Below are 576,716 nucleotides of genomic sequence, written 5' to 3'. Positions count from 1 at the left end.
TGGTAGTCACCGGAAATGGTTTTCACTTCACAGGTGTGCCCTGTCAGGTTTAATAAGTGGCATTTCTTGCCTTATAAATGGGGTTGGGACCATCATTTGTGTTGTGCAGAAGTCTGGTGGATACACAGCTGATATAGTCCTACTGAACAGACTGTTAGAATTTGTATTATGGCAAGAAAAAAGCAGCTAAGTAAAGAAAAATGAGTGGCCATCATTACTTTAAGAAATGAAGGTCAGTCAGTCTGAAAAACTGGGAAAACTTTGAAAGTGTCCCCAAGTGCAGTTGCAAAAACCATCAAGCGCTATAAAGAAACTGTCTCACATGAGGACCGCCCCAGGAAAGGAAGACCAAGAGTCACCTCTGCTTCTGAGGATAAGTTTATCCGAGTCACCAGCCTCAGAAATCGCAGGTTAACAGCAGAGACCAGTTCAATGCCACACAGAGTTCTAGCAGCAGACACATCTCTACAACAACTGTTAAGAGGAGACTTTGGGCAGCAGGCCTTCATGGTAAAATAGCTGCTAGGAAACCACTGCTAAGGACAGGCAACAAGCAGAAGAGACTTGTTTGGGCTAAAGAACAGAAGGAATGGACATTAGACTAGTGGAAATCTGTGCTTTGGTCTGATGAGTCCAAATTTGAGATCTTTGGTTCCAACCACCGTGTCTTTGTGCGACTCAGAAAAGGTGAACGGATGGACTCTACATGCCTGGTTCCCACGATGAAGCATGGAGGAGGAGGTGTGATGGTGTGGGGGTGCTTTGCTGGTGACACTGTTGGGGATTTATTCAAAATTGAAGGCATACTGAACCAGCATGGCTACCACAGCATCTTGCAGCGGCATGCTATTCCATCCGATTTGTGTTTAGTTGGACCATCATTTATTTTTCAATAGGACAATGACCCCAAACACACCTCCAGGCTGTGTAAGGGCTATTTGACCAAGAAGGAGAGTGATGGGGTGCTACGCGAGATGACCTGGCCTCCACAGTCACCAGACCTGAACCCAATCGAGATGGTTTGGGGTGAGCTGGACCGCAGAGTGAAGGCAAAAGGGCCAACAAGTGCTAAGCATCTCTGGGAACTTCTTCAAGATTGTTGGAAGACCATTTCCGGTGACTACCACTTGAAGCTCATCAAGAGAATGCCAAGAGTGTGCAAAGCAGTCATCAAAGCAAAAGGTGGCTACTTTGAAGAACCTAGAATATAAGACATATTTTCAGTTGTTTCAGACTTTTTTGTTAAGTATATAATTCCACATGTGTTAATTCATAGTTTTGATGCCTTCAGTGTGAATGTACAATTTTCATAGTCATGAAAATACAGAAAAATCTTTAAATGAGAAGGTGTGTCCAAACTTTTGGTCTGTACTGTATGTATATATATTATATATATAAACATATATATATATATATATATATATATATATATATACACATACATACATACATACACTACCTAGTCAGGGTGCATGTTTAAAAAGGACTGTATAGACCAATCGGTAACTAAAACACAGAAAACCACTCATATAGAACCAAAAAGAAGACCAGACTATGCTAAAATATAACAAATTTTAATGGATCAAGCTAAAATACGAATAGGGGTGGGAACAAAGCAACCAGGAGAAAGCGCTGAACAACATGTGTTTCCCACATGCAAATGTACAGTACAAATCAATGGAATATATACCATTACCACCAGAATACATATATATACATACAGTGGGTACAGAAAGTATTCAGACCCCTTTAAATTTTTCACTCTTTGTTTCATTGCAGCCATTTGATAAATTCTAAAAAGTTCATTTTATTCTCATTAAAGTACACTTTGCATCCTATCTTGACTGGAAAAAAAACAGAAATCTAGAAATTTTTGCAAATTTATTAAAAAAGAAAAACTGAAATATCACATGGTCATAAATATTCAGCCCCCTTGCTCGGTATTGAGTAGAAGCACACTTTTGAATTAGTACAGCCATGAGTCTTCTTGGGTATGAAGCAACAAGTTTTTCACACCTGGATTTGGGGATCCTCTGCCATTCTTCGCTGCAGTTCCTGTCCAGTTCCGACAGGTTGGATGGTGAACGTTGGTGGACAGCCATTTTCAGGTCTCTCCAGAGATGCTCAATTAGGTTTAGGTCAGGGCTCTGGCTGGACCAGTCAAGAATGGTCACAGAGTTGTTGTGAGGCCACTCCTTTGTCATTATAGCTGTGTGCTTAGGGTCATTGTCTTGTTCGAAGGTGAACCTTCGGCCAAGTCTGAGGTCCAGAGCACTCTGGAAGAGGTTTTCACTCAGGAAATCTCTGTACTTGGCCGCATTCATGTTTCCTTCAATTGCAACCAGTCGTCATGTCCCTGCAGCTGAAAAACACCCCCATAGCATGATGCTGCCACCACCATGTTTCACTGTTGGGATTGTATTGGGTAGGTGATGAGCAGTGCCTGGTTTTCTCCACACATACCGCTTAGAATTATCATCAAAAAGATCTATCTTCATCTCATCAGACCAGAGAATCTTATTTCTCATAGTTTGGGAGTCCTTCATGTGTTTTTGAGCAAACTCTATGCGGACTTTCATTTGTCTTGCACTGAGGAGAGGATTCCGTCGGGCCACTCTGCCATAAAGGCCTGACTGGTGGAGGGCTACAGTGATAGTTGACCTTGTGGAACTTTCTCCCATCTCCCTACTGCATCTCTGGAGCTTAGTCACAGTGATTTTGGGGTTCTTCTTTACCTCTCTCACCATGGATATTCTCCCACGATTGCACTGTTTGACTGGATGGCCAGGTCTAGGAAGACTTCTGGTGGTCCCAAACTTCTTCCATTTAAGGATTATGGAGGCCACTGTGCTCTTAAGAACCTTGAGTAATGCAGAAATTATTTTGTAACCTTGGCCAGATCTGTGCCTTGCCACAATTCTGTCTCTGAGCTCCTTGGGCAGTTTCTTTGAGCTCATGGTTTTCATTTGGTCTGACATGCATTGTGAGCTGTGAGGTCTTATACAGACAGGTGTGTGCCTTTCCAAATCAAGTCCTATCAGTTTAATTAAACACAGCTGGACTCCAATGAAGGAGTAGAACCATCTCAATGAGGATCACAAGGGGTCTGAATACTTTCCATACCAATTATGTATATGTGTATATACATATATATATATATATATAATACACATATAAATAAAACAATAAGAAACCAGGTGTATATCAATACAGACTATATGTATTAGATATGGGGAAAACATATGTACTACCTCTATCAGGGTGTAAATAAATATTGTGCAAAAGAACCACAGGACGCAAGAGAGGGCAATGATGGAAATAGCTCCTAACGTATAAACTATTCCATAATAATAAACCAATATAGGCGGGTATAGAATAGTCTATATACCTGTGTATGAGTCTGGAGTAGAGGGGGCATACGGTGCAGCGTCGCCACCCCGACACGCTATCAAGCAGTGGACCCTCGACAGTGCATCAGCATTGCCATGCAGTTTCCCGGGCCTATGCTCTGCATGGAAGCTAAAATCCTGAAGGGCTAGGGACCATCTGGTCACTCCGGCATCGTTCCCCTTCTTGTCCCTCATCCACCTTAGTGGGGCATGGTCTGACACTAGCCTGAACTTCCTGCCTAAGAGGTAGTATCTTGAAGTGTCCAACACCCACTTGATGGCCTTTTCCACAATGGAGTAATTCTTCCCACAGGATGTCACATTCTGACTTAAATACATTATGGGATGCTCTTCCCCGTTCACTTCTTGTGATAGGACAGCACCCAGCCCGACATCTGACATGTCTGTCTGGACCACAAACTTATTTGAGAAATCCGGTGCCACCATAACTGTCTGTTTACACAGAGCTACCTTCAGTTCCGCGAAGGCAGTCTCAGCTTCTGGAGATTACTTAGCCATAACCGACTTTGTCCCTGTAAGGAGGTCTGTCAAAGGGGCCGCTATCATGACGAAGTTAGGGATGAACCGGCGGTAATAGCCCACGATGCCTAGGAACGCTTTGACCTGTTTCCCTGAGAGGGGTTGTGGCCAACTCTTGATCACGTCGACTTTATTTGGGGCTTTATTTCACCTCTCCCTACGACATAACCCAAGTATTTGGTTTCTTCAATGCCCATGGCACATTTCTTCAGGTTTATAGAAAACCCTGCCTTCTTTAAAGAATCAAGTATCGCCTGGACTTTGCTCAGATGGCTTCCCCAATCCTGGCTATAGATCACGATGTCATCCAAGTAGACTGCTGCATACTTCTTGTGGGGAGCTGGAATCAAGTCCATGGTCCTCTGGAAGGTAGCCAGGGCATCTTGCAACCCAAACGACATCCTTGTGAAGTAGAATCAACCATCTGGCGTTGAGAAGACCGTCTTCTCCTTGGCATCTTGGGACATGGGTATTTGCCAATTCCTTTAGTGAGGTCAAGGGTGACAATATACCTGGCTGGCCCCAATCTTTCAAACAGTTCATCTACACTGGGCATTGGGTAGGTGTCAAACTTCAAGACTTTGTTGAGTTTCCTATAGTCATTGCAAAACTGCCATTCTCTATCTGGTTTTGGCACTAAGACTTTGGGACTGGACCAGCCACTCCTGGACTCCTCAATGACTCCCATGCTCAGCATCCGCTTCACCTCTTTTGCAATTACCTCTCGGTGGGCTTCAGGAATCCGATACGGCTTCATATTTACTTGGACATGATGACCCGGAAGAAACTCATGCTCTATGATCCGAGTACACCCTGGTAGTTTTGAGAACAGGTCTCAGTTCCGCTGTAGCAACTCTCAGCACTGTGGCTTCTGGGCATGTGACAGCAACTTTGCCAGCTTGACTTCCTCCACGTGGGCTTTGGTCTTCGCCACCAAACAGGAGCTTCCACAAACTCCCTATGTCATTTGGCTTGATCAGGTTGACGTGGTACACCTGGTAGGGCTTCCTTTTCCCTGGTTAGTGGACTCTATAGTTGACATTGCCAAGCTTTTCAAGAACTTCATAGGGGCCCTGCCACTTGGTCAGGAATTTGCTCTCCACCGTAGGCACTAGTACCCAATTGCCAAGGTGGAAGTGTCTCACCCTCACCGATCTTTAGTACACCCTTGACTGTGCCTCTTGTGCTTTGAGGAGGTGTTCTTTCACAATAGGCATCACCTCAGCAATCCTCTCTTGCATCTGGGCCACATGTTCCATTACAATCCTGTAGGGTGTAGACCCTCCTTTGCTACATCCAGGAGTCCAAGGGGCTGTCAGCTATATAACAGCTCAAATGGGGAGAAGCCAGTAGAGGCCTGTGGGACTTCTCTAATAGAAAACAGAAGGTACGGCAGTAGACAGTCCCAGTCCCGACCGTCTTTCTCAACGACCTTCTTCAACATGGCCTTCAAGGTTTTATTAAACCTCTCCACTAAGCCGTCTGTCTGGGGGTGGTAGACTGAGGTCCTGAGTTGTGTGATTTGCAGGATTTTTCACAACTCCCTCATCCCCCTTGACATAAATGGGGTCCCTTGGTCCGTTAGGATCTCCTTACGCAACCCCATTCTAGAAAAGACGTGGACTAGCTGTTATGATCTGCTACAGAGACTAAGGAAAGAGAGGAGATCTGTCCCTACAATAGAACTAAACTAGATCCCTACGATGTAACGGGGAACCTGATCCTGCGATCAGACCCGCTAAAGTCCTCGGCTAGTCTGAACGCAGGCCTATAGATGTGAGGGAGGGATCCCTACAAGATCTAGGGACTGGGAAAAGTTGGACACCTCCTAGCAGAAATAGTAGCAGTCAAAGACAAACACACAACAAAAAGGCATAGGGGTCAGAAGACCTAGCAAAACTAACAGAGAACGGCAACAGAGCAACAAGCTAGCTCAACAGTAGTAAATACAAATGAAGTCCAGCAAAGCCAGGAGGGCGGAGCCGGATTAAATAGGCAAAAATGGTCATGTGACCAGCAAACTAAAAAAAACTAACAGGAGAGTTGTAACAGTACCCCCTCTTCTAAGAGGATCCTCCGGATCCCCTAGGCCCAGGCTTACCAGGAAACCTCCTGTGAAACGCTCGGACAAGTCTGGAAGCAGAAACATCATCCGCCCTCACCCATGAGTTATCCTCAGGTCCGAAACTCTTCCAAGCGACGAGATACTGCAAACTCCCTCTATACCGTCTAGAATTTAGGATTTCATATTCCCCGTCCTCCACCACAGGAGGAACAGTGACAGAGGCATCACCATCCGACACATCAGCTTTTTTCAACAGAGAAACATGAAACACCGGATTAATCCTCCAGGACGTAGGAACCTCCAGCCTAACAGCAGATTGGCTAACTATCTGAAGTACATTAAAGGGCCCTACGAACTTGGGACCCAATTTTTTAGAAGGAATCCTCAATCGCAGATTCTTAGAGGACAACCAAACCATGTCACCAACAGCAAACAAAACCTCTTGCCGTTTCCTATCAAAGTACCTCTTAGATTTTTTGTTAGCCTCCTGAAGATTACCACGCACATCCGTCCAAACTCTCTCCAAATCACAGGAAAAACTCTCCTCCTCAGGCACAGCCGAAACCAATTTGGAGAATGACCAAAAAGACGGATGTCTCCCAGAACAACAAAAAAAATGCGAACACCCAGCAGAAGAGGATGTATGGTTGTTAAGAGCAAATTCAGCAAGTGGCAGAAACTCAGACCACCCCTCTTGATTGTCTGCCACAAAACAACGCAAGAACTGCTCAACATCCTGGTTCTTCCTTTCTGTCTGGCCATTAGACTCAGGATGATATCCGGATGAAAACGACAAATGAACTCCCAACCTGTCACAAAAGGCACGCCAAAAACGAGCCACGAACTGAGGTCCCCTATCAGAAACAATGTCAGTAGGAACACCATGTAGTCTGACAATTTCCTTGACAAAGGCCTTGGCGAGTGTCTTAGCGCAAGGCAGTTTGATGAAGGGAACCAAGTGACACATCTTGCTAAAACGGTCCACGACCACCCAGATGACCGTGAAACCTTCAGAGGGAGGAAGGTCAGTAATAAAGTCCATAGCCAGATGTGTCCAAGGTGCACTAGGAACCTCCAGAGGGCAAAGCAACCCCGCAGCAGGAGCATGCGAAGACTTGGATCTTGCACACACAGTACATTGGCGCACCCACTTAATGACTTCCTTCTGCCATCCAGGCCACCAAAAACTGCGACCCACAAGTCTCTTGGTCTCAGAAATTCCTGGATGACCTGCCAACCGAGACTCATGACACTCAACAAACAAATCTCTCCTAAAGGTCCTAGGCACAAACAACCTCCCATGGGGAGTGTTAGATGGGGCATTCTCCTGTGCTTTAAGAATCTCATCCTCCAAAACGGAGTCCAAAGCAGCAATCACAACACCTTCTTGTAAAATGGTCTCCTCTTCCTCCTCAACACCGACCATGGGAGAAAAGCTGCGAGACAAAGCATCCGCTTTAACATTCTTGGTACCCGGGATGTAAGTAACGGAAAAATTAAACCGCAAGAAAAAAAGTGCCCACCTAGCCTGACGGGCATTCAAGCGCTTGGCAGCATCAAGATAGATCAGATTTTTATGATCAGTGAAAACCTGAATGGGAAATTCAGCACCTTCCAAGAGATGACGCCAGTGTTCAAATGCGAGTTTAATCGCCAGCAATTCCCGATTACCAATATCGTAATTAAGTTCAGTCTCGGAAAATTTTTTTGAAAAAAAGGCACAGGGATGTACTCCATCCTTGTTTTCCTGAGACAACACCGCACCGACCCCCACCGAAGAAGCATCAACCTCAACCAAAAACGGCTTAGTCACATCAGGCTGCATAAGGATGGGAGCAGAGGTGAACCTCTCCTTTAGAAACACAAAAGCTTCAATGGCCTCAGAAGTCCACTGAACCGCATTAGCACCTTTCCTGGTGAGATCGGTCAGCGGTTTGACAATAATAGAAAAATTTTTTATGAATTTTCTGTAATAATTGGCGAAACCCAAAAACCTCTGTATCGATTTGAAACCAATAGGCCTAGGCCATTCCTGCACAGCTTGAACTTTAACCGGGTCCATCTCAAAACCTTCACTGGAGATAATGTAGCCCAAAAAACTAATTCTCTGTACAGCGAACTCACATTTCTCCAGCTTAGCAAAAAGCGAATTGTCCATTAATAACTGTAATACCTCACATACGCTCTGCCAATGAGACTCCAGATCCGGCGAATAAATCAAAATGTCATCCAAATACACAACCACATTTTTGCCGATTAAAGGTCTAAGGATATCATTGATAAGATTCTGAAAAAATGCTGGAGCATTGGTGAGACCAAAAGGCATAACCAGATTCTCAAAATGACCCACAGGAGTGTTAAAAGCAGTCTTCCATTCATCACCCTCCTTCATGCGCAACAAATTGTATGCCCCCCGGAGATCAATTTTAGAGAACCACTTGGCCCCCACTAACTGGTTAAATAAATCAGGAATCAATGGCAGTGGGTAAGGATTGCGTACAGTAATTTTATTAATCTCACAAAAGTCCAGACAAGGACGTAAACCGCCATCTTTTTTTTTTACAAAAAAAAATCCAACAGCCACAGGAGACTTGGAAGGCCTAATGTGACCGGCAGCCAAGCTTGTCTGTATGTATTCTTCCAAAGCCTTTCTCTCAGGAATAGTAAGATTAAATAAACGACTCTTAGGAAGAGTCGCGCCAGGGACAAATTCAATGGTACAATCATAGTCTCTAGGGGGAGGCAAAACCTGCGACTCCTCCTCAGAAAAAACTCTCCAAAAATCCTGAATAGGTACAGGCAATTCCCCTCTATCCACAGCAGCAATGCGCCCGTTACAACACTTGTCATAACACTTAGGGCTCCAGGACTTAATTTCATTGGTAGACCAATCCAGTACAGAATTGTGCAATTTTAACCAGGGTAACCCCAATATTACTGGAGAAGGCAAATTATCCAATACCACCAAATCCAAATTCTCTTGATGAATACCATTAATAGTGAGGGGAAATTCACAGACCTTGTGAGTAACACTCTTCAAGGGAGAGCCATCGACAGAAACCACAGCAATAGGGGATGACAAAGTTTTAGGTTCTAATCTAAGTTTTTCCAAGAATCCCCCATCAATCACATTTAGAGTAGATCCACAATCCACAAATACCCGAAATTCAATTAATTCATCCTGAGCAGCAGTAGTGGCAGATAGGAATACTCCCTTAGAATTTAAACAGGCAATACGAGCATGACTGACCTTTTTTTTTTCTTTCTTCTTACGAAGTACACAGCTCTTAATAAAATGACCAGAATTTCCGCAATAGAAACACAAGCCTTCAGAAAGCCTGCGGTCTTTTTCCTGAGAGCGGGGTGTCATCGCCCCAATCTCCATCGGCTCTCCATTGTCAGCACAGACCCTCTCAGGACTCGGAGCTGACATAGCAGAGGATTTGCTCTCATTAACCCTTTCACGCAGTCTCCTGTCCACCCGTATAGCTAATTGCATTGCCTCCTGCAAGTTTCCAGGTGTGGGATAAGCAATCAGTAAATCCTTTACCCTTTCACATAGCCCTGCAAGAAACAAGCTTTTCAAAGCAGAATCGTTCCACCCCACCTGGGCAGACCACCGACGGAAGTGAGAACAATATTTTTCCACATTACCTGATCCCTGCCTCAAACGTCTTAATTCAGACTCAGCAGATGAGACACGATCAGGATCATCGTACAACAAACCCAAAGCAGAAAAAAAACTATCCACTGATCTAAAGCACGGATCACTAGAATGGAGAGAGAAGGCCCATCCCTGAGGATCTTTGCGCAAAAGTGACATTATGATCCCTATGCGCTGTGATTCATCACCAGAGGATCCGGGTCTCAAATGAAAATATATAAGACAAGCATTTTTAAAAGAAAAAAAATCTTGTTGTTCGCCAAAAAATAGATCAGGCAGACGTACCTTTGGTTCCACAAAATGCGCTCCAGAACAGCTACTCACGTGTTGTTGGAGCTTGGTCACCTCCAGAGAGAGTCCCTGCAAGCGTTGAGAAAAATCTTGCACCGAGACCATGATGGAAAACTGGAGGTCTTTCCTTAGAGAAAATTTTTTTTTTTTTTTTTCTTTTATGGCTGGACTTACTGTTATGATCTGCTACAGAGACTAAGGAAAGAGAGGAGATCTGTCCCTACAATAGAACTAAACTAGATCCCTACGACGTAACGGGGAACCTGATCCTGCGATCAGACCCGCTAAAGTCCTCGGCTAGTCTGAACGCAGACCTATAGATGTGAGGGAGGGATCCCTACAAGATCTAGGGACTGGGAAAAGTTGGACACCTCCTAGCAGAAATAGTAGCAGTCAAAGACAAACACACAACAAAAAGGCAAAGGGGTCAGAAGACCTAGCAAAACTAACAAAGAACGGCAACAGAGCAACAAGCTAGCTCAACAGTAGTAAATACAAATGAAGTCCAGCAAAGCCAGGAGGGTGGAGCCGGATTAAATAGGCAAAAATGGTCATGTGACCAGCAAACTAAAAAAAACCTAACAGGAGAGTTGTAACACTAGCTCCTGGACTATGCACATGGCAGAGGAGTTTCGTGGTGGTACAGCCTCCGGGTAACATGTAGCGTTGTCCAGTACCACCAAGATATACTGATGTGCTCTGGCGGACTTGACCAGGGGTCCCACTAGATCCATGGTGATGCGATCGATTGGGACCTCAATGACAGGTAGTGGCACTAAAGGGCTACGGAAGTGAGCCACAGGGGAGGTCAGCTGATAGGTGTGACAGGACCTACAGTAATTCACAATCTCTCGGTGACAACTGGGACAGTAGACCCTCTGGAAGATTCTTTCCTGGGTTTTTTCTACCTCCAGATGACCACCTAAGACATGTGCATTGGCCATATCTAACACCCTGCGTCTGTACGACCCTGGCACTAGTAACTGATCGATTACCTCTCTTCTGAGCTTCGTGACCTGTCATATTAACTCCTCAATTCCAGCAAAGTACGGATATCAGGTATCAGCCATAGACTCTTGAGCAACACCATTCAGAACAGTGACATTATTAAACACACCTTTTAGAGTTCAGTCCCTGAGCTGGGCGTTTCCAAAGTTTCCCCACCTCCAGCTCAGGGATGCTGCCTCATCCTCACCCCCAACAAGCACATGAAAGGGAAAACTGTCGGTTGCGGCCTGCGACGAGGTTTCTTTAGGAGCGACCTGGTTGTGGTCTGGGCAACCCGGCTTCCTCCCTTTTTCCCACAAGTCCCAAAACAAGGCAAAGTCCTGCCCTATTATAACAGGGTGCAACAGGTCCTTGACTACGCCCACCTCATGGGACTCAGTGCTACAGTTTGTGCCTATGACCACTAGGACCACAGGGTAGTCCTTAGCGTCTCAATGGATACAGCAGATGTCCACCTTTTTCTGCAGAATCAGACGATGAGGAATTATGGCCCTACTAGGGTTACCAAACTCCCAGAATCGAACAGACCAGTCATTTGCGCTCCATTCACTGACACGGGGCATGCCTGCGGTCCCACACCTCGTGGAGGGACAGCACTGCAGGCAGGATATGCAAAGTAGCGCCGTCCTGTGCTGCAGTCTACTGGCTCGTTGGTCATAGGGCAACAGGTCACTATTAGACCCGGGGTGTGACATTGCCAACAAATTAAGTTATTGGATGGGGCCTTTGGTAGCAACTCAGACCCCTCCTGAACTCTAGGACGCCCCCCCAGATGTGGTTCTAGTTCCCCTCTTTTGGGTGTCCATCCCCCCTGTTGGGAACCACAGTATGGAGATGCTCCCACCCCTTACTTCCCCAAAGCACTCTTGACCGCCTGGTACCTTTCTACCAACCTCACAAGGTCATTGGCATTATGGGGATCTCCCTGGGCAACCCAGGATTGCACCAGCCTTGGAAGGGAGTGTATGAACCTGTCCATCACAATCCTCGCCACTAACTGTGCTGGAGAGGAAGATTCCGGTTGCAACCACTTTTGGACCAAGTGTAGGAGGTAAAACATTTGGGACCGGGAAGATTTGTCACTGCAATAGGCCCAGTGGTACACCCGCATCATGTCAGTCAGAGTCACTCCTAAGCACGTCAAAATCTCAGTCTTCAACTTGGTGTACTCTTTTGCATCTTGCAAGGCCAAGTCATAATAGGCCTTCTGCTGTTGCCCTGTTAAATATGATGCCAGAACCTCCGCCCACTGCTCTGGAGGCAATATCTCTCGCTCCGCCACCCTCTCAAAAATTGTCAGGAACGCCTCGTCCTCATCACCCGGGATCATCTTTTGTATGGCTCTTCTTAACGTCTTCCTGGCAAGTGAGTCATCACTTAGACTTGGGGGTGGGGCGATTGAACTGCCATGGGTTAACTCGGCTAGGAGGTTTATCTGCTGCTTGTACTGCTGTTGCTGCCACTACTGCTGTTGATGCTGCCGGAGATTAGCCTGCACAAGTTGCTTTATCAGCTCCTCCATGATGCCAGACGTCCCCTACTGGCTGACGGCCCTCACCCAAGACTTAAACGGTTTCCTGTAGCAGTCACACTGCCCCTTGGGATTTGTGACTGTGCTTCTAGCACCAATTGTAGGGTTTAATACTCACTCGTCTGCGGTTGAGGTAGACACAGGAAGCATTTTCATTGAAATCCAAACTGGTTTATTCAGACAGCATAAACAAAAACAGCCTTTTCCGGCACAAAGTGGAAGCACAAAGTAAAATGTCCACACAATGTTGCAGGTTCGCCTGCTCAGGTCAGTGTCCAATCCTTAGTACAGACTAACGCCTTGGAGATCCACAGGTCTCCAGACACAGACACTGAATGAGACATTTGGTCTCTATTTTATTTACCAAACCACGCTCCAGAGGTGGGGATATGTGGGCAGCCATTCCCACCCATTTTTTATGACTGCTCTTAAAACCGGCCTGATACGCCCTATTAACCCTGTCAGCAGTATAAGTGCTGGAGCATGCTTTCTCGGGTTTACATCACCGAAGCTACCAACCTCGATGATACATATTTCCCCTCAAGGACCTGTCCGTCAGCCATCTTACACTATATACATGTCATTAAGGGTATACAAGTTTAAAGATTGCACATTTTTCAAAATCTTCAGAAAATTTGGAATATTTTCATGAATAAAGACAAAACAACAGATCTGAATTTACCGGTAGTAACAGGTAAAATGTTTTACAACAACAAAATCACAATCTCAGAATCACTGACAGAAGCATTTTAAAGTTATTACCACAGAAAGTGACGTATCAGACTTGAAAAATGGGGCTGTCAGGAAGTTTAAGGCTGATTTACACGAGACAGGGTTAAGAAACATGGAATGGTATTGTGCAGTACATACCTATAGGTGAAGCATCATCTCCCTCAGAATCTTCCTCTGTATAGTAATGAAACACTTATTAGTAAGGGTGAAAAAATAATATATATATACATTATATATACAGTACAGACCAAAAGTTTGGACACACCTTCCCATTTAAAGATTTTTCTGTATTTTCATGACTATGAAAATTGTACATTCACACTGAAGGCATCAAAACTATGAATTAACACATGTGGAATTATATACTTAACAAAAAAGTGTGAAACAACTGAAAATATGTCTTATATTCTAGGTTCTTCAAAGTAGCCAAGTTCATGTTAAAAAAGGTGGTTTCTAAGGACGGAAGGGATTGGGACATGTTGCTACCCTATTTGATGTTCGCCATCCGTGAGGTACCCCAGGCTTCCACAGGGTTCTCTCCCTTTGAGTTATTGTACGGCAGACACCCTAGAGGTCTGTTGGACGTAGCCAAAGAGACGTGGGAACAAGAGCCGACTCAACATAGGAGTATAACTGAACACGTGGCTAGCATGCAGGACCGGATCGCGGCGGTCATGGACATCGTGAAAGAACATTTGTTAGATGCCCAGGCAGCCCAGAGGCGCACATATAATAAAAGAGCCAGAGTCAGGTCTTTTAACAAGGGCGATCAGGTGTTAGTACTTGTACCCACAGCCGAGAGTAAGCTCATGGCCAAGTGGCAAGGGCCATATGAGGTTCGAGAAAAGGTGGGGGAGGTAAATTACCAGGTGTATCAGCCTGGAAGGAGGAAACGGGAGCAGCTTTATTATGTAAACCTGCGAAAACCTTAGAAAGATCGAGAGTGGTTAGTTACAGACATCACTCCGGGCATATCACCAGAGAGTTCTCTACCTTCAGCCAGGGATGCGTCCGGGGGAGAGGTCAGGATAAGTGATGCTCTCACTAAACAGCAGCGACGGGCGGCTCGCTCACTGGTGCAGCAGAATACCAACGTGTTCTCAGAGCTACCGGGTAGGACTACAGTTTTCCAACATGACATTGTCACCGAACCTGGGGTAAGGGTGCGAAAGAGATCGCACCGGGTACCCAAAGTCCGGAGGCAAGCCATCACGGCTGAGGTAAAACAGATGCTCCAGTTAGGCGTCATCGAGAAATGACAGAGTGGGCTAGCCCCATTGTACTGATTACGAAACCAGACGGATCGTTACGCTTCCGTAACGATTTCCGAAAACTAAATTAAGTGTCGAAGTTTGACCTTTATCCAATGCCCAGGGTGGATGAGCTGATTGAGAGACTGGGGTAGGCCCAGTACTTTACCACGCTCGATCTCACCAAGGGTTACTGGCAGGTACCTCTCACGAAATCAGCGGAGGAAAAGACCGCCTTCATAACTCCGGAGGGTCTATATCACTATGCGGTCTTACCTTTTGGGTTACATGGGGCCCTGGCTACATTCCAGAGGTTGATGGAAATAGTGCTCAAGTCTCATCAGGAGTACGCCTCCGCATATCTAGATGATATTATCATCTTTAGCACCGACTGGCATACGCATCTATCCCAGGTACAAGCAGTGCTGGATTCTCTCAGAGTCGCTGAGTTAACGGCAAACCCGAAAAAATGTGCGATAGGGCTAGAGGAAGCCCGATATTTGGGGTATGCGATTGGCCGAGGAGTTATCAAGCCCCAAATCAATAAAGTTGAGGCCATAAAAAATTGGCCTAAACCGTCAAATACACAGCAGGTGAGGGCGTTCCTTAACATCCTTGGGTATTACCGCCGGTTTATACCTAATTTTCCTGGGAGAACGGCGGCCCTGACCGATCTCTTGAAAGGAAAAAAATCACTAATGGTTCAGTGGAACCTTCAGGCAGAAGAAGCCTTTCAGTCCATGAAGTTGGCCCTGTGTGGACAGCCGGTCCTCATCAGCCCCAACTTCAAGGAAACTTTCATTGTACAGACAGATGCCTCAGAAGTAGGCCCAGGGTGCCAGTGGCGACTTTGCCAATCCTGGTGTTATGTGGCAAATGCCAAGCATCCTGCACGGTGTTGGGCTGTGAGCACAACCCCCATCTGTGGACGTCAGACCCTCATACCACCCTCATGGAGTCGGTTTCCAACTGATTGTGCAGACACATGCACATTTGTGACCTGCTGGAGGTCATTTTGCACGGCTCTGGCAGTGCTCCTCCTGTTCCTCCTTGCACAAAGACGGAGGTAGAGGTCCTGCTGCTGGGTTGTTGCCCTCCTACAGCCCTCTCCACGTCTACTTTTGTACTGGCCTGTCTCCTGGTAGTGCCTCCAGCCTCTGGACAGTACGGTGACAGACACAGCAAACCTTCTTGCCACAGCTTGCATTGATGTGCCATCCAGAATGAGCTGCACTACCTGAGCAACTTCTGTGGGTTGTCGAGTCCGTCTCATGCTACCACAAGTATGAAAGTACAACCAACATTCAAAAGTGACCAAAACATCAGCCAGAAAGCATTGGTACTGAGATATGGTCTGTGCTCCCCACCTGCAGAACCACTCCTTTATTGAGGGTGTCTTGAAAATTGCCAATCATTTCCATCTATTGTCTATTCCATTTGCACAACAGCATGTGAAATTGATTGTTAATCAGTGTTGCTTCCTAAGTGGACAGTTTGATTTCACAGAAGTTTCATTTACTTGGAGTTATATTCTGTTGTTTAAGTGTTCCCTTTATTTTATGAGCAGTGTATTTGATATGTAACTTTCTATGTATTTGTCTCATTGGTCATGTAATGGGTGTGATCTCATTGGTCATGTAATTGGTGTATTACTTGTAATTGGTTTCGGAAATATTTAAAAGATCACAGAATCATGTCATAGTAGCTTGACAAAGAAAGCTGGTTGGCTTTGGAAACGAATTGCTATGTGAATCCCCATGTACCTTGTGACCTCATCAGATGTTAAAATGATGTAATAACAACTTGGAATTTTTTAATACAACTTTTTTGGAGATGGAATTTTTCATTTCTTTTCTTGCAATACATTGTGCAGACTGCCGGTTGGAAGCTGTTATGACAGGAACTGCCCAAACCCGACCAGCTGATCACCCACTACCAGGATGTAGGGGAATAACACCAGGTGGCGCCAGAGAGCAGCATTCATAAAAGTAAAAGCTTGGTAACTTTTGAATGAAGCATAATTTTGAATCACTGTAAATTACAAAACTATTTATTTCCACCTTTTCTGGTTGGTTAACTGTATTCTTTATGGTGGCACAACCGCTTTGTTTACCCTTAACCCCTTACTTACCGGGGACGTATTAGTACGCATATTTGCGTACCCCCCGTTCAGTGAGGGCTGCTGCGCTGAGCCTTCACTGAACGGAGCACATGTCAGCTGATTCTTACAGCTGACATGTGCCCGCAACAGCCGCGGGTGGAATCGCGATCCACCCGCGGCTGTTAACCAGTTAAATGCTGCTGTCAATCTCCGACAGCAGCATTTAACGCGCGCTTCCGGGTAGCGCGTCATAAGCCCCGCCCACCGGTAACCCCGTCACGTGATCACGGGTCGCCGATGGGCGTGCATGACAACCCAGGGTCTGCAGCAGACGCCTGTGGTTGTCATGATCTTGTCGCTATGAGCGCCACCTAGTGGTCGGCGCTCATAGCACAGGACCATTTCTGCTGCATGCAGGGGACCTGCTCGTCCCTTGTATGTAGCAGAGGCGATCGGACAGTTGCTGCTTCTAGTCTCCTATGGAGACTATAGAAGCATGCAAAAAGTAAAAAAAAAAAGTTTTTAAAAATATTAAAAAAAATAAAAAAATATAAAAGTTTAAATCACCCCCCTTTCGCCCCATTCAAAATAAAATATATATAAAAAAAACCCACATACACATATTTGGTATCGCCGCGTTCAGAATCGCCCGATCTATCAATATAAAAAAAGAATTATTCCGATCGGTAAACGGCGTAGCGAGAAAAAAATTCTAAACGCCAGAATTACGTTTTTTGGTCGCCGCAAAATTGCAATAAAATGCAATAACGGGCGATCAAAACATCGGATCTACCCCAAATGTTATCAATAAAAACGTCAGCCTGGCACGCAAAAAATAAGCCATCAACCAGCCCCAGATCACGAAAAATGGAGACGCTACGGGTCTTAGAAAATGGCGCTATTTTTTTATTTTATTTTTTTACCAAATTTTGGAATTTTTTTCCACCACTTAAATATAAAAGAACCTATACATGTTTGGTGTCTATGAACTCGTAATGACCTGTAGAATAAGAAGGGCAAGTCAGTTTTAGCATTCAGTGAACATGGTAAAAAAAATAAATAAAAAACAACTGTGGTATTGCACGTTTTTTGCAATTTTACCGCACTTGGAATTTTTTTCCCGTTTTCCCGTACAGGATATGATAAAACTAGTAATGGCGTTGAAAAGTACAACTCGTCCCGCAAAAAATAAGCCCTCACATGGCCATATTGACCAAAAAATAAAAACGCTATGGCTCTGGGAACAAGGGGAGCAAAAACGAAAATGCAAAAACAAAAAATGCTCCGGGGCTTAAGGGGTTAATGCCATGTACTGTATATAGCTAGAAAATATTAGTGTCTGCTATGTATGGGGCAATGCTGCGTTTAGGAGAAATTACATAATAAATTGTGCAGGCTAAAATTTGGGTCTAAAGTAACATATTAGCTGAATGGAATTTGACTTAATGGAATTTTTCACTTCTTTTTTGCATTGATTCCAAGTGTGACCACACGTTGTTCCTGGCTTCAACACACTGAAATCCTGGAGGGTGAGCTGACTTCCATTTGTTCTCTATTGTTATGCACAATGTATTCTTTGTCACAAGGCTCCCTGCTGTAAACACAGAGTGTCTGTCATTCACCCCCTCCCCCTGTGCTCATAGCTGATCTCCAGGTGGGACACCTCCTCCCCCTGCTTCATAGCTGATCTCGGGGTGAGACACTCCCTCCCCCTGCACTCACAGCTGATCAACAGGTGAGATACCTCCCCCCTGTGTTCACAGATGATCTCCAGGTGAGATACTCCCTCCCATTGTGCTCACAGCTCATAGCTCATCTCCAGGTTAGACACCCTCTCCCCCTGTGCTCATAGCTGATCTCGGGGTGAGACACTCCCTCCCCCTGTGCTCATAGCTGATCTCCGGGTGAGATACCTCCCCCCTGTGTTCACAGATGATCTCCAGGTGAGATACTCCCTCCCATTGTGCTCACAGCTCATAGCTCATCTCCAGGTTAGACACCCTCTCCCCCTGCGCTCACAGCTCATCTCCGGGTGAGATCATCTGCTTCACAGACTTGAGAGCCCGATAGCAGGGAAACACTTCCCATACTTAGTCTGCGAAGCAGATGATCTCACCCAGAGCTGAGCTGTGAGCACAGGGGGAGGGGGTATCTCACTCGGAGATCAGCAGTGAGCGCAGGGGGAGTATCTCACCTAGAGATCAGCAGTGAGCGCAGGGGGAGGGGGTATCTCACCTAGAGATCAGCAGTGAGTGCAGGGGGAGTATCTCACCTAGAGATCAGCAGTGAGCGCAGGGGGAGGGGGTATCTCACCTAGAGATCAGCAGTGAGTGCAGGGGGAGTATCTCACCTAGAGATCAGCAGTGAGCGCAGGGGGAGGGGGTATCTCACTCAGAGATGATCTGTGAGCGCAGGGGGAGAGGGTATCTCACTCGGAGATGAGCTGTGAGTGCAGGGGGAGTATCTCACCTAGAGATCAGCAGTGAGCGCAGGGGGAGGGGGTATCTCACTCGGAGATGAGCTGTGAGTGCAGGGGGAGGGGGTGTCTCACCTAGAGATCAGCAGTGAGCGCAGGGGGAGGGGGTATCTCACCCGGAGTTGAGCTGTGAGTGCAGGGGGAGAATCTCACCTAGAGATCAGCTGTGAGTGCAGGGGGTGGGGGTATCTCACTCGGAGATGAGCTGTGAGGGCAGGGGAGTATCTCACTCGGAGATGAGCTGTGAGGGCAGGGGAGTATCTCACCCGGAGATGAGCTGTGAGTGCAGGGGGAGTATCTCACCTAGAGATCAGCATTGAGCGCAGGGGGAGGGGGTATCTCACTCGGAGATGAGCTGTGAGTGCAGGGGGAGGCTGTGTCTCACCCAAAGATCAGCAGTGAGCGCAGGGAGAGGGGGGTATCTCACCCGGAGATGATCTGTGAGTGCAGGGGGAGGCTGTGTCTCACTCGGAGATCAGCAGTGAGCGCAGGGGGGGGGGGTATCTCACTCGGAGATGAGCTGTGAGTGCAGGGGGAGTATCTCACCCGGAGATCAGCAGTGAGCGCAGGGGGAGGGGGTATCTCACTCGGAGATGAGCTGTGAGTGCAGGGGGAGGCTGTGTCTCACACGGAGATCAGCAGTGAGCGCAGGGAGAGATGGGTATCTCACTCGGAGATGAGCTGTGAGTGCAAGGGGAGGGGGTATCTCACCCGGAGATGAGCTGTGAGTGCAGGGGGAGAATCTCACCTAGAGATCAGCTGTGAGTGCAGGGGGTGGGGGTATCTCACTTGGAGATGAGCTGTGAGTGCAGGGGGAGGCTGTGTCTCACCCGGAGATCAGCAGTGAGAGGGGGATATCTCACTTGGAGATGAGCTGTGAGTGCAGGGGGAGGCTGTGTCTCACCCGGAGATCAGCAGTGAGCGCAGGGAGAGGGGGGTATCTCACCCGGAGATGATCTGTGAGTGCAGTGGGAGGCTGTGTCTCACCCGGAGATCAGCAGTGAGCGCAGGGAGAGGGGGGCATCTCACCCGGAGATGATCTGTGAGTGCAGGGGGAGGCTGTGTCTCACCCGGAGATCAGCAGTGAGCGCAGGGAGAGGGGGGTATCTCACTCGGAGATGAGCTGTGAGTGCAGGAGGAGGCTGTGTCTCACCCGGAGATCAGCAGTGAGCGCAGGAAGAGGGGGTATCTCACCCGGAGATGATCTGTGAATGCAGGGGGAGGCTGTGTCTCACCCGGAGATCAGCAGTGAGCGCAGGGAGAGGGGGTATCTCACCCGGAGATGATCTGTGAGTGCAGGGGGAGGGGGTATCTCACTCGGAGAAAAGCAGTGAGCGCAGGGGGAGGGGGTATCTCACTTGGAGATGAGCTGTGAGTGCAGGGGGAGTATCTCACCCGGAGATCAGCAGTGAGCGCAGGGGGAGGGGGTATCTCACTCGGAGATGAGCTGTGAGTGCAAGGGGAGGGGGTATCTCACCCGGAGATGAGCTGTGAGTGCAGGGGGAGTATCTCACCCGGAGATCAGCTGTGAGTGCAGGGGGTGGGGGTATCTCACTCGGAGATGAGCTGTGAGTGCAGGGGGAGTATCTCACCTAGAGATCAGCAGTGAGTGCAGGGGGAGGGGGTATCTCACTCGGAGATGAGCTGTGAGTGCAGGGGGAGGCGAGGCTGTGTCTCACCCGGAGATCAGCAGTGAGAGCAGGGAGAGGGGGATATCTCACTTGGAGATGAGCTGTGAGTGCAGGGGGAGGCTGTGTCTCACCCGGAGATCAGCAGTGAGCGCAGGGGGAGGGGGTATCTCACTCGGAGATGAGCTGTGAGTGCAGGGGGAGGCTGTGTCTCACCCGGAGATCAGCAGTGAGCGCAGGAAGAGGGGGTATCTCACCCGGAGATGATCTGTGAATGCAGGGGGAGGCTGTGTCTCACCCGGAGATCAGCAGTGAGCGCAGGAAGAGGGGGTATCTCACCCGGAGATGATCTGTGAATGCAGGGGGAGGCTGTGTCTCACCCGGAGATCAGCAGTGAGCGCAGGGAGAGGGGGTATCTCACCCGGAGATGATCTGTGAGTGCAGGGGGAGGGGGTATCTCACTCGGAGAAAAGCAGTGAGCGCAGGGGGAGGGGGTATCTCACTTGGAGATGAGCTGTGAGTGCAGGGGGAGTATCTCACCCGAAGATCAGCAGTGAGCGCAGGGGGAGGGGGTATCTCACTCGGAGATGAGCTGTGAGTGCAGGGGGAAGCTGTGTCTCACCCGGAGATCAGCAGTGAGCGCAGGGAAAGGGGGGTATCTCACTCGGAGATGAGCTGTGAGTGCAAGGGGAGGGGGTATCTCACCCGGAGATCAGCAGTGAGCGCAGGGAGAGGGGGGTATCTCACTCGGAGATGAGCTGTGAGTGCAGGGAGAGGGGGTATCTCACCCAGAGATCAGCAGTCAGCGCAGGGGGAGGGGGTATCTCACCCGGAGATCAGCAGTGAGCGCAGGGGGAGGGGGTATCTTACTCGGAGATGAGCTGTGAGTGCAGGGGGAGGCTGTGTCTCACCCGGAGATCAGCATTGAGCGCAGGGGGAGGGGGTATCTCACTCGGAGATGAGCTGTGAGTGCAGGGGGAGGCTGTGTCTCACCCGGAGATCAGCAGTGAGCGCAGGAAGAGGGGGTATCTCACCCGGAGATGATCTGTGAATGCAGGGGGAGGCTGTGTCTCACCCGGAGATCAGCAGTGAGCGCAGGGAGAGGGGGTATCTCACCCGGAGATGATCTGTGAGTGCAGGGTGAGGGGGTATCTTACTCGGAGAAAAGCAGTGAGCGCAGGGGGAGGGGGGTATCTCACTCGGAGATGATCTGTGAGTGCCGGGGGAGGCTGTGTCTCACCCGGAGATCAGCAGTGAGCGCAGGGAGAGGGGGTATCTCACCCGGAGATGATCTGTGAGTGCAGGGGGAGGGGGTATCTCACTCGGAGAAAAGCAGTGAGCGCAGGGGGAGGGGGTATCTCACTTGGAGATGAGCTGTGAGTGCAGGGGGAGTATCTCACCCGGAGATCAGCAGTGAGCGCAGGGGGAGGGGGTATCTCACTCGGAGATGAGCTGTGAGTGCAGGGGGAGGCTGTGTCTCACCCGGAGATCAGCAGTGAGCGCAGGGAGAGGGGGGTATCTCACTCGGAGATGAGCTGTGAGTGCAAGAGGAGGGGGTATCTCACCCGGAGATCAGCAGTGAGCGCAGGGAGAGGGGGGTATCTCACTCGGAGATGAGCTGTGAGTGCAGGGAGAGGGGGTATCTCACCCAGAGATCAGCAGTGAGCGCAGGGGGAGGGGGTATCTCACCCGGAGATCAGCAGTGAGCGCAGGGGGAGGGGGTATCTTACTCGGAGATGAGCTGTGAGTGCAGGGGGAGGCTGTGTCTCACCCGGAGATCAGCAGTGAGCGCAGGAGGAGGGGGTATCTCACTCGGAGATGAGCTGTGAGTGCAGGAGGAGGCTGTTTCTTACCCGGAGATCAGCAGTGAGCGCATGGGGAGGGGGTATCACACCCGGAGATGATCTGTGAGTGCAGGGGGAGGGGGTATCTCACCCGGAGATCAGCAGTGAGCGCAGGGAGAGGGGGTATCTCACCCGGAGATGATCTGTGAGTGCAGGGGGAGGGGGTATCTCACCCGGAGATCAGCAGTGAGCACAGGGAAAGGGTTTATCTCACTCAGAGATGAGCTGTGAGGGCAGGGGAGTTTCTCACTCGGAGATGAGCTGTGAGGGCAGGGGAGTATCTCACTGGGAGATGAGCTGTGAGGGCTAGGGAGTATCTCACTCGGAGAAGAGCTGTGAGGGCAGGGGAGTATCTCACACGGAGGTGAGCTGTGAGTGCAGGGAGATGGGGGTGTCTCACCCGGAGATGATCTGTGAGTGCAGGGGGAGGGGGTATCTCACTCGGAGATGAACTGTGAGTGCAGGGGGAGTATCTCACCTAGAGATCAGCTGTGAGTACAGGGGGAGGGGGTATCTCACTCGGAGATGAGCTGTGAGTGCAGAGGGAGTATCTCACCTAGAGATCAGCAGTGAGTGCAGGGGGAGGGGGTATCTCACATGGAGATGAGCTGTGAGTGCAGGGGGAGGCTGTGTCTCACCCGGAGATCAGCAGTGAGCGCAGGGGGAGGGGGTATCTCACTCGGAGATGAGCTGTGAGTGCAGGGGGAGGCTGTGTCTCACCCGGAGATCAGCAGTGAGCGCAGGGAGAGGGGGTATCTCACCCGGAGATGATCTGTGAGTGCAGGGGGAGGCTGTGTCTCACCCGGAGATCAGCAGTGAGCGCAGGGAGAGGGGGGTATCTCACCCGGAGATGATCTGTGAGTGCAGGGGGAGGCTGTGTCTCACCCGGAGATCAGCAGTGAGTGCAGGGAGAGGGGGTATCTCACCCGGAGATGATCTGTGAGTGCAGGGGGAGGGGGTATCTCACTCAGAGATCAGCAGTGAGCGCAGGGGGAGGGGGTATCTCACTCGGAGATGAGCTGTGAGTGCAGGGGGAGTATCTCACCCAGAGATCAGCAGTAAGCGCAGGGGGAGGGGGTATCTCACTCGGAGATGAGCTGTGAGTGCAGGGGGAGTATCTCACCCGGAGATCAGCAGTGAGCGCAGGGGGAAGGGGTATCTCACTCGGAGATGAGCTGTGAGTGCAGGGGGAGGCTGTGTCTCACACGGAGATCAGCAGTGAGCGCAGGGAGAGATGGGTATCTCACTCGGAGATGAGCTGTGAGTGCAGGGGGAGGCTGTGTCTCACCCGGAGATCAGCAGTGAGCGCAGGAAGAGGGGGTATCTCACGCGGAGATGATCTGTGAATGGAGGGGGAGGCTGTGTCTCACCCGGAGATCAGCAGTGAGCGCAGGGAGAGAGGGTATCTCACCCGGAGATGATCTGTGAGTGCAGGGGGAGGGGGTATCTCACTCGGATAAAAGCAGTGAGCGCAGGGGGAGGGGGTATCTCACTTGGAGATGAGCTGTGAGCGCAGGGGGAGTATCTCACCCGGAGATCAGCAGTGAGCGCAGGGGGAGGGGGTATCTCACTCGGAGATGAGCTGTGAGTGCAAGGGGAGGGGGTATCTCACCCGGAGATGAGCTGTGAGTGCAGGGGGAGAATCTCACCTAGAGATCAGCTGTGAGTGCAGGGGGTGGGGGTATCTCACTCGGAGATGAGCTGGGAGTGCAGGGGGAGTATCTCACCTAGAGATCAGCAGTGAGTGCAGGGGGAGGGGGTATCTCACTCGGAGATGAGCTGTGAGTGCAGGGGGAGGCTGTGTCTCACCCGGAGATCAGCAGTGAGAGCAGGGAGAGGGGGATATCTCACTTGGAGATGAGCTGTGAGTGCAGGGGGAGGCTGTTTCTCACCCGGAGATCAGCAGTGAGCGCAGGGAGAGGGGGGTATCTCACCCGGAGATGATCTGTGAGTGCAGGGGGAGGCTGTGTCTCACCCGGAGATCAGCAGTGAGCGCAGGGAGAGGGGGGTATCTCACCCGGAGATGATCTGTGAGTGCAGAGGGAGGCTGTGTCTCACCCGGAGATCAGCAGTGAGCGCAGGGAGAAGGGGGTATCTCACTCGGAGATGAGCTGTGAGTGCAGGGGGAGGCTGTGTCTCACCCGGAGATCAGCAGTGAGCGCAGGGGGAGGGGGTATCTCACTCGGAGATGAGCTGTGAGTGCAGGGGGAGGCTGTGTCTCACCCGGAGATCAGCAGTGAGCGCAGGAAGAGGGGGAATCTCACCCGGAGATGATCTGTGAATGCAGGGGGAGGCTGTGTCTCATCCGGAGATCAGCAGTGAGCGCAGGGAGAGGGGGTATCTCACCCGGAGATGATCTGTGAGTGCAGGGGGAGGGGGTATCTCACTCGGAGAAAAGCAGTGAGCGCGGGGGGAGGGGGGTATCTCACTCGGAGATGATCTGTGAGTGCCGGGGGAGGCTGTGTCTCACCCGGAGATCAGCAGTGAGCGCAGGGAGAGGGGGTATCTCACCCGGAGATGATCTGTGAGTGCAGGGGGAGGGGGTATCTCACTCGGAGAAAAGCAGTGAGCGCAGGGGGAGGGGGTATCTCACTTGGAGATGAGCTGTGAGTGCAGGGGGAGTATCTCACCCGGAGATCAGCAGTGAGCGCAGGGGGAGGGGGAATCTCACTCGGAGATGAGCTGTGAGTGCAGGGGGAGGCTGTGTCTCACCCGGAGATCAGCAGTGAGCGCAGGGAGAGGGGGGTATCTCACTCGGAGAAAAGCAGTGAGCGCAGGGGGAGGGGGTATCTCACTTGGAGATGAGCTGTGAGTGCAGGGGGAGTATCTCACCCGGAGATCAGCAGTGAGCGCAGAGGGAGGGGGAATCTCACTCGGAGATGAGCTGTGAGTGCAGGGGGAGGCTGTGTCTCACCCGGAGATCAGCAGTGAGCGCAGGGAGAGGGGGGTATCTCACTTGGAGATGAGCTGTGAGCGCAGGGGGAGTATCTCACCCGGAGATCAGCAGTGAGCGCAGGGGGAGGGGGTATCTCACTCGGAGATGAGCTGTGAGTGCAAGGGGAGGGGGTATCTCACCCGGAGATGAGCTGTGAGTGCAGGGGGAGAATCTCACCTAGAGATCAGCTGTGAGTGCAGGGGGTGGGGGTATCTCACTCGGAGATGAGCTGGGAGTGCAGGGGGAGTATCTCACCTAGAGATCAGCAGTGAGTGCAGGGGGAGGGGGTATCTCACTCGGAGATGAGCTGTGAGTGCAGGGGGAGGCTGTGTCTCACCCGGAGATCAGCAGTGAGAGCAGGGAGAGGGGGATATATCACTTGGAGATGATCTGTGAGTGCAGGGGGAGGCTGTGTCTCACCCGGAGATCAGCAGTGAGCGCAGGGAGAGGGGGGTATCTCACCCGGAGATGATCTGTGAGTGCAGAGGGAGGCTGTGTCTCACCCGGAGATCAGCAGTGAGCGCAGGGAGAAGGGGGTATCTCACTCGGAGATGAGCTGTGAGTGCAGGGGGAGGCTGTGTCTCACCCGGAGATCAGCAGTGAGCGCAGGGGGAGGGGGTATCTCACTCGGAGATGAGCTGTGAGTGCAGGGGGAGGCTGTGTCTCACCCGGAGATCAGCAGTGAGCGCAGGGAGAGGGGGTATCTCACCCGGAGATGATCTGTGAGTGCAGGGGGAGGGGGTATCTCACTCGGAGAAAAGCAGTGAGCGCAGGGGGAGGGGGGTATCTCACTCGGAGATGATCTGTGAGTGCCGGGGGAGGCTGTGTCTCACCCGGAGATCAGCAGTGAGCGCAGGGAGAGGGGGTATCTCACCCGGAGATGATCTGTGAGTGCAGGGGGAGGGGGTATCTCACTCGGAGAAAAGCAGTGAGCGCAGGGGGAGGGGGTATCTCACTTGGAGATGAGCTGTGAGTGCAGGGGGAGTATCTCACCCGGAGATCAGCAGTGAGCGCAGGGGGAGGGGGAATCTCACTCGGAGATGAGCTGTGAGTGCAGGGGGAGGCTGTGTCTCACCCGGAGATCAGCAGTGAGCGCAGGGAGAGGGGGGTATCTCACTCGGAGATGAGCTGTGAGTGCAAGGGGAGGGGGTATCTCACCCGGAGATCAGCAGTGAGCGCAGGGAGAGGGGGGTATCTCACTCGGAGATGAGCTGTGAGTGCAGGGAGAGGGGGTATCTCACCCAGAGATCACCAGTGAGCGCAGGGGGAGGGGGTATCTCACCCGGAGATCAGCAGTGAGCGCAGGGGGAAGGGGTATCTTACTCGGAGATGAGCTGTGAGTGCAGGGGGAGGCTGTGTCTCACCCGGAGATCAGCAGTGAGCGCAGGGAGAGGGGGGTATCTCACCCGGAGATGATCTGTGAGTGCAGGGGGAGGCTGTGTCTCACCCGGAGATCAGCAGTGAGTGCAGGGAGAGGGGGTATCTCACCCGGAGATGATCTGTGAGTGCAGGGGGAGGGGGTATCTCACTCAGAGATCAGCAGTGAGCGCAGGGGGAGGGGGTATCTCACTCGGAGATGAGCTGTGAGTGCAGGGGGAGTATCTCACCCAGAGATCAGCAGTAAGCGCAGGGGGAGGGGGTATCTCACTCGGAGATGAGCTGTGAGTGCAGGGGGAGTATCTCACCCGGAGATCAGCAGTGAGCGCAGGGGGAGGGGGTATCTCACTCGGAGATGAGCTGTGAGTGCAGGGGGAGGCTGTGTCTCACACGGAGATCAGCAGTGAGCGCAGGGAGAGATGGGTATCTCACTCGGAGATGAGCTGTGAGTGCAGGGGGAGGCTGTGTCTCACCCGGAGATCAGCAGTGAGCGCAGGAAGAGGGGGTATCTCACGCGGAGATGATCTGTGAATGCAGGGGGAGGCTGTGTCTCACCCGGAGATCAGCATTGAGCGCAGGGAGAGAGGGTATCTCAACCGGAGATGATCTGTGAGTGCAGGGGGAGGGGGTATCTCACTCGGATAAAAGCAGTGAGCGCAGGGGGAGGGGGTATCTCACTTGGAGATGAGCTGTGAGCGCAGGGGGAGTATCTCACCCGGAGATCAGCAGTGAGCGCAGGGGGAGGGGGTATCTCACTCGGAGATGAGCTGTGAGTGCAAGGGGAGGGGGTATCTCACCCGGAGATGAGCTGTGAGTGCAGGGGGAGAATCTCACCTAGAGATCAGCTGTGAGTGCAGGGGGTGGGGGTATCTCACTCGGAGATGAGCTGGGAGTGCAGGGGGAGTATCTCACCTAGAGATCAGCAGTGAGTGCAGGGGGAGGGGGTATCTCACTCGGAGATGAGCTGTGAGTGCAGGGGGAGGCTGTGTCTCACCCGGAGATCAGCAGTGAGAGCAGGGAGAGGGGGATATCTCACTTGGAGATGATCTGTGAGTGCAAGGGGAGGCTGTGTCTCACCCGGAGTTCAGCAGTGAGCGCAGGGAGAGGGGGGTATCTCACCCGGAGATGATCTGTGAGTGCAGAGGGAGGCTGTGTCTCACCCGGAGATCAGCAGTGAGCGCAGGGAGAAGGGGGTATCTCACTCGGAGATGAGCTGTGAGTGCAGGGGGAGGCTGTGTCTCACCCGGAGATCAGCAGTGAGCGCAGGGGGAGGGGGTATCTCACTCGGAGATGAGCTGTGAGTGCAGGGGGAGGCTGTGTCTCACCCGGAGATCAGCAGTGAGCGCAGGAAGAGGGGGTATCTCACCCGGAGATGATCTGTGAATGCAGGGGGAGGCTGTGTCTCACCCGGAGATCAGCAGTGAGCGCAGGGAGAGGGGGTATCTCACCCGGAGATGATCTGTGAGTGCAGGGGGAGGGGGTATCTCACTCGGAGAAAAGCAGTGAGCGCAGGGGGAGGGGGGTATCTCACTCGGAGATGATCTGTGAGTGCCGGGGGAGGCTGTGTCTCACCCGGAGATCAGCATTGAGCGCAGGGAGAGGGGGTATCTCACCCGGAGATGATCTGTGAGTGCAGGGGGAGGGGGTATCTCACTCGGAGAAAAGCAGTGAGCGCAGGGGGAGGGGGTATCTCACTTGGAGATGAGCTGTGAGTGCAGGGGGAGTATCTCACCCGGAGATCAGCAGTGAGCGCAGGGGGAGGGGGAATCTCACTCGGAGATGAGCTGTGAGTGCAGGGGGAGGCTGTGTCTCACCCGGAGATCAGCAGTGAGCGCAGGGAGAGGGGGGTATCTCACTCGGAGATGAGCTGTGAGTGCAAGGGGAGGGGGTATCTCACCCGGAGATCAGCAGTGAGCGCAGGGAGAGGGGGGTATCTCACTCGGAGATGAGCTGTGAGTGCAGGGAGAGGGGGTATCTCACCCAGAGATCACCAGTGAGCGCAGGGGGAGGGGGTATCTCACCCGGAGATCAGCAGTGAGCGCAGGGGGAGGGGGTATCTTACTCGGAGATGAGCTGTGAGTGCAGGGGGAGGCTGTGCCTCACCCGGAGATCAGCAGTGAGCGCAGGGGGAGGGGGTATCTCACTCGGAGATGAGCTGTGAGTGCAGGGGGAGGCTGTTTCTTACCCGGAGATCAGCAGTGAGCGCAGGGGGAGGGGGTATCACACCCGGAGATGATCTGTGAGTGCAGGGGGAGGGGGTATCTCACCCGGAGATCAGCAGTGAGCGCAGGGAGAGGGGGTATCTCACCCGGAGATGATCTGTGAGTGCAGGGGGAGGGGTATCTCACCCGGAGATCAGCAGTGAGCACAGGGAAAGGGTTTATCTCACTCGGAGATGAGCTGTGAGGGCAGGGGAGTATCTCACTCGGAGATGAGCTGTGAGGGCAGGGGAGTATCTCACTGGGAGATGAGCTGTGAGGGCTAGGGAGTATCTCACTCGGAGAAGAGCTGTGAGGGCAGGGGAGTATCTCACTCGGAGATGAGCTGTGAGGGCAGGGGAGTATCTCACTCGGAGATGAGCTGTGAGGGCAGGGGAGTATCTCACTCGGAGATGAGCTGTGAGGGCAGGGAAGTATCTCGGAGATGAGCTGTGAGGGCAGGGAAGTATCTCGGAGATGAGCTGTGAGGGCAGGGGAGTATCTCACTCGGAGATGAGCTGTGAGGGCAGGGGAGTATCTCACTCGGAGATGAGCTGTGAGGGCAGGGAAGTATCTCGGAGATGAGCTGTGAGGGCAGGGGAGTATCTCACTTGGAGATGAGCTGTGAGTGCAGGGGGAGGGGGTATCTCACCCGGAGATCAGCAGTGAGCGCAGGGGGAGGGGGTATCACACCCGGAGATGATGTGTGAGTGCAGGGGGAGGGGGTATCTCACCCGGAGATCAGCAGTGAGCGCAGGGAGAGGGGGTATCTCACCCGGAGATTATCTGTGAGTGCAGGGGGAGGGGGTATCTCACCCGGAGATCAGCAGTGAGCACAGGGAAAGGGTTTATCTCACTCGGAGATGAGCTGTGAGGGCAGGGGAGTATCTCACTCGGAGATGAGCTGTGAGGGCAGGGGAGTATCTCACTGGGAGATGAGCTGTGAGGGCTAGGGAGTATCTCACTCGGAGAAGAGCTGTGAGGGCAGGGGAGTATCTCACTCGGAGATGAGCTGTGAGGGCAGGGGAGTATCTCACTCGGAGATGAGCTGTGAGGGCAGGGGAGTATCTCACTCGGAGATGAGCTGTGAGGGCAGGGAAGTATCTCGGAGATGAGCTGTGAGGGCAGGGGAGTATCTCACTCGGAGATGAGCTGTGAGGGCAGGGGAGTATCTCACTCGGAGAAGAGCTGTGAGGGCAGGGAAGTATCTCACTCGAAGATGAGCTGTGAGGGCAGGGGGTATCTAACTCGGAGATGAGCTGTGAGGGCAGGGGAGTATCTCACTCGAAGAGCTGTGAGGGCAGGGAAGTATCTCACTCGGAGATGAGCTGTGAGGGCAGGGGAGTATCTCACTCGGAGATGAGCTGTGAGGGCAGGGAAGTATCTCGGAGATGAGCTGTGAGGGCAGGGGAGTATCTCACTCGGAGATGAGCTGTGAGGGCAGGGGAGTACCTCACTCGGAGATGAGCTGTGAGAGCAGGGGAATATCTCACTCGGAGATGATCTATGAGTGCAGGGGGAGGGGGTATTTCACTCGGAGATGAACTGTGAGTGCAGGGGGAGTATCTCACCTAGAGATCAGCTGTGAGTACAGGGGGAGGGGGTATCTCACTCGGAGATGAGCTGTGAGTGCAGAGGGAGTATCTCACCTAGAGATCAGCAGTGAGTGCAGGGGGAGGGGGTATCTCACTTGGAGATGAGCTGTGAGTGCAGGGGGAGGCTGTGTCTCACCCGGAGATCAGCAGTGAGCGCAGGGAGAGGGGGGTATCTCAACCGGAGATGATCTGTGAGGGCAGGGGGAGGCTGTGTATCACCCGGAGATCAGCAGTGAGCGCAGGGAGAAGGGGGTATCTCACTCGGAGATGAGCTGTGAGTGCAGGGGGAGGCTGTGTCTCACCCGGAGATCAGCAGTGAGCGCAGGGGGAGGGGGTATCTCACTCGGAGATGAGCTGTGAGTGCAGGGGGAGGCTGTGTCTCACCCGGAGATCAGCAGTGAGCGCAGGGAGAGGGGGTATTTCACCCGGAGATGATCTGTGAGTGCAGGGGGAGGCTGTGTCTCACCCGGAGATCAGCAGTGAGCGCAGGGAGAGGGGGTATCTCACCCGGAGATGATCTGTGAGTGCAGGGGGAGGCTGTGTCTCACCCGGAGATCAGCAGTGAGCGCAGGGAGAGGGGGTCTCTCACCCGGAGATGATCTGTGAGTGCAGGGGGAGGGGGTATCTCACTCGGAGATCAGCAGTGAGCGCAGGGGGAGGGGGTATCTCACTCGGAGATGAGCTGTGAGTGCAGGGGGAGGGGGTATCTCACTCGGAGATGAGCTGTGAGTGCAGGGGGAGTATCTCACCCGGAGATCAGCAGTGAGCGCAGGGGGAGGGGGGTATCTCACCCGGAGATGATCTGTGAGTGCAGGGGGAGGCTGTGTCTCACCCGGAGATCAGCAGTGAGCGCAGGGAGAGGGGGGTATCTCACCCGGAGATGATCTGTGAGTGCAGGGGGAGGCTGTGTCTCACCCGGAGATCAGCAGTGAGCGCAGGGAGAAGGGGGTATCTCACTCGGAGATGAGCTGTGAGTGCAGGGGGAGGCTGTGTCTCACCCGGAGATCAGCAATGAGCGCAGGGGGAGGGGGTATCTCACTCGGAGATGAGCTGTGAGTGCAGGGGGAGGCTGTGTCTCACCCGGAGATCAGCAGTGAGCGAAGGACGAGGGGGTATCTCACCCGGAGATGATCTGTGAATGCAGGGGGACGCTGTGTCTCACCCGGAGATCAGCAGTGAGCGCAGGGAGAGGGGGTATCTCACCCGGAGATGATCTGTGAGTGCAGGGGGAGGGGGTATCTCACTCGGAGAAAAGCAGTGAGCGCAGGGGGAGGGGGGTATCTCACTCGGAGATGATCTGTGAGTGCCGGGGGAGGCTGTGTCTCACCCGGAGATCAGCAGTGAGCGCAGGGAGAGGGGGTATCTCACTCGGAGATGATCTGTGAGTGCAGGGGGAGGGGGTATCTCACTCGGAGAAAAGCAGTGAGCGCAGGGGGAGGGGGTATCTCACTTGGAGATGAGCTGTGAGTGCAGGGGGAGTATCTCACCCGGAGATCAGCAGTGAGCGCAGGGGGAGGGGGTATCTCACTCGGAGATGAGCTGTGAGTGCAGGGGGAGGCTGTGTCTCACCCGGAGAACAGCAGTGAGCGCAGGGAGAGGGGGATATCTCACTCGGAGATGAGCTGTGAGTGCAAGGGGAAGGGGGTATCTCACCCGGAGATCAGCAGTGAGCGCAGGGAGAGGGGGGTATCTCACTCGGAGATGAGCTGTGAGTGCAGGGAGAGGGGGTATCTCACCCAGAGATCAGCAGTAAGCGCAGGGGGAGGGGGTATCTCACCCGGAGATCAGCAGTGAGCGCAGGGGGAGGGGGTATCTTACTCGGAGATGAGCTGTAAGTGCAGGGGGAGGCTGTGTCTCACCCGGAGATCAGCAGTGAGCGCAGGGGGAGGGGGTATCTCACTCGGAGATGAGCTGTGAGTGGAGGGGGAGGCTGTTTCTTACCCGGAGATCAGCAGTGAGCGCAGGGGGAGGGGGTATCACACCCAGAGATGATCTGTGAGTGCAGGGGGAGGGGGTATCTCACCCGGAGATCAGCAGTGAGCGCAGGGAGAGGGGGTATCTCACCCGGAGATGGTCTGTGAGTGCAGGGAGAGGGGGTATCTCACCCGGAGACCAGCAGTGAGCACAGGGAAAGGGTTTATCTCACTCGGAGATGAGCTGTGAGGGCAGGGGAGTATCTCACTCGGAGATGAGCTGTGAGGGCAGGGGAGTATCTCACTGGGAGATGAGCTGTGAGGGCTAGGGAGTATCTCACTCGGAGAAGAGCTGTGAGGGCAGGGGAGTATCTCACTCGGAGATGAGCTGTGAGGGCAGGGGAGTATCTCACTCGGAGATGAGCTGTGAGGGCAGGGGAGTATCTCACTCGGAGATGAGCTGTGAGGGCAGGGAAGTATCTCGGAGATGAGCTGTGAGGGCAGGGGAGTATCACACTCGGAGATGAGCTGTGAGGGCAGGGGAGTATCTCACTCGGAGATGAGCTGTGAGGGCAGGGAAGTATCTCGGAGATGAGCTGTGAGGGCAGGGGAGTATCTCACTTAGAGATGAGCTGTGAGTGCAGGGGGAGGGGGTATCACACCCGGAAATGATGTGTGAGTGCAGGGGGAGGGGGTATCTCACCCGCAGATCAGCAGTGAGCGCAGGGAGAGGGGGTATCTCACCCGGAGATGATCTGTGAGTGCAGGGGGAGGGGGTATCTCACCCGGAGATCAGCAGTGAGCACAGGGAAAGGGTTTATCTCACTCGGAGATGAGCTGTGAGGGCAGGGGAGTATCTCACTCGGAGATGAGCTGTGAGGGCAGGGGAGTATCTCACTGGGAGATGAGCTGTGAAGGCTAGGGAGTATCTCACTCGGAGAAGAGCTGTGAGGGCAGGGGAGTATCTCACTCGGAGATGAGCTGTGAGGGCAGGGGAGTATCTCACTCGGAGATGAGCTGTGAGGGCAGGGGAGTATCTCACTCGGAGATGAGCTGTGAGGGCAGGGAAGTATCTCGGAGATGAGCTGTGAGGGCAGGGGAGTATCTCACTCGGAGATGAGCTGTGAGGGCAGGGGAGTATCTCACTCGGAGAAGAGCTGTGAGGGCAGGGAAGTATCTCACTCGAAGATGAGCTGTGAGGGCAGGGGAGTATCTCACTCGGAGATGAGCTGTGAGGGCAGGGGAGTATCTCACTCGAAGAGCTGTGAGGGCAGGGAAATATCTCACTCGGAGATGAGCTGTGAGGGCAGGGGAGTATCTCACTCGGAGATGAGCTGTGAGGGCAGGGAAGTATCTCGGAGATGAGCTGTGAGGGCAGGGGAGTATCTCACTCGGAGATGAGCTGTGAGGGCAGGGGAGTACCTCACTCGGAGATGAGCTGTGAGGGCAGGGGAATATCTCACTCGGAGATGATCTGTGAGTGCAGGGCGAGGGGGTATCTGACTCGGAGATGAACTGTGAGTGCAGGGGGAGTATCTCACCTAGAGATCAGCTGTGAGTACAGGGGGAGGGGGTATCTCACTCGGAGATGAGCTGTGAGTGCAGAGGGAGTATCTCACCTAGAGATCAGCAGTGAGTGCAGGGGGAGGGGGTATCTCACTTGGAGATGAGCTGTGAGTGCAGGGGGAGGCTGTGTCTCACCCGGAGATCAGCAGTGAGCGCAGGGAGAGGGGGGTATCTCACCCGGAGATGATCTGTGAGTGCAGGGGGAGGCTGTGTCTCACCCGGAGATCAGCAGTGAGCGCAGGGAGAAGGGGGTATCTCACTCGGATATGAGCTGTGAGTGCAGGGGGAGGCTGTGTCTCACCCGGAGATCAGCAGTGAGCGCAGGGGGAGGGGGTATCTCACTCGGAGATGAGCTGTGAGTGCAGGGGGAGGCTGTGTCTCACCCGGAGATCAGCAGTGAGCGCAGGGAGAGGGGGTATCTCACTCGGAGATGAGCTGTGAGTGCAGGGGGAGTATCTCACCCGGAAATCAGCAGTGAGCGCAGGGGGAGGGGGTATCTCACTCGGAGATGAGCTGTGAGTGCAGGGGGAGGCTGTGTCTCACACGGAGATCAGCAGTGAGCGGAGGGAGAGATGGGTATCTCACTCGGAGATGAGCTGTGAGTGCAGGGGGAGGGAGTATCTCACCCGGAGTTGAGCTGTGATTGCAGGGGGAGAATCTCACCTAGAGATCAGCTGTGAGTGCAGGGGGTGGGGGTATCTCACTCGGAGATGAGCTGTGAGTGCAGGGGGAGGCTGTGTCTCACCCGGAGATCAGCAGTGAGAGCAGGGAGAGGGGGATATCTCACTTGGAGATGAGCTGTGAGTGCAGGGGGAGGCTGTGTCTCACCCGGAGATCAGCAGTGAGCGCAGGGAGAGGGGGGTATCTCACCCGGAGATGATCTGTGAGTGCAGGGGGAGGCTGTGTCTCACCCGGAGATCAGCAGTGAGCGCAGGGAGAGGGGGGTATCTCACCCGGAGATGATCTTTGAGTCAGGGGGAGGCTGTGTCTCACCCGGAGATCAGCAGTGAGCGCAGGGAGAAGGGGGTATCTCACTCGGAGATGAGCTGTGAGTGCAGGGGGAGGCTGTGTCTCACCCGGAGATCAGCAGTGAGCGCAGGGGGAGGGGGTATCTCACTCGGAGATGAGCTGTGAGTGCAGGGGGAGGCTGTGTCTCACCCGTAGATCAGCAGTGAGCGCAGGAAGAGGGGGTATCTCACCCGGAGATGATCTGTGAATGCAGGGGGAGGCTGTGTCTCACCTGGAGATCAGCAGTGAGCGCAGGGAGAGGGGGTATCTCACCCGGAGATGATCTGTGAGTGCAGGGGGAGGGGGTATCTCACTCGGAGAAAAGCAGTGAGGGCAGGGGGAGGGGGTATCTCACTTGGAGATGAGCTGTGAGTGCAGGGGGAGTATCTCACCCGGAGATCAGCAGTGAGCGCAGGGGGAGGGGGTATCTCACTCGGAGATGAGCTGTGAGTGCAGGGGGAGGCTGTGTCTCACCCGGAGATCAGCAGTGAGCGCAGGGAGAGGGGGGTATCTCACTCGGAGATGAGCTGTGAGTGCAAGGGGAGGGGGTATCTCACCCGGAGATCAGCAGTGAGCGCAGGGAGAGGGGGATATCTCACTCGGAGATGAGCTGTGAGTGCAGGGAGAGGGGGTATCTCACCCAGAGATCAGCAGTGAGTGCAGGGGGAGGGGGTATCTCACCCGGAGATCAGCAGTGAGCGCAGGGGGAGGGGGTATCTTACTCGGAGATGAGCTGTGAGTGCAGGGGGAGGCTGTGTCTCACCCGGAGATCAGCAGTGATCGCAGGGGGAGGGGGTATCTCACTCGGAGATGAGCTGTGAGTGCAGGGGGAGGCTGTTTCTTACCCGGAGATCAGCAGTGAGCGCAGGGGGAGGGGGTATCACACCCGGAGATGATCTGTGAGTGCAGGGGGAGGGGGTATCTCACCCGGAGATGATCTGTGAGTGCAGGGGGAGGGGGTATCTCACCCGGAGATCAGCAGTGAGCACAGGGAAAGGGTTTATCTCACTCGGAGATGAGCTGTGAGGGCAGGGGAGTATCTCACTCGGAGATGAGCTGTGTGGGCAGGGGAGTATCTTACTGGGAGATGAGCTGTGAGGGTTAGGGAGTATCTCACTGGGAGAAGAGCTGTGAGGGCAGGGGAGTATCTCACTCGGAGATGAGCTGTGAGGGCAGGGGAGTATCTCACTCGGAGATGAGCTGTGAGGGCAGGGAAGTATCTCGGAGATGAGCTGTGAGGGCAGGGGAGTATCTCACTCGGAGATGAGCTGTGAGGGCAGGGGAGTATCTCACTCGGAGAAGAGCTGTGAGGGCAGGGAAGTATCTCACTCGAAGATGAGCTGTGAGGGCAGGGGAGTATCTCACTCGGAGATGAGCTGTGAGGGCAGGGGAGTATCTCACTCGAAGAGCTGTGAGGGCAGGGAAGTATCTCACTCGGAGATGAGCTGTGAGGGCAGGGAAGTATCTCACTCGGAGATGAGCTGTGAGGGCAGGGAAGTATCTCGGAGATGAGCTGTGAGGGCAGGGGAGTATCTCACTCGGAGATGAGCTGTGAGGGCAGTGGAGTACCTCACTCGGAGATGAGCTGTGAGGGCAGGGCAATATCTCACTCGGAGATGATCTGTGAGTGCAGGGGGAGGGGGTATCTCACTCGGAGATGAACTGTGAGTGCAGGGGGAGTATCTCACCTAGAGATCAGCTGTGAGTACAGGGGGAGGGGGTATCTCACTCGGAGATGAGCTGTGAGTGCAGAGGGAGTATCTCACCTAGAGATCAGCAGTGAGTGCAGGGGGAGGGGGTATCTCACTTGGAGATGAGCTGTGAGTGCAGGGGGAGGCTGTGTCTCACCCGGAGATCAGCAGTGAGCGCAGGGAGAGGGGGTATCTCACCCGGAGATGATCTGTGAGTGCAGGGGGAGGCTGTGTCTCACCCGGAGATCAGCAGTGAGCGCAGGGAGAAGGGGGTATCTCACTCGGAGATGAGCTGTGAGTGCAAGGGGAGGCTGTGTCTCACCCGGAGATCAGCAGTGAGCGCAGGGGGAGGGGATATCTCACTCGGAGATGAGCTGTGAGTGCAGGGGGAGGCTGTGTCTCACCCGGAGATCAGCAGTGAGCGCAGGGAGAGGGGGTATCTCACCCGGAGATGATCTGTGAGTGCAGGGGGAGGCTGTGTCTCACCCGGAGATCAGCAGTGAGCGCAGGGAGAGGGGGGTATCTCACCCGGAGATGATCTGTGAGTGCAGGGGGAGGCTGTGTCTCACCCGGAGATCAGCAGTGAGCGCAGGGAGAGGGGGTCTCTCACACGGAGATGATCTGTGAGTGCAGGGGGAGGGGGTATCTCACTCGGAGATCAGCAGTGAGCGCAGGGGGAGGGGGTATCTCACTCGGAGATGAGCTGTGAGTGCAGGGGGAGTATCTCACCCGGAGATCAGCAGTGAGCGCAGGGGGAGGGGGTATCTCACTCGGAGATGAGCTGTGAGTGCAGGGGGAGTATCTCACCTGGAGATCAGCAGTGAGCGCAGGGGGAGGGGGTATCTCACTCGGAGATGAGCTGTGAGTGCAGGGGGAGGCTGTGTCTCACACGGAGATCAGCATTGAGAGCAGGGAGAGGGGGATATCTCACTTGGAGATGAGCTGTGAGTGCAGGGGGAGGCTGTGTCTCACCCGGAGATCAGCAGTGAGCGCAGGGAGAGGGGGGTATCTCACCCGGAGATGATCTGTGAGTGCAGGGGGAGGCTGTGTCTCACCCGGAGATCAGCAGTGAGCGCAGGGAGAGGGGGGTATCTCACCCGGAGATGATCTGTGAGTGCAGGGGGAGGCTGTGTCTCACCCGGAGATCAGCAGTGAGCGCAGGGGGAGGGGGTATCTCACTCGGAGATGAGCTGTGAGTGCAGGGGGAGGCTGTGTCTCACCCGGAGATCAGCAGTGAGCGCAGGAAGAGGGGGTATCTCACCCGGAGATGATCTGTGAATGCAGGGGGAGGCTGTGTCTCACCTGGAGATCAGCAGTGAGCGCAGGGAGAGGGGGTATCTCACCCGGAGATGATCTGTGAGTGCAGGGGGAGGGGGTATCTCACTCGGAGAAAAGCAGTGAGCGCAGGGGGAGGGGGTATCTCACTTGGAGATGAGCTGTGAGTGCAGGGGGAGTATCTCACCCGGAGATCAGCAGTGAGCGCAGGGGGAGGGGGTATCTCACTCGGAGATGAGCTGTGAGTGCAGGGGGAGGCTGTGTCTCACCCGGAGATCAGCAGTGAGCGCAGGGAGAGGGGGGTATCTCACTCGGAGATGAGCTGTGAGTGCAAGGGGAGGGGGTATCTCACCCGGAGATCAGCAGTGAGCGCAGGGAGAGGGGGATATCTCACTCGGAGATGAGCTGTGAGTGCAGGGAGAGGGGGTATCTCACCCAGAGATCAGCAGTGAGTGCAGGGGGAGGGGGTATCTCACCCGGAGATCAGCAGTGAGCGCAGGGGGAGGGGGTATCTTACTCGGAGATGAGCTGTGAGTGCAGGGGGAGGCTGTGTCTCACCCGGAGATCAGCAGTGAGCGCAGGGGGAGGGGGTATCTCACTCGGAGATGAGCTGTGAGTGCAGGGGGAGGCTGTTTCTTACCCGGAGATCAGCAGTGAGCGCAGGGGGAGGGGGTATCACACCCCGAGATGCTCTGTGAGTGCAGGGGGAGGGGGTATCTCACTCGGAGATGAGCTGTGAGTGCAGGGGGAGGCTGTTTCTTACCCGGAGATCAGCAGTGAGCGCAGGGGGAGGGGGTATCACACCCCGAGATGCTCTGTGAGTGCAAGGGGAGGGGGTATCTCACCCGGAGATGATCTGTGAGTGCAGGGGGAGGGGGTATCTCACCCGGAGATCAGCAGTGAGCACAGGGAAAGGGTTTATCTCACTCGGAGATGAGCTGTGAGGGCAGGGGAGTATTTCACTCGGAGATGAGCTGTGACGGCAGGGGAGTATCTTACTGGGAGATGAGCTGTGAGGGCTAGGGAGTATCTCACTCGGAGAAGAGCTGTGAGGGCAGGGGAGTATCTCACTCGGAGATGAGCTGTGAGGGCAGGGGAGTATCTCACTTGGAGATGAGCTGTGAGGGCAGGGGAGTATCTCACTCGGAGATGAGCTGTGAGGGCAGGGAAGTATCTCGGAGATGAGCTGTGAGGGCAGGGGAGTATCTCACTCGGAGATGAGCTGTGAGGGCAGGGGAGTATCTCACTCGGAGAAGAGCTGTGAGGGCAGGGAAGTATCTCACTCGAAGATGAGCTGAGAGGGCAGGGGAGTATCTCACTCGGAGATGAGCTGTGAGGGCAGGGGAGTATCTCACTCGGAGATGAGCTGTGAGGGCAGGGGAGTATCTCACTCGGAGAAGAGCTGTGAGGGCAGGGAAGTATCTCACTCGGAGATGAGCTGTGAGGGCAGGGGAGTATCTCACTCGGAGATGAACTGTGAGGGCAGGGGAGTATCTCACTCGGAGATGAGCTGTGAGGGCAGGGAAGTATCTCGGAGATGAGCTGTGAGGGCTGGGGAGTATCTCACTCGGAGATGAGCTGTGAGGGCAGGGGAGTATCTCACTCGGAGATGAGCTGTGAGGGCAGGGGAATATCTCACTCGGAGATGAGCTGTGAGGGCAGGGGGAGGCTGTGTCTCACCCGGAGATCAGCAGTGAGCGCAGGGAGAGGGGGTATCTCACCCGGAGATGATCTGTGAGTGCAGGGGGAGGCTGTGTCTCACCCGGAGATCAGCAGTGAGCGCAGGGAGAGGGGGGTATCTCACCCGGAGATGATCTGTGAGTGCAGGGGGAGGCTGTGTCTCACCCGGAGATCAGCAGTGAGCGCAGGGAGAGGGGGTATCTCACCCGGAGATGATCTGTGAGTGCAGGGGGAGGGGGTATCTCACTCGGAGATCAGCAGTGAGCGCAGGGGGAGGGGGTATCTCACTCGGAGATGAGCTGTGAGTGCAGGGGGAGTATCTCACCCGGAGATCAGCAGTGAGCGCAGGGGGAGGAAGTATCTCACTCGGAGATGAGCTGTGAGTGCAGGGGGAGTATCTCACCCGGAGATCAGCAGTGAGCGCAGGGGGAGGGGGTATCTCACTCGGAGATGAGCTGTGAGTGCAGGGGGAGGCTGTGTCTCACACGGAGATCAGCAGTGAGCGCAGGGAGAGGTGGGTATCTCACTCGGAGATGAGCTGTGAGTGCAAGGGGAGGGGGTATCTCACCCGGAGATGAGCTGTGAGTGCAGGGGGAGAATCTCACCTAGAGATGAGCTGTGAGTGCAGGGGGTGGGGGTATCTCACTCGGAGATGAGCTGTGAGTGCAGGGGGAGTATCTCACCTAGAGATCAGCAATGAGTGCAGGGCGAGGGGGTATCTCACTCGGAGATGAGCTGTGAGTGCAGGGGGAGGCTGTGTCTCACCCGGAGATCAGCAGTGAGAGCAGGGAGAGGGGGATATCTCACTTGGAGATGAGCTGTGAGTGCAGGGGGAGGCTGTGTCTCACCCGGAGATCAGCAGTGAGCGCAGGGAGAGGGGGGTATCTCACCCGGAGATGATCTGTGAGTGCAGTGGGAGGCTGTGTCTCACCCGGAGATCAGCAGTGAGCGCAGGGAGAGGGGGGTATCTCACTCGGAGATGAGTTGTGAGTGCAGCGGGAGGCTGTGTCTCACCCGGAGATCAGCAGTGAGCGCAGGGGGAGGGGGTATCTCACTCGGAGATGAGTTGTGAGTGCAGCGGGAGGCTGTGTCTCACCCGGAGATCAGCAGTGAGCGCAGGGGGAGGGGGTATCTCACTCGGAGATGAGCTGTGAGTGCAGGGGGAGGCTGTGTCTCACCCGGAGATCAGCAGTGAGCGCAGGAAGAGGGGGTATCTCACCCGGAGATGATCTGTGAATGCAGGGGGAGGCTGTGTCTCACCCGGAGATCAGCAGTGAGCGCAGGGAGAGGGGGTATCTCACCCGGAGATGATCTGTGAGTGCAGGGGGAGGGGGTATCTCACTCGGAGAAAAGCAGTGAGCGCAGGGGGAGGGGGGTATCTCACTCGGAGATGATCTGTGAGTGCCGGGGGAGGCTGTGTGTCACCCGGAGATCAGCAGTGAGCGCAGGGAGAGGGGGTATCTCACCCGGAGATGATCTGTGAGTGCAGGGGGAGGGGGTATCTCACTCGGAGAAAAGCAGTGAGCGCAGGGGGAGGGGGTATCTCACTTGGAAATGAGCTGTGAGTGCAGGGGGAGTATCTCACCCGGAGATCAGCAGTGAGCGCAGGGGGAGGGGGTATCTCACTCGGAGATGAGCTGTGAGTGCAGGGGGAGGCTGTGTCTCACCCGGAGATCAGCAGTGGGCGCAGGGAGAGGGGGGTATCTCACTCGGAGATGAGCTGTGAGTGCAAGGGGAGGGGGTATCTCATCCGGAGATCAGCAGTGAGCGCAGGGAGAGGGGGGTATCTCACTCGGAGATAAGCTGTGAGTGCAGGTAGAGGGGGTATCTCACCCAGAGATCAGCAGTGAGCGCAGGGGGAGGGGGTATCTCACCCAGAGATCAGCTGTGAGCGCAGGGGGAGGGGGTATCTTACTCGGAGATGATCTGTGAGTGCAGGGGGAGGCTGTGTCTCACCCAGAGATCAGCAGTGAGCGCAGGGGGAGGGGGTATCTCACTCGGAGATGAGCTGTGAGTGCAGGGGGAGTATCTCACCCGGAGATCAGCAGTGAGCGCAGGGGGAGGAAGTATCTCACTCGGAGATGAGCTGTGAGTGCAGGGGGAGGCTGTTTCTTACCCGGAGATCAGCAGTGAGCGCAGGGGGAGGGGGTATCACACCCGGAGATGATCTGTGAGTGCAGGGGGAGGGGGTATCTCACCCGGAGATCAGCAGTGAGCGCAGGGAGAGGGGGTATCTCACCCGGAGATGAGCTGTGAGTGCAGGGAGAAGGGGTATCTCACCCGGAGATGATCTGTGAGTGCAGGGGGAGGGGGTATCTCACCCGGAGATCAGCAGTGAGCACAGGGAAAGGGTTTATCTCACTCGGAGATGAGCTGTGAGGGCAGGGGAGTATCTCACTCGGAGATGAGCTGTGAGGGCAGGGGAGTATCTCACTGGGAGATGAGCTGTGAGGGCTAGGGAGTATCTCACTCGGAGAAGAGCTGTGAGGGCAGGGGAGTATCTCACTCGGAGATGAGCTGTGAGGGCAGGGGAGTATCTCACTCGGAGATGAGCTGTGAGGGCAGGGGAGTATCTCACTCGGAGATGAGCTGTGAGGGCAGGGAAGTATCTCGGAGATGAGCTGTGAGGGCAGGGGAGTATCTCACTCGGAGATGAGCTGTTAGGGCAGGGGAGTATCTCACTCGGAGAAGAGCTGTGAGGGCAGGGAAGTATCTCACTCGGAGATGAGCTGTGAGGGCAGGGGAGTATCTCACTCGGAGATGAGCTGTGAGGGCAGGGGAGTATCTCACTCGGAGATGAGCTGTGAGGGCAGGGAAGTATCTCGGAGATGAGCTGTGAGGGCTGGGGAGTATCTCACTCGGAGGTGAGCTGTGAGGGCAGGGGAGTATCTCACTCGGAGATGAGCTGTGAGGGCAGGGGAGTACCTCACTCGGAGATGAGCTGTGAGGGCAGGGGAATATCTCACTCGGAGATGAGCTGTGAGGGCAGGGGAGTATCTCACTCGGAGATGAGCTGTGAGGGCAGGGGAGTATCTCACTCGGAGATGAGCTGTGAGGGCAGGGGAGTATCTCACCTAGAGATCAGCAGTGAGCGCAGGGGGAGGGGGTATCTCACTAGGAGATGAGCTGTGAGTGCAGAGGGAGGCTGTGTCTCACCCGGAGATCAGCAGTGAGCTCAGGGGGAGGGGGTATCTCACCTGGAGATGAGCTGAGAGGGCAGGGGGAGGGGGTATCTCACCTGGAGATCAGCTGTGAGTGCAGGAGGAGAGGGTATCTCACCGGAATATGAGCTGTTAGCACAGGGGGAGGGGGTGTCTCACACGGAGATCAGCTGTGAGCCCAGGGGGAAGGTGTCTCACCCGGGGATCAGCTGTGAGTGCAGGAGGAGGGGGTATCTCACCTGGAGATGAGCTGAGAGGGCAGGGGGAGGGGGTATCTCACCTGGAGATGAGCTGTGAGGGCAGGGGAGTATCTCACTCGGAGATGAGCTGTGAGGGCAGGGGAGTATCTCACTCGGAGATGAGCTGTGAGGGCAGGGGAGTATCTCACTCGGAGATGAGCTGTGAGGGCAGGGGAGTATCTCACTCGGAGAAGAGCTGTGAGGGCAGGGAAGTATCTCACTCGAAGATGAGCTGTGAGGGCAGGGGAGTATCTCACTTGGAGATGAGCTGTGAGGGCAGGGGAGTATCTCGCTCGGAGATGAGCTGTGAGGGCAGGGAAGTATCTCGGAGATGAGCTGTGAGGGCAGGGGAGTATCTCACTCGGAGATGAGCTGTGAGGGCAGGGGAGTATCTCACTCGGAGATGAGCTGTGAGGGCAGGGGAGTATCTCACTCGGAGATGAGCTGTGAGGGCAGGGAAGTATCTCGGAGATGAGCTGTGAGGGCTGGGGAGTATCTCACTCGGAGGTGAGCTGTGAGGGCAGGGGAGTATCTCACTCGGAGATGAGCTGTGAGGGCAGGGGAGTACCTCACTCGGAGATGAGCTGTGAGGGCAGGGAAATATCTCACTCGGAGATGAGCTGTGAGGGCAGGGGAGTATCTCACTCGGAGATGAGCTGTGAGGGCAGGGGAGTATCTCACTCGGAGATGAGCTGTGAGGGCAGGGGAGTATCTCACCTAGAGATCAGCAGTGAGCGCAGGGGGAGGGGGTATCTCACTAGGAGATGAGCTGTGAGTGCAGAGGGAGGCTGTGTCTCACTTGGAGATCAGCAGTGAGCTCAGGGGAGGGGGTATCTCACCTGGAGATGAGCTGAGAGGGCAGGGGGAGGGGGTATCTCACCTGGAGATCAGCTGTGAGTGCAGGAGGAGAGGGTATCTCACCGGAATATGAGCTGTTAGCACAGGGGGAGGGGGTGTCTCACACGGAGATCAGCTGTGAGCCCAGGGGGAAGGTGTCTCACCCGGGGATCAGCTGTGAGTGCAGGAGGAGGGGGTATCTCACCTGGAGATGAGCTGAGAGGGCAGGGGGAGGGGGTATCTCACCTGGAGATGAGCTGTGAGGGCAGGGGAGTATCTCACTCGGAGATGAACTGTGAGGGCAGGGTAGTATCTCACTCGGAGATGAGCTGTGAGGGCAGGGGAGTATCTCACTCGGAGATGAGCTGTGAGGGCAGGGGAGTATCTCACTCGGAGAAGAGCTGTGAGGGCAGGGAAGTATCTCACTCGAAGATGAGCTGTGAGGGCAGGGGAGTATCTCACTAGGAGATGAGCTGTGAGGGCAGGGGAGTATCTCACTCGGAGAAGAGCTGTGAGGGCAGGGAAGTATCTCACTCGGAGATGAGCTGTGAGGGCAGGGGAGTATCTCACTCGCAGATGAGCTGTGAGGGCAGGGGAGTATCTCACTTGGAGATGAGCTGTGAGGGCAGGGAAGTATCTCGGAGATGAGCTGTGAGGGCTGGGGAGTATCTCACTCGGAGATAAGCTGTGAGGGCAGGGGAGTATCTCACTCGGAGATGAGCTGTGAGGGCAGGGGAGTACCTCACTCGGAGATGAGCTGTGAGGGCAGGGGAATATCTCACTCGGAGATGAGCTGTGAGGGCAGGGGAGTATCTCACTCGGAGATGAGCTGTGAGGACAGGGGAGTATCTCACTCGGAGATGAGCTGTGAGGGCAGGGGAGTATCTCACCTAGAGATCAGAAGTGAGCGCAGGGGGAGGGGGTATCTCACTAGGAGATGAGCTGTGAGTGCAGAGGGAGGCTGTGTCTCACCCGGAGATCAGCAGTGAGCTCAGGGGGAGGGGGTATCTCACCTGGAGATGAGCTGAGAGGGCAGGGGGAGGGGGTATCTCACCTGGAGATCAGCTGTGAGTGCATGAGGAGGGGGTATCTCACCCGAATATGAGCTGTTAGCACAGGGGGGGGGGGGTGTCTCACCCGGAGATCAGCTGTGAGCCCAGGAGGAAGGTGTCTCACCCGGGGATCAGCTGTGAGTGCAGGAGGAGGGAGTATCTCACCTGGAGATGAGCTGAGAGGGCAAGGGGAGGGGGTATCTCACCTGGAGATGAGCTGAGAGGGCAGGGGGAGGGGGTAACTCACCTGGAGATGAGCTGTGAGCGCATTGGGAGGGGGTGTCTCACCCTGAGATCAACTGTGAGCGCATTGGGAAGGGGTATCTCACCCGGAGATTAGCTATGAGCTCAGGGGGAGGGGGTATCTCACCCGGAGATCAACTGAGAGCTATGAGCAGAGGAGGAGGGGGTTTTCTGACCCAGAGGTGAGCTGTGAGCGCATTGGGAGGGGGTATCTCACCCGGAGATCAGCTGTGAGCTATGAGCACAGGGGGAGGGGTTGAATCACACACAGGCTGTGCTTACAGCAGGGAGAGTTGTGACAGAGAATACATTTTGCATGCTGCGAGTAGGGAGCTCTTACGCCAGGAACTGCGCAAACTCGACCAGCTGATCACCCACTACCAGACGTAATGGAATAATGCAAGGGGGCGCCAGAGAACAGCATTTGAAAAATAAAAGCTTGGTATCTTTTGAATGAAGCATAATTTTGAATCACTATAAATTACAAAACGATTTATTTCCACCTTTTCTGGTTGGTCAATTGTATTCTTTATGGTGGCACAACCGCTTTAAGTTTAAAATTTCACATTTTTCTAAATTTTTAGAAAATCTGGGATATTTTCATGAATAACAACAAAACGTATTAATTTAAAATTTTCCAGCTGCAACAGGTACAATTTGTTCCAAAAAGAAGATCAGAATATCAGAATGACTAGCAGAAGCATTTCAAAGTTATTACCAAATAAAGTGACGTTTCAGATATGAAAAATGGGGCTGTCAGAAAGGTTAATACTGATTACCACGAGACAGGGCTAAGAAACATGAAATGGTAATGTGCAGTACATACCTATGCTCAAAAGTGCTGGCATATCATGCCAGTAATAAAAGAAAATACTGATTAGTCAGGGTGATAAAACAATGTATGTAACATGTAGGTGTGTGGTATGTATAAATATCATTTTTTTTTCAGTGCCCAGCATAAAGTGACTACAAGAAGTAGGATTTTAGTTAATACCTCACTGAACACAAGAACAGTTTCCAAAATACTAACAAGACGGAGTTTCACAGAACATTTTTTTCACCCATAGCATGAAAGTAATGTTAATATCATAACTTTCATTACAAAATCTTCAGTTTTACCCAAATTCAGTGATGCACCCTACACCAAAACTACTACATCTAGTATTTTGTATGACCTCTATGATTGTTAAGGACAGCACCAAGTCTTCTACACATGGAACGAATAAGTTGGTGACATAAAGTAACATCTATCTCTTTCTATTCCTCCAGAACGACCATTTTAGAACCTGAATGTAGAGCCCTTCTAACTTGTCTCTTCAGAATTCCTCGGTATGTCCTGCACTTCTGTGATGCGTGTTGGAGTACTTGTAAGATGTGTGCAGCTTATTCTTGTGATCTTTCTGATATGTGCACATCTACTTGTGTAATTTGTGCACTGTGCTTGTGTGACATCTCTCAAGTCTACGCTGTGCTTGTGTGACATCTCTCAAGTCTGCGCTGTGCTTGTGTGACATCTCTTAAGTCTGTGCTGTGCTTGTGTGACATCTCTCAAGTCTAAGCTGTGCTTGTGCGACATCTCTCAAGTCTAAGCTGTGCTTGTGTGATATCTCTCAAGTCTGTGCTGTGCTTGTGTGACATCTCTCAAGTCTAAGCTGTGCTTGTGTGACATCTCTCAAGTCTACGCTGTGCTTGTGTGACATCTCTCAAGTCTGTGCTGTGCTTGTGTGACATCTCTCAAGTCTAAGCTGTGCTTGTGTGACATCTCTCAAGTCTGTGCTGTGCTTGTGTGACATCTCTCAAGTCTGTGCTGTGCTTGTATGACATCACTCAAGTCTGCGCTGTGCTTGTGTGACATCTCTCAAGTCTGCGCTGTGCTTGTGTGACATCTCTCAAGTCTGTGCTGTGCTTGTGTGACATCTCTCAAGTCTGTGCTGTGCTTGTGTGACATCTCTCAAGTCTGTGCTGTGCTTGTGTGACATCTCTCAAGTCTGTGCTGTGCTTGTATGACATCACTCAAGTCTGCGCTGTGCTTGTGTGACATCTCTCAAGTCTGCGCTGTGCTTGTGTGACATCTCTCAAGTCTGCGCTGTGCTTGTGTGACATCTCTCAAGTCTGCGCTGTGCTTGTGTGACATCTCTCAAGTCAGAGATGTGCTTGTGTGACATCTCTCAAGTCAGAGCTGTGCTTGTGTGACATCTCTCAAGTCAGAGCTGTGCTTGTGTGACATCTCTCAAGTCTGCGCTGTGCTTGTGCGATTTGTCTGGTGTGTGACAAGTGATTTTTTGATGTGTGCCTAACATGTTTTTATTGCATCAAATAATGTTACTTAAAGTGAATTTCTGTTTTAATTCTTTTACTGTCCTTAGGCTTGCCCTAGAGAAAAACAATAAAATCAGGGATACTCTCAGGGTCAGCAATTCCTCTTCCGCTACTGCCCTGGTCTTTGTTTTCAGGCTGCAGCCGTGATGTCCTGACTAAAACACGTGACTGCTGGAGCTTAAAGGGGTTATCCCAGAAACAAAAGTTCATTTTAAAAATGGTCTGTGTCTGACCGTGTATGGAAAATACCACAGCTCCTGAGCGGAGGAGGAAGCCAAAGACAATACAGACATTACATCAGGGGATCACAAAGGATTCATTTTGAGAGGTAAAATATTGTTTAAACACAGGCAGTGAAATATTTTACCTCACAAAATGAATCAATCCTATGAGATCCCGTGCTGGAATGTCTGCATTGTCTTTTGCAGCCTTCCCTGCCCAGGAGCTGTGGTATGATCAGACCATGTTCCGCACACGGTCAGACACAGCCAATTTATAAAATTAACTTTTGTTTGTAGGAAAACCCTTTTAATGACTGAGCTCAGCAGTAATGCCAAGGTAGATGGAACAAGCTGCTGACCCTATCATTGGCTACAGTGGTCACATGAGATATTACCACTGCAGCCTGTAAACACGGACAGGCCAGGAGCATAAAGACATCAATAGACTAGGTGAAAATGAGTAACTCTGATTTTATTATTTTTAGACCAGGTGAAAATGAGTAAATCTGATTTTATTATTTTTAGACTAGGTGAAAATGAGTAACGCTGATTTTATTATTTTTAGACTAGGTGAAAATGAGTAACTCTGATTTTATTATTTTTAGACCAGGTGAAAATGAGTAACTCTGATTTTATTATTTTTAGACTAGGTGAAAATGAGTAACGCTGATTTTATTATTTTTAGACTAGGTGAAAATGAGTAACTCTGATTTTATTATTTTTAGACCAGGTGAAAATGAGTAACTCTGATTTTATTATTTTTAGACTAGATGAGAATGAGTAACTCTGATTTTATTATTTTTAGACTAGGTGAAAATGAGTAACTCTGATTTTATTATTTTTAGACTAGGTGAAAATGAGTAACTCTGATTTTATTATTTTTAGACTAGGTGAAAATGAGTAACTCTGATTTTATTATTTTTAGACTAGGTGAGAATGAGTAACTCTGATTTTATTATTTTTAGACTAGGTGAAAATGAGTAACTCTGATTTTATTATTTTTAGACTAGGTGAAAATGAGTAACTCTGATTTTATTATTTTTAGACCAGGTGAAAATGAGTAACTGATTTTATTATTTTTAGACTAGGTGAAAATGAGTAACTCTGATTTTATTATTTTTAGACTAGGTGAAAATGAGTAACGCTGATTTTATTATTTTTAGACTAGGTGAAAATGAGTAACGCTGATTTTATTATTTTTAGACTAGGTGAAAATGAGTAACTCTGATTTTATTATTTTTAGACTAGGTGAAAATGAGTAACTCTGATTTTATTATTTTTAGACTAGGTGAAAATGAGTAACTCTGATTTTATTATTTTTAGACTAGGTGAAAATGAGTAACTCTGATTTTATTATTTTTAGACTAGGTGAAAATGAGTAACTCTGATTTTATTATTTTTAGACTAGGTGAAAATGAGTAACTCTGATTTTATTATTTTTAGACTAGGTGAAAATGAGTAACTCTGATTTTATTATTTTTAGACTAGGTGAAAATGAGTAACGCTGATTTTATTATTTTTAGACCAGGTGAAAATGAGTAACTCTGATTTTATTATTTTTAGGCTAGGTGAAAATGAGTAACTCTGATTTTATTATTTTTAGACTAGGTGAAAATGAGTAACGCTGATTTTATTATTTTTAGACTAGGTGAAAATGAGTAACTCTGATTTTATTATTTTTAGACTAGGTGAAAATGAGTAACTCTGATTTTATTATTTTTAGACTAGGTGAAAATGAGTAACTCTGATTTTATTATTTTTAGACTAGGTGAAAATGAGTAACTCTGATTTTATTATTGTTAGACTAGGTGAAAATGAGTAACTCTGATTTTATTATTTTTAGACTAGGTGAAAATGAGTAACTCTGATTTTATTATTTTTAGACTAGGTGAAAATGAGTAACTCTGATTTTATTATTTTTAGACTAGGTGAAAATGAGTAACTCTGATTTTATTATTTTTAGACTAGGTGAAAATGAGTAACTCTGATTTTATTATTTTTAGACTAGGTGAGAATGAGTAACTCTGATTTTATTATTTTTAGACTAGGTGAAAATGAGTAACTCTGATTTTATTATTTTTAGACTAGGTGAGAATGAGTAACTCTGATTTTATTATTTTTAGACTAGGTGAAAATGAGTAACTCTGATTTTATTATTTTTTTTCCCTAGCGCAAGCCGATGAGCACAAAAATAATTAAAATGAAAGTCCCCTTTAAGAAGGGGGGATCATACACAATTCTTGCACAGGGACCCTTTGGTCTCAGTGCCCGCCCCTGCTTGAGACGTTATAATAATTCATAAATCATATGGTTTTGATTGGCTGCTCCTAGTAAGAACACAATAAAATAAGCTCTAGTGGGCTGTGTGCCCACTATGCGTTTTTTAAGCATTTCCGCAGCGGCAATTACGCTTAAAAAACGCTTGGTAGGAGGTCTGCAATGTTCCCCAATGATAATCCACATGTGCTGTGCACATGCTGCGGAAATATCCGCTGCGGATTATTATTACAGAAAAAAGCGCAGCACTACCAACTATTTTGCGTAAGCGCAGCGTTTTTGCCGCCATTGACTTGCATTGATTCGCATAATATCTGCATGACTACATGTACACATGCGGAAATTAAGCAATTCAATGTGCGGATGGAGAAGAGGAGACTCTCATCCAGACCCGGGTACCATAGTACCTGTAAAAAAAAAATTAAAATTAAAAAAAACATTATACTCACCTTCTGATGGCCTGCGGTCTTCTCTCCGGTGTGTCTTGGCTCCCCGGTGGCTCGTCAACGTCAGCGGTCATGTGACCTGTCACCTGACTAAATTACATCATGGAAGGTCCTTTTACACCACCACGGGCCACCAGGGAGACCGGAGAAGGAGACCGTGGGCCATCGGAAGGTGAGTATAATGTTTTTTTTTATAGTTTTTACCATTTTTATTATTTTTTTTTAACTAACTTAGTCACACGGTTGCATGGATTTATATAGTGTGACCAAGTTGCCAAGCACTTTTCCAAGCCAAAATCTTTTAGAAAACGCTTGACAACCCGCATGGGAAATCGCATGTGCTAAACGCGTGACAAACGCTTGTCCCGGGCTGAAAATACGCATGTAAAATCCGCATGAGCTTTTTCTGCCAAGGAGATGCAGAAACGCTCAGGAAAAATCCGGAGCGTTTCTGCATTGTGGGCACATTGCCTAATAGTGGCTGTGGATCAACATACTTAATTCTCATCAATACTAAGCAGTATAAATTAATATAACTTTGCTTAATATTTCCACTAATATTCTTAATTTCAGTGTGTTGGTTTAGCCCTGCACTACAGTCACAGTATTTCATGTGAGCCCTTGAGAAAACTAATTGCCGACCCCCGATCCATGCTCTGTTAACCCCTTTACACCCCTTTACAGAATCTCTCACTGTTTCCGGCAATGTGATTGCCGGAAACAGAGGAGCACCGATCCTAGGCTGCAGATCAAAGAGCACCGATCCTAGGCTATTGCTAGTACACCACAGCCCTGGCCCCAGACTGCTATGATCGGTGCGATCGCCGATCACATCGATCGCAGCGCGATAACAGGGCGGTCATGGGGCGGTGACCGGCTTGTGACCTGCCTGTCACTGCCCCATGACCCCCTGTAATGTAATCAAAGTCCCCAGACTGCTGTGATTGGAGCGATCGATGATGACATCGATCGCTCCAATCAGAGCTCCTGAATACAGGCTGTCATAGGGAGGTGTCACCTCTCTGTGACCCCCTGTGGTGCGTTCTCTGCTACAGCCATGTCTGATTGGTGCAATCAATGTCACCAATCAGATGGCTGGGGCACAGCATGCACCACAGGGGGTCACAGAGAGGTGACACCTCCCTGTGACCGCCCGGTCACCTGTATTCAGGAACTCTGATTGGAGCAATCATTGATGACATTGATTGCTCCAATCAGATTACCTGACTACCTCCACCTGTCACCACCCCATCATCACCCTGTGACCACCCTGCAGACCCTCACACTTGGTGAGGATTTCTACAAAGCGGTCACATCTGATGTGTGTGTGCTGAGCCTTGTAGTGCCACAGAATATTCTGTGACACCACAAGACCATCTTCTCACCTGTTTCAGTCGCTGCTGCTGCTGCTCCTGGATCTTCTGCTCCAGCGTCCTGGGTATCCTGCTCCAGAGCCTGCTGCCGATCCTGCTGCTGATCCTGCAGAGAAGACTTTGGTAAGTCTGTTCTCCACTCATCCACCCCAATCCCCCCTCCCCCCTCTTTTTACCCCCCCTTACCACCATTTATTTTTCTGCGTCCTGCAGCGGTCTCCAGCTCCGGTCCGAGTCTCCAGCTCCGCTCCCAGCGCCGGGCTCTCGTTCCGGGCTCCCGGTCAACAGCACCGGTCTCCTGCTCCGGGCTCCGTCTCCTGTTCCGGTCCTGCTGCTGATCCTGTTGACCCCTTGGTAAGTCCATCTCTGATCTCCCCTCATCCACCCCAATCCCCCTCTCCCCACTCCCCCATCTTTTTACCCCCCTTCCCACCTCAATCTCCCTCACTTCAGTGTCCCTGTTAATTCTCTCGTTTCTGGTCTCCAGCTCCAGTACCGGACTCCTGCTCTGGGCTCCCGGTCTCCTGCTCCGCGCTCCCGGTCTCCAGCGTCGTGCTCCCAGTCTCCTGCTCCGGGCTCCCGGTCTCCTGCTCCGGGTCTTCTGTTCCAGTCCTGCTGACCCTTTGGTAAGTCCATCTCTGATCTCCCCTCGTCCACCCCAATCCCCCTCTTCCCACTCCCCCATCTCTGAAGTTTTGGGGCCTGGTCCTTCTTATGGGGATCCTGAACAAGCCCGAGCTTCGGCAATACTGGAGTGCTGACGTTTTGTATAACACTCCAGTGTTCCGAATGGCCATGATCTGGAGACGCTTTCAGGCCATCCACATGTTCTTGCATTACCAAGATAATGCAAGGTGTCCTGCACGCGATGACCCGAACTTTGATCGTCTTTTCAAAGTTCGGCCGGTCATCGAACACTTCAACAACAAGTTTGCTGAAGTGGACGTGCCCCAAAGGGACATCTGCGTGGATGAGTCCTTAATCTCTTTTAAAAGGCGGCTTGGATTCCGGCAGTACCTGGTCCGGGATCAAGCTGTATAAACTTTTTCAGAGTACCTCAGGGTACACTCACAAGTTTAGAGTTTATGAAGGGAAGGACTCCCGGATTGAACCCCCTGAATGCCTCCCGTTCTGGGAGTGAGTTGGAAAATTGTGTGGGACTTGGTGCACCCACTGCTGGATAAAGGTTATCACCTCTTTGTGGATAACTTATATACAAGTATCCCGCTCTTCAAGTCCCTCTCTGCGTGACGTACTGCAGCCTGCGGTACTGTCCGCAAAAATTAGAAAGGCCTCCCAAAGACACTAATTGGGCAGCTGCTCAGAAGGGGTGAGTGTTACAACTCTCCTGTTAGGTTTTTTTTAGTTTGCTGGTCACATGACCATTTTTGCCTATTTAATTCGGCTCCGCCCTCCTGGCTTTGCTGGACTTCATTTGTATTTACTACTGTTGCGCTAGCTTGTTGCTCTGTTGCCGTTCTCTGTTAGTTTTGCTAGGTCTTTTGACACCTTTGCTTTTTGTTGTGTGTTTGTCTTTGACTGCTACTATTTCTGCTAATGGGTGTCCAACTTTTCCCAGTCCCTAGATCTTGTAGGGATCCCTCCCACACATCTATAGGTCTGCATTCAGACTAGCCTAGGACTTTAGCGGGTCTGATCGTTACATCGTAGGGATCTAGTTTAGTTCTATTGTAGGGACAAATCTCCTCTCTTTCCTTAGTCTCTGTAGCAGATCATAACAGTAAGTCCAGCCATAAAAAAAAAAAAAAATTTTTTTCTAAGGAAAGACCTCCAGTTTTCCATCATGGTCTTGGTGCAAGATTTGGCTCAACGCTTGCAGGGACTCTCTCTGGAGGTGACCAAGCTCCAACAACACGTGAGTAGCTGTTCTGGAGCGCATTTTGTGGAACCAAAGGTACGTCTGCCTGATCTATTTTTTGGCGAACAACAAGATTTTTTTTCTTTTAAAAATGCTTGTCTATTATATTTTCGTTTGAGACCCGGATCCTCTGGTGATGAATCACAGCGCATAGGGATCATAATGTCACTTTTGCGCAAAGATCCTCAGGGATGGGCCTTCTCTCTCCAACCTAGTGATCCGTGCTTTAGATCAGTGGATAGTTTTTTTTCTGCTTTGGGTTTGTTGTACGATGATCCTGATCGTGTCTCATCTGCTGAGTCTGAATTAAGACGTTTGAGGCAGGGATCAGGTAATGTGGAAAAATATTGTTCTCACTTCCGTCGGTGGTCTGCCCAGGTGGGGAGGAACGATTCAGCTTTGAAAAGCTTGTTTCTGGCAGGCCTAGGTGAAAGGGTTAAGGATTTACTGATTGCTTATCCCACACCTGGAAACTTGCAGGAGGCAATGCAATTAGCTATACGGGTTGACAGGAGACTGCGTGAAAGGGTTAATGAGAGCAAATCCTCTGCTATGTCAGCTTCGAGTCCTGAGAGGTTCTGTGCTGACAATGGAGAGCCGATGGAAATTGGGGCGATGACAACCCGCTCTCAGGAAAAAGACCGCCGACTTTCTGAAGGCTTGTGTTTCTATTGCGGAAATTCTGGTCATCTTATTAAGAGCTGCGTGCTTCGTAAGAAGAAAGAAAAAAAATGGTCAGTCATGCTCGTATTGCCTGTTTAAATTCTAAGGGGGTATTCCTATCTGCCACTACTGCTGCTCAGGATGAATTAATTGAATTTCGGGTATTTGTGGATTGTGGATCTACTCTGAATGTGATTGATGGGGGGATTCTTGGAAAAACTTAGATTAGAACCTAAAACTTTGTCATCCCCTATTGCTGTGGTTTCTGTCGATGGCTCTCCCTTGAAGAGTGTTACTCACAAGGTCTGTGAATTTCCCCTCACTATTAATGGTATTCATCAAGAGAATTTGGATTTGGTGGTATTGGATAATTTGCCTTCTCCAGTAATATTGGGGTTACCCTGGTTAAAATTGCACAATCCTGTACTGGATTGGTCTACCAATGAAATTAAGTCCTGCTGTGGATAGAGGGGAATTGCCTGTACCTATTCAGGATTTTTGGAGAGTTTTTTCTAAGGAGGAGTCGCAGGTTTTGCCTCCCCATAGAGACTATGATTGTACTATTGAATTTGTCCCTGGAGCGACTCTTCCTAAGAGTCGTTTATTTAATCTTACTATTCCTGAGAGAAAGGCTTTGGAGGAATACATACAGACAAGCTTGGCCGCTGGTCACATTAGGCCTTCCAAGTCTCCTGTGGCTGTTGGTTTTTTTTTTGTGAAAAAAAAAGATGGCGGTTTACGTCCTTGTCTGGACTTTCGTGAGATTAATAAATTTACTGTACGCAATCCTTACCCACTGCCATTGATTCCCGATTTATTTAACCAGTTAGTGGGGGCCAAGTGGTTCTCTAAAATTGATCTCCGGGGGGCATACAATTTGTTGCGCATGAAGGAGGGTGATGAATGGAAGACTGCTTTTAACACTCCTGTGGGTCATTTTGAGAATCTGGTTATGCCTTTTGGTCTCACCAATGCTCCAGCATTTTTTCAGAATCTTATTAATGACATCCTTAGACCTTTAATCGGCAAAGATGTGGTTGTGTATTTGGATGACATTTTGATTTATTCACCGGATCTGGAGTCTCATTGGCGGAGCGTACGTGAGGTATTACAGTTATTAATGGACAATTCGTTTTTTGCTAAGCTGGAGAAATGTGAGTTCGCTGTACAGAGAATTAGTTTTTTGGGCTACATTGTCTCCAGTGAAGGTTTTGAGATGGACCCGGTTAAAGTTCAGGCTGTACAGGAATGGCCTAGGCCTATTGGTTTGAAATCGATACAGAGGTTTTTGGGTTTCGCCAATTATTACAGAAAATTCATAAAAAATTTTTCTATTATTGTCAAACCGCTGACCGATCTCACCAGGAAAGGTGCTAATGCGGTTCAGTGGACTTCTGAGGCCATTGAAGCTTTTGTGTTTTTAAAGGAGAGGTTCACCTCTGCTCCCATCCTTATGCAGCCTGATGTGACTAAGCCGTTTTTGGTTGAGGTTGATGCTTCTTCGGTGGGGGTTGGTGCGGTGTTGTCTCAGGAAAACAAGGATGGAGTACATCCCTGTGCCTTTTTTTCAAAAAAATTTTCCGAGACTGAACTTAATTACGATATTGGTAATCGGGAATTGCTGGCGATTAAACTCGCATTTGAACACTGGCGTCACCTCTTGGAAGGTGCTGAATTTCCCGTTCAGGTTTTCACTGATCATAAAAATCTGATCTATCTTGATGCTGCCAAGCGCTTGAATGCCCGTCAGGCTAGGTGGGCACTTTTTTTCTCGCGGTTTAATTTTTCCGTTACTTACATCCCGGGTACCAAGAATGTTAAAGCGGATGCTTTGTCTCGCAGCTTTTCTCCCATGGTTGGTGTTGAGGAGGAGGAGACCATTTTACAAGAAGGTGTTGTGATTGCTGCTTTGGACTCCGTTTTGGAGGATGAGATTCTTAAAGCACAGGAGAATGCCCCATCTAACACTCCCCATGGGAGGTGGTTTGTGCCTAGGACCTTTAGGAGAGATTTGTTTGTTGAGTGTCATGAGTCTCGGTTGGCAGGTCATCCAGGAATTTCTGAGACCAAGAGACTTGTGGGTCGCAGTTTTTGGTGGCCTGGATGGCAGAAGGAAGTCATTAAGTGGGTGCGCCAATGTACTGTGTGTGCAAGATCCAAGTCTTCGCATGCTCCTGCTGCGGGGTTGCTTTGCCCTCTGGAGGTTCCTAGTGCACCTTGGACACATCTGGCTATGGACTTTATTACTGACCTTCCTCCCTCTGAAGGTTTCACGGTCATCTGGGTGGTCGTGGACCGTTTTAGCAAGATGTGTCACTTGGTTCCCTTCATCAAACTGCCTTGCGCTAAGACACTCGCTAAGGCCTTTGTCAAGGAGATTGTCAGACTACATGGTGTTCCTACTGACATTGTTTCTGATAGGGGACCTCAGTTCGTGGCTCGTTTTTGGCGTGCCTTTTGTGACAGGTTGGGAGTTCATTTGTCGTTTTCATCCGGATATCATCCTGAGTCTAATGGTCAGACAGAAAGGAAGAACCAGGAAGTTGAGCAGTTCTTGCGTTGTTTTGTGGCAGACAATCAAGAGGGGTGGTCTGAGTTTCTGCCACTTGCTGAATTTGCTCTTAACAACCATACATCCTCTTCTGCTGGGTGTTCGCCTTTTTTTTGTTGTTCTGGGAGACATCCGTCTTTTGGGTCATTTTCCAAATTGGTTTCGGCTGTGCCTGAGGAGGAGAGTTTTTCTGGTGATTTGGAGAGAGTTTGGACGGATGTGCGTGGTAATCTTCAGGAGGCTAACAAAAAATTTAAGAGGTACTTTGATAGGAAACGGCAAGAGGTTTTGTTTGCTGTTGGTGACATGGTTTGGTTGTCCTCTAAGAATCTGCGATTGAGGATTCCTTCTAAAAAATTGGGTCCCAAGTTCGTAGGGCCCTTTAAGGTACTTCAGATAGTTAACCAATCTGCTGTTAGGCTGGAGGTTCCTACGTCCTGGAGGATTAATCCGGTGTTTCATGTTTCTCTGTTGAAAAAAGCTGATGTGTCGGATGGTGACGCCTCTGCCACTGTTCCTCCGGTGGTGGAGGACAGGGAATATGAAATTTCCCGCATCCTAAATTCTAGACGGTATAGAGGGAGTTTGCAGTATCTCGTCGCTTGGAAGGGTGTCGGACCTGAGGATAACTCATGGGTGAGGGCGGATGATGTTTCTGCCCCCAGACTTGTCCGAGCGTTTCACAGGAGGTTTCCTGGTAAGCCTGGGCCTAGGGTATCCGGAGGATCCTCTTAGAAGAGGGGGTACTGTTACAACTCTCCTGTTAGGTTTTTTTTAGTTTGCTGGTCACATGACCATTTTTGCCTATTTAAACCGGCTCCGCCCTCCTGGCTTTGCTGGACTTCATTTGTATTTACTACTGCTGAGCTAGCTTGTTGCTCTGTTGCCGTTCTCTGTTAGTTTAGGTCTTTTGACCCCTTTGCTTTTTGTTGTGTGTTTGTCTTTGACTGCTACTATTTCTGCTAGGGGGTGTCCAACTTTTCCCAGTCCCTAGATCTTGTAGGGATCCCTCCCTCACATCTATAGGTCTGCGTTCAGACTAGCCTAGGACTTTAGCGGGTCTGATCGCAGGATCAGGTTCCCCGTTACATCGTAGGGATCTAGTTTAGTTCTATTGCAGGGACAGATCTCCTCTCTTTCCTTAGTCTCTGTAGCAGATCATAACAGTGAGAGCATAGCCCAATGTAGCGACAACCTGCTGATGGTCAAGTACAAGGACAAGAGGCATGTCCTTTTGTTGACCACCATACATGGTGATGGCAGCACCCTCAGCTCTGTAAGAGGTTCCACTACACAGGTCGCCAAACCAGACTGTGTAGTGGGGTACAACAAGTACATGGGGGGAGTTGATCTCTCAGATCAAGTCCTCCAGCCCTACAGTGCTTTCAGAAAGGCCAAGGTATGGTATAAGAAGCTGGCCGTGCACATTGTACAGATGGCAATGCACAACGCTTTCCTTCTGTCACAACTTGCAAGCCAGACTTCTACGTCGTACCTTCACTTCCAGGAGACTGTTATCAAGGCCCTGATATTTGGCAGCGGTGACGGAGCAGGCCCTAGTAGTTCCGGAATTGAAGGACTGAGAATTGTACCAGGCCAGCATTTCCCAGGGCAGATCCCTCACAGCGGAAAAAAAGGAAAGTCACAAAAGAGGTGCCGAGTGTGTTATAAAAGTGGAATACGCAAGGACACCATTTATCAATGTGACAACTGCCCTGACAAACCTGGCCTGTGTATGAAAGACTGCTTCAAAAGGTACCATACTTCGATGGACTATTAAATTAATTTCTGACGTATGAGAACCTGACAAACACTACACAACTGACGTAGTGTTCGTCAGGTTGTCATACGTCAGTTGTGTAGTGTTTGTCAGGTTGTCCTACACAACTGATGTATAACACTACTGTTAGGTGTCGGTCTGGTGCTGGATTCGAAATGGGTCCAGGACCTTCTATGGTCTCAGAATCGCCGTCAGCCCCAACGACTAGCTGGTCCGCGAGCACTGTTTATCTCCCAGGTAGTTGTGCCTAGCAATGTTAAGCCTGGGTTGCAGAAGGAGACAGGGCTTGTGGAATCTAAGTCCAGGATTTGCCGAACTGAGCATGTCCGTGACCTGGCGGATCATGATTGGTGGGTTGGCACTCACCTGACCCGGTGACCAGCCACCGCCTGATTGGTCATTTGTCAAAGTGCGTGCTTAGTAATTGTCAAGGATTTATCATGAAGAGATTAACATTGCTGGACAACACTAGTCCAGCAACGCCCCCTGCTGTGATAAGCAGCACACCGTCTATGGACTTTGAACATGGAGAGCCTGGTGTGGGTGGGGACAGCTTTCTCAGCTCTGCTTCATTCTAAATCTAAAAGCTCTGATTGGGTCAGAACTGCTGCACCCAGTAATCTAAGTGATACATTGTTGGATTCAGCTTCTATTTGTCTACATTACGCTCCTCTCAGATGAGTAGTAAAACCTGCCGACAAATTCCCTTTTAGATTTTATTGCCGGTGTCAAGCTATTATTTATATGTACATTTTATAAAACCTATAAAAAGTTTGGAATCAATAAAATATAAAGTCATAGATTTCATTATACCTTCTGAATGCTCGTAGAGTTGTTCGCTAGGCCCACTTGCACTGCAGATTTAAGAAAAAAAAAGACATTACTACATGCATGTAAGAATTATTAACTACAATAAAAAATGGTTCTTTCCTTAAAGGGAACCTGTCACCTGAAAAAAACACAATCAGACTGCAGATATGGGGATAATCTCCAGATTAACCCTGCTCTGAACTTTATTTCTCCCGGCATCCATTGGATTCAGTCACCGCTCTGTGTATAGTGAGAAGTGGCAGCAAACACTCCCCCTGCACTGACTTACAGCAGCTCAGCAGTAGGGCCGGCTGTCAATCACTGCCGGGGACGAGGTTACAGCCGCCGCTCTCTATACAGAGAACGGTGACTGAACCCGCGCCGGCGCCGCCCGTGACTGAAACCAGAATGCTAAAAGGAGGAATAAAGATCATTTCCTCATGACAGTAGGGGTCTAAGTGCTGGGCAGGTTGAGAACGCTATTAATCTGCAGATTAACCCCATATATGCAGAAAAATAGCTTCTTTCATGTCACAGGTTCCCTTTAAGGAAAGAAAAAGTAATATTACATCAGTTGAGACCCTAGAAAGACCTAGGTGCATTCTGACCATAGGAAGAATCACCAAATACCAAGGTTCAGGAAGAACCAAATAGAGGACAATATACAGTAGGTACAGAAAGTATTCAGACCCCTTTAAATTTTTCACTCTTTGTTTCATTGCAGCCATTTGGTAAATTCTAAAAAGTTCCTTTTTTTCTCATTAAAGTGCACTCTGCATTCCATCTTGACTGAAAAAAAAACAGAAATGTAGAAATTTTTGCAAATTTATTAAACAAGAAAAACTGAAATATCACATGGTCATAAATATTCAGCCCCTTTGCTCGGTATTGAGTAGAAGCACCCTTTTGAGCTAGTACAGCCATGAGTCTTCTTGGGAATGATGCAACAAGTTTTTCACACCTGGATTTGGGGATCCTCTGCCATTCTTCCTTTCTCCAGTTCTGTCAGGTTGGATGGTGAACGTTAGTAGACAGCCATTTTCAGGTCTCTCCAGAGATGCTCAATTGGGTTTAGGCCAGAGCTCTGGCTGGACCAGTCAAGAATGGTCACAGAGTTGTTCTGAAGCCACGCCTTTGTCATTATAGCTGTGTGCTTAGGGTCATTGTCTTGTTCGAAGGTGAACCTTCGGCCAAGTCTGAGGTCCAAAGCACTCTGGTAGAGGTTTTCATCCAGGATATCTCTGTACTTGGCCACATTCATGTTTCCTTCAATTGCAACCAGTCGTCATGTCCCTGCAGCTGAAAAAGACCCCCATAGCATGATGCTGCCACCACCATGTTTCACTGTTGGGATTGTATTGGGCAGGTGATGAGCAGTGCCTGGTTTTCTCCACACATACCGCTTAGAATTATCACCAAAAAGTTCTATCTTCGTCTCATCGGTCCAGAGAATCTTATTTCTCATAGTCTGGAGTCCTTCATGTGTTTTTCAGCAAACTCTATGCAGGCTTTCATATTTCTTGCACTGAGGAGAGGCTTCCATCGGGCCATTCTGCCAAAAAGGCCCAACTGGTGGAGGGCTACAGTGATAGTTGACTTTGTGGAACTTTCTCCCATCTCCCTACTGCATCTCTGGAGCTCAGCCACAGTGATTTTGGGGTTCTTCTTTACCTTTCTCACCAAGGCTCTTCTCCCATGATTGCTCTGTTTGGCTGGACGGCCAGGTCTAGGAAGACTTCTGATGGTTCCAAACTTCTTCCATTTAAAGATTATGGAGGCCACTTTGCTTTTAGGAACCTTGGGTAATGCAGAAATTCATTTGCAACCTTAGCCAGATCTGTGTCTTGCCACAATTCTGTCTCTGAGCTCCTTGGGCAGTTCCTTTGAGCTCATGCTTCTCATTTGGTCTGACATGCACTGTGAGCTGTGAGGTCTTATACAGACAGGTGTGTGCCTTTTCAAATCAAGTCCTATCAGTTTAATTAAACACAGCTGGACTCCAATGAAGAAGTAGAACCATCTCAAGGAGGATCACAAGGAAATGGACAGCATGTGACTTAAATATGAGTGTCTGAGCAAAGGGTCTGAATACTTATGACCATATGATATTTCAGTTTTTATTTTTTAATAAATTTGCAAAAATGTCTATGTAGCGCCCCGAGGGTTCGGCCGCTACAGGGGTATTGCACCTCAGACCAGAGGTGTGATATTCCACTCCCAGGTAAGGATGGAGTATGGACCAGGGCTCAGTTAGCTGCATACAGCACACACACACCATTTCCGAGGGACAGCTCAACGGTGCTCCCACTAGACAGAAGTGCAGGCACGCCCGACTATGTCCCTGCCTGGAGTGGGGAGGGGGGTGGAACACCCAGTGCTGTAGGGGCAGATAGGGGTTGGTTCCTGAGCGTAGGAAGGAGCTCATTGGTTGCTGGTCACCTGGGCTCATGGTCAGAGGGAGGTATAAAAGGTGGGCACCATCTTAGATCTAGGTTCGTTCAACCAGAGGAGAAGACCGGGAGTGGAGGCTCTGTAGGAGCTCCACTCTGGAGCGGGCCTAGAGAGAGGCCGAGGGAGAGAGAGAGAGGAGGTGAAAGGGAGCTGTGATTAAGTCTCATCCCAGCTCCATGAGAAAGGAACAGAAAGGAACAGAGAAAGAGAAGAAGAGAGAGAGAAACAGAAGGGCTCAGGAACAAGAAGGTGGAAGGGACCCTAAGAACCCACGAGAATCCAGGGTGAAGGGTCAGGCAGATTAAGGGTACCGGATCCCAAGTTGGTGGAGGAGAAACTACCCTCAGCCAAAGACCGGTCGTCGTGATCATTTATTGGTGCTACACCTCATCAAACCTGCTAGGAAGGCACCATATAGGACAGCGGAGGACGGGGCCACGTTTAACCGCACAGGTCCACGGCAGCTGGACAAAAGCGGGTCACTGGTGAGGCAGGCCAGAGAAAGGATTAAAGGGGGTCCTGTGCCATGCTCCTGAACTGCCTGGGAGTTGACCGAGCCCCTCACCTGGTGGACGCAGCACGGCTCGGGCGGTCAGTGCCGAAGGAAGTGACCCGAAACAAACGAACTGTGAGTAAAGACCCTGGACTGTAACTTGTTGTCCGTGTGCTCCTTCGCTCCTCCGGCACTACCGGTACTGGGACTCTCACCACCATCACCCCCTACATCCACTACACTGCCCTGGGGCCGCACTCTTCCCGTGGGGAATCACACCATCCCAGCTGCACACATCATCAGCCCCAGCGGTCTGCCTTGCAGTGGCGGTACCTAATGACCGCAAATCCACGGGTGGCGTAGTCGGACATCATCTGAAGCACGTAGCAGACTACCATTGGTCTGACCACCCTGAGCCGCGGGATCGGGCCGCCACTACTACCCCCATCGTCTCCCTATCGCCCGGATCCGCGTGCCCCACGGCCCAGGGGGCGAGTCAGCTTTGGTATATTTCGTGCCCGCTAACAACGGGTACTGCGCGCCTGAAAAGAGACTGTTTAGTTGTACTAAAGATGGCGCCCGCCCTAGAAGAACGAGCGCCATAATGTGCGCGCCAAAAGACCACAGGAGGCCGCCTCCCATCGTGGGCCGAGTCCCAGAATGGCGCCAAAGAGGAAGGGGCTGCCCCTGAGAGTGATTGTCAGCAGAATACCCCAGGACCACCCCCCATGGGGGCGGAAAGAGAAGAAAACTGCGGGGCAGGGGGTGGTCTGGATCAGTTTGGCCAGGCCACACCCAGAGATGGAGAAAGAAATCAGCTCCAGTACTTTGGCTAGGGGCCTGCTGCAAGCTACACCACCATGCAGCCTCACCGAGCTGCTAGCCCATCTCCCCAAGGAGGACCCCGAATATACGCTGGAGGAGCTGGACCGGAGGATGGTCCGGGCGCAGCAGGACGTGATCGCCGGGTGGAAAGAGGAAGTGGCTCGGCGGGCTGTGGCCCTGCAGCAGGAGGCGCCAGCGACATCCAGCGGTACACCAGCCACCGAGGGCAGTGAAGACAGAGCGGAGGCTGAAGACGACGCCGCGGAGGAAGCCGCGACAGCAGAGGCAGGTAACGGAGACGCCCCTACCCCGAACCCTGGGGCCGCTGATCTGCCCCTGCACCCCGCTGCGGAGCCCAACACACCTGGACCCGCCGTCGACACTGTGCCTCCACCGCCATCAACCGGCCTCCAGGCCGTCGACACTGCCAGTGAGCCCCGCCCCACGCCGTGCCCTCTGACCCCGGGCGTGCTCGGCCAACCGCCATCGCAGGCCCGGCCGCAAGGCCCAGCGCCCCCGGGCGCCGCTGCCCTGACGGAACCCCCTGCACCCGCTGTACCACCCCTGGGAGCAACAAGGAAACAACCAGCACGGGCCTGGTCGCAAGGCCACGTGCCCCCGGGCGCCGCCAACCCGCTTGCACCCCCTGCTGCTGCAGTACCACCACTGGGCGCAGATCTCTTCGCCCAACACACCAGTCCGGATGGGCTGTCTTTCATCTGGCCCCCCGAATTTGTCAACCCCCGCTTTCGGAGGAGCCCGCCCGCGGAGGTTGAAGTACCATCTGAGCCCCTTATACCTGCTCCGGCGCCTCAGGAAATCCCCCAGCTACCATTGGAGGACGCCCAGTTTGAATGGGACCCCACCGGGGAGGACCTAATGGGGTTCACAAGGGAGACACGAGCGGGCGCAGCCGAACGGCGGGAGGCCTGCCGCCAACAGCTGGAAATGTTTGAGAAGGAGCAGCGAGAGCGGCGGGTGAAGCAAGAGAAGCTGCAGGTCCAGAGCGCGGAGCAGAAAATGAAGGCCCGGCGAGATCCCCGAACTGCCCGCAGTCCCCGAGTCACCGGGACTGTTGTGAAGTTCCAGATGGAGCGCGGCTGGGGTTTCATCCGAGACCCTGAGACCATCAGCGATGTATTTGTGACAAGGAGGGATGTGGAGAGTCACCTGCCGGAAGGCCATCGTGGGCGGGATCTATTTCCAGGTGATGTGGTGTCTTACACCCGACACCAAGGCGTGAAGGGATGGTACGCCCTCCACGTCCACAGAGTAGTAGAGGAGGAGGAACAGCACTACTCGGACGCTGAGTACCCAGAGGACCCGGATGGGCCTGAAGACAACGAGGAGGAGCAAGGCGCATATGGAGGACGACGATAGAAAGTAAGAAGAAGCGCCAATGTAAATAGTTACCCGTCAGGGTACAAAGGAACTGTGTGGGACTGTTTTAAATTGAGTGTGGTCCCCGTTGGGACTGATATAGGACTGTTTGACTGTTACCCTATCCCCTAAGTAACCAGGCTGAGGACTGAGAACAGCCATCCCTCTTCCCTTTACCAGGCTGAAGACTGTGAGTAGCCATTTCCCTTCCCAAAACTGGCCGAGGACTGAGAGCGGCCAATCCCCTTGTATATAGTTGCGCTTCCTAAAGCGCCCCCTACTGGTTTTATAAAAAGACTGCAACGTCTACCTCAAGACAAGTTTACTGGACTGTTGCACCTTTAAGAAGAAAGAACACCTGGTCGCAAGTTGCACCGCGACCATGAACCAAGAATTCAAGAATGTGCTTTACTTAAAAATGTTTTATATGAAGAGTTTAATATGCTGCTAGAAAATGTTTTACATAATCTTGAAACCGTTTTATATGATAAGTGACAAAAGAGTTCCAGAAGTATTAGCATGTGTTTTATAATAGTATAATAGTGTGACAAGAAAAGAAAAGTGTGTCCCATAAAGGAAGTTGAACAATGTCGTCCGTTTCTAAATGTAAAAAGTTATTGAAAAAGTTTTGCATGTCCTGTAATCAACTGTTTTTGCTCTTTTCCAGCCCGAGGACGTGCTGTGCTTTACCAGGGGGGAATGTAGCGACCCGAGGGTTCAGCCGCTACAGGGGTATTGCACCTCAGACCAGAGGTGTGATATTCCACTCCCAGGTAAGGATGGAGTATGGACCAGGGCTCAGTTAGCTGCATACAGCACACACACCCCATTTCCGAGGGACAGCTCAACGGTGCTCCCACTAGACAGAAGTGCAGGCACGACCGACTATGTCCCTGCCTGGAGTGGGGAGGGGGGTGGAACACCCAGTGCTGTAGGGGCAGATAGGGGTTGGTTCCTGAGCGTAGGAAGGAGCTCATTGGTTGCTGGTCACCTGGGCTCATGGTCAGAGGGAGGTATAAAAGGTGGGCACCATCTTAGATCTAGGTTCGTTCAGCCAGAGGAGAAGACCGGGAGTGGAGGCTCTGTAGGAGCTCCACTCTGGAGCGGGCCTAGAGAGAGGCCGAGGGAGAGAGAGAGAGGAGGTGAAAGGGAGCTGTGATTAAGTCTCATCCCAGCTCCACGAGAAAGGAACAGAAAGGAACAGAGAAAGAGAAGAAGAGAGAGAGAAACAGAAGGGCTCAGGAACAAGAAGGTGGAAGGGACCCTAAGAACCCACGAGAATCCAGGGTGAAGGGTCAGGCAGATTAAGGGTACCGGATCCCAAGTTGGTGGAGGAGAAACTACCCTCAGCCAAAGACCGGTCGTCGTGATCATTTATTGGTGCGACACCTCATCAAACCTGCTAGGAAGGCACCATATAGGACAGCGGAGGACGGGGCCCACGTTTAACCGCACAGATCCACGGCAGCTGGACAAAAGCGAGTCACTGGTGAGGCAGGCCAGAGAAAAGATTAAAGGGGGTCCTGTGCCATGCTCCTGAACTGCCTGGGAGTTGACCGAGCCCCTCACCTGGTGGACGCAGCACGGCTCAGGCAGTCACTGCCGACGGAAGTGACCCGGAACAAACGAACTGTGAGTAAAGACCCTGGACTGTAACTTGTTGTCCGTGTGCTCCTTCGCTCCTCCGGCACTACCGGTACTGGGACTCTCACCACCATCACCCCCTACATCCACTACACTGCCCTGGGGCCGCACTCTTCCCGTGGGGAGTCACACCATCCCAGCTGCACACATCATCAGCCCCAGCGGTCTGCCTTGCAGCGGCGGTACCTAATGACCGCAAATCCACGGGTGGCGTAGTCGGACATCATCTGAAGCACGTAGCAGACTACCATTGGTCTGACCACCCTGAGCCGCGGGACCGGGCCGCCACTACTACCCCCATCGTCTCCCTATCGCCCGGATCCGCGTGCCCCACGGCCCAGGGGGCGAGTCATCTATATTTCTGTTTTTTTTCAATCAAGATGGGGTGCAGAGTGTACTTTAATGAGAAAAAAAATGAACATTTTAGAATTTACCAAATGGCTACAATGAAAAAAAGTGACAAATTTAAAGGGGTCTGAATACTTTCCATACCCACGGTATTTGTTTGCACTTAGCAGTGAGAGATGTCACCAGTAGCAGAAGAGGAAGGATTGTGAAATCTGGAGACAGATCCACTTTAACCATTCACATACACATACATGAAACCAAGTAAATTTAAAGGGGTTGTCTGGTCAAAAGTGATAAGTCTGCAGTCACTCTATGTGACTTCAGACTTATGAATCCCAACCCCCAGCACAGGCACTGTGCGATGCGGGGATTTGCCAGTATGAGACCTGGTAATGGAGGGTATGCATGTGTTATACATACCCTTGGCCAGTGGACAGGCCTCACTCTCCATACACTTGTATTGAGCGAGGCTGCGTCTTCTAGTCGAAGCTCCTACTGGCAATCCACGGCACTAGACAGGGCCTGACCTCGCTCCATACAAGTGAACGAAGCGAGGCGGCGCTGACTGGCCAGGGGTATGTATAACACATACATAGCCTCCGGTCCCGGGTCTCATATCGGCAAATCCCCATAGCGCAAAGTGCCTGTGCTAGGGGGATTCATGAGTCTGCAGTCACACAGTGTGACTGCAGACTTATCCATTTTGACCGGACAACCCCTGCAACATTTAGAACTTCAGGATATATGAGAAAAGAGGACAGCTTCTTGAGTAATAAATTACAAAGAGAAGAAAAAGTAACAGCACTGAAGGGGTTCACTATAAAGGGATGCTCATGTACAGTACCAATAAAAAGTTTGAACACAACAGTTGATGAAATAGTTTACCTTCATTTTATTGGAATGGGCTCATAGGTCGATTCACGGGTCACTCCCGGTCATGTCTCATGAGTAGTGTTGAGCATTCCGATACTGAAAAATCGGGTATAGACCGATATTCGCGGTATCGGAGTTCCGATACTGAGTTCCGATACTTTTAGAATATCGAATACCGGAATTGGAAGTTCCCATAATGCCTGCGCTCTGCAGTGTGTCTGAAGGATGACAAGCTGGATGGCAGCGCTCAGCTTACTGTACTTGTCATTTAGTGTAAAGGATTTATTAAAAAAAATAATAGTGTTTTCATGCACCGTCTCTTAAAAAAAGCCGGCCGGCAATTCAGCAGCGGTACCCGACAATTTAGAATAGAAAGAATAGAGCATCACACATAGATTAGATACATAGAAACATGTCAGTCACATATATAAGAAGTACAGTGACAGTGTTGCTTACTGTACTTGTCATTTAGTGTAAAGGATTTATTTAAAAAAATAATAGTGTTTTCATGCACCGTCTCTTTAAAAAAGCCGGCCGGCAATTCAGCATCTGTACTCGACAATTTAAAATAGAAAGAATAGAGCATCACACATAGATTAGATACATAGAAACATGTCAGTCACATATATAAGAAGTACAGTGACAGTGTTGCTTACTGTACTTGTCATTTAGTGTAAAGGATTTATTTAAAAAAAATAATAGTGTTTTCATGCACCGTCTCTTTAAAAAAGCCGGCCGGCAATTCAGCAGCGGTACCCGACAATTTACAACAGAAAGAATAGAGCATCACACATAGATTAGAGAGATAGAAACATGGCAGTCACATATATAAGAAGTACAGCGACAGTGTTGCTTACTGTACTTGTCATTTAGTGTTAAAATAAAGGATTTATTTAAAAAAAAATTGGGGTGGGGTTCCCCGTAATTTTAGGCTCTAGCGGAGGTTAAGCAGACAGCTGGGGCAGATGTTTGAAGCCTGGGAAGGGGGTAATACCCACGGAGCTTCCCAGGCTACTAATATCAGCCCCCAGCTGAATACCTAGCCTTTACTAGCTATTAAAATGGGGGACCCCCCAAAAAAATGACGTGGGGTCCCCCCTATTTTAATAGCTAGCAAAGGCTAGGCAGACAGCTGGGGGCTGATATTAATAGCTCAGGAAGGGTGCCATGAATATTGGCCCCCTCCCAGGCTAGAAACACCAGCCGTCAGCCGCCTCAGAAATGGCGCATCCATAGGATGCGCCAATTCTGGCACTTAGCCTCGCTCTTCCCACTGCCCTGTAGCGGTGGCAGTGGGGTAATAGGGCTGGGGTTGATGTCAGCTTATAATGCCAGCTGACATCAAGCCCAGGTTAGTAATGGAGCATAGTCAAAGTAAAAAAAAAACCACAAACACCCTGAATAAAGTCCTTTAATTGAAATAAAGATGCAATTCTTTATTGTTCTAAATTAAACCATACTTACCATCACGCCCATTCCGGCTGAAGCCAACGATCTCCTGCAATAAAAGTAAAATAATAAAGCACATCATCCTTACCTTTCCATGGTTCCCACGACAGCTTCAGCTCTGCTACATTCACATGACAGGCTGGATCGCTGCAGAAAGCTGCCATCCAGCTTACCATGCAGCAGACACTGAGAAGCGCAGGCATGCTTGCGCTCCTCAGTGTCTGGCTGTGACGGCATCCAGATGAGCCGAGTTCATGTCCAATGAACTCAGCTCATCTCATGCACGTCACCGACAGCGTGGGAGAATTCTCCTGCTGAAGCGCTGAGTGCAGGAGAATTTTTCCACGCTATCAGTGACGTGCATGACGTGAGCTGAGTTCATTGGACATGAGCTCACCTCATGCACGTCACTGACAGCGTGGGAAAATTCTCCTGCACTCAGCGCTTCAGAGTGAGAATTTTCCCACGCTGTCAGTGACGTGCATGTCCAATGAACTCAGCTCAACTCATGCAGCGTGGGAGAATTCTGACGCTGAAGCGCTGAGTGCATGAGAATTTTCCCACGCCGTCAGTGACGTGCATGAGGTGAGCTGAGTTCATTGGACATGACCTCGGCTCATCTTTATGCCGTCACAGCCAGACACTGACGAGCGCAAGCATGCCTGAGCTTCTCAGTGTCTGCGTCATGGCAAGCTGGATGGCAGCTTTCGGCTGCGATCCAGCCTGTCATGTGAATGTAGCAGAGCTGAAGCTGTCCTGGGAACCATGGAAAGGTAACGGTGATGTTGCTTTATTATTTTACTTTTATTGCAGGAGATCGTTGGCTTCAGCTGGAATGGGCGTGATGGTAAGTATGGTTTAATTTAGAACAATAAAGAATTGTGTGTTTATTTCAATTAAAGGACTTTATTCTGGGTGTTGTGTTTTTTGAAATACTTTACTAGAAATTCATGGCGGTCATGTCTAATATTGGCATGACCCCATGAATTTCAGGCTTAGGGCCAGCTGATAATACCAAGCTGGCCCTAACCCCTTTATTACCCAGTGAGCCACCGCACCAGGGCCCTGGATGAGTTGGGTACAGCGCCAGAAGATGACGCTTCTATGAACGCGCCATTTTCCGGGGGTGGCTGCGGACTGCAATTTGCAGCGGGGGGGGGGGGGCAGAAAGCTTGGGCCTCCCTGCACTGCAGATTCCAGCCCCCAGCTGCCTAGTTGTACCTGGCTGGACACAAAAATAGTGCGAAGCACCACATATTTTTTTTTTAATTATTTCATGAAATTCATGAAACAATTAAGAAAAAAAGGGCTTAACTATATTGTTGTGTCCGGCCAGGTACAAATAGGCAGCTGGTGGTTGGGGGCAGCCCGTTCCTGCCTGCTGTACCTGGCTGGACACAAATATAGTGCGAAGCCCCATGTCAATTTTGAAAAAATTATTTCAGGAAATTCATGAAATAATTTAAACAAAAAAATACGTGGGGCTTCGCCCTATTTTTGTGTCCAGCCAGGTACAACTAGGCAGCTGGGGGCTGGTATCCGCAGCGCTGGGAGGCCCAATCTTTCTGCCCCCTCCCCCCCCACTGCAAATTGCAGTTCACAGTCACCTCGGAAAATGGCGCGTTCATAGAAGCGCCATCTTCTGGCGCTGTACTCAACTCATCCAGGGCCCTGGTGCGGTGGCTCACTGGGTAATAAAGGAGTTAGGGCCAGTTTGGCATTATCAGTTGGCCCTAAGCCCGAAATTCATGGGGTCACGCCACTATTAGACATGACCGCCATGAATTTCTAGTAAAGTATTTAAAAAAAACACAACACCCAGAAAAAAGTCCTTTAATTGAAATAAACACACAATTCTTTATTGTTCTACATTAAGCCATACATACCATCACGCCCATTCCAGCTGAAGCCAACGATCTCCTGCAATAAAAGAAAAATAATAAAGCAACATCATCCTTACCTTTCCATGGTTCCCACGACAGCTTCAGCTCTGCTACATCGAGATGACAGGCTGGACCGCAGCAGAAAGCTGCCATCAAGCCTGTCATCCCGCAGACACTGAGAAGAGCAGGCATGCTTGCGCTCTGCAGTGTCTGGCTGTGACGGCATCCAGATGAGCCGAGGTCATGTCCAATGAACTCAGCTCACCTCATGCACGTCACTGACAGCGTGGGAAAATTCTGCTGCGCTATGCGCTTCAGCGTGAGAATTCTCTCATGCTCACCGCATGCGCAGGAGAATTCTCCCACGCTGTCAGTAACGTGCATGAGGTGAGCTGAGTTCATTGTCGGCTCATCTGGATGCCGTCACAGTTAGAAACTGAGGAGCGCAAGCATACTTGCGCTTCTCAGTGTCTGCGGTATGTCAGGCTGGATGGCAGCTTTCTGCTGCGGTCCAGCCCGTCATCTCGATGTAGCAGAGCTGGAGCTGTCCTGGGAACCATGGAAAAGTAAGGATGATGTTGCATTATTATTTTTCTTTTATTGCAGGAGATCGTTGGCTTCAGCTGGAATGGGCGTGATGGTAAGTATGGTTTAATTTAGAACAATAAAGAATTGTGTGTTTATTTCAATTAAAGGACTTTATTCTGGGTGTTTGTGTTTTTTTGTAACTTTGACTATGGGGTTAGCAATGGGGGTGTCTTATAGACGCCTCTCCATTACTAACCTGGGCTTGATGTCAGCTGGCATTATAAGCTGACATCAACCCCAGCCCTATTACCCCACTGCCACCGCTACAGGGCAGTGGGAAGAGCGAGGCTAAGTGTCAGAATTGGCGCATCCTATGGATGCGCCATTTCTGGGGGCGGCTGACGGCTGGTGTTTCTAGCCTGGGAGGGTGCCAATATTCATGGCACCCTTCCTGGGCTATTAATATCAGCCCCCAGCTGTCTGCCTAGCCTTTGCTAGTTATTAAAATAAGGGGGACCCCACGTCATTTTTTTGGGGGGGTCCCCATTTTAATAGCTAGTAAAGGCTAGGTATTCAGCTGGGGGCTGATATTAGTAGCCTGGGAAGCTCCATGGGTATTACCCCCTTCCCAGACTTCAAACATCTGCCCCAGCCGTCTGCTTAACCTCCGCTAGAGCCTAAAATTACAGGGAACCCCAAGCCAATTTTTTTTTTAATAAATCCTTTATTTTAACACTAAATGACAAGTACAGTAACCAACACTGTCTCTGTACTTAGAAACATGTCAGTCACATACATAATATCTATCTAATCTATGTGTAATGCTCTATCTTTCTGTTCTAAATTGTCGGGTACCGCTGCTGAATTGCCGGCCGGCTTTTTTAAAGAGACCGTGCATGAAAACACTATTATCTTTTTAAATAAATCCTTTACACTAAATGACAAGTACAGTAAGCAACACTGTCACTGTACTTCTTACATATGTGACTGACATGTTTCTATCTATCTAATCTATGTGTGAAGCTCTATTCTTTCTATTATAAATTGTCGGGTACCGGTGTATGCCGCTGCTGAATTGCCGGCTTTTCATGTTTCACTGTGAGCACTGTTCCCATCGATTTGGGCAACCCCCTCCCCCAATACATTCTACATTATTGTTAGTTGTTTTCCTTCATGTAGAATTAACCTACAAGGAAAGAAAGGGTTTATTTTCATTCCGATATTTGTGTCCCATTGACTTGCATTGGTTTCCGGATTCGGAATCGGCGATATCCGATACTTTTTGAGTATCGGCCCGATCCAATCCGATCCGATATTTCCTGATATCGGAAGGTATCACTCAACACTACTCATGAGCGATGACATTACTAAGTTACTGACGTTATCGGTTGTGAGACATAACCGGGAGTGACCTATGAAGCATGGTTCTCAAAACGACGCTCCATAGCTTGCTGTACAGAATCGTTAGATGTCGTGGGAACCCCAATGGGTTACGTCGCAGGTGCAGAGATTGTAATTTAAAAATAAATTGGCGAATGAGCGAGAGTTTCTTCCTTTTATTTATTTAACTTTCCTTTTATGTCTTTCAGGTTCCCATTTTTGGACTTCTTCTGATTGGCTGGATTACGTTGGATCTTCATGGTTTTTTTTTTGCTTTTTAATAAATAGGTGAACGAGGTGTGGGGGAGTGTTCTTTAAAATAAACTATGTTTTCCTGTGTGTGTGTGTGTGTGCTTTTGTTTTTTTTTTATTACTGGGTTAGTAATGGGGATGTCTGATAGACACCACTCCATTACTAACCCTTGGTTTTGATGCCAGCTGACATTACAAGGCTTAAAATGACGAATCCCGTCACTCACGTGGTTGATGAAAAGTTCTTTTTAATGGAGGTCCACATACAAAACATTTCAGCCCATCCCAGACTTTTGTCAATCATTACATTACAAAGCTGACATCAACCTGATAAAACTACTACCCCAATTGCCACTGCACCATCGCAATCAGGAAAAGCCAGCAAAGAGCCTGAGTTGGCGCATCTCATTGATGCGCCAATTCTGGGGTAACTGCAGGCTTTTATTTTTAGGCTGGGAAAGGGCCAATATCTATGGACCTTCCTATCTTGTTAATACAAGAGCACACCTCTGTTCTTTACAAAGGCTGGTTATAAAAAGTAGGGGGGAACCCACATCATTTTTTTTATATGCATGTGTTTTTGGGTGCATTTGCGCTGTGAAAACACACGTTACAAAGTGTGTTCTTTTTTTACTGCAGTGCTGTGGGAAAGTTCTCACCGCACATGCGTTAATGTCAGTGAGGTGAACAGAGTTCATTGGATAAGGACTCCGATGACCTTTCTGCCAGCACACTGAGGTGCGCAAGCTTGCACAGCTAATTGTCTCTGCAGGATGGCAGACTGTATAGTCGTATCTTGCGACAATACAGCCTGCCATCTTGATGTAGCAGACCTAGACCTGTCGCGCAACAAATGGATGATTTTATTCACGTCAGGGACAGGTGAGGATGATGATGCTTTATTATTTTATTTCAATTGACATCGGCTTCAATGGAATGGGTGTTATGTTATTAGTTAAATTTAGATTTATTAAAGGAGTCTGTGTGTTTCTTTCAAATAAATTAACTGATTCTGGGTATTTAAAAATTGAACGGCACTCGCAAGGTCCGAGAGCCGTGTGATTTTATTTTTCTCGCACCCATTGACTTGCGATTTTTTTTCTAAGTCCGATTTCAGCTGTGAAAAAAATTACAGATGAGCGGTAACTCATAGATTAATATTGGTCAAAGTAGAATCCAATTTTTTATCGGATTGCACTCGTTCGTTTTCCTTGAAAATGAATGTGAGATAAAACATTTCCCTGCCTGTTTTTAAAAAATGTTTTACCTCAAAGAAAGAATTTTTTGTGATCCAGTCCTGTAATGTCTGTAGACTCTTTTGCGTCTCCCCCTTCCCAGGAGCTGTGGAATTATCTGTCCATGTCCCTGCACCGTCAGACAAAGCCATTACACAGTACACAGCAGGGGCCCATTTATAAGATTATCTCAGCACAGGAACATTTTATTTAAACACATCCAATTGTGGAATTTATTATTATCAAGATCTATTGATTAAAATGAACTTTGCGGGTAAACCCTTTAAGTTTTACTTTGGCTGTGTTCACACATGTTGTGTTTTTCAGCTTCAGAAAACTGCATCAAAACACAATCTCTGGCAGGAAATTAGCTGCGTCAAAAACGTTTTGCTGCGTTTTTTGATGCATTTTTTGTGAGTTTTTTCAGCGATTTTTTTCACTGTCCTGTCTCTATTTATGCATGTACATAAAGTTCTGTTAAAAAAGAACCCCATTCTATTTCACCATCAAAAACGCTGCTGCAAATTTTGGTGCATTTTTTCAGCGTTTTTTTCACCACTGTATAAGGATGTGATTTTCCTCCAAAATATCAGTAATTAATGGGGGCACTCTCCTACACCTCTACTGAGGTCCGATATTAACTATTAACATCAAACTTGACTATTAATAATTAATTTCCACTAACGTTATCTGTGCCTTATACTATATACCAACTGAGACAAAACCGTGTGCTAATAAAAGGTATTTATTACACAAAAGTCTACAGTTAATATACTACTAGGTATCACACTAACACAGTACACAAAACGGATTCACAATTCCCAATTACCTAATATATTTTCCACCCACGTTTGCTAATCACTCATGCAATATCGGCCCACCCAAATATACCAACTTTGCCTATATATATCTATCAATATCTAGGAGGGTTAGTACAGGGTATGTAGGGCTAGTAAGTAAAGAAGTTACAGGGGAAGAGAGATACTCAGCCATGTGTTGTTATGTCCATCTTCAAGAGTCTAAGGGGCCTTAGCACATGTGCATTCTGGGTTTTTAAGTCCAGCCAGTGTCCAGCTTCATGTCACAGGAAATGATGTATTATTCCCCGCCCACTGGCTAAGATCTTTGTTCATGTCCAACCATACTCGCAAAACCTGATTTAGCACATGGCTGGACATTCTATTGAAACCTCCTCCAGCAGCAAACAGACTGAAACACATGGGGAGATGTGGGGCCAATATATACATGTATACTTATCTGCAAGCATGGCTAGCATGCAGATACGTATATACATGTACAACCTGGGACACTTCCCTTTACAACCACCCATTATTTCCCATGGGTGAAAAAACACTGACAAAAATGCTGAAAGAAGTGACATGCTCTATTTTCCAAAAACCCAACCAAGGCACAAAATACACAACAACAAAAAAGCATGATGTGTGAACAGAGAATTCTGGTTTCTCATAGACTTTGCTGGTACTGCAAAACACAACTGAAAATTTGCATAAAAATCTGCAGCAAAAAATGCTAAAAAAACACAACATGTGTGAACATAGCTTTTAAGTGAAGTTTAACTTGAACTTATTATATGTTGTCAAAATTACTCATAAAACGTCACTTTCAAAAGCCACAAAAGACGACGGAGGGGTTTCCTCATTTCTTATGAATTTCTTTCTGTAGAAACATACAAATCAAGGTCTGTGTTAAGAGTCAAAGTGAAAAGAAAAATACTATTTTAAATGATAAAACCATCAAGGTAGAGGGAGTTGTACTTGCAAATGTGGAGTGAAGAAATGTTCATTGTTCTCATGGGTCTTAATTCACCAACAACTACTTGGATATTGCATTTTACCTAACCAGGAGGGTGTCAAAAAGGGCAGATAGACACCTACACCATCACAAGACCCTACAATTACCATGAAAGGCAGCACCCACCACTTCCTCACTGATACCTCAGATGACGCTCCTAGATAAGAGCAGTCTATGCGGTATGCAATGTATCGTCCTTCAGGGAGCGCTTCTTCCCAGACCATTTCAAGGTCTCTATCATATCCAACTCCTTTTGAGTACCAGCCTACTGCTCCAATCATGCATTCCCCGTCACCTCTTTTGCCATACTTACGGATGCAAAGTCTGCTTCCAATATCACGGGCTGGAGTGACTTGTAAGTTTCGTAATAGTGAGATCACAGATGTCTGTGGAAGCACCGTGTAAAGCATGTTACACAAGTCTTGAATGGTAGCTCAAAAAAAGATGAAGAAGCATCGACTTCAATATCATCATAAGAAGCGTCGACACAAGTTTGCAAAAAGGTATGAAAAGTGAACTGTAGAAGATAGGAAACGGGTGGTTTGGAGCTATGGGACAAAAGTCAATAGACTAGGCTATGATGGATGAAAATGGGTCTGGAAGAAACAAAGGAAAATGGGGCTAAAGGATGGAGAAATTGAAGGAACTGTCAAGTTCGGTGAAGGAAGCCTGATGATATGGGGTTGTTTCACAGCTAAAGGCGTTGGATACTTTACCAGAATCGATGGTGGTCTCAATGCTGAGCTATATGTGAGTATCCTACAAGACAAATTACTTTGTACACTCGAGTACCATCGGTATGAAAAGGACAACATAGTGTTCCAGCAGGCCAACGACCCAAAGCATATGTTGAGATTGGCAAATAAATGGTTCAATGACAATGAAGTCGAAGTGCTGGATTGGCCCCCACAGACCTCAGACCTTAATCCAATTTAACACTTGTGGGTAGAATGGAATAAAAAACTATATACATATCCAAGCGAGTCGAAGAGCATGCACCAACTGGGAACATGTAAAAGAGACCCGGAATTAGATGTCGGTCAAGACATGTTTGAATCTGATCGAGAGCATGCCCAGAAGGATTCAGGCAGTGTTGAAAGCTAAAGGTGGATTTACAAAATACTAATAAAATAATAAAAAATTGTATTTAGATTTTTAGGAGCAAAACAGTAACAGTGCAGTGACATGACAAGAATCTGCATAATTAATCATATGCCAAATAGTTGCAACTCAAGTTTATATATGAGATAGACAAGATGATTATCTATAAAATGAGGGTAGTCTCACAATAAAATAAGTAGTGGATGGTGAGATATGGAGCCTGAAAGTCAAAAGTTCAAAAGATTGATACTCTTTTGCTCTTCACTGTATTCATGTGCAGTTGGTGGTTCTGGCGATGTATTCAATTAATAATGATGGTCCCAGTGCTATATTCAATTACCGATTATGGTTCTAATAATGAATTAGTGTATTAATGGTTGTTTTGGTGCTGTATCTAAGTACTGATGAGGATGCTGGTGCCATTCATGTACTGATGGAATGTTCTGGTGATGTATTCATTTAATGATCATGGATCTGGTGCGGTCTTCCCTCATTAAACACAAATTAAACAATTAAAGAAAATTTGGTATGTCCACATCCTTAAAAGTCTGATCTATCAAAATATAAAAAGAACTAACATATGCAGTAAAGAGAAAAAAAAATAGAAGAACTACTTTTTTTTGTCACCACACCTCTTACAGCAAAAAGCCATCCAAATGTATGCACCCTGAATTGATAGCAATAAATATTTCAACTTACTGTGCAAAAAACAGCCCTCACATAGCTTCATAGATATATTTTTATTGTTCTAACAGGTCCTTAAAAAAGCATCACAAGCTAAATGTTGGGGTTTTTTTTACAAAAATAAGAATCTCTGAAAGTTTGGGATTACTGTAATCACAAAGACCTGGAGAATCATGTTCACACGTCACTTTTACCACATAATGAATATCTTAAAAGCAAAACCTAAAAAACAATGATGGGATTGTGTTTATTCACTGCAGGTATACCATGAACTGCTGGGAGGGGTGCCACTTGAATTTTTGCCTTGGGCACCAAAAAAAAAAGCTAGAATCAGGCCTGTCCCCACAGATGTTAGGAAGCTAACCGATTCAAGCCAAAATCACCGGGTTTAGCCAACTTCTATCTCATGAGTCTGAGGGCATTTAGAATTAAATAACTTTTTGATCGCTGGGCATCAAAACAGCTCAGACCCCAAGTGATAAAGTCACAATATGATGCTGTTTTTCAGTTACAGTATGGTGGTTCTAAAATCATGTTATAAAAGTATAATTTAGTAACTATATGGCAGTATTAGTTACGGTATTAACCACACATGGTATAGAGAGATTCAGTAATGCTATGGTGGTATATGGTGGTACTGTTCAATCAATACAATCAGTATAGTTGAGGATTTCTGTCCTTTAACCCTTTCACGACGTTGGGATTTTCCGTTTTTCGCTCCCCTTTTTCCCAGAGGCATAACTTTTTTATTTTTTAATATGTCCCTGTGATGGTTTATTTTTTCTGGGACGAATAGTAATTTTGAACGACATCATTGGTTTTACAATGTCGTGTACTGGAGAAAAAGGAAAAAATTCAAAAGTGCGTCAAAATTGCAAAAAAAGTATAATTCTACACTTGTCTCTTGGTTGTTTTTTTTTTTTACCATGTTCACTAAATGCTAAAACTGACCTGCAATTATGATTCTCCAGGTCATTATGTGTTTGCAGATACCAAACATGAATAGGTTATTTTTTTTAAAGTGGTGAAATAAATTCTAAAGTTTGTAAAAAAAATTATAATGGCGCCATATTCCGAGACCCGTAGCGTCTCCCTTTTTCAGGATCTGGGGCTGGGTGAGGGCTTATTTTTCGCACGCTGAGCTGAAGGTTTTATTGATAATATTTTTAGGTAGATATATATATATATATGTTTTAATCGCTTGTGATTGCGTTTTATTGCGATGTTGCAGCGACCAAAAAAACTTAATTCTGGTGTTTTGATTTTTTTTCTCGTTACACCGTTTACCATTTGGATTAATTCTTTTTATATCTTGATAGATCGGGCGATTCAGAATGCAGCAATATACAGTTATATGAAAAAGTTTGGGCACCCCTATTAATCTTAAGCTTAATGTTTTATAAAAATTGGTGTTTTTGCAACAGCTATTTCAGTTTGATATATGTAATAACTGTTGGACACAGTAATGTTTCTGCCTTGAAATGAGGTTTATTGTACTAACAGAAAATGTGCAATCTGCATTCAAACAAAATTTGACAGGTGCATAAGTATGGGCACCTCACCAGAAAAGTGACATTAATATTTAGTAGATCCTCCTTTTGCAAAAATAACAGCCTCTAGTCGCTTCCTGTAGCTTTTAATGAGTTCCTAGATCCTGGATGAAGGTATGTTTGACCATTCCTCTTTACAAAACAATTCCAGTTCAGTTAAGTTTGATGGTCGCCGAGCATGGACAGCCCTCTTCAAATGATCCCACAGATGTTCAATGATATTCAGGTCTGGGGACTGGGATGGCCATTCCATAACATTGTAATCGCTCCTCTGCATGAATGCCTGAGTAGATTTGGAGCGGTGTTTTGGATCATTGTCTTGCTGAAAGATCCATCCCCTGCTTAACTTCAACTTAATCACTGATTCTTGAACATTATTGTCAAGAATCTGCTGATACTGAGTGGAATCCATGCGCCCCTCAACTTTAACAAGATTCCCGGTGCCGGCATTGGCCACACAGCCCCAAAGCATGATGGAACCTCCACCAAATTTTACTGTGGGTAGCAAGTGTTTTTCTTGGAATGCTGTGTTTTTTTGCCGCCATGCATAACGCCTTTTTGTATGACCAAACAACTCAATCTTGGTTTCATCAGTCCACAGGACCTTCTTCCAAAAAGAAATTGGCTTCTCCAAATGTGCTTTTGCATACCTCAGCCGACTCTGTTTGTGGCGTGCTTGCAGAAACGGCTTCTTTCGCATCACTCTCCCATACAGCTTCTCCTTGTGCAAAGTGCGTTGTATAGTTGACCGATGCACAGTGACACCATCTGCAGCAAGTTGATGCTGCAGCTCTCTGGAGGTGGTCTGAGGATTGTCCTTGACTGATCTCACCATTCTACTTCTCTGCCTTTCTGATGTTTTTCTTGGCCTGCCACTTCTGGCCTTAGCAAGAACTGTCCCTGTGTTCTTCCATTTCCTTACTATGTTCCTCACAGTGGAAACTGACAGGTTAAATCTCTGAGACAGCTTTTTGTATCCTTCCCCTGAACAACTATGTTGAATAATCTTTGTTTTCAGATCATTTGACAGTTGTTTTGAGGAGCCCATGATGCCACTCTTCAGAGGAGATTCAAACAGGAGAACAACTTGCAAGTGGCCACTTTAAGTAGCTTTTCTCATGATTGCATACACCTGGCAATGAAGTTCAAAGCTCAATGAGGTTACAAAAACAAAAAGAGTGCTTTAGTAAGTCAGTAAAAAATAGGTAGGAGTATTTAAAACAAGAAAATGATAAGGGTGCCCATACTTATGCACCTGTCAAATTTTGTTTGAATGCAGATTGCACATTTTCTGTTAGTACAATAAACCTCATTTCAAGGCAGAAACATTACTGTGTCCAACAGTTATTACATATATCAAACTGAAATAGCTGTTGCAAAAACACCAATTTTTATAAAATACTAAGCTTAAGATTAATAGGGGTGCCCAAACTTTTTCATATAACTGTATGTATATTTTAGTTTTATTATTCATTTATTTTGAATGGGGCAAAAGGGGGGTGATTTGAACGTTTATATTTTTAAAAAAAAAAAACATTTTTTTTTTACTTTTTTCTGGCCTTAATAGTTTCCTTAGAAGACTTGAAGGTGCTTTCATCCGATCACTTGTGCTACACATGGTTAAAATGATCATCTGCTATGAGCGATGGCCAACGGGTAACGCTCATGGCAAATCGGCACATGATCCTGCTAAAAAACAGATTGCAGTAAAAAAGAAAACAATTTAAGACATTCCCGTCCTTATTTGAATGAACTAATTTTGCATTGTATCTTTTCATTTTTTATCACCCCTAACAAATCCAAAAACAGGTATAACTACCAGACATGTGAACATAGCCTTACAATACAATGTAACGAATGATAGTCGTATTTAGTGCTTACGTTGGCTGCACCTCCTCATCCTCACTGTCTTCAATTATTGGGTGCTTTAAGCCTTTTATTCTGGACGTCCTTCCTAAAATATATAACAAAACTGATTATGATTCTCATTCACCTCCAGATTTACACATCATCAGAGAAGCAGTCTCCACCTCTCACCATGGAAGAAGCAGAACCTATTACACACTGTAGGGATAAAATTATTGGGACACATACACATTACTCCTGGAGGAAATTTTATGACATTCCTTTTTAAATCCAGGGTCATTAACATGGAGTTGATCTCCCTTTGCAGCTAATAAAGCTTCCACTCTAAAAAAAAAATTGGGGGACATTTCTGTGCAATTTGTTGTCCATTCTTCCAGAAGAGCAGTTATCAGGTCAGACACTGATGTTGGACAAGGGGACCTGGCTTGTAATCTCTGGTTAATCCAAAAGGTATCTATCTGATGGAGTTGAGGTTAGGTCTCTTGAAGGGTCAGTCATGTTCTTCCACACCAAACTCACCCAGCCATGTCTTATTTGAACTTTCATGAACTGACTTGTGACAACATATGACAGCAAGATGCTGAATTCAGGGAGCTCTTTAGAACGAGCCATTTTATCACAACTGTTCGCACAGGCAGACTACATGCTTAGATGCTGGATTTTATACCCATGGCAATGGAACCAAAAGAGAAAACCTTAATTCAATGATTAAGAGGTGACTTTTCATACTTGTTCACACAGTGTGTAAAGCTTCCTTCACATGTACATGTTTTCAGCACGTGTGGCATTCGCTTTCACATGCATTGAAGACACGTATCCACACATACCTATCATAATCTATGGTGATCTTTGCATGAGACTCGTCCGCATGGATTACAAGGGCCAATACACATTTCTGGCTCCGTGTGAAACATCCTTGTGACAACCGTGTGCTGTACATGTTTAACACTGCAAAGTATAGGAGAAGCTTTGGAATTGATATTTAAGTCATGGTGGAAAAAAAATGAATTGCACACGGATAGAACACTGATGGCACACGGATGACACACTGATCCAAAATACTTATGACACCGGTACCATTTTTCCAGTACCGGTATTATATGGACATGTGAAGGGTGGTTTAGTCAAAGGAATCTGTTAAACATGTCGTCGGTCGGGTAACAAACCCTGAGCTGGAGGTTTTCAGGAGGCAGACACAGAGCTTTTCCCCAGGATATTGTAACTTAGTTTTTCCTCTCCTTGTAACAAGAACCATAACCTTTCTAATATTTCGACATAGCCGCAAGAGGGCTTGTTTTTTGCAGAACACCACTTATTCTATGAAATAAGTGGAAACGGTGAGGAAAAAAACTGTAATTCCACATTTTCTTTTTCAAGGTTTTGTACTAGCGCCGCTTACTTTGTGGTAATCAGGTGGTGATCTGTTACCTTTGCTCTATGGGTCAGTATGGTTACGGGATCCCAAATCTATATATTTCTATTCATGATTTACTAATTAAAAATAAAATAAAAACATTTACAAAAACAATTTGGCTTTTGTCACCATATTCTGAGAGCCATATATATATTTTTTTAAAGTGGTCATCCGGCAGTCAAGGTAACCCTTCGTCAATGTGCATTCATACTGCACGGTGGCCCCATGTTCATTAGAACTGATGGCCATTATGTTAAAGTCTGTTACATGTCACCATCACACTTGACAGCGGTATTAACCCCATAACGCCCAATGACGGACACTGCACGGCATGAGCAGGTGTAAGTTAATGCTCCTTGCCGTGCATTGTCCGTTATGGCTTTAACCCCTTAAGCCCCGCGGGTGGTTTGCACGTTAATGACCGGGCCAATTTTTATAATTCTGACCACTGTCACTTTATGAGGTAATTACTCTGGAACGCTTCAACTGATCCCCCTGATTCTGAGATTGTTTTTTCGTGACATATTGTACTTCATGATTGTGGAAAAATTTCTTCAATATCACTTGCGTTTATTTGTGAAAAAAACGGAAATTTGGTGAAAATTTTGAAAATTTTGCAATTTTCAAAATTTGAATTTTTAAGCCCTGAAATCAGAGCGATATGTCACACAAAAGAGTTAATAAATAACATTTCCCACATGTCTACTTTACATCAGCACAATCTTGGAACCAAAATTTTTTTTGTTAGGGAGCTATAAGGGTTAAAAGTTGAACAGCGATTTCTCATTTTTCCAACAAAATTTACAAAACCATTTTTTTAGGGACCACATCACATTTGAAGTCACTTGGAGAGGTCTTTATGACAGAAAATACCCAAAAGTGACACCATTCTAAAAACTGCACCCTTCAAGGTGCTCAAAACCACATTCAAGAACTTTATTAACCCTTCAGGTGCTTCACAGGAATTTTTTGAATGTGGAAGAAAAAAATGAACATTTAACTTTTTTCACAAAAATGTTACTTTAGACCCAATTTTTTTATTTTCACAGGGGTAACAAAAAAAATTGACCCCAAAATTTGTTGTGCAATTTTCCCTGGGCACGCAGATACCCAATATTTGGGGAAGAAACACTGTTTGGGCGCACGGCAGGGCTCGGAAGGGAAGGAGCGCCATTTCACTTTTTGATTGTAAAATTTGCTTGAATAATTAGCGGACGCCATGTTGTGTTTGGAGAGCCCCTGTGTGCCCAAACTTTGGAGCTCCCCCACAAGTGACCCAATTTTGGAAACTAGACCCCCCAAGGCACCTTTATAGATGCATAGTGAGCACTTGGAACCCCCAGGTGCTTCACAAATTGATTCGTAAAAATGAAAAAGTGAAAAAAAAAACACTTTTTCATTTTTACGAATCAATTTATGAAGCACTTAGGGGTTCCAAGTGCTCACTATGCATCTAGATAGGTGCCTTGGGGGGTCTAGTTTCCAAAATGGGGTCACTTGTGGGGGAGCTCCAATGTTTGGGCACACAGGGACTCTCCAAATGCAACATGATATCCGCTAACAATTTGAGCCGACAATTTGTTAGCGGATATCATGTTGCATTTGGAGAGTCCCTGTGTGCCCAAACATTGGAGCTCCCCCACAAGTGACCCCATTTTGGAAACTAGACCACCCAAGGCACCTATCTAGATTGATAGTGAGCACTTGGAACCCCAGGTGCTTCCCAAATTGATTCATAAAAATGAAAAAGTGTTTTTTTTTTCACTTTTTCATTTTTACGAATCAATTTGTGAAGCACCTGGGGGTTCCAAGTGCTCACTATGCATATAGAAAGGTGTCTTGGGGGGTCTAGTTTCCAAAATGGGGTCACTTGTGGGGGAGCTCCAAAGTTTGGGCACAGAGGGGCTCTCCAAACGCAACGTGGTGTCCGCTAACAATTTGAGCCGATTTTCCATTCAATTTGTTAGCGGATATCATGTTGCATTTGGAGAGCCCCTGTGTGCCTAAACATTAGAGCTCCCCCACAAGTGACCCCATTTTGGAAACTAGACCCCCCAAGGCACCTATCTAGATGCATAGTGAGCACTTGGAACCCCAAGTGCTTCACAAATTGATTCATAAAAATTAAAAAATGTTTTTTTTTCACTTTTTCATTTTTACGAATCAATTTGTGAAGCACCTGGGGGTTCCAAGTGCTCACTATGCATCTAGATAGGTGCCTTGGGGGGTCTAGTTTCCAAAATGGGGTCACTTGTGGGGGAGCTCCAATGTTTGGGCACACAGGGGCTCTCCAAACGCAACATGGCGTCCGCTAACAATTTGAGCGGATTTTCCATTCAATTTGTTAGCGGACACCATGTCGCGTTTAGAGAGCCCGTGATGTGCCTAAACAGTGGAGCTCCCCGACAAGTGTCCCCATTTTGGAAACTATACCCCTCAAGGATTTTATTAAGGTGTATAGTGAACATTTTGAACCCAGAGGTACGGCACAGAATTTGTTTACATTAGGTCATCATATTGAATAAGTTGTCATTATTCTTGAGCGCAAGTGCTCGCTACTTGAGTTTGCATCGGGTACTCAGGTATGCACCATGTAAAGCGTGTGCTCGAGTGACATGCTCGAGTCCCTGCTCCGCATGTTTCACGGTTATTAGACACCGAAAAAAAAACATGCGGGGATCGCTCGTGCATGGCAGGCAATCCCTGTAAACTTTTTTGGCCGCGAAGCATATGGGGCAGAGACTCGAGCATGTCACTCAAATACCCACGATACTCAATACATACCAGAGCACCCGATGCAAACTCAAGTAGCGAGCACTTGCTCTCAACACTAGTCGCCATATCGTCATCTTTTTTTCTTACTTTTGAAAAAAATCCCAACCCCAGCCCTAACCCTAGCACAACCCTAACCATAGTGCAACCCTTGCCCTAGCACAACCCTAGCCCTAGCACAACCCTAGCCCCAGCACAACCCTAGCCCCAGCACAACCCTAGCCCCAGCACAACCCTAGCCCCAAACCCAGCCCTAACCCTAGCCCAATCCTAACCCAAGAGTTTATTTTTGACGCTGTTCCTTGTGCGGTATAAGTGATTAGACGACTTTATTCTTCGGGTCGGTGTGATTACAGCAATGCCAGAATCATATGGGGTTTTTATGACTGACAGCTGTCACACACTAAAAGACGCATTTTTTGTAAAATCTAGTTTTTGCATCGCCATATTTTGAGAGCTATAATTTTTCCAGATTTTGGCAGACAGTCATGTGACGGCTCGTTTTTTGCGGGATGACTTGACGTTGTTATTGGTGCCATTTTCAGGCACGTGACATTTTTTGATCGCTTTCTATTCCGATTTTTGGGAGGCAGAATAAACAAAAACCAACAATTCAGGAATTGTTTTTTTTTTTTTTTTTTTTTTATTCTGTTCCGCGTGTGGTAAAATTGATGAGGTAGCTTTATTCTTCGGGTCAGTACGTTTACAGCGGTACCACATTTGTATAATTTTTCTATGTTTTGACGCTTATATACAATAAAAGCTATTTTATAGAAAAAAATATTTTTTAGCATCGCTTTATTCTGAGAGCTATAACTTTTTTATTTTTCGGCTGATGGACGCGGCGATACCAAATATGTGTACTTTTATTGTTTTTTTGTGTTTTTTTATAATAATATTTATTGATGGGTACATTATATTTTTATTTTTGGTGGATTATTTTTTTTATTTTTTTTTTTATATTTTTGCAAATGTTTTTTTTATTTTTTTTTCCACTTTCACACAGTTTATACACTTTCTTACTTTGTCCCACTCTGGGACTTTCACTTTTTTTTCTCTGATCGCCTGCATGGCACAGGAATGCAGCACCATCCCTATGCCATGCAAGCTGTCAGAAATGCACAGTGTGAAGATTGCTTGGAGATGCACTGCGCATGTCCAAGCAATCTTCCTGCTGTCTGGTGACCCGGATGTTGTCATGACGACATCGGGTCGTCATGGCAACACCCGGGAAGCCTTTGCAGACTGCGCTGGAAGCCGGAAGAGGAGGTGAGTATCGGCGATCACCTCCGCTTGCCCCCGCACTGCCGCGATCGACTTCGATCGCAGCATCGCGGGGGTTAATGTGCTGGGAGCGATGCAGGACCGCTCCCTGCACATAGTACCGGGTGTCAGCTGTGACAATCAGCTGACACCCAGCGGCGATCGCGCCCGCACAGCCTGTGTGCGCGCGCGATCGCCATGACGTCCTTATACGGGTCTGGCTCTTAAGTCCCAGGGCACAGACGCGTATTAGTACGGCAAATGTTGTTAAGGGGTTAAACTGTCACAGTGTGTAAACACGCAGTGACAGATAAGTGCGGACAGCTATCTGTGACAGCTGAGCAGCACAAGATGGGGTGCAGGGAGCCATATGGTCGGTCCGCACACCTAGATCGCTGCGATCAGTCAGTCAATCTGACTGACCGATCTCAGCATGATCGTGCAGGAGATGCTGAAATATCAGCGTCTCCAGCCCGATCAGTGCCGGAGTTCAGCGCCGCCAGTGGCTGATCTCCGGCACTAAACAGCTAGTAGGAGTGTCAACACCACCCCTGGCTGTTAACCCCCTGACAGATCGGTGGCCCTGCGATGTCGTGGGGCCCAATCATTGCCATGGTGACCAGGGGTCGTCATGACGACCCCCTGGTCACCAAGCTACGGAAAGCTGCTGAAACCATGCTCACAGCATGGGCTCAGGAGCTTTCACTAAAGGTATAATCAATGCACTGCAATCTAGTACATTGCAATACATTATACCTGTGATCAAAGAGAAACAAGTGAAAGTCCCATAAAGGGACTAAGTAAAAAGTAAAGAATAAATGGCAAAAAACTTATACAAATACATAAAAACAAATATTAAATAATATTAATTAAAAAAAACATATTCACTAATAAATACACATTTTTATGTAAAAAAATAACAATAAAATAAAAAAAGTACACATATTTGGTATTGCCGATTCTGGAACGACCCGACCTATAAAAGTGTCACACTAGTTAACCCCTTCAGTGAACGCCACACAAAAAAACCTTAAAAAAACGAGGCTAACGATGCTTTATCATCATACCACTGGGAAAAAAAAGGGGAATGAAACACGATAAAAAAAACAAATATAAATAAAATTAGTACCGCTGAAAACGTCATCTTGTCCCACAAGAAACAAGCCGCCATACAGCCCCATCAGTGGAAAAATAAAAAAATTATAGCTCTCAGAATAAAGCGATGCAAAAAATATATATATATTTTGTATAAAAACGATATTAACCACTTCGCACCAGAGCCTGTTTTTGCCTTCGTGACCAGGCCAATTTTTACAATTCTGATCACTGTCACTTTATGAGGTAATTACTCTGAAACGCTTCAACGGATCCCCCTGATTCTGAGATTGTTTTTTCGTGACATATTGTACTTCATGATAGTGGTAAAATTTCTTCAATATCACTTGCGTTTATTTGTGAAAAAATCGGAAATTTGGCAAAAATTTAGAAAATTTTGCAATTTTCAAACTTTGAATTTTCATGCCCTTAAATCAGAGAGATATGTCACACAAAATAGTTAATAAATAACATTTCCCACATGTCTACTTTACATCAGCACAATTTTGGAACCAACATTTTTTTTTGTTAGGGAGCTATAAGGGTTAAAAGTTGACCAGCGATTTCTCATTTTTCCAACAAAATTTACAAAAACATTTTTTTAGGGACTACATCATATTTGAAGTCACTTTGAGGGGCCTTTATGACAGAAAATACCCAAAAGTGACACCATTCTAAAAACTGCACCCTTCACGGTGCTCAAAACCACATTCAAGAACATTATTAAACCTTCAGGTGCTTCACAGGAATTTTTGGAATGTGGAAGAAAAAAATTAACATTTAAGTTTTTTCACAAAAATGTTACTTCAGACCCAATTTTTTTTATTTTCACAGGGGTAACAGAAAAAAATGGACCCCAAAATTTTTTGTGCAATTTCTCTTGAGCGCGCTCATACCCCATATGTGAGGGAAAACCACTGTTTGGTTCGGAAGGGAAGGGTTCGGAAGGGAAGGAGCGCCATTAGACTTTTTGAATGTAAAATTTGTCTGAATAATTAGCAGACGCCATGTTGCGTTTGGAGAGCCCCTGATGTTCCTAAACAGTGGAAACCCCTGTATTGAGCTGTAAAAATAAAATTTTCACATTTTTCCCACAAAAACGTTTTTCATCCCTTAATTTTGCATTATCATGAGGGTAATAGGATAAATTGCACCATGAAATTTGTTGTGCAATTTCTCCTGAACACGCCAATACCCCATATGTGGGGGAAAACCACTGCTTTGGTGCACGGCAGGGTTTGAAAGGGAAGGAGCGCCATTTGACTTTTTGAATGTAAATTTTTTGGAATAATTAGCAGATGCCATATCGCATTTGGGGAGCCCCTAATGTGCCTAAACAGTGGAAACCCCCCACAAGTGCCACCATTTTGGAAACTAGACCCCTTAGGGAACTTATCTAGATGTGTGGTGAGCACCTTGCACCCCCAGCTGCTTCACAGAAGTTTATAATATTGAGCCATAAAAATAAAATTTTCATATTTTTCCCACAAAAAATGTTTTTCATTCCCTAATTTTGCATTATCATAAGGGTAACAGGATAAATTGCACCATGAAATTTGTTGTGCAATTTCTCCTGAGTACGCCGATACCCCATATGTGGGGGAAAACCACTGCTTTGGTGTACGGCAGGGTTCGGAAGAGAAAGGAGCGCTATGTTGGCTGGGATAGGCAGCAGACACCATGTCACATTTGAAGAGTCGCTGACATGCCGAAACAGCAGAAACCCCCACAAGTGACCCCATTTTGTAAACTACACCTCAAGGAATTCATCTAGGGAAGTAGTGAGTATTTTTTAATTCTTAAATTTATACCATTGGGCAGTGAAAAAAGCATAATTATATTTTTACCACAAAAAAATGTTTTACCCTCAGATTTTACATTTTCACACAGGGCAATGGGTAAAATTGGTGCCGAAATGTGTCACACAATTTCTTCTAAAAGTGTCAATACCCCATATGTGGCTGTATTGTACCGCTCAGCCATACGGTGAGATCTGGGGGGGACGGAGTGCTATTTGACAATTGGAGAACAAATTATTGTAGAATAGGTATTTGGATTTGGGAGTACAAAAATTTCTAAATTTCTTTTGGGGGGCAAGGGCCATTTCGCTTTTCCAGAGCCTTTCTGCTACCAGTAACTTGCAATATTTTTAACAGATGACGGACCTGAGTGGGGACTAGCTTTTTTTGAGGACTGAGTTGAAGCTTTTATTGGGAACATTTTACGTAACATTTATCCAGCGCTCTAGGCTGAGCACTTACATCGGGGTTTCCATCTATATTTCCAAGTGATGTAATTCAGATGAAACCCCTGCGGGATCCATTCACTGTAATGAGGCAGCAGAGTTACTCTGGACTCCGTCTGGTCTCTGTTTAGCGGTGTCCTTTTTTTCAGAAGTGCACAAAACTGTGGCCAACCGCACTTTTACTAACGCCTAAAACAAATGACACCGTGGGATCACAGGCCAGACGGCATCCACAGTGGCATATATTTGCCTCATTACAGGGAATCTTCCGTCATGGGTTCCGTCTGAATAACGTATTTCAGAGATTTACACGGAAACTCTGGTGTAAGTGCTCAGCGCAGAACGCAAGATAAATGTGAGCAGAGCCTTACTGCGATCTTTGGGAGACATAATAAACAAATCAGTAGCAGGTGAAGAATTGGTTTTATTTATTTTTTACGCCGTTCCTCGTGTGATATAACTGATTAGATTACTTTATTCTTCTGGTCGGTGCGATTACAGAGATACCAGATTTATATCGGGTTTTTATGACTGACAGCTGTCACACACTAAGAGACGCCTTTTTTGCAAAATCTAGTTTTTGCATCGCCATATTTTGAGACCTATAATTTTTCCATATTTCGGCCGACAGAGTCATGTGACGGCTTGTTTTTTGCGGGACGAGTTGACATTTTTATTGGTACCATTTTTGGGTACGTGACATTTTTTGATCGCTTTCTATTCCGTTTTTTGGGAGGTAAAATTAACAAAAACAAACACTTCAGGAATTGTTTTTTGAGGTGTTTTTTTTTATGCCGTTCTGCGTGTGGTAAAAGTGATAAGGCAGAATTATTCTTCGGGTCAGTACATTTACAGCGATACTACACTTACTGTATATTTTTTTTTATGTTTTGGCGCTTTTACACAATAACACAATTTTATAGAAAAAATATTTTTTTTGCATTGCTTTATTCTGAGAGGTATAACTTTTTTATTTTTCGGCTGATAGAGCTGTATGGTGGCTTTTTTTTCCGGAACAAGATGACGTTTTCAGCGGTACCATTTTTATTTCCATTTTGCTTTCTGATCGCATTTTTTTCCACTTTTTGTTTGGCGATATGATGAAAAAGCATATTTTTTTGCTCCGTTTTTTATTTATTTTTATTACGGTGTGCACAGAAGGAGTTAATTAGTGTGACAGTTTTATAGATTGGGTAGTTTCGGACGCGGCGATACCAAATATGTGTACTTTTTTTGGTTTTGCATAAATATATGGATTTATTGGTTTAATATTTTATTTATTTATTTTTATTTATTTTGTGATTTTTTTTTAACAGTTTAAAAACATTTTTTTTACTTTTTTTTTTACATTTTTACTTAGTCCCTGTATGGGACATTAATTTTTATTTTTCTGCTCACTGATCTCATGTAATGTAATAGACATGTATTACATTACATGAGATCTTTTCTGACTGTTTCACAGTCAGTGTGTCCTGCCAGGCTTCAGCTGCAGGTTGACCCTGGCAGGACACCATATATGGCAGATCTGGAGGCGGTCATGTGACCTCCAGCTGCCATAGCAACGCCAGGTCCTGGAAGGTATCAGGGGTCGTCGGAGAGGTAAGTAAGACGACCACCTCTCCTCTGTCTATCTTCTATATGCCGCGATCACTATAGATCGCGGCATATAGAACATAGCAAAGGGTTAACATCATTGGGACCTGATCCAATCAGGTCCCGATGATGTCCCCTGTCAGAGCTAACGCTCTGCACCAGAATCGCAGCGCTTGCAGGACCCTGGGGGTCCTGAGCGCTGCGGGACCGCCCACCGTTTTTAAACGTCGGCGCTGCACAGAGCCCAGCAAGCGCCGACGTTTATCTACAGTGGGCGGTCGGGAAACGGTTAATGTGGTACCGCTGTAAACGTACAGACCTGAAGAATAACTCTGCCTTATCAATTTTACCACATGCATAAAAAAAAAACACAATTCCTGAATTGCCAGTTTTTGGTCATTTTCCTTCCCCAAAAATTAGAATAGAAAGCGATCAAAATATGTCATGTGACCAAAAATGGTACCAATAAAAACGTCAAATCGTTTCGCAAAAAACAAGCCCTTACATGACAGTCCCAGAGGAAGATTCCCTAAAACAAGGCAGATGGCAACACTGGACGCCGTCTGGCCTGTGATTCAGCGTTGTCCGTCTTTTTAGGTGTGCATAAATGCGCGATCGGCCGCAGTTTTGGGCACCTCTGAAAAGTAGGACAAAGCTGAACAGAGCTCAGATGGAGCCCAGAAGAGTAACTCTGCTGCCTCATTATAATGAATGGATCCCCTGGGGGGTGTCACCTGAATCACGTCACCCAGAGATTTAGATGGAAACCCCAAAATAAGTGCTCAGCATAGAGCACCGGATAAATATGATCCAAAATGTTATGTAAAATGTTCCCAATAAAAGCTTCAAATCTATCCACAAAAAAAACAGAACACTCCGATCCATCATCTGTCAATGTAAATATAGGGGGCTTCCACGTTACTGGTAGCACAAGGGCACTGGAAAAGTGAAATGGCTCCTCGCCCCCAAAAGAAATAAAGCAAATTCTGCGCTCCGAAGTTTTAATGCTACCCCCCTCCCCCACCCCACCCCCGCCCTCCAGAGCTCCAGTGTGTGCCTACATCAGATTTACCATCCACATGTTTGGCAGGGGTATAACTTACAAAATGGGGTCACTTGAGGGGGTATTCTGCTCTTTTTTAGCATTTAGGTTCTGTGCATATGGAGTCCGTAAACTATTCTAGGAAAACCTGCACTCCAGCAGTGAAATAGCGCTCCGTCCTTCCCGAGTGTCGCCGTGTGGCTAAGCAGTACTGTACAGTCACATATGAGGTATTGCTACATTCAGCAGAAATTGTGGGACACATTTTAGGGGCCAGTTTTATCCATTAACCCCATTGAAAAATGTAAAATCTGGGGCTAAAACAAAATTTTTGAGATAAAAACGTAATTATTTTTTCTTCACTGCCCAATGGTATAAAATTCTGTGACACACTCATGATGTCAATATGATCATTTCACCCCTAGATGAGTTCATTGAGAGGTGTAGTTTGTAAAATGGGGTCCTCAGGCTGCTATGGCACCTCAGGGGATCTCCCAGTGGATGATGGCACCCTCAAACAATAACAGTAAAATGTGCATAATATAGCGCTCCTTCCCTTCTGACCTTTGCACTATGCCTCAAAAGTAGTTACCAATTACATGTAGGGTATGTTCTGGCATACTCAGAACAAATTGCACAACAAAATGAGAGGTCTTGTGCAAATAAAAAATTTGGAGCTAAAAGAAAATTTTTGTGGAAAAAATAGATTTTTTATTTTCATGGCTCTACGTTATAAACTTTTGTGAAGCACCTGGGGGTTCAAAGTGCTCACCACACATCTAGATAAGTGATGTCACTTGTGGGGAGTTTGCACTGTTTAAGCACATTACAGGGTCTCCAAATGATACATGGCGTCAGCTAATTATTCCAGCAAATTTTGAATTCAAAAAGTCCAACTGCGCTCCTTCCCTTCCGAGGCCTGCCGTGTGCCCAAACAGTGGTTTTCCCCCACATATGGGGTATCGGCATGATCAGGAGAAATTGCACAGTACATTTTGGGGTCCATTTTTATCTGTTACCCTTGTGAAAATAAAAAAATTGGGTCTAAATTAAATTGTGAAAAAAAAGTTAAATGTTAATTTTTTTTCTTCTTCATTGCTTCAGTTCCTGTGAATCACCTGAAGGGTTAATAAACTTCTTGAATGTGGTTTTGAGCCCCTTGAGGGGTGCAGATTTTAGAATGGTGTCACTTTGGGGTATTTTCTGTCATAAAGGCCCCTCAAAGTCACTTCAAATGTGATGTGGTCCCTAAAAAAATGGTTTTGTAAATTTTGTTGGGAAAATGAGAAATTGCTGGTCAACTTTTAACCCTTATAACTTCCTAACAAGGAAAAATTTTGTTTCCAAAATTGTTCTGATGTAAAGTAGACATGTAAGAAATGTTATTTATTAACTATATTGTGTGACATATCTCTCTGATTTAACGGCATAACAATTCCAAGTTTGAAAATTGCAACATTTTCAAAATTTTCACCAAATTTCCATTTTTTTCACAAATAAACGCAAATGATATCGAAGAAATTTTACCACAATCATAAAGTACAATATGTAACGAAATATTAATCTCAGAAACAGTGGGATCCGTTGAAGAGTTCTAGAGTTACCTCATAAAGTGACAGTGGTCAGATTTAAAAAATAAGGCCTGGTCATGAACCTACAAAGTGACTCTGACCTCAAGAGATTAAAGAAGTAAAACTGATGTGAACAGAGATAACTTGTAAGGCTAGGTACACAGTGTTTGTGCCCACTGGCTGATGCATGCCCTCAAGAGATATATGTCTGACATTGGCCACAGTCAGGATGGGTGTCAAGGCATCTGTCTGCTATAGGGGCGCACTATAAGGAAAACCTATACTGTACAGTATACGTTTCTTTGCTGTGGCTTTTGTGTAGGAAGGCACAGCCCACTGAAATTTCTTTTTCCATTTTTTTTGCTAAGTTTTTAATTTAGTTTTTTTATGGTGTTCACTGAAGACATTAACTTCAATTTTACAAATCAGGTTATTTCGGATGAGATGATAACAAATGCGTTTACTTCTTTTATTCTTGTTTTTACATAAATTTACGCATGTATTGTTTTTTTTTATTCTTTTGATCTTTGTAATTTTTTTTAAAATATTTTTACAATTTTGTACCCCTCCCCTCCTTTTTTACCTAGTCCTTCTATGGGACTTTAAAGGGGTTGTCCACTACTGTTGAAAATAGGCCAATGTATTTTTATGATGAAAATAAGTTTCTTTGTAAATACCTTGAGTGATACTGCCTGTGAGCGGCGCTATCGCTGGCCGCTGACAGGCATCACGTGGCCCCCGGCTGCAGCGGGCTCTGACATCCGCTGATGTCACATCTAGTTCCGACTGTAGCCGGGTGTGACTCAGTACTGCGTTGCATGGTGGATGCTCGGCTGTGGGTGGGGTTACCCCGCACGTCACACCCAGCATCCACAGCGCGTTCTCCCTCTCACCATTCATTGGGAAAGCGCGCAGTAGATGCAGGGTGTGACGCGGGGGGTAACCCCGCCCACAATCCAGTAGCCACCGCGGGACCGTGTCACTGATGTCACGCCTCGCTTGACATGACATTAGCGGCGGGGTCACATTATGCCTGGGAGCGGCCAGCAGTGGTTAATAAAATGTTGTACAAATGTTCTCTCAGTCTTGTTTTAAACTTTCTGGTGGTGGAACCAACGTATTTGAGCTTACAAGCAGTGCACTCAATCACATAAACCACATGCTCTAAATTGCAGTTTACAAAACTTTTAATTGAAAATATTTTAGAATTGTTGTTATTAGAAAAAATAATTTTTTTAGAGGCAAATGGACATGTGCTGCATGAAAGCAAGACACATTTGTGAAAACCACTCACTGATAACCATGTGTTTTTTATAGAGGGACTGGGATTAAAAAGACTGGGGGACAGTTTATTTCCGATTGTGGGTGCTCTACGAGGCACCACTCTGATACTTTAAAAAAAAAAAAAAAGTCCATAGTACTGTCCTCTCTCAGGATATCAATATTTCTTTTTACTATGTCCGAAATAGCTGGATAATGGGTATTGTAGGTGAGGACTAATGTTGGAATCTGCGTATTCATTTTTTATATATTTTTATTTCAACCAGAATTATTTTTTTTGGAGATTAGATCCTCTCTATTTTTATTATCCACAATGCTCTTCGCATGATTAAGGCTATGTGCACACGAAGCGTTTTTGATGCCTTTTCACGTCGGTTTTCCCGCTGGGAAAACGCTTGTTAATAGGTCTGCCAGCTATAGCAATGGTAATCCTGATGTGCTGTGCACATGATGTGGAAATTTCCGCTCAGGATTACAATTGCAGAAAAAAACACAGCATTGAACCGCAGCAAGCCCGCAAGTATAATATCTATACCTGCGGATTTGCTGTTTCAATTAAAGCCAATGGACGCAAATTTGCGCAGGAAACGCGCTGCGGGTGGTACCCAGGTCCGGAGAGGAGGACTACTACTTCTCTCATCCGATCGCCGCTCCCACTAATAACATTGAGAGCGGTACGTCTGGGGAGAGCAGTAGTCGGCTGTGCCCAGCCCACAGTAAAAAAAAAAGACAAAAAAAGTAAAAATAATACAAAAAAAGTATACTCACCTGTCCGTCTCCCCCTGGTCCCTGGCGGCGGTCATTTTTCCAAGAAAAACTAAAACACTTGGTTCAGGAGGGAATAGCATTGGGTATTTTAACAAAAAAAGAATCTGAATTCATTATTGTAAATCATCCAACTATACTTATTATTCATGCATTACCCAAAACACACAAAAAAGAAAAACTACCACTGATGCATCCAATTGCTGCAGGCATAGGCTCCTTTAGCGAACGCCTTGGACAGTGGCTGGATTCAGCTCTCCAACTACTTGTCCTACGTATCCCAGGTTCCATTCAAGATTGCTGTGATGTTTTGAGCTGGAGTGGAACTATATACAAGCATCCCGCACCACGTTGCTATTTCTGCAGTTGATCATCACCTGTCCAAATTTAGTTCTTACTCTCCTGATCTACAGTCATTCATTAAATCTGTTCAATAAAATATTTTTTCTCCAAAACAGCGGAGTTTCCATGGGGGCTAAATTCTCCCCATCAGTAGCGAACATCGGAATGGCATGGTGGGAGGAGTGTTTTATTATTATAGCGCCATTAATTCCATGGCGCTTTACATGTGAAAAAGGGGTATACATAGCAAACAACAAGTACAATAGTTCGAACAAATACAAGTCGCCGACTGGTACAGGAGGAGAGAGGACCTTGCCTGCTAGGGCTCACAATCTAGAAGGATGGGGGGTTAGGATACAGTAGGTGAGGGAACAGCTGGTCGTGCAGCGAGGGTTACTGCAGGTTGTAGGCTTGTCGGAAGTGGTGGTCTGCAGGTTCTTTTTGAAGGTTTCCACGTTAGGGCGAGAGTCTGAAATGTTGGGGTAGAGAGTTCCAGAGTAGGGGGGATGCATGGAAGAAACCTTGTATGCGATTGTGGGAAGAGGAGAAAAGAGGGGAGTAGAGAAGGAGATCCTGTGAGGATCGGAGCTTGCAGGTAGGTACCAGGAGACTAGATCACAGATGTATGGAGGAGACAGTTTGTGGAAGGCTTTGTATGCCAAGGTTAGGGTTTTCTACTGGAGTCTCTGGGCAATGGGGAGCCAGTGAAGGGATTGACAGAGGGGAGAGGTCGGGGAATAGTGGGGGACAGGTGGATTAGTCGGGCAGCAGAGCTAAAGATAGATTGCAGGGGTGCGAGAGCAGTAGAAGGGAGGCCACAGAGCAGGAGGTTGCACTAGTCGAGGCGAGAGATGATGAGGGCATGCACTAGTGTTTTTGCAGATTCATGGTTGAGGAATGTACGGATCTTGGAAATATTTTTGAGTTGGAGCCAGCATGACGTGGAAAGGGCATGGATATGAGGTTTGAAGGAGAGATCAGTTAAGGATTACCCCGAGGCAGAGAGCTTGCAGGAGTGGGGAGAGTGGACAGCCATTGACTTTTATAGATTGGTTAGGTGGGGGGTTGAGTGAGATGGTGGAAAGATGATGAATTCAGTTTTATACATATTAAGTTTTAGGAATCTAGCAGAGAAGAAAGATGAAATAGCGGACAGACATTGCGGGATTCTGGTTAGTAAGGAGGTGATATCAGGTCCAGAGAGGTAGATCTGTGTGTCATCAGCATAGAGGTGATACTGAAAGTCGTGACACTCTATGAGCGGCCCCAGGCCAAAGGTGTAGATGGAGAAGAGCAAGGGTCCTAGAACTGAGCCTTAGGGGACACCAACAGATAGGGGGCGAGATGAGGAGGTGGTGTGTGAGTGGGAGACGCTGAATGTCCGGTCTGTTAGGTATGAGGAGATCCAAGTCTGTAGTAAGAGGGAATGGTCCAGTGTGTCAAAAGCAGAGGACAGGTCCAGGAGGAGGAGAACAGAGTAGTGTCGCTTGGATTTGGCAGTCAGTACGTCGTTGGTGACTTTAGTCATGGCAGTTTCAGTGGAGCGATGCAATTGAAAGCCAGATTGTAAGCGGTCAAAGAGGGAGTAGGAGGACAGGTGGGAGGAGAGTTCAAAATGGACGTGTTGTTCCAGTAGTTTTGAGGCATAAGGGAGAAGTGAGATGGGGCGATAGCTAGACAGAGTGGATTGGTCAAGGGAGGGCTTTTTGAGGATGTTTGAAGCATGAGGGGAAGACGACAGTTGTTAGTGACAGGTTGAAGAGGTGGGTTAGGGTTGGGATGAAGACTGCGGTGAGGTTTGGGATGAGGTGAGACGGAATTGGGTCAAGTTCACAGGTGGTAAGATGTGACTTGGAGAGTAAAGAGGAAAGTTGATCTTACGTAATGGCAAAGAAGCTTATTTTGGAGGCGGAGAGTCGAGTAGTTATGAGAAGAGGCTATGGGGACTAATGGCCAAAGCTTTGCCTTACGTTGTCAATCTTCTGCTTGAAGAATGATCAAAGTCTTCAGCTAAAATAAGCGAGGAGGAGGAGCTGGAGGATGGAAGAGAGAATTGAAAGTACTGAATAGCTGTTTAGGGTTGTGAGACAGGGAGGATATGAGCAATGAGAAGTAGGCTTGTTTTGCTGCAGTTAGTGTGGACTTGAAAGTAGTGAGGGACTGTTTGAATGTGATGAAGTGCTCGTTGGAGTGAGACCTTTTCCATCTTCGTTCAGCAACTCTGGAAACCCGTCTCAGTTCTTTAGTCAGGCTGGTGTGCCAGGGTAGCCTGTTGATGGTGCAAGCTTTGGTATGTGTGAGGGGGGCGACCAAATTGAGAGCTGCAGCTGTTGTGGTGTTATATAAAGCAGCAGCAGCATCTGCATCGTGTAAGTAATTTATGTAAGAGGGAGAAGGGATTCAGAGAATGAGTGTTGGTCAAGGAGTTTGAGATTTCTGCGAGCGTGTGCAAGTTTCTGGATGGGGGATTGCAGACCTGGAGAGGAGAGGGGAAAGAATATGAGTAAGTTGTGGTCAGAAAGAGGGAGAGGTGAGTTAGAGAAGTTAGATAGGGAACAGAGGCTGGTGAAGATGAGGTCCAATGTGTGTCCATCTTTGTGAGTGGCTGCGGAACACTATTGAGCGAGGCAGAAGGAGGAAGTGAGGGATAGAAGCTTAGAGTCAGATGATTGGGAAGTGTCAATGGGGATGTTGAAGTTACCCATGATGATAGTGGGGATATCAGCAGAAAGGAAATGGAGTAGCCAGGTGGTGAAGTGGTCTAAGAAGGTGGTAGCTGGCCCTGGGGGGTGGTAAATGACAGCCAGTTGGAGGTTGAAGGGTGAGTAGTTGTGCACACAGTGCACTTCAAAAGAGGGGAGGGTAATGCAGGATGGCAATGGGATATGTGAGAAGGAGCAGTTATCTGACAGAAGAAAGCCAACTCCTCCACCATACTTGCTGCTGGGGCGGGGTGTGTGGGAGAGGTGGAAACCGCCATAAGAAAGTGCAAATGAAGAGGTTGTGTCAGAAGGGGGTGAGCCAGATTTCAGTGATGCCGAGGAAGGAAAGTTTGTTAGTAATGAAAAGATCATGGATGTAGGAAAGTTTGTTGCAGACAGAGTGTGCGTTCCATAGAGCTTCTGTTAGTGGGGCTGGGCGGATGGGTATAAGGTTAGAAAGGTTGCGGAAATGTGTGATCGATCAAGGATGAGAGGTAGATGTGACTGTGGGGATGTGGTGGGTGGGGGGGGGGGGCAGGATTTGGGGAGATATCACCAGCAGTGAGGAGGAGTAGAGAAAGTGTTAGTAGGTGAGAGCAGGAGAGAGCATAAGGTGGTTGTCTGGGCTTAGAGACACAGGATTGTATGTTGAGGATCAGTTCTGAGGAGGAGGTGAGATGGATGGGGAGAATGGAGAGACAGATGACCAATTCCTTACTAGGAGTAGGGATTATAGGGGTTAGTAGAAAGTGAAGGACTACAGAGGAGAGAGTGACAACAAACAGGAACATTGTTTACTGTGACTAAGGATCCAGTTACCTTCAGTTACCTTCAGGTTTTATAAATAGTGTCCACAATCCTTTTTGTTCTTCTATTATCATCTATACCAGATTTATTGATGATTAATCATCTGGGGTGGTGAAACTAATGATATTACAGAGTTTTAACTTATTTAAACAACAATGAGTTTAATTTGTGGTTCACCCATACCATAGACATACCATAGACAGAACTAAAATAACATTCCTGGATTTGGAATTAATAGGAGAACACAAGGCTCCCATCCACACAAAAACCTTCAGAAAACCCTCTGCAGGAAATACTATTGTTACGGGTCCGGGTGGAGGAACCTCTGTGCCGAGGTGCAAAGAGGGACCCAGAGGGGTGTGACTAAGTATCAACCCGAACCGACCCTGGTCGGACGGCGACCTTGCGACTCCGTGACCAGGGAGGATCCGGGCAGAGGGACCAGGTGCTACTCTGGGGACGACCTTGTAAGACAGCAGGTGGCTCCCACGGGACAGATGGCTGGGACTGACCAGTAAGATGGATGGACACGGCAAGCAGGCAGAAGTCTCTGGTAGCTGACAGGTGATCACGGTTCGTGACAGCAGAGCAAGTAGTAGTCTCTAGGTTTACCAGGCAGGTGGTCACAGCAAGTGACGGCAGAGTCTCCAGGCAGGCTGGCAGGAAACAGGCGGGTGCCCCCAGGTGAGCGGGCAGACAGACAAAGCAGGTAACAGGCAGGTAACAGGTGGGCGCTCCCAGGTGAGCGGGCTGACGGACACAGCAGGTAACAGACGGATGCTCCCAGGTGAGCGGACTGACAGACAGGGCAGGTAACAGGCGGATGCTCCCAGGTGAGCGGGCTGACCGACAGGGCAGGTAACAGGCAGGTAACAGGTGAGCGCTCCAGGTGAGCAGGCTGGCAGGCTTGGCAGGTAACGGGCAGATAACAGGCTGGCAGGCAGGGCGAGGAGTCAGGCTAGCAACGGGACCTGAGGGCTAAAGCAGAGATCAGAAACTGTGCAACAACTTTGCTTGGGCAACTCCATTTTGGAGGAGGTGCCTTATATATGGGAGGTCCTCCGGCAATTGGCCGGGGACTCCTTAGGACAGCGCGCGCAGTCCCTTTAAGAGAGGGGGAGCGCTCGCGCCCTAATCACAGTGCCATGGAAGGAGCGCGCGCCGGCAGCAGCGGGGAGAGAAGCGCTGGAGGACGCCGAGCCAGGAGCGGGAAGGTGTGAGTGACGGAGTCTCTGCCTAGCAAGGGGCAGAGACGCTGATGCTACAGTACCCCCCCTTTAGGCCCCCTCTTTTTTTGGCCTGAAAGAAATTTTTCAAGGAGAAGCGGGGCGTTCTTGTTCTCCCTGGGTTCCCAAGTTCTCTCCTCAGGACCAAACCCCTTCCAATCTACCAGAAAAAGGTCTTTCCTCTTACCCTCTTGGTGGCCAGAATACGCTCTACCTCAAAGACGTCCTCAGCGGAAACCAGAGCAGGGGGAGTACCTGGATTGTTGGAAAAAGAGTTAAAGACAATGGGTTTGAGGAGAGATACGTGGAAGGAGTTGGGAATCCGTAAGGTGGCCGGGAGTTTTAATTTGTAGGCCACTGGATTAATTTGCTTGAGGATTTCGAAAGGGCCGATGAAGCGAGGACCTAACTTGTAGGAGGGTATCTTGAGCCGCACATGTTTGGAGGAGAGCCAAACCTTCTCTCCCAGACGGAATTGAGGCGGATCCAGACGTCTCTTATCAGCATATCTCTTCATCCGCCCAGAGGACTGAAAAAGTGCAGACCTAGTACTCTCCCAAATGGTGGAAAACTCGCTGACAAGAGACTTTGCGGCAGGGTTGTCCACAGAGGCGGAGACGGGAAACGGAATCCGGGGAAGTTGGCCATAGACTATAAAGAACAGGGATTTGGAAGAGGATTCACTCTCGTGATTATTATAAGAGAATTCGGCCCAAGGAAGGAGGTCTACCCAATCAGAATGGTGGACATTAACAAAGTGCCAGAGGTAGCTGGTAAGGATCTGATTGATCCGCTCCACTTGACCATTGGACTGAGGATGGTAAGCGGAGGAGAAATCCAAGGTGACAACCAGGAGTTTACATGTCGCTCTCCAGAAGCGTGAGGTGAACTGAACCCCTCGATCCGACACGATGTGGAGACCATGGAGACGGAAGATATGGCGGATAAAGTCTTTAGCCAGCTCAGGTGCAGACGGGAGACCAGGCAGGGGAATGAAGTGGGCCATTTTGGAGAAGCGGTCCGCGACCACCCAAATGACAGTACACCCGGCAGAAACAGGGAGGTCGGTAATGAAGTCCATAGCGATGTGTTGCCACGGGGCAACAGGTACGGGAAGCGGCAGGAGATGACCGGCTGGTAAGTGTCTGGGAACTTTGTTGCGGGCACAAGATGAACAGGCTGAGACGAAGTCTACCACATCCTTACGCAGGGTAGGCCACCAGTAATGCCGGGAAATGAGCAGGAAGGTCTTCTTTTGGCCAGCATGGCCAGCTAGTTTAGAAGAATGACCCCAGCGAAGAACCTTCTCACGGTCTGGTACCGCTACGAACGTCTTACCGGGTGGAAGACGAGTCAAATCCAAGGGGGCCACATTCATCACCTTGGAGGGGTCGATGATGTGCATAGGCTCCTCCTCTTGATCGGAGGACAGGAAGGATCGGGACAAGCCATCAGTTTTGACATTCTTGTCCGCCGGGCGGAAATGAAGGATGAAGTCGAAGCGGGCGAAGAACAAAGACCACTAGGCCTGACGCGGATTAAGTCTCTGGGCATTTTGGAGATATGCCAGATTTTTGTGATCTGTGTAGATGATCACCGGGTATAGAGCCCCTTCAAGCAGATAGCGCCACTCCTCCAGCGCCAATTTGACGGCTAGCAATTCTCGGTCTCCTATGGAGTAGTTGCGCTCAGATGAGGAGAAGATTTTGGAGAAGAAGCTGCAGGTTACCATTCTCCCGGAAGAAGATTTTTGTGTGAGCACCGCCCCGGCTCCGGAGGAGGAAGCATCAACCTCCAGGTAGAATTGTTTATTACAATCCGGACGGTGCAGTACAGGGGCAGAGGAGAAGGCTTGCTTTAAGGAAAGGAAGGCCTCCTCAGCTTCGGGTGACCATTGCTTGGGATTTGCTCCCTTACGGGTGAGCGCAGATATGGGAGCCGTCCGAGACGAGAAGTGTGGAATGAAGAGACGATAGTAATTGGCGAAGCCCAGGAATCGCCTTCAACCCCTTAGGACGGGGCCACTTTATGACAGCAGAGAGTTTCTCGGGATCCATTCGCAAGCCTGTCTGGGAGATAACATAGCCTAGGAATGGAAGAGAGGTCTGTTCTAAGAGGCACTTCTCGTATTTAGCATAGAGGTGGTTCTGCCTGAGCCTAAGCAGGACCTGACGAACATCTCTCCGGTGTGTGGGAAGATCCGGAGAGAGAAGACCAAGATGTCGTCCAGGTATACCACCACGCAGGAGTAAAGAAGATCACGGAAGATGTCGTTGACCAGTTCTTGGAAGACGACGGGAGCATTGCAGAGACCTAAGGGCATCACACGGTATTCATAGTGACCGTCCCGAGTATTGAATGCCGTCTTCCACTCGTCTCCTTGCCAGATACGGACCAGGTTATATGCTCCACGTAGATCCAGCTTGGAAAAGATCCTGGCGCCTTTAAGGCGATCAAACAACTCGGAGATGAGTGGCAGGGGGTATTTATTCTTTACCGTGATCTGATTGGGTCCTCTATAGTTAATACAGGGGCGTAGCGAGCCATCCTTTTTTTTGACAAAGAAGAATCTGGCGCCGGCCGAGGAGGTAGACTTCCGGATGAATCCCCTAGACAGATTCTCTTCAATGTACTCAGACATGGCCGGGGTTTCGGCCGCGGACAACGGGTAAATACGGCCAAGGGGTGGAGTGGCGCCAGGTACCAGGTCGAGTGGGGAATCATATGGCCTATGAGGTGGCAAAGTTTCTGCTTCTTTTTTACCGAAGACGTCAGCATAGGACCAATAAGGAGCCGGAAGACCGGGTAAATTAGCTGGGGTAGGTGGTGGACGAATCGGATGAACCGGAACCAGGAAGGTCTTGTGGCAGTCCGGCCCCCACCGGAGTACTTCATCGGATTGCCAGTTCAACACGGGTTCATGTGTCTGGAGCCAAGGTAGGCCTAGCAATAGGGAGTGAGAGAGTCCAGGTAGCACATGGAAGGAAATTTTCTGAGAGCAGCATTCCCACCTGCAGGGTTATGGGTTCCGTGACGAGCAGGATGGTCACCGGAAGAAGTCTTCCATCCACGGAGGCGACTGACAATGGTTCAGCCAGAGACTTGGTGGGGATATGATATTTCTCAACCAGGGACTGGGAAATGAGGTTTCCAGCAGCTCCAGAATCCAGGTGAGCGAGTTCAAAGTGACGGCTCTCTCCCCAGGAGATAGAGACAGACATAGTCAGGGATGGAGAGGGTTTACTTTTGTATAGGGCGACCTCTCCGAGCGGTCCTAGACACTGGAGTTTCCCGGCCTCTCTGGGCAGGAACGGATCAGGTGCTCCTTACTGCCGCAATAGAAACAGCTCCCCTCGGCTCGGCGTGACTCCTGGCGAGATTTGACCATCTTGGTCTGGTCGATCTGCATGGGCTCAGGTGAGTGCGCCCGAGGAGTAACAGATGAGGAGACAGGTCTCTGGAAAGTAGGAGCAAGGCAGGGAAATCTTCTCTCACAGGTGGTCTCTTTGGTGTGCTCTTGAAACCGGATGTCCGGGTAGCCAGCGACACCAGGTCATCCATCGTAGTAGGAATGTCCCGACCGGCGAGCTCGTCTTTAATCCGGCCAGAAAGGCCTTCCCAGAAGATGGACACTAGGGCCTCGTTATCCCAGGCAAGCTCAGAAGCGAGGGTGTGGAACCGTATGGCATATTGGCCCACGGTGAGACTCCCTTGGCGGAGACATAGCAGAGAGGAGGCTGATGAGGTCTTACGTCCTGGTTCATCGAAGACTTTCCGGAATGCCATGAGGAAAGACGACAGGTCGGACACCAGGGGGTCTCCTCTCTCCCACAGGGGATTTAGCCATTTAGACATCACGTGACCCCCGGCTGCAGCCTGCTCTGACATCCGCTGATGTCACATCAAAAAAAAAAAAAACTAAGCAAAAAACAATGCTTTATCATCATACCGCCAAACAAAAAAATGGAATAACACGCGATCAAAAAGACGAATGTAAATAAAAATGGTACCGCTGAAATGGTCATCTTGTCCCACAAAAAACAAGCCGCCATTCAGCTCCATCTCAAAATAAAGCGATACAAAAAAATTATTTTTTCTAGAAAAGTTTTTATTGTGTAAAAGCGCCAAAATATAAAAAACAACATAAATACGGAACCGCTGTAAAGGTACTGACCTGAAGAATAAAGCTGTCTTATCAAATTTACCAAACGTGGAACGGCAAAAAAAAAAAATTCCTGAATTGCTGGTTTTTGTTTATTCTGCCTCCCAAAAATCGGAATAGAAAGCGATAAAAAAAAGTCACATGCCCGAAAATGGTAGCAATAAAAACTTCAACTTGTCCTGCAAAAAACAAGCCATCACATGACTCTGTTGGCCAAAATATGGAAAAATTATAGCTCTCAAAATATGGAGATGCAAAAACTAGTCTTTGCAAAAAAGCATCTTTTAGTGTGTGACAGCTATCAATCATAAAAACCCAATATGAATCTTGAACTGCTGTAATCGAACCGACCTGAAGAATAAAGTCATCTAATCACTTATACCACACGAGGAATGGTGTAAAAAAATAAACTCTAGGGTTAGGGTTGTGCTAGGGCTAGGGTTGGGCTAGGGTTAGGTTTGTGGTTAGGGTTGGGGTAGGGTTAGGGTTGGGGCTAGGGTTAGGGTTAGGGTTGGGCTACGGTTAGGGTTGGGCTAGGGTTAGGGTTGGGGTTAGATTTGGGATTTTATCAAAAGTAAAGAAAAAAAAAATGATGACAATATGGCGACCCGTGTTGAGCGCAAGTGCTCGCTACTTGAGTTTGCATCGGGTGCTCGGGTATGCACTGAGTATCGCAGGTGTTCGAGTGACATGCTCGAGTCTCTGCACCATATGCTTCGCAGCCAAAAAAAACATTGCTGGGATCGCCTGCCATGCAGGAGCGATCCCCGCATGTTTTTTTTTGGGTGTCTAACAACCGTGAAACATGCAGGGCAGGGACTCAAGCATGTTACTCGAGCACCCGTGATATATGGTGCATACCCGAGTACACAATGCAAACTCAAGTAGCGAGCACTTGCGCTCAAGACTAATGACAATTTATTCAATATGATGACCTAATGTTATCAAATTCTGTCATACCTCTGGGTTCAAAATATACACTATACCCCTTGATAAAATCCTTGAGGGGTCTAGTTTCCAAAATGGAGTCAATTGTGGGGGGTTTCCACTATTTAGGCACATCAGGGGCTCCCGAAATGCGACATGGCATCCGCTCTTGATTCCAGACAATTTTGCGTTCAAAAAGTCACACAGTGCTCCTTCCCTTCTGAACCCCGACATGCGCCCAAACAGTGTATTTTGCCCACATATGGGGTATTGGTGTACTCAGGAGAAATTGCAAAACAGTTTTTAGGTTCCAATTTCTCCTCTTACCCTTGTGAAAGTAAAAAATTTGGGGCTAAAAGATCATTTTTGTGGAAAAAGTTAGATTTTTTTTATTTTCACGGCTTCATGTTTTAAACTTCTGTGAAGCACCTGGGGTTAAAGGTTCTCACCACACATCAAGATAAGTTCCCTCAGGGGTCTAGTTTCCAAAATGGTGTCACTTGTGGGGGTTTTACACTGTTTAGACACATCAGGGGCTCTCCAAATGCAACATGGCGTCCGCTAATTATTCAAGCAAATTTTACATTCAAAAAGTCAAATGGCGCTCCTTCCCTTCCGAACCCTGCTGTACGCCCAAGCAGTGGTTTTCCCCACAAATGGGGTATTGACTTACTCAGGAGAGATTGCACAACAAGTTGCATGGTGCAATTTCTCCTGCTACCCTTATGAAAATGCAAAACTGGGGGCTGAAAAACATTTTTGTGGGAAAAATGTGAAAATTTTATTTTCACGGCTACATGTTATAAGCTTCTGTGGGGGGTTCAAGGTGCTCACCACACATCTAGATAAGTTCCCTGAGGGGTCTAGTTTCAAAACTGGTATCACTTATGGGGGGTTTCCACTGGTTAGGAACATCAGAGGCTCTCTAAACGCAACATGGCATCCGCTAATTATTCAAGCAAATTTTACATTCAAAAAGTCAAATGGCGCCTTTTCCCTTCTGAGCCCTGCTGTGCGCCCAAACAGTGTTTTTTAATCACGTATGAGGTATCTGCGTGCTCAGGGGTAATTGCACAACAAATTTTGGGGTCCATTTTTTCCTGTTACCCCTGCAAAAATAAAAAAAAATGGGGTCTAAAGTAAAATTTTTGTGAAAAAAGTTAAATGTTCACTTTTTTCGTCCCCATTCCAAAAATTCCTGTGAAGCATCTGAAGGGTTAACAAATTTCTTGATTGTGGTTTTCAGCACCTTGAGGGGTGCAGTTTTTAGAATGGTGTCAATTTGGGGTATTTTCTGTAATAAAGGCTCCTCAAAGTCACTTCAAATGTGATGTGGTCCCTAAAAAAATGGTTTTGTAAATTGTGTTTGAAAAATGAGAAATCGCTGATCAACTTTTAACCCTTATAGCGCACTAATGAAAAAAATGTTGGATTCCAAAATTGTGCTGATGTAAAGTAGACATGTGGGAAATGTTATTTATTAACTATTTTGTGTAACATATCTCTCTGATTTAACGAAATAAAAATTTAAATTTTGAAAATTGTGAAATTTTCAACATTTTCACCAAATTTCCAATTTTTTCACGAATAAATGCAAGTGATATCGAATAAATTTTACCACTGTCATGAAGTACAATATGTCACGAAAAAACAATCTCTGAATCAGGGGGATCCGTTGAAGCGTTTCAGAGTAATTACCTCATAAAGTGACAGTGGTCAGAATTGTAAAAATTGGTTGGTCATTAACGTGCAAACCACCCTGGGGGGGGGGGGAGTAAGGCTATGTGCCCACGATGCAGAAATGCTCCGAATTTTTCCTGAGCGTTTCTGCATCTCCCTGGCAGAAAAAAACGCATGCGGATTGTACATGCGTTTTTCTTGCCAGGTACATGCGGATGTGAAGCGTTCTTCACATGCATTTCTGCATGCGGGTTGACAAGCGCTTTCCAAGCGATTTTAGCATCACTTGGAAAGTGCTTGTCAACTTTATATAGTGTGACCGAAAGAATGTTTAAAAATAAATCTATACTTACCTTCCGATGGCCCCCGCAGTCTTGCTTCACTCCGTCCTCTCATGCCAGCAGATCGCGGTACACTGAAGGACCTGCCGACGTCAGCGTCACGTGACCAGTCACATGACTATGACATCAGCGCAGGTCCTCCAGTCCATCGCGATCTGCCGGCATGAGAGGACGAGCGCACCGGGGGCCACCAGAAGGTAAGTATCATATTTATTTTTTATTTTATTGTTTTTTTTACAATTTTCTATGGTACCCAGGTCCAGAGGAGAGTCTCCTCTCCTCCACACCCGGGTACCATCCGCACATTGAACGCATATATTCCGCATGTGCTTATCTATTGAAGCGTAATCCATTCGTTCTAATGCAAATCCATGGCGGCGAAAACGCAGCACTTCCGTAAAATAATTGGTAGTGCTGCGTTTTTTTCTGCAATGATAATCCGCAGCGGCAATTTCCGCAGCATGTACACAGCACATGCGGATTATCATTGGGGAACATGGCAGGCCTTCTACCATGCGTTTTTTAAGTGTTTCTGCAGCGTTTTTGCCGCTGCGGAAATGCTTAAAAAACGCATCGTGGGCACACAACCTAAAGCGGTTAAGCTAAAATGTTACTTCAGACTCAAATTTTAGCCTGCACAATGTATTATGCAATTTCTCCTGAACGCAGGATCACCCCATATAGAGCAGACACTTATATTTTATAGCTATATACATCTCATTAAGGGTATACAATTAAGTTTAAAAATTGCAAATTTTTTCTAAATTTTCAGAAAATTTGGAATACTTTCATAAATAACGACTAAACAACTGATCCAGTACGAACAGGTGCAATGTTTTACAAAAACAAAATTACAATCTCAGAATCACTGGCAGAAGAAGAAGCATTTAAGGGTATGTGCACACGATGCAGAAATGCTCAGGATTTTTTCCTGAGCGTTTCTCCATCTCTCTGGCAGGAAAAAACGCATGCGGATTGTACATGCGGTTTCCTGCCAGGGACATGCGGAAATGAAGCGTTCTTCACATGCATTTCCGCATGCGGGTTGACAAGCGCTTCCCAAGAGATTTTAGCATCACTTGGAAAGTGCTTGTCAACTTCACACTATATAAATCCATGCAACCGGCATGGATTTATATAGTGTGTGAATGTCAAAAAATAAAAAATAAATCTATACTTTACCCTCTGATGGCCCCCGGTGTCCTGCTTCGCTTGGTCCCGGCTGCCGGCAGTGAAGACTTTAGGACCTTCCGACGTCAGCGTCACGTGACCCGTCACATGACTCTGACGTCAGCGAAGGTCCTTCATTCAACCGCGAAGTGCCCGGGAAGCCAGCAGGACGCAGCGCGGGCCGTCAGAAGGTGAGAATATATATATTTTTTATTTTATTCTTTTTTTTTTAATGGTACCTGGGTCTGGATGAGAGTCCTCTCATCCACACCCGGGTACCATCCGCACATTAGACCGCATTAAAAGCGCATCAACATATACAGTGATGCGGATTCCATGCGGTCTAATGCAAGTCAATGGCGGCAAAAGAGCAGCGTTTCCGTAAAATTAATTGACATGCTGCGGATTTTTGACCGCAGCGTTTACGCTGCGGAAAAATCCGCATCATGGGCACAGCACATGCGGATTTCCATTGGGGAACATTGCTGCCCTTCTACCATGCGTTTTTCATGCGTTTCCGCGGCGTTTACGCAACTGCAAAAACGCCGCGGAAACGCATGAAAAACGCATCGTGTGAACTTAGCCTTAAAGTTATTACCACATAAAATGACATGTCATGCTTAAAAATGTGGCTGTCAGGTTAATGCTGATTACAAGACAGGGTTAAGAAACATGGAATGATAATGTGCAGTACATACCAATTGGTGAAGGGTCCTCTTCCTCTTCCTCTGTAAAGTAATGAAACACTTATTAGTCAGGGTGATAAAATATATATATATATATATATATATATATATATATATATATATATATATACAGGTGCATCTCACTAAATTAGAATATCATCAAAAAGTTAACAGGTGCATCTCACTAAATTAGAATATCATCAAAAAGTTAATTTATTTCAGTTCTCCAATACAAAAAGTGAAACTCATATATTATATAGAGTCATTACAAACAGAGTGATCTATTTCAAGTGTTTATTTCTGTTAATGTTGATTATGCATTACAGCCAAGGAAAATACAAAAGTCATTATCTCAGTAAATTAAAATAATTAACAAAAAACACCAGCAAAGGCTTCCTAAGCGTTTAAAAAGGTCCCTTAGTCTGTTTCAGTAGGCTCCACAATCATGGGGAAGACTGCTGACTTGACAGATGTCCAGAAGGCAGTCATTAACACAATTCACAAGGTCCCAGAGTTTCAATTTTCATTTGGAAATCAAGGTCCCAGAGTCTGAAGGAAGAGTGGAGAGGCCACAATCCAATGCTGTTTGAGGTCTAGTGTGAAGTTTCCACAATCAGTGATGGTTTGGGGAGCCATGTCATCTGCTGGTTTAGGTCCACTGTGTTTTATCAAGACCAAAGTCAGCACAGCCATCTACCAGGTAATTTTATAGCACTTCATGCTTCCCTCTGCCGACAAGCTTTTTGGAGATGGAAATTTCATTCTCCAGCAGGACTTGGCACCTGTCCACACTGCCAAAAGTACCAATACCTGGTTTAAAAACAACAGTATCACTGTGCTTGATTGGCCAGCAAACTCACCTGACCTTAACCTCATAGAGAATCTATGAGATATTGTCAGGAGGAAGATGAGAGACTCCAGACCCAGCAATACAGACGAGCTAAAGGCTGCTATTAAAGCAATCTGGGCTTCCATAACACCTCAGCAGTGCCACAGGCTGATCGCCTCCATGCCACATTGCCGCACTGAGCAGTAATTGATGCAAAAAGAGCCCCGACCAAGTATTGAGTGCATTTACTGAACATACATTTCAGTAGGCCAACATTTTGGATTTTACAAACATTTTTCAAGCTGTTGTTATAAAGTATTCTAATTTACTGAGATAATGACTTCTGTGTTTTCATTGGCTGTAAGCCATAATCAACAACATTAACAGAAATAAACACTTGAAATAGATCACGCTGTTTGTAATGACTCTATATAATATGAGTTTCACTTTTTGTATTGAAAAACTGAAATAAATTAACTTTTTGATGATATTCTAATTTAGTGAGATGCACCTGTATATGTATATGATATATACATACTGTATATACATATATATTCCATGCTCACCATAAATGAGTAGACACCATTTGAAAAGTCATTGGACACAACAATTTCAAACATTTTGACAAGACTAAGTTACACAGAACATTTTTGTAACCCAAAACAAGCAAGTAAGATTAATATTATAAAAAATCTTCAGTTGCACTCAAATTAGTTGATGCAAACATGAATACACCCCACATAAAAAAACACTACATCTAGTATTTTGCCTGACTTTCATGGTTTCTAAAGACAGAAAGTCATCTAGGAGTGGAATAAACAACTTGGCGACATAAACCGACCTTTATAGAGCCTGGATGCTGGATGCAGCGTGATGCTCAACTTATCTCTTCAGAATTCCCCATAGGTGTTTCATTTGGGTTTAGATTAGAAGACATACTTGCACACAAGGGGAGAAAAAGAGGAATGAGGGGGGCCATGCATACCAGGATGAGGGATGAAGGGATGAAGGGTGTCATGCATACCAGGATGAAGGGTGCCATGCATACCAAGATTAGGGAGAGCATACATACCGGGATGAGGGGGGCCATGCATACCAGGATGAGGGGGGCCATGCATACCAGGATGAGGGGGGTCATGCATACCAGGATGAGGGATGAGGGGTGACATGCATACCAGGATGAAGGATAAGATTCATACCAGGATGAGGGGTGCCATACATGCCAGGATGAGGGATGAAGGGTGCCATACATAACAGGATGAGGGATGAAGGATGACATACAAACCAGGAAGAGGGATGAGGGGGGCCATGCATACCAGGATGAGGGATGAAGGGTGCCATGCATACCAAGAAAGGGGATGAGGGGTGCCATGCATACCAGGAAGAGGGATGAGGGGGGCCATCCCTTTTCAATTCAGTTCACGCTGAACTTTCCTCTCACCTCTCATCTCTCTCTTCGACAACTGACAATCTGGCTTCCGCCCCCACCATTCCACCAAATCTGCACTTACCAAAATTATTAACCAAAATTACTAATGACTTACTTACAGCCAGAGCAAATAGACAATTCCCTGTACTCCTTCTTCTTGACCTGTCCTCTGCCTTCGACACAGTTGATCACTGCCTCCTACTACAGATCCTCTCTTTCTTTGGGTCAAAGACCTTGCCCTATCTTGGATATCCTCATACCTTTCTAACCGCACTTAGCGTCACCCTCTCCCACACTACCTCCTCATTCCGCCCCCTCTCAGTTTTAGTCCCTCAAGGCTCTGTCCTAGGACCCCTACTCTTTTCAATCTATACCCTTAGGCTGGGACAGCTCATAAAATCCCATGGCTTCCAGTACCATCTGTACGCTGATGACACCCATATCTACATCTCTGGCCCAGATGTCACCTCTCTGCGGTCCTTAATCCCAGAATGTCTATCAGTCACATCCTCCTTGTCCACGATGTCAATTTCCCAAGCTCAATGTGGACAAAGGTGAATTCATCATCTTTCCCTCATCACACATATCTTCCCCACCTGATCTATCTATCACAATAAATGACATCACACTTTCCCCTGTACCGGCAATCTGCTGCTTCGGAGTAACCCTTGACTCTGCCCTGTCCTTCAAGCCCCACATCCAAGCTCTCGCCACCTTCTGTCGCCTACAGCTCAAAAATATTTCCAGAATCCGTCCTTTCATCAACCCTCAATCTACTAAACTGCTTGTGTATGCCCTCATCATCTCCTGCCTCAACTACTGCAACACTCTCCTCTGTGGCCTACCTGCTAAGACTCTCGCACCCCTCCAGTCCATCCTTAACTCTGCTGCGCGACTAGTTCACCTCTCGCCTCACTACTCCTCTGCTTACCCACCTTTGCAAATACCTTCACTGGCTCCCATTTGCCCTGCATATCCAGTTCAAAGTACTAACACTGACCTACAAAGCCATCCATATCCTTTCTCCTTCGTACATCTCTGAACTAATCTTCTAATATATTGCCTTACGTAATCTCCGGTCCTCCCAAGACCTCTTTCTATTCTCCACACTTCTTCGTTCCTCACCCAACCGCCTCCAAGATTTCTCCCGAATATCTCCCATGCTATGGAATTCTGTGCCTCAACACATCAGATTAGCCTCCACATTTGGATCCTTGAGACTGAACCTGAAAACCTACCTCTTCAAACAAGCTTACAGTCCGCCATGACCTTGCTTGCTGCCACCTCAACACTGGAGCTACCGCAACCCCCCAAAACTACTGTCGCCTTCCCCATTCCTGTAGAATGTAAGCCCGCAAGGGCAGGGTCCTCTTCCCTCTGTACCAGTATATCATTGTTTGTTACTGTAAGTGATGTTTGTATTTGGTATGTAACCCCTTCTTATGTACAGTACCATGGAATCAATGGTGCTATATAAATAAATAATAATTGGCCACAGTCAGGATGGGTGTCAAGGCATCTGTCCGCTATAGGGGCGCACTGTAAGGAAAACCTATACTGTACAGTATACGTTTCTTTGCTGTGGCCTTCTGTGTAAAAGGGAACAGCTCACTGAATTTTACTTTTCCATATTTTTGCAAAGTTTTTAATTTATTTTTTTATGTTGTTCACTGAAGGCATTAACTTCAATTTTATAAATCAGTTTATTTCGAATGAGACGATAACAAATATGTGTACTTCTTTTATTTTTGTTTATATATAAATATACCTATTTATTTGTATTTTTTTTTATTTTTATCATTCTAATTTTTTTTTAATATTTTAACAATTTACTTTTTTTTCCACTTTTTTACTTAGTCCTTCTATGGGACTTTAACTTTTATTACTCTGATTACTGGTACAATGCATTTAAATGCACCAACACTGCAATGCATTATACCTGTCAGTATTAAGCTATGTTCACACATTGCGTTTTTGATTAGTGTTTTTTATGGAAATTAACCTTCACCCACTGGCCATTTTCTGCTTTTGCACTTCCGTTGTTTTGTTCCCCTTCTTCCAGAGCCATAATTTTTTTTATTTTTCTGTCAATATGGATGTGTAAGGGCTTGTTTTTTGCCGGGCGAGTTGTACTTTTGAACAACACCATTGATTTTACCATATACAGTGTTGGGCAACCCCGAACAGTAAAGTTCGGTGTCCGTACCAAACATCTACTGTTCGGTCCCGGACTCCGAACACAGACTTCCTATGGAAGTCTGTGTTACTGTTCGGGTTCAGGCATGACAGCGCAGGAAACACAGGCTCTAATAGGCGGTAATTGCATACCTGTAATAAAAATAAAATAATAAACCAACCTCATCCTTACCTTGCTGACGCAGTCCAAATAACAAAGGTCCCACAAAGATTGCATGAACACAGCATCCACATAGTATGTGACTGCCCTGATCATTTGCCGGCAATACACTGACTCAGTGTATTCCCGGCAAATGAGGTCAGTGCACGCGCAATGAGTATTCTCCCACGCTTGCAATGAGGTGAACTCAGTTCAATTAATTGTATGCGTGTGAAAATACTCACTGTGCATGCGGTGACCTGTTTTGCAGGGAATACACTGAGTGATTGTATTGCCGGCAAATGATAAGGGCAGTCACATACTATGTGGCTGCTCTGTTTATACAATCTTTGTGGGACCTTCGTTATTTGGACTGGGTTGGCAAGGTAAAGATGAGGTTGGTTTATTATTTTATTTTTATTAAAGGGGACCGTCCAACATACTTTAAATGGGACAGTTTCCATCCAAAACACATAAAAAAATTATAAATCTAATGTCTACAGCCAAGCCATCAGATGCAATCGGGTATGTTCCAACCCTATGGATAGAGACAAACACCTTGGTGGCCTCAAAGACTTTTTTGAATCAGGGCTACCATCCAAAAAAATTGAGAACCAGATTACAAGAGCCACCAGAATATCAAGGAATCACCTCCTACATTACAAAACTAAACAAAAAAGCAACCAGGTTCCTCTAGTAGTCACCTACAATCCCAATCTGGAGGCACTAAGGAGATATGCATGGAAACTACAACCCTTATTACAAAAAGATGCCCGATTACAATCCATATTTCCAGACCCCCCACTTTTGTGTTTCAGGCAGCCCCCAAATCAAAGAAGCATCATTGTCAGAAGCTCCCTGTATCTCCACCAGCTACAGGTACCTTTCCCTGCAACCATAAAAAATGTAAAATCTGTCCGTTTATAATGACCATAGACAAGATAAAATCCCCAATTCACATCAGAACTGCAATATCCCAGGTACTTTCAGCTGTATCACATCTAATGTAGTGTACTTAATTATATGTACCAACTGGGGTCTGTATGTAGGCGAGACAGGGCAAAAACTTAGCACAAGGATAAATCATCGCCACACAATAAAAGAAAAAAGAATAGATCTGCCTGTGTCCAAGCATTTTTGTCTCCCTGATCACAGCATCAAGGACATGAAATTACTGGTATTAAAAGGTAATTTCAAATCTCAGAGAGACAGAAGAGTCTGGGAATATAAACTAATGGTGACCTTTGACACCTTCAGAGCAGGAATGAATGTGTTGTATGGATTTATGTCATTCTACATCAACTAAGGAATGTGCCCATTAGACTTGTGGGGTCATCACAACACTAGACCCAGTCACAGGACAATAAAACCTTCACACTCCTCATCTATGAACTGCTAAAATATTTACACGCAGAACTGTTAGTAATAGCTCTGCTTTTCATCACCTTTCTCATCTACTGCATTATTTCTGTGTCCTATTGTGTATAAATATTTGACTTCATATTTTGGGGTATACTAGCCTGATGAAGAGAACTGAGTAGTCTCAAAAGCTTGCAACTTGTTACCATCTTTTCAGTTAGCCAATAACCCCTTTACCCCCGAGGGTGGTTTGCACGTTAATGACCGGGCCAATTTTTACAAATCTGACCACTGTCACTTTATGAGGCAATACCTCTGGAACCCTTCAATGGATCCTGCTGATTCTGAGACTGTTTTTTCGTGACATACTGTACTTCATGATAGTGGTAAAATTTCTTTTATATCACTTGCATTTATTGGTGAAAAAATCTGAAATTTGCCGAAAATTTTGAAAATTTCACAATTTTCAAAATTTGAATTTTTATGGCTTTAAATCAGAGAAATATATCACACAAAATAGTTGATAAATAACATTTCCCACATGTCTACTTTACATCAGCAGTTAGGGAGTTAAAAGTATTAAAAGTTGACCAGCGATTTCTCATTCTTACAACAAAGTTTGCAAAACCATTTTTTTAGGGACCACATCACATTTGAAGTGACTTTGAGGGGCCTTTATGACAGAAAATACCCAAAAGTGACACCATTCTAAAAACTGCACCTCTGAAGGTGCTCAAAACCACATTTAAGTAGTTTATTAACTCTTCAGGTGCTTCACAGGAATTTTTGGAATGTGGAAGAAAAAAATGAAGATTTAACTTTTTTCACAAAAATGTTACTTTAGACCCAAATGTTTTTATTTTTGCAGGGGTAACAGAAAAAATGGACCCCAAAATTTTATGTCAAAATTCCCCTGAGCACGCAGATACCCGTTACGTGGGGAAAAAACACTGTTTGGGCGCACAGCGGGGCTCAGAAGGGAAGGAGCCATTTGACTTTTTGAATGTAAAATTTGCTTGAATAATTAGCGGACGCCATGATGCGTTTAGAGAGCCCCTGATGTGCCTAAACAGTGAAAAACCCCAATAAGTGATACCATTTTGGAAACTAGACCCATGAGGAAACTTATCTAGATGTGTGGTGAGCACCTTGAACCCCCAGGTGCTTCACAGAAGCTTATAACATGGAGCCGTGAAAATAAAATGTCCACATTTTTCCCACAAAAATGTTTTTCAGCCCCCAGTTTTGCATTTTCATAAGGGTAACAGGAGAAATTGCACCATGCAACTTGTTGTGCAATCTCTCCTGAGTAAGCCGATACCCCATATGTGAGGGAAAACTACTGCTTTGGCGTACAGCAGGGTTCGGAAGGGAAGGAGCGCCATTTGACTTTTTGAAAGTAAAATTTGCTGAATAATTAGCGGACGTCATGTTGCGTTTGGAGAGCCCCTGATGTGCCTAAACAGTGGAAACACCACATAAGTGACACCATTTTGGAAACTAGACCCCTCAGGGAATTTATCTAGATGTGTGGTGAGCACATTGAACCCCCAGGTGCTTCACAGAAGTTTATAACATGGAGCCATGAAAATAAAATTTTCACATTTTTCCCACAAAAATGTTTTTCAGCTCCCAGTTTCGCATTTTCATAAGGGTAACAGGAGAAATGGCACCATTCAATTTGTTGTGCAATCTCTCTTGAGTAAGTCAATACCCCATAAGTGGGGGAAAACCACTGCTTTGGCGTACGGCAGGGTTCGGAAGGAAAGGAGCGCCATTTAACTTTTTGAATGTAAAATTTGCTTGAATAATTAGCGGATGTGCCCCTGATGTGCCTAAACAGTGGATAACCCCCACAAGTCATACGATTTTGGAAACTAGACCCCTCAGGGAACTTATCTAGATGTGTGGCGAGCACCCTTAACCACCAGGTGCTTCACAGAAGTTTATCACATGGAGCCGTGAAAATAAAAAAATCTAACTTTTTCCACAAAAATGATCTTTTAGCCCCAAATTTTTTATTTTCACAAGGGTAAGAGGAGAAAATAGGACCTAAAAACTGTTGTGCAATTTCTCCTGAGTACGCCAATACTCCATATGTGGGGAAAATACACTGTTTGGGCGCACATCAGGGTTCAAAAGGGAAAGGAGCACTGTGTGACTTTTTGAACGCAAAATTGGCTGGAATCAAGAGTGGACGCCATGTTGCATTTCAGGAGTCTCTGATGTGCCTAAATAGTGGAAACCCCCCCCCCCCCCACAACTGACTCCATTTTGGAAACTAGACCCGTCAAGGATTTTATCAAGGGGTATAGTGTACATTTTGAACCCAGAGGTAAGACAGAATTTGATAACATTAGGTCATCATATTGAATAAGTCATTAGTCTTGAGCGTAAGTGCTCGCTACTTGAGTTTGCATCGGGTACTCGGGTATGCACCATGTATCACGGGTGCTCGAGTGACATGCTCGAGTACCTGCATGTTTCACGGTTGTTAGACACCCAAGAAAAAACATTCGGGGATCGCTCATGCATGGCAGGGGATCCCAGCAATGTTTTTTTTGGCCGCAAAGCATATGGGGCAGAGACTCGAGCATGTCACTCAAACACCTGCGATACTCAGTGCATACCCGAGCACCCGATGCAAACTCAAGTAGCGAGCACTTGCGCTCAACACTGGTCGCCATATCGACATCATTTTTTTTTTCTTTACTTTTGAAAAAATCCAAAATTTAACCCCAACCAAAATACAACCCCAACCCTAGCCCAACCATAACCCCAACCCTAGCCCAACCCTAACCCTAGCTCAACCCTAACCCTAGCCCAACCCTAACCCTAGCTCAACCCTAACACTAGCCCAACCCTAACCCTAGCACAACCCTAACCCCAACCCTAATACAACCCTAACCCTAGCACAACCCTAACCCTAAAGTTTATTTTTTTACACCGTTCCTCGTGTGGTATAAGTGATTAGACTACTTTATTCTTCAGGTCGTTGCGATTACAGCGATAACAGATTCATATCAGGTTTTTATGATTGACGTCTGTCACATACTAAAAAGCCCTTTTTTTTTTTTTTGCGAAGACTAGTATTTGCATCACCATATTTTGAGAGCTATAAATTTTCCATACTTTGGCCGATAGAGTCATGTGACAGCTTGTTTATTGCGGGAGAAGTTGACATTTTTATTGGCACCATTTTCGGGCATGTGACATTTTTTGATCGCTTTCTATTCCGATTTTTGGGAGGCAGAATAAACAAAATTCAGGAATTGTTTTTATGGGTTTTTTTTTTATGCATCTCCGTGTGTGGTAAAATTGATAAGGCAGCTTCATTCTTCAGGTCAGTGGTACCAAATTTATATAATTTTTTTAATGTTTTGGCACTTTTACACAATAAAAACTATTTTCTAGAAAAAAAAAAATGTTTGTATCGCTTTATTCTGAGAGCTATAACTTTTTTATTTTATGGATGATGGAGCTGTACAGTGGCTTGTTTTTTGTGGGACAAGATGACATTTTCAGCGGTACCATTTTTATTTACATTGGTCTTTTTGATCGCAAGTTATTCCATTTTTTGTTTGGCGGTATGATGATAAAGCATTGTTTTTTGCTTCATTTTTTATTTTTATTTTTTACTGTGTTTACTAAAGGGGTTAACTAGTGGCACAGTTTTATAGGTCAGGTCGTTCCGGACGTGGCGATTCCAAATATGTGTACTTTTATTGGTTGTTTTTTTCTTCATAATAAATAAATATTATGGGTTCAATATATTTTTATTTTTTGGGGATTTTTTTTCATTTTTTTAAATATTTTTTATATTTTTTTTTTTTCACTTTCTTGCACTTTTTTTTACTTTTACACATTGTCCCACTATGGGACTATAGAGAGCAGCAGCTCCCTATGCCATGCAGCCTGTCAGCGCTGCACACAGGGCTCATGCACTGCGCATGACCAAGGTAACGTCCTGCCTCCGGGTGACCCCGATGTTGTCATAACTGCATCGGGTCGTCATGACAACATCCAGAAGCTGCCGCAGACATCGGTGGATGCCGGCAGGAGATGAGTATAGCGATCACCTCCCCCCTTGCCCCTGCAATGCTGGGATCAATTTCGATAGCAGCATTGCGGGGCTTAATATGCAGGGAGCGGTGCGGGTGCAATCGGCGCATGCGTAATAGTATGTATCTGGTCCATAAGTCCCAGGGCGCAGCTACGTACTATTACTGACCTCGTCGGAAAGGGGTTAAAAGGTATCAACCACTGAGGACTCTCAAATCTAAATATTTCTCTATCTATCTATGAATCTATTTATCTATCTTTATATCTATCCATATATCTATTATTTACCTATGTATCTATCCATATATCTATCTATCCGTATATCTATTAATCTATTTGTGTATCTATCCATATATCTATTATCTAGCAATATATCCATATATCTAACTATTATCTATCTATAAATCTATTTATCTACATATCTATTTATCGATCTATTATCTATCTAGATATCAGTATATCTATATATCCATATATCTATCTATTATCTATCTTAGATAATTAGATAGGTCAACAGATAATAAATACATATATGGATAGATAAATAAATAGATAATAGATCCATAGATATATGGATAGCTAGATATATACACACATGGTCAAAATTGTTGGTACCCCTCGTTTAATGAAAGAAAAACCCACAATAGTCACAGAAATAACTTGAATCTGACAAAAGTAATAATAAATTAAAAATCTATGAAAATGAACAAATGAAAGTCAGAAATTGCTTCTCAACTCTGTTTACACAGAAGTTTTAAAAAAATTAAACTCCTGAAATAGGCCTGGACAGAAATGATGGTACCCTTAACTTAATATTTTGTTGAACAACCTTTTGAGGGAATCACTGCAATCAAACGATTCCTGTAACGGTCAATGAGACTTCTGCCCCTCTCAACAGGTATTTTGGCCCACTCCTCATGAGCAAACTGCTCCAGTTGTTTCGTGTTTGAAGGTTGATTTTTCCAGACGTCATGTTTCAGCTCTTTCCAAAGATGCTCAATGGGATTTAGATCAGGGCTCATAGAAGGCCACTTCAGAACAGTCCAATGTTTTACTCTTAGCCATTTTTGCGTGTTTTTAGCTGTGTGTTTTGGGTCATTATCCTGTTGCAAGACCCATGACCTGCAACTGAGACAAATCTTTCTGACACTGGGCAGCACATTTCTCTCTAGAATCCCTTTATAGTCTTGAGATTTCATTGTAGCCTAAACAGATTCAAGATACCCTGTGCCAAATGCAACAAAGCAGCCCCAGAACATAACAGAGCCTCCTCCATGTTTCACAGTAGGGACAGTGTTCTTTTCTTAATATGCTTCATTTTTCCATCTGTGAACATAGAGCTGATGTGCCTTGCCAAAAACTTCCATTTTTGTCTCATCTGTCCATAGGACATTCTCCCAGAAGCTTTGTGGCTTGTCAACATGTAGTTTGGCAAATTCCAGTCTGGCTTTTTTGATTTTTTTTCAACAATGGTGTTCGCCTTGGTCGTCTCCCATGAAGTCCACTTTGGGTCAAACAACGAAGGATGGTGCGAACTGACACTGATGTTCCTTGAGCTTGAAGTTCACCTTTAATCTCTTTAGAAGTTTTCCTGGGCTCTTTTGTTACCATTCGTATCATCCGTCTCTTTGATTTGTCATCAATTTTCCTCCTGCGGCCACGTCCTGGGAGGTTGGCTACAGTCCCATGGATCTTAAATTTGTGAATAATATGTGCAACTATAGTCATAGGAACATCAAGCTGTTTGGAGATGGTCTTATAACCTTTACCTTTAACATGCTTGTCTATAATTTTTTTTCTAATCTCCTGAGACAACTCTATCATTTGTTTCCTCTGGTCCATGTTGAGTGTGGTACACACCATGTCACCAAACAGCACAGTGAGTAGGCCTAAATACAGGCCCACTGACTGATTACAAGATTGTAGGCACCTGTGATGCTAATTAGTGGACACAACTTCATTTAACATATCCCTTTTGTCACATTATTTTCAGGGGTACCATCATTTCTGTCTAGGCCTATTTCATGAGTTTAAGTTTTAAAAAAATTCCGTGGAAGCAGAGTTGAAAAGCAATGTTTGACTTTCATTTTTTCATTTTCATAGATTTTTAATTTATTATTACTTTTGTCAGATTCAAGTTATTTCTGTGACCATTGTGGGTTTCTCTTTCATTAAACGAGAGGTACCAACAATTTTGACTATGTGTGTTGATAATATATAATAGATAGATATACAGATAGATAATGACACGGGGTCCCCCTATTTTAACAGCTAGCAAAGGCTATGCAGACATCTGTGGACTGATATTAAAAGCCTAGGAAGGGACCATGAATATTGGCCCCCTCCGAGGCTAGAAAGAGAAGCCCTCAGCCGTCCCAGAATTCTGGCACTTAGCCTCGCTCTACCCACTGCCCTGTAGCGGTGGCGGTGGGGTTATAGGGTTGGGGTTGATATCAGCTTATAATGCCAGCTGACATCAAACCCAGGTTAGTATTGCAGAGGCCCCCCCATTACTAACCCCATAGTGAAGGTAAAATGTAAAATAAAAACACTCACAACCAGAATAAAATATTTTATTTGAAATAAAGACAGGATTCCTGTAATATTCTAAATTAAACCATACTTACCATCTTGGCCATTCCAGCTGAAGCCAACGTCCCCTGTAACAAAATAAAATAAACCAACCTCATCCTTACATTTCCGACGCAGTCCAAACAACAAGTGTCCCACGAAGATTCCATGAACAGAGCAGCCACATAGTATGTGACTGCTCTGTTCATTTGCCGGCAATACACTGACTCAGTGTATTCCCGGCAAAACAGGTCACCACATGCGCAGTGAGTATTTTCCCACGCGTGCAATGAGTTGAACGGGAATAAAGGTGTAGGTAAGTATAATGTGTTTTATTTTTATTATAATATTTTTTTTAATAATTTAATTTTTTTTTTACTTACAGCAGAGCACAGGCGCCAGTGGATTGGAGACTACTGCTCCCATCCAGCGGCGTCTGTATCTGCTGCTTCCTATGGCAGGAGGTGCCAGCTAATGGTGGTAGTACCATCAGCTGGCACCTATGACCCGCGGTAAGCTTTTTACCGCCGGGTCACTGCCACAGCGCTCTGCAATTACCGCCGATCAGAGCCTGTGTCTCCTGTGCTGCCACGCAAATGACAGTGCTGGATACCAGGTAAATTCGGATCCCCCATTCACATGAATGGGGTCCGTGTTTGGGGTCTGGGTACTGTTCTGGTACCCGAACTTTAAAAAAACTGTTCGGTGTTTGACTATATTAGCCGAACACTTAACACTGACAGGTTCACCCATCACTAACCATATAATGTACTGGAAAACAGGGAAAAACTTCCAAGTATAGTGAAACTGCAAAAAAGTGCAATTCCACAAATGTTTTGGGCTTTTTTCTCTACCATGTTCACTGAATGGTAAAACTAACCTGACATTAAGATTATCCGGGTCATTACGAGCTTGAAGATACCAAACATGTGTGCATTCTTATTTATTTAAGTGGTGAAAAAAACAATTTAAAAAATTTTTCCGAGACCTGTAGTGTCTCCATTATTCGGGATCTGGACCCGGGTGAGGGCTCATTGCTTGCGTGCCAAGCTGACGTTTCTACTGATACTATTTTGGGTTAGATACAATGTTTTGATCGCCTGTTATTGCATTTTAATTTTTTTCTCATTTCGCCGTTTACTGATCAGATTAATTCTCTACTTGATAGATCGGGCGTTTCAGAACGTGGCAATACCAAATATGTGTATTTTTTATTGTTTTGTTTTGAATGGGACAAAAAGGGGGTGATTTGTACTTTTATATGATCTTTTTTTAAACTTTTTTTTTTTTTTTTACTTGCTTTAATAGTTTGTTCAGGAGATGTGAAGCTGCTATCATTTTTGAGATTTTCCCAAGTTTAAACCATAATGTCTTAGTCGCCTCACCTCAGAATGGCAGTTAGGATTACTAAAGTTTAATTAAATTACTGATGTGTGTAAAGTAAACATTGCCTGACTGTAACATCCCTGGCGGCGTGCTTGCATAGTGCACCACCTCCCACTATGCAAGACTGCAATCTTACCTGTCAGTCCAGCCTACAAACCTTGCTTCATCCAGTTCATGCTGTGTGCATATCTTTTGACTGACTGCTTAGGGCGGCGGCCCGGTTACTTCCTGATTCTTATAGCTGCTGTGGGCACACTCCTAATGCGTCTCCAGCCTATTGCTGTGAGTCACTGGATATTTAAACCCCCTCCACCCAGAAGGAGGTGCCTGAGCAACACTAACATTCAGTGTGCTCCTTGACTCTGAAGTTGCCAGGTCCAGTTCTGCTTCTTGTCTGTTTCCGCCACTATGGGGGCTGCATTCCCAGACCTGTTATCTGTGACTTCTAGTATGTTTCCGCCACTCTGGGGGCCGTATACCCAGGCTCGTTCCTGTATCTCGTTGCAGTATCAGTTCCAGTCTGAACTGTCTCTTAGCCTGTTACCTGTTTTGTCTCTATGTCCGTACCCTCCCTTTTCCTGCAGTGTCTGAACCTGCACCTAACTCCAACTCGTTGTCTCTGTACTTCTGTTTGTGAGTTTTGTGTCCACTCGCTACTTCATAGGAAGTACCTTGTGTGTATCTGGTTCTGCTAGTCCCTTTTCCCTTCCTTCATATCTTCCCGTATTTTCCTTGTCCACCGCACCTGCGGTTTCGCTCCGCTCGACTTGCCCACCGCTCAGGCGGCTTCCCTCTGCTCTGCCTTACCCACCGCTCCGGCGGCTTCTCTCTGCTCTGAATTGCTCACCGCTCCGGCGGCTTCTCTCTGCTCTGCCTTGCTCACCGCACCAGAGGTTTCTCTCTGCTCTAACTTGCCCACCGCTCCGGCGGCTTCTCTCTGCTCTGCCTTGCTCACCGCACCAGAGGTTTCTCTCTGCTCTAACTTGCCCACCGCTCCGGCGGCTTCTCTCTGCTCTGCCTTGCTCACCGCACCTGGGGTTTCTCTCTGTTCTGACTTGCCCACCGCTCCAGCGGCTTCCCTTTGCTCAGCCTTCCCCACCGCTCCGGCGGCTTCTCCCTGCTCTGACTTGCCCATTTTCTCTGCTCTGCCTTGCTCACTGCACCAGCAGTTTCTGTCTGCTCTGCCTTGCTCAGCGCTCGGGCGGCTCCCCTCTGCTCTGCCTTGCTCACCGCTCCGGCGGTTCCCCTCTGCTCTGCCTAGCCCACCGCTCCGGCGGTTCCTTTCTGCTCTGCCATGTTCACCGCTCCTGCGGTTTAGTTGTGCTCTGCTTGCTCACCGCTCCGGCGGTTCCCCTCTGCTCTGCCTAGCCCACCGCTCCGGCGGTTCCTCTCTGCTCTGCCTAGCCTACCGCTCTGGCGGTTCCTCTCTGCTCTGCCATGTTCATCGCACCTGCGGTACCACTCTGCTCTGCCTTGTCCTCCGCTCCGGCGGTTTCGCTTTACTCTGCTTGTCTACCGCATCTGCGGCTCTGTTCCTGTCTCCCAGTCTGTACTGAACTCTATCCAGCCTGCGCTCCAACCTGCTAGTACCCACCTGTCTACACTCCAGCCATGTTTGCCAGTATTTCCCTGTCTGCACTCCAGCCGTGCTTGCCAGTACCCACCTGTCTGCATACCAGCCGTGCTTACCAGTAACCCCCTGTCAGCATACCAGCCATGCCTGCCAATACCCACCTGTCTGTATGACAGCCTAACCTGCCTGTTCCTGCATTCCCTGGTGTGGGTCAAGAGCTGTGACCGGGATCTGACCTGGAGTAGCACCTGGTCCCTCTGCTCGGTTCCTCCTTGGTTCATGGAGTCGTTAGCCGCCATGCGACCTTGGTCGGATCAGGTAGATACTTAGTTACGCCCCTCCAGGCACTTCTCGGTTCATTATACAGTGGGATCACTAATCACGCTCATGCCAGTCAGTCCGGGCGCGAGCGTAACACTGACCAAGATGTGAAATTGAACATTACCTGACCAACTGGAGGGCCGACCAATGCATGAAATTAAACAGTGTGCTAAAAACTCAATGCTCTGCTAATGTCACGCCAGGTGTGGGAAAGACTTAGTACAACACAAAGGGAAGAGGGAAAGGGATCCCAGACTCTAGGGAAAGGGGGAAAGTGGAGACCTCTTAGGTTGAGCTAGCTTCACCCTGTCTCCCCTAACGTCCCTGTATTGATTCTGCAACAATCGCCGCACCCGTACCTCGCCCTGTCTTTCCCTGGCGTATGGCTAGGGAAGGAATATGAGCCCTACTAGATCCACTAAACACTATAGACAACAAGGGTACACAAACGGGGAAATTGGTTAGCTTTAGACAACTCCAGATAAATGCACATACGTCCTCAAGCTCCAGAAAGGACGAACTACTGCTCTTGCTAAGCCTTCACAAGTAATCAAGGACTGCACGGATCTTCACCGGTTCCATCCGGAAACCTGAAGACAACAAGTACCCCAAAAACTGCACCTCCTGAACAGCAAAAACACATTTTTCCAGTTTAGCATAAAGTTTGTTATCCCTTAATATCTGGAGTACCTGCTTAACATGCCACCGATGTGTCTCAAAATCAGGTGAGTAAACCAAAATATAGTCCAGATAGACCACCACAAACCTCCCCACCAAATGATGAAAAATATAATTTATGAAATGCTGGAATACCGTAGGTGCATTGGTCAAACCAAAAGGCATAACCAAACTCTCAAAATCTCCTGTTTTCCATTCATCCCCTTCTGTGATTCAAACCAGATTATAGGCTCGTAGCAAATTGGGAAAGGGGAGAAAACGGTATGAGTAAAATTAATAAATCTTTATTTAATAATGTTAAAAACCTAATAATCCGTACATCCCATAGATGATGTATATTGAATCACGGTTAATATGAATTATAATCCTATAAAACCATGATACACTAGATTCCTGATAGGTTCAGACAGTGAATCGAATTACAAATAGAATAAATCCCTAGCCAAAGTCCATTATAATTATTATGCCTAATAATTGACCGTATGCTGCAGAGTGCAGTGTTACAACGTTGCACGATACATATCTACCCCATTTTAGTTGTCAGCTTTATCTAGACCTGAAAGATCGCAGACATAGTTGAACTTCGAAATTGCCTCTCCCGCTGATCGCACTTACACATTTGTTGACAGTGTGGGAGAATCCGACAGCTGCACATGTGAGTCGAATCTGAGATCAAAGTAGGCAGATTGTTTGTTGGATCCCCTGTACAACCAGGGGATCATGATCCATATATATTATCTGCCTCCCCTGCTGACCGGTAATTTGTGTGCGAACAGCGTGAGAGGCTGCCTGCGGCATAGCTGAGCCGCACGTATACAGTTATATGAAAAGGTTTGGGCACCCCTATTAATCTTAAGCTTAATGTTTTATAAAAATTGGTGTTTTTGCAACAGCTATTTCAGTTTGATATATGTAATAACTGTTGGACACAGTAATGTTTCTGCCTTGAAATGAGGTTTATTGTACTAACAGAAAATGTGCAATCTGCATTCAAACAAAATTTGACAGGTGCATAAGTATGGGCACCCTTATCATTTTCTTGTTTTAAATACTCCTACCTACTTTTCACTGACGTACTAAAGCACTTTTTTGGGTTTTGTAACCTCATTGAGCTTTGAACTTCATAGCCAGGTGTATGCAATCATGAGAAAAGCTAATTAAAGTGGCCACTTGCAAGTTGTTCTCCTGTTTGAATCTCCTCTGAAGAGTGGCATCATGGGCTCCTCAAAAAAAACTGTCAAATGATCTGAAAACAAAGATTATTCAACATAGTTGTTCAGGGGAAGGATACAAAAAGCTGTCTCAGAGATTTAACCTGTCTGTTTCCACTGTGAGGAACATAGTAAGGAAATGGAAGAACACAGGGACAGTTCTTGTTAAGGCCAGAAGTGGCAGGCCAAGAAAAATATCAGAAAGGCAGAGAAGAAGAATGGTGAGATCAGTCAAGGACAATCCTCAGACCACCTCCAGAGAGCTGCAGCATCAACTTGCTGCAGATGGTGTCACTGTGCATCGGTCAACTATACAACGCACTTTGCACAAGGAGAAGCTGTATGGGAGAGTGATGCGAAAGAAGCCGTTTCTGCAAGCACGTCACAAACAGAGTCGGCTGAGGTATGCAAAAGCACATATGGAGAAGCCAATTTCTTTTTGGAAGAAGGTCCTGTGGACTGATGAAACCAAGATTGAGTTGTTTGGTCATACAAAAAGGCATTATGCATGGCGGCAAAAAAACACAGCAGTCCAAGAAAAACACTTGCTACCCACAGTAAAATTTGGTGGAGGTTCCATCATGCTTTGGGGCTGTGTGGCCAATGCCGGCACCGGGAATCTTGTTAAAGTTGAAGGACACATGGATTCCACTTAGTATCAGCAGATTCTTGACAATAATGTTCAAGAATCAGTGACAAAGTTGAAGTTACGCCGGGGATGGATCTTTCAGCAAGACAATGATCCAAAACACCGCTCCAAATCTACTCAGGCATTCATGCAGAGGAACAATTACAATGTTCTGGAATGGCCATCCCAGTCCCCAGACCTGAATATCATTGAACATCTGTGGGATCATTTGAATAGGGCTGCCCATGCTCGGCGACCATCAAACTTAACTGAACTGGAATTGTTTTGTAAAGAGGAATGGTCAAAAATACCTTCATCCAGGATCCAGGAAATCATTAAAAGCTACAGGAAGCGACTAGAGGCTGTTATTTTTGCAAAAGGAGGATCTACTAAATATTAATGTCACTTTTCTGGTGAGGTGCCCATACTAATGCACCTGACAAATTTTGTTTGAATGCAGATTGCACATTTTCTGTTAGTACAATAAACCTCATTTCAAGGCAGAAACATTACTGTGTCCAACAGTTATTACAGATATCAAACTGAAATAGCTGTTGCAAAAACACCAATTTTTATAAAACATTAAGCTTAAGATTAATAGGGGTGCCGAAACTTTTTCATATAACTGTATCTAAGCCGGCTAAGCCTGTGTTAATGCCTCCTTATCTTTACTGCGTACCGCAATAAAGGAGCTTCAGGCATAATTTAAGATCAACCACACAGACACAGTTAGGTGTAATAGTGTGTCCTGACAAATAAATCATTGTATAAAGGCTCATTATAATCACATCGATTAGACCTGTTAGGGTACGTGCACACAGTGCGGATTTGTTGCGGTTTTGACGCTGCAGAATTTCTGTACCATTTCTGCACCTAATATGCAAATTAGGTTACTTGCGGTTTTTACATGCGTTTTGCTGCATGCATTTTTTGATGCGGTTTTGCCGCATGCGTTTTTCATGTCTTCATGTTGAAATTAGAGAATAGGTTTTTTTTAAACAAACTTTATTGATCATCATGTAGCGTTTCTGTGTGCGTTTCCGCTGTGGAAACGCACATAAAACGCACATAAAACACACATGTGGTTTTTAAGCATGCGGATTTTCCTCATCTAATGCAAGTCTATGGGGAAAATCCGCATGCATTTCCGCAAGAGAAATAGACATGCTGCGGATCTGAAAAACGCACCTCATGTCAGCTTCCGCAGGTGCACAAAAATGCATAGTGGGCATGGGATTTCTTGAAATCTCATCCACTATGCTGTAACATCTGGCCGCTGCGATTTTGACACTGAATAAACACACAGCGTCAAAACCGCAGCAAAATTTGCACCGTGTGCACATAGTCTTACACTTCCTGCATATAATATGGGGAGTGTATTCCTTGGGTTAGGATAATGTGTTTATTATTAATTATATATTGGCTATATGAGCCTTCAATTTGACAAAAACCTTCTCCTGGATGAAGATACTAGAATAATCTAGTGCACTTTGATATAATTTACGGCATTTACTTTGAAAATATAAACCCAGCCATTATCCCCTTCACCCAGAAGCCTGTTTTCACCTTACTGACCGGGCCATTTTTTTTAATTCTGACCACTGTCACTTTATGAGGTAATTACTCTGGAACGCTTCAATGGATCCCCCTGATTCTGAGATTGTTTTTTCATGACATATTGTACTTCATGATGGTGTTAGAATTTATTTGATATGACTTACATTTATTTGTGAAAAAATCGGAAATTTGGTGAAAATTTTGCAAATTTCAAAATTTTAATCTTTATGTACTTAAATCAGAGAGATGTGTACACAGTACGCAGACATATGCGCGCGCACACACAGTACGCAGACATATGCGAGCGCACACACGGTACGCAGACACGCACGCACACACAGTACGCAGACATATGCGCGCGCACACACGGTACGCAGACACGCGCACGCACACACAGTACGCAGACATATGCGCGCGCACACACGGTACGCAGACACGCACGCACACACAGTACGCAGACATATGCGCGCGCACACACGGTACGCAGACACGCGCACGCACACACAGTACGCAGACATATGCGCGCGCACACACGGTACGCAGACACGCACGCACACACAGTACGCAGACATATGCGCGCGCACACACGGTACGCAGACACGCGCACGCACACACAGTACGCAGACATATGCGAGCGCACACACGGTACGCAGACACGCACGCACACACAGTACGCAGACATATGCGCGCGCACACACGGTACGCAGACACGCGCACGCACACACAGTACGCAGACATATGCGCGCGCACACACGGTACACAGACACGCGCACGCACACACGGTACGCAGACATATGCGCGCGCACACACGGTACGCAGACATATGCGCGCGCACACACGGTACGCAGACATATGTACACATACAGACATACACATAGATAAAACAGACAAATATATATACACAGTCATATACACTGACATTCACATACATGCACTCACACAGACCCATTACTAATATTTTTAATATGGGGATTGGGGAAGCCTCACTCACCTGTCCCCGGTCCAGTGTCCTGTCCAGCAGCTCCTCAGGTATGGGGCAGTGCAGGGCCCCCGGCGTGTCACACACTTCATGGCCCTGGAACATCAGAGGGGCCCACTTGCTCTCGGGTCCGGGCCCCTCCCGCCCATCTGTGCAGGACCTCCGACGGTGTTTGATTGCCGGCACTCCCCTAGACATGGCCGCGCGCTGTGCGGTTGTGTCTGCTAGTAATGACGCGGCAGGGGCGACACACAAGCACAATTAAAGGTGCAGTGCCGTCGACCCTGCCGCGTCATTACTAGCAGACACAGCCGGACAGCGCGCGGCCATGTCTGGGGGGAGTGCCGGCAATCAAGCAGCGCCTGCGTCACTGAACAGGTGCCGAGGAAGCGGCCAGGGCCCCGACAGTGAGTGGGTGTGTGGGCCCGGCCCCGACAGTGAGTGGGCGGGTGGGTGTGTGGGCCCGGCCCCGACAGTGAGTGGGCGGGTGGGTGTGTGGGCCCGGCCCCGACAGTGAGTGGGCGGGTGGGTGTGTGGGCCCGGCCCCGACAGTGAGTGGGCGGGTGGGTGAGTGGGCCCGGCCCCGACAGTGAGTGGGCGGGTGGGTGTGTGGGCCCGGCCCCGACAGTGAGTGGGCGGGTGGGTGTGTGGGCCCGGGCCCCGACAGTGAGTGGGCGGCTGGGCCCCTCTAATTTTCCAGGGCCCCGGCACTTGCCCGGGTACGCCGGGTGCTGACGCCGGCCCTGGTGCAAAGCTCAGAAGGGAAGAAGCACCATATTACAGTTCAGATTTTGTTGGACTAGTTTGTGGGTGCCATGTCACATTGGTAGAGCCCCTAACGTGCCAGATCAGCTGAGCCCCCCCATAAGTGACCTAATTTTACAAACTACACCTCTCAATGAATTCATCTAGGGGTGTAGTGATCATATTGACACCACAGGTGTGTCACATAATTTTATACCACCGGGCAGTGAAGAAAAAATAATTACAGTTTTACCACTAAAATTTTGTTTTAGCCCCAGATTTTACATTTTCACACTGGAAAATGGGTAAAAATGACACCAAAATTTGTCCCACAATTTCTGCAGAATGTAGAAATACCCCATATATGGCTGTACAGTACTGCTTAGCCATACGGCCATACGGTAAGACTCGGGAGGGACGGATCACATTTTGCCTCCTGGGAGCAGATTTTCCTAGAATAGTTTGCGGATTCCATATACAGAGACCCTATAAGAGCAGAATCCCCCTCAAGTGACCCCATTTTGGAAATTATACCCCTTTGTGAATTTATCTACAGTTGTAGTGACGATTTTGACTCCATGTGTGTTTTCCAGAAACAAGCATAGTGGATGTTGCTAAGTGAAGATTGCAAACTGCTGTTGTAGTGACCAGTACACTGTAGTGAACAGTACGTTGTAGTGACCAGTACATTATGCCCAGCTCGTTCTTCTGAAGACATGCACCCATTAATTAGGCAGTCTCTCATTGCTACAGGAATGCCAAACATGTGGACGCTAACTGCGGTTTAGACACATCCTGGAGCTCAGAAGGAGGGGGACATTTGGATTTGAGAGCGCTGGATTTCTTTTGGAGGGCGAGGAGCCATTTTGTTTTTCCAGAGCCTTTGTGCTACCAATATTGTGGAAGCCCCTATATTATTGTTAACAGATGACGGACCTGAGTGGGAGCTTTTTTGTAAATGGAACTGAAGCTTTTATTGGGAACATTTTACATAACATTTTGGATCACGTTTTTCGTGCGCTCCACTATAATGAGGCAGCAGAGTTCGTCTGGACTCCGTCTGGCCTCTGTTCAGCGTCGTCTTTCTTTTCAGAAGTGTATAGAACTCTGGCTGACGGCACTTTTATGCATGCCTAATAAAAAGACGGACACCGTGGGATCACAGGTCCTATGGCGTCCACAGTGCCTCCATCTGTCTCATTACAGGGAATCTTCCGCCGGGGGTTCCGTCTCAATCACATATTTCAGAGATTTACACAGAAACCCCGGTGTAAACGCTCAGCACAGTCCACCGGATAAATGTATGCTGAGCAATCTTTGGGAGGCAGAATGAATAAATCAACAGCATGTGAAGAATAGGTTTTATATAATTTTTATGCCTTTCCTCGTGCGGTATAAGTGATTAGACGACTTTATTCTTCGGGTTGGTGCGATTACAGGGATAACAGATTTATATGAGGTTTTTATGATTGACAGCTGTCACACACTAAAAGACGCTTTTTATTGTAAAAACAAGTTTTTGCATCGCCATATTTAGCGAGCTATAATTTTTCTATATTTTGGCCAACAGAGTCATGTAAGGGCTTGTTTTTTGTGGGATGAGTTGACGTATTCATTGGTACAATTTCGAGCACGTGACATTTTTTGATCGCTTTCTATTCCATTTTTTTGGAGGCTGCATGAACAAAATCCAGCAATTCAGGAATTGTTTTTTTGGGGATTTTTTATGCCGTTCCGCGTGTGGTAAAATTGATAAGGCAGATTTATTCTTCGGGTCAGTACGATTACAGCGATACCACATTTATATCTCTTTTTATGTTTTGGCGCTTTTAAACAATTAAAACTATTTTATAGAAAAAAATTATTATTTTGGCATCGCTTTAATCTGAGAGCTGTAACTTTTTTATTTTCTACTGATGGAGCTATATGGCGGCTTGTATTTTGCAGGATAAGATGATGTTTTCAGTGGTACACTATTTTTTTACAGGCGTCTTTTTGATCACGTTTTATTCCACTTTTTGTTCGGAAGTATGATGAAAAAGAACAATTTTTTGCCGTGTTTTATACCTTTTTTTATGGTGTTCATTGAAGGGGTTAACTAGTGGGAAAGTTTTATAGGTCGGGTCGTTACGGACGCGATACCAAATATGTGTACGTTTATTGTTTTTTTTACACAGATAAATATATTTATTGGATTAATATTTTTTCTTTTCTTTCTTTATTTTGTGATTTTTAAAAAAAATATTTTTAGAATTTTTATTAAATGTTTTATTACTTTTTTTACATTGTCCCAGGGTGGGACATCAACTTCAAACTGTCAGATCGCTGATCTGATGCTCTGCAATGCATCTGCACTGCAGAGCATCAGAGCAGCGTCTGACAGGAAGGAAAGAGGCGTCTCAGCTCCTGCTCTCTGAGCAGGTGCTGACAGGCCACCTTCCTGCAGGACCCTGAAAGACCCCGCGGCCATCTTGGGACCGGGGGTCACCAAAGAGACCATCAACATAACGCGATCACATCGCGTTGTGTTGATGGGATCACAGAGGGAGCCCACTCCCTCTGCGATGCCCTGCGATGTCGTTGTAACTACTGACAATGGCATCACAGGGGTTAAATGCCCGCGATCGGCTGACACCCGCATGTGATCGCGGCGGCGCTCCCGCAGAGCAGTACATGTACGACGTATGTGGGGAAGGGGTTAATTATAAGTGACATTGGCTAGGGATTTATTCTATTTATAATTTGATTCACTGTCTGACCCTATCAGAAATCTAGTGGATCATAGTTTATAGGATTATAATTCATATTAACCGTGATTCAATATACATCCTCAATGTACGGATTATTAGGTTTTTAACACTATTAAATAAAGATTTATTAATTTTACTCACACCCTTTTCCCCCCTTTTCCCTTTCCCTATTGCTACTTGTAATTTTGGTGGTATCCACCTTGTAAGTACTGTCTGATGAGATCAGACAATACTTTTGCCAGATTATAGGCTCCCATTAAATCCAACTTGGAGAAAACCTTAGCTACCTCAACCTGGCTGAACAAATCAGGAATCAGAGGAAGACAGTATGGATCGCGGATAGTAATTTGATTTAATTCCCAGAAATCTAAACAGGGATGTTGGCCATCATCTTTTTTTTTTTTCACAAAGAAGACCCTGCCGCCATGGGCGAAGATGAGGGTCTGATATGTCCCTTCTCCAGACTTTCCGCAATGAAATACTTCATGGCTTGTCTCTCAGGGGCACAAAGGTTATACAGTCTGGACTTCGGTAGTTTAGCTCCGGGGGTCAGGTTAATAGAGGACAGTCATAAGCTCGATGAGGAGGCAAAACCTGACACCAGCTCACAGAAAAAACATCTTCAAAAACAGACCAAAAAGCAGGTAATATTTCCGTAGAGACAGTAGCAAGGGAGATATCTAAACAGTTTTCATGGCAGTAATCTCCCCATTCAATAATCTCGCCGGTTTGTCAATCCACCAATAGATTATGTTTAACAACCCAAGGTATACCCAAAACAATCCGTGTGGGAAGATTGTCCAGGACATAGCAAGGAATTATTTCACAATGAACTGACCCCACCCTCAGTTTTACATTATATATAATCTGAGTAAATGCTTTCTGTGCAAGTGGCGCTGAGTCGATGTCAAAACTGGAAATAGGTTTATCTAAAATACAGCAAGCAAGACCATGAATCTTCACAAACTCAGCATCAGCCATGCTGACTCCAGCTCCACTGTCAAGAAGCAGAGACATTTTCTCGGTTTTGCTCTCTAGTACCACCTCTGCTGTCAGGACAAACTGGAAACTGCAGTTTGGTCACAAATGCACCCCTTGTTTATCCAACTCCAGACTAGCAAGAGTTAATAGAGTCTCCTTTTGTTTAGAAATTGAAGGAGAGGTCCCAACAAAATGTCCTTTTTTCCCACAAAAAAAAAGACACCTTTTTTCTTGTGAATCTCCAGAGAGATGTATGATGCAGAGACACCCCCTAACTGCATGGTTCCTCCACCTCCCCCAGTACTAGTTCACCTCCAGACCGCTCCCCCGGCAGAGGTACACAACTCCGACAAGAAGGCCCCAGAGAAGGCCGGTCTCACCCGTCTATCCCAAAGGCGTGTATCAAGACGTATGGCCAATGACATGTTTGCCTCCAACGACTGAGAGGTTTCATATACTGCCAAGGCATCTTTCAACCTTTCAGTAAGCCCCTCACAAAATTGACTTCTAAGGGCTGAGTCATTCCATTTGGAATCCATTGCCCATCTACGGAATTCCGAACTGTACGTTTCCACTGACCAATTCCCCTGCTCAAGGCGATGTAGCTTAGACTCAGCCAAGGCGACTCGGTCAGGGTCATTATAGATGAGCCCCGAAAAAACCCTCCACAGACTGGAGGCAAACCGAGTCCTGCAGTAAAGAAAACACCTACGACTGAGGATCTTCCAGCAGTAGAGAGATCACAATTCCAACTCGTTGCTCCTCATTTATGGAGGAGTAAGGACGAAGTTTAAAATACAGTTTGCATGCCTCCTTGAATACAAAAAACTTGTTCCTACCTCCAGAAAACCTGTCCGGGAGGGCAACTTTGGGTTCAGTTTGGACAGGCCTACCTAAAGAGACCCCCACATCGGCGACCTGTAGCCGCTGGTGCTGCTGCTGTACCTCACCGTGGAGGTCATTCACCTCCAGGGACAACTTGTGCAGCCGCACGGTGAGCTCTGCAACTGAACTCATACCAAGGGAGAAAGGGAAAAAAAGTACATGCCTAAAAACAACAAAGTGTCAGTTTTCTTTTTTTTTCCTTTCAAAATGTGCTTGGCTGGTGATAATGTCACACCAAGTGTGGGAAAGACATAGTGCAACACAAAGGGAAGAGGGAAAGGGAGCCCAGACTCTAGGTAAAGGGGGGAAGTGGAGACCTCCTATCTGCAGCATCATATCTATCTAGTGTCACCCTGTCTCCCTTAATGTCCCTGTATTGGCTCTGCACCAATCGCCGTACGCGTGCCTCGCCCTGTCTTTCCCTGGCGTATGGCTATGGCTAGGGAAGGAAGGAGATGAGCACTAGTCGGTCTCCACTAAACACTATATACAATAAGGGTACACAAACAGGGGGAAATTGCTTAGCTTTAGACGACTCCAGACAAATGCGCATGCGTCCTCAAGCTACAGAGAGGACTAAGTACTACTCTTGCTAAACCTTCACAAGTAGTAATGAATATCATCGGCAACTCCCTCTGAAGCACAGCAGGTATTTATACAGACAGGCAGGGTGTTAATTAGACGGAGGTAGCCGCTGGGTCCTAGAGACAGCCTCTAAGAAGATGTCTGTAATGCCAAACGTAGAGATCTCCTGCAACCAACTGCAGGGCGACTGTCTGTCACTCTGACACACCCGTGACAGCTAATGTCTTAGATAAACTATACCTGACCAATACAACTTTCCAGGCGGTTACATTTGCAATTGTGTATTTTTCAGTAACTCATATGAACTTTTTTGTTCAGAGTAGTCACTTTTTTTTTCAGACATAAAAATCTTTTTTTATCCCAAATAGTTTCAGCAAATTAACCTTTTTTCCAAAAATGGTTTTATGATTTCACATATGTATTGCATTGCTGACGTAACACCTTCCATTGTTCATGCTTCTGTGATAGAAGCAAAGGTGAACTTTGGGATTCTGGAAAGCACAGCAAAAAAAAACATCCAGCAAAACTGTAACGTGTGAACATAGCCTTACGTCAAAGTACATAGTCTTTCATATTTTCAAGGAAATTTAAAATATACTGCATTTTAGGGCCTTTGAAGTGACTTTGAAGGGCCTCTTTATTGTAACATCCTAAAAGTTACCCCAGTTCAATGAATGGAGGCTTCAAAGTATTCAAATTTGCTAATCCTTAAGGTGCTTTACATTAATTAATGCAAAATGGAATCAAAAAATGAAAAATTCCATTAAGTCAAATTCCATTCAGATAGAATGTTACTTCAGACCCAAATTTTAGCCTGCACAATGTACTATGCAATTTCTCCTGAACGCAGCATTACCCCATATAGAGCATATATTTACATCTCATTAAGGGTATACAATTAAGTTTAAAAATTGCACATTTTTCTAAATTTTCAGAAAATTTGGAATACTTTAATAAATAACGACTAAACAACTGATCCAGTACGAACAGGTACAATGTTTTACAAAAACAAAATCACAATCTCAGAATCACTGACAGAAGCATTTTAAAGTTATTACCACAGAAAGTGACGTATCAGACTTGAAAAATGGGGCTGTCAGGAAGGTTAATGCTGATTACAAGACAGGGTTAAGAAACATGGAATGATAATGTACAGTACATACCTATTGGTGAAGGGTCCTCTTCCTCTTCCTCTGTAAAGTAATGAAACACTTATTAGTCAGGGTGAAAAAAAAAATATACCGTATTTTTCGGATTATGAGACACACTTTTTTCCTCCAAAATTTTGGAGAAAAGTGGCGGGTGCGTCTTATAGTCCAAACTGTGTCCCATACTATATAACTATGGCTGTGGGTGGTGGGGGATGTGGGGGCAAAGGCAGCAGGGCACAGGAGGCAGCAGCTGCCTGCTGCAGCCTCCACTGTGCCCGCTGCTACAGAAAATGAATATTCAATTTCCTTAATAGCGCATACACTCTACCGGCTCCTGCTGTGCTCGGTCTGTGTGCCCGATATTAAAGTCCATGAATATTCACTACAATCCACTCCCATGGGTTGTAGTGAATATTCATGGTCTTTAATAGCGGCACACTGAAAGCCAGCCGCAACAGGAGCCACGCTGCAGGTACAGTGTGTGCGCTATTAAGGAGAGTGAATGGTCACTGCTCCCCACGCACAGAATCCCAGCGCGGGGAGCAGTGACTATTCTGGCACAGCATATCACTGTTTGAGGGCACATGGAAGAGACGCCATGTGCGGCTCACACAGTGAGTGTCGGAAGAAGAGCGAGATGAAGCACTGAAGGAAAGAGGAGGTGAGTGTGATTGTTTATTTTTGTGTGTGCAGCGTGATGGGGATCAGGGGGTGCCAAGCATACCAGGATGGAGTGGTGCCAAGCATACCAGGATGGGGATCAGGGAGTGCTTTTCATACCAGGATGGGGATCAGGGGGTGCCATGCATAACAGGATGGGGATGAGGGGGTGCCATACATACCAGAATGGGGATCATGGGTGCCATGCATACCAAGATGGTGATCAGGGGTGGCATGCATACCAGGAAGAGGGATAAGGGGTGTCATACATACCAGGAAAAGGGATGAAGGGTGCCATACATACCAGGATGAGGGATGCCATGTAACCAGAAAGAGGGATGAAGGGTGCCTTGCATACTAAGATGAGGGGGGCCATGCATACCAGGATGAGGGGTGCCATGCATACCAGGATGAGGGGTGCATGCATACTTGGATGAAGGGTGCCATGCATATCAGGATGAGGGGTGCCTATCATACCAGAATGGGGATCAAGGGGTTCCATGCATACCAGGATGGGTGATTGGGGTGCCATGCATACCGGGATGGAGGATTGGGGTGCAATGCATACCAGGATGGGGATGAGGGGTGCCATGTATATCAGGATGGGGGTGAGGTATGCCATGCATATCAGGATGGGGGTGAGGGATGACATGCATATCAGGATGGGGATGTGGGCCATGTATAACAGGAAGGAGAGGGCCATGTATACCAGGGTGGGGGATATTAACAGAATTGGGGAACATTACCCCTATAATAGTGCCGACAGCAGAACCCCTCCCCCTTAACAGTGCATCATGACCACATTTTTTGCTTAAATTTTTTTCTATTTTTCCTCCTCTAAAACCTAGGTGAGTCTTATGTTCCGATGCGTCTTAGGCTAAGTGCCCACGATGCAGAAATGCTCCGGATTTTATCTGCATCTCCTTGCCAGGAAAAACGCATGTGGATTTTACATGCGTTTTTCCTGCCAGGTAGAAGCGTTTGTGAAGCGTTTTTGCATGCGTTTCCACATGCGGGTCGTAAAGCGCTTTACCAAGAGATTTTAGCATCACTTGGAAAAGTGCTTGAAAACTTGATCACACTATATAAATCCATGCAACCGGCATGGATTTATATAGTGTGACCAAGTTACGATGCTCCAAATGCAACATCAATAGTAAAAAAAAAGAATAAAATGGTACACTCACCTTCCGATGGCCCCCGATCTCTTTCTCCGGTGTCTTCGACGGCTCGTGGTGGTGTCGTCAGCGGTCGCATGACCTGTCACATGAGTAAATGACGTCATGGAAGGTCCTTTTACACCACCGCAAGCCGCCGAAGACACCGGACACCGTAAAGGAGACCGGGGGCCATCAGAAGGTGAGTATAATGTTCTTTTTTATTTTAATTCTTTTTTAACTACAGGTGCTATGGTACCCGGGTCTGAAGGAGAGTCTCCTCTTCTCCAGACCTGGGTACCATCCGCGCATTGAATCGCTCAATATCCGCATGTGTACATGTAGTCATGCGGATATTATGCGATTCAATGCAAGTCAATGGCGGCAATTACGCCACGTTTCCGCAAAATTAATGGATGTGCTGTGGATTTTTCCGCAATAATAAGCCGCAGCGGAAATTTCCGCAGCATGTGCACAGCACATGCGGATTATCATTGGGGACCATTGCAGACCTTCTACCAAGCGTTTTTTAAGGGTTTCCGCGGCGGAATTGCTGCTGCAGAAAAGCTTAAAAAACGCATAGTGGGCACACAGCCTTATAGTCCGAAAAATAAGGTATATATACTATGTATGCATATTATCTATATATATATATATATATATATATATATATATATATATATATATAGTGTATATACATATATATTTCATGCTCACCATAAATGAGTAGACACCATTTGAAAAGTCACAATTTCAAACATTTTGACAAGACTAAGCGTCACAGAACATTTTTGTAGGGATACTTTGTTCACATTGGTATGTGAATCTATCTGTAATGTGGAGCTGGCGCTGAGTCACTTTTTTAATAGCACTTTATTTGTCCATGTGTTATATACAGTATGTCATTTGGAATTTTTAATCCTGAATCATTAAAAGGTATTTTTTAAGTTTACAGAGTCTAATTTCTTGTAAAATACGAACATTTTTTTTATACCCAAAACAAGAAAGTAAGGTTAATATTATAACTTTCATGACAAAATCTTCAGTTGTACTCAAATTAGTTGATGCAAACATGAATACACCCCACATAAAAAAACACTACATCTAGTATTTTGCCTGACTTTCATGATTTCTAAAGACAGAAAGTCATCTAGGAGTTGAATAAACAACTTAGCGACAAAAAAATGACCTTTTTAGAGCCTGGATGCTGCATGCAGCGTGATGCTCAACTTATCTCTTCAGAATTCCCCATAGGTGTTTCATTTGGGTTCAGATTAGAAGACATATTTGCACACAAGTGGAGAGAAAGAACCACATCGAATGACCAGCACACCTCCTAATCATATGATAAATATACAAAATCTTTATTCCAAGAAATATAAAGACATACTATACGCTTAAAAGCATTTAAAAAAACAAACATATATACACAGAAGAATCTTGCCCCTATAATAATCAAGGATATAGATTCAAACTCAAGGTAACGCAATGTAGCTCCAATGCTCCATTAGATGTACCCAACAAGTAGTCAAAACAAAATATAAAAAGGTTTTGAAATGCTGTAGAGAGAAGACTCAAATAATGAACAATTAGAATAATTTCATATATATTAGCAAATCCTGAACAGCAAGAATAGTATCATATGTATTAAAAAATAACAGAGTCTAGAGATATGGACATACCTACACAGTAGTAATTATTTCCCACTATAAATGCAAATATTAGAGTATCACTATACACAGTCTTGTGGAACCTGGCATATCATATATACTAGAAGACATACTTGGTCACTGAATCATTTTCACTCTGTTCTTCAAAAGTGCAACATATGAACATATGTGTGTTTTGGATCATAGCCATGTTGGAAAAATGTATGTCTAGTAAGAACTTGTGGTAGCATCTACTTTTTCAATATAGACCAGTACAATATGAAGTCATGATGCCTACAATGAAATGAAGCTCCCCGACATTAACTGCACCCATGCAGCCCCACATAAGGACACTGCAGCCACCAACATGTTTCACTGTAGGCATCATGCATTTTTCTAAATTCATATTTCCTAATCCATAATGACTACAGTAAACATGGTGGCAGCAGTGTCCTTAAGTGGAGCTGTATGAGTACTGCTGGTGTTGGGGAGCTACATTTCATTGAAGCTATCATGAGTTCAAAGATGTACTGCCCTATATTGAAAGAAAAGATGCAACCAAAACTCTGTGCCCATGGTAGACATACAAGTTTCCAACATGACAATGATCCAAAACACACATGTTGCCTTTCTGAAGAAGAACAGGGTGAAAGAGATTCAGTGTGCAAGAATTAATCTGAACCCAATCAAAAAACCTATGGTAAATTCTGAAAAGCCTGTTATGATCTGCTACAGGGACTAAGGAAAGAAAGGAGATCTGTCCCTACAATAGAACTAAACTAGATCCCTACAATGTAAAGGGGAACCTGATCCTGCGATCAGACCCGCTAAAGTCCTCGGCTAGTCTGTACGAAGACCTATAGATGTGAGGGAGGGATCCCTACAAGAAGTAGGGACTGGGATAAGTTGGACACCTCCTAGCAGAAATAGTAGCAGTCAAAGACAAACACACAACAAAAAGCATAGAGGTCAGAAGACCTAGCAAAACTAACAGAGAACGGCAACAGAGCACCAAGCTAGCTCAAGAGTAGTAAATACAATGAAGTCCAGCAAGGCCAGGAGGGCGGAGCCGGATTAAATAGGCAAAAATGGTCATGTGACCAGCAAACTAAAAAAAAACTAACAGGAGAGTTCTAACAGTACCCCCTCTTCTAAGAGGATCCTCCGGATCCCCTAGGCCCAGGCTTACCAGGAAACCTCCTGTGAAACGCTCTGACAAGTCTGGAAGCAGAAACATCATCTGCCCTCACCCATGAGTAATCCTCAGGTCCGAAACCCTTCCAAGCGACGAGATAGTGCAAACTCCCTCTATACCGTCTAGAATTTAGGATGCGGGAAATTTCATATTCCCCGTCCTCCACCACCGGAGGAACAGTGGCAGAGGCGTCACCATCCGACACATCAGATTTTTTCAACAGAGAAACATGAAACACCGGGTTAATATTCCAGGACGTAGGAACCTCCAACCTAACAGCAGATTGGTTAACTATCTGAAGTACATTAAAGGGCCCTACGAACTTGGGACCCAATTTTTTAGAAGGAATCCTCAATCGCAGATTCTTAGAGGACAACCAAACCATGTCACCAACAGCAAACAAAACCTCTTGCCGTTTCCTATCAAAGTACCTCTTAGATTTTTTGTTAGCCTCCTGAAGATTACCACGCATATCCGTCCAAACTCTCTCCAAATCACCAGAAAAACTCTCCTCCTCAGGCACAGCCGAAACCAATTTGGAGAATGACCCAAAACACGGATGTCTCCCAGAACAACAAAAAAAAGGCGAACACCCAGCAGAAGAGGATGTATGGTTGTTAAGAGCAAATTCAGCAAGTGGCAGAAACTCAGACCACCCCTCTTGATTGTCTGCCACAAAACAACGCAAGAACTGCTCAACATCCTGGTTCTTCCTTTCTGTCTGGCCATTAGACTCAGGATGATATCCGGATGAAAACGACAAATGAACTCCCAACCTGTCACAAAAGGCACGCCAAAAATGAGCCACGAACTGAGGTCCCCTATCAGAAACAATGTCAGTAGGAACACCATGTAGTCTGACAATTTCCTTGACAAAGGCCTTAGCGAGTGTCTTAGCGCAAGGCAGTTTGATGAAGGGAACCAAGTGACACATCTTGCTAAAACGGTCCACGACCACCCAGATGACCGTGAAACCTTCAGAGGGGGGAAGGTCAGTAATAAAGTCCATAGCCAGATGTGTCCAAGGTGCACTAGGAACCTCCAGAGGGCAAAGCAACCCCGCAGCAGGAGCATGCGAAGACTTGGATCTAGCACACACAGTACATTGGCGCACCCACTTAATGACTTCTTTCTGCCATCCAGGCCACCAAAAACTGCGACCCACAAGTCTCTTGGTCTCAGAAATTCCTGGATGACCTGTCAACCGAGACTCATGACACTCAACAAACAAATCTCTCCTAAAGGTCCTAGGCACAAACAACCTCCCATGGGGAGTGTTAGATGGGGCATTCTCCTGAGCTTTAAGAATCTCATCCTCCAAAACAGAGTCCAAAGCAGCAATCACAACACCTTCTTGTAAAATGCTCTCCTCTTCCTCCTCAACACCGACCATGGGAGAAAAGCTGCGAGACAAAGCATCCGCTTTAACATTCTTGGTACCCGGGATGTAAGTAACGGAAAAATTAAACCGCGAGAAAAAAAGTGCCCACCTAGCCTGACGGGCATTCAAGCGCTTGGCAGCATCAAGATAGATCAGATTTTTATGATCAGTGAAAACCTGAATGGGAAATTCAGCACCTTCCAAGAGGTGACGCCAGTGTTCAAATGCGAGTTTAATCGCCAGCAATTCCCGATTACCAATATCGTAATTAAGTTCAGTCTCAGAAAATTTTTTTGAAAAAAAGGCACAGGGATGTACTCCATCCTTGTTTTCCTGAGACAACACCGCACCGACCCCCACCGAAGAAGCATCAACCTCAACCAAAAACGGCTTAGTCACATCAGGCTGCATAAGGATGGGAGCAGAGGTGAACCTCTCCTTTAGAAACACAAAAGCTTCAATGGCCTCAGAAGTCCACTGAACCGCATTAGCAACTTTCCTGGTGAGATCGGTCAGCGGTTTGACAATAATAGAAAAAACTTTTATGAATTTTCTGTAATAATTGGCGAAACCCAAAAACCTCTGTATCGATTTCAAACCAATAGGCCTAGGCCATTCCTGCACAGCTTGAACTTTAACCGGGTCCATCTCAAAACCTTCACTGGAGATAATGTAGCTCAAAAAACTAATTCTCTGTACAGCGAACTCACATTTCTCCAGCTTAGCAAAAAGCAAATTGTCCATTAATAACTGTAATACCTCACGTACGCTCCGCCAATGAGACTCCAGATCAGGCGAATAAATCAGAATGTCATCCAAATACACAACCACATTTTTGCCGATTAAAGGTCTAAGGATGTCATTAATAAGATTCTGAAAAAATGCTGGAGCATTGGTAAGACCAAAAGGCATCACCAGATTCTCAAAATGACCCACAGGAGTGTTAAAAGCAGTCTTCCATTCATCACCCTCCTTCATGCGCAACAAATTGTATGCCCCCCGGAGATCACTTTTAGAGAACCATTTGGCCCCCACTAACTGGTTAAATAAATCAGGAATCAATGGCAGTGGGTAAGGATTGTGTACAGTAATTTTATTAATCTCACGAAAGTCCAGACAAGGACGTAAACCGCCATCTTTTTTTTTTACAAAAAAAAATCCAACAGCCACAGGAGACTTGGAAGGCCTAATGTGACCGGCGGCCAAGCTTGTCTGTATGTATTCCTCCAAAGCCTTTCTCTCAGGAATAGTAAGATTAAATAAACGACTTTTAGGAAGAGTCGCTCCAGGGACAAATTCAATGGTACAATCATAGTCTCTATGGGGAGGCAAAATTTGTGACTCCTCCTCAGAAAAAACTCTCCAAAAATCCTGAATAGGTACAGGTAATTCCCCTTTTTCCACCGCAGCAATACGTCCGTTACAACACTTGTCATAACACTTAGGGCTCCAAGACTTAATTTCATTGGTAGACCAATCCAGTACAGGATTGTGCAATTTTAACCAGGGTAACCCCAATATTACTGGAGAAGGCAAATTATCCAATACCACCAAATCCAAATTCTATTGATGAATACCATTAATAGTGAGGGGAAAATCACAGACCTAATGAGTAACACTCTTCAAGGGAGAGCCATCGACAGAAACGACAGCAATAGGGGATGACAAAGTTTTAGGTTCTAATCTAAGTTTTTCCAAGAATCCCCCATCAATCACATTCAGAGTAGAACCACAATCCACAAATACCCGAAATTCAATTAATTCATACTGAGCAGCAGTAGTGGCAGATAGGAATACTCCCTTAGAATTTAAACAGGCAATACGTGCATGACTGACCATTTTTTTTTTCTTTCTTCATACGAAGCACACAGTTCTTAATAAAATGACCAGAATTTCCGCAATAGAAGCACAAGCCTTCAGAAAGCCTGCGGTCTTTTTCCTGAGAGCGGGGTGCCATCGCCCCAATCTCCATCGGCTCTCCATTGTCAGCACAGACCCTCTCAGGACTCGGAGCTGACATAGCAGAGGATTTGCTCTCATTAACCCTTGCATGCAGTCTCCTGTCTACCCGTATAGCTAATTGCATTGCCTCCTGCAAGTTTTCAGGTGTGGGATAAGCAATCAGTAAATCCTTAACCCTTTCACCTAGCCATGCAAGAAACAAGCTTTTCAAAGCTGAATCGTTCCACCCCACCTGGACAGACCACCGACGGAAGTGAGAACAATATTTTTCCACATTACCTGATCCCTGCCTCAAACGTCTCAATTCAGACTCAGCAGATGAGACACGATCAGGATCATCGTACAACAAACCCAAAGCAGAAAAAAAGCTATCCACTGATCTAAAGCACGGATCACTAGGTTGGAGAGAGAAGGCCCATCCCTGAGGATCTTTGCGCAAAAGTGACATTATGAACCCTATGCGCTGTGATTCATCACCAGAGGATCCGGGTCTCAAACGAAAATACAATAAACAAGCATTTTTAAAAGAAAAAAAATCTTGTTGTTCGCCAAAAAATAAATCAGGCAGACATACCTTTGGTTCCACAAAATGTGCTCCAGAACAGCTACTCACGTGTTGTTGGAGCTTGGCCACCTCCAGAGAGAGTCCCTGCAAGCATTGAGCCAAATCTTGAACCGAGACCATGATGGAAAACTGGAGGTCTTTCCTTAGAGAAATTTTTTTTTTTTTTCTTTTAGGGCTGGACTTACTGTTATGATCTGCTACAGGGACTAAGGAAAGACAGGAGATCTGTCCCTACAACAGAACTAAACTAGACCCCTACGATGTAAGGGGAACCTGATCCTGCGATCAGACCCGCTAAAGTCCTCGGCTAGTCTGTACGAAGACCTATAGATGTGAGGGAGGGATCCCTACAAGAACTAGGGACTGGGATAAGTTGGACACCTCCTAGCAGAAATAGTAGCAGTCAAAGACAAACACACAACAAAAAGCATAGAGGTCAGAAGACCTAGCAAAACTAACAGAGAATGGCAACAGAGCACTAAGCTAGCTCAAGAGTAGTAAATACAATGAAGTCCAGCAAGGCCAGGAGGGCGGAGCCGGATTAAATAGGCAAAAATGGTCATGTGACCAGCAAACTAAAAAAAACCTAACAGGAGAGTTCTAACAAAGCCAAGTTAAAGGGGATATCCCACAAATAATAGTTCATTTTAATCAATAATTAATTTAATTAATAATTTCCACAACTGGATGTTTTAAAAAAAAAAAAAATGTTCCTGTGCTGAGATTATAAATATGCACCTGCTGTGTTCTGAGTAATGGCTTTGTCTGATCTTACAGGAACACTGTCTGATCCAGATGTGTAGTTAGGTTTTCTGGCACCAGGGGCAAAAATTCAGTTTGATGCCTCCCACCAAGCACATATTTGATTTGCAAACTTAGTCTCGTGCCAACAAGCTGCTCTCCCTAATTCTCTCAATGTTCAGGTAAAAACTTAGAGAAGCAGGAAGAGAAGCTAGTTGTCATGTGACTATAAGTGCTGAGCGAGCATGCTCGCCACTATTTGGTACTCACCTAAGCCTCACAGTGCTCGAGAAGTTCGGTGCTCGACGAGTATTTTTGGAATCCTCGGGCGGGAGCGCAGATCCCCGTCCCGCACTTTTGGCGCTGTTTAGACAGCCAATTAACTTGCATGGATTGCTTGCCAGTCACTGTAATGCAGTAGCCATGTTGATTGTGGCATTGCAGTGATTGGCTAGCCGCACAGCGTCATCGGGTCGATTTAAGATCTGAGACCGTATGCTCACCACAGTAGTTTATGGGAGGAAAAGACACTACATAGTAGACGAGCACACCTCCAGTATAGAAAAGTATGAAAAAAAGTTTATTGAACAAGACATGATAAAAACATTTAAAAAAAAGGCCGTATGCTCACCACAGTCTACTCTGGACACAGGCAGAGTAGGGAGAGGTGCTGCTTAGCGACAAAGAGAATTGGTGCTTGTTTCTGTGTGAGGTATTTCACAGCATTACAAATCTACACTAACAGTCCTTTTAACCCCTTAATAACATCTGACGTACTAATACGCGTCTGTGCCCTGGGACTTAAGAGCCAGACCCGTATTAGTACGTCATCGCGATCGCGCGCGCACACAGGCTGTGCGGGCGCGATCGCCGCCGGGTGTCAGCTGATTGTCACAGCTGACACCCGGTACTATGTGCAGGGAGCGGTCCTGCACCGTTCCCAGCACATTAACCCCCGCGATGCTGCGATCGAAGTCGATCGCGGCATTGCGGGGGCAAGGGGAGGTGATCGGCGATACTCACCTCCTCTTCCGGCTTCCAGCTCAGTCTGCAAAGGCTTCCCGGGTGTTGCCATGACGACCCGATGTCGTCATGACAACATCCGGGTCACCAGAGAGCAGGAAGATTGCTTGGACATGCGCAGTGCATCTCCAAGCAATCTTCACACTGTGCACTTCTGACAGCCTTCATGGCATAGGGATGGTGCTCCATTCCTGTGCCATGCAGGCGATCAGAAAAAAAAAAGTGAAAGTCCCAGAGTGGGACAAAGTAATAAAGTGTATAAACTGTGTGAAAGTGGAAAAAAAAAAAAAAATGTGCAAAAATATTATAAAAAAATAAAAAAAATAATACACCAAAAATAAAAATATAATGTACCCATCAATAAATATTATTATAAAAAAAATAAAAAAAAAACAATAAAAGTACACATATTTGGTATCACCGCGTCCGGAACAACCTGACCTATAAAACTGTCCCACTAGTTAACCCCTTCAGTGAACACGGTAAAAAAAAAAAAAAAAAAAACGAAGCAAAAAACAATGCTTTATCACCATACCGCCAAACAAAAAGTGGAATAACACGCGATCAAAAAGACGCATATAAATAAAAATGATACCGCTGAAAACGTCATCTCGTCCCGCAAAAAACAAGCCGCCATACAGCTCCATCAGCCGAAAAATAAAAAAGTTATAGCTCTCAGAATAAAGCGATACAAAAAAATATTTTTTTCTATAAAATAGCTTTTATTGTGTATAAGCGCCAAAACATAGAAAAATGATACAAATGTGGTACCGCTGTAAACGTACTGACCCGAAGAATAAAGCTACCTCATTAATTTTACTACACGCGGAACAGAATAAAAAAAAAAAAAAAAAAAAAACAATTCCTGAATTGTTGGTTTTTGTTTATTCTGCCTCCCAAAAATCGGAATAGAAAGCGATCAAAAAATGTCACGTGCCTGAAAATGGCACCAATAACAACGTCAAGTCATCCCGCAAAAAACGAGCCGTCACATGACTGTAAAATCTGGAAAATTATAGCTCTCAAAATATGGCGATGCAAAAACTAGATTTTACAAAAAATGCGTCTTTTAGTGTGTGACAGCTGTCAGTCATAAAAACCCCATATGATTCTGGCATTGCTGTAATCACACCGACCCGAAGAATAAAGTCGTCTAATCACTTATACCGCACAAGGAACGGCGTCAAAAATAAACTCTTGGGTTAGGATTGGGCTAGGGTTAGGGCTGGGTTTGGGGCTAGGGTTGTGCTGGGGCTAGGGTTGTGCTGGGGCTAGGGTTGTGCTGGGGCTAGGGTTGTGCTGGGGTTAGGGCTGGGGTTGGGGTTAGGGTTGGGGTTGGGGTTAGGGTTGTGATGGGGTTGGGATTTTTTTCAAAAGTAAGAAAAAAAGATGACGATATGGCGACTAGTGTTGAGCGCAAGTGCTCGCTACTTGAGTTTGCATCGGGTGCTCTGGTATGCATTGAGTATTGTGGGTATTTGAGTGACATGCTCGAGTCTCTGCCCTATATGCTTCGCAGCCAAAAAAACTTTACGGGGATTGCCTGCCATGCACGAGCGATCCCCGCATGTTTTTTTTTGGGTGTCTAATAACCGTGAAACATGCGGAGCAGGGACTCGAGCATGTCACTCGAGCACACGCTGTACATGGTGCATACCTGAGCACCCGATGCAAACTCAAGTAGCGAGCACTTGCGCTCAAGACTAATGACAACTTATTCAATATGATGACCTAATGTAAACAAATTCTGTGTCGTACCTCTGGGTTCAAAATGTTCACTATACACCTTAATAAAATCCTTGAGGGGTATAGTTTCCAAAATGGGGTCACTTGTGGGGGAGCTCCACTGTTTAGGCACATCACGGGTTCGCCAAACGCGACATGGTGTCCACTAACAAATTGAATGGAAAATCGGCTCAAATTGTTAGCGCACGCCATGTTGCGTTTGGAGAGCCCCTGTGTGCCCAAACATTGGAGCTCCCCCACAAGTGACCCCATTTTGGAAACTAGACCGCCCCAATGCACCTATCTAGATGCATAGTGAGCACTTGGAACCCCCAGGTGCTTCACAAGTTGATTCATAAAAATGAAAAAGTGTTTTTTTTTTCACTTTTTCATTTTTACGAATCAATTTGTGAAGCACCTGGGGGTTCCAAGTGCTCACTATGCATCTAGAAAGGTGCCTTGGGGGGTCTAGTTTCCAAAATGGGGTCACTTGTGGGGGAGCTCCAAAGTTTGGGCACAGAGGGGCTCTCCAAACGCAACATGGTGTCCGCTAACAATTTGAGCCTATTTTCCATTCAATTTGTTAGCGGATACCATGTTGCATTTGGAGAGTCCCTGTGTGCCCAAACATTGGAGCTCCCCCACAAGTGACCCCATTTTGGAAACTAGACCCCCCAAGGCACCTAGCTAGATGCACAGTGAGCACTTGGAACCCCCAGGCGCTTCACAAATTGATTCATAAAAATGAAAAAGTGTTTTTTTTTTTCATTTTTACAAATCAATTTGTGAAGCACCTGGGGGTTCCAAGTGCTCACTATGCATCTAGATAGGTGCCTTGGGGGTCTAGTTTCTAAAATGGGGTCACTTGTGGGGGAGCTCCAAAGTTTGGGCACACAAGGGCTGTCCAAACACAACATGGTGTCCGCTAATTATTCAAGCAAATTTTACAATCAAAAAGTCAAATGGCGCTCCTTCCCTTCCGAGCCCTGCCGTGCGCCCAAACAGTGTTTTTTCCCCACATATTGGGTATCTGTGTGCCCAGGGGAAATTGCACAACAAATTTTGGGGTCAATTTTTTCTTGTTATCCCTTGTGAAAATAAAAAAAATTGGGTCTAAAGTAACATTTTTGTGAAATAAGTGAAATGTTCATTTTTTTCTTCCACATTCAAAAAATTCCTGTGAAGCACCTGAAGGGTTAATAAAGTTCTTGAATGTGGTTTTGAGCACCTTGAGGGGTGCAGTTTTTAGAATGGTGTCACTTTTGGGTATTTTCTGTCATAAAGACCTCTCAAAGTGACTTCAAATGTGACGTGGTCCCTAAAAAAATGGTTTTGTAAATTTTGTTGGAAAAATGAGAAATCGCTGCTCAACTTTTAACCCTTATAGCTCCCTAACAAAAAAAAATTTTGGTTCCAAAATTGTGCTGATGTAAAGTAGGCATGTGGGAAATGTTATTTATTAACTCTTTTGTGTGACATATCTCTCTGATTTCAGGGCTTAAAAATTCAAATTTTGAAAATTGCAAAATTTTCAAAATTTTCGCCAAATTTCCGTTTTTTTCACAAATAAACGCAAGTGATATCGAAGAAATTTTTCCACAATCATGAAGTACAATATGTCACGAAAAAATAATCTCAGAATCAGGGGGATCCGTTGAAGCGTTCCAGAGTAATTACCTCATAAAGTGACAGTGGTCAGAATTGTAAAAATTGGCCTGGTCATTAACGTGCAAACCACCCTCGGGGCTTAAGGGGTTTAGGAGTAGGTCTCCTATACTGCTATTGCATATATGTTATATTACCCCCAGCGGCCTTCAATGACAAAACGCCAGCAGCCAGGACCTCCATGGTGTAGAGACAGTTCATGCCACGTGTCCAGCGTGCATACCACAATAGTTGTAAAGGCACAGAGGAATCACAGAGGACGCTGGTACGGTGGCAAGGGTAGTCCTTCAGCATCTTCCAAAACTTTTCCCTCCTTGACAGAGTAACTTGAGCGTCAGGGCCTGGGCACTCTAAGGGTTTGAGAAAACTGTCCCAGACCTTTGACAGCATTCCCCTGCCCCTGCTGCATCTTTCTTTCATCCTTCGCCTGTACTCCTTGGTTGTCCAAGAAGCTGTGACCTCTGCCACCAGCGTTGTCAGATGGGAATTTTTATAATAATTCTTCAACAAGGTCAATCTGGTACTACAACATACAACATAGGATTGGGTCTCCTTTACTGTTATTGCATATGCAGCAAGTTTAAGGGCTGCCAAAAATTATGACGCACTCCAATACCAATTTGAAGAGACGTAGCGGAGGGCCTCAGTTTACATGTATTTTGTATTATTAAGGAGTGCGTCTCCTATCCTGTTATTCCATATGCAGAAAGTTCAAGAGCAGCCAAAAAGTAGGACGCACTCCAATACCAATTTGAAGAGACATAGTGGAGGGTCTCAGTTAAAAATGTAATTTCTATTATTAAGGAGTGGGTCTCCCAGACTGGTAATGGCCATGCACTAAGTGCATGGTCTGAAAAACATTGACCCCTGGGGGGTGCACATATACAATATGTAAAGTTAGAGGTATGCCTCTAAAAATAGTTCCCACAGGCATCATAAACACCCTTAAAAAAATGATGCGGGTGTGGCATAATGGTCACCCTGGTGATATGGTGGTGGAAGATGAGGAGAAGGAAGCGAGCGACCTAAAATAGAAGAAATCCTGAAGCGTATACCCATGTTTGGGTGTGAAGGGTTGCATTGGAATAGACCCCCAAAAAATAAACACTGGATTTAACTTTATGTTCCACTGCTATTATCCGTTGGTGTTGAGAAGTCTGGCACAATCCAGCCCTTGCTAATTTTGATAAGACTCAGCCGGTCAGCATTTTCAATATACTGCCCCCGGCGGCACTAAAAACCCTCTCTGACAAAACGCTAGCGGCAGGGCTGGCCAGGACCTCCAAGGTATAGAGAGTCAGTTCTTGACACGAGTCCAGCTTGGACACCCAATAGTTGTAAGGCAAAGAGGAGTCACAAAGGATGCTGATGTGGTCACTAAGGTAGCCCTTGAGCATATTCCAAAACTTTTCCCTCCTTGTCAGAGTAACCCGCGTATCAGGGCCTGGGCACTGTCCCAGACCTTTGTTCCCCGCATCTGGTTTGTGTCTCCGTCACCTATACTCCTTGGTTGTCCAATGAACTGTGACCTCTGCCGCCAGCGTTATCAGATGGGAATATTCTAAATCCTTTTTGTACTGCAACATTTTATTAGACCTCTCCACCAAGGGAAGGAGAGATAGAAAGTGTGGGTCTAGAAGTTCTCCTTGTTGTGTGGGTCTAGATCCATACACACAGAAATCTATGTGCCATCAATACCCAGCAGCTTATGAACAATCTACCGTCATCTTTTCTCCCATCCTCTCCCTCTCCTGTCCAGACTCAGCATTGTCACACTATAACAACACATTGCAGAGTCCCCTGGATGAAGCAGCACCTGCTACATGCAGAATGACCCGGCATAGAAGGCAGCCCTGGCACAATATGCAAACATGTTTTCTCCAGCGCTGCTCAAGGTGCGCTGAGAGTCTGTGGAGAATATCACTTTCAGCAGAAGACTTCATCCACTATAAGTTCATGCTCAAAACTTACAACTCTGCTCTCCATCTAGCTAAACATGTTTACTTTACCATCTTCATCATATCTCTAGCCAACAATCCTAAACGACTTTTTGAAACCTTCTACTCCCTCCTGAGCTCTAAAGTACAGGCCCCGGTCACCAACCTAAGTGCTGACAGTCTGGCTACTTATTTCCTACAAAAAAATCAATCATATCCGTCAAGACAATTTTGCACAATGCCCTCAGAATCGGGATTTCTTTCTCTCTCGCACCTCAAGTTCACTTTCTATCTTCGAGCCTGTCACAGAAAAAAAAGTGACCAGACTCCTCTCTTCTTCTCGTCCTACAACCTGCAACAGTGACCCTATTCCCTCATATCTCCTTCAGTCCCTTTCCCCAGTTGTCAATACCCACCTAAAATATTTAACCTCGCTCTTTCTTTGGGTATCTTTCCCTCTTCATTCAAACATGCAATCATAATCCCTTTACTTAAAGAGCCATCCCTGGACTTGAACTGCGCTGCTAATTACAGACTGGTCTCTAATCTTCCTTTCATCTCTAAACTCCTGGAACGCTTGGTTCACTCCCATTTCATCTGCTATCTCTCAGATAGCAATCTTCTCGACGCTTTACAATCTAGTTTCCGCTCTTCACACTACTGAAACTGCCCTTACTAAAATCTCTAATGATCTACTAACAACAAAATCCAATGGTCACTACTCCCTGCTGTTTCTCCTGGATCTCTCTGCCGCATTTGACACTGTGGATCACCAGCATCTCCTCACTATGTCCCGCTCTATAGGCCTCAAGGAAACAGCTCTTTCTTGGTTCTCCTTCTATCTCTGACTGCTCCTTTACAGTATCTTTTGCCGGCTCTTCTTCTAACCTTCCCCTTACCATCTGGATTCATCAAGGCTCAGTCCTATGCCCCCTCCTCTTCTCTTTGTATAATGCCCCTATTGGACAAACCATCAGCAGATTTGGTTTCCAGCATCATCTCTTCATCTCTGCTGATGACACCCAATTATACACCTCTTCACCTGACATCACCCTCTCTCTAATACAAAATACCAGTGCTTGTCTTTCTGCTGTCTCTAACATCATGTCCTCTCTCTATGTGAATCTGTATCTCTCCAAAACTGAACTCCTTGTGTTTCCTCCCTCTACTAACCTACCAATACCTGACTTTGCAATTTCCTGAGGTGGTGCCAACATAACTCCCAAGCAGCACGCCCGCTGTCTTGGAGTCATATTTGACACACAACTTTCCTTTATTCCCCATATACAATCACCCACTCGCTCATGTCACCTTCACCTTAAAAACATCTCCAGAATCCGACCTTTTCTCACCTTTGATACTACAAAAACACATACTGTCGCTCTTATTCACTCTCGTTTGGACTACTGCAACTCTCTTCTAATCGGTCTCCCTCTAAACAAACTTTCTCCTCTCCAATCCATTCGGAATCCAGCTGATAGGGTTGTATTTCTATCAGGCCGCTTCACCGATGCCTCTACCCTGTGCCAGTCTTTGTACTCCTTACCCATTCACTAGAGAATACAAAACAAATTCATCTCTCTCACCCACAAAGCTCTACACAGTTCTGCACTGCCCTATATCTCATCCCTCATTTCTGTCTATCACCCTTCCTGTGCCCTCCGTTCTGCAACTGATCTAAGACTAATATACTCCTTAATCTGAACCTCACACCTCCGTCTCCAAGACTTCACTCGTGCCGCACCAGTTTGCTGCACTACCCCAAACGATGTGACTAATATCTAGTCCCCATGTTTTTAAAGATGCTTTAAAAACACATCTGACAAGCCTATCACCGCAACTCCACATACTCGGTACCCAATAGCACACAGTAACTGCACTTAGATAGATACTGGCTGATGACCATGTTCTACCTTTTGTGTCCCCCTATTTCCATATAGATTGTAAGCTTGCGAGCAGGGCCCCTCACTCCTCCTATAACTGTTGAATTGTGATACATTATATTGTTTTCATTGTCTGTACATGTCCCTACTTGTAAAGTGCTGTGGAATATGTTGGCACTATATAAATAAAAAAATTTTTTATTAAGTGTGACCAGCTAGTAATTATTGTTCCCCAAAATGCGTACAACGCGAGAATCACGGTAAAGGCAGCGGAACATAGAGTCAGCCATGTTTGCCAGACTGCCAAAAGCCAAGACTTTTCTATCACGACCAAGAGGATGACGGTCCATGCTCTCCTCCTCACCCTCCTCCTCAGGCCATCCACGCTGAACAGACGGTATGAATGTGGTGTGGGTAGTACCATCTATAGCGCAGGAAACCAGCTGCTGTTACACCCAATCCGCATTGAGATGAGATGAGGCTGAGGTGTGTTGGATCACTCAGTATAGTGCCTTGCTCCATCTCACTGTGCTCTGCCTGTAATGACACCACTTTAATTGTGAGCAGCGGGCATTACAGTAGACAGAGAAGCAGGATGGTGGCGCTAATTATGGCGTTATCGCCACTCACCATCTTGGTGGATTCCTCAAAGTTTTGGAGGATGGCACAGATGTCAGACATCCATGCTGTTAGAACCTTGCTCTTAGTTTTTTTTTCCTTTGCTGGTCACATGACCTTGTTGGCCTATTTAAGCCTGCTCCGCCCTTCTGGCTTTGCTGGACTTCATTGTATATCTACTTTCTAGCTAGCCTGTGCTCTGTGTCTTGCTCTGTTAGTTTGCTTGGTCTACTGACCTCTATGTTCTATATATTTTGTTTGTTCGTCTGTCTGCTACTATTTCTGTTAGGAGGTGTCCCATATTCCTCCCAGTCCTTAGTACTTGTAGGGATTCCTTCCCCACATCTATAGGTCTCCGTACAGACTAGCTTAGGACTTTAGCAGGTCTGATCGCAAGATCAGGTCCCCTGTTACATCGTAGGGATTAAGCTGAGTTCTATCGTAGGGACAGATCTCCTCTCTTTCCTTAGCTGTGGTAGCAGAACATAACAGTAAGTCCAGCCTGCAAATTCTCTAAGGAAAGATTTTTCTGTTCCATCATGGTGTCGGTTCAGGATTTGGTTCATCGCCTGCAGGGACTCTCTCTGGAGGTGGCCGAGCTCCGTCAGCACGTGAGTAACTGTCCTGGAGCACATTTCTTGGAGCCTAAGGTATGTTTGCCGGATTTATTTTTTGGTGAACACCGAGAATTTTTTTTCATTTAAAAATGCTTGCTTATTTTATTTTCGTTTGAGACCTAAGTCCTCTGGGGATGAATCCCAGCGCGTAGGGTTCATAATGTCACTTTTGCGCAAAAAGCCTCAGGAGTGGGCCTTTTCTTTGCAACCTAGTGATACATGCTTCAGATCAGTGGATAGTTTTTTTTCTGCTTTGGGACTATTATATGATGATCCTGACCGTGTCGCATCAGCTGAGACTGAGTTGAGACGTTTAAAACAAGGATCAGGTAATGTGGAAAAATATTGTACTCATTTCCGTCGTTGGTCTACTCAAACAGGGTGGAACGATTCTGCTCTGAAAAGTCTTTTTCTTGCTGGGCTCAGTGAAAGGGTTAAAGACCTGCTAATTGCTTATCCTACACCTGACGATTTGCAGCAGGCTATGCAATTAGCTATACGGGTGGATAGAAGACTGCGTGCAAGGGTTAATGAGAGCAAATCCTCTGCTATGACAGTTTCTGGTTATGAGAATGTGTGTACTAACAGTGGTGAACCGATGGAGATTGGATCGGTGACACCTCGCTCTCAAGAAAAAGACCGTCGATTTTCTGAAGGCTTGTGTTTCTATTGCGGAAAATCTGGTCATTTGATTAAAGGCTGTGAGCTTCGTATGAAGAAAGAAAAAAAAATGGTCAGTCACGCCCGTATTGCCTGTTTAAATTCCAAGGGTATATTTTTAGCTGCTTCCACGATTGCTCAGAAAAAATTAATGGAATTTCGGGTATTTGTTGATTGCGGGTCTACTCTGAATGTAATTGATGGGGGATTCGTGGAAAGACTCAATTTAAAACCTGAACCTTTATCATCCCCCATTGCTGTGGTTTCTGTGGATGGTTCCCCTTTGAAGAATATTACTCTCAAGGTCTGTGAATTTCCTCTCACTATTAATGGTGTTCACCATGAGAAATTGGATTTGGTAGTTTTGAATAACTTGCCTTCTCCAGTAATATTGGGATTGCCCTGGTTAAAATTTCACAATCCTGTACTGGATTGGTCTACCAGTGAAATTAAATCCTGGAGCCATAAATGTTATGACAAGTGTTGTAACGGGCGTATTGCAGCTTTGGATAGGGGAGAATTGCCTGTTCCTATTCAGGATTTTTGGAGAGTTTTTTCTGAGAAGGAATCGCAGGTTTTGCCTCCCCATAGAGACTATGATTGTTCTATTGAATTTGTCCCTGGAGCGACTCTTCCTAAAAGTCGTTTATTTAACCTTACTATTCCTGAGAGGAAGGCTTTGGAGGAATACATACAGACAAGTTTGGCCGCCGGTCACATTAGGCCCTCTAAGTCTCCTGTGGCGGTTGGATTTTTTTTTTGTGAAAAAAAAGGACGGCGGTTTACGTCCTTGTCTGGATTTTCGTGAGATTAACAAAATTACTGTACGCAATCCTTACCCACTGCCATTGATTCCTGATCTGTTTAACCAGTTAACGGGGGCCAAGTGGTTCTCTAAAATTGACCTTAAGGGGGCATACAATCTGTTGCGCATGAAGGAGGGTGACGAATGGAAGACTGCTTTTAACACTCCTGTGGGTCATTTTGAGAATCTGGTTATGCCTTTTGGTCTTACTAATGCTCCTGCATTTTTTCAGAATCTGATTAATGACATCCTTAGACCTTTGATCGGCAAAAATGTGGTTGTGTATTTGGATGACATTTTGATTTATTCGCCGGATCTGGAGTCTCATTGGCGGAGCGTGCGTGAGGTATTACAGTTATTAATGGACAATTCGCTTTTTGCTAAGCTGGAGAAATGTGAGTTCGCTGTACAGAGAATTAGTTTTTTGGGCTACATTATCTCCAGCAAAGGTTTTGAGATGGATCCGGTTAAGGTTCAGGCTGTGCAGGAATGGCCTAGGCCTATTGGTTTGAAATCGATACAGAGGTTTTTGGGTTTCGCCAATTACTACAGAAAATTCATAAAAAAATTTTCTAGTATTGTCAAACCTCTGACTGATCTCACCAGGAAAGGTGCTGATGCTGTTCAGTGGTCTTCTGAGGCCATTGAAGCTTTTGTGTATCTCAAGGAGAGGTTCACCTCTGCTCCCATCCTTATGCAGCCTGATGTTACTAGGCCGTTTTTGGTTGAGGTTGATGCTTCCTCTGTGGGGGTTGGCGCAGTATTGTCTCAGGATAACGGGGATGGATTACATCCCTGTGCCTTTTTTTCAAAAAAATTTTCGGATACTGAACTGAATTACGATATTGGTAATCGGGAATTATTGGCTATTAAACTCGCATTTGAACACTGGCGCCACTTCTTGGAAGGTGCGGAATTTCCCGTTCAGGTTCTTACGGATCATAAAAATCTGATATATCTTGATGCTGCCAAGCGCCTGAATGCCCGTCAGGCTAGGTGGGCACTGTTTTTCTCGCGGTTTAATTTCTCCGTTACTTACATCCCTGGTACTAAGAATGTTAAGGCGGATGCCTTGTCTCGCAGTTTTTCTCCCATAGTCGGTGCTGAGAAAGAGGAGAACATTTTACAAGAAGGTGTTGTGATAGCTGCTTTGGACTCCGTTTTGGAAAATGAGATTCTTAAAGCACAGGAGAATGCCCCTTCTAACACTCCTCATGGGAGGTTGTTTGTGCCTGGGACCTTTAGGAGAGATTTGTTTGTTGAGTGTCACGAATCTCGGTTGGCAGGTCATCCCGGAATCTCTGAGACCAAGAGACTTGTGGGTCGCAGTTTTTGGTGGCCTGGATGGCAGAAGGAAGTCATTAAGTGGGTGCGTCAATGTACTATATGTGCTAGATCTAAGTCCTCACATACTCCTGCTGCGGGGTTGCTTTGTCCTTTGGAGGTTCCCAGTGCTCCTTGGACACATTTGGCTATGGACTTTATAACTGACCTTCCCCCCTCTGAGGGTTTTACTGTCATCTGGGTGGTCGTGGACCGTTTTAGCAAGATGTGTCACTTGGTTCCCTTTGTCAAACTGCCCTGCGCTAAAACTCTCGCTAAGGCCTTTGTCAAGGAAATTGTCAGACTTCATGGCGTTCCTACTGACATTGTTTCTGATAGGGGTCCTCAGTTCGTGGCTCGTTTTTGGCGTGCCTTTTGTGACAGGTTGGGAGTTCATTTATCGTTCTCGTCCGGATATCATCCTGAATCTAATGGCCAGACAGAAAGGAAAAACCAGGATGTTGAGCAGTTCTTGCGTTGTTTTGTGACAGACAATCAAGAGGGGTGGTCTGAGTTTCTGCCACTTGCTGAATTTGCTCTGAACAATCATACATCTTCTTCTGCTGGTTGTTCGCCTTTTTTTTGTTGTTCTGGGAGACATCCGTCGTTTGGGTCGTTCTCCAAGTTGGGATCTGCCGTGCCTGAGGAGGAGAATTTTTCCGGTGATTTGGAGAGAGTTTGGACGGATGTGCGTGGTAATCTTCAGGAGGCCAACAGAAAATCTAAGGACTACTTTGATAGGAAACGACAGGAGGTTTTGTTCGCTGTTGGTGACATGGTTTGGTTGTCCTCTAGGAATCTGCGGTTGAGGATTCCTTCTAAGAAATTGGGTCCCAAGTTTGTAGGGCCCTTTAAGGTGCTTCAGGTTGTCAACCAATCTACTGTTAGGTTGGAGGTTCCTACCTCCTGGAGAATTAATCCGGTATTTCATGTCTCTCTGTTGAAAAAAGCTGTTGTTTCGGATTGTGACGCCTCTGCCTCTGTTCCTCCGGTGGTGGAGGACGGGGAATATGAAATTTCTCGCATCCTTAACTCTAGACTGTATAGAGGTAGTTTGCAGTATCTAGTGGCCTGGAAAGGTTTCGGACCCGAGGATAACTCTTGGGTGAGGTCGGATGATGTTTCCGCGTCCAGACTTATCAGAGCGTTTCACAGGAGATTTCCTGATAAGCCTGGTCCTAGGGGATCCGGAGGATCCTCTTAGAAGGGGGGGTACTGTTAGAACCTTGCTCTTAGTTTTTTTTTCCTTTGCTGGTCACATGACCTTGTTGGCCTATTTAAGCCTGCTCCGCCCTTCTGGCTTTGCTGGACTTCATTGTATATCTACTTTCTAGCTAGCCTGTGCTCTGTGTCTTGCTCTGTTAGTTTGCTTGGTCTACTGACCTCTATGTTCTATATATTTTGTTTGTTCGTCTGTCTGCTACTATTTCTGTTAGGAGGTGTCCCATATTCCTCCCAGTCCTTAGTACTTGTAGGGATTCCTTCCCCACATCTATAGGTCTCCGTACAGACTAGCTTAGGACTTTAGCAGGTCTGATCGCAGGATCAGGTCCCCTGTTACATCGTAGGGATTAAGCTGAGTTCTATCGTAGGGACAGATCTCCTCTCTTTCCTTAGCTCTGGTAGCAGAACATAACACATGCTCACTCATCAGGTCTTATGAGTGGAGGCTGACCTGAATATCAATGGGCGTGTTGAAGCTGGTACTCAACAACTGCCCTCTGCTGCCCACAAATCATTCCCAACATATGCAACCAATGTGTGGTGACATCACTTACCAGTTGGTGAGCTGGAAGCTGCAAACGCTGCTTAAGTACGGCAAGGGCTGCGGAAACTGTTGCTGACTTTCTGAAATGGGCACACATGTGCGTACTTTCACAAGCAGCTCAGGCAGATCCAGGTAGGTTTTGCAAAACTGCTGAACTACTATGTTGAGCATATGGGCCAGGCATGGTATGTGTGCGAGGTTGCCAAGCCTCAGAGCAGCCACCAGGTTCCGGCCATTGTTACACACGACCATGCCTGGCTGTAGGTTCAGTGGTGAGAACCACAGATCATCCTGCTGTTACAGCTTTCAACAACTCTGCAGAGGTGTGTGCTTGTCAACTAAGCATACTGTCCAGCTCATTGTTATTGTAACCCCAAAAAGATACAGCAAATTATGTGCTCTCAAATCCAAATGACCCAATCCCTTCTGAGCCCCACAGTGTGACTAAACCACATATAGCATCCATGTTTTTGGCAGGGGTATAATTTACAAAATTGGGTCACTGGAGTTGGAATTCTTCTCTTCTAATACTTAGGGGCTTTGTACATGAAGTAAGCAAACAATTCAAAGAATATCAGCGCTCGAAGAGGCAAATAGCGCTCCTTCTCTTCCGATTCTCACCGTGTGGCTATGCAGTACTGTACAGCCACATCTGGGGTATTGCCACATTCAGCAGAAATAGTGTGACAAATTTTGGTGCCAATTTTACCCATTTCCTCTTTTTAAAATGTAAAATCTGGGGTTGAAACAAAATTTTTGTGTTAAAAATGTTATTATTCTTTCTTCACCACCGAACGGTATAAATTTTTGTGAGGCTCATATGGCGTCAATATGATCAGTGCACCCCTAGATGAAATAATTGAAAAGTGTAGCATGTAAAATGACATCACTTATAGGGTTGTTCTACTGTTCTGACACCTCAGGGGCTCTGCCAATGTGACATGGCACCCTCAAACTATTCCAGCAAAATCTGTTGTGCAATTTCTCATGCATGTGCCAATATGGCGCTCCTTCCCTTCTGAGCTTTGCACCTTGCCTCAAAAGTAGTTTTGCCCCGCACATGGGGTATTGGCAAATGCATGAGAAATTGCACAGCAAATTTAGGGTCCATTTTCTCCTGCTACCCTTGTGAATAAAAAAATTGGGGCTAAAAGATAATTTTTGTGGAAAAAATTTGATTGTATTTATTTTCTCTGTTCTACGTCATAAACTTCTGTGAAGCATCTGGGGGTTCAAGGTGCTCACCACACATCTTCATAAGTTCCTTGTGGGGTTTAGTTTCCAAAATGGGGTCAACTGTGGGGGCTATGCACTGTTTAAGCACATAAGGGGCAATCCAAGTGCACCATGGCGTCCACTCTCAATTCCAGCAAATTTTGCATTCAAAAAGTCAAATGTTGCTCCTTCCTTTCCGATCCCTGCAGCGTACTCAGGAAAAATTGCACAACAATTTTTGGGGTACATTATCTCTTGTTACAATGTTAAAATAAAAAGATTGGGTCTAATGTATTTTTTTTGTGAAAGAGTAAAAAGTTAATTTTTTCCTTCCACATTGCTTCAGTTCCTGTGAAGCACCTGAAGGGTTAATAAACTTCTTGAATGTGGTTTTGAGCACCTTGAGGGGTGCAGTTTTTAGAATGCTGTCACTTTTGGGTATTTCTGTCATACAAACCTCTCAAACTCACTTTAAATGAGATGCGGTCCCTAAAAAAATAGTTTTATAAATTTTGTTGGAAAAATTAGAAATCGCTCATCAACTTTTAACCCTTATAACTTCCTAACAAAAAAAAAATTCTATTTCAAAAATTGTGCTGATGTAAAGTAGACATATGGGAAATGCTATTTATTAACTATTTTGCATGACACAAGGGCTCTTTCACACGTCAGTGTCTCCAGAGTGTGTAGTGACAGCTTTCACACGCATCGGAGACACATACACAAGCAGATGACCAAATGAATGGGTCTGCGCACATGTCAGTGTTTCCACAGACCGTGACCGTGGTCAAAACACATTGACATGTCCGTTTTTTTTCGCGCTGCACAGACCACAAAACGTCCCACACTGATAAGGATGACATCAGTACTGGCGCCTGGGAATCAGTGTACAGTTAGTGCTATTCTCAAGCACCGGATGCTGAATGCTGTCCTCATCATAGTTCCCTGCTTGTGCTGCGAGATACGCCAGCAGGGGACAATGATGAGTGTAGTATTCTGTTCCCTCTGTGTCCTGGTGTAAAAAATAAAATAAAAAATCCTTATACTCACAGAGATGTCCCCCACTGTAATTCATGTGTCCGCTCATGCCAAGGAGTCAAGGTAAATGACTCGCTCCAGTGAGCAGGCCCCGGTCCTTAAGGGGTTAAAGGGAATCTGTCACCAGTAGGGATGAGCGAGCACTAAAATGCTCATTGCTCGGGTTCAGCAAATTGTAATGCTCAGGAGCTTGACCCGGGCAATGGGTCCAATGTATGTCTATGGGAAACTGAAGCATTTTTCCAGAGGTCTGCAGGGAGCCTAAAAATTCCCCAAATCTATGGGAACAGCATGGGGAAGACCCCTGGAAGCATCTCTGACTCCCAGGTTACTGCTGTGAACAATGTTGTCAGAGTATTTTGCCACTTTTACAGGGTCACAATAAAACATACAAAAACTAAACCAAAGTGGATTTTCATGGGAAAAATGTTAAAGATCATCCTTTCCATTATAATGACTTGTATATAAAGTAAAATACACTGCTCAAAAAAATAAAGGGAACACTCAAATAACACATCCTAGATCCGAATGAATGAAATATTCTCATTGAATACTTTGTTCTGTACAAAGTTGAATGTGCTAACAACAAAATCACACAAAAATCACCAATGGAAATCAAATTTATTAACCAATGGCGGCATGGATTTCGAGTCACCCCCAAAATTAAAGTGGAAAAACACACTATAGGCTTATCCGACTTTGATGTAATGTCCTTAAAACAAGTCAAAATGAGGCTCAGTATTGTGTGTGGCCTCCACTTGCCTGTGTGACCTCCCTACAACACCTGGGCATGCTCCTGATGAGGTTGCGGTTGGTCTCCTGTGGGATCTCCCCCCAGACCTGGACTAAAGCATCCGCCAACTCCTGGACAGTCTGTGGTGCAACGTGACATTGGTGCATGGAGCGAGACATTATGTACCAGATGTACTCAATCGGATTCAGGTCTGGGGAACAGGCGGGCCAGTCCATAGCTTCAATACCTTCATCTTGCAGGAACTGCTGACACACTCCAGCCACATGAGGTCTGGCATTGTCCTGCATTAGGAGGAACCCAGGGCCAACCTCACCAGCATATGGTCTCACAAGGGTTCTTCATCATCCACCACCTCGTCTTCGATTTCCGCACTCTGGTCCTCCTGCTGACTTTCTGGCAATTGTGTCTCATCATCATCCTCCTCTTGTGACAGTAATTGCACTCTCCCACCGTCGCCTTCGTGTGACCGTGGCTGCTTAAATATGTGGGCATCGCTACATGCGATCTCCTCTTGCCCGCTTGAAGCTGGCCGGAAGAGAGGCCCGAATCTATAAATGGAAAAGTGAACAGCTCTTCAGAGTGTCCAAGTGTGAGATCATTTGTCTTCGGTCACTCGGCATGGTGGGAGGAAGGAGGATCAGGGTGAGGAATTTGCGGTCTCACTACTGAGACTTGACCATGTGGAAGAGAGGATGGTGGTGGTGGCAAAGTCACTGAAAGCATTATCTGCTATCCAACCAACAACCTTTTGACACTGCTCTGGGTTCAATAGTGGAGTGCTGCAGTACCCTAGTAATTGGGACAGGAAGGTCGGGAAACAAGATTCATATCCCGTGAACTTTTCCACATTTTTTTCACATCTCCCCCACAAAATTAAATATATTTTATTTGCATTTTATATGCTATACCAACACAAAGTAGAAAGTATTTGTGAAGTGCAAGGGAATGTGCACACGTTAAGTATTTGGAGCAGAAATTTCTGCACCTCTTGGCAGGAAAGACACGTCATCAAAGACTTGCTTTTTTGCGGTGTTTTTTACATGAATTTTTTGGTGCAGATTTTTTCCAAACTCAGTAGAATGAGTGAAATCTGCAGCAAAAAGCTGAAAGAATTGACATGCTGCAGATTTAAATCTGCCCCGATCTCTGCAAGTCACAAATACGGTGGCATGTAAAAGTTTGGGCACCACTGGTCAAAATTACTGTTTTTGTGAACAGTTAAGCAAGTTGAAGATGAAATGATCTCTAAAATGCCTAAAGTTAAAGATGATGGATTTCCTTTGTTTTTTAGGCAAAATATATATTATCATATTTTACATTTTAAAAATTACAAAAAGGTAAATGGTCCAATGTAAAAGTTAGGGCACTCTGAATGGTTAGTACCTAGTAGCACCCCCTTTTGCAAGTATCACAGCTTGAAAACGCTTTTTGTAGCCAGTTAAGAGTCTTTCAATTCTTGTTTGAGGGATTTTCATCAATTCTTCCTTGGAAAATTCTTCCAGTTCTGTGAGATTCCTGGGTTGTCTTGCCTGCACTGCTATTTTAAGGTCTAACCACATATTTTCAATGATGTTCAGATCAGGGGATTGTGATACCTTCAGCTTGCGCCTTTTGAGGTAGTCTATTATGGATTTTACCCTGTGTTTAGAATCATTATCCATTTGTAGAAGAAATCCTCTTTTCAACTTTAGCTTTATTACAAATGGTGTTATGTTTGCATCATGAATTTGTTGAAATTTCATTGAATCCATTTTTCCCTCTAACCGTGAACTGTTCCTCGTACCATTGGTGTATGGTGCACAGGGCAGTAGTCATGGGTGAGGGGCTGCTGTGTTCACACACCCTGGCACCCTACAAATAAACAGTGTCCTGATTCACCTGTGCTATGCGTGTGGTGCGTAACACTCACATTTTGGTCACAGGCCTCTGCTGTCTCCGGTTCTTCAACTTCAGAAACCTTCGCACACACATTAGGGGACATCAAATTCATATTATAATAAAGAAGTTTCCTTAACTCTCCATTTTCATCATATTGAAACAGTATTGGGCACAAACTTTTCTGTTTTCAAAGTCCATAGCACAGCACGTTCTGATGTCCACTGTTCGCTTGCCCTGAGCTAACCCTTTCCTGTCTGGCATCTCTGACCTCTGGGAATCTCTGACCGGTTCTGCATCTTTCATGAGTCCAGTCCCAAGTCCCCTAGGCATTTACCCCTACGACTGCCTCTCATAGGAAGATATTCAGACACACTTCTCAGTGCCTCAGTTCGATTGCAGGCCCCCGGATGTTCCAGGAATGTCCGCTCTAAATTTATGGCTGACGTTCTCTTGCTGCTAAACAACCCGTGTTCCTCGTGCCCTCAGACCTCCAAATACTGCTCTCTCCATTTAATCTCCTACTCTTGACTGTGTAACATTGCACCAGGTGGTAGTTGTAGGCACGTGTCATGACTTTGACACTCCGGCATGCTACTGAAAACAGTGGTCTGTTTCCAGTGTGTCTGTTGCTGTTGTGGCTGTGGACACTTCTTGCCCACTCTGGTCTGCCTTAGCGTGGCTGTGATTTCCCGCGACCCCACAAATGGGAGACCACCACAGTGTACAGGAACATTTTAAACTTTACACAAAGTACAGCAGGAGACATCTTTCTTTAGGTTGCAGTACAGAGACAAACTATTGGAATTAGTAGCTTTCAAGCTTCCTAGACAGCCTCTTTGGCTGCTTCTTCCTACTTTCTCAAGCTTAAGCCACATTCAAGAACCACGTAAAGAAAGAGTCTGTGGCTAACTTCTTAACTGTATGTGCCCCCAATCTCGCTAACTAGTCTCTTCTTAGACCCACAGCTCTCAAGCTTTGGCTGACCCTTAGCATTCACGGAGTCCCATAGGATCTCTCCTAAGTTGCTGAATCAGAGTTCACTTCCCCAACTCGCCTACAAGGAGTATTCCACAGTCACCACTCAAGCTCTTCTTAGTCGCTTTCCTTCTCTGTCTGTCTGCTTCTCTGTTTTCCTCTTCCACACATACACTCACCGCTGCAGATCACCTTGACCAGAGGGTGTCCTGACTTCTTTCCTTGTCTGCGTTCACTCTTAGGCTATGTGCACACTGTACATTTTTTATGTGTTTATGCAGCGTTTTTTCCATGCGGAAATGCACCAAAAGTGCTAGGTAATCGGTGTGCCAGCTAATGCAACGACAATCCTGTCAGAATTATCACTGCGTATAGATTGGCAGCTTGTCAATTCTTTGTGCGTTTTTGCGGCATTGTTCACCCATAGACTTGAATTGAGTCAGTCAAGTCCGCAGCAAAAATGCAGGTATAAAAATATTTGTGGATTTGCTGCGGAGGTTTGCTTCATATTTGACTGACTCAATTTAAGTCAATGAGTCAAAACTGTGGCATAAAAGCACAAAGAATTGCCTGGGGGAGGCTACTCCTCCCATGATCCGACGGCCGCTCCCGTTGACAATAGCGTGATCAGGTGCGGCTGAGGGGATGAGTAGTCTGTGTAAAAAAATAAAATAAATCAATATTAAAATAAAAACACCTGTCTGCTATACCCAGGGTGTACTACGGCAATCTGATCATCCGGCGATACACTGACGGGAGCGTGATCGCTCCCGGCAGTGTACAGCGCTGCTGGAACTGAGTTCACCGGAGTTCATCAGCTGAAAACCAGCTGACGAGCTCCGGAGACCTCACTTGTGGCACCGATGCTGCGTGTGAATTTTGTCACGCAACACTGATGCAGTAAGTGAGGTCACTGGAGCTCTCAGCTAATCATCGGCTGATTGAACTCCAGCGACCTCTATCCTGCAGCACAGCAATGTACACTGTGATTACACTCCTGTCAGTGTATTGCAGCGCTGTCTTCTACAACAGCCACATTGGTGATTGCTCATGTGGCTGCTGTAGAAGTGACCCGGATCATTGTGGGACACTGTTGATTACATCATCATGGCGGGTTAGGGTGTTTTTTTATTTTTGCTTTCTTACAGGAGATGAGGGCATCAGCAATTAGGAGTTAAGTGAGTATACAGTGTTTTTTTATTTTTAAATAAAAGATTAAAAACCGTGTGGAATTTTATTTAAAATAAAAGACTTCATTCTGGCCGTGTCTATTTAAAAAATGTCAAAAACTGTACTACGGGGTTATTAAGGGGGTGTCTTATAGACACCATCCATTATTAACCTGGGCTTCATGTCAGCTGCCAATACACGGCCTACATGAACCTCAACCATATTACTACACTTGCCACCGCACCAGGGCAAGTTGGCGAGCATAGACTAAGCGCCAGATTTGGTGCATCTCATGGACGTGTCAGTAGTGGGGCTGCTGAGAGCTGATATTATTAGCCTCAGCGGGGACTAGTATACATGGCCCCTTCTCTCGCTATTAAAATCAGCTCACAGCTGTCTGCTGGTTAGATTCTATAGGGGTACCCTATGTCAATTTTATTCTGGGGTCCTCTGTAATCTAGCCAGTAAAGACGGATTTTGGTAAGACCTTACCTGTAAAATCCTTTTCAGCGAAGGAAGGAAGGGAGACACAGATCCATTACTAGTGGATAGGCGGAGCCCCACAGGATAGTTCACCTCAGATTTATAAAAAGTGACGACCGGCCCCTCCAGCTTAGGCTCCTCCTACTCCCATGTTCTTCAGTCCGTACACAAGCTAAGGAAGAGCAGACAACACCAGCGGAACAACACCACCCCTTCCGAAAATTCAGAAATGCAAGAGAACAGGTTATGCATATAACAGAAAAAAAACACACAGTCCCAGGCACTACTCACTGGACCTGACAACTGCGATGAGCTGGCAATACTGGAACAGAGCCCTAGCGCGCCGACCCCAGCCCAGATGACCGCCATCAGAGAGGAGTCGCGCCGCATCTGGAAAACAATAATGCACTTCTGCCATGGGAGGGTGCTGTGTCTCCCTTCCTTCCTTCGCTGAAAAGGATTTTACAGGTAAGGTCTTACCAAAATCCGTCTTTCAGCAGCAGAAGGGAAGGAAGGGAGACACAGATTCATTACTAGTGGGACGTCCCAAAGCAGTCCAGAACTCAAGGGTGGGAAACAGTGGCAGAATCGCCAACACCCCAACAACTTAGTAAAGCGAGCAACAAGCGCCAAAACTAGATAAAGAGATAACCTAAACCACCGCCGCCTGCAGGACCCTGCGTCCCAAGGCCGCATCGGCGGAAGCACTCACGTCCACTTTATAAAATTTAGTAAAGGTGTGAATGGAGCGCCAGGTAGCCGCCCGGCAGAGCTGCGCTGCCGAGGCCCCCTGATGAAAAGCCCACGACGAACCAACAGCTCTCGTGGAATGAGCTCGAACCTTAACCGGACAAGGCTTGCCCTTGAGCCGGTACGCTTCCAGGATAGCCGAATGTATCCACTAAGCTATAGTGTCCTTGGAGGCCCGCTGACCACGCCGACGACCAGCAGAAATCACAAAAAGAGAGTCCGACTTCCGAAACCGTTGTGTGATTGAAAGATAGAACTTCAAAGCCCGCACCAAATCCAACGAGTGCAAGGCTCGCTCCTTTGGACTTTTCGGATTCGGACAGAGGGAGGGCAACACGATGTCCTGATTGACGTGGAAACGCGACACCACTTTAGGCAGAAAATCGCCACGGGTACGAAGCACCACGCAATCCGAGTGGAACTCGAGAAAAGGGGGCGAGCAAGACAGTGCCGCCAACTCAGAAACCCTTCTGAAAAGAGGTGACCGCCATCAGGAAGGCCACCTTCCAAGAAAGCAAGTAAAGCGTAGTTGAATCCATAGGCTCAAACAGCCCATGCTGAAGAGCCTCCAAGACTAGATTGAGCTGCCAAGGAGCCACAAACGCCCTCCGAGGCGGAAACTGACGTGCTACCCCACGAAAAAAAGAGCGCACATCCCTGCGCGAGGCAATCGCCTTCCGAAAAAGCAAGATACCTGACCCCGCAAGGTACCAACCGCCAGACCCTTGGCCAAACCGCATTGCAGAAAAGCCAAGAAGTTGGGAATGGAAAAAACCCTCGGGTTCCTTGACAATCCAGAACACCATGAATAGAAGGCCTCCCAAGTTCTGTGATAAATCCTAGTCGTAGCTGGACCTCTGGCTGCCCGCAAGGTGGCAATGACCTCGGCCAAAAACCCACGACGGGTCAAGATCTCGGTCTCAAGTGCCACGCCGTCAAACAAAGCGACTTCAGGTCCGGATGACAAATGGGCCCTTGGGTTAACAGGTCCGGGCGAAGAGGCAGTGGAAACAGAGGCGCCGCCAGGAGAGACACCAGCGTTGAATACCACGCCCTCCGTGGACAATCCGGCGCCACCAAAATTGACGGAATTCGTTCGAGTTTGATCCGCCGGATGACCAGAGGAAGTAAGGATACCGGCGGAATCAGTTCGAACTGGTCCCACGGGGCCACTAGAGCATCTACCGCCACAGCCTCCGGGTCCCTGTACCTGGACATGAACGTCGGAATCCTGGCGTTCAGCCTGGATGCCATCAAGTCCCCCAACGGGAGCACAGCAGTGCAAAAACATCCGGATGAAGACTCCATTTTCCGGGATCCACCTGCTCGCGACTGAGGAAGTCCGTCATGGTATTCAGCACTCCTGGGATTTGAATCGCGGAAATGGCTGGAACCCTGGACTCAGCCCAAACCAGGATCCGAGAGACCTCCATCATGAGTCTGGAACTCCTCGTCCCGCCCTGATGGTTGATATACGCGACAGCTGTCGCATTGTCTGTCTGAATCCGGACCGGCAGACCGCTCAAAGGGACCGTCCAATGTCGGAGGCAGAGAAATATCGCTTTCAACTCCAGGATGTTGATCGGCAGAGAAGACTCCTCTGACGACCAGACCCCCTGAACCCAGAGATCGTTCCAAACCCCCCCCAGCCAGTCAGGCTGGCATCGGTGGTAATGACCGACATCCGTGGGAGGAGGAAGGATTTCCCCAGGGATAAAGCCTCCGGACGTAAACACCATCCAAGAGATTCTCGCACCCTGCGGGAGATACCGATACAGCGATCCAGCGATCAATCCCAACGGGTCAGAATAAGATCTTGGAGACCCCGGGAATGAAATTGTGCAAACGGTACCGCTTTCATTGCCGCCACCATCAGACCCAGAAGGCGCATACACTTCCGAAGGGACATCGCCATCGCCGACCTCATAGCCTGGACATGGTGACGCAGGTTCGCTTGTTTGTCCGGAGGCAGGGACACCACTGCCCCTAAAGTGTCGAAATGCATCCCCAAGAACAGGATTGACTGCGACGGCTCCAATGACGACTTCTTCCAATTGACCAGCCACCCGAAGTCCTCCAGGTGCTGAAGGGAGAGATCGCGAGCTGTCACCGCCTCCTCCGCTGTGGGCGACACAATTAACAGGTCGTCCAGGTAGGGGAGAATCGTAACTCCTTGCCTTCGAAGGAGCGCCATGAGCGGCGCCAGAATCTTTGTAAAAACCCTGGGAACCGAGGCCAACCCGAATGGTAGGGCCACAAATTGGTAATGGGCCTGAACTATGGCGAAACGTAGGAAGCGCTGGTGAGCCCTGCCGATAGGGACATGCAAATAGGCGTCGAGGATGTCGATCGACACCAAGAAATCGTACTGTGACAGGGCCGCCACGAACAGAGCGAAGAGACTCCATACGGAATTTCCGGGTCCATACATGAACATTCAATTCTTTTAGGTCCAGAATGGGGCGAAACTTGTACTCCTTTTTGGGAACCACAAAAAGGTTGGAGTAAAACCCCCTTCCCTGGTCCTCCGGTGGAACCGGAACCACCACACCCTGCTGCAGAAGAGAGTCGACCTCCCGCAGCAGTGCGGCAGCTAGCTTGGGCTCGGACGGGATACATGACTGACGAAACCTGTCCGGGGGTCGAGAATGAAACTCTATGAAATAGCCTGCCAACATAACCCGCGTCACCCAGGCGTCCGATACGTGGGACGCCCAAATCGACCCGAATTGTAGCAGACGACCTCCCACCCGAGAGCCTTCGAGAGGGTTCCTGGCGTCAGTCCGCCTTAGCGGGCTTTTTGTCAACCTCCCGTTTGTCCTGACGGAAATGTTGTTTCCAGGGAGTACGGGATTTCTGGGTGGTCTTTTTCCCGGAAGACGAGGGACGACCCGATCTCCAAGAGGGCTGACCGAACCGTCCCCTGGGCCGAAAGGACCAATGACCACTACCGGAACTTGACTTGCCAGACGTAGAAACTGCTGCTTTCCGCTGCGGCAAAGCCGAATCCTTGGCCTTGGCCTTAGCAATCAGCTCCATGAGGTCCGAACCAAAAAACTGACCGCCCTTGTACGCCAGACTCAGCAGACCTTGTTTGGATACTGCATCTCCAGTCCACTGTTTAAGCCACAGTGCTCTCCTGACTGTGACGGCCGAGGATTGAGTCCTGGACAGAACCGAAGTAGTATCCAGCACTGCGTCCCTGCCATATCAGGCCGCCTCTTCCAACAGCTGGAAAAGCCTTTCCACCTCAGACAGCGGAGTCCCATCTTGCCACGCCGTCCGCAGCTGAGCCAACCACCGCAGAGAAGCCTCACTAGCCCACATGGCCCCCAAGGCCGCTCGAAATCCATGACCCGCGGCCTCGTAGATGGACTTCGCCGCTAACTCCGTCCTTCTGTCCAGCGGTTCCTGTAGACTCGCCTTCCCTTTAACAGGAAGCAAAGAGGATTTGCTCAGCTGAGACAATGGCACGTCCACTTCCGGAGAGGGGACCCAATTAGCGATCGTCTCCGTGGAGCAGGGATACACGGCATCAAAACACCGCATCCCCTGGAAGCGTTTATCCGGACACAGGCGTTCCTTCTCCACCACCTCGTTAAGTTCGTCGTGCGCTGGCAGCATCGAGCGAGCCCGACACGACTCCTGATACAGCCGGGCCGACTTGCCAGGGCGCCTCTTCAGACAGCTGTAACGCTTCCCGCATAGCTCCAATAAAGGCGTCCACGCGGCCCGAAAGCGAAGCAGAGCGACCCTGCCGATCCTCTTCATCAGAATCGGAGATCTCACCAGCAAAGTCTGTCAGTGATTCCGTAGCCTCCGACGCACTGCACGGAGGAGACAGCGCCACCACAGGCCTGTGGCGCTTCTTGCCTCGTGACGTCGGTTGGGACTTAGCTGATACCCAATGACCCAGGAGGTCAGACTGTCAATGGAGCGAGTGAGCGCCTCCACTTTAACATCACTGAGACCCCCGACCAGTGTCGAACCTGACGCCGAAGACCCCGGCGTATCAGTTACGCGTGACCGATCCTGAAGCGGGCCGGGAGAGAGGTCCGCGCCCCCTGATCCGACATGCCGCCACACAGTTGCGAGCGTCGCGGATAAGGCGGTAATAACCCCTTACAATGGGTACAGGAACCGAGGATGTGTGATTCTGCTACCACAGCTGGGTCAGCTCCAGCGCGCGCTTTCCTGGCACTTCCTGTCTGAGGCTATGATGACAGGCAGCAGAGAGGCGCGAAGCCACGCCCCCTGCTGCCGCTACTAACGGAGCCCGCGCTCCTCTGTCCCCGCTCCCCTGCCGATAACACAAACGCCTGCAGCGGAGATATCCTCCTGCAGGGACAAAAAAAGCAGTCACCACATGAAACAGTAACAGCGGCTGCCGCAGCAGCCGCTGAAGCCCTCAGACCACAGAGAGCACTTACCCAGCTGAGCGCCACAGGGACCCCCAGGGATGTGTGGATCCGTGGCCCTTTGCTCCCCCCCACGGCGGAGCGCGCAGGGACCCCACAGAAGCGGTGTGCGTCTCCGCCAGGGAGCGCCCTGTATCCCCCGGGGCCGGCAGGCTTCTGCGGGGACCTCCTTAGGGGGTACACAGATCTGCCAGGGGAGGGTCAGGGGTCCCAGCAGCACCGAGACCCCCTGAGACCTCTAGACCACGGGGAGTCCAGGTCTCCGGAGTAAAATAAAAAATTCTTCTGAGGAGCTGCAAAGGCAGCGACTATCCTCTGCGACCTCAAATTTTAGACTGAAGAACATGGGAGTAGGAGGAGCCTAAGCTGGAGGGGCCGGTCGTCACTTTTTCTAATCTGAGGGGAACTATCCTGTGGGGCTCCGCCTACCCACTAGTAATGGATCTGTGTCTCCCTTTCTTCCCTTCTGCTGCTGAAAGGCTAAGCAAATAGCTGTGGGCTGTTATTAATAGCCAGGGAACATTTTTGGCTAATGGCCCCTTTCCCGGCTACTAATATCAGCTCCCAGCAGTCGGCTTTCCCTCTACTGGCTATGAAAATGTGGGAGCACAAGTCATTTCTTTTAATTTTAGGCTATGTGCCCACGATCCAGACATGGCAGCGCTTTGGACGCAGCATATTTTTTTGTGTCCAAAATGCTGCGTTCTAGTGAACACAGATAAATCTGCATGTGTTCACGGATGCAGATTTACAGCATTCAATACATTAAAGTTGCTAAATTTCTGTTGCAGAGATTAGCGACTCGGCAAGTAAATTTTACATGCTGTGGTCCTGAGAGACACGAGCACGTCAGTTTCCACGGGTGCTCCGCAGCCTCAGATGCATGCATAGTGGACATGGAATTTACAGAAATTCCATCCACTATGTTGTAACATCTGGCCGCTGCAGAACTGATGCTGCATCTTCAAACTTGCAGCATTTCCTGATCATGGGCACATACCCAAACTCACTCACAGCAGATCAATTTCTGTAGCGGAGACGTTACTCTCCACTGCAGATTATGACTGATTGAAATGTCATTACATGCGGTGGATCCGCATGTATTGACAAAACAATATGCAGCATAATAACACAGCTTTTTGGATGCAGCAAAAATATGCTGCATCCAAAGTGCTGCTGGTTGCTAATCATGGGGATAGTGGCTGAACATGTTTGCCTTCCTAGGTTAAAAATAGCAGCTCGCAGCTGCCCCAGAAATGACATTTGTATTCAGCCCCCCTGAGTCAATACTTTGTAGGATGCAATTACTGTTACAAGTCGTTTGGGGTAGTTCTCTACCAGCATTGAACATTTAGAGACTATGTTTGCCCATTCTTTGCAAACTAGCTCTAGCTCATGGAAGGAGAACAAAAAGGAGTGCGGCACTTCCATCCAGCGATTTACTAAAATGGGAACTTTATTGAAAAACTTTGCAACCCAAATCACATGTTAAAAGTCCGATGCGTTTCTGGTGCACAGTGGCCGTAGTCTGGAAACGCATCAGGAATTTAACATGTGATTTGGATTCCAAAGTTTTAATGTTATTTCAATAAAATTTCCATTTTACTAAATCGTTAGTTGGAAGTGCCGCACTCTTTCAATTCTCCTGCCATTGGCTGTGCTCTACTAGCAGTATCAGGCACCCTCCACACAGTCTACAACCGGGATATAGTGACTACACAGAGTGGTGAGCTCTTCCCCCTCTTTCCTTCCTTACTAGCTCTAGCTCAGTGAGATTGGATGGAGAGTGTTTGTGAACAGAAATTTTCACATCTTGCCTTAGATTCTCAATGGGATGTAGGTCTGGACTTTGACTGGGCCATTCACACACAAGAATATGCTTAGATCTAAACCATACCATTGTAAGTCTGGCAGTATGTTTAGGATCGTTGTCCTGCTGGAAAGTGAACCTACGCCTCAGTATCAAGTGTTTTTCACCTTGAAACAGGTTTTCCTCCAGGATTGTTCTGTATTTAACTCCATCCATCTTCTCTCCCTGCTGAAAAAAAGCCTCTTTCCACTCCACATCATAATGCTGCCACCATCATGTTTGATAGTGGGGATGGTGTTTACAGGGTGATGTGTAGTGTTAGTTTTCCACCTCGCAGTGATTTGAATTTAGCCCAACATTTTCTACTTTGATCTCATCTGCCCAGAGCACCTTCTTACATATGCTAGCTGTGGCACCTACATGACTTTTTGCAAACTGTAAATGGGATTTCTTATGGTTTGCTTTCAAAAATGGCTTTCTTTTTACAGTAGAACACAGGCAAGAAATTGTGAAGTTAATGCTGGATAAAGGTGGCCATAGTTACTATTTATGGAGTTCTACTATGTCCTCTGTGGTCTATTTGTATACACCTGTATAGGATGTGATTAACATCAGCGTGTGATATTGGGCGGATATAAAGGGACGTGTTTTGGATGACGAGAGGTAGTAACTGCACATGTGCATTATGTATACTGAGATTATTTGTAAAATACACATGGGTACAGGGTGTATGGGAGTCCTAAGGTGTCTTACATATAGATAGTATTCCTCTGCCAAGTATTTGGGTGGTGCATGCATAAGGAGTATGTCACAGATTGGAAAGTGGTGTTCGTATCGAGAATATGACTTTTAGAGGTAGAAGAGGAAGGGAGAGGAATATATGGATGCATTAAACAGAGAAATAAAAAAAGAGAGGATAGAGGAGAAAGATTATAAGTTGAAAGATAAAAAGGCCCATATTGTAAAGAAAGGGGAAATAAGGAAAAAAGATAATGAGGAATAGAAACTGTTATAAGGAAAGGAATATACCAATAATATGGATGATCTGTGTCCTAGCCATTCTGTAGAAAGAGGGATGTGAGTAAACCCATATAGTAATCAATTTATAAGCGATGGGAAAAAATTTGTGTATAAAACTGGAAATGTGATACTCCCCATAAGACCCTTAGGGTGAAGAGTTTGTAACCGATGGATCTATAATGCTTCCTTTCGCTTTAAATCCTGTTGATAATTACCAACTCGTCTAAGCGTTGTGTTGTGAATGTGTTCCAATACCTGAAATCTAAATTGAGCAATGGTGTAATTAGCTTGATGGAAATGGCATAGAGCTGAAAGACCTTTTTACCGGGAGTCTATAGGCAGCACAGTATGGGAAAACGTGCTGGCGACGGACTATATGAAAATTGCATCTATTCTTTTTTTTTGCAACTTTTGCAGGATATGCAGTCCCTTATGTGTTAGGTACTTAATAAATCTGTTATCATTTATAAATCAGTCCACATAGATATTTTATGGCATATAACAAAAAGGATGATTCACATGTGAAGCATTCTTTTATTGGGATGCCCTCCCGTGTGTGTGGATGGCACATTTTGTCACTTTTCATGATGTTGTTACACTGGACAAAATTTACTATCCACTGAAAGGTGGCTAATGGTCGCATAGTCGATGGGAGGTATGTGTCATAGAGATGGCTGCCCTACGTGATGCAGCCCGGAGTGTTTCTCTAGTGCACGTAAGCACTAAGAAGATTATTTGGTGCACCTGGGACCGGGTTATTGGTAGCTATGAGAGTTGGACGGGTCTAGCTACCGACATACCTCACCTCTAGGTGTGGTCAACAGCCTATATAATGGAGGCTGTTGTTTGGCACATTGTCTGTGTATCTGGAGGGAGAAGGCCTCCTGTGTGTGGTTGTTTCCCGACTGAGCTGTGTACTGGATGCTATCCAGCCTGTGTGACCACAGGACCGGTTTACTAGAGACTTTTCTTAAAGTACTGTTTTCTTTGTTTTTGCCTACACTAAAGGCTTTTTGTTTGCATTTTGCTTTTGACCGGTTTATGAAGTAAATAATCCGCTATGGACATTTAAATGAAAACGCTTCCTGTTTGCCTTCGACGCTCCCAAGTGGGTAACATCCCTTCACCACACATAGAGGTTCAGGCCAAAAACTGTTACTACATTTTCTGTAAGGAGATATTACAGCTGATGGTACAACAAGAATACCTGTGTTCCCAATATAAGGCTGACCCAATATATCTAGTTTATTAAGCAATAACACTTTGACATTTTTGTACTAAAAAAAGGCCAAAAAAAGTGAAATCTCTGTTTCTAGCTTGGCTGATTGGATTAGAATTCAATGAGGGTCCTCATAGCTATTGGAGGGATAACCCGTAGTTGGTGTAGCTTTTGGGGGGAGAGAGGGGGGTTTGCAAAGTTAGAAGTTGCTGTCAGGCCCTCCTACCATATAAGAAGACATCAACATTAGGCTATGCTCACACAGTGCGTTTTTTTTTCTGCAGCAAAGCCTGATCTCTTGTCAGGAAGGTTTGTTCAGGATTTTGCTACAGAAAGCTGCTGAGACCATGCCCACAGTATGGTCTCAGTAGCTTTCACTATAGGTATAATGCATTACAATCTAGTGCACTGCAATACATTGTACCTGTGATCAAAGGAAAAAAAGTGAAAGTCCCATAAAGATACAAAGTAAAAAAGTAAAAAAAATATTACAAAATAATAATAATAAAAATATTACACTAATAAATACACATTTTTAAGTAAAAAATAAATAAATAAATGAAATACAAATATTTGGTATCGCCACTTCCAGAACGACCCAACCTATAAAAGTGTCACACTAGTTAACCCCTTCAGTGAACGCCGAAAAAAAAAAAAAAAAAAAACAAAGAGGCAAACAGTGCTTTATCATCATACCATTGGAAAAAAAGTGGAATAAAACGAGATAAAAAAACGAATATAATACAATGTTGGTACTGGTGAAAATGTCATCTTGTCCCGCAAATAACAAGCTGCCATACAGCTCCATCATCTGAAAAATGAAAAAGTTATAGCTCTCAGAATAAAGCGATGCAAAAAAAAAAAAATTTTTTATAAAAGGTTTTATTGTGTAAAAGCGCCAAAACATAAAAAAAGCTATAAATGTGGTACCCATGTAATCGCACCAACCTGAAAAATGAAGCTGCCTGATCAATTTTACCACACGCAGAACAGCATAAAAAAAAAACAATTCCTGAATTGCCGGTTTTTGTTCATTCTCCCTCCTTAAAATTTGGAATAGGAAGCGATCAAAAAATGTCATGTGCCCGAAAATGGTACAAATAAAAACATCAACTCATTCCGCAAAAAACAAGCCTTCACACGACTGTCCCCAAGGAAGATTCCCTATAATGAGGCAGATGGAGGCACTGTGTACTCCGTCTGACCTGTGATCCGGCGGCGTCTGTCTTTATGCGTGCATGAAAACGCGGTCGGCCACAGTTTTGGGCACCTCTGAAAAGAAGGACAACGCTGAACAGAGGCCAGACAGAGTCCAGAGTAACTCTGCTACCTCGTTAGAGTGAATGGATCCCTGCAGGGGTGTTATTTGAATCACGTCACTCAGAGATTAGGATGGAAGCCCCAAAGCAATTGCCCAGCATAGAGCGCAGGATAAATGTGATCCCAAATGTTATGTAAAATGTTCCCAATAAAAGCTTCAACTCAATCCACAAAAAATCCATCTATAAATGGAAACACAGGGGGCTTCCACGTCACTGGTAGCACAAAGGATCTGGAAAAGTGAAATTGCCCCCAAAAGAAATTCAGCAAATTCTGCACTCTGAAATTCTAATCCCCCCCCCCACTTCTGAGCTCCAGTGTGTGCCTAAACCACAGTTAGCATCCACATGTTTGGCAGGGGTATAATTTCCAAAATAGGGTCACCTGAGGGGGGGATTCTGCTCTTCTAGCATTTAGGGGCTCTGTATATTGAGTCCGCAAACTATTCTAGGAAAATCTACACTCCAGCAGGCAGATAGCGTTCCGTCCCTCCCGAGTGTCGCCGTGTGGCTAAGCAGTACTGTACAGCCACATATGGGGGGGTATTGCCAAGTTCAGAAGAAATTGTGGTACACACTTTGGTGCCAGTTTTATCCATTAAAATGTAAAATCTGGGGCTAAAGCAAAACTTTTGCGATAAAAATGTAATTATTTTTTGATCACTGCCCAATGGTATAAAATTCTGTGACATCTGTGGTGTCAATATGATCATAGTTTGTAAAATGGGGTCACTTACGGGTAATTCTGCTGTTATGGCACCTCAAGGAATCTCCCAGTGGGTGATGGCACCTGCAAACCATAACAGTAAAATCTGCACTACAATATAATGCTCCTTCCATTCTGACCTTTGCACTATGCCTCAAAATTAGTTCCTAATTACATGTAGGGTATTGGCAAACTCAGAAGAAATTGCACAACAAAATGAGAGGTCCATTTTCTTCTGTTACCCTTGTGAAAATAAAAAATTTGGGGCTAAACATTTTTGTTGGTGGAAAAAAAATGATCTTTTCATTTTCATGGCTCTATGTCATAAAGTTCTGTGAAGCACCTGGGGGTTCAAAGTGCTCACCACACATTTAGATAAGTTCCTTGAGCGGTGTAGTCTCCAAAATGGGGTCACTTGTGGGGGGTTTCCACTGTTTAGGCGCATTAGGGGCTCTCCAAAATGTGACATGGGGTCTGCTCTCAATTCCAGCCAATTTTGCGATCAAAAAGTCAAACGGTGCTCCTTCCATTCCGAGCCTTGTGGTGTGCCCAAACAGTGATTTTCCCCCACATATGGGGTATCAGCGTACTCGGGAGAAATTGCACAACTTTTTCAGTCAATTTTCTCCTGGTATGCTTGTGAAAATAAAAATATTGGACCTAATTACATGTAGGGTATTGGCAAACTCAGAAGAAATTGCACAACAAAATGAGAGGTCCATTTTCTTCTGTTACCCTTGTGAAAATAAAAAATTTGGGGCTAAACATTTTTGTTGATGGAAAAAATTAGATTTTTTATTTTCACGGCTTTACGTTACAAACTTCTGTGAAGCACCTGGGAGTTCAAAGTGCTCACCACACATCTAGATAAGTTTATTGAGGGGTCTAGTTTCCAAAATGGGGTCACATGTGGGGGTTTTCCACGGTTTTGGCACATCAGGACCTCTCCAAATGCGACATGGTGTCGACTAATTATTCCAGCAAATTTTGAATTCAAAAAGTCAAATGGCACTTCGTCCCCTCCAAGCCCTGCCGTGTGCCCAAACAGAGGTTTTCCCTCACATATGGGGTATCAGTGTGCTCAGGAGAAATGACACAATACATTTTGGGGTCCATTTTTATCTGTTACCCTTGTGAAAATAAAAAAAATTGGGTCTAAATTCAATTTTTTGTGAGAAAAAGTTAAGTGTTAATTTTTTTCTTCCTCATTGCTTTAGTTCCTGTGAAGCACCTGAAGGGTTAATAAACTTCTTGATTGTGGTTTTGAGCTCCATGAGGGGTGCAGTTTTTAGAATGGTGTCACTTTTGGGTATTTTCTGTCATAAACGCCCCTCAAAGTCACTTCAAATGTGATGTGGTCCCTAAAAATTGGTTTTATAAATTTTGTTGGAAAAATGAGAAATCGCTGGTCAACTTTTAACCCTTATAACTTTATAACGAAAAAAATTTTGGTTCCAAAATTGTGCTGATGTAAAGTAGACATGTGGGAAATGTTATTTATTAACTATTTTGTGTGACATATCGCTCTGATTTAACGGTATAACAATTCTAAATTTGAAAATTTCCATTTTTTCACAAATGAACGCAAGTCATATCTAATAAATTTTACAACTATCATGAAGTACAATATGTCACGAAAAAACAATCTCAGAATAAGTGGGATCCGTTGAAGAGTTCTAGAGTCATTAACTCATAAAGTGACAGTGGTCAGATTTAAAAAAATAAGGCCTGGTCATTAACCTACAAAGTGGCTTGGTCCTTAAGGGGTTAACCATAATTTCAAATGTAAAAGTGGGGGAGGTGAATTGTTTAAGAATAGTTTAACTAAAACACTGGCAGTGCATTGAGTTTGTATGATACTATTTATTTTCACATTATGATCTGTCAATGAATTGCTCAGGCATTATTCAATTTCACACGTATACTGTGAAAATTTACATGGGCCACAGGAATAGTTCAATCTTACACCTAGCTGAGCCAATGTTTACGCATCACTAATTTAATTAAACTGTACAATCCAAACTGCCATCTCAGGTGACCAAGACAAGATGGTAAAACCACAAAAATAAATGAGTTTCACATACTGCTCTACTTGCTTTTTTCACTAAAAACGCAGAAAAACCTGATAGCTATGTTCACACTAGGTGTTTTTTCAGCACCCATTAGTTCCAATGGATGAAAAATGCTGAAAAAACGCTGAAAGTAGTGACATGCTCTGTTCTCAAAAAAAAAAACATGCAAAGCACAATATACTGATCAAACAAAAAACAAGGTGTGTGCACGAGATTTCTGGAATCTTACAGACTTTGCTGGTACTGTAAAATACAGCATAAAAAAACTCTTAAAAAATGCCATGTGTGAACATAGCCTTATAGGTACCACAAGTGAAGCACACAGTTCCAGATTTCCCATTGGTGCTCATGTCACTTATGTTTGTCTCTTCTCAGTGAGAGGATTGTTTAGTATATTCTTCAGCAGGTCCTTCCTCCATACCGGGGTACTCCCGTACCTCGGTTATCACTGTATCTGTCTGCACGGCTCAGCTATGGAGTAGTGTGTTCATCACCGACAATGTAACCTGCTTATAGGTAAGACAGCTTTGTACTTTGCACACTGTATGCCACATAATATTACTCATGTATTATAGACATCATAGACATCTACTTCATCCCACATTTTGTTCGGTTGAACTTCTATTGTGTGTCACTTGAATTACAGTTCTATGTAAATATGTAGGCATCTCTGGTAAAATTGTGCTATCGATTTTCACAATGTAAAGCATACAACACAACCAGCACACAACAGTGGCCCATGAGTCGCAGCCCATCGGTATCATATTTACATGACTTCTTCATAAATTAGAGGTAACAAGGTTATTGGGATTCAGCTATGCAATTACAGATAAATGTTGCTGTCTGTACCAGTGCAATCATGTAGGTGAACAGAGGTCAGTGATAAAGGATCAATATAACTAGTTATCTTAGCTGTTAAACATCAGCATGTACTCAGTGTGAGGCTGGGGAGAAAAATGCTCCAATTTTGCTAATCAGAGTGGGATCTGATTTTCTCAGAGGTGGAGAGAAAACTAAAGTTTCTACACCTTCACCAGTATGTTAGTCTGGATAATCTGAGTCCGGTCCCATTTTTTTCACAGACGCATAGACTAGAATGGTCAACCGCCATCCGATTTTCTGTGGCAAATCATGCGTGCTGCCAACATGGGAATGAGTGCTAGCCTTCAAAACCACAGACAGCGCTCGTTTCATTTAAACAGTTGTGTGCATGAGCCCTAAAGGTGGTCATAAGTATAGTAGTGTTACACCTGACCATTGTAATCCATGATTCTGCAAAGCGGTAACTCTGAATAGCTTTTTGTGTTTTTTTCAAACTTACTCACTTGGACAAGATATCAATGCACGCCTGAACTCTAGAACATGAAAAATGGTCATAGAGTGAAATATCACATATTAGGGCTCATGCAGACAAATGTGGATCACGAACCACAATGCACGGACTGGTCAAAGTTCCAGCTTCATATATTTCTGCTCTGGTTGGTAGACCCGTGGCCAGTCCGTGCATTGTGGTCCGTGATCGGACTGATATCCACAGACGTCTGCATGAACCCTTATGCTGTATGTAACATCTGATGCTCATCCAGTATACAGGAGAATATGTGTCTGGTGTATGATATACTGACACCCCATGTCACATACAGGATAATATGTGATTGTATATAAAGGCATAGAATATGAGATATTCTACCAGTTGCATTTTATCCTGAATATAACCTCTGTAGTCCGTATATCATGCACCAGCCACAATATACCACATACAGTGCACAGGATAATATGTGACTGGTATATGATATAATATGATGGTGTACTAATATGATGATATACAAATATCAGATGTGATAGAGTATAGTATCTGATGGTATATATTATACTAAGAGTACAGAACATCAGATATTATACCAGCCACATCTTATTTAGTATATGCAACCTGATGTCAGTACACATAATATATTCCAATAGAGAGAAGATGATGAAAAGCTGCACTCGCCGTTTATGTAAAAATAAGAGTCCTTTATTTCATATTCCGATAAAATGAATGGAAAGCAGGGAGTGCGGGGAGGAGGTGGAGGACAGCTGTTTCACGCTCTGACTAGCGCTTCTGCGGGTCCATGTGACACAGCTGTCCTCCATCTCCTCCCCGCACTCCCTGCTTTCCATTCATTTTATCGGAATATGAAATAAAGGACTCTTATTTTTACATAAACGGTGAGTGTAGCTTTTCATCATCTTCTCTCTATTGGACTATTGTTTCTGCATTTTAAAGCTGGCACCGCAGGTTTATGCGATGTGAATTTGCCGTTAAGATTCAGGTGCGGTCATTATGCGCTTAGAAGGTGGTGCAGGCTCATTCTCCATTTAGCTACACATAATATATTACATACAGGAGAATAATATGTGACTGGTATATGTCATAATGTGGCTACAGCCATCACACGGTATAATATACAATAGTCACATATTATCCTATGATTACAGACATCATATATTACACCAGCCACATTTTATCCTCTATATAACAGGATGTCTGTGCACGTCCAGTATATGGAACAATATGTCACTGGTATATCATATACTGTGGCTACCGACATCAGACGGCATATACAGGATAAGATGTGATGGCATATATCAGGGGTGGGCATTTAATTTTCCTGAGGGTCCACATGAGAGACTGTGACTGATCTTGATGGCCAAACCAATAGGCTGGAATTAATTATGCTCAATATTAATATTAACATATTAATTATAATTATATTAATATTCTCCCTTAATATTGAGCAGAATTAAGTATGCGGAAAACCCCCTACATCCCACATGAGCCTCCACACGGCCTCTTGAATACAGTATGAGCCCCCATATAGCCCCTCTGTATACAGTATGAGCACTCACATAGCCCCTTTATATACAGTACAAGCACAAACATAACCCACTTTATTCAGTATGAGCCCCACACAGCCTCATAAACAATATGAACCCCCACATAGCCCCACTATATAAAGTATAAGCATCTACATAGCCCCTCTATATACCACATAAGCACCCACACAACCCTCTATATTTAGTATGATCCCTACATAGTCCCCTATATACAGCATGAGCCCTGCATAGCCTCCTATATACAGTATGAGCCCCCACATAGCCTCCTATATACAGTATGAGCCCCCACATAGCCTCCTATATACACTGCTCAAAAAAATAAAGGGAACACTTAAACAACACAATGTAACTCCAAGTCAATAACACTTCTGTGAAATCTACCTGTCCAGTTATGAAGCCACACCGATTGTGAATCAATTTTTCCTGCTGTTGTGCAAATGGAGCAGACAACTGGTGGAAATGATAAGCAATTAGCAAGATACCCCCTATAAAGGAGTGGTTCTGCAGGTGGTGACCACAGACCATTTCTCTGTTCTCATCCTTTTTGGCTGTTGTTTTGGTCACTTTTTTCATTTTTCTCACCCCTAGATGTACAGTAGCATTAGGTGGTGTCTACAGTACAACCCACAGAAGTTGCTCAGGTAGTGAAGTTCATCCAGGATGGCACATCAGTGTGAGCTGTGGCAAGAAGGGTAGCTGTGTGTGTCAGCACAGTGTCCAGAGCATGGAGCAGATACCAGGAGATGTGGAGGGAGCCATAGGAGGGCAACAACCCAGCAGCAGGACCGTTACCTCCGCCTGTTGCACAGCCAATAAGCATGCGGGGATTGCCTGTGAGTCACTGTAATGCTGTAGCGATCTTGGTTGTGGCATTACTGTGATTGGCTAGCCATCTAACACCATTAGGCATTATAAAAGGACAGGCGGTGCCCGGCACACTGACACCATTGCACAGACACACTGAGAAGCTCTTTACAACATGATTTCTTGATTGTGGCCTCTCAACCTGCATGTTCCAAGAGGGACATGCTGTTTAGTGATGCACTTACCTTACAGCAGTCATGGCCACAAAAAATGACCCTGGATTTGGGATAAGTAGGAAGATGATGATGAGACACAGTAGCTGTTAAGTCTTGTTGTTAAGTCACGATATTAAGAGAACCAAGGTGCAATGCTGGAAGTCGAGGTGGTGGATGACAAAGTCATCATCCTTACCTAGGAAGCTGGCATGCACAGCGAGGCCAGCAACGCTGAGGGAGAGAGATTGGCAACATTGAAACAGACAGGAAGAGGCAGTGGGGTGACCAGAGGGAGAAGGCGGGCAACTGTTCCGCAGAACACCGACACTTCTGAATTTCTCCGTCAAAGACTTAGGTGTTCCCCAGTCTGGGACTCTTTTTAAAGAGTTCTAAGACAAACAAAATGGCCATTTGCAACCTATGACATGCAAAGATCAGCAGGGGCCTAACCACTAAAAATGTAACCACCACCAGCATGATCAGGCACATGTCATATAAGCACCTGACTCGGTGGGCCGACACCTGGGTGACACCTCTGCCTCTTCCCTTATGCTAGGCGATTCCCAATCCCCTGTCCAAAACACTGACCTATCTTTGCACTTTGTGACTTATAATAAACAGGCACTTCCAAATCTTTCTCCCAGCCTAGCGTTTAGCTGTCCCTACCTCAGTGCTTGGAACGAAAATGAAAGTTTCTAGTGTTGCCATTTCGGCTGGCAGACACGGAGGATTTACGCCAATTTATGGCGGTGGTCGTTCCTTGGTTCCCAGCCGCCAATTTTTCTTTCAATTTGGCGTCCCCGCCTTGCATCAGCATGTGTACAGGAACATCAACTGCGCCCTTACCAACGTACTTACTAACATTGTCCACTTAATGACCGACATGTGGACATGCGCTTGTGGCCAGGGATGCTATATTTTCGTAACAGCCTACTGGGTGAACATTGTGAAGGCTGGGGCCAAGTCACACCTTGGCACGGCGCATGTGCTCCCAATCCCGAGGATTGCTGGCCCTACTTCTCTCAGGGTTTCCTCCACCTTCTACACCAGTTCCTGCATCCCCTCCTACTCCTTCTCATCCTCCACCTCTGATGTGCTATCTCAGAGCACATCATCCACATATCAGCAGGAAGCTCTGTAGCACTGCCTCTGCAAAACAGCAACAGCCTCTGCTGAAGCTAGTTTGTCTAGGAAACAAACCGCACACTGCGGCAGAGTTACTTAAAGGAATAACAGACCAGACAGATCTGTGGTTTTTGAAGCTGAACCGTCAAACAGGCACGGTCGTATGTGATAATGTGCACAACTTGGTGGCAGGTGTGAAGCTTGGCAAGCTCACACATGTACCATGCTTGGCACACATGCTCAACGTGGTAGTTCAGCGGTTTCTGAAAACATACCCAGATTTGCCAGAGCTTCTGGTCAAGGTAAACCGCGTCAGCGCCCGTTTATGCAAGTCATATATAGCTGCCACCTCTCTGGCAGTTCTGCAGCAGTGCATGGAAGTGCCAGCTCATTGACTGGTTTGCAATGTGCCCACTTGCTGGAACTCCGTACTGCACTTGCTGGCAAGGCTTTGTGAGCAGCAGAGACTAGTGGTTGAGTACCAGCTCCAACACTCCCATCGTTATTCTGGTTAGCCTCCACACATAATAACTGAAGAGTAGGCATGGATGTCTGACAGATGTGCAGTTCTCCAAGACTTTGAGGACTCCACAAAGATGGTGAGCAGCGATGACGCCATAGTCAGTGCAACAATCCCGCTTCTGTGCCTACTTAAACAGTCGCTGCTCACAATTACACATGAAGCTATACATGCAGATCATTGAGTGACACGACACAGCTCAGTGAGCTCAGCGCAGTTCAGGGGCCCGCTCGCTGTAGTGAATCATTCTACTCAGCTCCTCAGCGTGTGCGGCCGCCTCACGGCGCCGATCACACTGATGAAGAAATGTCAGTCAGATGGATTACAGGGTGGCACACTTATTTAATCTTCAGACAGGTGAGTATAAGGATTTTTTTATTTTATTCTTATTTTTACACTTGGAGTCAGCGGGAGCAGAATATTACTCTCAACATTGTCTGTTGCTAGCGCTGATCGCTCCCCAACCAGGGGACTATGATGAGACGTGCCTTCAACACCCAGCGCTTGGGAACAGCGGGAACTGTACCACTGATTCCTAGGCGCGGGTAAGTGTCACACTGATGACACAAGGATGCCATCAGTGTGTCATCAATGTGCACAGGTGTGGGACATTTTGCGGCCCGTGCTGCATGTAAAAAACGGACATGTCAGTGTGTTTTGCCCACGGACACATGGTCCGTGAAAACACACTGACATGTGCAAAGACCCATTCATTTGAATGGTTCTAGATGTGTAAGTACCTCCAGTACGTGTGAAAACTGGCACCACACGTACTGGAGATACCAACGTGGGAATGATGCCTAAGATAGGGTATACGCCACCAGGCAGATATCGCACTTAATTTTTTCACCTGTGGTCAAGCCTCCTAGTGGAAGGAGGTACAATCATGATCCTGTGTCCCCAATGCTAACATAGAGAAACATACAATTAGATAAAAAAAATATTTTCTGTGCCTTCATATTCTGAGAGTCATATCTTATATATATTTTAGTCTACAGAGCTGTGCAAGGCTATGTTCACTAGATGCGTTTTGATGTGTTTCTTTCTGCAGGAAAAACCTGCTCTATTGGCAGTAAAGAAGCAAGTAAAAAAAAGCAGGTTTTGCTGAGTTTTTGACAGCATTTTCTGTGGCGTTTTTGTCAGTGTACATTTGTTTCTTCTGCATGCTGATAAAGTTTAGTGCATAAAAAAATAATTGACTCAAAGTCATGAGGTTTTGGCACCAAAAAACGAAGCAAAACCTGATACTTGCGTTTTTTGCTCTACCCATTTCTTTCAACTAAGTAAAAAACGCGGCAAAAACGCTGAAAGAAGTGACATGCTACATTTTGCAAAAACGCATTTCTTTGACAAAACAGTCAGGAAAAAAAACAAGGTGTGTGCATGGGATTTCTGAAATCTCATAGACTTTGCTGGTACTGTAAAAAAAAAGCTGAAAATTTGCACTAAAAAAAGCATAAAAAACGCTGCAAAAATGCGTGAACATAGCCTAAGGGATTTTTTAGCATAATGAACTGTAGATTTAATTGACACCATTGTGTATTGTTCCGTATAGCAGACATGTTATATCTATTCTGCTGGACAATGTCATTTTTTTATTATCTTTATTTGGTCACCGGCTTAATACACTGTGTTCCAAATTATTATGCAAATAATATTTTCTCAGATTTTCCCAAATTACCTATATGAATTGCAGTCATTGTAATTTTCCAGTCAAATAACTATTAGAGTACAATTGAAAGGTTTTTGTACAAACTGCCTATGATAACAGTATAGTTTTAAAAAAATAAAAAACTCAAACTGCACTCAAAGCTTATAGCAGCCAGAGATGCAGATGTGTTATGTGCAGCATGAGACGGGGCATTATCATGCATTGAATGATCTCGATGGTCCAGATGGATGGATTGGAGGATGGCTGGTTGATGGACACCCCATGCAAACACGGCTACGGCGCTAACAAGGAGGAGGTGGAGTAATGTTTTGGGCTGGAATCATGGGGAGAGAGATTGTCGGCCCCTTTTAGGATCCCTGAAGGGGTAAAGATAAACTCCATAATGTATGTTGAGTTTCTCAAACAGCACTTCCTTCCATGGTTCAAGAAGAAGAACCGTGCATTCCGCAGGAACATCATTTTCATGCATGATAATGCCCCGTCTCATGCTGCACATAACACATCTGCATCTCTGGCTGCTATGGGCATAAAAGGGGACAAACTTATGGTGTGGCACCCATGCTCCCCAGACCTCAACCCCATTGAGAGCCTCTGGAGCATCATCAAAAGGAGTGTCTATGATGGCGGGAGGCAGTTCACATCTAAGTAACAGCTCTGGGAGGGTATTCTGTCCTCATGCAAAACAATTGGAAGCAGAAACCATCCAAAACCTGACAAATTCAATGGACGAGAGAGTTCAGAAGCTCCTTGCGAACAAGGGGTCCTATGAGCAAATGTAACATCACCTAGAATAAAGTTTTGAGTTGAAAACTGTTTTATTTCAGTTTGTAATAACCTGCTAATGCTTATAATTTCAAAAATGACCATTTTTTTGTTCTTTATTAAAATGAAAAGTTTGAAAACTCTGCTGTGCATAATAATTTGGAACATGCATTTTGAGTGCAGTTGAGTTTTTTATTTTTTAAAACTATACTGTTATCATAGGCAGTTTGTACAAAAACCTTTCAATTGTACTCTAAGGCTGAGTTCACACGATGCATTTTTCATGCGTTTCCGCGGCGTTTTTGCAGTTGCGTAAACGCCGCGGAAAAGCATTAAAAACGCATGGTAGAAGGGCAGCAATGTTCCCCAATGGAAATCCGCATGTGCTGTGCCCATGATGCGGATTTTTCCGCAGCGTAAACGCTGCGGTCAAAAATCCGCAGCATGTCAATTAATTTTGCGGAAACGCTGCTCTTTTGCCGCCATTGACTTGCATTAGACCGCATGGAATCCGCATCACTGTATATGTTGATGCGCTTTTCATGCGGTCTAATGTGCGGATGGTACCCGGGTGTGGATGAGAGGACTCTCATCCAGACCCAGGTACCATTAAAAAAAAAAGAATAAAATAAAAAATATATATATTCTCACCTTCTGACGGCCCGCGCTGCGTCCTGCTGGCTTCCCGGGCACTTCGCGGTTGAATGAAGGACCTTCGCTGACGTCAGAGTCATGTGACGGTTCACGTGACGCTGACGTCGGAAGGTCCTAAAGTCTTCACTGCCGGCAGCCGGGACCGATGAAGCAGGACACCGGGGGCCATCAGAGGGTAAAGTATAGATTTATTTTTTATTTTTTGACATTCACACACTATATAAATCCATGCCGGTTGCATGGATTTATATAGTGTGAAGTTGACAAGCACTTTCCAAGTGATGCTAAAATCTCTTGGGAAGCGCTTGTCAACCCGCATGCGGAAATGCATGTGAAGAACGCTTCATTTCCGCATGTCCCTGGCAGGAAACCGCATGTACAATCCGCATGCGTTTTTTCCTGCCAGAGAGATGCAGAAACGCTCAGGAAAAAATCCTGAGCATTTCTGCATCGTGTGCACATACCCTAATAGTTATTTGACTGGAAAATTACAATGACTGCAATTCATATAGGTAATTTGGGAAAATCTGAGAAAATATTATTTGCACAATAATTTGGAACACAGTGTATTTGCCGAATAGGATAATAATAATCTTTATTTTTATATAGCGCTAACATATTCCACAGTGTTTTACATACATTATCATCACTGTGCCCATCAGGGTTCACAATCTACATTCCCTATCAGTATGTCTTTAGAGCATAGGAGGAAACTGGAGAACCCGGAGGAAACCCACGCAAACACGGGGAGAACATACAAACTCCTTGGTGGGATCTGAACCCAGGACCCCAGCGCTGCAAGGCTGCAGTACTAAACACCGAGCCAGTGTGCTGTATGTATTTTTTACTAGTATTTTGGGGTATTTTCTCATTTTTAATCAATTTTGTTAGCAAGGATGAACAAAACAAAGAATAAATGTGCAATTGTTCTTAATGTTTATTGTGTTCACCATGCAGTATAATGTTCATGCTATTATTTTGGTTCAATATGATTACGGAGACACTCAATTTACACTGTCTTTTTTGTTGTTTTCATTGTGTGGGATAAATAATGACATTATTATCTATCAAGTCATTACAGATGCAGCAACATACTTTTTTAAAAACATTTTATGGAGTTTTTCTCCAAAAGTGACCCACATTAAGTTAAAGGGGCTCTAAATCCCTCTTACAGTTATATGAAAAAGTTTGGGCACCCCTATTAATCTTAAGCTTAATGTTTTATAAAAATTGGTGTTTTTGCAACAGCTATTTCAGTTTGATATATGTAATAACTGTTGGACACAGTAATGTTTCTGCCTTGAAATGAGGTTTATTGTACTGTTGTAAGTTCTCTCATGCGAGAGAATCGGGCTGATTATGCTAAGGACACTCGGCTCACACTCTGTCATTTTGATCTGGGTGTCATGTTAGTGTGATCCCATTCTCTCACATGAGAGAATCTCAGCACAGGTGTGGAGAAGACGGAGAACTTAATTTCTCAATCTTCTCCATTGTCTCTGTGCGCATACATCACACTGCACTCAGATTAAGTCCGAGTGCAGTCCGATATTTCACACACACCCATTGACTCGTAGCGAAATCATAGTGAAATCATAGTGATTTGCCCTGTGATTCACGGTCCAGGAATACCTGTCCTTTCATCTCTGGATACACTTGCAGATACACCTGATTCAGAACATGAAGAGCAGGATTCTGACGAAGGTTTCATACTAGTCCCAATGAGCCACAGCTTTTTCTTCACACTTTGAATAAAATGATTTAGTCAAGGACTTCCTAAATATTCTGCACAACTTTTAGGCTCTAGACTAAAGGAAAAGAACCCACTATTCCTGTTAACTGTTAATTCTTGGTACAGAAGCAGAGAAAAGGAATTCCTTCCATACTTTACTCAAGACGGTGCTCTAGTGTATTGCAGTGATATTCCTAGGCTGATGGAAAAATGTAACATTGAGTACAATGTGAGCAAGTGGAGATTCTTTATTGATTCATGAAAAAGTATGAAAGCTGTGCTACTGCACAATGGCAGCAAGTATGCTTTAGTGCCTGTAGAGCATTCTATGCACTTGAAGAAATGCTATGAGAATTTTGACTTTATTCTAAAGAAACTTAAAGAAGTTGTCCACTACTTTCACATTGATGCCCGTAGGAAAGGGCATCCATGTATGATCGGCCGGGGAACCCTCGCCGACCAGCTGTTATCGGTCCCAGCCGAAAGTCCTTACCTGCAGTGCTTGGCTGTCCATCTGTAGTGGCCGCCGGGGGGTACTGCACATTCAATTGAATGGGAGGTGGATGAGCAGTAACAAGCGCCAGCCACTACAACTTGACTGCCAAGCACCGCAGGTAAGGACTTCCGAAAGGCACCGATATCAGCTGATCGACGGGGGTGCCGCGTTCAGGACCCCAGCCGATCATACATTCATGCCCTATCCTAAAGATAGGGTATCAATGTGAAAGTAGTGGACAACCGCTTTAATTACAAGGATCAAGGAAGGTCAATATGTGGTGATCTGAAAGTTCTCTCATTGCTCCTTAAGCAGCAAGAAGGATGCGTGAAGTACCAATGTTTTTGTGAGAATGGCACAGCCGGGATAGGACTCATTACTGGAGCCAAAACAGTGGGTCAATAAGAACATCTTTGCAATCTGGGATTCAAGAACATAGTTGCGGAATGTTTAGTTAATTCCACTAAAGTTCTCCTGCCACCACTCCACATTAACATGGAGAGGAGAACTGAAGAGAAAAAGAAAAGGAATAAGAATTAATTTGCAATAAAGTTGCAGAATGAATGTTCAATAAATTTAAATTATAATATTGTTTGCATTTTTGCCTACAGTAAAAATTTTCCTTGTTCATCTCACTTGTAGGTAATTTCATGCGCATTTTGTGCATTATCCATATGTGATGGTTAAATTTATTAAAACAGTCATTGAATTTGAAAACATTTTCATAAACCCAATCGCTGCATACCTGTGCAGGCTGCAATTGTTTTTTCATACTGAATTGGCATGAGAAAATAGTCGGTGCTATGTACTGCCCCTTAGTATAATATTGGGTTGAGTGCTATTCGATAAAATATTGGATAGCTCAAGGCCGTGTTTTACGCCAGTGTGAGTGAGCCCTAAACATTACTCCCCGATGCAGCACTTCATAGGAAAACATACGTACAAACGTGTACAACAAAACACACACAAATATACACCTTACCATCAGTAAAATAGTAGTCGGGGTACTTCTCCTCAAACACGTAGATGGGTTTAGGCTTCCCTTTCAGCCTCTCGCTGACTCTCCTTACAAGCTCATACCTGCCAGCAAGCAAAATGCGAAATATAGTTACTAACATTTACTACATGTCTACTTTACGTCAGCAACATTTCTGACATCCCTTTTCTTAACATGTTTAAATGTTCAGCAGCATTTTTTCAATAACATTTCCAAATCTTTTTTTTTTTTTTTTTTAGAATGGATCACTTCGGTTCTGAAGTGACTGAGGGGCCTATATTTCAGAAACCCCACAATCAAGACCACATTTTAATAACGGCACCCTTCAAGGTATTAAAAACCACATTCAAAAGTTTGTTAACCTTTCAAGTATAGAAATTGGAGCCCAAAATTTGTTGTGCAATTTCTCCTGCATATGCCGGCACCCGATGTGTGGCCGGAAACTACTGTTTGGGCACACCATAACCATAGGGCTCGGAAGAAAAGGAGGGCTACTTGACTTCTGATGCAGAATTTTGGCAAAAATGCTTTGAGACTGCCATGTAACATTTGAGAAGCCTCGAGGTTGCCAAAACAGCAGAAACCTGCTGCAAGTGAAGCCATTTTGGAAATTACACCCTCTCAGTTGCGGTTGGACTGCACAGGTGTTCTCCAGAAATCAGAATGCAATTGGTGTTGCAGAGTGAAATCTGTATATTTCAACTGCATGATGATGAAACTGAGTGAAAACTTGTTTTTTGTGAGTTGAGTGGCAGCTTTTCTTGGTACCATTTTGCAGTAGATAACATATTGCTTTTAAGGCTAAGTTCACAATTATCCCATGCTCTGCGCTGAGCACTTATGTCACAGCTTCCATTTAACAGACTTTACTTTAACCCCTTCACGACCTTCGATGTATCCATAAGTCCAGGTTGGTAAGTACTTCCAGATTTGTCACGCACAGACTCTGTGGGAGCACGAACACCGCCGGGTGTTCAGCGATTCTGACAGCTGACACCCAGCTCTCACTGAAGGGCAGTTTAACCCCCTACACACTGCGATCAATATCGATCGCGGCATTTACAAGGCAGGGGCCGATCATTGCCATGGTGACTCGACGTTGTCATGATGACATCTGGGTCACGAGTGCTAGCAAGCCAATTAGATCAAGAGCAGTGCATGATCTAACTAGCACTGACAGTTTATAAATCACTGCAATGCTTGTGCATTGCTATGCTTTAGAATCTTTATTATGGTGATCAGAGCTGCGAAAGTCCCATAGAGAGATTAAGTAAAAAGGTTTAAAAAAATATTGTAAATTATTTTTTATTCCCTTCACCCAGAACCTGTTTTCACCTTCCTAACCAGGCCATTTTTTTCAATTCTGACCATTGTCACTTTATGAGGTAATAACCTTGGAACGCTTCAACGGATCCCACTGATTCTCAGATTCTTTTTTTCATGACATATTCTGCTTTATAATAATGTTAAAATTTCTTCGATATGACTTGTATTTATTTGAGAGAAAAAAATCTGAAAACTGGCGAAAATTTTGCAATTTTTAAAATTGTAATTTTTATACCTTTAAATCAGAGCGATATGTCACACAAAACATTTAATAAATAACATTTCCCACATGTCTACTTTACATCTGCATCATTTTTAAAACATATTTTTTTTCTGTTTGAAAGTTAGAAAAGTTAAAAGTTGACCAGCGATTTCTCATTTTTAGGGACCACATCAGATTTGAAGTGACTTTGAGAGGTCTATATGACAGAAAATACCTAAAAGTGACACCATTCTAAAAACTGCACCCCTCAAGGTGCTCAAAACCACATTCAAGTATATTAACCCTTCCTTCAGTTGTTTCACAGGAACTAAAGGAATGTGGAAGGAAAAAATTAACATTTAACTATTTTCACAAAAAATTTACTTTAGACCCAAATGTTTTTATTTTCACAAGGGTAACAGGAGAAAATGGACCCCAAACACTGTAAAATTTCCCAAGAGTACAACATAGATGGGGGAAAACTACTGTGTGGGCGCACAGCAGGGCTCAGAACGGAAGGAGTGCTATTTAACTTTTGAAATGCAAAATGTGCTGAAATCATTGGAGGACATCATGTCACATTTGGAGAGCCCCTGATGTGCCTACAGAGTGGAAACCCACCACAAGAGACCCCATTTTGTTAACTAGACCCCTTAAGGAATTTATCTAGATGTGTGTTGAGCACCTTGAACCCCCAGGTACTTCACTGAATTTTTCAACACTGATCTGTGAAAATTAAAAAAAATATATATATTTTTCTCACAAAAATATTGCTTTAACCGCAAGTTTTTTCATTTTTACAAGGATAGCAGGAGAGAATGGACCCCAAAATGTGTTGTGCAATTTCTCCTGAGTACGCAGATACCCTATATGTGGTCCAAAACTACTTTTGAGGCACAGTGCAAAGCTCTGAAGGGAAATTTATACCGTAAATTTATCACTTAAACATGAGCCATGTATGAGGGTGTCAGAGCCGGAGTCGTGGAGTCGAAGGTGGAGTCGGTGTCATGGAAATTGAGGAGTCGAAGGTTTGGCTTACCGACTCCACATACCATTGGGCAGTGAAGAAAAATAATTAAATTTTTACCACCAAAATTTTGTTTTAGCCCCAGATTTTACACTTTCACACTGGGCAAAAATGGCACAAAAAAAATTGTCCCACAATTTTAGCTGAATGTAGAAATACCCCATATGGGTCATTTTCTGTCAAGTGATCCAAATCTGAATATTTTTTTTACCTAATGTCTTCGGATTTTTTTTTTCTTTGTTTTTTTTTCAGTGCTAATTTAGTGAATTTCAAAATAAGGTAGTTAATTTTATATAGATTTCTAAAGTTTTGAAAAAGTTAGAATTTTGGGCTTGCATAATGATAAATTTTTGATATGTCATATCTCGGGTTAGAAATAAGATAAAGAGATCTCCCACCGTTCTGTTTAGAAAGGTACAAGCTTTAATTTGACATGTCACAAGATTATGTTTGCTAATATTTTGTTTTTGAGGAGTCAAATTAAAAAGGAGCCATTACAGGTAAGAGGAGTGTATGGCGCCGGAGATCGCGGTAAGCGTAAGCACTGAACGCATACCGCGATCTAGGGCGCCATACTTTCATACTTACCTAACCGGGAGGTGTGTTGCCCCGGCGCCTCTGTTCTGGCCGGAGACTGGGTCAGGAATGCGGGGTCGGAACCGGCGCATGCGCATAGCGCGCTATCCGGCGCCATTTTACTGAAGACACATTTGCCATGCATACCAGGACTGGGGATGAGGGGTACCATACATACCAGGATACGGATGAGGGGTACCATACATACCAGGATTGAGGATGAGGGATACCATACATACCAGGATTGGTGATGAGGGGTGCCATGAATACCAGGATTGGGAATGAGGGGTATCATGCATACCAGGATGAGGGATGGGATGCCATGCATTCCAGGATGGGGATGAGGGGTACCATGCATACCAGCATAAGGCTGAGGGGCCATACATACAAGGATTGGGGATGAGGGAGCCATGCATACCAGAATTGATATGAGGGGTGCCAAGCATACCAGGATTGGAGATGAGGGGTGCCATGCTTACCAGGACTGAGGATGAGGGGAACATACATACCAGGATTGGGGATGAGGGGGGCCATGCATACCAGGATTGGGGATGAGGGGTCCCAAGTATACCAGGATTGAAGATGAGGGGTGGCACGCATACCAGGATAGGGATGAGGGGATACCATGCATACAAGGATAGGGATGAAGGGGTACCATGCATACCAGGATAGGGATGAGGGGCCATGCATACCAGGATACGAATGAGGGGCCATGCATACCAGGATAGGGATGAAGGGGTACCATGCATACCAGGATAGGGATGAGGGGCCATGCATACCAGGATACGAATGAGGGGCCATGCATACCAGGATGGGGATGAGGGGGTACCATACATACCAAGATAGGGATGAGGGATGGGGTACCATGCATACCAGGATAGGGATGAGGGGTACCAAGCACACCAGGATGAGGGATGGTGTGCCATGAATACCAAGATTGGGGATGAGGAGTGCCATGCATACCAGGATGGGGGTAAGGGGCCCATGCATGCCAGGATAAGGCTAAGGAGGCCATACATACCAGCATTGGGGATGAGGGAGCCATGCATACCAAGATGAGGGATGGGGTGCCATGTATACCAGGATTGGGATGAGGGGTGCCATGCATACCAGGATTGGTATAAGGGCTGCCATGCATACCAGGATTGGGGATGAGGGGTGCCATTCATACCAGGATAGGGATGAGGGGTACCATGCATACCAGGATAGGGATGAGGGGGTACCATGCATACCAGGATAGGGATGAGGGGTATCATGCATACCAGGATAAGATGGGGCAGCACATAACAGGATGGGGGAACAGGATTGGGTAGCACAAATACCAAAATGGGGAGCCACAAATACCAGGATGGGGGCTGCACAAATACCAGGATGGGGACAGCACAAATATCAGGATGGGGACAGCACATAACAGGATGGGGGCGCAGAATAGGGGCAGCACATAACAGGATGGGGGACCATATACCAATAAAAATGCTCGCCACCCGGGCGTAGAACAGGTTCAATAGCTACTATGTTATAAAAAATTTTAAATAGGTATAAGTGTTACCTGTGTTTTTGGTTACATTTGTACAAGGACTCAAGTTGGGATCTCTCCTTGGGACAATACTTTTATATGTTTAATACTAAAGTAAAAGAAGCAATATTAACCCCTTTAAAGGCTGTTTGCACGTTAATGACCAGGCTAATTTTTACAATTCTGACCAGTGTCACTTTACGAGGTAATAACTCTGGAACGCTTTAACGGATCCCACTGATTCTGAGAAAGTGTCTGGCTGTGACGGCATAAAGATGAGCCGAGGTCATGTCCAATGAACTCAGCTCACCTCATGCACGTCACTGACAGCGTGGGAGAATTCTACTGCGCATGCGGTGAGCGTGAGAGAATTCTCCCATGCTGTCAGTGACGTGCATGAGGTGAGCTCATGTCCAATGAACTCAGCTCACCTCATGCACGTCATTGACAGCGTGGGAGAATTCTCCTGCACTCAGCTCTTGAGCAGGAGAATTCTCCCACGCTGGGATGGCATTGAGATGACAGGCTGGATCGCAGCTGAACGCTGCCATCCAGCTTTTCATCCTTCAGAGACACTGCAGAGTGCAAGCATGCCTGCGCTCTGCAGTGTCTATGAAGGATGGCATGCTGGATGGCAGCGCTCAGCAGCGATCCAGCCTGTCATCTCAATGCCATCCCAGCATGGGAGAATTCTCCTGCTCAAGCGCTGAGTGCAGGAGAATTCTCCCACGCTGTCAATGACGTGCATGAGGTGAGCTGAGTTCATTGGACATGAGCTCACCTCATGCACGTCACTGACACCTTGGGAGAATTCTCTCACGCTCACCGCATGCGCAGTAGAATTCTCCGACGCTGTCAGTGACGTGCATGAGGTGAGCTGAGTTCATTGGACATGACCTCGGCTCATCTTTATGCCGTCACAGCCAGACACTGAGGAGCGCAAGCATGCCTGCGCTTCTCAGTGTCTGCGGCATGGCAAGCTGGATGGCAGCTTTCGGCTGCGATCCAGCCTGTCATGTGAATGTAGCAGAGCTGGAGCCATCCTGGGAACCATCGAAAGGTAAGGATGAAGTTGCTTTATTATTTTACTTTTATTGCAGGAGATCGTTGGCTTTAGCTGGAATGGGCGTGATGGTAAGTATGGTTTAATTTAGAACAATAAAGAATTGTGTGTTTATTTCAATTAAAGGACTTTATTCTGGGTGTTTGTGTTTTTTTTTTTAACTTTGACTATGGGGTTAGTAATGGGGGTGTCTTACAGACGCCTTTCCATTACTAACCTGGGCTTGATGTCAGCTGGCATTATAAGCTGACATCAACCCCAGCCCTATTACCCCACTGCCACCGCTACAGGGCAGTGGGAAGAGCGAGGCTAAGTGCCAGAATTGGCGCATCCTATGGATGCGCCATTTCTGGGGCGGCTGACGGCTGGTGTTTCTAGCCTGGGAGGGGGCCAATATTCATGGCACCCTTCCTGGGCTACTAATATCAGCCCCCAGCTGTCTGCCTAGCCTTTGCTAGCTATTAAAATAGGGGATTCCCCACATCATTTTTTTGGGGGTCCCCCATTTTAATAGCTAGTAAAGGCTAGGTATTCAGCTGGGGGCTGATATTAGTAGCCTGGGAAGCTCCGTGGGTATTACCCCCTTCCCAGGCTTCAAACATCTGCCCCAGCCATCCGCTTAACCTCCGCTAAAGACTAAAATTACAGGGAACCCCACGCCAATTTTTTTTTTAATAAATCCTTTATTTTAACACTAAATGACAAGCACAGTAACCAACACTATCACTGTACTTCTTATATATGTGACTGACATGTTTCTATCTATCTAATCTATGTGTGATGCTCTATTCTTTCTATTCTAAATTGTCGGGTACCGATGCTGAATTGCCGGCCGGCTTTTTTAAAGAGACTGTGCATGAAAACACTATTATTTTTTTTAATAAATCCTTTAACACTAAATGACAAGTACAGTAAGCAACACTGTCACTGTACTTCTTATATATGTGACTGACATGTTTCTATCTATCTAATCTATGTGTGATGCTCTATTCTTTCTGTTCTAAATTGTCAGGTACCGTTGTATGCCGCTGCTGAATTGCCGGCTTTTCATGTAATACATTCTACATTATTCTTAGTTGTTTTCCTTCATGTAGAATTAACCTACAAGGAAAGAAAGGGTTTATTTTCATTTCGATATTTGTGTCCCATTGACTTGCATTGGTTTCCAGTATCGGAATCGGCGATATCCAATATTTTTTGGGTATCGGTCCGATCCAATCCGATATTTCGCGATATCGGAAGGTATCGCTCAACACTAGTTGTCATATATCAGTTGTGTAAGTCAGAAATGAATTTAGTAGCCCATGGATGTGTGGTACAGGCTGAAGCATTCTTTCATACACAGGACAGGTTTGTCAGTGCAGGTGTCGCATTCCGTAGCACACTCAGCACCTCTTTTGTGACTTACCTTTTTTTCTGCTTTGAGGGACTTCCCCCGGGAAATGTTGGCATTGTACTATACGAGCACCTTCAGTTCCGGAATTACTGGGGCCTGCTCCTTCCTCACTGCCAAATAACAGGGCCTTGATCACTACCTCCTGGAACCGAAAATACGATGTAGCGGTCTGGCCTGCACATCGTGATAAAAGAAAAGTGTTATGCATTGCCATCTGTACGATGTGCACGGCCACCTTCTTGTACCACACCTTGGCCTTTCTCAAAGCACTGTACGGCTGGTGGACTTGATCAGAGAGATCAACCCCCCCCCCCCAGTACACAATCTGGTTTGACGACCTGTGTAGAGGTACCTCGTACAGTGCTGGGAGTGCTGCCATCACCATGTATGGTGGTCAAGAGAAGGACATCCCTCTTGTCCTAGTACTTGACCACCAGCATGTGGTTGCTGCATTGGGCTCTGCTCTCACCCCTTCTGAGCAGCTGCCCAATTAGCATCTTCGAGAGGCATCTGATTTTTGCGGACAGTATTTCAAGGCTGCGGTACCTCACACAAAGAGGGACTTAAAGAGTGGGATGTTGGTATAAAAGTTATCCACGTAGAGGTGATAAACTTGATCCAGCAGTGGGCGCACCAAATCCAACACAATTTTACCACTCACTCTCAGGACAGGGGGGCATTCAGTGGGCTCAATGCAGGAGTCCTTTCCTTCATAAACCCTAAACTTGTGGGTGTACCCTGAGGTACTCTCACACAGTTTGTACAGCTTCATTTCGTACCTGGCCCTCTTAGTGCGCAGGTACTGCCAGAATTTAAGCCTCCCCTTAAGATGAATTTGGGACTCATCCACGTAGATGTCATTTTGAGGCATGTACATTTCAGTAGACTTGTTGTTGAAGTTCTTCGATGACCGGCCGAACTTTGAAAAGATGATTGGGATCATCTCGGTGAGAACAACGTACATTATCATTTAATGCAAGAATTTGTGGATGGTCTCAAAACGTGTCTGGATCATGACCATTCGGAACAATGGAGTGTTATACAAAACGTTAACACTCCAATGAACTTCTAGCTTCTTCAGTATCCCCATGTGAAGGACCAGGCCCCAAAACTTCTAACTTCAAGTTAGAAAATGATGAGTGGTTTTGTGACAAAAATTGTTGAGCGTACAAATTAGTTTCGCCCACCATCAGGTTTAAAAAATCCTCAGAGAAAAAGACTTTGAAAAAGTCTATTTCTGTGAGGCGGGTGGTGTCAAACTTGATTCCTTATTGCACCAGAATATGCGGAATCTGTGGCTCATAATTTTCGAGGGTCTAGGTCCACATGGGGTCAATAATGGCTGGCGCTGGTTCAGCTTTTGTCCTAGGGCGTCTTTTTGGCGGTTCAGAATCACCCGAGGAGGAAGAGGGGGACGAGGATGAGGAAAAATAAAGAAAGGTGGGATCCTCTCCCTTACTGTCAGTGTTGAAGGCAAGGAAAGTAGTGTATGGCTCCTTCACTGAATACCGTGTGTGGGACAAGCGGGACAACATTTTTTTTTTCATGTATGTGGTGTTTGTATCAGTACTTTATTCAGTTGTGTGTGTGAGAGTGCTTGGTGTAAACTTTTTTTTTTTTAAAGAAAAAAAGCAATAACAGGAGGTGGTGCAAAGGGGGGGGGAGAAAAAAAAGTCTATGAAACAAAACAGTGGAAAACAGCAAGCATGAGTGCGGATCAGAGATGTGCGCCACTGATCAACACTTGGCGGCTGCTGGATGTGCGCACGGAGGTGGTGCAAAGGGAGGGGGAGTGCAAAACAGCAAACACGAGTGTGAATCAGTGATCTGCATCACTGACTAACGCTCGATGGCTGATGGATGTGCACAAGGAGGTGGTGCAAAGGGAGGGGAGAAAAAAAGTGTAATGCTCGGCAGCTGCTGGATGTGCACACAGAGGTAGTGCAAAGGAGGGGGGGAATGGACAGAGACAAAAAAAAGTCCTGGAAAACAGCGAGCACAGACGTTGATCAGTGATTTGCGTCATTGATCCATGCTCAGCCGCTGCAGGACGCACGAAAAAAAAAATCTGCCAAAAATCAAGTACTGATCATCACTCGGTGGCAGAAAGGGGGAGGTGGGGAGTTTGATAAAAAGAGGGGGAAAGGAGGAAGAGGGGGATTGAGGTGGATGAGGAGAGATCAGGCAGGGATCTTCTTTCTTCTATCTTCTTTATTTGCTAGCAGCAGGAGCAGCAATTGTGGGGTCACAGGCTTTTGTCGCACCACAAGGCCCAGCACGGCACACAATCTGACAGCGTGACCGCCCTGTACAAGTCCTCAGCTACTATGAGGAAGTGCAGGACAGTCACAGCCAGGTCACAGCGCATCTGTGCGCTGTGACTGGTGTGATCGATGTCATCGTCGATAACACCAATCATAGCGGGCTCAGGTGAGGCCTGGCGTTGCCAGGCACCAGCCTGTGATCGGTGCTCTTACAGCCAATCACAGCGGTCATAGTTGCAGGGGGGCGGTGACATCCTCCTAGGATGACGACGCCATCTACCCTGAGGTAAGATGCACCAGAATTTAAATGTGATCACTACGACTCCGGTCACGGTGCCTCATTAAAGATGAGAAGTAATAATAAGTACCTGGTCCATAAGACCCAGGGCACAGGACAGTATTATTACGTACAATGTCAGAAAGGGTTATTTAAATACACGTGTTTCAATTTTTTTATTATTAATATTACAACACTAGATATGTACTTTTTCAAGTTTTTAAACAGAGTATAGTAGTTAAATCACCAAGCTTTAAAATAAAACAAAATTAACTAGTCTGAACAATTGAATTAATAGTAAGTCCTTTTGTTTCATCAATTTGTCCCTTCTACTGGGCAAGATTTAATCTTGTCAACAATCTCTTATAACAATGGCCGTTTCCTTTTGTGTCAGTATGTATGGTTGTTATGGTGTTAGAGTCCACCTGAGTTAATATCTGATTTTTGGTTACTTTTAATAGCTTTGGTTTTCTTGGATACACAAAGGAAGGGGACGGACCAGAAGGATGCAGAAAAATCCCTTCTACTTCTTCATTAGCATAATCTTGGCAGAGTACATTAGCCGGCAGCCACCAGTGCTGATCATATTCACAGGTCACATAACCAGTTATGTCACCATTGCCAATCTTGTGCCATCTTCAATCACTTCATGGACTTCACTGTCGTTGCTGAATGAATGTTTTTATTTCTGTGTCACTCAGTGGAATGAAAGTGTGGTATTGTGAAGTTCTTGTGATGGGTTCTACTTCCTGTAACTAATGTTTTAACAAAATCTCCTCTTCTTTGTAGTCCTGGTTTGTACAGTACATGAACTGAATGTTAGGAATATTTTCTCACTGCAGCTGAATAGTTGGCGGTGTGTTAAGATGTGGTCTGAATATGGCCTCTGGAGGCTAGCCCGAGCTGCAAGACGTTGCACGCTGCCTTCTTAACCATCACATACACCTTTGCCATGAGCTGTAGAAAAAAGAGCCATTCAGCTTCCACTCCAAATTCTTTCTTGTGATGGCAGACATTTATAAAAACATGAGTTTTTTATTTGTAAAAAAAGACCTTATACTTTTAGACCACAGACTGAACAGATCTGAATTCAAGATTTTCGAATTGACAGTGTTTATACTGTTTTGTTTTAGTTTGTTTTTTAACCACTTAACAACATCTGACGTACTAATACGCGTCTGTGCCCTGGGACTTTAGAGCCAGACCCGTATTAGTAAATCATGGCGATCACGAGCGCACACAGGCTGTGCGGGCGTGATCGCCGCCGGGTGTCAGCTGATTGTCACAGCTGACACCCGGTACTATGTGCAGGGAGCGCTCAGGCACCGCTCCCAGCACATTAACCCCCGCGATGCTGCGATCGAAGTCGACCGCAGCATTGCGGGGGCAAGGGGAGGTGATCGCAGATACTCACCTCCTCTTCTGGCTTCCAGCGCTGTCTGCCGTGGCTTCCAGGATGTTGCCATGACAACATCCGGGTCACCAGACAGCAGGAAGATTGTTTGGACATGCTCAGTGCATCTCCAAACTATCTTCTCCCTGTCCAGCACTGACAGCCTGCATGGCACAGGGATGGTGCTGCATTCCTGTGCCATGCAGGCGATCAGAGAAAAAAAAGTGAAAGTCCCATAGTGGGACAAAGTAATAAAGTATAAAAACTATCAGAAAGTGAAAAAAAAAAAGAATTGTAAAAATATATAAAAAAAAATTAAAAAAATAATCCACCAAAAATAAAAATATAATGTACCCATCAATAAATATTATTATAAAAAAAAAAAAAACAAACAATAAAATTACACATATTTGGTATCGCCGCGTCCGGAACAACCTGACCTATAAAACTGTCCCACTAGTTAACCCCTTCAGTGAACACGGTAAAAAAAATGAAAAAAAACGAAGCAAAAAACAATGCTTTATCATCATACCGCCAAACAAAAAATGGAATAACACGCGTCAAAAAGACGAATATAAATAAATATGGTACCGCTGAAAACGTCATCTCGTCCCCCAAAAAACAAGCTGCCACACAGCTCCATCAGCCGAAAAATAAAAAAGTTATAGCTCTCAGAATAAAGCAATGCTAAAAAATATTTTTTTCTATAAAATTGCTTTCATTATGTAAAAGTGCAAAACATAGAAATACGATATAAATGTGGTACCGCTGTAAACGCACTGACCCGAGGAATAAAGCTACCTTATCAATTTTACCACACGCGGAACAGAATAAAAAAAACAAAAAAAACAATTCCTGAATTGTTGGTTTTTGTTTATTCTGCCTCCCAAAAATCGGAATAGAAAGCGATCAAAAAATGTCACGTGCCTGAAAATGGCACCAATAACAACGTCAAGTCATCCCGCAAAAAACGAGCCGTCATATGACTGTCTGCCAAAATCTGGAAAAATTATAGCTCTCAAAATATGGCGATGCAAAAACTAGATTTTACAAAAAATGCGTCTTTTAGTGTGTGACAGCTGTCAGTCAGAAAAACCCCATAGGATTCTGGTATCGCTGTAGTCTCACCGACCCGAAGAATAAGGTCGTCTAATCACTTATACCGCATGAGGAACGACGTAAAAAATAAACTCTCAGGTTAGGGTTGTGCTAGGGTTAGGGTTGTGCTAGGGTTAGGGCTGGGTTGGGGTTAGGGTTGTGATGGGGTTGTGATTTTTTACAAAAGAAAAAAACATGACAATAAGGCGACTAGTGTTGAGCGCAAGTGCTCGCTACTTGAGTTTGCATCGGGTGCTCTGGTATGCATTGAGTATCGTGGGTATTTGAGTGACATGCTCGAGTCTCCGCCCCATAAGCTTCACGGCCCAAAAAACTTTGCGGGGATTGTCTGCCATGCATGAGCGATCCCCGCATGTTTTTTTTTGGGTGTCTAATAACCGTGAAACATCCGGGCGGGGACTCAAGCATGTCACTCGAGCACACGCAGTACATGGTGCATACCTGAGTACCCGATGCAAACTCAAGTAGCGAGCACTTGCGCTCAAGACTAATGACAACTTATTCAATATATTGACCTAATGTTATCAAATTGTGTCGTACCTCTGGGTTCAAAATGTTCACTATACACCTTAATAAAATCCTTGAGGGGTTTAGTTTCCAAAATGGGGTCACTTGTGGGGGAGCTCCACTGTTTAGGCACATCAGGGGCTCTCCAAACGCGACATGGTGTCCGCTAACAAATCAGGGGCTCTCCAAACGCGACATGGTGTCCGCTAACAAATTGAATGGAAAATCGGCTCAAATTGTTAGAGGACGCCATGTTGCGTTTGGAGATCCCCTGCGTGCCTAAACTTTGGAGCTCCCCCACAAGTGACCCCATTTTGGAAACTAGACCACCCAAGGCACCTATCTAGATGCATAGTCAGCACTTGGAACCCTTAGGTGCTTCACAAATTGATTCGTAAAAATGGAAAAGGATTTTTTTTCCACTTTTTCATTTTTACAAATCAATTTGTGAAGCACCTGGGGGTTCCAACTGCTCACTATGCATCTAGATAGCTGCCTTGGAGGGTCTAGTTTCCAAAATGAGGTCACTTGTGGGGGAGCTCCAATGTTTGGGCACACAAGGACTCTCCAAACGCAACATGGTGTCCGCTAACAAATTGTCGGCTCAAATTGTTAGCGGACACCATGTTGCGTTTGGAGAGCCCCTGTGTGCCCAAACATTGGAGCTCCCCCACAAGTGACCCCATTTTGTAAACTAGACCCCCCAAGGCACCTATCTAGATGCATAGTGAGCACTTGGAACCCCCAGGTGCTTCACAAATTGATTCATAAAAATGAAAAAGTGTTTTTTTTTTCACTTTTTCATTTTTACGAATCAATTTGTGAAGCACCTGGGGGTTCCAAGTGCTCACTATGAATCTAGATAGGTGCCTTTGGGGGTCTAGTTTCCAAAATGGGGTCACTTGTGGGGGAGCTCCAATGTTTGGGCACAAAGGGGCTCTCCAAACGCAACATGGCGTCCGCTAATTATTCAAGCAAATTTTACAATGAAAAAGTCAAATGGCGCTCCTTCCCTTCCGAGCCCTGCCGTGTGCCCAAACAGTGTTTTTTCCCACATATGGGGTATCTGCGTGCCCAGGGGAAATTGCACAACAAATTTTGCGGTCCATTTTTTATTACCCCTGTGAAAATAAAAAAAATTGGGTCTGAAGTAACATTTTTGTGAAAAGAGTTAAATGTTCATTTTTTTCTTCCACATTCCAAAAATTCCTGTGAAGCACCTGAAGGGTTAATAAACTTATTGAATGTGGTTTGGAGCACCTTGAGGGGTGCAGTTTTTAGAATGGTGTCACTTTTGGGTATTTTCTGCCATGAAGACCTCTCAAAGTGACTTCAAATGTGATGTGGTCCCTAAAAAAATGGTTTTGTAAATTTTGTTGAAAAAATTAGAAATCGCTGGTCAACTTTTAACCTTTATAGCTCCCTAACAGAAAAAAATTTTGGTTCCAAAATTGTGCTGATGTAAAGTAGACATGTGGGAAAATTCAAATTGTGAAAATTGCCAAATTTTCAACATTTTCACCAAAATTCCGTTTTTTTCACAAATAAACGCAAGTGATATCGAAGAAATGTTACCACAATCATGAAGTACAATATGTCACGAAAAAAACAATCTCAGAATCAGGGGGATCCGTTGAAGCGTTCCAGAGTAATTACCTCATAAAGTGACAGGGGTCAGAATTGTAAAAATTGGCCTGGTCATTAACGTGCAAACCACCCTCGGGGGTTAAGGGGTTAAGTATGATCCCATTGAGATGCCAACTTGAATTTTGGTACAGATGTGGCTAGGAGCATAGGAGGTACATGTTATTTTTTTTGCAAATTTAATATTAGATTGATTTTTTGGAAATCCATTTTGAAATTTTGTGTTTGATTCCGCATGGGTAAAATATTAACAATATTAATAATCTTTATTTTTATATAGCGCTAACATATTTCACAGCACTTTACATACATTATCATCGCTGTCCCCACTGGGGCTCACAATCTAAATTCCCTATCAGTATGTCTTTGGAGTGTGGGAGGAAACCAGAGAACCCGGAAGAAACCCACGCAAACACGGGAAGAACATACAAACTCCTTGCAGATGTTGTCCTTGGTGGGATTTGAATCCAGGACCCCAGTGCTGCAAGGCTGCAGTGCTAACTATTGAGCCACCGTGCTTTTTCCACAGTAAGAGCTCAGGTGTGATCTATATGGCAACCTGCCCATATCCACTTAATTATGTGGGCAAAACTAAGAGAGAACTGAGGAGGAGAGTGAGTGAACATCTGGGTGACATCAGGAATGATCGACATACCCCACTGTCAAGACATATGAGAACAACACATCTGGGTGAAGTAGATGAAATTCTCTTTACAGTTATTGAGGTTGTGAAATCTAGCCCCAGAGGGTGCGATCAGGATAAGGACCTATTGAAACATGAATGTGAATGGACCTTTAGAGTGGATTCCCTTACCCCTAAGTGGATAAACAAACAAATTACATAGGCCTGTTTCTTATAACCATGAGACGTTATGATGGACCTTTGAATCGATTGGATTGTTTTGGCTGACCATATAAGCTAGTTTTTTGTCCCCTCATTGTGGGCTGCACAAATTCTTGTGTCTATTTTTTTATCTGGATTAGACTTCATCATTATATATAGTTTCTGCAGCTAGCACCTGTTCACACTTAGGATGTGCTGGTCAGTTTTCTTATTATATATTACTATAGGAGGTTGTAACTGCCTCCTGTCTGACCTGGCATTCCCCCCATTTAACCAGCAGGTGATGTATATTCTATTCTACCAGCCCATTTGAATTGTAGGTGTTTTAGCCCAGAAGTGACATGTTCTGTCCAGAGTTATAGGCTTGTAGCCCAAGAGAGGCACGTAGGCAGAGAAGTACCCATCAGACGGGAGGTCACCTTGCAGCGGTTGATGGGCACACATGAATTGGCCAATTTATGCGCTAAGAACCTCCGTTTATTGTAAGTAAAGTCCATTGAGTAATATCACAGTTTATATCAAACGTTTTTATTGTCTTTATGTATTTTGGCCATAATGGAGTGCTGCTGTGCTTTCTTTTCATATATCTTATTCAGTTTCTGCAGCTTGCACCTGTTCACATTTAGGATGTGCTGGTCAGTTCTTTTTACACATTTACACATATATATACAGTACAGACCAAAAGTTTGGACACACCTTCTCATTTATAGATTTTTCTGTATTTTCATGACTATGAAAATTGTACATTCACACTGAAGGCATCAAAACTATGAATTAACACATGTGGAATTATATACTTAACAAAAAAGTGTGAAACAACTGAAAATATGTCTTATATTCTAGGTTCTTCAAAGTAGTCACCTTTTGCTTTGATGACTGCTTTGCACACTCTTGGCATTCCCTTGATGAGCTTCAAGAGGTAGTCACCGGAAATGGTCTTCCAACAATCTTGAAGGAGTTCCCAGAGATGCTTAGCACTTGTTGGCCCTTTTGCCTTCACTCTGCGGTCCAGCTCACCCCAAACAAATCTTGATTGGGTTCAGGTCTGGTGACTGTGGAGGCCAGGTCATCTGGCGTAGCACCCCATCACTCTCCTTCTTGGTCAAATAGCCCTTACACAGCCTGGAGGTGTGTTTGGGGTCATTGTCCTGTTGAAAAATAAATGATGGTCCAGCTAAACGCAAACCGGATGGAATAGCATGCCGCTGCAAGATGCTGTGGTAGCCATGCTGGTTCAGTATGCCTTCAATTTTGAATAAATCCCCAACAGTGTCACCAGCAAAGCACCCCCACACCATCACACCTCCTCCTCCATGCTTCACGGTGGGAACTAGGCATGTAGAGTCTATGGCTGTGTGCACACGATACGTTCTTTATGCGTTTCCGCAGCTGCGGAAAAGCTGCGGAAACGCATTAAAAAAGCATGGTAGAAGGGCAGCAATGTTCCCCAATGGAAATCCGCATATGCTGTGCCCATGCTGCGGATTTTTCCGCAGCGTTTATGCTGCGCTCAAAACTCCGCAGCATGTCCATTAATTTTGCGGAAATGCAGCGTTTTCGTCGCCACTGACTTGCATTAGACCGCATGGATTACACATCACTGTATATGTAGATGCGTAATCCACGCGTTCTAATGTGCGGATGGTACCCGGGTGTAGATGAGAGGAGAGTCTCATCCACACCCAGGTACCATTAAAAAATCTGTAAAAAAAAGAATAAAATAAAAAATAAATGTATACTTACCTACTGTCGGCCCGCGTACCGCTCCTGCTTGGTTCCCGGCACTTTGCAGTGAGTTGAAGGACCTGCGCTGACGTCAGAGTCATGTGACAGGTCACGTGACGCTGACGTCGGCAGGTCTTTAAATTCAGTGTTGCCGGAAGGGAGAACGGAGTGAGCTGGACAGCGCGGGCCATCGGAGGGTAAAGTATACATTTATTTTTTATTTTTACCACTCTCTCGGGTCACACTATATAAATCCATACTGTTTGCATGGATTTATATAGTGTGACCTAGTTGTCAAGCACTTTCCAGGTGATGCTAAAATCGCCTGGAAAGCGCTTGTCAATCCACATGCGGAAACGCATGTGAATCCGCATGTATTCCGCAGGAAAAACGCATGCACAATCTGCATGCGTTTTTTCTGCCAGGGAGATGCAGAAATGATGCAGAAATTTTCTGCTTCATTTCTGCATCGTGTGCACATACCCTATCTGTTCACCTTTTCTGCGTCGCACAAAGATCTCAAATTTGGACTCATCAGACCAAAGCACAGATTTCTACTGGTCTAATGTCCATTCCTTGTGTTCTTTAGCCCAAACAAGTCTCTTCTGCTTGTTGCCTGTCTTTAGCAGTGGTTTCCTAGCAGCTATTTTACCATGAAGGCCTGCTGCACAAAGTCTCCTCTTAACAGTTGTTGAACAGATGTGTCTGCTGCTAGAACTCTGTGTGGCATTGACCTGGTCTCTAATCTGAGCTGCTGTTAACCTGCGATTTCTGAGGCTGATGACTCGGATAAACTTCTCCTCAGAAGCAGAGGTGACTCTCGGTCTTCCTTTTCTGGGGCGGTCCTCATATGAGCCAGTTTCTTTGTAGCGCTTGATGGTTTTTGCAACTGTACTTGGGGACACTTTCAAAGTTTTCCCAATTTTTCGCACTGACTGACCTTCATTTCTTAAAGTAATGATGGCCACTCGTTTTTCTTTACTTAGCTGCTTTTTTCTTGCCATAATACAAATTCTAGCAGTCTATTCAGTAGGACTATCAGCTGTGTATTCACCTGACTTCTGCACAACACAACGATGGTCCCAACCCCATTTACAAGGCAAGAAATCCCACTTATTAAACCTGACAGGGCACACCTGTGAAGTGAAAACCATTTCCGTTGACTACCTCTTGAAGCTCGTCAAGAGTGTGCAAAGCAGCCATCAAAGCAAAAGGTGGCTACTTTGAAGAACCTAGAATATAAGACATATTTTCAGGTGTTTCAATCTTTTTTTGGTAAGTATATAATTCCACATGTGTTAATTCATAGTTTTGATGCCTTCAGTGTGAATGTACAATTTTCATAGTCATGAAAATACAGAAAAATATGTAAATGAGAAGGTGTGTCCAAACTTTTGGTCTGTAGTGTATATATATTTACAGATATACACACATACACATTTGATTGTCCTATATGGTCAATGGAGCTCCTCCTTGCTCTCCCCTCTTCTTGTCTTGTCCTCTACCCCTCCCTAAAAAAAGTTATTGTATCATCAGTCTTCATCATCCCCTTATTTTTAGTATAATTTTTTGCCTTGCCGCTCTGTAAATATATGTGATTATAAAATACTCTATCATATGTATAAGTATTGAAGGTGAGGTTTAGAGAGTAATTGCAATTTTATCTGTCTCTCAATTTCCCCGTTTATCAACCAATAGAGTAGTTGTGATAAATATGGTATCCACAGTTTTATCTTTGGCTATGTATATTGGTGGTCAGTGGTTGCGCTCCCGTTTGGAGCGAATCAGAGGGTTGGGCACACCTAAATTGGTTGTTGCTGTTATCCAGCGGAGTTTCTGGTCATGCACAGTACCGTGCGCTCCACAGTAGCAAGGAGAATGTCTGAGGCTGGATCGCACTGCTTCATCTGCACACGTTATTTCCGGTGTAAAGTTTCCGGTCATGTGCAGTACTGTGTGTTCCATAGCATTAAGGTGAGCATCCTGAGTCGGAACGCATCGCATCAGTGGGACGCGTCACTTCCTGCGGTGGCTGATAGGCGCGTACTCCGTGATAATGTATGGTGGTGGATGGGTTGCGCTTTCTGAGCTTTAAATGATCTTAGCCTGACTGCTTCATATGTGGTTTATATCAGGGCACACTGAGCGGCGATTATTGAGTAATGGGGGTTATATCTAGAGAGGGTCAAAGGGGCGGTTACACAGGAAGTTATCAAAATGATTGGGGAGGAGACTGTTTGAGAGGGAGCTCTATATAAAAGGACATGTAAACAAACTGCGGCCCACATAATAGATAGTGTGGGTAGGGGGTCTAAAGAGGAGGGCCAACCCCCATCTTCACACACAAGTGCCTACTCAAAACCATATATATATAAATAGGAGAACTATTGAGTATAATGGCATAAGAAGCTTTATTTCATAAATAATTCATTTAAAATTAGTACATCACATCAAAAATATGAAATATTATAAAGACAGAGACATACAGACAAATAGTCCCAATTTTTATTGCTGACCTCTACGAAGGGTCCATCCAAGGGGTCATAAAGCATACTAGTGCAGGGATAGAGAGAGAAGCAAGTGATCAAACGGCTTACATGCAATTATACTAAGTTCATGGAGCCCACTCTACCACAAGAGCTAAATTGCACCTCACTCACCGAGTAAAGGAGAGCCCAAGTCTGAGAGGAACGGCACAGGGACTGGTCAATGGCAAAAGAGAGCCTCGACGCACGTTTCGCCAGTGATTAACCTTGGCTTTCACAAGAGGCATGTGTGGTTGCGCTTTCAGGACCTTTAAATATGCCCCCAAGAGATCACGTGTATAGTCACGTGACTCTCCAATATGGCTGCCGAACATCAGATGAAAGGCGGCATATGTGCTGCGGCTACCACCGCCTCCATGTGCGCGTCCCAGCCGTCATGACGTCAGCACGTGACCGGAAGTGCGGGTAAGCGATATTCCCGGCGACGCGCCGAAGGCTTATTGACAGCTGAGCGCAGCCATAGGGCGGGGGAGACCGGGCGCATGCGCACAACATCTGTGCACAGACAGGCATAGGGGGAAATAATAATATTCATGCATTGAACCTAATATCACATAAAGTATGAGGGATTATAGCACTCAATGATAATCATAAGGATGCTAGCAAACATCAAAATACAAAGGGGAAACATACATTATACAAAAATATATGTGCATATATTCTTCGCCATCTATCCAATCTATTACAGATATCAGGATGAGAGGGGTCCACAGACAAAGTTCGTCTCTACAAATGGTATGGGATAGACGGTTCTTAAGGCGCCATCAATTATACGAAAATATATATGCACAAATTCTTCACCATCTATCCAATATATTGCAGATGTCAGGATGGAAGGGGTCCACAGACAGAATACGTCTCTACAGATGGTATAGAGTAGACGGTTCCTAAAGTGCAATCACTATATAAAAGAAGTGAGTACAAAGAATAAGAACAAATAAAATTTTAAAAAATTAAGAATAAAAACATAGAACCATGGTCCCTAATTTAGGGACCATGGTTCTATGTTTTTATTTGTTCTTATTATTTGTACTCACTTCTTTTATATAGTGATTGCGCTTTAGAAACCGTCTACTCTATACCATTTGTAGAGACGAACTTTGTCTGTGGACCCCTCTCATCCTGATATCTGTAATAGATTGGATAGATGGCGAAGAATATATGCACATATATTTTGTATAATGTATGTTTCCCCTTTGCATTTTGATGTTTGCTAGCATACTTATGATTATCATTGAGTGCTATAATCCCTCATACTTTGTGATATTAGGTTCAATGCATGAATATTATTATGATCGGATGGCACTTTAATTTGCTACCACATTGATTCTTGGCAGTAGATTTGTCCATTACATACATATTTCCCCCTATGCCTGTCTGTGAGCAGATGTTGTGCTCATGCGCCCGGTCTCTCCCGCCCTATGGTAGCGCTCAGCTGTCAATAAGCCTTCAGCGCGTCGCCGGGAATAGCGCTTACCCGCACTTCCAGTCACGTGCCGAAGTCATGACGGCTGGGGCGCGCACATGGAGGCGGTGGTAGCAGCAGCACATGCGCAGCCTTTCATCTGATGTTCGGCGGCCATATTGGAGAGTCACGTGACAATACACATGATCTCTTGGGGGCATATTTAAAGGTCCTGAAAGCGCAACCACACACGTCTCTTGAGAAAGCCAAGGATAATCACCGGCGAAACGCGCGTCGAGGCTCTCTTTTGCCATTGACCAGTCCCTGTGCCGTTCCTCTCAGACTTGGGCTCTCCTTTACTCGGTGAGTGAGGTGCAATTTAGCTCTTGTGGTAGAGTGGGCTCCATGAACTTAGTATAATTGCATGTAAGCCGTTTGATCACTTGCTTCTCTCTCTATCCCTGCACTAGTATGCTTTATGACCCCTTGGATGGACCCTTCGTAGAGGTCAGCAATAAAAATTGGGACTATTTGTCTGCATGTCTCTGTCTTTATAATATTTCATATTTTTGATGTGATGTACTAATTTTAAATGAATTATTTATGAAATAAAGCTTCTTATGCCATTATACTCAATAGTTCTCCTATTTATGTATAAAAGGACATGTGTTGAATCAGACAGACATGCAAATATCCACCACATTTACCTGCCATCAGGCCTCCTGAAGAGCTAACAGGGCGAAACGTGTAGAGGCGATGTAGAGGATCTTTATCACACATTGATAAGTACTTTGTTTCTATCATGGTTTATTATCCTTGAAGTATAATTGCTCACATTGCTAAGGAAGATATTATTAAAGTCTCCTTATATGTATTCATAAATCGATATAAGTGTGATCCATATGGGCTGCTGGTGCAATTGGTTAAATCACATTTATATGGTCAATTTTGTCTCATGCACAGTGCACTTAAACTATGGTATAATCTTTTAAAATGTATAGGTCTGATCAACTAAATATTGATCTGCTATGGACCTGATTGTTATAGCACTATGAACTTTGAATCACTTCTCTTTCCATTATTATCAGTAAGATAGTGATTTCAAACAGAGGTGTGTGATAATGACACTACTTTAATTTCATATAATTTGATTGATTATCATTTGTTGCATTATGACTTACCCTTAGCACACTAGGAGTGATCTATGTATAGAAACAGAGCTTCCTGTTAGGAGATATAGACATTTATGCAACAAATAGAAAAATGAATAGCAGCACTCACCTTAGTCCTTTGGCTAAAAAGTCCTTTTTGTCATAGCATTCTGGACAATCATATGCAGCGGTCTATCGGAGGTGCAGCGGAGACAGCGGGGAGACGAGAGGACGACGGCCGTTTCGCGACTTACAAACGCTTCTACGGGTCCAAACTTTAAAGGAAGTGCAAAAGATTCTTCCTTTATAGGAGGAGTTTAGTATACATAATTAAAAGCTAATTAACATAAAAACATTCATTAAAAAAACATACAGATGCTATACAATATTCTATAAAAAGACTGCCATATCTAGCTTTTCATTTAGCCCTAGCGGGCCCTGGGCTTCTGCTTTTAATATCCATTTCCCTTCTCTTGCTAACAGGAAATGATTGTGATTTCCCCCTTGTATGGGGTATTTTAACTGTTCAATGCCTGGAAATTGCAGTACACGAGGGTTTGCATTGTGACATTCCCGAATGAGTTGAATCAATCTAGGTGAGCCTTTACCAGAGGAAATGGAATCATAGTGTTCTCTAAATCTGACAAATAAAGGGCGGATGGTTTTTCCGATATAATAGAATTTACATGGACAGTATAATATACACTGCTCAAAAAAATAGAGGGAACACTTAAACAACAGAATGTAACTCCAAGTAAATCAAGCTTCTGTGAAATCAAACTGTCCACTTAGGAAGCAACACTGATTAACAATCAATTTCACATGCTGTTGTGCAAATGGAATAGACAATAGATGGAAATTATTGGCAATTATCAAGACACCCTCAATAAAGGAGTGGTTCTGCAGGTGGGGACCACAGACCACATCTCAGTACCAATGCTTTCTGGCTGATGTTTTGGTCACTTTTGAATGTTAGTTGTGCTTTCACACTCGTGGTAGCATGAGACGGACTCTACAACCCACAGAAGTTGCTCAGGTAGTGCAGCTCATCCAGGATGACATATCAATGCGAGCTGTGGCAAGAAGGTTTGCTGTGTCTGTCAGCGTAGTGTCCAGAGTCTGGAGGTGCTACCAGGAGACAGGCCAGTACACCAGGAGACGTGGAGGGGGCCTTAGGAGGGCAACAACCCAGCAGCAGGACCGCTACCTCCGCCTTTGGTCAAGGAGGAACTGGAGGAGAACTGCCAGAGCCCTGCAAAATGACCTCCAGCAGGTCACAAATGTGCATGTGTCTGCACAAACGGTTAGAAACCGACTCCATGAGGATGGTATGAGGGCCCGAAGTCCACAGATGAGGGTTGTGCTCACAGCCCAACACCGTGCAGGACACTTGGCATTTGCCACAGAACACCAGGATTGGCAAAGTCACCACTGGCACCCTATGCTCTTCACAGATGTAAGCAGGTTCACATTGAGCACATGTGACAGAGTCTGGAGAAGCCGTGGAGAGCGATCTGCTGCCTGCAACATCCTTCAGCATGACCGATTTGGCAGTGGGTCAGTAATGGTGTGGGGTGGTATTTCTTTGGAGGGCAGCACAGCCCTCCATGTGCTCGCCAGAGGTAGCCTGACTGCCATTAGGTAATGAGATGAGATCCTCAGACCCCTTGTGAGACCATATGTTGGTGCAGTTGGCCCTGGGTTCCTCCTAATGCAGGACAATGCCAGACCTCATGTGGCTGGAGTGTGTCAGCAGTTCCTGCAAGATGAAGGCATTTAAGCTATGGACTGACCCGTCCGTTCCCCAGACTTGAATCTGATTGAGCACATCTGGGACATCATGTCTCGCTCCATCCACGAACGTGACTTTGCACCACAGACTGTCCAGGAGTTGGCGGATGCTTTAGTCCAGGTCTGGGAGGAGATCCCACAGGAGACCATCCGCAACCTCATCAGGAGCATGTCCAGGTGTTGTAGGGAGGTCATATAGGCACGTGCAGGCCACACACAATACTGAGCCTCATTTTGACTTGTTTTAAGGACATTACATCAAAGTTGGATCAGCCTGTAGTGTGTTTTTCCACTTTAATTTTGGGGGTGACTCCAAATCCAGGCCTCCATTGGTTAATAAATTTGATTTCCATTGGTGATTTATGTGTGATTTTGTTGTCAGCACATTCAGCTTTGTACAGAACAAAGTATTCAATGAGAAGATTTCATTCATTCAGATCATGTGTTGAGTGTTCCCTTTATTTTTTTGAGCAGTGTATATACCACATGTTTGGTCCTGCATGAGAAATTATTTTACTTCGTGCCATATAGCTCCTATTTTTAGATTTTTCCCTGTAATGTGTGCCTGGCAAAAAGAACAATTACCACACCTGTAATTTCCAGTCAACGAATTTTCTTCTAACTATGTCTTTTTTTCGGTAGTGCGTCTAAATCTATTATGTATCAATAAATCTCCCAAATTTTTATTCCTTTTATATGAAAAAAAGTAACAGCTACCAATATGCTACTTCATTATGACAGTGCACATCTTTCTCATACTAAAAGAACTGTACCATATAGTCAATACTTGAGCATAAGAAAAATTAACAATACTGATCAAGGTTTTTTGAAACAGGCAGAGGAACTAACAGGTTCTCTAGGAGAGGATAGATACCCAATTACACTACCGAGAGAAGCACAAGATAGAGCACACAAGAAAAAACAACATGAATTAATCAAACAACAACATAAAAATGCAAAAGTAGATTCTAACCAAAAGAGAAAATGTATTTTTAATTTTAAACAAAGTGCCAACACAGATCTAATACAGAATGCAGTAAGGAACAATTGGCATTTACTTGAAAGTGATCCGGATCTCTGTGATATAGCTTTGAACAAACCATTATTTTCATATAGAAGGAATAAATATTATATTATAATATTATACTGTCCATGTAAATTCTATTATATTGGAAAAACCATTTGTCAGATTTAGAGAACACTATGATTCCATTTCCTCTGGTAAAGGCTCACCTAGATTGATTCAACACATTCGGGAGTGTCACAATGCAAACCCTCGTGTACTGCAATTTCCAGGCATTGAACAGTTAAAATACCCCATACAAAGGGGAAATCACAATCAGTTCCTGTTAGCAAGAGAAGGGAAATGGATATTAAAAGCAGAAGCCCAGGGCCCGCTAGGGCTAAATGAAAACCTAGATATGGCAGTCTCTTTCTAAAATATTGTATAGCATCTGTATGTTTTTTTTAATGAATGTTTTTATGTTAATCAATTAACTTTTAATTATGTATACTAAACTCCTCCTATGTGTAGAAGCGCTTGTAAGACGCAAAACGGCCGTCGTCCTCTCGTCTCCCCGCTGTCTGCGCTGCACCTCCGATAGACCGCTGCATCGAAATAAAGGACTTTTTAGCCAAAGGACTAAGGTGAGTACTGCTATTCATTTTTCTACTTGTTGCATAGATGCCATCCTTTAGCCTTTGCACCACTATTATTGTCCTTTATCACTGCTGGTGTTCAGCTATATAAATATCACACAGTGGTGCCTGAAGATTTTTTCCATTCTCCTGTTGGATATAGACATTTGACTCGGGTCATCCAGGGCATCTGAGGGCTAGCCGCCGTGGAGCGGGGGCGCCGTAACGCTTTCCCGATAGGGTGCCAACCTCCGCTGTTAGGCAGGGAAATTGATAGGTGTTAAATTAGGGTCATTTAGATAGTCAATATACAGAATTTTGAGGTATTTGAAAAGTTTCTTTTGGGTAAGGGTATGTGCACACTGTCAGGAATGGCAGCGCTTTGAAAGCAGCATACTGATGCTGCGTCCAAAGCGCTGCACACAGGTAAATCCGCATGTGTTTATTGAACACATGCGGCGTCACCGCAGCCTATACATTACACTAGTAGAATTTCTTTTGCAGTATGGAAGAGAAATTCTACTAGTGTAATGTATAGTCTTCACAGACAGCAGCATGTCAATTTCTCTTGCGGAGACTAGCATTTCAGCAAGAGAAATTGACATGCTGCGGTCTGTGAAGACGTGTCGCATGTCCTTCTCCGCGGGTGAGCCGCAGGAGCAGACAGACGGATAGTGGGCATGGGATTTATATAAATCCCACCCACTATGCTGTAACATCTGGCCGCTGCAGATTGGAAGCAGACCAAGTGTGCTGCGTCCAATCCGCAGCAAACACTGACCGTGTGCATGCACCCTAACACTTTATGGTGTCTGTGTGTTCGTGGTCATATTTTTGACATTTTAAAAACCCTCGTCAATAAAAATTTATGTTTTAACTGGTCCTATTATGATTCATAAATTAGCTTTTCGGGACATTTTTCTTAAATAAAATTCAGGAGCTTACAGGTCATCGCCCCTGGGTGACCCCGCGGCCATCTTTCGGCCCAGGGTCACCATGGAGACCATCGGCACAACGCCGATGGGCGCAGAGAGGGAGCTCCCTCCCTCTGTGAAACTCCTCGATGTCGCTGTCACTATTGATAGTAGCATCATAGGGGTTAAAAGCCCGCGATCAGTGCTAGCACTGATCATGGGCACTGCTACAGGGTGTCAGTCCTCATATAGAGCTAACACTCGCACTTGATCGCGGTGGCGGTCTCTGTGAGCCTGCCCGATGCGAGGAAGTATATGTAGGCGGTTTGCGGGATAGCAGCTCCCGTGGCGCCGTACATATACTGCTAGTCAGGAAAGGGTTAAAGAATCACAAAATAATGAAAAAAAAAACATGGTATGCGCTACCGATTCCAGACAATTTTGCATTCAAAAAGTTGAATGGCGTTCCTTCCCATTTGAGCCTTGCACCCGAACAGTAGATTTCCACAACATATGGGGTATCGGCAAACTTAGGAGAAATTGCACATCAAACTGTATGGTGCAATTTCTCCTGTTGCCCTTGTGAAAAAAAAAAAATTGGGGTTAAAAGAACATTTTTTTTGTAAAAATTTGATTTTTTTTATTTTCACAGCTCAACTTTATAAACTTCTATGAAGAACCCGGGGGTTCAAGTTGCTCACCACACATCTGGATACATTCCTTGAGGGGTCTAGTTTCTATTGTTTAAGCACATCAGGGACTCTCCAAATGCGATATGGCGTCCGCTAGTGATCCCAGCAAATTTTGCATTCAAGAAGTCAAATAGTTATTTCCCTTCCGAACCCTGCCATGCGCCCAAACAGTAGTTTTCCATCACATATTGGTCATCGGTGTACTCAGGAAAAACTGCATAACAAATTGTAAAGTGCACTTCCTCCTGTTACCCTTGTGAAAATGCAAAATTTGGGGCTAAAAATTTTGTAGGGAAAAATGTGATTTTTTTTTTTTCATAAGTTATGTTATAAACTTCTGCGAAGTATTGGGGAATTCTAGGTGCTCGACACACATCTAGATACATTCCTTCAGGGGTTTAGTTTCCCAAATGGGTTGACTTGTGGGGGATGGCTTTCCACTATTCAGACACACCAGGAACTCCCCAAACACCACATGGCATCCGCTAATGATGCCAGCCAATATTGCATTCAAAAACTCAAATGGCACGTCTGTTCCGAGACCTGATATTCGCACCAACAGTACTTTTCCTCCACATATGGGGTATTGGCGTACTCAGAAGAAACTGCACAGCAAATTGTATTGTGCATTTTCTTACCCTTGTGAAAATTCTACTGTGTCATGAAAGTTAGCCGCCATCTTAGGTATGATACGTCATACCTGAAGATATTCCCTATTGTCACACAGCTTCTACCATGTCAGATTTCTGCAGCCCCTGGTAAACAGAGCAATTCGCCCCCACCTCTGGAGATCAGTCTCCAGAAACGTTTTTGATATGGTAAATAGATGGGCCATTTTTTCTGTGTCCAAGAAGGACAGAGTCAGCTAGGCCCCAGGGGGGTAATTAACACCTTGATGTCACTGGAAACCAAAAGCAAACCATTTGTGCATGCCTGCAAACCTTTCCATTGTCCAGGAACCATGTGCTTTCTTTGTGGAAAATGGCCACCCAAAAGCTACAAGATACAGTATCAATTTCTAACCACACGATACAAGTTAGGGAACCCAAATAAAATGTATCATGTGAGGAAGGTGCCCGCGGACACAATCATGGGACTCATAAATCCCTGAGTGGCCTGGAAAGCTGGATATTTAGAAGAACCATATACAAGGTCTCAGGGGAGGCATGTTTAGAGTCAATGGCTTCCCCACAAGAGGAGGATCACGATGAGACCTCTGGTGATACGATGAGGTCACCCCAGGGAAAGTTATGGGTACTTTTCTAAAATGAAGCTAAAATGAGCATTGGTTGGGGGGCGGGTTTTAGTAAACTGACATCACCAAGAGTGGGCGTGACAGGACTTTAGTATAGCCGACAGTCAGAAACCCCCTCAGTTTGACCCAGGAGATGATGTGAACAACTCCTACCGTCGGGTCCAGGTATCTGAGTGGGAGGAGCACCTTTGCCATGTGCTACTGAGGCCTGGACGACTGCAACTAAGCTTGAACCTGTGGGATCGCAATCCTCCCTTGCACCACAAGAACGGTAACTGATTTATCGTTGTTATTCCTGTGTTTTGTACTTCTAATTGCTATATTTCTTATTCTGGCCAAAATACCATTGTATAGTTAATGGTATAGCCTTGTAATCTAGTGTATTCTTATAATCGATTAAATCATAAATTAATCGTGGGCTGTATCCTTTACTCTGCATATACGAATCCATTGGTCCGGAAACGCTTGGCTGAAACGCTACTGGGTTGGTTCCTGACCCGATACAAGTCTATTAACGGACCGGGCTTGTATCAAACGAGAACTGGTGGCAGCATACCATCTGGGGGATTTGAGGAAGGCTAGCAGTGACGGTCAGAGGTGTGGATATATATTACTGGCGCAGCCAGGGGAATATATATACCGCCCTCACTGAAGAGGGCCTCAAATACCCAGAGGGCTACAGGACGGCCTCTCCGGCGACCACTCACTCTAGGTGCAGTACCTTGACTGACCTGAGAGGCAAGGGGGCGCCAGAGAGTTGTGCCTGTATCGTGGCGTCACGGATTGGTGACGTGTAAGGGACAACACACCACCGTGCTTTCCCCCCCTGGTAGCAGCTTCCTGGCACCACTTACTCTAGGTGCAGTACCTTGACTCACCTGAGAGGTAAGGGGGAGCCAGAGAGCTGCACCCACCGGCCGGCTTTCATCAAATCTACATTTGGGGCTTAATGAACATTTTTGTGGGAAAAATGTGACTTTTTATTTTCACGGCTCTACATTATAAACTTCTGTGAAGCATCTGGAAGTTCAACGTGTTCAACACACATCTATATACATTCCATGAAACAGGGGCGGACATACCGTCGGTGCAGCTGCACGTGGGCTCGGAGGTGCAGGGGGGCCCTTGCAGGGTGGCTAATAATGAGGGCAATTGCCCTCATTATGAGCAGCGGGCAGGGAGCGATTGATGCATCTCCGTTGCCAACAGGAGATAAGATAATGGCTGTGGAGCTGCACGAATCCATCCTCTGCTTCCTGCCCAGTGCTTTCTCTCTCATACAGGCGCGCACGGCTTGATGACATCAGCATGTAGTGCGCGCCTGTGGTAGAGGACAATGAATGGAGTGGGGAGAGGACAATGAGGAGTGGGGGAGATTATAATGGGGGGGTGCAGAGAGGTCAATGATGGGGGTGGGGAGAGAACAATGAATGGAGTGAGGAGAGGCCTCAACTGTACTTGAGGACACTTTCAAAGTTTTCCCAATTTTTCAGACTGACTGAATATATATATACAGTACAGACCAAAAGTTTGGACACACCTTCTCATTTAAAGATTTTTCCACATTTTCATGACTTTGAAAATTGTATATTCACACTGAAGGCATCAAAACTATGAATTAACACACCTGGAATTATATACTAACAAAATAGTGTGAAACAACTGAAAATATGTCTTATATTCTAGGTTCTTCAAAGTAACCTTTTGCTTTGATGGCTGCTTTGCACACTCTTGGCATTCTCTTGATGAGCTTCAAGAGGTAGTCGCCCAAAATGGTTTTCACTTCACAGATGTGCCCTGTCAGGTTTAATAAGTGGGATTTCTTGCCTTATAAATGGGGTTGGGACCATCAGTTGTGTTGTGCAGAAGTCAGGTGGATATACAGCTGATAGTCCTACTGAATGGACTGTTAGAATTTGTATTATGGCAAGAAAAAAGCAGCTAAGTAAAGAAAAAGGAGTGGCCATCATTACTTTAAGAAATGAAGGTCAGTCAGTCCGAAAAATTGGGCAAACTTTGAAAGTGTCCCCAAGTGCAGTTGCAAAAACCATCAAGCGCTACAAAGAAAATGGCTCACATGAGGACCACCACAGGAAAGGAAGACCAAGAGTCACCTCTGCTTCTGAGGAGAAGTTTATCCGAGTCACCAGCCTCAAAAATCGCAGGTTAACAGCAGCTCAGATTAGAGACCAGGTCAATGCCACACAGAGTTCTAGCAGCAACATCTCTACAACAACTGTTAAGAGGAGACTTTTTGCAGCAGGCCTTCATGGTAAAATAGCTGCTAGGAAACCACTGCTAAGGACAGGCAACGAGCAGAAGAGACTTGTTTGGGCTAAAGAACACAAGGAATGGACATTAGACCAGTGGAAATCTGTGCTTTGGTCTGATGAGTCCAAATTTGAAATCTTTGGTTCCAACCACCGTGTCTTTGTGCGACGCAGAAAAGGTGAACGGATGGACTCTACATGCCTGGTTCCCACCGTGAAGCATGGAGGAGAAGGTGTGATGGTGTGGGGGTGCTTTGCTGGTGACACTGTTGGGGATTTATTCAAAATTGAAGGCATACTGAACCAGCATGGCTACCACAGCATCTTGCAGCGGCAAGTTATTCCATCCGATTTACGTTTAGCTGGACCATCATTTATTTTTCAACAGGACAATGACCCCAAACATACCTCCAGGCTGTGTAAGGGCTATTTGACCAAGAAGGAGAGTGATGGGGCGCTACGCCAGATGACCTGGCCTCCACAGTCACCAGACCTAATCCCAATCAAGATGGTTTGGGGTGAGCTGGACCGCAGAGTGAAGGTAAAAGGGCCAACAAGTGCTAAGTATCTCTGGGAACTCCTTCAAGATTGTTGAAAGACCATTTCCGGTGACTACCTCTTGAAGCTCATCAAGAGAATGCCAAGAGTGTGTAAAGCAGTCATCAAAGCAAAAGGTGGCTACTTTGAAGAACCTAGAATATAAGACATATTTTCAGGTGTTTCACACTTTTTTGCTAAGTATATAATTCCACATGTGTTAATTCATAGTTTTGATGCCTTCAGTGTGAATGTACAATTTTCATAGTCATGAAAATACAGAAAAATCTATAAATGAGGTGTGTCCAAACTTTTGGTCTGTACTGTATAACAAGTGTATTCTTGTTATTTCTGTTAGTCACAGTGCCCTCTTTTATTACATATATAAAATGCCATAAAAGGAGGGGTTCTAGGCAAATTTCTTGCACAGGGTCCCCAAGATGTCAGTGTTCGCCCCCGCCTTGAATGGTCTAGTTTATGGAGGTTTCCATTTTTAAATCACATCAGGGGGTCTCCAAAAGTGACATGGCGTCCGCAGTCGATTCCATCCATTTTTTGCATTCAAAAAGTCAAACAGTGCTCCTTCCCTTCCGAGCCGCTGTGCGACAAAACAGTAGCTTTCCCCCACATATGTGTTATTGGCGCACTCAGGAGAAATAGCACAAAATATTTTGGAGTCCATTTGTGAAAATAAAAAATTTGGGGCTAAAGTTACAAATTTTAGAAAAAAAATAAAATGTTAATTTTTTTCCTTCCACATTAATTCTTGTGATGCATTAATTCCTGCGAAGGGATAAACTTCTTGAATGTGGTTTTGAGGACTTTGAGGCGTGTAATTTTTAGGCCCTGTTCACACATGTTGTTTTTTTATGTCAAAAATCTGCAGCAAAACTGATCTCTGGAAGGAAATCAGCTGGGTCAAAAACAGAGGTTTTGCTGCATTATTTATGTTGTTTTGGTGCGTTTTTGGATTTTTTTTTTGCAGAATTATCTCTTGTTCATGCTTTGTCTCTTTTATGCATGTAAATTAAGTACAGTGAAAAAAAAAATCTCATTCTGGTTTTGGCATAATAGTGGGGGAGGTAAATTGTTCAGGATTCATACTCATACGTCCAAGGTTGTAAAGGGGTTAAGGGTATAAAAATTAAAGGTTTGAAAATTGCGACATTTTCACCAAATTTCCATTTTTTTCACAAATAAACGCAAGTCATATTGAACAAATTTTACCACTAACGTGAAGTACAATACGTCATGAAAAAACAATCTCAGAATCAGTGGGATCCGTTGAAGCGTTCCAGAGTAATTACCTCATAAAGTGGTCAGAATTGTAAAAATTGGGCTGGCAGAAAGATGAAAACAAGCTTGGGGGGTGAAGGGGTTAAATAAAATTTGGTGAGATCATGGTCAAATGACCTTGATGTCACCAAACGTCCTTAGGAAGTCTTAACCTCGGAATAAAAACGCTGGTGACCTCTAAGGCTATGTGCCCACGATGCAGAAATGCTCAGGATTTTTCCCGAGCGTTTCTGCATCTCCCTGGCAGAAAAAAACACATGCGGATTGTACATGTGGATTGTACATGCGGATTGTACATGCGGATTGTACATGCGGATTGTACATGCGGATTGTACATGCGGATTGTACATGCGGATTGTACATGCGGATTGTACATGCGGAATGTACATGCGGATTGTACATGTGGATTGTACATGCGGATTGTACATGCGGATTGTACATGCGGATTGTACATGCGGAATGTACATGCGGATTGTACATGCGGATTGTACATGCGGATTGTACATGCAGATTGTACATGCGGATTGTACATGCGGATTGTACATGCGGTTTTCCTGCCAGGTACATGCGGAAGTGAAGTGTTCTTCACTGGCATTTCCACATGCGGGTTGTCAAGCGCTTTCCAAGCGATTTTAGCATCACTTGGAAAGTGCTTGTCAACTTGGTCACACTATATGAATCCATGCAACCGGCATATAGTGTGACCCGAGAGAATGTCAAAAAATAAACAAATAAATATATACTTACCCTCCGATGGCCCATGCTGGCTTGCTTCACCGTCCCGACTGCTGGCAGTGGTAAACTGAAGGACTTGCCGACGTCAGCGTCGCGTGACCCGTCACATGACTGTGACGTCAGCGCAGGTCCTTCATTCCATCGCGAACTGCCACCAAGCAAGGAGGAGCGCGCCGCGGGCCGCCAGAAGGTAAGTATCATATTTATTTTTTATTTTATTCTTTTTTTCACAGTTTCTATGGTACCCGGGTCCGGAGGAGAGTCTCCTCTTCTCTAGACCTGGGTACCAGCCGTACATTAGAACGCATGGAATGTGCATCTACATACAGTTATATGAAAAAGTTTGGGCACCCCTATTAATCTTAAGCTTAATGTTTTATAAAAATTTGTGTTTTTGCAACAGCTATTTCAGTTTGATATATGTAATAACTGTTGGACACAGTAATGTTTCTGCCTTGAAATGAGGTTTATTGTACTTACAGAAAATGTGCAATCTGCATTCAAACAAAATTTGACAGGTGCATAAGTATGGGCACCTCACCAGAAAAGTGACATTAATATTTAGTAAATCCTCCTTTTGCAAAAATAACAGCCTCTAGTCGCTTCCTGTAGCTTTTAATGATTTCCTGGATCCTGGATGAAGGTATTTTTGACCATTCCTCTTTACAAAACAATTCCAGTTCAGTTAAGTTTGATGGTCGCCGAGCATGGACAGCCCTCTTCAAATGATCCCACAGATGTTCAATGATATTCAGGTCTGGTGACTGGGATGGCCATTCCAGAACATTGTACTTGTTCCTCTGCATGAATGCCTGAGTAGATTTGGAGCGGTGTTTTGGATCATTGTCTTGCTGAAAGATCCATCCCCTGCGTAACTTCAACTTTGTCACTGATTCTTGAACATTATTGTCAAGAATCTGCTGATACTGAGTGGAATCCATGCGTCCCTCAACTTTAACAAGATTCCCGGTGATGGCATTGGCCACACAGCCCCAAAGCATGATGGAACCTCCACCAAATTTTACTGTGGGTAGCAAGTGTTTTTCTTGGAATGCTGTGTTTTTTTGCCGCCATGCATAACGCCTTTTTGTATGACCAAACAACTCAATCTTGGTTTCATCAGTCCACAGGACCTTCTTCCAAAAAGAAATTGGCTTCTCCAAATGTGCTTTTGCATACCTCAGCCGACTCTGTTTGTGGCGTGCTTGCAGAAACGGCTTCTTTCGCATCACTCTCCCATACAGCTTCTCCTTGTGCAAAGTGCGTTGTATAGTTGACCGATGCACAGTAACACCATCTGCAGCAAGTTGATGCTGCAGCTCTCTGGAGGTGGTCTGAGGATTGTCCTTGACTGATCTCACCATTCTTCTTCTCTGCCTTTCTGATGTTTTTCTTGGCCTGCCACTTCTGGCCTTAACAAGAACTGTCCCTGTGTTCTTCCATTTCCTTACTATGTTCCTCACAGTGGAAACTGACAGGTTAAATCTCTGAGACAGCTTTTTGTATCCTTCCCCTGAACAACTATGTTGAATAATCTTTGTTTTCAGATCATTTGGCAGTTGTTTTGAGGAGCCCATGATGCCACTCTTCAGAGGAGATTCAAACAGGAGAACAACTTGCAAGTGGCGACTTTAAGTAGCTTTTCTCATGATTGCATACACCTGGCTATGAAGTTCAAAGCTCAATGAGGTTACAAAACCAAAAAAAGTGCTTTAGTAAGTCAGTAAAAAGTAGGTAGGAGTATTTAAAACAAGAAAATGATAAGGGTGCCCATACTTATGCACCTGTCAAATTTTGTTTGAATGCAGATTGCACATTTTCTGTTAGTACAATAAACCTCATTTCAAGGCAGAAACATTACTGTGTCCAACAGTTATTACATATATCAAACTGAAATAGCTGTTGCAAAAACACCAATTTTTATAAAACATTAAGCTTAAGATTAATAGGGGTGCCCAAACTTTTTCATATAACTGTATACAGTGATGCGTAATCCATTTGTTCTAATGCAAGTCAATGGCGGCGAAAACGTAGCACTTCCGCAAAATAATTGGTAGTGCTGCGTTTTTTTCCGCAATGATAATCCACAGCGGAAATTTCTGCAGCATGTGCACAGCACGTGCGGATTATCATTGGGGAACATGGCAGGCCTTCTACCATGCGTTTTTTAAGCATTTCTGCAGCGTTTTTGCCGCTGCGGAAACACTTAAAAAACGCATCGTGGGCACACAACCGACGAGAGTTGGGGTCTTGGTCAATTGCCCAGTTTGCTCTCCACCCACTTTAATGCTGGCCTTAACTGTAACTAGGGCTTATTTTTGGGGATTATATTTCAAGCATACGCCAAAAACTCTGTAAAATCATGCAAAGGCTTATTTTAGGTGTAGGTTTTATATCCAGGAAAACACAGTATTTATAAAGATATTGTCCTAGTAATGGACATAAGAGAATGAAATCAGACTTACCCTCTTCTGTGCCGTTTAAGCTTTGTCTGCTGAAGAAAAAAAAATGTCAAGTATTTAGGATTTACACAGAGAGTGATACTACGCATCAAACACGTTCCTCCAACCTGGCCCAAACAGGTTCTGGGCAATAGAACTGTCACCAAATTGAGTTATTAGAAAATTTTCTGCGCAGAAAAAATCCTGACCATGTGCACAGAACTTGCAGAATGTCATAGGAAGTCATGGGAAAAGGTATGCAATGCGTTTCTGGAGCGTTTATGCGCTGCAAATACGCAACAAAAAACGCACCAAAAAAGCATCGTGGGCACACAGCCGAATAACTTGTGTTTTTGAAGGGTTATATAACCCTGAGCCACTGATCTCACACCATAATTACAGAAAAAGTGATGCCCTGCATCAAATTCAGGTAATTCCAGCCTAGTCCAAATGGGTTCTGGGTATCAAAAATGGCATCAAAGTAGGCAATTAGCCAGTTTTCACAGATTTGAATAAGTATCTGGTGTTGCTAAATGGTTGAATGAATATTGGTCTTACATCACCAGCACACAGAAGAGGAACACCCATATTATAATCAATTTCCTTCAGGATGGTCAAAGTGGTTACTGATCTGAAAAGCTGGCATCAAAGTGGACAAAAATTGTAACTTTGTACTGATTTGAAGAAGTTACTGGTTTATTTTTAGAGTTAGAGGGGTTGTCCGGCCTTAGGTTACAAGTCTGAAGTCACTGCATGTGATTGCAGACTTGTGAATCCTCACAATGCACACACTGCTCACTGTGAGGATCCTCCGGTGCCAGCGCCATTAGTGGGCAGTCATGTGACCACAAGTATGCAAATTGCATACTTCCAGCCACTTTCTGACTAGATTGTATCCAGCCTCACTTAATACACTTGCATTGAGGGAGGTCACGCTCATATAGTCAGGATATGGCTGAAGTATGCAAATTACACATGACCGCCAACTCCTTGTGCCGCCATCGGAGAAATCTTACAGTGAGCAATATTTGCGATGTGAGGATTCACAAGTCTGCAGGTACATACAGTAGCCTAAGGCCGGACAACCCCTTAAACTCTAAAAAAAACTAAATCAGTAACTTATTCAACCCACGACAAAGTTGAAATTTGCCCACCTTGATGCCAGCTTTTCTGATTAATAACCACTTTGGCCATCCAGAAGGAAACTGTGATGTGGGTCTTCCTCTTCTGTGTGGTGGTGCAGTAAAACCAGTAGTACTAAGTCATACAACCATTTGCCCACTTTGATGCCAGTTCACATGCCCAGAACCCATTTGGGCCATGCTGGAGTGACCTGAATCTCATGCAGGGCATCACTATTGTATAACAGTGATGTGAGATCACTGGCCCACAGTTATTTAAAAGGGGTACCCCAGGGAGATAGACATTTATTTTGGACTGTTCCTGCACTCAAATTATAAAGAGGAGATGCCCAGTGCAGATACATAATCTTTTTAACCCTTTTAATTCCGTGACAGGATCTGCTCTTTCACTGCTACCCCCTCCCGCCTGGGTCATTACATCATACACTAAGTGCTGCTCCCGCATGTAGGGAACAGGTAGCCTGAGGAGAGGAGGCGAGGCAACTCCCGTTGTCGGCAGGGAAACAACTATTAGACTGGGTAATAACAGCGAGGAGCTGCACACTGCTGTAATGTCCCAGACAGAGGGGTGAGCAGTGCAGTGAAAAGCAGCGCCTGTCACACCAGCCCCATAATGTCTCCCTGTCTGCAGTCCCAGGTGAGGGGACATGTCGAGGGCATCGCCTGCTCACAGCTTCTAATAGCAGCCCCTTGATAATGTCTCATTCACAGGGCTACTAGCAGGGAGCAGGAGTTATAAAGATTATTATAGCGCGCTGGGCATATCATCTTTATAGTGTATGAGTGCAGGAACAGTACAACTTTTTTTTTTTTTATCTCCCCGGAGTACCCCTTTAACCAATTAAAAAAAGTAACTTATGCAAATCTGTAAAAATAAGCTAATTGCCGACTTTGATGTCAGTCCTGATGCACAGAACCCGTTTAAGCTGGGCTAGAGAATTTATGTTTGATGAAGGGCATCCCTATATGTGTAACAGTGGTGTGAGATCAGTGAACCAAAGTAATTTAACCCCTAAAAATACCAGTTCTAATGCTTGAGACAAGTTAAAGTGACCTGATTTTGACTCGGACCATCACTATTGTGGGGAGTTCACACTACATACCATATAATGTATACATAGCACTATACTATATACCAGTGTTTCCCAAACTCCAGTCCTCATGGCCCCCACAGGTCATGTTTTCAGGATCTCCTTAGTATTGCACAGGTTAGAGAATTCATGATGCCTTGATAGTAATTCCATCACCTGTGCAATACTAAGAAGATCCTGAAAACATGACCTGTGGGGGCCATGAGGACTGGAGTTTGGGAAACATTGCTATATACCATCATCTAGTAGACACCTCGTAGTGTAAAACTGTACCTGTGTATATAATATGCAGTGGGGAGTTCACACTATATACTAATGTATACATACTCTATACTATATATTATTGTATAGTATATAGCTCAGAGTGAAGCTTTGCATGTGTACATCATATTTAGTGGGGCATTCACACTATATCTTGTATACAAAGTGCTATACCACATACTATCACATAGTATATACCTCATTGTGTAAAGCTGTGCCTGTGCATATAATATATAGTGGGGAGTTCACACTATATACTACATATTGTATACATAGCTCCATACTGTATACTATTTGTCAGGAAATATAAAAAATATCTCTCTCTCCAAGCCCCTCATCCCCACAAACCCTATACCATAGTAAGGAGTAAAGCTGACAATCTAAAAAGCTGCTTCAATGTAAAGTGGCAGTGCACACAAGAAGTGCCAAACTTAATTATTCAGGCTAATTACCATAAGAAATGGAGCCCTTAGTAAAAGACACATGCGATGAATAGACACCTTGAAACATATGGACTAGAGCAGGGGTCCTCAAACTACGGCCCGCGGAGGATTTTTATCCGGCCCGCCGAGCTGGGGGCAGAGGAGAGCGGTGCCAGCGCCCGCCCTTCCCCCCGCTTGCTCATGGCCCCGGCAGCCGGATACTTACCTCTCGTGCCTCCGCAGATCCACTGTCTTCCTGGAGCATGCTCCCTGTGACGTGTCAGGTCAGAGGGTGCGGTGACGTCTTTACACCGTGCCCTCCCCTGAGCCATCACAGGCAGCGCAGAGCAGGATGAGGCCGGCAACGCTGGAGTCCGGAATTGAGCAGCTGCAGCAGGTGAGGAGGAGGGAGGTGAGAATTGCATTTTTTTTTTAATGTATGGAGGCATGGGACATAATATTAAGGGTGACATCCTGCATGGGGCATTATATGGGGGAGGGGTGACATGCTGCATGAGGCATTATATGGGGGGGGTGACATCCTGAATGGGGCATTATAACGACAGGGGAGTGATATCCTGCATGGGGCATTATATGGGGGGGTGACATGCTGCATGGGGCATTATATGGGGGAGTGACATGCTGCATGGGGCATTATATGGGGGGGTGACATGCTGCATGGGGCATTATATGGGGGAGTGACATGCTGCATGGGGTATTATATGGGGGGGGTGACATCCTGAAAGGGGCATTATAACGACAGGGGAGTGATATCCTGCGTGGCGCATTATATGGGGGGGTGACATCCTGAATGGGGCATTATAACGACAGGGGAGTGACATCCTGCATGGGGCATTATATGGGGGGGGGGTGACATCCTGCATGGGGCATTATAACGACAGGGGAGTGACATCCTGCATGGGGCATTATATGGGGGGATGATATCCTGAATGGGGCATTATAACAACAGGGGAGTGACATCCTGCATGGGGCATTATATGGGGGGGGTGACGTCCTGAATGGGGCATTATAACAACAAGGGAGTGATATCCTGCATGGGGCATTATATGGGGGGGGTGACATGCTGCATGGGGCATTATATGGGGGGGTGACATCCTGCATGGGGTATTATATGGGGGAGTGACATGCTGCATGGGGTATTATATGGGGGGTGACATCCTGAAAGGGGCATTATAACGACAGGGGAGTGATATCCTGCGTGGCGCATTATATGGGGGGGTGACATCCTGCATGGGGCATTATAACGACAGGGGAGTGACATCCTGCATGGGGCATTATATGGGGGGGGTGACATCCTGCATGGGGCATTATAAAGACAGGGGAGTGATATCTTGCATGGGGCATTATATGGTGGGAGAAAGGGACATCCTGCATGGGGCATTATATGGGGGTGACACCCGGAATGGGGCATTATAACGACAGGGGAGTGACATCCTGCATGGGGCATTATATGGGGGGGTGACATCCTGCATGGGACATTATAAAGACAGGGGAGTGATATCTTGCATGGGGCATTATATGGTGGGAGAAAGGGACATCATGCATGGGGCATTATATGGGGGGTGACATCCTGCATGGGGCATTATAAGGGGGGAACAGCCTGCATGGGGCATTATAAGGGGGAAATAGCCTGCCTATTGAGGACCTATGCTGCCTATTGGGGTCATTTACCTGCCCATTGAGGACCTATGCTGCCTATTGGGGACTTTTACCTCCCCATTGAGGACCTATGCTGCCTATTGGGGACATTTACCTGCCTATTGGGGACATTTACCTGCCTATTGGGGACCTATGCTGCCTATTGGGGATATTTACCTGCCTATTGGGGACCTATGCTGCCTATTGGGGATATTTACCTGCCTATTGGGGCCTATGGTGTCTATTGGGGACATTTACTTGCCTATTGAAATACCGGTTTATCTAACTTTACTTGTTCTTCATTTTAAATATTGTATTTGTTCCTGTATTGTTTTTTTACATCAAAATAAGATATGTGCAGTGTGCATAGGAATTTGTTCATAGTTTTTTTTAAAAAAAACTATATTCCAGCCCTCCAATAGTCTGAGGGACAGTGAACTGGCCCCGTGTTTAAAAAGTTTGAGGACCCCTGGACTAGAGACTGAATGAGTTGTGTAAAGGTAACCATTATGACACCTGAGAGAGATAGGAAACATCTCCTTAGGCTTCAAAGGGAATCTATCACACTCCTGAGAATAGCCGGGTCATTTCCAGTTGCAAATGCGTTTAATCTCCAGACTTTTAGGTACCGAAAGTAAGTGTGGAATAGGGGAATTTCTATAATTCTGATTGTGATGGGACCTATATTTTTAGCAGCGGGGCTATGTGGGGAACAGTATGCATATTTTTCCATATCTGCGAGCCCTGCCGTTGAGCTGTAACGCAACAGGGCAAAGATAACTGAAAGCAGCCATGTCATGTTTGATCTCTAAGGAAAAGTAAAATCACAATAAAAAATATGGATTCACTTGCTAACTTCTGCGATCATCGAGCGAGGAGATATCACAGAAATTAAGAGATTTAAAAAAAAACATGAAGGGCGCAGACCAGCCCACGTGACATCATCACAGGGGAGTGTGTGGGCAGGGCCCAATCAGGCATAAAAGATCAAGCCGAATATTGATCTTCGCTCATGCTGGAAGATACATATTTTCGTGTAAGCAAGGGCCACGTTCCTTAACAGTCAAATCGAAGCGCTTTCCTTCATCTAAACTGAATCGTCTCTGCGATCGGTATAGTAAGCTTTTCTGTTAATCCCTTTTATTTCTGTAACTGTATATGCTGTATTGTTTTGTCTCCCTTTGTAAAATCTTTTGTATATTTTTTCATAAACACTGTCTCCCTTTGGATTAAATATAAAATGTAATAGTTCTGTTTCTTTTGCTCTGTAATCGTTCCTCCCCCAAAGCCACACGCTACCTATAAGGCATCCAATCGACCGGAACTGATTGGTGGTGGCAGCTAATAATCTTAATTGGGTGATCGTGAAGCTAGTAGTGATCTACGGAGCTCTATACTATATACAAGGTATATACTATATGATAGTATAGCGTATTACTATGTATACAATATAAAGTGTGAACTACCCACTATATATTATATACACAGGCACAGTTTCACACAACGAGGCATCTACTATATGACAGTATAGAGCTATGTATAAACTGTATAGCTTATAGTGTGAATGCCTCACTATATATTGCACTAGCTATTAAACACGTTCTACGCCCACGTGGCAAGCATTTTTACTGGTACATTTTTAATTTTATTAAAGAAGTTGTCCAGTACTTTTTATTACCCCACAATGGATCCCCCCCCCGGGGCCCCTAAGGATTTTTGTAAATACCTTAGGTTGCTGTTTCTACCTGTGAGCGGTGCTATCCTTGGCCGCTCACAGGCATCACGTGACCCCGCGCTGACATCACAACAAGTGAGGAGTGACATCAGTGATGCGGTCCCCGCGGTGGCTGCTGGGTTGTGGGCGGGGCTACCCCGTGTCACACCCAGCATCCACCGCGCGCTTTCCCAATGAATGGGGAGAGGCAGAGCACACAGTAGATGCTGGGTGTGACGCGGGTAGAGGGTAACCCCGCTCACAGCCTGGCATCCACCGCGGAACGCAGAAGACAGAGACCCCTGGCTGCTGCCAGCACTTGTCGTGACATCAGCGGATGTCAGAGCCGGCTGTAGTCGGGGTTCACGTCATGCCTGTGAGCGGCCAGTGATCGTGCTGCTCACAGGCAGTATCTGCAACATAAGGTAATTACAAAAATCCTTAGGGGACCCGGGGGGATACATTGGGGGGGGGGGTAATATAAAGTACTGGACAACCCCTTTAATGGCGCTGGAGTCAGCATGTGCACATACAGCGCTATCCTGCACCATTTTTTTAAAGAAACTGGGTCTGCAAATTTGCATACACAGTGTCTTCAATAAAACAGCGCCTATTTTATTGAAGTAATGTACTCCAACGTCAACATAGCAGTGCGCACAAGCTGACTATAAGGATAATGGTGATGGCCGGCTTGTGAGCACTGCTATACTGATGTTGTAGTAGAATTCTTCAATAAAATGGTGCAGGAGTAGACACGTGCGCATCCTGCGATATCCAGCTCCATTTTGTTGAAGACACTGTATCTGCGAATTCGCAAGCACAGTGTCTTCAATAGAATGGCGCCGTAGTGCGGTATGCGCACGTGCTGACTCCGGCGCCACACTGAGCAGTCTCCGCCCATCCCGGCTTTGGAAAGAAAGACGAGTCCAGCATTACATAGGATGTACTGATAATACAGGGGTGTACTCACTTATGCTAAGCGCTGTATGTGTGTGTGTGTATATATATATATATATATATATATATATATATATACTGTATATACAGTACAGACCAAAAGTTTGGACACACTTTCTCACTTAAAGATTTTTCTGTATTTTCATGACTATGAAAATTGTACATTCACACTGAAGGCATAAAAACTATGAATTAACAGATGTGGAATTATATACTTAACAAAAAAGTGTGAAACAACTGAAAATATGTCTTATATTCTAGGTTCTTCAAAGTAGCCACCTTTTGCTTTGATGACTGCTTTGCACACTCTTGGCATTCTCTTGATGAGCTTCAAGAGGTAGTCACCGGAAATGGTCTTCCAACAATCTTGAAGGAGTTCCCAGAGATGCTTAGCACTTGTTGGCCCTTTTGCCTTCACTCTGCGGTCCAGCTCACCCCAAACCATCTCGATTGGGTTCAGGTCTGGTGACTGTGGAGGCCAGGTCATCTGGCGTAGCACCCCATCACTCTCCTTCTTGGTCAAATAGCCCTTACACAGCCTGGAGGTGTGTTTGGGGTCATTGTCCTGTTGAAAAATAAATGATGGTCCAACTAAACGCAAACCGGATGGAATAGCATGCCGCTGCAAGATGCTGTGGTAGCCATGCTGGTTCAGTATGCCTTCAATTTTGAATAAATCCCCAACAGTGTCACCAGCAAAGCACCCCCACACCATCACACCTCCTCCTCAATGCTTCACGGTGGGAACCAGGCATGTAGAGTCCATCCGATCACCTTTTCTGCGTCGCACAAAGACACGGTGGTTGGAACCAAAGATCTCAAATTTGGACTCATCAGACCAAAGCACAGATTTCCACTGGTCTAATGTCCATTCCTTGTGTTCTTTAGCCCAAACTTGTCTCTTCTGCTTGTTGCCTGTCCTTAGCAGTGGTTTCCTAGCAGCTATTTTACCATGAAGGCCTGCTGCACAAAGTCTCCTTTTAACAGTTGTTGAAAAGATGTGTCTGCTGCTAGAACTCTGTGTGACATTGACCTGGTCTCTAATCTGAGCTGCTGTTAACCTGCGATTTCTAAGGCTGGTGACTCGGATAAACTTATCCTCAGAAGTAGAGGTGACTCTTGGTCTTCCTTTCCTGTGGCGGTCCTCATGTGAGCCAGTTTCTTTGTAGCGCTTGATGGCTTTTGCAACTGCACCTGGGGACACTTTCAAAGTTTGCCCAATTTTTCGGACTGACTGACCTTCATTTCTTAAAGTAATGATGGCCACTCGTTTTTCTTTACTTAGCTGCTTTTTTCTTGCCATAATACAAATTCTAACAGTCTATTCAGTAGGACTATCAGCTGTGTATCCACCTGACTTCTGCACAACACAACTGATGGTCCCAACCCCATTTATAAGGCAAGAAGAAATCCCACTTATTAAACCTGACAGGGCACACCTGTGAAGTGAAAACCATTTCCGGTGACTACCTCTTGAAGCTCATCAAGAGAATGCCAAGAGTGTGCAAAGCAGTGATCAAAGCAAAAGGTGGCTACTTTGAAGAACCTAGAATATAAGATATATTTTCAGTTGTTTCACACTTTTTTGTTAAGTATATAATTCCACATGTGTTAATTCATAGTTTTGATGCCTTCAGTGTGAATGTACAATTTTCAAAGTCATGAAAATACAGAAAAATCTTTAAATGAGAAGGTGTGTCCAAACTTTTGGTCTGTACTTTATGTATAATGTATTGATAATACAGGAGTGTGCTCACTTATTCTGAGAGCTTTATATATAATTTTGTGAAAATACAGGGGGTGCACTCACTTACTCTAAGCACTCTATATAATATACTGATAATACAGGGTTTGTACTCACTTATGCTGATTGCTGTATATATAATGCACTGATAATATGGGGGTGTACTCAATTATGCTGAGTGCTATATAAAGTACTAATAATAAACGGGTGTACACACACTGAGCACTTTGTATATAATGTTCTGATAATAGAGGAGTGTACTTACTTAAGCTGAGTGCTGTATATATAATGTACCAATAATAAGGGGGAGTACCTACTTAGGGCTCTTTCACATGTCAGTGTTTCCAGTACGTGTGGTGACAGGCGAGTAAATGTATTTTATTATTTTAATCTTATTTTACACTGAGACACTGTAGGAGCAGACACTACTACACCCAACTTTGTCTCTTGCTCGTGCTGATCACAGCGCGAGCAAAGAACAATGATGAGGGCAGAATATAGCACCCAGGGCTTGGGAACTGTACACTGATTCCCAGGCGCCGGTACGGGTGATCCTGATGCGCCACAAGTGTGACACACACAGACACACCGGATATGTATATCTCCGATATGGGTTTTTCCAGTCCCGGAAATATCCAGACGCATGAAACCGCCCTTATGCTGAGCATTGTAAAAATAATGTACTGATAATACAGGGGGTGTACTCACTTATGCTCAGCACTGTATACAAGTGCTTCTCACTAAATTAGAATATCATCAAAAAGTTAATTTATTTCAGTTCTTCAATACAAAAAGTGAAACTCATATATTATATAGCGTCATTACAAACAGAGTGATCTATTTCAAGTGTTTATTTCTGTTAATGTTGATGATTATAGCTTACAGACAATCATTATACAAAAGTCATTATCTCAGTAAATTAGAATACTTCATAACGCCGTCTTGAAAAATTAATTTAAAATCCAAAATGCTGGCCTACTGAAATGTATGTTCAGTGAATGCACTCAGTACTTGGTCGGGGCTCAATTATTGCATCAATGCGGCAATGTGGCATGGAGGCGATCAGCCTGTGGCACTGCTGAGGTGTTATGGAAGCCCAGGTTGCTTTGATAGCAGCCTTCAGCTCGTCTGCATTGTTGGGTCTGGTGTATCTCATCCTCCTCTTGATAATACCCGATAGATTGCCTATGGGGTTAAGGTCAGGCGAGTTTGCTGGCCAATCAATCACAGTGATAGGCTATGTGCCCACGATGCAGAAATTAAGCAGAAAATTTCTGCAGCATTTCTGCATCTCCCTGGCAGAAAAAACGCATGCAGATTGTGCATGCGTTTTTCCTGCAGAATACATGCGGATTCACATGCGTACCCACATGCGTTAACGCATGTGTTTCTGCATGCGGACTGACGAGCACTTTCCAAGCGATAGCATCACTTGGAAAGTGCTTGACAACTAGGTCACACAATTTAAATCCATGCAAAAGGCATGGATTTACATAGTGTGACCGTAAAAATAAAAAAATAAAGCTATACTCACCCCCGATCCCCCGCCGCGTGTGCTGTCGCGCTCGTCCTGGCTTCTTCCGGGTTGCCGGCATCTCGCGAGACAGCCTGCGGTCACATGACCGCGACGTCATCTCAGGTCCTGGAAGGAAAAGCGCTGCAGGGGCCGCCGGACAGGTGAATATAAACTTTATTTATTATTTTATTCTTTTTTTTACAGGTACAATGGTACCCAGGTCTGGATGAGAGTCTCCTCTCCTCCAGAACTGGGTACCATCCGCACATAGAGACGCATATAATCCGCTTGTATAAATGTACAGACGCGCATTATATGCGTCTCAATGCAAGTCAATGGCGGCGCTTCCGCAAAATTAATGAACATGCTGCGGATTTATTTGCGCTGCAGAAACGCTGCGGAAAAATCCGCAGCATGTGCATTGACATTGCGGAATGCCATTGGGGACCATGGGGTGCGGATTACCATGCGTTTTTGATGCGTTTAAGCAGCGGAAAATCCGCAGCATAAACGCATGAAAAAAGCATCGTGTGCACGCAGCCATACTGTTGTTTTTAAACCAGGTATTGATACTTTTGGCAGTGTGGACAGGTGCCAAGTCCTGCTGGAGAAATTTTCAACTCTTAAAAGCTTGTCGGCAGAGGGAAGCATGAAGTGCTATAAAATATCCTGGCAGACGGCTGCGCTGACTTTGGTCTTGATAAAACACAGTGTACCTGCACCAGCAGATGACATTGCTCCCCAAACCAGCACTGATTGTGGAAACTTCACACTAGACCTCCAGCAGCTTGGATTGTGGCCTCCCCACTCTTCCTCCAGACTCCTGAGACCTTGATTTCCAAATGAAATGCAAAATTTACTATCATCTGAAATCAACACCTTAGACCACTGACAACAGTCCAGGTCTTTTTCTCCTTGGCCCAGGTAAGACGCTTTTGGCGTTGTCTATTGGTCATGAGTGGCTTGACACAAGGAATGCAACACTTGTAGCCCATGTCCTGGATACGTCGGTGTGTGGTGGCTCTTGAAGCAGTCCACTCCTTGTGAATCTCCCCCAAATTTTTGAATAGCCTTTTCTTAAAAATCCTTTCAAGGCTGCGGTTATCCCGGTTGCTAGTGCACCTTTATCTACCACACGTTTTCCTTCCACGCAACTTTTCATTAATATGCTTGGATACAGCAGTGTGTAAAAAGACAGCTTCTTTAGCAATGACCTTTTGTGGCTTACCCTCCTTGTGGAGTTTGTCAATGACTGTCTTTTCGACAACTGTCAAGTCAGCAGTCTTCCCCATGATTGTGGAGCCTACTGAAACAGACTAAGGGACATTTTTAAAAGCTTGTTTTTTGTTAATTATTCTAATTTACTGAAATAATAACTTTTGTGTTTTCATTGGCTGTAAGCCATAATCATCAACATTAACAGAAATAAACACTTGAAATAGATCACTCTGTTTTTAATGACTCTATAAGTTTCACTTCTTGTATTGAAGAACTGAAATTAACATTTTGATGACATTTTAATTTAGTGAGATGCTCTTGTATATAGTATAGTGATATGTATACATTTTATGGTATGTAGTGTGAACGCTTCATTATATATTATATACACATGCACAGCTTTACACGACGAGGTATATAATATATAATAGTATATAGTATAGAGCTATGTAAACACTTTATAGTTTATAGTGTGAACTCCCCACTAGATGTTATATACACAGGCACAGCGTCACACTACTATCATACCTTATAGTGTGAAGCTGTGCATGTGTATCTATAATATAACACTACAAGCGTCCCTCTGTCTGAAGCCTCTATAGACTGCACAAGCTAGACACGCCTGCGCAGTCTGGCTCCAGACAGATAAATGCATGGAGCTGTTACAGGTAAGAGGAGTATATGGCGCCAAAGTTCGCAGTATGAAAAGACACTGAACGCATACCACGATCTCCGGCGCCATACTTACATACTTACCTGACCGGGAGGAGCGTTGCCACAGCACCTCTCTTCTCGCCAGAGACCAGGGCAGGAGTGAAGGTGTCGTAGTCGGCGTATGCGTATAGCGCTATCCGGTGCCATTTTACTGAAGACACATTTTCAGTGTGTCTTCAGCAAAATGGCACAGGACAGCGAAGTATGGGCACGTGCGTACTCCGGCGCCGCACTCCTCAGAAGAACAGGACACCGCAGCGCTGGAGCACAGAGAAGAAAGGTGAGTATAAATGTTTATTTTTTTGTATGTGTGCAGCGTGAAAGGGATGAGGGGACCACACATACCAGGATTGGGGGATGAGGGGGCCACGTATAACAGGATTGGGGGATGAGGGGGCCACTCATCTCAGGATTGGGAGATGAGGGGGCCACGCATCCCAGGATTGGGGGATGACGGGGCCACGCATCCCAGGATTGGGGGATGACAGGGACACTCATCTCAGGATTGGGGGATGAGGGAGCCACGCATCCTAGGATTGGGGGTTGAGGGGGCCACGCATACCGTGGAGTTTTGTGTGAAATGATCAATGATTTGATTTTTGCTTCGTTCTCTTTTGTGTTTTTTCCTTGCAAGCAAATTAAATGAAGAGAATAATACCAAAGAATTTGTGATTGCAATCATTTTCAGGAAGAAACTGAGTATTATCTGACAGAATTTTAGGGGTGACAATACTTTTGGCCACCACTGTAGTAGTATGAAGCTGTGTGAAGCACGATGCTGCAGTTGGTTTCTTATTAGGCAGTTTCTTATTAGGTAATTTATTTTTTTCTGTTTTTTACAGATTTAAAGCGCACCTGTCAACAGGACTGTCCTCAGTAGGCTGTGTGCCCACGATCCGGAGCCGCTGCAGGTTTGACGCTGCGGACTTATGCAGCGTCAAATAAGCAGGAGACAAATGTTACAGTACAGTGGATGGCATTTCTAGAAATTCTATGTCTACTATGCGTCTGTGGCTCACTCACGGAAACTGACATGTGGCGCGTCTTTCCAGACCGTAGCATGTCAATTTCAGTTGCAGGTCCGCTTGCAGGCTTTCCCCATAGACCTAACCTCTATGGGGAAAGTCCGTAGGTAAAAAAAAAAGGTGCCGCTCATTTGAATATCCGCATGCGGCCCCTCCGCAGCATCGGGGCCATAGGCTGGGAGGCATCGTGGGCACACAGCCTTAACCACATACACTGTCAGGTGGGCGACATTAAACTGATTAAAATTATACCTTGGTTGATGAAATCCGTCCTGTGGTTCTTGTGTAGTCTTTACTTTCAGTTTGGAGATAATGATATGCTCGTGCTTCGGGGCGGCCTGTGGGGGGGGGGGCGCTCTATCTGGTGCTCTGCTTACATATTCATCTGTATGCTCTTATTACAGGTCACTGTGCCTTCACTGACCTGACTCTTATTTTACCCCGCACTAATGGATGCATTATGTAAAATAGGAGGCTCCTCAGGCCGTCCCTGATCACGAGCATATTATTATCTCCAAACTGAAAGTAAACATTACACAAGAACCACAGAATGGATTTCATCATTTTAATCAGTTTAATGTCGCTCACCTGACCGTGTATGTGGTTTACTGAGCACAATCTTTCTGACAGGTGCGCTTTGACAAAAAAAAATGCATTAATATAATACAATGCAGCGAGGTGCCCTGATTAGAATACAATTAAGAGCAGCTACAAAAGTTATAACAATGGCACAAAAATGGGCATCAAAGTGGGCAGTGGGGTTAAGTGTTTTTGGGCCCCTGATCTCACACCACCATTACATAGTGATTGCCCGCATCAAATACAAGTCACTCCAGCCTGGCCAAAATAAGTTTTGGGTATCAAAACTGACATCAAAGTGGAGATATAACCAATTTTCACATATTTGAATAAATAATTGGTGTTTTTCAAGGGTTAAATGACTTTGGGTCACTGATCTCTGACCACCATTACATACATAGTGATGGGCGCATCAAGTTCAGGTCATTCTAGCCCGTTTAAATATGCTCTGGGCATGAGAACTGCCATCAAAGGGGGCAAATAGCCAGTAACTGGTGTTTTTCAAGGGTTAAATGACTTTGGGCCACTGATCTCAGACCATCTTTACATATAAGCCACGCTCACTGAACAGTCGAGTCACTAGTTGGGGCGCAGCCTCACTTTATGCAAGTGCATGAAGCGAAGCCACACCCACTAGTCGGAATCTGGCCAGGAGTATGTATAACGCATATGGCTCAGACACAGGCGAATCCCCGCAGCTCACAGTGTGTGCTCTGAGGGATTCATAAGTCTGCAGTTACATAGAGGGACTGCAGACTTATAGATTTAGAGTTGTCAACCCCTTTAAAGTGCACCTGTCAGTAGGATTGTACTAAGTAAACTACATACACTGTCAGGTTGGCAGCGTTACGCTAATTAAAATGATAAAATTAAGAGCATTGCTTGCTGATATGTGCAACTGAGCATGCGCCGTGGCCGTTTTGCTGGAGCCAGATTGGCAGTGGTGCGTGTGCAGTAGTATCTATCACCAAGAGATGCTCTCAAACTGGGCAAGCGCCGCCCACCTTGCGCAGATTAAAAGCATCGCTTGTTGATAGATGCAACTGCCCACACGATGCAGCAATTTTGCTGAAGACTAATTTTTTTTGCTCCAACAAAATGGCCGCAGACCATGAGCAGTATTATCTATCGCCAAGCGTCAAACAAGGTATCATTTTAATCAGTGTAATGGCGCCCACCTGACAGTGTGGGCACACAATCACAATCCTGCTGACAGGTGCGCTTTAAAGTCAGAAAAGATCAGAGGCATAAGCACGATGCTGAAGTAGATTTCTTTTTCGGCAATTTATTTTTTCTGGGGTTTTTTACGGGTTTTACGACAAAGAAAATTACATTAATAAAATACAAAACAGTGCGCTGCTCTTATGTGAGTAAGCTTAAAGGCAACCTGTCACATCCCCTATACCCTCCAACCCAGCAGCATTCACCTATGTATCAGCAACTTCCCTGCCTAACCAGCCCCGTATAACATTACTGAGTGAAAACAAAGTTTACAAAACATTCACATGCTCCCCATTGCCTATGCTTATGAGGGCTTTGACTAGTTGATGGGGCATGATTACATAATTTGCACGAGCGGCGTCATTGTCGCTCATGGAAATCTTGCACATGCGCCGCTCATTCCGGCACCGTCACTGCTTTTCTGAGGCCGGGTGTACGCTTCTTGGCTACAGAGGCACACTGCACATGTACGGAAGTCATCTTCTAAACTTCCGAACATGCACAGTGCGCCTCTGATGCGGAGAAGCATACACCTGGCTTCAGAGATGCAGTGACGCTGCCAGAATGAGCGGCAAATTATCACGCCAACACGGGCGTGATAACATGGAAAGGAGGCTGACTCTTCTGGGAGCAACTAACACCCACTAGTCGAATCCCTGATTAGCATAGGAAATGAGGACCATATAAATGTTTTTTAAACCTTGTGCTCTGTGGGGATTCAGAAGTCTGCAGGCACACAGAGTGACTGCAGACTTAATGATTTAGAGCAGACAACTCCTTGAAAATTAACCTGTCAGCAGGATTGTGCTAAGTAAACTACATACACTGTCAGGTTGGCGCTGTTACACACATTAAAATGATACCTTGGTTAATGAAATCCGTCCCGTGGTTCTTGTGTAATTTTTACTTTCAGTTTGGAGATAATGATATGCTCGTGCTCCGGGGCAGTCTGTGAGGTGGGCTCTATCTGGTGCTCTGCTTACATCTGTATGCTCTTATGACAGCTCACTGATCGATCACTGACATGCCTCCAATTTTTAATTTACATAGTGTATACATTATGGGGGGAAAAAAATGACATCAATCAAAATGGCGCTCGCGCAGGCGCATCTATCTCATGCCACGGCCATTTTGTTGGAGTAAAAAAATTATTCTCCAGCAGAATGTCTGCGGCGCAAGTGCAGTAGCATCTATCGGCAAGTGATCCTCTTATTCTGCGCAAGCGGCGCCCACCAGTAGGCAAGGCCTGCGCAAAGTAAGAGCATCGCTTGCCGATAGATTCAACTGCTCACGTGCTGTGGCCATTTTGCTGGAGCCAGATTTTTTGCTCCAACAAAATGACAGCGGAGCAATTGCAATAGTATCTATCGCCAAGTGATGCTCTCAATATGCGCAAGAGCCAGCCACCAGTGGGCGGGGCTTGCGCAGATTAAGAGCCTCGATTGCTGATAGATGCCACTGCGCACGTGACGTGGCCATTTTTCTGGAGACAAATTTTTCTTTTGCTCCAACAAAATGGCCACGGCACGTGCACAGTAGCATCTATGGCCAAGCGATAGATGCTATTGTGCCTGTGCGGGCGCCATTTTGCTTGATTTGTTTGTTTTTTCTAACCCCACATTATGTATATAACATGTAAAATAGGAGGCAGGTAACTGAACGATCAGTGACCTGTCATAAGAGCATATAGCTGACTGTATAAGCAGAGCACCAGATAGAGCCCACCCTACAGGCTGTCCCAGAGCACGAGCATATCATCATCTCCAAACTATAAGTAAAAATTAACCCCTTTTTGACGTGTGCCATAATAGTATGACAAACGTGAGAACCCCCTGTTTGGTGCGAGCTCCAGCACTGAGCCCGCAGCTTTCCAGGTACACGACAGCTGATATATACAGCTGACATGTGCCCGCAACAGCTGCGGGTGGAATAGCGATCCACCCCCCCCCCCCCCCCCCGTGGCTGTTAACTACACAGTGTTCCAAATTATTATGCAAATAATATTTTCTCAGATTTTCCCAAATTACCTATATGAATTGCAGTCATTGTAATTTTCCAGTCAAATAACTATTAGAGTACAATTGAAACAGTTTTCAACTCAAAACTTTATTCTAGGGGATGTTACATTTGCACATAGGACCGCTTGTTCGAAAGGAGCTTCTGAACTCTCTCGTCCATTGAATTTGTCAGGTTTTGGATGGTTTCTGCTTCCAATTGTTTTGCCTGAGGACAGAATAGACTCCCAGAGCTGTTGCTTAGATGTGAACTGCCTCCCACCATCATAGACACTCCTTTTGATGATGCTCCAGAGGTTCTCAATGGGGTTGAGGTCAGGGGAGCATGGGTGCCACACCATAAGTTTGTCCACTGTTATGCCCATATCAGCCAGAGATGCAGATGTGTTATGTGCAGCATGAGAAAGGGCATTATCATGCATGAAAATGATCTTGCTGCGGAATGCACGGTTCTTCTTCTTGAACCATGGAAGGAAGTGCTGTTTGAGAAACTCAACATACATTATGGAGTTCATCTTTACCCCTTCAGGGATCCTAAAAGGGCCGTCAATCTCTCTCCCCATGATTCCAGCCCAAAACATTACTCCACCTCCTCCTTGTTAGCGCCGTAGCCGTGTTTGCATGGGGTGTCCATCAACCAGCCATCCTCCAATCCATCCATCTGGACCATCGAGATCATTTCATGCATGATAATGCCCCGTCTCATGCTGCACATAACACATCTGCATCTCTGGCTGCTATGGGCATAAAAGGGGACAAACTAATGGTGTGGCACCCATGCTCCCCTGACCTCAACCCCATTGAGAACCTCTGGGGCATCATCAAAAGGAGTGTCTATGATGGCGGGAGGCAGTTCACATCTAAGCAACAGCTCTGGGAGGGTATTCTGTCCTCAGGCAAAACAATTGGAAGCAGAAACCATCCAAAACCTGACAAATTCAATGGATGAAAAAGTTCAGAAGCTCCTTTCGAACAAGCGGTCCTATGTGCAAATGTAACATCACCTAGAATAAAGTTTTGAGTTGAAAACTGTTTGATTTCAGTTTGTAATAACCTGCTAATGCTTATAATTTCAAAAATGACAATTTTTTGTTCTTTATTAAAATGAAAAGGTTGAAAACTCTGCTGTGCATAATAATTTGGAACATGCATTTTGAGTGCAGTTGAGTTTTTTATTTTTTAAAACTATACTGTTATCATAGGCAGTTTGTACAAAAACCTTTCAATTGTACTCTAATAGTTATTTGACTGGAAAATTACAATGACTGCAATTCATATAGGTAATTTGGGAAAATCTGAGAAAATATTATTTGCATAATAATTTGGAACACAGTGTAGTTAAATTCTGCTCTCAATCTCTGACAGCGGCATTTAACTCGCGCTTCCCGGAAGCGTGTCGTTGGCTCCGCACATCGGCGACCGTGTTACATGATCGTGGGTCGCCGATAGGTTGGCATGACAACCCAGGTCTGCAGGAGACCCTAGCCATTGTCATTGCCAGATTGTGGTCGGCGCTCATAGCAGGTGAGCATTTCTGCTACACACAGGAGATCTGATCATCCCCTGTGTGTAGCAAAGGCGATCAGAGAATTGCAGCTTCTAGTCTCCCATTGTGACTATTGAAGCTAGTGTAAAGTAAAAAAAGTTTAAAAATATTAAAAAAATTATATTAAAGTTTAAATCACCCCCTTTCGCCCCATTCACAATAAAACAAAAAAAATCACTCATACACATATCCACATTCAGAATCACTTGATCTATCAATATGAAAAAATATTTAATCCGATCGATAAACGGTGTGACGTGAAAAAAATTCAAAATGCTATAATTACTTTTTTTTGGTCGCCGCAACATTGCAATAACCGCGATTAAAACATTGGATCTACCCCAAAATGGTATCAATAAAAACGTCAGCTTGGCGCGCAAAAAATAAGCCCTCATCTAGCTCCAGATCGTAAAAAATGGAGATGGTATGGGTCCCGGAAAATGGAGCCATTTTTTTTTTTTTTTTAAGCAAACTTTGGATTTTTTTTCACCACTTAAGTAAAAAAACTATACCTGTTTGGTGTCTACGAACTCATAATGACCAGGAGAATAATAATGGTAGGTCAGTTTTAGCATTCAGCAGACATGGTGAAACAAAACCCCAAGAAAACAACTGTGGAACTGCACTTTTTTGCAATTTCACCGCACTTGGAATTTTCCTGTTTTCCAGTACACGATGTAGTAAAACCAGTGGTGCTGTTCAAAAGCACAACTTGTCCCGCAAAAAATAAGCCATCACATGGCCATAGTGACCAAAAAATAAGAAAGTTATGGCTCTGGGAAGAAGGGGAGCAAAAAACGAAAACACAAAAATGGAAACTGGTCTGGTCATGAAGGGGTTAAACAAGAACCACTGGATGGATTTCATCAGCCAAGGTGTCATATTATTCATGGTAATGGCGCCCACCTGACAGTGTAGGTAGATTACTGAGCACAATCCTGCTGACAGGTGCGCTTTAAGGTCAGAAAAGATCAGAAGCCCAAGCACGATGCTGAAGTAGGTTTCTTATTCTGCAATTTATTTTTTTCTGTTTTTTTACAGGTTTTACCACAAAAAAAATGACATTAATAAAATACAATGCAGCGTGCTGCCCTTATGTGAATATGCTTAAAGGGAACCTGTCAGGTCCCCCATGCCCTCCAACCCAGAAGCATTCACCTATGTATCAGCAAATTCCCTGCCTAACCAGCCCCGTATAACGTTACTGAGTGAAAATAAGGTTTAAAAAACATTCACAAGTTCCCCATTACCTATGCTAACGAAGGTTTGACTAGTCGATAGGGCGTTCGTTCCCCAGACTAGTCAGCCCTCTTTCCATGTTGTCACGCCCCTGTTGGCGTGATGACATAATTTGCACGAGCGGCGTCATCGCCAGCTGATGCTAATCTTGCGCATGCGACGCTCATTCCGGCAGCGTCACTGCTTCTCCGAGGCCGGGTGTACGCTTCCCCGCATCAGAGGCGCAAACCATCTTCTAAACCTCCGAACATGCGCAGTGCGCCTCTGATGCGGGGAATTGTACACCTGGCTTCAGAGATGCAGTGACGCTGCCGGAATGAGCGGCGCATGCGCGAGATTTGCATGAGCGGCGATGATGTCGCTCGCGCAAATGATGTTATCACACCAACAGGGGCCTGACAACATGGGAAGGAGGGACCTAACACCCACTAGGCAAAGCCCTCATTAGCACAGGAAACAGGGACAGTAGAAATGATTTCTAAAGCTTTTTTCCACTCAGTAACATCAGGGCTGATTAGGCAGGGAAGTTCTATTGCCTGCTCTTCTCACAGCCCATCAGCACACAGCGCCTCCATCTTGTAACTTACCAGCCTCGCCATTTTAGGTGTTGATAGAATGGCCATCTCCTGCCAGCTGCCACAGTCTCCTGGAGATGAGAAGATGTCTTCTTGTTCGCAGTGGATGTCGCTGTATCTGTAGTAACGGTCGCTCTCTCTCACCCGCTCCCGCCAGATACGTTGTGTACTGCACGCAGTATACCAGCGACTGCCTCTGCGGGCGTTAGCTAGAGATGCTAGACTCTGCGGTGACGTCATCGGGAGGGGCGGAGCCTCCACGTCACACGGCTCTCATTGCTGTTGTCTCCAGGAAGGGAAGCTGCTTTTGCTGTGTGTGGAATATGGCTTCCAACAGGTCTCCATTCTGAATAGAGGTGACCAGACTGGAGCCTCTGAAGGGGAGGCTATCACAGCAGGCACCAGCTGTAGACAGTTTATCAGTGACATGGCTGCTGGAATGGAGGGGATTCTAGTCTGCCTACAGAGCAGGCTGCTGAGAGAGTCCCCAGTGCTATTCTCCCAGGCCTTTATCCTGGAGTAATGTGTATATAGCCACACATATGGAAATCCTTGCGCTGACACACAGCACAGTCACCCACATGTGTACATCCATGTACACTATATGCACAGTCCACAGGTCCGTATTCGCCACTAGGCACGGGGGTCCAGTGTTTAGGGAGCGACGCCTGAATCAAGATTAAAAATATTTATTATCCCCTTAAATGACAGCTGGCATTCTGTGGCATCGGCCCGGACGGATTTGGAACCGATGGGGTCCGATTAACCCGTTAAATAACGCTGTTACTTGCAACAGCTGTATCTAAAGGGTTAAATGACCCCATGTGATGACCACAGGGTACAGTGGCTTGTTAGAGACCAACGACGATCAAAGTAAAAATTATATATGTCCCGCAGTGAGACTAAGTGAAAAAGTAAAACAAAAAAAAAATAAAATGTCTGTAAAAATCCAAAAAGAAGCACACACAAATCACAAAAAGCAGCATTTGCGTTATAACAAAGATAAAAACTCGTACACATAATTGGAATTTTCGCGTCTGAAACGACCAGATCTATAAAATTGTCACATTATTTAATCCGTATGGTGAACACAGTAAAAAAAAAAATAACACCAAAAATGTCGCTTTTTCATCATACTAACACACAAAAAATGGAATAAAAAGTTATCAAAAATACATATATAAAGAAAAATGGTATAAAAGAAAACTCAAAATTGTCCCGCAAAAAACAAGCCCTAATATGACTTACTCTAGAAAAAAATAAAACTTATAGCTCTCATAACATGGCGGAGCAAAAACAAATCCATTTTTGTAAAATATTGTTTTTAGTGTATAAAAGTAGCAAAGCATAAAAATTATATAACATCAACCACACAAAAATAAATTGAAACAATCAATCATTTAATTGCTGTTTTTTCTTCATTCTGCATCTAAAGAATTTGAATAAAAAGTGATCAAAAAAATGTTATGTTCCCCAAAATGGGGCTTCGCGCAAAAAATAAGCCCTCGTGCAGCTCTGTTCGCCAAACAATAAAAAAAATACAGCTCTCAGAATATGGCGATGAAAAAAATATTTTTTATAAAAAAGCATTTTACACTGTGATGGCAGCAAAACATAAAAAATATATATAACGCTGGTTTCGCTGTAATTGTACCGACCCAAGAATAAATCCACCTTATCTCTTATACCGCACGAGGAACCGCACAAAAATAAAAATAAGGACTATTGTACTGCTATTTTTTTGTTCATTCTACCTACCAAAAATCAGAATAAAACTCAGGTCACGTTTATCCTGCGCTCTCCATTGACCACTTACATTGGGGGTTCCTTTTAACCCCTTCACCCTAAAAGCCTGTTTTCACCTTCCTGACCAGGCAAATTTTACAATTCTGACCAGCGTCCGTTTATCTGGTAATAACTCTGGAACGCTTCAACAGGATCCCGGTGATTCTGAAATTTTATTTTGCTAACTTATTGTACTTCATGCCAGTGGTAAAATTTGTTCAATATGACTTGCGTTTATTTGTGAAAAAATCTGAAATTTCGCAATTGCAAACTTTTAATTTTTATGTCCTTATAACAGAGAGTTATGTCACACAAAATAGTTAATCAATAACATTTCCCACATGTCTACTTTACATCTGCACTATTTTTTTAAACTTTTTTTTTTTTAGGAAGTTAGAAGAGTTTAAAGTTGACCATTAATTTCTAATTTTTCCAACAAAATTTACAAAACCATTTTTCAGGGACCACATCACACTTGAAGTGACTATGGGGGGCCTATATGACAGAAAATACCCAAAAGTGACTCCATTCTAAAAACTGAACCCTTCAGGGTACGTGCCCACGATCCGTAATAGCAGTGCTGCGTCCAAAACGCTTTGTTCCATATTGGAAGCATAGTGGTGGGATTTATAGAAATCCCATGCCCACTGTGCTTCTATTTGATGCCGCGTAAACTCACCCGTGGCGCGGTTTTTACGAGCCGCAGCATGTCAGCATTTCCGCAACAGAAATTTCCCCAATAGAATGTATTGGATGCAGTAAATCCGCATGTGTTTAATGAACACCTGCGTGATCGGTCCCAGCTTTTTGGACGCACCGAAAATACATTGTGCCCAAAGCACTGCTATAGCCTAATCGTGGGCACATAGCCTGAAAGTCCTCAAAACCACATTCAAGAAGTTTATTAACCATTCAATTGGTTCACAGGAATTAAAACAACGTGGAAGAAAAAAATTAGCATTTTACTTTGTTTCACAAAAATGTTGCTTGAGCCCCAAATTTTATATTTTCACAAGGGTAACAGGATAAAATGCACCCCAAAATTTGTTGTGCAATTTTTCCAGAGTACTCCGATACCCATGGCCGGCTCCAGTTTTTCGTAGACCCTGGGCGAAAGTGTCTCATGGGCCCCTTTTACACATACCATGGTACATGATGCACAGATACAGCAGAGAAATATACTGTAGGTATAGTACAATGCCCAAGATTTCACTTATTTCTTACATTACATGAGTGATATCTATTGTAAATAGCTCAGAAACTGGTGAATCCCCGCAGCGCACAGGGCGTGACCTGGGGGGATTCTAAAGTCTTCATTTTAGACCGAACAGTATAGTCTTCCATACAGTATTCTGGGCACCACATATTCCTCCATACAGTATTATGGGCACCACATAGTCATCCATACAGTATTATGGGCACCACATAGTGCTCCATACAGTATTATGGGCACCACATAGTCATCCATACAGTATTATGGGCACCACATAGTCCTCCATACAGTATTATGGGCACCACATAGTCCTCCATACAGTATTATGGGCACCACATAGTCATCCATACAGTATTATGGGCACCACATAGTCCTCCATACAGTATTATGGGCACCACATAGTCCTCCTTACAGTATTATGGGCACCACATAGTCCTCCATACAGTATTATGAGCCCTATATATTGCTCCATGCAGAATAATGGGCCCTATATAATGCTCCATACAGAATAAGGGCTTCCATATAATGCCTCATACAGTATAATGAGCCCCATATATTGCTCCATACAGTATAATGGCCCTATATAATGCTCCATACAGAATAATGGGCCCCATATAATACTGCATACAGTATGGGCCCCATATAGTGCTCCATGGAGAATGGGCCTCATATAATGCTCCATAGAGAATGGGCCCCATCAGTGGCGTACCTACTGGGGGGTAAAGGGGGCGTCACGTTGAGGGGCCCACCCTGTTAAGCAGAAGGCGACCGCGGCTCTCTGAGGTGACGCTGCTGTTCTCTTTCTGAGCTGAGACTCTGCAGGCTGCACAGCACAGCAGCCAATTGCAGAGTCTCAGTGCAGTGCACGGTGAGGGCTAAAGTGCTGCTAACCTCATCTTCTTCTACAGGCTGGCAGCGCTGCGGTTAGCTCCACACCATCAGTGCTCTGATTGGTCCACGCTGGACCCTGGGTCCTAGTGAGCTGCTGCAGTTAGGTTGTGCAACCTGTGCCAAGACAGGGCCTGGCCCGGACCAGTCATCAATCACCTTCATATGTAAGTGCTGCTGGAACCAGTTTTTTTAGTTTTAAAATAAATGACAGCATATGATGTTACTGTGGGAGACAGTGGGGTGAATGTGAGGGGAAGAGGGGGAGCTGAATTGGGGTAGTGGGGGTGGGGGTGGCGCTGAGGGCCTTGTGTTCTGAGATTATGTGCAATCTCATGTCATAGTTGCTGTCTGGGGAGGGTGGAGATAGGGAGGTAGGGGACTTAGGGCTCGTTCACAGGTCAGGATCTCCGGTACGAGTGGTGACAGTTTCCACACGTACTAGAGACACTGACACACGCAGACCCATTCAAATCTATGGGTCTGATCACATGTCAGTGTGTTTTCACAGACCGTGTGTCCGTGTGCTCCACACACTGACATGTCCGTTTTTTTGCAGATGCACGGTCCGCAAAACATACCACACGGATTTTATTATTTTATTCTTATTTTTACAAAGGGACACTGCAGGAGCAGACACTACTACTACCCTCATCATTGCCACTGCTGGTGATGATCGCAGTGATGGCACTGAACCATGATGAGGGCAGCGTTCGGCAGCGCTACCTGGACACTGATTCCCAGCCGCCCGTACGTGTGATCCTGATGCGGCACACGGGCCGCACACGGGTGCAACACGTATAACACACACCGGCATACAAGAAACAGATATCTCCAGTACCGGTTTTTCCGATACCGGAAATTTACGGACATGTGAAACCAGCCTTATTATATTTACCGTTTAGGTCTTATTATAAGCCCCTGCCTGATAGTATAACAAACCCCCATACACTAACCATGGCATGAGCTGTACAACATTTAAAGGGATTGTCTGGTCTAAATGTACAAGTCTGCAATTACTTTATGTGGCTAAAAAACCAAGCAATGTGAACTGAGGTCTAAGATGGTACACATGCAAGAAATAGGAGCATGTTCACACTAGCAAAAAGAAGCAAAACCTACAAAAGACAAAAAATATATCTCATACCCTACCATCATTATATATAAATGTAAAGCAAAGTTGCATATTAAATATAGGGTACTTAGTGAACTATTTTTGTATACTTTTTTTGATCAAAAATAGTTCACTAAGTACCCTATATTTAATATGCAACTTTGCTTTACATTTATATACAGTTATATGAAAAAGTTTGGGCACCCCTATTAATCTTAAGCTTAATGTTTTTTAAAAATTGGTGTTTTTGCAAGAGCTATTTCAGTTTGATATATGTAATAACTGTTGGACACAGTAATGTTTCTGCCTTGAAATGAGGTTTATTGTACTAACAGAAAATGTGCAATCTGCATTCAAACAAAATTTGACAGGTGCATAAGTATGGGCACCTCACCAGAAAAGTGACATTAATATTTAGTAGATCCTCTTTTTGCAAAAATAACAGCCTCTAGTCGCTTCCTGTAGCTTTTAATGAGTTCCTGGATCCTGGATGAAGGTATTTTTGACCATTCCTCTTTACAAAACAATTCCAGTTCAGTTAAGTTTGATGGTCGCCGAGCATCGACAGCCTTCTTCAAATGATCCCACAGATGTTCAATGATATTCAGGTCTGGGGACTGGGATGGCCATTCCAGAACATTGTAATTGTTCCTCTGCATGAATGCCTGAGTAGATTTGGAGCGGTGTTTTGGATCATTGTCTTGCTGAAAGATCCATCCCCTGCGTAACTTCAACTTTATCACTGATTCTTGAACATTATTGTCAAGAATCTGCTGATACTGAGTGGAATCCATGCGTCCCTCAACTTTAACAAGATTCCCGGTGCCGGCATTGGCCACACAGCCCCAAAGCATGATGGAACCTCCACCAAATTTTACTGTGGGTAGCAAGTATTTTTCTTGGAATGCTGTGGTTTTTTGCCGCCATGCATAACGCCTTTTTGTATGACCAAACAACTCAATCTTGGTTTCATCAGTCCACAGGACCTTCTTCCAAAAAGAAATTGGCTTCTCCAAATGTGCTTTTGCATACCTCAGCCGACTCTGTTTGTGGCGTGCTTGTAGAAACGGCTTCTTTCGCATCACTCTCCCATACAGCTTCTCCTTGTGCAAAGTGCGTTGTATAGTTGACCGATGCACAGTGACACCATCTGCAGCAATTTGATGCTGCAGCTCTCTGGAGGTGGTCTGAGGATTGTCCTTGACTGATATCACCATTCTTCTCCTCTGCTTTTCTGATGTTTTTCTTGGCCTGCCACTTCTGGCCTTAACAAGAACTGTCCCTGTGTTCTTCCATTTCCTTACTATGTTCCTCACAGTGGAAACTGACAGGTTAAATCTCTGAGACAGCTTTTTGTATCCTTCCCCTGAATAACTATGTTGAATAATCTTTGTTTTCAGATCATTTGACAGTTGTTTTGAGGAGCCCATGATGCCACTCTTCAGAGGAGATTCAAACAGGAGAACAACTTGCAAGTGGCCACTTTAAGTAGCTTTTCTCATGATTGCATACACCTGGCTATGAAGTTCAAAGCTCAATGAGGTTACAAAACCAAAAAAAGTGCTTTAGTAAGTCAGTAAAAAGTAGGTAGGAGTGTTTAAAACAAGAAAATGATAAGGGTGCCCATACTTATGCACCTGTCAAATTTTGTTTGAATGCAGATTGCACATTTTCTGTTAGTACAATAAACCTCATTTCAAGGCAGAAACATTACTGTGTCCAACAGTTATTACATATATCAAACTGAAATAGCTGTTTCAAAAACACCAATTTTTAAAAAACATTAAGCTTAAGATTAATAGGGGTGCCCAAACTTTTTCATATAACTGTATAATGATGGTAGGGTATGAGATATATTTTTTGTCTTTTGTAGTTACTTTATGTGGCTGCAGACTTGTGAATCCTCACATTACACACACAGCACACTGTCTGGGCTCTCTGGTTCGGGGAGCGGGTTGTCATGTGACCTTAACCCCTTAACAACGCTTGCCGTATTGGTACGCACATTTGCGTACCCCCCGTTCAGTGAGGGCTCCGGCGCTGAGCCCGCACTGAACGGAGCACATGTCAGCTGATTATTACAGCTGACATGTGCCCGCAACAGCCGCGGGTGGAATCGCGATCCACCCGCGGCTGTTAACATGTTAAATGCCGCTGTCAATCTCCGACAGTGGCATTTAACGCGCGCTTCCGGGTAGCGCGGCATAAGCCCCGCCCATCGGCGACCCCGTCACGTGATCGCGGATCACCGATGGGTGGGCATGACAACCCAGGGTCTGCAGCAGACGCCTGTGGTTGTCATGATCTGGTCGCTATGAGCGCCACCTATTGGTCGGCGCTCATAGCACAGGACCATTTCTGCTGCATGCAGGGGACCTGCTCGTCCCCTGTATGTAGCAGAGCCGATCGGACAGTTGCTGCTTCTAGTCTCCTATGGAGACTATTGAAGCATGCAAACAGTAAAAAAAAAAAGTTTTTAAAAATATAAAAAAAAGTAAAAAAATATAAAAGTTTAAATCACCCCCTTTCGCCCCATTCAAAATAAAATATTAAAAAAAAAAACCTACATAGACATATTTGGTATCGCCGCATTCAGAAACGCCCGATCTATCAATATAAAAAAATAATTAATCCGATCGGTAAACGGCGTAACAAGAAAAAAATTCTAAACGCCAGAATTACGTTTTTTGGTCGCCGCAAAATTGCAATAAAATGCAATAACGGGCGATCAAAACATCGGATCTACCCCACAATTTTATCAATAAAAATGTCAGCCCGGCGCACAAAAAATAAGCCCTCACCCAGCCCCAGATCACGAAAAATGGAGACGCTATGGGTGTCGGAAAATGGCGCTATTTTTTTTTTTTTTACCAAATTTTGGAATTTTTTTCACCACTTAAATATAAAAGAACCTATACACGTTTGGTGTCTATGAACTCGTAATGACCTGTAAAATAAGAAGGGCAGGTCAGTTTTAGGATTCAGTGAACGTGGTAAAAAAAAAAAAACAACTGTGGTATTGCACTTTTTTTGAATTTTACCGCACTTGGAATTTTTTTCCCGTTTTCCCGTACACGATATGGTAAAACTAGTAATGGTGTTGAAAAGTACAACTCGTCCCGCAAAAAATAAGCCCTCACATGGCCATATTGACCAAAAAATAAAAACGCTATGGCTCTGGGAACAAGGGGAGCAAAAACGAAAATGCAAAAACGGAAAATGCTCCGAGGCTTAAGGGGTTAAAGGGTTTTTCCCATGAACCAAAGTTGATTTTAATCAATAGATCTTGGAATAATAATAAGTTCCACAATTGGATGTGTTTAAAACGTTCCTGTGCTGAGATAATCTTATAAATGTTCCCCTGTGTAATGGCCTTGTCTGACCATACAGGAACATGGTCTGATCATACCACATCTCCTGAACAGGGTGGGAAACAAAAGAGTATACAGACATTATAGCACGGGATCACAGATGATTCTTTCTGTGAGGTAAAACATTTCCCTGTCCATTTTAAACAATGTTTTACTTAAAAGAAAGAATCAGCTGTGCTCCCCGGCTGTAATGTCTGTACGCTCTTTTGCTTCCTCCCCTGCCCAGGAGGTGTGGTACAATCAGACCATGTTTCTGTACGGTCAGACACAACCATTACACAGTACACAGCAGGGGAACATTTATAAGATTATCTCAGCACAGGAACATTTTTATAAATACATCCAATTGTAGAAATGATTATTATTACAGTAACTATTGATTAAAATGTACTTTTGTTCGTGGGAAATCCCCTTTAAGTATGTGATTTACATGCTCCTGGCCCCATTCCAACTTCGCGGCCCCATTCAATACAAGTGTATTGAGCAAGACCGGAAACAGTCTAGTCGGAATGTGGCCAGGTGTATGCAAATCGCATACTTGAGGTCTCATGACAACCCGCTCCCCGAACCAGAGAGCCTAGACAGTGTGCTGTGCATGCAATGTGAGGATTCACAAGTCTGCAGTCACATAGTCACAGCAGACTTGTAGCTTCAGACTAGACAATCCCTTTAATAATAATTTCATAATAAGCAGCTTATTATTTGTATAAAGTTATTAAAGGGGTTGTGCGGGCTTGGGATAAAAGTCTGCAGTCACTCTATGTGACTGCAGACGGGCAAATCATGACAGGGTATGGTGCGCCTGCTGTCATGAGCCCCCAATTTCAACAGTGGGATCGGGCGGGCATGTGACCACATGTATGCTATTTGCATATGTCGACTAGCTTCTCTCAATACAAGAGAATTGAGACAAGCTGTGAGAGTCTAGTCAACACATGCAAATAACATACATGTAGTCACATGACTAACCGACCACATAAACAATGCTGGGGACTCATGGGTCATTATTACTGTACATGGGGGAATCAGTGGACATTATTAAATGTTAAGTGGGCACTTAAGAATCATTATTGTTATAGGGGCACTTACGGTATTGTGGCCGTCAACGGTGCACCTGACGCATTATTACTTTTAGGGGCAAAATGTGGGCACTGTTTTCTAGGGCACTTGCACAGGGCAGTAATATTTTAAAGGGGTAGTTTTACCATCTAGAGAGCACAAAGGGGGGATTTTACTTTGTAAGAGGCACAGTGTTAGCATTATTATGAGGGGGCACAGTGGTGGGCTTTATTATTTGGGATACTAAGAGGATCAGTAATAGGGACACATTCAGCAGCAGCGGCTCAGCATTGGGGTATCAGCAGGATGAGGGGTTTGTGCAGGTTGGGATAGATGGGGCTGGTGCCTGAAATGTGAGAAGTCATATGTGTCTTTGTTGTGATCTCTGCAGATGAGCTGTGGCTGGAGAAGTCGTTATATCGGTCTGGGACAGGTGGAAAAGACGGGAAAAGTGAATGACTCTAGCAGAAAGGACGTCACCTGTAAGGTACTATATATATCTGTACTGTAATCTCTTATATGCTCTGCAATACTGGTATCTACTACTATATGGTCAACACAGTATGGCAGTAATATCAGTGTTAATCATTGTATAAAGATTTCTTTTAGCAACAGCACGGTCATCTGCTGAAGTTCTCCTACTTCCACTATTAGGGTGCACCACCATATTTGTAATCAGGGTTACATGGTTAGGGGCCCACTCAGAAGTTTTGCCCCCCCTGAACCCAACCCTTAGCTATGCCTCTGGGCACATGCTCCATAGAGAATGGGCCCCATATAATGCTCCATAGAGAATGGGTCCCATATAATGTTCCATAGAGAATGGTCCCCGTATAATGCTCCTTAGAGAATGGGCCCCATATAATGCTCCATAGAGAATGGGCCCCATATAATGCTCCATAGAGAATGGGCCCCATATAATGCTCCATAGAGAATGGGCCCCATATAATGTTCCATATAGAATGGGCCCCATATAAAACTCCAAACAGTATGGGCCTCATATAATACTCCATAGAGAATGGGCCCCATATAATGCTCCATAGAGAATGGGCCCCATACAATGCTCCATAGAGAATGGGTCCCATATAACGCTCCATAGAGAATGGGCCCCATATAATGCTCCATAGAGAATGGGCTCCATATAATGCTCCATACATTTAAAAAAAATAAATAAATACTCACGTTTCATTGCTGGTGGCAGGTCAGGACTCCTCAGCGTCTTCTGACTCTCTGCACTGTCAGAGCTGAGGGCGCAGTGTACTGATGTCATTGCGCCCTCTGCCCTGACACATCACAGTGTCAGAAGACACGGAAGACACCGGAGCTGCAGAGCATTGAGATGAGGTAAGTATAAATGCCAGGGCCCTGAACAAAGCATGGGGGCTCACTCGCGAATGCTGGCACCATGCTCCCCCGACTCACTGGCCCCATAGCGCACCAGGGTCCCTAACGGTGAGTGAGCACCCCCGCTTGCCCAAGTGCTGATGCTGGCCCTGCTGATACCCCATATGTGGGAGAAGACTACTCTATAGGCACATGGCAGGGTTCGGAAGGTAAAGAGCTCAGTTTGACTTTTTGGACTCAAAAATGGCTGGAATCGAGAGTGGACGCCATGTCGCATTTGGAAAGCCCCTGATGTGCCTAAACAGTGAAAAACCCCTATCAGTGACTCTATTTTGTAAACAATAAACACTATTTTATAGAAAAAATAATTATTTTTGCATTACTCTATTCTGAGAGCTATAACTTTTTTATGTTTTTCCTGATGAAGCTGTTTGGCAACCTGCTTTTTGCCGGACAAAATGGCATTTTCAGCTATACCATTTTTATTTACATTCGTCTTTTTGATTGTTGTTTTATTCCACTTTTTGTTCGGCAGTATGATAAAAAAGCATAGCTTTTGCCTCTTTTTTAAAATATTTATTTTTATTGTGTTCACTAAAGGGGTTAACTAGTTTGACAGTTTTATAGGTCGGGTCGCGGCAATACCAAATATGTTTACTTTTTTGGTTTTTTTTTACATAAAAATATTTATTGGTTTAATGTAATTTTTAATTATTATTTCACTATTTTTTTTTTTTTACATTTTTACAAATTTTTTAAACTTTTTAAAAAATCTTTCGACTTAGTCCATCAAGTGGACTTTCACTTTGATCGCTGTTATAAAGCATGCCCAAGCATTACAGTTAGTGTTGAGCGAGTATGTTCTATTAACCCTTTCGCCGAGTATGCTCGGGCCGAGCTCCGAGTGTTTACAGCTGCTCGGTGATATGTTTGAATCGCTCCTGTGTGCATGATTTGCAACTGTTTGACAGTTTTATTACATGTGAGGAATGTCTGTTTCTTACACATTCCTCACATGTAATAAAGATGTCAAGCAGTCGCAAATCATGCACACGGGAGGGATTCAAACATATCACTGAGCAGCTGTAAATACTCGGAGCTCGGCCCGAGCATACTCAGACAGAACATACTCGTACAGAACATACTCGCTCAACCTTAATTACAGTGCTTTATCTGTCAGTTGTGCAGTGGTGCACTGACACAAGCCTCTTAGACCATAATCTGAGCATGGTCTAAGGGGCTTGCCGTAGCCTGGATGTTGATCCGGATGTTGTCATGACGAGCTCAGGTCACCATGGCAACGATCGGGACCTCGCAATGACTTTGCAGGAGCGCGGATCGGAGGGGAGAGCGAGCAACCTCCCTCTCCCTGCCTTCTAAATGCTGTGATCAATATTAATCGCAGCATTTATGGGGTTAAAGTGCCAGAGACCGCTCTTAGCAGTGAGAACCGGGTGTCAACTGTTATATCAGATGAACACCCGGTGGCAATCGCGCGCACACAACTCCTGTGCGTGCAGAATCTTCAGGACATAGCCTTCCCTTCCATGACGTATGGATACGTCCAAGGTCGTGAAGGGCAAATTGACTCGCCCCCTGGGCCGTGGGGCACCCGGAACCGGGCTTCAGTGCGATGATGGGGGTAGTAGTGGCAACCCGATCCCGTGGCTCAGGGTGGTCAGACCAAATGCTGTGGCAGTCTATTTGTAGAGTTATGAATGTCCACCTACGCCACCCGTGGATTTCGGTCAGGGATGACAGCCACTGCAAGGCAGACCGCTGAGGCTGATGTTGGTGTGCAGCACAGGGTAGGAATGGGCCTGGGTGTCTGAGAGCATTCGGGCGAGCCCCACTGGTCAGGGTGAGTGTGAAGGCCTACCGTTCTCTCTCTGCCCTTGCTGACTATCCCCCTTTTCGTGTTGTAATAGCCCACGTCCCTGAGCTGGCCGTGTACTTCGCCTGTATGGCTTGCGACTCGGGCCTTAGGTACCTTTTGCTTCTCCGTGCTGTACTGGTCCCTCTGTGTGGCGGAGCCTCCAGGCTTCTTAGGCCAAGGGACCTGAAATCCCTCGCGGGTTGGTTCTCTGCTTCTGGGCTTGCAACCCTGACAGCCTCGGACCCCAATGTCCGGTAGTGTAGTTCTCTCAGCCAGGACCGGCTCTCGTCGCCTCTGTCCCTGGCTCGCAGCTTCTCCTCTGCCTCACGGACTTATCGGCTACAGCTGAACTGTCCCTACTTCTCTGGGACTAGTCTCAGTCCTGAGCTAGGTCGTCCACTTCTCCCTAACCCTGCCCTCAGTTCCAGTTTTATAGGGGCAGCCAGCTCCCCCTACTGGCCTGGGACAGGAGGTGCTGTATGCTAATTGTACCTGAACAGGGAACCTCCCTCCTGCTCTCAGACACAGCCTTTAATATTTGTGGCATCCAGGCCTGGGGTGACACATTCCCCCCTAGTAAAATTTAGTACTCCGGGACTAACAGGAAACACAAATACAAGGTAGAAACAATAACATAACATATATACAAGTACATTTTGTCCTTAAGGTCACGGCGCTTCCGTGACCGGGTGTCCATATCACCCAACTAGGTATAGTTTTCCACAATGTTGGGACCTGTCCCTATAAACCCCAAGTTCCTGGCCTTGGGCGTGGCAGCAAGGTAAAAGCTAACTACTTTCGACCACAAGGGGGCCACGCCGGACAGGTTTTTCTTCCATGGTCATCGTCGAAAGAGGGCACCAGGTGCAACTATCTACATGGTAGTTCCGGTTATTTACTGTCCATAACCTGTCAGTCCATTGTATCTAGGAAAGCTGGAAAACAGTATTAATACCCAGGGTACAAACATAAAACATTAAATATATACACTGTGCATTTAGATCTTCCAGCGAGCTGGTATTTGACCAGTAGTGCTCCGATTGACCTCCGTAACCCACTGTTTGGTGGTGGTCTACCCTGGCTTTCCCCACTATCATTTATGGTACAGCTACTAGCTGGGTTCACAGGCAGGGCAGGCAGCTGTCTGCGGGTTCTTTGGCTTACCGCAGGCATGGCAGGCTCACTGTCAGCAGAGCGTTGACTCTCTTGGGCTGCTGGCATGGGTCCTTCTGCCTCCGGCGCTGCTTGTTCCGCTTGTTCTTCCTGCTCTCCTGTAGGCTCCTGCTGGGTAGGTTGAAGGAAGTGTAGGACGGGTACCACTATCGCGTCATTTATCCGAGTCCAGGTCCGGGGGAACTCTCCGAGAATGGTGCTGATCATTTCTTCCTTGTCCTCTGCGGGTTCAAGGTCAGCTTGATCTCCACTTGGACTCTGCAGTTGCTCGGGGCACCATTTTAGGTGGTCTCTGGAGACGGTGTTAGTGGTTTCTCCTCCATCCTTGGTAATCACACATACCTTCGGGTTGTCGTGGTCGGACTGCAGTACTGTGTACGGGTCTCTCTCCCACTGTTCGTCCAGCTTGTGAAGCCTTCTCTTGCACTTCAGGACCTGCTCACCAGGTTCCAGGGGGCCAGCAGGGGCGTGTTGGTTGAAGAGCCTCTCTTGCTTTTCTCTCGCTTGAGCCAGACTCCTCTCCACACTCTCCTGTACCTTCTTGTACTGTAGCCGCCGTTCCGTATCCCAGTCCGCTTCTGGGGAGGTGTCCTCGGGTGTCAGGACTCCCATCTCCAGGTCTATCGGCAGCTTACCTGGTCTTGCCCGCATCAGGTAAGCCGGGGTGCAATTTGTAGCATTCACCGCGGTATGGTTGTACAAGTCAATCAGGTCTGGCAGCTTCTCCGGCCACAGGCTGCGTTCTTCCAGGGGCAACGTCTTGAGGAGATCAATGATGATATTATTCATTTTCTCACACAGCCCGTTGGTTTGCGGGTGCTAAGGCGTTGTCCGAATCTTCCTACAGCCGTAGAGGTTGCAGAACTCCTGGAAGACTTCCGCCTCAAACGCTGGACCTTGATCTGTCAAGACCTGTTCCGGATACCCGTTTGGACGGCAGAAATGTTGCTGGAAGGCTCTGGCCGCTGTTTGGGCTGTCAGGTCTTTAACAGGAACCACCACCAGGAACCAGGAGTAATGGTCCACAATCGTGAGGGCATAGATGTAGCCGGACCGGCTGGAGCCAACTTCACATGAGCTACCAGCTCAAGAGGCTGCCTGGTGACGATGGGCCTCAAGGGTGTCTTCTGGCTGGTACGGTCCTTCCTTCTGAGGTGACATGGGCCGCAGTCCCTGCTCCAGTTCTCTATGGCCCCTCTCATACCGATCCACAGTAGAACCGCTCTCTCAGTAAGAACTCCAGTTTCTTCCGCCCGAAGTGTCCCGCTCTGTCATGGTAGGCCTCCAGGACCATTGCCGCATCTCGCCTTGGGACCACTACCTTCCAGGTCAGCTCGTGCGTCCGGTGGTTGACAAGTCTTCTGCACAGCTTACCTTCATAGAGGAATAGCCTGCTTTTCTCCTTCCACAACTGCTTGGCTCCCTCTGGAGCATCCGATCCAGGGCTAGCGTCTGCCTGGGTTAACAGGTCTTTCACCAGGCGAATTGCAGGGTCACTATCTTGCGTTTCGGCCCAGCCGTGGTGGGGTAAGGGGTTGAACATGACGGTGGTTAGGTCTTTGTCTCTTACCCGGTGAGAGTACTGAGTGGCCCCATACCGGTGGAACGCAGGGAGCTCTACTTCCTCCAGCTCTTCCAAGTCGTCTTCTCCTTCAGGTAGGTGGGGCATTCTTGATAGGGCGTCCGCGTTGGCGTTGGTTCTGCCGGCCCGGTATTTGATTGTGAAGTCATAATTGGATAGCCGGGCCATCCACCGCTGTTCTAGGGCACAAAGTCTTGCATTGTCCAGGTGTATCAGCGGGTTGTTGTCCGTGTACACAGTGAACTTTGCGGAGGCCAGGTAATGCTTAAACCGTTCTGTGACGGCCCACACCACTGCCAAGAATTCTAGCTTGAAGGAGCTGTAATTCTCCTGGTTTCTTTCAGTGAGCCTCAGCTTCCGGCTGGCGTACGCGATCACCCTTTCTCTGCCCTGTTGGTTCTGCGACAGTACGGCTCCCAGCCCCACATTACTGGCGTCGGTGTGGAGAATAAAAGGCTGGCCATAATCAGGGTAGGCCAGGATCTCATCCCCCGTGAGGGCCATCTTCAACTGGCGGAAGGACTCCTCTTCTGGTTTATCCCACTTGAAGGGTGGCTTTTGACTCCTGGACTTGGACTGTCCGATCAGGAGGTCTTGCATAGGGGCTGCCATCTTAGTGAACCCGGGGATGAACCTTCGGTAGTAGCCTACCAACCCGAGGAATTGCCTCACTTCTTTGATGTTAGAGGGGCTTGGCCAGCTCTTGATTACTGTGACCTTGTCGGGGTCGGGGGCTACTCCCTCAGCGCTCACCACGTACCCTAGGTACTGTACCTTCGGTTTTAACAGGTGACACTTTGAGGGTTTCACCTTCAGGCCATAGCCTGCCAGGGCTTCGAACACCTCGGCCAGGTGCTTTAGATGTGAAAAGAAAAGAAAGGGCGCATGTGTAGACTCACAGGGCTATTTAAATAATTTAAAAAGTGCCAGTACACTCACCTGTGATGGTTGTGTACGTCTACACAACCAAGATTAAGCGTGTGATTAATGAGGCTCCGGGTCGCCTCTATTTGTAGTACCGTCCTGTCGGTGTTTGCCTCGCAACTCCGTGCTCCTCAAGTGGTCACACGATCCTGCTGGACCAGATACTACGTCACCGCAGGTCCTCAGTAGTTTAACCCGGTGGCTGGATAACCGCAGGTCCTCAAACATCCAAATAGACCAGGCTGCTCCTGCCGCTTTGGCTCCGTATGGAGATATTTCACAAGTAAACAATGGTGCAGCGGTCTCAGGGAGCGCCAAAGGAATACTGGACAATTTAATAGATGGCAACCGACTTTTATTCTTCCTCCAATACCACTGCCACAACGCGTTTCAACGGTCTAAGCCGTCTTCATCAGGTGGGGTCTTAGTCAGCATTCCATCAGCCTCTGGAAGGCCCTGGTGCATTGCAGAGCCTGAATGGCATACAGTTGAATTCACTTAATCCCATCGGGGTGGTGAAGGCGGTCTTCTCCTTGTCAGCCTCTGCCACAGGAACCTGCCAGTACCCGCTAGTAAGGTCCAAAGTAAAGAAGAAGTTAGCTGATTTTAGGGCTGCTAAAGACTCCTCTACCCTAGGTAACGGGTACGCGTCTTTATGGGTGATACGGTTGACCTTCCTATAGTCCACGCATATTCTCATGGTACCGTCTTTTTTTTTTTACCAAAACTAAGGGAGCTGCCCAGGGGCTACAGCTATCTCTAATGACCCCAGCTTCTTTCATTTCTCTCAGCATGCCCTTTGCGTTCTGATAATGTGCAGGGGGTACAAGTCTGTGTCTCTCTTTTATTGGTGGGTGGCTCCCCGTGGGGATGTGGTGTTCCACTCCCTTCACTTTTGGGAGGCATGGCAATGGGGAACGGGTCGCTTATCCTCACGCTACCGATCTCACCACCAGACAGTTCTATCTGTTGCCGTCTCATCAGGGCTCTTATCTCTTTCTGGAGGACCCTCTGTTGACTGGAGCTCGCATTCATCGCCACCTGCTGCAAAATCACAATTACTTCTGAAAGACAGTTTTCGATCACATTAGTACCCAAGGTTATTTTAGGGTGACTTTCACGACGGTCAATGTCCACAATGATCACTCCCTGTGCCGGCAGTTCAACCTTACCAATCTTGATGGTCACCTCTCTGAACCTCACCTGCGGCACGGGTTGGCCATTGCTGGCAATGATGCTTAAGTCATCGTCTGGATAACGGGTTATATCAGTGTCACTCCAGTACCGCTTGAAAAGTACGTAGGGGATGGTAGTCACTTGAGACCCGGTGTCCAGCAGTGCACTCATGAGGATACCGTCCAGCACTACGGGTAAGACCGGGCGTCCCCCCACGTACTTATCGCGCCAATTAGACGGGCCTGATGACCTTATGCCTGGGGGTTGGCCCTCTGCCCCAGGTCGGACCCATTTAAAGTACAGTACCTGGCTATGTGTCCTGGCTGGCTGCAACGGCGGCAAATCGGCTGTCCATCCTCAGTGTAACGGTCGGTGGGCCTCCCTCTGAACGACGGGATCCTTCTCTGTCGACACCACGGGACATCCTCCAGACTGGAAGCCAACTTGATTGGTCTTGACGGTTCCATCTGCAACGACTGTACGGTCCTGGTCAGTGCAGCCACACTCTTTGTTAGTTCTTGGACCTGATGGTGCAGGTTTGCAGGCTGGGATGGATCTAGGGCCTGCGCATCAGCCCCCACAAGGTCTGCGGGGTAGGGCGCCACCCCCTGGTGGAAAGTGATGGCGGGGCGCCGGGAAACCACAGCGCCACCTGGTGCGGGTTCTCGGAGCACCCGGATGGCCCTATCTTTGAACTGCGCAAAAGTCAAATCGGGGTTCTGTAGGGCCATGAGGCGCAGCTGGGTTCTGTGGGCGCTGGACAGCAGACCTTCTATGAACTGGTCAGTCAACAGTTTATCAGTGTCCTGCACGCTGCCAGGGTCAGCTTGCTTGATTGTTCCCAGAGCTTCTTGCAGGTTCAAGGCATAGTCTCTGATACTATCTTGGGCTCGCTGCTTACAGCCATAGAACCGCACTTTGATTTCTGCTGAGGTACGGGTGTCAAAGGTGTCCCGCAGACGGGTCAGAACCCCCTTTACAGTCCTTTTCTCCTCAGCTTTCCAAGAGTTTACCTCACGTTGGGCCGCACCAGTTAACTGCCCTATTAGTATGCTTACTTTCTGTTCTTCTGTCAGGGGATAAACCTTGAATAAGCCATACAGTCTTTCTTTAAAGTCGCCCAAGGTATGCGACTCGCCAGCATACTGTGGTAGCCAGGATATAGGGCATGGAAAACGACATCACAGCTGCAGCGGCTACGCTGGTGGTAGAGGGTCCCTCCGTGTCCGAATCTTCCTCCCCCCTAGTTAACCGTGGCCTACCTTCCGACGATCCTCTTCTGTAGGCCGCGGCTCCGCTCGCGATGCTCTGGATGAGGACCTTGCGTCGCGGGGTGATAACGTCAGCGTCGCTCTCTCCCCTTCCAGGACCTTGCGCAGCGTCTCAGCATAGGGCGGAGCTTCAAGTCTCACGCGTTTTTGACGTCCATGCCCCTCTTCTTCCCGCGCGGCGTCCTGAAGATGGCGTCCGATGGCGGGAAACGGCTCCGGATGGCAGGAAATCTCTGCAGTCTTTTCAGGCACGCAATACCCGTTTGTGGCGGGTTGGTCACAATCCTGCCGACTACGCCAAAAGCTGACTCGCCCCCTGGGCCGTGGGGCACCCGGAACCGGGCTTCAGTGCGATGATGGGGGTAGTAGTGGCAACCCGATCCCGTGGCTCAGGGTGGTCAGACCAAATGCTGTGGCAGTCTATTTGTAGAGTTATGAATGTCCGACTACGCCACCCGTGGATTGCGGTCAGGGATGACAGCCGCTGCAAGGCAGACCGCTGAGGCTGATGTTGGTGTGCTGCACAGGGATAGGATAACTCCCCACGGGAAGAGTGTAGCCTCAGGGCAGCGTATGTGAATGCTGGAGGTGATAGTGCAGGCCGCAATAATAAGAGTTCAGAATCCGCTTCAAACAGTCCAGGGTCTTTATTGTAGGTATTACTAATGACCCAACAGGAGTACCGGGTAGGAATGGGCCTGGGTGTCTGAGAGCATTCGGGCGAGACCCACTGGTCAGGGTGAGTGTGAAGGCCTACCGTTCTCTCTCTGCCCTTGCTGACTATCCCCCTTTTCGTGTTGTAATAGCCCACGTCCCTGAGCTGGCCGTGTACTTCGCCTGTATGGCTTGCGACTCGGGCCTTAGGCACCTTTTGCTTCTCCGTGCTGTACTGGTCCCTCTGTGTGGCGGAGCCTCCAGGCTTCTTAGGCCAAGGGACCTGAAATCCCTCGCGGGTTGGTTCTCTGCTGCTGGGCTTGCAACCCTGACAGCCTCGGACCCCAATGTCCGGTAGTGTAGTTCTCTCAGCCTGGACCGGCTCTCGTCCCCTCTGTCCCTGGCTCGCAGCTTCTCCTCTGTATCACGGACTCCTCGGCTACAGCTGAACTGTCCCTACTTCTCTCGGACTAGTCTCAGTCCTGAGCTAGGTCATCCAGTTCTCCCTAACCCTGCCCTCAGTTCCAGTTTTTATAGGGGCAGCCAGCTCCCCCTACTGGCCTGGGACAGCAGGTGCTGTATGCTAATTGTCCCTGACCAGGTAACCTCCCTCCTGCTCTCAGACACAGCCTTTAATATTTGTGGCATCCAGGCCTGGGGTGACACACAAATCCCCCCAAAAAATGTGATTCAGATAAGGCAGATGGAGTCACTTTAGACTCAGTCTGGTCTCTGTTCCGGCAACGTTTTATCATTTTAAGTGTCTTTTTAGCGCACACGTGTGGTCGACCACAGTTCTGTGCACGTCTGAAGACGGATACCATGGAACAGATAGCAAACAGAGTCCAAAGTATCTCCATCTGCCTCATTACAGTGAGTGGTTCCGTGGGGGATTTAGTTTATATCGCATTTTTGCGGGATTTACACGGAAACCCCAACTTAAGTGCTCAGCGTAGAACTTATACTGAAAGCAATCAAAAATGTTATGTACCCCAAAATGTTACCAATAAAAACCCTAACTTATCCTGCTCAAAGCCAACCTCCAGTCAGGTTAGTCATCTGTCACTGGAACTATAGGGGGTTCCCAAGTTTGTGGCAGGCACTGACATATTGCACTGCTGTGGCCGCTGCACTTTCCTCTTCCTCTTCAATGGAGGTGAAGTCTGGGAGGAGATCAGACAGTGTCCTGAAGTGAGTGTCCCTCACTGCTGAGTATTTGGGGCACCTCAGCAAGAAGTGGACCTCATTCTCCAAGACCTCCTGGGGGCACTGCTGGCAGAGTCTGCGCTCTTCCCGCATGTAGTTCTGTCAGTGCCTCCCGGATTCGATGAATAGACTGTGGGCGCTCAGTCTGTACTGGCTCAGAATCTGTCGCTCTTTGGAGTTTGCTAGTTTCTTTAGCTATGGGGCCAGTTTGTATCCCTTCTGTAGGTTCTGGTATATCATCAGTTTCTGTGATTTGTTTATGTCGTTCCTCCAGACACTGATATATTCCTCTTTGCCGTTGTGTACCATCTTCCGGATTTAACCTTTTGTCAGGCCATGCAGGTTGGTGGCTTGGTCAGGCTGGTTTGGGATGATTTGTGTTGGGGGGTTCGTTCTCCTGGGGCTTCCTGATGTAGCGAGGCTTTGTTGATGGTAGTAGCTGGGACTACTACTTTATAGATGAGAATGATATTGCCTTCTTCTGGGTCACAAGGTGTAATGGGAATATGACCAGCTCTGCTTGGCCGGCGCTGTTTGATGTGCTCCGATGGACTTGGAGGAGCAGTTTGTAGATCTCTAGGTGGAATATTTCTGTTGGTCCAACGTTCCCACTTGGATCAGTTCGGGTATGAGACTGGACCCCAGACTTCTCTGCCATTCAGAAGGATTGGGGCAATGATGGTATCAAAGATTTTTAGCCAGATGGTTACAGGCGCCTTAAGATGGTAAAGATGTCTTCTGATGGTATAGAAGGCTTTGCATGCCTTGTTTTTCAGCAACTGTATGGCTTTCTTAAAGCTCCCTGATTGGCCGAGTTCAAGGCCCAGGTAGGTGTACTTGTTGGTTTCCGTAAGTAGACAGCTGTCTATTATGAAGGGGGTGCGGCCTGCTGCTATCTGCTTTCTTTTTTGGAACACCATGGTATTAGTTTTCTTCCGGTTGATTGGCAGTGCCCCTGTGGTGCTGAAGGTCTCTAGGAATTTCAGATTAACTTGGAGGCCTCTCTTAGTTGGTGATAACAGCACAAGGTCATCAGCATAGAGCAGAAATTTCACCTCTGTGTCAGGGTGAGTCCTGGTGCTGAGAAGGACTCCAGAGCCACCACCAGCTTGTTGATGTAAATATTGAAGAGCGTTGGACTGAGGCTGAAGCCCTGTCTTACTCCTCAGTTCTGTTGGAAACAGGCCATCCTCCTTGCATTTACCCTCATGCTGCAGCTGTTCTCAGTGTAGGAGCTTTGGATGACATCATATGTTCTGCATCATATTCTGCTCCCCAGCAGTTTTAGGACTAGCCCTGGGTAACACACTGATTTGAAGGCCTAATTGAAGTCTATAAAGCAGTCATGGACCCTCTCATGCTTTGTATTGTGGAAATGGTTCTTGATGAGGCTGTGCAGGGTGTAGATGTGGTCGGTGGTGCAGAGATTTGGCATAAAACCTCCTTGGCTTTTGCTGAAGACATTGTATTGGTTGAGGAAGATGATGATCCTCTTGTTCAGGATGCAGTTTAAGAGTTTCCCCAGGTTGCTGCTGACACATATTCCCCTGTAGTTTGCTGGGTCGTACTTATCCCCATTTTTATGTATCGGGGTTATGAGTCCTCAGTTTCAGTTTTTGGGAAAGTAGCCAGTCTGCAGTACAATATTGAATAGTTTTGCTATCGCACCCTGGATGTCTGGCGGGCTGTATTTTATCATTTCTGGGAGTATCCAATCTGGGCCGCTGGCTTTTTTTTTTACCTTTCATCAGTGTGATCCTTTCTGTTATTTCTGCCAATGTAATTGGTGTGTTCAGAGGGTTTTGGAAGTCTTTGAATTTTTTCTCCATATCCTTCAGTTTGTTCACAAACTCTTTGTGTGCCACGTTCAGGTCATCATTTGGGATGTCTTTTTTTTATAACTGTAATTTTTATTAAAATTTTTCACATATTTTTAGGAAACATAGAACACAGAGAAGTCATTCACATTTTCATATCAGAGAAAACACTTAGGCCTCCAACAGGACGACCCATTAGAGATCACTTTAAAGCTTTCAAATTCAAATATCTGATATGAAATCCATTTTAAATAACAGTCCATGAAACACAGAAAAAAAAAAAACTAAGACAACACTGAGAGAAAGAAGGGAAAGGAAGAATGATATAGACAAAGATCATGAAACAGTTGGTCATTCACTACGCTGCGCCCAATAGTAGTTCCATGGGGCCCATACTGTCTTGAACAGGTCCATCTTTGCATTAAGACTTGTGTTCAAAGACTCCATCCACCTCACATCACAGACCCTAGCGTAGTACTCTTGTCTAGAGGGTGGTGAGTCCCTTTTCCAGCATAGAGCAATCATGCATCTCGCTGCTGTCAACAAGTGGAGGTGCAATTTGGAAGAATGTTTACCCATTCCCCTAGGGGTCACATTGAGAAGGAAAACAGAGGGCTCCAGAGAAATCTCTGTAAATAGCACCTCCTGAACCAGTTTTCTTATTGTTTCCCAAAAAGGAACTATTTTGCTGCAGGTCCAGAAAACATGTGTCAGAGTGCCGACAGATGATCCACATCTCCAGCATATACTCGGGACCTGCGGGTTTATTTTATTCAGGATATCCGGCGTATGGTTCCAGTGCATTAAAATTTTATATTGGTTCTCCTTGTATAGGGTGCAAATTGATGTCTTAGCTGCTTTAGACCATATTGTCTGCCATGTCTGAGGGGAAAGCCTCCTTCCCAAGAATCCCTCCCACTTAGACATATAGGGGTGCTGGAAGATGGGTCCACCCACCGGTGAATTGATTGTTTTATATATATCCGAGATCAACCCCTTGGTAGAGGGACCTCTCCTGCACAGCCTCTCAAACTCCGTGGGGATGGACACTTTATATTAGCCAAACAGGGATCTTGCAAAATACTGAATCTGTATGTACTTATAGAATTCCCGATTAGTGATGTTAAAACTTTCTTTTAAATAATCAAACTGATTATTACTAAGGTGTTTCTGTCCACTATATCCGCAAATCTAAATAATCCCGCATTGATCCAGGGGTGAACCATCGATGATTCTAGGCTCTGAGGGAGCAAAGGCTGAAAGACAAACGATATCATCGGGTAGTGTTTAGAAGAAAGAGGAAATCTCCTCCTACAGGTGTCCCATATGTCTCTAGTGAATTGCATAGGGCCCAGTAAAGTGGTTTGGAGTTTAACAGATTTCTCAGACCACAGCAGTGAATTCGGATGAACTGGGGCTATCCATAATTTTTCAATTTCTGTCCACTAATTATATGCCCAAAGGGATGACCACGAAGGAATCCTTCTCAAGTGAGCCGCTCAATAGTATTTTACCACATCCGGGACCGATAACCCCCCCTGCTCCCTCCCCGAGATCAGTACCTGCTTGGAGATTCTATGCCTCCCATTATTCCATATAAACTTCATTATGCAGGATTGGAGAGCCCTCAACTCCCCCATAGGAACCCCAACTGGTAGAGTTTCAAAATAGTAGTTGAGTTTAGGAATAAGGGACATTTTCACCGCCGATATCCACCCCAAAAATGAGATATGAAGATTGGCCCACTTGACCATAAGACCCTTCAATTCTTTAAAAAGGGGCAGAAAATTATGAGCAAACAGGGTCCCATAGTCTGACGTTATGTTAATCCCCAGATATTTGATACTCTCTGACTTCCACCGGAATTTTTAATTCAGCTTAAGATGATCTAATTCTTCATGCGTGTTACGGGTCCGGGGGGTGGAACCTCTGTGCTGCGGTGCAAGGAGGGACCCAGAGGGGCGTAACTAAGTATCAACCTGCTGGACCGACCCTGGTCGTACGGCGGCTAACTCCGTGACCAGGGAGGGACCGAGCCGAGGGACCAGGTGCTACTCTGGGGACCACCTTGTAAGGGAGCAGGTGACTCCCACGGTACAGATGGCAGGGACTGACCGGAACAGCAGGCAGGCTGGCGAGCGGAAGCCTCCAGGTAGGCTATCAGGAAAACACGGCAAATAACGGCAGGAGTCTCTAGGTGGGCTGGCAGGTGGTCACGGCAAGTGACGGCAGGAGTCTCGATGTGGTCACGGCAAGTGACTGCAGGAGTCTCTAGGTGGTCACGGCAAGTGCTCCCAGGTGAGCGGGCTGGCAGGCACGGCAGGTAACAGGCAGGCAACAGTCAAGTGCTCCCAGGTGAGCAGACTGGCAGGCACGGCAGGTAACAGGCAGGTAACAGGAAAGTGCTCCCAGGTGAGCGGGCTGGCAGACACGGCAAGTAACAGGCAAGTAACAGGCAAGTGCTCCCAGGTGAGCGGGCTGGCAGGCACGACAGGTAACAGGCAGGTAACAGGCTGGCGGGCAAGACTGGTAGTCAGGCTAGCAGCGGGACCTGAGGGCTGAAGCAGAGGTCAGAAACACTGTGCAACAACTTTTGCTCGGGCACCTCCTTTTTGGAGGAGGTGCTTTATATATGGGAGGACCCACGGCTATTGGCCGGGGACTCCTTAGGACGGCGTGCGCGGCCCTTTTAAGAGGGAGGGAGCGCGTGTGTCCTAAGCACAGTGCCCGGGGAGCTGCGCGCGCCAGCAGCAGGAAGAGGAGCGCTGGTGAACGCAGAGCGGGGAGCGAGGAGGTGAGTGGGATGGCGTCTCTGCCTGGCAGGGGGGCAGAGATGCCGATGCTACAATGGGGAAGGTTTAGTGGAAGTGCCTCTGTTTTTTTAGAATTAATCTTATATCCTGAGATCATGCCATATTCCCGAAATATCACTTTAAGATTAGGGAGGGTGATATGCAGATTCGTAAGGGTCAGTAGCACATCGTCTGCAAATAGGGAAATTTTAAATACTTTACCCCTTACCTCCACCCCCGATATGTCAGGATTAACTCTTATTGCTGCCTCTAGAGGCTCGATACACATGGCAAACAAGAGGAAACCAGGGGAGGAGTCCTGAGGAGATAATTTGCATATTCCCACTGCATTTTGGGGTAAGTGAAGAGTCTCCGCGAGCTCAAAGAACACTGGATTTTGGCTGTTGGAGCTGAAAAGAGGACATCGGTAAACCAGGGGAGGAGTCCTGAGGAGATAATTTGCATATTCCCACTGCATTTTGGGGTAAGTGAAGAGTCTCCGCGAGCTCAAAGAACACTGGATTTTGGCTGTTGGAGCTGAAAAGAGGACATCGGTAAACCAGGGGAGGAGTCCTGAGGAGATAATTTGCATATTCCCACTGCATTTTGGGGTAAGTGAAGAGTCTCCGCGAGCTCAAAGAACACTGGATTTTGGCTGTTGGAGCTGAAAAGAGGACATCGGTAAACCAGGGGAGGAGTCCTGAGGAGATAATTTGCATATTCCCACTGCATTTTGGGGTAAGTGAAGAGTCTCCGCGAGCTCAAAGAACACTGGATTTTGGCTGTTGGAGCTGAAAAGAGGACATCGGTAAACCAGGGGAGGTGTCCTGAGGAGATAATTTGCATATTCCCACTGCATTTTGGGGTAAGTGAAGAGTCTCCGCGAGCTCAAAGAACACTGGATTTTGGCTGTTGGAGCTGAAAAGAGGACATCGGTAAACCGCGCGCCAGTAGGCGCGCGCATTTTTAAGCTTTTTTCACTGTTTTCAGAACATTAACAGTAAGAACATGGAAGAGTCCAGGAGCCATTTGGTGAGCTGCATATCCTGCTACATGTTCACAGACTTGCCAGTGGAAAAGCCAAACTTCACATGCCAGAAATGCAAGCTTGTGTCCCTGTTGGAGGAAAAGTTGCGAAATCTAGAAGAGAGGTTAACTACCTTGAAAATCATTAAGGAAGGTGAAGAGTTCTTAGACAGAGCAGAATTATCTCTTCATGATTCAGAAAGAGAAGAAATTCAAACTGCACCTGATGAAACAGAGGAATGGAAGCATGTGACCCACAGAAGCAGGATGATCGAGAGGCAGTCAGCACCCATACTGCTCAGGAACCAGTACCAGGCTCTCACGCAGGAGAACCATGAAGAAATACAGCAAAATAAGACTTTGCCAGCAATGAATAACCTTGTAAGCCCTCAGAATCCTCCTGGATGGAAAAAGAAGAATGTTGTGAAGAAAAAACGGAGAGTGGTGGTCATGGGGGATTCCCTGTTAAGAGGAACAGAGGCCGCTATCTGCAGACCAGACATAACCTCAAGAGAAATGTGCTGTCTTCCAGGAGCAAAAATTAAAGATGTGTCTGACAGGATATCAAGACTCTTCAGACCTACAGATCACTACCCATTCCTGCTAATACATGTGGGGACAAATGACACCGCAAGAAAGGACCTGGAAACCATCAGCAGTGACTTTGAAGACTTAGGCAAGAAAGTGAAAGAATTGGGAGCGCAGGTGGTCTTCTCATCCATCCTCCCAGTGGATGGCCATGGAACAATGAGGTGGAATAAGATTCTACAGGTGAACAACTGGCTACGTCGATGGTGCCGTCAACAAGGATTTGGATTTCTGGATCACGGAATGAATTACCTATACGATGGACTACTTGCTAGAGATGGGGTGCACATTACGAAGACTGGAAAACATGTATTTGGAAGTCGCCTTGCTACACTCATCAGAAGAGCTTTAAACTAGAACAATGTGGGAAGGGAAGCAAAAGGCCAGAAAAAGCCATACAGCTGACAAATACTATTGAGATCTCTGCTACTGGAAGTGGAAAGGAAGAACAAAAACAAAACAATTTAAATAATAAAAATATGGGAGGAAGAGAAACCAATCACAAACTAAAATGTTTTTATACAAATGCACAAAGCATGGGCAACAAACAAGGAGAATTGGAACTACTAATTCAGGAAAAGAAATATGATGTCATTGGAATCACTGAAACTTGGTGGGACGATACACATGATTGGAATAAAAGGCTAAAAGGATACAACTTATTTGCAAGAAACAGACTTGATAAACGAGGAGGAGGTGTCGCATTGTATGTTAGAAAAGCGTATATCTGCCCAGAGATTGAAGCTTCAGAGACTGGGAGTTCTGTGGAAACTGTTTGGGTAAGAATACAAGGAGAGAACAACAGAAAGGACACCATTGTAGGCATTTACTACAGGCCACCTGGGCAAGCTGAAGATATGGATGAACTCTTTATGTATCAAATGACCAAGTTCTCCAAAAAATATGACGTAGTGGTCATGGGAGATTTCAACTATCCAGACATTTGTTGGGAATCTCTCTCAAGTAAAACTAACAGGTCAAGAAAATTCTTATCCTCTCTTGCTGACAACTTTATCTTCCAAAAGGTAGGGGAGAAAACAAGGGGATCTGCTACTTTGGATCTAATCTTTATAAACAGGGAGGAAATGGTTGAGGAGGTAAAGGTGGCTGGGACCCTAGGAGGCAGCGATCATGCTATTATAGAATTTTGGATAACTAGAGGAGGAAGACATGTGAAGACTCAAACTTCAAGGTTAGATTTTAGAAAGGCAGATTTTAATAGACTCAGAAAGAGAATAGGAGGGATCCAATGGCTGGATGTCCTTAAGGACAAAAATGTCCAGGAAGGATGGGAAATTTTTAAAAATGAGATTCTCAAAGCACAATCGTTAACAATCCCGAAAAGTAGGAAGAATGGGAAGCATTTAAGGAAACCAGGATGGATGAACACAGAACTTAAACACATGCTAAAAAGAAAGAAAGAAATGTTTATTAAATGGAAAGAGGGAGGCATATCTAAAGAAGATTATAATGCAGTCTGCAGATCCTGTAGGGCACGTATCAGGTTAGCTAAAGCTGACAATGAATTAAGGCTTGCAAGAGATGTCAAAAGCAATAAAAAAGGATTTTGGGGGTATGTCAAAAGTAAAAGAAAAGTCAAAGATGCTATAGGATTTTTACAGGATGAAAATGGAGAAATGGTAAGAGAGGATGTTGAGAAGGCCGAACTTTTTAACTCCTATTTTGCATCTGTTTTCTCTCAGAAAGAAAATGTAACATCAACTGATCTTCACTGTCCTTTTAAAGGAATAGAGGAATCCAAGTTATCTGTAAACAGAAAGATTGTGAGGGAATATTTAGCTAACATAAATGAGTTCAAGTCTCCAGGTCCAGATGAATTACACCCCAGAGTACTGAAGGAGATCGTAGAAGAAATTTTAGAACCACTCTCCATAATCTTTGAAAATTCTTGGAGAACAGGAGAAGTCCCAGAAGACTGGAGAAGAGCAAATGTTGTTCCTATCTTCAAAAAGGGGAAGAAGGTGGACCCAGGGAACTATAGGCCGGTGAGTCTGACTTCTATACCAGGAAAGATCTTTGAACAAATTATTAAACAACATATATGTAAGTACATGGATAAGAATGAAGTGATTAACCAGAGTCAGCATGGATTTGTAACTAACAAGTCATGTCAGACTAACTTAATTTCCTTCTATGACAGAATCACTGACTGGGTGGATCAGGGAAATGCTGTAGATATAGTATATCTTGACTTCAGCAAAGCATTTGACAAAGTATCTCACACCATCCTTATTGAAAAAATGACCAAGTATGCAATGGACCAGGCTACTGTTAGGTGGATTCATAACTGGCTTAGTGATCGGACTCAAAGGGTGGTTGTAAATGGCTTCACATCCAGCTGGATGAATGTCTCAAGTGGGGTACCACAGGGCTCTGTCCTGGGACCTGTATTGTTCAACATCTTTATCAATGATTTAGATGAAGGAATTGAGGGTAAACTGATTAAATTTGCTGATGACACAAAGCTAGGAGGGATAGCTAATGCTAGAGAAGAGAGAGAGAGGATTCAAAAAGACCTAAATAAACTGGAGCAGTGGGCAGCAACCAACAGAATGGTTTTTAACAGGGAAAAATGCAAAGTACTACATCTGGGCAATAAAAATGAAAAAAGCATATACAGAATGGGAGGAATAGAGCTAAGCAACAGTACATGTGAAAAAGACTTAGGTATACTAATAGATCATAGACTGAACATGAGTCAACAATGTGATGCAGCAGCAAAAAAGGCAAATACAATTCTGGGATGTATTAACAGAAGCATACAGTCTAGATCACGTGAAGTCATTATTGGTCTTTACTCCTCTTTGGTCAGACCTCATCTGGAATACTGTGTACAGTTTTGGGCACCACATTTTAAAAAAGACATAGACAAACTGGAGCAAGTTCAGAGAAGAGCGACCAGAATGGTGACTGGTCTGCAAACCATGTCCTATGAGGAACGGTTGCAGGATTTGGGAATGTTTAGCTTGCAAAAAAGAAGACTGAGAGGAGACTTAATAGCTGTCTACAAATATGTCAAGGGCTGTCACATTGTAGAAGGATCATCTTTATTCTCATTTGCACAAGGAAAGACTAGAAGCAATGGGATGAAACTAAATGGGAGGAGACACAGATTAGATATTAGAAAAAACTTTGTGACAGTTAGGGTGATTAATGAGTGGAACAGGCTGCCACGAGAGGTGGTGAGTTCCCATTCAATGGACGTCTTCAAACAGAGGCTGGACAGACATCTGTCTGAGATGATCTAGTGAATCCTGCTTTGAGCAGGGGGTTGGACCAGATGACCCAGGAGGTCCCTTCCAACTCTACCATTCTATGATTCTATGAAGAGCGGGGATAAAGGACAGCCTTGCCTTGTGCCATTTACTATAGAGAAACTGGGTGATACACAATGGGGAAGTTTAATGGACGCTGTGGGAGAAGAATAAAGGGCCTTTAGTGCTGTTAGAAAAGCACCTGATATCCCAAAAGTCTTCACTGTCTCAAACATAAAGGGCTGTAAAATAATACTCTTCCTGTATTATTTTTTCCTACCGAGGACTTCGCAAAGTATCAATATCACGATATTCTTATAAAAAATGTATCTATTTATTCTTGGATTGTCCATTAAAAAGAATCAGATTGCAGCAGGTACATACAATAATTAGTTATAAAGTAATTGTCCATTTGTCCATAATTAGCTTAATTGTTGAGATTCACCCATCTTTCCTTGGATCCTGGCTGGTAAATCATGTCTTTGTCCAGCACGTGTCCAGGCCTACATGTCAGATACTTCTCAGCATGAAGATTCTTCTTGTGGGGTGGGAAGAGCAAGAGAGCCCCGCCTTTCTGTACCATGGGCTTTTATAGCCAGTCGTATGGACACCTGTTCTACATATGGTAGTGAACCAAAAATACACACACAAATAGCGCATGTCAACTAGACATGATGGCTGAGGCATAGAACTCAGAAAAATGATTATCGATTAACATTCCAAATGAATTTCCATAATTAACCATTTAACATTTCCCCCTTTTTTGAGAATAAAAGGACTTTAACTGAAAATTCTCAAAAGAAGATACATTCATCAATCATTTTTTTCTTTCCTTCTTCCTTGGCAATATCATTAAATTTCCATAATAATAATAATAATAGTAATAATAGTATCAATATCGGATTATTGTTATATAATGATGTGAATTCATGTTATGGTAAGCCGTGACTAATATTCATTTAATATGTATAATTATACTTCCCTATATCTAAATTGAAGTAATCGCGGGTTCAATCGTCATCATCTGATGTCATCGGGTCTTCGTCTCATCTTCTTCTTGGTTCTTTTATAACACAGTCTTTAGATGAAAACTCCTTTGAAATAAATTACAGCGTGTAGATATGGTACAGTCCATAATTGTGTTCATTATTGTGCAGTCCATAAACTGTACTCTTTATTAGAAAGATCATGTGTATCAACTGATAAGAAAACAAAGTCCATGGATGAAATGTAGCTTTAATATCTGTGCGATATTCTGGAATCTTCCATATGTCCGCACTGGTCTAGTGTCACTTTTGGAACAGATGTGACGTCTTTGGTCAGTAAAGCAAGGGTTAACTTGACACTTCGCTGCTTTATATAGCACCATAACCAGTACTCAGTCCTTTATATACAGGACACATATGCCAGGTATTACCTGTTCACCAGCTTTCATTGAAGCGTTGCAGGTGATAAGAAACCACTGGAACGTGATGAAACTTGAACACAACACAGTTCATTCAGGATCATCGTCCTCTGCCGTCCTGGTGATCAGTGGTGTGAATTGTATTGTATGTAATTGACACAGTCTATTATCACTCAGCATTCACACCTTCTGAGACGTCCGGATATCAGTTGCTTCTTTTTGTAACTTTTGAGAATCTCTTTGATTTATAAAAATTAAAAGTCTTTATTAAGATAGAATTCATAATTGCGATGTCTTGATTGAAGTCTTCATTCCCTAATCTGATACCAAATCTGGCAATTTTCCTAACCTATAATATCACAGCGTACCATAGCAATCAATAATATCCATCTAATTATTATCAAAATATTAAAATAAATTATGTTTGGAATAATAAACAATAATAGATAATAATTCAATCAAGTTCTCCATGTGATAAAATATTTTTATGTCATAGGTGTAATTACCTTTTTCAACCCATAGGTGTCAGTGTGTTTTGAAACAACAAGTGTTTATATCTTTATTAAACCAATAATACCAAAGAATGTATGTATACTCATGGATCAAAAATGAATAAATATATGAATGAATGAATAAATGAATGAATGAATTGTTGTGTTTACTCAGAAAATGTAAACATTTTTCTTATAGTAATTCATATCATCATTATATTTAATGAAGCAATATTCTTTGTACTTGACATTACCCCATTAAATATTAATGTGTTTTCTCAATTGAAATATTGAACTGAATTAAAATCAAAATTGAAAATTAAAAATCAAAAATGGAAAAATAAGAAAATAAGTAAGAATAAAATTTGAAAAATGAAAAATAAAATTAAGAGTAAAAATAAGAATAAAAATAAAAATAAGGCCTTTAAATTTTAATGACAAATGCAGAGTAATTATATTCTCCATAAAAAATACCCTTATATCTCCATTATCTGGATGATTTCATATTTGTCATAACCTTGTATCACCAAAAAATTATTAAACTATGCAACTTTGCATGTAACACCCTTCTTAATTATATCATTGTACCTTATTATTGTTTCTTCTTTATTAAAATGTGTGGAAAATAAGTATTGATCAAAAGTGATTATGTAATCAGGATCAAAAACACATTTTCCCCCTTAATACCAAAAATATTATTTTATAAAATTTATGTATATATCAGAACCAAATTAAAAATAGTTATTCTTCTAGAAATATTGTGCATAAATTTCATATCGATGAGTAGCATAGATTTGTCTAAAGAGAGGTGTGTACCTATTTAGGTAACCATTAAAAATAATATCATAGTTATTCAAGAATATTATCATGTGGAAAATTATTCTAAATATAAATTTGCTTTGTAAACCATTTTGATGTGTGGTTGCTCTTATCCACTATTAGTTAAATCAAGAAATAATAATTATTAAGAAATATAGAAGTATATATATATATGTAGATAATACCTAATTATGTATTATAATTTTTCTCAGAATTAAATATATTTGTGTACCTTCACATAAAGAAACATTTATTTATTTTTTTTCAAACATACAAACGTACAAGGCCTCTGTCACATCAATCACGCTTAGCAGCTGCTGATTTGCTCATCTGTCACCTTCACTCTGACATTCACAGATCTGTTCAACTCAAACATTCCACATATGAAGTTTTAGATATATATATTTAACCCAAAATTGTTGTATCCCAATTTATTAATGCGCATTTAATATCTTAATATTTCTTTGAATATTCCCCAAATACATATTATATAATATGAGAGTAAGTCACTTAAATTTCAGACACTTAAAAAAACTATTGTCTTGCAAAAATAGAAATGTCCTTAGGTTCCTTTTTTTTTTTTACTCACTGGCTGCCAGGTTTTAAGTTACATCAGCTGGAAATAGAATGAATGGGATCCTATACTATTAGCTCAAAAGTCAAAGGCCGCAGCTGTCACACGTCATGCTGTAAAGCTACAGGTTAAAACGAACACTTCATGCACAGAAAATATTAGCAACACAAAAGAATTAATAAGTATTACATATATATTATAGTCCAACTAGTTATATTGTTATTATTTTAAAATGTAACACACATAAAATCATGCAATTTTTTCCACTTCCTGTGTGAATAAAGAAATAAATCCATTTTAGAGTTGTTTGATCAAATCCTGCTTTGGAATGAAAACTCTAAGGAAATATAAGAAAACAAAATTAAATATCAAATTCATACAGAAACAGAATTATTTAAATATCTTATACATATATTGGTTGGTTCTAATGTAATTCAAAATATTGTTACTTAAATTTATATATGAAGTTCTAATTTATTAATTAATATATATATATTTTATAAACATATATATAAATACAATTATACACAATCTCTACTTAGACAAGTGTATATATATATATACATACATGAACTACTAGAAACTATGTAACTACAATTTTACTGCATAAGATTATAAATAAATATTGAGACATTGTATAACATTTTGATACAACATCATAATTACAGTTTTTCCTTAGCCACTCCCTAAACCAAATCTTCTGTCTCTCTCAAATATCTCCAGGAACGCCCTATTTAGGAAAGACATTTTTCTATCCTTCAAAACCTCAGAGAACTGTCTGTTCTTCTGTCCACATTCCATGACGTCACTGTGAGCCGGTCGTCTCACCTGTCTCTGTCCGTCTATTTCGGCCATTTTCCTTTTTAGAGAATCACAGTCCTGACTGAGAATTAACTCATTCTGTGGAGAGATGGATCTTTACACTGGCTGATATGGCTTATAACAGATATGAAATCTCCTGCGTATTTGATAGAGTTCACTATGAGGATGACTCAGTCTAGGAGAGTTTGATATTGGCTTTTGGTAAGATTTTACCTTTCCTGGTTTTATAAAATTAACTTGATTTATTTTCTTTGCACGATTCTCATGTTTTCTAACAGAATCCAGCAACTGCGCACATTTGAATAGGGATTCTTTTTGTGACGCTATAACTCTAGATACTGGATCTAGGAATTTGAATTTTTGTACAAAAGTTGTTATCATTTGTTGTACTTTTCCATTTTTGATGAGAGCTTTGTACAACCGTTCAAATATGGACATGAATGTATATGTACATTCCTTCCTACCAATCCTTAGTTTCTGCAGATCTTCTATGTTGGGAAAATCTTTTGTGACACAATAAATCAAATATCTTAATCTGTCCGAATCATTTTCCCATCCATTAGGAGAGTCATTTTCACAGGGCATTAAATGTAAACGTCTGGACAATGTGACAGGAATCCATATTTTAAATAATTGATTCCTCTCCTCATTGGATAAATCAAACTTATCAGAGAAGCTCTCAAATGTCTCTGAATTTCTACAGGCATGGATTTTGACATCATATTTTGGCATGATTTTGTATAATTTCAGCAAATTTTTCCTCATTTTAATTTGTAGTTGAGCCTGGGTAATTCCTGAATTCTCTGATATTTTTAGTGGCTCTTGAACGTCCGCTCCTCCTACGTCACTCACGTCTCCTCCCACTTCACCTAATATGTCAGTTTCTCGTATGTCAGTCATGTCTCCTCCCATGTCAGGTTTCTGTATGTCCGTCTCTTGGTCAGACCCAAGGTCACCTTCAGTTACAGACACGTGTCTTACTTCTTGTTCATTTTCCACATTACAGTCAGAATCAGTATCACCATCTGACACTTCTACACTATTTTCCTGCTTAGAAATCTCTAACACAAGACTATGAAAAAAATCTACCAAATGTAGAATATTTCTCAATTTCTGTTTGTCTCTATTTACCAATTTAGAAGTTAACTGTAAATTCTGCAATTCACATTCTTTGTATAAACTGAGCCACAAAACTTCTATATCATCTCCTACATTAACTTTGAAATTAATATTACTTTGTTTAGCAAAAGAAGAAATTATATCCATATTTTGCTTACCTTAAGATTCCTTAGCTTCTCTTTATCAGCACGTCCTGTCTTTAGTTCGTCTGATTCTTTTCCTGTGTGTAGGTCCTTTCTGCTTCTCGTGACAAATTAGTGAATTTACTGACACGTGAACAACAGCTGTTCAGCTCGTCAGGACTTCCCCCCTTGTTCACGGAAGAAATTCACTTACTTAATTAAAAAAAAAAATGAAAAAACAGGACTGGCTGGCTCACCATTGTAAAATAATACTCTTCCTGTATTATTTTTTCCTACTGAGGACTTCGCAAAGTATCAATATCACGATATTCTTATAAAAAAATGTATCTATTTATTCTTGGATTGTCCATTAAAAAGAATCAGATTGCAGCAGGTACATACAATAATTAGTTATAAAGTAATTGTCCATTTGTCCATAATTAGCTTAATTGTTGAGATTCACCCATCTTTCCTTGGATCCTGGCTGGTAAATCATGTCTTTGTCCAGCACGTGTCCAGGCCTACATGTCAGATACTTCTCAGCATGAAGATTCTTCTTGTGGGGTGGGAAGAGCAAGAGAGCCCCCCCCTTTCTGTACCATGGGCTTTTATAGCCAGTCGTATGGACACCTGTTCTACATATGGTAGTGAACCAAAAATACACACACAAATAGCGCATGTCAACTAGACACGATGGCTGAGGCATAGAACTCAGAAAAATGATTATCGATTAACATTCCAAATGAATTTCCATAATTAACCATTTAACAAGGGCCAATTAAGGCGGTCAAAAGCATTTTCCGCATCAAGACTGTGGAGAAGCGCCCGAGACTTATTCCTATTGACCACATCCACCAGGTCCACAGCCATCCTTGTGTTGTCTCTTCCCTGCCTGAAGGGCACAAACCCCACCTGATCCTTATGAATCATGTGCGGAAGCCAGACATTCAGTCTGTTTGCAAGGAGACGGGTAAATATTTTTAAGTCCGAGTTCAAGAGGGCTATGGGCCTATAGCTGGCGCAGTCAAGGGGATCTCTACCAGCCTTGTGAATTAACACCAAATATGAATGAGACAGCGAGCTAGGAATCGGGGTTCCCGTCAGAAAGGAGTTAAAAAGGTCAACCATATAGGGGAGTAGTATATCCGCAAAAGTTTTATAATATAGATAGGTCAAACCGTCCAGGCCTGGTGACTTACCCAGGGGCAAATCTTTCAAAATGTCAGTTAATTCCTCAAGAGTGATCTGTTAAGGGAATCTTGTGCCTCTGTCAAAAGAACTGGTAGACTAATTTTCCGAAAACAGCTGTCTATCTTTGATCGCATATATTCTGGATTGCCTGCCAGTGGGTCCTGAAGATTATATAATTTCTTATAAAATTTATAAAAGATATTTGACAATTCCCCCGGGTCATAGTGGGTAGTTCCCTCATCGTCTCTAAGAGCCTGAGGAGCCGCGGCCACAGAGTGATCCTGCAATTGCCTAGCCAACAAGGTATGGGCCTTGTTCCCCTTTTCATAATATCTCTGTTTTGAAAATACAAGCATCTTCTCCACTTTACAGATGGAGAGATCCTTCAATTTGTACCTAGTGGCCAACAGCTTCCTCAGAGTCCCAGTTGACGGAGAAGAGGCAAATCTAGGTTCCAGAAGGCGAATCTGAGAATTAAGATTCGAGAAAAATTGCCTTGAATTTTTTTTAAGCCTCGCTCCCTCTGCAACTTAACAATAATGATCTTAATATTAAATTGACATATGCCTACAGGCATAGGGTCAGTTTTTTGGATATTGACATCACAGTGTCCCCTGAAGGCGTGGTACAAACAAACATATTTTGCAAACCTACTGCCACCAACTCAATTCTTAGGGCGGATTCTTCACATTTGCCCTCCACCATTCGTGGTATCCCTGTGGGACAATTTTTGAGGGCAAGAAGAATCTGCTCATCAGACGAGACTTTTGAGCAACAAGCCTCTGATCTCTACACAAGATTCAGAGAACGTGGGTACGGCCATAGGCAAATCCGTCGGGGATATCGACGGGCGAAAGACAGCAACCGTAACCAGCTTCTTTATTCTACCAAACCTTTGAAAATTCGCTCGGACCAAGTCAGATTGATTACTCCTTATAATGATCAATGGAAAAACTTTTCCAACATTATCCAGAAACATTGGCACGTTCTGCAAACGGACCCAGTATTGAACAAAATTATATCTGACAGGCCATGTATCATTGCCAAAAGGTCAAGAAACTTGAGGGATTTGTTGGTACGTAGTGAGTACAAGCCAGCAAGAAAAAATGTATCACTCTTTAGTGAACAAATCCAAGGATTCTGTCCTTGTGGGCAATGTAAAGCCTGTCTCAATACTGAAAGGTCCAAGGAATTTTTTAATTCCTCTAAGACTCGAAAATTCACCATCAGACAGTTTTTAACGTGCTCGACAAAAGGAGTAATCTATGTGGCTGAATATCCATGCCACAAGATTTATGTGGGTATGACTACTCGCGAATTTAGAATCCGGGTAAGGGAACACATACGTGACATTGAAAAAGCAAAGGACGCTGAGAGCAATGATTATTTGAAGACCCTCCCTAGACATTTTAAATGCTTCCATAATTCTGATCCATCATTCTTGCGGGTGAAAGCCATTGACAAGGTATCTTTGGGGGCTAGAGGAGTTCTGGGTTTGCCTCTTTCTTATAGATTCACAGTGTACTTTTTACTTTCTTTGATTTTAATTGGTTTTAATTATTTATTCTTCTATCCAGTGACGTTGTTATACTCACCCTGTGCTGTTTCTGCTGTGATGACATGGTCTCCATCGGTATAGTTGTCTGAAATATTTGCTGCAAGAGCCCGCACCTGAGATGAATGGAATGAAGAATAAAAGAGAGGAAAAGAGAAACGGAGAGAATCATGATACTATTTTTTGTGGATTATTATTTATCATATACAATTGTATGTTTGTTATTTTCTGCAATATCCAATTTCCCATATGTCAATATTTATTAGGGTTTTTTTGTTTTTTGTTTTTTTTCTTTCCATGTCATTATCATCAGGGTTTTTATATTGCTAATTGTTCACTTAATTAACTTATAATATATTTACAATGCATAACGCATCATTATTTATGATTTTCACATACACTATTCACTTACACAAGTAACTTAACAAGCTTATATGCATAACTGCACAATTTTTTGACTTAGCAGTAGTGTATGCTTATTAATGTTATTCACACACACTAATTTCATTTACATTCTTGTATTTGTTCTATGCACTTTCCTTTTGTAACTGTTTTACACTTCGCACTCCCAACACACACAATTTTTATTGTTAATCCATATTCACATAATGGGTCTAATAGGTTTTGGCACATTCAATGGATAATTTTAATTTTTTTTTTATACAGTACAGACCAAAAGTTTGGACACACCTTCTCATTTAAAGATTTTTCTGTATTTTCATGACTATGAAAATTGTACATTCACATTGAAGGCATCAAAACTATGAATTAACACATGTGGAATTATATACTTAACAAAAAAGTGTGAAATAACGGAAAATAAGTCTTATATTCTAGGTTCTTCAAAGTGGCCACCTTTTGCTTTGATGACTGCTTTGCACACTCTTGGCATTCTCTTGATGAGCTTCAAGACGTAGTCACCGGAAATGTTTTTCACTTCACAGGTGTGCCCTGTCAGGTTTAATAAGTGAGATCTCTTGCCTTATAAATGTGGTTGGGACCATCAGTTGTGTTGTGCAGAACTCTGGTGGATACACAGCTGATAGTCCTACTGAATAGGCTGTTAAAATTTGTATTATGACAAGAAAAAAGCAGTTAAGTAAAGAAAAACGAGTGGACATCATTACTTTAAAAAATTAAGGTCAGTCAGTCCGAAAAATTGGGAAAACTTTGAAAGTGTCCCCAAGTGCAGTTGCAAAAACCATCAATCGCTACAAAGAAACTGGCTCACATGAGGACCGCCCCAGGAAAGGAAGACCAAGAGTCACCTTGGCTTCTGAGGATAAGATTATCCGAGTCACCAGCCTCAGAAATCGCAGGTTAACAGCAGCTCAGATTAGAGACCAGGTCAATGCCACACAGAGTTCTAGCAGCAGACACATCTCTTCAACAACTGTTAAGAGGAGACTTTGTGCAGCAGGCCTTCATGGTAAAATAGCTGCTAGGAAACCACTGCTAAGGACAGGCAACACGCAGAAGAGACTTGTTTGGGCTAAAGAACACAAGAAATGGACATTAGACCAGTGGAAATCTGTGCTTTGGTCTGATGAGTCCAAATTTGAGATCTTTGGTTCCAACCACCGTGTCTTTGTGCAACGCAGAAAAGGTGAACGGATGGAAAAAAAAAAAAGACCTACAAATTAACCATGTAATATATGGTCAATAATCCCTAGAAAACTAGAAAAACTGATTAATAGCCTATAGTGGGGGAGAGAAACTTTAAATAAAAGGGGACGCGTCTCCCCTATAAGTTATATCTCAATCCACATATTAGTAGACCCCAAAATGACATGAAAGGGATTTAAATCCAAAATATATCAAATTTTATTAGAAAATATAAAAGTTACATAACAATATATCAAAGAGAAGGAAAAGAGGTGGTAGGACAACTATAGAAACAGGGTCAAACCCTGCAAGGAGACAAACATCCCTGGACCAGCATTAAAGGTAAACCAGGTGTACGTATGAGCTGCCAATCAATAAATAGTTAAAGTAAAGGCAAACATAAATAATATCAATCTGTGTCTTCACTGATAATAATCTTCATGTCAGAATACAAAGTATGAAGTACAACAATTAAGATAGCAATCTCAGTATGTGAACACATAATAACATGACAGAATGTAAGACAACAGAGCATATAGCAGAGACGCATGAATGCACAAATGAATAGATGGCGCTAAACAGGTAGCATAATGCTGATAACACCAGGGTACATGACAGTGATGCACAAATCTTACTAAGTTGGTAGCGCTAAGTAGGTAGCATTACTATTTAATCATGAGCAGCGGCTCCGTAGTATGTTATTTACCTTGTGCCATATAAGGAACGGTAAAGGCAGCGTGTCCTGGAATGCTGGGGGGATGTGCGGAAACGGATGGACTCTACATGCCTGGTTCCCACTGTGAAGCATGGAGGAGGAGGTGTGATGGTGTGGGGGTGCTTTGCTGGTGACACTGTTGGGGATTTATTCAAAATTGAAGGCATACTGAATCAGCATGGCTACCACAGCATCTTGCAGCGGCATGCTATTCCATCCGGTTTGCGTTTAGTTGGACCATCATTTATTTTTCAACAGGACAATGACCCCAAACATACCTCCAGGCTGTGTAAGGGCTATTTGACCAAGAGGAAGAGTGATGGGGTGCTACGCCAGATGACCTGGCCTCCACAGTCACCAGACCTGAACCCAATCGAGATGGTTTGGGGTGAGCTGGACCGCAGAGTGAAGACAAAAGGGCCAACAATTGCTAAGCATCTCTGGGAACTCCTTCAAGATTGTTGGAAGACCATTTCCGGTGATTACCTCTTGAAGCTCATCAAGAGAATGCCAAGAGTGTGCAAAGCAGTCATCAAAGCAAAAGGTGGCTACTTTGAAGAACCTAGAATATAAGACATATTTTCAGTTGCTTCACACTTTTTTGTTAAGTATATAATTCCACATGTGTTAATTCATAGTTTTGATGCCTTCAATGTGAATGTACAATTTCCATAGTCATGAAAATACAGAAAAATCTTTAAATGAAAGGTGTGTCCAAACTTTTGGTCTGTACTGTATATATATATATTTTTATTTTTTTTAAATTTACTTTGCATGTAAATTGTAGGTTTGAGATACAATAGTTAGGGCATGTTGCAGATTAATTGTGTGAGGTTGAGGTATGTACTCTATGTGTGTCCAAAGAATATATCTTTAAGAATGTTTATTAATATTTGTAAATTAACCCGTTTATTTAGGCTATGCTTGGCGCATAGGATAATTATATATGGTATTTGTTTTGGGTCTTGATGGCCTGTGTGATATAACAATCTTGGATTTATATATACGCACATATAGTATATACATGCATTTGTACACTCATACATATTGTATGCAGCAGTCATTGTTATATATAAATTTTTCCTTCTCATATACATCTCAGTCCCTAGTGGTATAATATACATGTGCACCCGTACACTTATATATATATCACGCATTGGTACTGTTATATATAAAATACTCTCATTTTCTCATATACATATTTATCTTACTCTCCAGCGATAATATTCATTCAGTCTCTTCACTCATTCACCCCAATGTAGTTATAATACTTACCGATGCTTTAGCAGACAGGTCGCGCATGCAGGAAGTCTTTGACTTCCGGCACTTCCCCACACGGATCATGTGACCACTGGCACGCACGTTGCATAGCAACCGAGTGCTTGCTGGTCACCGTCCGTGGAAGGAAGTTGCCTGATAGGAAGCAGTCATCAGGCATGCGCGCCACATGGCTCTGCAGTTCCTTTCACACAGCTGTGGGGGATTAACTCAATCTCATCGCTCCTATATAAATGAACACATGCACACCCCATATGCAGCGCTCCTTGAAAAAGGTGTTGAAACGATCGTCGGAGCGGTGGGTGTTTATCATGCTTTCATTCATACAAACATTGGCTTAAGGTAATCTGGGCTCTTATTTATTATGCATGTGTATATCTTTTGATGTGGATTGATCTGTTCACCTGTTAAATATATATCTCTCTATGCATATTAGGGCCCAATTCAGTATCATTTACCTCCCAAATATATTGCCAAGTAGTAGCATGTATATACATCTCTTGTAATGATTAATGGTTTAACACCCTACATCTGTGGTATGGATTATCCACTGTTTTTTTATATCTTTAATTTTAAAGAATACCAATAAATATAATATATTTTAAACCTTAGTTACTCTTTGTGGTGGTTTGGATTTATATATCCCACACTAGTTGTTACTATATTGATTGAGTTTGGCGGTGGAGGTTAATTTCCTCCGTTCGGATACCATCTGGAACCTGTTTAGATAGTCTCAAGAAGATGTCTGTAATGCCAAATGTAGAGATCTCCTGCAACTAACTTCAGGGCAACTGTCTGTCACCTCTGACACACCCGTGACACCCAGGAAGTGTCGGCGCGTTCAGAGATTCATTTGTATTTGAGTCATAAAGACGCAAATACAAATGAATGCAACACTCTTCATCCCTCATCCAAAAAAATGTTGGTTCTGTTAACGAGTCTGGAGGAGGGAAATTTAATCCCTAAGTTGCCGAGCCAATTGTAACATTATTGACCAGGCCATAGAATTGAAATCTGACCAGTGTCACTTCATGTGGTAATAACTTCAACGTATCCCAGTGATCCTGAGATTTGTTTTTTTCGTGACACATTTTACTTTGCTTGTTGTAAATTTAGATCGATAGGTTTTGGGTTTATTTGTGAAAATATCATAATTTTGATGAACTTTCAATGTTTATATGCTCAAAGTTGTTAGTCATACTGTACAAATACCATTTCCCATATGTTGCTTTAGCCACAATTTTTTTTCTTTAAAAGGAATAGTACGAGAAAATGGACTCCACAATTTCTTACCTAGTTTCTTCTGAGCACACTGATACCCCATGTGGTCAGAAACCTCTGTTTGGAGAAAGGGCCAGGCCCGGAAGGGAAGGAGCACCATTTGAATTTTGGAACACAAATTTGACTGAAATAGATTGTGGGCATCATGTTGCATTTCCATGGCCCCTAGGGTACCCAAACAGCAGAAAACTCCTAGAAGTGACCCCCATTTTGTAAACTATACCCCTCAAGGATTTTATCCAGGGGTATGGTGAGCATTTTAAATCCACAACTACTACACAGAATTTGATAACATTTGGTCTCCACATTGAAAATGTTCATTTAATTTTTCACGAAAATGTTGCTTTAGCCCCAAATTTTTACTTTTGCAAGAGGTATCATAAAAAAGGTGACAGCGCGATTTGCTGCCTAATTTCTTCTGAGCAAGGCGATACCCCACATGTAGTCAAAAAGTTCTGTTTGACACACGACAGGGTTTGGAAGAAGCGACATTTGGTATTTTGAATGTAAATTTGACTACAATGGATTGCAGAAATCATGTCTCATTTGCAGAGCCCCGGAGGTACCAAAACAACAGAAAGCCCCACAAGTGACACCACTTTGGAAGCTAGACCCATCAAGGAATTCATGTAGGGGTTTGTTGAGCTTGCTAAACCAATGGGTGCTTCACAGAACTTTTTAAAATGTGGATGTGAAAATGAAAATTACTTTTCTATGCTAAAATATGGTTTTATCCCCACCCCAAATTTGAAATTTCCAGAGTGTATAATAGGAGAAAACAGAAACTTAAATTTGTTATGCAATTTCTTCCGAACATAAAGATACTGTCACGCAAGATGGATGAACACTAACAACTAAAGACAACAAAGGAAACAAACATGGGGAAAAGTAACTTAGCTTGAGCCAACTTCAGAGAGATTATTCCTAACGTCCTCCAAGCACAAAAGAGAAAGTAAGCAGACTGCAACAGCTCCAAGCCTTCTCAAGAGAACAAGTGAATATCACCGGCACCTCCCTCTATCAAACAGCAAGTATTTCAACAGCCAGGCCTGGGTGTCAGTTAGCCAGAGGGAGGTAGACGCTGGGTCCTAGAGTGAGACAGATAAGAAGGTGTCTGTAATGTCAAACGAAAAGATATTCTGCAAACAACTCGAGGGCGACTGTCTGTCACATCTCACACACACATGACAGATACCCCATATGTGACGAAAACTGGCACATGGCATGGAAAGAGCGCTATATGATTTTTGAAGCATAAATTTGTCTGGAATAGATTGTTAATGCCAAGTCGCATTTGCAGAGCCCCTGACAGGTCAAACAGCTGAAACCCCCATAAGTGAACCCATTTTGGAAATTAAACCCCTCAAGGAATTGATAAAGGGGTGTATTGATCATTTTTAACCTACAGGTGATTCACAAAACTATAACATTTAGATGTGAAAACAAAAAATTTAATTTATTCCACTAAAATACTGTTTTAGTGCCAAATATATAATTTACATGTGATATAATATGAGAAACTGGACCCCAGTATATGTTATGCAATTTTTACTGAACATGGCAGCACCCCATATGTGGTTGTACACTACTGTTTGAGCACACGGCAGGGATCAGATTGGAAGGAGCTCTACTTGACTTTTAGTACGCTGATTGTTTGAATAGCACGGTGGCTCAGTGGTTAGCACTGCAGCGCTGGGGTCCTTGGTTCAAATCCCACCAAAGACAACATCTGCAAGGAGTTTGTATGTTCTCTCAGTGTTTGTGTGGGTTTCCTCCGGGTTCTCCGGTTTCCTCCCACACTTCAAAGACATACTGATAGGGAATTTAGATTGTGAACCCCAAAGGGGACAGTGATGATAATGTATGTAAAGAGCTGCGGAATATGTTAGTGCTATATAAAATAAAGATTATTATTATTATTATTATAGATTGTGGGTCCTTGAGACAAGCCTCTGAAGTGCCAGATCAGCAGAAACCCCACCAGGTGACCCCATATTGGAAACTTCACTGCCTAAGGGATTCATCTAGGGGTGTAGTGAGTATTTTGAACCGACAGGTGCCTCGCAGAATTTTATAACATTGGGATGTGTAAATATAACATTTTAGTTCTAAAAATGTCATTTTTGTATTTGCTGCAAATTTGTCAGTTACACAAGGGTTAATAGGTAAAAATGGAACCCACAATTTATTGTGCAATTTCTACCGAATGCGGTAATACCCTATATGTTGTCGGAAACTATTATTTCCTTCAACTCGTCCAAGATGTTGGCCCCAAAATATACAGATGCCATCAACAGGCCAGAGATCAAGGATAAGCTCCAACGCTTCCAAAATAACATGTACGAACTTAAAGCAGAAGGCGTACACCTGGCAGTAAGGAACCTTAACAACATACTCTATGCCATGGCAGAAATGTCCGACCCAAAAAGATGTAGCAACAAGAGGTTGAGTAAACAAAATCCCAACAACTGGTTTGACAAGGAATGTAAAGCTATAAGGAAGGTTCTAAGAACGACCTTAAATAAAAAACACAGAGACCCAAACAACTCTACTCTGAGAGAAAATTACCACACCATGCAACAAAATTAGAAATCCATCCTCAAAAGGAAAAAGAAAAAACACATTTCCACAAAACTCCTCCAACTCCAAGATGCCCTTGAAGACAACAGCTTTTGGGAACTATGAAACCACCTAGGATCCAACCAAAAAAGCTACAACCTCCATATCCAGACCAGGAACATATGGCTCCAGTACTTCAAGGACCTTTACAAAGACATCCCAAGTGGGGGCGTGGCCAGGACCTCAATGTGAGAGGAAGTGTGTGTGAGGAGCTCCTGCTGAGCTGAACACAATAGAGGCATAGAAAAGGCAGAGTGCCGGCATTTTCACCTCAATTACAGCACACATGGGGCCACGACATGCTAGGACACCGGCATCCACTCCAGGGCCAGTGATAGCGACCGCACTGGACACCTTTCTTCAGAAGGACTCAGCACCTCATGGTGTCCCGGAGCCATCTTGGCTGGAACAGACCGGGATGCAGCAGCTTCAGACAGAGCACAGAGGTGAGGGGAGTGGGAACCAATCTCAGCTTGCAGCCCCTGCTGATGTGGATTTGCCGGGGCAGATAACAGCAAAAAGCCAAGGCAGAGCTGTGGGAGTCGTCTCCTCTGCAAATAAGACTGTTGCAGCTCACATGAGGTGCACATCAGAGCCCCCCTCCCCCTCCTCCCCTCAGACAATTGCACAAATAACAGCATGTGCTGCTGATCATCCCCAGCCCCCATCAGAAGATGGAGGGACCTTCTCTATGCATTCCCATGGGAAAAGGAGCAGACAGGCAGCCGGGGAGATTGAAGGAGAGCGGAATATTTTCACTGTCCATGATAAAGGGGTGGAGACTTGTCCTCTTCCCCTGGCTGTACTGAGGATGAATGGCGGGTTGGGAGCCTGCAGTTCTGTGCCCCCCCCCACCCCCCATGGCAGAAGTACCTAGAGCATTTACCCTCCAAGACAGACTTCAAAAACCTTATAAAGGAAGTCAAGGATACCTGCAGTTCAGAGATTGCTTATGTGAGACAAGACCTGAGGCACTTGGCAAATCGTATAGAAATACTGGAGGAAGATCATAATACTACTAGAGCTCATGTAACCAAACTACAACAAGTGACCACTCAGCAAGAATCAGTGATGCAGGATATGCATGCCCACATTGAAGATCTTGATAATAGGGAAGATGAAGCAACATACGGGTGAGGGGTCTCCCCGAGTCGGAGGGGGGGGGGGATCTCAGAGCTATACTTCAGGAGATCTTCAACTCTATCCTGGGTGATAACCAGCCTGCCTCGATCAAATTTCATAGAGCTCACAGAGCCTTGAAGCCAAAAGGTATTACAGCATTTCCTGCTTGCATGACTTTGAGCTGAAAGAAAAGATAATGGCCAAGGCAAGGGCCCAGAAAGCCATAAAGTATAGGGGAGGCGGACATCCAGCTCTTCCCGGACCTGTCTAGAATTACCCTGCAGAAGAGAAAGCTGTTAGAACCCTCCTGTTAGTTTTTTTTCTATTTTGTTGGTCACATGACTTTCTGCCTATATAATCCAGCTCCGCCCTTCTGGCCTTACTGGACTTCAGGGTTACATTTACTCTTAAGCTAGCCAGGTGCCTTGTACCTTACTCTGTAGTTTGCTTGGTCTTTTGACCACTAGTACTTTTTGTTTGTCTTTGCTCTGCTACAATTTCTGTTAGGAGGTGTCCAACTATATCCCTGTCCTTAGTTCTTGTAGGGACCCCTCCCTTATATCTATAGGTGTGCGTTCAGACTAGCCGAGGACTTAGGCGGGTCTGTTCACAAGGAACAGGTCCCCCGCTGCATCGTAGGGAATCAGCTTAGTCCTATTGTAGGGACAGTTTTCCTATCTTTCCTTAGTGTTTGTAGCAGTTCGTAACAGTAAGTCCAGCCCAAAAAAAACACTCTAAGGAAAGAAATCCAGATTTCAGCACAGTGTCAGTTCAGGAGTTGGCTCAACGCCTGCACGGACTGTCTTTGGAGGTGGCCGAGCTCCAGCAACACGCGAGTAGCTGTCCTGGAGCTCATTTTGTCGAACCGAAGGTAGGACTGCCAGATTTTTTTATGGTAAACAGCAATATTTTTTTTCCTTTAAAAACGCTTGTTTATTATATTTTCGTTTAAGACCCAGATCCTCGGGGAATGAATCACAGCGCATTGGGTTTATAATGTCACTTTTGCGCAAAGAACCACAGGGATGGGCCTTTTCTCTACAACCTAATGATCCGTGTTTTAGATCTGTGGAAGATTTTTTTTCTGCTATGGGGTTGTTGTATGATGATCCTGATCGAGTCTCATCTGCTGAAACTGAATTAAGACGTTTGAAGCAGGGATCAGGTGATGTGGAAAATTATTGTACATACTTCAGAAGATGGTCAGCTGAAGTGGAATGGAATGACTCAGCATTAAAATGTCTGTTTCTTGCTGGTCTAGGTGAAAGGGTTAAGGATCTGCTGATTGCCTTCCCAAAACCTGGAACCTTGCAGGAGGCAATGCAATTAGCTATACGTGTGCACAGGACACTGCGTGCTAGGATTAATGAAGAGAAATCTACTGCTATGGCAGCTCCTAGTTTGCAGAGGGTCTGCTCGGAAGGTGGAGAACCGATGGAGATTGGGGCCATGTCACCCCACTCTCAGGAAAAAGACCGCAGGTTTGCTAAGGGATTATGCTTTTATTGCGGTAAATCTGACCACTTTATTTAGAACTGTGTGCTTCGTTTGAACAAGGAAAAAAAAAAGGTCAGTTACGCCCGTATAGCTTGTTCAAACTCAAAAGGAGTATTTCTTTCTGGAAGCACCTCATTCCAGGAGGAGTTGTTTGAATTTCAGGTATTTGTGGATTGTGGTTCTACACTCAATGTGATTGATGAGGGATTTTTGGAAAAATTTAAATTAGAATCTAAACTTTTGTCATCCCCTATTTCTGTGGTTGCTGTTGATGGCTCTCCCTTGAAATGTATTACAAGGTTTTTGAATTTCCCCTCACCATTAATGGTATTCACTAAGAGAATTTGGATTTGGCGGTATTAAATAATTTGCCTTCTCCAGTGGTTTTGGGGTTACCTTGGTTAAAATTGCACAATCCTGTACTGGACTGGTCTACCAATGAAATTAAGTCTTGGAGTCCTAAGTGTTATGATAAATGTTGTAACGGTTGCATTGCTGCTGTGAAAGAGGGGAATTACCTGTACCTATTCAGGATTTTGGAAGGTTTTTTCTGAGGAGGAGTCGCAAGTTTTGCCTCCTCATAGGGACTATGATTGTACTATTGAGTTTGTCCCTGGAGCTACTTTTCCCAGGAGTCGCTTATTTAATCTTACTATCCCTGAGAGAAAGGCCTTGGAGGAATACATACAGACAAGCTTGGCCGCCGGTCACATTAGACCTTCTAAGTCACCTGTGGCTGTTGGATTTTTTTTTGTAAAAAAAAAAGGACGGCGGTTTACGTCCATGTCTGGACTTTCGCGAAATTAATAAAATTACAGTACGCAATTCCTACCCACTGCCATTAATTCCTGACTTGTTCAACTAGTTAGTGGGGGCCAAGTGGTTCTCTAAAATTGATCTCCGGGGGACATACAATTTGTTATGTATGAAGGAAGGTGATGAGTGGAAAACTGCTTTTAACACTCCGGTGGGTCATTTTGAGAATCTGGTTATGCCTTTTGGTCTTACCAACGCACCAGCGTTTTTTCAGAACCTTATTAATGACATCCTAAGACCATTGATCGGTAAGAATGTGGTGGTGTATTTGGATGACATTTTGATTTATTTGCCGGATCTGGAGTCTCATTGGCAGAGCGTACGTGAGGTATTGCAGTTGTTAAGTGACAATTCACTTTTTGCTAAGCTGGAGAAATGTGAGTTCGCTGTGCAGAGAATTCGTTTTTTGGGCTACATTATCTCCTGCGAGGGCTTTGAGATGGACCCGGTGAAGGTTCAGGCGGTACAGGAATGGCCTAGGCCTATTGGTTTGAAATCGATACAGAGATTTTTGGGTTTCGCCAATTATTACAGAAAATTCATTAAGAATTTTTCTATAATTGTTAAGCCGCTGACCGATCTCACCAGGAAAGGTGCGAATACGGTCCAGTGGACTACTGAGGCCATTGAAGCTTTTGTGTATCTCAAGGAGAGGTTCAGTGCTGCCCCCATCCTTATGCAAAACCTACAAAAGACAAAAAATATATCTCATACCCTACCATCATTATAAATAAATGTAAAGCTTTACATTTATTTATAATGATGGTAGGGTATGAGATATATTTTTTGTTTTTTGTAGGTTTTGCATCTTATTGCTAGTGTGAACATGCTCCTATTTCTTGCATGTGTACCATCTTAGTCCTCAGTTCACATTGCTTGGTTTTTTGTCTTGTTTGCATTCTGTGCAAATTAGGGGTGTGGCATCCCCCTTGTTGAGCTGGTTAGTATATATGTAGCTTACCACGGGCTTAGGTGGTCTGATATTGGGACCCGGTTCTATTTGTCTACTCTTTTTTATATGCATTACTTCAACTTTGATATACAGTAAGGTTTTTAATATAGACAGTGTAGGACCGTCCCAATTTAGGGTCACCTTGTCGCTGGTGGGACGGCTTGTATACTTTTTTTGATCAAAAATAGTTCACTAAGTACCCTATATTTCATATGCAACTTTGCTTTACATTTATTTATAATGATGGTAGGGTATGAGATATATTTTTTGTCTTTTGTAGGTTTTGCATCTTTTTGCTAGTGTGAACATGCTCCTATTTCTTGCATGTGTACCATCTTAGTCCTCAGTTCACATTGCTTGGTTTTTTGTCTTGTTTGCATTCTGTGCAAATTAGGGGTGTGGCATCCCCCTTGTTGAGCTGGTTAGTATATATGTAGCTTACCACGGGCTTAGGTGGTCTGATATTGGGACCCGGTTCTATTTGTCTACTCTTTTATATGCATTACTTCAACTTTGATATACAGTAAGGTTTTTAATATAAACAGTGTAGGACCGTCCCAATTTAGGGTCACCTTGTCGCTGGTAGGACGGCTTGTATACTTTTTTTGATCAAAAATAGTTCACTAAGTACCCTATATTTCATATGCAACTTTGCTTTACATTTATTTACAATGATGGTAGGATATGAGATATATTTTTTGTCTTTTGTAGGTTTTGCATCTTTTTGCTAGTGTGAACATGCTCCTATTTCTTGCATGTGTACCATCTTAGTCCTCAGTTCACATTGCTTGGTTTTTTGTCTTGTTTGCATTCTGTGCAAATTAGGGGTGTGGCATCCCCCTTGTTGAGCTGGTTAGTATATATGTAGCTTACCACAGACTTAGGTGGTCTGATATTGGGACCCGGTTCTATTTGTCTACTCTTTTTTATATGCATTACTTCAACTTTGATATACAGTAAGGTTTTTAATATAGACAGTGTAGGACCATAACAATTTAGGGTCACCTTGTCGCTGGTGGGACGGCTTGTATACTTTTTTTGATCAAAAATAGTTCACTAAGTACCCTATATTTCATATGCAACTTTGCTTTACATTTATTTATAATGATGGTAGGGTATGAGATATATTTTTTGTCTTTTGTAGGTTTTGCATCTTTTTGCTAGTGTGAACATGCTCCTATTTCTTGCATGTGTACCATCTTAGTCCTCAGTTCACATTGCTTGGTTTTTTCTATTGTTTGCATTCTGTGCAAATTAGGGGTGTGGCATCCCCCTTGTTGAGCTGGTTAGTATATATGTAGCTTACCACGGGCTTAGGTGGTCTGATATTGGGACCCGGTTCTATTTGTCTACTCTTTTATATGCATTACTTCAACTTTGATATACAGTAAGGTTTTTAATATAAACAGTGTAGGACCGTCCCAATTTAGGGTCACCTTGTCGCTGGTGGGACGGCTTGTATACTTTTTTTGATCAAAAATAGTTCACTAAGTACCCTATATTTCATATGCAACTTTGCTTTACATTTATTTACAATGATGGTAGGATATGAGATACATTTTTTGTCTTTTGTAGGTTTTGCATCTTTTTGCTAGTGTGAACATGCTCCTATTTCTTGCATGTGTACCATCTTAGTCCTCAGTTCACATTGCTTGGTTTTTTGTCTTATTTGAATTCTGTGCAAATTAGGGGTGTGGCATCCCCCTTGTTGAGCTGGTTAGTATATATGTAGCTTACCACAGGCTTAGGTGGTCTGATATTGGGACCCGGTTCTATTTGTCTACTCTTTTTTATATGCATTACTTCAACTTTGATTTACAGTAAGGTTTTTAATATAGACAGTGTAGGACCGTCCCAATTTAGGGTCACCTTGTCGCTGGTGGGACGGCTTGTATACTTTTTTTGATCAAAAATAGTTCACAAAGTACCCTATATTTCATATGCAACTTTGCTTTACATTTATTTATAATGATGGTAGGGCATGAGATATATTTTTTGTCTTTTGTAGGTTTTGCATCTTTTTGCTAGTGTGAACATGCTCCTATTTCTTGCATGTGTACCATCTTAGTCCTCAGTTCACTATTGCTTGGTTTTTTGTCTTGTTTGCATTCTGTGCAAATTAGGGGTGTGGCATCCCCCTTTTTGAGCTGGTTAGTATATATGTAGCTTACCACATGCTTAGGTGGTCTGATATTGGGATCCGGTTCTATTTGTCTACTCTTTTATATGCATTACTTCAACTTTGATATACAGTAAGGATTTTAATATAGACAGTGTAGGACCATCCCAATTTAGGGTCACCTTGTCGCTGGTGGGACGGCTTGTATACTTTTTTTGATCAAAAATAGTTCACTAAGTACCCTATATTTCATATGCAACTTTGCTTTACATTTATTTATAATGATGGTAGGGTATGAGATATATTTTTTGTCTTTTGTAGGTTTTGCATCTTTTTGCTAGTGTGAACATGCTCCTATTTCTTGCATGTGTACCATCTTAGTCCTCAGTTCACATTGCTTGATTTTTTGTCTTGTTTGCATTCTGTGCAAAGTAGGGGTGTGGCATCCCCCTTGTTGAGCGGGTTAGTATATATGTAGCTTACCACGGGCTAAGGTGGTCTGATATTGGGACCCGGTTCTATTTGTCTACTCTTTTATATGCATTACTTCAACTTTGATATACAGTAAGGTTTTTAATATAGACAGTGTAGGACCGTCCCAATTTAGGGTCACCTTGTCGCTGGTGGGACGGCTTGTATACTTTTTTTGATCAAAAATAGTTCACTAAGTACCCTATATTTCATAAGCAACTTTGCTTTACATTTATTTATAATGATGGTAGGGTATGAGATATATTTTTTGTCTTTTGTAGGTTTTGCATCTTTTTGCTAGGTGAACATGCTCCTATTTCTTGCATGTGTACCATCTTAGTCCTCAGTTCACATTGCTTGTTTTTTTGTCTTGTTTGTATTGTGTGCAAATTAGGGGTGTGGCATCCCCCTTGTTGAGCTGGTTAGTATATATGTAGCTTACCACGGGCTTAGGTGGTCTGATATTGGGACCCGGTTCTATTTGTCTACTCTTTTTTATATGCATTACTTCAACTTTGATTTACAGTAAGGTTTTTAATATAGACAGTGTAGGACCGTCCCAATTTAGGGTCACCTTGTCGCTGGTGGGACGGCTTGTATACTTTTTTTGATCAAAAATAGTTCACAAAGTACCCTATATTTCATATGCAACTTTGCTTTACATTTATTTATAATGATGGTAGGGCATGAGATATATTTTCTGTCTTTTGTAGGTTTTGCATCTTTTTGCTAGTGTGAACATGCTCCTATTTCTTGCATGTGTACCATCTTAGTCCTCAGTTCACATTGCTTGGTTTTTTGTCTTGTTTGCATTCTGTGCAAATTAGGGGTGTGGCATCCCCCTTGTTGAGCTGGTTAGTATATATGTAGATTACCACGGACTTAGGTGGTCTGATATTGGGACCCGGTTCTATTTGTCTACTCTTTTTTATATGCATTACTTCAACTTTGATATACAGTAAGGTTTTTAATATAGACAGTGTAGGACCGTCCCAATTTAGGGTCACCTTGTCGCTGGTGGGACGGCTTGTATACATTTTTGATCAAAAATAGTTCACTAAGTACCCTATATTTCATATGCAACTTTGCTTTACATTTATTTATAATGATAGTAGGGTATGAGATATATTTTTTGTCTTTTGTAGGTTTTGCATCTTTTTGCTAGTGTGAACATGCTCCTATTTCTTGCATGTGTACCATCTTAGTCCTCAGTTCACATTGCTTGGTTTTTTGTCTTGTTTGCATTCTTTGCAAATTAGGGGTGTGGCATCCCCCTTGTTGAGCTGGTTAGTATATATGTAGCTTACCACGGGCTTAGGTGGTCTGATATTGGGACCCAGTTCTATTTGTCTACTATTTTTTATATGCATTACTTCAACTTTGATATACAGTAAGGTTTTTAATATAGACAGTGTAGGACCGTCCCAATTTAGGGTCACCTTGTCGCTGGTGGGATGGCTTGTATACTTTTTTTGATCAAAAATAGTTTACTAAGTACCCTATATTTCATATGCAACTTTGCTTTACATTTATTTATAATGATGGTAGGGTATGAGATATATTTTTTGTCTTTTGCAGGTTTTGCATATTTTTGCTAGTGTGAACATGCTCCTATTTCTTGCATGTGTACCATCTTAGTCCTCAGTTCACATTGCTTGGTTTTTTGTCTTGTTTGCATTCTGTGCAAATTAGGGGTGTGGCATCCCCCTTGTTGAGCTGGTTAGCATATATGTAGATTACCACGGGCTTAGGTGGTCTGATATTGGGACCCGGTTCTATTTGTCTACTCTTTTTTATATGCATTACTTCAACTTTGATATACAGTAAGGTTTTTAATATAGACAGTGTAGGACCGTCCCAATTTAGGGTCACCTTGTCGCTGGTGGGACGGCTTGCATACATTTTTGATCAAAAATAGTTCACTAAGTACCCTATATTTCATATGCAACTTTGCTTTACATTTATTTATAATGATGGTAGGGTATGAGATATATTTTTTGTCTTTTGTAGGTTTTGCATCTTTTTGCTAGTGTGAACATGCTCCTATTTCTTGCATGTGTACCATCTTAGTCCTCAGTTCACATTGCTTGGTTTTTTGTCTTGTTTGCATTCTGTGCAAATTAGGGGTGTGGCATCCCCCTTGTTGAGCTGGTTAGTATATATGTAGCTTACCACGGGCTTAGGTGGTCTGATATTGGGACCCGGTTCTATTTGTCTACTTTTTTTTATATGCATTACTTCAACTTTGATATACAGTAAGGTTTTTAATATAGACAGTGTAGGACCGTCCCAATTTAGTGTCACCTTGTCGCTGGTGGGACGGCTTGTATACTTTTTTTGATCAAAAATAGTTCACTAAGTACCCTATATTTCATATGCAACTTTGCTTTACATTTATTTATAATGATGGTAGGGTATGAGATATATTTTTTGTCTTTTGTAGGTTTTGCATCTTTTTGCTAGTGTGAACATGCTCCTATTTCTTGCATGTGTACCATCTTAGTCCTCAGTTCACTATTGCTTGGTTTTTTGTCTTGTTTTTATTCTGTGCAAATTAGGGGTGTCGCATCCCCTTTGTTGAGCTAGTTAGTATATATGTAGCTTACCACGGGCTTAGGTGGTCTGATATTGGGACCCGGTTCTCTTTGTCTACTCTTTTATATGCATTACTTCAACTTTGATATACAGTAAGGTTTTTAATATAGACAGTGTAGGACCGTCCCAATTTAGGGTCACCTTGTCGCTGGTGGGACGGCTTGTATACTTTTTTTGATCAAAAATAGTTCACTAAGTACCCTATATTTCATATGCAAGAGATATCACTATAAGCACAAAAAATACAGTTCAGAGAGTAGGAATGTAAGATTATATCTATTATTAAGGATATGGAACTAAGAGGTCTGGAATTTTACTGATATAATCTTACATTCCTACTCTCTGAACTGTATTTTTTGTGCTTATAGTGATATCTCTTGACCACACTGCCTCAATTTTATTGGGGCTTTCTATGTCTTAGGGGTTTTTTGACTTGATTTTATGGGGTGTGTGTATGTCTTGTGATAACATTAATAAAAATTTGAAATAGCAGATTTACTGAGTACCTTGATCTCTTTATTTAAATTATCAATGTAGAATGAGGAATGAGAAATAATTGGTTAGTATATATGTAGCTTACCACGGGCTTAGGTGGTCTGATATTGGGACCCAGTTCTATTTGTCTACTCTTTTATATGCATTACTTCAACTTTGATATACAGTAAGGTTTTTAATATAGACAGTGTAGGACCGTCCCAATTTAGGGTCACCTTGTCGCTGGTGGGACGGCTTGTATACTTTTTTTGATCAAAAATAGTTCACTAAGTACCCTATATTTCATATGCAACTTTGCTTTACATTTATTTATAATGATGGTAGGGTATGAGATATATTTTTTGTCTTTTGTAGGTTTTGCATCTTTTTGCTAGTGTGAACATGCTCCTATTTCTTGCATGTGTACCATCTTAGTCCTCAGTTCACATTGCTTGGTTTTTTCCCCATCCTTATGCAGCCTGATGAGACCAAGCCTTTTTTGGTCGAGGTTGATGCTTCTTCGGAGGGGGTCGGTGCTGTTTTGTCTTAGGAAAACAAGGATGGAGTACATCCCTGTGCTTTTATTTCAAAAAAATTTTGAGACCGAACTTAATTACGATGTCGGTAATCGGGAATTTCTGGCGATTAAACTCGCATTTGAACATTGGCGTCATCTCATGGAAGGTGCTAAATTTCCTATTCAGGTTTTCACTGATCATAAGGATCTGATCTATCTTGATGCTGCCAAGTGCTTGAATGCCCGTCAGGCTAGGTGGGCACTTTTTTTTTCGTGGTTTAATTTTTCTGTTACTTACATCCTAGGTACCAAGAATGTAAAAACTGATGCTTTATCTCGCAGTTTTTCTCCCATGGTTGGTACCGAGAAGGAGGAGAGCATTTTACAGGAAGGTGTTGTGATAGCAGCATTGGACTCCGTTTTGGAAGATGGGATTCTGAAAGCCCAGGAGGATGCCCCACCTAACACTCCCATTGGGAGGTTGTTTGTACCTAGGAACTTTAGGAGAGATTTGTTTGTGGAGTGTCATGAGTCTCGGTTGGCAGGTCATCCAGGAATTTCGGAGACTAAGAGACTTGTAGGTCGCAGTTTTTGGTGGCCTGGATGGCAGAAGGAAGTCATTAAGTGGGTGCGTCAATGTACTGTGTGTGCTAGATCTAAGTCTTCACATGCTCCTGCTGCGGGGTTGCTTTGCCCTCTGGAAGTTCCTAGTGCACCTTGGACGCATCTTGCTATGGATTTTATTACTGACCTTCCTGCCTCTGAGGGTTTCACTGTCATCTGGGTGGTCGTGGACCGTTTTAGCAAGATGTGTCACTTGGTTCGCTTCATCAAACTGCCCTGCGCTAAGACACTCGCTAAGGCTTTTGTTAAGGAAATTAACTCCACCTGATGAAGGCAGCAGACCGCTGCAGAAACGCGTTGTGGGCATTAATACTTCAATAAAGAGGTTTGTTTTATCCTTTTCCAGCGCCTTATCCAGTTTCTAGCGCCCCACTGACCACTTCAATTTGCACACTTTGTTAAGGAAATTGTCAGGCTCCATGGCGTTCCTACCAACATTGTTTCCGATAGAGACCTCAGTTTGTGGCTCGTTTTTGGCGTGCCTTTTGTGACAGGTTGGGAGTTCATTTGTCATTTTCATCTGGATATCATCCTGAGTCTAATGGACAGACAGAAAGAAAGAACCAAGATGTTGAACAGTTTTTGTGCTGTTTTGTGGCTGACAATCAAGAGGGGTGGTCTGAGTTTTTGCCACTGGCTGAATTTGCTCTTAACAACCATACATCCTCTTCTGCTGGGTGTTCTCCATTTTTTTGTTGTACTGGGAGACATCCGTCGTTTGGGTCATTCTCCAAATTGGTATCGGCTGAGCCGGAGGAGGAGAATTTTTCCGGTGATTTGGAGAGAGTTTGGACTGATGTACGTTGTAACCTTCAAGAGGCTAACAAAAAGTCCAAGAGGTACTTTGACGGGAAACGTCAAGAGTAGTGTTGAGCATTCCGATACTGAAATATCGGGTATCGGCCGATATTCGCAGTATCGGAATTCCGATACTTAATTCCGGTACTTTTACAATATCGTATACCGGAATCGGAAGTTCCCATAATGCAATGAGCCAGTTTCATTTTATTCAGCCAATGAGGATCCTAAGAATTGTGGGCACATCCTGTTAGGCATGTAGGCATCTTAACTAATGGCATGGCTGTGATTGGCTGCTGAAATGATGTCATGATGCACTATAAAAGCCGCCGCCGCCATTTTCAGCTCACTCTGCTGTGAATTCAGTTAGGAATAGGACGCTGTTGTTCTGAGGGACAGTTTTAGCTACCTATTTGGTCTATTCTGCTTTACCCAAGCTACTTTATAAATCGCTGTGCCTTGCAGCGCTAGTGCACAGTTCTCTGTGCTGTTCACCGCTGTCTGCAAGGTCTCTGTGTGTGAGTGCAGCTCACCCTGTAGTGTGTGCTTCAACCACGTCTGGTTGTAGTGCACTCAGTGTGTGTCACTGCCTCATACATTGTCCTTTTTTGCTAATTCATAATTTTTCCTGATATCTCCTATTAGTGTGGTGGTTCCATCCGTATTCAGCTAAATTGGTTCCAAACACACTATATAGGAGTAGATAGAGAATTTTTTTTTGTCTTGCAGCGCTAGTGCACAGTGCTCTGCATCTGCACTGTTCACCGCTGTCAGCAAGGTCTGTGTGTGTGAGTGCAGCTCACCCTGTAGTGTGTGCTTCAGCCACGTCTGGTTGTAGTGCACTCAGTGTGTGTCACTGCCTCATACATTGTCCTTTATTGCCAATTCATAATTTTTCCTCATTTCTCCTATTAGTGTGGTGGTTCCATCCGTATTCAGCTAAATTGGTTCCAAACACACTATATAGGAGTAGTTAGAGGAGCCTTTCTGCAGCATTGTGCCCTGCAGCCCCAGCCAGATTAGTATTAGCCTATTTTCTGTAGCCTCATCTATTGCATTGTAGGTTACCTTCCTACATTGTAATAGCTACAAAAAGTTTGTGATACTATCGGTATTACATCTTTGGGCACATCCAGTGTCTTTTTGTGACAAAAAAAAATAAATAAAGTTCACCAAACACTCCACTTTACAGTTGTGTAGGCCACATTAGCTCATATTAAAGTCTAGTCCACACTTTATAAAATGAGTGTTTCTTATACCTGTTAGCAGCTGTTCAGGAATAAGCACACTAAGCCCTTAGTACATTTCTGCCTATCTTTATCAGTCTATCAAGATGAAGAAGGCAGGGAGTAAGGCATGTGGTCGTGGTCGTGGAGTTTCTGCAGGGAGAGGACATGAGGATTCTGTGCCTTCATGGAGAGGACAGGGGGATTCTGTGCCTGCTGCGGGCACCAGTGACTCAGCATCCCCCAGTTTTACCAGGGAACAGTCCTTTATGCGCAGGTTTGTAGGAGCTAGCCGTACCCCACTGCTGCGGGAGGACCAAATTGAAGCCGTTGTCGGATGGATGGCAGCTAACGCATCGACTTCAATTAGTTCCAGATCCTCTCAAGTCCTGAGCACTGAAGAGCACCCATCTGTCTCTTCACCGCCTGCCAAATTGCCCAGACAGTCAGAGAGCCCTGGACAGGAGCCATCTCTACTTCTGTTCTCTGAATCTCTTGGCTTGGAAAGAGGGGGCCAGCCAAGCAGAATTCAAGAATTTGAAGAAGAGGTAGTATGCAGTGATGCACAACCGTTTTGTCTTTCTGAATCTGAAGAGGCAGGTGGGCCAGTGCCTATGGTCAGCAGCACACCTCAGTACGCATCTGATGATGAGACTCAGGTGCCACTTTCTGGTGCGTACTGTGCTGTCGAGACTAAGCAGGAGAAGCAGTTGTTTGAAGAGGGTGGTGTAGATGATGAGGTCTTTGACCCATCATGGCGTGAGGGACAGGAAGGTGGTGGGAGCAGCTCTGAGGAAGAGATTCCCCGAACAGTCCAAAAAGGAGGGAGAGGGAGGGAGCAGACTTGGTTGCCTGTAGCCTCCACTTCGGCACCCATTAGGAGCATGGCTATTCCAAAATCCAAAGCGTGCGCTCCCAAGACTTGCAGTGCCTGGTCCTTTTTTGACACAGTTGAAGATGACATTTGCTTCTGTCCCTTGTGCCTGTAGGAAGATTTCATCCCTAAACATAAAGATGTTATGTGTAAGGATGAACTCAAGTAGTACCATGATCAGGTCACTTAATTCAGTGTCCAGATTGCTATTATACAGGAACCAAGATGCAGTCTTGAGACCGTGTGTATGCATGATGGAGGTATATAGTGCCTCTACATCAGCTGTTACAAGTAACATTTGATCTTCTAAATGAAGTTGGTCTAATCATCTCAAAGCTGCAGTTGTGTCCTGTATATACGAAGGAAGCGTGGCTACAATAGGTTTAAGATAAAAATCAATTACCCGACAAACCATTTCGCAAAGACTCCCATTGCCCGAGACAATTGGTCTGCCAGGCGGGTCATGAATGTCCTTATGTATCTTAGGGATGAGATATAAAGTAGGCATCCGAGGTTTTAATTTTTGTATATAATCAAAGAATTTTTTTGTAACAATGCCATTTTCATATGCTTGCTCCAAAATTTTAATCAATTCCAATTGAAACCTGTCAGATGGGTTATGGGAGAGTTTCTTGTAGCAATGGTGATCAGATAGCAATTTGTAGGCCTGTTTCTCATAAAGAAGGTTGGGCCAAATGACCAGATTTCCACTTTTGTCCGCGGCTTTCAACACACAATCATCCCATTTTCCAATTTCTTGGATAACCTCCCTCAATTGCCTGCTGTCATGATATCGAGGACCCCCAAATTTCAATTTTTCGATATCATGGGTTACCAATTTGACAAAAGTGTCCACCGCTGAACATGTATTGAGGTTGGGAAATTTACTGGACTTGTTCATGAGAGAAACAGGGAAATTGTTCATTGGTTCAGCTTCCTGATCAGCCAGTGACTCAAGAATTGCCACAGCCGCTCTCTCCTCTTCAGTATCAAATATAAATCCCAGATTAGATTTTTCATAAAATCTTTTTAAAATGAGTTTTCGTGCAAACAAATGCACATCTTTTACCGCAGTGAAAATATCAAGAGACTGAGGAGGAGAGAACGTAAGACCCATTTCTAACACGTGTTCCTGCTGAGGTGTGAGTATATGAGTGGATAAATTGATTACCTTTGGTTGATTGCAACGCTTTTGATTGTGGTTTGGTCCATCATAATCTCGAAACGTATTTTTACCACCAAATCTTGTACGAGAGGGTCGGCCATTCTGTGTTTCATGCTCAAGCCCTGAGACGGTGCTACTGGCTACGGATGAGATGGATGACGTGGAGGAATTTCTCAGCAAAATATTCTTATCATCAGCTTTCCTATATTGCCAGCGAAAAACTCTTTTATTTTCGTAATCACTAATATCCCGCTGGTATTTTTTAGATTTAGATTTGCTGATATTTTCCTCCCATTTTTCCATCTTCTTGTCCATATCAGCAAGGAATTCTTCCAGCATTTCAGCTGGAATATCTTTCAGCATTTGTTTATGTACTTGGTCCAGCTCATGATCAATCTCTCCCAGGACATTAAGATTTCTCTCATTAATAATTTCAATGAAAGTCAGTGAACAGGACGAAGCGGCTGCCTCCCATTTTTTGTTTAGCTCTGCATCCTCCAAACCAAATGTGGGAAACAGTTGAATGCGTAGCCCCCTTGGAACAATTTTTTGTTTATGATAATTGTCCAAGGAGGCTTTGGTCCACCAAATTCTTGTTTTTTTCTGGAGCAGATTTTTATATTTTTTAAAAAGTTCTTTGTGATCAACATGTGTACTATTAAAAATACCTGCGGTACCGGGTTTAAACAATTCAGATGCTTTATCTTGCCAGGACAACATCCTGGCTTTTAGGTACATGTTCCGGAACTATATCTGTTGCAAAACAGAACATCAATATTAACAATCTAAACAGGTACCGGATAGTATCCGAACGGAGGAAATTAACCTCCACCACCAAACTCAATCAATATAGTAACAACTAGTGTGGGATATATAAATCCAAACCACCACAAAGAGTAACTAAGGTTTAAAATATATTATATTTATTGGTATTCTTTAAAATTAAAGATATAAAAAAACAGTGGATAACCCATACCACAGATGTAGGGTGTTAAACCATGAATCACTACAAGAGATGTATATACATGCTACTACTTGGCAATATATTTGGGAGGTAAATGATACTGAATTGGGCCCTAATATGCATAGAGAGATATATATTTAACAGGTGAACAGATCAATCCACATCAAAAGATATACACATGCATAATAAATAAGAGCCCAGATTACCTTAAGCCAATGTTTGTATGAATGAAAGCATGGTAAACACCCACCGCTCCGACGATCGTTTCAACACCTTTTTCAAGGAGCGCTGCATATGGGGTGTGCATGTGTTCATTTATATAGGAGCGATGAGAATGAGTTAATCCCCCACAGCTGTGTGAAAGGAACTGCAGAGCCATGTGGCGCGCATGCCTGATGACTGCTTCCTATCAGGCAACTTCCTTCCACGGACGGTGACCAGCAAGCACTCGGTTGCTATGCAACGTGCGTGCCAGTGGTCACATGATCCGTGTGGGGAAGTGCCGGAAGTCAAAGACTTCCTGCATGCGCGACCTGTCTGCTAAAGCATCGGTAAGTATTATAACTACATTGGGGTGAATGAGTGAAGAGACTGAATGAATATTATCGCTGGAGAGTAAGATAAATATGTATATGAGAAAATGAGAGTATTTTATATATAACAGTACCAATGCGTGATATATATATAAGTGTACGGGTGCACATGTATATTATACCACTAGGGACTGAGATGTATATGAGAAGGAAAAATTTATATATAACAATGACTGCTGCATACAATATGTATGAGTGTACAAATGCATGTATATACTATATGTGCGTATATATAAATCCAAGATTGTTATATCACACAGGCCATCAAGACCCAAAACAAATACCATATATAATTATCCTATGCGCCAAGCATAGCCTAAATAAACGGGTTAATTTACAAATATTAATAAACATTCTTAAAGATATATTCTTTGGACACACATAGAGTACATACCTCAACCTCACACAATTAATCTGCAACATGCCCTAACTATTGTATCTCAAACCTACAATATACATGCAAAGTAAATTAAAAAATAAAAAAATAAAATAAATAAATAAATAAATAAATTACAATTATCCATTGAATGTGCCAAAACCTATTAGACCCATTATGTAAATATGGATTAACAATAAAAAATTGTGTGTGTTGGGAGTGCGAAATGTAAAACAGTTACAAAAGGAAAGTGCATAGAACAAATACAAGAATGTAAATGAAATTAGTGTGTGTGTGAATAATATTAATAAGCATACACTACTGCTAAGTCATCAGGCATGCGCGCCACATGGCTCTGCAGTTCCTTTCACACAGCTGTGGGGGATTAACTCATTCTCATCGCTCCTATATAAATGAACACATGCACACCCCATATGCAGCGCTCCTTGAAAAAGGTGTCGAAACGATCGTCAGAGCGGTGGGTGTTTACCATGCTTTCATTCATACAAACATTGGCTTAAGGTAATCTGGGCTCTTATTTATTATGCATGTGTATATCTTTTGATGTGGATTGATCTGTTCACCTGTTAAATATATATCTCTCTATGCATATTAGGGCCCAATTCAGTATCATTTACCTCCCAAATATATTGCCAAGTAGTAGCATGTATATACATCTCTTGTAATGATTCATGGTTTAACACCCTACATCTGTGGTATGGGTTATCCACTGTTTTTTTTATATCTTTAATTTTAAAGAATACCAATAAATATAATATATTTTAAACCTTAGTTACTCTTTGTGGTGGTTTGGATTTATATATCCCACACTAGTTGTTACTATCTTCTTGAGACTGTCTCTAGGACCAATGCTGTGTTTCAGAGGGAGTTGCCGGCGATATTCATTACTCCTAGTGAAGTCTTCAGTAAGAGCAGTAACTCCTCCTTTCTGGTGTTTGAGGACATGTGCACATTTTTCTGGAGTCGTCTAAAAGCTAAGAAATTTCCCCTGTTTGTCATTCCTTTTTGTCTGTAGAGTTCAGTGGAGATTGACTAGTGCTCCTCTCCTCCCTTCCCTACCCTTAGTCTAACGCCAGGGAAAGGGGGAAACAGCAAAAAGGCAATGGTAGTTACCAGCCAGGATGTCAAGGAACATGCACAACAGGACGCAGCGGGCCCCTTTTTGTTAGAAGGAGGTAACACAGGTGCAGAATGAAGATAACGATAAAGTAGGGACTCGCAAAATCGTGGGGACCCTTGACGGGGATTGCGACCTTACGTATTTTGGCCAAAATATTAACTAATACCTCATATGATATTTTTGCACTTTTTTATCTGACAGGACACAGCCAGGCCCATTAATGGTGACCTTGTGAATTAGGGGCTGGCACCTCTGTGATACACGGATAGGGTGCCGGGCATCCAACCTAATCGAATAGTAGGGGCGTCTAATAGGATGCTGGCTAGGCACGATGCCACATGTATGTGACCTGCACCCTATTCCAAGTTTCATCTGTGTGCAGTTTTAGTGCTAGGCAATCAGGATGAGAGGATGAGAGTGATTGTTCATTAGCATTCTGCACCTGTGTTACCTCCTTCTAACAAAAGGGGGCCTGCTGCGTCCTGTTCTGCATTTTCCTTGACATCATGGCTGGTAACTACCACTGCCTTTTCCTGTTTTCTAATTTGATTTTGGAATTTTTAAAAAAATCTGTTTACTGTTCTGGCTGGGCTCTTTGTTTTTAACGCCAGGGAAAAACAGGGCCAGGAACACTATTGGTTAAGAGCCAATATAGGGTCGATATTTGAGGCAGGGTGACACTAGACCAAACTAGGAGGTCTCCACTCCCCCCTTTCCCTAGTGTCTGGGCTCCCTTTCCCTCTTCCCTCTGTGTTGCACTAAGTCTTTCCCACACCTTGCGTGACATTATCACCGGCCGAGCACATTTTGAAAGGAGAAAAAAAAAGTAGAAAACTGACACTTTGTTTTTTTTTTTTCTCTGTGTGTTTTTGGGCATGGACCTTTTTTTTTCTCTTTCTCCCTTGGTATGGGTTCAGTTGCAGAGCTCGCAGAGCGGCTGCACATGCTGTCGCTGGAGGTGAATGATGTCCGCGGTGAGGTACAGCAGCAGCATCAGCGGTTACAGGTCGCCAATGTGGGGGTCTCTGCAGGTAGGCCTGTCCAGCCTAAACCCAAAGTTTCCCTCCTAGACAGGTTTTCAGGAGGTAGGGACAATTTGTTTGTATTCAAGGAGGCATGCAAACTGTATTTCAAACTTCATCCTTACTTCTCCGGAAATGAGGAGCAACAGGTTTGAATTGTGATCGCTGTACTTTAGAGAGATCCTCAGACGTGGGGGTTTTCTTTACCGCAGGACTCGGTCTTGGCCCTCATCTATGATGACCCTTACCGAGTCTCCTTGGCTGAGTTTAGGCTATATAGCCTTCTGCAGGGGAATCGGTCAGTAGAAACGTACAGTTCGGAATTCCATAGATGGGCAACGGATTCCAAATGGAATGACTCAGCCCTTAGAAGTCAATTTTGTGAGGGGCTTACTGAAAGGTTGAAAGATGCCTTGGCATTATATGAAACCCCTCAGTCCTTGGAGGCTGCCATGTCGTTGGCCATACATCTTGATAGACGACTTCAGGATAGACAGGTGAGACCACCTTCTCCGTGGCCTTCTTGTCGGGGTTGTGTACCTCTGTCGGGGGGAGCAGTCTGGGGTGAACCAGTACTGGGGGAGGTGTAGGAACCCATGCAGTTAGGGGGTGTCTCTGCATTATACATCTCCCTGGAGATTCGCAAGATAAAAGGTGTATGTTTTTGTTGTGGGAAAAAAGGCCATTTTGATGGGACCTGTCCTTCAATTCCTAAACAAAAGGAGACTCGATTAACTCTTGGTAGTCTGGAGTTAGATAAACAAGTGGTGCATTTGAGGCCAAACTGCAGTTCCCGCTTTGTTCTGACAGCAGAGGTGGTGCTAAACCGACAAAAATTTCTGTGTTTGTTGACAGCGGAGCCGGAGTCAGCATGCTTGATGCTGAGTTTGTGAAGACTCATGGTCTTGCTTGCTGTACTTTAGATAAACCTATTTCCATTTTTGCCATCGACTCAGCGCCACTTGCACAGAAAGCATTTACTCAGATTGTACATAATGTAAAACTGAGGGTGGGGTCAGTTCATCGTGAAATTATTCCTTGCTATGTCCTGGACAATCTTCCTACACCGATTGTTTTGGGTATTCCGTGGCTTGTTAAACATAAGCCATTGATGGACTGGCAAGCGGGGAAATTATTGAATAGGGAGATTACTGCCATGCAAATTGTTTAGATATTTCCCTTGCTACTGTCTCTACAGAAATATTACCTGCTTTTCTGTCTGGTTTTGAGGATGTTTTTTCTGAGAGGGGGAGTCAGGATTTTCCTCCTCATCGTGTTTAAAACTGTCCTATTACCTGACCCCCGGTGCTAAACTACCGAAATCCAGACTGTATAATCTTTCTGGCCCTGAGAGATAAGTCATGAAGGATTTCATTGTGGAGAGTCTGAAGAAGGGACAGGAATCCTCTGATTCCTGATTTGTTCAGCCAGGTTGTGGGAGCTTAGGTATTCTCCAAGTTGGATCTAAGGGGAGCCTACAATCTGGTTAGAGTCAGAGAAGGGGACGAATGGAGTTTGGTTATGTCTTTTGGTTTGACTAATGCACCTGCGGTATTCCAGCATTTCATAAATGATATTTTTAATTGTTTGGTGGGGCGGTTTGTGGTGGTCTATCTGGACGATATTTTGGTTTACTCACCAGATTTTGAAACTCATCGGGGGCATGTTAAGCAGGTTCTTAAGATATTAAGGGACAACAAACTTTATGCCAAACTGGAAAAATGTGTTTTTGCTGTTCAGGTGGTGCAGTTTTTGGGGTACTTGTTGTCGTCTTCAGGTTTTCAGATGGATCCGGAGAAGATCCGTGCAGTCCTTGATTGGGAACGTCCCGAGAACCTGAGGGCTTTACTAATTTTTACTGGAAATTCATCCAAAATTACTCTGTAATTGTGAAACCCCTTACTGACATGACTAAGAAGGAGTTTGATTTTTCCAAATGGTCGGATGCCTCAGTCCAGGTTTTTTCTTCTTTAAAGAACTGTACCTATACTCAGTCAACCCGATGTTTCCCAACCCTTTATGTGGATGTTGGTGCGTCGGATTTCGGGATTGGGGCTGTGTTGTCTCAGGGTCCGTCCCCTGGTAAATGGCGTCCATGTGCCTTCTTTTCTAAAAAAATTGTCTTCGGCTTAGAGAAATTATGACGTGGGTAATAGGGAACTTTTGGCGATCAAATTGGCGTTCGAAGAATGGCGACATTGGTTGGAAGGGGCTGTCCATCCTGTTACTGTTATTACTGACCATAAGACCCTGTCATATCTCCAGTCAGCTAAACATCTCAAACCTAGGCAAGTCAGATGGTCCCTGTTTTTTAATTAGGTTCAATTTTGATGTCACTTTTCATCCACGGGTCAAAAATGTCAAGAGTGATGCTTTGTCCCGGAGCTTTCCTGGTGGTGGTGAACATGAGAACCCTGTCCCAACATTAGAGAAAGGGGTAGTCATTTTGGCACTGTATTCTGAACTGGAGGGTGAGGTGTTGGAGGCTCAGGGGGACACTCTTGCCTCCTGCGCTTCAGGAAGGTTATTTGTACCATTAAATCTGCACCACAAAGTAATTAAAGAGCATTATAACTCTGTGCTTTCTGGGCATCCAGGTGGTAAGGCAACCGCGGACCTCCTCTCTCATCGTTATTGGTGGCCGGGGTTACATCAGGATGTGATTGAACACGTAGCTGCTTGTAGTATTTCCGCGCGTTCTAAGGTTTCGCATACCCGTCCATCTGGTACTCTTCTTCCGCTACCTATCCCTAGTAGGTCATGGACACACTTGTCCATGGATTTTATTACTGACCTACCAGTTTCTGCAGTCAAAACGGTGGTTTTGGAGGTAATAGATAGGTTCAGTAAAATGGTTCCCTTTGTCACATTGCCTGCACTTCCAAATGCCAAGACAGATGTTCATAAATGAGATTGTGAAGCTTCACGGGGTTCCCTCCGATGTGGTGTCAGATTGGGGGACCCAGTTTGTTTCCAAGTTCTGAAAGGCATTCTGTTCTCGACTGGGGGTGCAGCTGTCCTTTTCTTCTGCCTTTCACCCTCAGTCGAATGGTCAGAGCGAGCGTGTCAATCAGAATTTGGAGACCTACTTCAGGTGTTTCATCTCCGAAAATCAGGAGGATTGGGCATCTTACTTACCGCTGGCAGAATTTGCCATTAATAATCATCGTCAAGAATCCGCTGGCAGGTCACCGTTCTTCGGTGCATACGTTTATCACCCACAGTTTGGTACCTTTAGTGGGGGAGGAGCTTCAGGAGTTCCTGAGGTGGAATGGTATGCTTTGTCGCTTTCCTCGGTATGGCAGGGTGTTCTGAGTAATTTAAAGATCATGGGAGACAGGTATAAACGTATGGCTAACAGAAAATGCTTGCCAGGTCTGGACCTGAATGTAAATAACCTTGCGTGGTTGTCTACCAGGAATATAAGATTGAAAGTTCCTTCTTGGAAACTGGGACTTAGGTTTATTGGTCCCTATAAAATAAACCGCCATCATTAACCCAGCAGCGTTTCGTCTTGAAGTTCCTCAGGCCCTTAAGGTCCACAATGTGTTCTACAGGCCCTTACTCAAAAAGTATATGGAACCTCTTGAGCCCTCACCTCTACCACCGCCCCCAGTAATAGTTGATGGTAATCTGTGTTGCACAGCTTCTGGATACCCACAGTTGCAGTAGAAACTTCACAGAGCAGAGTACTTGGGATAACAAGGTATTACTTCTCAGAACATGAGGTAAAGGAAAAAACGCACAGTCACACAGTACTGCACCAGGAAGTAAGAACAAAACAGAAAATACAAGAGAGATTTTTTTTCTTTTTACAATACAGTAAACAAGGAAACTTTACACAACATCGCCATCTACTGTCAGATCAGCATAAAGTCCTCCTTCACACAAACAAAGAAGTCCACAACTGTTGCATATACCAACAATCTGGAGTTTCAAATTTCAAGGATTGTACATTCTTGTCTCCAACGTCGTTCTCTACAATACTTGGTGCACTGGAAAGGCTATGGTCCAGAGGAGAGTATGTGGGTTTCAGCGTCAGAGGTGAACGCTCCCAGGTTGGTTCGATCATTCCACACCTCTTATCCTGAGAAACCCGGTCCTGAGTGTCCGGAGGCCACTCGTAGAGGAAGGGGTACTGTCACGGGTGTGTCAGAGGTGACAGACAGTCGCCCTACAGTTGTTCGCAGGAGATCTCCACATTTGGCATTATACACATTTTCTTGAGGTTTTCTCTAGGACCCAGCGGCTACCTGGCCTGGGTGTATAAATACCTTCTGTGTTTCAGAGGGAGTTGCCGGCGATATTCATTACTCCTAGTGAAGACTTCAGCAACAGCAGTACTTCCTCTTCTCTGGTGTTTGAGGACATGTGCATATTTGTTTGGAGTCATCTAAAAGCTAAGCAATTTGCCCTGTTTGTCCCTCCTTTTAGTCTTTTGAGTTCAGTGGAGATCGGCTAGTGCTCATCTCCTCCCTTCCCTAGCCTGAGTCTAACGCCAGGGAAAGACAGGGCGAGGAACGCGTGCGGCAATTGGTTAAGAGCCAATACAGGGTCGATAGTTGAGGCTGGGTGACACTAGACCAGACTAGGAGGTCTCCACTCCCCCCTTTCCCTAGTGTCTTGGCTCCCTTTCCCTCTTCCCTCTGTTTTGCACTAAGTCTTTCCCACACCTTGCGTGACACTGGGTTAGTTGAGCTCCAATCAGCTCCCTGATCCAATGTACAGAGATGTACTCATGCTGCTGATGTCACTGCAGCGCGATGAGGTCAACTCATCACCCTACTGATGTCATTGCAGAGCACCATGAAGAAGGAAAAGCCAAATCTTGCAGCAGGTAATGACTCATAGAGACAAATATACTCGGGGGTGCCTTGGTATGGAGAATGGGGTGGGGGCCTTGGTATGGTGAATGTGATGGTCCTTAGTATGGAGAATGGGGTGAGGGGCTTAGTATGAGAATAGGGAGGAGGGCTCGATAATAGAGAAAGGGTAGCATGAGGGTGTTCGCTATGGAGAAGGGGTAGCATGAGGGGGCTCAGTATGGAGAAGGGGTAACATGGGAGGCTCATAAAAGAAAATGGGATAGCATGGGCAGGCTCAGCATGAAGAATGGGGTAGTGTGGGGGCCTCAATGTGGAGAATAATGTAGCATGAGGGGCTTGGTAAGGAGAATAGGGTAGCATGGGGGCTTGGTATGGAGAAGAGGTAGTATGAGATGAGAAAGCTTGATATGGAGAAGGTATATCATAGTGGGGTTTGTCATGGAGAATGTGGTAGCATGGGGAGGCTTGGCATGAAGAATGGGGTAGCATGAGGGGGCTCGGTAAGGAGTATAGAGTTGCATGAGGGGGCTCGGTATGGAAAATGGGGTAGCATGGGGCCTCGGTATGGAGACTGGGATAGCATGAGGGAGTTCTGTATGGAAAATGGGGTAGCAGGGGTAGTATTCAGGTGGCATTATAATGACAATGTCATTTTTAGTGGTACTATTTCTGGAAAAATCATCATGGAGTCAGGTACTTATATCTAATGTGCATTTACATTGGTCAGTTTCAGCCTTTAAATGATCGCTGATCTGCTATATGAAGCCAATCGGCAGTCCCATAATAACCTGTTTAGACAGGATGTCATTTTGCTTTCATGTGCACAGAACGAATATTAACATGATCATCCTGTGCACAAAGAAAAGCACTCTTCTCAGCAGTACATGTGTACAAAGGACATTTAAACGGAGTGGTTCACTCCCAAAATGCCAATTAATTTGCTTACACATTTCTATTGGAGACATAGCCCAGGTTATAATTTATTATTTCATGTTTTAGATGCAAATGAGGGCTCTTATGTGCACCCTTGGCTTGGCTAATTATGTCTTCTTAGATCATTACACCCTACCATTTAAAAATTAAAGTCAGTCCCTTTTCTTGATTGACAGAGTTCCATTGGTAATGCTGCAATATCGTACTCATTAATGTGCAGAAACTCTGAATAATATCCTTTGCTTCTATGATCAAAAAGTAGAATAAATAAAGTCCACGTCTCCTTTATACACGGAAAGCAGGGGCGTACATAGAAGTCATGGGGCCCCATAGCAGAAGCTCTAATTGGGCCCCCCCCCTACAAAAAATAAATATTTGTCTATGTCACAGAAGAGCAGCTCTCATAACTTTCCAGCCTTTAGGCTGTGTGCACACAATGCGTTTTTAATGCGTTTCCGCAGCGTTTTTGCAGCTGCGGAAACGCTGCGGAAACACATTAAAAACGCATGGTAGAAGGGCAGCAATGTTCCCAATGATAATCCGCATGTGCTGTACCCATGCTGCGGATTTTTCTGCAGCGTTTATGCTGCGCTCAAAAATCCGCAGCATGTCCATTAATTTTTCGGAAACGCGGCGTTTTTGCCGCCATTGACTTGCATTAGAACGCGCCAATACCGCAAGACTGCATTTGTACTTGCGTTATTGGCGCATTCTAATGTGCGGATGGTACCCGGGTGTGGAGGAGAGGAGACTCTCCTCCACACCCAGGTACCATTAAAAAGCTGTAAAAACAAGAATAAAATAAAAAATAAGATATATTCACCTTCCGACGGCCCCCGGTCTCCTTCCCTCTGCTTGCGTGCAAGACTGAAGAGTGAGAAATGCAGCAGCTACTGGTACATTTCCCCATCCTCGTATGTGTGGCCCCCTCAATCCCACAATCCCTGGTATGTGTGGCCCCCACAATCCCTGGTATGTGTAGCCTCCACAATCCCCCAATCCCTGGTATGTGTGGCCCCCTCAATCCCACAATCCCTGGTATGTGTGACCCCCTCAATCCCACAATCCCTGGTATGTGTGACCCCCTCAATCCCACAATCCCTGGTATGTGTGGCCCCCTCAATCCCACAATCCCTGGTATGTGTGGCCCCCTCAATCCCACAATCCCTGGTATGTGTCGCCTCCTCAATCCCCCAATCCTGGTAAATGTGGCCTCCTCAATCTCCAAATCCTGGTACGTGTGGCCTCCTCAATCCCCAAATCCTGGTACGTGTGGCCTCCTCAATCCCCAAATCCTGGTATGTGTGGCCTCCTCAATCCCCAAATCCTGGTATGTGTGGCCTCCTCAATCCCCAAATCCTGGTATGTGTGGCCTCCTCAATCCCCAAATCCTGGTATGTGTGGCCTCCTCAATCCCCAAATCCTGGTATGTGTGGCCTCCTCAATCCATGTATCCTGGTATGTGTGGCCTCCTCAACCCCTCAATCACTGCACACATAAAACAATAAACACTTATACTCACCTTCCTTCCTCACCTCTGCTCCAGCAGCTCATGTCGGCATCTGAGCTGCACGCGCTCTCAGAAGCTGAGGTGAGCTGCTGCTGCTGCTGGCACATTCACTCCTCTCCACGCCGAGACTATGGGCGTGGAGAAGCTTGAATATGCTTTCTCTTTAGCGGCGGGCAGGCACTGACAGCAGGAGCCGGGGCTCAGCGCTCCTCCGTGCCCGCTACTAAAGAGAATGAATATTCCATCTTCTCCACGCCCATGGGAGTGGAGAAGAGGGAATATTCATGTACCTTTAGCAGCGGGCACACGTGGTAGCTGCAGCAGCGGCTACTGTGTGTGCTCCGCTCCTCCACTGCCGCAACCCGCTCCTCTGCCGCTGCAACCTCCTACTTACCTATCCTCCTCGCTCCCACGCTGCTTGGGGCCCTCACGGGCCCCCTCCAGCCACGCGCCCCATAGCAGTGGCGTAGTCTGCCGCCATTGGCGGTACGCCACTGACAGAAACTGTACATGTGACTACTCCATGCTTCAGAGAGACGAACCCTTTGAATATTTACTCCTCTAATAAGCTCACGTTTATTACGTTTTCTCGAATCAGATTGATATATTGGGTTGTGCACGCGTCTTCTTGTGCAAAGTGGCTTCGGAGATAAGTGGCAGTTATTTCAGAGGCCATGGACTAACACCCGTCTTCTTCTCTTTTCACACAGGTACATGCTCTTCTCCTGCACAATTCCTCTGCCTGCTGTATATGCCGCCATCTAATGCTCTGCTCTCCTGATTCAACTCACTGGTAGAATTCTCTGCTTGATATTTCTACTTTATCTGTCCCATTCCACTCAATACTCACATATGTCTGTCCTATCCCCACTGTAGATTTTATCTGATGTTTAGAGGTGCCAAACTGCAGAGCCTACAGAGTCCTAGCTCTGTGTTTGATCACCCAGCCATCTCCTGGTGAGATGACCAGCTGCTAATTTAGCCACAAGCAGCTCCCACAATGCCCCTCACCTGATGGTTTAGTGTGCCCTCTATATTTAGAAGATCTTTAAGGGGTGCACACGTGCTGGGTTGTGCACCGTCTTCTTGTGCAAAGTGGCTTCGGAGATAAGTGGCAGTTATTTCAGAGGCAGTTAGTCAGGGCAGGAGTCAGGTAACCAACACTTTGACCACTTACTCTCTTTTAACTATGTTTCTGTTAGCTCTCACTTTTTCCTCTATAGTCCTCCACTTTCTAGTAACCCCTCAAATCCCTACACCTAGTAAGAAACTCTTCATCTCTCCCTCCATCCTCCCCATTCATCTCACCTCCTCCTCCGAATTATTCCTCAAAATTCAATCCTGGATCTCCAAACACAGACAGCCACCTCATGCTCTCTCTTGCTCCCACCTGCTAACACCTTCTCTGCTCCTCCTCACTGCTGGAGATATCTCTCCAAATCCTGGTCCTCCTCGCCATATCCCCACAGTTACTTCTACCTCCTATCCACGACCTTCCACAAACTGTCGCAACCCTTCTAACCTCATACCCATCCAACTAATCCCCACTTCCTTAGTTGCTCTAACAGGAGCTCTATGGAACGCTCGCTCCGTCTGCAACAAACTTTCCTACATCCACGACCTTTTCATTACTAACAAACTTTCGTTCCTCGCCATCACCGAAACCTGGCTCACCCCCTCTAACACACCCACACCCCCCGCCCCAATGGCAAACATGGCGGAGGCGTAGGTTTTCTCCTGTCAGATACCTGCGTTTTCACCCAAATATCACTGCCACCCTCTGTTATACTCCCCTCTTTTGAGGTGCACTGTGTGCGCATCTATTCCCCCTCTGACCTCTAACTGGCCGTCATTTACCGACCCCCAGGGCTAGCCACCACTTTCTTAGACCACTTCACCACCTGGCTGCTTCACTTCCTTTCCACTGACATCCCCACTATCATAATGGGTGACTTCAACATCCCCATTGACACTTCCCACTCATCTGTCTCTAAGCTCCTATTCCTCACTTCCTCCTTCGGCCTTGCTCAATGGTCTTCGGCAGCTACTCATAAAGATGGCCACACACTGGACCTCATCTTCACCCGCCTCTTTTCCCTATCTAACCTCTCTAACTCACCCCTCCCTCTCTCTGACCATAACCTCCTCACATTCTCTACCCTCTCCTGTCCAGGTGCACAATCCCCACTCCACAAACTTACACACGCTCGCAGAAATCTCAAACACCTTGACCTACACTCACTCTCTGAATCCCTCCTCCCTCTTGCAGACATAAATTCCTTACACAATGCAGATGTTGCTGCAGCTTCATATAACACTACATAACACCACAATAGCTGCAGCTCTCGACTCGATCGCCCCTCTCACACATACCAAATCTCGCACAATCAACAGGCAACCCTGGCACACCAAACTTACTAAAGAACTGCGACGGGCCTCCAGGGTTGCGGAGCAGAGATGGAAAAGGTCTCACTCCATCGAGCACTTCATCGCATTCAAACAATCCCTCACTATTTTCAAGTCCGCACTCACTACAGCGAAACAATCCTACTTCTCATCTCTCATATCCTCCCTATCTCACAACTAGAGATGAGCGGTGTTCGACTAGAACTGTTCGCCAATCTCAAATTTGAGCTGTTTTGGGCGGTATTGGACGAGCTCGAACGATTTGCAAAAAATTCGGCTGTTCGAGGTTATGTTCGATAACTGTTCGTGCACCAAAAGCGTGTCCTGCATGTCTGGCGCTATTTTTGAGCACCAATCATGCAGGGATTGTCTGCCACTCACTGTAATGCCACAGCCATGGTTGTTGTGGCATTACAGTGATTGCCCAAATCGATGGGAACAGTGCCCACAGTGAAACATGAAAAGCCGGCAATTCAGCAGCGGCATACACCGGTACCCGACAATTTAGAACAGAAAGAATAGAGAATCACACATAGATTAGATAGATAGAAACATGTCAGTCACATATATATGAAGTACAGTGACAGTGTTGCTTACTGTACTTGTCATTTAGTGTAAAGGATTTATTAAAAAAAATAATAGTGTTTTCATGCACCGTCTCTTTAAAAAAGCCGGCCGGCATTTCAGCAGCGATACCTGACAATTTAGAATAGAAGGAATAGAGAATCACAAATAGATTAGATAGATAGAAACATGTCAGTCACATATACAGTATATGAAGTACAGTGACAGTGTTGCTTACTGTACTTGTCATTTAGTGTAAAGGATTTATTAAAAAAAATAATAGTGTTTTCATGCACCATCTCTTTAAATAAGCCGGCCGGCAATTCAGCAGCAGTACCCGACAATTTAGAATAGAAGGAATAGAGAATCACACATAGATTAGATAGATAGAAACATGTCAGTCACATATATATGAAGTACAGTGACAGTGTTGATTACTGTACCTGTCATGTAGTGTTAAAATAAAGGATTTATTTAAAAAAAAATTGGCGTTTGGTTCCCCATAATTTTAGGCTCTAGCGGATGTTAAGCAGATGGCTGGGGCAGATGTTTGAAGCCTGGGAAGGGGGTAATACCCACGGAGCTTCCCAGGCTACTAATATCAGCCCCCAGCTGAATACCTAGCCTTTACTAGCTATTAAAATGGGGGACCCCCCCAAAAAAATGACGTGGGGTTCCCCCTATTTTAATAGCTAGCAAAGGCTAGGCAGACAGCTTAATAGCCCAGGAAGGGTGCCATGAATATTGGCCCCCTCCCAGGCTAGAAACATCGGCCATCAGCCGTCCCAGAAATGGCGCATCCATAGGATGCGCCAATTCTGGCACTTAGCCTCGCTCTTCCCACTGCCCTGTAGCGGTGGCAGTGGGGTAATAGGGCTGGGGTTGATGTCAGCTTATAATGCCAGCTGACATCAAGCCCAGGTTAGTAATGGAGAGGCGTCTACAAGACACCCCCATTACTAACCCCATAGTCAAAGTTAAAAGAAAACACAAACACCCAGAATAAAGTCCTTTAATTGAAATAAAGACACAATACTTTATTGTTCTAAATTAAACCATACTTACCATCACGCCCATTCCAGCTGAAGCCAACGATCTCCTGCAATAAAAGTAAAATAATAAAGCAACATCATCCTTACCTTTCCATGGTTCCCACGACAGCTTCAGCTCTGCTACATCGAGATGACGGGCTGGACCGCAGCAGAACGCTGCCATTTAGCTTGCCATGCCGCACACACTGAGAAGCGCAGGCATGCTTGCGCTCCTCAGTGTCTCGCTGTGACGGCATAAAAATGAGACGAGTTCATGTCCAATGAACTCGGCTCACCTCATGCACGTCACTGACAGCGTGGGAGAATTCTCATGCTGAAGCGCTGAGTGCAGGAGAATTTTCCCACGCTGTCAGTGACGTGTCTGGCCGGCGGCCGCGACCAATCAGCAGAGCCGGGTTTAAATTTGACGCCAATACTGCTGATTGGTCGTGGCCTGCAACCGCGTCCAGTCAGCCGAGCAGGGTTTAAATTTGGCGCCAATACTGCTGATTGGTCGCGGACGGCGATCGCGACTAATCAGCAGAGCGGTGTTTAAATTTTGCGGCAATATTGCTGATTGATCTCGGGCCAGCGACCGCGATCAATCAGCAGAGCGGTGTTTAAATTTGGCGCCAATAATGCTGATTAGTCGCGGCTGGCATCCGCGACCAATTAGCAGAGCGGGGTTTAAATTTGGTGCCAATCTCGCTGATTGGTCGTGGCTGGAGTCCGCGACCAATCAGCAGAGCGGTGTTTAACTTTAGCGCCAAGATCACTGATTGGTCGCGTGCAGAGAGCGCGACCAATCAGCGAATCGTATTGGTGAGGACCGGGGAGCGCCGCTGCCTGTGCGGATACTTCCGCTGCGAGAAGCCGGGAGATGAGCGACTGCTCGCAGCAGAAGTATCCCGACCCGCAGCGCCGTTCCCCGGTCCTCCCTTGACACCCTAGCCGTTGATGTCCCCACAGTATCCGCATGATGTTATAAAGATCCGGACATTTCTGTTAAAAATCGCTGATTGGTCGCTGGCGCTGTCCGCGACCAATCACCGATTTGGGCGCCAAATTTAAATATCGGCCGCGACCAATCACCGATCTTGGCTCCACATTTAAACACCGCTGTGCTGATTGGTTGCCGACGCTGGGCGCGACCAATCACCGATTTTTGCGCCACATTTAAATAGCGTCCGCGAAAAAATCAGTACAGCGGTGTTTAAATGTGGAGCCAAGATGGGTGATTGGTCGCGGCCGATATTTAAATTTGGCGCCCAAATCGGTGATTGGTCGCGGGCAGCGCCAGCGACCAATCAGCGATTTTTAACACAAATGTCTGGACCTTTGTAACACCATGCGGATACTGTGGGGACATCAGCAGCTAGGGTGTGAAGGGAGGACCGGGGAGCAGCGCTGCGGGTCGGGATACTTCTGCTGTGAGCCCCCGCTCATGTCCCTGGTTCTCACAGTGGAAGTATCCGCACAGGCAGCGCCGCTGACATCCATGCGGCTAGGGTGTGAAGGGAGGACAGGGGAGCGGCGCTGACATCCAATTGGTCGCAGCCGCTATTTAAATGTGCCGCACAATTCGGTGATTGGTCGCGGTCTTGACCCGCGACCAATCACTGATCTTGCAGCCAAAGTTAAACACTACTGTGCTGATTGGTCGCGGACGCTGCCCGCGACCAATCACCGATTTGTGCGCCAAATTTAAATATCGGCCGCGACCAATCACCGATCTTGGCTCCACATTTAAACACCGCTGTGCTGATTGGTCGCGGCCGATATTTAAATGTGGCGACCAAATCGGTGATTGGTCGCGGGCAGCGTACGCGACCAATCAGCACAGCGGTGTTTAACTTTTGCGGTAAGATCAGTGATTGGTCGGGTCCGAAGACCGCGAAAAATCATCGAATCGTCTTGGTGAGGACCGGGGAGCGGCGCTGCCTGTGCGGCTACTTCCGCTGCGAGAACCCGAGACATGAGCGGGCGCTCGCAGCAGAAGTATCTCGACCCGCAGCGCCGCTCCCCGGTCCTCCCTTCTGCATGGAGGTCAGCGACGCCGGCGGTCCTTCCGCTGCTACCGGCCGGGAGATGAGCGCCTCGCGCCGCTCATCTCCCGGCTGCATCTCCGTCCCGCAGATGGGTCCGGCGGTCGGGGTCCTTCTGCTGTTACCAGCCGGGAGATGAGCGTCTCGCGCCGCTCATCTCCTGGCTGCATTGCTGCTGAGCTCCTTCCCGCAGATGAGCCGCTAACGGCCGCCATCTTTTTTCAGAAATTCCGCGGCGCTGATTGGCCGCTGCCGGACCAATGAGCGACGTGGGATTTCCTGGACAAACAGACAGACAGACAGACAGACGGGATAAGACAATTATATAGTAGATAATTTAAAAAAAAAGGGCTTCTCTATATTGTTGTGTCCGGCCATGTACAAATAGGCAGCTGGTGGTTGGGGGCTGCCCGTTCCTGCCTGCTGTACCTGGCTGGACACAAATATAGTGCGAAGCCCCACGTCAATTTTTTTTAAATTATTTCATGAATTTCCTGAAATAATTTAAAAAAATTGACGTGGGGCTTCGCACTATATTTGTGTCCAGTCAGGTACAGCAGGCAGGAACGGGCTGCCCCAAACCACCAGCTGCCTATTTGTACCTGGCCGGACACAACAATATAGGGAAGCCCTTTTTTTCTTAATTATTTCATGAATTTCATGAAATAATAAAAAAAAAAATACGTGGGGCTTCGCCCTATTTTTGTGTCCAGCCAGGTACAACTAGGCAGCTGGGGGCTGGAATCCGCAGCACTGGGAGGCCCAAGCTTTCTGGGCCCCACCCACTGCAAATTGCAGTCCGCAGCCACCCCGGAAAATGGCGCGTTCATAGAAGCGCCATCTTCTGGCGATGTACCCAACTCATCCAGGGCCCTGGTGCGGTGGCTCACTGGGTAATAAAGGGGTTAGGGCCAGCTTGGTATTATCAGCTGGCCCTAAGCCCGAAATTCATGGGGTCACGCCAATATTAGACATGACCACCATGAATTTCTAGTAAAGTATTAAAAAAAAACACAACACCCAGAATAAAGTCCTTTAATTGAAATAAACACACAATTCTTTATTGTTCTAAATGAAACCATACTTACCATCACGCCCATTCCATCTGAAGCCAACGATCTCCTGCAATAAAAGTAAAATAATAAAGCAACATCATCCTTACCTTTCCATGGTTCCCAGGACAGCTTCAGCTCTGCTACATCGAGATGACAGGCTGGACCGCAGCAGAACGCTGCCATCCAGCCTGTCATCCCCCAGACACTGAGAAGCGCAGGCATACTTGCACTCCTCAGCGTCTCGCTGTGACGGCATCCAGATGAGACGAGTTCATGTCCAATGAACTCGGCTCACCTCATGCACGTCACTGACAGCGTGGGAAAATTCTCCTGCACTCAGCGCTTCAGCGTGAGAATTCTCCCACGCTGTCAGTGACGTACATGAGGTGAGCTGAGTTCATTGGATATGAGCTCACCTCATGCACGTCACTGACAGCGTGGGAAAATTCTCACGCTGAAGCGCTGACTGCAGGAGAATTTTCCCACGCTGTCAGTGACGTGCATGAGGTGAGCTGAGTTCATTGTCGGCTCATCTGGATGCCGTCACAGCCAGACACTGAGGAGCGCAAGCATGCCTGCGCTTCTCAGTGTCTGCGGGATGACAGGCTGGATGGCAGCTTTCTGCTGCGGTCCAGCCTGTCATCTCGATGTAGCAGAGCTGGAGCTGTCGTGGGAACCATGGAAAGGTAAGGATGATGTTGCTTTATTATTTTACTTTTATTGCAGGAGATCGTTGGCTTCAGCTGGAATGGGCGTGATGGTAAGTATGGTTTAATTTAGAACAATAAAGAATTGTGTGTTTATTTCAATTAAAGGACTTTATTCTGGGTGTTTGTGTTTTTTTTTAACTTTGACTATGGGGTTAGTAATGGGGGTGTCTTATAGACGCCTCTCCATTACTACTCTGGGCTTGATGTCAGCTGGCATTATAAGCTGACATCAACCCCAGCCCTATTACCCCACTGCCACCGCTACAGGGCAGTGGGAAGAGTGAGGCTAAGTGCCAGAATTGGCGCATCCTATGGATGCGCCATTTCTGGGATGGCTGACGGCTGGTGTTTCTAGCCTGGGAGGGGGCCAATATTCATGGCACCCTTCCTGGGCTATTAATATCAGCCCCCAGCTGTCTGCCTAGCCTTTACTAGCTATTAAAATAGGGGGGACCCCACGTCATTTTTTTGGGGGGGGTCCCCCATTTTAATAGCTAGGAAAGGCTAGGTATTCAGCTGGGGGCTGAAATTAGTAGCCTGGGAAGCTCCGTGGGTATTACCCCCTTCCCAGGCTTCAAACATCTGCCCCAGCCGTCTGCTTAACCTCCGCTAGTGACTAAAATTATGGGGAACCCCACGCCAATTTTTTTTTTAATAAATCCTTTATTTTAACACTAAATGACAAGTACAGTAACCAACACTGTCACTGTACTTATTATATATGTGATTGACATGTTTATATCTATCTAATCTATGTGTGAAGCTCTATTCTTTCTGTTCTAAATTGACGGGTACCGCTGCTGAATTGCCGGCCGGCTTTTTTAAAGAGACGGTGCACGAAAACACTAATATTTTTTTTAATAAATCCTTTACACTAAATGACAAGTACAGTAACCAACACTGACACTGTACTTCTTATATATGTGACTGACATGTTTCTATCTATCTAATCTATGTGTGATGCTCTATTCCTTCTTGTCTAAATTGTCGGGTACCGGTGTATGCCGCTGCTGAATTGCCGGCCGGCTTTTTTAAAGAGAGCGTCTTCTGAGCAGTTTGTCAGCTTTTGGACACCTTTGAAGGTGTTTTATATGTGTTTCTATGTGTTTTTGTTTGCCTGCCATTGGTTTTAATGGTGTTCGACGGTGTTCTAAGGTGTTCGACGAACAGTTCCTCGAACATCCCGGTGTTCGACGAACCGAACCGAACCCGAATACTACGGGGGTGGCTCAACACTACTCACAACTCTAAACAGCTATTTAACACTTTCACGGCTTTCAGTATCACCTCTATGCTGATAACACACAGATCTACCTCTCTGGACCCGATATCTCCTCCCTACTAACCAAAATCCAACAATGTCTGTCCGCCATCTCATCCTTCTTCTCTGCCAGATTTCTAAAACTCAACATGGATAAAACAGAGTGCATCATCTTTCCACCCTCTCATTCATATCCCCCATCTGACCTATCCATCAACATCAATGGCTGTTCACTGTCCCCAGTCCCACAAGCTCGCTGCCTTGGGGTAACCCTGGACTCTGATCTCTCGTTCAAACCACATATCCAAGCCCTTTCCACTTCCTGCCAACTCCAACTCAAAAATATTTCCCGGATCCGTGCATTCCTCAGCAAAGACTCTGCAAAAAACACTAGTGCATGCCCTCATCATCTCCCGCCTTGACTACTGCAACCTCCTGCTCTGTGGCCTCCCTTCCAACACTCTTGCGCCCCTCCAATCTATCCTAAACTCTGCTGCTCGACTAATCCACCTGTCCCCCCGCTATTCCCCGACCTCCCCCCTCTGTCAATCCCTTCACTGGCTCTCCATTGCCCAGAGAATCCTACTTCAAAACCCTAACCATGGCATACAAAGCCATCCACAACCTGTCTCCTCCATACATCTGTGACCTAGTCTCCTGGTACTTACCTGCACGCAACCTCCGATCCTCACAAGATCTCCTTCTCTACTCCCCTCTTAACTCCTCTTCCCACAATCGTATACAAGATTTCTCCCGTGCATCCCCCCTACTCTGGAACTCTCTACCCCAACACATCAGACTCTCGCCTACCATGGAAGCCTTCAAAAGAAACCTGAAGACCTACCTCTTCCGACAAGCCTACAACCTGCAGTAACCACCACTCCACCACATTACTGCATGGCCTCCTCTACCCCCACCTACTGTATCCTCACCCATCCCTTGTAGAATGTTAGCCCTCGCGGGCAGGGTCCTCGCTCCTCCTGTACCAGTCGCTGACTCGTTTTGTTAAGATTATGTAAATGTTTTTGCTATGTATATCCCTATCACATGTAAAGCGCCATGGAATAAATGGCACTATAATAATAAATAATAATAATAATATATTGATGGGCATAAACAATTTGATCTTTCAACTTTTCTCCCAAAAACCGCAGAATTTCTAAAGTAGACCAATGTGTATCCAGGTGCCGGTGGAGCAGATGCCAAGAAGCTGACAGGACCTTGTCATGTTGTTGAGTGGAAAAAGCTTCAAGAATATGGTTTGGGAGATCACTGAGGCCTGCTATATACAAATTCAGTCCATGTAACTCTTCTAACAGTTTGGAGGGAAGCTGAGCTTTCATGTGCTCATAGGGATGAGCTAGTGAACTTTCTGTCTGTTTTGAGGAATCCAAAAACCTGTATAAAAATACTTAATGTAGAATCTTTATGCACTGATTTCTGATTTCTTCAGCCTCATTGTGAATGTTATTAACTTGTCCAAAGTCAAAAGAAACAGGCTTTGCTTATCTTTCAGGTGCATTTATTTTTTGCCACAGCAATCCACACAGGAGATAGGTGGATTCCACAACGGCAGTCCCAGTCACCCACTGAAAGCCAAAAACCTCTACGTTGTCGGCCGGGAATGGATCAAGCTTCAATAAGAGCCTCTGTAAGCAGTCAGCCAGCACCTTTTAAAGAGGTCTAGTGCTAATCAGTCCAGAACCCTGAAGGACCAACTGCGGATGCATCTACAGTAGTGATGAGTGAGCGTGCTCACAACTGCTCGGTACTCGCCTGGACATCTCACTGTTTGAAATGCTTGGCGAGTACTTTCTGGATGCTCGGGCGGGAGCTCGAGTCCCCGCCCTGGATGTTTGACACTATTTAAACAGCAAGTAAACATATGGGGATTGCCTGCCAGTCACTGAAATGCAGCAGCCATGTTGGTTGTGGCATGACAGTGATAGCATCATCAGGTCTATATAAGAACCTCTGACCCTATGCTCGTCACAGTGTACCATTTAGACAGGCAGAGTAGGGAGAGCTGCAGCTGAGTGATGGAGAGAATTGGTGGTTTATTTAGTGAAGTATTCCACAGAAATATGTATCTAAACTGACAGACCTTCTAATAACTAATCCAGATGCATATCAATCCTGGTCATAGCAGGAGTAAGGCAGGCATAGTTTGTGGACAGCGTATAGAATAGAATATGGTCCATTGCACGTTCTGTCTGCTGCTATTACTGATATCCATAGCTCTAGATATCAGGGCTAACATTCTTTTTGCTCTTAATCATAATTATTTGCTTGAAAAGAAATATAATGCACCATTTTTACTGTTCCATTTGCTTGTTAGCAGCATTCAGCCAGATTTGTTTGATATTAGTAGCATTGCTGTATTGTGGAAGCAGAGAAACTTGTCCATCATCTCAGGTGATCCGATAATAATGCAGTAATAATCCTGACTTTTTTGGTAAATGTGACAAGTATTATACTCCATTTAAAGTCTGCCTGCTGTGTGTTGTTCAAACCTATTCACACTTGGTTGCTGACCAATACCATGCCAATAAGGCCACTACCTAAAACCGTGGTAATCAGACGTAATCCGATATTACTGCGGTAATAATCCTGACATTTTTGGGAGCATGCCAAATATTATACTCCATTTAAAATGGGCAAGGCGTGTGGCAAGGGCCTGGAAAGTGGACGTGATGGTGATGGTGCACGCAAAGGCCGAGGCCTTGGGCAAGCTGAAATTGTGCCTGCTGAGGGAGCACAACAAGCACCCACATCATGTCGCTCTATCTTCCTGTCCCACTTTGTAGGAGGCCGCGGACACCACTATTGAAGCCAGAGCAGTGTGAAAAGGTTGCTGGTTGAATAGCAGATAATGCTTCCAGTTTCTTTGCCACCACCACCACCCTGTCTTCCACACAGTCCAGTCTCAGTAGTCGTGAGTCTGGACCACATATTTCTCACCCTGATCCTCGTTCCTCCCACCATGCCGAGTGCCCAGTGACAAGTGATTCCAAACTTGGGCAGTCTGAAGTGCTGTTCACTTTTCCATTTACAGATTAGGGCCTCTCACCTGGCCCTCTTCAAGCCATGAAAGATGAGATTGCATATAGTAGCCACAGTCACACATAGGCGACGATGGGAAAGTGCAGTTACTGTCACAAGAGGTGGGTGATGATGATGAGACACAATTGCCAGCAAGCCAAGAGGAGGCCCAGGGTGCATTCGTGCAAGACGACGTGGTGGAAGATGAAGTCACTAACCCAACCTGACAAGGTGACATGCGTGACACACTTGCAACCACCTCCATCAGCGTCCACGTCCTTGTTCCAGCGCAGCATTCAATTGTCCCTACCCCAGTCATTTGAACGCAAGTGCAAATAAACTGCCACATTTCTCAAATGCTTGCACTTGAAATGTTGCCTTTTAGGCTCATGGAGATGGAATCTTTCTGCAACCTCATGGTGGCAGCCGTCCCTTGGTACTCGGTTCCCAGCCACCACTATTTCTCCTGGTATGCCGTCCCCACCTTACACACGCACGTGTCAAAGAGCATTAGCCATACCCTCACCAACGCAGTTACTGGGAAAGTTCACCTAACCACGGACATGTGGACAAGTCCCAGGGACGGTACATCTCACTGATGGCACACTGGGTTTATATTGTGGAAGCTGAGACACAGTCGGACCCTGGGACGGAACAAGTCCTCCCGATGCCAAGGATTGCGGGCCCTGGGTCAATCCGAGTTGCCTCCATATTCTATAGCTCCTGCACCTCCTCCTCCTCTTCAGCCTCCATCTACAAAATGACCACATCAGTCAGAAGCTGGAAGCACTGCAGCACTGCCTCAGCCAAGCGGAAACAGGCTGTGCAGAAGCTAATGTGCTTAGGTAACAAACTGCACAACGCTGCACAGTTATAGATAGCTGTAACAGAGCAGACACATCTGTGGCTGTCACCGCTGAACCCACAGCCAGGCATTGTCGTGTGTGACAATGGCCGGAAACTGATGGCAGCTCTGAGGCTTGGCAACCTTGCACAGGTACCTTGCCTGACCCATCTGCTCAACTTAGTGGTTCAGCTGTTTCTCAAAACCTACCTGGATCTGACTGAGCAGTTTGTGACAGTATGCCGCGTGTGTGCACATTTCAGAAAGTCACCTACAGCTTCTCTTAACCTTGCCGTGCTTCAGCACCTTCCAGCTCATCCACTGGTGTGCAATGTCACCACGCGATGGAACTCAACGTTTCAGATGTTGGTAAGGACTAGTGAGCAGCAGAGGGCAGTTGTTGAGTACCAGCTTCAACACGCCCGTCGGTATTCAGGTCAGCCTCCGCACATAAGAGCTGATGAGTGGGCATGGATGTCTGACATCTGTGCTGCACTACAAAACTTTGAGGACTCCACCAAGATGGTGTGCGGTGATGATGCGATAATTAGCGTCACCATCCATCTTCTCTGCCTACTGAAACGCTCGCTGCTCACAATTAAAGAGGAGGCATTAAAGGCAAAGCACGATGAGATAGAGCAAGGAACTATACAGGGTGATGCCACACAACCCAGCCTCATCTCAACGCGAATTGGGTGATAATGAGGAGGAGGAACAGGAGCTGTTTTCCTGCACTACAGACGGTACTATCCACACAACAGTCATACCGTCTGTTCAGCGTGAATTGCCTGAGGAGAGGGAGGAGGAGGACCAGGAAAAGGATGAGGAGGAGAGCATGGACAGTCGCCCTCTTGGTCAGGACAGGGAAGTCTTGGCTGTTGGCAATCTGGCACACATGGCTGACTTTATGTTCCGTTGTCTTTCCCGTGACCCTCGCATTGTATGCATTTTGGTCAACACTAGTTACTGGTTGGTCACACTTCTAGACCCATGCTACAAGAAGAACTTTTTATCTCTTCTTCCCGTGTCGGAGAGATCTAATAAAATGTTGCAGTACCAGAAGGCTCTTGTTGAAGAATTCTTAAAATTCCCATCTCAAAACGCTGGTGGCAGATGTCACAGTTTGTTGGACAACCAAGGAGTACAGGAGAGGGAGACACAAATACGATGAAGCAGAGGCAGGGGAACACTGTCAAAGGTCTGGGACAGCTTTCTCAGCCCCTCCCAGTGCCCAGGCCCTGATGCGCGGGGTACTCTGACAAGGATGGAAAAGTTTTGGAAGATGCTGAAAGAGTACCTTGATGACCGTACCAACGTCCTCCGTGATTCCTCTGTGCCTTATAACTATAGGGTATCCGAGCTGGACACGTGGCACTCTATGCCTTGGAGTTAGAGGCCCAGCCCTGCAGCTAGTGTTTTGTCAGAGCGTGTTTTTAGTGCTGCCGGGGGCATTATAACTGATAGGCGCATCTTATAAAAATGAACAAGGGCTTGTAAGGCGGCGGTGTTCACACCATGCAGTAACTGAGGCAGTGACCCAAGCAAGTCCAGCACAAACAGCTTTATTCAGCAACTCACGGGTAAACAGAAAAGTCCTCCGGTTTGCAGCCGAGTTAACACGAGTCCTTAAACAACGGTTGCCGTGGGCAACGGCCACGCCAGGCCACTCAGAGCCTGACAGGTGCAGAGCCTTCCCAGATGACAGCCGCAGGTGAGTTTGTGACTGCAATGCACTCCAATGGATTTAATAGGTCTCTGTACACATTCTGGGGGATATATAACGTCCCTCGTATACGATCCCGGTCACTGCCTCACATATCCCCCCCCTCTGTTCAAACTTGTGGGGTTGAACATTTGACATCATACAGAGTGCCCGGGACAGGGCATCCGCGTTTGCCTGCGACTTTCCAGGGCGATGTTCTACAGAGAACCTGAAATTTTGCAGTGACACGAACCAGCCGGTGACTCGCGCATTCCTCTCCTTGGCATTTTTCATCCATACCAAGGGTGAGTGGTCCGTCACCAAGTGGAACTGACGCCTGAGTAAATAATAACGTAGCGATTCCAAGGCCCTCTTAATAGCCAAACACTTTTTCTTTACCACGCTATAGTTTTTCTCTGCCGGGACAAGTTTTCTACTCAAGTAGGTGACCGGGTGCTCTTCACCATTCACTTTTTGTGACAATACCGCCCCTAGGCCTACCTCCGAGGCATCTGTCTGTACAATGAAGGTTTCCTTGAAGTTGGGGCTGATGAGGACCGGCTGTCCACACAGGGCCAACTTCATTTACTGAAAGGCTTTTTCTGCCTGAGGGTTCCACCGAACCATTACTTGATTTTTTTCCTTTCAAGAGATCGGTCAGGGCCACCATTCTCCCAGCAAAATTAGGTATAAACCGGCGGTAATACCCAAGAATGCCAAGGAGCGCCCTCACCTGCTTTGTACTTGACGGTTTAGGACAATTTTTTATGGCCTCAACTTTATTGATTTGGGACTTGATAATTCCTCGGCCAATCACATACCCCAAATATCGGGCTTTCTCTAGCCCTATCACACATTTTTTTGGGGTTGACGTTAATCGAGCGGCTCTGAGAGAATCCAGCACTGCTTGTGCCTGGGATAGATGCGTATGCCAGTCGGTGCTAAAGATGATAATATCATCTAGATACGCGGACGCGTACACCTGATGAGACTTGAGCACTATGTCCATCAACCACTGGAATGTAGCCGGGGCCCCATGTAGCCCAAAAGGTAAAACCACATAGTGATATAGACCCTCCGTAGTTATGAAGGCGTTCAAATCCTTCGCCGATTTCGTGAGAGGCACCTGCCAGTAACCCTTGGTGAGATCGAGCGTGGTAAAGTACTGGGCCTGCCCCAGTCTCTCAATCCGCTCATCCACCCTGGGCATTGGATAAAGGTCAAACTTCAACACTTCATTTAGTTTTCGGAAATTGTTACAGAAGCGTAACGATCCGTCTGGTTTCGAAATCAGTACGTTGGGGCTAGCCCACTCACTCAGTGATTCCTCGATGACGCCTAACTGGAGCATTTGTTTTACCTCAGCCTTGATGGATTGCCTCCGGGCTTCGGGTACCCGGTACGGTCTCATTCGCACCTTTACCCCAGGTTCGGTGACAATGTCATGTTGGAGAACTGTAGTCCTACCCGGTAGCTCTGAGAACATATCGGTATTCTGCTGCACCAGTGAGCGAGCCTCCCGTCGCTGCTGTTTAGTGAGAGCATCACTTATCCTCACCTCTCCCCCGGACGCATCCCTGGCTGAAGGTAGAGAACTCTCTGGCGATATGCCCAGAGTGACGTCTGTAACTAAACACTCTCGATCTTTCCAAGGTTTTAGCAGGATTACATGATAAAGCTGCTCAGGTTTCCTCCTTCCGGGTTTATACACCCGGTAATTTACCTCCCCCACCTTTTCTCAAACCTCATATGGCCCTTGCCTCTTGTCCATGAGCTTACTCTCAGCTATGGGTACCAGTACTAACACCCGATCGCCCTTATTAAAAGACCTGACTCTGGCTCTTTTATTATATGTGTGTCTCTGGGCTGCCTGGGCATCTAACAGATGTTCTTTCATGATGGGCATGACCGCCGCGATCCGGTCCTGCATACTAGCCACATGTTCAATTATACTCCTATGTGGAGTCGGCTCTTGTTCCCACATCTCTTTGGCTATGTCCAACAGACCCCTAGGGTGTCTGCCGTACAATAACTCAAAGGGAGAGAACCCTGTGGAAGTCTGGGGTACCTCACGGACGGCGAACATCAAATAGGGTAGCAACATGTCCCAATCCCTTCCGTCCTTAGAAACCACCTTTTTTAACATGGACTTGAGGGTTTTATTGAACCGTTCTACTAGCCCGTCGGTTTGAGGATGGTACACCGAGGTGCGCAATTGTTTAATGTTTAGCAGTTTGCACAGTTCCCTTGTCACTTTGGACATAAAAGGGGTCCCCTGATCCGTCAGTATCTCCTTAGGTAGTCCAAGGCAACAGAACATGGCAAACAGCTCCCGTGCAATCAGATTTGTCGAAGTGTGGCGTAGCGGTGTAGCGGTATAGCCTCCGGGTACTGGGTGGCATAGTCGACGACCACCAGTATATGTTGGTGGCCACGAGCGGATTTTACAATGGGCCCTACCAAGTCCATTGCAATTCGTTCAAAAGGTACCTCTATTACTGGCTGAGGTACCAATGGGCTACGGAAACTTGCGGTGGGTGTGGTCAACTGACATTCGGGGCAGGATTCGCAGTACTTTTGGACCGCCGCGTAAATCCTCGGCCAAAAGAACCGCTGCAAGATACGCTCTTGCGTCTTTTTAACCCCTAAGTGTCTACCCAGAAGGTGTGTGTGTGCCAACTCCAGAACGGTACGACTGAGGTACCACTAACTGTTCCACGACCTCGTCCCTGATTTTGTCTACCCTATAGAGCAACTCACCGTTGACTACCATGCGTGGAAATACAGTATCTGCACCGGGCTGTTGAGCTACGCCATTTACCTTTAACACCCTTTCCCACAGCTCCGAGTCAGAGTAGGATCCTGTAGCTGAGCTGTCCCAAACGTGCCCCGGGACACTTCCAGCTCCAGGATCGATGGGGTCTCCTCGACCTCTCCTGCCAGCACCTCTAGGGGAAACCTATCGGGGTCACACTCTGTCCCTAGGTTGGACACCCCTACGGCAGGTACCCGTGACTCGGGTTCATCGGGTACAGCGCCTGTAACACATTTTACCGGGGGAGAGTGGATTTTGTTTTTCCATAGAGTCCAGAACAGGGTCAAGTCTCTTCTCAACACAGTCCCATAGGGAAGAGTTTTTACCACCCCCACCACATGTTTTATGTCTCCACAAGGCGTGGACAAAACTACCTCCACGGTTGGGTACTCTCAGAGGTCCCCATGGATACACACAACCCCGACTGTCCATCCACTGGGATTGTCTCCTGCCACCAGCGACCCATGTACCAAAGTCACTAGGCTTCCCGAATCTAAGAGGGCCTCCGTGTGGTACCCATTAACCAGTACCTGGCACAGTTGGGGTTCACTGTCCGGGGGGTCGGCACTCGCAGTGCAGACAGTCTGGGCGTACATTGAGACCTGGCGGATAAACCCGCAGTCCATGGGTTCCGTAGTCAGGGGACAGTTAGCAATCACATGTCCCGGCCCCTGACACCGCCAGCACCTAATGGTGGAGGTACTGTTAGGTCTTATGACTGTTTGGGAGGGAACCGGTCTCCTACCACTCTCATTCCGGGATACCCCTTCAGCACGGGTACGGTGCTGACTGTCCTCAGCAGAGGGACGCGACCCCTTTCCCGGTTCCTGGGTTGACAGGGATCGGCGTGACAGCCGTGAGGGGGCAGAGTCCCAGATAAAGTCCTGAGTGGCCGAGTAGCGCTCGATCAGGCTGACCACTTGGTCGAGTGTGCCGGGGTCCCCTTGCCCCACTCAACGTTGGATAGCAGCTGGCAGAGTCCTCAGCAGCTGGTCAACCACCACCCTCTCCACCATCTGGGCTGGAGACAAAGTCTCAGGCTGGAGCCACCTCTACCAGCTGCAGTAGGTCATAAGCCTGAGAACGGGCGGGTCGGGTCTCCACATAGGCCCATGTAAATACACGCTGAGCCCTCACATATATATTGACCCCCAGTCGGACAAGGATCTCACCTTTGAGCCTCTGTTAGTCCTGGGCGTCCTCCCGACTGAGGTCGAAGTAGGCCTTTTGGGAATCGCCGACCAGAAACGGAGCCACCACTTCTGCCCACTGACTGGCTGGTCAGGAAGGCTTCCACATCGTCCTCCGGTCCCATCTTCGCTGAGCGAACCTTGTCCCGGGCCTCACTACGTTCTGAGGCTGGTGCTGTTGGCGTCTCCCGCAGGGCAGCAATCTGTTGCAGCAACAGTTCATTTGTTTTTTGCTGCTGCTGGTACAGTAGCTGCTGCTGCTTATGCTGCTGTTCCCGCTCCTGCTGTTGCTGTTGGAGATTCTGGTGCTGCTCCTGCTGTTGCCACTGACACTGCAGCTGCTGCTGCTGGGTAAGTACCAGCTGCTCCATTTTGTCAACGGGGTGGGGCGGAAAGATGGCCGGCCGGATTGTGGTCATGCAGCTGCCGGTGGGGTATGCCTCAGTCACTATGCCCGCATTCTCCACCAAGCTGTAAGGCGGCAGTGTTCACACCGTTATGTAACTGAGACGGTGACCCAAGCAAATCCAAGCAAGCTTTATTCAGCAACTCACGGGGAAACAGAAAAGTCCTCCGGTTTGCAGCCGGGTTAACACGATTCCTTAAACAACGGTTGCCGTGGGCAACGGCCATGCCGGGCCGCTCAGAGCCTGACATGTGCAGAGCCTTCCCAGGCGTGGGTTCAGCCACACTCAATCCTGCTGAGCTTTCCTGCTAAGCTCCTAGCAGGTTCCAATACAGAACAACACTAATCCTTAGTGCAGGGTTTTTAAAGGACCTGTGGCAAGAGCTACTGGAAAACCCCGGTTGGAGGGAGGAGGCCGTCCCACTGCCTTCCTGTAGCCTCCCCCAAGAAATGAAGGCCCTGCCAGGTTTTACTTAATCTGCCTTATCCAGATAGCCTGACCAGATCAATGCTCACCTTCATTCCTGCATTGCAGCCGCAGGTGAGTTTGTGACTGTGACGCGCCCCTGGGCCTGTGTCGCGCTGCGTTGCGCACGCGGGAGCTTACCCGGAACCGGATCTGTTGAGGGTTGTAGTCTCGTGGCGGTGACCCGGTCCGTGCCCAGGGAGTCAGACTAAGTGGCAGAGTACTAGCAGTAGATGTTGGATGAATGTCGACTACGCGACCCGTTGAGTGCGGCTTTGAAGCCGCCGCTGCAGAACAGTCCGCTGAGGCCGGTGGTATGTGTGCAGCAATGGTGGTATAACCCCCAATGGGAGAGGTATGGCCTCAGGGCAGCTTGTGCGGATGATGAGGGTGATGGTGGTACATGAGCGCAACAAAGATAACTCGGAGTCTTGATGGTGCAGTTCAGGGTCTTTACTCACGGTTACTCGGTTACTCACCAGGTGAGGGGCTCGGTTAACCCCCAGGTCTTTCTGGAGTGCTTTGCAGGACCCCCTTTATGTCTCCTGTCTCTGTTCTTCAACCCCACTAGTGACCACGCTTATGTCCAGCTGCCTCGGACCTTCTTGGTGGGCAAACGTTGGCCTGCGTTTCCCAGGTCCTATGTGGTGCCTTTCTAGCGGGTTTGGTGAGGGGCTGCTCCACATGTAATGTCGCAGCCTCCGGTTCTTAGTTGAGGGTAGTTTCTCTCCTCCACTAATTTGGGATCCGGTTCCCTTCTTCTTGACCTGACCCCCCTACTCGGTAGCGGCGGGCGTGTGGTGGCTACCAGCCAGTCCACACCCCTGGGGTCCCCTCTGTCCTTCTTGGAGCCCAGTCTGCTCCTCTTCCTCCTTCTTCCCTCCTCCAGGCTCAGGCCTCCTGACAGGGCCTGCCTGTGGAGCAGAGCCCATAAAGCAGCTCTGCTCCCTGGCGTCTCCTCCTGACAGGGCCTGCCTGTGGAGCAGAGCCCATAAATCAGCTCTGCTCCCTGGCTTCTCCTCTCTGAACTCACTCCTTGTCCTAAGATGGTGCCCACCTTATATACTCCCTCTATGTGTGAGCTCAGGTGACCAGCACCCAATGAGCTCCTAGCCTTACCCAGACTACTCCCCCTATCTGCCCCTACACTACTGGGATGTTCCACCCCCCTCCCACTCCAGCCAGGGACAGACGCTGTCGTACCTGCACATATACTGGTGGGAGTACCGTCGGTCTGTCCCCCGGAAATGGGATGTATGTAGTGCATGCAGCCTACTAGCTCAGTTCCACACTCCATCCTTACCCGGGAGTGGAATACCACACCTCTGGCTTGAGGTGTAATACCCCTGTAGCAGCCGAATCCTCAGGGTGCTACATTCCCCCCTGGTAAATCACAGCACGTCCTCGGGCTGTAAAAGAGCAAAAACATACAAAAACATACAATTTTTTTTCATAACATCATAAACATAGAAAACATTATATATATATTATCAGCAGCATAAAAACTTTTTCATTATAAACTGTTCATTATCAACATTCTTGTGCCTCCGGCCACGGTGCAACTTGTGACCGGGTAAAGTGCAACAGTCTCTTCTGAAAAAAACACAGTTCCTTATAAAACCAATAGGGGGCGCCTTAGAAAGCGCAACTATATACAAGGGGAGGTATGGCCGCTCTCAGTCCTCGGCCAGGTATTAGGAAAGGATGACCGCTCTCAGTCCTCGGTCAGTGGGAATAGGGACACACGGGTTTCAGTTCACACTTGTCCCAACGGGAACATATTTTAACTATTAACAGTTCTCTGTACCCTGACGGGTAACTATTTTACAGTTCTCTTTACCGTACTCTAGTAACGGCGTCCTCCTGCTCCTTCTCGCGGGTAAGCTTCAGACCCGTCCGGGTCCTCTTGCTCCTCCTGACACTTCAGCTCTTCCTCCGTCAAACGGTGTACATGAAGGGCATAGGGTCCTTTGGCACATTTGTGCCGGGTGAATGTGACCTCATCCCCTACGTATAGGTCACGTCCTCTGTGTCCCTCCGGTAGGTGGGACTCGACATCTCTCCTGGTCACGAAGACGTCGCCGGGGGTGCGGTGATCCCTGATGAAACCCCAACCGTGCTGCAGTTGGAATTTAATCACAGTCCCGGTGGCACGGGGACCATGAGCTGCACGGGGGTTCCTCCGGGTCCGACTCTTCTGTTCTGCACTTTGTATTTGCAGCCGCTGCTCACGGACCCGCCTCTCTCTCCGCTCTTGCTCAAAGACCTCCAACTGCTGGCGGCAGCACTCCGCACGCTCAGCTGCGGCCGCCCGAGTTTCTTGGGTGAACCCCATGAGGTCTCCTTCAGTGGGATCCCACTCAAACTGTGCCTCCTCCAACGAGAGCGGGGTCCTCTTGACGGGCTTCGGAGCCGGAATCAGGGGCTCGCACAGGGGCCTTTCCTTTTGGAGTTGTAGTTGGTAGTACTCCGGTGGCCATATAAAGGGCTGCCCATCCGGGCAAGTGTGCTGAGCAAACAAGTCTTCACCCAGGTGCGGCACTCTAGATGTTGAGGGCGCGGTGGTGGTAGCGGCGCCCGGGTTGACCAGGCCTTGCGACCAGGCTTGGGGCATCCTAAAGGTAAAGGGCACCGTTAGGACGGCGGCGCCCGGGGTTACTTGGCCCAGCGACCAGGCCGATGGCTCAGTGGAAGTAGAGGGCGCTGTTGGCACTGCGGCGCCCGGGGGCACTCGGCCTTGCGACCAGGCTGGTGGCGTCTCCTGCTTGGCCGCGCTCAGGGTTGAGGCGCGTGACGTCCCAGGGGGCGTGGTCGCGGCTTCTGCTTGAGGCCTAGTCTGGAGCGGTAGCGGTGCGGCAACGGGCACGAGCGGTGGGATTTCGGGCTCTGCGACGGGGAGCGGGGATAGGCTTACGGTGGCTGGGCTTGGGGTAGTGACGTCCCCTTTACTTGCCTCCTCTTCAGGGGCAGGCGTGCTCCTCGTTGCGGGTGGTGTGCTCCGCTGGCGGGTTCCAGCCTGCTGGGCCATCTCCCTGCTCCATTCCGTCAGCGTTTCTCGCTGCACCTGGGCCATCCTCCGTGCGAGGCCCTCCAGCGCGGTCTGTGCACACTCCCGGTCTCGGGGGAGCTGTGCCAGGATCTCCACCATGCCTAGTGGGGTTGTCGCTTGCAGCAGGCTCCTGACCACAGGGTCGGTGCTGCCTGACTCTCCCTCCATCTCCGGGTGCGACTTCTCCGGACTCCTCTCCAGACTCCTCATCTCCGGGTGCGCTCTCTCCAGACTCCTCCAGGCGGCACCCATCTTCGCTCTTTTGTTCTGTATCCGCCCCCTTTGGGGATGGTCCCGGGGCAACTTGGTGATTGTCAGTTCCAGGGGCAGTTCCCTCACGCTGATGGACACTTCTATCATCACAGTCTCTGTTAGTGGGGGCGGTTTCCGCTTTTGGCGCCATTCTTGGACCTGGCCCACGATGGGAGGTGGCCTCTTGCCACCCTCTGGCACGCCCATAATGGCGTCCGCTCTGCCAGGGCGGGAAATCTTCTGAAATGGCGGGAATCGTCTCCCAGCGGCGGGAAACTCCGTGGATGGCGGGAAAAAGCTGCAGATGGCGGGCAACCGGCGGGAAACGATCCGTGATGGCGTCCGATGGCGGGGACCCTCTGGAATCGGCGGGAGACTTCTTTTTGAAGTAAATGTGAACTTTTCTTCAGGCACGCAGTACCCGGTGATTGCGGGCACGTTATCCTGCCGACTACGCCAAAAGTTGACGCGCCCCTGGGCCTGTGTCGCACTGCGTTGCGCACGCGGGAGCTTACCCGGAGCCGGATCTGTTGAGGGTTGTAGTCTCGTGGCGGTGACCCGGTCCGTGCCCAGGGAGTCAGACTAAGTGGCAGAGTACTAGTAGTAGATGTTGGATGAATGTCGACTACGCCACCCGTTGAGTGCGGCTTTGAAGCCGCCGCTGCAGAACAGTCCGCTGAGGCCGGTGGTATGTGTGCAGCAATGGTGGTATAACCCCCAACGGGAGAGGTATGGCCTCAGGGCAGCTTGTGCGGATGATGGGGGTGATGGTGGTACATGAGCGCAACAAAGATAACTCGGAGTCTTGATGGTGCAGTTCAGGGTCTTTACTCACGGTTACTCGGTTACTGCTCCAGGCCACCGCTGCAGAGGTGGCCGCCTGTGTCGCGCTGTGCTCACCAGGTGAGGGGCTCGATTAACCCCCAGGTCTTTCTGGAGTGCTTTGCAGGACCCCCTTTATGTCTCCTGTTTCTGGTCTTCAACCCCACTAGTGACCACGCTTATGTCCAGCTGCCTCGGACCTTCTTGGTGGGCAAACGTTGGCCTGCGTTTCCCAGGTCCTATGTGGTGCCTTTCTAGCGGGTTTGGTGAGGGGCTGCTCCACATGTAATGTCGCAGCCTCCGGTTCTTAGTTGAGGGTAGTTTCTCTCCTCCACTAATTTGGGATCCGGTTCCCTTCTTCTTGACCTGACCCCCCTACTCGGGTAGCGGCGGGCGTGTGGTGGCTACCAGCCAGTCCACACCCCTGGGGTCCCCTCTGTCCTTCTTGGAGCCCAGTCTGCTCCTCTTCCTCCTTCTTCCCTCCTCCAGGCTCAGGCCTCCTGACAGGGCCTGCCTGTGGAGCAGAGCCCATAAAGCAGCTCTGCTCCCTGGCTTCTCCTCCTGACAGGGCCTGCCTGTGGAGCAGAGCCCATAAAGCAGCTCTGCTCCCTGGCTTCTCCTTGCCTGTGGAGCAGAGCCCATAAAGCAGCTCTGCTCTCTGGCTTCTCCTCTCTGAACTCACTCCTTTTCCAAAATGGTGCCCCCCTCTTATACTCCTGTACAGAGTGCACCCAGGATCTACTTCCCCCACGCACACACTACCGGGTTCCCTTCTCTAGGTGTTCCCTCCCCCCACTCCAGCCAGGGACATGCTCACTCGTGCCTGCATAACTAATGGGAGCACCGTCGAGCTGTCCCCCGGAAATGTGGTGTAGTGCATGTGGGTGTTAGGGTCCTGAGCCACACTCCATCCTTACCTGGAAGTGAGATATCGCACATCTGGGTGAGATGCAATACCTCTGTAGCAACCGAACCCTCGGGGTGCTACAACTGCAATGCACTCCAATGGACTTAATAGGTCTCTGTACACATTCTGGGGGATATATAATGTCCCTCGTATACGATCCCGGTCACTGCCTCACAGGCTGGATTGGGCCAAACTTCTCAACACCACTGGATGATAGCAGCGGAACATGAAGTCAAATCCAGTGGGGGTTTTGTGGGGGTCTATTCCCATTAACCTCTTCACACCAAGACAGACAAAATCCTGAAGCGTATACCTATTTTATGTTGTCCTTCTTGTCCTTCTCCTCATCCTCCACCACCATATCACTATGGTGACCGAGATGCAACAGCCACATAATTTTTTAAGGGTGTTTATGATGCCCGTGGGGAAAATTTTTAGAGGCGCTGCCCTGGGACAAGATTGTGGACTTGGTTGCTGATGATGGTGGTTATAAATGTGCAATGACAGGTGCATGGCAGGAGGCATCTTCGCCTGCACCATGGACAGGGGATTGGCGTGCATGCTCAACAGCAGAACTGGCAGTGGTGTCTCCCTTAGACACTGTTTCTGGACCCTGGCATTCGGCCCAACTAGACAGGTGCTGTCACGCTGTCTCAGTATACTGGAGGTAGGGGGCCTAAGCTGACCCTAAGCTGGGGCCCTGACTAATCCCTCAACCTGGAGGTACTGTTAAAGGTACAGAGGTCCAGGCCGCCAGAGTAACCCCTACCTCCTGAGGATCCCTGCACCTAAGTAATCTAGTCCTGAGAAGGACCCCGATCACAACAAAAGGGAACAAGAAATAATATGCCCACACACAGTACTTAGACGAACGAGACAGTACAAGGGAAAAACCAAAACCACCTTGCATACAACAACTACACAACTACAACAGAGGGAACACCAACGGGAAAGGAGATAAATGATAAAGCGAGGAAAGGGAAAAAACACTTCCAAATACACTTATCTCAGAAACTCCAAACACCACGATCTGCTCTGTAATTCTGAATGAAATGCTTTCACCGACACTTCCCAAACAGACCAGCAGGCATTTGAAGGAGTCTCACTACAGAAATATTGATTGCAGCTGGGCGAGGCTGGACCTCATCTAGCACAGAGAGAGAGAGAATTAACTCCCTCACTGCCGAAAAAACACAAAGCACCAACAAGTCAGCTGCGAGAAGTCAGGCTGTGTACTCGTGACGATCTTCGTGGCGACACACCCGTAACAGTACCCCCCCTTCTACGAGGGGCCTCCGGACCCTCAGGGCCAGGTTTATCCGGGTGAGTCGTGTGGAAGGCCCGAACTAATCGGTCTGCGTTAATATCCGACGCAGGAACCCACATCCTCTCCTCAGGACCATACCCCTTCCAATGAACCAGGTACTGAAGGGACCGGCGATTAAAGCGTGAATCGATGACCCTCGATACCTGGAACTCCAAGTTACCATTGACCACCACTGGAGGGGGAGGTAAAGGTGACGGTACCACCGGCGCCACATACCTCTTAAGCAATGATCTGTGAAACACGTTGTGAATTTTAAACGTAGGGGGGAGGTCAAGACGGAATGCCACCGGATTAATAATAGAACTGATTCTGTACGGCCCGATGAACCTGGGACCCAGTTTCCAGGAGGGAACCTTAAGTTTAATATTCCTGGTAGACAACCATACCCGATCGTTCACACTTAGGTCCGGACCAGACACTCTCCTCCTATCAGCCATACGTTTGTATCGGTTTCCCATAGTATTCAGATTCTTCAGCACCCCTCTCCATACTGAAGCGAGTGATGAGGAAAATCGTTCCTCCTCAGGAACCCCCGAAGAGCCCCCCCTACTGAAAGTACAAAACTGGGGGTGAAAACCATATGCCCCAAAAAACGGGGACTTACCAGTGGACTCGCTCCGCCTATTATTAAGAGCAAACTCTGCCAGAGGTAAGAAAGAAGCCCAGTCCTCCTGGTTCTCTGACACAAAACACCGGAGATATGTCTCCAAGCTCTGGTTCATACGTTCCGTCTGACCATTGGTCTGAGGATGAAAAGCCGATGAGAATGACAAATGCATCCCCCGCCGTGCACAAAACGCCTTCCAGAACTTGGACACAAACTGAGACCCCCGATCAGACACCACCTCGGAGGGTACCCCGTGAAGCCTCACAATCTCCCCAATGAACACCTGCGCAAGAGTTTTAGCATTAGGGAGAGCCGGAAGAGCGATAAAATGTGCCATCTTGCTGAACCTGTCCACTACAACGAGTATGACCGTTTTACCCGAAGACGGAGGGAGGTCCGTAATAAAGTCCATAGACAGATGAGTCCAAGGACGCTCCGGGATCTTCAAAGGTAAGAGGGCCCCAGACGGACGGGTATGTGAGGTCTTAGAGCGCGCACAAACCCCACAGGACGCGACAAAAGTTACCACCTCCTTATGTAAGTTAGGCCACCAAAACCGACGCGAGAGGAGATCCACAGTTGCTTTACTCCCCGGGTGTCCTGCAAAAACTGAGTTATGGTGTGCCTCGATAACCTTTTGTCGCAACTGATCTGGAACAAACAGTCTCCCCGGAGGTCCAGCAGGGGCGTCCCCCTGAGCCTCCAATACCTCCTCCTCCAGCTCAGAGCATACTGCCGAAACCACCACCCCCTCCTGAAGGATAGGAATCGGGTCGTCCGTATTCCCGGCCCCAGGGAAACTACGAGATAAGGCATCCGCCTTTACATTTTTTGACCCAGGACGATATGTAACGACAAAATTAAACCTGGTAAAAAACAATGACCACCTAGCTTGTCTGGGATTCAGACGTTTCGCGGACTCCAGATATAGCAGGTTCTTGTGATCGGTGATGACGGTGACCGGATGAACTGCCCCCTCCAAAAAATGGCGCCACTCCTCAAAAGCTAATTTAATGGCCAAGAGTTCCCTATTGCCGACATCGTAATTCCTCTCAGCGGACGACAATTTTTTAGAGAAAAAGGCGCACGGATGCCACTTACCAGGGGACGAACCCTGTGACAATACTGCTCCCACCCCTACCTCGGAAGCGTCTACCTCTACAATGAATGGCTGTGACGCATCAGGTTGAATGAGTATGGGTGCCGAGGCAAAACATTTTTTCAAGGAGGAGAATGCTTGACAAGCCTTGTCAGACCACCTAGAAAAATCCGTCCCCTTTTTAGTCATGTCAGTGAGAGGCTTAACCATGGACGAGAAATTACGAATGAACTTCCGGTAATAATTAGCAAACCCCAGGAAACGTTGTAGTGCCTTAAGATTCTCTGGCCGATCCCACTCAAGAACTGCCCGCACTTTCCCAGGGTCCATACGAAAACCGGACGCTGAAACCAGGAAGCCTAAAAACTGGAGTTCCTGTACGGCGAACACACACTTTTCCCACTTGGCATACAGTTTATTATCCCGCAAGATCTGTAACACCTGCCTAACGTGCTCCTGATGAGACACCAGATCCGGCGAGTAAATTAAGATATCATCCAGATATATGACAACAAACTGTCCCACCAGGCGGCGAAAAATGTCATTAACAAAGTGTTGAAACACCGCCGGGGCATTAGTCAGACCGAATGGCATGACAAGGTTCTCATAATGCCCCTCCGGAGTGTTAAACGCCGTCTTCCACTCATCCCCCTCCTTCATCCTAATCAGATTGTACGCCCCCCTGAGATCCAACTTAGAGAACCATTTGGCGCCCACGATCTGATTAAAGAGATCGGGAATAAGTGGGAGCGGATACGGATCTCGGACCGTAATCCGATTAAGTTCACGGAAATCCAGGCAAGGGCGTAGGCCTCCATCTTTCTTCTTAACAAAGAAGAACCCCGCAGCCACCGGTGAAGATGAAGGTCTAATATGCCCCTTAGCCAGACTTTCTGAAATATAATCCTTCATGGCCTGCCTCTCAGGACCAGAAAGGTTATACAACCTAGCTTTAGGTAACTTGGCCTCAGGGAGCAGTTTTACAGAACAGTCATACTCGCGATGAGGAGGTAGTTCCTGACACCCTTTCTCCGAGAATACATCCTCAAAGTCCGCCAGAAATGGAGGTAAGACCCAAGGAGAAACCGCACCGATGACCGTGTTCATGCAGTTTTTATTAGAGAATTTACTCCATTGGCTTATCTCTCTGGTTTGCCAATTAATAACCGGGTTATGCTTAGCTAACCAAGGAAGGCCCAACACTATAGGAGTGGGAAGACCCTCCAACACGTAGCAAGACAACAGTTCTTTATGTATTGCCCCCACTTGAAGTTTTACGTCATGCACAGCTTGCAAAAAACTTCCCTGACCGAGAGGCCTGGCATCGATCGAGAATATGGGGATGGGTTTAGCCAACTCACTCAATCGCATACCTTGAACCCGGGCAAACCGAGCATCAACCAGATTAGCCCCGGCCCCACTATCCAGAAGAACAGATATCCTCTCAGTTCTCGTACCCACCACCACCTCCGCCGGTACGAGAAACTGAGACAAACCTAGGGACGAAATACCTACTCCCAGATTGCCGTCCACCACACAACCTGGGATCAACAGTTTTCCGACGACTCTTCACTCTGCAAGGAACGGGATGGACACCCCCCAATAAAATGTCCCTTTCTCCCGCAGAAGAAACACCTTCCTGTCTTATGGCGCACCACCGGTCCCCTCCCCCGAAATGATGTCCCTCCTAATTGCATAGGCTCCTCTGGACTGACCAGGGGAACCACCATATGAGGGGACCTTGTAGGAGGTGGAGTCATCACAGGGGGTAGAGTTATCCCGCACCTCTCCTGAAGCCGTCTGTCAACGCGAATAGCAAGGGCCATAGCGGCTTCCAGTGACGCGGGAGAGTCATACTGTGCCAACACATCCTGTAATTTGTCGGATAAACCATGACAAAACTGGCTCCTAAGAGCCGGGTCATTCCACTGGGTGTCCGTGGCCCACCTACGGAACTCCGAACAGAATTCCTCCGCCGGACGATCTCCCTGCTGGATCCTACGTAACTTAGACTCAGCAAGGGAGATCCGATCTGGGTCATCATATACGAGTCCCAGAGCAGCGAAAAACCTATCCACTGACTGGAGAGCCGGGGAGCCCGGGGGAAGAGAGAACGCCCAAGATTGTGGGTCCCCTTGTAGGAGCGAGATGACAATTCCCACCCTTTGTTCTTCACTCCCCGATGACCGAGGCCGCAGCCGAAAGTACAATTTGCATGCCTCCCGGAAAACAAAAAACTTGTCCCGCCCCCCAGTGAACATGTCAGGGAGAGCTACTTTAGGTTCTGGTCCGGCTTGCTCCTGAGGATGCAAAACCTTGGACCTAACGTCCGCCAGCTCCATGGACAAACTCTGCAACTGCCGAGCTAGACCGGCTACTGGATCCATGGTAGCTGGAAAAAAGCTAAGTGGGTCGGTGAAAATGTCACGCTGTCTCAGTATACTGGAGGTAGGGGGCCTAAGCTGACCCTAAGCTGGGGCCCTGACTAATCCCTCAACCTGGAGGTACTGTTAAAGGTACAGATGTCCAGGCCGCCAGCGTAACCCCTACCTCCTGAGGATCCCTGCACCTAAGTAATCTAGTCCTGAGAAGGACCCCGATCACAACAAAAGGGAACAAGAAATAATATGCCCACACACAGTACTTAGACGAACGAGACAGTACAAGGGAAAAACCAAAACCACCTTGCATACAACAACTACACAACTACAACAGAGGGAACACCAACGGGAAAGGAGATAAATGATAAAGCGAGGAAAGGGAAAAAACACTTCCAAATACACTTATCTCAGAAACTCCAAACACCACGATCCGCTCTGTAAGTCTGAATGAAATGCTTTCACCGACACTTCCCAAACAGACCAGCAGGCATTTGAAGGAGTCTCACTACAGAAATATTGATTGCAGCTGGGCGAGGCTGGACCTCATCTAGCACAGAGAGAGAGAGAATTAACTCCCTCACTGCCGAAAAACACAAAGCACCAACAAGTCAGCTGCGAGAAGTCAGGCTGTGTACTCGTGACGATCTTCGTGGCGACACACCCGTGACAGGTGCTTTGCTGTCATGTGCCTGAGCATGCTGGTTGTGGTCAGGCTGGTAGTTTTGCTGCCCCTGCTGATTCTGGCATGGCACATGTTGCAAATGGCCTTTTTGTGGTTAACTTGACAGTCTTTGGAAGACTTAACAGTTGGACTGGCAACTTCCCTCATATTGATGTTCTGGGGAACAACTGCCCGCCTTGTGTCTGTGACCACCCCACTGCTTATTCCTGCCTGTTGTGGTGCTACACCTCCCTCCTCCTCTGTGCTGCCCTCCTTGCTTGCCAGGTTGGCTCAGTGACTTCATCGTCCACCACCTCGTCATCCACATACACACCCTAAGCCTCCTCCTGACTTGCTGGCAGTTGTGTCTCATCATCATCACCCACCTCTTGCCACAGTAATTGCACTTTCCCACCATTGTCTTCGTGTGACCATGGCTGCTCAAATACTTGGGCATCGCTACATGTGATCTCCTCTTGCCCAGCTTGAAGCGGACCGGGCAAGAGGCCCGAATCTATAAATGGAAAAGTGAACAGCTCTTTGGCGTGTCCAAGTGTGGGATCAGTTGTCTCCAGGCACTCGGCATGGTGGGATTAATGATCAGGGTGAGGAATATGTGGTTCAGACTTAAGGCTACAGAGACTAAACCATGTGGAAGACAAGGTAGTTTTGGTGGCAAACTTACTGGAAGCATTATCTGCTATCCAACCAACAACTTTTCACTCTGCTCTGGCTTCAATAGTGGTGTTCTACGGCCACTTACAAAAATGGACAGGAAGGTAGAGTGACATGATGTGGGTGCTTATTGTGCTCCCTCAGCAGGCACAATTTCAGCTTGCCCACGGCTTCAGCCTCTGCGTGCACCATCACCATCACGTCCACTTCCCAGTCCTTTGCTATGCGCTTTGCCCATTTTAAATGGAGTATAATGTTTGTCACAGTCCCAAAAATGTCAGCATTATAACTGCTCTAATATCGGATCATGTTTGGTTACCACGGTTTTAGGCAGCGGCCTTATAGTATGGTATTGCTCAGCGACCAAGTGTGAATAGGTTTGAACAAAAGACAACTTGCAGACTTTAAATGGAGTATAATATTTGGAACGCTCCCAAAAATGTCAGCATTATTACAATAATATCGGATCACGTCTGATGACCATGGTTTTAGGCACTGGCTTAATAGTATTGTATTGATCAGTGACCAAGTGTGAATAGGTTTGAACATTACACAACTGGCAGACTTTAAATGGAGTGTAATATTTGGCACGCTCCCAAAAATGTCAGCATTATTACAATAATATCGGATCACGTCTGATGACCACGGTTTTGGGCACTGGCTTAATAGTATTGTATTGGTCAGCGACCAAGTGTAAATAGGTTTGATCCACACACAACTGGCAGACTTTAAAAGGAGTGTAATATTAGGCACGCTCCCAAAAATGACAGCATTATTACTATAATATCGGATCACGTCTGATGACCACGGTTTTAGGCAGTGACCTAGTAGTATTATGTTGGTAAGGGACCAAGTGTGAATAGGTTTGAACAACACACAACTGGCAGACTTTCAATGGAGTATAATATTTGTCACGTTCCCAAAAATGGATTATTACCACAGTAATATCAGATTACTTGAGATGACGGACAAGTTTCTCTGCTTCTACAATACAGCAATGCTATTAAAATCAAACAAACCTGGCTGTATGCTGCTAACAAGCAAATGGAGCTGTAACAATTATGTATTATATTGCTTTTCAAGCAAATAATCAGGATTAAGACCAAAAAGAATATTAGCCCTGATATATAGGGCTATGGATATCAGTAACAGCAGCAGACAGAATGTGCAATGCACCCTATTCTGTTCTATACACTCTCCACAAACTATGCCTGCCTAACTCCTGCTATCACCAGGATTGATATGCATATGGGTTAGTCCTTAGGAGGACTGTTAGTTTAGATGTTTATTGTTGTGGAATACCTCACTAAATAAACCACCAATTCTCTCCCTCACTCAGCTGCAGCTCTGCCTGTCTGAACTGTAGACTGTTATGAGCATAGGTCATCGAGTCTTTTATAGACCAGATGACGCTATGCGGCCAGCCAATCACTGTTACGCCACAACCAACATGGCCGCGGCATTTCAGTGACTGGCAGGCAATCCCCGCATGTTTATTTGCTGTCTAAACAGCGCCAAACATGCGGATGCGGGAACTTGAGCTCCCGCCCGAGCATCCAGGAAGTACTCACCGAGCGCCGAGCATCTCCTAAACCCTTCATCCAATTTTAATGTGGATATGACTCGCCCCCTGGGCCGTGGGGCACTCGGATCCGGGCAATAGGGAAACGGTGGGAGTAGTAGTGGCAACCCGGTTCCGTGGCTCAGGATGGTCAGGCCAGTGGTAGTCCGTTATGTACTGATGTTTATGTCCGACTACGCCACCCGTGGATTGCGGTTATTAGGAACCGCCGCTGCATGCAGACCGCTGGGGCTGATGAGGTGTGCAGCTAGGGTAGTGTGACTGGAAGAGTGCGGCCCCAGGGCAGTATAGTGGATGGTGGGAGTGATGGTAGTGAGAGTCCCAGTGCTGGTAGTGCTGGAGGAGCAAGGAGCACACAGACAACAGGTTGCAGTCCAGGGTCTTTACTAAAACAGGTAAATTGACCCACAAACAGTCCCGGCTAGGAGGGGACCTGGATGTCTGAGAGCAACGGGGAAATTGGCCCTGGTCAGGGTGAGGGTGTAGGTCTACCGTGCTTTCTGCGCTCCTTCTGGCTATCTCCTCCTGATAGGATAACAGCCCACGTTTCCGAGCTCTCCGTGTATTCTCGCCTGTATGGCCTGCGACGTGGGTTCCTTTCTGCTCCCAGCCTTGTACGGCTTTACTGGTCCCTTCGGTTGTGGCAGGGCCTCCAGGCTTCTTAGGCCAAGGAATGTACAGTCCCTTGCGGACTGGTTCTCTGCTGGGGGATGTGGAATCCTTCCAGCCTCAGACACCAAAGTCTGGTAAAGTTAAGTCTTTTCTCTGCCAAGACAGGCTCTCTTCGCCTCTTGTCTCTGACTTGTGGCTCTCCTACTGCCACACTTCCTCTTAGGTGCAATCAACTTTCTGTCCCTGCTCCACTCTGGGACACGTCTCAGTGCTGAGACAGGCAATCCAGTTCTCTCTAACCCTGCCCTCAGTACCAGCTTTTATAGGGGCAGCCAGCTCCCCCTACTGGCCTGAGACAGGAGGCATTGCATGCTAATGTTCCCCTGACTAGAGAACCTCCCCCTTGCTCTCAGACACAGCTTTAATTACACTTGTGGCATCCAGGTCAGGGTGACACATTCCCCCCTAGTGAAATTTAGTACTCCGGGACTAAGCAGTAAACAAAGATAATATACATAACAATAAAACATTAATAGACAGACGACGCACAAATTGAGTTCTTAAGGTCACAGTGTGGTCTGTGACCAGGTGTCCATATCACCAAAACAACGGGAGCCTTAACCAGGTGGGGGTCTGTCCTACCCCAAGTCCTTCACAGTCTTAGTTCATTCCTGGGTTAGGCTCAGAATGCAGTCCATACAAGGTCCCGGTTATAAAAAGTCCATAACCTGTGAGTCCTTACGGTAGCTGCAAGAAACTGAAACACACTATTAATAAACATGCAGGTAACTTGGCAAACATTTCAACATTTGGCAACAGGGTTATTTACAATTTAGCACACTCTATATTCTCCAGCGAGCGGGTATCTGCCCCTCTGTGCTCCTGGTTGACCTACGTAGCCCACTGTCTGGTGGTGGACCAACTTGGCTCTCCTCAATAGCGTTAGGGGTACAGCTACCAGCTGGGTGTACAGGTAGGGCAGCCAGCTGTCTGCGGGTCCTTTGGCTTACCGCAGGTATGGCAGGCTCACTGTCAGCAGAGGGTTGACTCTCCTGGGCTGCTGGAACAGGCTCTTCTGCCTCTGGAACCGCTTGCTCCTCTTCACCTTCCGGCTCTGGTGTTGGTTGTTGCTGGGCCGGTTGCAGGAAATGCAGGACGGGTACCACTATAGCATCATTTATGCGAGTCCAGGACTGAGGGATCTCTCCGAGAACGGTGCTGATCATTTCTTCCTTGTCCTCTGCGGGTTCAAGGTCACTCTGATCTTCTTCTGCACTACGGAGTTGCTCGGGGCACCTTTTGAGGTCGTCTCTGGAGACGACACTAGTGGTTTCTCCTCCGTCCTTGGTGATTACGCACACCTTTGGGTTGTCGTGGTCAGACTGCAGTACGGTGTAGGGTTCCCTTTCCCACTGGTCGTCCAACTTATGTAGCCTTCTCTTCCGCTTTAGGACTTGCTCACCAGGGTCTAGGGGACCAGCAGGGGTGTGTTGGTTGAAGAGTTTTTCTTGCCTCTCTCTCACCTGGGCCAGGCTCTTCTCCACACTCTCCTGTACCTTCTTGTACTGCAGTTGCCTTTCCGTATCCCAGTCTGCATCCGGGGAGGTGTCCTCAGGTATTAGGACTCCCATCTCCAGGTCTACAGGCAGCTTACCTGGTCTAGCTCGCATCAGATAAGCCGGGGTGCAGTTTGTAGCATTCACCGGGATATTGTTGTATAGGTCTATCAGGTCCGGCAGTTTTTCTGGCCACTGGCTGCGTTCCTCCAGGGGCAACGTCTTCAGGAGATCAATGACTATATTGTTCATCTTCTCACACATCCCGTTGGTTTGTGGGTGGTAAGGCGTTGTACGAATTTTCTTACAGCCATAGAGGTTGCAGAACTCCTGGAAGATTTCAGCCTCGAACGCTGGACCCTGGTCTGTCAGGACCTGTTCCGGATACCCGTGTGGACGGCAGAAGTACTGCTGGAAGGCTCTGGTCGCTGTTTGGGCTGTCAAGTCCTTTACTGGGACCACCACTAGAAAACGGGAATAGTGGTCCACGATTGTCAGTGCGTAGATGTATCCGGACCGGCTTGGAGCCAACTTGACGTGGTCCAGAGCTACCAGCTCAAGAGGCTGCGTGGTGACGATGGGCCTCAAGGATGTCTTCTGGCTGGTGCGGTCCTTCCTCCTCAGGTGACAAGGGACACAGTCTCTGCACCACTTTTCTACTGCTCCTCTCATGCCGACCCAAAAGAACCTTCCTCTTAGTAGGAACTCCAGTTTCTTCCAACCGAAGTGTCCCGCTCTGTCATGGTAAGCCCCCAGGACCATAGCTGCATCCCGCCTTGGGACCAGGACTTGCCAGGTCAGCTCGTGCGTCCGGTGGTTGACAATCCTTCTGCACAACTTGCCTTCGTAGAGGAACAGCTTGCTCTTCTCCTTTCATAGCTGCTTGGCTTCCTCTGGGGCATCTGGATCTAGGCGGGCGTCTTCCCGGGTCAGCAGATCTTTCACCAGGCGGACTGCAGGGTCACTATCTTGGGTCTCGGCCCAGCTGTGGTGAGGTAGGGGATTCATCATCACAGTTGTTAGATCCTCCTCCTTCACGCGGTGAGAGTGTTGAGAGGCTCCATACCGGTGAAACGCGGGGAGTTCTACCTCCTCCAGCTCTTCTGGGTCTTCGTCACCTTCAGGTAAGTGAGGCATTCTTGATAGGGCGTCCGCGTTGGCGTTGGTTTTGCCTGCCCGGTACTTGATCAAGAAGTCATAGTTGGAGAGACGGGCCATCCACCGCTGTTCCAGGCCACCCAGTCTTGCATTGTCCAGGTGTGTCAACGGGTTGTTGTCCGTGTACACGGTGAACTTCGCGGAGGCCAGGTAATGCTTGAAGCGTTCCGTCACGGCCCACACCACCGCCAAGAATTCTAGCTTGAAGGAGCTGTAATTCTCCGGGTTCCTCTCGGTGGGCCTCAGCTTCCGGCTGGCGTATGCGATCACCCGTTCTGTGCCCTGTTAGTTTTGGGACAGTACGGCTCCCAGTCCCACATTACTGGCATCTGTGTGGAGAATGAAAGGCTGGCCGTAATCAGGGTAGGCCAGGATCTCATCCCCCGTGAGGGCCATATTTAGCTGGCGGAAGGACTCCTCTTCTGGTTTATCCCACTTGAAGGGTGGCTTTTGACTCCTGGACTTGGACTGTCCGATCAGGAGGTCCTGCATAGGAGCTGCCATCTTAGTGAACCCGGGGATGAACCTTCGGTAGTAGCCTACCAACCCGAGAAACTGTCTCACCTCTTTGATGTTCGAGGGGCTTGGCCAGCTCTTGATTGCCGTGACCTTGTCAGGGTCGGGGGCTACTCCTTCCGCACTTACCACGTGCCCTAGGTACTGGACTTTTGGTTTCAGCAGGTGACACTTCGATGGTTTCACCTTCAGGCCATAGCCTGCCAGGGCTTCGAACACCTCGGCCAGGTGCTTGAGATGGTCCTCGTAGGTCTTCGAATAGACGATCACGTCGTCCAGGTAAAGGAGGACCGTCTCGAAGTTTCGGTGCCCTAGACAGCATTCCATCAGCCGCTGGAAGGTCCCTGGTGCGTTGCAGAGCCCGAAAGGCATACAGTTGAATTCGCTCAGTCCCATCGGGGTGGTGAAGGCGGTCTTCTCCTTGTCAGCCTCTGCCACAGGAACCTGCCAGTACCCGCTAGTAAGGTCCAAAGTAGAAAAGAAGTTAGCAGATTTTAGTGCGGCTAAAGACTCTTCTATTCTAGGCAGCGGATATGCGTCTTTGTGGGTGATACGGTTGATTTGTCTATAGTCCACGCACATTCTCATGGTGCCGTCTTTCTTTTTCACCAGAACCAAGGGGGCTGCCCAGGGGCTACAGCTATCTCTAATGACCCCAGCTTCTTTCATTTCCCGCAGCATACCCTTGGCGTTCTGATAATGTGCAGGGGGTACAGGTCTGTGCCTCTCTTTTATTGGTGGGTGGCTCCCTGTGGGGATGTGGTGTTCTATCCCTTTTACTCTGCCGAAGTCTAGCGGGTGCTTACTAAAGACTCTCTCGTACTCCTGTACCACCCGGTAGACTCCTTGTTTTTGGTGCAGGGGAGTGGAGTCAGCACCCACGTGGAGTTTCTGGCACCAGTCCTCTTTTTGTTTCTGGGAGCCATTACCCTCCGCCTGAGGAGATGGAGGCAAGGGTTCCACGGCCCTGATAGCTTGGTGTTCGACAACAAACAGTTTGGCGAGTGTAGCGTACCTGGGTAAGTGTACTTCCCTCTCCCCAATGTTGAGGATGCGGACGGGCACCCTCCCATGACGGACATCAACCACCCCCCGGGCTGTCAAAATGGTGGGCCTGCTGTCTGAGTACACGGGTTCTACCATGGCTTGGTAGTCTCTACCTCTCAACCCGATTGCAGTCCGACACCAGATCATCATTTCACTTTTGGGAGGCATGGAAATGGGGAATGGATCACTGAGTCTTACGCTACCGATCTCACCACCAGACAGTTCTACCTGCTGCCGTCTCATCAGGGCTTTTATCTCCTTGTTGAGGACCCTCTGTTGGCTGGAACTAGCATTCACCGCCACCTGTTGTTGAATTACAATTACCTCTGAAAGACAATTTTCAATTATGTTAGTACCCACAGTTATTTTAGGGTGACTTTCATGACGGTCAATGTCCACAATAATCACTCCCTGTGCCGGCAGTTCAACTTTACCAATTTTAATGGTCATCTCCTTGAACCCCATCTGCGGCACGGGTAAGCCATTACTGGCGATGATGCTCAAGTTACTGTCTGGATACCGTGTGATATCAGCATCAGTCCAATACTGCTTAAAAAGTACATAAGGGATTGTGGTTACTTGCGACCCAGTATCCAGCAAGGCGCTCATGGGGATACCGTCCAGCACCACGGGTAAAACCGGGCGCCCCCCAATGTACTTATCACGCCAATTATAAGGGCCTGGTGATCTTATGCCTGGGGGTCGGCCCTCTGCCCCAGGTAGGACCCGTTTAAATTACAGTACCTGGAAATGTGTCCGGTCTGGTTGCATCGACGGCAAATGGGCTGTCCATCCTCTGCGTAGCGGTCTGTGGGCCTCCCTCGGAACGACGGGATCCTCCTCTGTCGACACCACGGGACATCCTCCGGACTTGAAGCCAGCTCGATGGGTCTTGACGGGTCCACTTGCAACGCCTGGACGGTCCTGGTCAACGCCGCGACGCTCCTGGTCAGCTCCTGGACTTGGTGGTGCAGGCCTTTCGACGGGGCTTGGTTCAGGGCCTGTGCATCAGCCTCCACGGAGTCCATAGAGGAGGGCGCCGCCTCCTGGTGGTAGGTGATAGCAGGGCGCCGGGGGTTTTATAGCGCCACTGGTTGCAGATTCACGGAGCACCCTTATGGCCCTGTCCTTAAATTGGGCAAAGGTCAGGTCGGGGTTCTGAAAGAACATGAGGCGCAGTTGGGCCCTGTGGGCGCTAGACAGCAGACCTTCTATGAATTGTTCTGTTAGCAGCTTATCGGTTTCCTGCACACTGCCAGGGTCAGTTTGTTGAATAGCCCTCAAGGCTTCCTGCAGATTTAGGGCATAGTCTCTGATGCTGTCCTGTGCCCGCTGCTTACATCCATAGAACCTCATTTTAATCTCAGCGGAGGTACGTGTATCAAAGGTACCCCGCAGCCGGGCCAGAATACCCTTCACAGTCCTTTTCTCCTCAGTGGGCCATGATTTTACCTCCCTTTGGGCTGCGCCAGTTAACTGCCCTGTTAATATGCTGACCTTCTGCTCCTCTGTCAGGGGGTAAACCTGGAACAAACTGTATAGCCTTTCCTTGAAGTCAGTTAGGGCATGGGGCTCCCCTGAGTATTTGGGCAGCCAGGCCGCTCCAGGGATGTAGGGCAGGGCAAAGGGCATCACCGCTGCTGCAGCTGCGTTGGTGGTAGTGGGCGCCTCTGTGTCCGACATCTTCCTCCCCCCTAGTTAAGCGTGGCCTACCTTCCGACGATCCTCTTCTGTAGGCCGCGGCTCCGCTGCTGCTGCTATGGACGAGGACCTGGCGTCGCGTCCTGATGACGTCAGCGTCGCTCTCTCTCCCTTCCAGGACCTTGCGCAGCGTCGGTGCGTGGGGCGGAGCTTCGGATCTCGCGCGGTTTTGACGTCCACGCCCCTCTTCTTCCCGCGCGGCGTCCTGAAGATGGCGTCCGATGGCGGGAAGCAGCCGCGGATGGCGGGAAGACGGCCGAAGACGGTGGGAAACGGTCCAAGATGGCGTCTGATGGCGGGAATCGGCTCCGGATGGCGGGAAACGACTCCGGACGGCGGGAAACGGTCCAAGATGGCGTCTAATGGCGGGAATCGGCTCCGGATGGCGGGAAACGACTCCACAGGTAAGTTACAAAAGTCTTTTTCAGGCACGCAGTACCCGGTGGTTGCGGGCACGAAATCCTGCCGACTACGCCAAAGCTGACTCGCCCCCTGGGCCGTGGGGCACTCGGATCCGGGCAATAGGGAAACGGTGGGAGTAGTAGTGGCAACCCGGTTCCGTGGCTCAGGGTGGTCAGGCCAGTGGTAGTCCGTTATGTACTGATGTTTATGTCCGACTACGCCACCCGTGGATTGCGGTTATTAGGAACCGCCGCTGCATGCAGACCGCTGGGGCTGATGAGGTGTGCAGCTAGGGTAGTGTGACTCCCCACGGGAAGAGTGCGGCCCCAGGGCAGTATAGTGGATGGTGGGAGTGATGGTATTGAGAGTCCCAGTGCTGGTAGTGCTGGAGGAGCAAGGAGCACACAGACAACAGGTTGCAGTCCAGGGTCTTTACTAAAACAGGTAAATTGACCCACAAACAGTCCCGGCTAGGAGGGGACCTGGATGTCTGAGAGCAACGGGGAAATTGGCCCTGGTCAGGGTGAGGGTGTAGGCCTACCGTGCTTTCTGCGCTCCTTCTGGCTATCTCCTCCTGATAGGATAACAGCCCACGTTTCCGAGCTCTCCGTGTATTCTCGCCTGTATGGCCTGCGACGTGGGTTCCTTTCTGCTCCCAGCCTTGTACGGCTTTACTGGTCCCTTCGGTTGTGGCAGGGCCTCCAGGCTTCTTAGGCCAAGGAATGTACAGTCCCTTGCGGACTGGTTCTCTGCTGGGGGATGTGGAATCCTTCCAGCCTCAGACACCAAAGTCTGGTAAAGTTAAGTCTTTTCTCTGCCAAGACAGGCTCTCTTCGCCTCTTGTCTCTGACTTGTGGCTCTCCTACTGCCACACTTCCTCTTAGGTGCAATCAACTTTCTGTCCCTGCTCCACTCTGGGACACGTCTCAGTGCTGAGACAGGCAATCCAGTTCTCTCTAACCCTGCCCTCAGTACCAGCTTTTATAGGGGCAGCCAGCTCCCCCTACTGGCCTGAGACAGGAGGCATTGCATGCTAATGTTCCCCTGACTAGAGAACCTCCCCCTTGCTCTCAGACACAGCTTTAATTACACTTGTGGCATCCAGGTCAGGGTGACACAGATACCCTTCAAATGAAAGCTGAAAGTCTGAACTTCAACTGCATCTGAATTGTTTTGTTTAAAATTCATTGTGGTAATGTCTAGAACCAAAATTAGAAAAATGTTGTCTCTGTCCAAATATATATGGACCTAACTGTATGTCTAGTGAAACCTTTTCTTATACTACAAATGAAGTAGCTGAAATTATTTCCAATGTCTGAATTCCCAGTGATTTGGCACAAAGAATACCACATGGCTTGAGGGTAAACTTTCAACCAACAATGTTTAAAGATAATGACAATTTTTGTAAAAGATTCGAGCAAATTTTAAACAAGTACTCTTTCAACTTGTTTGTATTGGCATTCCTTGAGAAAGACGCCAATACAAACCTTTCTATGAACTCAGAAAAAAGGTACATACCCATGCCTACGCTGCCCGCAATGTAGCAATATACAGCGGGGTGATACTTTTTTCCACCCCCATACCGGGATTAGAATTCAAGGTTTTTTTACTTGTGATTCTTCTTTTGTAGTGTATGCGATCAAATGTCCTTGATGGTCTCATATATGTTGGTGAGACAACCTAACCTATACGAGACCGCATATCTCAAAACAAGTCGAGTATAAGATGTGGGAAGACTTATCTCCCCTTATCTTACCATTTTAATTTAAAGAAGCACTCCGTAGAACAAGTCAATTTTCAGGTTCTGGAACATGTACCACCATTAATATGTGGGGATAATAGGATTCAGGCATTAAAACGTCGTGAAGCTTTTTAGATCCATACGTTGGATACGTTGTAACCTCGGGATTTAAATAGAGAGTATGAGTTATCTAGCTTTCTGTAAATGTATTAATTATTGTTTTTCTGTTTCAGACACGTACTACTTGATTCCTTTCTCTGGAACTGCATGAAATCACATTTCTTCTCATAGAACTTTATTCACTCCTGTGGGTGATGATGTTGTCTGTTGATTAATGCTTGATATCACCTACTCCTCTCTATTTTCTTCTCTTCCTTTCTTTTCTTTTATTTCAATCTAATACTACATTGGGTAGTGATCAGTATATTTCCCTAAATTATTTTTCCTTATATTTTTTTCCCCTTGGTCTAGTTTATCCCTTAAACATGTATTACTATATTTTTCTTACTAATACCATTGGTAGCCAGAGGTCTACGCTTTATGAACACCTGTGATTCTATTATATATATATTCCCCATTCATTTTAACTGCCTTTACCTATTTTTTTCTTTTCTATTTGGATCTGGGTTATTGCAGATCCAATAACATGACACCGGGTGGCGACATACACATTTGTGCTTGTTACTTCCGTGTTTGCGATCATGTGACCTGATCACATGACCAGAAGTGAGTCATGCAGGTCCTTTTGCTCAGATTCCATTGCAACTTATGAAACAGGAAGTGGCCAATTGTCAGATCCTTGTCTCATTACACGGTTGCGTCTAGATCGCAGTTGATTTTTTGTGGTCCTCACTTTAGCCACTCCATTCTAGACGCCTCACTGCTGAACTTTCTAGATCGGAGTTGATCTTTTGAGGTTCTCACATGCTCCTCTTCGATCTAGTGCTTTCAGTGCTGAAGCGTCTAGATCGGAGTTTATCTTTTGAGGTTCTCACATTCTCCTCTTCGATCTAGTGCTTTCAGTGCTGAGGTGTCTAGATTGGAGTTTATCTTTTGTGTTAACCGTTTTAACAGTTCCACTCTAGATGCTTCAGTGTTGAGGTGACTAGATCGGAGTTGCTGGAGTGAGGGCCTCAAGAGAACAACTCCAATGTAGACAGTTCAGCACTGACACCACTAGATCGTAGTTGATTCCAGGAGCTTCTCATACACTCTGCAATCTAGATGCCTCTTCTGGCTTTTTATTGTAGTTTTAATGCTTTTTTATGGAATTGCTCATGTTTTTAATGGAGCAAACATCACAGGTCAAACAGGATTTTTTTATGCACTGTTATATATTTTTTCTATTTTTACACTCTTATACTTTGTGTTTGGGCAAAATTCTTTTTTTTCCAGATTAATAAAACTTGCATTGTCACTTTTTGCAATATAAAAAATTACACTCAGCACTGATTATTCAGTTTTGCCAGAATGTGACTTTTCCCATTTGTCCACAGCCCCGACATAGTGAAGAGTGTGCGGAGCTCCACGGGGAGAGGTGTAAAAGAGCGCCCCCGACAGTCACTATAATATACAAAACAGAATATATACAGTACAGACCAAAAGTTTGGACACACCTTCTCATTTAAAGATTTTTCTGTATTTTCATGACTATGAAAATTGTACATTCACACTGAAGGCATCAAAACTATGAATTAACACATGTGGAATTATATACTTAACAAAAAAGTGTGAAACAACTGAAAATATGTCTTATATTCTAGGTTCTTCAAAATAGCCACCTTTTGCTTTGATGACTGCTTTGCACACTCTTGGCATTCTCTTGATGAGCTTCAAGAGGTAGTCATCGGAAATGGTCTTCCAACAATCTTGAAGGAGTTCCCAGAGATGCTTAGCACTTTTTGGCCCTTTTACCTTCACTCAGTCCAGCTCACCCCAAACCATCTCAATTGGGTTCAGGTCTGGTGACTGTGGAGGCCAGGTCATCTGGCGTTTCACCCCATCACTCTCCTTCTTGTCAAATAGCCCTTACACAGCCTGGGGGTATGTTTGGTGTCATTGTCCTGTTGAAAAATAAATGATGGTCCAACTAAACGCAAACCAGATGGAATAGCATGCCGCTGCAAGATGCTGTGGTAGCCATGCTGGTTCAGTATGCCTTCAATTTTGAATAAATCCCCAACAGTGTCACCAGTAAAGCACCCCCACACCATCACACTTCCTTCTCCATGCTTCACGGTGGGAACCCGGCATTGAGAGTCCATCCGTTCACCTTTTCTGCGTCTCACAAAGACACGGTGGTTGGAACCAAAAATCTCAATTTGGACTCATCAGACCAAAGCACAGATTTCCACTGTTCTGATGTCCATTCCTTGTGTTCTTTAGCCCAAACAAGTCTCTTCTGCTTGTTGCCTGTCCTTAGCAGTGGTTTCCTAGCAGCTATTTTACCATGAAGGCCTGCTGCACAAAGTCTCCTCTTCACAGTTGTTGAAGAGATGTGTCTGCTGCTAGAACTCTGTGTGGCATTGACCTGGTCTCTAATCTGAGCTGCTGTTAACCTGTGATTTCTGAGGCTGGTGACTCGGATAAACTTATCCTCAAAAGCAGAGGTGACTCTTGGTCTTCCTTTCCTGGGGAGGTCCTCATGTGAGCCAGTTTCTTTGTAGCGCTTGATGGTTTTTGCAACTGCACTTTCAAAGTTTGCCCAATTTTGCGGACAGACTGACCTTCATTTCTTAAAGTAATGATGGCCACTCATTTTTCTTTACTTAGCTGCTTTTTTCTTGCCATAATACAAATTCTAACAGTCTTTCAGTAGGACTATCTGCTGTATTTTCACTGAAAGTCGCACGCGTATTTTCACTGAAACTCAGCAGCCATTTGAAAGACATCAAAAATGGGCTTTTTGGAACAGTGATAGCAATGGTACACGTCATAGAGTTTCAGAAACGAGGTCTCCCACATGCGCACTAAGCAAATCATCAATCTAGATCATATGAGGTGAGGTGAGGTGAGGTACAGATCCTCATATGATCTAGATTGATGATTTGCTTAGTGACTTGGCTTGAACAAGTTTTATAAAGATTTTTTCTATTTTTCATTGTTTGACCTGTACTACTGTAATTCATGCTCATGTGGGTATCTATTATGGTGCTCTTTTCTTTTTTTTTTTGGTTAATTATTAATACTTACTGCCTTTTTTTAAACATTGTGTTTTTGTCTGATTTTAAATATTACTAATAAAGAATTCTTTGTATTTTTTGGATAATATTCAGTTTACGTCTTTTTTCTATTTGATATACTTACTAGTTGACGTTGAACAGCGTCACGTTTGGGTCCCTCCTACTAAATTTCTGCATGACTCTATTGGTCAGTTATGTTGACTGACAAAGTTCCGAAGGTAGACAGCAGCAGTGGTCGGCCTCCTACACAACGAGTAAATTATTCATGATCATGAGGCCATCCATCTCCTTAGTTTTCTGTTCCTTGGAATGCAAGCGCATGTATGTAGTAGCAGCTAGGCCTGAGGTGGTCAGCGTTTTGGCGCATATCCTACCTCCTACGAGGATTGCTGGATGTTTTCCTGCTACTATCCCTGTTCTATGACTCCCGTTTAAAAAAAGCTTGATGTGATGAATGATGGATGAGGTGGTGGCAAAGGAGAAAGAGCAGGAGGAACAGGAACCATTCACACCAATGTCAGGTCAGTCAACCACACATGTCTTGTAGGATATGTTTCTGTACCAAAAGGAGAGGTTTGGCTACACAGTTATAGGGCATACAGTGAGTGCAATGCCTACCAAAAATTTTGAGGCACTCCAATGCCCCTTAGAAGTGACATGGAGGTCAGAGGGCCTTAACTAAACCTTTTTTTCCATTTATAGCAACTGGGTCTACTGTACACTGTTGGCCTAAGCAGTGAATGGAAAGCTTTCCAAAAATTATGAGGAACTGCAATGCCCCTTGAAACAGACGTGGATTACAGCATACTAAAAACCTTCTACCCATTATTGGGGAGTGGGTCTCCCTTAGTGTTCACTTATGCATTGAAAAGCAAAAGCTGACTAAAAGTGTGGTGGAGGTCGCAGTGGAATAAAAAGACAATATCAATGCCCCTTGGAAGAGACATGGAGGTCACTGTAGCTTAACAAGACGATTTTAATGCACTTTGGAAGAGACGTGGAGTTCAGAGTGGTTTAACAAGACGTTTTTAATGCCCCTTGGAAGAGACGTGGAGGTCACAGTAGCTTAACAAGATGGTTTTAATGCCCCTTGGAAGAGACGTGGAGTTCAGAGTGGTTTAAAAAGACGTTTTTAATGACCCTTGGAAGAGACGTGGAGGTCACAGTAGCTAAACAAGACAGTTTTGATGCCTCTTGGAAGAGACTTGGAGTTCAGAGTGGTTTAACAAGACGGTTTTATTACTCCTTGTAAGAAACATGGAGTCCAGATTGGTTTAACAAGACAAGTTTAATGCCCCTTGGAAGAGACGTGGAGTTCAGAGTGGTTTAACAAGATGATTTTAACGGCCCTTGGAAGAGACGTGGATTTCAGAGTGGTTTAACAAGACGGTTTTAATGCCCCTTAGAAGAGACGTGGAGGTCACAGTGGAGTAAAGAGACAATATCAATGCTCCTTGGAAGAGTGGTGGAGGTTACAGTGGAATAAAGATACAATATCAATGCCCCTTGGAAGAGAGGTTGAGTTCAGAGTGGTTTAGCAACACGGTTTTAGTGCCCCTTGGAAGAGACGTGGAGGTCATAGTAGCTTAACAAGACGGTTTTAAAGCCCCTTGGAAGAGACATGGAGGTCACTGTAGCTTAAAAAGATGATTTTAATGCGCTTTGAAAGAGACGTGGAGTTCAGAGTGGTTTAACAAGACGTTTTTAATGCCCCTTGGAGGAGACGTGGAGGTCACAGTAGCTTAACAAGACGGTTTTAATGCCCCTTGGAAGAGACGTGGAGTTCAGAGTGGTTTAACAAGACGTTTTTAATGCCCCTTGGAAGAGATGTGGAGGTCACAGTAGCTTAACAAGACGGTTTTAATGCCCCTTGGAAGAGACGTGGAGTTCAGAGTGGTTTAACAAAACGTTTTTAATGTCCCTTGTAAGAGGCGTGGAGGTCACAGTAGCTTAACAAGATGGTTTTAATGCCTCTTGGAAGAGAATTGGAGTTCAGAGTGGTTTAACAAGACGGTTTTAATGCCCCTTGGAAAAGACGTGGAGGTCACAGTAGAATAAAGAGACAATATCAATGCCCCTTGGAAGAGTGGTGGAGGTTACAGTGGAATAAAGATACAATATCAATGCCCCTTGGAAGAGACGTGGAGTTCAGAGTGGTTTAGCAAGACGGTTTTAATGCCCCTTGGAAGAGACGTGGAGGACATAGTAGCTTAACAAGATGGTTTTAATGCCCCTTGGAAGAGACGTGGAGTTCAGAGTGGTTCAACAAGACAGTTTTAATGCCCCTTGGAAAATACGTGGAGGTCACAATAGCTTAACAAGACGGTTTTAATGCCCCTTGGAAGAGACGTGGAGGTCACAGTAGCCTAAAAAGACGGTTTTAGTGCCGTTTAGAAGGGACGTGGAGTTAAGAGTGGTTTAACAAGTCGATTTTAATGCCCCTTGGAAGAGACGTTGAGTTCAGAGTGGTTTAACAAGAAGGTTTTAATGCCCCTTGGAAGAGACGTGGAGGTCACAGTAGCTTAGCAAGACGGTTTTAATGCCCCTTGGAAGAGACATGGAGTTCAGAGTGGTCTAACAAGATGGTTTTAAGACCCTGTGGAAGAGACGTGGAGGTCAGAATAGCTAGACAAGACAGTTTTAATACCCCTTGGAAGAGTGGTGGAAGTCGCAGTGGAACAAAAAGACAATATCAATGCCCCTTGGAAGAGCTGTGGAGCTCAGAGTTTTTTAACAAGACGGTTTTAATGCCCCTTGGATGAGTGGTGGAGGTCGAAGTGGAATAAAAAGACAATATCAATGCCCCTTGGTAGAGTGGTGGAGGTCGCAGTGAAATAAAAAGACAATATCAATGCCCAGTGAAAGAGACGGGGAGGTCATAGTAGCTGAACAAGACGGTTTTAATGCCCCTTGGAAGAGTGGTGGAGTTCAGAGTAGTTTAATAAGACGGTTTTAATGCCCCTTGGAAGAGACGTGGAGGTCACAGTAGCTTAACAAGACGGTTTTAAAGCCTCTTGGAAGAGACTTGGGGTTCAAAGTGGTTTAACAAGACGGTTTTATTACCCCTTGTGAGAAACGTGGAGTCCAGATTGGTTTAACAAGACAGTTTTAAAGCCCCTTGGAAGAGACGTGGAGGTCACAGTAGCTTAAAAAGACGGTTTTAATGCCACTTGGAAGAGACGTGGAGTTCAGAGTGGTTTAACAAGATGGTTTTAACGGCCCTTGGAAGAGACGTGGAGGTCACAGTGGAATAAAGAGACAATATCAATGCCCCTTGGAAGAGTGGTGAAGGTTACAGTGGAATAAAGATACAATATCAATGCCCCTTGGAAGAGAGGTTGAGTTCAGAGTGGTTTAGCAAAACGGTTTTAATGGCCCTTGGAAGAGACGTGGAGGTCATAGTAGCTTAACAAGACGGTTTTAAAGCCCCTTGGAAGAGACATGGAGGTCACTGTAGCTTAAAAAGACAATTTTAATGCACTTTGAAAGAGACGTGGAGTCCAGAGTGGTTTAACAAGACGTTTTTAATGCCCCATGGAAGAGACGTGGAGGTCTCAGTAGCTTAACAAGACGGTTTTAATGCCCCTTGGAAGAGACGTGGAGTTCAGAGTGGTTTAACAAGACGTTTTTAATGCCACTTGGAAGAGACGTGGAGGTCACAGTAGCTTAACAAGACGGTTTTAATGCCCCTTGGAAGAGACGTGGAGTTCAGAGTGGTTTAACAAGACGTTTTTAATGCCCCTTGGAAGAGACGTGGAGGTCACAGTAGCTTAACAAGATGGTTTTAATGCCTCTTGGAAGAGACTTGGTGTTCAGAGTGGTTTAACAAGACGGTTTTAATGCCCCTTGTAAGAGACGTGGAGTTCAGAATGGTTTAACAAGATGGTTTTAATGCCCCTTGGAAGAGACGTGGAGGTCATAGTAGCTTAACAAGACAATTTTAATGCCACTTTGAAGAGACATGGAGTTCAGAGTGGTTTAACAAGACGGTTTTAATGCCCCTTGGAAGAGACGTGGAGGTCACAGTAGAATAAGGAGAAAATATCAATGCCCCTTGGAAGAGACGTGGAGTTCAAAGTGGTTTAGCAAGACGCTTTTAATTCCCCTTGGAAGAAACGTGGAGGACATAGTAGCTTAACAAGACTGTTTTAATGCGCATTGGAAGAGACATGGAGTTCAGAGTGGTTCAACAAGACGGTTTTAATGCCCCTTGGAAGAGACTTGGAGGTCACAGTAGCCTAAAAAGACGGTTTTAGTGCCGTTTAGAAGAGACGTGGAGTTAAGTGTGGTTTAACAAGTCGATTTTAATGCCCCTTGGAAGAGACGTTGAGTTCAGAGTGGTTTAACAAGAAGGTTTTAATGCCCCTTGGAAGAGACTTGGAGGTCACAGTAACCTAAAAAGACGGTTTTAGTGCCGTTTAGAAGAGACGTGGAGTTAAGTGTGGTTTAACAAGTCGATTTTAATGCCCCTTGGAAGAGACGTTGAGTTCAGAGTGGTTTAACAAGACGGTTTTAATGCCCCTTGGAAGAGACATGGAGTTCAGAGTGTTCTAACAAGATGGTTTTAATGCCCCTTGGAAGAGACGTGGAGGTCACAGTAGCTTAACAAGATGGTTTTAATGTCCCTTGAAAGAGTGGGGGAGGTTACAGTGGAATAAAAAGACAATTTCAATTCCCCGTGGAAGAGAGGTGGAGGTCACAGTAGCTTAACAAGAAGGTTTTCATGCCCCTTGGAAGAGTGCTGGATGTCACAGTGGAATAAAAACACGATATCAATGTCCTGTGGAAGAGACTTGGAGAACACAGTAGCTTAACAAGACGGTTTTAATGCTATTTGAAAGAGTGGTGGAGGTTACAGTGGAATAAAAAGACAATATCAATTCCCCTTGGAAGAGTGGTGCATGTCGCAGTGGAATAAAAAGACTATATCAATGCCCCGTGGAAGAGGCGTGGAGAACACAGTAGCTTAACAAGACAATTTTAATGCCCCTTGGAAGAGTGATAGAGGTTACAGTGAAATTAAAAAGACGATATCAATGCCCCGTGGAAGAGACTTGGAGAACACAGTAGCCTAACAACATGGTTTTAATGCCCATTGGAAGAGTGGTGGAGATCGCATTGGAATAAAAAGACAATATCAATGCCCCTTGGAAGAGAGGTGCAGGTCACAGTAGCTTAACAAGATGGTTTTAAAGCACGTTGGAAGAGTGGTGGAGGCCGCTGTGGAAAAAAAAACAATATCAAAGCCCTGTGAGAGAGACGTGGAGGTCACAGTAGCTTAAATATACGGTTTTAATGCCCCTTGAAAGAGCTGTAGAGTTCAGAGTGGTTATCAAGATGGTTTTAATGACCCTTGGAAGAGAAGTGGGGGTCAGAGTAGCTTGACAAGACGGTTTTAATGTCCCTTGGAAGAGTGGTGGAGGTTACAGTGAAATGAAAAGACAATATCAATGCCCCGTGGAAAAAACGTGGAGTTCAAATTAGATTTAAAAAACGGTTTTAATGCCCCTTGGAAGAGTGGTGGAGGTTGCAGTGGAATAAAAAGACAATATCAATGCCCCTTGGAAGAGTGGTGGAGGTCGCAGTGGAATAAAAAGACAATATCAATGCCACGGGGAAGACACGTGGAGGTCACAGTAGCTTAATAAGATGGTTTTATTGCCCCTTGGAAGAGTGGTGGAGGTCGCTGTGGTATAAAAAGACAATATCAATGCCCCGTGGAAGAGACGTGGAGGTCACAGTAGCTTAACAAGGTGGTTTTAATGCTCCTTGGAAGAGCTGTGGAGTTCAGAGTGCTTTGACAAGATGGTTCTAATGCCCATTGGAAGAGACGTGTAGGTCACAGTAGGTTAACAAGACGGTTTTAATGCCCCTTGGAAGAGTGGTGGAGCTCGCTGTGGAATAGAAAGACAATATCAAAGCCCCGTGGAAGAGACGTGGAGGTCACAGTAGCTTAAATAGACCTTATTAATGCCCCTTGAAAGAGCTGTGAAGTTCAGAGTGGTTTAACAAGATGGATTTAATACTCTGTGGAAGAGACGTGGAGGTCAGAGTAGCTTAAAAAGACAGTTTTAATGCCCCTTGGAAGAGTGGTTGAAGTCGCAGTGGAACAAAAAGACAATATCAATGCCCATTGGAAAAGTGCTGGAGGTCGCAGTGGAATAAAAAGACAATATCAATGCCCTGTTAAAGAGACGTGGAGGTCATAGTAGCTTAGATAAACGGTTTTAATGCCCCTTGGAAGAGTCAGGCAGGTCACAGTAGCTTAGCAAAAGACGGTTTTAATGCCTCTTGGAAGATTGGTGGAGATTACAGTGGAATAAAAAGACAATATCAATGCCCCGTGGAAGAGAAGTGGAGGTCACTTTAGCTTAACAAGACTGTTTTAATGCCCCTAGGCAGAGTGGTGGAGGTCGCAGTGGAATAAAAATACATTATCAATGCACCTTGGAAGAGTGGAGGAGGTCGCAGTTGAACAAATAGGCAATATCAGTGACCCCTTGGAAGAGTGGTGGAGGTCGCAGTGGTATAAAAAGACAATATCAATGCCCCTTGGAAGAGGGGTGAAGGTTAAAGTGGAATAAAAAGACAATATCAATGCCCCGTGGAAGAGACGTCGAGGTCATAGTAGCTGAACAAGATGGTTTTAATGCCCCATGGAAGAATGGTGGAGTTCAGTGTGGTTCAATAAGACGGTTTTAATGCCCCTAGGAAGAGACGGGAAGGTCACAGTAGCTTAACAAAAGACGGTTTTGATACCAATTGGAAGAGTGGTGGGGGTTACAGTGGAATATAAAGACAAAATCAATGCCCTATGGAAGAGACGTGGAGGTCACAGTAGCTTAACAAGACGGTTTTAATGCCCCTAGGCAGAGTGGTGGAGGTCGCAGTGGAATAAAAATCCAATATCAATGCCCCTTGGAAGAATGGTGGAGGTCGCAGTTGAATAAAAAGACAATATCAGTGACCCCTTGGAAGAGTGGTGGAGGTCGCAGTAGTATAAAAAGACAATATCAATGCACCTTGGAAGAGGGGTGGAGGTTACCGTGGAATAAAAAGACAATATCAGTGCCCCGTGGAAGAGACGTGGAGGTCACAGTAGCTTAACAAGACGGTTTTAATTCCCCTTGGATGAATGGTGGAGGTCGCAGTGGAATAAAAAGACAATATAAATGCCCCGTGGAAAAGACGTGGAGGTCAGAGTAGCTTTAAAACACAGTTTTAATGCCATTGGAACAGTGGTGGAGGTCGCAGAGGAATAATAAGACAATATCAATGTCCATTGGAAGAGTGGTGGAGGTCGCAGTGGAATAAAAAGACAATATCAATGCCCCGTGGAAGAGACGTGGAGGTCATAGAAGCTTAACAAGATGGTTTTAATGCTTCTTGGAAGAGCTGTGGAGTTCAGAGTGGTTTATCACGATGGTTTTAATGCCCCTTGGTAGAGTGGTGAAGGTTACAGTGGAATAAAAAGACAATATCAATGCCCCGAGAAAGAGACGTGGAGGTCACAGTAGCTTAACAAGACGTTCTTAATACCCCTTGGAAGAGTGGTAGAGGTCGCAGTGGAATAAAAAGACAATATCAATGCCCCTTGGAAGAGTGGTGGAGGTCACAGTGGAATAAAAAGACAATATCAATGCCACGGGGAAGAAACTTGGAGGTCACAGTAGCTTAATAAGATGGTTTTATGCCCCTTGGAAGAGAGGTGTAGGTCGCTGTGGTATAAAAAGACAATATCAATTCCCCGTGGAAGAGGTCACAGTAGCTTAACAAGACCGTTTTAATGTCTCTTGGAAGAGTGGTGGAGGTGACAGTGGAGTAAGAATACAATATCAATGCCCCGTGGAAGAGACGTGGAGGTCACAGTAGCTTAACAAGATGGTTTAAATGCCACTTGGAAGAGTGATGGAGGTCACAAAGGAATAAAAAGACAATATCAATACCCATTGGAAGATTGGTGGAGGTCGCAGTGGAATAAAAAGACAATAGCAATGCCTCGTGGAAGAGACGTGGACGTCACATTAGCTTAACAAGATGTTTTAATGCCCGTTGGAAGAGTGGTAGAGGTCGCTGTGGTATAAAAAGACAATATCAATGCCCCTTGGAAGAGACGTGGACGTCACAGTAGCTTAACAAGATGTTTTTAATGCCCATTGGAAGAGTGGTGAAGGTCGCTGTGGAAATAATAGACAATATAAAAGCCCCGTGGAAGAGACGTGGAGGACACAGTAGCTTAAATCAATGGTTTTAATGCCCCTTGGAATAGCTGTGGAGTTCAGAATGGTTTAACAAGATTGTTTTAATGTCCCTTGGAAGATACGTGGAGTTCACAGTAGCTTAACAAGACGGTTTTAATGCCCCTTGAATGAGTGGTGGACATCGCAGTGGAATAAAAAGACAATATTAATGCCCCTTGGAATAGACGTGGAGGTCACAGTAGCTTAAAATGATGGTTTTAATGTCCCTTGCAAGAGTGGTGGAGGTCGCAGTGGAATAAAAAGACAATATCAATGCCCATTGGAAGAGTTGTGGAGGTCGCAGTGGAATAAAAAGACAATATCAATGCCCCGTGGAAGAGATGTGGAGGTCCCAGGAGCTTAACAAGATGGTTTTAATGCCCCTTGGAAGAGCTGTGGAGTTCAGAGTGGTTTATCAAGATGGTTTTAATGCCCCTTGGAAGAGACGTGGAGGTCACAGTAGCTTAACAAGACAGATTTAATGCCCCTTGGAAAAGTGCTGGAGGTTACGGTGGAATAAAAAGACAATATCAATGCCCCAAGGAAGAGACATGGAGGTCACAGTAGATTAACAAGACGGTTTTAATGCCCCTTGGAAGAGTGGTGGAGGTCGAGGTAGAATAAAAAGACAATATTAGTGCCCCGTGGAAGAGACGTGGGGGTCACAGTAGCTTAAATAGACGGTTTTAATGCCCCTTGGAATAGTTGTGGAGTTCAGAGTTTTTTAACAAGATGGCTTTAATTCCCCTTGGAAGACACGTGTAGGTCACAGTAGCTTAACAAAACTTTCTTAATGCCCATTGGATGAGTGGTGGAGGTCGTAATGGAATAAAAAGACAATATCAATGCCCCTTGGAAGAGACGTAGAGGTCACAGTAGCTTTAAAAGACAGTTTTAATGCCCCTTGGAAGAGTGGTGGAGGTGGCAGTGGAATAAAAAGACAATATCAATGGCCAATGGAAGAGTGGTGGAGGTCGCAGTGGAATAAAAAGACAATATCAATGCCCCGTGGCAGAGACGTGGTAGTCACAGTAGCTTAACAAGATGGCTTTAATGCCCCTTGGTAGAGCTGTGGATATCAGAGTGGTTTAACAAGATGGTTTTAATGCCCCTTGGAAGAGTGGTGGGGGTTACAGTGGAATAAAAAGACAATATCAATGCCCTATGGAACAGACGTGGAGGTCACAGTAGCTTAACAAGACGGTTTTAATGCCCCTAGGGAGAGTGGTGGAGGTCGCAGTGGAATAAAAATACAATATCAATGCCCCTTGAAAGAATTGTGGAGGTTGCAACTGAATAAAAAGACAATATCAGTGACCCCTTGGAAGAGTGGTGGAGGTCGCAGTAGTATAAAATGACAATATCAGTGCCCCTTGGAAGAGGGGTGGAGGTAAAGGTGGAATAAAAAGACAATATCAAAGCCCCGTGGTAGAGAGGTGGAGGTCATAGTAGCTGAACAAGATGGTTTTAATGACCCATGGAAGAGTCGTGAAGTTCAGTGTGGTTTAATAAGACGGTTTTAATGCCCCTTGCAAGAGACGTGGAGGTCACAGTAGCTTAAAAAAATACGATTTTAATTCCCCTTGGAAGAGTGGTGGGGGTTACAGTGGAATAAAAAGACAATATCAATGCCCCGTGGAAGAGACGTGGAGGTCACAGTATCTTAACAAGACGGTTTTAATGCCCCTAGGCAGAGTGGTGGAGGTCACAGAGGAATAAAAATACAATATCAATGTCCATTGGAAGAGTGGTGGAGGTCGCAGTGGAATAAAAAGACAATATCAATGCCCCGTGGAAGAGACGTGGAGGTCACAGTAGCTTAACAAGATGGTTTTAATGCTTCTTGGAAGAGCTGTGGAGTTCAGAGTGGTTTATCACGATGGTTTTAATGCCCCTTGGAATAGTTGTGAAGGTTACAGTGGAATAAAAAGGCAATATCAATGCCCCATGGAATAGACGTGGAATTCACAGTATCTTAAAAAGACGGTCTTAATGCCCCTTGGAAGAGTGTTGGAGGTCGCAGTGGAATAAAAAGATAATATCAATGCCCCTTGGAAGAGTGGTGGAGGTCACAGTGGAATAAAGAGACAGTATCAATGCCACGGGGAAGAGACGTGGAGGTCACAGTAGCTGAACAAGATGGTTTTAATGCCCCTTGGAAGAGTGGTGGATTTCAGAGTGGTTTATCACGATGGTTTTAATGCCCCTTGGAAGAGTTGTGAAGGTTACAGTGGAATAAAAAGACAATATCAATGCCCCTTGGAAGAGACGTGGACGTCACAGTAGCTTAACAAGATGTTTTTAATGCCCATTGGAAGAGTGGTGGAGGTCGCTGTGGAAATAAAAGACAATATAAAAGCCCCGTGGAAGAGACGTGGAGGACACAGTAGCTTAAATCGATGGTTTTAATGCCCCTTGGAATAGCTGTGGAGTTCAGAGTGGTTTAACAAGATTGTTTTAATGCCCCTTGGAAGATACGTGGAGTTCACAGTAGCTTAACAAGACGGTTTTAATGCCCCTTGCGTGAGTGGTGGACATCGCAGTGGAATAAAAAGACAATATTAATGCCCCTTGGAAGAGACGTGGAGGTCACAGTAGCTTAAAAAGACGGTTTTAATGTCCCTCTCAAGAGTGGTGGAGGTCGCAGTGGAATAAAAAGACAATATCAATGCCCATGGAAGAGTTGTGGAGGTCGCAGTGGAATAAAAAGATAATATCAATGCCCCGTGGAAGAGACGTGGAGGTACCAGGAGCTCAACAAGATGGTTTTAATGCCCCTTGGAAGAGCTGTGGAGTTCAGAGTGGTTTATCAAGATGGTTTTAATGTCCCTTGGAAGAGACGTGGAGGTCACAGTAGCTTAACAAGACGGTTTTAATGCCCCTTGGAAAAGTGGTGGAGGTTACGGTGGAATAAAAAGACAATATCAATGCCCCAAGGAAGAGACATGGAGGTCACAGTAGCTTAACAAGATGGTTTTAATGCCCCTTGGAAGAGTGATGGAGGTCGCAGTAGAATAAAAAGACAATATTAATGCCCCATGGAAGAGACGTGGAGGTCACAGTAGCTTAAATAGACGGTTTTAATGCCCCTTGGAATAGCTATGGAGTTCAGAGTGGTTTAACAAGATGGCTTTAATTCCCCTTGGAAGACACGTGTAGGTCACAGTAGCTTAACAAAACTTTCTTAATGCCCATTGGATGAGTGGTGGAGGTCGTAATGGAATAAAAAGACAATATCAATGCCCCTTGGAAGAGACGTGGAGGTCACAGTAGCTTTAAAAGACAGTTTTAATGCCCCTTGGAAGAGTAGTGGAGGTGGCAGTGGAATAAAAAGACAATATCAATGGCCAATGGAAGAGTGGTGGAGGTCGCAGTGGAATAAAAAGACAATATCAATGGCCCGTGGAAGAGACGTGGAAGTCACAGTAGCTTAACAAGATGGCTTTAATGCCCCTTGGTAGGGCTGTGGAGTTCAGAGTGGTTTATCAAGATGGTTTTATTGCCCCTTGAAAGAGACATGTAGGTCACAGTAGCTTAAGAAGAAGCTCTTAATGCCCCTTGGAAGAGTGGTGGAGGTGGCAGTGGAATAAAAAGACAATATCAATGCCACGGGGAATAGACGTCGAGGTCACAGTAGCTTAAGAAGATGGTTTTATGGCCCCTTGGAAGAGTGGTGGAGATCGCAATGGAATAAAAAGACAATATCAATGACCCGTGGATGAGACGTTGAGGTCACAGTAGCTTAACAATATGGTTTTAATACCCCTTTGAAGAGTGGTGGAGTTCAGTGTGGTTCAATAAGACGGTTTTAATGCCCCATGGAAGAGACGGGGAGGTCACAGTAGCTTAACAAAAGACGGTTTTAATTCCCCTTGGAAGAGTTGTGGGGGTTATAGTGGAATAAAAAGACAATATCAATGCCCTATGGAAGAGACGTGGAGGTCACAGTAGCTTAACAAGATGGTTTTAATGCCCCTAGGCAGAGTGGTGGAGGTCGCAGTGGAATAAAAATACAATATCAATGCCCCTTGGAAGAATGGTGGAGGTCACAGTTGAATAAAAAGACAATATCATTGACCCCTTGGAAGAGTGGTGGAGGTTACAGTAGTATAAAAAGACAATATCAGTGCCCCTTGGAAGAGGGGTGCAGGTAAAGGTGGAATAAAAAGACAATATCAATGCCCCGTGGTAGAGACGTGGAGGTCATAGTAGCTGAAGAAGATAGTTTTAATGACCCATGGAAGAGTGGTGAAGTTCAGTGTGGTTTAATAAGACGGTTTTAATGCCCCTTGCAAGAGACTTGGAGGTCACAGTAGCTTAACAAAAGACGGTTTTAATTCCCTTTGGAAGAGTGGTGGGGGTTACAGTGGAATAAAGAGAAAATATCAATGCCCGGTGGAAGAGACGTGGAGGTCACAGTAGCTTAACAAGACGGTTTTAATGCCCCTAGGCAGAGTGGTGGAGGTCACAGAGGAATAAAAATACAATATCAATGACCCCTTGGAAGAGTGGTGGAGGTCGCAGTTGAATAAAAAGACAATATCAATGACCCCTTGGAAGAGTGGTGGAGGTCACAGTGGAATAAAAAGACAATATCAATGCACCTTGGAAGAGGGGTGGAGGTTACCGTGGAATAAAAAGACAATATCAATGCTCCGTGGAAGAGACGTGGAGGTCACAGTAGCTTAACAAGATGGTTTTAATTCCCCTTGGATCAGTGGTGGAGGTCGCAGTGGAATAAAAAGACAATATAAATTCCCCTTGGAAGAGACGTGGAGGTCACAGTAGCTTAACAAGATGGTTTTAATGTCTCTTGGAAGAGTGGTGGTGGTTACAGTGGAATAAAAAGACAATATCAATGCCCCGTGGAAAAGAGGTAGAGGTCAGAGTAGCTTTAAAACAGTTTTAATGCCCTTGGAAGAGTGGTGGAGGTCGCAGAGGAATAAAAAGACAATATCAATGTCCATTGGAAGAGTGGTGGAGGTCGCAGTGGAATAAAAAGACAATATCAATGCGCCGTGGAAGAGACGTTAAGGTCACAGTAGCTTAACAAGATGGTTTTAATGCTTCTTGGAAGAGCTGTGGAGTTCAGAGTGGTTTATCAAGATGGTTTTAATGCTCCTTGGAAGAGTAGTGAAGGTTACAGTGGAATAAAAAGACAATATCAATGCCCATGGAAAAGATGTGGAGTTCACAGTAGCTTAAAAAGATGGTTTTAATGCCCCTTGGAAGAGTGTTGGAGGTCGCAGTGGAATAAAAAGACAATATCAATGCCCCGAGAAAGAGACGTGGAGGTCACAGTAGCTTAACAAGACGTTCTTAATACCCCTTGGAAGAGTGGTAGAGGTCGCAGTGGAATAAAAAGACAATATCAATGCCCCTTGGAAGAGTGGTGGAGGTCACAGTGGAATAAAGAGACAATATCAATGCCACGGGGAAGAGACGTGGAGGTCACAGTAGTTTAATAAGAAGGTTTTATGCCCCTTGGAAGAGAGGTGTAGGTCGCTGTGGTATAAAAAGACAAAATCAATTCCCCGTGGAAGAGACGTGGAGGTCACAGTAGCTTAACAAGATGGTTTAAAAGCCCCGTGGAAGAGACGTGGAGGACACAGTAGCTTAAATCGATGTTTTTAATGCCCCTTGGAATAGCTGTGGAGTTCAGAGTGGTTTAACAAGATTGTTTTAATGCCCCTTGGAAGATATGTGGAGTTCACAGTAGCTTAGCAAGACTGTTTTAATGCCCCTTGAGTGAGTGGTGGACATCGCAGTGGAATAAAAAGACAATATTAATGCCCCTTGGAAGAGACGTGGAGGTCACAGTAGCTTAAAAAGACGGTTTTAATGTCCCTTGCAAGAGTGGTGGAGGTCGCAGTGGAATAAAAAGACAATATCAATGCCCATTGGAAGAGTTGTGGAGGTCGCAGTGGAATAAAAAGACAATATCAATGCCCCGTGGAAGAGACGTGGAGGTCCCAGGAGCTTAACAAGATGGTTTTAATGCCCCTTGGAAGAGACGTGGAGGTCACAGTAGCTTAACAAGACGGTTTTAATGCCCCTTGGAAAAGTGGTGGAGGTTACGCTGGAATAAAAAGACAATATCAATGTCCCAAGGAAGAGACATGGAGGTCACAGTAGCTTAACAAGATGGTTTTAATGCCCCTTGGAAGAGTGATGAAGGTCGCAGTAGAATAAAAAGACAATATTAATGCCCCGTGGAAGAGACGTGGAGGTCACAGTAGCTTAAATAGACGGTTTTAATGCCCCTTGGAATAGCTGTGGAGTTCAGAGTGGTTTAACAAGATGGCTTTAATTCCCCTTGGAAGACACGTGTAGGTCACAGTAGCTTAACAAAACTTTCTTAATGCCCATTGGATGAGTGGTGGAGGTCGTAATGGAATAAAAAGACAATATCAATGTCCCTTGGAAGAGACGTGGAGGTCACAGTAGCTTTAAAGGACAGTTTTAATGCCCCTTGGAAGAGTGGTGGAGGTGGCAGTGGAATAAAAAGACAATATCAATGGCCAATGGAAGAGTGGTGGAGGTCGCAGTGGAATAAAAAGACAATATCAATGGCCCGTGGAAGAGACGTGGAAGTCACAGTAGCTTAACAAGATGGCTTTAATGCCCCTTGGTAGAGCTGTGGAGTTCAGAGTGGTTTATCAAGATGGTTTTATTGCCCCTTGGAAGAGACATGTAGGTCACAGTAGCTTAACAAGAAGCTGTTAATGCCCCTTGGAAGAGTGGTGGAGGTGGCAGTGGAATAAAAAGACAATATCAATGCCACTTGGAAGAGACGTGGAGGTCACAGTAGCTTATCAAGACTGTTTTAATCCCCCTTGGATGAGTGGTGTAAGTCGCAGTGGAATAAAAAGACAATATTAATGCCCCTTGGAAGAGTGATGGAGGTCGCATTGGAATAAAAGGACAGTATCATTGCTACTTGGAAGAGACGTAGAGGTCACAGTAGCTTAAAAAGACGATTTTAATGTCCCTTGGAAGAGTAGTGGTGGTCGCAGTGGAATAAAAAGACAATATCAATGCCCCGGGGAAGAGACGTGGATGTCACAGTAGCTTAGCAAGATGGTTTTATTGCTCCTTATAAGAGTGCTGGTGGTTGCTGTGGTATAAAATGACAATATCAATGACCGAGGAAGAGACGTGGAGGTCAAAGCAGCTTACCAAGACAGTATTAATGTACCTTGGAAACGTGGTAGAGGTCGCAGTGGAATAAAAAGACAATACCAATGCCCCTTCGAAGAGACGTCGTGCTCACAGTAGCTTAACAAGATGGTTTTATTGCCCCTTGGAAGAGTGGTGGAGGTTGGTGTGGTATAAAAAGACAATATCAATGCCCCGTGGAAGAAACGTGGAGGTCAAAGTAGCTTAACAAGACGCTTTTAATGCTCCTTGGAAGAGACGTTGAGTTCAGAGAGGTTTATTGAGATGGTTTTAATGCCCCTTGGAAGATACGTGTAGGTCACATTAGCTTAACAAGATGGTTTTAATGCCCATTGGAAGAGTGGTGGAGGTTACAGTGGAATAAAAAGACAATATCAATGCCTCGTGGAAGAGACGTGGAGTTCATAGTAGCTTAACAAGACGGTTTTAATGCCCCTTGGTAGAGTGGTGGAGGTCACAGTAGCTGAACAAGACGGTTTTTATGTCTCTTGGAAGAGTGGTGGAGGTTACAGGGAAATAAAAAGACAATATCAATGCCCTCAGGAAGAGACATGAAGGTCACAGTAGCTTATCAAGACGGTTTAAATGCCCCTTGGAAATGTGGTGGAGGTCGCAGTGGAATAAAGACAATATCAATGCCCCGTGGAAGAGACGTGTAGGTCACAGTAGCTTAACAAGATGGTTCTTATGCCCCTTGGAAGAGTGGTGGAGGTCGCAGTGGAATAAAAAGACAATATGAATGCACCTCGGAAGAGTGGTGAAGGTCGCAGTGGAATAAAAAGACAATATCAATGCCCCTTGAAGAGTAGTAGAGTTCATAGTAGCTTACAAGACGTTTTTAATGCCCCTCGGAAGAGTGGTGGAGGTTACAGTGGAATAAAAAGACAATATCAATGCCCCGTGGAAAAGTCGTGGAGGTCACACTAGCTTTAACCCCTTAACTACCGAGGACGTATTAGTAAGCATATTTGCGTACTGCCCGTTCAGTGAGGGCAGCTGCGCTGAGCCCTCACTGAACGGAGCACATGTCAGCTGATTCTTACATGTGCCCGCAACAGCCGCGGGTGGAATCGCGATCCACCCGTGGCTGTTAACATGTTAAATGCTGCTGTCAATCTCTGACAGCAGCATTTAACGGTCGCTTCCGGGTGGCACGTCATAAGCCACGCCCACCGGCGACCCCGTCACGTGATCGCGGGTCGCCGATGGGCGTGCATGACAACCCAGGGTCTGCAGCAGACGCCTGTGGTTGTCATGATCTTATCGCTATGAGCGCCACCTAGTGGTCGGCGCTCATAACACAGGACCATTTCTGCTGCATGCAGGGGATCTGCTCGTCCTCTGTATGTAGCAGAGGCGATCGGATAGTTGCTGCTTCTAGTCTCCTATGGAGACTATAGAAGCATGCAAAAAATAAAAAAAAAAAGTTTTTAAAAATATAAAAAAAATAAAAAAATATAAAAGTTTAAATCACCCCCCTTTCGTCCCATTCAAAATAAAATATATATATATATATATAAAAAAAAAACCCCACATACACATATTTGGTATCGCCGCGTTCAGAATCGTCCGATCTATCAATATAAAAAAAAAATTAATCCGATCGGTAAACGGCGTAACGAGAAAAAAATTCTAAACGCCAGAATTACTTTTTTTGGTCGCCGCAAAATTGAAATAAAATGCAATAACGGGCGATCAAAACATCGGATCTACCCCAAATGTTATCAATAAAAACGACAGCCCGGTTCGCAAAAAATAAGCCATAAACCAGCCCCAGATCACGAAAAATGGAGACGCTACAGGTCTTAGAAAATGGCGCTATTTTTTTATTTATTTTTTTACCAAATTTTGGAATTTTTTTTCACCACTTAAATATAAAAGAACCTATGCATGTTTGGTGTCTATGAACTCGTAATGACCTGTAGAATAAGAAGGGCAGGTCAGTTTTAGCATTCAGTGAACGTGGTAAAAAAAAAAAAAAAAAAAACAACTGTGGTATTGCACTTTTTTTGCAATTTTACCGCACTTGGAATTTTTTTACCGTTTTCCCGTACAGGATATGGTAAAACTAGTAATGGCGTTGAAAAGTACAACTCGTCTCGCAAAAAATAAGCCCTCACATGGCCATATTGACCAAAAAATAAAAACGCTATTGCTCTGGGAACAAGGGGAGCAAAAACGAAAATGCAAAAACGGAAAATGCTCCTGGGCTTAAGGGGTTAAAAGATGGTTTTAATGCCCCTAGGCAGAGTGGTGGAGGTCGCAGTGGAATAAAAAGACAATATCAATGCCCCTTGGAAGAGTGTTGGATGTTGCAGTGGAATAAAAAGACAATATCAATGACCCCTTGGAAGAGTGGTGGAGATCGCAGTGGAATAAAAAGACAATATCAAAGCCCCGTGGAAGAGGGGTGGTAGTTACAGTGGAATAAAAACTCAATATCAATGCCCCGTGGAAGAGACATGGAGGTCATAGTAGCTGAACAAAATGGTTTTAATGCCCCTTGGAAGAGTGGTGGAGTACAGAGTGGTTTAATAAGACGGTTTTAAAGCCGCTTGGTAGAGACGTCGAGGTCACAGTAGCAGAACAAGACAGTTTTAATGCCCCTTAGAAGAGTGGTGGAGGTTACAGTGTAATAAAAAGACAATATCAAAGCCCCATGGAAGAGACTTTGAGGTCACAGTAGCTTAAAAAGATGGTTTTAATGCCCCTTGGAAGAGTGGTGGAGGTCGCTGTGGAATAAAAAGACAATATCAAGGCACCGTGGAAAAGACGTGGAGGTCACAGTAGCTTAAATATACAGTTTGAATGCCCCTTGGAATAGCTGTGGAGTTCAGAGTGGTTTAACAAGATGGTTTTTATGCACCTTGGAAGAGAATTGGAGTTCACAGTAGCTTAACAAGACAGTTTTAATGCCCCTTGGATGAGTGGTGGAGGTTACAGTGGAATAAAAAGACTATATCAATGCCCCTACGAAGAGACGTCGAGGTCACAGTAGCTTACAAGACGGTTTTAATGTCCCTTGGAAGAGTGGTGGAGGTTACAGTGGAATAAAAAGACAATATCAATGCCCCATGGAAGAGACATGGAGGTCAAAGTAGCTTAACAAGACAGTTTTAATGCCCCTTGGATGACTGGTGGATGTCGCAGTGGAATAAAAAGACAATATCAATGCCCCTTGGAAGAGGGGTGGTGGTTACAGTGGAATAAAAAGACAATATCAATGCCCCGTGGAAGATACGTGGAGGTCATAGTAGCTGAACAAGACGGTTTTAATGTCCCTTGGATGAGTGGTGGATGTCGCAGTGGAATAAAAAGACAATATCAATGCCCCTTGGAAGAGGGGTGGTGGTTACAGTGGAATAAAAAGACAATATCAATGCCCCGTGGAAGAGACATGGAGGTCACAGTAGCCTAACAAGACGGTTTAATGCCCCTTGGATGATTGGTGGAGGTCACTGTGGAATAAAAAGACAATATCAAAGCTCCGAGGAAGAGACGTGGAGGTCACAGTAGCTTAAATAGATGGTTTTAATGCACCTTGGAATAGCTGTTGAGTTCAGAGTAGTTTAACAAGATGGTTTTTATGCACCTTGGAAGAGAAGTGGAGGTCACAGTAGCTTAACAAGACAGTTTTAATGCCCCTTGGATGAGTGGTGGATGTCGCAGTTTAATAAAAAGACAATATCAATGCACCTTGGAAGAGGGGTGGTGGTAACAGTGGAAGAAAAAGACAATATCAATGCCCCGTGGAAGAGACGGGGAGGTCATAGTAGCTGAACAAGACGGTTTTGATGCCCCTTGGAAGAGTGGTGGAGTTCAGAGTGGTTTAACAAGGTGGTTTTAATGCACCTTGGAAGAGACGTGGAGGTCACTGTAACTAAACAACATGGTTTTAATGCCCCTTGGAAGAGTGGTGGAGATCGCAGTGGAATAAAAAGACAATTTCAATGCCCATTGGAAGAGTGGTGGAGGTCGCAGTGGAATAAAAATACAATATCAATGTCCCGTGGAAGAGATGTGGAGGTCACAGTAGCTTAATAAGACGGTTTTAATGCCCCTTGGAATAGCTGTGGATTTCAGAGTGGTTTAACAAGATGGTTTTAATGCCCCTTGGAAGAGACGTGGAGGTCACAGTAGCTTAACAAGAGGGTTTTAATGCCCCTTGGATGAGTGGTGGAGTTTACAGTGGAATAAAAAGACAATATGAATGCACTGTGGAAGAAACATGGAGGTCACAGTAGCTTAACAAGATGGTTTTAATGCCCCTTGGAAGAGTGGTGGAGGACGCAGTGGAATAAAAAGACCATATCAATGCCCCTTGTAAGATTGGTGGAGGTCGCAGTGGAATAAAAAGACAATATCAATGTGCCATGTAAGAGATGTGGAGGTCACAGTAGCTTAACAAGATGGTTTTAATGCCCCTTGGAAGAGTGGTTGAGGTCGCAGTGGAATAAAAAGACAATATTAATGCCCCTTGGAAGAGTGATGGAGGTCGCAATGGAATAAAGAGAATATCAATACCCCTTGGAAGAGACGTGGAGGTCACAGTAGCTTAACAAGACGTTTTTAATGCACCTTGGAAGAATGGTGGAGGTCGCAGTGTAATAAAAAGACAATATGAATGCACCTCGTAAGAGTGGCGGAGGTCGCAGTGGAATAAAAAGACAATATCAATGCCCCTTGGAAGAGACGTAGAGTTCAAAGTAGCTTAACAAGATGGTTTTAATGCCACTCGGAAGAGTGGTGGACGTTACAGTGGAATAAAAATACAATATCAATGCCCCGTGGAAAAGACGTGGAGGTCACAGTAGCTTTAAAAGATGGTTTTATTGCCCCTAGGCAGAGTGGTGGAGGTCGCAGTGGAATGAAAAGACAATATCAATGCCCCTTGGAAGAGTATTGGAGGTCAAAGTGGAATAAAAAGCAATATCAAAGACCCCTTGGAAGAGTGGTGGAGGTCGGAGTGGAATAAAAAGACGATATCAATGTCCCTTGGAAGAGGGGTGGTGGTTACAGTGAAATATAAACTCAATATCAATGCCACGTGGAAGAGACATGGAGGTCATAGTAGCTGAACAAAATGGTTTTAATGCCGCTTAGAAGAGTGGTGGAGTTCAGAGTGGTTTAATAAGATGGTTTTAATGCCGCTTGGAAGAGACGTCGTGGTCACAGTAGCAGAACAAGACAGTTTTAATGCCCCTTGGAAGAGTGGTGGAGGTCGCAGTGAAATAAAAAGACAATATGAATGCGCCTTGGAAGAGTGATAGAGGTCGCAGTTGAATAAAAGGGCAGTATCAAAGCACCGTGGGAAAGACGTGGAGGTCACAGTAGCTTAAATAGACGATTTGAATGCCCCTTGGAATAGCTGTGGAGTTCAGAGTGGCTTAACAAGATGGTTTTTATGCACCTTGGAAGAGAATTGGAGGTTACAGTAGCTTAACAAGACGGTTTTAATGCCCCTTGGATGAGTGGTGGAGGTTACAGTGTAATAGAAAGACAATATCAATGCCCCTACGAAGAGACATCGAGGTAAAAGTAGCTTACAAGACGGTTTTAATGTCCCTTGGAAGAGTGGTGGAGGTTACAGTGGTATAAAAAGACAATATCAATGCCCCGTGGAAGAGACATGGAGGTCACAGTAGCTTAACAAAACAGTTTTAATTCCCCTTGGATGAGTGGTGGAGGTAGCAGTGGAATAAAAATACAATATCAATGTCCCGTGTAAGAGACGTGGAGGTCACAGTAGCTTAACAAGATGGTTTTAATGACCCTTGGAAGAGTGGTGGAGGTCGCTGTGGAATAAAAAGATAATAACAAAACCCCGTGGAAGAGACGTGGAGGTCACAGTAGCTTAAATAAATGGTTTTATTGCTCCTTGGAAGAGATGTGGATTTCATAGTGTTTTAACAAGATGGTTTTAATGCCTCTTGGAAGAGACGTGGAAGTCACAGTAGCTTAACAAGATGGTTTTAATGCCCCTTGGAAGAGTGGTGGAGGTTACAGTGGAATAAAAAGACAATGTCAATGCCCCGTGGAAGAGACGTTGACGTAACTGTAGCTTACCAAGACGGTTTTAATGCCCTTTGGAAGAGTGGTGGAGGTCACAGTGGAATAAAAAGACAATATAAATTTCCCTTGGAAGAGATGTGGAGTGCAGAGTGTTTTAATAAGACGGTTTTAATGCCCCTTGGAGGAGACATGTAGGTCACAGTAGCTTAACAAGACGGTTTTAATGTCCCTTGGATGAGTGGTGGATGTCGCAGTGGAATAAAAAGACAATATCAATGCCCCTTGGAAGAGGGGTGGTGGTTACAGTGGAATAAAAAGACAATATCAATGCCCCGTGGAAGAGACATGGAGGTCACAGTAGCCTAACAAGACGGTTTAATGCCCCTTGGATGATTGGTGGAGGTCACTGTGGAATAAAAAGACAATATCAAAGCTCCGAGGAAGAGACGTGGAGGTCACAGTAGCTTAAATAGATGGTTTTAATGCACCTTGGAATAGCTGTTGAGTTCAGAGTAGTTTAACAAGATGGTTTTTATGCACCTTGGAAGAGAAGTGGAGGTCACAGTAGCTTAACAAGACAGTTTTAATGCCCCTTGGATGAGTGGTGGATGTCGCAGTTTAATAAAAAGACAATATCAATGCACCTTGGAAGAGGGGTGGTGGTAACAGTGGAAGAAAAAGACAATATCAATGCCCCGTGGAAGAGACGGGGAGGTCATAGTAGCTGAACAAGACGGTTTTGATGCCCCTTGGAAGAGTGGTGGAGTTCAGAGTGGTTTAACAAGGTGGTTTTAATGCACCTTGGAAGAGACGTGGAGGTCACTGTAACTAAACAACATGGTTTTAATGCCCCTTGGAAGAGTGGTGGAGATCGCAGTGGAATAAAAAGACAATTTCAATGCCCATTGGAAGAGTGGTGGAGGTCGCAGTGGAATAAAAATACAATATCAATGTCCCGTGGAAGAGATGTGGAGGTCACAGTAGCTTAATAAGACGGTTTTAATGCCCCTTGGAATAGCTGTGGATTTCAGAGTGGTTTAACAAGATGGTTTTAATGCCCCTTGGAAGAGACGTGGAGGTCACAGTAGCTTAACAAGAGGGTTTTAATGCCCCTTGGATGAGTGGTGGAGTTTACAGTGGAATAAAAAGACAATATGAATGCACTGTGGAAGAAACATGGAGGTCACAGTAGCTTAACAAGATGGTTTTAATGCCCCTTGGAAGAGTGGTGGAGGACGCAGTGGAATAAAAAGACCATATCAATGCCCCTTGTAAGATTGGTGGAGGTCGCAGTGGAATAAAAAGACAATATCAATGTGCCATGTAAGAGATGTGGAGGTCACAGTAGCTTAACAAGATGGTTTTAATGCCCCTTGGAAGAGTGGTTGAGGTCGCAGTGGAATAAAAAGACAATATTAATGCCCCTTGGAAGAGTGATGGAGGTCGCAATGGAATAAAGAGAATATCAATACCCCTTGGAAGAGACGTGGAGGTCACAGTAGCTTAACAAGACGTTTTTAATGCACCTTGGAAGAATGGTGGAGGTCGCAGTGTAATAAAAAGACAATATGAATGCACCTCGTAAGAGTGGCGGAGGTCGCAGTGGAATAAAAAGACAATATCAATGCCCCTTGGAAGAGACGTAGAGTTCAAAGTAGCTTAACAAGATGGTTTTAATGCCACTCGGAAGAGTGGTGGACGTTACAGTGGAATAAAAATACAATATCAATGCCCCGTGGAAAAGACGTGGAGGTCACAGTAGCTTTAAAAGATGGTTTTATTGCCCCTAGGCAGAGTGGTGGAGGTCGCAGTGGAATGAAAAGACAATATCAATGCCCCTTGGAAGAGTATTGGAGGTCAAAGTGGAATAAAAAGCAATATCAAAGACCCCTTGGAAGAGTGGTGGAGGTCGGAGTGGAATAAAAAGACGATATCAATGTCCCTTGGAAGAGGGGTGGTGGTTACAGTGAAATATAAACTCAATATCAATGCCACGTGGAAGAGACATGGAGGTCATAGTAGCTGAACAAAATGGTTTTAATGCCGCTTAGAAGAGTGGTGGAGTTCAGAGTGGTTTAATAAGATGGTTTTAATGCCGCTTGGAAGAGACGTCGTGGTCACAGTAGCAGAACAAGACAGTTTTAATGCCCCTTGGAAGAGTGGTGGAGGTCGCAGTGAAATAAAAAGACAATATGAATGCGCCTTGGAAGAGTGATAGAGGTCGCAGTTGAATAAAAGGGCAGTATCAAAGCACCGTGGGAAAGACGTGGAGGTCACAGTAGCTTAAATAGACGATTTGAATGCCCCTTGGAATAGCTGTGGAGTTCAGAGTGGCTTAACAAGATGGTTTTTATGCACCTTGGAAGAGAATTGGAGGTTACAGTAGCTTAACAAGACGGTTTTAATGCCCCTTGGATGAGTGGTGGAGGTTACAGTGTAATAGAAAGACAATATCAATGCCCCTACGAAGAGACATCGAGGTAAAAGTAGCTTACAAGACGGTTTTAATGTCCCTTGGAAGAGTGGTGGAGGTTACAGTGGTATAAAAAGACAATATCAATGCCCCGTGGAAGAGACATGGAGGTCACAGTAGCTTAACAAAACAGTTTTAATTCCCCTTGGATGAGTGGTGGAGGTAGCAGTGGAATAAAAATACAATATCAATGTCCCGTGTAAGAGACGTGGAGGTCACAGTAGCTTAACAAGATGGTTTTAATGACCCTTGGAAGAGTGGTGGAGGTCGCTGTGGAATAAAAAGATAATAACAAAACCCCGTGGAAGAGACGTGGAGGTCACAGTAGCTTAAATAAATGGTTTTATTGCTCCTTGGAAGAGATGTGGATTTCATAGTGTTTTAACAAGATGGTTTTAATGCCTCTTGGAAGAGACGTGGAAGTCACAGTAGCTTAACAAGATGGTTTTAATGCCCCTTGGAAGAGTGGTGGAGGTTACAGTGGAATAAAAAGACAATGTCAATGCCCCGTGGAAGAGACGTTGACGTAACTGTAGCTTACCAAGACGGTTTTAATGCCCTTTGGAAGAGTGGTGGAGGTCACAGTGGAATAAAAAGACAATATAAATTTCCCTTGGAAGAGATGTGGAGTGCAGAGTGTTTTAATAAGACGGTTTTAATGCCCCTTGGAGGAGACATGTAGGTCACAGTAGCTTAACAAGACGGTTTTAATGCCCCTTGGAAGAGTGGTGCAGGTCGCAGTGAAATAAAAAGACAATATCAATTCCCATTGGAAGAGTGGTGGAGGTCGCAGTGGAATAAAAGGACAATATTAATGCCCCTTGGAAGAGTGATGGAGGTCGCAGTTGAATAAAAGGACAGTATTAGTGCCCCGTGGAAGAGACATGGAGGTCACATTAGCTTAACAAGATGGTTTTAATGCCCCTTGGAAGAGTGGTGGAGGTCGCTGTGGAATAAAAAGACAATATCAATGCCCCGTGGAAGAGACGTGGATGTCACAGTAGTTTAAATAGACGGTTTTAAAGCCCCTTGGAATAGCTGTGGATTTCAGAGTGGTTTAACAAGATTGTTTTAATGCCCCTTTTAAGAGAGGTGGAGGTCACAGCAGCATAACAAGACGGTTTTAATGCCCCTTGGATGAGTGGTGGAGGTTATAGTGGAATAAAAATACAATATCAATGCCCCTTGGAAGAGACGTCGAGGTCCCAGTAGATTAATTAGAAGGTTTTAATGCCCCTTGGAAGAGTGGTGGAGGCTACAGTGGAATAAATAGACAATATCAATGCCCCTTGGAAGAGACGTGGAGGTCACAGTAGCTTAACAAGGCAGTTTTAATGTCCCTTGGAAGAGTGGTGGAGGTCTCAGTGGAATAAAACGACAATATCAATGCCCCTTGGAAGAGTGGTGGAGGTCACAGTGGAATAAAAAGACAATATCAATGTCTCGTGCATGAAACGTGGAGGTCACAGTGTAATATACGGACAGTATCAATGCCCCGTGGAGAGAAGTGGAGGTCGCTGTAGCTTAACAAGGTGGTTTTAATGCCCCTTGGAAAATTGGTGGAGGTCGCTGTGGAATAAAAAGACAATCAATGCCCCGAGGAAGAGACGTTGAGGTCAGAGTAGATTAAATAGACGGTTTTAATGCCCCTTGTAATAGCTGTGGAGTTCAGAGTGGTTTAACAAGATGGTTTTAATGCCCCTTGGAAGAGACGTGGAGTTCTCAGCAGCCGAACAAGACTGTTTTAATGCCCCTTGGATGAGTGGTGGAGGTCGCAGTGGAATAAAAAGACAATATCAATGCCCCGTGGAAGAGTTGTGGAGGTCGCAGTGCAATAAAAAGACAATATCAATGCCCCGTGGAAGACTCGTGGAGGTCACAGTAGCTTAACAAGATGGTTTTAATGCCCCTTGTAATAGCGGTGGAGGTCGCTGTGGAATAAAAAGACAATATCAATGCCCCTTGGAAGAGTGGTGGAGGTCACAGTGGAATAAAAAGATGATATCAATGCCCCTTGGAAGAGGGGTGGTGGATACAGTTTAATAAAAACTCAAAATCAATGCCCCGTGGAAGAGACATGGAGGTCATAGTAGGTGAACAAGATGGTTTTAATGCACCTTGGAAGAGTGGTGGAGTTCAAAGTGGTAGAAAAACACAATACTAATGCCCCTTGGAAGAGTGAGAGAGATCGCAGTTGAATAATAGGATAGTATCAATGCCCCGTGGAAGAGACGTGAAGGTCACAGCAGCTTAACAAGATGGTTTTAATGCCCCTTGGAAGAGACATGGAGGTCACAGTAGCTTAACAAGATGATTTTAATGCCCCTTGGAAGAGTGGTGGAGGTCGCATTGGAATAAAAAGACAATATCAACACCGGTTGGAAGAGTTGTGGAGGTCGCAGTGGAATAAAAAGACAATATCAATGGCCCAAGGAAGAGATGTGGAGGTCATAGTATCTTAACAAGATGGTTTTAATGCCCCTAGGCAGAGTGGTGGAGGTCGCAGCGGAATAAAAAGACAATGTCACTGCCCCTTGGAAGAGTGGTGGAGGTCACAGTTTAATAAAAAGACAATATCAATGACCCCTTGGAAGAGTGGTGGAGGTCGCAGTGGAATAAAAAGATGATATCAATGCCCCTTGGAAGAGGGGTGGTGGATTCAGTTTAATAAAAACTCAATATCAATGCCCCGTGGAAGAGACATGGAGGTCATAGTAGGTGAACAAGATGGTTTTAATGCACCTTGGAAGAGTGGTGGAGTTCAGAGTGGTTTAATAAGACGGTTTTTATGCCCCTTGGAAGAGACGTCGAGCTCACAGTAGCTGAAGAAGACGGTTTTATTGCCCCTTGGATGAGTGGTGGAGGTTACAGTGGAATAAAAAGACAATATCAATTCCCCGTGGAAGAGATATGGAGGTCACAATAGCTTAACAAGACCGTTTTAATGTCCCTTGGAAGTGTGTTGGAGGTCGCAGTGGAATAAAAAGATAATATCAATGTCCCGTGGAAGTGACGTGGAGGTCACAGTAGCTTAATAAGACGGTTTTAATACCACTTGGAGGAGTGGTGGAGGTCATAGTGGAATAAAAACACAATATTAATGCTCCTTGGTTGAATAATAGAACAGTATCAATGCCCCGTGGAAGAGACGTGAAGGTCACAGCAGCCTAACAAGATGGTTTTAATGTCCCTTGGAGGAGACGTGGAGGTCACAGTAGCTTAACAAGATGGTTTTAACGCCCCTTGGAAGAGTGATGGAGGTCGCATTGGAATAAAAAGACAATATCAACACCGCTTGGAAGAGTTGTGGAGGTCGCAGTGGAATAAAAAGACAATATCAATGTCCCAAAGAAGAGACGTGGAGGTCATAGTAGCTTAACAATATGGTTTTAATGCCCCTAGGCAGAGTGGTGGAGGTCGCAGTGGAATAAAAAGACAATATTAATGCCCCTATGAAGAGTGGTGGAGTTCACAGTGGAATAAAAAGACAATATCAATGACCCCTTGGAAGAGTGGTGGAGGTCGCAGTGGAATAAAAAGATGATATCAATGCCCCGTGGAAGAGACGTGAAGGTCACAGCAGCTTAACAAGATGGTTTTAATGCCTCTTGGAAGAGTGGTGGAGGTCACTGTGGAATATAAAGACTATCAAAGCCCCGTGGAAGAGACGTTGAGGTCACAGTAGCTTAAATAGATGGTTTTAATGCCCTTTGGAATAGCTGTGGAGTTCAGAGTGGTTTAACAAGATGGTTTTTATGCACCTTCGAAGAGACGTGGAGGTCACAGTAGCTTAACAAGATGGTTTTAATGTCCCTTGGATGAGTGGTGGAGGTTATGTGGAATAAAAATACAATATCAATGCCCCTTTGAAGAGACGTCGAGGTCACAGTAGCTTACAAGACGGTTTTACTGTCCCTTGGAAGAGTGGTGGAGGTTACAGTGGAATAAAAAGACAATATCAATGCCCCGTGGAAGAGACATGGAGGTCACAGTAGCTTAACAAGATGGCTTTAATGCCCCTTGGAAAAGTGGTTGAGGTTGCAGTGGAATAAAAAGACAATATTAATCCCCCTTGTAAGAGTGGTGAAGGTCGTAGTGGAAATAAAGGACAGTATCAATGCCTCGTGGGAGAGACGTGGAGGTCACAGTAGCTTAACAAGACGGTTTTAATGCCCGTTGGAAGATACGTGGAGGTCACAGTAGCTTAACAAGACGGTTTTAATGCCCGTTGGAAGAGTGGTGGAGGTCAGAGTGGAATAAAAAGACAATATCAATGAACATTGGAAGAGTGGTGGAGGTCGCAGTGGAATAAAAAGACGATATCAATTCCCCGTTGAATAGACTTATAGGTAACAGTAGCTTAACAAGATGGTTTTAATGCCCCTTGGAAGAGAGGTGGAGGTCGCAGTGGCATAAACTGACAATACCAATACCCCATGGAAGAGACGTGGAGGTCACAGTAGCTTAACAAGTCGGTTTTAATGCCCCTTGGAAGAGTGTTGGAGGTAGCTGTGGAATAAAAGGACAGTATCAATGCCCAAAGGAAGAGACGTGGAGGCCACAGTAGCTTAACAAGACGGTTTAATGCCCCTTGGATGATTGGTGGAGGTCACTGTGGAATAAAAAGACAATATCAAAGCTCCGAGTAAGAGACGTGGAGGTCACAGTAGCTTAAATAGATGGTTTTTAGGAGGAAGCCAATGTGGCTAAATAAGGAAGTCAAGAGGGCAATGAAAAACAAAAAAAGGGCTTTCGGTAAACTTAAACAAGAAGGCAGCGAGGAAGCGCTAATAACTTATAGGGAAAAAAACAAAATCTGTAAGAAACAAATAAGAATAGCAAAAGAGGAGACAGAGAGACTAATTGCCAAAGAAAGTAAAACGAATCCCAAACTGTTCTTTAACTATATAAACAGTAAAAGGATTAAAACTGATGGAGTTGGCCCATTGAAAAATAACCTGGGTAAAATCATAGAGGGCGATGAGGGTAAAGCAAACCTACTCAATAGCTTCTTCTCCACTGTTTTCACAAAAGAAAACAATTTATCGGAGGAAATGCAAAGTAATAAAGTAAACCCTCCGCTAAATATCACCCACCTAACCCAGGAGGAAGTTCAGAAACGCCTAAATAATATCAAAATAGACAAGTCACCAGGCCCAGATGGCATACACCCCCGGGTACTAAAAGAATTAAGTAATGTGATAGACAGACCGCTGTATCTTATATTCAAGCACTCTTTATGGACAGGGACTGCCCCACTAGACTGGCGCCAAGCAAATGTGGTACCAATATTCAAAAAGGGGTCTAAAAGTGACCCTGGGAACTATAGACCAGTCAGCTTAACGTCTGTTGTGGGTAAATTGTTTGAAGGATTTCTTAGAGATGCTATTGTAGAATATCTTAATGATAATAACTGTCTAACTCCATATCAACATGGATTCATGAGAGATCGCTCCTGCCAAACAAACCTGATTGCCTTCTACGAGGAGGTGAGCTCACAGCTGGACCGGGGAGAGTCAGTGGATGTTGTATACCTTGACTTCTCCAAAGCGTTTGATACCGTGCCACACAAAAGGTTGGTATATAAAATGAGAATGCTTGGTCTGGGGGATAATGTGTGTAAGTGGGTAAATAGCTGGCTGAGTAATAGAAAGCAGAGGGTGGTTATCAATGGAGTAAGCTCAGGGTGTGTCAGGGTTACTAGCGGGGTGCCTCAAGGGTCTGTCTTGGGCCCTATATTATTTAATATATTTATTAATGATCTAGTGGAAGGGTTGCATAGTAAAATAGCAATATTTGCAGATGATACTAAACTTTGTAAAGTAGTTAACACAGATGAGGATAGGGCACAGCTACAGGAGGATTTAGATAAATTGGGGAGTTGGGCCAAAAAATGGCAAATGGGGTTCAATGCCGATAAATGTAAAGTCATGCACATGGGAAAGAAAAACAGCAGTCACCCATACATATTAAATGGGAAACCGTTGGGGAAATCTGACATGGAGAAGGACCTGGGCGTCTTGGTTAATAGCAAATTAAATTGGAGTGCCCAGTGTCAGGCAGCAGCTGCGAAGGCAAATAGAGTCATGGCATGCATCAGAAGAGGAATAGGGGCATATGATGAGAACATTGTTCTTCCTCTGTATAAAGCGCTGGTAAGGCCGCACTTAGAATATTGTGCACAGTTCTGGGCTCCGGGGCTCAGGAAAGACATATTGGAGCTAGAGAGGGTACAAAGGAGGGCGACTAAGGTAATAAAGGGAATGGAGGGACTAGAATACCCAGAGAGGTTGTCAAAATTAGGCCTATTTACGTTGGAAAAGAGAAGGCTTAGGGGAGACCTCATAAACATGTATAAACACATCAGGGGGCAGTACAGAGATCTCTCCCATGACCTGTTTATACCAAGGATGGTGACAAAGACGAGGGGGCACACTATGCGTCTGGAGGAAAGGAGGTTCCTGCACCAGCATAGAAGGGGATTCTTTACGGTCAGAGCCGTGAGACTCTGGAACTCTCTGGGAGAGGAAGTGGTGATGTCCAACTCACTTAATGAGTTCAAGAGAGGCCTGGACGCCTTTCTTGAGAACAATAAAATTACATCTTATGCTTAGTGATAGTTAATTAATCCAGATTGGTGTCGGGAAGTGAATTTTTTCCTCAATGATGTCAATTGGCCTATACCGCATGTTTTTTTTTGTTTTGTTTTGTTTTTTTTTGCGTTCCCCTGGATCAACGCTGCGGAATAGCTGCAGTGCACAAGAAATAGGCTGAACTGGATGGACGCTTGTCTTTTTTCGGCCTTATAAACTATGTAACTATGTAACTATGTAACTATGTTTTAATGCCCCTTGGAATAGCTGTGGAGATCAGAGTAGTTTAACAAGATGGTTTTTATGCACCTTGGAAGAGAAGTGGAAGTCATAGTAGCTTAACAAGACAGTTTTAATGCCCCTTGGATGAGTGGTGGATGTCGCAGTGGAATAAAAAGACAATGTCAATGCCCCTTGGAAGAGGGGTGGTGGTTACAATGGAATAAAAAGACAATATCAATGCCCCGTGGAAGAGACGTGGAGGTCATAGTAGCTGAACAAGACAGTTTTAATGCCCATTGGATGAGTGTTGGAGGTCGCAGTGGAATAAAAGGACCATATCAATGCCCCTTGTAAGAGGGTGGAGGTCGCAATGGAATAAAAAGACAATATCAATGTCCCATGTAAGAGATGTGCAGGTCACAGTAGCTTAACAAGATGGTTTTAATGCCCCTTGGAAGAGTGGTTGAGGTCGCAGTGGAATAAAAAGACAATATTAATGCCCCTTGGAAGAGTGATGGCGGTCGCAATGGAATAAAGACAATATCAATGCTCCTTGGAAGAGACGTGGAGGTCACAGTAGCTTTAAAAGATGGTTTTAATGCCCCTAGGCAGAGTGGTGGAGGTCGCAGTGGAATGAAAAAACAATATCAATGCCCCTTGGAAGAGTATTGGAGGTCGCAGTGGAATAAAAAGCAATATCAATGACCCCTTGTAAGAGTGGTGGAGGTCGCAGTGGAATAAAAAGACAATATCAATGTCCCATGTAAGAGATGTGCAGGTCACAGTAGCTTAACAAGATGGTTTTAATGCCCCTTGGAAGAGTGGTGGAGGTCGCAGTGGAATAAAAACACAATATGAATGCCCCTTGGAAGAGTGATAGAGGTCGCAGTTGAATAAAAGGGCAGTATCAAAGCCCCGTGGAAGAAACGTGGAGGTCACAGTAGCTTAACAAGATGGTTTTAATGCCCCTTGGAAGAGTGGTGGAGGTCGCTGTGGAATAAAAAGACAATTTCAAAGCACCGTGGGAAAGACGTGGAGGTCACAGTAGCTTAAATAGACGGTTTGAATGCCCCTTTGAATAGCTGTGGAGCTCAGAGAGGTTTAACAAGATGGTTTTTATGCACCTTGGAAGAGAATTGGAGGTCACAGTAGCTTAATAAGACGGTTTTAATGCCCCTTGGATGAGTGGTGGAGGTTACAGTGGAATAAAAAGACAATATCAATGCCCCTACGAAGAGACATCGAGGTCAAAGTAGCTTATAAGACGGTTTTAATGTCCCTTGGAAGAGTGGTGGAGGTTACAGTGTAATAAAAAGACAATATCAATGCCCCGTGGAAGAGACATGGAGGTCACAGTAGCTTAACAAGACAGTTTTAATGCCCCTTGGATGAGTGGTGGAGGTCGCAGTGGAATAAAAATACAATATCAATGTCCCGTGGAAGAGACGTGGAGGTCACAGTAGCTTGACAAGATGGTTTTAATGACCCTTGGAAGAGTGGTGGAGGTCGCTGTGGAATAAAAAGATAATAACAAAACCCCGTGGAAGAGACATGGAGGTCACAGTAGCTTAAATAAATGGTTTTATTGTTCCTTGGAAGAGATGTGGATTTCATAGTGGCTTAACAAGATGGTTTTAATGCCTCTTGGAAGAGACGTGGAAGTCACAGTAGCTTAACAAGATGGTTTTAATGCCCCTTGGAAGAGTGGTGGAGGTTACAGTGAATATAAAGACATTATCAATGCCCCATGGAAGAGACGTTGACGCAACTGTACCTTACCAAGACGGTTTTAATGCCCTTTGGAAGAGTGGTGGAGGTCACAGTGGAATAAAAAGACAATATCAATTCCCATTGGAAGAGTGGTGGAGGTCGCAGTGGAATAAAAGGACAATATTAATGCCCCTTGGAAGAGTGATGGAGGTTGCAGTTGAATAAAAGGACAGTATTAATGCCCCGTGGAAGAGACATGGAGTTAACAGTAGCTTAACAAGACGGTTTTAATGCCCCTTGGATGAGTAGTGGAGGTTTTAGTGGAATAAAAAGAGAAAATCAAAGCCCCGTGGAAGAGACGTGGAGGTCACAGTAGTTTAAATAGACGGTTTTAATGCCCCTTGGAATAGCTGTGGATTTCAGATTGGTTTAACAAGATTGTTTTAATGCCCCTTGGAAGAGACATGGAGGTCACAGCAGCGTAACAAGACGGTTTTAATGCCCCTTGGATGAGTGGTGGAGATTATAGTGGAATAAAAAGACAATATCAATGCCCCTTGGAAGAGACGTCGAGGACCCAGTAGATTAACAAGGAGGTTTTAATACCCCTTGAAAGAGTGGTGGAGGCTACAGTGGAATAAATAGACAATATCAATGACCCTTGGAAGAGACGTGGAGGTCACAGTAGTTTAACAAGGCAGTTTTAATGCCCTTTGGAAGAGTGGTGAAGGTCTCAGTGGAATAAAAAGACAATATCAATGCCCCTTGGAAAAGTGGTGGAGGTCGCAGTGGAATAAAAAGACAATATCAATGCCCCTTGGAAAAGTGGTGGAGGTCGCAGTGGAATAAAAAGACAATATCAATGTCCCGCGCATGAAACGTGGAGGTCACAGTGTAATATACGGACAGTATCAATGCCCTGTGGAAGAGAAGTGGAGGTCACTGTAGCTTAACAAGATGGTTTTAATGCCCCTTGGAAAATTGGTGGAGGTCGCTGTGGAATAAAAAGACATTATCAATGCCCCGAGGAAGAGACGTTGAGGTCACAGTAGCTTAAATAGACGGTTTTAATGCCCCTTGGAATAGCTGTGGAGTTCAGAGTGGTTAAACAAGATGGTTTTAATGCCCCTTGGAAGAGACGTGGAGTTCTCAGCAGCTTAACAATACGGTTTTAATGCCCCTTGGATGAGTGGTGGAGGTCGCAGTGGAATAAAAAGACAATATCAATGCCCCGTGGAAGAGGGGTGGTGGTTACAGTGCAATAAAAAGACAATATCAATGCCCCGTGGAAGACTCGTGGAGGTCACAGTAGCTTAACAAGACGGTTTTAATGCCCCTTGGAATAGCGGTGGTGGTCGCTGTGGAATAAAAAGACAATATTGAAGCTCCGTGGAAGAGACGGGGAGGTCACAGCAGCTTAAATAATTGGTTTTATTGCGGCTTGGAAGAGCTGTGGAGTTCCTATTGGTATAACAAGATGGTTTTAATGCCCCTTGGAAGAGACGTGGAGGTCACAGTAGCTTAACAAGATGGTTTTAATGCCTCTTGGAAGAGTGGTGGAGGTCGCATTGGAATAAAAAGACAATATCAACACTGCTTGGAAGAGTTGTGGAGGTCGCAGTGGAATAAATAGACAATATCAATGTCCCGAGGAAGAGACGTGGAGGTCATAGTAGCTTAACAAGATGGTTTTAATGCCCCTAGGCAGAGTGGTGGAGGTCGCAGTGGAATAAAAAGATGATATCAATGCCCCTTGGAAGAGGGGTGGTGGATACAGTGGAATAAAAACTCAATATTAATGCCCCGTGGAAGAGATATGGAGGTCATAGTAGGTAAACAAGATGGTTTTAATGCACCTTGGAAGAGTGGTGGAGTTCAGAGTGGTTTAAAAAGACGGTTTTTATGCCCCTTGGAAGAGACGTCGAGCTCACAGTAGCTGAAGAAGACGGTTTTATTGCCCCTTGGATGAGTGGTGGAGGTTACAGTGGAATAAAAAGACTATCAAAGCCCCGTGGAAGAGATGTGGAGGTCACAGCAGCTTAACAAGATGGTTTTGATGCCCCTTTGAAGGGTGGTGGAGGTCGCTGTGGAATAAAAAGACTATCAAAGCCCCGTGGAAGAGATGTGGAGGTCACAGTAACTTAAATAGACGGTTTTAATGCCCATTGGAATAGCTGTGGAGTTCAGAGTGGTTTAACAAGATGGTTTTTATGCACCTTGGAAGAGACGTGGAGGTCACAGTAGCTTAAAAAGATGATTTTAATGCCCCTTGGATGAGTGGTGGAGGTTTTGTGGAATAAAAATACAATATCAATGCCCCTTTGAAGAGACGTCGAGGTCACAGTAGCTTACAAGACGGTTTTAATGTCCCTTGGAAGAGTGGTGGAGGTTACAGTGGAATAAAAAGACAATATCAATGCCCCGTGGAAGAGACATGGACGTCACAGTAGCTTAACAAGATGGCTTTAATGCCCCTAGGAAGAGTGGTGGAGGTCGCAGTGGAATAAAAAGACAATATTGGTGCCCCTTGGAAGAGTGATGAAGGTCGCAGTGGAAGAAAAGGACAGTATCAATGCCCCGTGGGAGAGACGTGGAGATCACAGTAGCTTAGCAAGACGGTTTTAATGCCCGTTGGAAGATACGTGGAGGTCACAGTAGCTTAACAAGACGGTTTTAATGCCCGTTGGATGAGTGGTGGAGGTCAGAGTGGAATAAAAAGACAATATCAATGAACATTGGAAGAGCGGTGGAGGTCGCAGTGGAATAAAAAGATGATATCAATTCCCCGTTGAAGAGACGTGGAGGTCACAGTAGCTTAACAAGATGGTTTTAATGCCCCTTGGAAGAGTGGTGGAGGTCGCAGTGGCATAAACTGACAATATCAATACCCCGTGGAAGAGACGTGGAGGTCACAATAGCTTAACAAGTCGGTTTTAATGCCCCTTGGAAGAGTGTTGGAGGTAGGTGTGGAATAAAAGGACAGTATCAATGCCCCATGGAAGAGACGTGGAGGTCACAGTAGTTTAAATAGACGGTTTTAATGCCCTTTGAAATAGCTGTGGAGTTCAGAGTGGTTTAACAAGATGGTATTTATGCACCTTGGAAGAGACGTGGAGGTCACAGTAGCTTAACAAGACGGTTTTAATGCCCCTTGGATGAGTGGTGGAGGTTATGTGGAATAAAAATACAATATCAATGCCCCTTTGAAGAGACGTCGAGGTCACAGTAGCTTACAAGACGGTTTTAATGTCCCTTGGAAGAGTGGTGGAGGTTACAGTGGAATAAAAAGACAATATCAATGCCCCGTGGAAGAGACATGGTGGTCACAGTAGCTTAAGAAGATGGCTTTAATGCCCCTTGGAAGAATGGTGGAGGTCGCAGTGGAATAAAAAGACAATATTAATGCCCCTTGGAAGAGTGATGAAGGTCGCAGTGGAAGAAAAGGACAGTATCAATGCCCTGTGGGAGAGAAGTGGAGGTCACAGTAGATTAACAAGATGCTTTTAATGCCCCTTGGAAGAGCTGTGGATTTCAGAGTGGTTTATTAAGATGGTTTTAATGCCCTTGGAAGAGACTTGTAGGTGACAGTAGCTTAACAAGATGGTTTTAATGCGACTTGGAAGAGTGGTGGAGGTCGCAGTGGAATAAAAAAACAATATCAATGCCCCGTGGAAGAGACGTGGAGGTCACAGTATCTTAAAAAGACGATTTTAATGCCCCATGGAAGAGGGTTGGAGGTCGCAGTGGAATAAAAAGACAATATCAATGCCCCGTGGAAGAGACGTGGAGGTCACAGTATCTTAAATTGATGGTTTTAATGCCCCTTGGAAGATCTGTGGAGTTCAGAGTGCATTATCAAGATGGTTTTAATGTGCCTTGGAAGAGAAGTGTAGGTCACCGTAGCTTAACAAGACGGTTTTATTGCCCCTTAGAAGAGTGCTGGAGGTCGCAGTGGAATAAAAAGAAAATATCATTGCCTCTTGGAAGAAACTTGTAGGTCACAGCTGCTTAACAAGATGGTTTTAATTCCCCTTGGAAGAGTGGTGGATGTCACAGTGGAATTAAAAGACAATATCAATGCCCCATCGTAGAGACGTGGTTGTCACTGCAGCTCAACAAGACGGTTTTACTGCCCCTTGGAAGAGTGGTGGACGTCGCAGTGGAATAAGAAGACAATATCAATGCCCCTTGGAAGAGTGGTGGAGGTCTCAGTGGAATAAAAAGACAATATAAATGCCCCGTGGAAAAGGCGTGGAGGTCATAGTAGCTGCACAAGATGGTTTTAATGCCCCTTGGAAGAGCTGTGGAGTTCAGAGTGGTTTAACAAGATGGTTTTAATGCCCCTTGGAAGAGACGAGTTCACAGTAGCTTAACAAGACGGATTTAATGCCCCTTGGAAGAGTGGTGGATGTTACAGTGGAATAAAAAGACAATATCAATGCACAGTGGAAGAGACATGGAGGTCAAAGTAGGTTAACAAGCCGGTTTTAATGCCTCTTGGAAGCGTGGTAGAGGACGCAGTGGAATAAAAAGGCAATATCAGTGCCCCTTGGAAGAGTGTTGGAGGTCGCAGTGGAATAAAAAGACAATATCAATGTCCCTTGGAAGAGACTTGGAGGTAACAGTAGCTTAATAAGATGGTTTTAATGCTCCTTGGAAAAGTGGTGGAGGTCGCAGTGCAATAACAATACAATATCAATGCCCCTTGGAAGAGTGATGGAGGTCGCAGTGGAATAAAAAAACAATATCAATGCCCCCTGGAAGAGACATGGAGGTCATAGTAGCTTTACAGAATGGTTTTAATGAACCTTGGAAGAGTGATGGAGTTCAGAGTGGTTTAATAAGATGATTTTAATGCCCCTTGGAAGAGACGTCGAGGTCACAGTAGCTTAACAAGACGGTTTTAATGCCCCTTGGTTGAGTGGTGGAGGTCGCAGTGCAATAAAAAGACAATATTAATGCTCCTTGGAAGAGTGATAGAGGTCGCAGTGGAATAAAAGGACAGTATCAATGCCCCTTGGAAGAAACATGGAGTTCACAGAAGCTTAACAAGAGGGATTTAATGCCCCTTGGAAGAGGTGTGGAGTTCAGAATAGTCTAACAAGTCTGTTTTGATGGCCCTTGAATGAGATGTGAAGGTCACTGTAGCTTAACAAGACTGCTTCAATGCCCCTTGGAAGAGGTGTGGAGTGAAAAGTGGTTTAACAAGACGGTTTTAATGCCCCCTGGATGAGAAGTGGAGGTCACAGTAGCTTAACAAGACGGTTTTAATGAACCTTGAAAAAGTGGTGGAGGTTACAGTGGAATAAAAAGACAATATCAATGCCCCATGGTAGAGACTTGGAATTCACATTAGCTTAACAAGACGTTTTTAATGCCCCTTGGAAGAGTGGTGGAGGTCGCAGAGGAATAAAAAGACAATATCAATGCCCCTTGGAAGAATAGTGGAGTTCGCAGTGGAATAAAAAGACAATATCAATGACCCGTGGAAGAGACGTGGTGGTCACAGTAGCTTAACAAGACTCTTTTATTTCCCCTTGGAAGAGTGGTGGAGGTCGCAGTGGCATAATAAGACATTATTAGACAAGATTGGTGGAGGTTACAGTGGAATAAAAAGACAATATCAGTGCCCCATGGAAGAGACGTGGAGGTCACAGTAGCTAAACAAGACGGTTTTAATGCCCCTTGGAAGAGTGGTGGAGGTCGCAGTGGAATAAAAAGACAATATCAATGCCCCTTGGAAGACTGGTGGAGGTCGCAGTGGAAAAAAAAGGCAACATCAATGTCCCGTGGAAGAGACGTGTTGGTCACAGTAGCTCAACAAGACAGTTTTAATCCCCTTTGGAAGAGTGGTGGAGGTTACAGTGGAATAAAAAGACAATATCAATACCCTTTGCAAGTGATGTGGGGATCACAGTAGCTTAACAAGACGGTTTTAGTGCCCCTTGGAAGAGTGGTGGAGGTCGCAGTGGAATAAAAAGACAAAATAATGCCCCTTGGAAGAGTGATGAAGGTCGCAGTGGAAGAAAAGGACCGTATCAATGCCCCGTGGGAGAGAAGTGGAGGTCACAGTAGCTTAACAAGACTGTTTTAATGCCCATTGAAAGAGTGGTGGAGGTCGGAGTGGAATAAAAAGACAATATCAATGAACATTGGAAGAGTGGTGGAGGTCGCAGTGGAATAAAGAGATGATATAATTTCCCCGTTGAAGATACGTGGAGGTCAAAGTAGCTTAACAAGTCGGTTTTAATGCCCCTTGGAAGAGTGTTGGAGGTAGCTGTGGAATAAAAAGACAATACCAATGTCCCGTGGAAGAGTGGTGGAGGTCGCAGTGGAATATAAAGACAATATCAATGCCCCATGGAAGAGTGGTGGAGGACGCAGTGGAATAAAAAGACAATATCAATGCCCCGGGGAGAAGACGTGAAGGTCACAGTAGCTTTACAAGACGGTTTTAATGACCCTTGGAAGAGTGGTGGAGGTTGCTGTGATATAAAAAAGACAATATCAATGCCCCGTGGAAGAGACGTGGAGGTCACAGTAGCTTAACAAGACACTTCTAATGCCCCATGGATGAGTGGTGGAGGTCGCAGTGGAATAAAAAGACATTATCAATGCCCCTTGGGAGAGACGTCGAGGTCACAGTAGCTTAACAAGATGGTTTTAATGCCCCTTGGTTGAGTGGTGGAGGTTACAAGGGAATAAAAAGACAATATCAATGCCCCGTGATAGAGACGTGGAGGTCACAGTAGCTTAATAAGATGGTTTTAATGCCCCTTGGAAGAGTGGTGGAGGTCGCAGTGCAATAAAAAGACAATATTAATGCCCCTTGGAAGAAACGTGGAGTTCACAGAAGCTTAACAAGAGGGATTTAATGCCCCTTGGAAGAGGTGTGGAGTTCAGAGTAGTCTAACAAGTCTGTTTTGATGGCCCTTGGATGATATGTGAAGGTCACAGTAGCTTAACAAGACTGCTTCAATGCCCCTTGGAAGAGGTGTGGAGTGCAAAGTGATTTAACAAGACGGTCTTAATGCCCCCTGGATGAGAAGTGGAGGTCACAGTAGCTTAACAAGACAGTTTTAATGAACCTTGAAAAAGTGGTGGAGGTTACAGTGGAATAAAAAGACAATATCAATGCCCCGTGGTAGAGACTTGGAATTCACATTAGCTAAACAAGACGTTTTTAATGCCCCTTGGAAGAGTGGTGGAGGTCGCAGAGGAATAAAATGACAATATCAATGCCCCTTGGAAGAATAGTGAAGTTCGCAGTGGAATAAAAAGACAATATCAATGACCCGTGGAAGAGACGTGGTGGTCACAATAGCTTAACAAGACTCTTATTTCCCCTTGTAAGAGTGGTTGAGGTCGCAGTGGCATAATAAGACATTATCAATGCCCCGTGGAAGAGATGTGGAGGTCTCAGGAGCTTAACAAGACGGTTTTAATGCCCCTTGGAAGAGCTGTGGAATGAAGAGTGGTTTAATAAAACGGTTTTATTGCCCCTTGGAAGAGACGTGGGGGTCACAGTAGCTTAACAAGACTGTTTTAATGCCCTTTGGAAGAGCTGTGGAGTACAGAGTGGTTTAACAAGACGGTTCAAATGCACGTGGAAGAGACGTGGAAGTCAAATTAGCTTAACAAGACAGTTTTAATGCCCCTTGGAAGAGTGGTGGAGGTCGCAGTGGAATAAAAAGACAATATCAATGCCACTTGGAAGACTGGTGGAGGTCGCAGTGGAATAAAAAGACAATAAAAATAACCCGGGAAAAGGAATGGAGGTCATAGTAGCTGCACAAGACGGTTTTAATGCCCCTTCGAAAAGCTGTGGAGTTCAGAGTGGTTTAACAAGACGGGATTAATGCCCCTTGGAAGAAGCGTGAAGGTCACATTGGCTTAACAAAACGGCTTTAATGACCCTTGGAAGATTGGTGGAGGTTACAGTGGAATAAAAAGACAATATCAGTGCCCCGTGGAAGAGACGTGGAGGTCACAGTAGCTAAACAAGACGGTTTTAATGCCCCTTGGAAGAGTGGTGGAGGTCGCAGTGGAATAAAAAGACAATATCAATGCCCCTTGGAAGACTGGTGGAGGTCGCAGTGGAATAAAAAGGCAACATCAATGTCCCGTGGAAGAGACGTGGTGGTCACAGTAGCTCAAAAAGACAGTTTTAATCCCCTTTAGAAGAGTGGTGGAGGTTACAGTGGAATAAAAAGACAATATCAATGCCCTGTGGAAGTGACGTGGGGATCACAGTAGCTTAACAAGATGGTTTTAGTGCCCCTTGGAAGAGTGGTGGAGGTCGCAGTGGAAAAAATAGACAATATCAATGCTCCGTGGAATATACGTGGAGGTCACAGTAGCTTAACAAGATGGTTTTAATGCCCCTTGGAAGAGCTGTGGAATGAAGAGTGGTTTAATAAAACGGTTTTATTGCCCCTTGGAAGAGACGTATGGGTCACAGTAGCTTAACAAGACTGTTTTAATGCCCTTTGGAAGAGCTGTGGAGTACAGAGTGGTTTAACAAGACGGTTCAAATGCACGTGGAAAAGACGTGGAGGTCAAATTAGATTAACAAGACAGTTTTAATGCCCCTTGGAAGAGTGGTGGAGGTCGCAGTGGAATAAAAAGACAATATCAATGCCACTTGGAAGACTGGTGGAGGTCGTAGTGGAATAAAAAGACAATAAAAATGCCCCGTGGAAAAGGAATGGAGGTCATAGTAGCTGCACAAGACGGTTTTAATGCCCCTTGGAAAAGCTGTGGAGTTCAGAGTGGTTTAACAAGACGGGATTAATGCCCCTTGGAAGAGGCGTGAAGGTCACATTGGCTTAACAAAACGGCTTTAATGACCCTTGGAAGATTGGTGGAGGTTACAGTGGAATAAAAAGACAATATCAGTGCCCCGTGGAAGAGACGTGGAGGTCACAGTAGCTAAACAAGACGGTTTTAATGCCCCTTGGAAGAGTGGTGGAGGTCGCAGTGGAATAAAAAGACAATATCAATGCCCCTTGGAAGACTGGTGGAGGTCGCAGTGGAATAAAAAGGCAACATCAATGTCCCGTGGAAGAGACGTGGTGGTCACAGTAGCTCAAAAAGACAGTTTTAATCCCCTTTAGAAGAGTGGTGGAGGTTACAGTGGAATAAAAAGACAATATCAATGCCCTGTGGAAGTGACGTGGGGATCACAGTAGCTTAACAAGATGGTTTTAGTGCCCCTTGGAAGAGTGGTGGAGGTCGCAGTGGAAAAAATAGACAATATCAATGCTCCGTGGAATATACGTGGAGGTCACAGTAGCTTAACAAGATGGTTTTAATGCCCCTTGGAAGAGTGCTGGAGGTCGCAGTGGAATAAAAAAACAATATCAATGCCCCGTGGTAGAGTGGTGGAGGTCGCAGTTGCTTAACAAGACGGTTTTAATGCCCCTTGAAAGAGAGGTGGAGGTCACAGTAGGTTAACAAGACGGTTTTAATGCCCCTTGGAAGAGCTGTGGAGTTCAGAGTGGTTTAACAAGATGGTTTTAATGCCTCGTGGAAGAGATGTGGAGGTCACAGTAGCTTATGAAGCCGGTTTTCATGCCCCTTAGAAGAGTGGTGTAGGTTACAGTGGAATAAAAAGAAAATATCAATGCCCCGTGGAAGAGACGTGGAGGTCACAGTAGCTAAACAAGACTGTTTTAATGCCCCTTGGAAGAGTGGTGGAGGTCGCAGTGGAATAAAAAGACAATATCAATGCCCCTTGGAAGACTGGTGGAGGTCGCAGTGGAAAAAAAAGGCTACATCAATGTCCCGTGGAAGAGACGTGTTGGTCACAGTAGCTCTACAAGACAGTTTTAATCCCCTTTGGAAGAGTGGTGGAGGTTACAGTGGAATAAAAAGACAATATCAATATCCTTTGCAAGTGATGTGGGGATCACAGTAGCTTAACAAGACGGTTTTAGTGCCCCTTGGAAGAGTGGTGGAGGTCGCAGTGGAATAAAAAGACAATATTAATGCCCCTTGGAAGAGTGATGAAGGTTGCAGTGGAAGAAAAGGACCGTATCAATGCCCCGTGGGAGAGAAGTGGAGGTCACAGTAGCTTAACAAGACGGTTTTAATGCCCATTGAAAGAGTGGTAAAGGTCGGAGTGGAATAAAAAGACAATATCAATGAACATTGGAAGAGTGGTGGAGGTCGCAGTGGAATAAAGAGATGATATAATTTCCCCGTTGAAGATACGTGGAGGTCAAAGTAGCTTAACAAGTCGGTTTTAATGCCCCTTGGAAGAGTGTTGGAGGTAGCTGTGGAATAAAAAGACAATACCAATGCCCCGTGGAAGAGTGGTGGAGGTCGCAGTGGAATATAAAGACAATATCAATGCCCCATGGAAGAGTGGTGGAGGACGCAGTGGAATAAAAAGACAATATCAATGCCCCGGGGAGAAGACGTGAAGGTCACAGTAGCTTTACAAGACGGTTTTAATGACCCTTGGAAGAGTGGTGGAGGTTGCTGTGATATAAAAAAGACAATATCAATGCCCCGTGGAAGAGACCTGGAGGTCACAGTAGCTTAACAAGACACTTCTAATGCCCTATGGATGAGTGGTGGAGGTCGCAGTGGAATAAAAAGACATTATCAATGCCCCTTGGGAGAGACGTCGAGGTCACAGTAGCTTAACAAGACGGTTTTAATGCCCCTTGGTTGAGTGGTGGAGGTTACAAGGGAATAAAAAGACAATATCAATGCCCCGTGATAGAGACGTGGAGGTCACAGTAGCTTAATAAGATGGTTTTAATGCTCCTTGGAAGAGTGGTGGAGGTCGCAGTGCAATAAAAAGACAATATTAATGCCCCTTGGAAGAAACGTGGAGTTCACAGAAGCTTAACAAGAGGGATTTAATGCCCCTTGGAAGAGATGTGAAGTTCAGAGTAGTCTAACAAGTCTGTTTTGATGGCCCTTGGATGATATGTGAAGGTCACAGTAGCTTAACAAGACTGCTTCAATGCCCCTTGGAAGAGGTGTGGAGTGCAAAGTGGTTTAACAAGACGATCTTAATGCCCCCTGGATGAGAAGTGGAGGTCACAGTAGCTTAACAAGACAGTTTTACTGAACCTTGAAAAAGTGGTGGAGGTCGCAGAGGAATAAAATGACAATATCAATGCCCCTTGGAAGAATAGTGGAGTTTGCAGTGGAATAAAAAGACAATATCAATGACCCGTGGAAGAGACGTGGTGGTCACAATAGCTTAACAAGACTCTTATTTCCCCTTGGAAGAGTGATTGAGGTCGCAGTGGCATAATAAGACATTATCAATGCCCCGTGGAAGAGATGTGGAGGTTTCAGGAGCTTAACAAGATAATTTTAATGCCCCTTGGAAGAGCTGTGGAATGAAGAGTGGTTTAATAAAACGGTTTTATTGCCCCTTGGAAGAGACGTGGGGGTCACAGTAGCTTAACAAGACTGTTTTAATGCCCTTTGGAAGAGCTGTGGAGTACAGAGTGGTTTAACAAGACGGTTCAAATGCACGTGGAAGAGACATGGAGGTCAAATTAGCTTAACAAGACAGTTTTAATGCCCCTTGGAAGAGTGGTGGAGGTCGCAGTGGAATAAAAAGACAATATCAATGCCACTTGGAAGACTGGTGGAGGTCGCAGTGGAATAAAAAGACAATAAAAATGCCCCGTGGAAAAGGAATGGAGGTCATAGTAGCTGCACAAGACGGTTTTAATGCCCCTTGGAAAAGCTGAGGAGTTCAGAGTGGTTTAACAAGACGGGATTAATGCCCCTTGGAAGAGGCGTGAAGGTCACATTGGCTTAACAAAACGGCTTTAATGACCCTTGGAAGATTGGTGGAGATTACAGTGGAGTAAAAAGACAATATCAGTGCCCCGTGGAAGAGACGTGGAGGTCACAGTAGCTAAACAAGACGGTTTTAATGCCCCTTGGAAGAGTGGTGGAGGTCGCAGTGGAATAAAAAGACAATATCAATGCCCCTTGGAAGACTGGTGGAGGTCGCAGTGGAATAAAAAGGCAACATCAATGTCCCGTGGAAGAGACGTGGTGGTCACAGTAGCTCAAAAAGACAGTTTTAATCCCCTTTGGAAGAGTGGTGGAGGTTACAGTGGAATAAAAAGACAATATCAATGCCCTGTGGAAGTGACGTGGGGATCACAGTAGCTTAACAAGACGGTTTTAGTGCCCCTTGGAAGAGTGGTGGAGGTCGCAGTGGAAAAAGTAGACAATATCAATGCTCCGTGGAATATACGTGGAGGTCACAGTAGCTTAACATGATGGTTTTAATGCCCCTTGGAAGAGTGCTGGAGGTCGCAGTGGAATAAAAAAACAATATCAATGCCCCGTGGTAGAGTGGTGGAGGTCGCAGTTGCTTAACAAGACGGTTTTAATGCCCCTTGAAAGAGAGGTGGAGGTCACAGTAGGTTAACAAGACAGTTTTAATGCCCCTTGGAAGAGCTGTGGAGTTCAGAGTGGTTTAACAAGATGGTTTTAATGCCTCGTGGAAGAGATGTGGAGGTCACAGTAGCTTATGAAGCCGCTTTTCATGCCCCTTAGAAGAGTGGTGTAGGTTACAGTGGAATAAAAAGAAAATATCAATGCCCCTTGGAAGAGTGGTGGAGGTCGCAGTTGCTTAACAAGACGGTTTTCATGCCCCTTAGAAGAGTGGTGGAGGTTGCAGTGGAATAAATAGACTACATCAATGTCCCTTGGAAGAGTGGTGGAGGTCGCAGTGGAATAAAAAGACAATATCAATGCCCCGTGGAAGAGACGTGGAGGTCACAGCAGCTTTACTAGACGGTTTTAATGCCCCTTGGGAGAGTGGTGGAGATCACAATGAAATAAAAAGACGATACCAATTCCCCGTGGAATAGACGTGGAGGTCACAGTTGCTTAAGAAGACGGTTTTAATGCCCCTTGGAAGAGCTGTGGAGTTCAGAGTGGTTTAACAAGACGGGATTAATGCCCCTTGGAAGAGGCGTTAAGGTCACAGTGGCTTAAAAAAACGGTTTTAATGCCCCTTGGAAGATTGGTGGAGGTTACAGTGGAATAAAAATACAATATCAATGCCCCATGGAAGAGGCTTGGAGATTACAGTAGCTTAACAAGACGGTTTTAATGCCCCTTCGAAGAGTGGTGGAGGTCGCAGTGGAATAAAAAGACAATATCAATGCCCCTTGATAGACTGGTGGAGGTCGCAGTGGAATAAAAAGGCAATTTCAATGCCCGGTGGAATAGACGTGGGGGTCACAGTAGCTTAACAAAACGGTTTTAGTGACCCTTGGGAGAGTGGTGGAGGTCGCTTTGGAAAAAACAGACAATATCAATAGCAGGTGGAAGAGACGTGGAGGTCACAGTAGCTTAACAAGTTTGTTTTATTGCCCCTTGGAAGAGTGGTGGAGGTCGCAGTGGAATAAAACATTATCAATCCCCCATGGAAAATACGTGGAGGTCACAGTAGCTTAACAAGACGGTTTTAATGCCCCTTGGAAGAGAGGAGTTCGCAGTGGAATAAAAAGACAATATCAATGACCAGTGGAAGAGACGTGGAGGTCACAGTAGCTTAACAAGATGGTTTTAATGCCCCTTGGAAGAGCTATGGAGTTCAGAGTAGTTTATCAAGATGGTTTTAATGCCCCTTGGAAGAGAAGTGTAGGTCACAGTAGCTTAACAAGACGTTTTTAATGCCCCTTGGAAGAATGGTGAAGGTTACAGTGGAATAAGAAGAAAATATCAATGCCCCATGGAAGAGACGTGGAGTTCACAGTAGCTTAAAAAGACGGTTTTAATGCCCTTTGGAAGAGTGGTGAAGGTCGCAGTGGAATAAAAAGACAATATCAATGCCCCTTGAAAGAGAAGTGGAGGTCACAGTATCTTAACTAGACTGTTTTAATGCCCCTTGATAGAGCTGTGGAGTGCAGAGTGGTTTAACAAGACGGTTTTAATTCCCCTTGGATGAGACATGGAGTTCACTGCAGCTTAACAAGACGTTTTTAATGGCCCTTGGAAGAGTGGTGGAGGTTGCAGTGGAATAAAAATACAATATCAATGCCCCTTGGAAGAGAGGTGGAGGTCACTGTAGCTTTACAAGACAGTTTTAATGCTCCTTGGAAGAACTTTGGAGTTCATAGTGGTTTAACAAGACGGTTTTAATGCTCCTTGGAAGAGACGTGGAGGTCATAGTAGCTCAACTAGACAGTTTACTGCCCCTTGGAATAGTGGTGCAGGTCACAGTGGATTAAAAAGACAGTATTAATGCCCTTGGAAGAGTGGTGGAGGTCACAGTAGAATAAAAAGACAATATCAATGCCCCGTGAAAGAGACTTGGAGGTAACAGTAGCTTAAAAAGACGGTTTTAATGCCCCTTGGAAGAGCTGTGGAGTTCAGAGTGGTTTAACAAGACGGTTTTAATGTCCTTTCGATGAGATATAGAGGACAAAGTAGCTTAACAAGACGGTTTTAATGCCCCTTGGAAGAGCTTTGCAGTTCACAGTGGTTTAACATTACGGTTTAATTGTCACTTGGAAAAGACGTGAAGGTCACAGTAGCTTGACAAGATGGTTATAATGCCCCTTAGAAGAGTGGTGGAGGTCACAGTGGAATAAAAAGACAATATCAATGCCCCGTGGAAGAGATGTGGAAGTCACAGTAGCTTAACAAGACGTTTTTAATGCCCCTTGGAAGAGTGGTGGAGGTCGCAGTAGAATAAAAAGACAATATCAATGCTCCGTGGAAGAGACTTGGAGGTAACAGCAGCTTAACAAGATGGTTTTAATGCCTATTGGAAGAGCTGTGGAGTTCAGAGTGGTTTAACAAGACGGTTTTAATGCCCCTTGGAAGAGACGTGGAGGTCATAGTAGCTCAACTAGACAGTTTACTGCCCCTTGGAAGAGTGGTGCAGGTCACAGTGGATTAAAAAGACAGTATCAATGCCCTTGGAAGAGTAGTGGAGGTCGCAGTAGAATAAAAAGACAATATCAATGCCCCGTGAAAGAGACTTGGAGGTAACAGTAGCATAAAAAGACGGCTTTAATGCCCCTTGGAAGAGCTGTGGAGTTCAGAGTGTTTTAACAAGATGGCTTTAATGCTCCTTGGAAGAAACGTGGAGGTCACAGCAGCTTAACAAGACGGTTTTAATGCCCCGTGGAAGAGTGGTGTAGGTTACAGTGGAATAAAAAGACAATATCAATGCCCCGTTGAAGAGACGTGGAGGTCACAGTAGCTTAACAAGACGGTTTTAGTGCCCCTTGGAAGAGTGCTGGAGGTTACAGCGGTATAAAAAGACAATATCAATGTCCCGAGGAAGAAACGTGGAGGTCACAGTAGCTTAAGAAGATGGTTTTAATGCCCCTTGGAAGATTGGTGGAGGTCGCAGTGGAATAAAAAGACAATGTCAATGTCCCTTGCAAGTGTGGTGGAGGTCGCTGTGGAATAAAAAGACAATATCAATGCTCCGTGGAACAGAAATGGAAATCACAGTATCTTAACAAGACGGTTTTAATGCCCCTTGGAAGAGTGCTGGAGGTCGCAGTGGAATATAAAGACAATATCAATGCCCCTTGGAAGAGTGGTGGAGATGACAGTGGAATAAAAAGACTATATCAATGCGCCTTGGAAGAATGATGGAGGTCGCAGTGGAATAAAACGACAATATGAATGCCCCTTCGAAGACACTTGGAGGTCAAAGTAGCTTAACAAGACATTTTTATTGCCCCTGGAAGAGAGGTGGAGGTCGCTGTGGAATAAAAAGACAATATCAATGCCCTGTGGAAGAGACCTGGATGCCACAGTAGCTTAACAAGATGGTTTAATGTCCCTTGGAAGAGTGGTGGAAGTCACAGTGGAATAAAAAAGCCATATCAATGCGCCGTGGAAGACAATTGGTCACAGTAGCTTAGCAAGACAGTTTTAATGCCCCTTGGAAGTGACGTGGAGGTCACAGTAGCTTAACAATATGGTTTTAATGCCACTTGGAAGACTGGTGGAGGTCGCAGTGGAATAAAAAGACAATATCAATGCCCATTGGAAGAGCTGTGGAGTTCAGAGTGGTTTAACAAGATGGTTTTAATGACCCTTGGAAGAGATGTGGAGGTCACGGTAGCTTAATAAGACGGTTTTAATGCTCCTTCGAAGAGTGGTGGAGGTTAGAGTGGAATAAAAAGACAATATTAATGCCCCGTGGAAGTGACGTGGAGATCACAGTAGCTTAACAAGATGGTTTTAGTGCCCCTTGGAAGAGTGGTTCAGGTCACAGTGGAATAAAAAGACAATATCAATGCCCCTTGGAAGAGTGGTGGAGGTCGCAGTGGAATAAAATTACAATATCAATGCCCCTTGGAAGAGTGGTGTAGGTCACAGTGCAATAAAAAGACAATATCAATGTCCTGTGGATAAGACGTGGAGTTCAGAGTAGCTTAACAAGACAGTTTTTATGCCCCTTGGAATAGTGGTGGAGGTCGCAGTGGAATAAAAAAACAATATCAATGGCCCGTGAAAGAGATGTGGAGGTCACAGTAGCTTAATAAGACGGTCTTAATGCCACTTGGAAGAGTGGTGGAGGTCGCAGTGGAATCAAAAAACAATATCTTTGCCCCTTGGCATAGTGGTGGAGGTCGCAGTGGAATAAAAAGACAATAACAATGCCCCTGGAAGAGACTTGGAGGTCACAGTAGCTTAACAAGATGGTTTTAATGCCCCTTGGAATAGTGGTGGAGGTCGCAGTGGAATAAAAAGACAATATCAATGGCCCATGAAAGAGATGTGGAGGTCACAGTAGCTTAACAAGACGGTCTTAATGACACTTGGAAGAGTGGTGGAGGTCGCAGTGGAATAAAAAAACAATATATATGCCCCTTGGCATAGTGGTGGAGCTCGCAGTGGAATAAAAGGACAATAACAATGCCCCTTGAAGAGACGTGGAGGTCACAGTAGCTTAACAAGACGGTTTTAATGCCCCTTGGTAGAGTGGTGGAGGTCGTAGTGGAATAAAAAGACAATATAAATTTCCCCTGTCGAAGAGACGTGTAGGTCACAGTAGCCTAACAAGATGTTTTATTGCACTTTGGAAGAGTAGTGCAGCTCGCAGTGGAATAAAAAGACAATATTAATGCCCCGTGGAAGAGACTTGGAGATCACAGTAGCTTAACAAGATGGTTTAAATGCCCCTTAGAAAAGCTGTGGAGTTCAGAGTGGTTTAACGAGACGGTTTTCATGACCCTTGGAAGAGACGTGGAGGTCACAGTAGCTTAACAAGACAGTTTTAATGCCCTTTGGAAAAGGGGTGGAGTTTCCCTTGGAATAACAGGACAATATCAATAACCCGTGGAAGAAATGTGAAGGTGGCTTTAAAAGACGGCTTTATTGCCCCGTGGAAGAGTGGTGGAGGTCGCAGTGGAATAAAAGAACAATATCAATGCCCCATGGAAGAGACGAGGAGGCCACAGTAACTTAACAAGATGGTTTAATGCCCCTTGGAAGAGTGGTGGAAGTCACAGTGGAAAAAAAAAACTATATCAATGCCCCGTGGAAGAAGAGACATGGAGGTCACAGTAGCTTAACAAGACGGTTTTAATGCCCCTTAGAAGAAACATGGAGGTCACTGTAGCTTATCCAAACGGTTTTAATGCCCCTTGAAAGAGTGGTGGAGGTTGCAGTGGAATAAAAAGACAATATCAATGCCCTTGGAAGAGAGGTGGAGGTCGCAGTGGAATAAAAAGACAATATCAATGCCCCAAAGAAGAGACGTGCAGGTCCCAGAAGCTTAACAAGACAGTTTTAATGCCCCTTGTAAGAGTAGTGGAGGTTGCAGTGACACAAAAAGATAATACCAATGCCCCGCGAAAGAGACATTGAGGTCACAGTAGCTTAGCAAGATGGATTTAATGCCCCTTGGAAGAGTGGTGGAGGTCGCAGTGGAACAAAAAGACAATATCAGTGACCCGTTTTAAAGACTTAGAGGTCACAGTAGCTTAACAAGACGGTTTAATGCCCCTTGGAAGAGCTGTGGAGTTCAGAGTGGTTTAACAAGACGGTTTTCATGCCTCTAGGAAGAGACGTGGAGGTCACAGTAGCTTTGCAAGATGGTTTTAATGCCCCTTGGAAGAGCTGTGGAATTCAGAGTGGTTTAACAAGACAGTTTTAATGCCCCTTGGAAGAGAAGTGGAGGACACAGTACTTAACAAGATGGTTTTAATGCCCCTTGGAAGAGAGGTGTATGTTACAGTGGAATAAACAGACTATATCAATGCCCCGTGAAAGAGACATGGAGGACACAGGAGCTAAACCAGACTGTTTTGATGCCCCTTGGAAGAGTGGTGGAGGTCGCAGTGGAATAAAAAGACAATATCAATGCCCCTTGGAAGAGTGGTGGAGGTCGCAGTGGAATAAAAAGAAAATATCAATGCCGCTTGGAAGAGACGTGGAGGTCACAGTAGCTTAGCAAGAAGGCTTTAATGCCCCTTGGAATAGTGGTGGAGGTCGCAGTGGAATAATAAGACAATATCAATGCCCAGTAGAAGAGACTAGGAGGTCCCGGTAGGTTAACAAGAAGGTTTCAATACCCTTGGAAGAGCTGTCGAGTTTAGAGTTGTTTAAGAAAATGGTTTTAATGCCCCTTGGAACAGTGGTGGAGGTCGCAGTGGAATAAAAAGACAATATCAATGCCCCATGGAAGAGTGGTTGAGGTCGCAGTGGAAAAAAAAAGACAATGTCAATGCCCCTTGGAAGAGTGGTGGAGGTTGCAGTGGGTTAAAAAACAATATCAATACCCCGTGGAAGAGACGTGGAGATCACTGTAGCTTAACAAGAGGGTTTTATTGCCCCTTGTAAGAGCTGTGGAGTTCAGAGTGTTTTAACAAGATGGTTTTAATGACCCTTGGAAGAGACATGGAGGTCAAAGTAGCTTAACAAGATGGTTTTAATGCCCCTTGGAAGAGTGGTGGAGGTTACAGTGGAATAAAAAGACAATATCAATGCCCCATGGAAAAGATGTGGAGATCACAGTAGCTTAACAACATATTTTTAATGCCCCTTGGAAGAGTGGTGGAGGTCGCAGAGGAATAAAAAGACAATATCAATGCCCCATGAAAGAGTGGTGGAGGTCGCAGTGGAATAAAAAGACAATATCAATGCCCCGTGGAAGAGATTTGGAGGTCACAGTAGCTTACCAAGACGTTTTTAATGGCCCTTGTAAGAGTGATGGAGGTCGCAGTGGAAAAAAAAGACAATATCAATGCCCCGTGGTAGAGACGTGGAGGTAACAGTAGTTTAACAAGACGGTTTTATTGCCCCATGGGAGAGCTGTGGAGTTCAGAGTGGTTTAACAAGATGGTTTTAATGCCCCTTGGAAGAGACGTGTAGGTCACATTAGCTTAACAAGACTGTTTTAATGCCCAGTGGAAGAGAGGTGGTGGTTAAAGTGGAATAAAAAGACAATATCAATGCCCTGTGGAAGAGACGTCGAGGTCACAGTAGCTTAATAATATGGTTTTACTGCCCCTTGAATGAATGGTGGAGGTTGCAGTGGAATAAAAAGACAATATCAGTGCCCTTTGGAAGAGTGGTGGAGGTCGCAGTGGAATAAAAAGATAATATCAATGTCCCTTGGAAAAGTGGTGGAGGTCGCAGTGGAATAAAAAGACAATATCAATGTCCCATGGAAGAGACGTGGAGGTCACATTAGCTTATCAAGACAGTTTTAATGCCCCTTGGAAGAGTGATGGAGGTTGCAGTGGAATAAAAAGACAATATCAATGCCCCGTGGAACAGAAATGGAAATTACAGTAGCTTAACAAGAGGGTTTTATTGCTATTTGGAAGAGTGCTGGAGGTCGCAGTGGAATAAAAAGACAATATCAATGCCCCTTGGAAGAGTGGTGAAGGTCGCAGTGGAATAAATAGACAATATCATTGCCCTGTGGAAGACACTTGGAGGTCACATTAGCTTAACAAGACGTTTTTATTGCCCCTGGAAGAGAGGTGAAGGTCGCTGTGGAATAAAAAGACAATATCAATGCCCTGTGGAAGAGACCTGGAGGCCATAGTAGCTTAACAAAACGGTTTAATGTCCCTTGGAAGAGTGGTGGAAGTCGCAGTGGAATAAAAGAACCATATCAATGCCCCGTGGAAGACAATTGGAGGTCACAGTAGCTTAACAAGACAGTTTTAATGCCACTTGGAAGAGACGTGGAGGTCACAGTAGCTTAACAATATGGTTTTAATGCCACTTGGAAGACTGTTGGAGGTTACAGAGGAATAAAAAGACAATATCAATGACCTGTGGAATAGATGTGGAGGTCACAGTAGCTTAACAATATAGTTTTAATGCCCCTTGGAAGAGTGGTGGAGGTCGCAGTGGAATAAAAAGACTATCAATGCCCCGTGGAAGAGACATGGAGGTCACAGTAGCTTAACAATATAGTTTTAATGCCCCTTGGAAGAATGGTGGAGGTCGCTGTGGAATAAAAAGACAATATCAATGCCATATTGGAAGAGCTGTGGAGTTCAGAGTGGTTTAACAAGATGGTTTTAATGATCCTTAGAAGAGACGTGGAGGTGACGGTAGCTTAGTAAGACGGTTTTAATGCTCCTTCGAAGAGTGGTGGAGGTTACAGTGGAATAAAAAGACAATATTAATGCCCCGTGGAAGTGACGTGGAGGTCACAGTAGCTTAACAAGACGGTTTTAGTGCCCCTTGGAGGAGTGGTTCAGCTTGCAATGGAATAAAAAGACAATATCAATGCCCCTTGGAAGAGTGGTGGAGGTTGCAGTGGAATAAAATTACAATATCAATGCCCCTTGGAAGAGTGGTGGAAGTCGCAGTGCAATAAAAAGACAACATCAATGCCCTGTGGATAAGACGTGGAGGTCACAGTAGGTTAACAAGACAGTTTTTATGCCCCTTGGATTAGTGGTGGAGGTCGCAGTGGAATAAAAAAACAATATCAATGGCCCGTGAAAGAGATGTGGAGGTCACAGCAGCTTAACAAGACGGTCGTAATGCCACTTGGAAGAGTGGTGGAGGTCGCAGTGGAATCAAAAAACAATATCTGTGCCGCTTGGCATAGTGGGGGACGTCGCAGTGGAATAAAAATACAATAACAATGCCCCTGGAAGAGACTTGGAGGTCACAGTAGCTTAACAACACGGTTTTAATACCCCTTGGAATAGTGGTGGAGGTCGCAGTGGAATAAAAAAACAATATCAATGGCCCGTGAAAGAGATGTGGAGGTCACAGTAGCTTAACAAGACGGTCTTATTGCCACTTGGAAGAGTGGTGGAGGTCGCAGTGGAATAAAAAAACAATATATATGCCCCTTGGCATAGTGGTGGAGGTCGCAGTAGAATAAAAGGACAATAACAATGCCCCTTGAAGAGATGTGGAGGTCACAGTAGCTTAACAAGACTGTTTTAATGCCCCGTGGTAGAGTGGTGGAGGTCGTAGTGGAATAAAAATACAATATCAATTTCCCCATCGAAGAGACGTGGAGGTCACAGTAGCCTAACAAGACGTTTTATTGCACTTTGGAAGAGTAGTGCAGGTCGCAGTGGAACAAAAAGACAATATCAATGCCCCGTGGAAGAGACTTGGAGATCACAGTAGCTTAACAGGATGGTTTTAATGCCCCTTGGAAGAGACGTGGAGCTCACAGTAGCTTAACAAGACAGTTTTAATGCCCTTTGAAAGAGTGGTGGAGTTTCCCGTGGAATAACAGGACAATATCAATGACCCGTGGAAGAGACGTGAAGGTCACAGTAGCTTAAAAAGACGGCTTTATTGCCCCTTGGAAGAGTGGTGGAGGTCGAAGTGGAATCAAAGAACAATATCAATGCCCCGTGGAAGAGACGAGGAGGCCACAGTTACTTAACAATATGGTTTAATGCCCCTTGGAAGAGTGGTGGAAGTCGCAGTGGAATAAAAAAACTATATCAATGCCCCGTGGAAGAGACATGGAGGTCACAGTAGCTTAACAAGACGGTTTTAATGCCCCTTAGAAGAAACATGGAGGTCACTGTAGCTTATCCAAATGGTTTTAATGCCCCTTGGAATAGTGGTGGAGTCTACAGAGGATTAAAGAGACAATATCAATGCCCCGTGGAAGAGACGTGGAGGTCACTGTAGCTTTACAAGATGGTTTTAATTCCCCTTGAAAGAGTGGTGGAGGCCGCAGTGGAATAAATAGACAATATCAATGTCCTTGGAAGAGAGGTGGAGGTCGCAGTGAAATAAAAAGACAATATCAATGCCCCGCTGAAGAGACGTGCAGGTCCCAGAAGCTTAAGAAGACAGTTTTAATGCCCCTTGTAAGAATAGTGGAGGTTGCAGTGAAACAAAAAGACAATTTCAATGCCCCGCGAAAGAGACGTGGAGGTCACAGTAGCTTAACAAGATGGATTTAATGCCCCTTTGAAGAGCTGTGGAGTTCAGAGTGGTTTAACAAGACAGTTTTAATGCCTCTTGGAAGAGACGAGGAGGTCACAGTAGCTTTACAAGATGGTTTTAATGCCCCTTGGAAGAGTGGTGTAGGTTACAGTTGAACAAACAGACAATATCAATGCCCCGTGAAAGAGACATGGAGGACACAGTAGCTAAACCAGACGGTTTTGATGCCCCTTGGAAGAGTGGTGGAGGTCGCAGTGGAATAAAAAGACAATATTAATGCCCCTTGTAAGAGTGTTGGAGGTCGCAGTGGAATAAAAAGAAAATATCAATGCCCCTTGGAAGAGACATGGAGGTCACAGTAGCTTAGCAAGAAGGCTTTAATGCCCCTTGGAATAGTGGTGGAGGTCGCAGTGGAATAATAAGACAATATCAATGCCCAGTAGAAAAGACGAGGAGGTCCCAATAGGTTAACAAGACGGTTTCAATGCCCTTGGAAGAGCAGTGGAGTTCAGAGTTGTTTAAGAAGATGGTTTTAATGCACCTTGGAACAGTGTTGGAGGTTAGAGTGGAATAAAAAGACAATATCAATGCCCTGTGGAAGAGACGTGGAGGTCACAGTAGCTAAACAAGATTGTTTTAATGCCCATTGGAAGAGTGGTGGAGGTCGCAGTGGAATAAAAAGACAATATCAATGCCCCATGGAAGAGTGGTTGAGGTCGCAGTGGAAAAAAAAAGACAATATCAATGCCCCTTGGAAGAGTGGTGGAGGTTGCAGTGGAATAAAAAACAATATCAATACCCCGTGGAAGAGACGTGGAGATAACAGTAGCTTAACAAGGCGGTTTTAATGCCCCTTGGAAGAGCTGTGGAGTTCAGAGTGTTTTAACAAGATGGTTTTAATGCCCCTTGGAAGAGATATGGAGGTCAAAGTAGCTTAACAAGTGGCTTTTAATGCCCCTTGGAAGAGCGGTGGAGGTTACAGTAGAATAAAAAGACAATATCAATGCCCCATGGAAAAGATGTGGAGATCACAGTAGCTTAACAAGACGGTTTTATTGCCCTGAGGGAGAGCTGTGGAGTTCAGAGTGGTTTAACAAGATGGTTTTAATGCCCCTTGGAAGAGACGTGTAGGTCAAATTAGCTTAACAAGACGGTTTTAATGCCCAGTGGAAGAGATGTGGTGGTTACAGTGAAATAAAAAGACAATATCAATGCCCTGTGGAAGAGACGTCGAGGTCACAGTAGCTTAATAATATGGTTTTAGTGCCCCTTGAAAGAATGGTGGAGGTTGCAGTGGAATAAAAAGACAATATCAGTGCCCTTTGGAAGAGTGGTGGAGGTCGCAGTTGAATAAAAAGATAATATCAATGTCCCTTGGAAAAGTGGTGAAGGTCGCAATGGAATAAAAAGACAATATCAATGTCCCGTGGAAGAGACGTGGAGGTTACAGTAGCTTATCAAGACAGTTTTAATGCCCCTTGGAAGAGTGATGGAGGTTGCAGTGGAATAAAAAGACAATATCACTGCCCCGTGGAAGAGACGTGGAGGTCACAGTAGCTTAACAAGACGCTTTTAATGCCCCTTGGAAGAGCTGTGTAGTTCAAAGTGGTTTAACAAGATGGTTTTAATGCCCCTTGGAAGAGTGGTGGAGATCGCAGTGGAATCAAAAGACAATATCAATGCCCCCTGGAAGAGTGGAGGAGGTCGCAGTGGAATTAAAATACAATATCAATGCTCCGTGGAAGAGATGTGGAGGTCACAGTAGCTTAACAAGATGGTTTTATTGCCCCTTGGAAGAGTGGTTGAAGTTGCAGTGGATAAAATGGACAATATCAATGCCCCGTGGAAGAGACGTGGAGGTCACAGTAGCTTGAGAAGACGGTTTCAATGCAATCTGGAAGAGCTGTGGATTTCAGAATCGCTTAACAAGATGGTTTTAATGCCCCTTAGAAGAGAAGTGAGGTCACAGTAGCTTAACAAAATGGTTTTAATGCCCCTTGGAAAAGTGGTGGAGGTTACAGTGGTATAAAAAGACAATATCAATGCCCCGTGGAAGAGACGTGGAGTCCACAGTAGCTTAACAAGATGGTTTTAATGCCCCTTGGAAGAGTGGTGGAGGTTCCAGTGGAATAAAAAGACAATATCAATGCCCCTTGCAAGAGTGGAGGAGGTCGCAGTGGAATAAAAAGACAGTATCAATGCTGCGTGGAAGAGACGTGTAGGTCACAGTAGCTTAACAAGACGGTTTTCTTGCCCCTTGGAAGAGTGGTGGAGGTCGCACTGGAATAAAAAGACAATATAAATGCCCCGTGGAAGAGACGTGGAGGTCACAGTAGTAGTGTTGAGCGAATATGCTCGACACTGCTCGGTACTCGCCCGAGCAACACACCCCTCGGGATGTTCGGCGAGCACCGAGCATTTCCAGGTTACTCGGGCGGGAGCTTGGGTCTCCGCCCTGCATGTTTGGCACCTTTACAGAGCCAATGATCATGCAGGGATTGCCAGCCAGTCACTGTAATGCCGCAGCCATGTTGGTTGCGGGCATTACATTGATTGGCTGGCTGCACAGCGTCACCTCGAGTATTTAAAACCGGGCTCCGCCATCTTGGACACAGTCGCTCTGGATTAGCCAGTGTAGGGAAAGCACTGCTGAGCTAGGGAGAGATTTATACTGCGAAATAGTTAGTTTAGGGTCTGTAAAGGCTGCCAAATGAAACAAACAGTCCTTCTCAGGACTAATATCCATCCCAAATGTCAGGCAGGCAGGCAGGCTGTATAGGAGACGCAAAGGTTAAAGCAGAAAACATTGCATTACAGTCCTGTGTGCTCCTGTTGCTGAAATTTCTGGACTCAGCTCCAGTTCCTAGCGGCCAGGAAAAATCCTTTTTTTCTCATCTAAATCCTCTTTTTTTTTTCCCTCCTTCACACCGTACAAATACCCGTCTTATTAACCTTTTAGTGTCCCCCTCCTTCAAAATAAAAAAAAAAAAGTGTGTCTGTGACAGTTCAGACACAAATATATCTGTTTAAAATAGTCTGGTGTAGGACAGAGAAACAAAAGTGTGGTTTTGCAGGTCCATGGTTCAAACCTCTATATTATCCACTTTTGGGCCATTTTTACCTAAAAAAAACAGTTTGAGTGTGTCGCTCACTGTTCAGCCGCAAATATATATATTGAAAAAAGTCTGGTATATGCCAGTAAATTATAACTTTGGTTGTGCTGTTCCACGGTAAAAAAATCTCTGTATTATCCTGCTTTTGCCATTTGTAGCCGTAAAGAAAAACAGTAATAGTGTCTCCTGATTGTTCAGACACCAATATATCTGTTTAAAAGAGTCTGGTATACACCAGTAAATTATAACTGTGGTTTTCACGTTCCACGTTAAAAAATCTCTATTATCCAGCTTTTGGTATTTTTTCCATAAAGAAAAAAAGTAATAGTATCTCCTCATTGTTCAGACACCAATATATCTGTTTAAAAGAGTCTGATATACAAAAGTAAATTATAACTGTGGTTTTGCCATTCCACGTTAAAAAATCTCTATTATTCAGCTTTTGGTATTTTTTCCTTAAAGAAAAACAGTAATAGTGTCTCCCTGATTGTTCAGACACAAATATATCTGTTTAAAATAGTCTGGTGTAGGCCCGAGAAATAGAAGTGTGATTTTGCAGTTCCACGGTTCAAACCTGTGTATTATCCACTTTTGGGCCATTTGTACCTAAAAAAAAACAGTTTGAGTATGTCGCTCATTGTTAAGCCGCAAATATATATATTGAAAAAAGTCTGGTATACACCAGTAATTTATAACTGTGGTTGTGCTATTCCATGCTAAAAAATCTCTATGATTGTGCTTTTGGCATTTTTTGCCGTAAAAAAAAACAGTAATAGTGTCTCCCTAATTGTTCAGACACAAATATATCTGTTTTAAATAGTCTTGTGTAGGACAGAGTAAGAGAAGTGTGGTTTTGCAGTTCTTCGGTTCAAACCTCTGTATTATCCACTTTTGGGCCATTTGAACCTAAAAAAAATCAGTTTGAGTGTGTTGCTCACTGTGCAGCCTTTTTTTTTAAAAAAAAGTTTGGTATACACCAGTAAATTATAACTGTGGTTTTGCTATTCCACAGTAAAAAATCTCTATTATCCTGCTTTTGCTGTATTTTGCCATAAAGAAAAACAGTAATAGTGTCTCCTGATTTTTCAGACACAAATATATGTGTTGAAAATAGTCTGGTGTAGGCCCGAGAAGTAGAACTGTGGTTTTGCCGTTCCACGGGTCAAATCTCTGTATTATCCTGCTTTTGGCATTTTTTGCTGTAAAGAAAATCAGTAATAGAGTCTCCTGATTGTTCAGACACCAATATATCTGTTTAAAAGAGTCTGGTATACACCAGTAAATGATAACTGTGGTTGTGCTGTTCCACGGTAAAAAATCTCTATCATCCTGCTTTTGGCATTTTTTTGGGGTAAAAAAAAACTGTAATAGTGTCTCCCTGATTGTTCAGACACAAATATATCTGTTTAAATTAGTCTGGTGTAGGCCAGAGAAACAGAAGTGTGGTTTTGCAGTTCCAAAATTAAAACCTCTGTATTATCCACTTTTGGGCCATTTGTACCTAAAAAAAAACAGTTTGAGTGTGTCGCTCAATGTTCAGCCACAAATATACAGTACAGAACAAAAGTTTGGACACACCTTCTCATTTAAAGATTTTTCTGTATTTTCATGACTATGAAAATTGTACATTCACACTGAAGGCATCAAAACTATGAGTTAACACATGTGGAATTATATACTTAAGAAAAAAGTGTGAAACAATTGAAAATATGTCTTATATTCTAGGTTCTTCAAAGTAGCCACCTTTTGCTTTGATGACTGCTTTGCACACTCTTGGCATTCTCTTGATGAGCTTCAAGAGTTAGTCACCGGAAATGGTCTTCACTTCACAGGTGTGCCCTGTCAGGTTTAATAAGTGGGATTTCTTGCCTTATAAATGGGGTTGGGACCATCAGTTGTGTTGTGTAGACGTCAGGTGGACACACAGCTGATAGTCCTACTGAATAGACTGTTAGAATTTGTATTATGGCAAGAAAAAAGCAGCTAAGTAAAGAAAAACGAGTGGCCATCATTACTTTAAGAAATTAAGTCAGTCAGTCCGAAAAATTGGGAAAACTTTGAAAGTGTCCCCAAGTGCAGTTGCAAAAACCATCAAGCGCTACAAAGAAACTGGCTCACATGGCGACCGCCCCAGGAAAGGAAGACCAAGAGTCACCTCTGCTTCTGAGTATAAGTTTATCCGAGTCACCAGCCTCAGAAATGGCAGGTTAACAGCAGCTCAGATTAGAGACCAGGTCAATGCCACACAGAGTTCTAGCAGCAGACACATCTCTACAACAACTGTTAAGAGGAGACTTTGTGCAGCAGGCCTTCATGGTAAAATAGCTGCTAGGAAACCACTGCTAAGGACACTCAACAAGCAGAAGAGATTTGTTTGGGCTAAAGAACACAAGGAATGGACATTAGACCAGTGGAAATCTGTGCTTTGGTCTGATGAGTCCAAATTTGAGATCTTTGGTTCCAACCACCGTGTCTTTGTGCGATGCAGAAAAGGTGAACGGATGGACTCTACATGCCTGGTTCCCACCGTAAAGCATGGAGGAGGAGGTGTGATGGTGTGATGGTGTGATGGTGTGGGGGTGCTTTGCTGGTGACACTGTTGGGGATTTATTCAAAATTGAAGTCATACTGAACCAGCATGGCTACCACAGCATCTTGCAGCGGTATGCTATTCCATCCGGTTTGCGTTTAGTTGGATCATCATTTATTTTTCATCAGGACAATGACCCCAAACACACCTTCAAGCTGTGTAAGAGCTATTTGACCAAGAAGGAGAGTGATGGGGTGCTACGCCACATGACCTGGCCTCCACAGTCACCAGACCTGAACCCAATCGAGATGGTTTGGGGTGAGCTGGACCGCAGAATGAAGGTAAAAGGGCCAACAAGTGCTAAGCATCTCTGGGAACTCCTTCCAGATTGTTGGAAGACCATTTCCAGTGACTACCTCTTGAAGCTCATCAAGAGAATGCCAAGAGTGTGCAAAGCAGTCATCAAAGCAAAAGGTGGCTACTTTGAAGAACCTAGAATATAAGACATATTTTCAATTGTTTCACAATTTTTTGTTAAGTATATAATTCCACATGTGCTAATTCATAGTTTTGATGCCTTCAGTGTGAATGTACAATTTTCATAGACATGAAAATACAGAAAAATCTTTAAATGAGAAGCTGTGTCCAAACTTTTGTTCTGTACTGTATATGTTTAAAAAAGTCTGGTATGCACCAGTAAATTATAACTGTGGTTCTGCTGTTCCACCGTAAAAATCTCTGTATTATCCAGCTTTTGGTATTTTTTCCGTAAAGAAAAACAGTAATAGTGTCTCCTGATTGTTCAGACACCAATATATCTGTTTAAAAGAATCTGATATACACCAGTAAATTATAACTGTGGTTTTGCCGTCCCACGGTAAAAAATCTTTATTATCCAGCTTTTGGTATTTTTTCCGTAAAGAAAAACAGTAATAGTTTCTCCTGATTGTTCAGACACCAATATATCTGTTTAAAATAGTCTGGTGTAGGCCCGAGAAATAGAAGTGTGGTTTTACAGTTCCACGGTTCAAACCTCTGTATTATCCTCTTTTGGGTTATTTGTACCTAAAAAAAAAACCAGTTTGAGTGTGTCGCTCACTGTTAAGCCGCAAATATATATATTGAAAAAAGTTTGTTATACACCAGTAAATTATTACTGTGGTTGTGCTGTTCCACGGTAAAAAATCTCTATTATCCTGCTTTTGGCATTTTTTGCCGTAAAAAAAAACTGTAATAGTGTCTCCCTGATTGTTGAGACAAAAATATATCTGTTTAAAATAGTCTGGTGTAGGCCAGAGAAATAGAAGTGTGGTTTTGCAGTTCTACGGTTCAAACCTCTGTGTTATCCACTTTTGGGCCATTTTTACCTTAAAAAAAAGCAGTTTGAGTGTCTTGCTCACTGTTCAGCCGCAAATATATATATTTAAAAAAGTCTGGTATACACTAGTAAATTTTAACGGTGGCTTTGCTGTTCCAGAGTAAAAAATCTCTGTATTATCCTGCTTTTGCCATTTTTAGCCGTAAAGAAAAACAGTAATAGTGTCTCCTGATTGTTCAGACACCAATATATCTGTTTAAAAGAATCTGATATACACCAGTAAATGATAACTGTGGTTTTGCCGTCCCACGGTAAAAAATCTTTATTATCCAGCTTTTGGTATTTTTTCCGTAAAGAAAAACAGTAATAGTGTCTCCTGATTGTTCAGACACAAATATATCTGTTTAAAATAGTCTGATGTAGGCCCGAGAAATAGAAGTGTGGTTTCGCAGTTCCACGGGTCAAATCTCTATATTATCCTGCTTTTGCCATATTTTGCCATAAAGAAAAACAGTAATAGTGTCTCCTGATTGTTCAGACACAAATATATCTGTTTAAAATAGTCTGGTGTAGGCCAGAGATACAGAAGTGTGGTTTTACAGTTCCATGGTCCAAACCTCTGTATTATCCACTTTTGGGCCATTTCTACCTAAAAAAAAACAGTTTGAGTGTGTCCCTCACTGTTCAGCCGCAAATATATATATTTAAAAAAGTCTGGTATACACCAGTAAATTATAACTGTGGTTTTGCCGTTCCACGGTAAAAGATCTCTATTATCCAGCTTTTGTTATTTTTTCCATAAAGACAAAAAGTAATAGTATCTCCTGATTGTTCAGACACCAATATATCTGTTTAAAAGAGTCTGATATACACCAGGAAATTATAACTGTGGTTTTGCTGTTCCACAGTAAAAAATCTTACTATTATCCTGCTTTTGCCATCTTTTGCCGTAAAGAAAAACAGTAATAGTGTCTCCTGATTGTTCAGACACAAATATATCTGTTGAAAATAGTCTGGTATAGGCCCGAGAAATAGAACTGTGGTTTTGCCGTTCCACGGGTCAAATCTCTGTATTATCCTGCTTTTGGCATTGTTTGCCGTAAAGAAAAACAGTAATAGTGTCTCCTGATTGTTCAGACACAAATATATCTGTTTAAAATAGTCTGGTATACAACAGTAAATGATAACTGTGGTTTTGCCATTCCACGTTTAAAAATCTCTATTACCCAGCTTTTGGTATTTTTTCCTTAAAGAAAAACAGCAATAGTGTCTCCCTGATTGTTCAGCCACAAATATATCTGTTTAAAATAGTCTGGTGTAGGCCAGAGAAACAGAAGTGTGGTTTTGCAGTTCCACGGTTCAAACCTCTGTATTATCCTCTTTTGGGTTATTTGTACCTAAAAAAAAAAACAGTTTGAGTGTGTCGCTCACAGTTCAGCCGCAAATATATATATTGAAAAAAGTTTGTTATACACCAGTAAATTATAACTGTGGTTGTGCTGTTCCACTGTAAAAATTCTCTATTATCCTGCTTTTGGCATTTTTTGCCGTAAAAAAAACTGTAATAGTGTCTCCCTGATTGTTCAGACACAAATATATCTGTTTAAAATAGTCTGGTGTAGGCCAGAGAAACAGAAGTGTGGTTTTGCAGTTCCACGGTTCAAACCTCTGTATTATCCAATTTTGGGCCATTTTTACCTTAAAAAAAGCAGTTTGAGTGTCTCGCTCACTGTTCAGTCGCAAATATATATATTTAAAAAAGTCTTGTATACACCAGTAAATTTTAACTGTGGTTTTGCTGTTCCAGAGTAAAAAATCTCTGTATTATCCTGCTTTTGCCATTTTTAGCCGTAAAGAAAAACAGTAATAGTGTCTCCTGCTTGTTCAGACACCAATATACAGTTATATGAAAAAGTTTGGGCACCCCTATTAATCTTAAGCTTAGTATTTTATAAAATTTGGTGTTTTTGCAACAGCTATTTCAGTTTGATATATGTAATAACTGTTGCACACAGTAATGTTTCTGCCTTGAAATGAGGTTTATTGTACTAACAGAAAATGTGCAATCTGCATTCAAACAAAATTTGACAGGTGCATAAGTATGGGCACCCTTATCATTTTCTTGTTTTAAATACTCCTACCTATTTTTTACTGACTTACTAAAGCACTCTTTTTGTTTTTGTAACCTCATTGAGCTTTGAACTTCATTGCCAGGTGTATGCAATCATGAGAAAAGCTACTTAAAGTGGCCACTTGCAAGTTGTTCTCCTGTTTGAATCTCCTCTGAAGAGTGGCATCATGGGCTCCTCAAAACAACTGTCAAATGATCTGAAAACAAAGATTATTCAACATAGTTGTTCAGGGGAAGGATACAAAAAGCTGTCTCAGAGATTTAACCTGTCAGTTTCCACTGTGAGGAACATAGTAAGGAAATGGAAGAACACAGGGACAGTTCTTGCTAAGGCCAGAAGTGGCAGGCCAAGAAAAACATCAGAAAGGCAGAGAAGTAGAATGGTGAGATCAGTCAAGGACAATCCTCAGACCACCTCCAGAGAGCTGCAGCATCAACTTGCTGCAGATGGTGTCACTGTGCATCGGTCAACTATACAACGCACTTTGCACAAGGAGAAGCTGTATGGGAGAGTGATGCGAAAGAAGCCGTTTCTGCAAGCACGCCACAAACAGAGTCGGCTGAGGTATGCAAAAGCACATTTGGAGAAGCCAATTTCTTTTTGGAAGAAGGTCCTGTGGACTGATGAAACCAAGATTGAGTTGTTTGGTCATACAAAAAGGTGTTATGCATGGCGGCAAAAAAACACAGCATTCCAAGAAAAACACTTGCTACCCACAGTAAAATTTGGTGGAGGTTCCATCATGCTTTGGGGCTGTGTGGCCAATGCCGGCACCGGGAATCTTGTTAAAGTTGAGGGGCGCATGGATTCCACTCAGTATCAGCAGATTCTTGACAATAATGTTCAAGAATCAGTGATTAAGTTGAAGTTAAGCAGGGGATGGATCTTTCAGCAAGACAATGATCCAAAACACCGCTCCAAATCTACTCAGGCATTCATGCAGAGGAGCGATTACAATGTTATGGAATGGCCATCCCAGTCCCCAGACCTGAATATCATTGAACATCTGTGGGATCATTTGAAGAGGGCTGTCCATGCTCGGCGACCATCAAACTTAACTGAACTGGAATTGTTTTGTAAAGAGGAATGGTCAAACATACCTTCATCCAGGATCTAGGAACTCATTAAAAGCTACAGGAAGCGACTAGAGGCTGTTATTTTTGCAAAAGGAGGATCTACTAAATATTAATGTCACTTTTCTGGTGAGGTGCCCATACTTATGCACCTGTCAAATTTTGTTTGAATGCAGATTGCACATTTTCTGTTAGTACAATAAACCTCATTTCAAGGCAGAAACATTACTGTGCCCAACAGTTATTACATATATCAAACTGAAATAGCTGTTGCAAAAACACCAATTTTTATAAAACATTAAGCTTAAGATTAATAGGGGTGCCCAAACTTTTTCATATAACTGTATCTGTTTAAAAGAGTCTGGTATACACCAGTAAATTATAACTATGGCTTTGCTGTTTCATGGTAAAAAATCTCTATTATCCAGCTTTTGGTATTTTTTCCATAAAGAAAAACATTAATAGTGTCTCCTGATTGTTCTGACACCAATATATCTGTTTAAAAGATTCTGGTATACACCAGTAAATTTTAACTGTAGTTTTGCCGTCCCACGGTAAAAAATCTTTATTATCCAGCTTTTGGTATTTTTTCCGTAAAGAAAAACAGTAATAGGGTCTCCCTGATTGTTCAGACACAAATATTTCTGTTTAAAATAGTCTGGTGTAGGCCAGAGAAACAGAAGTGTGGTTTTGCAGTTCCACTATTCAAACCTCTGTTATCCTGCTTTTGCCATTTTTTGTCGTAAAGAAAAGCAGTAATAGTGTCTCCTGATTGTTCAGACACACATATATCTGTTTAAATTAGTCTTGTGTAGGACAGAGAAAGAGAAGTGTGGTTTTACAGTTCCACGGGCCAAACCTCTGTATTATCCACTTTTGGGCAATTTATACCTAAAAAAAAAACAGTTTGAGTGTGTCGCTCACTGTTCAGCCGCAAATATATATATTGAAAAAAGTCTGGTATACACCAGTAAATTATAACTATGGTTGTGCTGTTCCACGGTAAAAAATCTCTATTATCCTGCTTTTGGCATTTTTTACCGTAAAAAAAGAACTGGAAAAGTGTCTCCTGATTGTTCAGACACAAATATATCTGTTTAAAATAGTCTGGTGTAGGCCAGAGAAACAGAAGTGTGGTTTTGCAGTTCCATGGTTCAAACCACTGTATTATCCACTTTTGGGCCATTTATACCTAAAAAAAAAACTGTTTCAGTGTGTCGCTTACTGTTCAGCCGCAAATATATATCTTAAAAAAAGTCTGGTATACACCAGTAAATTATAACTGTGGTTTTGCAGTTCCACAGTAAAAAATCTTAGTATTATCCTGCTTTTGCCATTTTTTTCCGTAAAGAAAAACAGTAATAATGTCTCCTGATTGTTCAGACACAAATATATCTGTTGAAAATAGTCTGGTGTAGGCCCGAGAAATAGAACTGTGGTTTTGCTGTTCCACGGGTCAAATCTCTGTATTATCCTGCTTTTGCCATTCGTAGCCATAAAGAAAAACAGTAATAGTGTCTCCTGATTGTTCAGACACCAATATATCTGTTTAAAAGAATCTGATATACACCAGTAAATTATAACTGTGGTTTTGCCGTCCCATGGTAAAAAATCTTTACTATCCAGCTTTTGGCATTTTTTCTGTAAAGAAAAACAGTAATAGTGTCTCCCTGATTGTTCAGACACAAATATTTCTGTTTAAAATAGTCTGGTGTAGGCCAGAGAAAGAGAAGTGTTGTTTTGGAGTTCCACTGTTCAAACCTCTGTTATCCTGCTTTTGCCATTTTTTGTCATAAGGAAAAGCAGTAATAGTGCCTCCTGATTGTTCAGACACAAATATATCTGTTTAAAATAGTCTGGTGTAGGCCAGAGAAACAGAAGTGTGGTTTTGCAGTTCCACGGGCCAAACCTCTGAATTATCCACTTTTGGGCCATTTGTACCTAAAAAAAAACAGTTTGAGTGTGTTGCTCACTGTTCAGCCGCAAATATATATGTTTAAAAAAGTCTGGTATACACCAGTAAATTATAACTGTGGTTTTGTTGTTCCACCGTAAAAAATCTCTGTATTATCTTGCTTTTACCATTTTTAGCCGTAAAGAAAAACAGTAATAGTGTCTCCTGCTTGTTCAGACACCAATATATCTGTTTAAAAGAGTCTGGTATACACCAGTAAATTATAACTGTGGTTTTGCCGTCCCACGGTAAAAAATCTTTATTATCCAGCTTTTGGTATTTTTTCCGTAAAGAAAAACAGTAATAGGGTCTCCTGATTGTTCAGACACAAAGATATCTGTTTAAAATAGTCTGGTGTAGGCCAGAGAAATAGAAGTGTGGTTTAGCAGTTCCACGGGTCAAATCTCTGTATTATCCTGCTTTTGCCATATTTTGCCATAAAGAAAAACAGTAATAGTGTCTCCTGATTGTTCAGACACAAATATATCTGTTTAAAATAGTCTTGTATAGGACAGAGAAAGAGAAGTGGGGTTTTGCAGTTCCACGGTAAAAAATCTTTACTATCCAGCTTTTGGTATTTTTTCCGTAAAGAAAAACAGTAATAGTGTCTCCCTGATTGTTCAGACACAAATATTTCTGTTTAAAATAGTCTGGTGTAGGCCAGAGAAACAGAAGTGTGGTTTTGCAGTTCCACTGTTCAAACCTCTGTTATCCTGCTTTTGCCATTTTTTGTCGTAAAGAAAAACTGTAATAGTGTCTCCTGATTGTTCAGACACCAATATATCTGTTTAAAGAGTCTGGTATACACCAGTAAATTATAACTGTGGTTTTGCCGTTCCACGGTAAAAAATCTCTATTATCCAGCTTTTGTTATTTTTTCCGTAAAGGAAAAAAACTAATAGTATCTCCTGATTGTTCAGACACTAATTCATCTGTTTAAAAGAGTCTGATATACACCAGTAAATTATAACTGTGGTTTTGCCGTCCCACGGTAAAAAATCTTTACTATCCAGCTTTTGGTATTTTTTCCGTAAAGAAAAACAGTAGTAGTGTCTCACTGATTGTTCAGACACAAATATATCTGTTTAAAATAGTCTGGTGTAGGCCAGAGAAATAGAAGTGTGGTTTAGCAGTTCCACGGGTCAAATCTCTGTTTTATCCTGCTTTTGCCATATTTTGCCATAAAGAAAAACAGTAATAGTGTCTCCTGATTGTTCAGACACAAATATATCTGTTTAAAATAGTCTTGTGTAGGATAGAGAAAGAGAAGTGTGGTTTTGCAGATCCACGGTAAAAAATCTTTACTATCCAGCTTTTGGTATTTTTTCCATACAAAAAACAGTAATAGTGTCTCCCTGATTGTTCAGACACAAATATTTCTATTTAAAGTAGTCTGGTGTAGGCCAGAGAAACAGAAGTGGGGTTTTGCAGTTCCACTGTTCAAACCTCTTTTATCCTGCTTTTGCCATTTTTTGTCATAAAGAAAAACAGTAATAGTGTCTCCTGATTATTCAGACACACATATATCTGTTTAAAATAGTCTTGTGTAGGACAGAGTAAGAGATGTGTGGTTTTGCAGTTCCACGGTTCAAACCTCTGTATTATCCACTTTTGAGCCATTTATACCTAAAAAAAAAAAGTTTGAGTGTCTCGCTCACTGTTCATCCGCAAATATATATATTGAAAAAAGTCTGGTATACACCAGTAAATTATAACTGTGGTTGTGCTGTTCCACGGTAAAAAATCTCTGTATTATCCTGCTTTTGCCGTTTGTAGCCATAAAGAAAAACAGTAATAGTGTCTCCTGATTGTTCAGACACCAATATATCTGTTTAAAATAGTCTGATATACACCAGTAAATTATAACTGTGGTTTTGCCATCCCAAGGTAAAAAATCTTTACTATCCAGCTTTTGGTATTTTTTCCGTAAAGAAAAACAGTAATAGTGTCTCCCTGATTGTTCAAACACAAATATTTCTGTTTAAAATAGTCTGGTGTAGGCCAGAGAAACAGAAGTGTGGTTTTGCAGTTCCACTATTCAAACCTCTGTTATCCTGCTTGGCCATTTTTTGTCGTAAAGAAAAGCAGTAATAGTGTCTCCTGATTGTTCAGACACACATATATCTGTTTAAATTAGTCTTGTGTAGGACAGAGAAAGAGAAGTGTGGTTTTACAGTTCCACGGGCCAAACCTCTGTATTTTCCACTTTTGGGCAATTTATACCTAAAAAAAAAACAGTTTGAGTGTGTCGCTCACTGTTCAGCCGCAAATATATATATTGAAAAAAGTCTGGTATACACCAGTAAATTATAACTATGGTTGTGCTGTTCCACGGTAAAAAATCTCTATTATCCTGCTTTTGGCATTTTTTGCCGTAAAAAAAGAACTGGAATAGTGTCTCCTGATTGTTCAGACACAAATATATCTGTTTAAAATAGTCTGGTGTAGGCCAGAGAAACAGAAGTGTGGTTTTGCAGTTCCATGGTTCAAACCTCTGTATTATCCACTTTTGGGCCATTTATACCTAAAAAAAACCCAGTTTGAGTGTGTCGCTCACTGTTCAGCCGCAAATATATATCTTAAAAAAAGTCTGGTATACACCAGTAAATTATAACTGTGGTTTTGCAGTTCCACAGTAAAAAATCTTAGTATTATCCTGCTTTTGCCATATTTTTCCGTAAAAAAAAACAGTAATAATGTCTCCTGATTGTTCAGACACAAATATATCTGTTGAAAATAGTCTGGTGTAGGCCCGAGAAATAGAACTGTGGTTTTGCTGTTCCACGGGTCAAATCTCTGTATTATCCTGCTTTTGCCATTCGTAGCCATAAAGAAAAACAGTAATAGTGTCTCCTGATTGTTCAGACACCAATATAGCTGTTTAAAAGAATCTGATATACACCAGTAAATTATAACTGTGGTTTTGCCGTCCCATGGTAAAAAATCTTTACTATCCAGCTTTTGGCATTTTTTCTGAAAAGAAAAACAGTAATAGTGTCTCCCTGATTGTTCAGACACAAATATTTCTGTTTAAAATAGTCTGGTGTAGGCCAGAGAAAGAGAAGTGTTGTTTTGGAGTTCCACTGTTCAAACCTCTGTTATCCTGCTTTTGCCATTTTTTGTCATAAAGAAAAGCAGTAATAGTGCCTCCTGATTGTTCAGACACAAATATATCTGTTTAAAATAGTCTGGTGTAGGCCAGAGAAACAGAAGTGTGGTTTTGCAGTTCCACGGTTCAAATCTCTGTATTATCCACTTTTGGGCCATTTGTACCTAAAAAAAAACAGTTTGAGTGTGTTGCTCACTGTTCAGCCGCAAATATATATGTTTAAAAAAGTCTGGTATACACCAATAAATTATAACTGTGGTTTTGTTGTTCCACCGTAAAAAATCTCTGTATTATCTTGCTTTTGCCATTTTTAGCCGTAAAGAAAAACAGTAAAAGTGTCTCCTCATTGTTCAGACACCAATATATCTGGTTGAAAGAGTCTGGTATACACCAGTAAATTATAACTGTGGTTTTGCCATCCCACAGTAAAAAATCTCTATTATCCAGCTTTTGGTATTTTTTGCGTAAAGAAAAACAGTAATAGTGTCTCCTGATTGTTCAGACACCAATATATCTGTTTAAAAGAGTCTGGTGTACACTAGTAATTTATAACTGTGGTTTTCCCATCCCAAGGTAAAAAATCTTTACTATCCAGCTTTTGGTATTTTTTCCGTAAAGAAAAACAGTAATAGTGTCTACCTGATTGTTCAGACACAAATATTTCTGTTTAAAATAGTCTGGTGTAGGCCAGAGAAACAGAAGTGTGGTTTTGCAGTTCCACTATTCAAACCTCTGTTATCCTGCTTTTGCCATTTTTTGTCGTAAAGAAAAGCAGTAGTAGTGTCTCCTGATTGTTCAGACACACATATATCTGTTTAAAATAGTCTTGTGTAGGACAGAGAAAGAGAAGTGTGGTTTTACAGTTCCACGGGCTAAACCTCTGTATTATCCACTTTTGGGCAATTTATACCTAAAAAAAAAACAGTTTGAGTGTGTCGCTCACTGTTCAGCCGCAAATATATATATTGAAAAAAGTCTGGTATACACCAGTAAATTATAACTGTGGTTGTGCTGTTCCACGGTAAAAAATCTCTATTATCCTGCTTTTGGCATTTTTTGCCGTAAAAAAAGAACTGGAATAGTGTCTCCTGATTGTTCAGACACAAATATATCTGTTTAAAATAGTCTGGTGTAGGTCAGAGAAACAGAAGTGTGGTTTTGCAGTTCCACGGTTCAAACCTCTGTATTATCCACTTTTGGGCCATTTGTACCTAAAAAAACCCAGTTTGAGTGTGTTGCTCACTGTTCAGCGGCAAATATATATGTTTAAAAAAGTCTGGTACACCAGTAAATTATAACTGTGGTTTTGTTGTTCCACCGTAAAAAATCTCTGTATTATCTTGCTTTTGCCATTTTTAGCCGTAAAGAAAAACAGTAAAAGTGTCTCCTCATTGTTCAGACACCAATATATCTGCTTGAAAGAGTCTGGTATACACCAGTAAATTATAACTGTGGTTTTGCCATCCCACAGTAAAAAATCTCTATTATCCAGCTTTTGGTATTTTTTCCGTAAAGAAAAACAGTAATAGTGTCTCCTGATTGTTCAGACACCAATATATCTGTTTAAAAGAGTCTGGTATACACTAGTAATTTATAGCTGTGGTTTTGCCGTTCCACTGTAAAAAATCTCTATTATCCTGGTTTTGTCATTTTTTGCCGTAAAAAAAAACTGTAATAGTGTGTCCCTGATTGTTGAGACACAAATATATCTGTTGAAATAGTCTGGTGTATGATCGAGAAATAGAACTGTGGTTTTGCAGTTCCACTGGTCAAATTTCTGTATTATCCTGCTTTTGGTATTTTTTGCAGTAAAGAAAAACAGTAATAGTGTCTCCTGATTGTTCATACAATATATCTGTTTAAAAGAGTCTGGTATACACCAGTAAATTATAACTGTGGTTTTGCTGTCCCACCTTAAAAAATCTCTATTATCCAGCTTTTGGTATTTTTTCCGTAAAGAAAAACAGTAATAGTCTCTCCCTGATTGTTCAGACACAAATATATCTGTTTAAATGAGTCTTGTGTAGGCCAGAGAAACAGAAGTGCGATTTTGCAATTCCACGTTTCAAACCTCTGTATTATCCACTTTTGGGCCATTTGTACCTAAAAAACAGTGTGAGTGTGTCGCTCACTGTTCAGCCGCAAATATACACATTTAAAAAGGTCTGGTATACACCAGTAAATTATAACTGTGGTTTTTGCTGTCCACAGTAAAAAATCTCTGTATTATCCTAATTTTGCCATATTTTCCTGTAGAGAAAAACAGTAGTAATGTCTCCTGATTGTTCATATACAAATATATCTGTTGAAAATAGTCTGGTGTAGGCCCGAGAAATAGAAGTGTGGTTTTGCAGTTCCACGGGTCAAATCTCTGTATTATCCTGCTTTTGGCATTTTTGCCGTAAAGAATAACAGTAATAGTGTCTCCTGATTGTTCAGACACCAATATATCTGTTTAAAAGAGTCTGGTATACACCAGTAAATTATAACTGTGGTTTTGCCGTTCCACGGTAAAAAATCTCTATTATCCTGCTTTTGATATTTTTTCCATGAAGAAAAACAGTAATAGTGTCTCCTGATTGTTCAGACACCAATATATCTCTTGAAAATAGTCTGGTGTAGGCCCGAGAAATAGAAGTGTGGTTTTGCAGTTCCAGGGGTCAAATCTCAGTATTATCCTGCTTTTGCCATTTTTTGCCATAAATAAAAACAGTAATAGTGTCTCCTGATTGTTCAGACACAAATATATCTGTTGAAAATAGTCTGGTGTAGGCCCGAGATATAGAAGTGTGGTTTTGCAGTTCCACGAGTCAAATCTCTGTATTATCCTGCTTTTGGTATTTTTTGCCGTAAAGAAAAACAGTAATAGTGTCTGCTGATTGTTCAGACACTAATATATCTGTTTAAAAGAGTCTGGTATACACCAGTACATTATAACTGTGGTTTTGCCTTCCCACGGTAAAACTCTCTATTATCCAGCTTTTGATATTTTTTCCATAAAGAAAAACAGTAATAGTGTCTCCTGATTGTTCAGACACCACGATATCTGTTGAAAATAGTCTGGTGTAGGCCCGAGAAATAGAAGTGTGGTTTTGCAGTTCCACGGGTCAAATCTCAGTATTATCCTGCTTTTGCCATTTTTTGCCATAAAGAAAATCAGTAATAGTGTCTCCCTTATTGTTCAGACACAAATATATGTATTGAAAATAGTCTGGTGTAGGCCCAAGAAATAGAAGTGTGGTTTTGCAGTACCACGGGTCAAATCTCTCTATTGTGCTGCTTTTGCCATTTTTTGCTGTAAAGAAAAGTCGTAATAGTGTCTCCTGATTGTTCAGACACTAATATATCTGTTTAAAAGAGTCTGGTATACACCAGTACATTATAACTGTGGTTTTGCCTTCCCACGGTAAAACTCTCTATTATCCAGCTTTTGATATTTTTTCCATAAAGAAAAACAGTAATAGTGTCTCCTGATTGTTCAGACACCACGATATCTGTTGAAAATAGTCTGGTGTAGGCCCGAGAAATAGAAGTGTGGTTTTGCAGTTCCACGGGTCAAATCTCAGTATTATCCTGCTTTTGCCATTTTTTGCCATAAAGAAAATCAGTAATAGTGTCTCCCTTATTGTTCAGACACAAATATATCTGTTGAAAATAGTCTGGTGCAGGCCAGAGATATAGAAGTGTGGTTTTGCAGTTCCACCAGTCAAATCTCTGTATTATCCTGCTTTTGGTATTTTTTGCCGTAAAGAAAAACAGTAATAGTGTCTACTGATTGTTCAGACACTAATATATCTGTTTAAAAGAGTCTGGTATACACCAGTACATTATAACTGTGGTTTTGCCTTCCCACGGTAAAACTCTCTATTATCCAGCTTTTGATATTTTTTCCATAAAGAAAAACAGTAATGGTGTCTCCTGATTGTTCAGACACCAATATATCTCTTTAAAATAATCTGGTGTAGGCCCGAGAAATAGAAGTGTGGTTTTGCAGTTCCACGGGTCAAATCTCAGTATTATCCTGCTTTTGCCATTTTTTGCCTTAAAGAAAATCAGTAATAGTGTCTCCCTGATTGTTCAGACACAAATATATCTGTTGAAAAAAGTCTGGTGCAGGCCCGAGAAATAGAACTGTGGTTTTGCAGTTCCATGGGTCAAATCTCTGTATTATTCTGCTTTTGGCATTTTTTGACATAAAGAAATACAGTAATAGTGTCACCTGATTGTTCAGACACCAATATATCTGTTTAAAAGAGTCTGGTATACACCAGTAAATTATAAATGTGGTTTTGCCATCCACAGTAAAAAATCTCTATTATCTAGCTTTAGGTATTTTTTCCGTAAAGAAAAACAGTAATAGTGTCTCCTGATTGTTCAGACACCAATATATCTGTTTAAAAGAGTCTGGTATACACCAGTAAATTTTAACTGTGGTTTTGCCATTCCACTGTAAAAAATCTCTATTATCCTGCTTTTGTCATTTTTTGCCGTAAAAATAAAACTGTAATAGTGTGTCCCTGATTGTTCAGACACAAATATATCTGTTCAAAATTGCCTATTGTATGCCCGAGAAATAGAAGTTTTGTTCTGCAGTACCACGGGTCAAATCTCTGTATTATCCTGCTTTTGCCATTTTTTGCCATAAAGAAAAACAGTAATAGTGTGTCCTGATTGTTCAGATACAAATATATCTGTTGAAAATAGTCTTTTGTAGGCCCGAGATATAGAAGTGTGGTTTTGCAGTTCCATGAGTCAAATCTCTGTATTATCCTGCTTTTGGTATTTTTTGCCATAAAGAAAATCAGTAATAGTGTCTGCTGATTGTTCAGACACTAATATATCTGTTTAAAAGAGTCTGGTATACACCAGTACATTATAACTGTTGTTTTGCCTTCCCACGGTAAAACTCTCTATTATCCAGCTTTTGATATTTTTTCCATAAAGAAAAACAGTAATAGTGTCTCCTGATTGTTCAGACACCAATATATCTCTTGAAAATAGTCTGGTGTAGGCCCGAGAAATAGAAGTGTGGTTTTGCAGTTCCAGGGGTCAAATCTCAGTATTATCCTGCTTTTGCCATTTTTTGCCATAAATAAAAACAGTAATAGTGTCTCCTGATTGTTCAGACACAAATATATCTGTTGAAAATAGTCTGGTGTAGGCCCGAGATATAGAAGTGTGGTTTTGCAGTTCCACGAGTCAAATCTCTGTATTATCCTGCTTTTGGTATTTTTTGCCGTAAAGAAAAACAGTAATAGTGTCTGCTGATTGTTCAGACACTAATATATCTGTTTAAAAGAGTCTGGTATACACCAGTACATTATAACTGTGGTTTTGCCTTCCCACGGTAAAACTCTCTATTATCCAGCTTTTGATATTTTTTCCATAAAGAAAAACAGTAATAGTGTCTCCTGATTGTTCAGACACCACGATATCTGTTGAAAATAGTCTGGTGTAGGCCCGAGAAATAGAAGTGTGGTTTTGCAGTTCCACGGGTCAAATCTCAGTATTATCCTGCTTTTGCCATTTTTTGCCATAAAGAAAATCAGTAATAGTGTCTCCCTTATTGTTCAGACACAAATATATGTATTGAAAATAGTCTGGTGTAGGCCCAAGAAATAGAAGTGTGGTTTTGCAGTACCACGGGTCAAATCTCTCTATTGTGCTGCTTTTGCCATTTTTTGCTGTAAAGAAAAGTCGTAATAGTGTCTCCTGATTGTTCAGACACTAATATATCTGTTTAAAAGAGTCTGGTATACACCAGTACATTATAACTGTGGTTTTGCCTTCCCACGGTAAAACTCTCTATTATCCAGCTTTTGATATTTTTTCCATAAAGAAAAACAGTAATAGTGTCTCCTGATTGTTCAGACACCACGATATCTGTTGAAAATAGTCTGGTGTAGGCCCGAGAAATAGAAGTGTGGTTTTGCAGTTCCACGGGTCAAATCTCAGTATTATCCTGCTTTTGCCATTTTTTGCCATAAAGAAAATCAGTAATAGTGTCTCCCTTATTGTTCAGACACAAATATATCTGTTGAAAATAGTCTGGTGCAGGCCAGAGATATAGAAGTGTGGTTTTGCAGTTCCACCAGTCAAATCTCTGTATTATCCTGCTTTTGGTATTTTTTGCCGTAAAGAAAAACAGTAATAGTGTCTACTGATTGTTCAGACACTAATATATCTGTTTAAAAGAGTCTGGTATACACCAGTACATTATAACTGTGGTTTTGCCTTCCCACGGTAAAACTCTCTATTATCCAGCTTTTGATATTTTTTCCATAAAGAAAAACAGTAATGGTGTCTCCTGATTGTTCAGACACCAATATATCTCTTTAAAATAATCTGGTGTAGGCCCGAGAAATAGAAGTGTGGTTTTGCAGTTCCACGGGTCAAATCTCAGTATTATCCTGCTTTTGCCATTTTTTGCCTTAAAGAAAATCAGTAATAGTGTCTCCCTGATTGTTCAGACACAAATATATCTGTTGAAAAAAGTCTGGTGCAGGCCCGAGAAATAGAACTGTGGTTTTGCAGTTCCATGGGTCAAATCTCTGTATTATTCTGCTTTTGCCATTTTTTGACATAAAGAAATACAGTAATAGTGTCACCTGATTGTTCAGACACCAATATATCTGTTTAAAAGAGTCTGGTATACACCAGTAAATTATAAATGTGGTTTTGCCATCCACAGTAAAAAATCTCTATTATCTAGCTTTAGGTATTTTTTCCGTAAAGAAAAACAGTAATAGTGTCTCCTGATTGTTCAGACACCAATATATCTGTTTAAAAGAGTCTGGTATACACCAGTAAATTTTAACTGTGGTTTTGCCATTCCACTGTAAAAAATCTCTATTATCCTGCTTTTGTCATTTTTTGCCGTAAAAATAAAACTGTAATAGTGTGTCCCTGATTGTTCAGACACAAATATATCTGTTCAAAATTGCCTATTGTATGCCCGAGAAATAGAAGTTTTGTTCTGCAGTACCACGGGTCAAATCTCTGTATTATCCTGCTTTTGCCATTTTTTGCCATAAAGAAAAACAGTAATAGTGTGTCCTGATTGTTCAGATACAAATATATCTGTTGAAAATAGTCTTTTGTAGGCCCGAGATATAGAAGTGTGGTTTTGCAGTTCCATGAGTCAAATCTCTGTATTATCCTGCTTTTGGTATTTTTTGCCATAAAGAAAATCAGTAATAGTGTCTGCTGATTGTTCAGACACTAATATATCTGTTTAAAAGAGTCTGGTATACACCAGTACATTATAACTGTTGTTTTGCCTTCCCACGGTAAAACTCTCTATTATCCAGCTTTTGATATTTTTTCCATAAAGAAAAACAGTAATAGTGTCTCCTGATTGTTCAGACACCAATATATCTGTCGAAAATAGTCTGGTGTAGGCCCGAGAAATAGAACTGTGGTTTTGCAGTTCCACAGTAAAAAATCTCTATTATCCTGCTTTTGTCATTTTTTGCCGTAAAAAAAAACTGTAATAGTGTCTCCCTTATTGTTCAGACACAAATATATCTGTTGAAAATAGTCTGGTGTAGGCCCATGAAATAAAAGTGTGGTTCTGCAGTACCACGGGTCAAATCTCTGTATTATCCTGCTTTTGCCATTTTTTGCCATAAAGAAAAACAGTAATAGTTTCTCCTGATTGTTCAGACAGAAATAAATCTGTTGAACATAGTCTGTTGTAGGCCCGAGAAATAGAAGTGTGGTTTTGCAGTTCCACGGGTCAAATCTCTGTATTATCCTGCTTTTGGCATTTTTTGCCGTAAAGAAAAACAGTAATAGTGTCTCCTGATTGTTCAGACACCAATATATCTGTTTAAAAGAGTCTGGTATACACCAGTACATTATAACTGTGGTTCTGCCTTCCACGGTAAAAAATCTCTATTATCCTGCTTTTGTCATTTTTTGCTGTAAAAAAAACCTGTAATCGTGTCTCCCTGATTGTTCAGACACAAATATATCTGTTGAAAATAGTCTGGTGTAGGCCAGAGAAATAGAAGTGTTGTTTTGCAGTTGCAGTTCCACGGGTCAAATCTCTGTATTGTCCTGCTTTTGCCATTTTTTGCCGTAAATGAAAACAGTAATAGTGTCTCCTGATTGTTCAGACACAAATATATCTGTTGAAATTAGTCTGGTGTAGGCCCGAGATATAGAAGTGTGATTTTGCAGTTCCACGAGTCAAATCTCTGTATTATCCTGCTTTTGGTATTTTTTGCCGTAAAGTAAAACAGTAATAGTGTCTGCTGATTGTTCAGACACTAATATATCTGTTTAAAAGAGTCTGGTATACACCAGTACATTATAACTGTGGTTTTGCCTTCCCACGGTAAAACTCTCTATTGTCCAGCTTTTGATATTTTTTCCATAAAGAAAAACAGTAATAGTGTCTCCTGATTGTTCAGACACCAAAATATCTGTTTAAAAGAGTCTGGTATACACCAGTAAATTAAAATTGTGGTTTTGCCATGCCACTGTAAAAAATCTCTATTATCCTGCTTTTGTCATTTTTTGCCGTAAAAAAAACTGTAATAGTGTCTCCCTGATTGTTCAGACACAAATATATCTGTTGAAAATAGTCTGGTGTAGGTCCAAGAAATAGAAGTGTGGTTTTGTAGTTCCACGGCTCAAATTTCTGTATTGTTCTGCTTTTGCCATTTTTTGCCGTAAAGAAAAAACATAATAGTGTCTCCTGATTGTTCAGACACAAATATATCTGTTGAAAATAGTCTGGTGTAGGCCCGAGATATAGAAGTGTGGTTTTGCAGTTCCACGAGTCAAATCTCTGTATTATCCTGCTTTTGGTATTTTTTGCCGTAAAGAAAAACAGTAATAGTGTCTGCTGATTGTTCAGACACTAATATATCTGTTTAAAAGAGTCTGGTATACACCAGTACATTATAACTGTGGTTTTGCCTTCCCACGGTAAAACTCTCTATTATCCAGCTTTTGATATTTTTTCCATAAAGAAAAACAGTAATAGTGTCTCCTGATTGTTCAGACACCAAGATATCTGTTGAAAATAGTCTGGTGTAGGCCCGAGAAATAGAAGTGTGGTTTTGCAGTTCCACGGGTCAAATCTCAGTATTATCCTGCTTTTACCATTTTTTGCCATAAAGAAAATCAGTAATAGTGTCTCCCTTATTGTTCAAACACAAATATATGTATTGAAAATAGTCTGGTGTAGGCCCAAGAAATAGAAGTGTGGTTTTGCAGTTCCACGGGTCAAATCTCTGTATTGTGCTGCTTTTGCCATTTTTTGCTGTACAGAAAAGCCGTAATAGTGTCTCCTGATTGTTCAGACACAAATATATCTGTTGAAAATAGTCTGGTGCAGGCCAGAGATATAGAAGTGTGGTTTTGCAGTTCCACCAGTCAAATCTCTGTATTATCCTGCTTTTGGCATTTTTTGCCGTAAAGAAAAACAGTAATAGTGTCTCCTGATTGTTCAGACACCAATATATCTGTTTGAAAGAGTATGGTATACACTAGTAAATTAAAACTGTAGTTTTGCCGTTCCACATTAAAAAATCTCTATTATCCAGCTTTTAGTATTTTTTCCATAAAGAAAAACAGTAATATTGTCTCCTGATTGTTCAGACACCAATATATCTGTTTAAAAGAGTCTGGTATACACCAGTAAATTATAACTGTGGTTTTGCCGTTCCACATTAAAAAATCTCTATTATCCAGCTTTTGGTATTTTTTCCGTAAAGAAAAACAGTAATAGTGTCTCCTGATTGTTCAGACACCAATATATCTGTTTAAAAGAGTCTGGTATACACCAGTAAATTATAACTGTGTTTTTGCCTCCCACAGTAAAAAATCTCTATTATCCAGCTTTTGGTATTTTTTCCGTAAAGAAAAACAGTAATAGTGGCTCCTGATTGTTCAGACACAAATATATCTGTTTAAATTAGTCTGGTGAAGGCCAGATAAATAGAAGTGTGGTTTGGCAGTTCCACAGTTCAATCCTCTGTATTATCCACCTTTGGGCCATTTTTGCCTTAAAAAAAACAGTTTGAGTGTGTCGCTCTCACTGTTCAGCCGCAAATACATCTATTTAAAATTGTCTGTTATACCCCAGTAAACAATAACTGTGGTTTTGCCATTCCACGGTAAAAAATCTGTATTATTCAGCTTTTGGTATTTTTTTTTATAAAGAAAAACAGTAATAGTTTCTCCCTGATTGTTTAGATTGTTTAAATTAGTCGGGTGTAGGCCAGAGAAATAGAACTGTGGTTTTCCTCTTCCACGGATCTAATCTACTTTTTATTACCCTTTTTCCATTGATATTGCGAGTGTAAGATATTTTATTTCCTTTACAATGGGCAAGGCGCATGGTAAGGGACGTGGAACCGGACGTTCTGGTGATTGTGAGTGCAGAGGACGGGGCCGTGGCCAAGGTGAAAATGTGCCACAACCAACAGCCACATCTTCTCACTCCCACTTCTTGACCGATTTACCAGGGAAGCACAGAACAACACCAGTATTGTGAACTGATCAGTGTGAACAGGTTATTAATTGGATAGCAGATAATACTTCCAGTTATCTGGGCACCACCACCTCCGGTCTGTCTTCCACACGGTCAAATCTTAGTAGCCTTGAGTTTCCACCGCATACTCCTCCTCACCCTGATGCTCCTTCCTCCCACCATGCCGAGTGTCGTCAGACAGCAACTGATCCCACACTTGGACACTCTGAAGAGCTGTTCACTGGTCCATTTCCAGATTTGTGCCCCTCGCCTGCTCCGCTTGAAGTGGTGGAAGAGGAGATCCCATGTAGCGATGCCCAAATATTTGAACTGCCACAGCCACAGGAAGTCGACGCTGGCAATTTGTCACAAGAGGGGGATAATGGTGAGACACCATTGCCAGGAAGTGAGGAGGAGGATCATGGTGTGCAAGTGGAAGAGGAGGAGGTGGTGGATGATCTAGTAACTGACCCAACGTGGCAGGAGGACATGCAGAGCGAGGCCAGTGGCACACAGGGTGAGGGAGGCAGAGTACCCCAACAGGCAGGAAGAAGCAGTGTGATGGCCGCACACAGAAGGCAGGCAACAGTTCCCCGTAACACCAACACGAGGGACGTTGCAAGTACAACCTGTAGGTCTTCCGGAGTCTGGAAGTTTTTTAAAGACTCTGCTGATAACCCCCAAGAGGCCATTTGTACCACCTGCCATGCCAGAATCAGCAGGGGTGACAAAACTACCAGCCTGACCACCACCAGCATGATCAGGCACATGGCAGCAAAGCACCCGACTTTGTGGGGTGAACCCCAGGTTCCAAGACCAGTGTCAGCAGGTGTCACCACTGCTTCTACAGGTGTTGTGCATGCAATAGAACCCCCTGTTGTGTGTGCAAGGCAATCCCCTGTCCATACTGCATGCAAAGATGCCCCCTCCTCTCAGTCTTCACTTGTTATGGCAGTTTCTAAAGAAACAGCATCAACGTCCACGTCCACGTCCCACCGCAGCATTCAATTGTCCATATCCCAGACCTTTGAACGAAAGCGGAAATTCGCAGCTAACGCCCCACAGGCCACAGTCCTAAATTCGCATATTTCACGACTGCTTCCGTTGGAAATGCTGCCTTTTAGGCTGGTGGAGACGGAATCCTTCCGCAACCTTATAGCGGTGGCCGGCCCTCGGTACTCGGTCCCCAGCCGACACTATTTTGCCCGGTGTGCCATCCCCGCACTACACAAGCACGTGTCCCAAAACATCTGCCGTGCCCTCAACAATGCAGTTACTGGGAGAGTCCACCTGACAACGGACACGTGGACAAGTGCTTGTGGCCTGGGACGGTACATCTCCCTGACGGCACACTGGGTAAACATAGTGGAAACTGGGACCCAGTCGGACCTTGGGACGGAACACATCCGCCCCACACTGAGGATTGCTGGCCCAATGTCAGTCAGAGTTGCCCCCACAGTGTACAGCTCTTGCGCATCATCCTCCTCCTCCTCCTCATGTTCAGCCTCCTTCTCAGATATCACCACATCAGTTACAAGCTGGAATCACTGCAGTACTGCCTCCGCCAAGCGGCAACAGGGTGTGCTGTAACTCATAAGTAGAGATGAGCGTTGTTCGACTAGAACTGTTCGCCAATCTCAAATTCGAGCTGTTTTGGGCGGTGTTCGAGTTGTTCGACGAACCCGAACGATTTGCAAAAAATTCGGCTGTTCGAGGTTATGTTCGATAACTGTTCGTGCACCAAAAGCGTGTCCTGCATGTCTGGCGCTATTTAGAGCACCAATCATGCAGGGATTGTCTGCCACTCACTGTAATGCCACAGCCATGGTGGTTGTGGCATTACAGTGATTGCCCAAATCGATGGGAACAGTGCCAACAGTGAAACATGAAAAGCCGGCAATTCATCAGCGGCATACACCGATACCCGACAATTTAGAACCGAAAGAATAGAGCTTCACACATAGATTAGATAGATAGAAACATATCAGTCACACATATAAGAAGCACAGTGACAGTGTTGCTTACTGTACTTGTCATTTAGTGTAAAGGATTTATCAAAAAAAATAATAGTGTTTTCATGCACCGTCTCTTTAAAAAAGCCAGCCGGCAATTCAGCAGCGGTACCCGACAATTTATAACAGACAGAATAGAGCTTCACACATAGATTAGATAGATAGAAACATGTCAGTCACACATATAAGAAGCACAGTGACAGTGTTGCTTACTGTACTTGTCATTTAGTGTAAAGGATTTATCAAAAAAAATAATAGTGTTTTCATGCACCGTCTCTTTAAAAAAGCCGGCCGGCAATTCAGCAGCGGTACCTGACAATTTATAACAGACAGAATAGAGCTTCACACATAGATTAGATAGATAGAAACATGTCAGTCACATATATATGAAGTACAGTGACAGTGTTGATTACTGTACTTGTCATTTAGTGTAAAGGATTTATTAAAAAAAATAATAGTGTTTTCATGCACTGTCTCTTTAAAAAAGCCGGCCGGCAATTCAGCATCGGTACCCGACAATTTAGAATAGAAGGAATAGAGAATCACACATAGATTAGATAGATAGAAACATGTCAGTCACATATATATGAAGTACAGTGACAGTGTTGATTACTGTACTTGTCATTTAGTGTTAAAATAAAGGATTTATTTAAAAAAAAATTGGCGTGGGGTTCCCTGTAATTTTAGTCTCTAGCGGAGGTTAAGCAGACGGCTGGGGCAGATGTTTGAAGCCTGGGAAGGGGGTAATACCCATGGAGCTTCCCAGGCTACTAATATCAGCCCCCAGCGGAATACCTAGCCTTTACTAGCTATTAAAATGGGGGACCCCCCAAAAAAATGACGTGGGGTCCACCCTATTTTAATAGCTAGCAAAGGCTAGGCAGACAGCTGGGGGCTGATATTAATAGCCCAGGAAGGGTTCCATGAATATTGGCCCCCTCCCAGGCTAGAAACACCAGCCGTCAGCCGCCCCAGAAATGGCGCATCCTTAGGATGCGCCAATTCTGGCACTTAGCCTCGCTCTTCCCACTGCCCTGTAGCGGTGGCAGTGGGGTAATAGGGCTGGGGTTGATGTCAGCTTATAATGCCAGCTGACATCAAGCCCAGGTTAGTAATGGAGAGGTGTCTATAAGACACCCCCATTACTAACCCCATAGTCAAAGTTAAAAGAAAACACAAACACCCAGAATAAAGTCCTTTAATTGAAATAAAGACACATTCCTTTATTGTTCTAAATTAAACCATACTTACCATCACGCCCATTCCAGCTGAAGCCAACGATCTCCTGCAATAAAAGAAAAATAATAAAGCAACCTCATCCTTACCTTTCCATGGTTCCCACGACAGCTTCAGCTCTGCTACATCGAGATAACAGGCTGGACCGCAGCAGAACGCTGCCATCCAGCCTGTCATCCCGCAGACACTGAGAAGCGCAGGCATGCTTGCGCTCCTCAGTGTCTGGCTGTGACGGCATAAAGATGAGACGAGTTCATGTCCAATGAACTCGGCGCACCTCATGCACGTCACTGACAGCGTGGGAGAATTCTCACGCTGTAGCGCTGAGTGCAGGAGAATTTGTCAGTGTCAGTGACGTGCATGAGGTGAGCTGAGTTCATTGGACATGAGCTCACCTCATGCACGTCACTGACAGCGTGGGAAAATTCTCCTGCACTCAGCGCTACAGCGTGAGAATTCTCCCACGCTGTCAGTGACGTGCATGAGGTGCGCCGAGTTCATTGGACATGAACTCGTCTCATCTTTATGCCGTCACAGCCAGACACTGAGGAGCGCAAGCATGCCTGCGCTTCTCAGTGTCCGCGGGATGACAGGCTGGATGGCAGCTTTCTGCTGCGGTCCAGCCTGTCATCTCGATGTAGCAGAGCTGAAGCTGTCGTGGGAACCATGGAAAGGTAAGGATGAGGTTGCTTAATTATTTTACTTTTATTGCAGAAGACATTGGCTTCAGCTGGAATGGGCGTGATGGTAAGTATGGTTTAATTTAGAACAATAAAGAATTGTGTGTTTATTTCAATTAAAGGACTTTATTCTGGGTGTTGTGTTTTTCTAAATACTTTACTAGAAATTCATGGTGGTCATGTCTAATATTGGCGTGACCCCATGAATTTCGGGCTTAGGGCCAGCTGATAATGCCAAGCTGGCCTTAACCCCTTTATTACCCAGTGAGCCACCGCACCAGGGCCCTGGATGAGTTGGGTACAGCGCCAGAAGATGGCGCTTCTATGAACGCGCCATTTTCTGGGGCGGCTGCGGACTGCAATTTGCAGCGGGTGGGGCCCAGAAAGCTCCCTGCGCTGCGGATTCCAGCTCCCAGCTGCCTAGTTGTACCTGGCTGGGCACAAAAATAGGGCGAAGCCCCACGCATTTTTTTTTTAAATTATTTCATGAAATTCATGGAATAATTAAGAAAAAAAGGGCTTCCCTATATTGTTGTGTCCAACCAGGTACAAATAGGCTGCTGGTGGTTGGGGGCAGCTTCCCAGGCTACTAATATCAGCCCCCAGCGGAATACCTAGCCTTTACTAGCTATTAAAATGGGGACCCCCCAAAAAAATGACGTGGGGTCCCCCCTATTTTAATAGCTAGCAAAGGCTAGGCAGACAGCTGGGGGCTGATATTAATAGCCCAGGAAGGGTTCCATGAATATTGGCCCCCTCCCAGGCTAGAAACACCAGCCGTCAGCCGCCCCAGAAATGGCGCATCCTTAGGATGCGCCAATTCTGGCACTTAGCCTCGCTCTTCCCACTGCCCTGTAGCGGTGGCAGTGGGGTAATAGGGTTGGGGTTGATGTCAGCTTATAATGCCAGCTGACATAAAGCCCAGGTTAGTAATGGAGAGGCGTCTATAAGACACCCCCATTACTAACCCCATAGTGAAAGTTAAAAAAAACCCACAAACACCCAGAATAAAGTCCTTTAATTGAAATAAAGACACATTCCTTTATTGTTCTAAATTAAACCCTACTTACCATCACACCCATTCCAGCTGAAGCCAACGATCTCCTGCAATAAAAGAAAAATAATAAAGCAACATAATCCTTACCTTTCCATGGTTCCCACGACAGCTTCAGCTCTGCTACATCGAGATAACAGGCTGGACCGCAGCAGAAAGCTGCCATCAAGCCTGTCATCCCGCAGACACTGAGAAGCGCAGGCATGCTTGCGCTCTGCAGTGTCTGGCTGTGACGGCATCCAGATGAGCCGAGGTCATGTCCAATGAACTCGGCGCCCCTCATGCAAGTCACTGACAGCGTGGGAAAATTCTCCTGCACTCAGCACTTCAGCGTGAGAATTCTCCCACGCTGTCAGTGACGTACATGAGGTCAGCTGAGTTCATTGGACATGAATGAGCTCACCTCATGCACGTCACTGACAGCGTGGGAGAATTCTCACGCTGTAGCGCTGAGTGCAGGAGAATTCTCCCACGCTGTCAGTGACGTGCATGAGGTGCGCCGAGTTCATTGGACATGAACTTGTCTCATCTTTATGCCGTCACAGCGAGACACTGAGGAGCGCAAGCATGCGTACTCTTCTCAGTGTCTGCGGGATGACAGGCTGGATGGCAGCTTTCTGCTGCGGTCCAGCCTGTCATCTCGATGTAGCAGAGCTGAAGCTGTCGTGGGAACCATGGAAAGGTAAGGATGATGTTGCTTTATTATTTTTCTTTTATTGCAGGAGATCGTTGGCTTCAGCTGGAATGGGCGTGATGGTAAGTATGGTTTAATTTAGAACAATAAAGAATTGTGTCTTTATTTCAATTAAAGGACTTTATTCTGGGTGTTGTGTTTTTTTAAATTCTTTACTAGAAATTCATGGTGGTCATGTCTAATATTGGCGTGACCCCATGAATTTCAGGCTTAGGGCCAGCTGATAATGCCAAGCTGGCCTTAACCCCTTTATTACCCAGTGAGCCACCGCACCAGGGCCCTGGATGAGTTGGGTACAGCGCCAGAAGATGGCGCTTCTATGAACGCGCCATTTTCTGGGGCGGCTGCGGACTGCAATTTGCAGCGGGTGGGGCCCAGAAAGCTTGGGCCTCCCTGCGCTGCGGATTCCAGCTCCCAGCTGCCTAGTTGTACCTGGCTGGGCACAAAAATAGGGCGAAGCCCCACGCATTTTTTTTTTTAATTATTTCATGAAATTCATGGAATAATTAAGAAAAAAAGGGCTTCCCTATATTGTTGTGTCCAACCAGGTACAAATAGGCAGCTGGTGGTTGGGGGCAGCCCGTCCCTGCCTGCTGTACCTGGCTGGACACAAATATAGTGCGAAGCCCCACGTCAATTTTTTTTAAATTATTTCATGAAATAATTTTTTTAAAAAAGGGCTTCCCTATATTGTTGTGTCTGGCCAGGTACAAATAGGCAGCTGGTGGTTGGGGGCAGCCCGTTCCTGCCTGCTGTACCTGACTGGACACAAATATAGGGCGAAGCCCCACGTCAATTTTTTTTAAATTATTTCAGGAAATTCATGAAATAATGAAAAAAAAATTGATGTGGGGCTTCGCCTTATATTTGTGTCCAGCCAGGTACAGCAGGCAGGGACGGGCTGCTCCCAACCACCAGCTGCCTATTTGTACCTAGCCGGACACAACAATATAGGGAAGCCCTTTTTTTCTTAATTATTCCATGAATTTCATGAATTAAAAAAAAAAATACGTGGAGCTTCGCCCTATTTTTGTGTCCAGCCAGGTACAACTAGGCAGCTGGGGGCTGGAATCTGCAGCGCAGGGAGGCCCAAGCTTTCTGGGCCCCACCCGCTGCAAATTGCAGTCCGCAGCCGCCCCGGAAAATGGCGCGTTCATAGAAGCGCCATCTTCTGGCGCTGTACCCAACTCATCCAGGGCCCTGGTGCGGTGGCTCACTGGGTAATAAAGGGGTTAAGGCCAGCTTGGCATTATCAGCTGGCCCTAAGCCCGAAATTCATGGGGTCACGCCAATATTAGACATGACCACCATGAATTTCTAGTAAAGTATTTAAAAAAAACACAACACCCAGAAAAAAAGTCCTTTAATTGAAATAAACACACAATTCTTTATTGTTCTAAATTAAACCATACTTACCATCACGCCCATTCCAGCTGAAGCCAATGATCTCCTGCAATAAAAGTAAAATAATAAAGCAACATCATCCTTACCTTTCCATGGCTCCCACGACAGCTTCAGCTCTGCTACATCGAGATGACAGGCTGGACCGCAGCAGAACGCTGCCATCCAGCCTGTCATCCCGCAGACACTGAGAAGCGCAGGCTTGCTTGCGCTACTCAGTGTCTGGCTGTGACGGCATCCAGATGAGCCGAGGTCATGTCCAATGAACTCGGCGCACTTCATGCACGTCACTGACAGCGTGGGAAAATTCTCACGCTGAAGCGCTGAGTGCAGGAGAATTTTCCCACGCTGTCAGTGACGTACATGAGGTGAGCCGAGTTCATTGTCGGCTCATCTGGATGCCGTCACAGTCAGACACTGAGGAGCGCAAGCATGCCTGCGCTTCTCAGTGTCTGCGGGATGACAGGCTGGATGGCAGCGTTCTGCAGGTCCAGCCTGTCATCTCGATGTAGCAGAGCTGAAGCTGTCCTGGGAACCATGGAAAGGTAAGGATGAGGTTGCTTTATTATTTTTCTTTTATTGCAGGAGATCGTTGGCTTCAGCTGGAATGGGCGTGATGGTAAGTATGGTTTAATTTAGAACAATAAAGAATTGTGTCTTTATTTCAATTAAAGGACTTTATTCTGGGTGTTTGTGTTTTTTTTTTAACTTTGACTATGGGGTTAGTAATGGGGGTGTCTTATAGACGCCTCTCCATTACTAACCTGGGCTTGATGTCAGCTGGCATTATAAGCTGACATCAACCCCAACCCTATTACCCCCTGTCACCGCACCAGGGCAGCGTGGAAGAGCGAGGCTAAGTGCCAGAATTGGCGCATCCTATGGATGCGCCATTTCTGGGGCGGCTGACGGCTGGTGTTTCTAGCCTGGGAGGGGGCCAATATTCATGGCACCCTTCCTGAGCTATTAATATCAGCCCCCAGCTGTCTGCCTAGCCTTTGCTAGCTATTAAATTAGGGGGGACCCCACGTCATTTTTTTTGGGGGGGTCCTCCATTTTAATAGCCAGTAAAGGCTAGGTATTCAGCTGGGGGCTGATATTAGTAGCCTGGGAAGCTCTGTGGGTATTACCCCCTTCCCAGGCTTCAAACATCTGCCCCAGCTGTCTGCTTAACCTCCGCTAGAGACTAAAATTATGGGGAACCCCACGCCAATTTTTTTTAATAATAAATCCTTTATTTTAATACTAAATGACAAGTACAGTAACCAACACTATCACTGTATATTATATATGTGACTGACATGTTTCTATCTATCTAATCTATGTGTGAAGCTCTATTCTGTCTGTTATAAATTGTCGGGTGCAGATGCTGAATTGCCGGCCGGCTTTTTTAAAGAGACGGTGCATGAAAACACTATTATGTTTTTTGATAAATCCTTTACACTAAATGACAATTACAGTAAGCAACACTGTCACTGTACTTCATATATATGTGGCTGACATGTTTCTATCTATCTAATCTATGTGTGATTCTCTATTCCTTCTATTCTAAATTGTCGGGTACAGATGCTGAATTGCCGGCCGGCTTTTTTAAAGAGACGGTGCATGAAAACACTATTATTTTTTTTAATAAATCCTTTGCAGTAAATGACAAGTACAGTAAGCAACACTGTCACTGTACTTATTATATATGTCACTGACATGTTTCTATCTATCTAATCTATGTGTGAAGCTCTATCTTTCTGTTCTAAATTGTCGGGTACCGCTGCTGAATTGCCGGCCGGCTTTTTTAAAGAGACGGTGCATGAAAACACTATTATATTTTTTAATAAATCCTTTACACTAAATGACAAGTACAGTAAGCAACACTGTCACTGTACTTCATATATATGTGACTGACATGTTTCTATCTATCTAATCTATGTGTGATGCTCTATTCCTTCATGTCTAAATTGTCGGGTACCGGTGTATGTCGCTGCTGAATTGCCGGCCGGCTTTTTTAAAGAAAGTGTCTTCTGAGCAGTTTGTGAGCTTTTGGACACCTTTGAAGGTGTTTTCTATGTGTTCCTATGTGTTTTTGTTTGCCTGCCATTGGTTTTAACGGTGTTCTAAGGTGTTCGACGAACAGTTCGACGAACAGTTCCTCGAACATCCTGGTGTTCGACGAACCGAACCGAACCCGAACACTAAGGGGGTGGCTCAACACTACTCATAAGCTTAAGTGAGAAACCTCACACTGCTTGTGAGTTGTGGACATCTGTGAACGAGCAGGCAGATCTGTGGCTGAGACTGCTGAACCTACATCCAGGCATGGTCGTGTGTGACAATGGCCATAACCTGGTGGCGGCTCTGAGGCGAGGCAAGATCACACAAGTACCATGCCTGGCTCATGTGCTTAACCTCGTGGTTCAGCGGTTTCTTAAATCATTCCCCGAGTTGCCAGATCTGCTAGTCAAAGTAAGCCGCCTGTCAGCTCATTTTCGCAAGTTAGCTACAGCCTCCCCCGCCCTTGCTGTGTTGCAGCAGTGTTTGCAGCTTCCGTCACACCGACTGGTGTATGTTGTCCCCACACATTGGACCTCTCCTCCTCCACATGTTGCAAAGGATTTGTGAGCAGTTGTGGAGTACCAGCTGCAACAAGGCCGTCGATAATCAGGTCAGACTCCACACATAAGACTCAGGAGTGGACCTGGATGTCTGACATATGTACCATCTTGACAAACTTTGAGGAGTCCACCAAGATGGTGAGTGGCAATGATGCCATCATTAGTGTCAGCATTTCACTTGTCTGTCTTTTGCAATGCTCTCTGCAGAGAATTAAAGAGGAGGCATTGAAGCCAGAGTATGATGAGATGGATCAAGAAGCCGTAGCGGTCGTTTACACACAGCCCAGCCTCATCTCATCCCAACGTGCATTGGGGGACAATGAGGGAGAAGAGGAGGATGAGGAGGAGGAAGAACAGGAGCTTGTATTATGCGCTGTAGACGGTAGTATCTGTACAACTGTCATACCGTCGGCTCAGCGTGGGTGGCCTGAGGACAGGGAGGAGGAGGAGGAGGGGGAGGAGGAGAGCATGGTCAGTCGTCATCTTGGTGAGGACACGTAAGTCTTGCCCATTACCAGTCTAGCACGCATGGCTGACTTTATGTTACGCTGCCTTAACTGTGACCCTTGCGTTGTCAAAATGTTGGGTGACAGTCATTACTGGTTGGTGACACTTTTAGACCCCCGCTACAAGGAGAACTTTCACTCTCTTATTCCTGAGGTGGAGAGGCCTACAAAAATGGGGCAGTACCAGAAGGCCCTTGCTGCAGAACTGTTAAAAAAAATTCCCATCTGAACACGCTAGCAGCAGAGGTCACAGTTCGTTGCCCAACCAAGGCGTACGTGCGAGAGAGATGAAACTCCAATCCAGCAGAGGCAGGGGAACACTGTCAACGTTCTGGGACAGATTTCTCAGATCCTCCCTTCGGACAGACCCTGAGGCGCGGGGTACTCTCACAAGGAGTGGAAAGTTTCAAAAGATGGTGAGGGAGTACCTTGCCGACCGTCCAGCGTCCTCCGTGATTCCTCTGTGCCTTTTAATTATTGGGTATCCAAGCTGGACACTTGGAGTGTACTCGCTCTGTACGCCTTGGAGGTCATGGCCTGCCCTGCCGCTAGCATGTTATCAGAGCATGTTTTTAGTGCTGCTGGGAAATTATAACTGATAAGCGCACTCGCTTGTCAACTGACAATGCTGACAAGCTGACCCTTATAAAAATGAACAAGGGCTGGATTAGGCCAGACTTCTCATCACCACCAAATGACAGCAGAGTAACAAAGTCAAATCTACTGTGTTATTTCGGGAGGTGTATTCACATGCACCGCTTCACACCCACACATGGGTATACGCTTCTTCATTTCGGCAGTTTTATGTTCTTCTCCTTATCCTCAGCCTATACCACTATACCACCAGGGTGACCATGGTCTGTGTTGCCATTATTGAAAGTTCTTCCATCCTTATTTTTGTCAGCTTTTGCTTTTAAGGCATAAGCAAAGACTGTGGGAGACCCATTCCCCAATAATGGAAATAATATTTTTAAGATGCTGTACTGTAGGGCTCTTGTTAGCTCCACCACTCTTCCAAGGGGCATTAAAACCATCTTGCTAAGCTACTGTGACCTCCACATCTCTTCCATGGGGCATTAATATTGTCTTCTTACTCCACTGTAACCTCCACCACATTTGCAAAGGGCATTAAAACCGTCTTGTTAAGTTACTGTGACCTCCACGTCTCTTCCAAGGGGCATTAAAACTGTCTTGTTAAACCACTCTGAACTCAACAGCTCTCCCAAGGGGCATTAAAACCGCCTTGCTAAACTACTGTGACATCCACGTATCTTCCACGGGGCATTGATATTGTTTTTTTATTCCACTGCGACCTTCACCACTCTTCCAAGGGGCGTTAAAACCGTTTTGTTAAGCTACTGTGACCTCCACGTCTCTTCCATGGTGCATTGATATTGTCTTTTTATTCCACTGTAACCTCCACCACTTTTCCAAAGGGCATTAAAACCGTCTTGTTAAGCTACTGTGACCTCCACGTCTCTTCCAAGGGACATTAAAACTGTCTTGTTAAACCACTCTGAACTCCACAGCTCTTCCAATGGGCATTAAAACCGTCTTGTTAAGCTACTGTGACCTCCACGTATCTTCCACGGGGCATTGATATTGTCTTTTTATTCCACTGCGACCTCCACCACTCTTCCAAGGGGCATTGATATTGTCTTTTTATTCCACTGCGACCTCCACCACTCTTCCAAGGGGCATTAAAACCATTTTGCTTAGCTACTGGGATCTGCACGTCTTCTACAAGGGGCATTAAAACCGTCTTGTTTAACCACTCTAAACTCCACAGCTCTTCCAAGGGGCATTAAAACTGTCTTGTTAAGCTACGTCTTGTTTAACCACTCTGAACTCCACAGCTCTTCCAAGGGGCATTAAAACTGTCTTGTTAAGCTACTTTGACCTCAACATCTCTTCCACGGGGCATTGCTATTGTCTTTTTATTCCACTGCGACCTCCACCACTCTTCCAAGGGGAGTTAAAACAGTCTTGTTAAGCTACTGTGACCTCCACGGGGCATTGATATTGTCTTTTTATTCCACTGCGACCTCCACCACTCTACCAAAAGGCATTGATATTGTCTTTTTATTCCACTGCGTACTCCACCACTCTTCCAAGGGGCATTAAAACCATCTTGTTAAGCTACTGTGACCTCTATGTCTCTTACATTGGGCATTGATATTGTCTTTTTATTCCACTGTAACAACCACCACTTTTCCAAGAGGCATTATACCCTCTTGTTAAACTACTGTGACCTCCACGTCTCTTCCAAGGGGCATTAAAACAGTCTTCTTAAACCACTCTGAACTCCACAGCTTTTCCAAGGGGCATTAAAACGGTCTTGTTAAACTACTGTGACCTCCATGTCTCTTCCACGGGGCATTGATATTGTCTTTTTATTTCACTGAGACCTCCACCACGCTTCCAAGGGGAGTTAAAACCGTTTTGTTAAGCTACTGAGACCTCCACGTCTCTTCCACGGGGCATTGATATTGTCTTTTTATTCCACTGCGACCTCCACCACTGTTCCAAGGGGCATTAAAATCATTTTGTTTAGCTACTGGGATCTCCACGTCTTCTCCAAGGGGCATTAAAACCGTCTTGTTAAACCACTCTGAACTCCACAGCTCTTCCGAGGGGCATTAAACCGTCTTGTTAAGCTACTGTGACCTCAAGGTCTCTTCCCCGGGGCATTACTATTGTCTTTTTATTCCACTGCGACCTCCACCACTCTTCCAAGGGGCGTTAAAACCGTAGTGTTAAGCTACTGTGACCTACAAGGGGAATTGATATTGTCTTTTTATTCCACTGCGACCTGCACCACTCTTCCAAAAGGCATTGATATTATCTTTTTATTCCACTGTAACCTCCACCACTCTTCCAGGGGGCATTGATATTGTCTTTTTATTCCACAGCGTCCTCCACCACTCTTCCAATGGGCATTAAAACCGTCTTGTTTAGCTAATGGGATCTCCACGTCTTCTCCATGGGGCATTAAACCTGTCTTGTTAAACCACTCTGAACTCCACAGCTCTTCCAAGGGGCATTAAAACCGTCTTGTTAAGTACTGTGATATCCACGTCTCTTGCATGTGGCATTGATATTGTCTTTTTATTCCACTGCGACCTCCACCACTCTTCCAAGGGGCAATAAAACCATCTTGTTAAGCTACTGTGACCTCCACATCTCTTCCACGGGGCATTGAGATTGTCTTTTTATTCCACTGCGACCTCCACCACTCTTCCAAGGGGCATTAAAACCTTCTTGTTAAGCTACTGTGACCTCCACGTCTCTTCCACGGGGCATTGATATCGTCTTTTTATTCCACTGCGACCTTCAAGACCCTTCCAAGGGGCATTGATATTATATTGTCTTTTTATTCCTCTGCTAACTCCTCCACTCTTCCAAGGGGCGTTAAAAACGTTTTGTTTAGCTACTGGGATCTCCACGTCTCTTCCACGGGGCATTGATATCGTCTTTTTATTCCACTGCGACCTCCAAGACCCTTCCAAAGGGCATTGATATTATATTTTTATTCCACTGTGACCTCCACCACTCTTCCAAGGGGCATTGGTATTGTCTTTTTATTCCACTGCGAACTCCACCACTCTTCCAAGGGGCATTTAAACCGTTTTGCTTAGCTACTGGGATCTCCACGTCTTCTCAAAGTGGCATTAAAACCGTCTTGTTCAACCACTCTGAACTCCATAGCTCTTCCAAGGGGCATTAAAACCGTCTTCTTAAGCTACTGTGACCTCAACGTCTCTTCCATGGGGCATTGCTATTGTCTTTTTATTCACTGCGACCTCCACCACTCTGACAAGGGGCGTTAAAACCGTCTTGTTAAACTAATGTGACCTACACGGGGCATTGATATTGTCTTTTTATTCCACTGCGACCTCCACCACTCTTCCAAAAGGCATTGATATTGTCTTTTTATTCCTCTGCGAACTCCACCACTCTTCCAAGGAGCATTAAAACCGTATTGTTAAGCTACTTTGATTTCCACGTCTCTTCCACGGGGCATTAATATTGTAATTTTATTCCACTGTAACCTCCACCACTCTTCCAGGGGGCATTGATATTGTCTTTTAATTCCACTGCGAACTCCACCACTCTTCCAAGGGAAATTAAAACCATCTTGTTTGGCTACTGGAAACACCACATCTTCTCCAAGGGGCATTAAAACTGTCTTGTTAAACCACTCTGAACTCCACAGCTCTTCCAAGGAGCATTAAAACCATCTTGTTAAGCTACTGTGATCTCCACGTCTCTTCCACGTTACATTGATATTGTCTTTTTATTCCACTGTAACCTCCACCACTCTTCCAAGGAGCATTAAAACCATCTTGTTAAAATACTTTGACCTCCACGTCTGTTCCACGGGCAATTGATATTGTTTTTTTATTCCACTGCGACCTCCACCATTCTTCCAAGAGGCATTAAAACCTTCTTGTTAAGCTACTGTGACCTCCACGTCTCTTCCACGGGGCATTGATACTGTCTTTTTTTTCCACTGTGACCTACACCACTTTTCCAAGGGGCGTTAAAACCGTCTTGTTAAGCTACTGTGACCTCCACATCTTTTCCACGGGGCATTGATATTGTCTTTTTATTCCACTGCGACCTCCACCACTCTTCCAAGGGGCATAGATATTGTCTTTTTATTCCACTGCAACCTCCATCACTCTTTCAAGGGGCATTCATATTGTCTTTTTATTCCACTGCAACCTCCACCACTCTTCCAAGGGGCATTAAAACCGTTTTGTTTAGCTACTGGGATCTCCACGTCTTCTCCAAGGGGCATTGAAATCGTCATGTTAAGCTGCTGTGACCTCCACGGGGCATTGATATTGTCTTTTTAATCCACTGCGACTTCCATCACTCTTACAAAAGGCATTGATATTGTCTTTTTATTCTACTGCGAACTCCACCACACTTCCAAGGAGCATTAAATCCGTCTTGTTAAGCTACTGTGATCTCCACGCCTCTACCACAGGGCATTGATATTGTCTTTTTATTCCAATGTAACCTCCACCACTCTTCCAAGGGGCATTGATATTGTCTTTTTATTCCACTGCGACCTCCACCACTTTTCCAAGGGGCATTAAAGCCGTCTTGTTAAACCACTCTGAACTCCACAGCTCTTCCAAGGGGCATTAAAACCATCTTGTTAAACTACTGGGTTGAACTAGATGTACTTAGTCTTCCTTCAACCTTAAAAACTATGTATGTTACTGTGACCTCCATGTCTCTACCAAGGGGCATTAAAACCGTCTTGTTTAGCTTCTGGTATCTCCACGTCTACTCCAAGGGTCATTAAAACTGTCTTGTTAAACCACTCTGAACTCCACAGCTCTTCCAAGGGGCATTAAAACCGTCTTGTTAAGCTACTATGATTTCCACGTCTCTTCCACGGGGCATTGATATTGTCTTTCTATTCCACTGTAACCTCCACCACTCTTCCAAGGGGCATTAAAACCGTCTTGTTAAGCTACTGTGACCTCCACGTCTCTTCCACGGGGCATTGATATTGTCTTTTTATTCCACTGCGACCTCCACCACTCTTCCAAGGGGCATTGATATTGCCTTTTTATTCCACTGTGACCTCCACCACTTTTCCAAGGGACATTAAAACCGTCTTGTTAAGCTTCTGTGACCTCCACGTCTCTTCCAAGGGGCATTACAACCGTCTTGTTAAACCACTCTGAACTCCACAGCTCTTCCAAGGGGCATTAAAACCATCTTGTTAAACTACTGTGACCTCCACCTCTATATCAAGGGGCATTAAAAACGTCTAGTTAAACCGCTCTGACCTCCACAGATCTTCCAAGTGGCATTAATATCGTCTTGTAAAGCTACTGTGACCTCCGCGTCTCTTTCACAGGGCATTTATATTGTCTTTTTATTCCACTGCGACCTCCACCACTCTTCCAAGGGGCATTGATATTGCCTTTTTATTCCACTGTGACCTCCACCACTTTTCCAAGGGACATTAAAACCGTCTTGTTAAGCTTCTGTGACCTCCACGTCTCTTCCAAGGGGCATTACAACCGTCTTGTTAAACCACTCTGAACTCCACAGCTCTTCCAAGGGGCATTAAAACCATCTTGTTAAACTACTGTGACCTCCACCTCTATATCAAGGGGCATTAAAAACGTCTAGTTAAACCGCTCTGACCTCCACAGATCTTCCAAGTGGCATTAATATCGTCTTGTAAAGCTACTGTGACCTCCGCGTCTCTTTCACAGGGCATTTATATTGTCTTTTTATTCCACTGCGACCGCCACTACTCTTCCAAGGGACATTAAAAGTGGCTTGTTAAGCTTCTCTGACTTCCTCGTCTCTTCCACGGGGTAATGATATTGTATTTTTATTCCACTGCGACCTCCACCACTCTTCCAAGGGGCATTGATATTGTCTTTTTATATTACTGCGACCTCCACCAATCTTCCAAGGGTCATTAAAACCGTCTTGTTAAGCTACTGTCACCTCCACGACTCTTCCACGGGGCAATGATATTGTCTTTTTATTCCACTGCAACCTCCATCACTCTTCCAAGGGGCATTCATATTGTCTTTTTATTCCACTGCAACCTCCAACACTCTTCCAAGGGGCATTGATTTTGTCTTTTTATTCCACTGCGACCTCCACCACTACTTCAAGGAGCATTAAAACCGTCTTGTTTAGCTACTGTGATTTCCACGTCTCTTCCAAGGGGAATTAAAACCGTCTTGTTAAACCACTCTTAACTCCACAGGTCTTCCAATGGTCATTAAAACCATCTTGTTAAGCTACTGTGACCTCCACGTCTCTTCCAAGGGGCAATTTTATTGTCTTTTTATTCCACTGAGACCTCCACCACTCTACCCAGGGGCATTAAAACCGTCTTGTTAAGCTACTGTGGCCTACACGGGGCATTGATATTGTCTTTTTATTCCACTGCGACCTCCACTACTCTTCCAAAAGGCATTGATATTGTCTTTTTATTCCTCTGCGAACTCCACCACTCTTCCAAGGAGCATTAAAACCGTATTATTAATCTACTTTGATCTCCACGTCTCTTCCACGGGGCATTGATATTGTATTTTTATTCCACTGTAACCTCCACCACTCTTGCAAGGGGCATTGATATTGTCTTTTTATTCCATTGTGACCTCCACCACTCTTCCAAGGGAAATTAAAACCATCTTGTTTAGCTACTGGGAACACCACGTCTTCTCCAAGGGGCATTAACACTGTCTTGTTAAACCACTCTGAACTCCACAGCTCTTCCAAGGGGCATTAAAACCATCTTGTTAAGATACTGTGACCTCCACGTCTGTTCCATGGGCAATTGATATTGTTTGTTTATTCCACTGCGAACTCCACCATTCTTCCAAGGGGCAATAAAACCGTCTTGTTAAGCTACTGTGACCTCTACATCTCTTCCACGGGGCATTGATATTGTCTTTTTCTTCCACTGCGACCTCCACCACTCTTCCAAGGGGCATTAAAACCTTCTTGATAAGCTACTGTGACCTCCACGTCTCTTGCACGGGGCATAGATATTGTCTTTTTATTCCACTGCGACCTGCACTACTCTTCCAAGGGGCATTAACATTGTCTTTTTATACCACTGCGACCACGATCATACTTACAAGGGGCATTAAAACCATCTTGTTAAGCTACTGTGACCTCCACATCTCTTCCACGGGGCACTGATGTTGTCTTTTTATTTCACCACTCTTCCAAGGGGCATTAAAACCATCTTGTTAAGCTACTGTGATCTCCACGTCTTTTCCACGTGACCTTGATATTGTCTTTTTATTCCACTGTAACCTCCACCACTCTTCCAAGGGGCATTAAAATCATCTTGTTAACCTACTGTGACCTCCACGTCTGTTCCTCGTGCCATTGATATTGTTTTTTATTCCACTGTGAACTCCACCATTCTTCCAAGGGGCAATAAAACCATCTTGTTAAGCTACTGTGACCTCCACATCTCTTCCACGGGGCATTGATATTGCATTTTTCTTCCACTGCGACCTCCACCACTCTTCCAAGGGGCATTAAAACCTTCTTGTTATGCTACTTTGACCTCCACGTCTCTTCCACGGGGAATTAATATTGTCTTTTTATTCCACTGCGAACTCCACCACTCTTCCAAGGGGCATTGACATTGTATTTTTATACCACTGCGACCACGATCATACTTACAAGGGGCATTAAAACCGTCTTGTTAAGCTACTGTGACCTCCACATCTCTTCCACGGGGCATTGATATTGTCTTTTTATTCCACTGTAACCTCCACCACTCTTCCAAGGGGCATTAAAACAGCTTTGTTAAGCTACTGTGACCTCCACGTCTCTTCCAAGGGGCATTAAAACTGTCTTTTTAAACCAGTCTGAACTCCACAGCTCTTCTAATGGGCATTAAAACCATCTATTTAAGCTACTGTGACCTCCACGTCTCTTCCACGTGGCATTGATATTATCTTTTTATTCCACTGTGACCTACACCACTTTTCCAAGGGGCGTTAAAGCCGTCTTGTTAAGCTACTGAGACTTCCAAGTCTTTTCCATGGCCCATTGATATTGTCTTTTTATTCCACTGCGACCTCCACCACTCTTCCAAGGGGCATTGATATTGTCTTTTTATTCCACTGCAACCTCCATCTCTCTTCCAAGGGGTATTCATAATGTCTTTTTATTACACTGCGACCTCCACCACTCTTCCAAGGGGCATTAAAACTGTTTTGTTTAGCTACTGGGATCTCCACATCTTCTCCAAGGTGCATTGAAACCGTCATGTTAAGCTACTGTGACCTCCACGGGGCATTGATATTGTCTTTTTAATCCACTGCGACCTACACCACTCTTAGAAAAGGCATTGATATTGTCTTTTTATTCCACTGCGAACTCCACCACACTTCCAAGCATCATTAAAACCGTCTTGTTAAGCTACTGTGATCTCCACGCCTCTTCCACGGGGCATTGATATTGACTTTTTATTCCACTGTAACCTCCACCACTCTTCCAAGGGGCATTGATATTGTCATTTTATTCCACTGCGACCTCCACCACTCTTCCAAGGGGCATTGATATTGTCTTTTTATACCACTGCAACCTCCACAACTCTTAGAAGGGGCAATAAAACCATCTTGTTAAGCTACTGTGACCTCCAAGTCTCTTCCACAGGGCATTGATATTGTCTTTTTATTCCACTACGACCTCCACCACTCTTCCAAGGGGCATTAAAACGTTCTAATTAAGCTACTGTGATTTCCACGTCTCCTTCACGGGGCATTGATATTGTCTTTTTATTCCACTGTAACCTCCACCACTCTTCTAAGGGCATTAAACCCGTCTTGTTAAGCTACTGTGACCTCCACCTGTATATCAAGGGGCATTAAAACCGTCAAGATAAACCGCTCTGACCTTCATAGATCTTCCAATTGGCAATAAAATTGTCTTGTAAAGCTACTGTGACCTCCGCGTCTCTTACACGGGGCATTTATATTGTCTTTATATTCCACTGCGACTGCCACCACTCTTCCAAGGGACATTAAAACCGTCTTGTTAAGCTACTATGATCTCCACGTCTCTTCCACGGGGCATTGATATTGTCTTTCTATTCCACTGTAACCTCCACCACTCTTCCAAGGGGCATTAAAACCGTCTTGTTAAGCTACTGTGACCTCCACGTCTCTTCCACGGGGCATTGATATTGTCTTTTTATTCCTCTGCGACCTCCACCACTCTTCCAAGGGGCATTGATATTGTCTTTTTATACCACTGCGACCTCCACAACTCTTAGAAGAGGCATTAAAACTGTCTTGTTAAGCTACTCTGACCTCCTCGTCTCTTCCACGGGGTAGTGATAATGTCTTTTTATTCCACTGCGACCTCCACCACTCTTCCAAGGGGCATTGATATTGTCTTTTTATTCCACTGCGACCTCCACCACTCTTCCAAGTGTCATTAAAACCGTTTGTTAAGCTACTGTCACCTACACGTCTCTTCCATGGGGCAATGATATTGTCTTTTTATTCCACTTCAACCTACACCACTTTTCCAAGGTGCATTAAAACCATCTTGTTAAGCTACTGTGACCTCCATGTCTATTCCACGGTGCATTGATATTTATTCCACTGCAACCTCCACCACTCTTCCAAGGGGCATTGATTTTGTCTTTTTATTCCACTGCGACCTCCACCACTACTCCAAGGGGCATTAAAACCGTCTTGTTTAGCAACTGTGATTTCCACGTCTCTTCCAAGGGGCATTACAACCGTCTTGTTAAACCACTCTTAACTCCACAGGTCTTCCAATGGGCATTAAAACCGTCTTGTTAAGCTACTGTGACCTCCACGTCTTTTCCAAGGGGCATTGGTATTGTCTTTTTATTCCACTGTGACCTCCACCACTCTTCCAAGGGGCATTAAAACTGTCTAGTTGAGCTACTGTGACCTCCATGTCTCCTTCACGGGGCATTGATATTGTCTTTTTAATCCACTGTGACCTCCACCACTCTTCCAAGGGGCATTAAACCCGTCTTGTTAAGCAATTGTGACCTCCATCTCTCTACCAAGGGGCTTTAAAACCGTCTTGTTAAACCGCTCTGAACTCCACAGATCTTCCAAGGGGCCTTAAAATTGTCTTGTAAAGCTACTGTGACCTCTGCGTCTCTACCACGGGGCATTTATATTGTCTTTTTATTCCACTGCAACCGCCACCACTCTTCCAAGGGGCATTAAAAGGGTATTGAAAAGCTACTGTGACCTCCACGTCTTTTCCACGGGGTAATGATATTGTATTTTCATTCCACTGCGACCTCCACCACTCTTCCAAGGGGCATTGATATTGTATTTTTATTCCACTGCGACCTCCACCATTCTTCCAAGGGGCATTAAAACCGTCTTGTTAAGCTACTGTAACCTGTTAGGAGGGCGGTTGCAGACAACTTTATTAAATGGAACGCAACCGACTCCGGGATCCGCGATGCAGCCAAGAGGACTGCTGCCGAACACTTTCCGGGTGGAAAGTAAAGTAACAAACTTAAAGATAACCCCTCCGTGTTAACTACACACCGGACAGGGTATAGCGGTATGCTCTATCTCCGTTTAATGCACGGAGGAGAGAGTGACCGGCAACGCACCTAACAAATATCTTAGCTCTTCGTGTTAACGCACACGGAAAGGTAAGACGGTACGCACAATCTCCAAGAACCGCAGGGAGACGTGCGTCTGTGGGAACAGCAGTATCCCTGTCTTTGATACAGGCGCTACGCTATGGGGATTGGCGCTAAAGCAGTTCACACAATCTCCAAGAACCGCAGGGAGACGTGTGACCGGACTATGAGCAGTAGCCCTGTCTTCGGTACAGGTGCTATGCTATAGGATACGGCGCTAGCGTGCGGGTGATTCCCGCCGGGTACTCGAGCACTCAGCCGGCGTGCCACCGGACTGAGCAAACCCGCTCTATTTAATTCACAGGCGGCCCGGGGTGTAAAGGCGAACCCCCTGGTTAGAGCCAGTCAGTGAAGCGAAGCTTCCTGCCTCTATGAAGCTAACCTGCCTCTATGGAGCTAAACCTGCCTAGCGGAAACTCCCGGTGGCCCTTAGGGAATGACATGGTGAGAGGGATCGACCGATGAGTGATTTGCATATCCAGGAGTGACCCATTGGCTCAGTAGAGATGACATGTCTCTGGGCAAATGTAGATGATAAAAAATTGCCCTCAGCACCAGAGTCCACCCACGCATTGGCAGCAACTGCAGATCTACCGAAGGACAAGATCACCTTATATGATAGCTTGGAGGAAGAGAACCGAGAATTTAATGTACCCCCACCAGTGGTGGTAAGCCCTACTCGTTTTACCGGCTGCTTGGAGCCCTTATTTACGGGGTGCTCTGAGAGAGGTGCAGAATGGGAACGAGAGGAACTAGACTTAGACCGGGGTACACCCGTAACCTTAGGCTCCGGGTCGGGTGTCTTGGGTTTGGGTCTAAAGACGCCTGGTGCCAACAGGTACTGGGGACTGCCAACCTCTAGCTCTAACCTGTGTTCTGCATGACGTAAGTCTATACGGTCAGCGAGAGATATTAACTCCTCCAGGGAGGTTGGAATCTCTCTGGTAGATTAAGCATCTTTAATATGCCCAGCCAGACCCTTCCAGAACACTGGGATAAGCGACCGCTCAGACCAATCCAGTTCAGCCGCCAAGGTTCTGAACTGGACGGCATAGTGACTGGCGGTGGCCGAACCCTGGACCAAAGCAAGGAGCTTAAGAGCCGTATCATGAATGACCTGAGGGCCCAGGAAAACAATTTTTAGGGTCTTAAGGAAGAGACCCGTATTTACTACCACTGGGTCATTACGCTCCCATAGAGGAGTAGCCCACTCCAGAGCCCTGTGAGACAGCAATGAGATGATATATCACACTTTGGCTCTTTCGGAGGGGAACCGTGTCTCCATCATCTCCAAGTGAACGGAGCATACATTTATAAAACCCCTACAGAGTTTACTATCCCCAGAAAATTTTTCCGGGAGAGCAAACCGGGGTAATGGGGCACTTGCAGTGGTGGCAGCCGAGTTTATCATGTTGGCTGCTAGAGAAGTCGCCTGGGTAGCTACTGCAGTGGTATCAGCAACCGGGACCGCCAGTTCCAGAGACCTGAGTCTGGTCTCCAGTTGCTGTATATAACGCTGCAGCTGCTGGTTGTCGGCCATGTTCGGCAAGACCCTGGCACTCAGATACTATTAGGGGGAGCTGTTGCAGACAACTTTATTAAATGGAACGCAACTGACCCCGGGGTCCGCGATGCAGCCAAGAGGACTGCTGCCGAGCACTTTCTGGGTGGAAAGTAAAGTAACCAACTTAAAGATAACCCCTCCGTGTTAACTACACACCGGACAGGGTATAGCGGCGACGCACCTAACAAATATCTTAGCCCTTCGTGTTAACGCACACGGAAGGGTAAGACGGTACGCACAATCTCCAAGAACCGCAGGGAGACGGCGCTAGCGTGCGGGTGATTCCCGCCGGGTACTCGAGCACTCAGCCGGCATGCCACCGGACTGAGCAGACCCGCTCTATTTAATTCACAGGCGGCTCGGGGTGTAAGGGCGAACCCCCTGGTTAGAGCCAGTCAGCGAAGCGAAGCTACCTGCCTCTTTGAAGCTAACCTGCCTCTATGGAGCTAAACCTGCCTAGCGGAAACTATGGCTCTTTGAGCCCGGAGTCAGCGTGCACACCACACACAGCTAGCTCAAATGATCTGAGCGCGCCGCCATGTTTGTGGGCGGGCCTTTTAAAGATTAAGCCCTGCCCCACTGTCGCACCATTGGTGACGACACACGTGACCAATCAGGCGGTGCCAGGTCACCGGGTCAGGTGGGTGCCAACCCACCAATCATGATCCGCCAGATCACGGACATGCTCAGTGCGGCAAATCCTGGACTTAGATTCCACAAGCCCTGTCTCCCTCTGCAACCCAGGGTTAACATTGCAAGGCACAACTACCTGGAACACAAACAGTGCTCGCGGGCCAGCTAGGCGTTGGGGCTGATGGTGATGCTGAGCAGCATCAGCCCCAGCTGGACTGAAATGGGAGACCAAAGAAGGTCCTGGACCCATTCCGAACCCAGCACCAGACTGACATCTAACAGTAACTGCCACAGGATATTGATATTGTCTTTTTATTCCATTGTAACTTCCACCACTCTTCCAATGGGTATTAAAACCATCTTGTTATGCTACTGTGACCTCCAGGTCTATTCCAAGGGGCATTAAAACCGTTTTGTTAAACCCCTCTGAACTCCCCAGCTCTTCCAAGGGGCATTAAAACCGTCTTGTTAAGCTACTGTGACCTCCACGTCTCTTCCATGGGGCATTGATATTGTCTTTTTATTCCACTGGGACCATCACCACTCTTACAAGGGTCATTAAAATCGTCTTGTTAATCTACTGTGACCTCCACGTCTCTTCCACGGGGCATTGATATTGTCTTTTTAGTCCACTGCGACCTCCATCACTCTTCCAAGGGGCTTTAAAACCGTCTTGTTAAACTACTGTGACCTCAACGTCTGTTCCACGGGGTATTGAAATTGTCTTTTTATTCCACTGCGACCTCCACCACTGTTCCAAGGGGAATTGAAATTGTCCTTTTATTCCACTGCGACCTCCACCACTTTTCCAAGGGGCATTAAAACCTTATTGTTGAGCTACTGTGACCTCCACATCTCTTCCACGGGGTATTTATATTGTCTTTTTATTCCACTGTAACCTCCACCACTTTTCCAAGGGGCAATAATAATACCGTCTGGTAAAGCTACAGTGTTGTCCACGTCTCTTCCAACTGGCATTAAAAGCGTCTTGCAAAACCTCTCTGAACTCCACAGCTTTTCCAAGTGGCATTAAAACCATCTTGTTAAGCTACTGTGACTACCACGTCTTTTCTACGGGGCATTGATATTGTCTTTTTATTCCACTGCGACCTCCACCACTCTTCCAAGGGGCAATAAAACTGTCTTGTTAACTACAGTTACCTTCACGTCTCCTCCACGGGGCATTGATATTGACTTTTTATTCCACTGCGACCTCCAGCACTCTTCCAAGGGGCATTGATATTGTCTATTTATTCTACTGTAACTTCCAGCACTCTACCAATGGGTATTAAAACCATCTTGCTATGCTACTGTGACCTCCACGTCTCTTGCAATGGGTACTAAAGCCGTCTTGTTAAACCATTCTGAACTCCATGGCTCTTCCAACGGGCATTAAAACCATCTTGTTAACCTACTGTGACCTCCACATCTCTTCCACGATGCATTGATGTTGTCTTTTTATTCCACTGCGACCTCCATCACTTTTCCAAGGGGCATAAAGTTCGTCTTGTTAAGCTACTGTGACCTCCATGTCTCCTCCACGGGGCATTGATGTAGCGTCGGCGTCCCTGCCTCCTGCTAGGCAGGGACGCCGTTCCCCTCACCTCTCCGCTCTGTGCCCAGCGTCTTCCTCCCACTCTGCTGGCAGCGCCCGCTGCTTCCCGGCTACTGCGCTTAGGGAGCGCGTGCGCTCCCCTCCTCTTAAAGGGGCCGCGCGCGCCGTCCTAAGGAGTCCCCGGCCAACGGCCGGAGGACCTCACCATATATAAGGCGCCTCCTCCAAAATGGAGGTGCCCGAGCAGTGTTGTTGCAAAGCCTGTCAACTCTGCTTCAGCCCTCAGGTCCCGTTACCAGATACCTGCCAGTTACCTGCCAGATTCCTGCTTGACACCTGCCTGATACCTGTCTATCTGCTTGCATTCCTGTGGTCTGACAGTCTGCCTATCAGCACCTGCCAGTCTGTCTATGGATCAGTCTGCCTGCTCACCTGGGAGCGCTCTCCTGCTACCTGCCTGCTAGCCTACCTGGAGGCTCTGCCGTCACTTGCCGTGACCACCTGCCAGCCAGCCGTGAGACTCTTACCCGCTCACCTGGGAGCGCTCACCTGCTGCCTGCCTGCTAGCCTACCTGGAGGCTATGCCGTCACTTGCCGTGACCACCTGCCAGCCAGCCGTGAGACTCTTACCCGCTTACCTGGAAGCGCTCACCTGCTACCCGCATGCTAGCCTACCTGGAGGCTTAGCTGTCACTTGATGTGACCACCTGCCTATCCAGAGACTCTTGCCCGCTCACCTGGGAGCGCTCACCTGCTACCTGCCTGCTAGCCTACCTGGAGGCTTTGCCGTCACTTGCTCTGACCACCTGCCTGTCCAGAGACTCTTGTCCGCTCACCTGGGAGCGCTCACCTGCTACCTGCCTGCTCGCCTTCCTGGAGGCTCTGCCGTCACTTGCCGTGACCCCCTGCCTGCCTAGAGACTCTTATCCTGCTGTCACTTGCCGTGACCACCCGCCTGCCTAGAGACTCTTATCCTGCTGTCACTTGCCGTGACCACCCGCCTGTCAAGAGACTGTTCTCGTCACTCTCCGTGACCTCCTGCCCTTCTACCCAGAGACTGTCCCTGTCACTTGACGTGACTGCCTGCCCACTTTCCCTGGGAGCCACCCGCTTCCTTACAAGACTTGCCCCTTTGTATAGTAGCTCAGAGGTTCCACCTCCCAGACCCGTTACAATTGATATTGTCTTTTTATTCCACTGCGACCTCCACCACTCTTCCAAGGGGCATTAAACCATCTTGTTAAGCTACTGTGACCTCCACGTCTGATCCAAAGGGTATTGAAATTGTCTTTTTATTCCACTGTGACCTCCACCACTCTTCCATTGGTCATTAAAAGCGTCTTGGTTAGACTACTGTGACCTTGACGTCTCTTCCACGGGGCATTGATATTGTCTTTTTAATCCACTGCGACCACCCCACTCTTCCAAGGTGCATTGATATTGTCTTTTTATTCCACTGCGACCTTCACCACTCTACCAAGGGGCATTAAAACTGTCTTGTTAAGCTACTGTGACCTCCACGTCTCTTCCACGGGGCATTGATATTGTCTTTTTATTAAACTGCGACCTCCACCACTCTTCCTAGGACAATAAAACCATCTTGTTAAGCTACTGTGAACTCCACTTTTCTTCCACGGTGCATTGATATTGTCTTTTTATTCCACTGTGATCTCCACCACATTTCGAAGAGGCATTAAAACCATCTTGATAAGCTACTGTGACCTCCACGTCTCTTCCATGGCGTATTAAAACCATCTTGTTAAGACTACTGTGACCTCCAAGTCTCTTCCACGGGGCATTGATATTGTCTTTTTAATCCACTCCGACCTCCACCACTCTTCCAAGGGGCATTGATATTTTCTCTTTATTCCACTACGACCTCCACCACTCTTCCAAGGGGTATAAAAACCATCTTGTTAATCTACGGTGCATTGATATTTTCTTTTAATTCCACTGTAAACTACTCCACTCTCCCAAGGGGCATTAAAACCATCTTGTTTAGCTACTGTCACCTCCATGTCTCTTCCAAAGGTTATAACAACCGTCTTGTTAAACCACTCTGAACTCCAAAGCTCTTACAAAGGGCATTAAAACTGTCTTGCCACTGGGCATTGTCTTTTTATTCCACTGCGACCTTCACCACCCTACCAAGAGGCATTAAAACCGTCTTGTTAAGTTACTCTCACCTCCACGTCTCTTCCACGGGGCATTGATATTGTCTTTTTATTCCACTGCGACCTCCACCACTTTTCCAAGGGATAATAAAACCATCTTGTTAAACTACTGTAACCATCACGTCTCTTCCATGGCACATTGATATTGTCTTTTCATTCCATTGCGACCTCCCCCACTCTTTGAAGGGGCATTAAAACTGTCTAGTTAAGCTACTGTGACCTCCACGTCTCTTCTACGGGCAATGATATTGTTTTTTTATTCCACTGCAACCTCCACCACTCTTCCAAGGGGCAATAATACCGTCCTGTTAAGCTACTGTGACCTCCATGTGTCTTTCACGGTGCAATGATATTGGTTTTTTTTTCCACTCCGACCTCCACCACTCTTCGAAGAGGCATTGAAACCGTCTTGTTAAGATACTGTGACCTCCATCTTTCTTCCACAGGGTATTCATATAGTCTTTTTATTCCACTTTAACCTCCACAGCTTTTCCAAGGCATATTAAATCCGTCTTGTTAAGCTACTGTGACCTCCACGTCTCATCCAAGGGGCATTAAAACCGTCTTGTTAAGCTGCTGTGACCTCCACATCTCTTCCTCGGGGCATTGATATAGTCTTTTAATTCCACTGCGACATCCACCACTCTTCCAAGGTGCATTGATATTGTCTTTTTATTACACTGCGACCTCCACCACTCTTCCAAGGGCATTAAAACCATCTTATTAAGCTACTGTGACCTCCACGTCTCTTCCATGGGGGAATTGATATTGTCTTTTTATTCCACTGTATCCTCCACCACTCTTCCAAGGGGAATTAAAACCGTCTTGTTAAGCTACTGTGACCTCAACATCTCTTTCATGGGGCATAAATGCCATCTCGTTAAACCACTCTGTACTCCACCACTCTTCCAACGGGCAATAAAACCATCTTGTTAATCTACTGTGACCTCCACATCTCTTTCATGGGGCATTGATATTGTCTTTTTATTCCACTGCGACCCACACCACTCTACCAAGGGGCATTAAAACGGTATTGTTAAGCCACTGTTACCTTCACGTCTCTTCCACAGTGCATTAATATTGTCTTTTTATTCCTCTGCGACTTCCACCACTCTTCGTAGGGGCATTAAAGCCGTCTTGTTAAGCTACTGTGACCTCCACGTCTCTTCCACGGGGCATTCATATAGTCTGTTTATTCCACTGTAACCTCCACCACTTTTCCAAGGGGCATTAAATCCATCTTGCTAAGCTACTGTGACCTCCATGTTTCATCCAAGAGGCATTAAAACCTCCTTGTTAAACCACTCTGAACTCCACAGCTCTTCCAAGGGACATTAAAACCGTTTTGTTAAGCTACTGTGACATCCACGTCTCTTCCATGTGGCACTCAAATAGTCTGTTTATTCCACTGTAACCTCCACCACTTTTCCAAGGGGCATTAAATCCATCTTGTTAAGCTACTGTGACCTCCACGTCTCATCCAACAGACATTAAAACCGTCTTGTTAAACCACTCTGAACTCCACAGCTCTTCCAAGGGGCATTAAAACCGTCTTGCTAAGCTACTGTGACCTCCACGTCTCTTCCACGGGGCATTGATATAGTGTTTTTATTCCACTGCGACCTCCACCACTCTTCCAAGGGACATTAAAACCATCTTTTTAAGCTCCTGTGACCTCCACGTCTCTAACATTGGTCACTGATATTGTCTTTTTATTCTGCAGCGACCTCCACCACTCTTCCAAGAGTTAATAATCTGTCTTTTTAAGCTACTGTGACCTTCACGTCTCTTCCACGGGGCATTGATATTGTCTTTTTATTCCACTGCGACCTCCACCACTCTTCCAAGGGGCATTAAAGCTATCTTGTTAAGCTACTGTGACCTCCACGTCTCTTCCAAGGGGCATTAAAACCGTCTTGTTAAGCTACACTGACGTCCACGTCTATTCCACGGGGCATCGATATTGTCTTTTTATTCCACTGCGACCTCCACCACTCTTCCAAGGGGCAATAAAACCTTCTTGTTAAGCTACTGTGACCTCCACGTCTCTTCCACGGGGCATTGATATTGTCTCATTATTCCACTGTGAACTTTCAGAGTCTTCCAAGGGGCAATAAAACCATCTTGTTAAGCTACTGTAACCTCCACATCTCTTCTAAGGGGCATTAAAACCATCTTGTTAAACCACTCAGAACTTCACAGCTCTTCCTTGGGGCATTAAAACCATCTTATAAAGCTACTGTGACCTCCACGTCTCTTCCAAGGAACATTGATATTTCCTTTTTATTCCACTGCGACCTCTAGCACTCTTCCAAGGAGCATTAAAAACTTGTTAAGCTACTGTGACCTCCATGTCTCTTCCACGTGGTGTTGATATTGTGTCTTTATTTCACTGCAACCTCCACCACTTTTCCAAGGGGCATTGATGTTGTCTTTTTATTCCACTGCATCCTCCACCACTCTTCCAAGGGGCATAAAAACCATCTTGTTAATTTACTGTGATCTCCACATCTCTTCCACGGGGCATTGATATTTTCATTTTTTTCCACTGCAACCTCCACCACTCTTCAAAGAGGCATTAAGCCGTCTTTTTAAGCTACTATGACCTCCACGACTCTTCCACGGGGCATTGATATTGTCTTTTTATTCCACTGAGACCTTCACCACTCTTTCAATGGGCATTGATATTGAATTTTTATTGTACTGCGACCTCCACCACTCTTCCAAGGGGCATTCAAACCATATTTTTAAGCTACTGTGACCTCCTCGTCTCTTCCAAGGGGAAATGATATTGTCTTTTTACTCCACTGCTATCTCCACCAATCTTCCAACGGGCATTAAAACTGTCTTGTTAAGCTACTGTGACTTCAACCTCTCTTCCACGGGTCACTGATATTGTCTTTTTATTCTACTTTAACCTCCACCACTCTTCCAAGGGCCATTAAAACCGTCTTGTTAATCTACTGTGACCTGCACATCTCTTCCAAGGGGCATTAAAACAGTCTTGTTAAACCACTCTGAACTCTACAGCTCTTGCAAGGGGCATTAAAACAGTCTTATAAAGCTACTGTGACCTCCACGTCTCTTCCACGGGGCATTGATATTGCCTTTTTATTCCACTCCGACCTCCAGCACTCTTTCAAGGGGCATTAAAACCATCTTGTTAAGCTACTGTGACCTCCACATCTCTTCAACGGGGTATTGATATTGTGTTTTAATTTCACTTCGACCTCTACCACGCTTCCAAGGGGCATTGAAATTATCTTTTTATTAAAATGAGACCTCCACCACTCTACCAAGGGTCATTAAAACCGTCTTGTTCAGACTACTGTGACCTCAACGTCTGTTCCACGGGGCATTGATATTGACTTTTTCATCCACTGTGACCTTCCCCACTCTTCCAAGGGGCATTGATATTGTTTTTTTATTCTGCAGCGACTTCCACCACTCTTCCAAGGGTTAATAAACCGTCTTTTTAAGCTACTGTGACCTTCACGTCTCTTCCATGGGGCATTGATATTATCTTTTATTCCACTGCGACCTCCACCACTCTTCCAAGGGGCATTGATATTGTCTTTTTATTCCACTGCGACCTCCAACACTCTTCCAAGGGGCATTAAAAATATCTTGTTAAGCTACTGTGACCTCCACATCTCTTCCAAGGGGCATAAAAACCATCTTGTTAAACCACTCTGAATTCCACAGCTCTTCCAAGGGGCATTAATACCATCTTGCTAAGCTACACTGACGTCCACATCTCTTCTACGGGGCATCGATATTGTCTTTTTATTCCACTGCGACCTCCACCACTCTTCCAAGGGGCCATAAAACCTTCTTGTTAAGCCACTGTGACCTCCACGTCTCTTACACGGGGCATTGATATTGGCTTTTTATTATACTGCGACCTCCAAGACTTTTTCAAGGGGCAATAAAACCGTCCTGTTAAGCTACTGTAACCTCCAAGTCTCTTCCACGGGGCAGTGATATTGTCTTTAAATTCTACTGCGACCTCCACCACTCTTCCATGGGGCAGGCATTAAAACCATCTTGTTAAGCTACTGTTACTTCCACGTCTCTTCCACGGGGCATTGATATTGTCTCATTATTCCACTGTGACCTTCCAGAGTCTTCCAAGGGGCAATAAAACCATCTTGTTAAGCTACTGTAACCTCCACATCTCTTCTAAGGGGCATTAAAACCATCTTGTTAAACCACTCAGAACTTCACAGCTCTTCCATGGGGCATTAAATCCGTCTTATAAAGCTACTGTGACCCCCACGTCTCTTCCACGGGGCATTGATATTACCTTTTTATTCCACTGCGACCTCCAGCACTCTTCCAATGAGCATTAAAACCGTCTTGATAAGCTACTGTGACCTCCACGTCTCTTCCACGTGGTATTGATATTGTGTCTTTATTTCACTGCAACCTCCACCACTTTTCCAAGGGGCATTAATATTGTCTTTTTATTCCACTGCGACCTCCACCACTCTTCCAAGGGGCATAAAAACCATCTTGTTAATCTACTGTGATCTCCACATCTCTTCCACGGGGCATTGATATTTTCTTTTTTTTCCACTGCAACCTCCACCACTCTTCGAAGTGGCATTAAACCGTCTTTTTAAGCTACTATGACCTCCTCGTCTCTTCCACGGGGCATTGTTATTGTCCTTTTATTCCACTGCGACCTCCATCACTCTTCCAAGGGGCAATGATATTGTCTTTTTATTCCACTGCGACCTCCACCACTCTTCCAAGGGGCATAAAAACCATCTTGTTAATCTACTGTGATCTCCACATCTCTTCCACGGGGCATTGATATTTTCTTTTTTTTTCACTGCAACCTCCACCACTCTTCGAAGAGGCATTAAACTGTCTTTTTAAGCTACTATGACCTCCACGACTCTTCCACGGGGCAATGATATAGTCTTTTTATTGCACTGCGACCTTCACCACTCTTTCAATAGGCATTGATACTGAATTTTTATTGTACTGCGACCTCCACCACTCTTCCAAGGGGCATTAAAACCATATTTTTAAGCTACTGTGACCTCCTCGTCTCTTCCACGGGACATTGATATTGTCTTTTTTTTCAACTGCGACCTCCACCACTCTTCCAAGGGGCAGTGATATTGTCTTTTTACTCCACTGCTATATCCACCACTCTTCCAATGGGCATTAAAACTGTCTTGTTAAGCTATTGTGCCTTCAACGTCTCTTCCACGGGTCATTGATATTGTCTTTTTATTGCACTGAAACCTCCACCACTCTTACAAGTGGCATTAAAACCGTCTTTTTAATCTACTGTGACCTCCACATCTCTTCCAAGGGGCATTAAAACAGTCTTGTTAAACCACTCTGAACTCTACAGCTCTTGCAAGGGGCATTAAAACCATCTCATAAAACTACTGTGACCTCCACGTCTCTTCCCCGGGCATTGACATTGCCTTTTTATTTCACTACGACCTCCACCACTCTTTCAAGGGGCATTAAAACCGTCTTGTTAAGCTACTGTGACCTCCACATCTCTTCCACGGGGTATTGATATTGTGTTTTTATTTCACTGCGACCTCCACCACTCTTCCAAGGGGCATTGAAATGATCAATTTATTAAAATGAGACCACCACTCTACCAAGCGTCAATAAAACCGTCTTGTTAAGACTACTTTGACCTCCACGTCTGTTCTACGGGGTATTGATATTGTCTTTTTCATCCACTGCGACCTCCACCACTCTTCCAAGGGGCATTAAAACTTTCTTGTTAATCTACTGTGACCTCCACGTCTCTTCCAAGGGGCATTGATATTGTCTTATTATTCCACTGTGACCTTCCCGAGTCTTCCAATGGGCAATTTAACCATCTTGTTAAGCTACTGTAAACTCCACATCTCTTCTAAGGGGCATTAAAACCATCTTGTTAAAGCACTCAGAACTTCACAGCTCTTCCATGGGGCATTAAAACCGTCTTATAAAGCTACTGTGACCTCCACGTCTCTTCCAAGGAACATTGATATTGCCTTTTTATTCCACTGCGACCTCCAGCACTCTTCCAATGAGCATTAAAACCATCTTGTTAAGCTACTGTGACCTCCACGTCTCTTCCACGTGGTGTTGATATTGTGTGTTTATTTCACTACAACCTCCACCACTTTTCCAAGGGGCATTGATATTGTCTTTTTATTCCACTGCGACCTCCACCACTCTTCCAAGGGGCATAAAAAACATCTTGTTAATCTACTGTGATCTCCACATCTCTTCCACCGGGCATTGATATTTTCTTTTTTTTCCACTGCAACCTCCAACACTCTTCGAAGTGGCATTAAACCGTCTTTTTAAGCTAATATGACCTCCACGACTCTTCCACGCTGCATTGATATTGTCTTTTTATTCCACTGTAACCTCCACCACTCTTCCAAGGGGCATTAAATCCTTCTCGTTAATCTACTGTGACCTCCACATCTCTTCCAAGGGGCATTAAAACCGTCTTGTAAAAACTACTCTGAACTCTACAGCTCTTTCAAGCTGCATTACAACCGTCTTGTTAAGCTACTGTGACCTCCAAATCTCTTCCACGGGGTATTGATATTGTGTTTTTATTTCACTGCGACCTCCAACACTCTTCCAAGGAGCATTGAAGTTATCTTTTTATTAAAATGAGACCTCCACCACTCTACCAAGGGTCATTAAAACCGTCTTGTTAAGACTACTGTGACCTCCACGTCTGTTACACGGGGCATTGATATTGTCTTTTTATTCCACTGCGACCTCCACCACTCTTCCAAGGGGCAATAAAACCTTCTTGTTAAGCTACTGTTACCTCCACGTCTCTTCCACGGGGCATTAATATTGTCTTTTTATTCTACTGCGACCTCTAAGACTTTTCCAAGGGGCAATAAAAGCGTCCTTTTAAGCAACTATAACCTCCACGTCTCTTCCACGGGGCAGTGATATTGTCATTAAATTCTACTGTGACCTCCGCCACTCTTCCAAGGGGCAATAAAATCATCTTGTTAAGCTTCTGTAACCTCCACATCTCTTCTAAGGGGCATTAAAACCATCTTGTTAAACCACTCAGAATTTCACAGCTCTTCCATGGGGCATAAAAACCGTCTTATAAAGCTACTGTGACCTCCACGTCTCTTCCACAGGGCATTTATATTGCCTTTTTATTCCACTGCGACCTCCAGCACTTTTCCAAGGAGCATTAAAACCGTCTTGTTAAGCTACTGTGACCTCCACGTCTCTTCCACGTGTTGTTGATATTGTGTCTTTATTTCACTGCAACCTCCACCACTTTTCCAAGAGGCATTGATATTGTCTTTTTATTCCACTGCGACCTCCACCACTCTTCCAAGCGGCATAAAAACCATCTTGTTAATCTACTGTGATCTCCACATCTCTTCCACGGGGCATTGATATTCTCTTTTTTTACCACTGCAACCTCCACCACTCTTCGAAGAGGCATTAAACCGTCTTTTTAAGCTACTATAACCTCCACGACTCTTCCACGGGGCATTGATATAGTCTTTTTATTCCACTGCAACCTTCACCACTCTTTCAATGGGCATTGATATTGAATTTTTATTGTACTGCGACCTCCACCACTCTTCCAAGGGGCATTAAAACCATATTTTTAAGCTACTGTGACCTCCTCGTCTCTTCCACGGGACATTGATATTGTCTTTTTTTTCCACTGCGACCTCCACCACTCTTCCGAGGGGCAATGATATTGTCTTTTTACTCCACTGCTATATCCACCACTCTTCCAATGGGCATTAAAACTGTCTTGTTAAGCTACTGTGCCTTCAAAGTCTCTTCCACGGGTCATTGATATTGTCTTTTTATTCCACTGTAACCTCCACCACTCTTCCAAGTGGCATTAAAACCGTCTTGTTATTCTACTGTGACCTCCACATCTCTTCCAAGGGGCATTAAAACCGTCTTGTTAAACCACTCTGAACTCGTCAGCTCTTGCAAGGGGCATTAAAACAGTCTTATAAAGCTACTATGACCTCCACGTCTCTACCACGGGGCATTGGCATTGCCTTTTTATTCCACTGCGACCTCCACCACTCTTTAAAGGGGCATTAAAACCGTCTTGTTAAGCTACTGTGACCTCCACATCTCTTCCACGGGGTATTGATATTGTGTTTTTATTTCACTGCGACCTCCACCACTTTTCCAAGGGGCATTGAAATTATCTTTTTATTAAAATAAGACCTCCACCACTCTACGAAGCGTTATTAAAACCGTCTTGTTAAGACTACTGTGACCTCCACGTCTGTTCCATGGGGTATTGATATTGTCTTTTTTATCCACTGCGACCTCCCCCACTCTTCCAAGGGGCATTGATGTTGTCTTTTTATTCTGCAGCGACCTCCACCACTTTTCCAAGGGTTAATAAACCGTCTTTTTAAGCTACTGTGACCTTCACGTCTCATTCACGGGGCATTGATATTGTCTTTTTATTCCACTGTCACCTCCACCACTCTTCCAAGGGGCATTGATATTGTATTTTTATTCCACTGCGACCTCCACCACTCTTCCAAGGGGCATTAAAACTTTCTTGTTAATCTACTGTGACCTCCACGTCTCTTCCAAGGGCATTGATATTGGCTTTTTATTCTACAGCGACCTCCAAGACTTTTTCAAGGGGCAAAAAAAACGTCCTGTTAAGCTACTGTAACCTCCACGTCTCTTCCACAGGGCAGTGATATTGTCTTAAAATTCTACTGCGACCTCCACCACTCTTTCATGGGGCATTAAAACCATCTTGTTAAGCTACTGTGACCTCCACTTCTCTTCCAAGGGGTACTGATATTGTTTTTTTATTCCACTGCGACCTCCACCACTCTTCCAAGGGGCATAAAAACCGTTTTGTTAATCTACTGTGATCTCAACGTCTCTTCCACGGGGCATTTATATTTTCTTTTTATTCCACTGTAACCTCCACCACTCTTCCAACGGGCATTAAACCCTCTTGTTAAGCTGCTGTGACCTCCACGTCTCTTCCACGGGGCATTCATATTGTCTTTTTATTCCACTATTACCTCCAACACTCTTCCAAGGGGCATTAAAACCATCTTGTTAAGCTACTGTGACCTCAACGTCTCTTTCAAGGGGCATAAAAACCATCTCGTTAAACCACTCTGTACTCCACCCTTCGTCCAAGGGGTATTAAAACCTTCTTGTTAAGCTACTGTGACTTCCACATCTCTTCCACGGGGCATTGATATTGACTTTTTATTCCACTGTAAACTCCACAACTTTTCTAAGGGGCATTAAAACCGTCTTGATAATCTGCTGTGACATCCACGTCTCTTCAAAGGGGCATTAAAACCATCTTGTTAAACCACTCAGAACTTCACAGCTCTTCCTTGGGGCATTAAAACCGTCTTATAAAGCTACTGTGACCTCCACGTCTCTTCCAAGGAACATTGATATTGCCTTTTTATTCCACTGCGACCTCTAGCACTCTTCCAAGGAGCATTAAAACCTTCTTGTTAAGCTACTGTGACCTCCACGTCTCTTCCACGTGGTATTGATATTGTGTCTTTATTTCACTGCAACCTCCACCACTTTTCCAAGGGGCATTGATAATGTCTTTTTATTCCACTGCGACCTCCACCACTCTTCCAAGGGGCATAAAAACCATCTTGTTAATCTACTGTGATCTCCACATCTCTTCCACGGGGCATTGATATTTTCTTTTTTTTCCACTGCAACCTCCAACACTCTTCAAAGTGGCATTAAACCGTCTTTTTAAGCTAATATGACCTCCACGACTCTTCCACGGGGCATTGATATTGTCTTTTTATTCCACTGCGACCTTCTCCACTATTTCAATGGGCATTGATATTGAATTTTTATTGTACTGCGACCTCCACCACTCTTCCAAGGGGCAATAAAACCATATTTTTAAGCTACTGTGACCTCCTCGTCTCTTCCACGGGGCATTGATATTGTCTTTTTATTCCACTGCGACCTCCACCACTCTTCCAAGGGGAAATTATATTGTCTTTTTATTCCACTGCGACCTCCACCACTCTTCCAAGGGGCATAAAAACCATCTTGTTAATCTACTGTGATCTCCACATCTCTTCCACGGGGCATTGATATTTTCTTTTTTTTTCACTGCAACCTCCACCACTCTTCGAAGAGGCATTAAACTGTCTTTTTAAGCTACTATGACCTCCACGACTCTTCCACGGGGCAATGATATAGTCTTTTTATTGCACTGCGACCTTCACCACTCTTTCAATAGGCATTGATACTGAATTTTTATTGTACTGCGACCTCCACCACTCTTCCAAGGGGCATTAAAACCATATTTTTAAGCTACTGTGACCTCCTCGTCTCTTCCACGGGACATTGATATTGTCTTTTTTTTCAACTGCGACCTTCACCACTCTTCCAAGGGGCAATGATATTGTCTTTTTACTCCACTGCTATATCCACCACTCTTCCAATGGGCATTAAAACTGTCTTGTTAAGCTACTGTGCCTTCAACGTCTCTACCACGGGTCATTGATATTGTCTTTTTATTGCACTGTAACCTCCACCAGTCTTACAAGTGGCATTAAAACCGTCTTTTTAAACTACTGTGACCTCCACATCTCTTCCAAGAGGCATTAAAACTGTCTTGCTAAACCACTCTGAACTCTACAGCTCTTGCAAGAGGCATTAAAACCATCTCATAAAGCTACTGTGACCTCCACGTCTCTTCCACGGGGCATTGAAATTGCCTTTTTATTCCACTGCGACCTCCACCACTCTTTCAAGGGGCATTAAAACCGTCTTGTTAAGCTACTGTGACCTCCACATCTCTTCCACGGGGTATTGATATTGTGTTTTTATTTCACTGCGACCTCCACCACTCTTCCAAGGGGCATTGAAATGATCAATTTATTAAAATGAGACCACCACTCTACCAAGCGTCAATAAAACCGTCTTGTTAAGACTACTGTGACCTCCACGTCTGTTCTACGGGGCATTGATATTGTCTTTTTCATCCACTGCGACCTCCCCCACTCTTCCAAGGGGCATTGATATTGTCTTTTTATTCCACTGCGACCTCCACCACTCTTCCAAGGGGCATTAAAACTTTCTTGTTAATCTACTGTGACCTCCACGTCTCTTCCAAGGGGCATTGATATTGTCTCATTATTCCACTGTGACCTTCCCGAGTCTTCCAATGGACAATAAAACCATCTTTTTAAGCTACTGTAAACTCCACATCTCTTCTAAGGGGCATTAAAACCATCTTGTTAAAGCACTCAGAACTTCACAGCTCTTCCATGGGGCATTAAAACCGTCTTATAAAGCTACTGTGACCTCCACGTCTCTTCCATGGGGCATTGATATTGCCTTTTTATTCCACTGCGACCTCCAGCACTCTTCTAATGAGCATTAAAACCGTCTTGTTAAGCTACTGTGACCTCCACGTCTCTTCCACGTGGTGTTGATATTGTGTGTTTATTTCACTACAACCTCCACCACTTTTCCAAGGGGCATTGATATTGTCTTTTTATTCCACTGCGACCTCCACCACTCTTCCAAGGGGCATAAAACACATCTTCTTAATCTACTGTGATCTCCACATCTCTTCCACGGGGCATTGATATTTTCTTTTTTTTCCACTAAAACCTCCACCACTCTTCAAAGTGGCATTAAACCGTCTTTTTGAGCCACTATGACCTCCACGACTCTTCCACGGGGCATTGATATTGTCTTTTTATTCCACTGCGACCTTCTCCACTGTTTCAATGGGCATTGATATTGAATTTTTATTGTACTGCGACCTCCACCACTCTTCCAAGGGGCATTAAAGCCATATTTTTAAGCAACTGTGACCTCCTCGTCTCTTCCACGGGGCATTGATATTGTCTTTTTATTCCACTGCGACCTCCACCACTCTTCCAAGGGGCAATGATATTGTCTTTTTACTCCACTGCCTTCTCCACCACTCTTCCAACGGGCATTAAAACTGTCTTGTTAAGCTACTGTGACTTCAACATCTCTTCCAAGGTGCATTAAAATCGTCTTGTAAAAAATACTCTGAAATCTACAGCTCTTGCAACGGGCATTAAAACTGTTTTATAAAGCTACTGTGACCTCCACGTCTCTTCCACGGGGCATTGATATTGACTTTTTTTTCCATTGTAACCTCCACCACTCTTCCAAGGGGCATTAAAACCGTCTTGTTAATCTACTGTGACCTCCACATCTCTTCCAAGGGGCATTAAAACCGTCTTGTAAAAACTACTCTGAACTCTACAGCTCTTTCAAGCTGCATTAAAACCGTCTTGTTAAGCTACTGTGACCTCCAAATCTCTTCCACGGGGTATTGATATTGTGTTTTTATTTCACTGCGACCTCCAACACTCTTCCAAGGAGCATTGAAGTTATCTTTTTATTAAAATGAGACCTCCACCACTCTACCAAGGGTCATTAAAACCGTCTTGTTAAGACTACTGTGACCTCCACGTCTGTTACACGGGGCATTGATATTGCCTTTTTATTCTACAGCGACCTCCACCACTCTTCCAAGGGTTAATAAACCGTCTTTTTAAGCTACTGTGACCTTCACGTCTCTTTCACGGGGCACTGATACTGTCTTTTTATTCCACTGCGACCTCCACCACTCTTCCAAGGGGCAACAAAACCTTCTTGTTAAGCTACTGTTACCTCCACGTCTCTTCCACGGGGCATTGATATTGTCTTTTTATTCTACTGCGACCTCTAAGACTTTTCCAAGGGGCAATAAAACCGTCCTTTTAAGCAACTATAACCTCCACGTCTCTTCCACGGGGCAGTGATATTGTCATTAAATTCTACTGTGACCTCCACCACTCTTCCATGGGGCATTAAAACCATCTTGTTAAGCTACTGTGACCTCCACGTCTCTTCCAAGGGGCATTGATATTGTCTCATTATTCCACTGTGACCTTCCAGAGTCTTCCAAGGGGCAATAAAAACATCTTGTTAAGCTTCTGTAACCTCCACATCTCTTCTAAGGGGCATTAAAACCATCTTGTTAAACCACTCAGAACTTCACAGCTCTTCCATGGGGAATAAAAACCGTCTTATAAAGCTACTGTGACCTCCACGTCTCTTCCACGGGGCTTTTATATTACCTTTTTATTCCACTGCGACCTCCAGCACTCTTCCAAGGAGCATTAAAACCGTCTTGTTAAGATACTGTGACCTCCACGTCTCTTCCACGTGGTGGTGATATTGTGTCTTTATTTCACTGCAACCTCCACCACTTTTCCAAGGGGCATTGATATTGTCTTTTTATTCCACTGCGACCTCCACCACTCTTCCAAGCGGCATAAAAACCATCTTGTTAATCTACTGTGATCTTCACATCTCTTCCACGGGGCATTGATATTTTCTTTTTTTTCCACTGCAACCTCCACCACTCTTCGAAGAGGCATTAAGCCGTCTTTTTAAGCTACTATGACCTCCATGACTCTTCCACGGCGCATTGATATAGTCTTTTTATTCCACTGCGACCTTCACCACTCTTTCAATGGGCATTGATATTGAATTTTTATTGTACTGCGACCTCCACCACTCTTCCAAGGGGCATTAAAACCATGTTTTTAAGCTACTGTGACCTGCTCGTCTCTTCCACGGGACATTGATATTGTCTTTTTTTTCCACTGCGACCTCCACCACTCTTCCAAGGGGCAATGATATTGTCTTTTTAGTCCACTGCTATATCCACCACTCTTCCAATGGGCATTAAAACTGTCTTGTTAAGCTACTGTGCCTTCAAAGTCTCTTCCACGGGTCATTGATATTGTCTTTTTATTCCACTGTAACCTCCACCACTCTTCCAAGTGGCATTAAAACCGTCTTGTTAATCTACTGTGACCTCCACATCTCTTCCAAGGGGCATTAAAACCGTCTTGTTAAACCACTCTGAACTCTACAGCTCTTGCAAGGGGCATTAAAACCGTCTTATAAACCTACTGTGACCTCCACGTCTCTACCACGGGGCATTGACATTGCCTTTTTATTCCACTGCGACCTCCACCACTCTTTAAAGGGGCATTGAAATTATCTTTTTATTAAAATGAGACCTCCACCACTCTACCAAGCGTCATTAAAACTGTCTTGTTAAGACTACTGTGACCTCCACGTCTGTTCCATGGGGCATTGATATTGTCTTTTTTATCCACTGCGACCTCCCCCACTCTTCCAAGGGGCATTGATATTGTCTTTTTATTCTGCAGCGACCTCCACCACTTTTCCAAGGGTTAATAAACCGTCTTTTTAAGCTACTGTGACCTTCACGTCTCTTTCACGGGGCATTGATATTGTCTTTTTATTCCACTGTCACCTTTACCACTCTTCCAAGGGGCATTGATATTGTCTTTTTATTCCACTGCGACCTCCACCACTCTTCCAAGGGGCATTAAAACTTTCTTGTTAATCTATTGTGACCTCCACGTCTCTTCCAAGGGGCATTGGTATTGGCTTTTTATTCAACAGCGACCTCCAAGACTTTTTCAAGGGGCAAAAAATCCGTCCTGTTAAGCTACTGTAACCTCCACGTCTCTTCCACTGGGCAGTGATATTGTCTTTAAATTCTACTGCGACCTCCACCACTCTTCCATGGGGCATTAAAACCATTTTGTTTAGCTACTGTGACCTCCACTTCTCTTCCACGGGGTATTGATATTGTTTTTTTATTCCACTGCGACCTCCACCACTCTTCCAAGGGGCATAAAAACCGTTTTGTTAATCTACTGTGATCTCAACGTCTCTTCCACGGGGCATTTATATTTTCTTTTTATTCCACTGTAACCTCCACCACTCTTCCAACGGGCATTAAACCGTCTTGTTAAGCTGCTGTGACCTCCACGTCTCTTCCACGGGGCATTGATATTGTCTTTTTATTCCACTATTACCTCCATCACTCTTCCAAGGGACATTAAAACCATCTTGTTAAGCTACTGTGACCTCAACGTCTCTTTCAAGGGGCATAAAAACCATCTCGTTAAACCACTCTGTACTCCACCGTTCGTCCAAGGGGTATTAAAACCTTCTTGTTAAGCTACTGTGACTTCCACATCTCTTCCACGGGGCATTGATATTGTCTTTTTATACCACTGCGACCTCCACCACTCTTCCATGGGGCATTAAAACCTTCTTGTTAAGCTACTGTGACCTCCATGTCTCTTCCACCGGGCATTGATATTGTCTTTTTATTCCACTGTAAACTCCACAACTTTTCTAAGGGGCATTAAAACCATCTTGATAATCTACTGTGACATCCACGTCTCTTCAAAGGGGCATTAAAACCATCTTGTTAAACCACTCTGAACTCCACAGCTCTTCCAATGGGCATTAAAACCGTCCTATAAATCTACTGTAACCTCCACGTCTCTTCCACGGGGCATTGATATTGTCTTTTTATTCCACTGCAACCTCCACCACTCTTCCAAGGGGCATAAAAACCATCTTGTTAATCTACAGTGATTTCCACGTCTCTTCCACGGGGCATTGATATTTTCTTTTTATTCCACTGTAACCTCCACAACTCTTCCAAGGGGCATTAAAACCCTCTTGTTAAACCACTCTGTTCACCACCACTCTTCCAAGTGGCAATAAAACCGTCTTGTTAAGCTACTGTGACCTCCACGTCTCTTCCACGGTGAATTGATATTGTCTTTTTATTCCACTGCGACTTCCACCACTCTACGAATGGGCATGAAAACCGTCTAGTTAAGCTACTGTGAACTCCACGTCTCTTCCACGGGGCATTCATATAGTCTTTTTAATCCACTGTGACCTCCACCACTATTCCAAGGGGCTTTGAAATTGTCTTTTTATTCCACTGCAACCTCCACAACTCTTCCAAGGGGAAATAAAAGTGTCTTGTTAATCTACAGTGATCTCCACGTCTCTTCTACGGGGCATTGATATTTTCTTTTTATTCCACTGTTACCTCCACCACTTTCCCAAGTGGCATTAAATCCATCTACGTAAGCTACTGTGACCTTCACGTCTTTTCCAAGGAGAAATAAAGCCATCTTGTTAAGCTACTGTGACCTCCACGTCTCTTCCAAGGGGCATTAAAACCATATTTTTAAACCACTCTGAACTCCACAGCTTTTCCAAGGGGCATTAAAACCGTCCTGTTAAGCTACAATGACCTCCACGTCTCTTCCACGGTCCATTGATATTGTCTTTTTATTCCACTGCGACCTCCACCACTCTTACAAGGGGAATTAAAATCATCTTGTTAAGCTACTGTAACCTCCAAGACTCTACCTCGGGGCATTGATAATGTCTTTTTATTCCACTGCGACCTCCACCACTCTTCCAAGGGGCATGAAACCCGTCTTGTTAAGCTACTGTGACCTCCACGTCTCTTCCACGGGGCATTGATAGTGTTTTTTTATTTCAGTGCGACCTCCACCACTCTTCCAAGGGACATTAAAACAGTCTTGGTAAGCTACAATGACCTCCACGTCTCTTCCAAGGGGCATTAAAACAGTGTTGTTAAACCAAACTGAACTCCATCACTCTTCCAAGGGGCATTAAAACCATATCTTTAAGCTCATGTGACCTCCATGTCACTTCCATTGGTCATTGATATTGTCTTTTTACTCCACTGCGACCTCCACCACTCTTCCAATTGGCAGTGATATTGTCTTTTTTTTCCACTGCTATCTCCACCCCTCTTTCAAGGGGCATTAAAACTGTATTGTTAAGCTACTGTGACTTCAACATCTCTTCCACGGGGCATTGATATTGTCTTTTTATTCCACTGTAACCTCCAACACTCTTCCAAGGGGCATTAAAACCGTCTTGTTAATCTACTGTGACCTCCACATCTCTTCCAAGGGGCATTAAAACCGTCTTGTTAAACCACTCTGAAATCTACAGCTCTTGCAAGAGGCAATAAAACCGTCTTATAAAGCTATTGTGACGTACACATCTCTTCCACGGGGCATTGATATTTTCTTTTAATTCCACTGCGACCTCCACCACTCTTTCAAGAGGCATTAAAACCGTCTTGTTAAGCTACTGTGACCTACACATCTCTTCCACGGGGTATTGATATTGTGTTTTTCTTTCACTGCGACCTCCGCCACTCTTCAAACGGGCATTGAAATTGTCTTTTTATTAAAATGAGAGCTCCACCACTCTACCAAGGGTCATTAAAACCATCTTGTTAAGACTACTGTGACCTCCACATCTGTTCCACGGGGCAATGATATTGTCTTTTTAATCCACTGCGACCTCCCCCACTCTTCCAAGGGGCATTGATATTGTCTTTTTATTCCACTCCGACCTCTACCACTCTTCCAAGGGGCATAAAAACCATCTTGTTAAGCTACTGTGACCTCCACGTCTCTTCCACCGGGCATTAATATTGTCTTTTTATTCCACTGTAAATTCCACCACTTTTCGAAGGGGCATTAAAACCGTCTTGTTAATCTACTGTGACCTCCACGTCTCTTCCAAGGGGCATTTAAACCATCTTGTTAAACCACTCTGAACTCCACAGCTCTTCCAAGGGGCATTAAAACCGTCTTATAAAGCTACTGTGACCTCCATGTCTCTTTCTCGGGGCCTTGATATTGCCTTTTTATTCCACTGCGACCTCCATCACTCTTCCTAGGGGCAATAAAACCGTCTTGTTAAGATCCTGTGACCTTAACATATCCTCCATTGGTCATTGATATTGTCTTTTTATTCCTCTACGACCTCCACCACTCTTCCAAGGGACATTAAAACTGTCTTGTTAAGCTTCTGTGACCTCCACGTCTCTTCCACGGGGCATTGATATTGTCTTTTTATTCCACTGCGAACTACAACACTCTTACTTGGGGCATTGATATTGCCTTTTTATTCCACTGCGACCTCCACCACTATTCCAAGGGGCATTAAAACCATCTAATTAAGCTACTGTGACCTCCACGTCTCTTCCAAGGGGCATTAAAACCATCTTGTTAAGCTACTGTGACCTCCACTTCTCTTCCAAGGGGTATTAAAACCGTTTTGTTATATCACTCTGAACTCGACAGCTCTTCCAAGGGACATTAAATCCATCTTCTTAACCTACTGTAACCTCCACCACTTTTCCAAGGGGCATTAAAACAGTCCTGTTAAGCTACTTTGACCTCCACGTCTCTTCCATGGGGCATTAAAACCGTCTTGCTAAGACTTCTGTGATCTCCACGTCTCTTCCACAGGGCATTGATTTTGTCTTTTTAATACACTGCGACCTCCACCACTCTTCCAAGGGGCATTGATATTGTCTTTTTATTCCACTGTGACCTCCACATCTCTTCCAAGGGGAAATAAAACTGTCTTGTTAATATACTGTGATCTCCACGTCTCTTCCACGGGACATTGATATTTTCTTTTTATTCCACTGTAACCTCCACCACTCTTCCAAGGGGCATTAAAACCATTTTGTTAAGCTACTGTGACCTCTATGTCTTTAACAAGGGGCATTAAAACCGTTTTGTTAAACCACTCTGAACTCCAAAGCTCTTCCAAGGGGCATTAAAACCGTATTGTTAAGCTACTGTGACCTCCACATCTCTTCCACGGGGCATTGATATATTTTTTTATTCTACTGCGACCTTCACCACCCTACCAAGGGGCATTAAATCAGTCTTGTTAAGATACAGTGACCTCCACGTCTCTTCCATGGGGCATTGATATTGTCTTTTTAATCCATTGTAACCTCCACCACTCTTCCAAGGGGCATTAAAACCATCTCGTTAAACCACTCTGTACTCCACCATTCGTCCAAGGGGCAATAAAACCTTCTTGTTAAGCTACTGTGACCTCCACATCTCTTCCACGGGGCATTGATATTGCCTTTTTATTCCCTGCGACCTCCATGACTTTTCCAAGGGACAAAAAAAATGTTTTGTTAAGCTACTGTGACCTCCACGTTTCTTCAAAGGGGCATTAAAAGGGGCATTAAAACCATCTTCGTTAAGCTACTGTGACCTCTACGTCTCTTCCACGGTGCATTGATATTTTCTTTTTATTCCACTGAGACCTCCACCACTCTTCCAAGGGGCATAAAAACCATCTTGTTATTCTACAGTGATCTCCACGTCTCTTCCACTGTGCATTGATATTTTCTTTTTATTCCACTGTAGCCTCCACCACTCGTCCAAGGGGCATTAAAGCGTCTTGTTAAGCCACTGTGACCTCCACGTCTCTTCCACGGGGCATTGATATTGTCTTTTTATTCCACTGCGACCTCCACCACTCTTCCAATTGGCAATAAAACCTTCTTGTTAAGCTACTGTGACGTCCACATCTCTTGCACGGGGCATTCATATAGTCTTTTATTCCACTGTAACCTTCACCACTTTTCCAAAGGGCATTAAATCCGTCTTGTTAAGCTATTGTGACCTCCACGTCTCATCCAAGTGGCATTGAAACGGTCTTGTTAGACCACTCTGAACTCCACAGCTCTTCCAAAGGGCATTTAAACCGTCTTGTTAAGCTACTGTGACCTCCACATCTCTTCCACGGGGCATTGATATAGTGTTTTTATTCCACTGCGACCTAGACGACTCTTCCAAGGTGCATTAAAACCATCTTGCTTAACTACTATGACCTCCAGGTCTCTTCTTGTTCCATTTATATTGTCTTTTTATTCCACTGCGATCTCCACCACTCTTCCAAGGGGAATTAAAACCATCTTTTTAAGGTAAGATGACCCCAACGTCTCTTCCTCGGGACATTGATATTGTCTTTTTATTCCACTTCAACCTCCACCACTCTTACAAGGGGCGTTAAAACCGTCTTGTTAAGCTCCTGTGACCTCCACTTCTCTTCCATTCGTCATTGATATTGTCTTTTTATTCCACTGCGACCTCCACCACTCTTCCAAGGGGCATTAAAACCATCTTGTTAAGCTACTGTGACCTCCACGTCCCTTCCTCGGGGCATTGATATTGTCTTTTTATTCCACTGTAACCTCCACCACTCTTCCGAGGGGCATTAAAACTGTCTTGTTAAGCTTCTGTGACCTCCACGTCTCTTCCACGGGGCATTGATATTGCCTTTTTATTCCACTACGACCTCCACCACTCTTCCTAGTGTCATGAAGCTACTGTGACCTCCATGTCTCTTACAAGGGGCATTAAAACCATCTTGTTAAGCTACAGTGACCTCCACATCTCTTCCATGGGGCATTGATATTGTCTTTTTATTCCACTGCGACCTCCACCACTATTCCGAAGGGCCATAAAACTGTCTTGATAAGCTACTGTGACCATCACGTCTCTTGCACAGTGCATTGATATTGTCTTTTTATTACACTGCGACCTCCACCACTCTTCGAAGGGGCATTAAAACCATCTTGTTAAGCTACTGTGACCTCCACATCTCTTCCACAGGGCATTCATATAGTCCTTTTATTCCACTGTAACCTCCACCACTTTTCCAAGGGGTACTAAATCCGTCTTGTTAAGCTACTGTGACCTCCACGTCTCTTCCACGGTCCATTGAAATTGACTTTTTATTCCACTGCGACCTCCACCACTCTTCCAAGGGGAATTAAAACCATCTTGTTAAGCTTCTGTGACCTCCACGTCCCTTCCTTGGGGCATTGATACTGTCTTTTTATTCCACTGCCACCTCCACCACTCTTGCAAGTGCATTAAAACTCTCTTGTTAAGCTACTGTGACCTCCACGTTACTTCCATGGGGCATTAAAACAGTCTTGTTAAACCACTCTGAACTCCAGCACTTTTCTAATCATCATTAAAACCGTCTTTTTAAGCTCCACTTCTCTTCCAATGGTCATTGATATTGTCTTTTTATTCCACTGCAACCTCCACCACTCTTTCAAGGGGCATGATATTGTCTTTTTATTCCACTGCGACCTCCAGCACTCTTCCAAGGGGCATTAAAACTGTCTTGTTAAGCTATTGTGACCTCCAAGTCTCTTACATGGGGCATTGATTTTGTCTTTTTATTCCACTGTAACCTCCACCACTCTTCCAAGGGGCATTAAAACAATCTTGTTAAGCTACTGTGACCTCCACATCTCTTCCAAGGGGCATGTAGATTGTCTTTTAATTCCACTGCAACCTCCAACACCCTTCCAAGGGGCAATAAAACCATCTTGTTAAGCTACTGTGTCCTCCACGTCTCTTCCACGGGGCAGTGATATGGTATTTTTATTCCACTGCGACGTCCACCACTCTACCAAGGGGCATTGATATTGATTTTTATTTCACTGCGACCTCCACCACTCTTCCAAGGGGAATAAAAACCGTCTTGTAAATCTACTCTGATTTCCACATCTCTTCCACGGGGCAATGATATTTTCTATTTATTCCACAGTAACCTCCACCACTCTTCCAAGGGGCATTAAAACATCTTGTTAAGATACTGTGACCTCCACGTCTCTTCCACGGGGCATTGACATTGTCTTTTTATTCCACTGTAACCTCCACCACTCTTCCAAGGGGCATTAAAACCATCTTGTTAAGCTACTGTGACCTCCACATCTCTTCCATGGGGCATTGATATTGTCTTTTTATTCCACTGCGGCCTACACCACTCTTCCAAGGGCCAATAAAACTGTCTTGTTAAGCTACTGTGACCATCACGTCTTTTGCACTTTGCATTCTTATTATCTTATTATTACTCTGCGACCTCGACCATTCTTCGAAGGGGCATTAAAACCGTCTTGTTAAGCTACTGTGACCTCCACGTCTCTTACTCAGGGCATTCATATTGTCTTTTTATTCGACTGTAACCTCCACCACTTTTCGAAGGGGCATTGAATCCGTCTTGTTAAGCTACTGTGACCTCTACGTCTCATCCAAGGGGCATTAAAATCATCTTATTAAACCACTCTGAACTCCACAGCTCTTCCAAGGGGCATTAAAACCGTCTTGTTAAGCTACTGTGACCTCCACGTCTCTTCCACCGGGCATTGATATTGTCTTTTATTTCCACTGCAACCTCCACCACTATTCCAAGGGGCATTGATATTGTCTTTTTATTCCACTGCGACCTCCACCACTCTTCCAAGGGGCATTAAAACTGTCTTGATAAAACTACTGTGACCTCCATGTCACTTCCATGGGGCATTGATATTGTCTTTTTATTCCACTGCGACTTCCACTACTCTGCCACGGGGCATTAAAACCATCTTGTTAAGCTACTGTAACCTCCACGTCTCTTCTATGGGGCATTGATATTCTCTTTTTGTTCAACTGTTACCTCCACCACTCTTCCAATGGGCATTAAAACCATCTAGTTAAGCTACTGTGACCTCCACGTCTCTTCCAAGGGGCATTAAAACCGTCTTGTTAATCTACTGTGAATTCCACATTTCTTAAAAGGGGCATTAATACCGTCTTGTTAAACAACTCTGAACTCCACAGCTCTTCCAAGGTGCATTAAAACGTATTGTTAAGCTACACTAACCTTCACATCTCTTCCATAGAGCATGGATATTGTCTTTTTATTCCACTCTAACCTCCACCAATCTTCCAAGGGGCATTAAAACCGTCTTGTTAAGCTACTGTGACCTCCACGTCTCTTCCAAGGGGCATAAAAACCATCTTGTTAAACCACTCTGAACTCCACAGCTCTTCCAAGGGGCATAAAAACCATCTTGTTAAGCTACTGTGACCTCCACAACTCTTCCAAGGGGCATTAAAACTGTCTTGATAAAACTACTGTGACCTCCCCGTCTATTCCACGGGGCATTCATATTGTCTTTTTATTTCACACAGAACTCCACCACTCTACCAAGAGGCAATAAAACTGTCTTGTTAAGCTACTGTGACCTCCAAGTCTCTTCCACGGGGGCATTGATATTGTCTTTTTAATCCACTGTATCCTCCACCACTTTTCCAAGTGGCATTAAAATGTCTTGTTAAGCTACTGTGACCTTCACGTCTCTTCCACGGGGCATTGATATTGTCTTTTTATTCCACTGTATCCTCCACCACTTTTCCAAGTGGCATTAAAACGTCTTGTTAAGCTACTGTGACCTCCACATCTCTTCCACGGGGCATTGATATTGTCTTTATATTCCACTGCGACATCCACCACTTTTCCAAGGGGCATTGATATTGTCTTTTTATTCCACCACAACCTCCACCACCCTACCAAGGGGCATTAAAACCGTCTTGTTAAGCTTCTGTGAACTCCACGTCTCTTTCACGGTGCATTGATATTGTCTCTTAATTCCACTGTAATCTCCATCACTCTTCCAAGAGGCATTGAAATCATCTTGTTAAGCTACTGTGACCTCCACGTCTATTCAAAGGGGCATTAAAACATCTTGTTTACCGACTCTGAACTCCACAGCTCTTCTTATAAAGCTACTGTGACCTCAACTTCTCTTCCACGGGGCATTGATATTGTCTTTTTATTCCAGTGCTACCTCCATTACTCTTCCAAGGGGCATTAAAACCATCTTGATAAGCTACTGTGAACTCCACTTCTCTTCCACGGGGTATTGATATTGTCTTTTTATTTCACTGCGACCTCCACAACTCATCCAAGGGGCATTGATATTGTCTTTTTAATCCAATGAGAACACCACCACTCTTCCAAGGGGCATTGATATTTTTTTTTTATTCCACTGTAACCTCCACCACTCTTCCAAGGGGCATTAAACCGTCTTGTTAAGCTACTCTGACCTCCACGTCTCTTCCACGGGGCATTAAAACCGTCTTGTTAAGCTACAGTGACCTCCTCGTCTTTTCCACAGGGCAATGATATTGTCTTTTTATTCCAATAAGACCTTCACCACTCTTCCAAGGGGCATTAAAACCGTCTTGTTAATCTACTGTGACCTCCACGTCTCTTCCAAGGGGCAGTGATATTTTCTTTTTATTCCACTGCGACCTCCAACACTCTTCCATGGGGAATTAAAACCGTTTTGTTAAGCTACACTGACCTCCATGACTCTTCCACGGGGCAGTGATATTGTCTATTTATTCCACTGCGACCTCCACCACTCTTCCAAGGGGCATTAAAAACGTCTTGTTAAGCTACACTTACCTCCACGTCTCTTCAACGGGGCATTGATATTGTCTTTTTATTTCACTGCGACCTCCAACACACTTCCAAGAGGCATTAAAACCATCTTGTTAAACCACTCTGAGCTCCTCAGCTCTTCCAAGGGGCTTTAAAACCGTCTTGTTAAGCTGCAGTGACCTCCACGTCTCTTCCACGTGGCATTGATATTGTCTTTTTATTCCACAGCGACATCCACCACTCTTCCAAGGGGCATTAAAACCATCTTGTTAAGCTTCTGTGACATCCATGTCTCTTCCACAGGGCATTGATATTGTCATTTTATTCCAATGCGAAACCAACCATTCTTGCAAGTGGCATTAAAACTGACTTGTCAAGCTACTGTGACCTACACGTCTCTTCCCCGGGGCATTGATATTGTCAATATATTCCACAGCGACATCCACCACTACTCCAAGGGGCATTAAAACTGTCTTGTTAAGCAACTGTGACCACCACGTCTCTTTCATGGGGCATTGATATTGTCTTTTTATTCCAATGCGACCCCAACCATTCTTCCAAGTGGCATTAAAACCGTCTTGTTAAGCTACTGTGACCTCCACGTATCTTCCACGGGGCATTGATATTGTCTATTTATTCCACAGCGACATCCACCACTCTTCGAAGAGGCATTAAAACCACCTTGTTAGACTACTGTGACCTCCACGTCTCTTCCTCGGGGCATTGTTATTGTTTTTTTATTTCACTGTAACCTCCACCACTCTTCCAATGGGCATTAAAACTGTCTTGTTAAGCTACTGTTACCTCCACGTCTCTTCCACGGTGCATTGATATTGTCTTTTTATTCCATTGCGACCTCCACCACTCTCCCAAGGGGTATTGATATTGTCTTTTTATTCCTCTGCGACCTCCATTATTCTTACAAGGGGCATTAAAACCGTCTTTTTAAGCTTCGATCTCCACGTCTCTTCCAAGGGCCATAGATATTGTCTTTTTATTCCACTGTAACCTCCACCACTCTTCCAAGGGGCATTAAAACCGGATTGTTAAGCTTCTGTGACCTCCACGTCTCTTCCAATGGGCATTAATATTGTCCTTATATTCCATTGCGACCTCCACCACTCTTCCAAGGGTCATTGATATTGTCTTTTTATTCCATTGCGACCTTCACTAATCTTCGAAGGGGCATTAAAACCATCTTGTTAAGCTACTGTGATCTCCACGTCTCTTCCACGGGGCATTGATATTGTATTTTTATTCCACTGTAGCCTCCATCACTCTTCCAATTGGCATTAATACCGTCTTGTTAAGCTACTGTAAACAATGGTGCAGCGGTCTCAGGGAGCGCCAAAGGAATACTGGACAATTTAAGAGATGGCAACCGACTTTTATTCTTCCTCCAATGCCACTGCCACAACGCGTTTCAACGGTCTAAGCCATCTTCATCAGGTGGAGATGGCTTAGACCGTTGAAACACGTTGTGGCAGTGGTATTGGAGGAAGAATAAAAGTTGGTTGCCATCTATTAAATTGTCCAGTATTCATTTGGCGCTCCCTGAGACCGCTGCACCATTGTTTACTTGTTAAATATCTCCATACGGAGCTAAAGCGGCAGGAGCAGCCGGGCATATTTGGATGTTTGAGGACCTGCGGTTATCCAGCCACCGGGTTAAACTACTGAGGACCTGCGGTGATGTGGTATCTGGTCCAGCAGGATCGTGTGACCACTTGAGGAGCACGGAGTTGCGAGGCAAACACCGACAGGGTGGTACTACAAATAGAGGTGACCCGGAGCCTCATTAATCACACGCTTAATCTTGGTTGTGTAGACGTACACAACCATTACAGGTGAGTGCAGTGGCACTTTTTAAATTATATAAATAGCCCTGTGAGTCTACACATGCGCCCTTTCTTTTCTTTTCACTTGTTAAGCTACTGTGACCTACATATCTCTTCCATGGGGCATTAAAACCATCTTGTTAAACTACTTTGAAATCCACAGCTCTTCCAACGGGCATTAAAGCGTATTGGAAAGCTATGGTGAACTCCCCGTCTCTTCCACGGGGCATTGGTATTGTATTTTTATTCAACAGACCTCCACCACTCTTCAAGTTGCATTAAAACTGTCTTGTTAAGCTACTGTGACCTCCACGTCTCTTACACGGACCATTGATATTGTCTTTTATTTCCACTCCGACCTCCACCACTCTTCGAGGGGCATTAAAACCGTCTCGTTAAACCACTCTGTACACCACAGCTATTCCAAGGGGCATTAAAACCGTCTTATAAAGCTTCTGTGACCTCCACGTCTCTTACTCGGGGCATTGATATTGTCTTTTTTTTCCACTGCAACCTCCACCACTATTCAAAGGGGCATTGATATTGTCTTTTTATTCTACAGCGACCTCCATCACTCTTCCAAGGGGCATTAAAACTGTCTTGATAAGACACTGTGACCTCCACGTCTCATCCACGGGGCATTCATATAGTCTTTTTATTCCACTGTAACATCCACCACTTTTCCAAGGGGCATTAAATACATCATGTAAGCTAATGTGACCTCCACGTCTCATCCAAAGGGCATTAAAACAGTCTTGTTAAGCTGCTGTGACCTCCACATCTCTTCCACAGGGCATTGATATTGTCTTTTTACTCCACTGCCACCTCCACCACTCTTCCAAGGGGCACTTAAACAGTCTTGTTAAGCTACTGTGACCTCCATATCTCTTACATGGGGCATTGATATTGTTTTTTTATTCCACTGCCCCTACCACCACTCTTCCAAGGGGTAAAAAAACCGTCTTGTTAACCTACTGTGACCTCCACGTCTCTTCCACGGGGCATTGATATTGTCATTTTATTCCACTGCGACCTCCACCACACTTCCACGGGGCACTAAAACCGAAATGTGAAGATACTGTGACCTCCACGTCTCTTAAACGGGGCATTGATATTGTCTTGTTATTCCACTGCGACCTCTATCACTCTTCCAAGGGTCAATGATATTGTCTTTTTATTCCATTGCGACCTTCACCAATCTTCCAAGGGGCATTAAAACCACATTGTTAAGCTACTGTGATCTCCACGTCTCTTCCACGGGGCATTGATATTGTACTTTTATTCCACTGTAACCTCCACCACTCTTCCAATTGGCATTAATACCGTCTTGTTAAGCTACTGTGACCTACATGTCTCTTCCAAGGGGCATTAAAACCATCTTGTTAAACTACTTTGAAATCCACAGCTCTTCCAAGGGGCATTACAAGCGTCTTGGTAAGCTATGGTGACCTCCCCGTCTCTTCCACGGGGCATTGGTATTGTATTTTTATTCAACAGACCTCCACCACTCTTCAAGTTGCATTAAAACTGTCTTGTTAAGCTCCTGTGACCTACACGTCTCTTCCACGGAGCATTGATATTGTCTTTTATTTCCACTCCGACCTCCACCACTCTTCGAGGGGCATTAAAACCGTCTTGTTAAACCACTCTGTACACCACAGCTATTCCAAAGGGCATTAAAACCGTCTTATAAAGCTTCAGTGACCTCCACGTATCTTACTCGGGGCATTGATATTGTCTTTTTTTTCCACTGCAACCTCCACCACTATTCAAAGGAGCATTGATATTGTCTTTTTATTCTACTGCGACCTCCATCACTCTTCTAAGGGGCATTAAAACTGTCTTGATAAAACTACTGTGACCTCCACGTCTCTTCCATGGGGCATTGATATTGTCTTTTTATTCCACTACGACCTCCACTACCCTTCCAAGGGGCATTGATATTGTCTTTTTACTCCACTGCAACCTCCACCACTATTCCAAGGGGCATTGATATTGTCTTTTTATTCCACTGCGACTTCCACTACTCTGCCAAGGGCATTAAAACCATCTTGTTAAGCTACTGTAACCTCCACGTCTCTTCCATTGGGCATTGATATTCTCTTTTTGTTCAACTGTTACCTCCACCACTCTTCTAAGAGTCATTAAAACCATATAGTTAAGCTACTGTGACCTCCACGTCTCTTCCAAGGGCATTAAAACCATCTTGTTAATCTACTGTGACTTCCACATCTCTTAAAAGGGGCATTAAAACCGTCTTGTTAAACAACTCTAAACTCCACAGCTTTTCCAAGGGGCGTTAAAACGTCTTGTTAAGCTACACTTACCTCCACATCTCTTCCTCGGAGCATGGATATTGTCTTTTTTTTCCACTGTAAGCTCCACCACTCTTCCAAGGGGCATTAAAACCATCTTGTTAAGCTACTGTGACCTCCACGTCTCTTCCAAGGGGCATAAAAACCATCTTGTTAAACCACTCTGAACTCCACAGCTCTTCCAAGGGGCATTAAAACCGTCTTGTTAAGCTACTGTGACCTCCATAACTCTTCCACGGGGCATTGATATTGTCTTTTTATTCCACTGCGTCCTCCACCCCTCTTCGAAGGGGAATTAAAACCATATCGATAAGACACTGTGACCTCCACGTCTCATCCACGGGGCATTCATATAGTCTTTTTATTCCATTGTAACATCCACCACTTTTCCAAGGGGCATTAAATACGTCATGTAAGCTAATGTGACCTCCACGTCTCATCCAACGGGCATTAAAACAGTCTTGTTAAGCTGCTGTGACCTCCACATCTCTTCCACGGGGCATTGATATTGTTTTTTTATTCCACTGCCCCTACCACCACTATTCCAAGGGGCAAAAAAAACATCTTGTTAAGCTACTGTGACCTCCACGTCTCTTCCACGGGGCATTGATATTGTCATTTTATACCACTGCGACCTCCACCACACTTCCACGGGGCACTAAAACCGAAATGTGAAGATACTGTGACCTCCATGTCTCTTAAACGGGTCATTGATATTGTCTTGTTATTCCACTGCGACCTCCATCACTCTTCCAAGAGTCATTGATATTGTCTTTTTATTCCACTGCGACCTCCACCACTCTTCCAAGAGCATTAAAACTGTCTTGTTAAGCTACTGTGAACTCCACGTCTCTTCCACGGGGGCATTGATATTGTCTTTTTATTCCACTGTATCCTCCACCATTTTTCCAAGTGGCATTAAAACGTCTTGTTAAGCTACTGTGACCTCCACGTCTCTTCCACGGGGCATTGATATTGTCTTTATATTCCACTGCGAACTCCACCACTCTTCCAAGGGGCATTGATATTGTCTTTTTATTCCAGCGCAACCTCCACCACTCTACCAAGGGGCATTAAAACCGTCTTGTTAAGCTACTGTGAACTCCACGTCTCTTTCACAGGGCATTGATATTGTCTCTTAATTCCACTGTAATCTCCATCACTCTTCCAAGAGGCATTGAAATCATCTTGTTAAGCTACTGTGACCTCCACGTCTATTCAAAGGGGCATTAAAACCATCTTGTTAAACCACTCTGCACTCCACAGCTCTTCCCAGGGGCATTAAAACCGTCTTATAAAGCTACTGTGACCTCCACATCTCTACCAAGGGGCATAAAAACCGTCTTGTTAAACCACTCTGAACTCCACAGCTCTTCCAAGGGGCATTAAAGCCATCTTGTTAAGCTACTGTGACCTCCACAACTCTTCCACGGGGCATTAATATTGTCTTTTTATTCCACTGCGACCTCCACTACTCTTCCAAGGGGCATTAAAACCATCTTGATAAGCTACTGTGACCTCCACTTCTCTTCCACGGGGTATTAATATTGTCTTTTTATTTCACTGCGACATCCACAACTCATCCAAGGGGCATTGATATTGTCTTTTTAATCCACTGTGACCTCCACCACTCTTCCAAGGGGCATTAAAACCGTCTTGTTAAAACTACTGTGACCTCAACGTCTCTTCCACGGGGCATTGATATTTTCTTTTTTATTCCAATGTAACCTCCACCACTCTTCCAAGTAGCATTAAACCGTCTTATTAAGCTACTCTGACCTCCACGTCTCTTCCACGGGGCATTAAAACCGTCGTGTTAAGCTACAGTGACCTCCACGTCTTTTCCACGGGGCAATGATATTGTCTTTTTATTCCACTAAGATCTCCACCACTCTTCCAAGGGGCATTAAAACCGTCTTGTTAATCTACTGTGACCTCCACGTCTCTTCCACGGGGCAGTGATATTTTCTTTTTATTCCACTGCGACCTCCAACACTCTTCCATGGGGAATTAAAACCGTCTTGTTAAGCTACTGTGACCTCCACGTCTCTTCCACGGGTCAGTGATATTGTCTATTTTTTCCACTGCGTCCTCCGCCACTCTTCCAATGGGCATTAAAACCGTCTTGTTAAGCTACACTGACCTCCACGTCTTTTCAACGGGGCATTGATATTGTCTTTTTATTCAACTGCGACCTCCAACACACTTCCAAGGGGTATTAAAACCATCTTGTTAAACCACTCTGAACTCCTCAGCTCTTCCAATGGGCATTAAAACCGTCTTGTTAAGCTTCTGTGACCTCCACGTCTCTTCCACGTGGCATTGATATTGTCTTTTTATTCCACATCAACATCCACTACTCTTCCAAGGGGCATTAAAACCATCTTGTTAAGCTTTTGTGACATCCATGTCTCTTCCACGGGGCATTGATATAGTCTTTTTATTCCAATGCGACCCCAACCTTTCTTCCAAGTGGCATTAAAACCGCCTTGTTAAGCTACTGTGACCTCCACGTCTCTTCCCCGGGGCATTGATATTGTCAATATATTCCACAGCGACATCCACCACTCCTCCAAGGGGCATTAAAACCATCTTGTTAAGCAACTGTGACCTCCATGTCTCTTACATGGGGCATTGATATTGTCTTTTTATACCAATGCGACCCCAACCATTCTTCCAAGTGGCATTAAAACCGTCTTGTTAAGCTACTGTGACCTCCACGTATCTTCCATGGGGCATTGATATTGTCTATTTATTCCACAACGACAACCACCACTCTTCCAAGGGGCATTAAAACCGTCTTGTTAAGCAACTGTGACCTTTACGTCTCTTACACGGGGCATTGATATTGTCTTTTTATTCCACTACGACCTCCACCACTCTTCGAAGGGGAATTAAAACCAACTTGTTAAGCTACTGTGACCTCCACGTCTCTTCCACGGGGCATTAAAACCATCTTGTTAAACCACTCTGAACTCCACAGCTCTTCAAAGGGGAATTAAAACTGTCTTGTTAAGCTACTGTGACCTCCACGTCTCTTTCATGGGGCAATGATATTGTCTTTTTATTCCACATCGACCTCCACCACTCTTCCAAGTGGCATTAAAACCGTCTTGTTAAGCTACTGTTACCTCCACGTCTCTTCCACGGGTCATTGATATTGTCTTTTTATTCCATTGCGACCTCCACCACTCTCCCAAGGGGAATTGAAATTGTCTTTTTATTCCTCTGCGACCTCCACCACTCTTCCAAGGGGCATTAAAACCGTCTTTTTAAACTTCTATCTCCACGTCTCTTCCAAGAATCATTGATATTGTCTTTATTCCACTGTAACCTCCACCACTCCTCCAAGGGGCATTAAAACCCTCTTTTTAAGCTACTATCTCTATGTCTCTTCCACGTGGCATTGATATTGTCTTTTTATTCCACTGTAACCTCCACCACTCTTCCAAGGCGCATTGAAACCAGCTTGTTAAGCTACTGTGACCTCCACGTCTCTTCCACGGGGCACTGATATTGTCCTTTTTTTCCACAGCGACCTCCACCACTCTTCCAAGGGGCATTGATATTGTCTTTTTATTCCACAGAGACCTCCACCACTCTTCCAAGGGGCATTAAAACCATCTTGTTAAGCTACGGTGACCTCCAGTTGTCTTTCACGGGGCATTGATATTGTCTTTTTATTCCACTGCGACCTCCAGCACTCTTCCAATGGCCATTAAAACCATCTTGTTAGGCTACTGTGACCTCCACGTCTCTTCCACAGGGCATTGATATTGTCTTTTTATTCCACTGTGACCTCCACCACTCTTTCAAGGGACCAAGCAATGTGAACTGAGATTGTTATATTGTTATATATTGTTATTGTTATATTACTTCTTAGCTTGTGCAATAAAAACATGTATCTAGAGAGTAAGTTTCTTCAAAATGATCTGGTTCTTTAACACTGGCCCATCGCTGTTGTTTAATAGTCTGTTTCGACAGGCCGACCACGCTTCCCTAGCTCACAGAACAATCATTAATATGTTATTCTGTGAGCATATAATACCATTGTTGTTGGCCGCACATGTTCTATTTACTTAGGACAATGTGTTGCCAAGAATGATGGTTTTTTTTAAGTAAGCCGCAAAATCATTTCACCTTACAAATGAGCGTTTTGGTTATTCACTGGGCGACTGGCAGCCTGTTGAGACAGGCTAATTATGCTAAAACAAGCGTTCTAGGAACCACCCTTGCAGATAATTAACCTGCTTAAACAAGCTGCCAATCACTGAACGAATGGCCAAAACAATCGGCCAGTGTAAATGTGCTCTAAGATTATGTTCACAGTATTTACCAAATGTATCCATCGCCTGTAATGGGTTTGATGTATTTTTAACGTTTCTGGTATTCTTTACCATTTGTCATTGTATTGGAAAGTAAAATACAGTTTTTGTGTGGTAAACTATTTGCTTTCATCAGTGAGCTACGTATGCAATTCTATGGCATATAGTTGCATACATTGAGACCTTACGTGTTTCCATATAATTTGAAGAAAGCCTTAAGCTGCTCATACACTTTATGCTACATTCAGACATCCATGTCTACATTTACAGTGGGTACGGAAACAGCTCAACAAGGGGGATGCCACACCCCTAATTTGCACAGAATGCAAACAAGACAAAAAACCAAGCAATGTGAACTGAGGTCTAAGATGGTACACATGCAAGAAATAGGAGCATGTTCACACTAGCAAAAAGATGCAAAACCTACAAAAGACAAAAAATATATCTCATACCCTACCATCATTATATATAAAGGTAAAACAAAGTTGCATATGAAATATAGGGTACTTAGTGAACTATTTTTGATCAAAAAAAGTATACAAGCCGTCCCAACAGCGACAAGGTGACCCTAAATTGGGACGGTCCTACACTGTCTATATTAAAAATCTTACTGTATATCAAAGTTGAAGTAATGCATATAAAAGGGTAGACAAATAGTACCAGGTCCCAATATCAGACCACCTAAGCCCGTGGTAAGCTACATATATACTAACCAGCTCAACAAGAGGGATGCCACACCCCTAATTTGCACAGAATTCAAACAAGACAAAAAACCAAGCAATGTGAACTGAGGTCTAAAATGGTACACATGCAAGAAATAGGAGCATGTTCACACTAGCAAAAAGATGCAAAACCTACAAAAAATATATCTCATACCCTACCATCATTATATATAAATGTAAAGCAAAGTTGCATATGAAATATAGGGTGTAACATACCTGGTGGCGTCCTTGCATAGTGGTCCATCTCCCACTGTGCAAGAGCGCGCACTTGATCTCCAATCCAGAATGTCTCTCTGGCTTCCCTCCATGCTGTCTGTTTGCTTCTGTGTGCTGCTGCTTAAGGGCGGCGCCCGATCACTTCCTGCTTCTTGTACCTGCTGTGGGCACACCCCTTGTGCGTCCTCAGCCTATTGCTGTCTGTCACCTGGTATTTAAACCAGCTGCTCCAATTAACCCATGCCTGAGCATTGTGTTTCATTCAGTGTGTGCTTTCACTCTGAAGGTGCCAGGTCCCGTTCTGTGTTCTCTTGTCTGCCTATCCTGGAGGCTGTATTTCCAGGCCTGTCTGAACACGCTCCTAGTCTGTTCCTCCCGCCTTCTAGGGGCCGATTACCTAGACCCGCTCCTGTATCTTGTCTGTCCTGTCTGAACACGCTCCTTGCCTGTTCGTCCCGCCTCTCTGGAGGCCGTATTCCCAGACACGCTCCTGTATTCCGCTGCAGTGTCGGTCTCCTCCGTACACTCAGTTCCAGTCTGAACTCACTCCTATCTTTTACCTGTTTTTTCTCTATGTCCGTTCCTTTCCTTTTTCTGCAGAGTCTGAACTCGTACCTAACTCCTGCTTGTTGTCTCTGTTCACCCGTTTGTGAGTTTGTGGTCCACTCGCTACTTCACTGCAAGTACCCTGTGGGTATCTGGCTCTGCCTTTCCCTTCCTGTCTGTTCCGTGTGAACAGAGCCCTGTCCCCCCTGCTCTGCCTTGCTCACTGCTCCGGCGGTTCTAGCCTGCTCTGCCTTGCTCACTGCTCCGGCAGCCTTGCTCCGCTCTGACCCTTTTGCTCGCTGCTCCGGCAGCCTTGCTCCGCTCTGACCCATTTGCTCGCTGCTCCGGCAGCCTTGCTCCGCTCTGACCCTTTTGCTCACTGCTCCGGCAGTCTCGCTCTACTCTTGCTCACCGCTCCAGGCGGCCTAGTCCTGCTCTACTCTTGCTCACCGCTCCAGGCGGCCTCGTCCTGCTCTACTTTTGCTCACCGCTCCAGGCGGCCTCGTCCTGCTCTACTCTTGCTCACCGCTCCAGGTGGTCTCGTCCTGCTCTGCCCTTGCTCACCGCTCCAGGCGGTCTCGTCCTGCTCTGCTCTTGCTCACCGCTCCAGGTGGTCTCGTCCTGCTCTGCTCTTGCTCACCGCTCCAGGCGGTCTCGTCCTGCTCTGCTCTTGCTCACCGCTCCAGGCGGTCTCGTCCTGCTCTGCTCTTGCTCACCGCTCCAGGCGGTCTCGTCCTGCTCTGCTCTTGCTCACCGCTCCAGGCGGTCTCGTCCTGCTCTGCTCTTGCTCACCGCTCCAGGCAGTCTCGTCCTGCTCTGCTCTTGCTCACCGCTCCAGGCGGTCTCGTCCTGCTCTGCTCTTGCTCACCGCTCCAGGCGGTCTCGTCCTGCTCTGCTCTTGCTCACCGCTCCAGGCGGTCTCGTCCTGCTCTGCTCTTGCTCACTGCTCCAGGCGGTCTCGTCCTGCTCTGCTCTTGCTCACCGCTCCAGGCGGTCTCGTCCTGCTCTGCTCTTGCTCACCGCTCCAGGCGGTCTCGTCCTGCTCTGCTCTTGCTCACCGCTCCAGGTGGTCTCGTCCTGCTCTGCTCTTGCTCCAGGCGGTCTCGTCCTGCTCTGCTCTTGCTCACCGCTCCAGGCGGTCTCGTCCTGCCCTGCTCTTGCTCACCGCTCCGGGCGGTCTCATCCTGCCCTGCTCTCGCTCACCTCTCTGGGCGGCCTCACTCTGCTGTGTTTGTCCGCCACATCTGTGGTTCTGTTCCAAAGTCCCAGTGTGTACTGGGTCCTATCCCGCCTGTGTTCCTACCTGCTAGTGCCTTCCTGTCTGCACTCTAGCCGTGCTTGCCTGTACCCCCCTGCCTGCATACCCGCCTGCCTGCATACCAGTCGTGCCTGCCTATTCCCACCAGTCTGTGTGCCAGCCTAACTAGTCTGTTCCTGTATTCCCCTGTGTGGGTCAACAGCCATGTCCGGGGTCTGTCCTGGAGTAGCACCTGGTCCCTCTGCTCGGTTCCTCCTTGGTGCACTGGCGTTGTATGCCGTCGTGTGACCCTGGTCGGATCGGGTGAATACCTAGTTACGCCCCTCCAGGCATTCACTCTCCGGCACGGTCCAGTGGAATCACACGCACACGCCGCTCAGCCCGGGCGTGTGCATTACATAGGGTACTTAGTGAACTATTTTTGATCAAAAAAAGTATACAAGCCGTCCCACCAGCGACAAGGTGACCCTAAATTGGGATGGTCCTACACTGTCTATATTAAAAACCTTACTGTATATCAAAGTTGAAGTAATGCATATAAAAGGGTAGACAAATAGAACCAGGTCCCAATATCAGACCACCTAAGCCCGTGGTAAGCTACATATATACTAACCAGCTCAACAAGGGGGATGCCACACCCTTAATTTGCACAGAATGCAAACAAGACAAAAAACCAAGCAATGTGGACTGAGGTCTAAGATGGTACACATGCAAGAAATAGGAGCATGTTCACACTAGCAAAAAGATGCAAAACCTACAAAAGACAAAAAATATATCTCATACCCTACCATCATTATATATAAATGTAAAGCAAAGTTGCATTTGAAATATAGGGTACTTAGTGAACTATTGAGCTGGTTGAGCTGGTTAGTATATATGTAGCTTACCACGGGCTTAGGTGGGCTGATATTGGGACCTGGTTCTATTTGTCTACCCTTTTATATGCATACTTCAACTTTGATATACAGTAAGGTTTTTAATATAGATAGTGTAGGACCGTCCCAATTTAGGGTCACCTTGTCGCTGGTGGGACGGCTTGTATACTTTTTTTGATCAAAAATAGTTCACTAAGTGCCCTATATTTCATATGGAACTTTGCTTTACATTTATATATAATGATGGTAGGGTATGAGATATAATTTTTGTCTTTTGTAGGTTTTGCATCTTTTTGCTAGTGTGAACATGCTCCTATTTCTTGCATGTGTACCATCTTAGACCTCAGTTCACATTGCTTGGTTTTTTGTCTTGTTTGCATTCTGTGCAAATTAGGGGTGTGGCATCCCCCTTGTTGAGCTGGTTAGTATATATGCAGCTTACCACAGGCTTAGGTGGTCTGATATTGGGACCTGGTTCTATTTGTCTACCCTTTTATATGCATTACTTCAACTTTGATATACAGTAAGGTTTTTAATATAGACAGTGTAAGACCGTCCCAATTTAGGGTCACCTTGTCGCTGGTGGGACAGCTTGTATACTATTTTTGATCAAAAATAGTTCACTAAGTACCCTATATTTCATATGCAACTTTGTTTTACATTTATATATAATGATGGTAGGGTATGAGATATATTTTTTGTCTTTTGTAGGTTTGCACTCTTTCAAGGGGCATTGATATTGTCTTTTTATTCGAATGCGACCTCCACCACTCTCCCAAGGGGCATTAAAACGGTCTTGCTAAGCTACTGTGACCTCCACGTCTCTTCCAAGGGGCATTAATATTGTATTTTTATTACACTGCGACCTCCACCACTCTTCCAAGGGGTCATTGATATTGTCTTTTTATTCCACTGTGAACTCCACCACTCCATCAAGGGGCATTAAAACCATCTTGTTAAGCTACTGTGACCTCCACGTCTTTTCCACAGGGCATTGATATTGTCTTTTTATACCACAGCGACCTCCAGTACTCTTCCAAGGGGCATTAAAAACCGTCTTGTTAAGCTACTGTGACTACTACGTCTCTTCCACAGGGCATTGATATTGTATTTTTATTCCACTGCGACCTCCACCACTCTACCAAGGGACATTAAAATCGTCTTGTCAAGCTACTGTGACCTTCATGTCTCTTCCAAGGGGCATTAAAACCATCTTGTTAAACCACTCTGAACTCCACAGCTCTTCCAAGGGGCATTAAAACCGTCTTGTTAAGCCACTGTGACCTCCACATCTTTTCCACGGGGCATTGACATTGTCTTTTTATTCCACTGCAACCTCCACCACTCTTCCAAGGGGCATTAAAACCACCATGTTGTTAGAACTCTCCTGTTAGTTTTTTTTTAGTTTGCTGGTCACATGACCATTTTTGCCTATTTAATCCGGCTCCGCCCTCCTGGCCTTGCTGGACTTCATTGTATTTACTACTCTTGATCTAGCTTGGTGCTCTGTTACCGTTCTCTGTTAGTTTTGCTAGGTCTTCTGACCTCTATGCTTTTTGTTGTGTGTTTGTCTTTGACTGCTACTATTTCTGCTAGGAGGTGTCCAACTTATCCCAGTCCCTAGTTCTTGTAGGGATCCCTCCCTCACATCTATAGGTCTTCGTACAGACTAGCCGAGGACTTTAGCGGGTCTGATCGCAGGATCAGGTTCCCCTTACATCGTAGGGATCTAGTTTAGTTATATTGTAGGGACAGATCTCCTGTCTTTCCTTAGTTCCTGTAGCAGATCATAACAGTAAGTCCAGCCTAAAAAAAAAAAATAATTTTTTCTAAGGAAAGACCTCCAGTTTTCTATCATGGTCTCGGTTCAAGATTTGGCTCAACGCTTGCAGGGACTCTCTCTGGAGGTGGACAAGCTCCAACAACACGTGAGTAGCTGTTCTGGAGCACATTTTGTGGAACCAAAGGTACGTCTGCCTGATCTAATTTTTGGCGAACAACAAGATTTTTTTTCTTTTAAAAATGCTTGTTTATTGTATTTTCGTTTGAGACCCGGATCCTCTGGTGATGAATCACAGCGCATAGGGTTCATAATGTCACTTTTGCGCAAAGATCCTCAGGGATGGGCCTTCTCTCTCCAACCTAGTGATCTGTGCTTTAGATCAGTGGATAGTTTTTTTTCTGCTTTGGGTTTGTTGTACGATGATCCTGATCGTGTCTCATCTGCTGAGTCTGAATTGAGACATCTGAGGCAGGGATCAGGTAATGTGGAAAAATATTGTTCTCACTTCCGTCGGTGGTCTTCCCAGGTGGGGTGGAACGATTCAGCTTTGAAAAGCTTGTTTCTTGCAGGGCTTGGTGAAAGGGTTAATGATTTACTGATTGCTTATCCCACACCTGGAAACTTGCAGGAGGCAATGCAATTAGCTATACGGGTGGACAGGAGACTGCGTGCAAGGGTTAATGAGAGCAAATCCTCTGCTATGTCAGCTCCGAGTCCTGAGAGGGTCTGTGCTGACAAAGGAGAGCCGATGGAGATTGGGGCGATGGCAGCCCGCTCTCAGGAAAAAGACCGCAGGCTTTCTGAAGGTTTGTGCTTCTATTGCGGAAATTCTGGTCATTTTATTAAGAACTGTGTGCTTCGTATGAAGAAAGAAAAAAAAATGGTCAGTCATGCACGAATAGCCTGTTTAAATTCTAAGGGAGTATTCCTATCTGCTACTACTGCTGCTCAGGATGAATTAATTGAATTTCGGGTTTTTGTGGATTGCGGTTCTACTCTGAATGTGATTGCTGGGGGATTCTTAGAAAAACTTAAATTAAAACCTAAAACTTTGTCATCCCCTATTACTGTGGTTTCTGTTGATGGCTCTCCCTTGAAGAGTGTTACTCATAAGGTCTGTGAATTTCCCCTCACTATTAATGGTATTCATCAAGAGAATTTGGATTTGGTAGTATTAAATAATTTGCCTTCTCCAGTAATATTGGGGTTGCCCTGGTTAAAATTGCACAATCCTGTACTGGATTGGTCTACCAATGAAATTAAGTCCTGAAGCCCTAAGTGTTATGACAAGTGTTGTAACGGGCGCATTGCTGCTGTGGATAAAGGGGAATTACCTGTACCTATTCAGGATTTTTGGAGAGTTTTTTCTGAGGAGGAGTCACAAATTTTACCTCCCCATAGAGACTATGATTGTACCATTGAATTTGTCCCTGGAGCGACTCTTCCTAAAAGTTGTTTATTTAATCTTACTATTCCTGAGAGAAAGGCTTTGGAGGAATACATACAGACAAGCTTGGCCGCCGGTCACATTAGGCCTTCCAAGTCTCCTGTGGCTGTTGGATTTTTTTTTGTTAAAAAAAAAGATGGCGGGTTACGTCCTTGTCTGGACTTTCGTGAGATTAATAAAATTACTGTACGCAATCCTTACCCACTGCCATTGATTCCTGATTTATTTAACCAGTTAGTGGGGGCCAAGTGGTTCTCTAAAATTGATCTCCGGGGGGCATACAATTTGTTGCGCATGAAGGAGGGTGATGAATGGAAGACTGCTTTTAACACTTCTGTGGGTCATTTTGAGAATCTGGTTATGCCTTTTGGTCTTACCAATGCTCCAGCATTTTTTCAGAATCTTATTAATGACATCCTTAGACCTTTAATCGGCAAAAATGTGGTTGTGTATTTGGATGACATTCTGATTTATTCGCCTGATCTGGAGTCTCATTGGCAGAGCGTACGTGAGGTTTTACAGTTATTAATGGACAATTCGCTTTTTGCTAAGCTAGAGAAATGTGAGTTCGCTGTACAGAGAATTAGTTTTTTGGGTTACATTATCTCCAGTGAAGGTTTTGAGATGGATCCGGTTAAAGTTCAAGCTGTGCAGGAATGGCCTAGGCCTATTGGTTTGAAATCAATACAGAGGTTTTTGGGTTTCGCCAATTATTACAGAAAATTCATAAAAAAAATTCTATTATTGTCAAACCGCTGACCGATCTCACCAGGAAAGGTGCTAATGCGGTTCAGTGGACTTCTGACGCCATTGAGGCTTTTGTGCTTCTTAAGGAGAGGTTCACCTCTGCTCCCATCCTTATTCAGCCTGATGTGACTAAGCCGTTTTTGGTTGAGGTTGATGCTTCCTCTGTGGGGGTCGGTGCGGTGTTGTCTCAGGAAAATAAGGATGAAATACATCCCTGTGCCTTTTTTTCAAAAAAATTTTCTGAGACTGAACTTAATTACGATATTGGTAATCAGGAATTGCTGGCTATTAAACTCGCATTTGAACACTGGCGTCACCTCTTGGAAGGTGCTGAATTTCCCATTCACATTTTCACTGATCATAAAAATCTGATCTATCTTGATGCTGCCAAGCGCTTGAATGCCCGTCAGGCTAGGTGGGCACTTTTTTTCTCGCGGTTTAATTTTTCCATTACTTACATCCCGGGTACCAAGAATGTTAAAGCGGATGCTTTGTCTCGCAGCTTTTCTCCCATGGTCGGTGCTGAGGAGGAAGAGGAGAGCATTTTACAAGAAGGTGTTGTGATTGCTGCTTTGGACTCCGTTTTGGAGGATGAGATTCTTAAAGCTCAGGAGAATGCCCCATCTAACACTCCCCATGGGAGGTTGTTTGTGCCTAGGACCTTTAGGAGAGATTTGTTTGTTGAGTGTCATGAGTCTCGGTTGGCAGGTCATCCAGGAATTTCTGAGACCAAGAGACTTGTGGGTCGCAGTTTTTGGTGGCCTGGATGGCAGAAGGAAGTCATTAAGTGGGTGCGTCAATGTACTGTGTGTGCTAGATCCAAGTCTTCGCATGCTCCTGCTGCGGGGTTGCTTTGCCCTCTGGAGGTTCCTAGTGCACCTTGGACACATCTGGCTATGGACTTTATTACTGACCTTCCCCCCTCTGAAGGTTTCACGGTCATCTGGGTGGTCGTGGACCGTTTTAGCAAGATGTGTCACTTGGTTCCCTTCATCAAACTGCCTTGCGCTAAGACACTCGCTAAGGCCTTTGTCAAGGAAATTGTCAGACTACATGGTGTTCCTACTGACATTGTTTCTGATAGGGGACCTCAGTTCGTGGCTCGTTTTTGGCGTGCCTTTTGTGACTGGTTGGGAGTTCATTTGTCATTTTCATCCGGATATCATCCTGAGTCTAATGGCCAGACAGAAAGGAAGAACCAGGATGTTGAGCAGTTCTTGCGTTGTTTTGTGGCAGACAATCAAGAGGGGTGGTCTGAGTTTCTGCCACTTGCTGAATTTGCTCTTAACAACCATACATCCTCTTCTGCTGGGTGTTCGCCTTTTTTTTGTTGTTCTGGGAGACATCCGTCTTTTGGGTCATTCTCCAAATTGGTATCGGCTGTGCCTGAGGAGGAGAGTTTTTCCGGTGATTTGGAGAGAGTTTGGACGGATGTACGTGGTAATCTTCAGGAGGCTAACAAAAAATCTAAGAGGTACTTTGATAGGAAACGGCAAGAGGTTTTGTTTGCTGTTGGTGACATGGTTTGGTTGTCCTCTAAGAATCTGCGATTGAGGATTCCTTCTAAAAAATTGGGTCCCAAGTTCGTAGGGCCCTTTAAGGTGCTTCAGATAGTTAACCAATCTGCTGTTAGGCTGGAGGTTCCTACCTCCTGGAAGATTAACCCGGTGTTTCATGTTTCTCTGTTGAAAAGAGCTGACGTGTCGGATGATGACGCCTCTGCCACTGTTCCTCCGGTGGTGGAGGACGGGGAATATGAAATTTCCCGCATCCTAAATTCTAGACGGTATAGAGGGAGTTTGCAGTATCTCGTCGCTTGGAAGGGTTTCGGACCTGAGGATAACTCATGGGTGAGGGCGGATGATGTTTCTGCTTCCAGACTTCTCAGAGCGTTTCACAGGAGGTTTCCTGATAAGCCTGGGCCTAGGGGATCCGGAGGATCCTCTTAGAAGAGGGGGTACTGTTAGAACTCTCCTGTTAGTTTTTTTTTAGTTTGCTAGGCACATGACCATTTTTGCCTATTTAATCCGGCTCCACCCTCCTGACCTTGCTGGACTTCATTGTATTTACTACTTTTGAGCTAGCTTGGTGCTCTGTTACCGTTCTCTGTTAGTTTTGCTAGGTCTTCTGACCTCTATGCTTTTTGTTGTGTGTTTGTCTTTGACTGCTACTATTTCTGCTAGGAGGTGTCCAACTTATCCCAGTCCCTAGTTCTTGTAGGGATCCCTCCCTCACATCTATAGGTCTTCGTACAGACTAGCCGAGGACTTTAGCGGGTCTGATCGCAGGATCAGGTTCCCCGTTACATCGTAGGGATCTAGTTTAGTTATATTGTAGGGACAGATCTCCTGTCTTTCCTTAGTTCCTGTAGCAGATCATAACACATGTTAAGCTACTGTGATCTCCACGTCTCTTCTATGGGGCATTGATATTGTCTTTTTATTTCACTGCGCCCTCCACCACTCTTCGAAATGGGCATTAAAACCACCTTGTTAAGCTATTTTGACCTCCTCGTCTCTTCCACGGGGCATTGATATTGTCTTTTTATTCCACTGTAACCTCCACCACTTTTCCAAGGGGCATTAAAAACGTCTTGTTAAGGTACAGTGACCTCCACGTCTCTTCCACGGGGCATTGATATTGTCTTTTTATTCCACTGGGATCTACACCACTTTTCCAAGCGGCATTGATATTGTCTTTTTATTCCCCTTTGACCTCCACCACTCTACCAAGGGGCATTGATATTGTATCTTTATTCCACTGCGACCTCCACCACTCTTCCAAGGGGAATTAAAACCGTTTTAATAAGTTACTGTGACCTCCACGTCTCTTTCAAGGGGCATTAAACCCGTCTTGTTAAAATACTCTGAACTCCACAACTCTTCCACGGGGCATTAAATTTGTCTAGTTAAGCTACTGTGACCTCCACGTCTATTCCACGGGGCATTGATATTGTCTTTTTATTCCACTGCGACCTCCACCACTCTAACAAGGGGCATTAAAACCATCTTGTTAAGCTACTGTGACCTCCACGTCTGTACTAAGGTGCATTAAAACCATCTTGTTAAACCACTCTGAGCTCCACAGCTCTTCCAAGGGGCATTAAAACCGCCTTGTTAAGCTACTATTACCTCCACGTCTCTTCCGCGGGGTATTGATATTGTCTTTTTATTCCACAGCGACCTCTAGTATTCTCCCAAAGGGCATTAAAACTGTCTTGTTAAGCTGCTGTGACCTCTACGTCGCTTCCACAGGGCATTGATATTGTCTTTTCATTCCACTGAGACTTCCACCACTCTTCCAAGGGGCATTAAAACCATATTGTTTAGCTATTGTGACCTCCACGTCTCTTCCAAGGGGCATTAATATTGTCCTAATATTCCATTGAGACCTCCACCACTCTTCCAAGGGGCATTGATATTGTCTTTTTATTCCACTGCGACTTCCACCACTCTTCCAACAGGCATTAAAACCATCTTTTTAAGCTACTGTGATCTCCACGTCTCTTCCACGGGGCATTGATATTGTATTTTTATTCCACTATAACCTCCACCACTCTTCCAAGTGGCATTAATACCGTCTTGTTAAGCTACTGTGACCTACATGTCTCTTCCAAGGGGCATTAAAACCATCTTGTTAAACTACTCTGAACTCCACAGCTTTTCCAAGGGGCATTAAAAGCGTCTTGGTAAGCTATGGCGACCTCCCCGTCTCTTCCACGGGGCATTGGTATTTTATTTTTATTTAACATACCTCCATCACTATTCAAGTTGCATTTAAACTGTCTTGTTAAACTACTGTGACCTCCACTTCTCTTCCACGGGGCATTGATATTGTCTTTTTATTCCATAGCGATCTCCACCACTCTTCCAAGGGGCATTAAAACCATCTTGTTAAACTACTGTGACCTCCACGTCTCTTCCACGGGGCATTGATATTGTCTTTTTATACCACTGTGACCTCCCCCACTCTTCCAAGGGACATTAAAACCATCTTGTTCAGCTACTGTGACCTCCACGTCTGTACCACGGGGCATTGATATTGTCTTTTTATTCCACTGCAACTTCCAACACTCTTCCAAGTGGCATTCATATTGTCTTTTTATTCCACTGTGACCTCCACCACTCTTCCAAAGGGCATTAAAACCGTCTTGTTAAGGTCCTGTGAGCTCCACGTCTCTTCCATGGGACATTAAAACCATCTTGTTAGACCACTCTGAACTCCACAGCACTTCAAAGGGGCATTAAAGCCATCTTGTTAAGCTACTGTGACCTCCACGTCTCTTCCCCGGGGCAATGATATTGTCTTTTTATTCCACAGTGACCTCCACCACACTTCCAAGGGGCATTAAAACCATCTTGCTAAGCTACTGTGACCTCCAAATCTCTTCCAAGGGGCATTGATATTGTCTTTTCATTCCACTGCGACCTCCACCACTCTTCCAATGGGCATTAAAACCACCTTGTTAAGCTATTTTGACCTCCTCATCTCTTCCTTGGGGCATTGATATTGTCTTTTTATTTCACTGTAACCTCCGCCACTTTTCCAAGGGGCATTAAAAATGTCTTGTTAAGGTACTGTGACCTCCACGTCTCTTCCACGGGGCATTGATATTGTCTTTTTATTCCACTGGGATCTCCACCACTCTTCCAAGCGGCATTGATATTATCTTTTTATTCCCCTTTGACCTCCACCACTCTACCAAGGGGCATTGATATTGTCTCTTTATTCCACTGCTACCTCCACCACTCTTCCAAGGGGCATTAAAACCGTCTTGTTAAAATACTCTGAACTCCACAACTCTTCCAAGGGGCATAACATTTTTCTAGATAAGCTACTGTGACCTCCACGTTTATTCCACGGGGCATTGATATTGTCTTTTTATTCCACAGCGACCTCCATCACTCTTCCAAGGGGCAGTAAAACCGTTTTGTTAAGCTACTGTGACCTCCACGTCTCTTCCACGGGGCATTGATATTGTCTTTTTATTCCACTGCGACCTCCACCACTCTTCCAAGGGGCATTAAAACCACAATGTTAAGTTACTGTGATCTTCTTGTCTCTTCCACGGGGCATTAATATTCTCTTTATATTCCATTGCGACCTCCACCACTCTTCCAAGGGGCATTGATTTTGTCTTTTTATTCCACTGTAACCTCCACCACTCTCCCAAGGGGCATTAAAACCGTCTTGTTAAACCACTCTGAACTCCACCGCTCTTCCAAGGGGCATTAAAACCGTCTTGTTAAGCTACGGTGACCTCCACGTATCTTCCATGGTGCATTGATATTGTCTTTTTATTCCACAGCGACTTCCGCCACTCTTCAAGGGGCATTAAAACCGTCTTGTTACGCTACTGTGAACGCCACGTCTCTTCCACGGGGCATTGATATTGTCTTTTAATTCCACTGCGACCTCCACCACTCTTCCAAGGGGCATTGATATTGTCTTTTTATTCCACTGTGTCCTCCACCACTCTTCCTAGCGGCAGTGATATTGTCTTTTTATTACACTTTGACCTCCACCTCTTTTCCAACGGGCATTGATATTGTCTCTTCATTTCACTGTGAACTCCACCACTCCGTCAAGGGGCATTAAAACCGTCTTGTTAAGCTACTGTGACCACCACGTCTCTTCCACAGGGCATTGATATTGTCTTTTTATACCACAGCTACCTCCAGTACTCTACGAAGGGGCATTAAAAACCATCTTGTTAAGCTACTGTGACCACCACGTCTCTTCCACAGGACATTGATATTGTCTTTTTATTCCACTGCGACCTCCACCACTCTACCAAGGGGCATTAAAATCGTCTTTTTAAGCTACTGTGACCTTCACGTCTCTTCTAAGGGGCATTAAAACCATCTTGTTAAACCACTGTGAACTCCACAGCTCTTCCAAGGGGCATTAAAACCGTCTTGTTAAGCCACTGTGACCTCCACGTCTTTTCCACGGGGCAATGATATTGTCTATTTATTCCACAAAGACATCCACCCCTCTTCCAAGGGGCATTAACACCGTGTTTTTAAGCTACTGTGACATCCATGTCTCTTTCACGGGGCATTGATATTGTCTATTTATACCAATGCGACCTCAACCATTCTTCCAAGTGGCATTAAAACCATCTTTTTAAGCTACTGTAAACTCCACGTCTCTTCCCCGGGGCATTGATATTGTCAATTTATTCCACAGCGACATTCTCCACTCTTCCAAGGGGCATTAAACCGTCTTGTTAAGCAACTTTGACCTCCACGTCTCTTCCAAGGGGCATTGATATTGTCTTTTTATTCCACTGTGACCTCCACCACCCTTCAAAGGGGCATCAAAACCGTCTTGTTAAGTTACTGTGACCACCACGTCTCTTCCACGGGGCATTGTTATTGTATTTTTATTCCACTGTAACCTCCACCACTCTTCCAAGAGGCATTAAAACCAACTTGTTAAGCTATTGTGACCTCCACTTCTCTTCCACGGGACATTAAAACCATCTTGTTAAACCACTCTTAACTCCACACCTCTTCCAAAGGGCAGTAAAACTGTCTTGTTAAGCTATTGTGACCTCCACGTCTCTTCCATGGGGCATTGATATTGTCTTTTTATTCCACATCGACCTCCACCACTCCTCCAAGGGCATTAAAACCATCTTGTTAAGCTACTATCTCCACGTCTTATCCACGGGGCATTGATATTGTCTTTTTATTCCACTGTAACCTCCACCATTCTTCCAAGGGGCATTAAAACCGGCTTTTTAAGCTACTGTGAACTCCACGTCTCTTCCACGGGGCATTGATATTGTCTTTTTTTTCCACAGCGACCTCAACCACTCTTCCAAGGGGCATTGATATTGTCTTTTTATTCCACAGAGACCTCCACCATTTTCCAATGGGCATTAAAACAATGTTGTTAAGCTACTGAGACCTCCAATTCTCTTCTACGGGGCATTGATATTGTCTTTTTATTCCACTGCGACCTCCACCTCTCTTCCACAGGGCATTGATATTGTCTTTTTATTCCACTGCGACCTCCACCACTCTTCCAAGGGGCATTAAAACCATTTTGACAAACTACTGTGACCTCCAAGTCTCTTCCACGGGGCATTGATATTGTCTTTTTATTCAACTGTATCCTCCATCACTCTTCCAAGGGGCATTAAAACCGTCTTGTTAAGCTACTGTGACCTCCACGTCTCTACCAAGGGGCATTAAAACCATCTTTTTAAACCAATCTTTACTCCACAGCTCTTCCAAAGGGCATTAAAACCGTCTTGTTAAGCTACTATGACCTCCACGTCTCTTCCACGGGTAATTGTTATTGTCTTTTTATTCCACAGCGACCTCCACCACTTTTCCAAGAGGCATGAAAACCGTCTCGTTAAGCTACTGTGACCTCCACGTCTCTTCCACGGGGCATTGATATTGTCTTTTTATTCCATTGCGACGTCCACCACTCTCCCAAAGGGAATTGATATTTACTGTTGAGCCACTCCCGTAGTGTTCGGGTTCGGTTCGGTTCGTCGAACACCGGGATGTTCGAGGAACTGTTCGTCGAATACCGTCGAACACCGTTAAAACTAATGGCAGGCAAACAAAAACACATAGAAACACATACAAAACACCTTCAAAGGTGTCCAAAAGCTTACAAACTGCTCAGAAGAAACTCTCTTTAAAAAAGCCGGCCGGCAATTCAGCAGTGGCATACACTGGTACCAGACAATTTAAACAAGAAGGAATAGAGCATCACACATAGATTAGATAGATAGAAACATGTCAGTCACATATATAAGAAGTACAGTGACAGTGTTGGTTACTGTACTTGTCATTTAGTGTTAAAAGATTTATTAAAAAAAATATTAGTGTTTTCATGCACCGTCTCTTTAAAAAAGCCGGCCGGCAATTTAGCATCGGTACCCGACAATTTATAACAGAAAGAATAGAGCATCACACATAGATTAGATAGATAGAAACATGTCAGTCACATATATAAGAAGTACAGTGATAGTGTTGATTACTGTACTTGTCATTTAGTGTTAAAATAAAGGACTTATTAAAAAAAAAATTGGCGTGGGGTTCCCCGTAATTTTAGTCTCTAGCGGAGGTTAAGCAGACGGCTGGGGCAGATGTTTGAAGCCTGGGAAGGGGGTAATACCCATGGAGCTTCCCAGGCTACTAATATCAGCCCCCAGCTGAATACCTAGCCTTTACTAGCTATTAAAATGGGGGACCCCAAAAAAAATTATGTGGGGTCCCCCCTATTTTAATAGCTAGCAAAGACTAGGCAGACTGCTGGGGATGATATTAATAGCCCAGGAAGGGTGCCATGAATATTGGCCCCCTCCCAGTCTAGAAACACCAGCCGTCAGCCGCCCCAGAAATGGCGCATCCATAGAATGCGCCAATTCTGGCACTTAGCCTCGCTCTTCCCACTGCCCTGTAGCGGTGGCAGTGGGGTAATAGGGTTGGGGTTGATGTCAGCTTATAATGCCAGCTGACATCAAGCCCAGGTTAGTAATGGAGAGGCGTCTATAAGACACCCCCATTACTAACCCCATAGTCAAAGATACAAAAAAACACAAACACCCAGAATAAAGTCCTTTAATCGAAATAAACACACAATTCTTTATTGTTCTAAATTAAACCATACTTACCATTACGCCCATTCCAGCTGAAGCCAAACATCTCCTGCAATAAAAGTAAAATAATAAAGCAACATCATCCTTACCTTTCCATGGTTCCCACGACAGCTTCAGCTCTGCTACATTCACATGACAGGCTGGACCGCAGCAGAATGCTGCCATCCAGCTTGCCATGCGGCATACACTGAGAAGTGCAGGCATGCTTGCGCTCTGCAGTGTCTGGCTGTGACGGCATCCAGATGAGCCGGGTATTACCCCCTTCCCAGGCTTCAAACATCTGCCCCAGCCGTCTGCTTAACCTCCGCTAGAGACTAAAATTACGCGCAACCCCACGCCAATTTTTTTTTTAATAAATCTTAATAAATCCTTTATTTTAACACTAAATGACAAGTACAGTAATCAACACTATCACTGTACTTCTTATATATGTGACTGACATGTTTCTATCTATCTAATCTATGTGTAATGCTCTATTCTTTCTGTTATAAATTGTCGGGTACCAAAGCTGAATTGCCGGCCGGCTTTTTTAAAGAGACGGTGCATGAAAACACTAATATTTTTTTTAATAAATCCTTTACACTAAATGACAAGTACAGTAACCAACACTGTCACTGTACTTCTTATATATTTGACTGATATGTTTCTATCTATCTAATCTATGTGTGATACTCTATTCTTTCGGTTCTAAATTGTCTGGTACCGGTGTATGCCGCTGCTGAATTGCCGGCTTTTCGTGTTTCACTGTGATCACTGTTCCCATCGATTTGGGCAACCACTGTAATGCCACAACCACCATTGCTGTGGCATTACAGTGAGTGGCAGACAATCCCTGCATGATTGGTGCTCTAAATAGCGCCATACATTCAGGACACGCTTTCGGTGCACAAACAGTTATCGAACATAACCTCGAACAGCCGAATTTTTTGCAAATCGTTCGCGTTCGTCGAACGACTCGAACACCGCCCAAAACAGCTCGAATTTGAGATTGGCGAACATTTCTAGTCGAACACCGGTCATCTCTATTGATATTGTCTTTTTATTCCTCTGAGACCTCCACCACTTCTCCAAGGGGCATTAAAACCGTCTTGTTACGCTACTGTCTCCACATCTCTTCCACGGGGCATTGATATTTTCTTTTTAATCCACTGCAACCTCCACCACTCTTCCAAGGGGCATTATAACCGCCTTGTTAAGCTACTATCTCCACGTCTCTTCCACGGGGCAATGACATTGTCTTTTTATTCTACTGTAACATCCACCACTCTTCCAAGGGGCATTAAAACCGGCTTGTTAAGCTACTGTGACTTTCACGTCTCTTCCACGGGGCATTGATATTGTCTTTTTTTTCCACAGCGACCTTCACCACTCTTCCAAGGGGCATTGATATTCTCTTTTTATTCCACAGAGACCTCCACCACTCTTCCAATGGGCACTAAAACCATCTTGTTAGGCAACTGTGACCTCCACGTCTCTTCCACGGGGCATTGATATTGTCTTCTTATTTGTCTGCGACCTCCACCACTCTTCCAAGGGGCATTAAAACGGTCTTGCTAATCTACTGTGAACTCCAAGTCTCTTCCAAGGGGCATTATTATTGTATTTTTATTCCACTGTGACTTCCAACACTCTTCCATAGGGCATTGATATTGTATTTTTATTCCACTGCGACCGCCACCATTCTTCCAAGGGGTCATTGATATTGCCTTTTTATTGCACTGCGACCTCCACCACTCTTACAAGGGGCATTAAAACCATCGTGTTAAGCTACTGTGACCTCCAAGTCACTTCCAAGGGGCATTAAAGCCGTCTTCTTAAGCTACTGTGACCTCCACTTATTTTCCACAGGGCATTGATATTGTCTTTTTATTGCACTGCAACCTCAACCACTCTTCCAAGGGGCATTAAAACCATCTTGTTAGGCTACTGTGATCTCCACTTCTCTTCCACGGGGCATTAATATTGTCTTTTTATTCCACTGTGACCTCCATCACTCTTTCAAGGGGCATTGATAGTGTCTTTTTATTCAACTGCGACCTCCACAAACTCTTCCAAGGGGCATTAAAACGGTGTTATTAAGCCACTGAGACCTCCAATTCTCTTCTACAGGACATCGATATTGTCTTTTTATTCCACTGCGACCTCCACCACTCTTCCATAGGGCATTGATATTATCTTTTTATGCGACTGCGACCTTCACCACTCTTCCAAGGGGCATTGAAACCATTTTCTTAAGCTACTGGGACCTCCGCTTCTCTTCCACGGGGCATTGATATTGTCTTTTTATTCCACTGCGACCTTCACCACCCTTCCAAGGGGCATTAAAAACATCTTGTTAAGCTACTGTGACCTCCACGTCTCTTCCGCTGGGCATTAATATTGTCTTTATATTTTTTTGCGACCTCCATCACTCTTCCAAGGGGCATTGATATTGGCTTTTTATTCCACTGCGACATCCACCACTCTTCCAAGGGGCATTAAAACCATCTTGTTAAGCTACTGTGATCTCCACCTCTTCCAAGGGGCATTGATATGGTATTTTTATTCCACTGTAACCTCCACCACTATTCCAAGGGGCACTAAAACCATCTTGTTAAGCTACTGTGACCTACACGTCTCTTCCAAGGGGCATTAAAATTATGTTGATAAACCACTCTGAACTCCACAGCGCTTCCAAGGGGCATTAAAACTGTCTTGTTAAACTACGGTGACCTCCATGTCTCTTCCAAGGGGCATTGATATTGTCTTTTTATTCCACTGCGACCTCCACCACTCTTCCAAGGGGCATTAATATTGTCTTTTAATTCCACTGCAACCTCCACCACTTTTCCATGGGTCATTGATATTGTCTTTTTATTCCACTGCGACCTCCACCACTCTCCCAAGGGGCATTAGAACCGTGTTGTTAAGCTTCTGTGACCTCCACGTCTTTTCTTATGGGCATTAAACCTGTCATGCTAAATCACTCTGAACTACACAGCTCTTCCAAGGGGCATTAAATTCATCTTGTATAGCTCCTGTGACCTCCACGTCTCTTCCACAGGGCATTGATATTGTCTTTTTATTCCACTGCGACCTCCACTACTCTTCCAAGGGACAATAAAACCGTCTTGTTAAGCTACTGTAACCTCCATATCTCTTCAACAGGGCATTCATATTGTCTTTTTTTTCCACTCCGACCTCCACCACTCTTCCAAAGGGCATTAAAACCATCTTGTTAAGCTTCTGTGACCTCCACGTCTTTACCAAGGGGCAAAAAAACCATCTTGTTAAACCACGCTGAACTCCACAGCTTTTCCAAGGGGCATTAAAACCGTCTTGTTAAGCTACTGTGACCTCCACATCTCTTCCACGGGGCATTGTTATTGTCTTTTTATTCCACAGCGACCTCCACCACTCTTCCAAGGAGTATTTAAACCGTCTTGCTAGGCTACTGTCACCTCCATGTCTCTTCCACGAGGCATTGATATTGTATTTTAAATACACTGCTACCTCCACCACTCTTCCAAGGGGCATCGATATTCTTTTTTTATTCCACTGCGACCTCCACCACTCTTCCAAGGGGCATTGATAAAGTCTTTTTATTCCACTGCGACCTCCACCACTCTTCCAAGGGACATTAAAACCGTGTTGTTAAGCTACTGTGACCTTCACGTCTCTTCCACGGGGCATTGAAACCATCTTGTTAAACCACTCTGAATTCCACAGCTCTTCCAAGGGGCCTTAAAACTGTCTTGTTAAGCTACTGTGACCTCCGTGTCTCTTACACGGGGCAATGATATTGTCTTTTTATTCCACAGCAGCTTCCACCACTCTTCCAAGGGGCATTAAAACTGTCTTGTTAAGCTACTGAGACCTCCACGTCTCTTCCACGGGGCATTGATATTGTCTTTTTAATTCCATTGCGACCTCCATCACTCTAACAAGGGGCATTAATATTGTCTTTTTATTCCACTGCGACCTCTACCACACTTCCAAGGGGCATTAAAACCGTCTTGTTAAGCTACTGTGATCTGCACGTCTCTACCACTGGGCATTGATTTTGTCTTTTTATTCCACAGCGACCTCCACCACTCTTCCAAGGGTCATTGGTATTGTCTTTTTATTCCACAGCGACCTCCACCACTCTTCCAAGGGGCATTGCACCGTCTCGTTAAGGTACTGTGACCTCCAGGTCTCTACCACTGGTCATTGATTTTGTCTTTTTATTCCACTGTGACCTCCACCACTCTTCCAAGGGGCATTAAAACGATCTTGTTAAGCTTCTGTGACCTGCACGTCTCTGCCACGGGGCATTGATATTGTCTTTTTATTCAACTGCGACCTCCACCACTCTTCCATGGGGCATTGATATTGTCTTTTTATTCAACTCCGACCTCCACTACTTTTCCAAGGGGCATTGATATTGTCTTTTTATTCCACTGCGACCTCCACCACTGTACCAAGGGGCATTAAAACGATCTTGTTAAGCAACTGTGACCTTCACGTCTCTTCCACGGGGCATTGATATTGCCTTTTTATTCCACTGCGACCTCCACCACTCTTCCATGGGGCATTAAAACCATCTTGTGAAGCTACTGTGACCTCCACATCTCTTCCACGGGGCATTGATATTGCCTTTTTTTTCCACAGCTACCTCAACCACTCTTTAAACGGGCATTGATATTGTCTTTTTATTCCACAGAGACCTCCACCAGTTTTCCAATGGGCAGTAAAACCATCTTGTTAAGCTACTGTGACCTCCAGGTCTCTTCCACGTGGCATTGATATTGTCTTTATATTCCACTGTGACCTCCACCACTCTTCCAATGGACATTAAAACCATCTTGTTAGGCTGCTGTGACCTCCACGTCTCTTCCACGGGGCATTGATATTGTCTTTTTATTACACTGCGACCTCCACCACTCTTCCAAGGGGCATTAAAACAGTGTCGTTAAGCTACTGAGACGTCCAATTCTCTTCCACAGGGCATTGATATTCTCTTTTTATTCAACTGCGACCTCCACCACTCTTCCAAGGGGGCATTGATATTGTCTTTTTATTCCACTGCGACCTCCACCACTCTTCCAAAGGGCATTAAAACCATTTTCTGAAGCTACTCTGACCTCCAAGTCTCTTCCACGGGGCTTTGATATTGTCTTTTTAATCAATTGTAACCTCCAGCACTATTAGAAGTGGCATTAAAACCGTCTTGTTAAGCTACTGTGACCTCCACGTCTCTTCCAAGGAGCATTAAAACCATCTAGTTAAACCAATTTGTACTCCACAGCTCTTCCAAGGGGCATTAAAACTGTCTTGTTAAGCTACTGTGACCTCCGCTTCTCTTCCACGGGGCCTTGATATTGCCTTTTTATTCCACTGCGACTTTCACCATCCTTCCAAGGGGCATTAAAAACATCTTGTTAAGCTACTGTGACCTCCACGTCTCTTCCACTGGGCATTAATATTGTCTTTATATTTTATTGCGATCTCCACCACTTTTCCAAAGGGCATTGATATTGTCTTTTTATTCCACTGCGACCTCCACCACTCTTCCAAGGGGCATTAAAACCATCTTGTTAAGCTACTATGATCTCCACGTCTTTTACATGGGGCACTGATATTGTATTTTTATTCCACTGTAAACTCTACCACTCTTCCAAGGAGCACTAATACTGTCTTCTTAAACCACTCTGAACTCCACAGCTCTTCCAAGGAACATTAAATCTGTCTTGTTAAGCTACGGTGACCTCCACTTCTCTTCCACGGGGCATTGATATTGTCTTTTTATTCCACTGCGACCTCCACCACTTTTCCATGGGGCATTGATATTGTTTTTTTATTCCACTGCGACCTCCACCACTCCCCCAAGGGGCATTAAAACCATCTTGTTAAGTTACTGTGACCTCCACGTCTCTTCTTAGGGTCATTAAACCTGTCTTGTTAAATCACTCTGAACTCCACACCTCTTCCAAGGGGCATTAAATTCGTCTTGTATAGCTACTGTGACCTCCATGTCTCTTCCACAGGGCATTGATATTGTCTTTTTATTCCACTGCGACCTCCACCACTCTTCCAAGTGGCATTAAAACCATCTTGTTAAGCTTCTGTGACCTCCATATCTTTACCAAGAGGCATTAAAACCATCTTTTTAAACCACGCTGAACTCCATAGATCTTCCAAGGGGCATGAAAACCGTCTTGTTAAGCTACAGTGACCTCCACATCTCTTCCACGTGGCATTGATATTGACTTTTTATTCCACAGCGACCTCCACCACTCTTCCAAGGGGCATTAAAAATGTCTTGTTAAGCTACTGTGACCTCCACGTCTCTTCCACGGGGCATTGATATTGTCTTTTTATTCCACTCTAACCTCCACCACTCTTCCAAGGGGCATTAAAACCGTCTTATTAAGTTACTGTGACCTCCACGTCTCTTCTTAGGGGCATTAAACCTGTCTTGTTAAATCACTCTGAACTCCACAGCTCTTCCAAGGGGCATTAAATTCGTCTTGTTAAGCTACTGTAACCTCCATGTCTCTTCAACAGGGCATTCATATTGTCTTTTTTTTCCACTGCGACCTCCACCACTCTTCCAAAGGGCATTAAAACCATCTTGTTAAGCTTCTGTGACCTCCACGTCTTTACCAAGGGGCAAAAAAACCATCTTGTTAAACCACGCTGAACTCCACAGCTTTTCCAAGGGGCATTAAAACCATCTTGTTAAGCTACTGTGACCTCCACGTCTCTTCCACGGGGCATTGTTATTGTCTTTTTATTCCACAGCGACCTCCACCACTCTTCCAAGGAGTATTAAAACCGTCTTGTTAGGCTACTGTCACCTCCATGTCTCTTCGACGAGGCATTGATATTGTATTTTTAATACACTGCTACCTCCACCACTCTAACAAGGGGCATCGATATTCTTTTTTAATTCCACTGCGACCTCCACCACTCTTCCAAGGGGCATTGATAAAGTCTTTTTATTCCACTGCGACCTTCACCACTCTTCCAAGGGGCATTAAAACCGTCTTGTTAAGCTACTGTGACCTTCACGTCTCTTCCACGGGGCATTGAAACCATCTTGTTAAACCACTCTGAACTCCACAGCTCTTCCAAGGGGCCTTAAAACTGTCTTGTTAAGCTACTGTGACCTCCATGTCTCTTCCACGAGGCAATGATATTGTCTTTTTATTCCACAGCAGCTTCCACCACTCTTCCAAGGGGCATTAAAACTGCCCTGTTAAGCTACTGAGACCTCCACGTCTCTTCCACGGGGCATTGATATTGTCTTTTTAATTCCATTGCGACCTCCACCACTCTACCAAGGGTCATTAATATTGTTTTTTTATTCCACTGCGACCTCTACCACACTTCCAAGGGGCATTAAAACCGTCTTGTTAAGCTACTGTGATCTGCACATCTCTACCACTGGGCATTGATTTTGTCTTTTTATTCCACAGCGACCTCCACCACTCTTCCAAGGGTCATTGATATTGTCTTTTTATTCCACAGCGACCTCCACCACTCTTCCAAGGGGCATTGCACCGTCTCGTTAAGGTACTGTGACCTCCAGGTCTCTATCACTGGTCATTGATTTTGTCTTTTTATTCCACTGCGACCTCCACCACTCTTCCAAGGGGCATTAAAATGATCTTGTTAAGCTTCTGTGACCTGCACGTCTCTGCCACGGGGCATTGATATTGTCTTTTTATTAAACTGCGACCTCCACCACTCTTCCATGGGGCATTGATATTGTCTTTTTATTCAACTCCGACCTCCACTACTTTTCCAAGGGGCATTGATATTGTCTTTTTATTCCACTGCGACCTCCACCACTGTACCAAGGGGCATTAAAACGATCTTGTTAAGCAACTGTGACCTTCACGTCTCTTCCACGGGGCATTGATATTGCCTTTTTATTCCACTGCGACCTCCACCACTCTTCCATGGGGCATTAAAACCATCTTGTGAAGCTACTGTGACCTCCACATCTCTTCCACGGGGCATTGATATTGCCTTTTTTTTCCACAGCTACCTCAACCACTCTTTAAACGGGCATTGATATTGTCTTTTTATTCCACAGAGACCTCCACCAGTTTTCCAATGGGCAGTAAAACCATATTGTTAAGCTACTGTGACCTCCAGGTCTCTTCCACGTGGCATTGATATTGTCTTTATATTCCACTGTGACCTCCACCACTCTTCCAATGGACATTAAAACCATCTTGTTAGGCTACTGTGACCTCCACGTCTCTTCCACGGGGCATTGATATTGTCTTTTTATTACACTGCGACCTCCACCACTCTTCCAAGGGGCATTAAAACTGTGTCGTTAAGCTACTGAGACGTCCAATTCTCTTCCACAGGGCATTGATATTCTCTTTTTTTTCAACTGCGACCTCCACCACTCTTCCAAGGGGGCATTGATATTGTCTTTTTATTCCAATGCGGCCTCCACCACTCTTCCAAAGGGCATTAAAACCATTTTCTGAAGCTACTCTGACCTCCAAGTCTCTTCCACGGGGCTTTGATATTGTCTTTTTAATCAATTGTAACCTCCAGCACTATTCCAAGTGGCATTAAAACCGTCTTGTTAAGCTACTGTGACCTCCACGTCTCTTCCAAGGAGCATTAAAACCATCTAGTTAAACCAATTTGTACTCCACAGCTCTTCCAAGGGGCATTAAAACCGTCTTGTTAAGCTACTGTGACCTCCGCTTCTCTTGCACGGGGCCTTGATATTGCCTTTTTATTTCACTGCGACCTTCACCATCCTTCCAAGGGGCATTAAAAACATCTTGTTAAGCTACTGTGACCTCCACGTCCCTTCCACTGGGCATTAATATTGTCTTTATATTTTATTGCGATCTCCACCACTTTTCCAAAGGGCATTGATATTGTCTTTTTATTCCACTGCGACCTCCACCACTCTTCCAAGGGGCATTAAAACCATCTTGTTAAGCTACTATGATCTCCACATCTTTTCCATGGGGCACTGATATTGTATTTTTATTCCACTGTAAACTCTACCACTCTTCCAAGGAGCACTAATACTGTCTTCTTAAACCACTCTGAACTCCACAGCTCTTCCAAGGAACATTAAATCTGTCTTATTAAGCTACGGTGACCTCCACTTCTCTTCCACGGGGCATTGATATTGTCTTTTTATTCCACTGCGACCTCCACCACTTTTCCATGGGGCACTGATATTGTTTTTTTATTCCACTGCGACCTCCACCACTCCCCCAAGGGGCATTAAAACCATCTTGTTAAGTTACTGTGACCTCCACGTCTCTTCTTAGGATCATTAAACCTGTCTTGTTAAATCACTCTGAACTCCACACCTCTTCCAAGGGGCATTAAATTCGTTTTGTATAGCTACTGTGACCTCCATGTCTCTTCCACAGGGCATTGATATTGTCTTTTTATTCCACTGCGACCTCCACCACTCTTCCAAGTGGCATTAAAACCATCTTGTTAAGCTTCTGTGACCTCCTTATCTTTACCAAGAGGCATTAAAACCATCTTTTTAAACCACGCTGAACTCCATAGATCTTCCAAGGGGCATTAAAACCGTCTTGTTAAGCTACAGTGACCTCCACATCTCTTCCACGTGGCATTGATATTGACTTTTTATTCCACAGCGACCTCCACCACTCTTCCAAGGGGCATTAAAAATGTCTTGTTAAGCTACTGTGACCTCCACGTCTCTTCCACGGGGCATTGATATTGTCTTTTTATTCCACTCTAACCACCACCACTCTTCCAAGGGGCATTAAAACCGTCTTATTAAGTTACTGTGACCTCCACGTCTCTTCTTAGGGGCATTAAACCTGTCTTGTTAAATCACTCTGAACTCCACAGCTCTTCCAAGGGGCATTAAATTCGTCTTGTATAGCTACTGTCAAATCCACGTCTCTTCCACAGGGCATTGATATTGTCTTTTTATTCCACTGCGACCTCCACCACTCTTCCAAGGGGCATTAAAACCATCTTGTTAAGCTTCTGTGACCTCCATATCTTTAAAAAGAGGCATTAAAACCATCTTGTTAAACCACGCTGAACTCCACAGCTCTTCCAAGGGGCATTTAAACCGTCTTGTTAAGCTACAGTGAACTCCACATCTCTTCCACGTGGCATTGATATTGACTTTCTAATTGCATTGCGACCTCCACCACTCTACCAAGGGGCATTGATATTGTCTTTTTATTCCAATGTATCCTCCACCACTCTTCCAAGAGGCATTAAAACCGTCTTGTTTAGCTACTGTGATCTTCACGTCTCTACCACGGGGCATTGATTTTGTCTTTTTTTTCCACAGTGACCTCCACCACTCTTCCAAGGGGCATTGATATTGTCTTTTTATTCCACAGCGACATCCACGACTCTTCCAAGGGGCATTAAAACCGTCTTGTTAATCTACTGTGACCTCCAGGTCTCTTCCATGGGGCATTGATTTTGTCTTTTTATTCCGCTGCGACCTCCACCACTCTTCCAATGGGCATTAAAACCATCTTGTTAGGCTTCTGTGACCTCCTCGTCTCTTCCATGGGGCATTGATATTGTCTTTTTATTTCACTGCGACCTCCACCATTCTTCCAAGGGGCATTGATATTGTTTGTTTATTCCACTGCGACCTCCACCACTCTCCCATAGGACATTGATATTGTCTTTTTATTCAACTCCTACCTCCACTACTCTTCCAAGGGGCATTGATATTGTCTTTTTATTCCACTGCGACCTCCACCACTGTTCCAAGGGGCATTAAAACCATCTTGTGAAGCTACTGTGACCTCCACATCTCTTCCACGGCGCATTGATATTGTCTTTTTATTCCATTGCGACCTCCACCACTCTTCCAAGGGCCACTGATATTGTCTTTTTATTCCACAGCGACCTCCACCACTCTTCTAAGGGGCATTGATATTGTCTTTTTATTCCACTGCAACCTCCACCACTCTTCCAAGGGGCATTAAAACCGTCTTATTAAGTTACTGTGACCTCCACGTCTCTTCTTAGGGGCATTATACCTGTCTTGTTAAATCACTCTGAACTCCACAGCTCTTTCAAGGGGCATTAAATTCGTCTTGTATAGCTACTGTGACCTCCACTTTTCTTCCACAGGGCATTGATATTGTCTTTTTATTCCACTGCGACCTCCACCACTCTTCCAATGGGCATTAAAACCATCTTGTTAGGCTTCTGTGACCTCCACGTCTCTTCCACGGGGCATTGATATTGTCTTTTTATTCCACTGCGACCTCCACCACTGTACAAAGGGGCATTAAAACGAACTTGTTAAGCTACTGTGACCTTCACGTCTCTTCCACGGGGCATTGATATTGTCTTTTTATTCCACTTTGACCTCCACCACTTTTCCACGAGGCATTGATATTGTCTTTTTATTTCACTGCGAACTCCACCACTCCTTCAAGGGGCATTAAAAGCGTCTTTTTAAGTTACTGTGATCTCCACGTCTCTTCTAAGGGGCATTAAACCTGTCTTGTTAAACCTCTCTGAACACAGCTCTTCCAAGGGGCATTAAATTCGTCTCTGTTAAGCTACTGTGACCTCCACATCTCTTCCACAGGGCATTGATTTTGTCTTTTTATACCACAGCGTCCTCCACTACTCTTCCAAGGGACATTAAAAACGTCTTGTTAAGCTACTGTGACCTCCACGTCTCATCCAAGAGGCATTAAAACCATCTTCTTAAACCAATTTGAATTCCACACCTCTTCCAAGGGGCATTAAAATCGTCTTGTTAAGCTACTGTGACCACCACAACTCTTTCACAGGGCATTGATATTGTCTTTTTATTTCACTGCGACCTCCACCACACTACTAAGGGGAATTAAAAGAGTCTTGTTAAGCTACTGTGACCTCCACGTCTCTTCCAAGAGGCATTAAAACCATCTTATTAAACCACTCTGACCTCCACAGTTCTTCCAAGGGGCATTAAAATCGTCTTGTTAAGCTACTGTGACCTCCAAGTCTCTTCCACGGGGCATTGATATTGTCTTTTTATTCCACTGTGACCTCCATCACTCTTTCAAGGGGCATTGATATTGTCTTTTTATTCAACTGCGACGTCCACCACTCTTCCAAGGGGCATTAAAACGATGTTATTAAGCTACTGAGACCTCCAATTCTCTTCTACGGGGCATTGATATAGTCTTTTTATTCCACTGCGACCTCCACCACTCTTCCATAGGGCATTGATATTATCTTTTTATGCGACTGCGACCTCCACCACTCTTCCAAGGGGTCATTGATATTGTCTTTTTATTCCACTGCAACTTCCACCACTCTTCCAAGCGGCATTAAAACCATTTTGTTAAGCTACTGGGACCTCCGCTTCTCTTCCACGGGGCATTGATATTGTCTTTTTATTCCACTGCGACCTTCACCACCCTTCCAAGGGGCATTAAAAACATCTTGTTAAGCTACTTTGACCTCCACGTCTCTTCCATCGGGCATTAATATTGTCTTTATATTTTTTTGCGACCTCCATCACTCTTCCAAGGGGCATTGATATTGGCAATTTATTCCACTGCGACATCCACCACTCTTCCAAGGGGCATTAAAACCATCTTGTTAAGCTACTGTGATCTCCCCCTCTCTTCCACGTGGCATTGATATGGTATTTTTATTCCACTGTAACCTCCACCACTATTCCAAGGGGCATTAAAACCATCTAGTTAAGCTACTGTGACCTACACGTCTCTTCCAAGGGGCATTAAAATTATGTTGATAAACCACTCTGAACTCCACAGCGCTTCCAAGGGGCATTAAAACTGTCTTGTTAAGCTACGGTGACCTCCATGTCTCTTCCAAGGGGCATTGATATTGTCTTTTTATTCCATTGCGACCTCCACCACTCTTCCAAGGGGCATTGATATTGTCTTTTTATTCCACTGCAACCTCCACCACTTTTCCATGGGTCATTGATATTGTCTTTTTATTCCACTGTGACCTCCACCACTCTCCCAAGGGGCATTAGAACCGTGTTGTTAAGCTTCTGTGACCTCCACGTCTCTTCTTATGGGCATTAAACCTGTCATGCTAAATCACTCTGAACTCCACAGCTCTTCCAAGGGGCATTAAATTCGTCTTGTATAGCTCCTGTGACCTCCACGTCTCTTCCACAGGGCATTGATATTGTCTTTTTATTCCACTGCGACCTCCACTACTCTTCCAAGGGACATTAAAACCGTCTTGTTAAGCTACTGTAACCTCCATGTCTCTTCAACAGGGCATTCATATTGTCTTTTTTTTCCACTGCGACCTCCACCACTCTTCCAAAGGGCATTAAAACCATCTTGTTAAGCTTCTGTGACCTCCACGTCTTTACCAAGGGGCAAAAAAACCATCTTGTTAAACCACGCTGAACTCCACAGCTTTTCCAAGGGGCATTAAAACCGTCTTGTTAAGCTACTGTGACCTCCACGTCTCTTCCACGGGGCATTGTTATTGTCTTTTTATTCCACAGCGACCTCCACCACTCTTCCAAAGAGTATTAAAACCATCTTGTTAGGCTACTGTCACCTCCATGTCTCTTCGACGAGGCATTGATATTGTATTTTTAATACACTGCTACCTCCACCACTCTAACAAGGGGCATCGATATTCTTTTTTAATTCCACTGCGACCTCCACCACTCTTCCAAGGGGCATTGATAAAGTCTTTTTATTCCACTGCGACCTTCACCACTCTTCCAAGGGGCATTAAAACCGTCTTGTTAAGCTACTGTGACCTTCACGTCTCTTCCACGGGGCATTGAAACCATCTTGTTAAACCACTCTGAACTCCACAGCTCTTCCAAGGGGCCTTAAAACTGTCTTGTTAAGCTACTGTGACCTCCATGTCTCTTCCACGAGGCAATGATATTGTCTTTTTATTCCACAGCAGCTTCCACCACTCTTCCAAGGGGCATTAAAACTGCTCTGTTAAGCTACTGAGACCTCCACGTCTCTTCCACGGGGCATTGATATTGTCTTTTTAATTCCATTGCGACCTCCACCACTCTACCAAGGGGCATTAATATTGTTTTTTTATTCCACTGCGACCTCTACCACACTTCCAAGGGGCATTAAAACCGTCTTGTTAAGCTACTGTGATCTGCACGTCTCTACCACTGGGCATTGATTTTGTCTTTTTATTCCACAGCGACCTCCACCACTCTTCCAAGGGTCATTGATATTGTCTTTTTATTCCACAGCGACCTCCACCACTCTTCCAAGGGGCATTGCACCGTCTCGTTAAGGTACTGTGACCTCCAGGTCTCTACCACTGGTCATTGATTTTGTCTTTTTATTCCACTGCGACCTCCACCACTCTTCCAAGGGGCATTAAAACGATCTTGTTAAGCTTCTGTGACCTGCACGTCTCTGCCACGGGGCATTGATATTGTCTTTTTATTCAACTGCGACCTCCACTACTTTTCCAAGGGGCATTGATATTGTCTTTTTATTTCACTGCGACCTCCACCACTGTACCAAGGGGCATTAAAACGATCTTGTTAAGCAACTGTGACCTTCACGTCTCTTCCACGGGGCATTGATATTGCCTTTTTATTCCACTGCGACCTCCACCACTCTTCCATGGGGCATTAAAACCATCTTGTGAAGCTACTGTGACCTCCACATCTCTTCCACGGGGCATTGATATTGCCTTTTTTTTCCACAGCTACCTCAACCACTCTTTAAACGGGCATTGATATTGTCTTTTTATTCCACAGAGACCTCCACCAGTTTTCCAATGGGCAGTAAAACCATCTTGTTAAGCTACTGTGACCTCCAGGTCTCTTCCACGTGGCAATGATATTGTCTTTATATTCCACTGTGACCTCCACCACTCTTCCAATGGACATTAAAACCATCTTGTTAGGCTACTGTGACCTCCACGTCTCTTCCACGGGGCATTGATATTGTCTTTTTATTACACTGCGATCTCCACCACTCTTCCAAGGGGCATTAAAACAGTGTCGTTAAGCTACTGAGACGTCCAATTCTCTTCCACAGGGCATTGATATTCTCTTTTTATTCAACTGCGACCTCCACCACTCTTCCAAGGGGTCATTGACATTGTCTTTTTATTCCACTGCGACCTCCACCACTCTTCCAAAGGGCATTAAAACCATTTTCTGAAGCTACTCTGACCTCCAAGTCTCTTCCACGGGGCTTTGATATTGTCTTTTTAATCAATTGTAACCTCCAGCACTATTCCAAGTGGCATTAAAACCGTCTTGTTAAGCTACTGTGACCTCCACGTCTCTTCCAAGGAGCATTAAAACCATCTAGTTAAACCAATTTGTACTCCACAGCTCTTCCAAGGGGCATTAAAACCGTCTTGTTAAGCTACTGTGACCTCCGCTTCTCTTCCACGGGGCCTTGATATTGCCTTTTTATTCCACTGCGACCTTCACCATCCTTCCAAGGGGCATTAAAAACATCTTGTTAAGCTACTGTGACCTCCACGTCTCTTCCACTGGGCATTAATATTGTCTTTATATTTTATTGCGATCTCCACCACTTTTCCAAAGGGCATTGATATTGTCTTTTTATTCCACTGCGACCTCCACCACTCTTCCAAGGGGCATTAAAACCATCTTGTTAAGCTACTATGATCTCCACGTCTTTTCCATGAGGCACTGTTATTGTATTTTTATTCCACTGTAAACTCTACCACTCTTCCAAGGAGCACTAATACTGTCTTCTTAAACCACTCTGAACTCCACAGCTCTTCCAAGGAACATTAAATCTGTCTTGTTAAGCTACGGTGACCTCCACTTCTCTTCCACGGGGCATTGATATTGTCTTTTTATTCCACTGCGACCTCCACCACTTTTCCATGGGGCACTGATATTGTTTTTTTATTCCACTGCGACCTCCACCACTCCCCCAAGGGGCATTAAAACCATCTTGTTAAGTTACTGTGACCTCCACGTCTCTTCTTAGGGTCATTAAACCTGTCTTGTTAAATCACTCTGAACTCCACACCTCTTCCAAGGGGCATTAAATTCGTCTTGTATAGCTACTGTGACCTCCATGTCTCTTCCACAGGGCATTGATATTGTCTTTTTATTCCACTGCGACCTCCACCACTCTTCCAAGTGGCATTAAAACCATCTTGTTAAGCTTCTGTGACCTCCATATCTTTACCAAGAGGCATTAAAACCATCTTTTTAAACCACGCTGAACTCCATAGATCTTCCAAGGGGCATTAAAACCGTCTTGTTAAGCTACAGTGACCTCCACATCTCTTCCACGGGGCATTGATATTGTCTTTTTATTCCACTCTAACCTCCACCACTCTTCCAAGGGGCATTAAAACCGTCTTATTAAGTTACTGTGACCTCCACGTCTCTTCTTAGGGGCATTAAACCTGTCTTGTTAAATCACTCTGAACTCCACAGCTCTTCCAAGGGGCATTAAATTCGTCTTGTATAGCTACTGTCAAATCCACGTCTCTTCCACAGGGCATTGATATTGTCTTTTTATTCCACTGCGACCTCCACCACTCTTCCAAGGGGCATTAAAACCATCTTGTTAAGCTTCTGTGACCTCCATATCTTTAAAAAGAGGCATTAAAACCATCTTGTTAAACCACGCTGAACTGCACAGCTCTTCCAAGGGGCATTAAAACCGTCTTGTTAAGCTACAGTGAACTCCACATCTCTTCCACGTGGCATTGATATTGACTTTCTAATTGCATTGCGACCTCCACCACTCTACCAAGGGGCATTGATATTGTCTTTTTACTCCAATGTAACCTCCACCACTCTTCCAAGAGGCATTAAAACCGTCTTGTTTAGCTACTGTGATCTTCACGTCTCTACCACGGGGCATTGATTTTGTCCCTTTTTTCCACAGTGACCTCCACCACTCTTGCAAGGGGCATTGATATTGTCTTTTTATTCCACAGCGACATCCACGACTCTTCCAAGGGGCATTAAAACCGTCTTGTTAAGCTACTGTGACCTCCAGGTCTCTTCCATGGGGCATTGATTTTGTCTTTTTATTCCGCTGCGACCTCCACCACTCTTCCAATGGGCATTAAAACCATCTTGTTAGGCTTCTGTGACCTCCACGTCTCTTCCACGGGACATTGATATTGTCTTTTTATTTCACTGCGACCTCCACCATTCTTCCAAGGGGCATTGATATTGTTTGTTTATTCCACTGCGACCTCCACCACTCTCCCATAGGACATTGATATTGTCTTTTTATTCAACTCCTACCTCCACCACTCTTCCAAGGGCCACTGATATTGTCTTTTTATTCCACAGCGACCTCCACCACTCTTCTAAGGGGCATTGATATTGTCTTTTTATTCCACTGCAACCTCCACCACTCTTCCAAGGGGCATTAAAACCGTCTTGTTAAGTTACTGTGACCTCCACGTCTCTTCTTAGGGGCATTAAACCTGTCTTGTTAAATCACTCTGAACTCCACAGCTCTTTCAAGGGGCATTAAATTCGTCTTGTATAGCGACTGTGACCTCCACTTTTCTTCCACAGGGCATTGATATTGTCTTTTTATTCCACTGTGACCTCCACCACTCTTCCAAGGTGCAGTAAAACCATCTTGTTAAGCTTCTGTGACCTCCATGTCTTTTCCAAGAGGCATCAAAACCATCTTGTTAAACCACGCTGAACTCCACAGCTCTTCCAAGAGGCATTAAAACCGTCTTGTTAAGATACTGTGACCTCCACATCTCTTCCACGGGGCATTGATATTGTCTTTTATTCCACAGCGACCTCCACCACTCTTCCAAGGGTCATTAAAAACGTCTTGTTAAGCTACTGTGACGTCCACGTCTCTTCCACGGGGCATTGATATTGTCTTTTTATTCCACTGTGTAGCGTCGACGTCTCTGCCCTCTGCTAGGCAGGGACGCTGTTCCCCTCACCTCTCCGCTCCGAGCCCGGCCTCCTCCTTCCGCTCTGCTGGCAGCGCGTGCTCCTTCCTGGCCACGGTGTTTAGGGCGCGCGCGTGCGCGCTCCCCCCCTCTTAAAGGGGCCGCGCGCGCCGTCCTAAGGAGTCCTCGGCCAATGGCCGGAGGAGTTCACCATATATAAGGCACCTCCTCGAAAATGGAGGTGCCCGAGCAATGTTGTTGCACTGTTCACTACTCTGCTTCAGCCCTCAGGTCCCGTCTCCAGTTACCTGCCAGTTACCTGCCAGTTTCCTGCCAGTTTGCTGTCTGATTCCTGCCTGATAATCCGCTTACCTGCTTGCTAGCCTGAGGTCCGACGGTCTGCCTTCCGACACCTGTCAGTCTGTCTATGGATCAGCTTGCCCGCTCACCTGGGAGCGCACATCTGCTACCTGCCTGCTAGCCTACCTTGAGGCTCCGCCGTCACGTGCTGTGACCACCTGCCTGTCCAGAGACTCTTGCCCGCTCACCTGGGAGCGCTCACCTGCTACCTGCCTGCTAGCCTACCTGGAGGCTCCGCCGTCACGTGCTGTGACCACCTGCCTGTCCAGAGACTCTTGCCCGCTCACCTGGGAGCGCTCACCTGCTACCTGTCTGTTGGCCTACCTGGAGGCTCCGCCGTCACGTGCTGTGACCACCTGCCAGTCCAGAGACTCTTGCCCGCTCACCTGGGAGCGCTCATCTGCTACCTGCCTGTTAGCCTACCTGGAGGCTCCGCCGTCACATGCTGTGACCACCTGCTTATCCAGAGACTCTCGCCTGCTCACCTGGGAGCACACATCTGCCATCTGCCTGCTAGCCTACCTGGAGGCTCAGCCGTCACAGGTCGTACCTACCCTTTACCCAGAGACTGTCCCGGTCACTTGCCGTGACCTCCTGCCCGTTCACCCAGAGACTGCCCCGGTCACTTGCTGTGACCCCCTGCCCGTTCACCCAGAGACTGTCCCGGTCACTTGCCGTGACCTCCTGCCCGTTTACCCAGAGACTGTCCCGGTCACCTGCCCGTCTTCCCTGGTCGCCACCCGCTTCCTTACAAGGACCGCCCCCTTGTATAGTTGCTCAGAGGTTCCGCCTCCCAGACCCATTACAGTTTGCTCGGGCCATGGAACCCGGTGGCACCCAAGCTCCCTCGCTCTCGGACCTTTGTCATAAACTGTCCCGTCAGAGGTCCCAACAGGAGTCCATCCTGAGTCACCTGCGGAATGTCAATTCTCGCCTGGACACTCTGACTGCTCCACCAGCAACCACTGCTAGTGTCATGACTCGCAACCCGGCAGCTCCGCTGCCCACCAATACCATGGTATCCTGCTCCGGACCCCGGCTTTCTGCACCTCCTCGCTTCGGAGGCGACTCCGCTCAGGCTCGGGGCTTCATAAACCAGTGCACCCTGCACTTTGAACTCCTGTCCCACCAGTTTAACTCCGACCGGGCCAAAGTAGCCTTCATCATGTCCCATCTCACGGGGGAGGCTCTGGCTTGGCTAAATCCTCTATGGGAGAGAGGAGACCCCCTGGTGTCTGACTTGCCTGCCTTTCTCATGGCTTTCCGGAAAGTCTTCGACGAACCCGGACGGAAGACCTCATCCGCATCGTCTCTGCTACGCCTCCGTCAGGGAAGTCTCACCGTGGGCCAATATGCCATACGGTTCCGTACCCTTGCCTCGGAGCTGGCCTGGGATAACGACGCTCTGGTATCTGTCTTCTGGGAGGGTCTGTCCGGCCGTATTAAAGATGAACTCGCCGGTCGGGACATTCCTACCACTCTCGACGACTTAATAACTCTTGCCACCCGGATTGACCTACGGTTCCAGGAGCGTGCCAAAGAGGTCACCCGTGAGAGGAGGTTTCCACGTCTAGCTCCTACCTTCCAGAAACCCGTCACTCCCTCCGTTTCTCCCCAGGTACACTCTCCTGAGCCTATGCAGGTCGACCAGACCAAGATGGTCAAAACCCGTCAGGACTTACGCCGTGCCGAGGGGAGCTGCTTCTACTGTGGCAGTAAGGAGCACCGGATCCGTACCTGCCCGGAGAGGTCGGGAAACGCCTGTGTCTAGGTTCGCTCAGAGAGGTCGACCTAGACAAGAATAAATCCTCTCCATCTCTGCTGCTGTCAGTCTCAATTATCTGCGGGGAGAACCGTTATTTCGAACTAGCCCAACTTGACTCTGGAGCAGCCGGGAATCTTATTTCACAGTCCCTGGTAGAAAAATACCGCATTCCCACCAAACCTCTGGCTGTACCCTTGTCTGTCGCTGCCGTGGATGGGGGCCTCTTACCACGTCCCATCCAACTCATCACCGAATCCATTACTCTGCAGGTGGGAATGCTGCATTCTGAGAGCATCTCTTTTCATGTTCTGCCTGGACTCTCTCACGCCCTCTTACTAGGCCTACCTTGGCTCCAGAAACATGCACCCGTGCTTGACTGGCAGACCGGAGAAGTCCTTCGCTGGGGACAGGACTGCCATAAGACTTGTTCGGTTCCCGTTCATCCCGTCCGTCCTTCTCCTACCCCAACTAATCTACCTGGACTTCCGATTCCTTATTGGTCATTTGCTGATGTCTTTAATAAAAAGGAGGCAGAGACATTACCCCCTCATAGACCATACGACTGTCCTATCGACCTGTTACCCGGTACTACGCCTCCCCGTGGACGTATTTACCCATTGTCCGCTGCTGAGACCCGGTCGATGTCCGAATATATTGAGGAGAATCTGGCCCGGGGATTCATCTGGAAATCTACCTCCCCGGCGGGAGCAGGCTTCTTTTTTGTTAAAAAGAAGGACGGCTCTCTCCGTCCCTGTATAGACTATAGAGGCCTTAACCAGATCACGGTGAAGAATAAGTACCCCCTTCCGCTCATTCCAGAATTATTTGATCGTCTGAGGGGGGCTAGAATCTTCACCAAACTGGACCTCCGTGGGGCGTACAACCTGGTCCGTATCCGTCAGGGGGATGAATGGAAGACTGCATTTAACACCCGGGACGGCCACTATGAATATCTGGTAATGCCCTTTGGTCTCTGTAACGCTCCTGCCGTCTTTCAAGAGTTGGTCAATGACATCTTCCGGGACCTTCTCTACTCCTGCGTAGTGGTGTACCTGGACGACATCTTGGTCTTCTCTCCGGAACTCCAGACTCACCGGAGGGATGTTCGTCAGGTCCTGCTCAGGCTCAGGCAGAATCACTTCTTCGCTAAATATGAGAAGTGCCTCTTTGAGCAGACCTCGCTTCCGTTTTTGGGCTACATTATTTCTCAGACCGGCCTACGAATGGATCCAGAGAAACTGTCTGCCATCGAGAAATGGCCTCGACCGGAGGGGTTGAAGGTTATTCAGCGGTTCCTGGGCTTCGCCAACTACTACCGCCTCTTCATACCGCACTTCTCTTCCCGGACTGCCCCAATTTCCACGCTCACCCGTAAGGGCACTAATCCCAGAAAGTGGCCGCCCGAAGCAGAGGAGGCCTTTCTTTCCTTAAAACAGGCCTTCTCTTCCGCCCCGGTGCTGCATCGCCCGGACGGCAACAAGCAGTTCTTCCTGGAAGTTGACGCCTCCTCCTCTGGAGCCGGAGCGGTACTTACCCAAAAATCGTCTTCCGGGAGAATGGTAACTTGCGGCTTCTTCTCCAAACTCTTCTCCTCTTCTGAGCGCAACTATTCCATAGGAGACCGAGAGTTATTGGCCATCAAGCTGGCATTGGAGGAGTGGCGTTACCTACTCGAGGGGGCTCTTCACCCGGTAATAATTTACACTGACCACAAGAACTTGGCTTACCTCCAGCATGCCCAGAGACTTAACCCGCGCCAAGCCCGGTAGTCCTTGTTTTTTGCTCGCTTTGATTTTGTTCTTCATTTTCGCCCGGCTGACAAAAACATCAAAGCGGACGCCTTGTCCCGATCCTTTCTGGTGTCTGATCTCGAGGAAGAACCTAAACATATCATCTATCACGCCAGAGTAATGCAGGTGGCTCCCGTGAGTCTAAATCGTTTCCCTCCCGGTAAGACTTTCGTATCGGTACCTGATCGGGAGAAGATCCTACACTGGGGTCATTCGTCTAAACTAGCTGGCCACGCCGGTCAGAAAAAGACCCTCCAGCTTATTACCCGGCACTACTGGTGGCCTACCCTGCACAAGGACGTAATAGACTTTGTTTCTGCCTGTGTGTCCTGCGCCCGCAACAAAGTTCCGAGACACCTGCCAGCCGGTCGCCTCCTTCCGCTTCCTGTACCTGCTGTCCCCTGGCAGCATATAGCTATGGACTTCATAACTGATCTCCCCGTCTCTGCCGGTTGTACGGTCATTTGGGTGGTCGCTGACCGCTTTTCCAAGATGGCTCACTTCATTCCCCTGCCAGGCCTCCCGTCTGCACCCGAGCTGGCTAAAGACTTTATCCGCCACATCTTCCGTCTTCATGGCCTGCCCCTCCACATCGTGTCGGATCGTGGGGTACAGTTCACCTCACGTTTCTGGAGAGCCACTTGTAAGTTGCTAGACGTCACCCTGGACTTCTCCTCCGCTTACCACCCACAGTCTAATGGTCAAGTGGAGCGGATCAATCAGATCCTGACCAGTTACCTCCGGCACTTCGTTAATGCCCACCATTCTGACTGGGTGGATCTCCTGCCATGGGCCGAATTCTCTTACAACAATCACGAGAGCGAATCTTCCTCCAAATCCCCGTTTTTTGTAGTCTTCGGTCAGCATCCTCGGATCCCATTTCCCGTCTCCACCTCAGTGGATAATCCGGCTGCGGAATCTCTTGTTAACAAATTTTCCTCCATATGGGAGAGTACCCGGTCCGCACTCCTTCAGTCGTCCGAGCGTATGAAAAGACATGCTGACAAAAAACGTCTGGATCCTCCTCAATTCTGTCCAGGGGATAAGGTCTGGCTCTCGTCCAAGTATGTCCGGCTCAAGATTCCTTCCTATAAGTTAGGGCCTCGGTTCATCGGTCCTCTGGAGGTCATCAGTCAGATCAACCCGGTGGCCTATAAATTGAAACTCCCGGCCAACTTGCGGAACCCTAACTCCTTCCATGTATCTCTCCTCAAACCCGTGGTACTTAACTCTTTTTCCAAGTCTACAGGTACGCCTCCTGCTCCGGTTTCCGCTGAAAACGAGTTTGAGGTAGAGAACATTCTGGACACCAAAATGGTAAGAGGAAAGACCTTTTTTCTAGTAGATTGGAAGGGGTTTGGTCCTGAAGAGAGAACGTGGGAGCCCCGGGAGAACATCCATGCCCCTCTCATCCTTGCTAAATTTCTGTCTGGCCTAAAAAAGGGGGGCCTAAAGGGGGGGGTACTGTAGCGTCGGCGTCCCTGCCCTCTGCTAGGCAGGGACGCTGTTCCCCTCACCTCTCCGCTCCGAGCCCGGCGTCCTCCTCCCGCTCTGCTGGCAGCGCGCGCTCCTTCCCGGCCACGGTGCTTAGAGCGTGCGCACTCCCCCCCCCTCATAAAGGGGCCGCGCGCGCCGTCCTAAGGAGTCCCCGGCCAATGGCCGGAGGACTTCACCATATATAAGGCACCTCCTCCAAAATGGAGGTGCCCGAGCAATGTTGTTGCACTGTTCACTACTCTGCTTCAGCCCTCAGGTCCCGTCTCCAGTTACCTGCCAGTTACCTGCCAGTTTCCTGCCAGTTTGCTGTCTGATTCCTGCCTGATAATCCGCTTACCTGCTTGCTAGCCTGAGGTCCGACGGTCTGCCTTCTGACACCTGTCAGTCTGTCTATGGACCAGCTTGCCCGCTCACCTGGGAGCGCACATCTGCTACCTGCCTGCTAGCCTACCTGGAGGCTCCGCCGTCACGTGCTGTGACCACCTGCCTGTCCAGAGACTCTTGCCCGCTTACCTGGGAGCGCTCACCTGCTACCTGCCTGCTAGCCTACCTGGAGGCTCCGCCGTCACGTGCTGTGACCACCTGCCTGTCCAGAGACTCTTGCCCGCTCACCTGGGAGCGCTCACCTGCTACCTGTCTGTTGGCCTACCTGGAGGCTCCGCCGTCATGTGCTGTGACCACCTGCCAGTCCAGAGACTCTTGCCCGCTCACCTGGGAGCGCTCATCTGCTACCTGCCTGTTAGCCTACCTGGAGGCTCCGCCGTCACATGCTGTTACCACCTGCTTATCCAGAGACTCTCGCCTGCTCACCTGGGAGCACACATCTGCCATCTGCCTGCTAGCCTACCTGGAGGCTCAGCCGTCACAGGTCGTACCTACCCTTTACCCAGAGACTGTCCCGGTCACTTGCCGTGACCTCCTGCCCGTTCACCCAGAGACTGCCCCGGTCACTTGCTGTGACCCCCTGCCCGTTCACCCAGAGACTGTCCCGGTCACTTGCCGTGACCTCCTGCCCGTTTACCCAGAGACTGTCCCGGTCACCTGCTGTGACTACCTGCCCATCTTCCCTGGTCGCCACCCGCTTCCTTACAAGGACCGCCCCCTTGTATAGTTGCTCAGAGGTTCCGCCTCCCAGACCCACACACTGCGCCCTCCACCACTCTTTCAAGGGGCATTAAAACCATCTTGTTAGGCTACTGTGACCTCCATTTCTCTAACACGAGGCATTGATATTGTCTTTTTTAATCCACTGTCACCTCCACCACTCTTCCAAGGGGCATTGATATTGTTTTTTTATTCCACTGCGACCTCCACCATTCTTCCAAGGGGCATTGATATTGTCTTTTTATTCCACTACGACCTCCACCACTCTTCCAAGGGGCATTAAAACCATCTCGTTAAGCTACTGTGACCTCCACGTCTCTTCCACGGGGCATTAAAACCATCTTGTTAAACCACTCTGAACTCCACAGCTCTTCCAAGGGGCATTAAAACTGTGTTGTTAAGCTACTGTGACCTCCATGTCTCTTCCACGGGGCATTGATATTGTCTTTTTATTCCACAGGGACTACCACCACTCTTCCAAGGGGCGCTAAAACTGTCTTGTTAAGCTACTGTGATCTGCACATCTCTTCCACAGGGCATTGATATTGTGTTTTTATTCCAATGTAACCTCCACCACTCTTCCAAGGGGCATTAAAACCGTCTTGTTTAGCTACTGTGACCTTTACGTCTCAACCACGGGGCATTGATTTTGTCCTTTTTTATTCAAAGCGACCTCCACCACTCTTCCAAAGGGCATTAAAACCGTCTTTTTAAGCTACTGGGACCTCCAGGTCTCTTCCTTGGGGCATTGATTTTGTCTTTTTATTCCACTGCGACCTCCACCACTCTTCCAATGGGCATTAAAACCATCTTGTTATGCTTCTGTGACCTCCACGTCTCTTCCACGGGGTATTGATATTGTCTTTTTATTTCACTGCATCCTCCACCACTCTTCCAAGGGGCATTGATATTGTCTTTTTATTCCACTGCGATCTCCACCACTCTTCGTATGGGCATTAAAACCATCTTGTTAGGCTACTGTGACCTCCACGTCTCTTCCACGGGGCATTGATATTGTCTTTTTATTTCACTGCGACCTCCACCACTCTTCCACGGGGCATTGATATTGTCTTTTTAATTCCATTGCGACATCCAAAACTCTACCAAGGGGCATTAAAACTGTCTTGTTAAGCTACTGTGACCTCCACGTCTCTTCCACGGGGCATTAAAACCATCTTGTTAAACCACTCTGAACTCCACAGCTCTTCCAAGGGGCATTAAAATTGTGTTGTTAAGCTGCTATGACTTCGATGTCTCTTCCACGGGACATTGATATTGTCTTTTTATTCCACAGCGACTTCCACCACTCTTCCAAAGGGTATTAAAACTGTCTTCTTAATCTACTGTGACCTCCACGTCTCTTCCACGGGGCAATGATAGTGTCTTTCTAATTCCATTGCGACCTCCACCACTCTACCAAGGGGCATTTATATTGTCTTTTTATTCCACTGCGACCTCCACCACTCTTCCAAGGGGCATTAAAACTGTCTTGTTAAGCTACTGTGATCTGCACGTCTTTTCCACGGGGCATTGATATTGTCTTTTTATTCCAATGTAACCTCCACCACTCTTCCAAGGGGCATTAAAACCGTCTTGTTTAGCTACTGTGACCTTTACGTCTCTAACACGGGGCATTGATTTTGTCCTTTTTTTTTCACAGAGACCTCCACCACTCTTCCAAGGGGCATTGCGTTTGTCCTTTTATTCCACTGCGACCTCCACCACTCTTCCTATGGGCATTAAAACCATATTGTTAGGCTACTGTGACCTCCACGTCTTTTCCTCGGGATATTGATATTGTCTTTTTATTTCACTGCATCCTCCACCACTCTTCCAAGGGGCATTGATATTGTCTTTTTATTCCACTGCGACCTCCACCACTCTTCGAATGGGCATTAAAACCATCTTGTTAGGCTACTGTGACCTCCACGTCTCTTCACGGGGCATTGATATTGCCTTTTTATTTCACTGCGACCTCTACCACTCTTCCACGGGGCTTTATATCCATCTTGTTAAGCTACTGTGATCTGCACGTCTCTTCCACGGGGCATTTATATTGTCTTTTTATTCCAATGTCAACTCCACCACTCTTCCAAGGGGCATTAAAACCGTCTTGTTTAGCTACTGTGACATTCACGTCTCTACCACGGGGAATTGATTTTGTCCTTTTTTTCCACAGCGACCACCACCACTCTTCCAAGGGGCATTGATATTGTCTTTTTATTCCACAGCGACCTCCACCACTGTTCCAAGGGGCATTAAAACCATCTTGTTAAGCTACTGAGACCTCCACATCTCTATCACGGCGCATTGATATTGTTTTTTATTCCACTGCGACCTCTACCACTCTTCCAAGGGTTATTAAAACTGTCTTGTTAAGCTGCTGTGATCTGCATGTCTCTTCCACGGGGCATTGATTTTGTGTTTTTATTCCAATGTAACCTCCACCACTCTTCCAAGGGGCATTAAAACCGACTTGTTTTGCTAATGTGACTTTCACGTCTCTACCACGGGGCATTGATTTTGTCCTTTTTTTTCAAAGCGATCTCCACCACTCTTCCAAGGGGCATTGATATTGCCTTTTTATTCCACAGCGACCTCCACCACTCTTCCAATGGGCATTAAAACCATCTTGTTAGGCTACTGTGACCTCCACGTCTCTTCCACGGGGTATTGATATTGTCTTTTAATTTCACTGCATCCTCCACCACTCTTCCAAGGGGCATTGATATTGTCTTTTTATTCCACTGCGACCTCCACCACTCTTCGAATGGGCATTAAAACCATCTTGTTAGGCTACTGTGACCTCCACGTCTCTTCACGGGGCATTGATATTGCCTTTTTATTTCACTGCGAACTCTACCACTCTTCCACGGGGCATTGATATTGTCTTTTTAATTCTATTGCGACCTCCACCACTCTACCAAGGGGCATTAATATTGTCTTTTTATTCCAGTGCGACCTCCACCACTCTTCCAAGGGGTATTAAAACTGTCTTGTTAAGCTGCTGTGATCTGCATGTCTCTTCCACGGGGCATTGATTTTGTGTTTTTATTCCAATGTAACCTCCACCACTCTTCCAAGGGGCATTAAAACCGACTTGTTTAGCTAATGTGACTTTCACGTCTCTACCACGGGGCATTGATTTTGTCCTTTTTTTTCAAAGTGATCTCCACCACTCTTCCAAGGGGCATTGATATTGTCTTTTTATTCCACAGCGACCTCCACCACTCTTCCAAGTGGCATTAAAACCGTCTTTTTAAGCTACTGTGACCTCCAGGTCTCTTCCATGGGGCATTGATTTTGTGTTTTTTTTCCACTGCGACCTCCACCACTCTTCCATCTTGTTAGGCTACCGTGACCTCCACTTCTCTTCCACGGGGCATTGATTTTGTCCTTTTTTTCCACAGCTACCTCCACCACTCTTTCAAGGGGCATTAAAACCATCTTGGCAAGCTACTCTGACCTCCAGGTCTCTTCCATGGGGCATTGATTTTGTCTTTTTATTCCGCTGCGACCTCCACCACTCTTCCAATGGACATTAAAACCAACTTGTTAGGCCACTGTGACCTCCACGTCTCTTCCACGGGGCACTGATATTGTCTTTTTATTTCACTGCGACCTCCACCATTCTTCCAAGGGGCTTTATATCCGTCTTGTTAAGCTACTGTGATCTGCATGTCTCTTCCACGGGGCATTGATATTGTCTTTTTATTCCAATGTCACCTCCACCACTCTTCCAAGGGGCATTAAAACCGTGTTGTTTAGCTACTGTGACATTAACGTCTCTACCACGGGGCATTGATTTTGTCCTTATTTTCCACAGCGACCACCACCACTCTTCCAAGGGGCATTGATATTGTCTTTTTATTCCACAGCGACCTCCACCAGTCTTCCAAGGGGCATTAAAACCATCTTGTTAAGCTACTGTGACCTCCAGGTCTCTTCCATGAGGCATTGAGTTTGTCTTTTTATTCCACAGCGACCTCCACCAGTCTTCCAAGGGGCATTAAAACCATCTTGTTAAGCTACTGTGACCTCCAGGTCTCTTCCATGAGGCATTGAGTTTGTCTTTTTATTCCGCTGCGACCTCCACCACTCTTTCAATGGGCATTAAAACCATGATGTTAGGCTACTGTGACCACCACGTCTTTTCCACGGGGCAATGATATTGTCTTTTTATTTCACTGCGACCTCCACCACTCTTCCAAGGGGCATTGATATTGTCTTTTTATTCCACTGCGACCTCCACCACTCTTCCATAGGGCATTGATATTGTCTTTTTATTCAACTCCGACCTCCACTACTCTTCCAAGGGGCATTGATATTGTCTTTTTATTCCACTGCGACCTCCACCACTGTTCCAAGGGGCATTAAAACCATCTTGTTAAGCTACTGAGACCTCCACATCTCTATCACGGCGCATTGATATTGTTTTTTATTCCACTGCGACCTCCACCACTCTTCCAAGGGGTATTAAAACTGTCTTGTTAAGCTGCTGTGATCTGCATGTCTCTTCCACGGGGCATTGATTTTGTGTTTTTATTCCTATGTAACCTCCACCACTCTTCCAAGGGGCATTAAAACCGACTTGTTTAGCTACTGTGACTTTCACGTCTCTACCACGGGGCATTGATTTTATCCTTTTTTTTCAAAGCGACCTCCACCACTCTTCCAAGGGGCATTGATATTGTCTTTTTATTCCACAGCGACCTCCACCACTCTTCCAAGTGGCATTAAAACCGTCTTTTTAAGCTACTGTGACCTCCAGGTCTCTTCCATGGGGCATTGGTTCTTGTCTTTTTTTTCCACTGCGACCTCCACCACTCTTCCATCTTGTTAGGCTACTGTGACCTCCACTTCTCTTCCACGGGGTATTGATATTGTCTTTTTATTTCACTGCATCCTCCACCACTCTTCAAAGGGGTATTGATATTGTCTTTTTATTCTACTGCGACCTCCACCACTCTTCCAATGGGCATTAAAACTATCTTGTTAGGCAACTGTGATCTGCACGTCTCTTCCATGGGGCATTGATATTGTCTTTTTATTTCACTGCGACTTCCACCACTCTTCCACGCGGCATGGATATTGTCTTTCTAATTCCATTGCGAACTCCACCACTCTACCAAGGGGCATTAATATTGTCTTTTTATTCCACTGCGACCTCCACCACTCTTCCAAGGGGCATTAAAACCGTCTTATTAAGCTACTGTGATCGGCACGTCTCTTCCTCGGGGCATTGATATTGTCTTTTTATTCCAATGTAACCTCCACCACTCTTCCAAGAGGCATTAAAACCATCTTGCTAAACCACGCTGAACTCCACAGCTCTTCCAAGGGGCATTAAAACCGTCTTGTTAAGCTACTGTGACCTCCAAATCTCTTCCACGGGGCATTGATATTGTCTTTTTATTCCACAGCAACCTCCACCACTCTTCCAAGGGGCATTAAAAACGTCTTGTTAAGCTACTGTGACCTCCACGTCTCTTCCACTGGGCATTGATATTGTCTTTTTATTCCACTGCGCCCTCCACCACTCTTTCAAGGGGCATTAAAACCATCTTGTTAGGCTACTGTGACCTCCATGTCTCTTCCACGAGACATTGATATTGTCTTTTTAATCCACTGCCACCTCCACCACTCTTCCAAGGGGCATTGATTTTTTTTTTTTATTCCACTGCGACCTCCACCACTCTTCCAAGGGGCATTGATATTGTCTTTTTATTCCACTGCGACCTCCACGACTCTTACAAGGGGCATTAAAACTCTCTTGTTAAGCTACTGTGACCTCCAAGTCACTACCACGGGGCATTAAAACCATCTTGTTAAACGACTCTGAACTCCACAGCTCTTCCAAGGGGCAGTAAAACTGTGTTGTTAAGCTACTGTGACCTCCATGTCTTTTGCACGGGGCACTGATATTGTCTTTTTAATTACATTGCAACCTCCACCACTCTACCAAGGGGCATTAATATTGTATTTTTATTCCACTGCGACCTCCACCACTCTTCGAATGGGCATTGAAACCATCTTGTTAGGCTACTGTGACCTCCACGTCTCTTCCACGGGGCATTGATATTGTCTTTTTATTTCACTGCGACCTCCACCACTCTTCCACGGGGCATTGATATTGTCTTTTTAATTCCATTGCGACCTCCACCACTCTACCAATGGGCATTGATATTGTCTTTTTATTCAACTCCGACCTCCACGTCTCTTCCACGGGGCATTGATATTGTCTTTTTATTTCACTGCAACCTCCACCACTCTGCCACGGGGCATTGATATTGTCTTTTTAATTCCATTGCGACCTCCACCGCTCTACCAAGGGGCATTAATATTGTCTTTTTATTCCACTGCGACCTCCACCACTCTTCTAAGGGGCATTAAAACCGTCTTGTTAAGCCACTTTGATCTGCCCGTCTCTTCAACGGGGCATTGATATTGTCTTTTTATTCCAATGTAACCTCCACCACTCTTCCAAGGGGCATTAAAACCGTTTTGTTTAGCTACTGTGACCTCCACATCTCTATCACGGCGCATTGATATTGTCTTTTTATTCCACTGCGACCTCCACCACTCTTCCAGGGGGTATTAAAACTGTCTTGTTAAGCTGCTGTGATCTGCACGTCTCTTCCACGGGGCATTGATATTGTGTTTTTATTCCAATGTAACCTCCACCACTCTTCCAAGGGGCATTAAAATCTTCTTGTTTAGCTACTGTGACCTTCACGTCTCTACCACGGGGCATTGATTTTGTCGTTTTTTTTCACAGCGACCTCCACCACTCTTCCAAGGGGCATTGATATTGTCTTTTTATTCCACAGCGACCTCCACCACTCTTCCAAGGGGCATGAAAACCATCTTTTTAAGCTACCGTGACCTCAAGGTCTCTTCCATGGGGCATTGATTTTGTCTTTTTATTCTACTGCGACCTCCACCACTCTTCCATCTTGTTAGGCTACTGTGACCTCCACGTCTCTTCCACAGGGTATAGATATTGTCTTTTTATTTCACTGCATCCTTCCACCACTCTTCCAATGGGCATTAAAACCATCTTGTTAAGCTACTGTGGCCTCCACTTCTCTTCCACTGGGCATTGATATTGTCCTTTTATTTCACTGCGACCTCCACCACTCTTCCAAGGGGAATTGATATTGTCTTTTTATTCCACTGCGACCTCCACCACTCTTCCAATGGGCATTAAAACCATTTTGTTAGGCTTCTGTGACCTTCACGTCTCTTCCACGGGGCATTGATATTGTCTTTTTATTTCACTGCGACCTCCACCACTCTTCCACGGGGCATTGATATTGTCTTTTTAATTCCATTGCGACCTCCACCGCTCTACCAAGGGGCATTAATATTGTCTTTTTATTCCACTGCGACCTCCACCACTCTTCTAAGGGGCATTAAAACCGTCTTGTTAAGCCACTTTGATCTGCCCGTCTCTTCCACGGGGCATTGATATTGTCTTTTTATTCCAATGTAACCAAAACCACTCTTCCAAGGGGCATTAAAACCGTTTTGTTTAGCTACTGTGACCTTCACGTCTCTACCATGGTGCATTGATTTAGTCCTTTTTTTCCACAGCAACCTCCAACACTCTTCCAAGGGGCATTGATATTGTCTTTTTATTCCACAGCGACCTCCACCACTCTTCCAAGGGGCATTAAAACCGTCTTGTTAAGCTACTGTGACCTCCAGGTCTCTTCCATGGGGCATTGATTTTGTATTTTTATTCCGCTGCGACCTCCTCCACTCTTCCAATGGGCATTAAAACCATCTTGTTAGGCTACTGTGACCTCCACGTCTCTTCCAAGGGGCATTGATATTGTCTTTTTATTTCACTGCGACCTCCACCACTCTTCCATGGGGCATTGATATTGTCTTTTTATTCCACTGTGACCTCCACCACTCTTCCATAGGGCATTAATATTGTCTTTTTATTCAACTCCGACCTCCACTACTCTTCCAAGGGGCATTGATATTGTCTTTTTTTTCCACTGCGACCACCACCCCTGTTCCAAGGGGCATTAAAACCATCTTGTTAAGCTACTGTGACCTCCACATCTCTTCCACGGCGCATTGATATTGTCTTTTTATTCCACTGCGACCTCCACCACTCTTCCATGGGGCATTAAAACCATCTTGTTAAGCTACTGTGACCTTCACGTCTCTTCCATGGGGCATTGGTATTGTCTTTTTATTCCATTGCGACCTCCACAACTCTTCCAAGGGGCACTGATATTGTATTTTGATTCCACTGCGATCTCCACCACTCTTTCAAGGGCATTAAAATTGTCTTGTTAAGCTACTATCTCCACGTCTCTTCCACGTGGCATTGATATTGTGTTTTATTCCACTATGAGCTCCACCACTCTTTCAATGGGCATTAAAAGCATCTTGTTAGGCTACTGTGACCTCCACGTCTCTTCCACAGGGCATTGATATTGTCTTTTTATTCCACTGTGACCTCAACCACTCTTACAATGGGCATTGATATTGTCTTTTTATTCGTCTGCCACCTCCACCACTCTTACAAGGGGCATTAAAATGGTGCCGTTAAGCTACTGTGACCTCCAAGTCTCTTCCACGGGCATTGATATTGTCTTTTTAATCCACTGCGAACTCCACCACTCTTCCATAGGGCACTGATACTGTCTTTTTATTCAATTGCGACTTTCACCACTCTTCCAAGAGGTCATTGATATTTTCTTTTTATTCCACTGCGGTCTCCACCACTCTCCCAAGGGGCATTAAAACCATCTTGTTAAGCTACTGTGAACTCCAAGTCTCTTCAACTGATCATTGATATGTTCTTTTATTCAACTGTAACCTCCACCACTCTTCCAAGGGGCATTAAAACCGTCTTGTTATGCTACTGTGACCTTCACGTCTCTTCCAAGTGGCATTAAAACCATCTTGTTAAACCAATCTGAATTCCACAGCTCTTCCAAGGGGCATTAAAACCGTCTTGTTAAACAACTGTGATCTCCACTTCTCTTCCACGGAGCATTGATATTGTCTTTTTATTCCACTGCGAAGACCACCACTCTTCCAAGGGGCATTAAAACCATCTTGGTAAGCTTCTGTGATCTCCACGTCTCTTCCACGGGGCATTGATATTGTATTTTTATTCCACTGTAACCTCCACCACTCTTCCAAGTGGCAGTAATATCGACTTGTTAAGCTACTGTGACCTCTACGTCTCTTCCTCGGGGCATTGATATTGTCCTTTTATTCCTTTGCGACCTCCACCACTCTACCACGGGGCATTGATATTGTCTTTTTATTCCACTGCGACCTCAACCACTCTTCCAAGGGGCATTAAAAGCATCTTGTTAAGCTACTGTGACCTCCACGTCTCTACCACGGGGAATTGATATTGTCTTTTTTTTCCAGAGCGACCTCCACCACTCTTCCAAGGGGCATTAAAACGGTTTTGTTAAGCTACTGTAACCTCTACATCTCTTCCACGGGGCATTGACATTGTCTTTTTTTTCCACTGCGACCTCCACCACTCTTCCAAGGGGTCAATGATATTGTCTTTTTATTCCACTGTGACCTCCAGCAGTGTTCCAAGGGGCATTAAAACCATCTTGTTAAGCTATTGTGACCTACAAGTCTCTTCCACAGCGCATTGATATTGTCTTTTTATTCGACTGCGAACTCCACCATTCTTCCATGGGGCATTAAAACCATCTTGTTAAGCTACTGTGACCTTCACGTCTCTTCCACGGGGCATTGATATTGTCTTTTTATTCCACTGCGGCCTCCACCTTTCTTCCATGGGGCATTAAAACCATCTTGTTAAGCTACTGTGACCTTCACGTCTGTTCCACGGGACATTGATATTGTCTTTTTATTCCATTGCGACCTCCACCACTCTTCCAAGGGGCATTGATATTGTCTTTTTATACCAATGCGACCTCCACCATTCTTCCAAGGGGCATTAAAACCATCTTGTTAAGCTCCTATCTCCACGTCTCTACCACGAGGCATTGATTTTGTCTTTTTATTCCACTGTAACCTCCACCACTTTTCCAATGGGGATTAAAACCATCTTGTTAAGCTACTATCTCCACTGCTCTTCCAAGGGGTCATTGATATTGTCTTTTTTTTCCACTGTGACCTCCACCAGTGTTACAAGGGGCATTGAAACCATCTTGCTAACCTACGGTGACCTTCACGTCTCTTCCAAGGGGCATTGATATTATCTTTTTACTGCAATGCGACCTCCACCACTCTTCCAAGGGGCATTAAAACAGTCTTGTTAAGCTGCTATCTCCACGTCTCTATGACGGGGCATTGATTTTGTCTTTTTATTCCACTGTAACCTCCACCACTCTTCCAAGGGGCATTAAAAACATTTTTTTAAGCTACTATCTCCACTACTCTTCCAATGGGTCATTGATATTGTCTTTTTTTCCACTGTGACCTCCACCAGTGTTACAAGGAGCATTAAAACCATCTTGCTAATCTACTTGACCTCCAAGTCTCTTCCACGGCGCATTGATATTGTTTTTTATTCCACTGCGACCTCCACCACTCTTCCAAGGGGCATTAAAACCGTCTTGTTAAGCTACTATCTCCATGTCTCTACCACGGGGCATTGATTTTGTCTTTTTATTCCACTGTAACCTCCACCACTCTTCCAAGTGGCATTAAAAACGTTTTTGTAAGCTACTATCTCCACGTCTCTTCCACGGGGCATTGATATTGACTTTTTATTCCACTGTAACCTCCACCACTCTTCCAAGGGGCAATAAAACTGTCTTGTTAAGCTACTGTGACCTCCAGGTCTCTTCCACGGGGCATTGATATTGTCTTTTTATTCCACTGCGACCTCCACTACTCTTCTAATGGGCATTAAAACCAACTTGTTAGGCTACTGTGATCTCCACATCTCTACCACAGGGCATTGATATTGTCTTTTTATTCCACTGCAACCTCAACCACTCTTTCAAGGGGCATTGATACTGTCTTTTTATTCCATCGCGACCTCCACCACTCTTCTAAGGGGCATTAAAACGGTGTTGTTAAGCTACTGTGACCTCCAAGTCTCTTCCACGGCTCATTGATATTGTCTTTTTATTCCACTGTGACCTCCACCACTCTTGCATAGGGCATTGATGTTGTCTTTTTATTCCACTGCGACCTCCACCACTCTTCCAAGGGGCATTAAAAGAATCTTGTTAAGCTCCTGTGACCTCGAAGTCTCTTCCACTGGGCATTGATATTGTCTTTTTATTCATCTGTAACCTCCACCACTCTTCCAAGGGGAATTAAAATCGTCTTGCTAAGCTACTGTGACCTCCACTTCTCTACCAAGGGGCATTAAAACCATCTTGTTAAACCAATCTGTACTCCACAGCTCTTCCAAGGGGCATTAAAACCATCTTTTTAAGCTACTGTGACCTCCACATCTCTTCCACGGGGCATTGATATTGTCTTTTTATTCCACAGAGACCTCCACCACTCTTCCAAGGGTCATTAAAACCATGTTGTTAGGCTACTGTGACCTTTAGGTCTCTTCCACGTGGCATTGATATTGTCTTTTTATTCCACTACGAGCTCCACCACTCTTTCAATGGGCATTAAAACCATCTTGTTAGGCTACTGTGACCTCCACGTCTCTTCCACAGGTCATTGATATTGTCTTTTTATTCCACTGTGACCTCCACCACTCTTACAAGGGGCATTGATATTGTCTTTTTATTTGACTGCCACCTCCACCACTCTTACAAGGGGCATTAAAACGGTGCCGTTAAGCTACTGTGACCTCCAAGTCTTTTCCACGGGGCATTGATACTGTCTTTTTATTCAATTGCGACCTCCACCACTCTTCCAAGAGGTCATTGATATTGTCTTTTTATTCCACTGCGGCCTCCACCACTTTCCCGAGGGGCATTAAAACCATCTTGTTAAGCTACTGTAAACTCCAAGTCTCTTCAACTGGGCATTGATATGTTCTTTTTTTCAACTGTAACCTCCACCACTCTACCAAGGAGCATTAAAACCGTTTTGTTATGCTACTGTGACCTTCACGTCTCTTCCAAGGGTCATTAAAACCATCTTGTTAAACCAATCTGAACTCCACAGCTCTTCCAAGGGGCATTAAAACCGTCTTGTTAAACTAATGTGATCTCCACTTCTCTTCCACGGGGCATTGATACTGTCTTTTTATTCCACTTCGAAGACCACCACTCTTCCAAGGGGCATTAAAACCATCTTGTTAAGCTACTGTGATCTCCACGTCTCTTCCACGGGGCATTGATATTGTATTTTTATTCCACTGTAACCTCCACCACTCTTCCAAGTGGCATTAATATCGACTTGTTAAGCTACTGTGACCTCCACGTCTCTTCCTCGGGGCATTGATATTGTCCTTTTATTCCTTTGCGACCTCCACCACTCTACCAAGGGGCATTGATATTGTCTTTTTATTCCACAGCGACCTCAACCACTCTTCCAAGGGGCATTAAAACCGTCTTGTTAAGCTACTGTGATCTGAACGTCTCTTCCACGGGGCATTGATATTGTCTTTTTATTCTAATGTAAACTCCACCACTCTACCAAGGGGCATTAAAACCATCTTGTTAAGCTACTCTGACCTCCACGTCTCTACCAGGGGGAATTGATATTGTCTTTTTTTTCCAGAGCGCCCTCCACCATTCTTCCAAGAGCCATTAAAATCATCTTCTTAAGCTCCTGTGACCTCCAGGTCTCTTCCACGGGACATTGATATTGTCTTTTTTTTCCACTGCGACCTCCACCACTCTTCCAATGGGCATTAAAATCATCTTGTTAGGCTACTGCGACCTCCACGTCTCTTCCACGGGGCATTGATATTGTCTCTTTTTGTCTTTTTATTCCACTGCGACCTCCACCACTCTTCCAAGGGGCATTGATATTGTCTTTTTATTCCACTGCGACCTCCACCACTCTTCCAAGGGGCATTGATATTGTCTTTTTATTCCACTGTGACCTCCACTACTCTTCCAAGGGACATTAAAACGGTCTTGTTAAGCTACTGTGACCTCTACATCTCTTCCACGGGGCATTGACATTGTCTTTTTTTTCCACTGCAACCTCCACCACTCTTCCATAGGGAATTGATATTGTCTTTTTATTCAACTGCGACCTCCACTTCTCTTCCAAGGGGTCAATGATATTGTCTTTTTATTCCACTGTGACCTCCACCAGTGTTCCAAGGGGCATTAAAACCATCTTGTTAAGCTATTGTGACCCCAAGTCTCTTCCACTGCGCATTGATTTTGTCCTTTTCTTCTACTGCGACCTCCACCATTCTTCCATGGGCCATTAAAACCATCTTGTTAAGCTACTGTGAGCTTCACGTCTCTTCCACGGGGCATTGATATTGTCTTTTTATTCCACTGCGGCCTCCACCTTTCTTCCATGGGGCATTAAAACCATCTTGTTAAGCTACTGTGACCGTCACGTCTCTTCCACGGGACATTGATATTGTCTTTTTATTCCATTGCGACCTCCACCACTCTTCCAAGGGGCATTGATATTGTCTTTTTATTCCAATGCGACCTCCACCACTCTTCCAAGGGGCATTAAAACCGTCTTGTGAAGCTACTATCTCCACGTCTATACCACGGGGCATTGGTTTTGTCTTTTTATTCCACTGTAACCTTCACCACTCTTCCAAGGGGCATTAAAAACGTTTTTTTAAGCTACTATCTCCACGTCTCTTTCACGGGGCATTGATATTGACTTTTTATTCCACTGTAACCTCCACCACTCTTCCAAGAGGCATTGATATTGTCTTTTTATACCACAGAGATCTCCACCACTCTTCCAAGGGGCATAAAAACCGTCTTGTTAAGCTCCTGTGACCTCAAGGTCTCTTCCACGGGGCATTGATATTGTCTTTTTATTCCACTGCGACCTCCACCATTCTTCCAATGGGCATTAAAACCATCTTGTTAGGCTACTGTGACCTCCACATCTCTACCACAGGGCATTGATATTGTCTATTTATTCCACTGCAACCTCAACCACTCTTTCAAGGGGCATTGATACTGTCTTTTTATTCCATCGCGACCTCCACCACTCTTCCAAGGGGCATTAAAACGGTGTTGTTAAGCTACTGTGACCTCCAAGTCTCTTCCACGGGGCATTGATATTGTCTTTTTATTACACTGTGACCTCCACCACTCTTGCATTCGGCATTGATATTGTCTTTTTTTTCAACTGCTTCCTCCATCACTTTTCCAAGGGATCATTGATATTGTCTTTTTATTCCACTGCGACCTCCACCACTCTTCCAAGGGGCATTAAAACCATCTTGTTAAGCTCCTGTGACCTCCAAGTCTCTTCCACTTGGCATTGATATTGTCTTTTTATTCAACTGTAACCTCCACCACTCTTCCAAGGGGCATTAAAACCGTCTTGCTAAGCTACTGTGACCTCCACGTCTCTTCCACGGGGCATTAATATTGTCTTTTTATTCCACTGCGACCTCCACCACTCTTCCAAGGGGCAATGATATTGTCTTTTTATTCCACTGCGACATCCACCACTCTTCCAAGGGGCAATAAAACCATCTTGTTAAGCTACTGTGATCTCCACGTCTCTTCCACGGGGCATTGATATTGTCTTTTTTTTCCACTGCAACCTCCACCACTCTTCCAAGGGGCATTAAAAACGTCTTGTTAAGCTACTTTGACCTCCACATCTCTTCCATGGGGCATTGATATTGTCTTTTTATGCCACTGCGACATTCTCCACTCTTCCAAGGGGCATTAAATCCGTATTGTTAAGCTACTGTGACCTCAACGTCTCTTCCACGGGGCATTGATATTTTATTTTTATTCCACTGTTACCTCCACCACTCTTCCAAGGGGCATTAATACCGTCTTGTTAAGCTACTGTGACCTACACCTATCTTCCAAGGGGCATTAAAATTATGTTGTTAACCCACTCTGAATTCCTCAGCTCTTCCAAGGGGTATTAAAACTGTCTTGTTGGGCTACTGTGACCTCCACCTCTCTTCCAAGGGGCATTGATATTGTCTTTTTATTCCACTGCGACCTTCACCACTCTTCCAAGTGGCATTGGTATTGTCTTTTTATTCCACTGCGACCTCCACCACTTTTACATGGGGCATTGATATTGTCTTTTTATTCCACTGCGACCTCCACCACTCTTCCAAGAGGCATTAAAACTGTCTTGTTAAGTTACTGTGATCTGCACGTCTCTTCCACGGGGCATTGATATTGTCTTTTTATTCCACTGCGACCTCCACCACTCTTCCAATGGGCATTAAAACCATCTTGTTAGGCAACTGTGACGTCCATGTCTCTTCCACGGGGCATTGAAATTGTTTTTTTATTCCACTGCGACCTCCACCACTCATCCAAGGGGCATTGATATTGTCTTTTTATTCCACTGTGACCTCCACCACTCTTCCAACAGGCATTCAAACGGACTTGTTAAGCTACTGTGACCTTCACGTCACTTCCACGGGGCATTGATATTGTCTTTTTATTCCACTGCGATCTCCACCACTCTTTCATAGGGCATTGATATTGTCTTTTTATACTACTGCGACCTCCACTACTCTTCCAAGGGGTCATTGATATTGTCTTTTTATTCCACTGTGACCTCCAGCACTGTTACAAGGGGCATTAAAGCTGTCTTATTAAGCTACTGTGACCTCCAAGTCTCTTCCACGGGGCATTGATATTGTCTTTTTATTCAACTGTAACCTCCACCACTCTTCCAAGGGGCATTAAAACCGTCTTGTTAAGCTACTGTGACCTTCACGTCTCTACCAAGGGGCATTAAAACCATCTTCTTTAACCAATCTGTACTCCACAGCTCTTCCAAGGATCATTAAAACCATCTTGTTAAGCTACTGTGATCTCCACCTCTCTTCCACGGCACACTGATATTGTCTTTTTTTTCCACTGCGACCTCCACCTCTCTTCCATGGGGCATTAAAACTTCTTGTTAAGCTAATGTGACCTCCACGTCTCTACTAGGGGGAATTAATATTGTCTTTATATTCCATTGCAACCTCCACGACTCTTCCACGGGGCATTGATATTGTATTTTCTTTCTACTGTAACCTCCAAAACTCTTCCAAGGGGCATTAATACCTTCTTGTAAAGCTACTGTGACCTACACCTCTCTTCCAAGGGGCATTAAAACCATCTTGTTAAACCACTCTTAACTCCACAGCTCTTTCAAGGGGCATTAAAACCGTCTTGTTAAGCTACGGTGACCTCCACTTCTCTTCCAAGGGGCAATGATATTGTCTTTTTATTCCACTGCGACATCCACCACTCTTCCAAGGGGCAATAAAACCATCTTGTTAAGCTACTGTGATCTCCACGTCTCTTCCACGGGGCATTGATATTGTCTTTTTTTTCCACTGCGACCTCCACCACTCTTCCAAGGGGCATTAAAAACGTCTTGTTAAGCTACTTTGACCTCCACATCTCTTCCATGGGGCATTGATATTGTCTTTTTATGCCACTGCGACCTTCTCCACTCTTCCAAGGGGCATTAAATCCGTATTGTTAAGCTACTGTGACCTCAACGTCTCTTCCACGGGGCATTGATATTTTATTTTTATTCCACTGTTACCTCCACCACTCTTCCAAGGGGCATTAATACCGTCTTGGTAAGCTACTGTGACCTACACCTGTCTTCCAAGGGGCATTAAAATTATGTTGTTAACCCACTCTGAACTCCTCAGCTCTTCCAAGGGGCATTAAAACTGTCTTGTTGGGCTACTGTGACCTCCACCTCTCTTCCAAGGGGCATTGATATTGTCTTTTTATTCCACTGCGACCTTCACCACTCTTCCAAGTGGCATTGGTATTGTCTTTTTATTCCACTGCGACCTCCAACACTTTTACATGGGGCATTGATATTGTCTTTTTATTCCACTGCGACCTCCACCACTCTTCCAAGAGGCATTAAAACTGTCTTGTTAAGTTACTGTGATCTGCACGTCTCTTCCACGGGGCATTGATATTGTCTTTTTATTCCACTGCGACCTCCACCACTCTTCCAATGGGCATTAAAACCATCTTGTTAGGCTACTGTGACGTCCATGTCTCTTCCACGGGGCATTGAAATTGTTTTTTTATTCCACTGCATTCTCCACCACTCTTCCATAGGGCATTGATATTGTCTTTTTATTCAACTGCGACCTCCACTTCTCTTCCAAGGGGTCAATGATATTGTCTTTTTATTCCACTGTGACCTCCACCAGTGTTCCAAGGGGCATTAAAACCATCTTGTTAAGCTATTGTGACCCCAAGTCTCTTCCACTGCGCATTGATTTTGCCCTTTTCTTCTACTGCGACCTCCACCATTCTTCCATGGGCCATTAAAACCATCTTGTTAAGCTACTGTGACCGTCACGTCTCTTCCAAGGGGCATTGATATTGTCTTTTTATTCCAATGCGACCTCCACCACTCTTCCAAGGGGCATTAAAACCGTCTTGTGAAGCTACTATCTCCACGTCTATACCACGGGGCATTGGTTTTGTCTTTTTATTCCACTGTAACCTTCACCACTCTTCCAAGGGGCATTAAAAACGTTTTTTTAAGCTACTATCTCCACGTCTCTTCCACGGGGCATTGATATTGACTTTTTATTCCACTGTAACCTCCACCACTCTTCCAAGAGGCATTGATATTGTCTATTTATACCACAGAGATCTCCACCACTCTTCCAAGGGGCATAAAAACCGTCTTGTTAAGCTCCTGTGACCTCCAGGTCTCTTCCACGGGGCATTGATATTGCCTTTTTATTCCACTGCGACCTCCACCATTCTTCCAATGGGCATTAAAACCATCTTGTTAGGCTACTGTGACCTCCACATCTCTACCACAGGGCATTGATATTGTCTATTTATTCCACTGCAATCTCAACCATTCTTTCAAGGGGCATTGATACTGTCTTTTTATTCCATCGCGACCTCCACCACTCTTCCAAGGGGCATTAAAATGGTGTTGTTAAGCTACTGTGACCTCCAAGTCTCTTCCACGGGGCATTGATATTGTCTTTTTATTACACTGCGACCTCCACCACTCTTGCATTCGGCATTGATATTGTCTTTTTATTCAACTGCTTCCTCCATCACTTTTCCAAGGGATCATTGATATTGTCTTTTTATTCCACTGCGACCTCCACCACTCTTCCAAGGGGCATTAAAACCATCTTGTTAAGCTCCTGTGACCTCCAAGTCTCTTCCACTTGGCATTGATATTGTCTTTTTATTCAACTGTAACCTCCACCACTCTTCCAAGGGGCATTAAAACCGTCTTGCTAAGCTACTGTGACCTCCACGTCTCTTCCACGGGGCATTAATATTGTCTTTTTATTCCACTGCGACCTCCACCACTCTTCCAAGGGGCAATGATATTGTCTTTTTATTCCACTGCGACATCCACCACTCTTCCAAGGGGCAATAAAACCATCTTGTTAAGCTACTGTGATCTCCACGTCTCTTCCACGGGGCATTGATATTGTCTTTTTTTTCCACTGCAACCTCCACCACTCTTCCAAGGGGCATTAAAAACGTCTTGTTAAGCTACTTTGACCTCCACATCTCTTCCATGGGGCATTGATATTGTTTTTTTATGCCACTGCGACCTTCTCCACTCTTCCAAGGGGCATTAAATCCGTATTGTTAAGCTACTGTGACCTCAACGTCTCTTCCACGGGGCATTGATATTTTATTTTTATTCCACTGTTACCTCCACCACTCTTCCAAGGGGTATTAATACCGTCTTGTTAAGCTACTGTGACCTACACCTATCTTCCAAGGGGCATTAAAATTATGTTGTTAACCCACTCTGAATTCCTCAGCTCTTCCAAGGGGTATTAAAACTGTCTTGTTGGGCTACTGTGACCTCCACCTCTCTTCCAAGGGGCATTGATATTGTCTTTTTATTCCACTGCGACCTTCACCACTCTTCCAAGTGGCATTGGTATTGTCTTTTTATTCCACTGCGACCTCCACCACTTTTACATGGGGCATTGATATTGTCTTTTTATTCCACTGCGACCTCCACCACTCTTCCAAGAGGCATTAAAACTGTCTTGTTAAGTTACTGTGATCTGCACGTCTCTTCCACGGGGCATTGATATTGTCTTTTTATTCCACTGCGACCTCCACCACTCTTCCAATGGGCATTAAAACCATCTTGTTAGGCAACTGTGACGTCCATGTCTCTTCCACGGGGCATTGAAATTGTTTTTTTATTCCACTGCGACCTCCACCACTCATCCAAGGGGCATTGATATTGTCTTTTTATTCCACTGTGACCTCCACCACTCTTCCAACAGGCATTCAAACGGACTTGTTAAGCTACTGTGACCTTCACGTCACTTCCACGGGGCATTGATATTGTCTTTTTATTCCACTGCGATCTCCACCACTCTTTCATAGGGCATTGATATTGTCTTTTTATACTACTGCGACCTCCACTACTCTTCCAAGGGGTCATTGATATTGTCTTTTTATTCCACTGTGACCTCCAGCACTGTTACAAGGGGCATTAAACCTGTCTTATTAAGCTACTGTGACCTCCAAGTCTCTTCCACGGGGCATTGATATTGTCTTTTTATTCAACTGTAACCTCCACCACTCTTCCAAGGGGCATTAAAACCGTCTTGTTAAGCTACTGTGACCTTCACGTCTCTACCAAGGGGCATTAAAACCATCTTCTTTAACCAATCTGTACTCCACAGCTCTTCCAAGGATCATTAAAACCATCTTGTTAAGCTACTGTGATCTCCACCTCTCTTCCACGGCACACTGATATTGTCTTTTTTTTCCACTGCGACCTCCACCTCTCTTCCATGGGGCATTAAAACTTCTTGTTAAGCTAATGTGACCTCCACGTCTCTACTAGGGGGAATTAATATTGTCTTTATATTCCATTGCAACCTCCACGACTCTTCCACGGGGCATTGATATTGTATTTTCTTTCTACTGTAACCTCCAAAACTCTTCCAAGGGGCATTAATACCTTCTTGTAAAGCTACTGTGACCTACACCTCTCTTCCAAGGGGCATTAAAACCATCTTGTTAAACCACTCTTAACTCCACAGCTCTTTCAAGGGGCATTAAAACCGTCTTGTTAAGCTACGGTGACCTCCACTTCTCTTCCACGGGGCATTGATATTGTCTTTTTATTCCACTGCGACCTCCACCACTCTTCCAAGGTGCATTAAAACCGTCTTTTTAAGCTACTGTGACCTCCACGCCTCTTCCACGGGGCATTGATGTTGTCTTTTTATTCCACTGCGACCTCCACCACACTTCCAAGGGGCATTAAAAACGTCTTGTTATGCTACTTTGACCTCCACGTCTCTTCCACTGTGCATTGATATTGTCTTTTTTATGCCACTGCGACCTCCACCACTCTTCCAAGGGGCATTAAATCCGCATTGTTAAGCTACTGTGACCTCAACGTCTCTTCCAAGGGGCATTAAAACTATCTTGTTAAACCACTTCGAACTCCAAAGCTCTTCCAAGAGGCATTAAAACCGTCTTGTCAAGCTACTGTGACCTCCACGCGATCACCACCACTCTTCCAAGGGGAAAAAAAAGCGTCTTGTTATGCTGCTGTGACCTCCACGTCTCTTCCAAGTGGCATTGATATTGTCTTTTTTTTCCACTGCGACCTCCACCACTCTTCCAAGGGGCATTAAAATGGTCTTGTTAAGCTACTGTGACCTCCATGTCTCTTCCACGGCACATTGATATCGTCTTTTTTTTCCACTGCTACCTCCACCTCTCTTCCATGGGGCATTAAAACTTCTTGTTAAGCTAATGTAACCTCCATGTCTCTTCCAGGGGGCATTAATATTGTCTTTATATTCCATTGCGACCTCCACCACTCTTCCACTGGGCATTGATATTGTATTTTTTTTCCACTGTAACCTCCACCACTCTTCCAAGGGGCATTAATACCTTCTTGTAAAGCTTCTGTGACCTACACCTCTCTTCCAAGGGGCATTAAAACCATCTTGTTAAACCACTCTGAACTCCACAGCTCTTCCAAGGGGCATTAAAACCGCTTGTTAAGCTACGGTGACCTCCACATCTCTTCCACGGAGCATTGATATTGTCTTTTTATTCCACAGCGACCTCCACCACTCTTCAAGTTGCACTAATTCCGTCTTCTTAAGCTACTGTGACCTCCACGTCTCTTCCACGGAGCGTTGATATTGTCTTTTTATTCCACTGCGACCTCCACCACTCTTCCAAGTGGCATTAAAACCATCTTTTTAGGCTACTGTGACCTCCACGTCTCTTCCACGGAGCGTTGATATTGTCTTTTTATTCCACTGCGACCTCCACCACTCTTCCAAGGGGCATTAAAACCATCTTTTTAGGCTACTGTGACCTCCACGTCTCTTCCACGGCGCACTGATATTGTCTTTTTATTCCACTGCGACCTCCACCACTCTTCCAAGGAGCATTAAAACCGTCTTTTTAAGCTACTGTGACCTCCACGTCTCTTCCACGGGGCATTGATATTGTCTTTTTATTCCTCTGCGACCTCCACCACACTTCCAAGGGGCATTAAATCCGTATTGTTAAGCTACTGTGACCTCAACGTTGTTACGGGTCCGTGTGGTGAAACCTCTGTGCCGAGGTGCAAGGAGGGACCCAGAGAGGCGTGACTAAGTATCAACCCGAACCGACCCTGGTCGGACAGCAGCTAACGACACCGTGACCAGGGAGGATCCGGTCTGAGGGACCAGGTGCTACTCTGGGGACGACCTTGTAAGAGAGCAGGTGGCTCCCACGGGTCAGATGGTTGGGACTGACCGGTATGGCGGATGAACATGGCAAGCAGGCAGAAATCTCTGGTGGCTGACAGGTGGTCACGTTACGTGACGGCAGAGCAGGTAGTAGTCTCTAGTTTTACCAGGAAGGTGGTCACAGCAAGTGACGGCAGAGCCTCCAGACAGGCTGGTAGGAAACAGGCGGGCACTCCCAGGTGAGCGGGCAGATCGACATGGCAGGAAACAGGCAGGTAACAGGTTAGCGCTCCCAGGTGAGCGGGCTGACGGACTCTGCAGGTAATAGACGGATGCTCCCAGGTGAGCGGACTGGCAGACAGGGCAGGTTACAGGCGGATGCTCCCAGGTGAGCGGACTGGCAGACAGGGCAGGTAACAGGCAGATGCTCCCAGGTGAGCGGACTGGCAGACAGCGCAGGTAACAGGCAGGTAACAGGTGAGCGCTCCAGGTGAGCAGGCTGGCAGGCTCGGCAGGTAACGGGCAGATAACAGGCTGGCAGACAGGACGAGGAGTCAGGCTAGCAGCGGGACCTGAGGGCTGAAGCAGAGATAAGTAACTGTGCAACAACTTGCTCGGGCACCTCCATTTTGCAGGAGGTGCCTTATATACGGGAGGTCCTCCGGCAATCGGCCGGAGACTCCTTAAGACGACGTGTGTGGTCCCTTTAAGAGAGGGGAAGCGCGCGTGCGAGCCCCCTAAGCACATTGCCGGGGAAGGAGCGCGTGCCGGCAGCAGCGGGGGGAGAAGCGCTGGAGGACACCGCGCCAGGAGCGGGCAGGTGAGAGGGATGGCATCTCTGCCTAGCAAGGGGCAGAGATGCCGATGCTACAGTACCCCCCCCCTTTAGGCCCCCTCTTTTTTTGGCCTGTAAGAAATTTTTCAAGGAGAAGCGGGGCGTGGATGTTCTCCCTGGGTTCCCAAGTTCTCTCCTCAGGACCAAACCCCTTCCAATCCACCAGAAAAAAGGTCTTTCCTCTTACCCTCTTGGTGGACAGAATACTCTCTACCTCAAAGACGTCCTCAGCGAAAACCGGAGCAGGGGGAGTACCTGGATTGTTGGAAAAAGAGTTTAAGACAACGGGTTTGAGGAGAGATACGTGGAAGGAGTTGGGAATCCGTAAGGTGGCCGGGATTTTTAACTTGTAGGCCATTGGATTAATTTGCTTGAGGATTTCGAAAGTGCCGATGAAGCGAGGACCTAACTTGTAGGAGGGTATCTTGAGCCGCACATGTTTGGAGGAGAGCCAAACCTTGTCTCCCGGATGGAATTGAGGCGGATCCAGACGTCTCTTATCAGCATATCTCTTCATCCGCTCGAAGGAGTGAAGAAGTGCGGACCTAGTACTCTCCCAAACGGTAGAAAACTCGCTGACAAGAGACTCCGCGGCAGGGTTGTCCACAGAAGCGGAGACGGGAAACGGAATCCGGGGATGTTGGCCATAGACAAAAAAGAACAGGGACTTGGAAGAGGATTCGCTCTCGTGGTTATTATAAGAGAATTCGGCCCAAGGAAGTAGGTCCACCCAATCAGAATGATGGGCATTAACAAAGTGCCGGAGGTAGCTGGTAAGGATCTGATTGATCCGCTTCACTTGACCATTGGACTGAGGGTGGTAAGCGGAGGAGAAATCCAGGGTTACATCCAGCAGTTTACATGTGGCTCTCCAGAAGCGTGAGGTGAACTGAACCCCTCGATCCGACACGATGTGGAGGGGTAGGCCATGGAGACGGAAGATATGGCGGATAAAGTCCTTAGCCAGCTCAGGTGCAGACGGGAGACCAGGCAGGGGAATGAAGTGGGCCATTTTAGAAAAGCGGTCCACGACCACCCAAATGACAGTACACCCGGCAGAAACAGGGAGATCGGTAATGAAGTCCATAGCGATGTGTTGCCATGGGGCAACAGTTATGGGAAGCGGCAGGAGATGACCGGCTTGTAAGTGTCTGGGAACTTTGTTGCGGCCACAAGATGAACAGGCAGAGACGAAGTCTACCACATCCTTACGCAGGTAGACCACCTGTAATGCCGGGAAATGAGCAGGAAGGTCTTCTTTTGGCCGGCATGGCCAGCTAGTTTAGAAGAATGACCCCAGGGAAAAACCTTCTCACGGTCAGGAACCGCCACGAACGTCTTGCCGGGTGGAAGACGAGTCAAATCCAAGGGGGCCACATTCATCACCTTGGAGGGGTCGATAATTTGCATAGGCTCCTCCTCTTGGTCGGAGGACAGGAAGGATCGGGACAAGGCATCAGCTTTGACATTCTTGTCCACCGGGAGGAAATGAAGGATGAAATCGAAGCGGGCAAAAAACAAAGACCACCGGGCCTGACGTGGATTAAGTCTCTGGGCATTTTGGAGATATGCCAGAGTTTTGTGATCCGTGTAGATGATCACCGGGTATAGAGCCCCTTCAAGCAGATAGCGCCACTCTTCCAGTGCCAATTTGACGGCTAGCAATTCTTGGTCTCCTATGGAGTAATTGCGCTCAGAGGAGGAGAAGATTTTGGAGAAAAAGCCGCAGGTTACCATTCTCCCGGATGAAGACTTTTGGGTGAGCACCGCTCCGGCTCCAGAGGAGGAAGCATCAACCTCCAGGTAGAACTGTTTGTTGCAGTCCGGACGGTGCAGCATAGGGGCAGAGGAGAAGGCTTGCTTCACGGAAAGGAAGGCCTCCTCAGCTTCGGGTGGCCATACCTTGGGATTTGCTCCCTTACAGGTGAGCGCAGATATAGGAGCAGTCCGAGACGAGAAGTGTGGAATGAAGAGACGATAGTAATTAGCGAAGCCCAGGAATCGCTGTATCGCCTTCAACCCCTCCGGACGGGGCCACTTTAGGACAGCAGAGAGCTTCTCGGGATCCATTCGCAAGCCTGTCTGGGAGATAACATAGCCCAGGAATAGAAGAGAGGTCTGCTCAAAAAGGCACTTCTCGTATTTAGCATAGAGGTGGTTCTGCCTGAGCCTAAGCAGGACCTGATGAACATCCCTCCGGTGTGTGGGAAGATCCGGAGAGAAGATCAAGATGTCGTCCAGGTATACCACCACGCAGGAGTAAAGAAGATCACGGAAGATGTTATTGACCAGTACTTGGAAGAGCATTGCAGAGGCCGAAGGGCATCACATGGTACTCGTAGTGTCCATTCCGGGTATTAAATGCCGTTTTCCACTCTTCTCCTTGACGGATACGGACCAGGTTATACGCTCCACGTAGATCTAGCTTGGAAAAGATTCTGGCACCTTTAAGGTGATCAAATAACTCGGAGATGAGCGTTAGGGGGTATTTATTTTTAACCGTGATCTGATTGAGTCCTCTATAGTCAATACAGGGGCGTAGCGAGCCATCCTTTTTTTTGACAAAGAAGAATCCGGCTCCAACCGGGGAAGTAGACTTCCGGATGAATCCCCTAGCCAGATTTTCCTCTATGTACTCAGACATGGCCCGGGTTTCAGCTGCAGACAACGGATAAATATGCCCATGGGGTGGAGTGGCGCCAGGTACCAGGTCGATCGGGCAATCATATGGCCTATGAGGTGGCAATGTCTCCGCTTCCTTTTTACCAAAGATGTCAGCATAGGGACAGTAAGGAGCCGGAAGACCAGGTAAATTAGCTGGGGTAGGTGGTGGACGAACCGGACGAACCGGAACCAGTCAGCTCTTATGGCAGGGCGGCCCCCACCGGAGTACTTCACCGGAATGCCCGTTCAACACGGGTTCATGTGTCTGGAGCCAAGGTAGGCCTAGCAATAGGGAGTGGGAGAGTCCGGGTAGCACATGGAAGGAGATTACCTCAGAGTGCAGCATTCCCACCTGCAGGGTTATGGATTCCGTGACGAGCAGGATGGTCACCGGAAGGAGTCTTCCATCCACGGAGGCGCCTGACAATGGTTCTGCCAGAGACTTGGTGGGAATATGGTATTTCTCAACCAGGGACTGGGAGATGAGTTTTCCAGCGGATCCAGAATCCAGGTGGGCGAGTTCAAAGTGACTGTCCTCTCCCCAGGAGATAGAAACAGACTAAGTCAGGGATGGAGAGGGCTTACTTTTGTCTAGGGCGACCTCTCCGAGTGGTCCTAGACACTGGAGTTTCCCGGCCTCTCCGGGCAGGAACGGATCAGGTGCTCCTTACTGCCACAATAGAAGCAGCTCCCCTCGGCTCGGCGTGACTCTTGGCGAGATTTGACCATCATGGTCTGGTCGATCTGCATGGGCTCGGGTGAGTGCACCCGGGGAGTGACAGAAGAGGAGACAGGTCTCTGGAAAGTAGGAGCGAGGCGGGGAAACCTTCTCTCACGGGTGGTCTCCTTGGTGCGTTCTTGAAACCGGATGTCAATCCGGGTAGCCAGCGACACCAGGTCATCGAGGGTGGTAGGAATGTCCCGACCGGCGAGCTCATCTTTAATCAGAGCGGAAAGACCCTCCCAGAAGATGGACACCAGGGCTTTGTTATCCCAGGCAAGCTCAGAAGCGAGGGTGCGGAACCATATGGCATATTGGCCCACGGTGAGAGTCCCTTGCGGAGACATAGCAGAGAGGAGGCTGATGAGGTCTTACGCCCCGGTTCATCGAAGACTCTCCGGAAATCAGTGAGGAAAGACGACAGGTCGGAAACCAGGGGGTCCCCTCTCTCCCACAGGGGGTTAAGCCATGCCAGTGCCTTCCCATTGAGATGGGACATGATGAATGCCACTTTGGCCCGGTCGGAGATAAACTGATGAGCCAAGAGTTCAAAGCGCAGGGTGCACTGGTTTATGAAGCCCCGAGTTTGAGCGGGGTCAACTCCGAAACGAGGAGGTGCAGAAAGCCGTGGTCCGGGGCAAGATGCCATGGTATTGAGGCAGAGACGTTGATGCTACAAACGTCTCTTCCAAGGGGCATTAAAACCATCTTGTTAAACCACTTCGAACTCCAAAGCTCTTCCAAGAGGCATTAAAACCGTCTTGTTAAGCTACTGTGACCTCTACGTCTCTTCCACGGGGCATTGATATTGTCTTTTTATTCCACAGCGATCTCCACCACTCCTCCAAGGGGCAAAAAAAACATCTTGTTAAGCTACTGTGACCTCCACATCTCTTCCAAGGGGCATTGATATTGTCTTTTTATTCCACTGTAACCTCCACCACTCTTAAAAGGGGCATTAAAACTGTCTTGTTAAGCTACTGTGACCTCCACATGTCTTCCAAGGGTCATTAAAACCATCTTGTTAAACCTCTCTGAACTCCACAGCTCTTCCAAGGGGCATTAAAACTGTATTGTTAAGCTACTGTGACCTCCACATCTATTCCAAGGGGCATTGATATTGTCTTTTTATTCCACGGCGACCTCCACCACTTCTCCAAGGGTCATTAAAACCATCTTGTTAAGCTACTATGACCTCCACGTCTCTTCTACGGGGCATTCATATTGTCTTTTTATTCCATTGTGACCTCCAAAAATCTTCCAAATTGCATTGATATTGTCTTTATATTCCACTGAAACCTTCACATCATTTCCAAGGGGCATTATAATCATTTGTTAAGCTACTGTGACCTCAACGTCTCTTCCACTTAGCATTGATATTGTCTTTTTTTTCCACAGTGACCTCCAACACTCTTCCAAGGCGCATCAATGTTGTCTTTTTATTCCAATGTGACCTCCACCACTCTTCCAAGGTGCATTAAAACCATCTTTTTAAGCTACTGTGACCTCCAAGTCTCTTCCACTGGGCATTGATATTGTCAAGATGGTTTTAATGCCTTTTGTAGAGTGGTGGAGGTCGCAATGGAATAAAAAGACAATATCAATGCCTCGTGGAAGAGACGTGGAGATCACAGTAGCTTAACAAGACGGTTCTAATGCCCCTTGGAAAATCTGTGGAGTTCAGAGTGGTTTAACAAGACAGTTTTAATGACCCGTGGAAGAGACGTAGAGGTCATTGTAGATTAATAAGATGGTTTTAATGCCCGTTGGAAGAGAGGTGGAGGTCGCAGTGGAATAAAAAGACAATATCAATGCCCCTTGGAATAGTGGTGGAGGTCGCAGTGGAACAAAATGACAATCTCAGTGACCGGTGGAAGAGATGTGGAGGTCACAGTAGCTTAACAAGACGGTTTTAATGCCCCTTGGAAGAGCTGTGGTGTTTAGAGTGGTTTAAAAGGATGGCTTTAATGTCCCTTGGAAGAGACGTGGAGGTCACAGTAGCTTTGCAAGGCGGTTTTAATGCCCTTGG

Source organism: Phyllobates terribilis, unplaced genomic scaffold, assembly GCF_046119375.1.
Source record: "Phyllobates terribilis strain yellow unplaced genomic scaffold, ASM4611937v1 Scaffold_454__1_contigs__length_1458546, whole genome shotgun sequence".
NCBI classification, from domain to species: Eukaryota; Metazoa; Chordata; class Amphibia; order Anura; family Dendrobatidae; genus Phyllobates; species Phyllobates terribilis.
This window is presented reverse-complemented; position numbering follows the sequence as displayed.